This window comes from Geotrypetes seraphini, chromosome 3, assembly GCF_902459505.1.
Source record: "Geotrypetes seraphini chromosome 3, aGeoSer1.1, whole genome shotgun sequence".
Classification (NCBI taxonomy): Eukaryota; Metazoa; Chordata; class Amphibia; order Gymnophiona; family Dermophiidae; genus Geotrypetes; species Geotrypetes seraphini.
In genome coordinates this window covers 412817170-413393885 of record NC_047086.1, presented here as the reverse complement: position 1 = coordinate 413393885, position 576716 = coordinate 412817170, and the positions used below count along the sequence as shown (strand labels likewise).

General features: G+C 44.2%; 2 protein-coding genes across 4 annotated transcripts in view; one reads left to right on the top strand and one right to left on the bottom strand.

Annotated features, from left to right (window-relative positions):
• GNMT (glycine N-methyltransferase) overlaps nt 1–188233 on the top strand; it is a 195817-nt gene extending 7584 nt beyond the window's left edge. For both annotated transcript variants that reach the window (XM_033938861.1, XM_033938862.1), the window contains exons 2-11: nt 15886–16009; nt 37282–37378; nt 51881–52003; nt 65449–65566; nt 120136–120361; nt 129464–129591; nt 152002–152115; nt 159211–159353; nt 184160–184281; nt 187816–188233. In XM_033938861.1, coding sequence (XP_033794752.1) covers nt 15886–16009; nt 37282–37378; nt 51881–52003; nt 65449–65566; nt 120136–120361; nt 129464–129591; nt 152002–152115; nt 159211–159353; nt 184160–184281; nt 187816–187987 — 1367 coding nt within the window. In that variant the 3' untranslated portion in view covers nt 187988–188233. The remainder of the gene's footprint in view (nt 1–15885; nt 16010–37281; nt 37379–51880; nt 52004–65448; nt 65567–120135; nt 120362–129463; nt 129592–152001; nt 152116–159210; nt 159354–184159; nt 184282–187815) is intronic.
• Nucleotides 188234–206957: 18724 nt separating this feature from the next.
• On the bottom strand, nt 206958–576330 carry PEX6 (peroxisomal biogenesis factor 6). Of its 2 annotated transcripts, XM_033936158.1 has the most exons (17): nt 575375–576330; nt 557233–557402; nt 546348–546431; nt 511492–511594; nt 491619–491755; nt 452549–452660; nt 426012–426220; nt 403068–403263; nt 375310–375386; nt 354501–354633; nt 326465–326670; nt 308303–308364; nt 277673–277781; nt 250245–250361; nt 228121–228198; nt 215788–215927; nt 206958–208442 (listed from the first exon to the last, which is right to left on the bottom strand). In XM_033936158.1, exons 1-17 carry the CDS (start codon nt 576284–576286, stop codon nt 208306–208308), a joined length of 2982 nt encoding a protein of 993 aa, XP_033792049.1. In that variant the 5' UTR covers nt 576287–576330; the 3' UTR covers nt 206958–208305. The 2 variants fall into 2 exon arrangements, 1 of the variants encoding a protein (XP_033792049.1); XR_004538689.1 differs by lacking the exons at nt 206958–208442; nt 277673–277781 and having other exon boundaries at nt 215873–215927.
• Between the last annotated feature and the right edge of the window lie 386 nt (nt 576331–576716).

The following is a 576716-nucleotide window of genomic DNA, read 5'->3' as shown; positions in this document are numbered from 1 at the left end:
CAAGTGGTAAAACGGGGCTACACTGTCCGCTTTCAGATAAAACCTCAGAACCACCCCCAAGTGAATCTCTTTTTAGCTCCCAGCAATGGACCCTCTTCGCCAGGACATAATTGCCCTCCTACAGCTCAGTGCCATAGAGGAAGTCCCTCCATGAGATGGAGAAAGGGGATTCTACTCCAGGTACTTCCTGATTCCCAAGAAGATGGGGCATCTGCCCTATCCTGGACCTTCGAGCTCTCAACAAATTCTTAAAGGAGAAGTTTTGCATGGTTTCCTTGGTGACCCTACTGCCATTGGTGTAATGGAATAACTGGTTATGCTTTCTAGACCTCAAGGAGGGCTACCTTCATATTCCTATCCTTCCTGCTCACAGGATATATCTCCTCTTTCAATTGAGCATATGACACTTTCAGTACAGAGTGCTCCCATTTGGCCTGGCCTCAGCCCCTAGAGTGTTTACCAAATGCCTGGGAGTTCTGATAGTCGATGAAGCCGTCTGCACAATGTGCTGCAGCGGCAAAAAGGGCAAACAGAATGCTAGGAATGATAAAGAAGGGGATTACGAACAGATCGGAGAAGTTTATCATGTTGCTGTACCGGGCCATGGTACGCCCTCACCTGGAATATTGTGTCCAGCACTGATCGCCGTACATGAAGGATGACACAATACTACTTGAAAGGGTCCAGAGAAGAGCGACTAAAATGGTTAAGGGGCTGGAGGAGTTGTCGTAAAGTGAGAGATTGGAGAAACTGGACCTCTTCTCCCTCGAAAAGAGGAAACTGAGAGGGGACATGATCAAAACATTCAAAATACTGAAGGGAATAGACTTAGCAGATAAAGACAGATTGTTCACCCTCTTCAAGGTATGGAGAACGAGAGGGCACTCTCTAAAGTTGAAAGGGGTTAGATTCTGTACAAACGTAAGAAAGTTCTTCTTCACCCAGAGAGTGGTGGAGAGCTGGAACACTCTTCCGAAGTCTTTTGTAGGAGAAAACACCCTCCAGGGTTTCAAGACTAAGCTGGACAAGTTCCTGCTAAACTGGGACTTACGCAGGTGAGGCTGGACTCATTTAGAGCACTGGTCTTCAACCTGGGGGCCGCCGTGTGAGCTGACTGCCGTGCAGGATGGACCATTGGTCTGACCTACAGCGGAAATTCTTATGTTCTTAGTGGTAATGGCACTCTTCCAGACCCACAAATTCCAGGTCTTCCCTTACCTGGTTGACTGGCTGATACAGGCTGCTATGCCTCACCTGGCTCACCGAACAATGCAATCCACAGTTCGTTTGTTGTAGCTCCTGGGGTTCGAGGTCAACTACCAGAAGTCCCATCTGGACCCTACATAAGTACTGGAATTTATTGGAGCCTGCTTCAGCACAATTAAGTCTCAGGCCTTCCTACCCCAACAGACTCAACATTCTGATTCAGCTCTGCAGAGTGGCCTCGTCACCGCATCACGGTGTGCCAGATGCTGTTGGCCACATGATCCCCACAGTCTATGTGGTTCCGTTTGCCCAGCTACACCTCAGGGAGCCTCAGTGGGCACTTTCAACTCAATGGTCTCCAGTGACTGGACAGCTCTGACAACAGATTTTTTTTATTTCATTTAATGTGGTGTTTTATATACCGCTAAATCTCCCCGAGGCAGTTTATGAAACAATTAAATTGGTTTATATAATGGCCAAAAATCTGTAAAAGAGATCAGAGTGACCTTGATTCTCTGCACTCCACTTCAGAGGGTTCTGACAACTAATGCCTCCACACTGGGCTGGGGAGCACATCTTGACAATTTTCATACCCAGGGCTTGTGGAGCCACTCAAAGACTCCTCCACATCAACCTCCTTGAGCTGCGGGCGATTCGCAAAGCTCTGTGCTTTCCAGGAACACCTTCTCAATCAAGTTGTACTCATTCATAGAGACAACCAAGTAGCAATCTGCTGTATGATCGAACAGGGAGGCACTGGATCTTGCCGCCTTTGCAAGGAAGCAATCCAGATCTGGTCTTGGGCAATTCCTCGCAATGTGTATCTAAAGGCTGTCTACCTAGTGGGACCACAGAATCTCCTTGCAGACAAATTGAGCAGACTACTGCAGCTACACGAGTGGTGCCTGAATCCTACCAATTGTGCATCAGCTGTTTTCACTTTGGGGACCCCAGAAGTGAATTATTTTGCTTCCCCCAACAACCATAAACTTCTGTTCTATTCCAGACTCTACACTCCCAACTGTCTGGAGTCTGATGCCTTTCTCATCAGTTGGAGTTGCTGCTTCCTGTATGTGTTCCCTCTTTTCCCACTCATAGAGAAAACTCTGCTCAAGCTTCACTGGGAGTGAGTCACCATGATCCTCATAGCACCTAGATGGCCACACCAACCATGGTTCCCTCTCCTGCAACTTAAGACAAGGGAACCCATTACCCTTCCATTATTTCCAGTGCTGCTAACACAGAATGAGGATTTCTTCCTCCATCCCAACCTTCACTCCCCGACGCTCACTGCATAGTTTCTCTCTCCCAGTCACTAATTGTTGAAAAATTCTCAGCCTCAGTTATCAGCCTTCCTGGAAGCTTCTAGGAAGCCTTCTGCACAACACACTTAACGTTTCAAGTGGACTTGCTTCACACAGTGGTGCACTGCTGACTTGTTAGATCCCAGCACTTGCCCTCTGCCAGTAATACTTGATTATCTCCTGCACCTGTCTGACTCTGGCCTGCAAACCCCATCAGAGTCCACTTTAGCATGACCAGTGCCTACCATCTGCCACTAGATGACAAAAACCATTCTCTAGATACCCATTGGTATCCAAATTCATGAAGAGTTTGCTTCACACCAGACCACCAGTCAGGCCTCCAGTTGTGTCGTGGGACCTTAATGTGGTTCTCTCTGCTAAGAAATGCAAGGTCATGCATTTGGGCTGCAAAAACCCAAGAGAATGGTACATTTTAGGGGGTGAAGAACCTATGTGTACGACAGAAGAGCGGGACTTGGGTGTGATTGCATGTGATGATCTTAAGGTGGCCAAACAGGTTGAAAAGGTGATGGCGAAAGCTAGAAGGATGCTAGGGTGCATATAGAATATAAGAATAGCCTTACTGGGTCAGACCAATGGTCCATCAAGCCCAGTAGCCCATTCTCATGGTGGCCAATCCAGGTCATTAGTACTTGGCCAAAACCCAAGGAGTAGCAATATTCCATGCCACCGATCCAAGGAAAACAGTGGCTTCCCCCATGTCTTTCTCAATAACAGACTATGGACTTTTCCTCCAGGAAATTGTCCAAACCTTTCTTAAAACCAGCTACGCTATCCGCTCTTACCACAACTTCGTATTAAGCTTCCACTCAACTGTTCTTGTTGTTTGATCTCAGTAGAGTTCAAGAAAGCCTGGGATAATCACGTGGGATCTCTTAGAGAGAGGAAGAATAATGGTTACTGCAGATGGGCAGACTTGATGGGCCATCATGTTTCTATGTAGACTGGGAGTCCCCATTTCCAAAAGGACCATATCTACATGGCTTACTGACTATATTATACTAGGGCTAGTCTGTCCCTTGATAGCTGTGTTATGGCACACAAAGTTCAAGCCATGGCTACCACTGTAGCTTCTCTACTCGACTCCCATGGACATTTGTAGAGCAGCCAGGGCCTCCATTCAAGTTTACAAGTTTGTTTAAAATTTGATTAAACGCTTATCTTGAATTCTAGGTGATTTACAATGGTATAAATGGGATACGATATATTTAAAATAATAGACATATACAGACAAAATACAAAAGACATAGAAACATGATGGCAAATAAAGGCCAAATGGCCCACCTAGTCAGCCCATCCACAGTAACATGGCCAAATGTTCCATCTAGTCGGCCCATCTGCAGTAACATGGCTAAATGGCCCATCTATTCTGCCCATCCGCAGTAACATGACATACAGTTAAAAGGAAAAGGGAAGAATGACAATAAAGAAAGCAATGTTACTTACCATAACAGTTGATATCCAGGGACAGCAGGCAGCTATTCTCACTAATGGGGTGACGTGATCCAACGGAGCCCCAATGCGATGCCTCACAAGCAGTCCTGCTTGAAGAAACTCGATGTTTCGAGTTGCCTGCACCACGCATGCACGATTGCCTTCCCACCCAGACCAGGGCGCGTCTCCACAGTTCAGATAGCTAGCAGAGAAGCCAACCCAGGGGAGGTGGGTGGGACATGAGAATAGCTGCCTGCTGTCCCTGGATAACAACTGTTACGGTAAGTAACATTGCTTTATCCCAGGACAAGCAGGCAGGTATTCTCACTAATGGGTGACCTCCAAGCTAACCATAATGGGATGGTGGGAGAGTTGGCAATTTAGGAGAATAAATTTTGCAATACTGTTTGGCCAAACTGTCCATCCTGTCTGGAGAAAGTATCCAGACAATAATGAGAAGTGAAGGTATGAACCGAGGACCAAGTGGCAGCTTTACAAATCTCCTCAATCGGTGTTGATCTGAGGAAAGCTACAGAAGCTGCCATAGCTCTGACCTTATGGGCTGCTGCCATCCAGTTGGAGATGGTGCACTTAGATATAGGACGCCCCAACTTGTTTGAATCAAAGGAGATGAAAAGTTGAGGAGCAGTTCTGTGAGGTTTGGTGCGTTCAAGATAGAAAGCCAAAGCACGCTTACAGTCCAGAGTGTGAAGAGCTGATTCTCCAGGATGAGAATAAAGCTTTGGGAAGAACAATGGATTGGTTGAGATGAGATTCTGAGACAACTTTAGGGAGGAATTTCGGATGAGTGCAGAGGACCACCTTGTCATGATGGAATACTGTAAAAGGCAGATCCGCAACCAAGGCTTGGAGCTCACTGACTCGGCGAGCATAAGTGAGGCCAATGAGAAACACCACTTTCCAAGTGAGATACTTCAGATGAGCCTTATGAAGAGGTTCAAATGGAGGTGTGAAAGAACAACATTGAGGTCCCAAACCACTGGAGGCGGTTTGAGAGGAGGATTGACATGGAAAAGTCTTTTCATGAATCTGGAAACCACAGGATGAGCAGAAAGAGGTTTCCCTTGAAGAGGCTGATGGAAAGCAGTAATTGCACTGAGATGGACTCGTATGGAAGAAGACTTGAGACCAGACTGAGACAGGTGCAAAAGATAGTCCAAAACCGAAGACAAAGAGAAGTGTTGAGGCTCCTTGTGATGAGAAAAACACCAAACAGAAATCTAGTCCATTTTTGGTGATAGCATTGCCTGGTAGCAGGCTTCCGTGAAGCTTCCAGGACATCCCTCACCGGTTGAGAAAACTGTAGAGGGGTTATGTTGAGAGGATCCAAGCTGTCAGGTGTAGAGACTGCAGGTTGGGATGAAGCAGAGATCCCTGATGCTGTATAAGTAGCGAGGGAAAAGCTGGTAGAAGGTATGGCTCCCTGGTGCTGAATTGAAGTAGAAGGGAGTACCAAGGTTGTCTGGGCCACTGTGGAGCAATCAGAATCATGGTGGCGTGGTCTGACTTCAGCTTGACTAGTCTTTTGAATGAGAGGAAATGGAGGAAACACATATAGAAAGAGATTCGTCCAGTCCAGAAGGAATGCATCTGCCTCGAGGCGGTGAGGAGTGTAGATCCTGGAGCAGAACTGAGGCAGTTTGAAGTTGTGGGGGGCTGCAAAGAGGTCTATCTGAGGCGTTCCCCACAGAGAGAAGATGTGATGAAGAGGCGTGGAGTGGAGAGTCCACTCGTGAGGTTGCAGAAGACGACTCAAGTTGTCCGCTAAGGCATTGTCCGCCCCTTGGATGTAGACAGCTTTGAGGAAGGTGTTGTTGCAAATCGCCCAATCCCAAACTTTCAGAGCTTCCTGGCAGAGGAAGGCCGATCCCGTTCCTCCCTGTTTATTGACATAGTACATGGCGACTTGGTTGTCTGTGCAAATGAGGACAACCTTGTCGTGAAGCAGATGTTGGAAAGCATTGAGAGCATTGAAAATCGCCCTGAGTTCCAGGAGATTTTTGTGGCACTGGCGGTTCGTGCTGGTCCAATAACCCTGAGTGCGGAGGCCGTCCAGATGAGCCCCCCCAAGCATAAGTCGAAGAGTCGGTCGTGAGAACCTTCTGATGGGAGGGGGGGTGAAACGGCAATCCTCTGGATAGACTGGAGGAGAGCATCCACCAGCGAAGAGACTTGCAGAGCAGGAGTGACCTGGATGTGTCGAGACAGAGGATCGGATACCTGCGTCCATTGAGATGCCAGGGTCCACTGAGAAATCCTGAGATGAAGTCTGGCAAAAGGAGTCACGTGAACTGTAGAGGCCAAGTGGCCCAGAAGAACCATCATGTGTGTCGCCGAGATGGACGGGCGAGAGGACACTGAGCGACAGAGATGGAGGAGAGCTTCCAGGCGTGGAGGAGGAATGAACGCTCTGAGTTGGGTAGTATCCAGAACTGCTCCGATGAAGTGAAGAGTCTGGGAAGGCTGTAGATGGGATTTTGGGAAGTTTATCTCGAATCCCAGATGTTGCAACAACCAAATCGTCTTCTGGGTCGCGAGGGCGATTCCCTGAGACGTGGAATCCTTGATGAGCCAGTCGTCCAGGTAAGGAAACACCTGAAGACCATGGTTCCTGAGTGCTGCGGCCACTACTACCAGGCACTTGGTGAAGACTCTGGGTGACGAGGCCAGGCCGAAAGGAAGCATTCGGTATTGAAGATGAAGATGTCCCACCCTGAATCTGAGGTATTGGCGTGAGTCCGGATGAATGGGAATGTGATGTAGGCTTCCTTGAGATCCAGTCGTTCTGCTCGAGGAGGGGATACAGGGATGCCAGGGTCAACATGCAAAACTTTTCTTTGATCAGAAACTTGTTGAGCACCCTGAGATCCAAAATGGGTTACAGATCGCCCGTCGTCTTCGAAACAAGCAAGTACCAGGAGTAAAAACCCTTGTTCTGTTGAGACACAGGAACCGGCTCGACAGCTCCGAGCTGTAATAAAGCCTGAGTTTCCTGAAGAAGAAGGGCGGTCTGGGTCAAGTTGGAAGGATACTCTCTTGGAAGATGTTCCGGGGGGACTCGATCGAACTGAAGAGAGTATCCTTCTCTGACGATAGAAAGGACCCAGAGGTCGGTGGTAATGGTCGTCCATCGATGGTAAAAGTGATGGAGACGACCTCCAATTGGTGGAGCAACTGAAAATGGCAGAACGACAGAAGTTATGCCCTCTATGAGACAGTCAAAAGGGCTGAGGAGCCTTAGGGACAGTAGATGGCTGAGGCTTCTTTTGCTGCTTTTGGGAATGCTGCCACTTCACAGGCTGTCGGATGGGGGGAGCCTGCTTAGGCAGGTAACGCCGCTGGTATATCAACGGTGGGCGTGATGGGCGAGGAGGAGCAGGCTTAGGCTTCGGATGCAGGATGGATTGGAAGGATTTCTCGTGGTCCGAGAGCTTCTTGGTCGCTGCCTCGATGGATTCATCAAATAGGTCGGTACCAGCACATGGAACATTGGCAAGCCTGTCCTGGAGATTAGTTTCAAGTTCAAGTTTCAAGTTTATTAGGATTTTATATACCGCCTATCAAGGTTATCTAAGCGGTTTTTACAATCAGGTACTCAAGCATTTTCCCTATCTGTCCCGGTGGGCTCACAATCTATCTAACGTCCATATCGATGGTCCTGAGCCACGCCATCCGGCACATGGCCACCGCGCATGCTGTAGCCCGAGCCGAGAGCTCAAAGGCATCGTAGGATGACTGCATCAGCTGTAACCGGAGCTGGGACAGCGAGACCAGAACCTCCTGGTACTCAGATTTGTGCTCTAGGGTCCATACAGGGCAAGAACTTCAGGAGTACCGACAGGAAGAACTCAAAATATGTGATGAAATGGAAGTTGTAGTTCAGAACCCTGGATGTCTTCATGTAGTTCTGATAAATCCTCCTGCCAAATCGGTCCATGGTCTTGCCCTCTCTACCAGGCGGAACAGCAGCATAGATCTGGGAGGGGTGAGACCGCTTCAGTGAGGACTCCATCAAAAGGGATTGATGGGAGAGTTGGGAACCATTGAACCTCTTATGGTGCACCGTACGGTACCTGGCATCCAATTTGCCCAGCACAGCGGGGATGGAATAAGGTGTTTCAAGGCATAACACAAAGGTCTGATCCAGCAACTTGTGTAAAGGAAGCTTGAGGGATTCAGCAGGTGGTTGAGGGAGGTGCATAGTCTCCAGATATTCTTTGGAGAATTTGGACCCTGTGTCCAGGTGAATGTCCAGGTCGTCTGCCATCTGTCGAAGGAATGAGAAGAAAGACAGCTGATCAGCCGAAGCAGGGCCTCGAGAAGGGCTCGAGGACATCGAGGCCTCTGGATCCAAGGAGGATGGGGATCGTGGTGGTGATAAAGACCCCAGCGTGTCCTTGAGCTCCGGCATCGGAGGAGGCGAAGTAGCCGGTGGAGAATACTCAAGAAAAGGCTGCTTCCAATGAGGCGAGGCATGCCTGGACGAGTGCCTCGATGAATGTCTCAATCGATGTGAACTGTGTTTGGATATCGGCCTCGAGGTACAGGCGATTGGATCTTTGCTGAGGCCCCCAGGTAGTGGATGGGGCTGGAAGCGGTTGATCGAAGCAGAGGTGGTTGGCTGGAATCACCCCGGGGTACTCGTAGAGACTCGAACCCCTGCATCGGGTGGATCGGCTCCAATGGAGGCACTTGCAAAGACTTTGCTCCTTGCATCGAGTGGATGGGTTCCAATGGAGGCACTCGCAAAGACTCTACTCCTTGCATCGAGTGAATCGGTTCCAACGGAGGCATGGGCAAAGGCTCTGCTCCTTGCGATGCATGCATCGATGCCAGACCAGACACTCGCAGAGACTCTGCTCCCTGTAGAGAGTGTGCGTAACGTTGAGGCACTGGAGGCGGCTCGACTTCGCGGGAGGCCTCTGTGTGCCCAGGCTGGATTTGCAAGAGAAGCTTAGGCCCCATGGTGGTGAAGAGCTCAATGAATTGCTTCTCCAGCAAGGTCTGGAACGAGGCCGGCAAGGATGGATCCGCATCAGGAATGGGACCACCTGCACAGGCCTCGCGCTCCTTAGGGGCAGTGTGTGAGTGCTTGGGCTTAAAAGCCTTGGGCACTTTCAGCACTACCGGTGGAATGGGCTGTTGTGCTACCTGACCTGAGGAGGCGGAGGAAGGCATCGCAGCGGGCGCCGGAGTCTGAGCCAGCACAAGCAAGGCGGGCTTGATGAGACTCGGAGCCGCAGAGGTGGGAGGCTGGAGAGCTGCGGATGATGTCGAAGGTGACGGTCCCTTCGATGAAGATTGCTCCGTCGAGGACTCCATGAACAGCGATTCCCATAAAACACAACGACGCTTGAAAACGCGTGCTGTGAGTGTGGAGCAAGGCCGGCACGATTTCGGAAGATGTTCAGGCCCGAGACACCGGACACAGCGTCGATGAGGGTCCATTAGCGAAATTGCGCGCTGGCACTTGCCACACTTTTTAAAACCGGTGATAGGCCGGGACATAGGCTGGAAAAGCTCCGCCGCAAGATCGAAGCCGCGGGGCTGCGGCCACGTGGCCTGCCCGGTCGAACGGATGGAAGAAATTAAAAAAATAAAATAAAATAAGAAAGCACGATGAAAAGCAACGATTTTGAGAGAATTAACTCAAAATCGCGGACTTTAAGAAGGCGCAAGTGAACTAACTTCACACAGAGAGTCGAAGACAGACTTCTTGGCTTCGCGGAAAAGTAAGAACTGAGGAGACGCACCCTGGTCTGGGTGGGAAGGCACTCGCGCATGCGCGGTGCGGGCGACTCTAAACTTCGAGTTTCTTCAAGCAGGACTGCTTGTGAGGCATCCGCATCGGGGCTCCGTTGGATCACGTCACCCCATTAGTGAGAATACCTGCCTGCTTGTCCTGGGATAAAAGAAACATTCAAGGGATAAAGCAGTAGGAACATGAGGGGGGAAACCTCTTTGCCACTGGAACTACTGAAGAAATAAGGCAGAAAAGAACACTTTCAGTATTCATTACTGCCTTGAGGCACATTCCAACCAGCTTGGCCAAGCTGTTCTACAACATTTAATCGTCTTTTGAAGCCAAGTCCCCCCCCCTTGGTCTCACCATGTTCATGGTGGGTAGCAGACGACACCCTCTTCCGAACCATGATAGACAGACTGAAGAGCGACAAATCACCAGGTCCGGACGGCATCCACCCAAGGGTACTAAAAGAACTGAGAAACGAAATAGTGGAATCATTTTGCCAAATATGTAACCTATCCTTAATAACTAGGGAGATCCCAGAGGACTGGAAAATAGCAAATGTCACGCCCATCTTTAAGAAGGGATCAAGGGGTGACCCGGGAAACTACAGGCCGGTGAGCTTGACCTCGGTTCCGGGAAAGATGATGGAAGCACTGGTTAAGGACACAATTTGCGAACACATAGCAAACAATGGACAACTGAAGGCGAGCCAGCACGGCTTCTGCAAGGGAAGGTCGTGCCTCACGAACTTACTGTACTTCTTTGAGAGAATAAACAGCCAGATGGATAAAGGGGAATCCATAGACATCATTTACCTTGACTTCCAAAAAGCCTTCGACAAGGTACCTTCCTTAAGAAGCTGTGGAGCCACGGGGTGCAAGGGGATGTCCACAGATGGATCAAACACTGGCTGGCAGGCAGGAAACAGAGGGTTGGAGTAAAGGGCCATTACTCAGACTGGCAATGGGTCACGAGCGGAGTTCCACAGGGGTTGGTACTGGGACCACTCCTGTTCAATATATTTATTGACGACCTGGAGATGGGGATGAAATGTGAGGTTATTAAATTTGCTGATGACGCCAAACTCTGCAGCAGGGTTAGAACCACGGAAGACTGTGAAGACCTGCAAAGGGACCTAAAGAGACTGGAAGAGTGGGCAAAAAAGTGGCAAATGAGTTTCAACATAGAGAAATGCAAGGTCATACATGTAGGGAAAAAGAACCCGATGTTCAGCTACAAAATGGGGGGATCATTGCTAGGGGTGAGCAACCTTGAAAGAACCTGGGGGTGATGATGGACACCACATTGAAAGCATCGGCACAGTGTGCGACAGCCTCAAAGAAAGCGAACAGAATGTTGGGTATCATTAAAAAGGGTATCACAAACAGGACGAAGGAAGTCATCTTGCCGCTGTATCGTGCAATGGTGCGCACGCATCTGGAATACTGTGTCCAGTACTGGTCGCCGTACCTCAAGAAGGACATGGCAGTTCTTGAGGGGGTCCAGAGAAGAGCGATTAAACTGGTAAAAGGTATGGAAAACTTTTCATATGCTGACAGGTTGAAAATGCTGGGGCTGTTCTCCCTGGAAAAGCGGAGACTTAGAGGAGACATGATAGAAACCTTCAAAATCCTGAAGGGCATAGAGAAGGTAGACAGGGACAGATTCTTCAGGCTATGGGGAACCACAAGTACAAGGGGTCACTCGGAGAAGTTGAAAGGGGACAGGTTTAGAACAAATGCTAGGAAGTTCTTTTTTACCCAGAGGGTGATGGACGTATGGAACGCGCTTCCAGAGGCTGTGATAGGCCAGAGCACATTACAGGGGTTCAAGGAAGGTTTAGATAGGTTCCTAAAGGATAAGGGGATTGAGGGGTACAGATAGAAGTAAAGGTAGGTTATCGAAATGCTCAGAAACCACTTCACAAGTCATAGACCTGATGGGCCGCCGCGGGAGCAGACCACTGGGCGCGATGGACCTCTGGTCTGACCCAGTGGAGACAACTTCTTATGTTCTTATGATCCTGGCAGCTGGAGAGTCCCATATGTAAGAATAATCCTGGCTATTTGTCCTTGGATAAGCATGGTTACTTTTTTGTAACAGGAGAGCAGGCAGTTATTTTCACAAACCTCCCACCTCCCCCTTCTTGGCTTCTTAGCTTGCTCTAGTCAGCTTAGCTCTTCCACACCATGGGAAGATATGGGAGGGCTGACACACAGATGCTGCGGGCATGCCTGAGGCTCTTAAAGTTGTAAATGCATCTTTTACTTACAACAATCATGCCGGGGTTCCGCCAGAGACGTACCCATACATACGTGAGAATAACTGCCTGCTGTCCTCAGATAACACCTGTTAGAAGAAAGTAACTGCTTTTTTTTGTTTTTTTCATTTTATTTTTGTATCTGGAGCAATAGAGGGCTAAATGACTTGCCCAAATAATAATAATAACTTTATTCTTCTATACTGCCATAATCTTGTGACTTCTAGGCGGTTTACAACTGAAGAGAGCTGGACAATCAGCGATTTACAGTATGCAGATAGAGAAATTATAGTAGACAGAATCTTAGAAATGCAGCAATTATAATATACAGTTTGTTTAGAAATTCAGAGAGAGGTCCTTTTTGATAAAGTGGTGAATTACATAATACTGTTTGTTTAGAATTTTTTCAGGGGGGGACATAGTAGGTAAAAGGAAAAAGAGAGAGGTGTAGTTGAAGTTTAGTTGACATATTTGTTGAATAAGGCAGTTTTTATGGTTTTTCTAAAGGCGAGGTAGGTCAGTTCAGCTCCATTTATGTAGTTGTCCAGCCAGTGGTGTTGTTTGTTTGCTTGGTACTTAAAAGTTCTGTCCAGGAAGGTTTTGTATTTACAGCCGGTAATGCTTGGATATGCGAATAGATTGCAATTTCTGGTTTGTCTCGTGGGACTGTATGGTACGAAGTGTGATAATAGGTATATGGGGGCTAGTCCCCATACTAGCTTGAAGCATATGCAAGCGAACTTGAATATTGTTCGTGCTTCGAATGGCAGCCAATGTAGTAGTCTGTAGTAGGGGCTGATATGGTCACTCTTCTTTAATCCAAATATCAAGCGGACTGCTGTGTTCTGAACTATTCTAAGTTTCCTCACTGTTTTTTTTGGGAATGCCCATATAAATGATGTTGCAGTAATCCAGTGTAGAGAGTACTAGTGATTGCGATAGTAGTCTAAATGATAATGGGTCAAAGTATTTTTTGATGGTCTTTAGTTTCCATAATGTTAGGAAACACTTTTTTACCACTGAGTTCGTGTGTTCAACCATTGTCAAATGTCTGTCTAATGTGACTCCCAATATTTTTATTGTTTTGGTAATCGGGTAGTCATGATCTTTTATATGCAACGTTGTTTTGGTGATTTTGTCTGTTGGGCTTGCAAGGAAGACTTTAGTTTTTTCTGTGTTTAGTTTCAGCTTAAAATTAATTGTCCAGTGTTCTATTTCAGTCATAATATGAGAAACTAGTCTTATAGCCCGTTACATTAACTGGTGCTAGAATATATGTGTGTGTGTCTGTCTTTATTTTTTTTTCTCTCTCCTTAGCCGCTTTCTGTATTTCTGTCTGTCTTTATTATTTTTTTTTTTTCCTTGGCTGTCCACTACCACCCCTTGCCTGCTCCCCCTGTCCATTCTCCCTTCCTTTTACCTCCCCTGTGTCCTCCACCACCCCATCATGCTCATCTTATCCAGCAGCAGCCCTTCTCCCTTTGTTTTACCTCCCCCTGTCCATCATCACCTCCTTCCTGCTCCCACTGTCCAGCAGTAGGCCTGCCTTTATTTTTCTGTCCCTCTGTCCATCAGCACCTCTTCCCCTGTCCATCAACCCCTTTTTCCTGCTCCCCCTGCCCAGCAGTACGCCTCCCTTTCTTTTTCTGCCCCTCCATTTCCGTGTGCTGCAGCATTTCCCTCCCACCCCACTTCCCTGTGCAGTATTTTTCTCCCCCCCATACCTTCCTCCTTAATTCCATGCCCTACCATTATCTCCCCTTCTGCTCCCTTTTCTCCTTCAACTTCATCGGGCAGCAGCAGCATTTATAATTAATTGCTGTTGCCGGTTTCAGGTCTTCCTCTCTGGCAGGTCCTGTCTTAATGAAAACATGAAGTAGGCAGGACCTGCCAGAGAGGAAGGCCTGAAGCCGGCAACAGCAGCGAATTTTAAACGCTGCTGCTGCCCGAAGAAGCCAGGCCTTAACCAGAAAGCTGGTGGGGGGAGGGTTTTTAAAGGTACAGTGGCAGCGGTGGCGGGGGGGGTTTTGAAAAGCCATCCTTAAAATGCCAACCGTGTTAGGCCGCCGTGGCCTGCAGCCGCCGACATCCGTCGCAGCCGACATCCGCCTCGGGGGGGAGGGAGAGAGAGAACTTTGCGCGCATGCGCACTCCTACCTGCGGTGCCCTACAGCTCACAGAAAACGAGCGCACGCAGATGGGAGTGCGCATGCGCGGCTTAGAGTTTTATTATATTAGATGTATTCTGAGGTCTCGTTTGTTATGCTGTTCAGTGGGATTAAAATGGAAATGTCATCTGCATATGTAGTAGTTTAAGTTTAGCTTTTGTAGTAAGTGTCCTAGTGATGAGATGTAAATGTTGAATAGTGTTGGTGATAGTGGTGATCCTCTCTTTGTTAAGAAACCCTGTATCCAGTTTTTTACTCCTCCAGTAAGTCCTATTGCTTTTAGGCAGTGTAGCATTATTTCGTGATCAACTAGATCAAAAGCACTGCTGAAGTCCAGTTGCAAAATCAGAACACTTGTTCCATTGCTGAAGAAGCTGTATAGGTGATTAAGGATTGAAGCTAGGACTGTCTCAGTGCTAAAGCCTTTTCTGAATCCTGATTGGTGTTCATTTAGTATGCTAAATTTGTCTAGATAGTTCATTAGCTCCAAGTTGACCAATCCTTCAAGAAGCTTGGTAAATAAGGGGATGCTCGCAATGGGTCTGTAATTGGTTTTTAGGGCTAGTGAGTTTTTTTGGTCTTTAGGGATGGGTGTGATTAGTATATGTCACATTTCCTCGTGAAATGTTCCTTCCGTGAGAGTGGTTGTTACCCAGTCAAATAGATCCTTTTTAAAGTCTAATGTGGCAGTTTTCATGGTCTTGGCAGAACATATTTCTAGTAGGCAGTTTGATTTAGTATATTGTTGTACAGGGTTAGAAATTGGTGCCACTTTGGAGGTTCAAAATGGTTCCAAAGCACGTCTACTCTGGGTTCTTTTTCGTGGGGTCCGAGTTGGAAATCGAAGTTGGGTGAGGGTATGGTCGCTCTTATGTCTAAGATTTTGTTGTTGAAGAAAGTGGCGAGGGTTTCTGCTGGGGGCATACATTCGTTTTTCTGTATTAGGATTTGGGTAGTGTCTGTTAGTCTGTGTGCCAACTTGAACAGTTCTTTGCTATTTGTTTTGGGTGTCCCTATTTTTTGTGCGTAGTGTTTTGTTCGTTTTTCTCTGATTAGATTTTTATAGTTTTTCATTTTTTATTTCCAGTTTGTTTTGTCTTCATCTTTCTTTGTTTTTTGCCAGGTTCTTTCTAGTTTTCTCAGTTCCTGTTTTAGTGTTAGTAGTTCAGTGTCGAACCATTCATTTATTACCCTTTCTTTCTTTTTGTATGTTTGGAGTGGTGCTATTTGATCTAACACTTCTTTGCTGAACTTAGCCCATCTAGTTGGGAAGTCCTGTATTTCCTAAGTTTTGGGTTGTAGTTCATAATGGGCCCAGAATTCTGTTTGATTTATAGTTCCTCTTCTGATGATTGTGGTTGATTTTGGGTTTTTTCTTATTTTTTTGTTGGTGTGACTTTTTTTGCCAATATATATCGAAATTACATATGTTGTGATCTGACCAGATGCATTTTTCCCAGGCCCCTGTGTTAAGATGGATTTTAGGGTCAGGGATTTCTTTTTGTGAAAAGGTAACTATGTCACAAGACACTACATTCAGAACAGCAGTAACCACTAGGATATTCCTCCACTGGGGACAGAATGGAAGACAACAAAGGGATGGGATGAAAGGAGGAGAAGAAATCAGATGTTGAAGAAAAAGTAGTGTTAAATCTGGAATAGATCATTGTGCTGTTTCTTTAGTACTTTATTCCTGAACTACCATGTATATTTTTTTTCTAGTTTGCAAATTCGTTGCAGCAGAATTAAAATCTTCATTTGAAGAGACGGGGAAAACTAAGGAAGTAATTGATACAGGTTATGGATTTCTGGATGCAAAACGCTCAGGAATAAAATATACTAAGTCGTAAGTAACTCTTGAAATGCCATGGAATAGTAATCCTACTCAGTGTGTTTGTGTGCACAAAAATAAAGGCCCGTCATAGAGCAATAGATGATGGTACATTTCTTCAAGAGTTCTACTTCAAAAGGTTAATACAGAATGCCAGTTTCACCTTTTTTCAAAAATTTTATCTAGATGAACAAATTTTCTAGAATCTATTTATATAAATCTAGGTGGTTACAAATAAAAATATTAAAACAATTCACACTAGTATTGACAGGTAATGTAAGGGATGAAGGTTAGGATGCCTGAGTTACAATTGCTGAAAATAATAAAACATGAAACATAAAATTATTAGTTAATAAGCCGCCAAAGAAGGGAAGAGTGGTGTGTGAAACTCAACAATGACTAATATGTTTGTACCTTGCCTGCCCAATCCATATAGCCAGAGTATATTAATACAGTAGAATCTCAGCTATCTGGCACCCACGGGGATTGGTGGATACCAAATAACTTTTTCTGGTTAATTGAGAGTGTGTTAGAAACCTTGTCTAACACAGTCTCAATTCCCCCCCCCTCCCTCCCGCCCCAAAGCACCAATGCAGCAGCGATCCTGAGCCGCAAAGCCCTCCTCCCTCCCTCAAATCCTTTAGTGGCAGAAGCAGGCAGCAATCCTGATCCATGAACTCACTTGCTCCCTCTCTTCCTTACCTGAAGCGCAGCAGTCAGTGGAGGCAGCCTCAAAACAGGCTGCTTGCGGCTAGCCCCGTCAGGGCTTTTCTTCTGATGTGTCACTTCCGACGCATCATAGGAAAGGCCCTGCCAGGGCTGGCCAAGAGCAGCCTGTTTTGAGGCTGCCTCCTGCTGACTGCTGCGCTTCAGATAAGGAAGAGAGAGAAGGGAACAAGGGAGTTCACAGCTCAGGTCGACCCCCCCCCTGCTTCTGCCACTTTGGGGCTTCAGGTAGGGAGGAGGGCTTTGTGGCTTAGGACCACTACTACGCTGGTGCTTCAGGGAAGGAGGAAGGGGGGGTTCGTATCTTCAGAGCTTGAGGGAGGGCTATATGGCTCAGGACCGCTGTCACACTGGTGCTTTGGAGTGGGAGGGAGGGGTTCATAGCTGTTTCGGGCTTGAGGGAGGGCGTGGGAATTTGCAGCTCAGGACTGCTGCCACTGGTTCTTTGGGGGACTTTTTTTACACCGGTGATTTTTTTTGCCAGTTGAGAGACCCGGTTAACCGAGACTGTAAGGAAAAACAATCCAAAAAGAAACAACCTGCCCTCTCTCACCCCCACTGGCCAGTGAGTGGCTATGCATGCTAGGATTTCTCTTTTTCCAAATGGGATGCTCATTTGGGGATGAAGAAGTGAGTTCCTAGTAATATTTAAGAACCAGAATAGGGATGTCTTGTTTAGTTGACTGGAGAAAAAACAGTTTCAACAAAGGATTCCATACTATCCTGCTGCTGCTTTTTGATTTATATACTTTAAAAATTGTATTCTAGTGCAATAGATGTTTCATTCTGGACAAACGGGTTATATCCCAGGTCCCATGAGCCGTGCAGAAAGAATCCACTTGGGTTTTTGAATCCCTTCTACTTCACAGAGGGCTTGATGCCCCCTACAGTTTTTTTCCTTCTGCACGCAAGCCAGAAGGAGAATTTCTGATCTGCTCTGCTTATTTCTTTAGTTTTTGGTATTTTTGCAGTGCACGGCGTCAGGCAGAGAAAGCAGCGAGTGAGAGGAGCAAGTTAAAAGCAGAGAGAGCAGGAAAGTGAGGAGCAAGTTAAAAGCAGTTTGCAAGGCAAACGAAGCGCCGAGGCGGAAACACTAATTAAAAGCAAATTGGACACGATCTTGAATGAAGGGAATCTTCGGGATCCCAGTCAGCATGGATTCACCAAGGGTAGGTCCTGCCAATCCAATCTCATCAGATTCTTTGACTGGGTAACAAGAAAGTTGGACTTGGGAGAGTCTTTGGACGTCGTGTACCTGGACTTCAGTAAAGCTTTTGACAGTGTCCCACACCGCAGGCTGCTAAGCAAGATGGAATCGATGGGGTTAGGAGAGACACTAACTGCATGGGTCAATGATTGGCTGAGTGGCAGACTTCAGAGGGTGGTGGTTAATGGTACCCTCTCTAAAAATCGGAGGTGACCAGTGGAGTGCCACAGGGCTCGGTCCTGGGTCCACTCCTTTTCAACATATTCATAGGGGATCTGACTCAAGGGCTTCAAGGTAAAATAACACTATTCGCCGATGACGCCAAACTATGTAATATAGTAAGTGAATGCAGTTTACTGAATTATATGGCGCAGGACCTGCTTACATTGGAAAGTTGATCCAGCTAGGCTTCAATGCTAAGAAATGTAAGGTCATGCACCTCGGAAGCGGAAATCCATGCAGGACGTACTTCTTGAACGGAGAAACTTTAACTAGGACTTCAACAGAACAAGATTTAGGAGTAATCATCAGTGCAGACATGAAAACTGCCAATCAAGTGGAGAAGGCTTCATCTAAGGCAAGGCAGATATTGGGTTGTATCAATAGAAGTTTTGTCAGCCGAAAGCCTGAAGTCATAATGCCGTTGTACAGGGCCATGGTGAGACCTCATCTGGAGTACTGTGTGCAATTCTGGAGGCCACATTACAGTAAAGATGTGCGCAGAATTGAATAAGTTCAACGGACGGCCACCAGGATGATCTCGGGGCTCAAGGGTCTCTCGTACGAAGAGAGACTGAACAAATTGCAGCTCTACACTCTTGAGGAACGTAGGGAGAGGGGAGACATGATCGAAACATTTAAGTACCTCACGGGACGTGTTGAAGTGGAAGATGATATTTTCTTTCCCAAGGGACCCTCGGCCACAAGAGGGCACCCGCTCAAACTCGGGGGCGGAAAATTTCATGGCGACACCAGAAAGTATTTCTTCACAGAGAGAATGGTTGATCATTGGAACAAGCTTCCAGTGCAGGTGATCGAGGCAGACAGCGTGCCAGACTTTAAGAATAAATGGGATACCCATGTGGGATCCCTACGAGGGTCAAGATAAGGAAATTGGGTCATTAGGGCATAGACAGGGGGTGGGTAAGCAGAGTGGGCAGACTTGATGGGCTGTAGCCCTTTTCTGCAGTCATCTTCTATGTTTCTATGAGGGAGACAGAGAAGAGCAGGAAGCTAGGGGCAGCGGCGAGAGTAAGCTCCGCCCACCTCCACCGCGTCGGTAGTCATCAACCGAACTCCCCCTTAAAAGGGGAGGAGCCAATGGCGCGCAGCCGTTCAACGTGTGGCAAAGGCGCTTGCCTTAGTGAGAGCGCCTTTGCGAAGAGCCTTAAGAAGGGCCGAGTCACTACACCTAAGGACACCGGAAAAGGAAAACTAAGTAAGGACATGGCAGGCACAGAAGAGAGCACACACACACAAGCAAAGGTAAGGTAAGGACAGCACACACAAGCAAAAGACAGCAAGGTAAGGAAGCGGCAGGCACAGAAAGTAAGGACACGGCAGGCACAGAAGAGAGCACACACACACAAGCAAAGGTAAGGACAGCACACACAAGCAAAAGACACACACAAACTCCAAAGCCTTTTCCTTAACCTACGGTATCTCCCAAGGCTCTATTCTGTCACCTTTTTTGTTCAACATTTTCCTCTCCCCACTACTTAGCTTATGTCAATCAATAGGCTTTATACCATTTGCATACGCGGATGATATCCAGCTCCTTCATCCTGTAAACCCAGAAAATGACAAAATTATGGCAATCAACAAGAAACTTGAAATCATAAAACATTGGCTCAACTCCAATAAATTAGCTTTAAACATTCACAAAACCAAATCGATCCTCTTTACTTGGACAAAGGACATAATTTTAAGTTCTCCTTTCGTCCTTAACGCCTATTCCCTTAAAATTAGTGTGTTCCTTAAAAGTCCTTGGTGTTATCATCGACGACACTATTGTTTCATGACCATATTAGTAATATAGTCAAAACTTGCTTTTTCAAATTACGGATGATTCGCTCGATCTCTAAATTTCTCGAGACAAAATCCATTAAAATATTAATTCATTCTCTGGTAATAGCTAAAATTGATTATTGCAATTCTATTCTACTTAACATTACACAAAAAGAAAAAAGAAGGCTCCAATTAATACAAAATACGGCTGTTAAACTTATCTATAATGCCAAAAAATTTGATCATATCACGCCCTTAATGATAGACTCTCATTGGCTCCCTATTAGCCACCGCATCACCTTCAAAATATTACTTTTAGTTTATAAATCTTTAATTTTTAACGAATCGCAATTTATCACCAGAATGTTAATCCCTTATAACACCTCTCGGTCTCTTCATTCGACATCTCAAAACCGTTCCTTCTTTAAAAATTATAGGCACCATAAGACAAGATATTTTTTCAGTTATGGCCCCTCAACTGTGGAACTCACTTCCACTGTACATTAGAGAAGAAAAAGATCTTACCTCATTTAAAAACCTCTAAAAACTTATCTTTTTAACAACACTTTTAATCTTTCCTCTTTCGATCTATAATCAGTTGCTTTAGGTCCCAAAATTTTTTACCCTCCCTTTCGTTTTTCCCCTTTTTGTTTTTTTTCCCTTTAACAAAGAATCGTAACTTTTCCCTCCTACCCTCCCGACTCATGTCTGTATTAGATTCGTAAGTCTGAAGTTACTTTGTTAGTCTTCGTATCTTTGTTTTTTATGAAGTTGTACATCGCTTAGCAAACTGAATAAGCGATTCATCAAATATTAATAAAAACTTGAAACTTGCTCCGAGTAAGACCTTGGCCTCAAAGGGATCGACCCCGGCCTCAAAGACCTCGGCTCTGGGTAAGTCCCCTCTTGCTTCTTCTTCAGGGTCAGCATTGGCGAAGAAGCCAACCTCGGAGTCTCCGGCCGTTCATGGTGGGAGCGCTATTCCACCGGCCCCATCAAGACTGGCCAAGCCCTCCAAGCGTGCTTCCACCTCCAGGGAATACTCATCCTCGAGCTCGCCCTCAGTGGAATGCACCGCTACATCTGATATGTAAACTAAACTAAACTAAACCTTGGGTTTATATACCGCACCATCTCCACGAATGCGGAGCTCGGCACAGTTTACAGGAAGAAAGATGAGAGAGGAACTACAGTGGAGAGATTAAAGAGTTAGGTGTAAAGGGGGAAGGTGAGAGGCCTAAGAGGGGGGAAGTGTTACAGTTTTGAGAATAGCCAGGTTTTTAGGTGTTTGCGGAAGAGTTGGAGGGAGCTTGAGGTTTGGAGAGGCTCAACGTGGTCGGAGAGGGGAGGTGAGGTTATTCCAGATCTCAGTGATTCTAAAGGGGAGGGATGACCCAAGTTTGCCTACATGGGAAATACCTTTTATGGAAGATATGTCTTCGATGCTTTCGGTGCCCGTGTTTCAGGAGATGTTAAGGGCTATGATATCTTCGGAGCTCTCCTCGGCTTTGGCCCATTTGACCCCGGCCTTGACCTCACATGCGCCGGACCAGCCTGAGCGTAGTGTTGAGGTCCCTCCGGTCAAGGTGCATCGGTCTTGGCGCCTCTCCTCCTCAGACTCCACTCCTCGACTCTCGGGACGTGTGGGGTTGAAACGCCGGTCGAAGCGTGCCTCAATCCCACTCGTCAATTCTGATGTCGGAGAAGAAGTTCAGTGACAGCCAATCGCTGAGGGGGGGGGTTGTTTGAAGCGGCGGTAGGCAGCAGCAGTGGGGATAGGGGGCAGGCTTCAGCGCTGGAGTGAGGGAGGCAGGCAGGCTGGCTTTAGCATGGCAGGGAGGGAGGGAGGAAGGTAGGCTGGCTAGCTTCGGGGGAGGGGAGTGGAACAAAGGCTGGAAGGCAGTGAAGGGACATGGAAAGGAGGCACTGGGGGCACTAAGGACATAGAAGATACTGGGAGCACTAAGGACATAGGAAGGAAGGCGGGAGGGAATAGAAAGGGACAATTGTTAGGCCTGAGTGCAGAAAGAAAGAAATGAAATAAAGGATACACAGTCAGAAGGAAATGCAACCAGAGACTCATGAAATCAGCAGACAGCAAAGATAGGAAAAATGATTTTATTTTCAATTTCCCTAGCAACAGCAGCAGATGAATCCAGAGACCAATGGGATAGCTCACATTTACCAGCAGGCGGAAATAGAGAAACTGATTAACAGGTGGTCCTATTGGCTGGCACTCCTCCTGTCTCATCAGTAATCTCTATCTCCCAGCAGGAAAAGGTCGCTATTCAACTAGCTCCTGAATTCTGGCTGTGGCTGGAACTTTATTTTCTCCTGTTGAGATTTTCTCTTCAGTGAGACAAGGGTGTCCGGCTGAACGGTGCCGGCTTTAGAGGTTACACTTGGGCCCCCCCTTGTCCCTGCCTCACCCTCCCTCCATTGCTAGAGGGTCTGACTGGGTCTCAATTTTTTTCTTCTTTCCCTTCTCTGTAAAAAAAAAAAAAAAAAAAAAAAGAGACCACAGTTGCTACATTCTGCCATGTTTTTGCTGCAAACTGGCTTCAACCGGCCCTAACAACAAGCTGTGAGTATGTCTGGCTTTTACAGTTGTTTGAACTTCAGGTTCTGTTTGGGAGTCTTAGTACTGTGGGTTCGGTCATCATACATTTAAGGTATGGATATTTTATTGAGGCTAAGTTTTATGACTAGAAATCCATGGAGGGAGCCGGGACTTCCCGTCCTTTGCATGCACGCGCTTGGTTTCCTTGTTGGTTACAGCGCAGCAGTAGCGATGCAATTTCATGCTCGTACTTGTTCTCATTGTTGGGTTTCAGTGCAGCAGTGGTCCTGTTTATTCTGAGGCTCTCTTTCATCAGTGTTTGTCATGGCCATGTGCAGCTGATTGTGCAGGTGCCGGTTTATAGCAGTGCGCATGAGATGGGATATGTTTTTTCCGGCGCTGTGGGCCGTTCTTCTGGTTATTCCCCGAGTCTGATTTTCTTTCTATGCAAGCCGCGGCAGGGTAAATTTTGAGGGGCTCGAATCCGACTATGTTTCTAGGAGCGTTGATGCAGCAGCCACGTGTCAGCGAGAATCAGGCGTGCGCATGGGTCTCCTGCGATGGCGGGAGAGCTGCAGCGTTCCGGTAGTTTGTTTCCAGCTGACTTTGGTCAAGGTATGCCGGGGCTTCTCTCCTTTCCGGTTCAGACAAGTTGTATGTGTTTCACCAGCTTTGGGACAAGCTTGGGCAGCTTTATATGTCTATGTCTGTGTTCCTGTTGTACTCCCTTGAAGGAAGCTGCTTGTTTAATCGGACTCTGGGGTTAGCACTCAAGGGGTTTACCAGAGAGACTCTGACCTGTGCTAGGTCACCCAGTCTCGGTTTGTCTCCGGACTGGGGCGACATATTGCAACTCACGGCACGGTGAGATCAGCAGTAAGATAGTGCCCTGTATTTCACACAGGTATCTCATTGTCTCTCTTGGGGTCCCTGCAGATTGAGCCTTTGTCTGTTGGTAACTGTCCTTATTTGGGCCTCTGTGCTGAGCTGCATGTGTCTAGTAGTGGCACAGGATATTTATGCCTAAAGGTAGTACAAGCAGTTTCCAAGTTCGGGCTGTCTCTATGGGCATAATGACACTGCGCATATTCCTGCGGCCAGGACTCTCTTTCTTTATTTCTGAGGGGGCCTGGACTTCAGATTTTCATGCTTATCACGCTGGTTTCTCCTGTCACCATTTTCTCATGGCACATGCTAGACGGGCCCCCCGACCAGACAGAAAGGGCTGTACAGCTCCTTTTAACCAGAAGCCAGTTACCTATTCTATCAAACCCATGGAGGATCACGCACTATGTGGCTGTTAGCCTCATCCCTGAAGCTCTCATTAACGATGTGAGCTTTGTCTGATACCTGTAAGGATGCTGTTGTTTTCCACGGGGCAGTAGATGCAGCATCTTGATTGAGTCTAGTACGTATTCACTTTAAAGGACATACGTATTTCGCTCATGTTGCATGGGGTTAGTACTGTTTTCATGGTTCCAGTATATTCCTCTTTACATTGTGAACCTTGATTTTTCCTAGGAGAATCTTCTTGCAGATCCTACAGTCTTATTCTGCCATTCCCTGACCTTCTGCACTTCATTCTGAGGGGATCTTGACTTCTTCCAATGACTCTTCAGGCTTTCTCATGAGGGAGAAGACACTATAATGTCAGGTCAGAGGGCTGTGAAGATTTTTCAGGATGCTTGCATCTTTGCATTCTCCTCAGGTTTTCCAGTTCGTTCTTGGAGTCTCTATAAACTAAACTAAACTAAATCTTGGGTTTATATACCGCATCATCTCCGCATGAGGAGCTCGACACGGTTTACATGGTTAGGGAAGGAACGGAACTCCAATGGATTTATATAAGTAGGAGAGAAGAGAGGTTAGGTGTGAGAGTGCCAGGGAGGGGACGGGATTACGTTTTGGAGAAGAGCCAGGTCTTCAGCTGCTTACGGAATGGTAGAAAGGGGCTCAAGTTGCGGAGAGGGGAAGGGAGACTATTCCAGAGCTGAGCGATTCTGAAAGGGAGGGAGGACCCGAGTTTACCAACAAGGGAGATGCCTTTTAAGGAGGGGTAGGATAGTTTTAGTTTTTGCGTGGATCTAGTGGAGATTGGATTTGAGGAATTCCAGGATAGAGGAATAAGAGGAAGAAGGATACCGTGGAGGATCTTGAAGGTTAGGCAGGCACATTTAAAATGGACCCTGGAAATAACAGGAAGCCAGTGGAGCTTGGACAGGAGCGGTGAGACATGGTCAAATTTACTTTTTGAGAAGATAAGTTTGGCCGCGGTGTTCTGGATTAGTTGGAGTCTGTGGAGGCTTTTCTTTGTTAAGCTTAGGTAAATGGAATTGCAATAATCCAATCTGGAAAGGATGATGGATTGTACGAGGATGGCGAAGTGTTTTTGGTGGAAGCAGGACCTCTATGTTTTGTGTTTCCCTTTTCAGTGTTACTGGTCCTCAGGACGGTTCTTGTAGTTCTTCGGGAACTAAGGGATGTTGTTCCACTTACTGCATGGTGCCCGAGATAGGGGGCATTGGGCAGGCTGGATCCCATTCTGCTGAATTAGTTTCTCGGGGTTACATATTTCTGCAGACAACCTGGGAGTATATTTACATTTTCTCTATGGACTCCGAATCGGCACTTGGTTTGCCTGCCTCTCTTGGAGCGGTGCTTTCGGTTTTGGCACATGCCATTTTGCCTACCCAAGGCTTCATTTCATCCTTGTCTTTTGGGACTCTAAAGGGCTGTGCCGTTGAACATGGGGTTTCTTTTGGCCATGGCTTCAGCTCTGCAGTTTTCTATGTTGCAGGCCTTGTTCAAAGGGGATTCCTATTTCTGATTTCCAAAATATGGGGTATCAGTTCGAATGGTACCATTATTTCTTTCTAGGGGGGTGTCATCCTTTCTTTTATGTTATGCTCGCTTTTCCTTCCTTCTTCCTGGGAGGGGAAATTGGGAGCAGTGCTTTTATTCACTGCATTTTTTGATATGTACGTAGCGTTCTCTGTGAGCTCGGTTTCTTACGACTTTTAGTTGTTTATATCTCCTTTTTGCATTCTTCAAGGGACGCCTCTAACGTTTGGTGGCGTCCGAAGCCTCCATCACTTAATGGGTCCAGGAGGACATTCTTTATGCTTGCTTGCTGGCAGGGAAGCGGTTGGCGAAAGAACTTCATGACCATTCCGCTGGAGCGATGGCTACTTCTTGGGCTCGGCCCAGAGGTTTTTTCCTTGGAGGAGATTTGTCTCGCGGCTAATTGGTCTTCCGAGCGTGCTTTCTCTCCCCATTTCTGCTTGGATGTGGGGGCGCATGCGGTAGGGGCGTTTTGTGCTTCGGTTGTTGTGGAGGCGGCGTTTGCTTCCCACCCAGATTGAGGATTGCTTTGCTACATCCCATTGGTCTCTGGATTCATCTGCTGCTGTTGCTAGGGAAGGAAAAATTATGTTCTTACCTGTTAATTTTCTTTCCCTTAGACGCAGCAGATGAATCCAGAGCCCCACCCTTTCTGGATATTATCTCTCGGTTTTTTCTTTTGCAACTTTCGTAGTTTGTTATTATGGCAGGTTGTTTTCTGTATTATTGCATTTTGAGATTTGTTATGGGAAATAAGTTTTTTACATGCTATGCCTATTGCTGGTTACGTGTGCTTGGGCAAGGAGCTATACTGATGAGACAGGAGGAGTGCCAGCCAATAGGACCACCTGTTAATCAGTTTCTCTATCTCCGCCTGCTGGTAGATGTGAGCTATCCCATTGGTCTCTGGATTCATCTGCTGCGTCTAAGGGAAAGAAAATTAACAGGTAAGAACATAATTTTTCCTTAGTGATCAAAATGTGTCCGTTTTGAGAATTTAAATCTGTTGTCTATATTTTGCACTATGGCCCCCTTTTTACTAAACTGCAATAGTGATTTTTAGCGCAGAGAGCCTATGAGCATCAAGAGCTATCGCAGTTTAGTAAAAAGGGAGGGGGTATATTTGTGTATTTTTGTATAGTTGTTACTGAGGTGACATTGCATAAAATCATCTGCCTTGACCTCTTTGAAAACCTGCGGAATATAAATGATAATTAACATTTTCTCTACATACAGTGTGCTTTGTGTTTTTTTAAAATTTTATTGTTGGTAGATCATTTTGACTTGGCCACAAAGGTAAGGGGGAGGGAGAGGAGCTGCTGGAAGACATCTAGTAATCCTTGCAGGCTTGACTGCAGGGAATTATTTTTGTAAAATCATGTTTTGTTATGTGACTGCCATTATTTAGACTTTAATTTCTTATGAATGAATAGAATGAAATTGATATAAAATTGCTTGCTTGTTTTTATGTGCATGCGCTGAAGGGAAGTGGAGAGAGAGTGGGCTGAGGACGCTGAAGGGAAATGGGGAAGAGAGAGTGGGGAAAAGACGCTAATTTATAAATTGACAATTGTACAGAATTTTGTTTCTTTTTATATTTAATAAGTTCAGTATAAAACTATTCAAGGATCGTGTGGATGGGATCCGATGGTTTGTGGGGACGGGCACCGAGCTCGCGGGGACAGAGACAAATTTTTTTCCCTGTGTCATTCTCTAGGCTCTGCCACGAATCGATTTTGACTACGTACGGGCGAGCGGGGTGTCAGTCAGGTTGACATAGCTGTCATAGCGTAAGTGGGCATGGGGTATGGCTCTCAAAAGAAATCTTAATCATTGTACTGCTGTTTGGCTCTTTTGACTAATGAGTTTGCCTACTACTGCTCTAGACCAAACCTTTTGTATTCCCTCCCCCCTAGGTACCTTTCCTATTTGAATTGTAGTTCCTCCCTTTTTTCCTTCACTGCCTTGTAATGTCTCAACATTATTTATTTATTTTTATTTCTTTACTTTAAGCTGCTTAGACCTTTTTGATAGGCAAGATATCAAGCCTGAAGTAAACTTGGTAACTCTTCTGATAAACCATCTCGGTCCTTATTTTCTTCTTTCAATACTGATAGTTAATCCAATACCCATGTCAGACCACCAAGTTGGATAACAATCCATAAAGCCACTAAAATTTGTGAGACTACATTTTGCATTTATAAATTACAGATAAGAAAATAATATTAGGATTGTCTGGAAGTGTTGGATAAAATCAGGTATACGCACGTTAGATGATGTTTTATCTAATGGTAAACTGCTTGATTTTTCACAGTTGCAACATAAATTTGGCCTTGATAAAAAACAAAGTTATAAATGGTTGCAACTGAAGCAGGCTATTCAGGCAGGGTTCCTTGAATGGAAATCTCTTAATAATCAATTTAGTTTAGAATTCTTATGCTTTCAGGCAGACTTCCTGGGGCACCAGGCCGCACAGTGGTACAAATTAATATCTGGATATATGAATAAAAAACCAAAAACTGGACTTAGAGATATTTGGAGCATTGAGATTAAGCATCAAATTACTGCATCTCAATGGCCATGAATTTGGTCTTGGAGGATGAAATGTACAATGTCTGCATCTATGAGGCAAACGTGGTTTTTCCTGTTGCATAGAGCATTCTGGACCCCTGTTCGTTTACAAAATTTGGATTGCTCTAAGTCTAATAGATGTTGGCATTGTCATCTCGATGCTGGGACTTTAGACCATATATTGTTTTATTGTCCATTTATTATTACATTACATTACATTACATTAGTGATTTCTATTCCGCTTGTACCTTGCGGTTCAAAGTGGATTACATAAGAAGAAGCTGGACATTTCCAGGAGGGTACATGACATTTAGGGTAAGACATAGTTACAGAATGAGTATAGACTTGGTAACATTGGATGAGAGCAGTTATATTACATTACATATCAAATCTTTTTCCGGTTTTTGGTCGGTTGAGGATTTGGTGTCAGGGAGTGGGTAACCTGGTCGGTGTATGTGGAAGAGGAAATTAGGTGTTATGAATATGCTTTTTGAAAAGTAGCGTTTTGAGTTCTTTGCGGAATGCTTTGAAGTCAGATGTTGAGGTTAATAATCTGGTTATGGAGGGTTCGAGTTTTGCTGCATGCGTTGCTATGAGGTCATCGTAAAGCTTTTTACGATGAGTGCCGTTGAGTGGTGGGTATGAGAATGGTGTCAGTGTTCTTCTTATTCTGGGTGGAAGGTTCCGGTGTAGGCGATCGATTAGATAGGCAGGTGCTGTACCGTTGAGTACTTTGAAGATCAGACAGTATAGTTTGAATTGGATTCTGGCTCTGATCGGTAGCCAATGTGAGTCTAGGTAGGCGTTAGTTATGTGGTCATATTTTCCGAGGGAATAGATTAGTCTGAGAGCCGTGTTCTGAATGGTCTGTAGTTTTTTGATCATTTTTGTAGGACATGGTAGATATAGGATATTGCAGTAGTCCACAAGTCCTAGTACCAGGGATTGAACAATGATCCTGTAGTGTTCTTTGTCGAAGAATTTCCTTATTTTTCGTAAGTTGCGCATTGTGAAGAATGCTTTTTGGGTAGTTTTGTTGATTTGAGTCTGCATAGTGCAGCATCTATCTATCAGCACTCCCAGGATTTTGAGGGAGGTCTGGATTGGGTATTTGGTAGTTTTGATTTCCAGGTCTGATATGGATGGGATTTTGTCCATTTCAAGCATTAAGAATTTGGTTTTATCCGAGTTTAGTTTTAATTTGTGGTTTGTCATCCATTTTTCTACTTCGTCCAGTATTGTTTCCAAGTGTCCAGTAGCGGAGTTGTCTTGGGTTTCGAAGGGGAGGAGGATAGTTATGTCGTCTGCGTAACTGAAGGATGTTACGTTTAGGTTGTCTAGAATGGTACCAAGGGAAGAGATGTAGAGGTTGAATAGAATGGGCGAAAGTGGAGAGCCCTGAGGGACTCCACATGGATTAGACCATGTGTTGGATTTCGTGTCGTTTATCTTAACTCTGTAAGTTCTTGTTTTAAGGTATCCTTGGAACCAGTTGTACACCACCCCTGACATCCCTATTGCGTCAAGTATCTGGAGTAGTATGGTATGATCAACTAGATCAAAGGCTGCGGAAAGATCTAGTTGGATAATTAGGATCCTGTGACCTTTACTGAGGTGTTGTCGGGCTATGTCCAGTAGTGTTGCTAGTAGAGTTTCCGTGCTGTGGTAAGATCTAAATCCTGATTGGGATGAGTGAAGTATATTGTGGTCTGCTAGGTAGTTAGAGAGGTATTGAGCCACGAGTCCTTCAATCAGCTTGATATAGAGTGGGATTGAAGCGATCGGTCTGTAGTTGGTAGGTGTGTCTACAGGGCCTTTTTGGTCTTTCAATATGGGTGTGATTATGATCTCTCCTAGATCTTGTGGGAATTGGCCTTCTATGAGAGTGCTTTGTATCCACTGCATGAGGCTGGTTTTGAATTTAGGGGAGGCACTTGTGAGTAGATACGATGGGCAGTTGTTCAATTCGCATGAGGTGTGGCTGTATTTTTTATATAGTCGGTTCAGTTCAGGCCATTGTAGAGTTGGGAAGGTGGTCCATGTTCTATCTGCTGTTATGGCTTCTTCTGTTGTGGGGGTAGTTATTAACTCGTTGAGTATGGTAGTTGAGTTATTGAAGGTAGTTCTGATTTTGATGATCTTGAGTTTGAAATGGTTAGCTAGTTGGGAAGCTGTTGGGGTTTTGTTGCCTTGAGTGGCAAGGTATGGGTTTGTGTCTGTAAGTTTTTTTACTAAGTTGAAGAGTGTTTTTGTGTCGGGGTTGTTTGTGCCAATTAGTTTAGTGTAGTAAGTTTTGCGCTTTTCCTTAAGTTTGTTGTTATATAGTTTGATTTGGGTTCTCCAAGCGGATTTGGTTTGGTCATTTCTCTTTTTTCTCCAAGATCTTTCAAGTTGTCTGCAATGCCTTTTTAGTAGGTGGAGTTCTGAGTCGAACCACTTGTCTGATGGTCTGCAGGTTCTGTGTTTGGTTTTTTCTGGGGCTAGCTCATTCAAGGTTGTTTCGCTTAGGGAGCGCCAGTGTTTTGCGAAGTCTGAAGGGTCTATGGGGTCAAGTGCTGGGTCCACTTTGTCCCAGAATGTGGCTGGTTCAATTTTCTGTCTAGATTTGAAGGTTGTTTTTGGGGGCATAGATTTTGTGTTTTTTTGAGGCCAGTTGATAGTGAAGGTGTATTTATGGTGGTCTGACCATAGAGAGGGATGCCATGTTCCATTGGTGATATGAATATTTGGGGAGTGTAGGTTGTGAGGTGTGAATGCTGCTATGTCAAGTTGGTGGCCTTTATTGTGCGTGGGTTCCGGATTGAGGACCTGGAAGGATAGGGCATCGAGGTATGAGAGTATTTCGTTTGCTTGTTTGGATGTGTGGTCTTCGAGGTGGAGATTAATGTCTCCTAGGAGCAAGTTGTATGAGGAGGATAGAGAGTTCTGGAATAAGAATTCTTCAAGAGCGTGTTTTGAGGTGTTCCATTTTCCTGGAGTGATGTAGCATAGTAGACAGTTCAAGGTGCCTGTGAGTGTGTTGTCGGATAGTTGGCATGCCAGAAGGTCTAAGTGAGGGGTTGATTGTTTGTGTAGCACTTTTAGGTTGAGATTGTTTTTTACTAGAATCGCTAAGCCACCCCCTCGTTTGTTTTCTCAACATACCATTTCTACTTTGTAACCTGTGGGGCAGAATTCGGTTATGCATGGGTCCGTGTTGGATGTTAGCCAGGTTTCAGCTAGGAAGAGACAGTTTAGTTGTTCTTTGATTATCCAGTCTTTGATTAGATTTGCTTTTGGGTTTATTGACCTTATATTCATGTAGGCACAGGTTAGCGAGGTGTATTTTGTGTTGGAGTTAAGGTTGCGATTGAGGTAGAGGAAGTTATTTGCTGGTGCTTGTGCTTGTTGTCTTTGCGAGGTAGTACAGTGGTGCCTCGCATAACGGACGCCTCGCACAGCGAACGCTGCGCACAACGAACTTTATGTCTTGATTCGTACAACGAACTTCGTTTCACACAACGAAGTCGCCCGAGCTGCATCCTTCCGCGCAGGCACTGCGCTTAACTGCCCTCTCTCCGCCTGGCTCCCTCTTGCCCCCCCCGACTCCCCGACACGATCGGGGCAAGAGGGAGCCCAAGCCCTCTTGCCCCCCCGACTCCCCGACACGATCGGGGCAAGAGGGAGCTCAAGCCCTCTTGCCCCCCCCGACTCCCCGACACGATCGGGGCAAGAGGGAGCCCAAGCCCTCTTGCCCCCCCGACTCCCCGACACGATCGGGGCAAGAGGGAGCTCAAGCCCTCTTGCCCCCCCGACTCCCCGACACGATCGGGGCAAGAGGGAGCCCAAGCCCTCTTGCCCCCCCGACTCCCCGACACGATCGGGGCAAGAGGGAGCTCAAGCCCTCTTGCCCCCCCGACTCCCCGACACGATCGGGCCAGGAGGGAGCCCAAGTCCTCCTGGCTACGGCGACCCCCTAACCCCACCCTGCACTACATTACGGGCAGGAGGGATCCCAGGCCCTCCTGCCCTCGACGCAAACCCCCCTCCCCCCAACGACCGCCCCCCCCAAGAACCTCCGACCGCCCCCCAGCCGACCCGCGACCCCCCTGGCCGACCCCCACGACACCCCCAACCCCCTTCCCCGTACCTTTCTGTAGTTGGCCGGACAGACGGGAGCCAAACCCGCCTGTCCGGCAGGCAGCCAACGACGGAATGAGGCCGGATTGGCCCATCCGTCCCAAAGCTCCGCCTACTGGTGGGGCCTAAGGCGCCTGGGCCAATCAGAATAGGCCCGGGAGCCTTAGGTCCCTCCTGGGGGCGGGGCCTGAGGCACATGGGCCCAACCCGACCATGTGCCTCAGGCCCTGCCCCCAGGAGGGACCTAAGGCTCCCGGGCCTATTCTGATTGGCCCAGGCGCCTTAGGCCCCACCAGTAGGCGGAGCTTTGGGACGGATGGGCCAATCCGGCCTCATTCCGTCGTTGGCTGCCTGCCGGACAGGCGGGTTTGGCTCCCGTCTGTCCGGCCAACTACAGAAAGGTACGGGGGAGGGGGTTGGGGGTGTCGTGGGGGTCGGCCAGGGGGGTCGCGGGTCGGCTGGGGGGCGGGCGGAGGTTCTTGGGGGGGGGCGGTCGTTGGGGGGAGGGGGGGTTTGCGTCGAGGGCAGGAGGGCCTGGGATCCCTCCTGCCCGTAATGTAGTGCAGGGTGGGGTTAGGGGGTCGCCGTGGCCAGGAGGACTTGGGCTCCCTCCTGGCCCGATATTGTCGGGGAGTTGGGGAATCGGCGGGGCAAGAGGGCTTGGGCTCCCTCTTGCCCCGATCGTGTCGGGGAGTCGGGGGGGGCAAGAGGGCTTGGGCTCCCTCTTGCCCCGATCGTGTCGGGGAGTCGGGGGGCCAGAGGGCTTGGGCTCCCTCTTGCCCCGATCGTGTCGGGGGGGCGGGGGGGGGCAAGAGGGCTTGGGCTCCCTCTTGCCCCGATCGTGTCGGGGAGTCGGGTGGGCAAGAGGGCTTGGGCTCCCTCTTGCCCCGATCGTGTCGGGGAGTCGGGGGGCAAGAGGGCTTGGGCTCCCTCTTGCCCCGATCGTGTCGGGGAGTCGGGGGGGGCAAGAGGGCTTGAGCTCCCTCTTGCCCCGATCGTGTCGGGGGTGCCAGGGACCACACGGAGTCACCCACCGTACCACCCGATTCGGGTAAGCGCAGGTATCGGTGGGTGGCTTATTTGCGGGGGGGTGCCTTATTTTACATTTTTTTCTAAAAAGGGGGGGCTGTCTTATTTGATGGCCCTGCCTTATCATCGGGGAAACACGGTAGAAAAAAAAAAAAATGAACAGTTAAGTCCCAGTTTTTGCCGCTGAGACTCTGCCCTCTCTCACTGTAAAATTAGACTCTACTTAGTCTGTCTTTAAATTTAAAAAATGTGTGTTGTTTTAAAAAACAATTATGTTTTTAGATGTATCTAAATAAAAATAATAACCAAAAATTTATCTTTTTTTATGTCATCTTAGCATATTTTATGCTGCAGAACGAATTATTTTTTTTTACATGTATTCCTATGGGAAAACGCGTTTCACATAACGAAAGTTTCACATAACAAACTTGCTCCTGGAACCAATTAAGTTCGTTGTGTGAGGCACCACTGTATTATGTTTTGGTGGAGGTCGTTTTCCCCAGACCGTGGGAATGTAGTCTAGGCTGATCAGTGGGCAGGATGTTAGGGTTCTGGTGGTGTGGATTTTTCTGGGTGGATGTGGTTGTCTGAAGGTTGATGTCAGAATTGGGATGGGTGATATGTGATATCCTGTGGTTTGCCAGTTTGAAGTAAGTAGAGAGAGTATTAGGAGGGCTAGTGTGATTTTGTATGCGTGATTTTCCATTTTGTTTGTGTGGTGGATGATTCTTTGGATCTTGTAACTCTTTGGTTAGAGTTGAGGCAATGGTGTTAGAGTTTATGAGAGGGATTTTTTTTGAAGAAGGTGAGAGCTTCTGATCGCTCTCCTCTCTGGTGAAGGTAATCGCCTATGTGTTTAGACTCAACTTGTGGTGGCGTTTGGTGAGTCTGGTCCCTCGCAGATTGGGGAGAGGGGCGGTGTGGGCTGGACTCTTAAAACTAATGACCGCGCTGCAGGGGGTGGAATTGGGTCCCTCACTGGTCGGGGAGAGGTGCGGAGAAGGGCTCCCACGCTGCCTCTCCTCTGCTGGGCTCTGAAAAACGAAAGTTTGCTGCTGCAGGGGGTGAAATCGGGTCCCTTGCTGGTCGGGGAGGGGGGCGGAGCAGGGCTCCCACGCTTCCTCTCCTCTGCTGGGCTCTGAAATTAAGAGTTCTCGCTGCGGGGGTGAAATCGGGTCCCTTGCTGGTCGGGGGGAGGGGCGGAGCAGGGCTCCCACGCTGCCTCTCCTCTGCTGGGCTCTGAAAACAAAGTTTGCTGCTGCAGGGGTTGAATCGCTGGTCGGGGGAGGGGCGGAGCAGGGCTCCCACGCTGCCTCTCCTCTGCTGGGTTCTGAAATTAAGAGTTCTCGCTGCGGGGTGAAATCGGGTCCCTTGCTGGTCGGGGGGAGGGGCGGAGCAGGGCTCCCACGCTGCCTCTCCTCTGCTGGGCTCTGAAAACGAGCTTCCTCTCCTCTGCTGGGCTCTGGAAGAAGAAGTGAAAGTCCGCTGCTGCAGGGGATGATTTCGGGTCTTTTGCTGGTCGGGGGGAGGGGCGGAGCAGGGCTCCCACGCTGCCTCTCCTCTGCTGGTCTCTGAAAACAAAGTTTGCTGCTGCAGGGGTTGAATCGCTGGTCGGGGGAGGGGCGGAGCAGGTCTCCCACGCTGCCTCTCCTCTGCTGGGTTCTGAAATTAAGAGTACTCGCTGCGGGGTGAAATCGGATCCCTTGCAGGTCGGGGGGAGGGGCGGAGCAGGGCTCCCACGCTGCCTCTCCTCTGCTGGGCTCTGAAAACGAGCTTCCTCTCCTCTGCTGGGCTCTGGAAGAAGAAGTGAAAGTCCGCTGCTTATGTCTTTTTGGAAGTTGATTTGGAATCAAATAAATTGTTGGTTAGAAAATCATGTTTTATTTGGCATGTCTATGAGAGCTAAGAGCCAAATATCTTCCAATAATAACAAACTTTTAATGATTCTGACAGGAGTTGCCATTCAACAAATAACGTATAATTGGAAAGATTGGAAAAGATTGAATTCTAATTTTTGGTGGAGTTCAATGTGTCACTTGTATAAAATGGAAAGAGGGTTAGCTGTTCAAAAAGGATCTTTTAATAAATTTAAAGATGTGTGGGGGCCATTAATAAATTATTGTAATGAACAGATATCATTTTTCCCTATCTAACATAAATGAATGTATGGGCTGGGGGGTGGGTTTTTGATTTTCATTATTTGATATGAAAGGAAGGACAGAATTTATTATATTATACTATATATATATTATTTGATATTAGTATGGTGAAAGGGATGGGGATAAATCTTATTTAAGGAGAAAATTTGTGGAATTTCAAGTGATGTATTAATTTAATGGTTGATATTTTCTATGCACGTGATGTAAAATATAAAATGAATAAAGATTAAAAAAAAGAAAGAAAGAAAATAATACTAGGCAAACCAAAGGGCTTCCTGTTTCCAGCTAAATCAGGTCACAAGTACTTGGCAGAGTCAAAAAAGTTGAAATATTCCTTGTTGCCTACAGTCGGGGATAAACTGCAACTTTCCCAAGTCTGCCTGGCTAATTAAGGATTTATAGACTTTGTTCTCTAAGAACGTGTCCTAACCCTTTTTAAGCCCTGTCTGAATCCAGAGAGATGACTGAATTTGCAGACTCCTGAGTGACATTTGAGGAGCAAGCTGAGATCATCAGGCTTTTTTTTATTTTTTTGGAAGGAGGAGGTTTGTTTGTTTTAGAGCAGTGGTCTCAAACTCACGGCCCTCCAGGTGCTATTTTGCGATCCGCGGTTTGAAAGCGATGATCAACTGCTCCCTTGCTGCAGTTGATTGTTCTGGTCATAGCTTTGACCGCCGGCGGCTCCTCACGCCAACCACACCAGCATTTCTCTTCCCCCTTCCCTTCCTTGTGGAGCAGCAGCATGTCTGGCTTGGCTCCCTTGCTCAGTCGATTGTTCCGTTCAAAGCCGCGGATGGCGGCTCCTCCCGCTATCCACTCCTGCATCAGAAGCCTCTCTGACGTCACAACATCAGAGAGGCTTCTGACACAGGCGCGGATCTCGCGAGAAGCCGCCATCCGCGGCTTTGAACGGAACGATTTACTGAGCAAGGGAGCCGGCCAGACATGCTGCTGCTCCACAAGGAAGGGAACGGAAGGGGAGGGGAAAGAGAAATGCTTCTGCTGCATAGGAAAGGGGGACCCTAGGGAAATGCTGCTGCTGCACAGGGAAAGGGAGGGGGAGGGAAAGGGGAAAAGAAATGCTTCTGCTGCACAGGAAAGGGGGAAGGGAAATGCTTCTGTTGCTGCACCCAATTGGGGAAAGAGAGGGAAGGAAGGAGAAGGAAAACAAGGGAGAGGAGAGGAACAAGAGATGCCAAGTTCATGGGAGGGAGGGAAGGAAAGGAGATACCAGACCATGGAGGGGGAGGGAGAGATGCCAGGGCATGGGGGAGGGAAGGAGACAGATGCCAGACCAGGGGAAAGGAAGGAAGGAGAGAGGTAGAGAAAGGAAGGAAAGAGATGTTAGACCATGGAAATAGGACAGAAGGAGAGAGAGATAGGAAGGGAAGGGAAGTCAAGGAAACGTAGATTTTGAAAAGAAAGCAGAAAAATTAAATATTAAGTTAATGCCAAAGATGGATGCAAGGCAGAAAGTGAAGACGGAGAGAAAAACAGTCAAAGGACAAGAAGGCCCTGGAAACATAGTTAAAAGCACAGAAAAATAAAGTCAACAGCCAACAAAGGTAGGGAAAATGATTTTATTTTCAATATAGTGATTGAAATGTGTCAATTTTAAGAAAGAAAAGATATTAAACTTTAAATGTGAGGGCTGCAGAAAAAATTGAGTACTTGGAGGGCCGCAGAAAAAATAGTTAATGTCTTATTAAAGAAATGACAATTTTGCATGAGGTAAAACTCTTTATAGTTTATATATATCTTTCCTTTTAACTGTTAAAGTTTTATAAACTATAAAGAGTTTTACCTCATGCAAGATTGTCATTTCTTTAATAAGACAACTATTTTTTTCTGCGGCCCTTCAAGTACCTACAAATCCAAAATGTGGCCCCACAAAGGGTTTGAGTTTGAGACCACTGTTTTAGAGTGAGAAAAGTAGTAGGTACTAGGTATGCAGGTCAGTCAAAAAAGTCTACCATAGAAAGGAAATATATAAAATTCCCCCCCCCCCCCAAAAAAAAAAAAAAATCAAGACAGAATAAAATCCTTATGTTTCTCTGTTCCTTGCTAGTGATATCCGTCTTATTGAAGTGATGGAGAACATCTGCAAGCGTTTGCTGGATTACAATCTGCACAAGGAGCGAAGTGGAAGCAATCGATTTGCAAAGGTTAGCAATGGTAATTTCTTCCCTCTTCAAAATGTCAGTCAATACCTTTGGCTTTCTGTTCTGCCCCCAGCCCTTCCCTTTTGATAGCCTATCCTTTCCTCCCCATTTTTAACACAGTTGAAGCAGCAAATAAAATGGATGTAATTTCAGTTTTCATATGCCTCACAAAAACAAAATAATCACCATAGTAAACGAGAGGGAGCCTGGAGGACTTACTGTATTGGAAAGATAGAGAATTAGTACCATGTTGGTTATTTCAGTGAAAAGGCCCCAAGGTCGGAGCCAGCTGCTTTCAAGTTTCTTTATTTTTGATATACCGTCTACCAAAACAATGTACAATATAAATAGATTATAGAAAACAATTAAAATAGGTAAATAAAAACAATATTTTATCAAATATTAAAAATAATAATAATAATTTTATTTCTTATATACCGCTTATATATATATACTAGACAAATTCACATTAATGTACATGGAACAAAAGGGAAGTTGGGGAGGGAAAAGTTGTTTAAAATACATTGAAGTAAAATTAATTTAAAAAAGGAAGGTAAATGGGGGGAGGTAAAACATTAGGATGGGGATCGCTTCAAAAGAAGCGTTTGATGTTTCAAGGCTTCACAAGAATTAAAGGTTTGAGAAGCGGAAGCTGATACTAAAGAGTAAAGGCATCTTTAAAGAGAAAAGTTTTAAGTTTGACTTTAAATTTTTCAAGAGAGTTCTCTAATCGAACATCTAATGGGAGGGCATTCCACATAGAGGGGGCGGTGACTGAAAAAATTGATTTGAAAGTAGTATCGTAAAACAGATCCCATATTGACGGTATGGAAAGTAGGTTTTGATTGTTAGATCAGGGCCTTGGATGATGAGTATAGGATCAAAAGTTTATTTATGAATGCTGGTTGGTTAGAGTTTTTTTGTTTTAAAGGTGAGGAGTAGTATTTTGTAAGTGAGGCGAAGAGTGATAGGTAGCCAGTGTGCTTTGTGGAGGAGAGGAGTGGCATGGTCAAATTTTTTGCATGATAGATTAATTTGACAGCAGTGTTTTGCAATAGTTGTAAACGGTGGATTTCTTTCTGGGTTATACCTTGGGACACACCTAGCCAGTCAGGTTTTCAGGGTACCCAAGATTGACTTGGTGTGTCCTGACTGAGGTTCGCATTGAGAACTCCTGATGTAGAGGATAAGTAGTTTACCAGTCTGACACACCAATGTAATAAACTGCAGGAGGTTAGCACGTAGCTTAGCACATAAGAAAATTGCATAGATATCCCTGCACTGCTGACTTTAAACCAGTCATAATGAAGGCTTTATCTGTTATAAACCCAGATAGAAAGAAGAGTACAGATGCCTACATGACAAAAATGTGCAGGAGGTGAGTGTCTTTCTTTTGAAAGGAAGCTCTGGAATGAGAAGGCACTACTTCCTGGGCACTCTAGACCTCCGTTGCCTTGCTTCACAATAATTTTATGTTTTATTTTATCTGTTTAAGTTTTACCTGGTTTTAATTGCTTTTTATGGTTTAATCTTCATTTAGCCTTCTGCCTTCAGCTTCCTCTGCCGCCGCGCAGCGGCGGCGAGCCGGACTCCTCCCCCAAAAGGTCAGCTGTTGATTCATGCTCTATATTAGCAACCTTACTGCGGCACACGCCGCAGAGGCGCGCGCCTTCGGCGCGCGCAGAAGGAGCACGCAAAAGGAGCAGGTCCTGCTCCTTAGTGCGCTCCTTCGTGCGCAGCCAAAGGGCGCTACAAAACCTTATTCTAAATACACTATCAAACCTATCATCTCTCCTACAAAGCTTCTACTCATTGGATTCATATATTTTTTATCGTTAGAACTTTTGTTTCTTCTCAACCAAATAACATTACCTATACAATCAAAATCTTTAATGTCTGATATAACAGCCACACACAATATCCCATCTTTTTGGGGCCATCGTCCCTTTAAACAGAAATCCTCTAATTCTCTTCACACTTCTCTTATAAACATACCTACCGCTCCTACATCCAATTGTACAGGATCTCCTGCTGCCAATAGATTTAGATTCGGCCTTATTAACGTTAGATCTATTAAAAACAAATATCATTTAATAAAAGACGAAATCGAAAACAAAAAATTGCACGCCTTATTCATCATAGAAACATGGCTAGCGGACGGAGAAGAAGCGTACCTATCATACTGTTGCCCTTCCAACTTTAATTTCATATTTAATCATCGTCACAATCGTAAGGGAGGTGGATTAGCCGTAATTTTTAAAAATAATTTCTTAAGTTTACTTGACCAATCCCCGAAATTAGCTTCAATTGAGTATCTTCATTTAAAATGTAACTTCAATAATCAAATTGATTTTCTCCTACTATATGCTCCTCCACCTTTAAATCCAAATAAATTTTCTCTGCTTCAGGACATATTATTTGATTTTTCATCGACCTCGAATATTCCTTTTATCCTTGGCGACTTTAATATTCATTTTGATGACCCTACCAATCCATACACAATAGATCTTTTGAATATTCTTACTCCTTTAAATTTACAACCACAAATAACAGTACCTACACACACAGCCAATCATACATTAGACATGGTCTTTATACCAAGTACACAAATATCTAATTTTACCGAATTGTTGATTTCTCCTAAACCTTGGTCTGATCACTACCTTATAACCTTCAACTTAAACCTATCAAAAAATATGCATATACATTTCCCACTCAATACCAAAACAATTACTTTCAGAGAATTTAACAACCTGGAGGACAAAGATTTAACCTCTTTTCTTGACCCAAACATCCTAACCTCCCATTTGCCCTAGCTAGAACATATATGGCAAGATCTGCTTATGATGCATTTGAATTATCTTCCAAAGCCTCAGCTATGTCAGTGGCAATAAAGACGTCTCGCAAGGCTAAGAGACTCTAAAATGGACATCAATCTTCAGGACAGATTAGCGAACATTCCCTGCTTGAGAGATGAGCTATTTGGTGACTCTATTGAAAATGCCACACAAAAGCTCACTGATCATGAGAAACATTGGGATGCTTTGGTTAAATCCAAGCCTAAGCCTCCAACTTCTAAATTTTTAAGTCGCCTTCTTCATGTCAGAGGCGTTTTTATTCAAAACCAGCTGCTCTTCCTAGACCACAGCAGAAAAAGCAAAAACAGCATCTTCAGAAACCTCAATCCCTCTTCAGATTTTTCCATCTCTTCTCATGCAGAGTCGCAGATCTCCTCTTCTGCATCCCAATCTTCAGTGGCATTGTGAGATTCAAAGGGTAAAGGAGAGAAATATGTAGAAGCTGATAAAGAAAAGGCTGAATTGCTGAATATATATTTCTCTTTTATGTTCATGGCTAAAGTGCCGGGTGCGTAACCACAGAAAACAAAACATGAACAGGGATGGAGGAGTGGTAGACCTTAATCAATTTTCAGAGGATTGTGTTCGTGAGGAGCTAGCTAAAATAAAAGTAGACAAAGCGATTGGGCCAGATGCTATACATCCGAGGGTGCTCAAGGAACTTGGGGAAGTTTTGGTGGCTCTGCTGACTGTCCTTTTCAATGAGTCTCTATAGTCAGGAGTGGTATCGGAGGGCTGGAGAAGGGCGAATGTGGTCCCTCTCCACAAAAGTGGAAGTAAGGAAGAAGCAGAGAATTACAGGCTGGTAAGTAATGTAATGTAATTTATTTCTTATATACCGCTACATCCGTTAGGTTCTAAGCGGTTTACAGAAAATATACATTAAGATTAGAAATAAGAAAGGTACTTGAAAAATTCCCTTACTGTCCCGAAGGCTCACAATCTAACTAAAGTACCTGGAGGGTAATAGAGAAGTGAAAAGTAGAGTTAGAGGAAAAATAAAAATAAAATAAACATTTTAACAAGACAGCATTGATCTAAATACTTTGGAAGGTAGAAGAGAGGAGAGAAAGGAATAGAAGCAGAAGGGGGAGCCGTTGAACAGTAGAATTCTGGAGAAATTTAAATGATAGAAATAGAACAAAACAAAGACTAAAGGCAAAACAATAGATAAGATTAAAGATAAATCATAAGCTGGAAAGAAAAATAAAATAAAACTTTGTCTTCAATCCACGGTTTCAGCGTCAGTGATGAAGTGGAGCATGTAAGTTTAGGAGGAGCGATTGACGTTTCCAGAAAGGGCTTCTTCAGGGTTAGTAAGTCTGACTTCTGTGATAAGCAAATTAATGGAAACACTTTTAAAACAGAGAACCTGTGGATTACAGGACCAGAGGCAACATGGATTCACTAGAGGTAGGTCTTGTCAGACAAATCTTTGATTGGGTGACCAGAAAATTGGACAGAGGGAGAGCGCTAGATGTGGTTTATTTAAATTTTAGCAAAGCCTTTGACAGTGTTCCACACAAACTTCTAATAAATAAGCTGAGTGCCCTTGGGATGCGTCCCAAAGTGACAGGTTGGCTCAAGAACTGGTTGAGTGGAAGGCAACAGAGGGTAGTGATCAATGGAGATCGCTCTGAGGAAAGGGATGTTACCAGTGGTGTGCCTCAAGATTCTGTTCTTGGGCCTATTCTTTATAACATTTTTATACACGATATTGCTGCAGGGCTGTCAGGTAAGATTTGCCTCTTTGTAGATCATATCAAAATCTGCAATAGAGTAGATACCCAGGATGGTGTGAATAACATGAAGAAAGACTTGGCGAAACTTGAAGAATGGTCTGAAATTTGGCAGCTAAACGTTAATGCTAAGAAATACAAGGTCATGCTTTGGCCTACAAAAACCCGAGAGAACGGTACAGTTTAGGGGGTGAAGAACTTATGTGCACGACAGACGAGCAGGACCTGGGTGTGATTGTATGTGATGATCTTAAGGTGGCCAATCAGGTTGAAAAGGTGATGGCAAAAGCTAGAAAGATGCCATAATAATAATAACAGTTTATATACCGCAATACCGTGAAGTTCTATGCGGTTTACAAAAGATTAGAGAAGGTACAGAATAATTGGACTTGAGAGCGGAAAGAGTGAGTGAGTAGGGGGGAGAACAGGTGAGTGAGTAAGGGGGAGAAAAGGTCAGTTGTCTAGGTATTTCAGGAACAGGTGTGTTTTTAGACACTTCCTAAATTCTATGGTGCATAGGGAGAGGTATGCCCCTGTATAAGTCTTTGGTGAGACCTCATTTAGAATATTGTGTACAATTCTGGAGACCGCACCTTCCAAAAGATATAAAAAGGATGGAGTGGGTCCATAGGAAGGCTACTAAAGTGGTGTGTGGTCTTCATCATAAGGCGTATGGGGACAGACTTAAAAGATCTCAATCTGTATACTTTGGAGGAAAGGTGGGATAGGGGAAATATGATAGACGTTTAAATACTTACATGATGTAAATGCACATGAGTTGAGTCTCATTTGAAAGGAAGCTCTGGAATGAGATGGCATAGGATGAAATTAAGAGATGATAGGCTTCACGAGGTCTTTTTTCATGTTATTCACACCATTCGGCGTGTCTACTCTATTGTAGATATCGATATCATCCACAAAGAAGCAAATCTTATCCGACAACCCTTCAGCAATATCGTTTATAAAAATGTTAAAATGAACAGGCCCAAGAACAGAACCTTGAGGTACACCACTGTTAACATCCCTTTCCTCAGAGCGATCTCTATTGATCACTACCTTCTGTCGCCTTCCACTCAACCAGTTCTTGACCCAGCCTGTCACTTTGGGATCCATTCCGAGGGCACTCAGTTTATTTATTAGATGTCTGTGTGGAACACTGTCAAAGGCTTTGCTAAAATCTAAATACACCACATCTAGCACACATCCTCTATCCAATTCTTTGGTTTCCCAGTCAAAGAAATTGATCAGATTTATCTGACAAGACCTACCTCTAATGAATCCAAGTTGCTTGCTGTCCTGTAATCCACATTCCAGAAACTTGACCATTCTCTGTTTTAAAAGTGTTTCCATTAATTTGCTTACCACAGAAGTCAGACTTACCAGCCTGTAATTTCCTACTTCTTCCTTACTTCCACTTTTGTAGAGAGGGACCACATCTGCCCTTCTCCAGTCCTCCAGTACCACTCTTGACTCTAGAGACTCGTTGAAAATGTCAGTCAGTAGAGCTACCAGGACTTTCCTAAGTTCCTTCAGGACCCTCAGATGTACACCATCCAGCCCCATTGCTTTATCTACTTTCATTTTAGCTAGCTCCTCACAAACGCAACTCTTTGAAAATCGATCAGGGTCTATTACTCTTCCATCTCTATTCACGTTTGCTTCAACCGTGAACACAAAACAGAAATATTTGTTAAGCAATTTGGCCTTTTCTTTATCAGCTTCTATATATTCCTCCCCTTCACCTTTGAGTTTTGTAATGCCACTTTTGCACTTCTTCCTATCACTAATATATCTAAAAAATGTCTTGTCTCCTGATTTTACTGCGACAGCTATTTTTCTTCTATTTGCATCTTTGCTTTCCTAACTACACGACCAACCTTTCTTAACTTTTCCTGATAATTTTGCCTGTCTTCCTCTTTCTGCGATCTTTTGTAGTTTATGAAAGCTAACCTCTTATTCCTTACCTTCTTACTACTTTTGAGAACCAAAGTGGCCTTCTTTTCCTCTTACTTTTACTTACTTGTCTCACAAAAAGGTTTGTCGCCCTTACAATGACGCCTTTCAGTTTTACCAATCGCATTTCCACTCTTTTCTGACGTTTCCATCTAGACAACAATTCCTTGACGTAATCCCCCATCTGAACAAAGTTTTTTTTTTTAAGTCTAGAACCTTTGCTTTTGAATGAGCCCTCTCTATACCCATCTTAATATTAAACAGTATCATGCAGTGATCACTGAATGCAGGATGATCACCCACTGTAACATCAGAAACACTTTCCCTGTTTGTAAGGACTAAGTCCAGTATGATCCCATCCCGTGTGGCTTCCATTACCAATTGCTGGAACAGTTCTCCTTATAGAGAATCCAGAATCTCCCCACTTCTAGAAAACCCCACAATAGGGATTCTCCAAACATCTGGCATGTTAAATTCACCTATTAGCAAGACTTCCCCTTTTTTAGATAGATTCTGAATATCTACTATATAATCTCTTACTACTTCTTCCGTCTGTGAAGGAGCCTGTATAACACATCAATGTAAATATATTCTCTATTCCCTCTTTCCAAATTGATCAACAGTGCCTCTTTAAATAGGAAACATTCCTACTTCTCTTCATTAGTACTCAGGTTTCTGAGCTCTGTACTCTAATGCTTTATCTCAGTATTTTATTTATTTATTTTATAATTTATATACAACTTTATCCTAAGTGGTTTACATTCAGGTACTTTATCATATTTCCCTATCTCTTCTGTCGGCCTCAAACTCTATCTAGTGTACCTGGGGCAATGGGGGGATTAAGTGACTTGCCCAGGGACACATGGAGCAGTGAGGTATTGAACCCACAACCCTAGGCGGTATATAAAATCCTAATAATAATAGGGTGCTGAGGCTGTAGCTCTAACCACTGCACCACACACTCCCCTGCCAGATTCTGCACATAAATTTGCATATTCCTCTCTGGACTTTCAAATCTTACCTCTTATACGGGAACATTTAATGATTTCCATTTCCCATTCACTATTTATTCAGTGACTTCTTAGTTCCCCTTTGTTTTCTTTCCAGCATATATTTTGAGAAGAACTGCTTCCTTTCCTTGCATTGGCTCTATTCACTTTACAAGACATTCCAGGGCTCTTTCCAACTATTCCGTAGACACCTGAAAATTTGGCTATTTTCAAAACTGTAAATTTCTGCTTCCCCCTACCACCAACTCCCACTGTACTTCCCTTTTAACTTTTGTAAACCGTGTTGAGCTCTATATTTATAAAGAAGATGCAGTATATAAGCTTTAGTTCAGTTTAACCTCTCTATCGGGACTCCCTAAATATCCTGTTTCAGTAGTATCCTCCAAGGATACCTCACACCGAATCATCTGCTCCTGAGCGACTGTCGGCTTTCCCCCATGTCTCATTTTAAAAGCTGCTCTACTTTTTAAACATTAGTGCCAGCAGCCTGGTTCCATCCTGGTTAAGGTGGAGTCCATCCTTTCGGAACAAGCTCCCCCTTTCCCAGAAGGTTGCCCAGTTCCTAACAAATTTAAATCCTTCATTCCTGAACCATCGTCTCAACCATGCATTGAGACTTTGGAGCTCTACCTGCCTCTTGGGTCCTGCGTGTGGAGCATTTCTGAAAATGCAACCCTGGAGGATCTGGATTTCAGCTTTCTACCTAAGGCTTTCAGAACCTCCCTCCAACATTTTCCTATGTCATTGGTATCTACATTTACCAGGACAGCTGGCTCCTCCCTAGTACTATCTAAAATCCTATCTATGTGACGCGTGAGGTCTGCCACCTTTGCACCAGGCAGGCAAGTTACCAGGCGATCCTCATGCCCACCAGCCATCCAGCTATCTACTTGCCTAATAATCGCTTCACCAACTACAACCGGTGTCCTAACTTTTCCCTCCTGAACAGAAGCCCCTGGAGACACATCCTCGGTGCGAGAGGATATTGCATCCCCTGGTGGATGGGTCCTAGCTACAGGATTATTTCCTACTTCACCAGGGTGATGCTCTCCTTCTAGGAGACCTCTCTCCTCCAAGGCAGCACAGGGGATACCAGACTGTAGGTGGGACTTCACTACAACATCCCTGTAGGTCTCCTCTATGTACTTCTCTGTCTCCCTCAGCTCCTCCAACTCTAGCCTCAAGGGAATGTACTCAATTTCTGAGAGCTAGGAGCTCTTTGCAACGAGCACACACATAACTTTTTGCCAACCAGGAGAAAGTCAATGCAAAAGACTCAATGCAAAAGACTGGATAGCAACTCTTTGCTGCTGGACTACTGTCTGCATCTTGTTATTGAGCTAATTAATTAACCTTATTAAGCTACTAGGAATATATTAGACTAGTATAGAGAGCCTTAGGATTTTATTAAAAGTTTGTTCTTTTAAGATCTAAACTGTCTTTAGAAGGGAACCTACAATTGAGCTTTTCTCCCCAACCTATCAAAGCTCAGAGCAAAATAATATATACTTACTGTGACAAACGGACGTCTTTCCTAAGATTTGCCACAGGGAAAGGAAGGAAAGTATACAAACCCCAGTGCAGAAGGGCTGACCAGGTCAGTGCCCAGGACAATAAATTAGCTGACTACCCGGTAAGTGACAATGAAGAAATGGAAATAGAACAGGAAGGCTTAGACTTACCTGAAGCAGTCCCAAAGCCTGGCAGGAAGAATCTGCCTTGCTATTGTCCGATGCCTGTAAGGCAGAAAGCTCACAAGCAGTTCCCCCTCAGAGAAATGGCATGGGCTGAGGAAGGAATTCCCTTACCCCATCCAAAGCCAAGGGGGAGTGGTTCTTTCCCTCAGCTTAAAGCCAGGCTCATCAGAGAGCAAGGAGGAGGAGCAGTGCGAGGCTTGGCAGAACTTGCCTCAGACCCTGCAGAGCAGTTCCTCAGCACTGACTGGGAGATGACTGAGGAACAGGCTGGTAATTTGGCTACAGAATTCCTTCCCCCAGAGCCAATGATGTTGGAGGAAAGTAGGGCTATGCAAGAAAGCTGGCCAGAGGAAATGGAGAGCTGAACACCCTGGGAAAGGTCTGTGAAAAGGGTTTTCTTTCTGGCTGTATTTTTCTGTTTGCTCTTTGAGCTAATGACTGTGGGAGTTATCAAGGAAAGTAATCTTGTACTGCAGTTCCACATGCTGGTTTGCTGCAATTTGTGAAAGACACAGTAATCTCCTCTTCTGGACATTCTCACAGCTGAACCAAATGCTAGGCTGTAATTCTAGCCAGTTTAAACCCAGAGTTTCCTGGTTTCAGGACTCCGTGCAAGTGCCCAGCTGTGAGGTGATTGCCATAGCAACTAAGTAACTAAATTAGCCTGCATGCCTCGTAGGGAAAAGGAGATTAACTCTCTCAGGGTAAAGCCTGTTGTGTCCAGGTAGAAAGTCCAGCCCAGCTGGAGAGAGTGAGTGCACTGTAGGAAGACACAGAATGTCTCTCAGGCATGAATAAGAATGTCTCCTCTGTAGCTCTACAGTGAAAAGTTATTTTTGTCAACTGTTTCACTTCCAAGCCTCATGAAGAGCTAAATGACTGTATATGGTTTACCAAGCAAGCTCAGAGCTGATTACTGAATGATAATGAGTGAAATGAACTTTTTCTTTTGGTTTTGTACCAGGAGAACCTGGAGTGGCACAGTGATTCTACGGCCAGGGGCCGAATAAAAGCTTATATTTTTTGCACCAAGGCCATTCTGACAAGTGTGGTTTCTTCAAAGCCCTTGGAAATAAGCTTAGTTAGGCATTTGCCTAGTGGCAGCCAACTTGAAAGGATATCCTAATTCTAAAGGGACCACGCCAGTAGCAAACACCTTGTCACTATCCGATGGCTCAGGGTGTTCACAGAGAGCATGGGTGTGACATTACCCAAAGTTATGTCTTCTACTTTTCTCCTCTCAGAAAGAGAATGTTCTCTTCCCTCCTTCTCCAAGACAGATAGTTTTCACAGCATCCCTTGAACTACTATCTTTAATGCAGATTCTCTACAACCTCCCTCTTAGAACCAGGTTTACTGAGGATTATGCATAACGTGACCATTTATTTTTTTCATCAAAAGGTGACATCTATTAATTCAGTCGTGCTCACAATCCCACCCTAGCCTTGCCCCAATCCCACCCTAGCCCCACCCCAACCATGGCCTAGCCCCGCCCTAATCCCGCCCCCAATTTCTTCCATTCATTTTTCATGTACACATAATATCTTATTAATTCATAATGGTAACCATAAAATGAAAAAACTACAAAGCATACAAAAAGCAGAGAAAATGTTAATTATCATTTATATTTCGGGGGGTTCAAAGATGTCAAGGCAAATGATTTTAAAATATGCAATGTCACCTCAGTAACTATAGAAAAATAGACAAATATAGTTAAAAATATAGACAGCAGCTATAAATTCTCAAAACTGACACGTTTTGATCACTAAATTGAAAATAAAATCATTTCTCCTACCTTTGCTGTCTGGTGATTTCATGAGTCTCTGGTTGCGTTTCCTTCTGACTGTGTATCCTTTCTTTTATTTCTTTCATTCTGCACTCAGGCCCAACAATTGTCCCTTTCTATTCCCTCCCTCCTTCCTTCCTGTGTCCTTAGTGCCCCCAGTGCCTCTTTCCTATGTCCTTAGTGCCTCCTTCCTATGTCCTGAGTGCCCCCAGGGCCTCCTTCCTATGTCCTGAGTGCCCCCAGGGCCTCCTTCCTATGTCCTTAGTGCCCCTTCCTGTGTCCTTAGTACCCCCAGTGCCTCTGTCCTGTGTCCTTAGTGTTCCCAGTGCCTGTGTCCTTAGTGTCCCCAGTGCCTCCGTCCTGTGTCCTTAGTGCCCCCAGTGCCTCCGTCCTGTGTCCTTAGTGCCCCCAGTGCCTCCGTCCTGTGTCCTTAGTGCCCCCAGTGCCTCTGTCCTGTGTCCTTAGTGCCCCCAGTGCCTCCGTCCCGTGTCAATAGTGCCCCCAGTGCCTCCTTCCTATGTCTTGCCTTGCCTTTGTCCCACCCCCTCCCCCAAAGCCAGCCTGCCTGCCTACCTCCTTCCCTCCCTCCCGCACGTCCGTCCGTGTACCGCCGCTGCCTGCCAGCCTGCCTCGCCGATTCAAACCCCGGCCCGCTGCCACTACTTCTTGCCTTCTTCCCGACATCAATTTTGACGTCAGAGAGGAAGTTCCAGGCCAGCCAGGCAGCGATTGGCTGGCCCAGAACTTCCTCTCCGAAGTCAAAATTGACATTGGGAAGAAGGCAAGAAGCAGCGGCGGCAGACGAAGATTTGAATCGGTGCGGCAGGGAGGGAAAGTGATTGCCCGTCCTGGTGTCCCCGTGCACAGCTTTGGGTTGCTGTCCCTGAAAATGGGACATTTCAGTGTCCCGAAGCGGTGGGTCGGGACAATGGGACAGTCGGTCCGAAAAATGGAACTGTCCTGTTGAAAATAGGATGTATGGTCACCTTAGTTATGCACTAGGCCAGCATTCCTCCCCTCAAAGGTCACCTGTGGAATCTGATCTCTTAAGGATGGGTATATGCCTCTTATTGTTCTCAATTCTTTTCCATCCTTTGCTCTGCCTGCTCAAATCGGACAACATATCTGCTTTTTGGGTGGAGCGCTACACATTTGTTTTATTTGGAGGCCAACTCTCCTTCCATCCCATTCAGTAAGCTACGGAGTCCCACATGTGAGAATATGCTGCTTGCTTGACCTAGGATAAAGCACAGTTACTTACCGTAACAAGTGTTATCTGAGAACAGCAGGCAGATATTCTCACATCCCACCCACCTCCCCTAGTTGATTTCTTCACTTGGGCATATAACTGACAACCTTGTAAACTGGCATCGGCGGAAGGCACTTGTGCATGCATGATGCAGTCAGTCTAAAAGCTTTCTAAAGCTTAAAATGACAGTACACTTTAGCACTGTCCGTACCGGGCTCCGTGGATGACGTCGCCCACATGTGAGAATATTTATTTATTTTAAAATTTTCTATACCGTTTAAAACTACAGTGGTACTTTGGTTTACGAGCATAATTCGTTCCAGAAGCATGCTTGTAAACCAAAACACTCGTATATCAAAGCAACTTTTCCCATAAAAGTTAGTGTAAACTAGAACAATTCGTTCCACATCCCCAGAAACTTAATTACCATTAGCGCCGCCTCCACCGCTGCCTTTGCCACAGACCTATCCACGCGGCTCCTCCAGTTCTCCTCCTCTGCTGCTGTTCACTGCCTAACTAATGTTCACTGCCTCTCACTGCAGGTTGTGCGGGTGGTGATGGTGCGCCCCGGCTCCAGGGTGCTGGCTGTAAGCAAACCGCCACCGCCACAGATCCTGACTAGGCACCGTTGGCCCTGCCGCTCCCGGACACTGCCCCCCCCCCCCCCCCCCGGATGCCACTACCCCCTCTGCCAGGACTCTCAGGTGCTGGCTCACTCCTGCTGGATGCACTCCGACTCCCATGTTCCACCCGAGGCGACTGGCGCTGCTATCGTCTCCTCCACACCCCTCTCCGACTGGCCCTGTCCTTATCCCTATGCCGCCGGTGATAGAAAGTGCCTGCCGCCAGTCTGCTGCTGAGTCTTGAGCATCTGCGCATGCTCAGGCCTTCTGGATCTCACCCTCTCCGAGATTCTCATGAGATCTCGAGTCTCATGAGAATTTCGGTGAGGGTGAGATCCAGAAGGCCTTGAACATGCGCAGATGCTCAAGGCTTAGCAGCAGGCCCTTTCTAACTATGGCGGCACATGGGTAAGGACAGGGCCGGTCAGTAGATGGGGAGGAGACGATCGTGAAGGGAGGGAGCAGCGCCGGTGGTCTCGGGGAGAGCAATACTGCCGGTTCCCAATCGAGTCAATGCTCAGTTTGCGAGTTACAGTTTGCTCGAGTGTTTTGCTCGTCTTGAAAAACACTCGCAAACTGCGTTACTCGTAAACCAAGGTTTGACTATAAATGGTTTACATAATTTAAATACATAAAATTATTTTAAAAAATGATAAAACAGACACACAAGCAATCCTCTAAGATCATATCTGCAAACTAACACCTGCCTGCTGTCCCCGGATAATACCTGTTACAATAAGTAATTGTGTTGTAATATATAAAGTGGTTAGTTTAGTAATTATGCATTATTAATGTCTATAAAGTGGTTAGTTTAAAAGAAGAATAGAAAATGTAAGAGAAAATTCCAGAGACTGCTGACTCACTCTCAAATCAACTCTTTCCTTAAACCACCGCACAACTCTGAGTGAATTACAACCCTGCCTTTTTGAAACCCATGAAAGCCTGAGATCAAATCACCTGAGTGCCCTCTCACCTAGCACTGCAAGTTTCTCCTCCCCTCCCTGCAGTGCTATAGTCAGGATTGATTTTTTAGTAAAGGCTGAAGCCTCTAGTTCTTTTGTCATTGATCTGTATTGCTACACTTGCTAGATGAGCCTGACTCCAAAATGGGAGGGCCGTGACTTTCCTAGGCCTACTTATGGCTACTCCTTGATCCCTGAGAGAGAGGAGCATTCCCCCTACCAATACAGGCTGTACCACATTCTCTTCCCTCTAGCTATACAAGGTCTGATTTAAGGTGCCTCAGTGTATGTCTCCTTTAGCATATTTTTTAATTGATGTTTCTTAAAGCCAAAAGCTGAAAAATAAGAAATTTTAAGCTGGTTTTCCCTAAAGAGTACAAAATGGGATGTTCAGATTCAAAACAGTGTTTATGGTAGATGAGCACATCCCAAATTGGCTGAAGAGTTGTGGGATTTTCCCATTTACTGCATTCTCTGACAATTCTGAGCCTGGTTATATGCTTAGGGTTGCTATTGGCGTGATGATCAGCATTTGTAGGCAGGACTTACACTTCTAGTTGAATTGTGTTCATGATTGTTGCTGTGGATGATTCTTCTGGAGAATTAACATGAGCCATTTGCTTTCCAGGGAATGTCAGAGACATTTGAAACACTACATAACCTGGTTCATAAAGGAGTAAATGTGGTGATGGACATTCCCTATGAGTTGTGGAATGAGACGTCTGCTGAAGTGGCTGACCTAAAGAAACAGGTAAAGAAAAACTGATGCATCAGTTATGGGGAGTAGCATGATAGAAACATGATAGCAGATAAAAACCAAATGGCCCATCCAGTCTGCCCATCCGCATTGACTATTATCTCTTCTCTCAAAGAGATCCCACGTGCCTCCCATGCTTTCTTAAATTCAGACACAGTTGCTGTCTCTACTATCTCTTCTGGAAGACTATTCCATGCATCTACCACCCTTTCTGTAAAAAAGTATTTCCTTAGATTACTCCGGAGCCTATCGCCTCTTAACTTCATCCTATGCCCTCTCATTGCAGAGTTTCCTTTCAAATGAAAGAGACTCGATTCATGCGCATTTACATTATGTAGGTATTTAAACATCTTTATCATATCTCCCCTTTCCCGCCTTTCCTCCAAAGTATACAGATTGAAATCTTTAAGTCTGTCCCCGTATGCCTTATGATGAAGATCATGCACCATTTTAGTAGTGACAATAAACAATCCTTCAGCTGGATAAACTCATGTGGAGTCCCGCAGGGTTCTCCCCTATCCCCTACACTGTTTAACATTTACCTAGCATCATTGGGGAATCTATTGCAAAGTTTAAATGTCAAATTTTATATCTATGCTGATGACATCACTGTAGTTTTTGCCCTAACAAACCTGACTTCTGAGACGAAGAACATCTGGGATCTATTTTAAAGCAAATTGAAGTATGGATGGCCGAATTCAAATTGAAACTCGACTCAGAAAAAAACAAATTCTTTCTGGTGAGTCCAAATGATAAAATCAAAGAATCATCAATTTCCTTGAATGGACAAGACTTTCCTATTGACGATTCCATAAAAATTCTGGGAGTGACTCTGGACTGTTATCTTACTCTAGATGCACATACGGAGTTATTGGTTAGAAAAGGCTTCTTGACATTGTGGAAATTAAGAACCATCAGAAAGTACTTTGATGCAACTTCATTCCGTTTACTGGAGCAATCCTCTATTCTAAGCATGCTCGACTACTGTAACATCATTTATTTGGGGTCTTTCAAGAAAGCCATTCAAAGACTCCGAATTATTCAAAATTTGGCAGTTCGATTGATTTTTGGTATAAAAAAATGGGAACATATAACTCCCTATTATCAAAAACTCCATTGGCTGCCCCTGGAAGCAAGAGTTCTGTTCAAATTTGCCTATCTTTGTTTCAAATCTATTCTTGGTTCGGCCCCTATATACCTGGTTTCCCATTTTAACTTAGATTGTTCTATTAGACCTACACGCAGAGTTCATATGTTTATCCATCCAACAATAAAGGCCTGCTGATACAAAAGATACCTGGACAGATCACTTGCTTTCCAAGCAGGTCAACTGAATGATTGGATGGGTAACATTATTACGCACTCCTCATCCTATCTAAGTTTTAGAAAACTAGTAAAAAACAAACTTGTTTAACCAATTTGTAATCTAAGAACTCTTAATGCCCTATTTCTTTATACTCTAACCGACTTGTTACCTAAGAACTCTTAAGCCTTATCTCTGTATTCTGCTTACATGTATTTGATGACTTTACATTGTGCCTATTTCGCTGATTGTCCAGCTCTTCTTATTGTAAACCGCCTCAAACTATTATGGCTTTGGTGGTATATAAGAATAAAATTATTATTTCCTCTGGATCAATTCCATCATTTTTATATCTTTTTGAAGGTTCAGCCTCCAGAATTGTTCCCTCAGGTTTTTGTAGCCCAAATGCATGACCTTGCATTTCTTAGCATTAAATAAAAATAGTTTTAGTGATTAAACTGCACTTTCAATAGCTCACTCAAAATTAGTTTGCTAAAATCATGGTGCTAACGCTTATCTCTGCCTCTTAAAATACTGTAACTGAAGAATAAATCCGGTAATATGATCCCTTTCTGATATAGAAGGGTAGACATTAACTCTCCAAGACTGAGCCAGACATGGTAGTACAAGCAGTAGACCTCAGTTCACCCCATACATTCCCATTTTTCACAACTCTTCAACAGGGAAATAGGCTGATAAGTACACATATGCTGCCTTCAACCAGCATGTGTCCCATACTTCTTAGTCTGTTGCCTTTCACCTTCATCCTATGTCTTCTTCTATTTGTGAGTCGCAACATACCTATACAGGCTCAAAGCGACAGATCAAAGAGGAAGGGGAAAGAAGGAGGGGAAGAGGAGGTGGAGAGATAAGAGAAGGGATTTAGACGTAGGGGATGCTATACAGAAACTGAGATAGATTCTCCTCCTGTGCATTTATGCAACATATGTATTTAAACATCTCTATCATATCTCCCCTCTCCTACCTTTCTTCCAAAGTATACATATTGTGATCTTTAAGCCTGTCCCCGTTCACCTTATGATGAAGACCACGCATCATTTTAGTAGCCTTCCCTAGACCAACTCCATCCTTTTTATATCTTTTTGAAGGTTTGGCCTCCAGAATTGTTCCCTCGGGTTTTTGCAGCCCAACCTTGCATTTCTTAGCATTAAATAAAAATAGTTTTAGTGATTAAACTGCACTTTCAATAGCGTTTGACTTCATTGTGCAATGCTGGGGAAGTCCAACAACAGACTTGATGGCCTCAGACAAAAACATGAAGGTGAGTTGCTTCTACAGCCATAGAGATGAACCAGGAAGCACAGGGTTGGAAGCGATGGTTCAGCCCTGGTTGGAAGAGAAGCTGCTTTGTGTGTTTCCACCATGACTCATGGTGGGCTGAGTCATTTGCCGAATCACAACTCATCCGGGACTTGGGATCCTAGTAATCCCAGATTGGCCTCACCAGCCATGGTATGCAGATCTAGTACGGCTCCAACGGGATAGGTACATCAAGCTACAAGTTTATACAGGATTTGCCAAGGTTGTCCAATGTATTCCGTTGATTTGGTTTTGGGGTTCTGGATGATTTGATCTTCGTTGCTTGTAGTTCCAAGGGGGAATTGATATTATTGTTGCATAAGGCTGTGAGGGTGGTGAGGCATAGAAGAGAAAATATTGGATTCCGCCTAGTACGACAACTGACAGCCCCCCCCAAACCAAGAATCTGCAACCTTCTCCAACAAAATCTTAGCCCAAGAACTTGCAGATTTCTTCCTCAACAAAGTCAAATTGGTCCAATCGGAAGTTGCCAAGATAGCCTCATCAAACCCGTCCCAACACAACTATATGGAATACACTGAACCCATAAATGCAGACCAGATCTGGTCTTCATTCACTAACCTTTCCTTCCCCCATACCAATAGACTAATTTCAAAACTAGCCTTACGAAGCAGTCCCCTTGACAACTGTCCTCCTTACCTTCTTTCAGCAGCTCCGCATCATATCATTAACTGGCTCACTAACCTGCTAAATAGTTCCTTGAACCAAGGGCACCTACCCAAAGAAATGGGTAAAATAGCCTTAACCCCTATACTGAAAACAACCCAAGTAGACCTCTCCAAAGCATCCAACTACAGACCGATTGCTGGAATTCCGATCCTCACTAAAATCCTCGAATCCCACATCAGCAAGCAGCTAGCCTCATACATCCCAATATGGCTTCTGAACACAGCACAGCACCGAGCTCCTCCTCATTACTTTAATCATTAAAATCAAACAATTGCTAAGCTCGGGTCATCAGGCCATTTTATTCCAATTTGATATATCTGCAGCCTTCGACACAGTGGACTACCAATTGCTACTAACCAAACTCTCAGAAATCAGAATAACAGGAACTGTACTGAAATGGTTCACAGACTTCCTACAAAATTGCGAATACATGGTCAGAAGGCAAGAATCATACTCCAACCCCTTGAAGGCGTCCCACAAGGCTCTCCATTATCCCCGATCTTATTCAATTTATTCATGAGCTCACTGGGCCACATCAAAATAGAAGATGAAACTATACTATCGTATGCCGACGACATCCTCCTCCTCATCCCCATAACCAATAACCATCCCAATATTGCCGAAAAAAATCTCAAACAATATAGATAAAATTCAAACCTGGGCAACGAACAACAAGTTGAAACGCCATTAAGACCAAAGCCATGGTTTCCGCACCGCACAACAGAATGTCATACCTAACCTCACTTTTTCATCAGGTATCACTCTCATAATGGAAAAATCCACCAAGGTACTAGGCTGCATCTTAGATGACACACTCACAAAGGAATCACAAATATCTAACCTTCGGAAAAAGACCATCTACACTATGTGTCAACTACGACTTACAAGACCATACTTCCACCCACACCATTTTGCTCTGATCGTTCAGATGATGGTCCTACCCAACTCCGCATACCTTGGCCTCAACATCGCTCTTATCCACAAACTACAACTCATCTAGAACACAGCCGCTAGACTAATCTACAAATTAAGGAAATTTGACTCAATCACAATCTTCATCAGGCAACTACATTGGCTCCCAATATCATCCCAAATAATCTTCAAATGTATCCTACACCTGATCCTATACGGAAGCTCAGCAGCCCCTCTCATCCAATTATTCTCTAATGTTTGGTCAACATCAAAAAGAATCCTTAACAGAGTCCAACTAAACCTACCATCCACAAAATATCTCCACTACAAACAAATTTTCCACTCTTTGCCAACCTAATCACATTCAAAATTCTTTTACTGACCTTTAAAACTAGACAAAATAATCAACCAGAATTTATCAATAACCTTCTTATTCCTATAGTTCTTCTAAGACTCTAAGATCTTCTTCTAAAAATCTGCTTTCTGTCCCATCTCTGAAGTTTATCAACACAATGAGGTCTACCATTTTTTCTGTCGGCGCTCCATCTCTTTGGAATAATACTCCGGTCCACTTAGGGGAAGAATCAAATCTTCACCATTTTAAAACGAAATTAAAAACATTTTTTTTTCTTGATGCTCCCTTTTATTCTTTCCCTATATGTTCTCTTTCTTTCTTAATAAATTGTAGTTCTATCCTTCTTCCCTTTTTTGTTCCTGTTTGTTTTGTTATTGTTTTTAAATGTTTTAAATAATGATTATTGTTTTAAAGGCTGTATAGTTACCCCATATATGTTTAACACAATGTTCACCGCCTAGAAGGCTGATTGGGCAGTTTATAAAATTTTTGAAGAAACTTGAAACTATCTGGGTGTAAAAATCTGGAATGACCTACCAGATGCTATCAGGAAAGAGACAAACTACACTAGATTCAGAAAAAACCTGAAGACTCACCTTTTTGACAACTATCTCAGTTTCTGTATAGCATCCCCTACGTCTAAGTCCCTTCTCTTATCTCTCCACGTCCTCTATCCCCCTTCGACAAGGTACCTCACGAACGGCTACTTAAAAAACTGTGGAACCACGGGGTGCAAGGGGATATCTACCGATGGATCAAACACTGGCTAGCGGGCAGGAAACAGAGGGTTGGAGTCAAAGGCCAATACTCAGATTGGCAATGGGTCACGAGCGGAGTTCCGCAGGGGTCAGTGCTGGGACCTCTACTATTCAATATATTTATTAACGATCTGGAGACGGGGACAAAATGTGAGGTTATCAAATTTGCTGATGACACCAAACTCTGCAGCAGGGTTAGAAACACGGAAGACTGCGAAGACCTACAAAGGGACCTAACAAGACTGGAAGACTGGGCAAAAAAGTGGCAAATGAGTTTTAACATAGAGAAATGCAAGGTCATGCATGTAGGGAAAATGAACCCGATGTTCAACTACAAAATGGGGGGAACACTGCTAGGAGTGAGTAACCTGGAAAGGGACCTGGGGGTGATGGTCGACTCATCACTGAAACCATCGGCGCAATGTGCGACAGCCTCAAAGAAAGCAAACAGAATGCTGGGCATCATCAAAAAGGGTATCACAACCCGGACGAAGGAAGTCATCATGCCGCTGTATCGTGCAATGGTGCGCCCGCACCTGGAGTACTGTGTTCAATACTGGTCGCCGTATCTCAAAAAGGACATGGCGGTACTCGAGGGAGTGCAGAGGAGGGCGACTAAGCTGATAAAAGGTATGGAAAATTTTCCATACGCTGACAGATTAAAAATGCTGGGGCTGTTCTCCCTGGAGAAGAGGAGACTTAGAGGGGACATGATAGAAACCTTCAAAATCCTTAAGGGCATAGAGAGAGTAAATAAGGACAGATTCTTCAAACTGAGAGGAGCCACAAGCACTAGGGGTCACTCGGAGAAATTGAAAGGGGACAGGTTTAGAACAAATGCTAGAAAATTCTTTTTTACGCAGAGGGTGGTGGACACATGGAACGCGCTTCCGGAGGAAGTGATAGGCCAGAACTCTGTACAGGGATTCAAGAAGGGTTTGGATAGGTTCCTGGAGGATAAAGGGATAGAGGGGTACAGATAGAACTTGAGGTAGGTTATAGAAGTGGTCAGAAACCACTTCACAGGTCACAGACCTGATGGGCCGCCGCGGGAGCGGACCGCTGGGCGAGATGGACCTCGGTCTGACCCAGTGGAGGCAACTTCTTATGTTCTTATGTCGCTTTGAGCCTGTATATTGCAACTCACAAATGGAAGATTAGATTAGATACTCGGGGTCCAATTCAAATGAGAACCCAGATCGCTTCATAGAAACATAGAAAGATGACGGCAGAAAAGGGCTACAGCCCATCAAGTCTGCCCACTCTACTGACCCACCCCATTAAGTCTGAGTGCTGATGACTTAGTTCCTTAGCTCAACCCTCGTAGGGATCCCACGTGGATGTCCCATTTATTCTTAAAGTCGAGCATGCTGGTGGCCTTGATCACCTGCACCGGAAGTTTGTTCCAGTGATCCACCACCCTTTCTGTGAAGAAGTACTTCCTGGTGTCACCAGTAAATTTCCCTCCTCTAGTTTAAGCGGGTGCCCCCTTGTGACCGAGGGTCCCTTGGGAACGAATATGTCGTTTTCCACCTCGACACGACCTGTGACGTATTTAAATGTCTCAATCATGTCATCCCTTTCCCTGCGCTTCTCTAGAGTATAGAGCTGCAATTTGCCCAGTCTTTCTTCGTATGAGAGACCCTTGAGTCCGAAGACCATTCTAGTGGCCATCCGCTGGACCGACTCGGCTCGAAACACATCTTTACGGTAATGTGGCCTCCAGAATTGCACACAGTATTCCAGATGAGGTCTCACCATGGTTCTGTAAAGTGGCATTATGACTTCAGGTTTGCGGCTGACGAAGCTTCTCTTGATACATCCCATCATTTGCCTTGCCTTGGATGAGGCCTTCTCTACTTGTTTGGCAGCCTTCATGTCTGCACTGATGATTACTCCCAAGTCCCGTTCTTCTGAAGTCCTAGTTAGTGCTTCTCCATTCAAGGTGTATGTTCTGCATGGATTTCTGCTGCCGAGATGCATGACCTTACACTTCTTAGCGTTGAAGCCCAGCTGCCATGTTGAGGACCAGTTTTCCAACATGATCAGATCCTGCGTCATACTATCCTTGAGACTGCTTTCACTTACTATATTACACAGTTTGGCGTCGTCGGTGAACAGTGCTACTTTACCCTGAAGCCCCCGGGTCAAGTCCCTTATGAATATGTTGAAAAGGGATGGTCCCAGGACTGATCCTTGCGGCACTCCGCTAGTCACCTTCGATGTCTCAGAGAGGGTGGCGTTGACCACCACCCTCTGAAGTCTTCCACTCAGCCAATCATTGACCCATGCAGTTAGTTTCTCACCTAACCCCATCGATTTCATCTTGTTTAATAGTCTACGGTGCGGGACACTGTCAAAAGCTTTACTGAAATCCAAGTACACTATGTCCAGAGACTCTCCCGAGTCTAACTTTCCTGTCACCCAGTCAAAGAAGCTGATACGATTGGATTGGCATGACCTGCCCCTAGCGAATCCATGTGGACAGGGATCCCTCAGATTTCCCTCATCCAATATCGTGTCCAATTTACCTTTAAGTAAAGTTTCCATGAGTTTACACACTATTGATGTGAGACTCACTGGCCTGTAATTCGCAGCCTCTGCTCTGCAACCCTTTTTGTGCAGAGGAACAACGTTGGCTGTTTTCCAGTCCAGGGGGACTCTCCCCGTACTTAGGGAGAGATTGAAGAGCATGGCTAACGATTTTGCCAGAACATCGCATAGCTCTCTGAGCACTCTTGAGTGCAAATTGTCCGGTCCCATGGCTTTGTTCACCTTGAGTCTTGACAGTTCTCTGTAAACATCAGCTGGTGTGAACTCAAAATTCTGAAATGGATCTTCCATGCTTTGCTTTGCTTCCAGACGTGGCCCGTGCCCTGGTTCCTCGCATGTAAAGACTGAACAGAAGTAATCATTCAGTAGTTTGGCCTTATCGGAATCTGTTTCCACATAGTTCCCTTCTGGCGTTCTAAGGCGTACTATCCCGTTTGCGTTCTTTTTCCTGTCGCTAATGTATCTGAAGAAGGATTTGTCCCCTTTCTTAATGTTCTTCGCTAGAGTTTCTTCCATTTAAAGTTTGGCCTCCCTGACTGCTGTTTTGACCGCTGCAGACTTTGTCCTGTATTCAATGTTTGCTTCTTTTTCCCCCGTGCGTTTGTATGAGAGAAATGCTCTTTTCTTCTCTTTGACGAGGTACGAGACTTCATCAGTGAACCATTGGGGTTTCTTTTTTCTTTGCTGTTTGGTTACCGATTTTATGTAGCGTTTAGTTGCCTCATGAAGGGTCAATTTCAAGGTTGACCACATAGCTTCCACATTATCAGTTACTTCTTGAACCTGGAGCGTCTGATGGACGAAATCTCCCATGTGTGCGAAGTCGGTGCCCCGGAAATTGAGTACCCTGTTTTTGTTTGTGACGTAGGGAAGCCTTTCTTAAGGTTAAACCATACCATGTTATGGTCACTGGTGGCTAGCGTTTCTCCCACCGAGACCCCCGAGACGCTTTCCCCGTTCGTAAGTACCAGGTCCAGGATGGCCTGGGCCCTAGTGGGTTCTAGTACCATTTGTTTGAGCCGTACTCCCTTCATGGATGTTAATATCCTCCTGCTATCACAAGTTGTTGCTGAGAGTGTGTTCCAGTCTACATCAGGCATGTTGAAGTCTCCTAACAGAACAACGTCCCCCCGTAAGGTGATATTCTCAATGTCTTCAATTAATTCTGCATCCTTGTCCTCCGATTGTCTTGGAGGTCTGTATACCACACCAAGGTACAGACATTTTTCTCCGCCTCTTGCCAGGTTTACCCAGATGGATTCCCCAGTATACTTGACATCCGTGATCCTGGTTGTCTTGATGTTCTCTTTGATATAAAGTGCTACCCCTCCTCCTAACTTACCCTCTCTGTCTTGTCGAAGCAGGTTGTATCCTGGTATAGTTATATCCCACCCATGAGAGTCTGTGAACCATGTTTCGGATATTGCTACTACGTCTAGGTCTGCATTAACTATTTCTGTTTCTAGTTCTAGAAATTTATTCCCTAGGCTGTGTGCGTTAACATACATAGCTCGCCACTCTTTCTGTTTACTAAGCTCCTGTAGTGAGCTACCCATTTGAATTAAAGTGTCACCCAGCGATTCTTTTGCAATAAGGGTACTTACCTCAGACTTAGAAGTGGAGTTTTGGTTCGCCCCATCAGGATTGTTACTTACTGCTCTGGTGTAAAAGTGGATACCCACCCCCGACTTACCTAGTTTAAAGCCCTTCGAAGTAGGCGGGCTAGTCTGTGTCCGAAGACATTCTTACCTCTGTTGGTCAGGTGGAGTCCGTCTGGTCCCTGTAGTCCCTGTAGTGCCTCTCCGTGATTCAGGAATCCAAAGTTCATTTCCAGGCACCATCGTTGTAGCCACTCGTTCGTCTTCAGGATACGTTCGTCCCTGTCCCTTCCTCTGCCCCTAACAGGAAGAATTGAAGAGAATACTACCTGTGCTCCTGTCTGCTTCAGCCTCCTTCCCAGAGCTCTGAAATCTCTAGCTATGTCCTCCAGGTTGTTCTTGGCAGTGTCGTTCGTCCCGACGTGGATGAGCAGCATTGGGAAGTGGTCCTGGGGCCTGAGAAGTCTATCAAGACAGGTGGTCACATCTCGTATTCTGGCTCCAGGTAGACAGCAGACCTCCCTCGACTGCATATCCGATCTACATATTGGTCCCTCGGTGCCCCTCAACATGGAGTCCCCAATGGCTATCACTCTACGCTTCTTTTGGGGGTGTCGATCCATCGTCCCCGGAGATGGAGAAGTGTGTTGATCCTGGTCCACTTCGGTAGTCTCTTCCTGCAAGACCTGGAATCTGTTCTTCAGGCTCAGCTGTGGAGTCGATGTGGAGCTGCCCTGGTGAGAGAAAGAGTGAGAAGGTGAGGAGATTGTAAATGGGGGGGGTCTCCTACGTTTACCTGTGGAGGAGGTCACTAACTGCCAGGAGTCAGTGTCTCCATCCATCTCCTGAACTGCAACAGTTGGTTTCTTTGTCGGCGGCCCTGGAGTCATCATGGGTGATCCGTCACGGTATATCAAGTTGTAATAAAACTTGAAACTTGAGTGGGAAAGTTTCGCTGGCATCTCATCCAGATTTGGCCAGATTTTAGAAGGGGGGCACCCAGATTGCAGCCTCCGTTATGCCCACCTTTTCTGACAATACAAGAGTTGATGTATTGGAATGAGCTGCCTAAGAAATGAGAAGTTTGTAAGGAATTTTGCAATTCAAGAAGATGTTAAAAAACCAGGCTATTTGAACTAGAGAGTTGTGCGGGGACAGAAATCCCACCCGTCCCTGCCAGGATCCTCTCTGTCCCCACCTGTCCCCGTCAGGATCCTTTCCGTTCTCACCAGGATCCTCTCCGTCCCATCCCCGCAAGGAATTACCTCCATCCCCGCCCATCCCCATAAAAAGCCGCAATTACTTCTGCAGGATCATCAATTCCACAGTTTCTTTTGTGTTTGTGCTGCTGTTTTTGTTGTGGAATCTCTTTGGTGGAACCCATTTTTTGTTTTCTGTTCAGGTAATTAACTTATAAACCCCCTCTTTTACTAAGGCTGACTTGTCCACTATATAATATGGACGAACCTGCTTCCAAAGCCTTCCATCCCCGTGGGAGTCCCGTTGGCTAGAGGGGGGTCCCCGTGGGAGTCCCGTGGGCCAGAGGGGAATCCCCGTGGGAGTCCCGTGGGTTAGGGGGGGATTCCTGCGGGACCCCCATGGGACCCCCGCGATCCCCGTTCCCGTGTAGACCTCTAATTTGAACAAGTGTTTTCCTCATAAACTCTGGTTTCTAATATCATTTTTCAGTATGTTTTTGACTGGGTTGGGTTTTTTTTGGGGGGGGAGGGTTTAAAGGTTTTTTTTATACTGAAATGTTAGTAGTTCTTGATTGTAGCAGTTTATATTTAATGTTAAATGTTTGTATTGTTGTTAGCTGTATGTAATTGCATTTTATTCTGTTATGTATGTTCCACTGTTACCCGCTTAGAATTGCAGGATACATGGGTTATACATTTTTAAAATAAATAAATGATGGCAAAAGCCAAATGGTCCATCCTGTCTACATTTAAATTCCTGGAACATGTGCTTCTCCTCGCAATGACGTCTGTTTCTTTCTTATGCTCAAACAGTCTAATCTTGAAACTCCTAGCAGTGTGTCCAATGTAGGCCAAATCACAGGGGCAAAGCAACTAAAGATCTGTGAGCTGTGTTAGCTAAGAGACCTGTCTGCAATGTTATTTTCTATTAAGACACCTTTCTATAACTCTGCAATAGAGCCTGCCTCCAGACAAAAGGTGGGAGGAGGAGATTAACACAAATACTTTAAAGAAAAAAATAGGTATTAGAAGGGCCACTGATAAATATCTATTTTCCACCAAAGCTGGCAGTAAACAGATTTGTTTTGAAAAGTTAGTCTAAGCTATGTGTACACTGTACAGGTTCAGATTAAGAAAAAGTTTGAGATTTTTTTTTTTTTTTTGAGAAAGCACAAAAATTCACAGCAACAGAATAATCAAAAATCTAAAGCCAGCAGTAAAAGATTAGCCAGCTACAAATATGAAAGAATGCAATGTTACACTTAGCTCAAACAGTGGAATACATCTAGTCTAGGTTTCCAAGATGGTAATCTTTATTTATACAGTAGCTATCATGTATTCCTGAATTACACATATCTAACGGGATGTGATCTGAAAGTTTCAAGTTTTATTTTGATTTGATGAATCGCTTATTCGAAATTTACTAAGCAAATTACAATAAAATAAAAATAAACATAAATTTAGACATACTATTTAAAATTAGCATATAATGGGCTAGACCGACAAACATACAGACAAAATTGATACATAAGGAATGAAGGGATAAAGTTACAAAGTTAGTGCTTTAAAGAAGAAAAAGAGAACCATAAATGGAAAGAACACAAGGGAGGGCAAAGTGTATCTTTTAGGGGCCACTACTTCACTGCTTAAATATGAATTAAAGATTAAAAGCATCTTTAAAAAGAAAGCTTTTTAAGTTATTTTTAAAACGACTAAGGTCCTTTTCCTCTCTTATTTATTGAGGTAAAGTGTTCCAGAGTTGGGGAGCCATCACTGAAAACATATCATGGCGTCTGGTTCCGATCACTTTCAAAGAAGGGACTATTATGAGCATCTAAAGCTGTACCAAATAGCATATTTTATTAGTCGGCTGAATACTAGTAATGGGCACTGAGCTCTAAAATAAGAATGAATGAAAGAAGTATGAAATTTCTACTGCAGTACTCCCCTCAAAATTCACAGGTGTTCCATTCCAGGAACCCCCGCAAATTTCAGACAGGAGGGGCAGCTCCATCCGCCTCTTCCTGTAGTAAAGTCGGGCTACACCAATCAGGAGCTGCTTTGACACGCAGCTCCTGATTGGTATAGCCCGACTTAACTTCAGGAAGAGGCGGTCAGAACAAACCGTGAATGAGCAAGTCTGATTTTCGAACTGCAAATTCACGGGGGAACACTGTATTACTATTATTTCTATAGCGCTACCAGATGCACGCAGCGCTGTACAGATTCACAAAGAGCTTACAATCTAAACAGGCAAAACAGACAAACAAGATGTCATGGATACAGTTAAGGGGAATAGTTAATCATCTGGCTGGGTAGGAGGGCAGAGGAGTAGGGTTAAGGATTGAAAGCTATATCAAAAAGGTGAGTTTTCAGTCTGTTTTTAAACAAGGGAAGGGAAGGGGCCTGATGGACAAACTTGGGTATGTTATTCCAGGTATAGGGGGTAGCTAGAAGACAGGAACGAAGTCTGGAATTGGCAGAAGAGGAGAAGGAGAAATTAGAGATCAAGGAGTTCATTTTTAGAGCACTTCGACTTACAAAGTTCCATAGGTTACTATGGAACCTTTGTAAGTCTAAGTGCTTTGCAAATACACCTCTTATTATTTCAGTAGGATTTAACGCGGTGGAGCCCTGGATTTTGAATTGTTGTTCGACTGGATACAAACAACGTATTCGGGGTCAAATCAAATTAAATATGAATATTTGGTAAAGCCTTAGTAGAATGTTTTGGTTTTTTTTCTTTCCTAGTGTGATGTCCTGGTGGAAGAATATGAAGAGATCATTGAAGACTGGTATAAAAACCACCAGGAGGAAGACCTGACTAGCTTTCTCTGTGCCAAACATGTGCTAAAGGAATCTGAGACAGGTATAGGTATTCCATTCTACATAGTATCTTCTATATAAATATTTCCCAAGTTGCTGTACAGTCATTTATGGGATATTCAGCAAGCAGAACAGAATATTCCTCATACTCTTTTAATACCCCATCCTTAGTGTTTTTTCCCATCCTTTACAATTTTCTTCTCTTCCCAATGGGAATACAACAAATTTGTAACTTTCATTCCCTTATGTTCTTTCCCAATTATTCCAGTCTTGTCTGTATTGTTAGTCTGCATCGTCCCTGTTTCTTGTTGTTTTTTTCTTTTAATATTTTTATTTTTAATTGATTGTTTTATCCCTATTAAACTGTTATGTAATTCGCTTAGAAATTATTAAGCGAACCATTAAATCTAAATAAACTTGAAACTTGATACTTTTCCCTTGAGGGTCATTAAAGTGAAGTGAGCAGACACAGTGGTAGATTTAGCGTTGGAAGCAAAGCCTCCCACCTTCTATGAAAGCGTGGGACAACACTTGGGATCTCTTAGGAAGAGGGGGAGGTAGTGGATGCTGCAGATGCCAGACTGGATGGACCATTTGGCATTTATCTGCCATCATGTTTTTATGAAGATCACCAAAGTCTTTATTCATCTGAGATCAGGACTTATTTTTTTAAGCCTAAAGTTATTTGTCAGTGTGGTGAATAAAATGTAATAATTTCTAAGTTTAAAAAAGAATCTGAGAATTCATGAAAAGCGCCTTGATGCAGTTTAAGATGGGCACCCACTCTGAATTGTATAAAACCTTAGCAGCTTCTGTACAAGATGCATCACTTTGCCTAGTCGCTGGTGATCTCCTATTGTCAGAAGTAGAGAATGACACAGGGATACAACTGGGATTGCCCAAAGTTTTGGGAATTTTTTTTTTTCAACTTGTGAACAAGATTGGCAGGTTGTATGAGAAAATAGAGTCCAAAGAGGTGTTGATGCTGAGGAATTGGTTTGGGGGAGGGGATAGATCCATGCTAGGCATTTCTACTTACTGGAGTGCCTGCCATCATGGATTCACCTGCCATTGAGCAGGTTTTGATGGAATCTGGCATGGGGAGTTGTGTAAAGGTCCGGATGAGGCTGTTTGATGATATACATGAACACTTGCTGGTAATTTGCATCTGTACTAGATCATTAGACCCCGTAAGTTTGCCCGCAATGTTATCGTTAGGGGAAGACTCACAGGTCCCCATTGTGGTAATAGATGGGAGGGAGACGACCCCACCCCCCAGATACCCGATGCTAGGAGAGAGTAGTTAAGACTTTTTAAACATGAAAGTGAGACTTTATCAGAGATATTGGGCATACAGCCCCCAGGACCAGTGTTGTCTGCTTAATTAAATTTTGTGACGGTTGACTGTTATTTTTACTTTCAGGCTGTTACCAAGTCTCTCTTCTGCCGCCACAAAGCGGCGGGGCTGCTGACTCCGCCCACCCCATTAGTATCTTGGTACATGCTTTATTTAACGCTTGTCCTTGCTTCATCCAAGACTCCTTATTCTTTTGATGACTATTTTCCTGCCGAAACTTCATCTTCGACCCAGGCTGCCTCGAGGTCCTCGAGTCCCTTACGAGGCAAAGCATCAGCAGATCAGCTATCTTTATCTTCTTTTCTTCGTCAGATGGCTGCTGACTTGGACCTTCAGTTAGATGCTGATTCTAAATACTCTAAGGAGTACCTCAAAGTCATGCATCTTCCTCAACCTCCTGCAGAGTCACTTAAGCTTCCCCTTCATAAGCTTTTGTCTCAGACTTTTACACGATGCCTGGAGACTCCTTATGCAATTCCCGCTGTTCCAGGCAAGTTGGACTCCAGGTATAAAACTCTACATTGCAAAGGATTTGAGAATCCGCAGTTGTCTCATCAGTCCCTGCTTGTGGATTCCTCCTTGAAGAGATCCCATCCTTCCAGAGTTTATGCCACTGTTCCTCCTGGAAGGGAAGGGAAAACCATGGACAAGTTTGGACGTCGCCTTTACCAAAATGCTATGATGTCCTCTAAAGTTCTCAATTATAATTTTCATTTTGTCACTTATTTCAAGTTCCTCATTGATCTCCTTCCTAAATTTCTCAGCTATTTAGATACATAAAAGCACTTCGAATTTCAAGAAGTCATAGCTTCTCTGTCACAACTCAGATTACATCTTCTCCAGTCTTCATATGATGCCTTTGAGTTGTCTGCCAGGGCGACTACTTGTTCTGTAGCAATGCGCTGCCTAGCTTGGCTTCGCACCATAGACATGGACCCTAATCTTCAGGACCGCTTAGCTAATATTCCTTGTGTAGGCAATGACTTCTTCGATGAATCTATTGAGGCTGCCACCAAGAAATTGTCTGAACATGAAAAATCGTTTGCATCTATTGTCAGACCAAAGCCTAAGCCAGCTCCTGCCAAGCCTGCACGCCCTCTCCAATCTTCCAGAGGTGTTTTGCTCCGAGAGCGGCTCCTTACACTCGTCCGCCTTTCAAAAAACAGCAGAATCAGAAGCAACAGAAACCTCAGCCTTCTGCTGCACCTAAGGCTGCGCAGCCTTTGTGACTGTTTAAAACGGAGCATAACCTCCACCGTTCTGTCTCTGTCTTCTCTTTCCCCCATTGGAGGTCGTCTCCATTATTTTTATCATCGATGGGAGATAATTACATCCAACCTCTGGGTGCTGTCAATCATTGGAGAAGGATACTCTCTTCATTTCACTCAGGTTCCACCAGAGCTTCCTCCAAGAAAGTATCCTTCCAGTCCATCCCAGACCGCCCTTCTTCAGGAAGCTCAAGCTCTGCTTCGTCTCCTTGCCATCGAACCAGTTCCTTCGGAACAGCAGAACAGGGGGTTTTACTCCCGTTACTTTCTTGTTCCAAAGAAGACAGGCGATCTGCGACCCATTTTGGATCTCAGGGTTCTCAACAAATTTTTAGTCAAAGAAAAATTTTGCATATTGTCCCTGGCGTCCCTTTATCCCAGGGGTGTTCAGTGTCGGTCCTCGAGGGCCGCAATCCAGTCGGGTTTTCAGGATTTCCCCAATGAATATGCATGAGATCTATTAGCATACAATGAAAGCAGTGCATGCAAATAGACCTCATGTATATTCATTGGGGAAATCCTGAAAACCCGACTGGACTGCGGCCCTCGAGGACCGACATTGGACACCCCTGCTTTATCCCCTTCTAGATCAGAACGACTGGTTATGCTCTCTGGATCTGAAGGAAGCTTATACTCATATTCCCATTCATCCGGCCTCCTGTCAATATCTCAGCTTTCGGGTGGGGCATCTGCATTATCAATACAGAGTGCTACCCTTTGGCCTGGTATCATCTCCCAGAGTGTTCACCAAATGCCTGGAAGTAGTAACAGCAGCTCTAAGGAGCCATGGTCTACAGGTGTTTCCCTACCTAGACTGGCTCATCAAGGATTCCACATCTCAGGGAGTTATTGTAGCGACCCAATGGACTACGTGGTTCATACAAAGTTTGGGATTCGAAATCAACTTTCCCAAATCCCAACTTCAGCCCTCTCAGAATCTACAATTCATCGGAGCTGTTCTGGACACTATCCAACTCAGAGCATTCCTTCCACAACAACGTATGGAAGCTCTCCTTCAACTCTGTCATGCAATGTCTTTCCGCTCTTCAATCTCAGCGAGACGCGTGATTCCTTTTACCAGACTTCACCTCAGAATTCCTCAGTGGACCCTGGCATCTCAGTGGACGCAGGCTTGCGACCCACTTTCTCGACACATTGCAGTCACTCCTTCCTTGAGGCAGTCTCCGTTGGTGGATGCTCTCTTTTCCAATCTCTCCAGAGATTTACTGTTTCAAATGCCCCCCATTAGAAGGTCCTCACAACAGATTCCTCGACCTACGCTTGGGGCGCTCATCTCGATGGTCTCTGTACTCAAGGCCACTGGACCACTGCGGATCGTCGGTGTCACATCAATCTGTTGGAACTCAGAGCGATCTTCAACGCTCTCAAAGCTTTTCAACATCTTCACGTCCAGGTAGTCCTCATTCGGACGGACAACCAAGTGGCCATGTACTATGTCAACAAACAGGGAGAGACGGGATCTTCCTCCCTTTGTCAAGAACTCTGAAGGTGTGGGACTGGGCAATCCGCCACATCACCTTTCTAAAAGCTGTCTACATCCAAGGGGCGAAAAATTGCTTAGCGGACTTGAGTCGTCTTCTGCAACCTCACAAATGGACACTCCATTCCTCGCCCCTACATCACATTTTTTCACAGTGGAGAACGCCTCAGATAGATCTCTTTGCAGCTCCCCACAACTACAAACTGCCTCAGTTCTGCTCCAGGATATATTCTTCTCATCGCCTCGAGGCAGATGCTTTCCTACTGGAATGGACGAATCTCTTCCTGTATGCATTCCCTCCGTTCCCTCTCATTCTCAAGACTCTTGTCAGGTTGAAGAATGCTCATGCCACCATGATTCTGATTGCTCCTCGGTGGCCAAGACAACCTTGGTACTCCCTTCTACTTCAACTCAGCAGCAGGGAGCCATGTCTTCTACCATTTTTCTGTCTCTGCTTACACAGAGTCAGGGATCTCCGCTTCATCCCAACCTGCAGTCTCTACACCTGACAGCTTGGTAGCTCTCAACATAACTCCTCTTCAGTTTTCTCAACCTGTAAGAGACATTTTAGAGGCTTCTAGGAAGCCTACCACTAGACAATGCTACCATTAAAAATGGACTAGATTTTCTACATGGTGCATCTCTCACGATAAGGAGCCTCAACATTCCTCCTTATCTTCTGTGCTAGATTATCTTTTGTACTTATCCACCTCTGGCCTCAAGTTTACATCAGTTCGAGTCCATCTCAGTGCAATTGCTGCTTTCCATCAGCCTATTGAAGTGAAACCCCTCTCTGCTCATCCGGTGGTTTCCAGATTCATGAAAGGACTTTTCAACGTCAAACCGCCTCCAGTGGTTTAGGTTCTCAATGTTGTTCTTGCTCAATTGATGAAGCCTCCATTTGAACCAGTGTCTACGGCTCATCTGAAGTATCTCACTTGGAAAGTGGTGTTTCTCATTGCCCTCACATCTGCTTGAAGAGTCAGTGAGCTGCAAGCTTTAGTTGCTGATCCACCTTTCATTGTGTTCCATCATGACAAGGTGGTCCTTCGTATTCATCCTAAATTCCTATCTAAAGTGGTTTCAGAATTTCATCTCAACCAATCCATTGTTCTTCCAGTATTTTTACCAAAGCCTCATTCTCACCCTGGAGAATCAGCTCTTCATACTCTGGACTGTAAACGTGCTTTGGCCTTCTATTTGGAACGCACCAAACCACACAGAACTGCTCCTCAACTTTTTGTCTCCTTCGAGCCTAACAAGTTGGGACCTCCAATCTCTAAGCGTACCATCTCCAATTGGATGGCTGCTTGAATTTTTTTCTGCTATGCCCAGGCTGGATTACAACTACAGAGTCGAGTCACAGCCCATAAAGTCAGAGCAATGGCAGCTTTAGTAGCTTTCCTCAGATCTACACCTATTGAGGAAATTTGCAAAGCTGCCACTTGGTCCTCGGTTCATACTTTCACTTCTCACTATTGTCTGGATGTTTTCTCCAGATGGGAAGGCCATTTTGGCCAAAGAGTATTATAAAATGTATTCTCCTAAGTTGCCAACGCTCCCACCATCCCATTCTGGTTAGCTTGGAGGTCACCCATATGTGAGAATAGGCTGCCTGCTTGTCCTGGGATAATACAAATTCAGTGGGTGACTTAGAAAAGTGTTCATAAAAATGCAACAAGAGAATTGTAGCAACGGAATATCAGATATTGACCTTAGAGTTTAAGATACTCATCCGGTCTGTCAATTCGTCATTAATCCCTGCTGGTATTCTCATATTTCATTGTTTATATATTTTTTTAAATATTTTTGTTTTTATATTGTCATTCTTATTCTTTTCACTTATGTTATTAATAATTTAAATATTTAGACCACTTAACTTCTTTTAAGAATATGCAATCTGTGATCTGCATGGTTCACCAGTGCTGTCCCAGCATTAAGGTAATATTCCCCCTTGCCAACGCATTTCGCTTATCTTTATCAAGGCTGGGGAGTCTGCGGGAGCATAAAGCACAAAGAAAAACCTGTCAGTGTAGAATATTACTTGCTTAATATCAAAACATTTAAAATCAATTATCAAAACTTACCATAGTTTAACTTTCATACTAAACACGCCGGTAATAACCAAAAGATGGCCGCGGCGTTCAACCCACACTATAAATACACTCATCCCCTGACGTCACCTCCAATTGGGAGCAAACAGCTGAGAAGCGCATGGCAGGGCTTTGTTTATAAACGTTTATCAACACAGGTACAATACTACTTTATCCTAAAGCAAAAATAAAATAAATATAATTTTTTTTGTCGTCTGGTTTCTGCTTTCCTCATCTTCTTGTCATTCTCTTCCTTCCATCTACTGTCTGCCTTCTCCCTACCTCTTCCATATGGCATCTGCTCTATTTCTATGCCTCTACCAGAAAATGTCCGCCTCTCCCTTCCATCTCTCCCTCCCTCTTCCATTGGTCTGGTACTCATCTTCTTCCCTCCCTCGCCTGTTGGTCTGGCACCCATCTTCTTCCCTCCACTTCCCCATTGGTCTGGCATCTCTATCTTCTTCCCTTCTTTCTCTCACTCCCTCTCCCAGGTGGTGTTTAACATCTCTCTCCTCCTTTTATCCCTTCAGATCTGGTATCTGTCTCCCCAATCCAGCATGTGCCATTTTTTTTTTCTTTATCCCCTCTTTCCATCCCCCTCTTTCCATCACGTATGTGCTCTCCTCTCTCTCACCTCCCCACTTTCACCCAGCATCTATTCCACTCTCTCACTTCCCCACTTCCATCCAGTGTTTGTTCCACTCTCTCACCTCCCCCTCTCCACTTCCCTTCAGCATCATTTGCGTGGTCTAGCAGGCCCCTCCCGATCACTATGGTCCAAGCATCTCTTCCCCTCATCAGGGCATCTACCTCTCTCCCTTCCTATTTCCTTTGCTGGCTCCCTTCTTCTTTCTTTTGTGGCCCAAGCCATTTAGCAAATCACATGCATGGCTGCCCTGAAACTTCTCTGACGCGAGCTGCCCAGAAACAGGAAGTTGCATCAGAGGAGAAGTTTCAGGGCAGCCGCTAGCATGATTTGTGAAAAGGCTTGGGCCTTCAGAGAGAGAAAACTGAAAATCGCCAGGGAAGGGAGGGAGGAAGGGAGATGCCCTGACAGGGGAAGAGATGCCTGGACCGCAGCGATTGGGAGAAAGGGGGCTGCTGGACCGCGCATTCGTGAGGGCTGCTGACTGGGAGGCATGAGAAGTGAGGCAACGCATGCAAGATACTTAACTGCGGGGATAAGGCCATTCATCGCTCCACGGGGCAGTGAATGGCCTTGTCCCCGTACCCACAGCAACCAGTTTTTTTTCTTCCCCGTTCCAGCAGGTTACCCATTGCTAGCCATGGGTAGCAGTCACCGTGTCATTCTGAGGGGAGAGTGTGGCGCAGTAGTTAAAGCTACAGCCTCAGCACCCTGAGATTGTGGGTTCAAACCCACGCTGCTCCTTGTGACCCTGGGCAAGTCACTTAATCCTTCCATTGCCCCAGGTATATTAGATAGATTGTGAGCCTGCCAGGACAGACAGGGAAAAATGCTTAAATACCTGAATAAATTCATGTAAACCATTCTGAGCTCCCTTGGGAGTACGGTATAGAAAATTGAATAAATAAATAAATAATCTAGATCCATATACATTTAATACACATTTGTTTGGGAGGGATAGACTGGGAATCATTCAAGCTGGAGGAAGTAGAGTGGAGGGTATGATGTTCTTGTAGTCTATTAGACAATGCTGGGGGGAAGAGACATTCCACGATTCAGTTAATAGGCAAAGGGAATTAGGTGAAGAGGTAAGATTTTATTGTTTTACTAAAGTTCAAAAGCCCTTCAAGGGATCTGATATGTAGAGGCAGTTGATTCCAGTAGCTTGGCAAGAAATGGGAATAGTATACAGCATTTGGTTATGCGTAGCCAGTGGGCTTACGATAGGGCTTGAGTCATAGGTGTGGGGGGTCTCGGTTTATATTCGGGTCAGCGCTGACCTGCACCCCTCCCAAACCTGTTGCAGGTCTCTGTCGGAACAGGAGAGATCCCTTCCGTCACCTGCCTCAGCCAACTTTGAACAACTTTTATTTCCTCTCATACCCCTCACCTTCATTTCTGTTAGAGGGATCCCTTCCATCTCCTTGCAGTAACCAATCAGCTAGCAGCTCTGTAGGGACAGGAGCGAAGGAAAATCACTTTTTCTGCTGTTCACCGTTGGACCACCAGGGATTCGAAAGGTATGCGGGAGAGAGAGGAAAGAGGTAATTCCCTTTTACTAAACATCACCCAAAAGGAAAAAAGAAGACTTCAAATTATTCAAAATACAGCTATTAAACTTATCCATAACGCCAAAAAATATGATCACGTTACACCCCTAATGATTGATTCCCACTGGCTGCCAATTAGCCACTGCATCACCTTTAAGTTACTACTTTTAGTTTATAAAACGTTAATTTTTAACGAACCCCTATTCATATCCAGAATGCTTACTCCTCTTAATATTTCACGATCTTTGCGCTCCACTTCTCAAAATCTTCTAACTATTCCATCCCTGAAAATTGTAGGCACCAGAAGACACGATATGTTTTCTGTAATGGCTCCTCAATTGTGGAACTCATTACCTCAATATATTAGAGAAGAAAAGGATCTCACTTCTTTTAAAAAATCCTTAAAAACCTATCTTTTTAAAGACGCTTTTAACAGTTAAACTTTAGTTATACAACTAAACATTTTAACCTTTCAACTCTTTACCCTTCCTTTTGTTTTTCCCCTTTGTGTTTATTCTCTCTAAGAAAGAATTGTGGTGCCGAAGAGAGGAGAAGAGGAGCAGTGAGGAGAAAGGCAGCGTTTCACTGCTCAGTGGGGAGGAAGACAGCGTCATAGAAACATAGAAAAATGACGGCAGAAAAGGGCCAAAGCCCATCAAGTCTGCCCACTCCAGTGACCCTTCCCCCAACCTCCTGCCCTTACCTCATTAGAGATCCCACATGAATATCCCATTTATTTTTGAAATCTGCCACGCTGTTGGCCTCAATCACCTGCCGTGGGAGTTCATTCCAATGATCGACCACCCTCTCAGTGAAGAAATACTTTCTGGAGTCCCCATGAAATTTCCCTCCCCTGATTTTCAGCGGATGCCCTCTGGTGGACGAAGGTCCCATAAGACGAAAGATATCCTCTTCCACCTCGATACGACCCGTGATATATTTAAATGTCTCAATCATGTCTCCTCTCTCTCTTCGTTCTTCAAGTGAGTACAGCTGCAATTTATTCAGCCTTACTTCATACGGAAGATCCTTAAGCCCCGAGACCATCCTGGTGGCCATCCGCTGAACTGACTCAACTCTCAGCACATCTTTCTGGTAATGTGGTCTCCAGAATTGAACACAATATTCCAAATGAGGTCTCACCATGGACCTGTACAGTGGCATTATGACCTCTGGCATCCTGCTGATAAAACCTCTACGGATACAACCCTTGGATGAAGCCTTTTTCACTTGATTGGCAGTTTTCATGTCATCACTAATGATTACTCCTAAATTCCGTTCTTCCGTGGTCCTAACTAAGGTCTCACCATTTAACGTGTAAGTCCTGCACAGATTTCTTTTACCCAGGTGCATCACTTTGCATTTTTTAGCATTGAAGTTGAGCTGCCAAGTCGATGACCATTGTTCTAATAGTAGTAGGTCCTGCGTCATACTGTCAGGCATAGTGCTTTTACCTACTATGTTGCACAGTTTGGCGTCATCGGCGAACAATGATATTTTTCCTCTGAGCCCTTGGGTCATATCACTTATGAATATGTTGAATAGGATTGGACCTAAGACTGAGCCTTGTGGCACTCCACTGGTCACATCTGATGTTTTGGATGGGGTACCATTTACCATCACCCTCTGAATTCTACCGCTCAGCCAATCTTTAACCCATGCAGCTAGTGTTTCCCCTAATCCCAGCGATTTCATCTTGTTCAATAACCTGCGGTGTGGGACGCTATCAAAAGCTTTGCTGAAGTCCAAATACACTACGTCCAGGGACTCCCCGGCATCCAGTTGTCTTGTTACCCAGTCGAAGAAGCTAATCAGATTTGATTGGCAGGACCTGCCCTTGGTAAATCCATGTTGATGGGGATCATGTAGATTTTCTTCATCCAGTATTGTATCAAGTTTCTGTTTGATCAGTGTTTCCATGAGCTTGCATACTATGGATGTGAGACTTACCGGTCTGTAATTTGCCGTCTCTGTCCTGCAGCCCTTTTTGTGGAGTGGAATAACGTTAGCTGTTTTCCAGTCCAAGGGGACTCTTCCCGTGCTTAGGGAGAGATTGAAGAGCACAGACAATGGTTCCGCCAGGACTTCACTCAACTCTCTGAGCACCCTGGGGTGTAGGTTGTCTGGTCCCATGGCTTTGTTCACTTTGAGTCTTGAAAGTTCGCAGTAGACGCTACTGGGCGTAAACTTGAAGTCTTGAAACGGATCTTTCTGGCTTTCCCTTGTCTGTAAAAGTGGACCGGATCCCGGTGCCTCACAGGTGAAAACCGAGCAGAAGTATTCATTTAGTAGCTCGGCCTTAGTGGAATCCGATTCTGCATAATTCCCGTCCGATTTCCTGAGTCGTTCTATCCCATCTTTGTTTCTTTTCCTGTCACTAATATACCTAAAGAAGGATTTATCCCCTTTCTTAATGTTCCGCGCTAGATTCTCCTCTATTCGGAGCTTGGCCTCTCTGACTGCCTTCTTGACAGCTTTAGACCTGTCCTGATAGTCTTCTTTTGCCTCCTGCTTTCCTAAATGTTTGTAGGCGATAAATGCCGAGCACCGAAGAAAGGAAGCAGTAACAGCAGGAACCAGACTCGGGGAAGCGGCGAGAGTTCGCTCCGCCCCCCCCCCCCCCCGCGTCAGAGGCAGCACCGGACTAACCCTTAAAGGGGGAGGAGCCAACGGCACCCAGCCGTTCGGCACCCGGCGAAGGCGCGCGGCAAAGGCGCTCGCCTTAGCGAGAGCGCCTTTGTGAAAGGCCTCAAGAAGGGCCAAGTTACTACACCCAGGAACACCAGGGAAAGACTGAAAGGTACGGAAGAAGCAGGCGCAGAAGGAACGACACACACAAACAACGGTAAGGTAAGGTAGAGCAAAGGCAGTACACACAAGAAGAAGGCAAGAAGCAGGCACACAAAGAACTAACACAAACAAAGTATAGTAAGGTAGAGCGAAGGCAGCACACACAAGAAGAAAGCGCTGAAGAAAGCAGGCACACAAGGAGCACGTAATCTTAAGTGTTATCTTAAAGTAGGAACGACTATGGAAGCAGAGGGAAACCAGAAGATGAGCTTTCCAGTGTTCTGCACCGACTCTCATATGTATGACTACCTCCCCTCAGGGAGACAGTCATATGTATGCGGTCGGTGTCAGGAACTGGAAAGCTTGAAGAAGGAAGTCAAGCGACTAGAGGACAAGATACAGGAACTAGAAGGACTTTACACCACGGAAGACCCAGTCAGGACAGCTGAAGATTTCACGAGCGAGAGACACATCGAGGAGGAAGTCAGGGAACTTGAGAAATTCATTGAAGAAGCATACAAGAGGAGGGTGGAAGAGAACGAGCTTCAGATGATAGAAGAAGCTACACCTACATCGAAGGGAGAACAAGAAGCAGAAGACCTCAAAGAAGACACCCACAAAGAGAAATTGACCAGTCGATGCCCAGAAGAAGAGAGAGCGAAGCACACCGAGGACATTGACCTGAGACCGAAGCGAACATTGAAGAAGGGAAAATCAGCGATCCTAGTGGGGGACTCGATCCTGAGGCATGTGGACAGCCACATAGCAGGAGGGAGGGAGGACCGACTGGTGACCTGCCTCCCAGGAGCGAGAACCAAGGACATCGTGGACAAAATTGGAAAGATCCTGGAAGGTGCGGAGACGGAAGAGACCGCAGTAATGATCCACATTGGGACAAATGATGTCAGCAGGAGAGACTACAAAAGAAGTTCGCTGATAGAACAGTTCAAGATTCTGGGAAGGAAGCTGAAGATGAGGACCCAGAAGACAGCATTCTCAGAGATCCTACCGGTACCAAGGGCAGATGTGAAAAGGCAGGATGAACTACAATCAATAAATGCGTGGATGAGGAGATGGTGTGAGGAAGAAGGATTCCACTTCGTGAGGAACTGGATGACGTTCTGGGGCAAGAGCAAGCTCTACAGGAGAGATGGATTGCACCTGAGCACAGCGGGAACTAGACTTCTAGCAAACAATGTCAAGAGAGGAATAGAACAGGCTTTAAACTAAGAAGAAGGGGAAAGCCGACAGTCGACCAAGCGTCGATGTTTCGGAAAAAGGTATCCCGTGAAGATACTGAGGGGAAAAAAGGCTGGGAAGAAACAATGGACAAATTACAGGAGTCGACTAACCAAGAAGAGAAGGTTAGAAAGATTGTAGCCAAAGAGAAGAATCTAAAGACCGAAGCACAGGGAAAGGAATTAAAGGCAACAAAATTCCAGGAGCTAAATTGCATATATACTAATGCAAGGAGCCTAAGAAACAAAATGGGGGAATTAGAAGCCATGATCATTGCAGAGGACATAGACATCATTGGAATCTCTGAAACATGGTGGAATGAGGAAAGCAAATGGGATACAGCACTGCCGGGGTACAAGCTCTATCGCCAGGACAGGTCAGGACAGAAAGGCGGTGGAATAGCACTATACATAAAAGAAAGCATACAATCGACAAGAATGGACACAGCGGAGACGGCCAACAAGCTAGAATCACTATGGGTTAAAATACCAGGAAGGAAAGGGCCTGAAATAAAGATAGGCCTATACTATCGTCCACCCGGACAAACCGGAGATATCGATGAAGAAATGGAAGCCGAGATGAAGCGAGAATGCAAAGGCGTAACACGGTTATTATGGGAGACTTCAACTACCCTGGGATAGACTGGAGGCTTGGAAGCTCAAGATGCGCTAGGGAGACAGAATTTCTGGAGGCTGTACAAGATTGCTTCATGGAACAGCTTGTTAGAGAACCAACAAGAGGAAATGCCACTCTGGATCTAATTAGAGAATGACACGGTGAAAAAATTGGTCCCCGTCACCGCCCCGTCCCCGTCTCACCATCCTCTGCACCGCCCCGTCACCGCCATTCCCTTCACCGCCCCGTCACCGCCACTGCCACCCCATTCACCGCCCCGTCACCGCCACTGCAACCCCATTCACCGCCCCGTCACCGTCACCGCTGCATACATAAAAGCCTCAAACGGGTACGATTTTATATACTTTTCTAATATCTCCCCTATGTATCTGCCATTGCCCCCCCTGTGTCCATATTCCATCCCCATGGCATGTCCCCTTTTTGTCTCTGTCCCTATGCCCCATGCACATAATTTCCCCTCTTTCAGTTACCTTCCTGTGTCCAGATTTCCCCTATCTTCCTCTTCCATACCAGTGTGTCTCTTCTTTTCAACCCCATCTAGCTTTTTTCCCTCTTTCTTCCCCCCCCCCCTGCTTCTAGCATCTGGCTCACCTGCCTGTCCTTCCCTTTCTTTCCTGCTGTGGGTTTTTCTTTCCGTTTTCATCACCTTGGCCCAGAATCCTTTTCCCTTTCACTCCCTCCTTACAGTCTGAGCCGGGAACACTAGCGATCGCACGGTCCTCGCAGCCCCCACCCGCCTGCCCAATCGATCCTAGTGTTTAGCCAGCTCTCTCCCTTCTCCTCACCTTAATTTGCAGGCTTTCTTTTTCAGCGACCTGCACGCTTTCCCAAAGAGCCGCACATGCGCGGCTGCTCAGTGTTCAATCTTCTGCTCTGCTGCAACTTCCTGTTTCCGGTTGCGTCAGAGCAAAAGATCGAAACTGAGCAGCAGCGGGTGCGCGGCTCTCTGATAGCGTGCGGGTCGCCGAAAAAGAAAATCTACAAACTAAGGTGAGGAGAAGGGAGAGAGCTGGCTAAACACTAGAATCGATTGGGCAGGCGGGTGTGAGCTGCGGGGACCGCGCGATCCTTCATGCCTCACTGCGGGGACAAGACCCATTCACCGCCCCGCGGGCGGTGAATGGCCTTGTCCCCGTCGCCGCAGCGACTGCTAGTTTTCTTCCCCGTTTTCGGCGGTGACCCACGGCTAAAATGCGGTGGCCGCGGGTAAACCGCCACCGTGTCATTCTCTAGATCTAATCCTAAATGGGCTAAGGGGACCTGCAAAGGAAGTGGAAGTAGTGGGACCGTTGGGAAACAGCGATCATAATATGATCAAGTTTAAGATGGAAGTAGGAATACTGAAAGGAAAGAGAACCATAGCGACAACTTTTAACTTCAGGAAGGGTAACTACGAAGCAATGAGGGGAATGGTAAAGAAGAAACTTAGGAACACTTCCCAAAAATGGCAGACGGTAGAACATGCCTGGTCCTTTTTCAAGGACACGGTGAGCGAGGCGCAAAATCTATATATCCCCAGATTCAGAAAAGGGTGCAACAAGAGTCGAATAAAAGACCCGGCGTGGATAACTAAAATAGTTAAGGAAGCGATAAGCAATAAGAAAAATTCATTCAGAAAATGGAAAAGGGACAAAACTGAGGTAAACTGGAGAGAGCACAGGAATGTCACCGTGTGGTTCGAAAAGCCAAAAGAGAGTATGAAGAGAGACTAGCCAGGGAAGCACGAAATTTCAAACCGTTCTTTAGATATGTTAAAGGGAAACAGCCGGCTAGGGAGGAGGTGGGACCACTGGATGACGGAGATAGGAAGGGAGCGGTTAAGGAAGAGAAAGAGGTCGCAGAAAGACTTAACATGTTCTTTTCATCTGTATTCACAAACGAAGACACAACCAACATACCGGAACCTGAGCAATTCTTCAATGGAATTCAAGCACAAAAGTTAACATCCATAGAAGTGAGCCTTGATGATGTGCGCAGACAGATAGAAAAACTAAAAACTGACAAATCCCCGGGTCCGGATGGAATCCATCCAAGGGTGCTGAAGGAACTAAAGGAGGAAATAGCGGAACTACTACAGCAAATTTGCAACCTATCTCTGAAAACAGGTGTGATTCCGGAGGATTGGAAGATAGCCAACGTTACGCCCATCTTTAAAAAGGGATCAAGAGGAGACCCGGGAAACTACAGACCGGTGAGTCTGACCTCTGTTCCGGGGAAAATGGCGGAAGCACTAATAAAAGAAAAAATTGATGAACATTTTGAAAAACACGAACTTCTGATAACCAGCCAACATGGTTTCTGCAGGGGGAGATCGTGTCTGACCAACTTATTGCACTTCTTCGAGGGAATTAACAAACAGATGGACAAAGGAGACCCCATAGACATCATATACCTAGATTTCCAGAAAGCCTTTGACAAGGTGCCTCATGAACGTCTACTCCGGAAACTGAAGAACCATGGGGTGGACGGAGACGTGCATAGATGGATCAGAAACTGGTTAGCGGGTAGGAAACAGAGGGTAGGGGTGAAGGGACACTACTCAGACTGGAGGAAGGTCACGAGTGGTGTTCCGCAGGGCTCAGTGCACGGGCCGCTGCTATTTAATATATTCATAAATGATCTAGAAACAGGAACAAAGAGTGAGATAATAAAATTTGCGGACGACACCAAACTATTTAGTGAAGCTCGGACAAAGGAGGACTGTGAAAAATTGCAAAGGGACTTGGACAAATTGGGGGAATGGGCAGAGAGATGACAGATGAAGTTCAATGTTGAGAAGTGTAAAGTATTGCATGTGGGAATCAGATACCCGAGGCACAGCTATACGATGGGAGGGATGTTATTGAATGAGAGTACCCAAGAAAGGGACTTGGGGGTAATGGTGGACATGACAATGAAGCCGACGGTGAAGGAAGCCATAAAAGAAAAGAAGGACTCTTTCAAAAAATGGAAATGCACGAAGACAACCGAAGCCTGGAACAAACATAAAGATGAACAGAAGAAATGTCACAAGGCGGTGAGGGAAGCAAAACAGGACTATGAGGAAAAAATAGCCCGGGAGGCCAAAAACTTCAAGCCCTTCTTTAGATACGTGAAAGGGAAAAAACCTGCAAAAGAGGCAGTGGGACCCCTGGACGACAAGGGAAGAAAAGGGTACATCAAGGAAGATAAACAAATCGCAGACAAACTAAATTCCTTCTTTGCGTCCGTCTTTACAAAGGAGGACACCTCAACAATACCTGAAGCGGAGAAACTGTTTACAGGAGAAATAGAGGACAGCCTCACCACATTTGAAGTGAACTTAGATCAGATATACTACCAGATCGACAAACTTAAAAGTGACAAATCCCCTGGACCGGATGAAATTCACCCGAGAGTTTTGAAGGAATTGAAGGTTGAAATTGGAGAGTTATTGCAAAAACTTGCAAACCTGTCAATCAGAACTGGTCAGATACCAGACGACTGGAGGAAAGCGAACGTCACACCAATTTTCAAGAAAGGATCAAGAGGAGAACCGGGCAACTATAGACCTGTGAGTCTTACGTCTGTCCCCGGCAAGATGATTGAATCACTGATCAAGGATAGCATAGTTCAGCACTTGGACACACACGACTTGATGAAACCCAGTCAACATGGATTCAGGAAAGCGAAATCGTGTTTGACGAATTTACTCCAATTCTTTGAGACCGTAAACAAGCAAATTGATAGTGGAAAGCCGGTGGACATAATATACTTGGACTTCCAGAAAGCATTTGACAAAGTCCCACACGAAAGACTTCTCAGGAAACTACAAAGCCATGGCATAGAGGGAGATATACAAAGATGGATAGGCAAATGGCTGGATAACAGGAAGCAGAGAGTGGGCATTAATGGGAAGTTCTCCGACTGGGAGAAAGTGACTAGTGGTGTACCCCAGGGCTCGGTACTTGGGCCGATCCTTTTTAATATTTATATCAATGACCTGGAAAACGGAACATCCAGTGAGATCATCAAGTTTGCAGACGACACAAAACTCTGCCGGGCAATCAGATCGCAGGAGGACAGTGAGGAACTCCAGAGAGATTTGTGTCGGTTAGAAAAGTGGGCGGAGAAATGGCAGATGAAGTTCAACGTGGAGAAATGCAAGGTAATGCATTTAGGCAGTAAAAATAAGGAATACAAGTACAGAATGTCAGGTGCAACTCTGGGAAAAAGTGAACAAGAAAGGGATCTGGGTGTACTGATAGATAGGACCCTGAAGCCGTCGGCACAATGCGCGGCAGCGGCAAAGAAGGCAAATAGAATGTTGGGCATGATAAAGAAAGGAATCTCAAGTAGATCGGAGAAAGTTATAATGCCGCTTTATAGGGCAATGGTCAGACCCCACTTGGAATACTGTGTCCAACATTGGTCTCCCTACCTAAAGAAAGATATAAAACTGCTGGAGAGGGTGCAGAGACGAGCGACTAAACTGGTGAAGGGTATGGAGAAACTGGAATATGAGGATCGACTTAAAACACTGGGATTGTTCTCCCTTGAGAAGAGGAGACTGCGTGGGGATATGATCGAGACCTTCAAAATACTGAAAGGAATCGACAAAATAGAGCAGAGATTATTTACATTGTCCAATTTGACACGGACAAGAGGACATGAAATGAAGCTAAGGGGGGACAAGTTCAGGACTAATATCAGGAAGTTCTGCTTCACACAGAGAGTGGTTGACATCTGGAATACTCTCCCAGGAGAGATTATTGCAGAATCGACAGTCCTAGGCTTCAAAAGCAAACTAGATGCATATCTCCTTGAGAGAGGCATATAAAGATATGGTTGGCTATAAAATAAGCCAGGTGTATACCTGGCAGGGCCTCCGCGTGTGCGGATCGCCGGACTTGATGGACCGAAGGTCTGATCCGGAGATGGCGCTTCTTATGTTCTTATGTTCACAGTGCGCAGCGGCCGCTAAGAGAGCGAATAGAATGCTGGGGATAATCAAGAAGGGTATTACAACAAGAACGAAAGAAGTTATCCTGCCGCTGTACCGGGCAATGGTGCGTCCGCATCTTGAGTACTGCGTCCAGTATTGGTCACCATACCTTAAGAAGGATATGGTGTTACTCGAGAGAGTTCAGAGGAGAGCAACACGACTGATTAAGGGGATGGAAAGCCTCTCATATGCTGAGAGATTGGAGAAACTGGGTCTCTTTTCCCTGGAGAAGAGAAGACTTAGAGGGGATATGATAGAGACTTACAAGATCATGAAGGGCATAGAGAGAGTAGAGAGGGACAGATTCTTCAAACTTTCAGAACATAAAAAAACAAGAGGGCATTCGGAAAAGTTGAAAGGGGACAGATTCAAAACGAATGCTAGGAAGTTCTTCTTTACCCAACGTGTGGTGGACACCTGGAATGCGCTTCCAGAGGACGTTATAGGGCAGCGAACGTTACTGGGGTTTAAGAAAGGATTGGACAATTTCCTGCTGGAAAAGGGGATAGAGGGGTATAGATAAAAGATTACTGCACAGGTCCTGGACCTGATGGGTCGCCGCGTGAGCGGACTGCTGGGCGCGATGGACCTCAGGTCTGACCCAGCGGAGGCATTTCTTATGTTCTTATGTAACTTTTCCCTTCTTTCCTCCCCGACTCATATTGGTTTTACCTGTAAGTCTCTTGTTATTTTATTTGATGTTATAACTATGTTTTTTAGAAAATTGTACATCGCTTAGCAAATTGAATAAGCGATTCATCAAACACCAATAAACTTGAACTTGAACTTAAAAACTTCTGAGAGTCAGCCAGAACAGAAGACGGGAGTGACACCTCCTGTCCCAGTCTACCGCTGGACCACCAGGAGTTACAGCAGGCTTGGTGGAGGCCCATAAGGCATCAGGAGGGAGGGGGACAGGGTACAGAACCTTTCAGGACAGGGAAGGAAGGGGGGCTGGATGTAGAGACCAATAGGAGAGGGAGGGGATTGGATGCAGATCATAGAAGGAGGGGGGGGCTGGGTGCAGAGACCGACAGGGTAGGCGAGTGAGTAAGGGAGGGGGCTGGATGAACAGCTTGTTAGGGAGGGAGGGCGAACAGGGTGCAGAGCCTAGCAGGACAGGAAGGGGGGGCTGGGTGCAGGGCACTGCATTTGAATATTGAGCCCCTCCCCCAGTTCATATTCAAATCAACCTTTTTTCCTCCTTTTCTTGGGGGAAAAAAGGTTACCTCGGTTTATATTTGAGTCGGTTTATATTCAAGAATATACAGTAATTGCTGTGTTTTGTACATGTTAGATATGTAGATTTTTTTGTTGTCAATCTGTTGAATAGTGCATTGTAGTTGTCTAAGCAGGAGAGGCAAAAGCAAGAGAAGTTTGGTAAAGAAAGGTTCAGAGAAGTAGTTTCTTATTTTTCAGAGTTGCTAAAAATAGTAGAATGAAAATGAGACCATAAGAGATATGATTGGAAAGTGATAGGTTTGAGTCAAGAAGTATCCCCAGGCTGCATACTTAGTCCTTTGCAGGTAGGGTCATAGATTCCCAGAGAATAGAGGGCCCAGAGTAGGTACAGTGTTCTTTGTGGATCCAAAGGAGCTCTGTTTTGGAGGTGTTTAATTGTAGTTTGTTAATGGACATCCAGTTTTTGATATTTCTAATTTTTCAGGTCTGTAGAAGCCCAGGAGTGGCTGAGAGCAGTATTTCAGACATCTCTTCATGAAAATAGACTTTCTGCACAGAAAGCTTGTAGTCCTTTTTATTACACTGATTTCCTCTTGTCTTTGAGGAAAAATGGAAAAAGTGGGGCCTTGTATAAAGCATATTATGATCTGTATGTTTTTGTTTTGTTTTTCATAGGCTGCCTGTCTGAAATATGGCAGGGGAAGAAAGGTGACTCCTCATCTGTGGATGAGAAGAAAAAGAAAAAAAAGAGAGACAAAGAGAGAGAAGCTTCAGGGAATAGGGCAACCAAGACATCAAAAGATGGGAAGGCTGAAGATGGTGTGACTAGAGCTGAGACCTTGGAAGAAGAAAGTAATGTGCAGAAGAAAGTATCTCTCCTCCATAACCCCAATGATGAGCTATAAAACAACCCCTATTTAAAGGAAAAGGGGATGCTGCACAAGATCCCGTGTGACACAGCATTGCAGCCTTTGCTTGTCTGCTGTCTGTAATTGCTTTTCTGAACGATCAGCCAGACAGTTACAGTGAAGTAGGTATGTGATGGTCAAATCCCTCCGGCAGAGCATGTGCTTCCATCCTCCGAGATGTGCACTAAAATAGAACATTCCCACATGATGAGCAGCAATGTGTAGATATTTTGTCCAACTTTTAAGTTTGTGACATCCAGTAAGAGACTTTGTGGTTTTAAATATGGAAAATTATGTGCTCATTTGCCAGAGAGGAAGACAGCTGGGCCAACTGATCTTTGTGTTGTCATTACTAGACGTCTATCTTAATTTTAATATTCTGCTGGACAGCATCTTGAGGAAAAGCTGTGTGACTCCTTGTTGTCATTTATGCAGGACTGTGGAGAAGCATGCCCAGTAAGCCCAAACTAGTCTGAATTCTTAAATGTATGTGTGATCTCATGCTTTTACTTTTTGCAGCTTTAAAAAGATTCTTCCTAGTCCATCTAACAAGGACAGAAGCTATGCTTGGATAGAATATAAGGAACAGTCTTTTTTTTTTTTTTTTAATATATCATTAGAAAAGACATTAACGCCAAGAACACAATCTCCCGGAAGAGGTGGTGGAGACAGAGACTGTGTCTGAATTCACAAGGGCCTGGGATAGGCACGTGAGATCTCTTGGAGAGAGAAAGAGATAATGGTTACTGCGGATGGGCAGACTAGATGGGCCATTTGGCCTTTATCTGCCATCATGTTTCTATGTTTCTTTTTAGAATTCTCACTTGCTATTTAGCCAGGCAGACTGGTTTCAAATAACCGGAGGTAATTTAGCAGTTACCCTTCAGATTCCTGACTTGAGCTTCTGTGATACCAGCCAGGAACCATCAGCCTGTCTCTGGCTTTGATTACATTACTTTCAGTCCCTGTCTAAGCAGTTAATGATTAAGAGAGTTGGATCTGTTTCAATGTTATCTTGAATTGCAGACACCTCTCTACCTTTTGCTCTGAAGCAGGGAGGCAAAGCAATACTTGTGCCATAATCCTTTTTATCCTTTCTCATAAGTGACTGCTGCACTGTAACATTTCATATGAAAAGCTTTGAATCACACAGCCCTCTCCTATTTCTGGGATTCAGCATTTAGATATGGCAATAGCAGCTAACAAATGACCTGAAATGGCCACTTTCTGACCCTCTGTGTATTCTTGTTTCATATCCTGGGATTATTCTCTGCCCAGTAATTGGTAGGTTCAGATTCTCTTGTGGGGAAGCTTTCTCAATAAGTTTGATGTAGCTGAGGTTTCTCTGTATGTAACAGTAATTTCTGTTGTTTTTGCGATATTGGAAGTTTGGGTGAGTAGATCCCTTTTTGGAAGCCTATATCCTGTCCTGGGCCTGTTCTTTTAGGGATAACATCATTACCATCTCTACTGATGTAGTAGTGTATGATGCTCTCATGGTTCCTGCTCAGTCAGACACTGCAGGATTTGTTCTGAAATAATTACATAAGAGCATAACTTTTGGTCTGACGCAGTATGGTGCATCTACATTTCCAAAAATGGCCAATCTGGATCACAAGTACTTAGCAAGATTCCAAGACATACATCCATGCTTTGTAACACACACTGAGAGCTAGAACTTAACACAACAGTTGTTATACTAAGATAGACCAAAGTCCCATCAAGCTCATTATCCTGTTTCCAACAGTGGCCAAGTTGTGTCACAAGTACACAAGATAAGTGCTGATTTATCTAGGTCTACATGGTTAATAGCTTATAGACCTGTCCAGACCTTTTTTTAAATCTACCTATGCTAACTGCCTTGACCACATCTTCCACAATTTAATTTTACATTGAGTGAAAAAAATGCAGTACCGCTTCTTATTTGTTTTAAATGTACTATCAGTTAGATTCATATTTACCCTTTCCAATCCACACATGGTTTTTAAGAGGTCTCTCCTCCCGTCTTCCATGCTGAAGAGCCTTAAGATATCCACACTTTCCTCGTGGGAGATCAATCATCCCTTTATAATTTTGGTAGCCCTTCCTTTAATCTGTTCTGCTTCCCCCATATCTTTTTTGAGATGGAGCTGAATGGACAGGTACTGGAGTGGACTTCTAATTAATTGGTATAAAAAACAGGGAAGTGACAGGATTTGTTCTTTTAGATGGAATTTACTAGTCTGCTTCTTTACTTACAGTTAATGGGTGAACGTGAGCTATATTTTTAAGAATTAATGAGAACATGTCATGCTGACCTAAGATAAAGCTCAAAAAGAAAATCATTCAATTGTACCATCCAATATATGACCTGACTGGGACTTCCCAGATCAGCAAGATGATGGTCACTTCCTGACTACTGGGGAATTATTTGCTTCGGTCTTTACGGAAGAAGATGTACGAGATCTACCTGAACCAGAAATGGTTTTCAAGAGTGATGATGCGGAGGAATTGAAAGAAATCTTGGTGGATCTGGAAGATGTACTAAGCCAAATCGACAAGTTAAAAAGTGACAAATCGCCAAGATCGGATGGTATACATCCCAGGTTACTAAAAGAACACAAACATGAAATTGCTGACCTGCTGTTAGTGATCTGTAACCTGACGCTAAAATCATCTGTAGTACCTGAAGATTGGAGGGTGGCCAATTTTTTAAAAGGGCTCCAGGGGAGATCTGGGAAATTACAGACCGGTAAGCCTCACTTCAGTGCAGGGCAAAATGGTAGAAACAATTATAAAAAATAAAATTGTGGAACAAGTAGACAAACATGATTTAATGAGATGGAGTCAGCATGGATTCAGCCAAAGGAGATCTTGCCTCACAAATTTGCTAGACTTCTTTGAAAGTGTGAATAAACATGTGGATAAAGGTGAGCAGGTTGATGTCACATCCAGACCATTACATTACAAGACATTTATAAACTGCATTTTACCAATTTGAGTTCAAAGTGGCTAACAAGAAAAGATAGCTGGGATTAGTTATATCCATCGACAGATGGATGGAGACAGAAAAAGAAAGTAGTTCCTGTGATTTGCCCCTTTAAGGGTTGTGCAGCTGTAGGAAGTTCAGTATTTTTCTGTTGTTGATAGTTGACGGTTCATTCAGCTCTTCCTTAGTGCCCTTATCAAGCTCCTGTTCCTACTACTACTATTAATTATTTGTAGAACGCTACCAGACATGCAGCACTATACATAATCACAAAGGAGAGTTCCAGATGGTATCTGGGTATCAGTAGAGAGGGATTTCCTACAGTTAGATTTGGCTCCATTTTTGAGCCTGGGTGACAGATACCTGGTGGGTCCCTCTCTTCATGGGTTGCTAAAGTTTCTAATGTGAGGCAGACAGAGGAAGGCTGGCATACAGACTTCCTTTGTGTTTCTGTGCTTTTAGTGTCTATTTTTGTGGCTAATGGGTCAGTTTCCCACACTTTCTTAAATTTATACAATCTTTGTCTCCACCACCTCTACCAGGAAACTATTCCATCCATCTATCACCCTTTCTGTTAAAAAAAAAAAAGTATTTCCTTAGATTACTCCGGAGCCTATCATCCTATGCCCTCTCATTCTGGAGTTTCCTTTCAAATGAAAGGGACTCGCCTCATGAGCATTTATACCATGGAGGTATTTAAACATCTATATTATGTCTCCCCTCTCCTGCCTTTCCTCCAAAGTATACATATTGAGATCTTTAAGTCTGTCCCCATATACTTTATGATAAAGACCACCAACTATTTTAGTAGGATTCCTCTGGACCAACTCCATCCTTTTTATATCTTTTTGAAGGTGCGGCCTCCAGAATTGTACACAATATTCTAAATGAGATCTCACCACCTCCTTTTTCCTACTGGCCATACCTCTCCCTATGTACCCTAGCATCCTTCCAGCTTACGCATTCGCCTTTTCAACCTGGTTGGCATGCTATCCCACCCAAGTCCTGCTCCTCTTTCGTGCACAAAAGTGCTTCACCCCCTAAACTGTACTACTACTACTATTTATTATTTCTATAGTGCTGAAAGGTGTAAGCAGCGCTGTACATTTTAGCATACAATAGACAGTCCCTGCTCAGAAGAGCTTACAATCTAATTTAGACAGGACATTTCAGGGTTGGGGAGATTATGGTAGAGGAAATGATACAGTGGGAGTTAAGAGTTGAAAACAAATTCAAAAAAGTGGGCTTTTAGCTTGGATTGTCCCTTGGGTTTTTGCAGCCCAAATTCATGACCTTGTATTTCTTAGCATTAAATCTTAGCTGACAAATTTCAGACCATTCCTCATGTGTCATCTAGTGTAGCACTCCCTGAGTACTCTGGGGTGTAGATTGTCCCATGGCTTTATTCACCTTGAGTGTTGTCAGCTCGCAGTAGATGTCTCCGAGTGTGAACTCGAAATTCCAAAACGGGTCTTTCGCTCTTTGCATGGTCCACACTTACAGACAAAGCAAAGAGCGAAAGACCCGTTTTGGAATTTCGAGTTCATACCCGGAGACGTCTACTGCGAGCTGACAACACTCAAGGTGAATAAAACCATGAGACCAGACAATCTACAGTACTCAGGGAGTTGTGTGATGTCCTGGCAGAACCTCTATCCGTACTCTTCAATCTCTCCCTCAGTACGGGGAGAGTACCCATGGACTGGAAAACAGCTAACATCGTTCCACTGCACAAAAAAGGTTGCAGAGAAGAGGCTGCGAATTACAGACCGGTGAGTCTAACATCAATAGTGTGTAAACTCTTGGAAACACTAATCAAACGAAAAATAGACACGATCCTGGATGAGGAGAATCTATGGGATCCCAGTCAACATGGATTCACCAAGGGTAGGTCCTGCCAATCCAATCTCATCAGCTTCTTTGACTGGGTAACAAGGAAGTTGGACTTGGGAGAATCGCTAGACGTAGTTTACCTGGATTTCAGTAAAGCTTTCGATAGCGTCCCTCATCGTAGGCTGCTGAGCAAGATGAAATCGATGGGGTTAGGAGAAACGCTAACTGCATGGGTCGAGGATTGGCTAAGTGGTAGACTTCAGAGGGTGGTGGTTAACGGTACCCTCTCTAAAACGTCAGAAGTGGCGAGTGGAGTACCGCAGGGCTCAGTCTTGGGCCCGCTACTTTTCAACTTATTCATAGGGGACCTGACTCAGGGGCTTCAAGGTAAAATAACACTATTCGCCGACGACACTAAACTATGTAACATAGTGAGCGGCTCCAATTTACACGATAGTATGACGCAGGATCTGTTTTTGTTAGAACGTTGGTCATCGACCTGGCAGCTGGGCTTCAACGTCAAGAAATGTAAGGTCATGCACCTCGGCAGTAGAAATCCGTGCAGAACTTACACCTTAAATGGTGAGACCTTAGCTAGGACTGTAACAGAACGGGATTTGGGAGTGACTATCAGTGCAGATATGAAAGCTGCCAATCAAGTGGAGAAGACTTCATCTAAGGCAAGACAAATGTTAGGTTGCATTCGCAGAAGTTTCGTCAGCCGGAAGCCTGAGGTCATCATGCCGTTGTACAGAACCATGGTGAGACCGCATCTGGAATACTGCGTGCAATTCTGGAGGCCACATTACCGTAAAGATGTGCTAAGAGCAGAGTTGGTTCAGCGGATGGCCACCAAGATGGTCTCGGAACTCAAGGATCTCTCATACGAAGAGAGGCTGAACAAATTGCGGCTCTACTCTTTCGAGGAACGTAGGGAGAGGGGAGACATGATTGAGGCGTTCAAGTATATCACCAGACGTATCGAGGTGGAAGAAGATATTTTCCTTCTCCAAGGACTCTCAGCCACAAGAGGGCATCCGCTTAAACTCAGGGGAGGGAAATTTCATGGCGACACCAGAAAGTATTTCTTCACCGAAAAAGTGGTTGATCATTGGAACAAGCTTCTGATACAGGTGATTGAGGCCAGCAGCAAGCCAGATTTTAAGGGTAAATGGGATGTCCATGTGGGATCCCTGAGAGGGTGGAGTTAAGAATGGGTCATTTGGCAGAGTCTCTAGAGCAGACTTAGGGGGTGGGTCTGTGGAATGGGCAGACTTGATGGGCTATGGCCCTTATCTGCCGTCATGTTTCTATGTTTCTATTTTGGTCGGCTGAGATCTCAATGACTCTGGCTGTCACTTTGCTTTGGCAGCACTGCCACTTATTTCCTTGTTCACACACTGGCCTTTTGAGGGGGGTCACAGCTCCTTGACCACTCGTTTGGCCTGATTCCAGCAGTTTTCTGGGATGTTGTTTGGCAGTGGCAATCTTCAGCATTTCTGCCTTTGGTCAATTGTCTATTGGGGACCTCGGAGGCCTATGCTACCTACGTGTCTGCTATGCTTGGGGGAGAGGAAGGTAGACGGTTAGATGTTATCTCTGTGTGACTCGTACTTTCCACTCTTTGGAAGTGGCTCAAAGCTTGGAGATTCCAGTCTACCTTTGTCTGTTCTTTTCCTTTTCGACACTATTGCTTAGCGATGGCTTCAGTTATATGATTTATAGTCCCACTTGCTTACATTACTTGCATGCTTGTAAAATATTCACTTATTCCTCTGGTTTTCTTTGGTTCCCACAAGGTGCTGGCTTTCCTCAGCCTGCTCAATTCCGCCGAGAGGTATAACCTCTGGATGGATGTGCCTTGTCTCCTGTGCTAGAAGTCCCATTTGGATGGTTTCTTCTCTGGCAGGGTATCTTATATTCCCATTCACTTCAATGAGGCATTTCTGGTCCATGCATTGGGTCTTTCATCTGGTATGCATTTAGTTTGCTATCTCTTCTAGTCCCTCCCTATCTGGGTACTGCTTTGCTACAGCCTAGTGATCTAGTCAAGATGCAAAGAAAGGAGAAATGATGTTGTACCTGATAATTTTCTTCTGCTCAGTAGCTAGACTGTTCAGTTTGGAATGTAATATAAATGTGCATGAGTCTAGTCTATTTCATTTGAAAGGAAACTCTGCAACGATAGGGCATGCGATGAAGTTAAGAGGTGATAGGCTCCGGAGTAATCTAAGGAAATACTTTTTTTACATAAAGGGTGGTAGATGCATGGAACAGTCTCCCAGAGGAGGTGCTGGAGACAGAGACTGTGTCTGAATTCAAAAGGGCCTGGGATAGGCACATGGGATCTCTCAGAGAGAGAAAGAGATAATGGTTACTGCAGATGGGCAGGCAGACTAGATGGGCCATTTGGCCTTTATCTGCCATCATGTTTCTAATGTATCACTTGCCTTTTGACTCTCTGCTCTCGTGACTGCAGAAATGGTCAGCAGCGCATACACCTGCCGAGCTACTGCAGGTATTCTTGATTTGGTCTCGTGTGTGCAGTAATTATCAGCAAGGGAATTGTGAACCCCATTGCTTGGCTAGTTGAGTAGTGACCATCCTACAATTGCACAATACCCTTAAGAAGGATCCATTGATTCACCCCTTTTTCTGTCTCAATCAGCTAGTTGATGGACTTAATTAATCTCACTGGTCTGGTAGGACTAAAGGAAAGAAAATTATCAGGTATAACAAAGTTTTCCTTACACTCCACAGGTAAACACAACTAAGTGAAATGAGCATTGGAGTAGAATTTGGAATATAATTGAAAATACTCACAGAAAAATTTGTCTCATTTCCCAATGTGTCTGCTAGAGAACCAACTGTACTTTGCACTGCTGAAAATAAACTTCTTATCACTACTTTTCCTATCAGAACAAACAAACAACTCAGTCCCCACTGTTTTCAGATAGAAAACCACCAGCCTGCTTCCCACCTCAGTGTATGCCATCAAAGGCCTAGATTCACTAAGGGCACGGATCAGATCCGATCCGTGTCCGGGGGGCTGATTCATGATTCGCCCTCATGCAAATGAGGACGATCGGAATCACCCCCCCAACTGTCTGACCAGATCAATAGCGATCCCAACGCATGCGCAGACCATCTGTTGATGGTCTGCACATGCGCTGGCCCTCCATGCCCGGCACAGCTAAATTTTACTTTTTTTAACTTTTTTATTTTTTCGCGAGCCTGTGGTTTTAACCCGCTTTAAACATCAGGGAAGGGCAGGAGAGTGGGGGAGAATCGGGCAGGAGATTCAGGGCAGAGCAGGGCACAGGAAAATCTCAGCTTTGGGGCAGAGAGCAGGAGAATTGCGGCTTGAGTTGGGGCAGAGAGCAGAATATGCAGTTGGAAACCACTGAACGACTGGTCCCCAGCAGTCGCTTGTTTGCTGATCGGCTAGCCCAGTCGGTATTGTGGGGGTTTTTGAGGTTTTTTTTTTTAGTGAATCGCTGCATGTCTACATTTGAATGCTGTTCCCTCCCCTCATTTGCATGTGCGGATCAGAGGATGATCAGGACAGAGGTTAGTGAATCAGGTCGGAGGGAAATTGGGTCGCAAAGGGGTCGCTAAGTGGTCAGAACTTGATTGGTGGTCTCAAACTTGTGGCCCGGAGTCCACATGCGGCCCACCAGGTACTATTTTGAGGCCCTCAGTATGTTTATCATAATCACAGAAGTAAAATAAAACAGTTTCTTGATATATGTCTCTTTAACAATAAATTACAATATTATTATTAACACTTAGCCAAAAGGAAAGATTTATAAACTATAAAGAGTTTCACCTCATTCAAAATTGTCATTTCTTTAATAAGATATTAACTATTTTTTCTGAGGCCCTCCAAGTACCTACAAATCCAAAATGTGGCCCTGCAAAGGGTTTGAGTTTGAGACAACTGTCTTAGTGAATCTAGCCCAAAGTTCAAATAACTGGTGAGTACTGGTTGAAAGGGAGGAGAGGTAGAAGGAGTTGACATACTTTAGTAGGAACACAGGGGATCAGCCAGAATTGATTCGTACTTCTGCACAGGGGTGGACTAACCATACAGGCAACTAAGTGCTCGAAGACGGTTGAAGGGGGGGCAACGCTTGCATCCCACCTCCTTTTGACATAATTTCTTCAGTAAGGGTGGGACTCGGCAGACAGCTAATGGGAAGCTTTGCCACTTGAGAAACAGGTTGGGGGGAGGGGCAGGAGCCTTATTGCTTGGAGTGGAGGAGGGGCCCAGGAGCTTTACTGCTAGTCTGCCCCTGTGTCCTTCCCAGGCTTCCTCTGTAGCTGCTTTTTAGCATAGTTGCATTATCGTGTTGCAAGTGCCAGTTTCCCCCAGTCCCTTTTATACAATGTTTAAGCTTCATACAATTTTCTAGTCATTCAGCTTATCCCAGGACAAGCAGGCAGCATATTCTCACACATGGGTGACGTCACCTACAGAACCCGTATGGACACTTGAAAAGTGGATTGCAACTTTAAGAGTTTAGAAAATTCATGATCAGCCCACACTGCGCATGCACGAGTACTTTCCCGCCTGATGTAGGCATGGGGTCCCTCTGTTTCTTAGTTTCCACGGAGCTAAGAAGTCGCGTTTCAACAGCTGTTGAAATTTTTCTCTTTTTCGCTGCCTTCCCACTCTCGCGTTTTGTTACTTTTTATCACTTATTTTCTTCTTTATTTTCGTTAGTACGAAAAAAAAAAAAGAATCCTTTATTTTTATTTTTTCTGTTCACGGTCTTGTGGCCCAGCGGGGTCTTTTTCCTTGCAGAGGCGGTCTTCCCATCCATGTCACGCCTGCTGACAGGTTTTTAAAAAGTGCAGTCGCTGTGCGTGGGCTATCTCCGTTACCGATCCTCACCGCTGGTGTCGCTAATGTCTGGGACCCGAGCACTGCCCGGAAACTTGTGCCCGCTGTTCTTCTTTGCAGAAGATAACTTTTAAAAAATCATCTTTTGCAGCAGAAACAGCTTTTCGGTGTCGCTATGGAAGGGGATCCTACTTCATCACCGACACCAGCCAAGCCGATTGTACTGACCAAAATGACACCGAGATTATTGACCCCGGCGGACCAGCTGACGCTGTCTTTGGTGGTGCAGCTTACCACACTGGGTAAGCCAGCTAAGAAGCCTTTCACTTCCCCCTCTGGGACGCAGGTCAAAGCTGCATTGAATCAAGTCATGCTGACCTCGTGTAAATCCCATAAGCGATCGGTGCCGATCCAGGTGAGCACATTCATCATCGTCCTCCTCATCTCCGGACCGTGTCACGGCACTGGTGGTACCGGCTAAAAAGCAAACGGTACCGGTGATCTCCCTGAAGCAAAAAATTGACAACTTGCTTAGGGAAGAGTTAGGAGAGCATTTCCAAATGTTGGTACCAACTCAGCTTGTGCCGCTGTTGACACCGACTCTCCCGGTGCAGGTCCAATCTGAGCTGCTCAGAACACCAACCACACCTGTTACTGCTGCTACTCCACTGGTGCGGAAGCCCTCGACATGGGAGTCGAGTAATCCACCTTCAAGGCCACCATTCTTCCTCGACTCAGACTTTTCGTGAGATCATTCCTGCACAGTCCGGTAAGGTTTCCCATAAGTCTAAACCTCAACACTGGGCCATCGACACTGTTCCCACCATAAGTCATCATCCATGCTACGGAATTCTGATTTACTGGGAGATTCCAATCCGGAGCCACCATCTACCATTGAGAAGGAATCTTCAGCTTTAGGATCACCATCTCACTCTCCAACTAGAGCTTCCTCTCCTTCTGAGAAACTTTGTCCAGATTTCTCTACCAGATAGGAAAAGATAGAGATATTTCTCTGGAAGCGAACTCTAAATACAGCAAAGGTATTTAGAGACTTTAGATTATGATCAGCCTCCTAAGGAGATGTTGAAGCTACCTCTTCATGCCATTTTAAGGGAGACTTTTTTTCAAAAATTTGGAGACCCCTCTCTCCATTCCAATGGCTCCCAAGAAACTGGAATCTGTACAAAGTGGTGCCTCTTCCAGGCTTTGACAAGCCCCAACTTCCTCATAAGTCCCTTGTGGTGGAATCTACATTGAAGAAGTCTTCTGGGGCCAGTGTTTATGCGTCCCCCCCCCCTGGCATAGAGGGCAGAGATGGATAAATTTAGTAGACGTCTTTACCAAAATGCAATGCTTTCAAACCGAGCAGGAAATTATAACTTCTACTTTTCCTGCTACCTCAAACACCTGGTCAAGCAATTCTCCACATCTCAAAAATATATTCCTTCCCGCAAGACCAAGGCTTTTCAATCACTTGTCTCAAATGTTCTGCAGCTTCGCAAGTATATGGTCAGATGCATTTATGGCATGTTTGAGCTCACCTTTCGGGTAGCAGCTATGTTGGTGGCTATGCGACGTGCATGGTTACAAGTTTCAGATATAGACGTCAACCACCAGGACCATCTAGCACAGTGTCTCTCAAACTTTCTCGAACCGGGGCACACTAAAGGTAGTGGCCACGGCTTGAGGCACCCAGAAGTGCGCGGACATTGCCGTGATGGCATCATGTGTATGTGTGACAACATCACGTCAACATCTGCACTTGTACAGAGGCCCTTCAGATGGGCCCTGAGACGCCAGTAGGGGGTGCCAGCAGGGAAGAGGGCCAGAAAGGAGAAGCACTGGCGCCAGCTGATTGCCTACAGCAGTGTTTCTCAACTACTTCAAGCTAAGTACCTCCTAAGTCTAACAAATATCACCTGAGTACCCCAACCACACACCTCCCTATGCCCACTCAAGCTCTGCCCCAGATCACATCTCCTTTACTAATTGTAATGCAATTTTTTTCCATTCATTTTTCATTTACACACAATATGCACAGCAGATATAAATGCATTTCTACTGGATTGGATGCAGAAGTTTCTGTATGCGTTTCCTCCCACTTCTCTCATGTTGAAAACTCTTTTCAAGCTCAAGCAAGAGTCAGCCACCATGATACTCATAGCTCCTCGGTGGCCCCGACAGCATTGGTTCTCCCTTCTACTTCAACTTAGCACCAGGCAGCTCATACCTCTTCCAATCTTTCCTTCTCTTCTTACACAGAATCAAGGCGCTCTTCTTCATCCCAGCCTGAAATTGTTACACCTGACAGCTTGGTATCTCTTGGGCTGAACTCAGCTGAATTACATCTCTCTCAGCCTGTCTGCAGTATTATCGATGCCTCTAGGAAACCAGCCACTCAACAGTGTTATCAACAAAAGTGGACTTGGTTTTCTTCCTGGTGTCTTCTGCATCATCATGATCCTACTTCGTTGTCAGTTAATCTAGTGTTAGATTATTTGCTTCACCTTTCAGACTCTGGACTCAAATCAACATCTAGTAGAGTCCATCTCAGTGCTATTACTGCTTTCCATCTTCCAATTGAGGGTAAATCTCTCACAGCTCATCGTTTGGTCTCCAGATTCATGAAGGGACTTTTCAATGTAAAACCACCTCTCAAACCTCCTCCAGTAGTCTGGGACTATAATGTGGTTCTTTCCAGCTTAATGAAGCCACCATTTGAGCCAATGGCTACTGCTCATCTCAAGTTTTTTACCTGGAAAGTTGTTTTTCTTATCTCTCTCACTTCAGCTCAAAGAGTCAGTGAGTTACAAGCATTGGTTGCAAATCCTCCTTTTACAGTTTTCCACCATGACAAAGTAGTTCTGCATACCCATCCAACGTTTCTACTGAAAGTTGTTACTGAGTTTCATCTCAATCAATCAATTGTGCATCCAGTATTCTTTCCTAAGCCCCATTCTTAAAACCTATCCTTAAAAACTCGGGAGATCCCGGAGGACTGGAAAATAGCAAATGTCACGCCCATCTTTAAGAAGGGATCAAGGGGTGACCCGGGAAACTACAGGCCAGTGAGCTTGACCTCAGTTCCGGGAAAGATGATGGAAGCACTGGTTAAGGACAGCATCTGCGAACACATAGAAAACAATGGACAGCTGAAGGCGAGCCAGCACGGCTTCTGCAAGGGAAGGTCATGCCTCACAAACTTACTGTACTTCTTTGAGGGAATAAAGAGCCAGATGGATAAAGGGGAATCCATAGACATCATTTACCTTGACTTCCAAAAAGCCTTTGACAAGGTACGGGCGACTTCAAAACTTTTCGAAAAGAAATCAAAACTCTACTTTTCAAAAAATTTATCCAGATATCTTAACCCAACCCTTCCCCCTCCTCCTAAATAAATTCTCCCCCAAAACCTCCACTTAAATAATCTCTTCCTCCCCAAAACACCAACCAAGTATTCAGATCCCTGAAATGTAATGTAATCTTATTTGTAACTGTAATCTATTTGTTATATCACACAGTAACGTACAGTCAATTTAATATCCAATTTGCAAGTTCTTCCGGAATTAATCCAGCTACCTCTCCTCCCTTGTAACAAAAAAAAAAAAAAAAACAACCAATACTGTTGTAACTTCACTGGAAATGTCCAGTTAGCTCTTTTGTAATCCGCCTTGAACTGCAAGGTATAGGTGGAATAGAAGTCCCTAATGTAATGTAATGTAATTTATTTCTTATATACCGCTACATCCGTTAAGTTCTAAGCGGTTTACAGAAAATATACATTAAAAATAAGAAAATAATAAAGGTACTTAAAAAATTCCCTTTCTGTCCCGAAGGCTCGCAATCTAACTAAAGTACCTGGAGATTAATAAATTAATTAAAAATAAAGATAGAAGAGGGAGTAGAAATAAATATTTTAACAAGATAGCATTGAATTAAATTCATTGGTAGATAGAAGAGAGAAGATCAAAGAGTAAATGCATAAGGGGATACCGTTAAACAATAGAATTCTGGCGAAATTTAAAGTGACAGAAATGATATAAAACGAAGAAAAAAGGCATAACAATAAGTAAGATTAAATATAATTCATAAGCAAGTAGGGAAAGAAAATAAAATAACACATTGTCTTTAAAAAAGGTATTGAAAGTCATTATGTTTTGTTTCTGATGTAACTGGGTCTGACATAAGACTCTTGTCCTGCTGATCTTGTGCACATCGGCTGAGAGCTCTGAAAAGAAGCCGAGTTAATGGGTGAAGGGGCTCCGGGGTATAAGAAACCAGGTTTCGGGTCGGGTCAGTGGAGTCCAGATCTTCATCATCGAAGTTAGGAGCGTAGGAGGCGGTGAAAAGTTTTGCGCCGACCATGGTGTGTTGCAGCCGGATATTGGGGGTAAGGCGGAGCTTCCCAGGGTCATTTCCTGTAATTGGTAGTTTTTTGTAGGAAATGCTTCCACAACTCTTGCCCTCGCAACTTGGTCGATGACTCCTGGCGATCCCCTGGTTGTTCCCAGCCGTGGTTCGCTGATACTCAACGGTGATAGACGACAACGGCTGCAACTTCACATTGGCTTCCATACCGGAGAGCACGTCTGCCACACATGACAGTATCTCGCCTGTTTGCATAATCCCAACTCTCCTCTCCACTCGGGCCTCAGTTTCCGCACACTTCTGACCAGGTGAACGAAGTCTCCGATGTTGTTGCGCAAAGTGACCCTCCGCAAAAACCCCTGTCACCACCAACCTTCGAGCTCTATAACCGTTGGGCCTGTGTTAAACTGTCAAGAAAAGACAGCCGGTTCCGTTTCCAAAGTAAATGTTACATGAGTGTAAATGTAGATAATAAAACCAAATTATTTAAAATCATAAAAACAAAAATAGATAAACAAAGAAGGAAAAAAAGAAAAACTGTACCCCACAAACGGCTGCTTAAGAAGCTGTGGAACCACGGGGTGCAAGGGGATGTCCACCGATGGATCAAACACTGGCTGGCAGGCAGGAAACAGAGAGTTGGAGTAAAGGGCCATTACTCAGACTGGCAATGGGTCATGAGCGGAGTTCCACAGGGGTTGGTGCTGGGACCGCTCCTGTTCAATATATTTATTAACGACCTGGAGGCGGGAACAAAATTATTAAATTTGCGGATGACACCAAACTGCAGCAGGGTTAGAACCACGGAAGACTGCGAAGACCTGCAAAGGGACCTAACGAAGCTGGAAGAGTGGGCAAAAAAGTGGCAAATGAGCTTTAACATAGAGAAATGCAAGGTCATGCATGTAGGGAGAAAGAATCCGATGTTCAGCTACAAAATGGGGGGATCATTGCTAGGGGTAAGCAACCTTGAAAGAGACCTGGGGGTGATGGTGGACACAACATTGAAAGCATCAGCACAGTGTGCAACAGCCGCAAAGAAAGCGAACAGAATGTTGGGTATCATTAAAAAGGGTATCACGACCAGGATGAAGGAAGTCATCCTGCCGCTGTATCGTGCAATGATGCGCCCACATCTGGAGTACTGTGTCCAGTACTGGTCGCCGTACCTCAAGAAGGACATGGCAGTACTTGAGGGAGTCCAGAGAAGAGCGACTAAACTGATAAAAGGTATGGAAAACTTGTCATACGCTGACAGGTTGGAAATGCTGGGGCTATTCTCCCTGGAAAAGCGGAGACTTAGAGGAGACATGATAGAAACCTTCAAAATCCTGAAGGGCATAGAGAAGGTAGACAGGGACAGATTCTTCAGACTGGGGAAGTACAAGTACAAGGGGGCACTCGGAGAAATTGAAAGGGGACAGGTTTAGAACAAACGCTAGGAAGTTCTTTTTACCCAGAGGGTGGTGGACACATGGAACGCGCTTCCGGAGGTTGTGATAAGCCAGAGCACAGTACAGTGGTTCAAGGAAGGTTTAGAATGATTCCTAAAGGATAAGGGGATTGAGGGGTACAGATAGAAGTAGAGGTAAGTTATAGGAATAGTCAGGGACCACTTCACAGGTCATAGGCCTGATGGGCCACCGCGGGAGCGGAGCGCGATGGACCTCTGGTCTGACCCAATGGAGACAACTTCTTATGTTCTCATGCAAGAGAAATGGCGCTTAACACTCTGGACTGTAAACATTCTTTGGCCTACTATATTGACAGGACAATGCCTCATAGAACATCTCCCCAAATGTTCATCTCATTTGAGCCTAACAAATTGGGGCATCCTGTTTCCAAGAGAACAATTTCCAACTGCCTGGCAGCCTGTATCTCGTTCTGTTATGCTTAGACTGGTCTGCAACTGGAGAGTCGTGTCACAGATCACAAGGTCCGAACTATGGCAGCTTCTATAGCTTTCCTTAGATCTACTCCTATTGAGGAAATCTGTAAAGCTGCTACCTGGTCCTTGGTTCATACATTCACCTCTCATTACTGCCTGGAAACTTTTTCCAGACGGAATAGACATTTCGGCCAGTCAGTATTGCAATATTTATTTTCTCAAAGGCCAACTCTCCCACCATCCCATTCTAGTTAGCTTGGAGGTCACCCATTTGTGAGAATATGCTGCCTGCTTGTCCTGGGATAAAACTCAGTTACAGATGTTATCCAGGGACAGCAGGCAGATAGTCTCACAACCCACCCACCTCCCCTAGTTGGCTTCTTAGCTGGCTTATCTTAAGTGAGGGACCGCATGCCTACGTCGGACGGGAAGGCACTCATTCATGCGCGGTATGGGCTGATTGCGAACTTTCTAAACTCTTAAAGTTGCGATCCACTTTTCAAGTGTCCATACCAGGCCTCCATCGATGACGTTACCCATGTGTGAAAATATCTGCCTGCTGTCCCTGTTAACGGTAAGTAACTGTGCTTAACCTTCCCTTCTGATTACCAGAAAGTATCTGAGAGGTTACTGTGCCCCCAGGATTCTGATAAAGTGTGTGTTGGGGGGGGAGGGGAAATGATCCTTGCTGAACGTGATGGTTCTTATTGGTCCTATTACAACCCACCTGTCATATTGATTTTATTTTTTCTTTCTTTCTGAGCCCTATCTTAGGCCACCATAACATGATCTTATTAATTCATGTTTATCTATTAACTGTAAGTAAACAGGCTGGTAGACTCCATTTAAAAGAATAAATCATGTTACCTCGCACATGGTGTTTTATTATACCAATTAACGAAAAAATCTACCCTATACAGAGCAATCAGAACTGTGCACTGTGCTGAAGTTGTGGTTACACCGTGGCATCATTGTAATCGCCATCTTATTCTCTAACATTTCTGAATAATGGACCATTGGTCTGACCCAGTAATGCTATTCTTATGTTCTTAATCCTTCGTATTCTATTAGGTGCTGACATCCACTGAGCTGAGGATTTCAATTTACATAAGAATAGCCTTACTGGGTCAGATCAATGGTCCATCAAGCCCAGTAGCCCATTCTCACAGTGGCAATCCAGGTCACTAATATCTGGCTAAAACCCAAGGAGTAGCAACATTCTATGCTATCGATCTAGGGCAACAGAGGCTTCCCCCATTTCTTTCTCAATAACAGACTATGGATATTTCCTCCAGGAAACATTAGCAGACAAAATAACACCTTGCCTCAGAAAGGCAAGGGGAGGAGTCTGTCCAGCAAAAAGGGTCTTACATAAGCATTGCCTCTGCCGGGTCAGACCAGGGGTCCGCTCCCGCGGCGGCCCTCCAGGTCCATGACCTGTAAGTGATCCTTTACCTAAATCATGTATACCCTATTTGTTTAGTGACCTGTATAGTTACCTTCTATCCGTATCCTTCACTTCTATCCGTATCCTTCAATCCCCTTCACCTTCAGGAAATCATCCAGTCCCTTTTTGAAAACCAGTATTGTACTTTGTCTTATCACCTCTTCTGGGATCGTATTCCAGGTGTCCACCACCCTCTGAGTGAAGAAGAACTTCCTAGCATTCATTTTGAGACTGTCACCTTTCAACTTTTCTGAATGCCCTCCCAACAGGATGGCTCGACTCGGTTAACAAAATATTAATAAAATTATACATGAGATTAAAAAGAAACTATATCTTTTAGGCAAAATTTTTATCTTTTACTGTTGATTATTTGAAAAAGGATCATTAGTAAATTTCTGAAATAAATATGTCTTCGGTGCTTTACGAAAAGTGGGTAGATGAGAGAAAACTCTAATTAGAGAAGAAAGGTCGTTCCAAACTTGTACAAATAAAAAAGAAAATGATTGACAAATTGGCTGTAGTTTTTATTCCTTTAACCATGGGAAAGGCAAGTTTATATTTTGAGAGCTCCTAGATTTAGAGATTTCTTGAGAATTAAATGAAACAGGAACCAAAGGAGAAAAAAATACCATATAGGATTTTGAAAATTACAGTTGCACATTTAAATTGGATCCTCCAGTGGTTCCCAACCCTGTCTTTATTCAAAACATCCCAACAAGGATCCAAGTTTCGGCGCATGAAGTGATGCCTTCCTCAGGAGACACTGGTGTAAAATTGCCAAAAGAAACACACTCACTGTGTGGAGTCTACAGGTACTGCGGAGTGTAGACGGAGGAAAAAAAAAACTTGGATCCTTGTTGGGATGTTTCAACTTATATAAGAATATAATACTCCTCCCCTTGCCTTTCTTGTTCTCCAGGAAACTGTCCAAACCTTTCTTAAAACCAGCTACGCTATCCACTTTTACCACTTGATCCTCTTGGGTTATGCTTCCTAAGAAGGAATGCAATATCTTATACCTATACTTAGGATTATTTTTCTCTAGCAGTCACGTTAATTCACCGTTTCAGCAGAGGAATAAAGGGTGATGACCTAACAACAACTGTGTTTACACCTGCAACTGAGCTGTTTAGGTTTTAGCTAACTGCTCCAATTGAGCATTACTGCACTGGACAGATTATAGGAAGTTTACTCTTTAATCCCCAGTGGTTTTTGTTCCCCGAAAATGCCAAACTGGCAAGGGCTACTGGTCTCTGTAATGGATGCTGGAAAAATACATGGTAATTTTTCTCAATGGAGGAGAGTAAACAGTGGAATGCTGCAGGGGTCTGTACTGGGACTGGTGCTATATAACTTATTTATAAATGATCTAGAAATTGGAACGAGTGAGGTGATTAAATTTGCAGATGACACTAAACTGTTCAAAGTTGTTGAAACATGTGGATTGTGAAAAATTACAGTCAGACCTTAGGAAATTGGAAGGCTGGGCGTCCAAATGGCAGATGAAATTTAGGGCTCCTTTTAAGAAGCCGCAGTAGCAGTTTAACGCGCGTAATAGCGTATACTAAACCACCAGATGCGTTAGCCACTACCACCTCCTCTTGAGCAGGCGGTAGTTTTTTGGCTAGCGCATGATTAAAAGTCGCGCGTGTTAAAGCCGCTACCGCAGCTTCGTAAAAGGAGCCCTTAATGTGGACAAAAGCAAAGTGATGCACAATGGGAAGAATAACCTGAATCACAGTTACCGGATGCTAGGGTCCACCTTGGGGGTTAGCGCCCAACAAAAGATCTGGGTATCATTGTAGGCAATACAATGAAACCTTCTGCCCAATGTGTGGCAGCAGCCAAAAAAGCAAACAGGATGCTGGGAATTATTAAAAAAGGGATGGTTAACAAGACTAAGAATGTTGTTATGCACCTGTATCGCTCCATGGTGCGACCTCATCTGGAATATTGCGTTCAATTCTGGTCTTTTTATCTCAAGAAAGATATAGTGGCGCTAGAAAAAGTTCAAAGAATAATAATAATAATAAACTTTATTCTTCTAAACCGCCATAAGAGCAATCAAGATGGTAAAGGGGATGGATCTCAAGTTTATTAAAAAATTTTTATCCCGCCCTTTTAAAATACAAAGTGGCTTTACAATAAATAAAAAACAGATAAGATAGTACAGACATATTAAAATTAGTAACTAAATGTTTTGTCCAATAAAGACACATGCAGGGTCTCACAAATCAAACTCATACGAGTGGAAAAAGGGTAGAACTACAATGAACAGAAAGGTAAGAACAGGGAAAAAACAGAAGGAAAGGAGTAAAAATTTAACCTGATTTGCTATCGACATCCTTAGTGAACACCAATCAGGATTCAGAAAAGGATACAGCACTGAAACAGTTATAGCTTCCATCCTAAACCACCTATACAACCTTTTCAGCAAAGGTAAAAGTGCCCTGATTTTGCAACTTGATCTTAGCATTCGATCTAGTAGACCACAAAACTATGCTATTATGCCTAGATGCAATGGGTCTCTCGGGAAAGGTAAAGAAATGGTTCCAGGAATGCCTAATCAACAGATCATACCGAGTAGTCAGCGAAGGGAAGTATTCTAAACCAGTGTTCTTCAACCACCGGTCCATGGACCAGTGCCGGTCCACAGAAATTTCCTGCAGTCCACAGGGCCAGCACGTGCATCAGGCCCAAAACAGTGTTCTTCAACCGCTGGTCCACAGTGCGATTGATGCGGCGTTATCTTCGAGCTAGCTCCCTCTTCCTAACTGATTCAGTGCACAAAGCCACAGGCAGTGGCTCCAACGGGCATCCTGCGCCTGAACCAGAAGCCTCTCTGACATTGCAACGTCAGAGGGAAGGCTTCCAGATGAGGCACTGGAAGTGCAAGGTGCAATTAGTACTATTATGGGGGCAGGGTCTGGGGTAGAGATGGGTGGGGTCTGGCCCACGACTTAGCCCAGTGTTCTTCAACCGCCGGTCCAAGGACCAATGCTGGTCCACAGAATAATTCTTTTATTTCTGCCAGTCCTTAGGTGTAAAAAGGTTGAAAAACACTGCTCTAAACCATGGAAAAACCCCTCAGGGGGGGTTCCCCAAGGCTCCCCATTATCACCCACACTATTCAATATCTACATCTCATCCTTAGGCCATCTATTAAAACAGTTAAGTGTAAACCACTATATATATATGCAGATGACATATCCATCCTGATCCCCTTAAATGACATAACAAACGAAACAACAACCAACCTTTCTCACATAATGACCGAAATCAAAAAATGGACAATCAACTTCAAACTGAAGCTAAACACAGAAAAAAAAATATCTTCTTGGCAAGCCCCAAGGACAAAATTACCAGAACATCATTAAAATTAAATGGCCACGACTACCAAATCTCCAAAACCATAAAAATATTAGGTATCACACTGGACACACACCTAACTAAGATATACCACATAAACTTAGTGATGAAAAAATGCTTTTGTACACTCTGGAAACTAAGGGCCATCAAAAAATATTTTGACACCACGTCCTTTAGGCTACTAGTGTAGTCTCTGATCCTGTCAACACTAGACTACTGCAACATTGTTTACCTAGGTATCCCCCCAAAAAAACAGTGCAAAAATTAAAAATAGTGGAAAACACAGCAGTTCGTCTGATTTTCAGATTAAGGAAGAACGACCACATCAGCCCTTACTACAAAAAGTTGCACTTGCTGCCAATGGAGGCACGCATTCTGTTCAAATTTGCCTGCATTTGTTTCAAGCAGGTCTGGGGTTTAGCGCCTTCCCACCTACTACCACAACCCCTTAAGACCAACCAGAAACCGAAACATATTCACTTACCCAAAAATCACAGGCTGCAAATACAAATCCTTTCTGGACAGGACTTTCAAGTTCCAAGCAAGCAGACAGCAGTCCTGGCTGGACAACTACATAAGCAGAGCCAGTTTGATTTACAGCGCATTCCAAAAATCAATTAAAACCATTCTATTTGACAAATTCATCTCCTAAACAAAAGCCTCTAAATGATATGTTCTCCCTCTCTCTTCCTTGATGTAATTTCGCTGTATTTTTTTTTTTTTTTTTTTGCTGTTCCTTTACCTATTTCTCATGTAACCCTCTCTTCTTGCACCCTGTATTTCGCTGATTGTCCAGCTTTCTTAGAATGTGAACCGCCTAGAAGTCTTTCGACTATGGCGGTATAGAAGAATAAAGTTTATTATTATTATTATCATTGCCACAGAAACTGGGCTAAAAATCCATTTAAATGTCCTTAAAAGGACAGTCATACTGCAAACGCATCGTTAAAAAGCATTGTTTTTAAGCTGGTTTTGAACTTATCTAATGTACAGATCTCTCTTAAGTACGCTGGTGCTGAATTCCAGAGCATGGGAACAATAACAGAGAAAATATTGCGCATAGTATTGATAAATTTTAGCAATGGAATTGTTAGCAGATTTTGATTTGATAACCGGAGAGTATAAAAAATATTCCTTTGCAATTGGTTAATACCATTAAAATCCTAGGAGTTATATTCGACAGTAAATTAACTTTTCACGGACATATTGGTAGTATCGTCAAATCATCTTTCTATAGACTTCATCAAATCCGTTCCCTCTCACAATATCTTTGTTCTAAATCACTTAATATTCTTATCCACTCCTTAGTAATCTCTAAAATCGATTACTGTAACGCCCTTTTTAAAGGAATTGCTCAAAGTGAAATTAGACGTCTACAAATCATACAAAATACTTCTATCAAACTTTTAACAAAAACAAAAAAATTTGATCACGTAACACCACTTCTTAAGAACGCTCATTGGCTTCCGGTATCTCATAGAATAACTTATAAACTATGCCTACTCACTTTTAAATCAATACTTTTTAAAACACCCGCATTTATTTTTAAATCACTGATTCCTTACTCCTCAAACAGAACATTGCGGTCAAACGAACAACATTTATTGACAATTCCTTCTCTCAAGATCATCAATACTAGATGACAATTTATCTTTTCCGTTACTGCCCCACAAATCTGGAATTCTCTTCCAATTTATTTAAGAGAGGAACAGAATATTGATAAATTTAAGACTAATTTAAAAACATTTCTTTTCAAAGATGCTTTTGAGCAATAATTTTTAATCTTGAATTTATTAATAATGTTGTATTTGACCATGCAGCTTAAATTCCTAACCTTGTGTTTTTACCTGACTACCTTTTCTATAATAATTTGTAGTTCAAATCCCCTTCGCCTTTTTGTTCTTGTTTGTTAAGTTTGTATATAGTCTAGTTTATTTTAATGTTTATGTTTAAATAATGTATTACTTTTAATATTGTAATTTTAACAGTTTTTTTTATGTATGTTCATCGCTTTGAAGTATGATTAAGCGATTAATCAAAAACTTTAATAAACTTGAAACTTGAGTACGTTGTGAAGTTAGGGGTACTAGTAGTCTTGATTAATTCTGGCTGTTCTGTTTGTCTAGTTTTAAAGGTTAGCAGGTTTTAAAGGTGATGCGATGGGGAATAGGCAACCATTGAGCTTTGACCATCAAAGGCGTAACATGGTCAAATTTTTTTGCGTTGATAATTTTGACAGCGGTATTCTGAATAATCTGGAGACGTTGAATTTCCTTTTTTGTGATTCCCTTAAACAGGGCATTGCCATAACCTAGGCAAGACTAAAGAGAGAGGGGAGATATGATTGAAGTCTACAAAATCCTGAGTGGAGTAGAACAGGTACAAAGACTAGGAGACACTCAATGAAGTTACAGGGAAATACTTTTAAAACCAATAGGAGGAAAAAAATTTTCACTCAGAGAATAGTTAAGTTCTGGAACGCATTGCCAGAGGATGTGGTAAGAGCAAATGGTGTAGCTGGTTTTAAGAAAGGTTTGGACAAGTTCCTGGAGGAAAAGTCCATAGTCTGTTATTGAGAAAGACATGGGGGAAGCCACTGCTTGCCCTGTATTGGTAGCATGGAATGTTGCTACTCCTTGGGTTTTAGTGACTTGGATTGGCCACCGTGAGAACGGGCTACTGGGCTTGATGGACCATTATTCTGACCCAGTAAGGCTATTCTTATGTTCTATGTCTATACTGGCAAACACACATGTTTTTGCTGGCATGTACAAGTTTAGATACTGGCTTTAAAATTTTCAGCATATTTCTGAGATAGATGTTTAATGTTTGTTACATGTACCCAGCACATAAATGTCCATTTGTCCTTACCTAGACATAACCTTATCCATTTCTTACTCTTTTTTTTGGTAAGTTCTTGTTGTAATACATCTTGGATAATTCTTTTGTAATGGCGGAATAGAAATCCCTAATGTAATGTAATGTAATGTAATATCTCTAATCTCTATAGCCAACCTCATATCCTTCCACCTCTTCTCTTTGACAACCATTAGATATGACATAAAAAGACACAAGAACTTGATCTAATTCTTATTGTAAATGTTTCTATATAAGACACAGTATTGTATTGTAACAGGATCTATGTTGGCAGGTTCTGTTCAGAATTACCAGTGAAGCTTCAAATGTCCTTACTTAGATGTCTCAACCTTACTAAACTGGGGTTGCATGTGTAATTAAATCTTTTTGTATCATTTAAATGGCCTTAGTTTTTGTTGAGATGAAAGGCTACATTCCTCTCAATGATTTAGACTTTGATAAACTGTGAAACTTCCAGATCAATCCTGCTAAGGTACATATTTTTAATTGTTAAATTTTGGATTATATTTTTCTGTTTTCCATAGTTCTCTTTACATGATTCAGCTGCTTTACAATGTCCTATATTTCATACTGTTTACATGAAAAACAGGATTAGATCTTTTATATTATATTTTAAATGATAATAAAAATTTCCTGTCCTGAGTTTGCTATGTTTTTATCTGTATGATTCCTTTATCTTAGTATCTAATGGACTTTACTTGTCCTAGTACAACTCGATACATTTCTATTATTCCCCCATCAGATTCTTAACTTTTTCTTTCTCTCAGCTCTCACTTCCTCTTCTTTACCTGTACATATGTGCCCCTACCCCACCCACACATATTTATGTGTTGCCTGACTCGAACAAACACACTGCCCTAGGTGCTCCTTTAACAAAATTGCAGTAGCGATACTGCCGCAGGAAATGTGCCAAAGCCCATAGGAATTGAATGGGCTTCAGTACATTTACCACAGAAGCATCACTACCACGGCTTTGTAAAAGGAGTCATAGGTTAGGTGACTTAGGACTTAAATGAAGCAAGCTCTGAGATGTTAGGCTGAAAAGAAGGCTATGGTGAGCAACTATTTGGTAAGGTGGGAGCATATGAATTAAATACCGCACGCTTGCTGACTTTGTTCATTTCAAATTCATGCTGCGTCCAACACTGGTCGCCGAACATGAAAAAGGACATAGTACTATTTGAAAGGGTCCAGAGAAGAGCGACTAAAATGGTTAAGGGGCTGGAGGAGTTGCCGTACAATGAGAGGCTAGAGAAACTGGGCCTCTTCTCCCTTGAAAAGAGGAGATTAAGAGGGGACATGATCGAAACATTCAAGATATTGAAGGGAATTGACTTAGTAGAGAAAGAGAGATTGTTCACTCTCTCCAGGGTGGAGAGAATGAGAGGGCACTCTCTAAAGTTGAAAGGGGATAGACTCCGTACAAACATAAGGAAGTTTTTCTTCACCCAGAGAGTGGTAGAAATCTGGAATGCTCTTCCAGAGGCTGTTATAGGGAAAGCACCCTCCAGGGAATCAATAAAAGGTTAGATAAGTTCCTGCTGAACCAGAACGTACACAGGTACGTTTGACCTAAGGGCTGCCACATGAGCGGACTGTGGGGCACAATGGAAAACTGGTCTGACCCAGCAGCAGCAATTTTTATGTTCTTATGAAGTGAAAGAGGCTATTAGAGCAAAAAAAAAACATCCTTTAAAGAATGGAAAAAGGATCCAAATGAAGAAAATAAGAAGAAACACAAGCACTGGCAAGTTAAATGCAAAGCATTGATAAAGAAAGCTTAGAAAGAATATGAAGAGAAACTTGCCAAAGAGGCAAAAAGGTTTACAGAAGCAGAAATCCTGTGAGGGAATCTGTGGGATCGTTGAATGATCAAGGAGCAAAAGGGGCACTCAGGGAGGATAAGGCTAAAGCAGAAAGACTGAATGAATTATTTGCTTCGGTCTTTACGGAAGAAGATGTACGAGATCTACCTGAACCAGAAATGGTTTTTAAGAGTGATGATGCGGAGGAATTGAAAGAAATCTTGGTGGATCTGGAAGATGTACTAAGCCAAATCGACAAGTTAAAAAGTGACAAATCGCCAAGATCGGATGGTATACATCCCAGGTTACTAAAAGAACACAAACATGAAATTGCTGACCTGCTGTTAGTGATCTGTAACCTGACGCTAAAATCATCTGTAGTACCTGAAGATTGGAGGGTGGCCAATTTTTAAAAAGGGCTCCAGGGGAGATCTGGGAAATTACAGACCGGTAAGCCTCACTTCAGTGCAGGGCAAAATGGTAGAAACAATTATAAAAAATAAAATTGTGGAACAAGTAGACAAACATGATTTAATGAGATGGAGTCAGCATGGATTCAGCCAAAGGAGATCTTGCCTCACAAATTTGCTAGACTTCTTTGAAAGTGTGAATAAACATGTGGATAAAGGTGAGCAGGTTGATATAGTGTATCTAGATTTTCAGAAAGCTTTTGATAAAGTTCCTCATGAGAGGCTCCTGAGAAAATTAAAGTAAGTGGCAAAGTTCAGTTGTGGATTAGGAATTGGTTATCGGATAGAAAACAGGGTAGAGTTAAATGGTCATTTTTCTCAATGGAGAAGAGTAAACAGTGGAGTGCCGCAAGGGTCTGTACTAGGACCGGTGCTATTTAACTTATTTATAAATGATCTAGAAATTGTAATGACAAGTGAGGTAATTAAATTTGCAGATGACACTAAACTGCCAGAAAAGCAAACAGGATGCTAGGAATTATTAAAAAAGGGATGGTTAACAAGACTAAGAATGTTATAATGCCCTTGCATGGCTCCATGGTGCAACCTCATCTGGAGTATTGCATTCAGTTCTGGTCTCCTTATCTCAAGAAAGATATAGTGGTGCTAGAAAAGGTTCAAAGAAGGGTGACCAAGATGATAAAGGGGATGGAACTCCTCGTATGAGGAAAGACTAAAATGGTTAGGGCTCTTCAGCTTGGAGAAGAAATGGCTGAGTGGAGTAGAGTGGATACAAGTGGATCGATTTTTCATTCCATCAAAAATTACAAAGACTAGAGGACACTCGATTAATTTACAGGGAAATACTTTTAAAACCAATAGGAGGAAATTATTTTTTACTCGGTCAATAGTTAAGCTCTGGAATGCATTAAGAACATAAGAACATAAGAAGTTGCCTCCACCGGGATCAGACCAGAGGTCCATCGCACCCAGCGGTCCGCACCCGCGGCGGCCCATCAGGTCCATGACCTGTCAAGTGTTCCCTGCCCTAAAAAAACCTATCCTTACTTCTATCTGTATCCCTCAATCCCCTTTTCCTTCAAGAATTTATCCAAACCTTCTTTGAATCCCTGTAGTGTCTTCTGCCCCACCACTACCTCCGGGAGTGCGTTCCATGTGTCCACCACTCTCTGGGTGAAGAAGAACTTCCTGGCATTGGTTCTAAACCTATCCCCTTTCAGTTTCTCCGAGTGCCCCCTTGTACTTGTTGTTCCCCACAGTCTGAAGAATCTGTCCCTGTCTACCTTATCTATGCCTTTCAGGATCTTGAAAGTTTGTATCATGTCTCCTCTAAGTCTCCTCTTTTCCAGGGAGAACAGCCCCAGCTGTTCTAGCCTGTCGGCATATGAAAGGTTTTCCATACCTCTTACCATTTTCGTCGCTCTTCTCTGGACCCCCTCAAGCAATGCTATGTCCTTCTTGAGGTACGGCGACCAATACCGGACACAGTACTCCAAATGCGGGCGCACCATTGCACGGTACAGTGGCATGATGACTTCCTTTGTCCTGGTCGTGATACCCTTCTTGATGATACCCAGCATTGCCAGAGGTTGTGGTAAGAGTGGATAGCTTAGCTGGTTTTAAGAAAGGTTTGGACAAGTTCCTGGAGGAAAGTCCATAGTCTGTTATTGAGAAAGACATGGAGGAAGCCGCTGCTTGCCCTGAATCAGTAGCATGGAATATTGCTACTCCTTGGGTTTTGGCCAGGTACTAGTGACCTGGATTGGCCACCATGAGAACGGGCTACTGGGCTTGATGGACCATTAACATAGAAACATAGAAGATGACGGCAGATAAGGGCCATAGCCCATCAGGTCTGCCCACTCTACTGACTCACCCCCAAGTCTACTATCCTAGGGATCCCACTCCTGATGATAGCTTCCATTGGCTTAACCCTCTAAGGGATCCCACATGGGCATCCCATTTGCTCTTAAATTCTTGCATGCTGTTTGCCTCGATCACCTGCACTGGGAGCTCGTTCCAAGGATCAACCACTCTCTCGGTGAAGAAATATTTCCTGGTGTCGCCATGAAATTTCCCGCCTCTGAGTTTGAGCGGATGCCCTCTTGTGGCTGAGGGTCCTTTGAGTGGTCTGACCCACTAAGGCTATTCTTGTGTTCTTATGTTAATGGGTGGATTGATGTTCTATTGCTCACTGCAGTGCTCTGGTTGTGCAATGTGTGAATTAGTACTAAAAATCATGGTTTTCAGATAGAGGAGGGGGGTGTTAAAAAATGAAGAGAAAATGGTAAAACTAGAGGGCATAATTTGAGGTTGCGGGGAGGAAGACTTAGGAGCAATGTTAGGAAATTCTTTTTCATGGAGAGGGTGGTAGAGTCTGGAATTCCTTCCTGAGGGAAGTGGTGGAGAGGAAAATGGTGATGAAATTCAAAAAGGCATGGAATAAACATAGAGGATCTCTAATTAGAAAATGAAGGATGTAAATTAAAGAGCTAAGGCCGGTACTGGATAGACTTGCACGGTCTGTGTCCCATATGTGATGATTTGGTGTAGGATTCAGCTGGAACTCCACTAACTTGGAACATGAGAATGTTACTGGCCAGACTTTATGGTGGATATCCTGCAAGCAGGATGGTTGGATAGGCTGTAATGAGTTTGGACGGCAACTTCAGCATTTGGAACTTAGGACAATACCGGGTGGACTTAGCAGTCTATGTCCCAGAGATATAACAGAAGAGACAAGTTGACCATTCAGGTCTTTATCTGCCGTCATTTACTATGTTACTATGATGGGCCCCAGATGTCGCATATGCTACACTGCTAAGTAGAGTCCCTCATCTGTTTATAGGACATTGTACTACCAGGAACCTATAAAAATGCTGTGTACTATTTATTATCCCAGGACAAGCAACTCTACATGTAGGTGACGTCACCGACGGAGCCCCCTAGCGCAGTGGTTCCCAACCCTGTCCTGGAGGACCAGCAGGCCAATCGGGTTTTCAGGATAGCCCTAATGAATATGCATGGAGCAGATTTGCAAGCCTGTCACTTCCATTATATGCAAATCTCTCTCATGCAAATTCATTAGGATTGGCCTGCTGGTCCTCCAGGACAGGGTTGGGAACCACTGCCCTAGCGGACGTTTTCGCAAGCAGACTTGCTCGAAGACCTTCAGGCTTGCGATTGTCCTGTGCATGCGGGCGTGCCTCTCCCGCCCTGCCTAGGGCATGCGTCTCCTCAGCGTGTCCTGAGTTCTTTGTTTTCCATGGAGCCAGAAGCACTGCTCCCTTGCTTCGTGCAATCTCATCGTCCCTCTTGCACCGTGGCTTATTTGGTTAGTTTCTGTTGAGTCGTTGTGCTCGCATCTTTAATTTTCTTTATTTTCAGTTCGTATATTTATGACCGGGTTCCCGGTCTTACTCTGGCTGCCTGGCCTCGCGAGGCCGCGGCTCTCCTTTTTCTTATGTCCCGGCCTCGTTCCAGATTCAAAAACTGTACTAAGTGCAACCGGGTTATCTCCATCACCAATCCTCATCGTTGGTGTGTGGAGTGCCTTGGTGCAGAGCACTGCGCTGAGTCGTGTCCCCGTTGTGCGACTTTACAACTGCGGGCTCTTTGTCGACGGGTGGCCAAGATTCTTCAACTCTTTGGCCCCATGGATCCTGCGGGATTGGCCTCAAGCTTGGCCTCGACACCCTCGGGTGCCTCAGCCTCGAAATCCCCGTTGGCCTTGAAGGCTTCGGCCTCGGCCCCTCCTGCTACTCCAGCCTCGGGTAAGTCTCCTCTTCCCTCCTCAGGTATGCCAGCGAAGAAGCCTACTTCGGAGTCTCATGTCAGCGCCGCCTCTTCGGCTTCTTCGAGACATCAATCTAAGTGTGCCTCCTCACGTAGGGAATACTCTTCCTCGAGGTCGTCCCTGAAGGAGCGCACTGCTGCATCTCTGTCCCACCTACCTTTGGTCTCAGTACCTATGCGTAAGGCTGTTATTACCACACAGTTTTCCTCGGTGGTAAGCCCACTAGTCCCGACTTTGACGCCTTTGACCTCAGTCTGACCAGCCTGAGTGTCCCCTCATCTCTCGAGGCCTCACCCGTAAGAGTCGTCGGATTCCCTCGAGCGAGTCTTCCTCCCCTGAGTCGCCGGTGACTTTTCGGGGGTCCAGGCTGGGGACCAGTTTTTCCCCCGCTACTGCGGCAAGGCTCGCCTCTTCTAAACGGCCCCGGTCGTCTCCGACCTCAAGGCCATCCAGACACAAGCTTATCCTTGAATTGGACTCTAATGTATGTTCCCCATCAAGGCAATTGCCGGTTTCTAAAGGGCCTGCTTCGAAGACAGTTGGGGATTTTTCCTATACCCTGTCTTCTCCGAGGCTTCCCCAGTGATTTCCTCGGACCCCGGGGTCTTCCCCGGTCCATCTGGCACGGGGCCGTTCCTTGACGCCCCCTACATGCCTTAGTCGAACCTCTTCGGTCTCCCGTTCACGGGACTCTGAGGCTCCGACTTACTACTCCAGGGAAGTTTCTCCCTCTTTCTCAGCCGCACCCCAATCTCGATCAGAGTTTCCCCCAGAGGATGATTCTTCTTCTCGGACCTCCTCCTTTTCTCGTTTCATCTCTGACATGGGCAGAGCTCTGCACTTGGATCTTCAGTCCGACTCCCACTTTACCCAGGAATACCTGGCGGAAATGGGAGTTGACAATGCGCTTCGTGAAGCGCTTCGTCTTCCTTTGCATCAGGTTCTCCGGAAGACGTTTCTCCGGAACCTGGAGATACCTTATGCGGTCATGGCTATTCCCTCCAAGTTGGAGTCCCGTTACCAGACTATCCCGGTGAAAGGGTTTGAGAGTGCTCAGCTTTCCCACCAATCCTTGGTGGTTGAGTCTTCCTTGAAGAAGTCTAACACCTCGAAGGTTTACGCTGCCATCCCCCCGGGCAGGGAGGGACATACAATGGACAAATTTGGTTGCCGCCTTTATCAGAATTCGATGATGACGAACAGTGTCCTTAACTACAATTTCATCTTCATGTCCTACCTCTGGTTCTGTATAGATGCCTTCTCTTATTCTGGGAGGTCATACCTGAGACTCGGCGTCAGGAGTTTCGTCTCCTCGAGAGACCCTCTCCCAACTCCGCCTGTATATATTTCAGGTTTCTTACGACGCCTTTTAATTGTCCTCGAGAGTTACAGCCTTTGCGATCGCCATGCGTCATCTCGCTTGGCTCCGAATTGTGGATATGGATCCGAATCTACAGGATCGACTTGCCAATCTCCCGTGTGTGGGTCATGAGCTCTTCAATGATTCCATCGAGGTTTCCACGAAGCGCCTCTCGGACCACGAGCGGTCCTTTGCATCTCTGGTGAAATTTAAACCTAAGGCCCTTCTGGCTCGACAATATAAAATTCCTCTTCGGAGGTAGCCACAAAAATCCACTCCTGCTTTCTCTAGGCCTCCTTCGAAACGGCCACTGCAACAGCAGCAATGTCACCCTAAGACCAAGCTGCCGGCCCTGGCGAAGCCCGGGCCGTCCTTTTGACAATTCCAGTCCGAGCCTTCGGGCTCCCTTCCTCCTGGAGCCTTCCCCCTTCCCAATTGGGGGTCGTCTCCATCATTTCTATAACCAATAGGAAAGTCTTACCACCAACAGTTGAGTACTCCCTCCACTTCAGTCGCGTACCCCTGGACCTGCTCAGTTTCCTTCTGCTCAGTCTCAGCTTTCTCTGCTTCTGCAGGAAGCTCGGGCCCTTTTTCGTCTTCGGGCGGTCAAGGAGGTTCCCACGGAACAGTGGAACTCCGGATTTTATTCACGGTACTTTCTGGTACCCAAGAAGACGGGGGATCTGCGTCAATCCTGGACCTCCGTACTCTGAACAAGTTTATGGTCAGGAAACGGTTCAGAATGCTCACCCTTCCTACCTTGTACCCCCTCTTGGATGAGGTGGACTGGCTGTGCTCACTGGACCTCAAGGAGGCGTACACACACATTCCGATACACCCGTGCTCTCGTCGGTATTTGAGATTCCGGGTGGGGGATCTCCATCTCCAGTATCATGTTCTTCCCTTCGGCCTGGCGGCCGCTCCGAGAATTTTCACAAAATGTCTGGTTGTGGTAGCTGCGGCCCTGCACCTCCGCGGTCTGCAGGTGTTTCCCTACCTCGACGACTGGTTAATAAAAGCGTCCTCTCGCACCAAAGTCCTGCGAGCGACGAGACAGACCATCTTGCTCTTTCAGAGTCTCAGCTTCGAGGTGAACTTTCCCAAATCTCACCTCTGCCCGTCCCAGTCTCTTGAGTTCATTGGAGCGGTCTTGGACAAGGTTCGTCTCCGCTCCTTCTTGCCTCGGCCTCGTCAGGAGGTCCCTATCCATTTGTACCGAATGGTGACCCATCTGCACTCGGCGACGGCTCAGCTCATGATGGTCCTCCTAGGTCACATAGCCTCCACGGTTCATGTGACTCCTTTTGCCAGACTTCACCTCTGTATTCCTCAATGGACTCAGGCGTCCCAATGGAACCAGGATCAGGATTCTCTCTCTCGATGCATTATCATGACTCCTTTGTTGAGGATGTCTCTCCGTTGGTAGATGCTCTCTTCCAATCTCTCCAGAGGTTTTCTGTTCCATGCTCCTCCTCCTCCGCAAAAGGTCCTCACGACCGTCGGGTCAGTGAGCTTGAAGCCTTGGTAGTGGACCCACCTTTCACTGTCTTACATCATGATAAGGTGGTTCTCCGTACCCATCCTAAGTTCTTGCCTAAGATTGTTTCTGATTTTCACATCAACCAATCTATTGTTCTTCCTGTGTTTTTTCCGAAGCCTCATTCTCACCCTGGGGAAGTGGCTCTACATTCTCTTGATTGTAAGCGTGCGCTTGTCTTCTACTTGAAGCGCACCGCTCCTCATCGTTCTGCTCCCCAGCTGTTCCTCTCTTTCGATCCTAATCGCTTGGGTCACTCTGTCTCTAAGCAGACCATTTCTAACTGGTTGGCCGCTTGTATTTCTTTCTGTTACACTCAAGCTGGTCTCTCCCTGCCGGGTCGAGTCAGGGCAATGGCGGCGTCTGTTGCTTTCCTCTGCTCCACTCCCATTGAAGAAATCTGTAAGGCTGCCACTTGGTCCTCGGTTCATACGTTCATCTCTCACTATTGTCTGGATGCTTTGTCCAGGCATGATGGCCACTTTGGCCAGTCAGTTTTGCAACATCTGTTCTCCTTAATTGCCAACTCTACCTCCATCCCTTTCTGCTTAGCTTGGAGGTCACCCACATGTAGAGAATATGCTGCCTGCTTGTCCTGGGATAAAGCACAGTTACTTACCGTAACAGGTGTTATCCAGGGACAGCAGGCAGATATTCTCGAAACCCACCCACCTCCCCGTGGTTGGCTTCTTTGCTTGCTATCTGAACTGAGGACACGCTGAGGAGACGCATGCCCTAGGCAGGGTGGGAGGGGCATGCGCGCATGTGCGGACCAATCGCAAGCCTGAAGGTCTTCGAGCAAGTCTGCTTGAGGGGGCTCTGTCGGTGACGTCACCCACATGTAGAGAATATCTGCCTGCTGTCCCTGGATAACACCTGTTACGGTAAGTAACTGTGCTTTCTGGAGATGACATTCAAAAGGGGTTAAGCAGGCAGGAGAGGGTCCTGCCCAGCTAAGCCCCCACTGAGCCACTTGGCAGCCAAGATTTTACAGCATTTAATCCTCCTCCCCCCCCCCCCTTTTTACAAAACCGCATAAGAGGTTTTTAGCGCCAGCCAGAGCGCTGAATGCTCTGCGTTGCTCCGAGTGTCATAGGAACTCTATGACTGTCGGAGCAGCGCTAAAAAGCTCTTGCATGGTTTTGTAAAAAGGGGGGTTAATTAGCTAGTGCAGCTGAATAGTCTGCTAACCAGAGAGGTTAGGGGTGGAGCAAGGGCAGAGGCTGAGATGTCCTAATTCTCTGCAACAAGTTACCTGAGCAACAGTCTGATCATTGGCTTGTAGTCAGTTAATTTCTGGGCTGCTGGACTTACCCAGATGAATTCCTGGAACTGCACGTTTTTTCTTATTAATTAGGGAAATTTAAGGAGAAAGAACAGAAAAATATGCTACCAGGTGATTGGTTTTTAGTTTTTTTTTTAACTTGATTAAATTAGAGGGATGAAAAGGATGTTAGGTCATGAAAACTGATCAAGGAGTGCATTAAATTAGAACACTTGAATGACAGAAACAAAGATTAAAAAAATAACAAAACCATTAAAACAGTGGATTAATACACAATGCGTTATCCATGAGAAGGAAGTGAGGGGTAGATAGAAACTGTTTCTCAAATAGAAAGGAAATAAGCAAACCCAGCAGAATAAAGGTCAGGTGAAAGAACTTTTCTCTGCCCAGTAAGAGACAACATAAGCACAGAAGGCAGCGATAAACTGCAGTTATGCATTAAATCATTGCACCATGAAGTCCATATCTGCTAGCCTGTTTCATGTCCTAGAAACAGCTGCAAGAAGGCAAAAACAAGCCTGCAGCAGGAATTGACTGTCGGGAAAGCCCCACACGTTCCAAGGGGGTGGCACTTTAAGCAGAACTGCACATTGGTCAGATCCTGAGCCACATTCCCGCAGCTGCTCTGCCTATTGCATAATCTGCCTCTGTGTCTGTGCCTCTTCTCAGTGTGTCTGCTCAGCTGCAGGATGGTGGACAGTATCTTTCGGACAAGGTCCCTGGGGGTGGCTGCCGAGGGGCTCCCTGACCAGTATGCTGATGGCAAAGCAGCCAAGGTTTGGCAGCTCTACATTGGGAACATGCGGAGCCGGACAGACGAGTACAGGACTTGGCTCTTGAGACTGCTTCATCAGCACAGCTGCCAGAGGGTGCTGGACGTGGCTTGTGGCACTGGGTAAGGCACCTTTCCACCCATGGCCACATTAGCATATTCATTTGCATATATACATCCCATAGACATCCGTAATGGTTATTCAAAATACACACACCAGACTAAAACACTGAATGTGGAGCCAGCAGTTCAAAACAAATAAACCAACATGAATTAGCGAGTGCACTTCCCCCTCTCTCCTCCTATGCACATGGAGAGAAAAGCACAGCCCCACCCCAAACAGGCAGCACTTACCCCCAGGCATAACATTTCGGCCCCCTCCACTTATAGCACTTAGATTGTAAACTCTGTCAGCAGCAATTGTCTCCTACATGGTTAATCGAACGTGTCTTGCAGTGCTATAAAAATAAGTTGTAGTCGTAGTAGCAATCTGCTGCCCCCTCCCCCACCTCCACCAAATCACACAAAACAGAAGGCCCCCTGGAAGGAGGATGAGGAGCTCCTCTCAAAAAAAAAAAAAAGAATGCAACTACATATTCCCAAGCAATAAAAAAATGATCTGGAACTCTCCTATAAAAAATACTGACCCCTGATTCCGCATTGTCACAGTTAAATGCAAGCAAATGATCTGTAGCCACCTTCCTCATGTAGCAATAGGTGCAGAGCCTTATTTCCAGGTATTCAATGGCAGGCATAGGTGGCTGGATCAAACACACCTGTTTAAGTATGATCTTCAGCACAAAAAGCTGCAGCCCTTTTCAGGTGCTTATCGTAGCAGCTTACCTGCTTTGTCCCTCTTAAAACTCACCAGATAACAATATTCAACTTGTGATCACCACCTCAGGAACAGCACATGCTCCTTTTACGAAGCCACGTTAGCAGTTTTAGTGCTAAATCTACGCTAGGCAGCTAGAACTAACGCCAGCTCAATGCACGCATTAAACCGCTAACGTGGCTTAGTAAAAGGAGCCCTTGGTTTTTGTTTTATTTCCATCTATTTCTTTTTTTTCTTTTATTTTAAAATTTAAAACAAAGATTACCATAACAGGCCAGTGTAGTTTTAGTTTAATGCAAGCCCCAAACATCTCTGAATAAATCCCCCTTTCCTTCCCTTCCCATCTACTTGCTCAGGACTTTAACTCTGAACCTTTTCCATATATATATAAAAGTGTTCAAATGCATTGTAAAGCAGTAATACTATCCAAAACATAAGTCTATACAGTATTAATAACCAAGTTTGAAACTCCTCTCAACTGTCTCACTGTCGTCCAACTGTAACCCAAATGTATAACCAACCAAATCTGTAACTCCTCTAGTACATTCCACTCCATGTATGTTAATTTGCAACAAAACAACAAAGCAAATGGTTAAAACCCCTAGAGATTTTGAGCTGCTTTACCACAGGGAAGGGAGGTGCACTGGAGCTGACACGAGGTAGAAATAGGAAAAAGAAAAGGGAGAAACCTTTGCACCGATCCAAGCCATACATACCTATGATGTGGATTGCAAAACTAGTACGGGAGATCTGAGCTGCGAAGTTTGCGATCCCCACTCAGGGAAAACTTGGTTCCAGCAAACACAAGTAGGAGCTAGTGCTGTCCGATTCAGGAAAAAAAATTTTGATTCGATTCAATTCCACCTATTGAATCGATTTTCCGATTCGATTCAATTTCCTGCCCAATTGGGTGTTTTTTTTTAAACATCCTGGTGGGTTTATTTTATAGCCTCTTCACCCCTTTTATAGCCTCTTCACCCCCTTTGCCCTCTCCTAACCACACTGGTGCTGTGGTGTAAACAAAATAAACAAACAAAAAAGACTTTTCCCTCTCTGTTAAATCCTAACTCATGTTCGTGGTCTAACACCAGCTCTGGCAGGATACACATTTCAAATCTGACATATTGTAATCACAAAACAGAAAATAAAATTAGTTTTCTACCTTTTGTTGTCTGGTCATTATTCAAATCTTGTTGGTCCCAGGCTCTGGTTGTCTTCTGATAACTTGCTTGCCAGGATCTCCTTCTTTCTTCTTTCTCCGTGCTAACCATCAATCTTCCATCTCTGTCCTCCCATTCCATTTCCCTTCCATCTCCCAGAGGTCTGGCATCTTTCCTTTTTTTCGTCTCCATTCACAGATCCACCTTCTCTCAACTACCCTTTCATCCAGCATCACTCCCTCCTTCCCCACCACCCCAGGATCCACCATCTCTCCCTTTCTGTTCCTTTCATCCCTAAATCCCATTGTCCACCATCTCTCTCCCTCTTCTCTGTTTTAGACCCATTATTTCTTCCCCCCAAAGTCCGGCATATGCACATCTCTTTGAACCCCCCTTCCCTCCCTCCCTCCTTTCATGTACTTCTACACCAGGGCCCCCTCCCCTAAAAGTCTGCACCCCCCTGAAGGCCTACACCCCACCCCTGAAGACCTGCATGTCCCCCCCGAAGGCCTACACCCCACCCTTGAAGACCAGCCTGTCTCCCCTGAAGGCCTGCACCTCCCCCCCAGAAGGCATGTACCACCCCCCCTGAAGGCCTACACCCCACCCTTGAAGACCTGCCTGTCCCCCCTGAAGGCCTGCATCCCCCCACAAAGGACTACACCCCCCTCCTCCTGGAAGGCCTGAACACCCCCCCCATGAAGGACTACAACCCCTCTCCCCCCGGAAGGCCTGCATGTTAAATTTACCGAAATTCAGCAGCCTGCCCTGCAGAAGAAGATCGCTGGCTCTAGCGATCTTTGTAAGCTGCCATAGGTTGTCCAAGTTGTCTTCTTGGACACCCTATGGCAGCTTACAAAGATCGCTAGAGCCAGCGATCTTCTTCTGCAGGGCAGGCTGCTGAATTTCAGTAAATTGCTGCGGGAAGCCAGACACTAGCGGGTAAGTCACTTCCCGACTGACCCTCCCCACTCGCCCTCTAAAGCAGGAACGGCAGGCCAGCAAGAGGCAGTGCTGCCACTCCTGCTTTAGGGGCGGGGGGGAGGGTCAGTCAATGAATCGGGAGGCCGATTTTTTAGTGGGGTAAATCGATTCGAATTGATTCACCCGAAGTGAATCAGTGAATCGATTCGAATTGTGAATCGGGCAGTACTAGTAGGAGCACTCCGATGCAGAGTAAGCATTGGTGTTATGATCGCTGCACTAAAGAGTGAGTAAAAGAAAAACAGAGAGCTCAGGGTCTATGGTAAATGGTAAAACTAGAGGGCATAATTTGAGGTTACAGAGAGGAAGACTTAGGAGCAATGTTAGTTCAAGTTTCAAGTTTATTTGAATTTGATGGTTCGCTTATTAAACACTAAGCGAATTACATAATAAAAAAGTTAAAACATGAGGCAATGAGACAAGTTATTTAACTTTAAAAATTTCAAGGGGCTATGACAAACTAACAATACAGACGTACTAATATACACATGGAAAGAACATTAGGAAATAAAAGTTACATTTTGCTGTTTCCCAGAGGGAAGAAAGGGGATATGTGATAGGTAGGGTAGAACATTAGGTGATTTAGGAAATTCTACTTCATGTAGAGGGTGGTAGATGCCTGGAATGCCCTCCCGAGGAAAGTGGTGGAGGAAAACGGTGATGAAATTCAAAAAAGTGTGGGATAAAAATTGAGTATCTCTAATTAGAAAATGAAGGATGTAAATTAAAGAACTAAGGCCGCTATTGGACAGACCTGCACGGTCTGTGTGCCATATAGAAACATAGAAACATATAAACTGACGGCAGAAAAGGGCCACGGCCCATCTAGTCTGCCCACACTAATGACCCACCCATACCTTCCTCTATGAAGAGATCCCATGTGCCAATCCCATTTTGTCTTAAAGTCTGGCACGCTAATGGCCCCAATTACCTGTAGTGGAAGGTTATTCCAGCGATCAACCACCCTTTCGGTGAAGAAGTACTTTCTGGTGTCACTATGAAATTTCTCATCCCTGAGTTTCAGTGGATGACCTCTCGTTGCCGCGGGACCTTTGAGAAAGAAGATATCTTCTTCCACCTCGATATGGCCTGTGACATATTTGAACATCTCGATCATGTCACCCCTCTCTCTGCGTTCTTCGAGTGAGTATAGTTGCAATTTATCCAACCGTTCCTCATACGGTAGATCTCTGCAACCCGAGACCATCCGAGTGGCCATTCGTTGAACCGACTCATCTCTCAGCACATCTTTGTGGTAATGTGGCCTCCAGAATTGTACACAGTATTCCAGATGGGGTCTCACTATGGATCTGTACAATGGCATTATGACCTCAGGCTTAAGGCTGACGAAACTTCTTCGATACAACCGATGATTTGTCTAGCCTTGGACGAAGCTTTCTCCATTTGGTTTGCCATCTTCATGTCTTCACTAATGACCACCCCAAATCACGTTCTGCTACAGTTCTTGCTAGGGCCTCACCATTAAGGGTGTAAGTCCTGCATGGGTTTCTGCTGCCAAGGTGCATGACCTTACATTTATTGGCACTGAAACTTAGTTGCCATGTCTTGGACCAATGCTCCAGTAGGAGTAGGTCATGTGTCATATTGTCAGGCATTGAGCATTTGTTAGGCACTGTGCTTTTGTCTGCTATATTGCATAGTCTGGCATCATCGGCAAATAACGTAATTTTACCTCTAAGTCCCTCGGCCAAGTCTCTTACGAAGATGCTGAATAGGATTGGGCCCAGGACCGAGCCCTGCGGCACACCACTGATCACCTCAGTCATTTCGGAGGGGGTGCCGTTTACCACCACCCTCTGAAGTCTGCCACTGAGCCAATCCTTAACCCATGCAGTTAATGTGTCTCCTAATCCCAGCAAACTCATTTTGCTCAATAACCTGCGATGAGGGACGCTATCAAATGCTTTGCTGAAGTCCAAGTACACGATGTCTAGGGACTCCCCAATATCCAGCTTCCTTGTTACCCAGTCAAAGAAGCTGACCAGGTTGGATTGGCAGGACCTACCCTTATCTTGGTGTATCTTGGTGTAATTTACAGACCCCCAAGACAACAGGATGACCTGGATATGGAAATAATCAGAGATATAGAAAATATCACCTTGCGTGGGGACACAGTATTGTTAGGTGACTTCAACATGCCTGATGTGGATTGGGATTCACTTACCTCTGCTTCCGGCAGCAGCAGGAGGCTATTAAACTCTATGAAGGGAGTTGGTCTCAGGCAACTGGTGTTGGAGCCAACAAGGAATCAGGCAATACTTGACCTTTTACTTACCAATGGAAAAAGTGTCACAGACGTCTCGGTGGGCGACACATTAGCCTCCAGTGACCACAACATGTTATGGTTTAATCTTAGGAAAGCTTTCACTAAATCTACCACGTTGACTAAGGTCCTCAAATTCAGGAACACAAACTTCCAAGACATGGGTTCCTTTGTTCACCAGGTGCTACAAAGCCAAGCAGAAACCGATAGTGTGGAAGAAATGTGGTTGTCTTTGAAAACCACCATACAGGAAGTGACAAACCGCTATATTAAATTAGTAAGTAAACGGCGAAGGAACAATAAGCCGCAGTGGTTCACTGCGGAGATCTCAGACATCAACAAGGAGAAGAAAAAAGCATTCATCTCTTACAAACAATCGGGGAAACAGGACTCCAGAGCAGACTACCTGACCAAGTCAAAAGCCGTCAAAACAGCGGTCAGGGAGGCTAAATTCCATATGGAGGAGTCTCTGGCAAAAAAACATCCAGAAGAGAGATAAATCCTTCTTCAGGTATATCAGTGACAGAAGTAAAAACTCAGGCGGGATTGTACGTCTTAGGAAACCAGACGGAGACTATGTGGAAAAGGATTCCGAAAAAGCCCAACTATTAAATGAATACTTCTGCTCAGTCTTCACCCGAGAAGTGCTGGGGCTTGGCCCTCAGCTACAAACAAGGGCTGACTCAGTTGACCCATTTAGTAACTTCGAGTTTATCCCCAGCAATGTCTACGGTGAGCTGTCGAAGCTCAAGGTTAACAAGGCAATGGGGCCTGACAACCTACACCCCAGGGTGCTTAGGGAGTTGAGTGAGGTCTTGGCAGAGCCACTGTCAGCGCTCTTCAACCTCTCCCTTAGTACAGGCAGCGTCCCGTTGGACTGGAGGACGGCTAACGTCATTCCACTCCACAAAAAAGGCTCAAAGATGGAGACAGCAAACTACAAACCAGTGAGTCTAACATCGATAGTGATCAAACTAATGGAAACTCTAATCAAACACCAATTGGATAAGATCCTGGATGAATAGAATCTACGGGATCCCCGTCAACATGGATTTACTAAGGGGAGATCATGCCAATCCAACCTGATCAGCTTCTTTGACTGGGTAACGGGGAAGCTGGATGTTGGGGAGTCCCTGGACATCGTGTACCTGGACTTTAGCAAAGCATTCGATAGCGTACCACACCGCAGGCTGCTGAGCAAGATGAGTTCTATAGGATTAGGTGACACATTGACGAAATGGGTTGGGAACTGGCTTGGAGGCAGGCTTCAAAGAGTAGTGGTGAACGGCACCCCCTCCGAAATGATGGAAGTGATCAGTGGAGTGCCACAGGGCTTGGTCTTGGGCCCGATCCTATTCAACATCTTTATAAGAGACTTGGCAGAAGGGCTTCGCGGTAAAATAACATTATTCGCCGATGACCCCAAACTAAGTAATGTAGTGGGCAAATGCACAACGGATGAAGATTGAATGCCCGACAACATGATGCACGACCTACTCCTGCTGGAGCGCTGGTCTAGGACATGGCAACTCAACTTCAATGCCAAAAAATGCAAAGTTATGCACCTAGGCAGCCAAAATCCATGCAAGACTTATACCCTTAATGGTGAGATCCTAACTAGAACAGTAGCAGAACGAGACTTGGGGGTGATCGTCAGTGAAGACATGAAGGCTTCCAGTCAAGTGGAGCAGGCTTCATCCAAGGCAAGACAGATCCTAGGTTGCATACGAAGGGGTTTCGTCAGTCGTAAGGCGGAAGTCATTATGCCATTGTATAGATCCATGGTGAGGTCCCACCTGGAATACTGTGTGCAATTCTGGAGGCCGCATTATCGCAAAGATGTGCTGAGACTGGAGTCGGTTCAGAGAATGGCCACCCGGATGGTCTCGGGACTCAAGGATCTCCCTTACGAAGAACGGTTAGACAAATTACAGCTATACTCACTCGAGGAGCGCAGAGAGAGGGGGGACATGATCGAAACGTTCAAGTATCTCACGGGCCGCATCGAGGCGGAGGAGGATATCTTCTTTTTCAAGGGACCCGCGGCAACAAGAGGGCATCCGTTGAAAATCAGGGGCGGGAAACTACGAGGTGACACCAGGAAATTCTTTTTCACTGAAAAGGTTATTGATCGCTGGGATAGTCTTCCACTGGAGGTGATTGAGGCCAGCAGTGTGCCTGATTTTAAGGCCAAATGGGATCGACACATGAGATCTATTCACAAGGCAAAGGTAGGGGAGGGTCATTAGGGTGGGCAGACTGGATGGGTCGTGGCCCTTATCTGCCGTCTATTTCTATGTTTCTATGTTAAGTAGCCTAGAGTACCACCTAGTTACAGATTAATAACAGTTTAATAATAATAACAACTGTTTATATAATGCTGGACTATGAAGTTTGCATACTCACTTTCTTTTGGGTTGACACATCTATCATATCTATTGACTGTATAGTTTGCATATTTATCTCGGAGCCATATTGAAGCATGATTTCACCCATTGTCAAATCTGACCTCTCTATTTCCCTGACAATGCAATCTTAATACTAAGTTCAATAATTTCTGAGAGTAGGCCCCTTACTTCCTGAACTTGATTGCTGTTTCTCTCTATTATAAACCGCCTAGAAGTCGCAAGATTGTTGGCGGTATAGAAGAATAAAGTTATTATTATTATTATTATTATTATTATTATTCTGTCAGAAGTTCTGATAATTTTTGGTAGGACATCTTGTCCTGTACTATTACAAGCATATTATTTCTGCTGACAGGGAGAGATATGTTTGTTCAGAAACTTTAATTCATAAGCACAGTGTCTCTCTTAAAAATCTAACTTCTGGGGTCTCATAGGGGTCTTCACCTTCAGTCTCATGAAGGTCTTACTCCTGATTCTCCCTCAATACCATCTCATCAATTAATTGAGCTGAGATATCCACTCTATTATTAGCTAGGGTTAAGTATACTGAGGCTTAAGTATATTAATTTGCAAATCTCTTTCCTATTGTAGTATATAATTATGTTTCACAAATCAAAAATTGCACACAATTTTATACAACAGAAATATAAACACTTTCACTTCAGCATGCTCATAAACTTTCCATCCCATTGAATAGCGCAGCCTTCATGGTCTTAAATTTAACCCCTTGCAATCTATGCCTGCATTGTAAATAGTAATAAAAACGACACTGGGGTATCAGAAATTCACTTCTCAATGGGTCTAATTGTTTCATATGGCCTTCCCTGAGCAACTGATAAATACTGGTAATGCCTAAAATTCTCCATTGGTTTGCCATGGTTATGGCATCATGGTTAGATTCAGGAAATAATGCTGAAAGCAGCAGAAACTGTGGAACGTACTGTGTCCCCCATAACTTTTTATTAATGTCTCTCCAAGTCTTTAAGATATGATAAGTGAATGGAATAGATGTTCTAGTAAGATAAGAACATAAGAATAGCCTTACTGGGTCAGACCAATGGTCCATCAAGCCCAGTAGCCCGACCCACAGTAGCCAATCCAGGTATTTCTCAATAACAGACTATGGACTTTCCTCCAGGAAATTGTCCAAATCCTTATTAAATCCAGCTACGCTAGCCACTCTTACTACTACCTCTGGCAATGCATTCCAGAGATTAACTATTCTCAGTGAAAAAATATTTCCTCCTACTGGTTTTAAAAGTATTTATTTCTACAGAGGAGTATTACATTACATTACATTACATTACATTACATCAGGGATTTCTATTCCGCCATTACCTTGCGGTTCAAGGCGGATTACAAAAGGTTAGTTTAAGGACAGAATTACAATGAATAAAGAATTACAGCGTTACAGAATGACAGAATTATATGAATTGTAGAGCATAGCTAGAGATGTAATATGTAATATGTAGAGTATGATTTGATTACCACTGTCGATGTTTTAGCATTTTCTTTTCTTCTGGTTTCTTTCTCACATGCTGTCCTTTTGTGCAGGGTTGACTCCATCATGCTGGTAGAAGAAGGGTTTACCGTGACTAGTGTGGACGCCAGTGATAAGATGCTGAAATATGCTTTAAAGCAACGATGGGAGAGGAGGAAGGAGGATGCTTTTGATAAATGGGGTAAGAATAGCATAGTAGGTTCCTGAGGTCTATGCTTTTCCCACGCTGTAAGAACAATGTCTTGAGTCGTAGGTCTTCATGAGATGGAAGTCTTTGAGTACTGGAAAGAGGTAAAGCATTTGGGAAAATGAGCTCCCACCTGTTATAATGGATTTGGGTCACTCTTTTACATTAAAATAGTACATTTTTTTAAATCAAGATTCATAAGATACCCCAGCAAAGATTGCTTTATAAAAATGCACAGAATGGATAACAACCCACAAGGTTTAATTGTGGAAACTTTTTCAAGAAAACCAATTTACATTTTAAAATTTTACTGCATTGTCTCTTGGATATTATGGGGGAACTTAATCCCTAGGTTGGTGTAAGGATTGTAATGGCCCCACAATGTTAGATTGTAGGGGTTATGTTAGGCGCCCTTAAAAACACCAGGTCCCAGATTCAATATCCTCACAGAAGATTCACCAGGAGTAGAATGAAATAAGAAACACAGCCAGAGGTGATTGCATAAAGAATATATTATAGAAATAGGCTTACAGAAAAGTAAGATTCATAAAAGTTACAATTAAGCATTAAAATTAATGAGAAATATAAGTTTTACAATTACAGAGACTGCTTCTGTGTTCATGTGAATGAGAGAGAACACACAAAGAAAGAGAGAGAAAAGAGAGGTGGGGAGGGTGATGTCCCAAGCTTCGGGTTCCAGAAGATAGACAAGAGAGGAACAAGAAGAGCAAGACCAACAAGAAGGAGGGGGTGATGTTGCGAGGGGGCTTTTATAGTTTGGAAACTTATTCTAAATATAGAATAATTGAGCTTCAATAGAAGTTAAGCATCCCCATCCTTAGTAAACTTGTGCTAGACAGGAGAAGAATAGGCTGAAGTCAAATGTAATTTCCAGTATGCCTCTGACAATAGTTTCTGATTAATCTTAGTTATCTGTGCACCTGGACCCATTGTATATCCTAAGCTATCCATCCTAAGGATCAGACATTAACACATCTTCTTAGCACCTCTTCGCCCCTCTTAGCTGCAAGTTGGTTTGTAATCATGATTTAATTAGGGCTATTTGAAACTGTCTTTAAGGCTGTATGAAACAGTCTGCCTGGATGCTTACTGTATATGATCTATCTGCATCAACATCCCAGAGTCAGATTGATATAATTTCCCATAGGCCTTTACTGACATTAGTTATGCCAACTGAAAATGCTGATTGCTAGCAATAGCTATGCTGACAGTTGGGACCCAAGAAAGGGAAAAGCATGGAATAATAATCAACCGCTCTTTCAACCCCAATACACTGACAAAAATAAGGAAGATGTTGCCAACTATCAGAATCCGATTTTGGAAAACAGAGAATATGATGTGCTGTGTGGAACGGCTTCTATCCTTAAGAACATAAGAATTGCCATACTGGGAGAGACCGAAGGTCCATCAAGCCCAAGATCCTGTTTCCAACAGTAGCCAACCCAGGTCCCAAGTACCTAGCTAGATCCCAAGTAGTAAAAGAGATTATATGCTGCTTATCCTAGGAATAAGCAGTGGATTGCCTCAAGTTCATCTTAATAATGGTCTATGGACTTTTGTTTTAAGAAATTATCCAAACCTTTTTTAAACTTTGCTAAGTTAACTGATTTCACCACATTCTCTGGCAATGAATTGCAAAGTTTAATTACATATTGAATGAAGAAATATTTTCTCCAGCATGTTTAAAATCTACTATTTAGTAGCTTCATCACATACACCTTAGTCCTTATATTTTTGGAAAGAGTAAACAAGTGATTCACATCTACCCTTTCCACTCCACTCAGTATTTTATAGACCTCTATCATATGTTCCCTTAGCCATCTCTTCTCCAAGCTGAAGAGCCCTAGCCGCTTTAGCCTTTCCTCATAGGGAAGCTGTCCCATCCTTTATCATTTTTGCCATCCTTCTCTGTACCATTTCTAATTCCACTATATTTTTTTTGAGATAAGGTGACCAGAATTGCACACAGAATTAGAGGTACAGCCATACCATAGAGCGATACAAGGACATTATAACATTTTCATCTTTGTTTTCCATTCCTTTTCTGATAATTCTTAACATTCTACAGTATTTGCTTTCATAGTCACTGTTGCACACTAAGCTGAGGATTTCAATATATCCTCAATGATGACATCTAGATCCCTTTCCTGTGCAGTGACTTCTTACGTGGAACTCTACATCACGTAGCTATAGTTCAGGTTCCTTTTTCCCACATGCATCACTTTGCACTTGCTCACATTAAACACCATCTGCCATTTTGATGCCCACTCTTCCAGGGTCCTCTTGTGATTTAATAATTTTGAACAACTTTGTGTCATCAGCAAATTTAATTATCTTACTAGTTATTCCAATCTCTATATCACTGATAAATATGTTAAAAAGCAGTGGTCCCAGCACAGACCCCTAGGGAACCCCACTATTTACCTTCTTCATTGAAAATACTGACCATTTAAACCCACTCTGTTTTCTGTATTTCAACCAGTTCTTAATCCATACACTTCCTATCCTATGACTCTAATTTCCTCAGAAGTCTTTCATGAGGTTCTTTGTCAAATACCTTTAGAAAATCCAAATACACAATATAAACTGGCTCACTTTTATCCACATGTTCATTCACCCCTTCAAAGAAATGCAGTAGATTGGTGAGGCAAGATTTCCATGTTGGATTTCTTGCATTAATTGATGCTTATGTATATGTTCTGTCATTTTGTTCTTTATAATAGTCTCTACCATATTATCTAATCTAATCTTCCATTTGTGAGTCGCACAAACCTATACAAGCTCAAAGCGACAGATCGAAGAAGGAAAAGAAGAGGGAAGGGGGCTCCGAGAGCAAGGGGAGGTGCCTAGGAGGAGGGGATAATATACAGAAGCTGAAACAGTTAGTTGTCAAAGAGGTGAGTCTTCAGGTTTTTCCTGAATGCGGTATATTACCCGACACCACCGTCACTCACCAGTCTATAATTTCCTGGATCACTTCTGGGACCCTTTTAAAAAAATCGGCATCACGTTGGCCACCCTCCAGTTGGATTTTAGAGAAAATTTACTAACAATAACTATGCAAGTTCATTTATAAATTCTATCTGCACTCTGGGATGTATTCCATTTGGTCAGGTGATTTGCCTAATCTAATCTAATCTGGTATTTGTGTGTCGCACATACCTGTACAGGCTCAAGGCGACTTACAATGTAATGAGAAAAAGGTTACATTAATGAAAAGGGGAAGAAGGGGAGAAAGATAAGAAGTAGAAAGTGAGGAGCTTGGGCAGTATCAAGAGAATACTGAGTGTTCATGTAGAGTTAATTTATTTACGACAGTTCAGTTATCAAATAGAAGGGTCTTCAATTTCTTCCGAAATGAGGTGTGGTTGGGTTCCGTTCTTATTGTCTCTGTGAGGTTATTCCAGGTTTTGACTCCTAGGAAGGTGAGCATGGAGTGGAATATATGCCAATATTTGAGGGTTTTTTTAGGGTAGGTTTAGTTGTGTCTTGTTGAGAGTTCTGCGAGAGGCTGCCTTGCCTCAGAAAAGAGTTGGATAAGAGGAGTGGCTGAGTTTCCGTAGAGCAGGGGTATGTGGTCCTCGAGAGCTGTGGTCCAGTCGGGTTTTCAGGATTTCCCCAAAGAATATGCATTGAAAGCAGTGCATGCAAATAGAACTCATGCATATTCACTGGGGAAATCCTGAAAACCTGACTGGAATACAGCTCTCGAGGACCGGAGTTCCCTACCCCTGCCATAGAGTATATGGTGTATAATACAAGATGTTTTTAATTTTATCCAAGATGAGATGGGCAGCCAACAAAGTTGCTTAAGGTAGGCGGAAATATATTCAAACTGAAAAAATATGACTTAAGTCTTAAAGCAGTGTTTTGGATGAGCTGCATTTTGTGGATTAGGTTGGCATTGATTCCCATATAGGCTGAATTGCAGTAATCCAGTTGGGGTAGAATTATCACCTGTACAATGATAGCGAAATGGTGTTGGTGAAAGTATGGTCTGATGAGGAGGAATTTTTCCGGAGGTGGGATATAGAGAATTACACGGTGGCTGTTACCTGCTGAAACGGTGGGAGAAAAAGTCATCATTACCACGGGTACAGGAACAAGGCCATTCACCACCCTGTGGAGCAGTGAATGGCCTTGTCTCTGCAGTTAAGGTCAGGGAACGCGCGCGGTCACCAATCAAGCATCTCACTCCCTCCCTTACTGTAACAATTTTGTAGGGTTTTTTAAATTTCCCTGAGCCAGCTTTCATCAAGTCGCATGTGGCTGCCGAAACTTCTCCTCTGATACAACCGGAAACAGAAGTTGCGTTAGAGGAGAAGTTTCGGCGGCCACATGCGACTTGATGAAAGCCAGCTCGGGCAGCTGGGAAATGAAAAAAGCCCAGAAAATCACCACAGTAAGGTGAGGGGAAGGATGGAAGTGAAGGAGATGCCCATGGATGACTTCGGCGATCGGGAGGGAGAGAGGATCTCAGGTGATCAAGGGGGGCTGCTGGACCGCATGCATGCTGAAGAGAAGTGGACAGAGGGGGGAGAGGAACAGATGCTGAAAGGAAATGGGAAAGAGAGAGTGGGATGAAGACGCTGAAGGGAAATTGGGAAGAGAGAGTGAGGAGAAGACACTGAAGGGAAATTGGGAAGAGAGAGTGAGGAGAAGACACTGAAGGGAAATGGACAAGAGAGAGTGGGGAGAAGACACTGAAGGGAAATGGGCAAGAGAGAGTGGGGAGAAGACGCTGAAGGGAAATAGGCAAGAGAGAGTGGGGAGAAAATGCTGAAGAGAAATGGGCAAGAGAGAGATGCCAGACTATGTGGGGAGCGGAGTGAAGAAGATGGGTGCCAGACCAATTGGGGGTGTGGGGAGTGGAGGGAGACATGGAAGGGAGAGAGAAGGCAGATAATGGATGGTATGAATTGAAGGAGGAGAAGAGAAAAGCAGAAACTAGACAACAAAGGTAGAAAAAAAATTATTTTTTTTGCTTTAGGATGATGTAAGTATATTAGTTGTGTTGATAAACATTTATAAACAAAGCCCTGCCAGCTCAACATCTCTCTTTCTAGTTCAGCAGCCAGAACTTTGATTTATAAAATGACAATTGTACAGAATATTGTTTGTTTTTATACTTTAATAAAATAATTTCAATATAAAACTTTTGTGAATGGGATCAGATGGTTTGTGGGGACGGGGCAGGGACCGAGCTCACAGGGATGAGGACAAATTTTTTCCCCGTGTCATTCTCTAGTGGGATATTTGAGGACCCATGGTTAGTGTGGAGTTTAGGGTGCAGTCTAGGATTTTGGAGGTTTTTTATATTGTTAGTGATGCTTGTCAGAGCTGTTTGTTGGGCGGTTTGAAAGTAGAGAACTTTGGTTTTGAAGGTATTTACCGTATTTTTTGCTACTTAAGATGCACCTGATCACAAGATGCACCCTAGATTTAGAGAAGGAAAACAAGAAAAAAAATTCTGAACCAAATTCTCCCTGCCAGGCTCTGCACCCAACCCCACACTCTTTGTCAGGCTCTGCACCCTGGCCTCCCTCTGGTTAATCCCAACCAACTAACAATTTTTTACACCCCCTACCTTTTTTAATCCCCCCAGTACCTTTCATTTGTATTTATACCTGCCTATTAAAACATTTCTAGGCTGTTGACAAATGCTGAACTTCACTAATACCTCCTATTATTATTTTTTTTAAGTCACCTTGGTGGGTCCCTTCTTCTTCAAGTCCTGCGCCCCGATAGGAGGAAGGAGGAAAAAGAGAAATAGCACAAACCACAACCGCAGTAGCCCAATAATGCTCTCACCCTTCATTTTTGCAAAACTCAGAACTCTGTGGTACCGGGAAACTGGCCAAGTGGAGACTTTTTTGCCTATGCGCCTCTTTTTCATTTAAAATTTTTTTTTTTCATCCTCTTCCTCCTGCTCATGACTGACATGGTGAATGAGGAGGGGGGGGTAACTTGGGCAGAGATCCCGAAGCCAAGCAAGACCCCTGCTGCTCATGCACTGGTGGCTAAAGCTTTACTGCTCCTTGTGCCGGCAGAAGGCTGACATGTGATACTTGCAGACCAAAGCACAGCTCCAAGCCTAACGGCTGGGATGCCAATGCCATGACCCAGCACCTCAGGAGCGGCTCACCTCTACCTGCCTCCCATTAGCTGCGGAAATGAAGCATACGGAGATGGGAAGTGGCTGAGCCTCCTCTATTTACCCAACTTCTGGTGTGGAAAATCATGAAGTGAGGGGAGCGAGGAGTGGAGATCATGGAGGGAGCAAGCAGGGGGAAGCAGTATACGAGCAGAAGGTGGAAAAGTAGTTTAGCAGGCTGCCGGGGTAAGGGTGAAGAGTAGGTATTGGCCCTTTTTGGTTTATTACCAATATCGGAGTAGTTTGCTTATTTTTCTTTGGGGGGGTGTTTTAAAAAGGTACAGGGATGGTAAAAATTTGTATCTTCGCTGCATAAGACACACCGACATTTCCACCCACTTTTTTGGGGGAAAAAAGTGCATCATATGGAGTGAAAAATACGGTAGCTTCAGCTTGTGGATAGCTGCCCAGGATTGGATTTTGTCTTTGTTGATTGAGATTTTTTTTTTTGATAGTGTCAGTTTGATTGTCTTCTGCAGGGATCATAATAACAATAATAATAATAACTTTATTCTTTTATACCGCCATAACCAAACGTTTTAGGCAGTTTACACTAAAAAGAGCTGGACAATCAGTGAAATACAATAATACAGTAAAAAATACAAATATTTGTAAAATTGAATTTCAGTAATAAAACTCTCATTAATAAACTTATCGAACAAAGTAGTCTTAATTAATTTCCAAAAACAGCAATAGGATAACATAACTTGCTGAATACATTTACCTAACCAAGATTGTTGCCTACCAGCTTGAAATGCTAGGGTCCTTTCTAATAAGGTCTTGTATCATTCTACACCCATTAATTTTTGGATAAGCAAATAAGCAGAAGTTTCTAGTTTCTCTTGATGCTCTATGCAACACAAAATGAAGAAAAAGGTAAGCTGAAGACAATCCCGATATCAGCTTAAAGCAGATACATGAAAATTTGAATAATACTCTTGCCTCCAAAGGCAGCCAATGAAGTAAACAATAATATGAACTAATATGATAATTCTTTTTTAAACCAAAAATCAATTGAACAGCTGTATTCTGAATTATCCTTAATTTCCTTAGAATTTTTTATGGGTGCTCCTAAATAGATGATGTTACAATAGTCTAAAATAGATAAAACTAATGCCTGCACCAATAGTCTGAACGATAAAGGATCAAGAAGGATGTCATTGGCTTATGACATTATGCTCTCATCATCAAATTTAATGTCTCCTAGTGAACTCATAAACAGGTTGAATAGAATAGGAGAGAATGGGACTCCACAGAAAGACTTCCAGCTGTTGGAGAAGCCCCCGTCCTTTTTGACTATGTATTCCCTGTTCTGAAGGAAGCCGGTGAACCAGTTTAGAACGGTGCCTGTCACCCCTATCTCAGAAAGTTTTGTTAGGAGAAGATGGTGATCAACAGAATTTGCTACTGTCAATTTGTCAAACTGACCCACAGAGAGAAGAGTAGTCTAATGATTAGTGCAGTGGGGAACTGGACTTGATTCCAAAAATATGCAGTGGAAATTCAAGTGCCCACAACCTGTAGAATACACAATAACAAAGCAACCCGAAAGTGTAGTTGAAGTGAACCACAATTACAATATGGTAAAGAGAGGAAAAAAGGCCACAGAAACTGCTGAGAGACAACTATAATGTTTCTACATTCCATTTATTTTCTTTCATTGGTCTTTAAAAAACCCTAATTTTTTACAGTGTGTTGCTTGTGCAAATAGCATGCTCATTTAAAACTACTGTACCCTTCTACTGCACTTAGTTACTTTTCATGCCTCAAATAATAATAATAATAATAATAATTTTATTTCTTATATACCGCTGTACCGTGAAGTTCTAAGCGGTTTACAGTAGAAACAGAAGAAATGCAATAAGTAAGATTAATTAAGATGAAGAGAGAGTACTTAGAGTTCCCTGACTGTCCCAAAGGCTCACATTCTTGCTAAAGTACTTGAGAAAAATAAATGAGTTAGGTTATAAACAGAGTAGAAGAAGGTAGGAAAACAGTTCATTGGAAAATTAATTTTGAATACATTATACATTATATATTGTTCAAGTCGGAATACAAATTATAGGAGATTTGGACATTACCAAAAGAATTGCGTAATAAAGATTATCTAGATAAATTACATAACAGTGATTCATGTACATTACATGGTGTGGTAGAGGATTCAATTATGAAAATTACATATCAGGGAATCAAGTGATAAGAGAATATAGTGGAGAATATCAGTATATACGGTTTACAGATTGGAAGTTACCTAATAATGACATAAGAAGTTTATTGGATAGTGTGGAAAATGTTTATATAGGAATCAGAGTATGTATGATAGGAAAGGTTCTAAGAATTGATTAATGTGTTATTCTATAGAGGGAGAGCTTGTGCATAAAGGGAGGATATTAGTTGGTAATGACGTGTTTTCTGAATAGAAATGTTTTGATTTCTTTTCGAAATACTTTGATGTCTGTTGTATTTATTATTAGTTTGGTGATTGTGGGGTCAATTTTTGCTGCCTGTGTCGCTAGAAGGCTGTCGTATAGTTTCTTAAGACGGGTTCCATTATTAGGTGGGAAGGTGAATAGGTTTTGAGTTCTTCTTGATCTGGATGAGCGGTAGCGGTTTAGGCGGTTGTTTAGGTAATAGGGGGCAGTTCCATGGGTTATCTTAAACAGCAGACAATAGAACTTGAATTGAGTTCTTGCTTTTATCGGAAGCCAGTGAGAGTCTATATAGCATTTAAATTCTACTTATACTGAAGAGATGCCAACTGGCATGAATAAAAGTGGATCAACAAACTCAAGTTAATAAGGAAAAATATATCAAATATAGAACACCCTTATATCACAAATAACATACTCCTTAGATGGCAAACAAGATGAGAGGAGCTCTGCAAACTTAAACAGGAATTGAATACAATTAAAGCAGCTTTCATCACTCCACAAAATCATACCAACTTACCACCTCTACCTCAAAGAATAAAACAGCCTGGAATAAATGGGTCACAGTAGGCTCAGGAAGACTGTGACATGTAACACAGAAACATCCACCTTCACAAATATTACCTCTACAGAATTCCTTCGCTCTACTAGTGCACTGCGATACTCAAGAAAACAGAAGGGAGGTGGAATTGGAACCAATGAACGTAACTCAAGAGAGCAAGCACACCCTAAGCACAAATAAAAAGGCCAAAAACAGAAAACTATTACTGTTGGGAGATTCCATCATCAGAGGCATTAACCTTGGAACACAAGGCGAGAAGACCAAAATAGTGAAATGTCTTCCAGGATCCTCAGCTACCAGGAGTTCCAGGCAAATACTGACTATAATTAAGGAAGAAACTAAGGATTTTAACACTGATGTTGTTATCCATCTGGGAACAAATGACCTGGCCAACAACTCCACACTTGCAGCACAGAAAGCTTTTCAGGAGCTTGGTGAGGGCGTGAAACCTTTTGTAAAGACTTTAGCTTTTTCTGAAATACTGCCTGCATATGGAAAGGGAGAGCAAAGAGTGAAAAACACAGAGGACTTTAATAGATGGCTCAAAGCCTGGTGTCATCAAGAAGGCTTCAGGTTCATAGGAGGATGGGGAAATACATGGAAGAACAAGAAGCTATATTGCACTGATGGGCTACATATTACTACAGCAGGAAAAAGAAACCTTGCAGAGAAATTTAGACAATATTTTTCTAGGCATTTAAACTAGAAGGTGGGGGTGGTGTATGTACGAAGGACAATTATACAGACCACCCCGGCAAAAGAAAAGATGTGATAGTAGTAAAGACTGCAACATAAGCAATCTCAGCAACTCATTTCTTAGTATTGCAACGGCAGATCTAGATATTGTCGCTATCACAGAGACATGGTTCAGTGAATCACATGGATGGGATGCAAACATACCGGGATATAATCTTTTTAGGAAGGACAGAGATGGTCAAAAAGGTGGAGGAGTAGCTCTCTATGTAAAGATCAATATCCAAGCGACCGAAATGCAAGGGGCCTGGGGAAAGGAAGAAGCGATATGGATTGTTCTGAAAAGAGAAGATGGAACTTCTATCTATGTGGGTGTAGTCTACAAACCTCCGACTCAATCGCAGCAAATTGATAAGGATCTGATTGTGGATATCCAAAAGTTTGGAAGGAAAGAGGAGGTTCTGCTGTTGGGAGATTTCAACCTGCCGGATGCGGACTGGAATGTTCCATCTACAGAATCGGAAAGAAGTAGGGAGATTGTGGATGCCTTTCAAGAGGCTCTGCTCAGACAAATGGTGATGGAACCCACAAGGGAAAAAGCGATATTGGATCTGGTCCTCACAAATGGAGAGAGTATCTTTAATGTTCGAGTGGGTGCTCACCTGGGAAGTAGCGATCATCAAACGGTTTGGTTTGATATATCGGCTAAAGTGGAGATCGGCCGCATGATACTTAAAGTCCTAGATTTCAAACATACGGACTTTAATGCTATGGGAGAGTACCTGAAGAAAGAGCTGTTAGGATGGGAGGACATAAGAGAAGTGGAAAGACAGTAGTCTAAGCTGAAAGGAGCGATAAAAATGGCTACGGACCTTTATGTGAAGAAAATCAATAAAAACAAGAGAAAAAGGAAGCCAATATGGTTCTCCAACCTAGTGGCTGAGAAAATAAAGGCGAAAGAGTTGGCGTTTGTGAAATATAAAAAAAACCAAGAAGAGGAGAGCAGAAAGGATTACAGGGTGAAACTGAAAGAAGCCAAGAGAGAGATACAACTGGCGAAAGCACCGGCGGAAGAACAAATGGCTAAAAATGTAAAAAAGGGAGATAAAAATTTTTTCAGATATATTAGTGAAAGGAGGAAGATGAAAAATGGAATTGCTAGGCTAAAAGATGCTGGGAACCAACATGTAGAAAGTGATGAGGAGAAAGCGAATGTGCTAAACAAATACTTCTGTTCTGTGTTCACAGAAGAAAATCCTGGAGAAGGACCGAGATTGTCTAGCAAATTTACACGAGAAAATGGAGTAGATTCTGCGCCGTTCACGGAGGAGGGTGTTTATGATCAACTTGAAAAACTGAAGGTGGACAAAGCGATGGGACCAGACCGGATTCATCCCAGGATACTAAGGGAGCCCAGAGAGGTTCTGGCGAGTCCTATTAAAGACTTGTTCAACAAATCTCTGGAGACGGGAGTGATTCCTGGGGATTGGAGGAGAGCGAATGTGGTCCCTATTCATAAAAGTGGTCACAAGGATGAAGCAGGAAACTACAGGCCAGTGAGCCTCACTTCAGTTGTTGGAAAAATAATGGAAGTTTTGCTGAAAGAAAGGATAGTGTACTTCCTTGAATCTAATGGGTTACAGGATCCGAGGCAACATGGCTTTACAAAAGGTAAATCGTGCCAAACGAACCTGATTGAATTTTTTGATTGGGTGACCAGAGAGCTGGATCGAGGACATATGCTAGATGTAATTTACTTGGATTTCAGCAAAGCCTTTGATACAGTTCCTCATAGGAGGCTGTTGAACAAACTTGAAGGGCTGAAGTTAGGACCCAAAGTGGTGAACTGGGTCAGAAACTGGCTGTCGGACAGACGCCAGAGGGTGGTGATTAATGGAAGTCGCTCGAAGGAAGGAAAGGTGAGTAGTGGAGTCCCTCAGGGATCGGTGCTGGGGCCAATCCTGTTCAATAGGTTTGTGAGTGACATTGCTGAAGGGTTAGAAGGAAAAGTGTGCCTTTTCGCAGATGATACCAAGATTTGTAACAGAGTAGACACCAAAGAGGGAGTGGATAATATGAAAAAGGATCTGCAAAAGTTAGAGGAATGGTCTAATGCCTGGCAACTAAAATTCAATGCAAAGAAATGCAGAGTAATGCATTTGGGGATTAATAATAGGAAGGAACCGTATATGCTGTGAGGAGAGAAGCTGATATGCACGGACGAGGAGAGGGACCTTGGGGTGATAGTGTCTGAAGATCTAAAGGTGACAAGGCAGTGGCTGCTGCCAGTAGGATGCTGGGCTGTATAAAGAGAGGCGTAGTCAGTAGAAGGAAGAAGGTGTTGATGCCCCTGTACAGGTCATTGGTAAGGCCCCACTTGGAGTATTGTGTTCAATTTTTGAGACCGTATTTAGCGAAGAACGTAAGAAGACTTGAGGCGGTCCAGAGGAGGGCGACGAAAATGATAGGAGGCTTGCGCCAGAAGACGTATGAGGAGAGACTGGAAGCCTTGAATATGTATACCCTAGAGCAGTGGTTCTTAACCTTGTTGGAGGTACTGAACCCCACCAGTTTCATATGCGTGTTCACCGAACCCTTCTTTATTGGAAAAATAAAATATGATATTTACAAATTCAAAACATAGGTATACAGTGAGGGAAAAAATAATATCAATTTTGAAAACAAAAAAGTTCTCCTATATTTCCAATAATAATAATGAAATTTACTGCAAATCAGTGTGACTTCTGCTGTTGCCTCTCAGAGACCAGTTCAGAAATGCGCGGCTTTACCTTGGCAAGTGCCACTCTCATGTCATTTTCGCAACAAAGTCTGTTCCTTTTCTTCGTTTTTATGTCCAGCATCCTCGAAAAGGATTGCTCGCAAAGATATGTTGTAACAAACGGTATGAAAATTTCCAGGGCTTTCTTAGCAATAACAGGGTACGTTACCAATTGTTGACACCAAAACATTGAGAGCGTTGTTGTTCTGAAGAGTTGCTGTTGAACCTGGCTCTGCTGAATTTCAATGATTTAATCGAGGTATTCATCATTGACATCTGTTGTCTCAACACTAAACGTGAACGGCTGTCTCACCCATGCTGGATATGACTCTCTTGTAGGGAAGTATCCGTTGAGAGACTTTGCAAGCTCATCTAAGTGCGTGGCAATAGTTTGCTTCAGTTCCGCGGGTACAGAAATGTCTCCGATTCCAGATACATCTTCGATCTTACTTACACAGTTGTCTAGCAGGGGAAAGTTTGCCAAGTTATCGTTTTCTGTTCGTCGTTTCCATAATGGTAGCTTTTTTTGAAAAGCTTTCAGGTTTTCTTCCGCTTTGATGATGTTGACTCCACCACCCTGCATCTGCTTATTGAGATGATTGAGAGCTGCAAAGATATCAGCCATGTACGCTAAAATGAGAATGAACTCAGAATTTTTGAAGCAATCTGCATGACAATGTTGATGCTCTTGCAAAAACAGAGCTAATTCCACATGCATGGCAAAAACACGATTCAGCACCTGTCCCTGGGATAATCACCGAACGTTAGAATGGTACAGAAGTACCTCGAATTCAGATCCCATTTCTTTACACAGCTCCTTGAAGATGCGGTACTTCAGAGCATTATTTCGCATATAGTTCACGCATTCCACAACAATTTTTAAAACTTCTGCCAGTTTTGGAGGCAAGGTTTTTGTTGCCAACGCATGCCTTTATCACGTCGTCTTTCACATAGCGCACAAATACTGCAAGCTGGCTTAGATTGGAAACGTCTGTGGTCTCGTCGAGTTGAAGGCTGAATTTTGCCGGGCTTGAAATCAGATCTGCAACTACTTGAGCCAAGATGTCTTTGTTCATGTCCTCTATTCTGTTGCTGATGATGTCATTTGAAAGAGGAATTTCAGATAACTGAAATTCAGCCGCTTTTCCCAGCATGATATTCGCCATCTTCAACACAGCTGTTTTTATGAGTGTTTCACCAATGGTGTGTGGTTTGCCCTGCTTTGCGATCAGGTAAGCAACATAAGAACATAACATAAGAAACGCCTTCGCCGGATCAAACCGAGGTCCATCTAGTCCAGCGATCCGCACCCGCGGCGGCCCATTTAAGTACTCCTTTTTGGAGACCCAGAATTACCGTATCCCTCAATATGATATGCAAGAAGGTGTGTATCCAACTTGCGCTTGAATCCCAGTACAGTAGTCTCCTCCACAACCTCCCCGGGGAGTGCATTCCAAGCACCCACCATGCGCTGCGTGAAACAGAACTTCCCGACATTTGTCCTGAACCTACTGCCACTCAGTTTCAGGCTATGACCTCTAGTCCGTGTCACATTTGAAAATGTTAGTAATGCTGTTTCTTGGTCCATTTTATCAAATCGTTTTAATATTTTAAAAGTCTCTTATCATATCCCCCCTCAGTCTTCTCTTCTCGAGGGTAAACAATCCAGTTTCCTGAGTCGATCTTTGTAATCCAAATGCTCCATCCTTTTGACAAGTTTCGTGGCTCGCCTCTGCACTCTCTCCAGCAGAGTTATATCTTTCTTAAGGTATGAGACCAGTGTTGAACACAGTATTCTAAATGCGGTCTGACCATTGTTCTGTAAAGCGGCATTATGACCTCTTCTGATCTACTCGTAATCCCCTTCTTAATTATGCCCAACATCCTGTTTGCTTTTTTTGCCGCCGCCGCACATTATACTGATGTTTTAAGGGTCAATCAGTACCCCCAAATCCCTTTCTTGTTTGCATTTTGCTAACTTCACCCCATCATCATATACTCATGTTCTTTATTTTTATTTCCTAGGTGCATCACCTTGCATTTGTTTATGTTAAAGTTCATCTGCCACTTGTTCGCCCAAGTTTCCAGCTGGTTCAGATCCTTTTGGAGGTCCTCGCAGTCCCTTTAAGTGCCAACCGCCCAACATAGTTTTGTATCATCAGCAAACTTAATTATATTGGACTAGTCTTATAGCCCGTTAAATTAATGGGTGCTAGAATATGTGTGTGTGTCTGTCTTTATTTCTTTTTCTCTCTCCTTAGCCGCTTTCTGTATTTCTATCTTTCTTTCTTTCTTTTTTTTCCTTGGCTGTCCACCACCACCCCTTGTCTGCTCCCCCTGTTCATTCTCCCTTCCTTTTACCTCCCCTGTGTCCTCCCCCACCCCATCACTGCTCACCTTATCCAACAGAAGCCCTTCTCCCTTTATTTTACCTCCCCCCTCTTCCTGCTCCCTCGTCCATCAGCACCTCTTCCTGCTCCCCCTGTCCAGCCTCCCTTCATTCCCCCCCCTGTCCATCAGCACCTCTTCCTGCTCCCCCTGTCCAGCAATATGCAGTTCAACAGCAGAGAAAGAGAAAAAACACTATACACTTTGGATTATAAAAAGAAAGCAGTCTACTTTTATTGTCTGGCCATTTTATTCATGTTTATCCCAGTTTCTGCTCTCTTCTCTCAATTTTCTTACCAGGGTTTGCAGTCTATCTGGCTCTTCTCTCATTCCTGTCTTCACTTCCTCTCCTACATCCATCTCTGACTTTAACCTTATCTTTCAGTTTTCCTCCATTTATTTTTCTGCATCTCTATCTGCTTCTAATTCTCCAGTTGTTAGTTTTTTTGGGAGGTTATTTTTTTTTTTGCTAACTCCTCCCTTCCAGCATCTTCTCTTTCTATCTCTTCCCCCTTTATTTGCAGTCTTCTAACCAGTATTTGTCTTGCTCCCTCCATCCAGCATATCCTCTCCCCTCTTTCCTCCAACACCTCATCTCTCTCTCTGCCCATCACCTTTTACTCCTTGCTTCTTCCAATGGAGTCGCGAGTCAGGCCTGACATATAAGGCTGGAAGCCGATTCCTCCCGGAAGCAGTCCTCCATGTTGTTTGTCGGCCGCTGGAAGGAGGGGGGAGGGTGTCAGGTCAAAAGCGCGCCAGGACAAAGGCGCGCCCAGACAATTGAGCGCAGCGCAGAGGCGCGCGCCAGGTTCCCCAACAAAAACCCCTGTCGGAGCCCCTAAAAACTTTAATTTTCTTCTGCGCGCGCCTCCGTCTTGCGCTCAGTTGTCGGCGCGCGCCTTTGTCTTTCGCGCCTATGTGTATGAACCGGGAGGAGTGATGAGTACATCTGGATTGTGAGCAGCCCTGCCATCGGTCCTGTCTCGGTCCCACTAAACCGGCTGGCAATAACGAAGCCAGACATCACGGGGGCTTTCCCTCTTGCTAAATCGCTATAGGCTTTGCCGGTCTCGATCCCGCCCCTCAAAATCAGGAAGTAACTTCAGAGATGGACAGGATCGAGACCGGCAGAGCCTTTAGCAATTTGGCAAAAGGGAAGAACCCATGGCATCTTGTTTTGTTATTGGCAGCCGGTTTAACAGTGACAGGACCGAAGGCAGGACTGGTGAGGAACAGAGGCTGGAGTCGGGCAAAGGAGGAGACTTACGTTTGAGGGATGGCAGGACTCCGCGTTCACTCCCTCTGTGACGGTTCGTCTTCTGACAGTGACCTAGTAAGCACGCATGCGCACTCGTGCGGCCACATCCCGACAGAAAAGGGATCAGGGAACACGCTTGTCGCGAGTGCGCATGCGCGGGCTAGCATTTTATTATTTAAGATGATGTTTCCTCCTCCAGGTCGTTTATAAAAATATTGAACAATATAGGTCCAAGAACCGAGCCCTGGGGCACGTCGCTAGTCACTTTCTCCCAGTACGAGTATTTCCCATTTATGCAAACCCTCTGCCTTCTGTTTTCTAGCCATTTTCCGATCCATCTGTGCACTTCTCCCCCTATTCCATGGCATATTAGTTTCTTCATGAGCCTTGCATGTGGGACCTTGTCAAACGCTTTCTGAAAGTCCAGGTAAATTATATCCACTGGATCGCCACTATCCAATTGTTTGTTCACTTTGTCAAAGAATTGCAGTAAATTTGTCAAACATGACTTCCCTTTCCTGAAGCCATGTTGACTAGCCCTTAATAGATTATGATCCTCCAAGTGTTGTACAATGTTTTCTTTAATTAGCGTTTCAATCATCTTCCCTGGAACCAATGTAAGGCTCACAGGTCGGTAGTTTCCTGGATCCCCTCTTGATCCTTTCTTGAAAATTGGGATGATGTTCGCTATCCTCCAGTCTTCTGGTATTTGCCCCGTTCTAATTGACATGTTAGCTACGGATTGCAATATTTCACCAATTTCCTCCTTAAGTTCCTTTAATACCCTCGGGTGAATTCCATCCGGTCCTGGGGATTTGTCGCTTTTTAGTTTGTCAATCTGAACGTAAATCATGTCCAACGTCACATGTACTGTTGTGAGGCTTTCCTCTATCTCCCCGGTGAATATCCTCCCTGTGGCTGGCATTGTTGAAGTGTCCTCATTTGTGAAAACTGAGGCAAAGAATGAATTCAACCTATCAGCAACCTGTTTGTACTCTTTAATTGACCCTTTCCTTTCTAGATCGTCGAGAAGGCCCACTGCCTCTCTTGCTGGTTTCTTTCCTTTTATATATCTAAAAAAGGGCTTGAAGTTTTTGGTTTCCTGCGCTATCTTCTCCTCGTAGACTTTTTTGGCATCTCTTACCACTTTATGGCACTTTTTTTGATTGATTTTGTGACTGTTCCAGGCTTCCGTCATTTTTTCTCGTTTCCATTTTTTGAACGAGTTCCTCTTCTCCCTCACTGCATCTTTTACCTCTTTGGATAACCAAGCTGGTTCTCCTTTGTTCTTTGTTCGCCTTCCTTTGGATATCTTCGGAATGTGTAGATTCTGTGCTTCTATGATGGTATTTTTCAATAGAGACCATGCTTGATCAACTGTTCGGAGGTCTGTTATGCCCTTCCTGAGTCGTTTTCTAACCATAGTTCTCATGCTGTCGTAATTTCCTTTTTTAAAGTTGAAGGTCGTAGTTTCAGTCTTGATTGGTTTCCTCTTTCCGATGCCCAAGGTAAAATTGACCATATTGTGATCACTTGTCCCTAGCGGGGCCGAAACTTCCACATCTGCTGCCCTTCCAGTAATGCCATTTATGACCAAGTCCAGGATTGCATTTCCTCTTGTCGGTTCTCCTACCATTTGTTCAAGGAAGCAATCTCCTAACATTTCAAGGAATTTTAACTCCCTGCAACAGTTTGACGTTGCCAATTTCCAGTTGATCCCCGGAAAGTTGAAGTCCCCCATGATAGTTGTATTTCCCGATTTACTACTTTGAGTAATTTCCTCCATCAATTAAGAACATAAGAACATAAGCAGTGCCTCCGCCGGGTCAGACCATAGGTCCATCCTGCCCGGCAGTCCGCTCCCGCGGCGGCCCAAACAGGTCACGACCTGTCTGAATCACCAGAAGGGGCTCCCTTGCCACCTTGGTTTCTCATTGAAGTCCTATCTTCCCATCGTAGTCCTAACCCTCCGGTCTTGCACATGCACGACCTGTTGGGTTTCTATACTTATTACCTGGTTAGCTTTCTATACTTGTGTTACATCCCAGCTCCTCCCTCAGTATCCCACGATCCCTTTATCCCTCAGGAATCTGTCCAATTCCTGTTTGAATCCCTGTACCATACTCTGCCTGATCACTTCCTCCGGTAGCGCATTCCAAGTGTCCACGACCCTTTGGGTGAAAAAAAACTTCCTTGCATTTGTTTTGAACCTATCTCCCTTCAGTTTGTTTTGAACCTATCTCCCTTCTGTTTCCTCCGTCTGACCCGGGGGTCGATAATAAAGTCCAATTTGTATGTCTGCTTCTTTTTGTCCAGGAATCTTTATCCAGAGTGATTCTAGTTTGCCATTTGCTTCTGTCTCTCCTACTCTAACAGACTCTATTTCTTCTTGAACATAGAGGGCAATACCTCCCCCCTTTTTGCCCAATCCTATCTCTTCCAGTTTTCTACCACTCTCTGGGTGAAGAAGAACTTCCTTACGTTTGTACAGAATCTATCCCCTTTCAACTTTAGAGAGTGTCTTCTCGTTCTCCCTACCTTGGAGAGGGTGAACAATCTGTCTTTATCTGCTAAGTCTATTCCCTTCAGTATTTTGAATGTTTCGATCATGTCCTCTCTGTCTCCTCTTTTCGAGGGAGAAGAGGCCCAGTTTCTCCAATCTCTCACTGTATGGCAACTCCTCCAGCCCCTTAACCATTTTAGTCGCTCTTCTCTGGACCCTTTAGAGTAGTACCATGTCCTTCTTCATGTATGGCGACCAGTGCTGGATGCAGTACTCCAGATGAGGGCGCACCATGGCCCGGTACAGCGGTATGATTACCTTCTCCAACCTGTTTGTGATCCCCTTCTTGATCATTCCTAGCATTCTGTTTGCCCTTTTCACCACCACCGCACATTGCATGGACAGCTTCATCGACTTGTTGATCAGAGCTCCCAAGTCTCCTGGGAGGTCTCTCTAAGTACTGTCCCGGACATCCTGTATTCATGAATGAGATTTTTGTTACCGACATGCATTGCTTTACACTTATCCATGTTGAACCTCATTTGCCATGTCGATGCCCCTTTCTCGAGCTTGATTATGTCACATTGCAGATCTTCGCAATCCCCTTGTGTCTTCACTACTCTGAATAACTTTGTATCGTCTGCAAATTTAATCACCTCACTCGTTGTACCAATGTCCAGATTATTTATAAAGATGTTGAAGAGCATGGGTCCAAGCACCAAGCCCTGCGGCACCCCACTGGTGACACTCTTCCAGTCCAAATATTGTCCATTTACCTCCACTCTCTGTTTCTTATGCTCTAGCCAGTCAACCAGTTTCTAATCCAGTTCAACACTTTGGGTCCTAACTTTAGCATATCAAGTTTGTTCAAGAGCCTTCTTTGAGGAACCGTGTTAAAGGCTTTGCTGAAATCTAAGTAAATGACATCTAGCATATGTTCTTGATCCAATTCTCCAGTCACCCAATCAGAAATTCAATCAGATTTATCTGGCACGATTTACCTTTAGCAAACCATGTTGCCTCGGATCCTGTAACCCATTTGATTCTAGGAATTTCACTATCCTTTCTTTCAGCAGCATGTCCATTATTTTTTCCAATAACTGAAGTTAGGTTTACCAGCCTGTAGTTTTCCGCTTCATATCTGCGTCCACTTTTGTGAATAGGGACTACATCCGCTCTTCTCCAATCCCCAGGAACCACTTCCGTCTCCAAAGATTTATTGAACAAATCGTTAATAGGACCCTCCAGAACCTCTCTGAGCTCCCTCAATATCCTGTGATGAATCCCATCCGGCCTCATCACTTTGTCCACCTTCAATTTTTCAAGTTGTTCATAAACACTTTCTTCCATGAATGGCATGGTATCTACTCCATTCTCGTGTGTAACTTTGCCAGACAATTTTGGTCCTCCTCCAAGATCTTCTTCCGTGAATACAGAACAGAAGTATTTGTTTAACATGTTTGCTTTTTCCTCATCACTCTCCACATATTGATATATATCATCTTTATTCTCACAATTCCAGATCTAGTATCGCTTTTTCCCTCATGGGTTCAATCACCATTTGTCTGAGCAGAGCTTCTTGAAAGGCATCCACAATCTCCCTACTTCTTTCCAATTCCGCAGATGGAACATTACTATCTGCATCCGACAGACTGAAGTCGCCGAAAAGCAGGGCCTCCTCTTTCTTTCCAAACTTTTGGATATCCACAAAAGATATCTTTATCAATTTGCTGCAATTGACTTGGAGGTCTGTAGACTACACCCATGTAAATAGAAGTTTAATCTTGTCTTTTCAAAGTGATTCATATAGTTTCTTCCTCTCCCCAGGTCCCCTGCATTTCAGTAACTTGGATATCGATCTTTACATAGAGAGCTACTCCTTCACCTCTATGACCATCTCTGTCCTTCCTAAAAATATTATATCCCGGTATGTTTGCATTAAGAACATAAGAATAGTCTTACTGGGTCAGATCAATGGTCCATCAAGCCTAGTAGCCTGTTCTCATGGTAGCCAATCCAGGTCACTAGGACCTAGCCAAAATCCAAAGAGTAGCAAGCAAAGGCTTCCCCCATGTCCTAATAACAGACTATGAACTTTTCCTCCAGGAATTTGTCCTAACCTTTCTTAAAACCAACTAAACTATCCGCTCTTACCACAACCTCTGGCAATGCGTTCCAGAGCTTAACTATTCTCTGAGTGAAAAAAAATTTGCTCCTATTGGTTTTAAAAGTATTTCCCTGTAACTTAATCAAGTGTCCTGCAGTCTTTGTAATTTTTGACAGAGTAAAAAATCGATCCACTTGTACCCATTCTATTCCATTCAGGATTTTGTAGACTTCAATCATATCTCCCCTCAGCTATCTCTTTTCCAAGCTGAAGAGCCCTAACCATCTTAGTCTTTCCACATATGAGAGGAGTTCTATCCCCTTTATCATCTTGGTCGCTCTTTGAACCTTTTCTAGTGTCGCTATATCTTTCTTGAGATAAGGAGACCAGATTTGAACGCAGATGAGGTCGCATCAAGGAGTGATGCATGTGCATTATAACATTCTTAGTCATGTTAACCATCCCTTTTTAAATAATTCCTTGCTTTTTTGGGCCACCGCTGCTGCACATTGGATGGAAGGTTTCATCGTATTGTCTACAATGACACCCAGATCATTTTCTTGGGTACTAACCCCCATGGTGGACCCTAGCATCCAGTAACTGTGATTTAGGTTATTCTTCCCAATGTGCATCACTTTGCATTTGTCCACATTAAATTTCATCTGCCACTTGGAAACCCAGTCTTCCAATTTCCTAAGGTCTGCCTGCAATTTTTCACAATTCGCATGAGTTTTAACAACTTTGAACAGTTTAGTGTCATCTGCAAATTTAATCACCTCAAGTCGTTCCAATTTCCAGATCATTTATAAACAAGTTAAATAGCACTGGTCCCAGTACAGATCCCTGCGGCGCTCCACTGTTTACTCTCCTCCATTGAGAAAAATGACCAGAGTTCTCTGGCTACTGGGAAGAGTCACTGCCTGTTTGGTCTCATAGAATAAACATTGGGTAAGAGTTGTCTGGCTTTGTGAAATTGGGATAGGATACTGTGTTGATGGAATATGAGATCAGAGTGTTGAGCCATGGAAAGGATGTGGTCTTCATCATAAGGTGTATGGGGACAGACTTAAAGATATCAATCTGTATCCTTTGGAAGAAAGAAGGGAGAGGGGAGATATGAAAGAGATGTTTAAATACCTATGTAATGTAAATGTGCACGAGTCGAGTCTTTCATTTGAAAGGAAACTCTGCAATGAGAGGGCATAGGATGAAGTTAAGAGGTGATAGGCTCCGGAGTAATCTAAGGAAATATTTTTTTTACATAAAGGGTGGTAGATGCATGGAACAGTCTCCCAAAAGAGGTGCTGGAGACAGAGACTGTGTCTGAAATCAAAAGGGCCTGGGATAGGCACGTGGGATCTCTCAGAGAGAGAAAGAGATAATGGGTACTGCGGATGAGCAGAGTAGATGGGCCATTTGGCCTTTATTTGCCATCATGTTTCTATGCTTCTTGTATGTACAGTCTCCTATCTATATTCATTCCTGTTTTATTATCTCTTTTCTGCCTCAGTCATTGAAGAAGCTAACTGGCTGACACTGAAGGAGGATATATCCAAGCTAGGACACAAATTTGATGCAGTTATCTGTCTTGGTAACTCCTTTGCACACCTTCCAGACTTTAAAGGTAAGTAAGTCATGAAATAGTATCCAAATATTTCCAGAAGCCGTCCAAGTAAAGGGCTACCAAAAGAGGTCAAGGTCTACTCAGTGGCGTAGAGATTGTAGGTGGCACCTCCTCTCTTTCTAGCCCCGCTCCTTCCCCCCATGACACACTCACACCCTCCCTTCTCCCCTGTACCTTTTTAAATTTTCGCCAGCATGAGCAGCTTCTCCAGCCTGCTGCTCACGCCAGCATTGGCTTTCCCTCTGATGTAATTTCCTGGCCCCTCAACCCAGAAATGATTTCAGAGGGGAGCCAAGCTGGCGCGAGCAGCAGGCCGGAGAAATTGCTTGTGCTGGTGAAGATTTTAAAAGTACATAATAATAATTTATTTCTTATATACCGCTATACCGTGAAGTTCGAAGCGGTTTACAATAAAGATACATTTGACAGTACATGGGATAGAAACGGTTTACAATAAAGATACGTTTAGTCAGTACATGGAATGCAAGTGGTTTACATTAAAGATTCATTTTGTCATTACATGGGATACAAGTGGGTTACAGTAAAGATATATTTTGTCAGTACATTGGATGCAAGTGGGTTACACAATACAAGTGGTTTACTATCAAGGTGCATTTTGTCAGTGTTAGGGATACAGGTGGGTTACCATAAAGATACATTTAGTCAGTACATGGGTTACAATAAAGATGCGTTTTGTCAGTACATGGGGTGCAGGTGGGTTACAATAAAGATACATTATGTCAGTACATGAGATTCAAGGAAGTATAATTAGTTTTGGGCCTTGGAATTAGGGGGCGAGGTGGAAGGGTCATGGCGAGGAAGAGTTGGGTATGGGAATTTAGAATTTGTTAAACAGTCGAGTTTTCAGGGATTTTCTAAAGTCTGCGTATGTAGTGGCCTCAAGTATGGGCTTACCAAGCCATGTGTTCAGCCTAGCTGCCTGGAATGATAACATTCTATCTAGAAACATTTTGTATTGGTAAGATTTCAAGGAGGGGTAATTAAATAGGTTTGTTCTGCGAGTGCTCTTGTTGGACTCGTTGGGGGAGAACTGGGAGATTAGGTAAGCTGGAAGAATCCCAAAGACAGCTTTGTAGCAAAAACAAGCAAACTTGAAGAGGACTCTGGATTCTGCGGGTAACCAGTGGAGTTTCTGATAATAAGGGGAAATGTGTTCCCATTTTTTTAAACCGTGGATTAGTTGGATCGCGGTGTTCTGAATTAATCTCAGCTTGTTGAGGTTCTTTTTATAAGCTCCTAGGTATATGATGTTACAGTAATCTAGGGTGCTTAAGATGGATGATTGTACTAGTAAACGGAAGGACTTTTCATCAAAGAATTTTTTAATAGTGCGAAGTTTCCAGAGGACCGAAATACATTTTTTAAACAGTAGGTTTGTGTGGTTTTCCAGGGTTAGGTGTTTGTCAAGTGTTACCCCCAGAATCTTTATGGTTTGGTCAATTTTGTATTCTCGGCTCTGTAGATGAATTGAATTTTCTTTTATCTTTTTGTTGGGTGATGCCAGGAAGAATTTGGTTTTTTCTGTGTTGAGTTTGTTTGAAGGCCATCATCCAGCGCTCTATTTGATTTAGGATGTTGGTTAAGGAGTTGGAGAATTGTGACGTTAGGGCGGTTAGCGGAATCACTACAGTAATGTCACCTGCGTAGATGTAGAAGGTGAGCCCTAGGCTTTGTAGCAGGCTTCCTAATGAGCTGAGGTAGATATTAAAGAGGGTTGGGGATAGGGGGGAACCCTGAGGTAATCCGCAGTTGTTATTCCAGCTATGGGAAAGTTTGTCATCTTTGAATACCTGGAAGGATCTGTTCCTGAGGAATCCCTGGAACCAATTGTGAGCATAGCCTGTGATGCCTGTGGTTTCTAGGCAGTTCAAAAGAATGGTGTGATCTACTAGGTCAAAGGCGCTACTTAGGTCCAGTTGTAGGAGCATGGCGCTGGTACCTTGGGTGAGGAGGGCGTAAAGGTGGTTAAGTAGTGAGGCCATGATTGTTTCGGTGCTGTGACCAGGTCTGAATCCTGACTGGTTGTTGTGCAGTAAGTTGAATTTGTCTAAATATGAGTTTAGTTCAGTATTTACTATCCCTTCCATTATTTTGACTGCGAGAGGGATGTTTGTGATAGGTCTGAAATTGGTTAGGTTGTTGGGTGGTTCTTTGTTGTTCTTTTTAAAGGGTGTTATAACAATTTGACCTAAGTTTTTTGGAAATATTCCTGCGGTTAGTTGTAGGTTCACCCAGTTGAGTAGTTTGGCTTTGAAGATGATTGGGGCTGTTTTCATTACATCTGGGGGGCAAGTGTCCAATCTGCAGTATGATTTGACGTATTTGTTGTAGAATTTGTTAAATGTTTGCCAATCCGTCTCACTAAAGTTGGACCAGTTCATGTCTGTTTTGGCGGCGACTAGGTCTTGTGGAATGGAATAGTCCCAGTGGGAGTCTGGAGAATCCATTATAGAGTGTCTTAAGTTATTTACTTTGGTGTTGAAGAAGTCCGCCAGGTTGTCGGCTGTCACTGTGGATTCTTCTGTCAGGTTTGTGTGAGATTGAATGTCATATAAGTCATGGACCAGTCTGAAAAGTTTGCTGCTGTTTATGGAGGTGTTACCAATTATGTTGGCATAGAAGGTTCTTTTTTTTTCTTTGGCTGAGATTTTATAGCTTTTAAGCTTTTGGTGCCAGGCATTTCTAGTCTCTGGGGTTCCTAGTTTTGACCATTTTCTTTATAGCTTTCTTAATTCTCTCTTTATCTCTAGGAGCTCTGGGTCGAACCAGCCTATTAGGTATCTAGGTCTCTTCCTTCTTTTTTTCAGTGGGGCTATTTCGTTTAGTATGCGGGTGCTGGTTTTGACCCAGGAGCACATAAATTGATTGTTTTCCTCATCTTGGTTATGAGTGATGTCATAGTGTGACCAGAATTCAGTTGGGTTAATCTTGCCTCTACTGGTGTGAAATGGAGTGGATCTGATCTTTTCTTTCGTTGTGGTTGAGGTTGTCTTCAATTGCCAATCTTATTTGAAGTTGCATATTTTGTGGTCTGACCATAGAGTCAGACCAAGTTTCTGATCTCCATCTTATGTAGGGATTTGTCGAGTGTTTTAAGGATAAAGTTACCAGGTCTAATTGGTGGCCTTTCTTGTGGGTTATTACTGCAGGTGTTTTGGGAAAGTCTAGTGTGGCTAGAACGGACCAGAATTCTGAGATCTCTGGTTGGTTAGATTGCTCTAAATGTAAATTTAAGTCTCCACTAAGCCAGTCATAGATTAGTAGGGATTTGTTCCTCATGGATCTTATATTCAGGTAGCAACCCCTGAGGTTGGAATAAGCTGGTGGAACTTTAGTGATGGGGTGAGAGAGGGCACAGTTTTTCAGCACTCGGTCTTTTTTGAAGTAGGGTCTGTTGGTTCTGCGGGACATTGTGAGGACTGGGATAACAGGTGGTTTGGGTTCTGAGTGGTTCTGGAGGACCCTGTGTTGCATTATTGGGGGTTTGGTCATGAAATTGCGAGCTGAGGAGTAGTGGATGGGGATTGGGAAGAGGAAAGGCTGAGCAGTTGTCTTACTTTTTAAGCCGGTTAAGTAGAAAGCGAGCAGAAGAGTGATAAGGCTGTGGTACAGGAGTGCCATTTTGGTATGTGCAGTAAGAGAACAATTGTGGAGGAAGCTTATAGTAATACTGTGGAGTCGAAAGCAGTTTTAAAAGTATACAGAAGGAGGAAGGGGGGAGGTTAGCAATTCTGTGGAGTCGAGCAATACAGTACAGTAGGGGGGAGAAATACAATTGTGCTGATGCCAAGTAAAGTACGTTAACAAATAGGTAAGGGCCAGTAATGGAAGTTACCTCTCTTGTATGCGGTCTTCGGGGAATTTTTGGAGTCTATTTTCTCAAGGCGTTTCACCGCGGCGTTTCACCACGGCGGCTTCACAAAGGCTCGCCGGTGGGGGGAGGGGCAGAGCTGTGCTCCCACGCTCTGCAGGATCAGGGCTCCTGTTGTGTCTGGAAGCCCGCTGGTTTCAGTGCAGAGCAAGGCAGTTCCCAGTGGTGCTGTAGCAGTTTTAAATGCTCCCCACAGGATCGGGGGAGGGGCAGAGCTGTGCTCCCACGCTCTGCAAGATCAGGGCTCCTGCTGTGTCTGGAAGCCGGCTGGTTTTGGTGCGGGGCAAGGCAGTTCCCGGTGGTGCTGTAGCAGTTTTAAATGCTCCCCGCAGGATCGGGGGGGAGGGGCATGCGTGACTATGGTGGTCAGAGAGGTGCCGGCACCCCCCAACAAGTTAGAGCCTGGGGTGGTCCGTTCCCCCCTTACTACGCCACTGGATCTATCCCACGGTTCTATGGAATAGGAAAAAGTCCTTATTTACTAAGCTGTATTAATGTAATAATGTGCATTATAAGGCAGTTAAATTAAGTTTATGTCCAACCGGGGGCAGCTCTATAATTAAGCCAACTGAGGCAAAGGCCTCAGCGGTACTTTTCAAGGAGCAGCTTCATGTACTGAGGAAGAGTCCTACAAATGAACAGCAAACAGCAGGAGCCAGACACAATGTGTGCTGTACATACAGCACTTCTCAGCTGCTTCAGAGTGTGCCCTGCCTCCATGGTCCGGCATCACTCTTTCCATCCTCTCCCCTCCAGTCCACCGTCTCCCTTTGCCTGTCCATCATCTTTCTTCTCCCCCTCCTCGGTATATCTTCACTTGCCTTTTAGAGGTTGTTTGTGGCAGCAGACTTTCACATATGCTGGCCCCAGAATTTTCTCTGTACTCCATCCTGCCCTCTCTAATGTAACTTCCTAGGGCTAGTGGCGAGGAAGCAAATGTGAATTATTGCCACTGCTGGCAATCTCTACAAGACAAATGAAAGTAGATCCAGGGAAGGGGGTTTAGGGAAATGCCAGATCATGGGTGGGGAAATAGGGGGAGAGTGTGATGCTGGATAAAGGGAGGGAAGGAGAAAGAGATGAGAGCCATGGGGAGGAGGAAAAAGATGAACTTAGGAGCACAGGGGAGGCAGGGAGTTAGAGATTTTGCATTCATGGAGAGGAGGAATGAAGGGAGAGTTGTTGGATTTAGGGGAGAGGTGGAAGAGAGACAGGTTGGATTTTGGAGCAGAGAACAGGGAGGGAGAGATGTCAACTGAAGGCAGGGACATCAGATGTTGTACTTGGGGAGGGTTGGAAGGAGGGAGAGAGATCCTGCAGAGGAGGCAGAAGGGAGGAAAGGAGGGAGGAAAATATCAGACTCAGGAGGGTGCAGAAAGGAGGGAGGAAAATGTCAGGTGCGAGGGAAAGAAAGATGTTGGACTTGGGTGAGGGGTGGAAGTGAGTGAGGAAGAGATGGGATAGGGAGATGCTGGAAGTGAAGAGGCAGAGAAAAGCCAGACTTTGAGTGTAGAGGGAAGAGAGGAGAAAGGGTAGATTAAGGCATAGGGAGGGGAGATGCTAGATAGAATTTTAGATAGTGATGAGGAAGAGCTGGTTGTTTTGGTACATGTAGGTACCAATGACATAGGAAAATGTGGGAAGGAGGTTCTGGAAGCCAAATTTAGGCTATTAGGTAGAAAGCTGAATTCTAGATCCTCCAAGGTAGCAATACTACTGTCGATGTTAGGTGCTCAAGTTCTAGCGATTTGATGAATTGCAGATCTAAAAGGAAATCGGTTTTGTGTTAGTCTGGAAAGATCCTCCAGCGTCATCCCCATGATTGTTTTCAACATGTCCAGCCATCTGATTGCAGGTCGTCCTCTTCGCCTGGTTCCTTCAATCTTCCCAAACATGATGACCTTCTCCACCATTACTGCTAATTATTTCTAGAGCGCTACCAGACGTACACCGTGCTGGACAGTCACAAAGACAGTCCCTGCTCAACTGAGCTTACAATCTAAACAGACAAACAGGATGTCATGGATACAGTTAGGAGAATGGTTAATCTGCTGGCTGGGTGGTGGGCAGTAGGGTTATGGATTGAAGGCTAAATAAAAAAGGTGGTCTTTCAGTCTGCTTTTTAAACAAAGGAAGAGGTGTGATGGACAAACTATGTGATGATCTTAAGGTGGCCAAACAGGTTGACAAGGTGACGGCAAAAGCTAGAAGGATGCTAGGTTGCATAGGGAGAGGTATGGGCAGTAGGAAAAAGGAGATATTGATGCCCCTGTATAAGACTCTGGTGAGACCTCATTTAGAATATTGTGTACAATTATGGAGGCCTTATCTTAAAAATATATAAAAGGATAGAGTCGGTCCAGAGGAAGGCTACTAAATTGGTGTGTGTTCTTCGTGATAAGGCATATGGGAACAGACTTAAAGATCTCAATCTGTATCCTTTTGGAGGAAAGGCAGGAGAGGGGAGATATGATAGAGACATTTAAATACCTACGTAATATAAATGTGCATGAGTCGAGTCTCTTTCATTTGAAAGGAAACTGCAATGAGAGGGCATAGGATGAAGTTAAGAGGTGATAGGCTCCGGAGAAATCTGAGGAAATACTTTTTTTACAGAAAAGGTGGTAGATACATGGAACAGTCTCCCAGATGAGGTGGTGGAAACAGAGACTGTGTTTGAATTCAAGAGAGCCTGGGATAGGCACGTGGGATCTCTCGGAGAGAGAAAGAGATAATGGTTACTGCGGATGGGCAGACTAGATGGGCCATTTGGCTTTTATCTTCCATCATGTTTCTAGTTGCTGTGAACTTTTCGAGGTATTAGCGGTATACAAATAAATTTGTATTGCATCATATAGTCAGTATATTGTAAACCACTTTTGATGTCTGTGGAGGAAAGGCAGTGTAAGTTAATTTAATCATGTATTTTTAATTAGTATAACTAATGGGCAGACTGGATGGACCATTCAGGTCTTTATCTGCCGTCATTTACTATGTAAATAAAACTAACCATAAAAATGACTCTGGGAAGGTCTCGCCTCCATGTGGTCAATTTTCAAACAGTAGATTTACACAGGTACAGCTCATTCTATTCATTTCTATCACTTTGAAAATGTTATTCTTCTATCATCCTACATGGAATATACAGAATGAATGGTACAAAGCCTTCAGAACTGTTATTATCATCTGTCCTTTTCTTCCAGGTGACCAGAGTGATCACAAGTTGGCTCTGAAGAATATTGCCAGCATGGTGAAACCTGGTGGTATCTTGGTGATTGACCATCGGAATTATGATTACATTTTGGCATCAGGCTGTGCTCCTCAAGGCAAAAACATTTACTACAAGGTACATAATGGTTTCAGCCTTAAAATGCTAAAGTTTCCTTTCTCCTGCCAGTCACTCACCCTCACGTTCTCTTGCCACTCCCTACACTTCTCACTCATTTACTGAGTCCCACCTCACTGTCTCTCCTGACTACACAACTGACACAACAAAGGTTTATCAAGTCTAGTATCCTGTTTCCAACAGTGGCCAAGTCAGATCACAGTACCTGGTAAGATCCCAAAGAGTAAAACAGTGAATATCCTTAAATCCATCTTAATAATAGCTTATGGACTTTTTTTTTTTAAGGAATTTATGCAAACCTTTTTAAACCCTGCTAATATAACTGCTTTTAGCACATCCTCTGGCAACAAATTCCAGATTTTTATTACTCATTGCGGGCCATATTCTATATAAAATGCCTAAATCAATCAGCACCGAAAAGCAGCAAACCCTTTGGGAGCCCCTCTTTCTACCTTTCTCCATTGAGAATACTGACAATTTAACTCTACTTTCCATTTTCTATACTTAATCCACAATAGGAAATTACCTCCTAGTTACTCAGAATTTCATATTTTGCTCTTAATACTGATTTTCATCATTATATCTGCTCAATTTTTCTTTTCCTCCCTGTTTCATACTTAAGATATTGCAGAGGACAGAGAATTTTTTTTTCATTTCCTCTTCATAGGAAAAAGAGTAAGACTTATATTAACTCTAATTAAATCCTGTGTGCATGTGGCACAGGGAGACTAAATTAGGGTAAATTCTGCATTTTAGGGTGGCCACTGATCTTGTATAAAGCCTGTATTCTGACCTCAATTCAGTTATGAGTTTTCAGCCATTGTGTCTGCTGATTAGGTGTAGAAGGGAGGGGCTGGGATTTACTAAGGTGACTGCATTATTTTTGGGACTGCCCTGAAAACTTCTAAAAGCTAAGTTACTCAGAATTTCATATTCTGCTCTTAATACTGATTTTCTTTTTTTTGAGGGAGTGTGACAAATCTGTGGCCAGCTTTGTCCCTGTAAGGGATAAAAGCAGAACACGGTCCCTGGTCAGAAGGGCTGACCAGGTTAAAAGGAAAGGTTTGGTTTCGGCTGACTACCCCTCAGACAGTGAGGTAGGGCAGGAGAGACAGGAACATAGGTACATCCAGCAGAGAGTGCCATCTCAGGACAGGTACTCTAGAAAGCCTGATAGGACTCTTATTGAGAAGTGGAGTCCCAGTGCTGAAAGGTATGCTCATTACCAGCCTAGGAGAAACCTGAATTATTTCCCTAGAGATTTCCTGCCTAACACAGCTGCTCCTAGGAGAGAGGGGTGGGGCTTTAACCCACATAAAAACAGAGTATGGGATCTCAGTAGGGAGAGCAGGGAGAGCCGGGACGGGACTAGAGCTAACAAGCTCAGGCAGCGGCAGAAGCAGCAAGGCGTGGAGGCAGATGAGGGGAAAAGTCTCTCTCCTCCAGCCCGCAGCAGTGAGGACGTGGAGATGACCGAGGACTACCTTAGCTCCACCCCAGAGACTACTGAGCAGACAGAGGCTATGGACGTCTCTGAACCACTGCTGGAAGCTGGCTATTTCACCACTGACATGGAGGTTAGTTGCTAAAGGGAATGAAGCAAGGCTGTGCTTGTGCTGGCTCCCGTAACCCAAGCCCAGCTAACATGTGATTAGGGGGAGAGCAGGAAAAATCTCTCTGTTACACTGTGTGATGCCCCGGAGGGCATTGTTTGTTCAAGGAACTTTATCTGTAGGGGTGTGAAAGCTCCGTGTGAAAACCTAAGTAAAGTTCACAACTTACCTAATGTCATGCTATGTTCCGTCGGCCAGGAAGCCCAGCTGATAGTAACGAGCTGTGAAGCCAGCTCTGCAAAACCTATCTGTGTCTCAGCTAGGTAAGCTGAAACGTTTGAGAAATTCATTGCTAGGTTTGGGAACTGTAATTACTCTGGCTGTGTTCACAAGGTGTGCAAAGTTTGAAAGTTTATTTTCCTGATATTTTTCATTTACTTTTACCCCTGGTGAAGAGGACTGTATTTAGACTGAAAAGTCTAGGGTATTGAACTGTATGTGGCATTTGTAGCAAGCCATTCTGACAGCTGCAAGCTACTTTGTATTTTATATTTTTGCCATGACATGCGGGTGGCTGATGGTATTCAGACCCCCGGGTTCAATAAAGTACAAGAACATTCTTTTGTAACAAGACTTACCTGTGTGGTCTTCTCTTTACAAGCTACTCTCATTGTGGCCTGGCAGACTAGGCAGGCGCCTAGGTCTGTTATAACCTGAAAAGCCTTCCTCCAACCTGAGGAGGCCACGCCGACAGGCCAGAACTCAACACACCTAATCCCTCTGCTAGTTAGAGCAAGGGATAAGTGTGTCACAGGGGGTAACTAATTTTTTTTTTATTCTTTATTTTAATAATTTTAACAAAGAAAATATATAATACAATAATCTCAATACAAGGCATAAATTACATTTCAACATATCATGATTCATAACCCTTAATAAAATGTGGAAATAATACATCTTTATCATACAAACACTTAAAGCATTCCCACTCCCTACCCCCCCCCCCCCCCACACACTCAGGAGGCCTGGACTCTCTTTTCATAAGGATAGGATAATTTAAATCTTTCAAAAATCCTCTTTTTCCAGTTCAATGAATGTCCCCCATATATCTTTAAACTTTGCCCATCGATTTGTTAAAAGGGCCGATAATCTATATTTTTCACACACTGTTCCTAAACGATCCCTCATATCTCTTATTGTGGGTACATTTGGGGTGCGCCACTGCTGGGCCAATATTAATCGGGCAGCTATAAATGCCAGATCTATAAGCTTAGATTGAGAAGATGATAATCCCTCCACTCTAACTCCCAATAGTGCCCTTTCAGCACTCATATCCAGAGGGATCTGAAATAACTTACATAATAAAATACTTGCTCCCAATATCTCTGAACAATTTGGCATTCCCACCACATATGATAAAATTACCTCTTTCACCACATCCTCTCCAACAAGCATAATTTTTCCCTTTAACACATTTACTAATTAAAACGGGGTAATACACCATCATATTAAAAGTTTAATAGCATTTTCCACCAAAGTAGCCGCTCTAGCTATATGGAAAAGATGTAATTCAATTGCTTTTCATTCATCAATTCATCATGTAGGGTCATGAAATGTTAACTGTTGTTTAAAATATTGCTCTGGCCTACATAGCTGAAGAAAGTTTACAATCTATTGACTTCATCTGCCTAAAATGTATGTCCCTGCCTTACCACATTGTAAGCAGTCTTTGCAGCAAGGGGAAGCTAGGAGGTGCTGTGCTGAACTGCAACCCAAACCACGAGGCAGGCAGGCAGTGGAGCGAGCTGTGGGGTTTGAGGAATCGGAAAGCGGGCAGAGAGAGGAGAACAGAAGGCTGAGAATGGTGCAGACTGAGGCAGGTGGCCAGAGAGCGGAGCAGACAGAGAGAGGAGGTTAAAAGCGGTCAAGAGATAGCAGACAGAGAGCGGAGCGGACAGAGACCAGAGTGGACAGAGTGAGAGGGTTAAAAGCAGGCAACCGGAGAGCGGAGCTGAAAGCAGGGGAGGAGAGCCAAGGGGTGAAACCAGACAAAGCGGAGCCAAGGGGAAGAGGCGATAGATAGCTCCGCCCACCCCCAACATCACCAGCCGAACTCCCCCATAAAAGGGGAGGAGCCAACGGCGCACAGCCGTTCGGCGCGCGCCTTTGCGAAGGAGCTTTGAGAAGGAGCCAGGAGACCGGGCAGCCCAGCAACGACATCTAACTTCTTGAAAATAAACCACAGGTACCTCTTCTATACTCATTTCTCTCTTCTCTCTCTACTCTTTCAGCTAGCTGCGCGCCAGGCACCACCATACACACCGTGGGACATAGGAACGAGAAAGAAGTAATGGAGGCTGTAGGAACACAGCAGAGCTACCCAGTATACTGCATCGAATGTCATATGTATGACTACCTCCCCTCCGGGAGACGGGTGTACATATGCAGTCGATGCCAGGAACTGGATAGCCTGAAGAAGGAGGTCGGGAGATTGCAGGTTCGAGTACAGGAGCTGGAGGGACTCTGCACCATAGAGGAACAATGCTGGGCAACGGAGAACACCGCCAGAGTGGACCACATCACAGAACAAGTTAGAGAGCTCGAGAATTTCATCGAGGAGGCCTGCAGGATGGTGGAGGCACGGGACCACCAGCTCATCAGGAGGGAACCAACGGGTGGACGACAGAATCCACCAGACACCATGAGAGTAGGACCTTGCGGAGAATCTGGACAGGCAGATGAGGAGGAGACCCGACAGAACCCGGAGGAGGGAATTGAGGACTGCGCCACCGACACAGACCTGAGACCAGAGAGACAGTTGAGGAAGGGGAAATCTGCTATCGTAGTGGGAGACTCAATCCTGAGAGGAGTGGACAGTCACATAGCTGGAGGGAGAGAGGACCGTCTAGTGACATGTTTCCTGGGGGCAAGAACGAAGGACGCCATCAACAGAGTTGAGAGGATCCTGGAAGGGGCCGAGATGGAGGAGATAGCTATAGTAATCCATGTTGGAACCAACGACGTCAGCAGGAGGGACTACAACAGGACTGCACTAACTGATCAGTTCAGGATCCTGGGGAGGAAACTGAAACTGAGGGCAAGGAAGATAGCCTTCTCGGAGATCCTGCCTGTACCGAGAGCAGACGCAAGGAGGCAGAGCGAACTACAAGCAATAAACGGTTGGCTCAGGAGATGGTGTGAAGAGGAGGGTTTTCTTTTTGCACGGAATTGGACAACTTTCTTGGGAAAGAATAAGCTCTACAGGAGAGATGGACTGCACCTGAGCACGATGGGGATGAGGATGCTGGCACGCAATGTCCAGAGCGTCATAGATTTGGCTTTAAACTGAGGAAGAGGGGAAAGCCGACAGTCGATCTGACACATCGGACAAAAGTATCAAGTAAGGATACTGAGCAAGGACATTGTAAAAGAGGGCTCAGGACTGAGTGGAAATTTTTGGAACAAGGGCCTAAGGATGCATTACAGGGGCCCAAAGCCATGGACATGGAGCAAGGACATTGTAAAAAAGGGATCGGGACTGACAGGGAATTTTTGAAAAAAGAACCTAAGGATGCAATGCAGGGGACACGGGCCAAAGATATTGAGCAAGAACACTGTAAAAGAGGGCTCAGGACTGAGTGGGAACTTTTTGAAAAAGGACCTAAGGGAGAAATGCAGGGGTCTAGTCTAAAACTGGCAAGCAGCACTAATAGAGAACAACGGATTCCAGAGGGACAACCAAAAACAGGGAAACAAGCTGAGGACGAAACAGACACATCACAGGAGGAGGATGACCAAGACGAGGCTTGGGATCTGGCTACTCACGAGGGGGACACCAGGAGCACCAAACCACGAAACTGGCAAGCAGCACTAATAGAGAACAACGGATTCCAGAGGGACAACCAAAAACAGGGAAACAAGCTGAGGACGAAACAGACACATCACAGGAGGAGGATGACCAAGACGAGGCTTGGGATCTGGCTACTCACGAGGGGGACACCAGGAGCACCAAACCACGAGGAAAAACAGCAAGAAAGGCGAACAAACTGGACTTACTTTGCTTATACACTAATGCTAGAAGCCTAAGAGCTAAAATGGGAGAGCTGGAAGTCCTAGCCAGCAAAAAGGGACTAGACATAATTGGAGTCACAGAAACGTGGTGGACTGATGACAATAAATGGGATGTGGCTTTACCAGGTTTTAAACTATACAGGAGAGATAGGTCACACAAGAAGGGTGGAGGAATAGCGTTATACATAAAAGAATCCATACCTTCAACCAGGATGGAAACAACAGTAAGGGCGGGCGACTTGGAATCACTATGGGTTAAGCTACCAGGAGGAACTGGAGCAGACAAAAAATTGGGTCTGTACTATCGCCCACCTGGACAAACGGAAGAAATGGACCAGGATCTGGAGGCTGAACTGAGGCAGGTATGCAAAAGCGGAAGTGTGGTGGTGATGGGAGACTTCAACTTCCCGGGAATAAACTGGAGTATTGGGCACTCAAACTGCATGAGGGAGACCAAATTCCTGGAGGTCACGAGGGATTGTTTCATGGAACAGCTGGTCACGGAACCAACACGGGGTGATGCCACTCTTGACCTAATCCTCAATGGACTAGGGGGACCCGCTAAGGAGGTGGCAGTACTAGCCCCACTAGGAAACAGCGATCACAACACGATCCAGTACAGGCTAGAGATTGGATCATCAAAGGTAAAAAGAACTACAACGACTGCACTTAACTTCAAAAAAGGGAATTATGATGCCATGAGGAAAATGGTGAGAAAGAAACTCAACGACAGTGCAAGGAAGATGGACTCCGTAGAAAATGCCTGGGCCCTACTCAAGGGCACAGTGCACGAAGCACAGAACCTGTGCATCCCCAAGTACAGGAAAGGGTGCAAAAAAAATAGAACAAAAAACCCAGTGTGGATAACAAATGCAGTAAAAAAGGCGATAAGTGAGAAGAAAGCATCATTCAAAAAATGGAAAAAGGACAAAACAGAGGAGAACCAAAAGGAGTGTCACCGAGTGGTTAGGAAAGCAAAAAGAGAATATGAAGAGAGACTGGCGGGGGAAGCAACAAACTTCAAATCATTCTTCAGGTACGTTAAGGAGAAGCAACCAGCAAGGGAGGAAGTGGGACCCTTGGATGATGGGGACAGAAAGGGAGTGGTAAAAGAAGAAAAGGAGATAGCTGACAGGCTAAATAAGTTCTTCACGTCAGTCTTCACGAGGGAGGACACAACCAACATTCCGGAACCTGAGGAGATCGTAAAGGGGGAGCAGGATGAAAATCTGGTCCAACTAGAGGTAAGCAAGGTGGATGTCCTCCGGCAGATAGACAGGCTAAAGAGCGACAAATCGCCAGGTCCGGATGGCATTCACCCAAGGGTACTCAAGGAACTAAGGAACGAAATAGCTGAACCACTTCGACAAATATGCAACCTATCCTTAGAAACTGGAGAGATTCCAGAAGACTGGAAAATAGCAAATGTCACGCCCATCTTCAAGAAAGGCTCAAGGGGAGACCCAGGAAACTAAAGGCTGGTGAGCTTGACCTCGGTCCCGGGAAAGATGATGGAAGCACTGATTAAAGACAGCATCTGGGAACACATCGACAACTATGGGCAGCTAAAGTCGAGCCAGCATGGCTTCTGCAAGGGCAAGTCATGCCTCACGAACTTATTATACTTCTTTGAGGGGGTAACCAGCCAGGTGGATAAAGGGGAATCCATAGATATCATTTACCTTGACTTCCAAAAAGCCTTCGACAAGGTGCCACATGAAAGACTATTAAAGAAGCTATGGAACCACGGGGTGCAAGGGGAGGTCCACCGATGGATCAAAAACTGGTTGGCGGACAGGAAACAGAGGGTTGGAGTAAAGGGCCATTACTCAGACTGGCAATGGGTCACGAGCAGAGTTCCACAGGGGTCGGTGCTGGGACTGCTACTTTTCAACATATTCATTAACGACCTGGAGGCAGGAACAAAATGTGAGGTTATTAAATTTGCGGATGACACCAAACTATATCGCAAGGTAAATAACATGGAGGACTGCGAAGATCTCCAAAAAGATCTGACAACACTGGAAGAATGGGCCAAAAAATGGCAAATGAGTTTCAACATAAGGAAGTGCAAAGTCGTACATATAGGGGAAAAAAACCCCGATGTTCACTTACAAAATGGGGGGATCAGCGCTAGGGGTGAGCGACCTTGAAAGAGACCTGGGAGTGATGGTAGACACAACATTGAAGGCGTCGGCGCAGTGTGCAACAGCCTCAAGGAAAGCAAACAAAATGTTGGGTATCATTAAGAAGGGTATCACGACCAGAAAGAAGGAAGTCATCCTGCCACTGTATCGTGCTATGGTGCGCCCGCACCTGGAGTACTGTGTTCAATTCTGGTCGCCGTACCTCAAGAAGGACATGGAGGTACTTGAGAGAGTTCAAAGAAGAGCAATTAAGCTAATAAAGGGTATGGAGGACTTCTCATATACTGACAGACTGAAAAGGCTAGGGCTTTTCTCCCTGGAAAAGCGGAGACTTAGAGGAGACATAATAGAAACCTTCAAGATCATGAAGGGCATAGAAAAAATAGACAAGGACAGATTTTTCAAATTAAGGGGATCAACAAGTACAAGGGGGCACTCAGAGACATTGAAAGGGGAGAAGTTTAGAACAAACGCTAGGAAGTTCTTTTTCACACAGAGGGTGGTGGATACATGGAACGCGCTACTGGAGGATGTGATAAACAGGAGCACACTACAGGGGTTCAAAGAAGCTTTGGATAGGTACTTGGAAGACAAAGGGATTGAGGGGTACAGATAAGAGTAGAGGTAGATTATAGGGATGGGATTAGAGGTTTCAAGTTTCAAGTTTCAAGTTTATTAGTTTTTCATATCCCGATCATAAAGTAAATATCTGACCGGTTAACAATAAAAATTTAAAATAGAAGAGTAGGAACGAGTTAATAGTGTATTAAAGAGTATAGGGGAAACATATTAAACATATACAGACAAACACGATCGTGAGGATAGATGGGGAGGAGGGGAAAAGTTACATGATATTAGAAGAAATGATATAGTGGGAAGGGAAAGAACATGAAGGGTAATTGTGCGTGATGTTATGAGATGCCCTAATGAGGAAAATAAGAATCGAGAGAGTGTTGAAAGATTAATAGATGAAGTAAGGATTAGGATTTGGTAAAGGCATCTTGGAATAGGAAAGTTTTAAGATTGGTTTTGAATTTTTGTAGATGATTTTCGTCACGGAGAAATTGAGGGAGAGAATTCCATAAGGTTGGAGCAGTAATAGAAAAGTTAGTTTTCCTGGTATAGTAGGACTCTTTTAGGGACGGAACAAAAAGAAGTTTTTGATCGGTGGATCGTAAGGATCGGGGAGAACTTTTGGGAATTAATAATTTATCGAGAAATAAAGGTAAGTGAGATTGTTTGATTTTGAAGATAAGCAGTAAGATTTTGTAGGTTATGCGATGTGTGACTGGGAGCCAATGTGATTCTTTGAGAAGAGGGGTGACATGTTCAAATTTACCTATTTTGTAGATTAGTTTTATTGCAGTATTTTGAATAAGTTGCAACCGTCGAAGTTCTTTTTGAGGTAATCCATTTAACAAAGAGTTACAGTAATCCAAATGTGAAATGACTAGGGAATGAATGAGGATGTTAATTGAATCATTATTTAGAATAGAACTAAGTGAACGGATAATGCGTAATTTAAAGAAGCAGGTTTTTACTATTGAGCTTATGTGGTCATGAAAGGAAAGATCTTGGTCGATAATTACTCCTAATAGTTTTACTTTAGTATCCATTGCTAAGGGTGTGGATTTGATATAAACAGTTCCAGGTAAAGTTTCAGATTTTTTGATAGGGAGCAGAATACCACAAGATTTATCAATGTTTAGTGAAAGTTTGTTAGAAAAAAGCCAATCACTTACAATATCTAGTTTAGTATTTAGATCTTTTATTTCTAATGGGTTTGAAGTGTTTATCGGGAAGAGTAACTGTATATCGTCGGCATAGGCGAAAATTGAGAATCCCAGTGATTGGGCGAGAGAAAGAAGAGGGGAAAGAAAGATATTGAACAGTAGTGGTGACAAAATAGAGCCTTGAGGAACTCCAAAAGTTTGAGTTATCGGAGAAGAAGTTTGATTTTTAGCGTGAACTGTAAAGCTACGTTGATGAAAATAGGATGTGAACCATTTGAGAGCGTGACCTGTAATGTTGCATTCAGCTAATCTGGATAAGAGGAGAAAATGATCGATAGTGTCAAAGGCTGCTGATAAATCTAGGGAAATTAATATTACAGATTTTAAGTGATCGTGAGAGTATTGTATAGTTGTAATTAAACCAAGTAATGATAATTCTGTGGAATGTGAAGTTCGAAAACCGGTCTGATAAGGATGTAATGCATGTGTATGATCAAAAAATTCTGATAATTGAGAATGGATAATTTTTTCAACAATTTTGGAGATAAATGGCAGATTCGCTATGGGGCGGTAGTTATTTGGTATAGAGGGATCGGAGTTGTGTTGTTTAAGTTTAGGGAAAACTAGAGCTGATTTCCATGTAGAAGGGACGCAGCAGTCAGTAAAAGATTTGGAAATCATTTCCCTTATATAGGGACCAAAGAAGGAAAAGAATTTTTTGAGAAGAGATGGGGGAAAACTTTCAATAGAGTTATTGGAGGAATTTATAGATTGTAAAATAGAAGATAGTTGAGTTAAGGACGGTAGTTTGAAAGTAGAGAAGGAACTGAGAGGTAAGAAAGTTAAATCATTATTAGTAGGAGGCGAAAAAGCTGGAAGAGAAGGTCCAAGGTGAGTTCGGATAGTAGTGACTTTGTTGTCAAAGAAGAGGGATAGTTCCTTAGCAGATGGTAGAGAAGAATCTGGAGGGGGGAGTTTTTTTTTTGAGTATTTAGAAAGAGATTGTGCAATACTAAAAAGAGTGGATGAGTTACTAGTGGTGGAGATAAGGTTTGAATAATAGTCTTTTTTTGTTTGTTGAATGATTTTTTTGTAATGTGTAGCTTTATCTTTGTATGACAAAAGGTCACTATTATAAAATTAATCAGGGATCACTGTTCAGGCACTAGGCCTGATGGGCCGCCGTGGGAGCGGACCGCTGAGCAAGATGGACCTCTGGTCTGACTCAGCGAGGGCAACTTCTTATGTTCTTAAGAGTTTGAGCCATGATGTACCCTGCCCTTCTGTACATTTAACATTTAGAACTGTAAGAGTTAGATAAGTGACCTGCTAGTGTGAGCTTAGGACCAATAATAATTGTAGAAAATTATAGAAGTAACAAATGAAAAATAAATTAGTTTGCGAAAAGGGCATAAAAGTCTGTGTATTTCCTGTTTCTGACACTCTAGTAGGTAGGCTATTAACTGCACTAGAGTCCGGTATACCGTAATAAATCTCTTGTACTTTCTTCACACCTCTGACTGTGTGTGTCCAAGTGACCTTTCAACCATTCCTTCCCCAAGTCTTTTTCCCACGCTTTCATATATGATGTTTTATTTTTCTCATCCACATGTATGATTTTATATAACCAAGAAATACACCCTTTCATAGCTGGATTCCCTAACTCCTTTTCAAATTCAGATTTCTTTTGCCATCCCCGTACATGTTATAATATAATTTTTCACCTGTAAATAGGGAAAAAGATCTTGATATTAGTCCTGAAGGTCTACAAAGGCTTTAATCTCTCCCTCCTCAATAAATTGTCCAAAACACCTCAAACCTTGTTTCCTTTCTGTTTTTAGTTCTATCACTTTTATTACTTGTAGAATCCCAGCGAGGATCCAAAACCAGATTGAAATCCCCTCCCACCAGCAATAGTCCTTCTTGATTTTTCAAAATTAGACTCAAAATTTCTTCAAAGAATTTCCCATGGTTAATATTGGGTGCATACAAATTCACCAAAATCACCTTTTCCCCATTCAACTCCCCCGCCCATATGATCCATCTCCCTTCATCATCCTTCCATTCAATCTTTGTAAGGACTTTCATTTTTTTATTGAATAATATCCCCACCCCTGCTTTCTTTTTCTCCTTATTAGAAGCCCAAATTTGCACCAGATAATCTTTAAATTGAATCATCCTTTCTCCCTTTTTTTGTAAATGTGTTTCTTGTACATAACAAATATCATAATTCAACCTTTTCATCTATTTTAAAAATGATTGGCATTTTCGGGATATATTGAGTCCATTCACATTCAAATTTCTCAATTTTATCTTACTTCCAATCATTCTTTCAATAATCTTTTCATTTTATTCTCTTAAACCTTCCTATCCTAACAGATCTTACAGTTCTTTTTCCAAGTTCTCATTAGTTCCCCAGCCCCTCCCCTTCACCCTCCCCTTCCCCCCTTTCTTTCCTTCCTCCAAGACTTCGTGTGATTCTCTCAACCACCTCAATATAACTTATCAGACTTCAAGCTTCTCCCCCCTCCCTCTCAGCATTCACATAACCCAATCATTTTCTTCACAATTATGCCTAATTATATTCAGTACTTCATCTGACTTATTTAAATGAAGAACTTATCATTAACTTGTTTTTGGTGATGTCACTCCTTCTGGTGATGTCACTAACCTTGATGGCGGGTTGAGGAGGGAGCGTTGACCTCGGTGGCTCCGAAACCCCCTCCATGTGAAGTTTAAGCGGAAAAAAGGAAAGCAATATCTGAAGAATTTTGGGAGAATTGTGAGACAAGATGCCGGCGAAAAAAAGCCTGAGGAGAGTGGCTCTCAGGAAAGAGGGCAGGAGAAAGGTGGTCTCCGTCGTGGACCGGGAACTGCCCACGAGACGCCATGTGACTCAGGAGAGAGTGTGTCAGAGGAGGAAATAGAACGAATGGTTCTGCCCCAGAGGAGACATGTTGACCCGGCGGTTTTGGCCATAAAGGAAGAACTCCAACAGTGGGCCCTGGAAATAGAGTGAAATAGCTGTGGTGAAGGGGAAAATTAAAGACGCTGTAAAAGAAATAAGGCAAGATTTGGCAGAACTGTTGGGATGAGTGGAAAAAAACGGAGCGGCAAGTTGGTGAGCAAGATATAATGATGAAGACAATAGGTGGCCAGGTGGGGGATACCCAAAAACAATTGACTGTGTGAATTGTATAGATGATTTGGAGAATAGATCTTGGCGGCAGAATTTGCAGATACGAGGGGTCCCTAACACTGAGGTAAATAAAGATGCTGCGAAAGTGGCGCAGGAAATATTTGCCTTTATGCTAAAATCTGAGAGTGCAGAAGAAACTCCCCTAGCCACAGTGAAAAACCAGGGATCACAGGATGGCAGGCTCCAGAATGTCTGAGAAGCCTCGGGACATAATTGTGTACCTGCATAATTTTGTAGATAAAGAGCGACTGATCTGTAAGGCCAGAAAACTGGGTATTTATAATATTGAAATATTTCAGGATTTATCTGCTATTACTTTGCATAAGAGGAGAGAATTTCGCCCAATTCTTACAGTTCTGAAACAGAAGAATTTGCGTTATAAATGGCTGTTTCCATTTGGCCTTTTGATAACAGTTATTAATTGTGATCGAAGCAGAGGATTATTTATGTAAGGAGGGCTTGATGGAATATACTGGGCCGACTACTGGTTCGACAGAATTACAAAAATTGGAAAAATATCACTGGCAGGAGTCTACTGCTAGATCTAAGAAAAGGCAACAGGAAGAACAGCAATTGGAGCCGGGCAGGAATCTAAGGACGCGCTGGCACCTGTTTGATGGATAGATGTGCTGTGAACTTCTAAAAGCCAAGTTACTCAGCATTTCATATTCTGCTCTTTTCCCTTTTTTTCAGCATTATGTCTGCTTAATTTCTCTTCTCCTTCTCCCTGTTTCTTACTTAAAAAAAACAAAAAATAAACCCTTTTCTTTCCTCTGTTAAATCTTATTTCCTCTTTCTTTTCATAAGAATAAGGGTAAGACTTATATTAACTCTTTTTTTTTTCTAATTCTTTATTCATTTTTTAAAACTTACATCAAGTGTACAATTAATAAAAGATTTAAGATTAATTACATCACTTGAATTTTCTTAATATATTCAGATACATAAGTTTATTCCCTTCCCACCCACCCTTTCCATTCATATTTAATCAAAAATATACAAATATAAATACTCTTATTTATATGTTAAAACCTTCCGTATAATTTAGACAACCCACCCTCCCCCTCTCCCCCCATTTGCAAATATACTTCCAATAGAAAATGGCATCTATTAATTATAGTAAGCTGTCAATGGCCCCCAGATCTTTATAAATTTATTATAATTACCTTTTTGTATAGCAATTATGGTTTCCATTTTATAAATGTGACATAATGAATTCCACCAAAAGGTATAATTTAATCTACTATAATTTTTCTAATTACTTGTTATATGTTGAATGGCGACTCCTGTCATTATCAATAAAAGTTTATTATTACTTGATGAAATCTGGCTCCTTGTTCATATCGACATACCAAAGAGAATTGTATCATATATTAATGCTACATGATTTTCTAACAAACAATTAATTTGGGACCAAATTGATTTCCAGAAGGCCATAATAAAGGGACAATAGAATAATAAGTGACCTAGAGTCGCTGCTTCAAGTTTACAATGCCAGCACCTATTAGACTTAGAGCTGTCTAACTTTTGTAATTGAACTGGGGTCCAAAATGCTCTGTATAACAAAAAGAACCAAGTTTGTCTCATAGATGCTGACACTGTAGACTTCATCCTCAAGACCAAATTCGTGGCCATTGAGATGCAGAAATTTGATGCTTAATCTCAATGCTCCATATGTCTCTAAGACCAGTCCTTGGTTTTTTATTCATATATCCAGATATCAATTTATACCACTGTGCGGCTTGGTGACCCAAGAAATCCGCCTGAAAGCACAAGAATTCCAGACTATACTGATTATTAAGATTTTTCCATTCAGCGAACCCCTCCTGAATAGCTTGCTTCATTTGCAACCATTTAAAACTTTGTGATTTATTAAGACCACATTTATATTGTAACTGTGAAAAATCAAGCATTTAAAATAACATAATTTAAAGTTCGTATACCTGCAATAATCCATTGCTTCCAAACGATTTTAAATCCGCCAATTTGAATCTTGGAGTTTACCCATAGAGATTGATTTGTTGATTTATGTATTGGATTAGGTGTTAAATTACTGACATAACACAATGTTTTCCATGTATCCATTAATATTCTATTATCTTTATATTTTCTAGGCATCTTAATACTGAGAACATGACATAAATGTAAAGGAAACATGAGTCGCCATTCCAAATACAACCAATCTGGGATATTTTCCATGAGCTCTGGGAGGACCCAATACATAACCTAGCGCAGAATATAGGTTTGATGATACCTATAAAAATTTAGGAAATTTACCCCACCCTCCATAATTGATTTTTGTAAAGATACTAAAGCAATTCTAGGCCTTTTACCCAGCCAAACAAATTTTGTAAAAATACCATTTAACTTTTTATAAAAGGACCCCTGAAAAAAAACTCCCCCACCAAGAAAGATGTAAAGGATTCCATTGCTCACACATTTCTGATACTTTCTTTAATAAAAATTTCTCATTCTCTTTTACCAGTACTGTGTCTTCAAGATTATTTTTAATCCAAATACCTAAATACTTTAATCCATCTTCCTTCCATACAAAGGAAAATGAGTCAAATAATCCTTTAGTACAATGCACATTAAGAGGCAGAATTTCAGATTTACTCCAATTTATCTTATATCCTGAAAATGTTCCAAATTTCTCTATTAACTCAAGCGAACATGGAATGGAAGTCTCTGGATTTCTCAAATAAAGCAAAATGTCATCTGCATAGGCAGAGACTTTATATTCCCAGTCTGTACGAAGAATATCCTGTATCCCCTTTGCTTGTTGAATGGCTAATAACAAGGGTTCTAATACAATATCAAAAAGCAAAGGAGATAATGGCCAGCCTTGTCTAACCCCCCTCCGCAAGATAAAACGCTCTGATAAATTATTATTAATATACAATCTTGCAGTTAGGGAGCTATACAATGTTTGAATCATTTGTATAAATCCTGAACCTATACCAAACCATTCTAATGCTTAATACATAAATGTCCATTCCACCCGATCAAAAGCTTTCTCTGCATCCAATGACACAGAGAAAGCAGGTTCATTCATAGCTTTTGTTAAATTTAACATGTGAAAAGCCAACCTGGTGTTATTAGATGAATGTCTTTTAGCAACAAATCAGTTTGGTGCATATCAATAATAAAAGGGAGAGCCTTAGCCAAATGTAAAGCCAATATTTTAGCTAAAAGTTTTCCATCTACATTAATTAGTGAGATAGGCCTGTAGTTTGAAACCAAAGTTGAATCGTTATTTGGCTTTGGCAAAACGATTGTTAATGATTCTGCCATAGTACCTATGATGCAATTGTTAGTTAGTTGTGACTGATATAAATTTAATAAATGGGGTAATAGGATAATTTGAAATGATTTGTAAAATTCTACTGTAAAACCATCACCACCTGGGCGGATCCAACTCTAAGAGATTTCAACGCTGTTTCAATTTCTTTTTTTTTTTTAAGTTCCAATCTTTTTATTGAAGAATGAACATACAGAAGAAAGACATTCGAGAACAATCAAAGTTCACAAAAGCCAGAGAACATGAATTTGCAAAACATAACAGACAAAAAAGAACATGTTATATCATATATAGCGAAATAGTTACAAAGATTGTAAGTACACGTCAATGGGAGACCAAAGATTTTGAATCAAGTGTCTCTGTCGATACTGTAGTTTTTCAGCTGCATATTGTTCAAAACGTTTATAGAGGCATAAAGAATGCCACCAGAAGGTAAAGTTAAATCGTGAGGCTGATTTCCAATTTTGCAGAATATGTTGAATACCAACTGAAATCATAATGTCAATCAGTTTATCTTCACAGAGACTATATTCAAAACAAGGGTGTAAAGAGCGTTTTATGATAATATCAAAGGAAAGATCTGCATTACAATTGGTGATCTGAAATATGAGGGACCAAATTTGAGTCCAAAAAGTCTGGATCTGAGGACATGAGAAAAGCATATGCTTAAAAGTTCCTTGTGATTGTAGACAATGCCAACAAGTGTCAAAAACAATGCTCTTTACCTGGAAAAGAGATATAAATTTAATTTCTCCAATTTCTATTAATAATACGATATTAGAACTGGTGTCTACTATAAAAATTCTAGGCATTTGGATAGACGACAAACTTACTTTTCACGATCATATTAGTCAAACAGTTAAAACATGTTTTTATAAATTACGTCTAATCCGTTCACTTCTCAAGTTTCTACAACCCGAATCCACTAATATTCTCATTCATTCTTTAATAATCTCTAAACTAGATTACTGTAATTCCCTTTTTATTAACATCACACTAAAAGAAAAAAAAAGGCTGCAATTAATTCAGAATACAGCTGTTAAATTAATTTATAACGCTAAAAAATACAACCACGTCACTCCCCTGCTAATCAAATCTCATTGGCTCCCAATAAGTCATCGCATTACGTTTAAATTATTACTCTTGGTTTTTAAAACCATAAATTTTAGTGAGCCACAATTTGTTAATAGATGGCTGATCCCCTATACTACTACTCGACCGCTTCGTTCTTCCTCTTCTAACCTCCTTTCGGTCCCCTCACTGAAGATTATTGGTACTAGGCGTAATGACATGTTCTCCATTATGGCCCCTCAATCTTGGAATCTCTTACCTCAATATATCAGAGATTTAAAAGATCTTACCATATTCAAAAAAACTCTAAAAACATTTTTCTTTAAAGATGCCTATGATTCTTAAGATTATATCTCTTTTTCATCTTTCCGGCATGCTTTTATCTCCCTTCCTCTTGTTTTTTCCTTTGTTGTAATTCTTTCGTCTCTGCTCAAACATTGTAACTTCTCCCCTATCTATCCTCATGTCTCTTGTACGTTTTTTTTTTTTTGTCCTAAACTAATATTTTTTTTATCATGTATGTATTATTGTATGTTAATTTTGTTTTTAAAGTACAACATAAGTTAATTTATACATTACTATCCATGTTTTAATTATACGTTTAGTTGTATTGTACATCGCCTAGTAATTTAAAATAGGCGATTCATTAAGTATAAATAAACTTGAAACTTGATCAGATGTGAGATTCACTTTTTTCTTTTTATAGGGAGTCCATACTGATCTCCACATAACAAACAGTAATGATTGAGACATACTAGCAGATAGCAGTGGTCGGTTAACTTTAGACCATAAATGACACCAATCTTTCTCCGTCAGAGGGGTATCAAACTCTTTAGACCATTTATCCACAATGGCCAAAGAAGGAGTATAACAAGAATCCCTTAATATTTTATAATAAAATGACATTGCCTTTCCCATTTCTATAGATAAGAGACTCCACTCTGAGAGGGATGAAGTATCAGAGAGGTGTAGATTAGAAAGGAGAAAAGAGAGAATTGACCATTGGTGTTTTTGAGTTGATAATAGCGGGAAATTTGTACAGAAAGTGGAAAAGGATAACAATACTGATCCATTAAATAAGGACCGGACAGTCCATACACCAGCATCTTTCCATTTCTTCCAGTTAAAGCATCGTTTATTAATTTTCAGTGAGTTGTTATTCCAGAGTGACATATCTTTTTGGGAGAAGATGGAATTACGAGCCACTTTATCTAATGCACGAAGTGCAGTGTGAGTCGCCAGAAAGAGAGGGAATTGTTTAAGGTGCTTAGGCATACACATGGTTGGGAGAACATGAATAGGTATTGGGTTACAAAGTGAGATTTCTAGATTGAGCCAGGAAGGCATAGCTGAAGTATCATCAGACTCTCTAAAGGTAATCCAGTAGGAGCCATACTTAGCTAACGAGGCTAAATGATATTTATAAAAATCAGGAAGATTTACTCCCCCATGGATTTTAGCAGCTTTTAACTTACTGAGTGCTATTTTAGGCCATTTATGGTGCCAAATAAAAGAAGATAATTTTCGATCAATCCATCTATATATTTGTGCTTTACATAAGCTGGGAAGCATTATGAGTTTAAATAAAATTTGAGGCGCTAAAGTCATTTTAAGTGCAGAAATGCGACCCCACCATGTAATATAGAGTGGTGACCAATTCGAGACAGTGTGAGTTATTAAGTCTTTCAATTTGGTGATATTAAAGTCCATAATAACATCAGGATCTTTATGTTCAAACGTACCAAGATATTTTACTGGTGAGGTAGACCATGAGAATGGGAAATCTCGTATGTCTGAGCATGAGGCATAATCATTGAGTGGAAAGATAATGGATTTAGTCCAATTAACCTTATAGCCTGAAAATGACGAATATAAGTCCGTTAAGGAGATGAGGGCAGAAAGAGATTGTTGAGGATTTTTAAGATAGAGCATAATATCATCAGTATTTGCTGCAATCTTAAAATCTCGAGAGGTTGTGGGAATACCTTGTATAGTGGTGGACTGTCTAATGGCAGATAAAAAGGGTTCCAAAGAAAGATTAAAGAGGAGAGGTGATAGGGGGCAGCCCTGTCTTGTTCCCCTATGTAAGTAAATTGGATTTGAAAGGGAATTATTAATTAAAATTCTTGAACATGGTTTCCAATATAGCACCTGAATCCAAGCTACAAAGTTATCCCCAAAATGGTACCATTTCAGAACCTGCAGTAGGAACCGCCATTCTACACGATCAAAGGCCTTTTCGGCATCTATTGCTAGTCCCACTACAGGTTCAGCAATGGTTTTGGCAAGACCAGAGATATTATGAAAAATTCGGAGATTGTCTCCAATGAAACGTTAGAAACATAGAAATAGACGGCAGATAAGGGCTCACGGCCCATCTAGTCTGCCCACCCTAATGTCCCTCCCCTACCTTTGCCCTGTGAATAGATCCCATGTGCCGATCCCATTTGGCCTTAAAATCAGGCACGCTGCTGGCCTCAATCACCTATAGTGGAAGACTATTCCAGCGATCAACCACTCTTTCAGTGAAAAAGAATTTCCTGGTGTCACCTCGTAGTTTCCCGCCCCTGATTTTCAACGGATGCCCTCTTGTTGTCGTGGGACCCTTGAAAAAGAAGATATCTTCCTCCGCCTCGACGCGGCCCGTAAGATACTTGAACGTCTCGATCATGTCCCCCCTCTCTCTGCGCTCCTCGAGCAAGTATAGCTCTTAGTATAGACTTAGTGGGGATAGCTCGAGTATAGACTTAGTGGGGATGGGCGGATCCACTATGCCTAAGGCCTGATTGGTTCATTGGTTAATTTCCTGTATCAAAGTGTTTTTGTTCTTTGATGTGAAAATCAATAAAATAAAAAAAAGAAACTAAGTATTTTAACACCAATGTTATCCATCTAGCCACACTTGCAGTGCAGAAAGCTTTTTGGGAGCTTGGTGAGGGCTTGAAACCTTTTGTAAAGATTGTAGCTTTTTCAGAAGTTTTGGATCTACTTCTAATAGAATAAAAATATCATCCGTAGTCAAATGTTAAAAAGTAAAGGAGACAATGGAGAACCCTGTGGAACTCCACACGCAGACTTCCATAGGCAGATGTTTCACCATCAATATATACCTCATAGTTGTACAATGTTAGAAAACCTGTAAACCATCTCAGTGTTTTCTGATCCAGGCCTATCTCAGAAAGTAAGCAGAGCAGTATATCATGATGAACTACATCAAAAGCTGCTGAAAGATCAAACTGTAGCAAAATAGCATATCTATTGTGAGACAATAGACTATGAATCTTAGAGATCAGTGTCAATAATAATGATTCTGTGCTGAAATTATATTGAAAACCATGTTGGAATGGGAGAATAGAGAATTTATCCAAATAACTAGAAAGCTGTACAGAAATAATAGTTCCTTAGCGCCGTCAGCAGATGAATCCAGAGACTAGTGGGATAGCACACATCTACGTTGATATAGAGAACTGATTTGCAGATGTATATCTTGGATGGAGTCCCTCTTGCCAGCCAATATGCTTTATCTCCAGCAGGTTGGATGGTTGCTGTTCCGATAATTCCTGGCTCTCTGAGGCTCCTATGTGGAAGGCTGTTGCTCCTGCTGCTTCAGCTCCAGACGAGCTTAGGGGTGTCAGCAGGTTTCAGTTCTGACTTTGGGGCAACACCTGGTCCCTCCCTACCCTCACCACCCGTGAAGACATTTTCCTGGTCCAGAGGGTTTCTTTCCCATAAGAAAAAAAACAAAACCTCTGCCATTTGGCTTGGACCAAGTTTGCTGGAATAGCGTTGGGACTTTGTGCTGGAGTGGGCCTTTCAGAACAGGAGCACGTGTGTACCCCTGTATTTTTCATTACCGGAAGGGGGAAGACATGGCAGCAGAGGCTGTAAAGCGTTGTTCATGGTGCGGGAAGTGCCGCTCTATTTCGGGTCTGTGTTTGGCCGGCTGCATGGGAGACGCTGCAACAGCTGTTTTGATACTGGAAGGTGCGCCTCCTCCCCATGCCAAAGACGTGCTTGGGGAGAAGGCAGGACCGGATTTGGCTATGGCTTTGGAGGTGCAGCCGTGCACCTCAGCTGCAGCAATAGAAGAGCTACTGCTGGGAGCGGCAGCACCGGAAGGGCTTGCGGCCTTCGGTAACCTCTCGCCAGAGTTTGTGCTTCTGCTGCACAAGGTGTTTTCACAGCAGAAGGCAAGTCCAGAGAGAGGGGGTTCTGCGGGGAAGGCCTAGCCCAGGGGGCGGCATTTCAGCCACATTTTGGTTTACAAGAGCCAAGAGGCTGCCCGAGGCTGAGGATTTGGCCTACCCGGAGAGCCCTCTACCTCTGTTCGGTTCCGGGGGGGGGGGGGGGGGAGGAGGCCTGGGTGCAGGACATGGATGTAGAAGAAGCTGATAGGGATGATCTCTCAGCGCTGCGCCTGTTCCATAGGGAGGAACTGGCGGCCTTTAAAGCTAAGGAATGTCTGTATATTTCCCTGCCAGATACAGAGGGGGTGGGGGGTGGTACCCAATCCCCTTATGGCGGGCACTAGGCGGCCACCTAAGACCTTTCCTGTGCATGAGGCCATGCAGGAGATGATTTCTGAGCAATGGACTACGCCTGAGTCTGGCCTCAAGGTGGCACAGGGCTATGCGTTCATTGTATCCTGTGACTCTTGAGGATAAATTTAAACTTCCTAAGGTGGACGCCTTAGTAGCGGCAGTTACTACGAAGACTACTCTGCCAATTGAGGGAGGTATTACTCTGAAAGACTCTCAGGATAGGAAGATAGTCTTCTTTAAGGTCTTCATTTGATGTGGCAGCCCTGACTCTGCAGTTCTTATGCAACTCGAGCCTGTCTTCAGTGGATCCAGTTATTTACTGATGGGGTGGTGGTAGCCAATAGGGCTCTACTCCAGATTTTCCAGATGTGGAGTCCGGGCTGGCATATCTGGCTGATGCCTTATATAATATGATTAGAGCTTCAGCTAAGCAGATGGCTCTGGCAGTAGTTTATAGGCGGCACCTATGGCTGCAGCATTGGGTAGTGGAAGCTACCTCCAAATTACGCCTGGTGAGTCTTCCCTTTAGGGGCAAGTTGCTGTTTGGAGAAGATCTTGAAAAATTGGTGAAGGATTTTGGAGACTCTAAGTCTCAAAGGTTGCCAGAGGATAGGTCCAGAGGGGCACCTAGGTCTCCCTCATCTAGGCCGTGTTTTCGGGATACCAGGAGGTATAGCATGGGGAAATCAGCATATAGGTCCTCCTATTTGGCAGTTTATAGTGCCTGATCCAGGGTTACACAGCGGCGACCTTCTTGCCCTGCCAAATCCTCAGCCTTGAGGGTGGATCCTCCTCAGTCCTCATGCCTTCCACAATGACAAGGTTTTGACTTCTTCCGCTGAATGAATGAGGGGGTGTCTGGCCTCATGGCTGGTGGAATGGGCAATGCTTCTATAGAGCTTGGAGGTCTTCTGTGTAGCGTGCAGGTTACGGTTGAGATTGCTTTTTTCCAGGCGCAGATTCTTTCTGGGCATCCCTGTGGGCAGGGGCTGGATAGGAGATTGTGAGAAGTTCACTCCGGGGCTGGTGAGCCTTAGGACTGGGAGTTCTGGCTCCTTGCAGTCGGAAGGGCCCGGGGCTCTCTTCTGGGGTTTTGTGGACCCACCAGTGGATCCTTTGGTTCCCTAGATGGGGATTCAAGGTGGTATATCCTTGCATTCCTTTGCGGTAAGTTCCCCGGCTCCCCAACAGGCTCAGGGAGCAGGCTCGGGAAGTAGAGTAGGCCCTCAGTCCTCCCAGGGCCCCATGTTGTCTGTGGAGAGGATTTCTTTTCCGGACGGTGAAGGGGCGAGTATAGCTTCATCCAGCTCGCAGCTCTGGTGCAGCGGGGTGGATATTTCAGGATTGTCAGTAGCCCTCAGGTTTGACTCCTCGGGGGAGGTGGTCACCGGTCACTTCGCCTTGGTGGCGGGGGACACCTGTCTGTGTCCCACAAGAGTAGGTTCACGAGGATGCTCCCTTCTGCTGTGGTCTTACGGCCTGGCTATTGAACAGTCGAAGCTGCAGCGGAGGGGGTATTCTGAGCAGGTTATCTCTACTCTACTGGAGGCAAAGAAGAAGTCTACCTCTACGACTTATGCTGGGATCTGGCGGGTGTTTGAAGCTTGGTGCATTCAATTAGGGTTTCCTCCTTTTCAAACTTCCCTATATCAGATTTTTTCCTTCCTGCAAGAAGGGGTTGCTATAGGGTTGGCCTGCAATTCCATTTGAATACAGGTAGTGGCTATTGCCTGTTATAGAGGGAAGGTGTCTCGTTTGTCCATAGGGTCTCACCCTGATGTGGTAAGGTTCCCAAAGGGGGTTAACCGCATTTGGCCTCCTTTGTGGAGGCCCTGTCAGGATTGGAGTCTGAGGGTGGTCCTTATATGTTTGCAAGGGGCGCCTTTCAAGCCTTTGGCTACTGCAACACTCAAGGATGTTACCTTAAAGGCGATTTTTCTGGTGGCCCTGGCTTTGGCCAGGCGGGTTTCTGAGTTGCAGGCTTTATCCTGCAGGGATCTGTTCTTATGTTTTTCGGAGGCTGGAGTTTCGATTCGGACGGTTCCTTCATTTCTTCCAAAAGTAGTGTTTCCTTTTTATGTCAATCAGATCCTCTTTCTACCGTCTTTCAGGAAAGAGGATTGGGGGTCAAGGTTTCCTGCTTTGCATTTGCTTGATGTAAGGAGAATGCTCTTGCACTATCTTCAAGTTACTAATGACTTTTGACGTTTGGATCACCTCTTTGTGCTCTTTTCAGGCCCTAGAAAAGGTTTGGCGGCTTCCAAGGCCTCGGTGGCTTGGTGGGTTCGAGAGACTATTTCTTCTGCTTATTTGTTAGCAGGTAAGTGGGTGCAGGTGGCTTTGCATGCTCATTCACCATCTTTTAATCATTGTAAACCGCATAGAACTTCACGGTTCTGTGGTATATAAACTGTTATTATTATTTGACAAGAGCAATGGCTACGTCTTGGGCGGAGTTCAGGGAGTTTTCCCTGGAAGAGATTTGTAGAGAGGCCACTTGGTCGTCTTCCAACACGTTCTCTAGGCATTACCGCTTAGATGTGGCAGAGCACACGGAGGCGTCCTTAAGTGCTTCGGTGCTTGCAGAGGCATGTCGCCCCACCCGAGTTGAGGTTGCTATGCTACATCCCACTAGTCTCTGGATTAATCTGCTGATGGCGCTAAGGAATGAAAAATTATTTCCTACCTGTTAATTTTCTTTCCTTTACATGCAGCAGATGAACCCAGAGCCCCACCCAATAGGTATTCACGGATTTTCCTTGCAGGTGCTGTCTCATGGTTGGGGGTCAGGATTTTTTTTACTTATGGGAAAAATGTTGGCTAGGTTGCAACTGCATTGTCCAAGATATACACCTGCAAATCAGTTCTCTATCTCCACCTGCTGGTAGATGTGTACTATCCCACTAGTCTCTGGATTTATCTACTGCGTCTAAAGGAAAGAAAATTAACAGGTAGGACATAATTTTTCAATGCTTTTAACTCCTCTTACCTATGTCTGTTTTATCATTCCCTCTGTGAGAAATTCCCTAACCCTTATTTGTTCTGTCTGTTTTAATTAGATTGTAAGCTCTATTGAGATTGTCTCTTACATGTTTAATGTACAGCAATGTGTATGTCTTGCAGCACTATAGAAATAAGTAGTAATTGTAGAAGACAAGTAAGCTATTTTTTTCTTCTTATTCTCTTGCAGAGTGAGCTGATTAAAGATATCTCCACTTCAGTGCTATGGGTGAACAATAAACCTCACATGGTGACCCTGGATTACACTTTGCAGGTCCCCTCTGAGGACTCGGATGGAACGGCAGAGCTGAGGTACCTCTTGTCCTTATAAGATAGTGGTGATGAGGTTAATTCTGGTCTGTAGAATGCAATGAGGAAAGGTTAAGAAAAAAAAATTAAATTGAATCAGGTTGGGCAGACTGGATGGACCATTTGGGTCTTTATCTGCCGTCATCTACTATGTCATAATATTGCAACTGTGACATGGACAGATCTGTATCTGATTCCCAGTTCAAGACTTTCAATGGTTACTAGACATCTCCTGTTTCTGCCTTGTGTCCCTGTCCTTTGTGCCATGCATTCAGCTGTATGTGAGCATTATGCTGTGTGTGGATCATCTTACCCTATTAAACTCTGATTCCTTTTACATAGAAACAAAGAAAAATGAAGGCCAATAAAGACCATTTGGCCCATCTAGTCTGCCTATCCATGCCCTCTACTGTAAGAATAGCCTTACTGGGTCAGACCAGTGGTCCATCAAGCCCAGTAGCCCGTTCTCACAGTGGCCAATCCAGGTCCCTAGTACCTGGCCAAAATCCCAAGGAGTAGCAACATTCCATCTTTCTCAATAGCAGACTATGGGCTTTTCCTCCAGGAACTTGTCCAAACCTTTTTAAACAAATGGCTTGGACAAGTTATCATGCTGTTGTACCGGGACATGGTGTGCCCTCACCTGGAGTACTGCGTCCAGCACTGGTCGCTGTACATGAAGGACATGGTACTACTCGAAAGGGTCCAGAGAAGAGCGACAGATTAGAGAAACTGGGCCTTTTCTCCCTCGAACAGAGGAGATTGAGAGGGGACATGATCAAAACATTCAAGGTACTGAAGGGAATAGACTTGGTAGATAAGGACAGGTTGTTCACCATCTCCAAGCTAAACTAAACTAAACCTTGGGTTTGTATACCGCGCCATCTCCGCGAGCGTAGAGCTCGGCACAGTTTAAAGAGTTAAGATAGAAAGGAACTACAATGAAGGTTATAGGAGAGGAACTAAGAAGATAGAGAGGGACAAGTTTACCAGAGAGTGGAAGGTGATTAGATTTTTGAAAAAAGCCAAGTTTTCAAGTGTTTGCGGAAGGATTGGAGGGAGCTTGAATTTCTGAGTGGGGATGTGAGGTTGGGAGAATGAGAGGGCACTCTCTAAAATGGAAAGGGGATAGATTCCGTACGAATGTAAGGAAGTTCTTCTTCACCCAGAGTGGTAGAAAACTGGAAGGCTCTTTCGGAGTCTGTCATAGAGGAAAACACCCTCCAGGGATTGAAGACAAAGTTAGACAAGTTTCTGTTGAATCAGAATGTACTCAGGTAGGGCTAGTCTCAGTTATATATTATTATGGATTACTTTACAGAGCTGTATGACGAATGCTGGGAGTCCATAAGCCCAGAGAAAGTGGCTCTATAGCCGTGAAACATTGGCAAGGCAAAATCAAGGACCCACATTAACAGCCTCAGTTAAAGTTGCTAAGAATCTAAAGTCCTAATAACACAACTAACGTGGCATTAAGTCATTACCGATGAAGTGGGTACAGGTGGTAGAGCATAAGCAGCTCAATCAAGAGACCTGAGGTTTTTTTCTTTCGTCAGCTAGTGACTCTTAGGGCCTGTTTTGCAGGGCTCCGCTGGTGACTGCCACGCAGCAACAGCCCCAAAGCCTTTTTAATCTCTATGGGCTTCGGGGCAATTGCTGTGCTGCGGCCGCTGGTGCGGCTTTGTAAAACAGGCCCTTAGCCCTTCAAAAGTGGTGATATTAACAAGCAAATTTCTTCAAATTTGGAAACTGCTCAGAGTTCAAAATTTATAAAAATCGATCAAATTTCCTTCCTTGTATTTATTGAAACTCCTTGGATTTTGGCCAGGTACCTAATGACCTGGATTGGCCACCATGAGAACGGACTACTGGGCTTGATGGACCATTGGTCTGACCCAGTAAGGTTATTCTTAGGGCGCTGGTCTTCGACCAGAGGGCCGCCGTGTGAGCGGACTGCTGGGCACGAGGAACCACTGGTCTGACCCAGCAGTGGCAATTCTTATGTTCACTGTTAACACAGCCTCTAGTAACGAGCTTGACTATTACTGTGTTTCCCTGAAAATAAGACCTAGTGCCTTTTTTGGGCCTAAAATTAATATAAGCCCCTACTATCAAAGACTCCATTGGCTGCCCTTAGAGGTGCGAATCCTGTTTATTTGGTCTGGCCCCCACTTACCTGGTTTCCCACTTCAACCTGGCTAGTTATCTTAGGCCCACACGAAGAATTCATCTGTTCACCTATCCGACAATAAAAGCCTGCCACTACAAAAGATTCTTGGACAGAACTCTTGCCTTCCAGGCAGGCAAATGGAACGAGTGGCTTAGTAACGTTTTCGCGCACTCTTCATCCTACTTCAATTTTAGAAAACTATTAAAAACCAGTCTGTTCAATCGATTTGTTAACTAAGAATCTACTCAGCACTGCTTATTCAATCCTGTAACCCTATGAACCTTTTAGCTTTCATATTCTTTATTATGTAAGATTGTATTGCTTACTTTGATTGTAACCTCTTTGCTGATTGTCCAGCACCTCTTGCTGTAAACCGCCTTGAACTTATATGGCTTTGGCGGTATATAAGAATAAAATTATTATTATTAAATTATTATTATTATCAAGGTATGATCGTCTCTCCCTTTCTCACCTTCACCCCAATTCTTCCTCTTTCCCCCACATGTACATCTTTCCTCCCCTCCCTTGTGCAGGAGGACCCTTGCCCAGCTTCTATCCTACTTTCCCTCCCACCCCTTGTGCAACAGAGCCCTTGAGCGAGCACTGCCTCCCCCCAGCACCCGCTGCGCAGCCAAATCCCCATCCTTCTCACCCTCCCATTGGAACCCCGTCACGAGTTTCCATTATTTCCTATGGCGAAACTCGCTTTGATAAACGAGCATTTTGGATTACAAGCATGCTCCTGGAACGGATTATACTCGTAATCCAAGATACTAGTGTATTATCATGTAACTTCATTGAGTGCCTCCTAGTCTTTGCATTTTTTGAGGGAGTAAAAAAAAGCAATTAACTTTTACACCACGCAGTGTGGTTCATGCCTTGCATGGATTGGGAATGATTTGCAAAGGATTTTTAATTTTCTCTTTTAATAGCAGTTAGCATCCAATTTATCTGTGCAAAACCTTTTAAAAGTTGCTCCTTAGCTTTTGCAGGTACATGTGCTTAGTGAGGGAAAATAGTCTCTGGTATTTGATTGCTTTAATTGGGGTGAAGGATGAGATGTACTATGTGGTTCTATAGCATTTAAATTTTGCAAACACTCTTTCAATTTACATTCAGGTGCACTAAGTATAACTAATTTGAACTTCAAAGTTGCTCCATCCTTACTCGGCTGTCTTAGTTAAAATGGGGAGATGAACAGTTACCCAAGGACTGCTCTGACACCGTGCTTGTGTTCTCATTGGAGAACTCTCTCCTTTTCATCCCAATAAACTTTTAAGAGTATAAGCACCCCCTTGTCTGCCTGTAGATCTGTGATGAATATCAAATGGTAATCACTTTCAAAGGTTTTAATCTTTTTGTTGCAGTAAATTCCGTCTGTCCTATTACCCTCACTGCCTGGACTCCTTTACTGACTTGCTGAAAAATGCTTTTGAGGGGAAATGTGAGCACAACGTGTATGGGGATTTCCGGACCTACACAACAGGCCAGGAGCAGATACCCTGTTACTTCATCCATGTCGTAAAGAGAATGAGCTGATGAGTGATGCAGAACAGCAGCCCACAGCGCTCTCACATCGATGAATATATGGAGGAAAATTTCAGTTCTCTGTCTGCATTTGATGACCTGCACAACTCACCAATGAAAACCGTGTAAGGTCTTCTGCCAGCACAAAGCTCTGCTGACTCCAGTAGCTCTGTTCCTTCAGATATTATTGCACACATCTGAATTGTAGCACAGCAAGAACCTGTGTGACAATGTCTATAAATTCACATGATAAAAGTTCTCTATAAGTCTGTAAATCTTGTCTTCTGTTCAGTCTCAGTAAAGTGTGACTTTACTTTTGAGCATCAGCTTTCCTGGCACAGGGAAGTGATTCAATTCTGTTATGCAATGCAAACAATTGACCCATTTGGAAGCCCAGGACTATCAAGCAGATTGCAGGCAGGTTTTTAGGGCAAAGAAAAAATTACACAGAGACTTAGTTTTGAGATTTAGCATAACTAAGGGTAGGCAAAAGGGATTGAAATGCAAGTATAAGCCAGCAGTTGAGCAGAGGGGCAGGAAGGGGGTGAGGTGGGAAAAGGAGATGGAATCAGGATGAGGGGCAGAAGGGGCAAGCAACTCTGCCTGTCCAGTTATGGTTCTGGCCTGCAAGACTTTTATGCTATTAACAGAGAAATAAACTGGATCATCAATGCCACACTTCTATTGAGCCTGACTTAAAACCTCACTTGAAACATGATGGCAGATAAAGGCTAAATGGCCCATCCATTATTGCTTCTTCTCTCTAAGAGATCCCACGCTTTTGTAAATTCAGACACAGTCTCTGTCTGGGAGACTGTTCTACACATCTGCCACCCTTTCTGTAAAAAAGTATTTTTTTAGATTACTCTCGAGCCAATCATTTCTTAATATTTTCCTATGCCCTCTCATTCCAGAGCTTCATTTCACCCAGATTCACCAAGATCCACAAACCAGGAATCCCTCTACGACCCATTGTAAGTGCCTACCCTCCCTCTAGCGCTCAATCTAGCCCAAAGGTTAAGGACTCTGACAATATAGTTTTGAATAGTAGAGACCTTGCTCATCTCATCAAGATCATCACTGACCTGCAAGAATCTCAGAGAGAGTGTGAACTCGCAGGCCTTGAGCATATGCAGATGCTCAAGGCCCAGCAAAGAAGAGGCAGAACTTCGGGCACTGGCACCAATGCACAGGATATACTGGTGCCGGGGGCCAGATGGAAGTAAGAAGTGTGTTTGGGTGGGGGGAAGGGGGTGCCACTCACAAATCGAGGCAAGCTCGGTTTCCGAGGCACTGATTTTGCAAATGTTTTGCTCAGTCCCTCCTGCTCCAGGCCTCTGACGATGAGGAGTGGGCCTTAGGCCCCACCCCAGTGCATCATGTGATACACAGGGATAGGCCTAAGGCCCTGATTGGCTGAGGGGACTGGAGTGCCTCAGCCAAGCAGGGACTTTCTTAGGGAGGAGTCTAAGGAAGTCCCTGATTGGGGATGTCATGATGGCAAAGGGAGAGAATATACAAAGAAAGAAGTGATGTGTGGGGAAGGCTTTCAAGATTATTTTATAACAAAATCTCTCCCTTATTGAAGAAAAAATGGATTGGACTGGCACAGACAGCCCTTGATAAGAAACTGGCAGCATATTATGGCAGCAGTGTGGGAGTTCAATCCATCTTACATTCACCTATTCCAAACAGCTTTAAAAGCAAACTACCGTATTTTCGCGGATATAACGCGCGCGTTATACGTGATTTTACGTACCGCGCATACCCCTCGCGCGTTATATGCCTGAGCGCGGTATAGAAAAGTTTTTAAACATAGTTCCCACCCCGCCCGACGCCCGATTCACCCCCCCAGCAGGACCGCTCGCACCCCCACCCCGAACGACCGCTCGCACGCGCTCCCACCCGCACCCACGATCGGAGCAAGAGGGAGCCCAAGCCCTCTTGCCCGGCCGACTCCCCGACGTCCGATACATCCCCCCCCCGGCAGGACCACTCGCACCCTCACCCCGAAGGACCGCCGACTCCCCAACAATATCGGGCCAGGAGGGAGCCCAAACCCTCCTGGCCACGGCGACCCCCTAACCCCACCCCGCACTACATTACGGGCAGGAGGGATCCCAGGCCCTCCTGCCCTCGACGCAAACCCCCTCCCCCCAACGACCGCCCCCCCCCCAAGAACCTCCGCCCGTCCCCCAGCCGACCCGCGACCCCCCTGGCCGACCCCCACGACACCCCCACCCGCCTTCCCCGTACCTTTGTGTAGTTGGGCCAGAAGGGAGCCCAAACCCTCCTGGCCACGGCGACCCCCTAACCCCACCCCGCACTACATTACGGGCAGGAGGGATCCCAGGCCCTCCTGCCCTCGACGCAAACCCCCCTCCCCCCCAGCCGACCCGCGACCCCCCTGGCCGACCCCCCCACCCCCCTTCCCCGTACCTTTGGAAGTTGGCCGGACAGACGGGAGCCAAACCCGCCTGTCCGGCAGGCAGCCAACGAAGGAATGAGGCCGGATTGGCCCATCCGTCCTAAAGCTCCGCCTACTGGTGGGGCCTAAGGCGCGTGGGCCAATCAGAATAGGCCCTGGAGCCTTAGGTCCCACCTGGGGGCGCGGCCTGAGACACATGGTCGGGTTTGGCCCATGTGCCTCAGGCCGCGCCCCCAGGTGGGACCTAAGGCTCCAGGGCCTATTCTGATTGGCCCACGCGCCTTAGGCCCCACCAGTAGGCGGAGCTTTAGGACGGATGGGCCAATCCGGCCTCATTCCTTCGTTGGCTGCCTGCCGGACAGGCGGGTTTGGCTCCCGTCTGTCCGGCCAACTTCCAAAGGTACGGGGAAGGGGGGTGGGGGGGTCGTGGGGGTCGGCCAGGGGGGTCGCGGGTCGGCTGGGGGGGAGGGGGGTTTGCGTCGAGGGCAGGAGGGCCTGGGATCCCTCCTGCCCGTAATGTAGTGCGGGGTGGGGTTAGGGGGTCGCCGTGGCCAGGAGGGTTTGGGCTCCCTTCTGGCCCAACTACACAAAGGTACGGGGAAGGCGGGTGGGGGTGTCGTGGGGGTCGGCCAGGGGGGTCGCGGGTCGACTGGGGGACGGGCGGAGGTTCTTGGGGGGGGGGCGGTCGTTGGGGGGAGGGGGTTTGCGTCGAGGGCAGGAGGGCCTGGGATCCCTCCTGCCCGTAATGTAGTGCGGGGTGGGGTTAGGGGGTCGCCATGGCCAGGAGGGTTTGGGCTCCCTCCTGGCCCGATATTGTTGGGGAGTCGGCGGTCCTTCGGGGTGAGGGTGCGAGTGGTCCTGCCGGGGGGGGGGGGGATATATCGGACGTCGGGGGGGCATCAGGCTTTCAGGATGGGGACAGACCTTCAAGGGGGGACAGGACTTCAAGGGAGGACAGTGCACGGAAAGTCAGGGGGGGTGAACGGAGAGTCGGGACAGCGCACGGAAAGTCAGGGCAGTGCACGGAAGTCAGGGGGGGTGAACAGAGAGTCAGGACAGCGCACGGAAAGTCAGGGCGGGCGAAAGGAGAGTCGGGCAGCATGCGCGTTATATGCCTGAGCGCGGTATAGAAAAGTTTTTGTACATATCATCGTGATTTCTGCGCGCTATACCCCTGTGCGCGTTTTACAATGGTGCGCGTTATATCCGCGAAAATACGGTATACAAGTGGCATATGTGAGACCAGAGTCCAGGAAACTGAAGCACTACTGATGTAGTGGATGGATAAGTTACATTTTTAGAGACCAAAATATTTATGTAGCCCTTGGAAAAATTAAAATAGCCTTGCTTTCTTTGCAGTGACTTTCATGGGAGCAAATTAGCAGAACTAACCCAATTTGGAGGTAGTTCATTGCTTAGAAAAGGAAAGGGAAACTCAAGAATTTGCAAAGATGTTAAAGAAAATTTAATATACTCTTCAACATTCTTGTGAAGAGCCCATAAAAATATTAAAAAGCTCTGAGGTATTAAAAACAAACACCCCCAGCTCATAGAAAAACTGTTCTTAATATACAATAATTCAAATTTACTAAAAACTCTTTACCCTTTCTATTGAAACATTCAGGAATTCATTACCTTTTTGGCCAGGATCTAACCAAGCACTGGAAACACAGGGGTTACACAATGAAAAAGTTAACATGTTCCCATAAGACCTCAGTTAGTGTGGTAATGCCATGCAATGTTATCTTCCCTAATACTAACTGTGTCACAAAGGAAAGAGGAAGTTCTTTTCCATTTGTACCTAACACATTAAATGAAAAAGACAGCATCAAACCTATGCCAGCTTGATTACAATTACAGGTTACCTACGGTACTTGTTGAGACTTAAATGAGAAAGGATACATTTTCAAGTAATTTCCCAGAATTTTCAAGCACTAACACATATATAATCTCAGTTCTTCTCTAATAGATTAAATAAAAAACAGTTTAGAACTAAAAATCTCTTATACAGTCATACACAGATAAATTCTGACATGCAATCTATAGTTTCACATCTTCACAGCTCATCAGAACCAATCATTGATTCATAAACTTAAAAACAGTTTGCATTCTTTCCCAAGCGCAAGAAGTTACAGGGAAATACTTTTAAAACCAATAGGAGGAAATTTTTTTTCACTCAGAGAATAGATAAGCTTTGGAACGCATTGCCAGAGGCTGTGGTAAGAGTGGAGAGAATACATTACATTACATTGTGCTTATTAACCGCGTTACCAAAAAGTTCTACGCATAGCTGGTTTTAAGAAAGGTTTGGACAAGTTTCTGGAGGAAAAGTCCATAGTCTGTTATTGAGAAAGACATGGAAGCCACTGCTTGCCCTGTATTGGTAGAATGGAATATTGCTACTCCTTGGGGTTTGGCCAGGTATTAGTGACCTGTATTGGCCACCGTGAGAACGGGCTACTGGTCTGACCCAGTAAGGCTATTCTTATGTACTCTGTGTGCTTTCCAAGTCTCTGAAGCATTTCAATCATTCATCTTCATCTTTTTATATATACATATTAGTGTCTTTTCAGGTTCCCAGGCAAGGGGTGTGTCATACATATAGGATTATGTGTCCCCCTTATATCCTGCTTAATACAAAGCTAAGTTACTGCTACAAGCAACAAGAATATAATATAGACATAATGCTTGATAAAAATGAAAAAGTATGTTGAGCTATGGCAATCTGAAGACCCTCTAAAAATATATATATTATCTGAAAAATATACTTATATATAAAAAAAATAAGAAGCAATATATCTACAGTATACTATCTGTATGAGTTCTTGAAGGTCTTGGATATAGTATGAGACATTGTATTCGAAGTTAATTTAGTTAGCCTTCTTTTATATAGCAAAGATTTGAATATAAACTGGAAGCCATGGGACATTTCTCTCTAAGATGGTTGACACAGGCTTCCTTGGCATAATTTGCTTTTTTTCCCCAGAATAGCAGATGCACTTTGGCCTGCTATCTAATTGGCATAACCACCTGGATCCAATGCACCTGATTCATGCGATAAGCACTAGGGCTGAAGACTTGAGTATCTGAATGACAAGACATGCCTAGGTTATGAAGCCCAGACATGTAAGTATGTTCTGGGAAAGTTGAGTGGCATGTATGTGCAACAACCAATCAGTTACTAAACAAGGGAGGTAAAGCACAGAACAGCTAATAAAGAGTGGCTAGTATTGTGTATTCTTTCTCCCTCCCTAGAGACTATGCAATGGTGACTTAATAACTACATGAACAGGCTATATACCCCCTCAGCTCTTTATCTCTACAGGAGATCAAGGGGAAAAAACCTACCAGACTCAAAAGTGTAGTTTAAACATTCAAGTCCTTGGGAGTCTTTTAGCATCCTATTAACTGGTAGAACCACCACCAAAATTCTCACCCAATTACAAGTGACTGGCCATTTTATTGTTATTATGACATCATCAATTAATTGCTTCACTAGGATCCAATTACAAATTGCATACTTCAGCAATGTTCTATTGGTTTTATTCAAGTCAAATGGTTTCTGGTTAATCATACTTCATTAGTAATTTTCCTTAGCAACAATAATGACTTAATTATCACATGCTATTGAATCACAAGACATCCCAGCAGACGGCACAGTTACTTACCGTAACAGTTGTTATCCAGGGACAGCAGGTAGATATTCTCTAAATGTGGGTGATGTCACCGACGGAGGCCCGCAGCGGACAGCCTAGAAAGCAGACTTGCTTGAAGATCTTTTAAAGAGCTTCCAAGTGCTGCATCGCGCATGCGTGCGTGCCTTCCTGCCCGAACTAGGGGGCGCATCTCCTGTGAGGATCCTCAGTTCAGATAATGAGCTAAGAAGCCAACCAGGGGAGGTGGGTGGGTTGTGAGAATATCTGCCTGCTGTCCCTGGATAACAACTGTTATGGTAAGTAACTGTGCTTTATCCCAGGACAAGCAGGCAGCATATTCTCACACATGGGTGACCTCCACGCTAAGCAGAAAGGGATGGAGGGAGAGTTGGCAATTTAAGAAAAAAGATTTTGCAAAACAGACTGGCCAAAATGGTCATCCCTCCTGGATAAGGTATCCAGACAGTAATGAGAGGTGAATGTATGAACCGAGGACCAAGTGGCAGCCTTGCAGATTTCCTCAATAGGAGTTGATCTGAGGAAAGCTACAGATGCTGCCATAGCTCGAACTTTATGGCCCGTGACTCGACCCTGCAGAGGTAGACCCGCCTGAGCATAGCAGAAAGAGATGCAAGCAGCCATCCAGTTGGAAATGGTTCTCTTCGAGATAGGGCGTCCCAACCTATTCGGATCAAAGGAGATGAAAAATTGAGGAGCTGTTCTGTGCGGTTGAGTGCGTTGCAAGTAGAAAGCCAAAGCACGCTTACAGTCCAAAGTATGGAGCGCAACTTCTCCAGGGTGAGAATGAGGTTTTGGAAAAAATACTGGCAGAACAATAGATTGATTGATGTGAAATTCTGAAACCACTTTAGGTAAGAATTTTGGATGAGTATGGAGGACCACCTTGTCATGGTGGAAAACTGTGAAAGGTGGGTCCGCAACCAAAGCTTGTAACTCACTGACTCTTCTAGCAGACGTGAGAGCAATGAGGAAAACTGCCTTCCAAGTTAGATACTTGATATGAGCTTTATCAAGCAGTTCAAATGGAGGTTTCATAAGTTGAGCTAAAACAACATTGAGATCCCAAACCACCGGAGGCGGTTTAAGTGGTGGATGAACATTAAAGAGTCCTTTCATAAATCGGGAAACCATGGGATGTGCAGAGAGAGATTTCCCATCGAGAGGCTGATGAAAAGCAGCAATAGCACTAAGATGGACTCGGATGGATGTAGACTGAAGTCCAGATTGCAATAAGTGAAGCAAATAGTCCAAAACAGAAGCCAAGGATGTAGACATTGGCTCCATCTGACGTGTGGAACACCAAGCAGAAAATCTAGTCCATTTCTAGCCGTAACACTGTCGAGTGGATGGCTTTCTGGAAGCGACCAAAATATCTTGAACAGTGCGAGGAGTCTGTCAGGCAGAAAGGAACCAAGTGTTAAGTGTAGAGACTGCAGATTGGGATGAAGTAAAGATCCTTGACTCTGAGTAAGCAGAGAGGGAAAAATTGGTAGAAGTAGAGGCTCCCTGGTGCTGAGTTGAAGTAGAAGGGAGTACCATGGTTATCTGGGCCACCGAGGAGCTATCAGAATCATGGTGGCATGTTCCATCTTGAGTTTGACAAGAGTCCTTAGAATCAGCGGAAATGGAGAGAAGGCATAGAGAAACTGACCCGTCCAATCCAAGAGGAAAGCATCCGCCTCCAGACGTTGGAGAGAGTACATTCGAGAGCAAAACTAAGGCAGCTTGTTGTTGAAGGGGGACACAAAAAGGTCTACTTGCGGGGTCCTCTATCGAGCAAATACCTGACGCAGTGTGGGGGAGTTGAGTGTCCATTCGTGAGGTTGCAGAAGGCGACTCAAGTTGTCCACCGGATAGTTGTGTTGACCCTGAATATAGACAGCTCTGAGAAAGTCGTTTCAATGAATTGCCCAATGCCACAGATTCAGAGCCTCTTGACACAGGGAATGATACCCCGTACCCCCCTGTTTGTTGACATAATACATGGCCACCTGGTTGTCCGTCCGGACAAGTACTACCGTGTCGTGAAGAAGGTGTTGAAAAGCTTTGAGAGCATTGAAAATCGTTCTGAATTCCAACAGATTGATATGACAAAGTCGGTCCGCCGAAGTCCACAGACCCTGGGTACCGAGGCCGTCTATAGGCCCCCCATGCGTAGGTCGACGAGTCTGTTGTGAGAACCTTCTGATGAGGGAGCATATGGAAGAGCAAACCTCTGGAAAGATTGGCAGAGAGCATCCACCAGCGGAGAGACCGCTTCAACAAAGGAGTTACTGTAATTTGTCGGGAAGGCGGGTCCGCAGCTTGTTGCCACTGAGATGCCAGGGTCCACTGAGGAATGCGAAGGTGAAGTCTGGCAAAAGGAGTCACATGAACTGTATAAGCCATGTGACCGAGCAGAACCATCATTTGTCTTGCAGAAATGGATGGAAGACGAGACACCTGATGACAAAGGCGAATGAGGGTATCTCGACGTGGTGGAGGTAGAAACGCTCTGAGTTGGACAGTGTCTAGGGTGGCCCCAATGAACTGGAGAGATTGAGAGGGGGGTCAACTGAGATTTTGGAAAGTTGATTTGGAACCCCAAACTTTGGAGGAACATAATAGTCTGTTGGGTCGCTGCAATAACCCCTTGAGGAAAGGGGGCTTTGATAAGCCAATCGTCCAGGTATTGAAGATGAAGATTCCCCACCTTGAATCGAAGGTATTTGCGAGAGGCTGGATGAATGGGGATATGAGTGTAAGCCTCTTTGAGATACAGCGAGCACATCCAATCTCCCTGAGCCATCAGGGAGTATAAGGTTGGCAATGAGAGCATCTGAAACTTCTCTTTGACCAGAAACTTGTTGAGGGCTCTGAGGTCCAGAATGGGTTGCAAGTCCCCGTCTTCTTTGGAACCAGAAAGTAACGGGAATAAAAACCCAGATTCCGTTGAGACAGAGGAATCTCCTCGACAGCTCAAAGGTGAAGGAGAGCCTGAGCTTCCTGAAGAAGAAGAAGAGGAAGTTGTGACGAATTGGAAAGAGACTCTCCTGGAGGGTGATCTGGAGGAACTTGAAGCAAACAAAGTGAGTATCCCTCTCGCAGAATGGTCAGAACCCAGAGATCTGAGGTGATAGTTTCCCATTGGGAATAAAAATGGGAAAGACGACCCCCTATGGTTAGAAGAGAGTTCTGATTCAGGGAGATTGGAATGCTCAGACTGTGACCGTCAAAAAGACTGAGCCGGCTTAGTGGCCGCAGGAGTTTGAGCCTTCTGCTGATGCTGGTGTTGCTGAGGACGCCTGGGAGGAGGTCTAGAGAATGCTGGCGTCGTTTCTGAGGATAACGACATTGTGGCTGTTTATAAGCCCAAGCAGGAGGAGTCTTGGGCTTGGGCTGAATCAAAGATGCAAAAGAGCGCTCGTGTTCTGAGAGGCGCTTGGGGGCAGCTTCAATGGAGTCATCAAAAAGTTTGTTGCCTTTACAAAGTAAGTTGGCCAAACGATCCTGCAGATTGGGATCCATGTCGACAATGCGGAGCCAAGCAAGGCGACGCATGGCGACTGCAAAGGGAGAGACTCTGGAGGAAAGTTCAAAAGCATCATTTGAGGCCTGCAACATAAAAAGTCTCAACTGAGATAGAGTTTTGAGGATTTGCTTAAACTCTTGAAGACGTGGCTTGGGAAGATCCGGATAGAATGAAGAATTTTTATCTTCCCTCTCCTTATGTATCTCCCTTATTTGTTTCTATAACTTTTAAACAAATTGTAACTCTTATCCATCTTCTCCCTTATGTTCCTAGTTTTGTTAAATTTGTCAATAGTCTCGTTAGTCTTGGTTTTGTTATTTACTGTATTATTCCCCTTATTTTCTAATTTTATTATTATGTACATCGCTTAGAATTTAGATTAAACGATTAATCAAATTATTATTAAACTTGAAACTTGAAGGCAACAATTTCAGAAAATGATTGAAATAGGTGGTAAAAATGTAATTATAATTAAGAATTCTGTTAGCCATCATGGAATTCTGGTATAATTGGCGTCCAAATTTGTCCATGGTGCGACTCTCTCTGCCCGGAGGAACTGCAGCATAAAGTTTCGAAGGATGAGACTTTTTCAAGGACGACTCCACCACCAAAGACTAATGGGATAGTTGAGATTTTTCAAATCCTTTGCAGGGCACAGTGCAGTAGCGGGATTCCAACTTGGAAGGAATGGCTGTGATGGAATAAGGTGTTTCCATGTTCCTCATGAAAGTCTGTTTAAGAACAGGAGTTATAGGCAGCCTCAAGGTCTCCTTAGGTGGATGAGAAAGCTCCATGTCGGCCAAATATTCTGCAGTATACTTGGAATCTGAATGAAGATCCAATTGAAGGGCCTGCCCCATGTCGAAGACAAACTTTGCAAAGGAAGTGGACTTCGAGGTCGAGGCATCCTCTGGAGAGGGAGAGCGAGACCGAGGCACCACAGAGTAGGATGGAGAAGCCTCTCTAGAATATTGAGATAAGGGCTCCGAGCCCAAGCGCATAGTGATGGAAGAAACTGCACTTATAGCATGAGGCGGAGTCAGCAAATGCCTGCGCTTCAAGGTCCTTGACGGCGAGGCTCTCGGTGTTCGAGGCACAGAATGTGTCGAGGCAGGAGGGAAAGAGTCTCGCAAAGCAAGCCTCGAGGGAGGAGTCCTCGATCTGGATAAACTGCGAGGAGAAGTAGTCGAGGCATCTCGAAGCCGAGTTCTATGCTTGGATGTAGAGGAAGTCTCAGGATCCATTAAAGTAGAAAGCTTCTGTACCCGGGACGGCTCCTTACGAAGCTTGGAAGGAAGGTGTCTTGAATGCTTCGAGCGATGCTTCGGATGAGGCAGCGGAGACATGGACGGAGGCTCAGGTCAAGTGTCAGTAGAAGAGAGCCGATGAGGCTTCCGAGACCTGCCTCGATGTACCTCGACAGGAGGCTCAGACTGCTGCACATGCTGGTCCACAGGAGGCAGGGTCGAGGACGGAACAAGTTGAGCCACAATCGAGGAAATTTGAGTGGTCAAAATGGACTTCAACATGTTCTTGAACATTGGAACCGAGACAAAAGGATCAGGTCTCGTTGGTGCCGCAGTGCGCTCCAAGGAGGGCGACCTCGAAGATGAGTATTCCCGATGCTTGGAGGCACGCTTAGCTGGAGGTCTCGAGGAGGCGGACAAAACCGAAGGTATGGTTTGTGAAGCCTGAGACTCTGGTGGCTTCTTAGGGACAGTACCTGAAAGAGAAGCAGGAGACTTACCCACGGAAGTGGACTTCAGAGAGGAACTGATGAGGCTTTCAAGACCGAGGATATCAAAGTCGAGGCCCTAGCGGGTAGAACAGCAGGAGTCGAGGTCGAAGTCTTCGAGGTCGAGGTCTGCGCCAAAGCCGAAGGCGAGGCTTTCAAACTCGAGGCCGCACCCGGGACTGAGGCCTTCGAGACCAAAGTCGAGGCCTTCTCGGGCGGTTGCTCCATAATTCCAAAAAGTTGCTCAAAACGAGCACAGCGGCGACGGAAGGCCCGAGGTTGAAGAGTCAAGCAGCGGTGACAATCGTCGGGGCAATGTCTGGGGCCCAAACAGACCATACACCGACTATGAGGGCTGGTGATGTAAATTGTCTTGCCGCAGTGACAACAACGTTTAAACCCGGTAAGAGGCCGGGACATAGAAAAAACAAAGTCCGTAGCGCTGAGCGGTTGGGCCTAGGCCCAAAGCCCGCCGACCGGACAAAAGAAGAAAAGAAATTAAACAAATACTTTTTTTTATTTTTATTTATTTATTTATTTTTGAAACTTTTGAGAAAAAGAAGAAAGGGAAACGCGAACACAGCGACCAAAATAAAAAGCCGTGGTGAAGAGAAGGCACGAAGCTGCAGAGCTGAGACGAAAAAGGTCTTCTCGGCTCCGCAGAAAATATTGAACTGAGGATCCTCACAGGAGATGTGCCCCCTAGTTCGAGCGGGAAGACACGCGCACATGCGCGAGGCAGCACTCGGAAGCTCTTTTAAAGATCTTCAAGCAAGTCTGCTTTCGAGGCTGTCCGCTGCGGAGCTCCGTCGGTGACGTCACCCATGTGTGAGAATATGCTTCCTGCTTGTCCTGGGATAACTATGTGCAATACTGGGGATCTCAAGGTAAACAGTTAAGTTTTGCTTCCCAAGAATTATTAAGGGAACAGTGTGAAAATATGTTAGTTCTTATAAACAAATATTGCCAGGTCAGTGTGACCCCCCTAGTATGTGTTCTGCTATTCATAAGTTGTTTTTATGACTTTTAGCTACAATCAACTGTTATAACAGTCAAACACTTACTTTGTCCTGTATCAGATATTTTCTCTTTGCATCACTATAATAAGAAAACATGTACTCTGCATGCTGTGTCAATTTCGGAAGCATTTCTATCATTCAGCTTCATCTTTTTTTAATATATACATATTAGTGTCTTTCAGATTCCCAGGCAAGGGGTGTCTCATATAAGGGGGGGGGAAATAATCCCATTTATATCCTGCTTAATACAATTATCAGCATCAGACTTATGCCCTAGGACACATATGTATGAAAGTTTGGTCACATGGTATAACTTTATGGATCAAAGATTATTCAGAGGATTTGAGGGCTCTCTTGGTTCCCTTCCTCTGAGGGCATGTTGTCGTGTGAGCCTATCTAGAGAGAGACACTTGGGTAATATATGTTCCCTTTATTAAATTTACAGTTTAAAGTTATAGATATTGAAACTGAGGAGCTAGTGTTATTTCTAAATACATGATAATATAGAATTCTAAGTTCAGCTAAGAGAAGGCAGAATTGATTTGTGTGTGTGAACTGTAAAACTTAGCAAGTTTGCCAATAATTATTTACTATTTGTAGTCCAGATATATAGTAAATAGTAATTTGAACAAATTGTACTGTGAATCAATTATTATTTTTTAATAAACCACTTAAACTTTCCAGTCTGTGCTTCTGTTTTGTCATTTCAGATCTCTGATTATAACATAATTGAAAGTTCACTTTTGACTCACATTCCCTATAACAAATTCAACACTTTTCCCGTAAAGAAGTATTTTCTCAGGCTACTTCGGAGACTGTTCTCTTTCACCTTCCAACTGAGACATGCCTCTTGTGCATTGATACCACATAGGTAGTTAAATGTCTATCATATCTTCCCTCTACTGCCTTTTCCCCAAAATATACATATTGAGATCTTGAAGTTTATCCCCATATGCTTTATGATGAAGATCACCAACCACTTTAATGGCTACCATCTGGACTGATTCTATCCAGTTCATATTTTTTGAAGGTGCAGTCTCCAGAATTGTATACAATATTCTAAATGAGGTCTCACCAGAGTCTTAATACAAGAGCATCAATACCTCCTTTTTTCTACTGGCCATTCCTTATGAATCCAAGATCCGTCCAGTTTTTGCTGACACCTTTTCTATCCATTTGGCTACCTTGTTGATCATATCCAAGTCCCATTCCTCTTTTCGTGCACAAATGCTCTTCACTCCCTAAACTGTGCCTTTCCCTTGGGTTTGACACCCAAATGCATGATCCTTCAAGTTTTTTATTTATTTATTTATAGCTTTCAAATAAATTTTACAAGAATGCATCTTGCTACATAAAACACAGAGAAGGAAAAACAAATTTTAGGAAATTAAGAAAAAACAATCTTACAATATAACCAAATCTTAAACCCCCTTCTTAGACCACAATAATGGTAGGGGCAGTCAACGAATATAAAAGGAGAAATTAAATGTATATCATTCTAAAGAAAGGCTTAATGTGATTTAAATGACTGGATTATTTGAAAAAACCCTCTTTACTCAGTCCTTAACGATCTTCTTGGCATCGAGGAACTACTTCAAGTGATCTGGAGAAAAAAAAGTGTACTTACCTCCCAAGTACCTGACCAGGCATTTACAGGGATATGCTTGAAGAAATGAAGCACTCAGGTTAATTGTTTCCTGATGTAGGGAAAGGAAAAACTTTCTTCGCTCCTGAGTAGTTTTAGACACATCAGGGTATAACCATATTTTCTGACCCCTAATTTCTGAAAATTCTTAAAATATAATTTCAAAACTGTCAGCATAGCTATTGCTAGCAATAAGCATTTTTGGTTGCCCTAACCAATGTCAGCAAAGGTCTAAGGGAAATTATATCAATCTGACTCTGGGATGTGGATGCAGATAGACCCTGAGTGCTCATGCACAGAATTCACATACAGAAAGCATCCAGGCAGACTGTTTCAAACAGCCCTAATTAAATCATGCTTAAAAGGTAACAAACCAACTTGCAGCTAAGAGGTGCGAAGAAGATGTGTTAATGTCTGATGCTTAGGATGTACAGCTTAAGATATACAATGGATCCAGGTGTGCAGTCATTGTCAGAGGCATACTGGAAATTACATTTGACTTCAGTCTATTCTTCTCCTGTCTAGCACAGTTTACTAAGGATAGGGATGCTTAACTTCTATTGAAGTTCAATAGATTCTATCTATAATAATAAAATGGTAAGCACGCATTCACACTAAAGCCGTGTTCCCTGATCTGTCGCGATGTGGCCACAAGAGTGCGCATGCACGCTTATACGTCACCACACAACAGTCTCCTCTTTTTCTGGCCTGGCCCGCTGAGAGGGAGAGCGGCGCTGGCACCGGGAAGGGGGACGCCAGTTCAGCTCGGCCGCTCCGTCTCTGCTATCTCAGCAGCCCCCGAAGCTCCTCAGCAGCCTGTCCCGCCCCCTCGAGAAGGGCTCCCGATGGCGGCGCTACTGCTGGTGGCGCTGCTCCCGTTGCTGTGCATGAGCGACGCGCCGGAGCTGGACCCCGCCTGTCGACAGCGGATTGACCACATGGCGAACGCCAGTGGCTGACAGGAGGAGACAGAGGTGAGATGATGGATTGATGGGAGATAGAGAGAAGGGAGATGCTTGCCTGTTGGGGGGATAGACAGAGGGGAGATTGCTCTGGTGGGGTGTGGGGAAAGGAAGGGAGGCTTACTGCTGGACAGGGAGAGCAGGAAGAGGTGCTGATGGACGGGGGGAAAAAGGAAGGGAGGCCTACTGCTGCACAGGGGGTGCAGGAAGAGGTGCTGATGGATAGGGGGGAAAAAGGAAAGGAGGCCTACTTCTGGACAGGGGGAGCAGGAAGAGGTGCTGATGGATAGGGGGGAAGGAAGGGAGGCCTACTGCTGCACAGGGGGAGCAGGAAGAGGTGCTGATGGATAGGGGGAAAAAAAGGAAGGGAGGCCTACTGCTGGACAGGGGGAGCAGGAAGAGGTGTTGATGGATGGGGGAAAAAGGAAGGGAGGCCTACTGCTGGACAGGGGGAGCAGGAAGAGGTGCTGATGGATAGGGGGAAAAAAAGGAAGGGAGGCCTACTGCTTGACAGGGAGAGCAGGAAGAGGGGATGGACAGGGGGGAGGTAAAACAAAGGGAGAAGGGCTGCTGCTGGATAAGGGGAGCAGTGAAGGGGTAGTGGTGGACACAGGGGAGGTAAAAGGAATGGAGAATGGACAGGGGGAGCACGCAAGGGGTGGTGGGTAGACAGCCAAAACAAAGAAAGACAGAAATACAAAAAGCGGCTAAGGAGACAGAGATAAAAAAAAAAGACAGACAGACACACACACACACACACACATATATTCTAGCACCCGTTAATGTAATGGGCTATAAAGCTAGTATTTAGAATAAGTTTCCAAGCTATAAAAGGCTCCTCTTGCATCACCCCCCTCTCTTGCCTATCTCTGGAACCCGAAGCTTAGACCATCACCCCATCCTCCTTTCTCTCTCTACCTCTCCCTGGAACTTCACGCTTCTCTCTGGATTCTCTAAGGCAGGGAAACTGCTTTGCTCTCTCCTTAATTATAATGCTAATGAATATTACTTTTCTGTAAGCCTATTTCTATAATATATTCATTATGCCATCACTTCTGGCTGTGCTTCTTATTTGAGTCTGCTTCCTGGTGAATTTTCTGTAAAGGTATTGAACTCGGGACCTGGCGTTCGTAAGGGCGCCTCACATAACCCCTACAACAAAAACCATATTAGTATCCTGTTCAAATACGAAAGACACCAAAAGGGTAGCTCTTTCAGCGTCAGTTGTTAAAGTTTGTTCAAGAAGAGCAGACACATTTTTAAAATCAATCTTGACCATTCTTTTTATCCTTTTGAGAAACTTTTCTATTTGGCAGATAGTAAATCTTATTAACTGGAGGAATATTATTTAGGGGAATTTTTAAATTCTCAAATACCTTTTAGGAAAATAAATAGGTAGAATACCAGGGGCCTGTGGAAAATTCAGGAAGTGAAGGTTTAACCGACAGTTAAAATTTTCTATCTGCTCCAATTTTTTATGAATTAAGGTGTTATCTTTAATTGTTGCTGCTTTAAACTGCTACAAATGTTGCATCTCTTCCTGTGTTTGCCTGGCCTGGACTGTAAACTCCGTTTTCATCAAGTCCACAGTTTTAGTTAGTGTCTAGTTTAGTTGTAATATTAGATACCTCTTTCATGGATTTGGTCATTTTAATCTCTATACATTTAAGCAGTAACCAGATGTCATTCAAGGAAGCCTCCATGGGAACTGGTTCAATTCCTGCTCTCTTGATTATAGATATCAGCTGTTCTGCCGTTGACGCTGTGCCCTCGCTCGGAGACCCCGTGTATCTACTTCTGGGATCGTGTTTCTCCTGCTCCAGAGTCCCCAAAGCAGCTGGGCATGGAGGATTGAGGGTAGATGGAGGCGATAATGATGTTTCAAGCTCGAAAGGATAATCAGCTCTCACAAACCTACGTCCAGTGCCGGGCTATCCAATCCTCCAGATGATCGCAAAGTCGTTGGTAAAGCCGAGAAGAATTAATTGACAGTCTGCTGGAGAGGGGTAGATGCTAGTGCCGGCAAGGGTATGGCTCTAATTACCCCCTTCCTCTTTGTATGAGACATATCTAATCTAATCTTCTATTTCTGCGTCGCTCATACCTAGGCAGGCTCAAGGCGACTTATAGAGATGGGCAGGAATGGAGAAGGGAGGAGGAGTAGAAAGGGAGAAGAGGTAGGAAACGCTGAAAACTTACAGGGCCCACAAACAGGTAGGCAAAAAGTACTCGGGAGATCCAGCTGCTATCGGCTCTTTCCAGGGTCTTACTAGTGACTCTCACACTGCCGCCATCTTGACACCCCCTCCCCCGTATTCAGTAAGGCTATTCTTATTGGAGATCCTTCAGTTTTTATCATTAAATCTTAGATGCCAAATTACAGACCATTCCTGATGTCCTTCCTGTTATCAACCTCAGGGGTGTCTATCCTATCACAAATTTTGGTATCATCTGCAAAGAAGCAAATCTTACCAGACAGCACTTCAGCAATATCACTTACAAAAATGTTAAAAAGAACCAGCCCAAGAGCCAAAGCTTGCGACACACCACAGATAAATATCCTTTTCCTCAAAGTAAGCTTCATTTATCACTACTTTCTGTCTCCTTCCACTAAGCCAGTTCTTTACCCAGTCAGTCACTTTAGGGCCCATACCAAGGGCACTCAGTTTATCAGTCGTCTAAGTGGAAGCATGTTAAACGCTTTGCTAACATCTAAATACACTACATCTCTCGATCCAAAGAAATTAATCATATTTGTCTGACAAGACCTATCTCTAGTGAAACCATGTTGGATTCCCAAAACTTTACTATTCTCTGTCTTAAAAGTGTTCTATTTGTTTACTTATCACTTACCAGTCTAATTTTTGTGGAGAGGGACTATATCTGCCCTGCTGCTCTCCAGGACCAAGGCTGACTAAAGCAGCACTGAAAAGGTCAGCCACTGGAGCCACCAGAACATGCCTAAATTCCTTCAGTACCTGGCGCTTTGCCAACCTTAGCACATCATGAACACAGTCCTCTGAAAATCGTCACAGACTACCACACCTCCCTTCCTATTTGTATTTGTCTTCTGCAGTCCTGCTCCTGGCCCTTCAGCTGTGAATACAGAAGAGAAATACTCATATCTTTATCAGCTTCTATATATTCCTCTCCACCTTTGTGTCTCACGATGCTACTTTTGCATTTCCTCCCATCACGAATACTGTATATCTAAAAAAATATCTTGTTTCCCCATTTTACCGTTTTGGTGTTGAGATATTATTGAAAGGCTAAGTTGATGATTTTTATAGGAGTTTTCCTAGATGTCTCTCATGAAACATAAAAGACGGGGAAGCACTATTTGTTACTTCATTCTTTGTTATTCCAAATGAGGGCCTCTTTCTTTTTGAAATTTCTTTGCAAATACATTATCGCTCAACTAAATACAGTTTTGGGATTCCACCTTTCTAACAACCAAGAAGAGACATATTTCAACTCCTGTTGGAGAAGAGGTAGTGAGATTTTAAAAAGATATTTATCTGCTTTTTTAATTAGCATGTCGTTTTTCCTATTGTCTTTTTTTGTCCTTCTTGGATCTTCTCATTTTGTGGACTTGTACTGGTTTAAATTAAAATCTCTTATAGCCTTTTTTTTCTGTTTCTATTTTGAAAGAGTAAGTTTGGCCTAAGAATGTGATATAAGCATTATCAAACTGTGAGTAGTTAAAATTATAAACATATATAGAGCATCCTATAGATGGAAGACCTATCAAAGGAAAAAACTAAGCTTATGCCCCCCCCCCCCACTGACTTCTTCAGATCCATCAACCACAAATTCCAAGGCTTATACCCCAATACCCTTCAGGTTTCAACATCTAATGGGATGGGGAGAAGAGGAGGAATCTTTAGAGCCAGATTTACTAAACTTTTTCCCACAGAGTCAGAATGAGTAAAACACCTTAGTAGAACCACCATATTCACGTTGAAGATCAGCAAATATGATAACCAGTGAGTTACACTCCAAGAGTGGCCAATCAAATTCCATTTATTTTCATTCTTAAATAGGTAAGGTACAGAGATTGTAAGGCAGATTAACCAGAATTTCTTCCTCTTATAATGAAAAACTAAGTGAAACACAACCTTTTTTCACACTCTAAGTGCATGGGTAAATTTGGTTTGGAAAATAAGTGAAAGGAAGGGATAAAAATAGTGGATTTGGTTTTCTTGCAAAGGAGAAGAAGCAGCATTTCTAATACCAGTTGTTGGCTAGAAGAAAGACAGGATTGCTCACCCATAGGAGGGGGAAACAAAGTATAGTTTAGAGTTATGGAAGGGAACATTCGTTGACAGAGTTTGATCCGTGGAGGAAGTGATGTTAAGTGATGCCTGTTACAGCAGTAATGGGTAAAAGGAAAGGGTTAAAAATGTTGATTTGTAAATAGGAAGACACAGAGGAGCAAATCCTTATTAATGAAGAAAAGAAACAAGAAGCCAAGCCTTGGTCACAAGATAAGAACAACAGAATAGCTCATAGGAAACATTCCACACCACATGAGGAGTAAGTGTGTTTTTTATGGGGGGGGGGGGAACATTAGGCAAATAGTGTATAAGGTGCACAAAAATCATGCATTCTCAGGATGATGAATATCTCACACTGGACAATCAGGGTGATTATAAAATCACAGATCTAGGAAAGAAACCATATTACAATTTCTAGATCGTTTCTTGATACCACACTCTCCAGCCAGGACACTTAGATCAACGGAACAGTATTTGCTGACTATCCCTTCTCTAAAAATAATAGGTACCAGAAGAGCTACAATTTTTTCAGTCATAGCACCCCAGCTTTGGAACAATTTACCAATCTATTTACGTGGAGAAACCTCAGAAAAATTTAAAAGAACATTAAAATGCTACCTGTACAAAGATGCATTTGAGTCATAGATAGGATAATTTATCTAATATTAATCCCAGGCTCAAATACCTACTTTTAACTAGACCTTATTTATAGGTCACAACCTCTCCGATCCTCTTTTTAGGCTTAGCCATATTTTCTTAAAAAAAAAATTCTTCATTACCCTCCTGATGTTTTTCCCTTAAATGTATTTTTACTTTCCTTAAAGATTATAGTTCACCTCTCTTCCCTTTTGTTTCATTAATTACTTATGTACATACATTGTATGTTTAATTGTACAAATTGTTTTATTTTGTCTCCCAATTTTAAATTGTAATACGCATAGAAATATTTGATATTGCATGTTCAACAAATTTCTAAAACTTGAAACTTGCAGCGTGAGTCTTCATCCTGGATTCATCTCACCATCTCTCATATAGCTTTGGCCAAGGTTACGCTGCTGTGACCTTATGTGGCAATACTACCGTACAGCAAAATTCTGCTGCAGGAGCCTGTAGGGGAGCAAGTCGTGTTCTGAAAGAGAAGGCTGAAGCGTAGCTGCAGCTTGCAAGAAATCCTCTGTGCTGAGAACAAGTTCAGATTTCTCTGTGTCCATCCCTAAAAAGAGAGAGAAAAAAAGGTCAAGGGAGGCCATAAGAAACACTCTACGATAGTAATCTGACTCTGGGAGATAGGGAGGAACTGAAAAACACAAGGAAACCACTTATGTCAGAGCCTCATCGAAATGCATACTGGACAACAAGCACGTTACCCTTGAGGCATGCCACCAAAGGGCTATCTAATGACCCTTAGTGTGCTCCTTTTTGGGCATATACTGTAATTTTTGTTACTATAAGAATAAATTTATTTCTTTTAAGATTAAGTTTGATCCTCTGTTTTATTTTAAACAATATTTGCTTTGGTTTTTCAGTTGACATGCATTGGTGGATTTTGTGTCTGGGGAGTGTCAAACATTTTTAGAAAAGATACCACAAATGTCTCCTATATTCTTCAGATTTTCAAAGAGATAAGAGGATGGGCAAAGAAAAAATTTGCTAGTAGGCTTGTTCCGCTGTTATGACTCAAGTTATTGAGATTATAAGCTTAATGAATCAAAGCAAACCTCAAGAAACTTACTTCCTCTTCAGCAAGTTCTCTCAGAGGACAGTTCTTCTTATTTTCCTGTTCCCTGTCTTCACTTTTTTTTTTTTTTTTGCATCATCTCTTTATTAAATAGAAACATATATGCATACAAACACTGTATTCAAGAACAAAACAATTCAAAGAATCCCATCACCAGAATAAGGGTCTGGACTCTTATAACCCCCATGCCAAAATCAAACCGTGTAAGCATAGCAAACATAAAACTAAATATGCAATCAAACTTCCCCATCCCACCCCCTCCTCCTCTCCCTAATGTCCTAAACATATCTTAAATACCCCCCTTCACCCTACCACCAATGGGCAATAATACTTTGCAACGACAGGTCAGTCTTGCCGAAGCTGTAGTTTATTTAGAATCAGGTTCTGAGCCATCAGGGACAAAACATTTAAGTAAGGAAGTTCTTCTTTACCCAGAGAGTGGTAGAAAACTGGAACGCTCTTCCAGAGTCCGTCATAGGGGAAAACACCCTCCAGGGATTCAAGACCAAGCTCGACAAGTTCCTGCTGAACCGGAATGTACGCAGGTAGGGCTAGTCTTAGGGCGCTGGTCTTTGACCAGAGGGCTGCTGCGTGAGCGGACTGCTGGGAACGATGGACCACTGGTCTGACCCAGCAGCAGCAATTCTTATGTTCTTATGTAAGAATTCCAAGTTTGCGACTTCGATTGGAGTAATAAGCAGTTCTTGCTTCCCACCGCATCAGTTCATGGCGCTTGTTCTTCCAGTACCAAAAGGATAGAAGTTCCAGAGAATCAATGATTCAAAATACATTTGTTCCCAACTACATAATATTTACTAAGGAACAAACTTGGAAGATCAAGATGGTGTTGAGGCCGGGCAGCGCTGATCGTTAGGTGTGATTCTTTCCTGTGTAATATGGGAAAGAGGAAAAGAACCGCTCGCCCTAACCCTCCCAGCAGATGACACAGCAGATGATAATGAGTGCTTTTGCCCGTTTGGGTGAAGATACTAGACCTACCTCAGGGAAGAACCCAGAGTCATCAGGAGACCTCAGCGTGGGAGTGATCCAGGCGTCGCTGAGCCTGGAGCAGACTGGTTCCTCCCCAACCCAGAAGTGATTCAGTGCAGGGAGCTGCTGGTGTCCTGTTACCCTGAGAGGGAAGATTGGACCTCAGCACGAGAGGGACGCATTCACCGAGCTCTTTGGAGGAAGGTGCAGGTAATTTTTGTCAGCGTTCTCCCAGCACAAGAGAGGAAGAGTTGAGAATACTATTATCTTTGGGGAGTTGAAAAAGCCAGAGAAAATTGATTTGGAAGCGCTCTGGCAAACTATATCTGTCATGGACACCAACTTCTACCTTTAAAACTCATTATGGAACTGTCTTTTCTAAGGTGAAGTAATAAGGGGTACTACTATCAGCTTTAAATGAAAAAATGGAGAAGCAAGAAGTTAACTTAAAGGAAATGAAGGCTGTAGAATTAGAAATGGTTAAAGAAAGATCATTTATTTCATGCAAGATGGAAAATTTTGAGAACCAGTTGAGAAAGAATCATTTAAGATTCTTGAATTTCCCCAAGTGTCCTATAATGGTCAGAAAATATGTTTGTGAGACTTTAGCCATACCACCGGAAAATTTACCTCTAATTGTGAGAGCTTACTACCTCAATATTAGGAGACCTCAATGGGAATCTACTCCAGCAGAAATGCCAGCAGATAAGGAGGTGGAGATGAATTTGGCTTCATTTTTGGAAAGCTCCTTAGAAGCAGTTACTGAGAGAACTACCATGCTTGTAACTCTAGCTATGGAAAGTGACAGGGAGCTTGTCCTATGTTTGGGCTCCAATGTTAGAATTTTTCCAGACTTTTCTCAAAGAACCCAGAGACATAAGAAAGAACTAATGACCCTGGTTCTGGGGATTACATTTCTTGTAATTATCCTGCAAAATATTATGTATCTTATCAGTATAAGAATTTTATTTTTTTAGAGCCTAAACAGCTTTTAGAATTTACTGAATCAAAAGAAGGGCTTGGTAACCATGCCTAATGACATTGACTTGCCATTCGGCTGTAGGAAGAGTTATCTATTGCCATCACTCCAATATAAGTTACTGTATTTTTCGCTCCATAAGATGCACCTGACCATAAGACGCACCCTAGATTTAGAAGAGGAAAAAAAACCATTCTGAACCAAATTCTCCCTGCCAGGCTCTGCACCTAACCCCACACTCCTTGCCAAGCTCTGCACCCTGTCCACTCTCTGGTGGTCTAGTGGTAGGCCAGGATAGGGTATTATAGAGTGAAAAACCCATAGGCAGCATCCCTGGTACCTTTTTTTAAGTCCGCGCGTCTCCCTCACGCTGTTCTTCTGTTTGGGCAGAGTGGCGCAGAAGGCAGGCACAAACTGTTTGCGTTCCTGCCTGGTCCAGCGCCGCTCCCTGAATGGCTGCCATCCTGGGCCCAGTACAGCTGTGAGTTTAATTTCTTGAGTTTCCTGCTCTCTATTTGGTAAAGATCTGTATGTGAAGTCATTTAAAATTGTTTTTATGTGTGGTAGTAATGGCAGGAAGAGAGATTAGAAAGGGGGAGCAGGGGCCCCCTACTTAATTTTTGCCCTGGGCATGTGTAAAACTGGTCCTACACGTTTCAGTCCTGTCCTAGTACAGCGACAGTTCTGGGGCATTTATTAGAGTTGGCATTCCATAGGAGCCAGAGTGCTTTTTTTCTCTCTATGCAGAAGCACTTCTGGGTTGCGGACTTGTGACTTCATCCCCCACAGTCAGCGCGCAGTGCCCCCGGATTAATCTTTTATTTTGTATCTTTCCTGGACCTGTTCCCTACTGTGCTCGATGAGCATAATTTTTAATTTACCAGTAACTTTTTTCACTACTTGCTCCGGTGACATGATAGGAAGGCGTGCTTCCACTTTGACTCTGCGGCCTCTACCGTACCATATAACCAGAAGAATGCAACTACAGAGTGTTCACGTGGTGCCAGTGGTATTTTGTTTTCCTGTGAAGAGCATGGAGGAGGAAATGGTAGCTGAGATCTGCGGACTGTGCCTGGTGGTGCCAAGCCGCTACACTTGCTCTCGCTGCAACGTGCGCTTCTGCTCCCTGTCTTGTTACCGCAGCTGCTCCAAAGCCTTTTACCACCGGGCCGTGTTGGAGGAGCTGAGAAGGCCGTTCTGCCTGAACAGAACAGCCATCTAGCGAGGGAGACAGGCAGGAGCACGGAAAGCTCCAAAGGACTTTAAAAAAAAAGGTACCGGGGGGAGGTGTATTCGCTCATTAAAATGCACCCTTATTTCCACCCATTTTTTGGGGAAAAAAGTGCGTCTTATGGAGTTAATTTCTTCTCTTGATCTCCCATATTGTGGACTAAATAAGAGTTTATTTTTCTTATTGTTTTGCTTGGTTATTTGTATTTACTCAATCTGTGTCAAGTGGTAAATGTTAATTTATGCTTGTAAAATTGAAAATCTCAAAAAAAAAAAAAAAAATATATATATATATATACACATACATACATACACTAACAGCGGACTACAACCTCATACTAGGAGACCTAAACCTACACCTAGAAGACCCAACCTCCACACCAGCAAACAACTGTCTATCCTTCCTCAATGCATTATCCTTCCAGATCCTAAACCCACAAACCACTCATGAAAAAGGTCATCAACTGGACATTGCAGCATTCATGACTCACCAACCATCCAATCAAGAAATCCAAACTCCTAACGGAACATGGTCCCCATCCCTATGGTCTGACCACTACATCTTTAACTTCAACATCAACTGGACCAAAACCAAACACACACCTCAAACAAAAAAAACCACATATACCTCACGCAAACATATCGACCCAACCATTTTCTGGTCAAAGGTAGACGAAACCATCCAAGACTGCGACCCAAAAAATTTCATTTCCCACTGGAAAAATGTATCCACCAACATACTTGATAATCTGGCACCCCTTCAAACCAAAACCAGAATCAGAAGGAAATCAGACCAATGGTTTGATAATGAATTACTCCAACTCAAAAGACAGTGTAGAAGATTAGAAAGAAAATGGAGAAAAAAGAACCAAGAACAAACAAAAACCGACTGGAAAAAAAATCAACAAACAATACAAAAATCTACTAAAAGACAAGAGGAAAAGTTACTACACCAAGCTCATAGGCACAGAAACACAAGACTCCAAAAAAATTTTCCAAATACTAAAAGAATTAACAGACACCAAACCATACACTACCACCACCAACACACCTCCACCATCACCAACCATTCTAGCAGAACATTTCAAGAATAAAATCACCAACACCAGAGCCACACTAATACTCAACCCATCCAATCAAAATCCAATCACAATCAACCCCACAGGAAAAGAGGCAATCCCAGCAGACAGAACTTGGTCTCAATTCCCAAACATACAATGGCCAGAATTTAACAAATTATACAAAAAATACAGCCATGCCTCCTGTGACCTCAACCATTGCCCCTCATATCTCCTTACCACCTCTAGTATAAAGTTCCGCACCATAACTCTACAATGGATCCAATTCACGCTCACAGAGGGCACATTCCCTGTCAACCTCAGCGAAATTGTCATCACCCCAATCCAAAAAGACCCAAAGGCACCACAAAATCTCCCTTCCAACTATAGACCTATAGCCTCAATTCCGCTATATGTCAAAATCACAGAAGGCCTAGTAGCCAAACTCCTCACCAATTACATAGAGGACCACAACCTACTACACCCCATGCAATCAGGATTCAGAGCACATTTCAGCACAGAGACATTACTAGGCTCCCTCATGGATACCGTCAGAAATCAACTTAGTATAGGGAAAAAAATGCTACTCATACAACTGGACCTATCGGCGGCATTCGACCTAGTAGACCACAACATCCTTCTACAGATCCTAGATGCAATAGGCATCTCAGACAAAGTATACTCCTGGTTCAAAGGATTCCTAAAACTCAGAACCTACAGTGTAAAATCAAACAAAGAAAAATCAGAATCATGGTCAAACCCCTGCGGCGTACCACAAGGATCTCCACTATCCCCCACCCTCTTCAATCTATATACTGCCTCTCTAGGAACCCATCTGGATAAGCTAGGCATAACATCCTATAGCTATGCGGATGACATCACCATCCTCATCCCATACGACCATTCCAAACCCACCATGACAGAGGAACTTCACCAAACACTGGAAGCAGTCACAACCTGGATGGAAAATCACAAACTTAAACTCAACCAAGACAAAACCAAATTCATCCTCCTAGAAAACGACAGGATCCAAACCACAACCATCCTAGACATAAACGCAACCAAATATCCCATCCAAACAACCATAAAACTACTAGGCATGACCATAGACAGATGCTGCACAATGCAGCAGCAAATAAACAAAACAACCCAAAAATCATTCGCAATCATGAGAAACCTGAGACAAGTCCGAAAATTCTTTGAAAGCACACAATTCCTACTTATAGTACAATCCCTAATACTAGGAATACTGGACTACTGTAACATCCTCTTCCTCCCATGTCCGGCAACTACGATAAGACAACTCCAAACAATCCAAAATACAGCCTTAAGACTCGTCTATTCATTGAAAAAACACGACCACATCACTGAAGCCTTCATCAACTCACACTGGCTCCCAATCCAAGAAAGAATCCAATTCAAATTCTACTGCATATTATTTAAAACACTACACGGAGACAGCCCATCATACCTGAACAATCGCCTCATCCAAGCAACCAGCACCAGACACAGAAAAACGCACTCCCCATTCATACCCCCCCCATCCAAAGAAGTAAAAAGAACAAAACTACATGACGGCCTCCTAGCCACACAAGCTGCAAGACTAGACAACCAAATCTCCAACCTTCTGATGACCACCATAGACTATAAGACATTCAGAAAAGAAATAAAAACCACACTGTTCAAGAAATTCCTAAAACAGAAATAACAACACGACCACCAAAAGCCCTCAAGATCTTCATATTACCTCTCTAGCTATTCTCTACAATTCATATAATTCTGTAACTCTGTAATTCTGATATCCATTGTAATTCTATCCTTAAATTCATATAATTCTGTAATTCTGTAACTCTGTAATTCTGTTATCCATTGTAATTCCGTCCTTAAACTAACCTTTTGTAATCCGCCTTGAACCGCAAGGTAATGGCGGAATAGAAATCCCTAATGTAATGTAATGTAATGTAATGTAATATATATATACATATATATATATATATATATATATATATACATACTAAGGAACAATTTCTCTGAGGTAGTATGAAATAGAAATGTCTTTGCTTTTTAAATTATAGGTTTGAAGAGAAGAGCTGAGTCTTGAGCATTGTCCTCCAGGAACCTTCTGTCTTAGCTAAGCCAAGAAGTCAGAGGAGGGACCATGCATCTTACCTCCCTTCTTAAATAATAACAGAGTAAGACCTGTACTTTCCACTTCATGCAGATTACACCTCAGGTTAAGTTTTACTTCGATTCCATCTTATTATCTGTACATGGATCCTCTGTGTTTCTCCCATAATTTTTCAATGTTGTTACTGGAACGGTCAAGGAAGAGACCTTATTGCTCCTTTCTATTTCAATGTTCTTACAACTCAATTTCCAAACCGTTTATTGCACATTACAAACATAAATACAACATCCTAACTCATAAGATTTCTTGCTGGAGGAGGCATGGAGACCTTCTTTCTTACTTTAGAAGGGAGAGCAGGTGGAGTGAAGAGATATATTCCTTTGGACAATGTCATGTTGGTCCCCAAGGATGGGGAAGGAGGAGGATGATACTCACCTTGTCCTAGGCACACCATCTTTCTCTTAATAGCAGACATCATAGCATCAGAACACAGTGCATACAGGTCTGCCCCTGTCAGCTGCTGAGGGCATTTTTCAAGGATGCTTGAGAGACTCACAAATGGATCCAGTTTAAACCTAAAGTTGAAATGGCCGAAGCAACAGAAAGGTGTAAAAAAACAAAACAGAGAGAGGGTGCATGCATTAGTCACTGGATATTGTGGTATTACACTATTCAAAAATATCATATGACTTCTACAGCCCAGAAACAGGAAAACTGGGATTGCACGTTACAAGTACAGCAGATACACCTTAGAAGATTCATCTCCAGTTTTGCTCTTTTCTTTCCTTGGTATGGCAATGGGGTAGTGGCTGTGTTAGTCCACTTTCTAAGGTAGTATGAAGAAATAAAACAAAGGAAAGAAGGTGATACCTTTTTTATTGGACTAAATGCATTGAGTTATCACCTTAAAACAAAGGAAGTATTTCTTTATACTACCTTAGTATAGTAAAGAAGCTGGAAACCGTCACATTCCAGTAGACTTGTTAAGATCAAACCACAGCTGTCTTCCGAAATGTGATAGAAAAGCTGCAACTGCTTTTAAATTGATCATACCCTCACCTTCAGGGTAATTGTCAGTGGGCTGCATGCTGAATTACCCTTGCAAAAAGGAACAAAACAGGCATGAGGCTTTCAGAATGAAATCCCCTCCTGCTGATTTTCCCCTTTGAAAATTACTTCATTTTCTATAACTTATTTCCACGCATGCAGCCCTTTTTATATGCAGAAGGTTGCTTTGAATGAAAGTGGGTGTGCTTACTTTTCACATGAACTGTACAAGGGCACTCATAAGAGTTTCTGACCCCCTAGAACTGTGCATTTTCTGCAGCACCATAAGAAAGTGGATCAAAGAATTCAACAATTTAGTAACAAATACTGTTTATTAATAAGATTGTCTTTCAGTATTTGGTGGCTTATCCCTCTGCTGAAACAGAAGGATTGTGAAGACCTAAATACGCGAAATGGCAAATGAGGTTCAACATGGATAAGTGCAAGGTGATGCATGTTGGTAAGAAAAATCATATGCACGAACACAGGATGTCCAGTGCTATACTTGGAAAGAGCCCCCGAGGAAAGAGACTTGTAGACAATTCACTGAAACCGTCCGCGCAATGCGTGGCAGCGGCGAGAAGGCCAAACAGAATGCTAGGAATGATTAAGAGATCACAAACAGATCTGAAAAGGTTATCATGCTGTTATACCGGGCCAGATTACGCCCTCACCTGGAATACTGCGTCCAACATTGGTCGCCATACATGAAAAAGGACATAGTACTACTCGAAAGGGTCCAGAGAAGAGTGACAAAAATGGGGGAGTTGCCATTCAACAAGAGGTTAGAGAAACTGGGCCTCTTCTCCCTTGAAAAGAGAAGGCAGAGAGGGCATGATCGAAACATTCCAGATATTGAAGGGAATAGACTTAGTAGAGAAAGAGATTGTTCATCCTCTCTGAGATGGAGAGAACGAGAGGGCACTCGCTGAAGTTAGAAGGGAAAAGATTCCGTATAAACATAAGGAAGTTCTTCTTCACCCAGAGAATGGTAGAAACCTGGAATGCTCTTCTGGAGGCTGTTATAGGGGAAACACCATTCAGGGATTCAAGACAAGGTTGGGTAAGTTCCTACTAGAACAGACATAAGCAAATAGGACACTGGTCTTTGACCTATGGGCCGCTGCGTGAGCGGACTGCTGGGCACGATGAACCACTGGTCTGACCCAGCAGTGACAAATCTTATGTTCTTATGTTTCATAATATAAAGTTGATGAGATAATAATTTAGGTTAAAGCATCTGTAATATGAAAATCCTACATATTTTTTTTTAGCAATAATGGAAATGTTGTTGAACAGCAATAACAATAATGAAATAGCCTAGGAGAGACATAAAAGGGAATGTAACATATCTGGAATATAAATCCTTGTTCACGTTACAAAAAACAAAAAACAATGATCTTATGAAGCTAGTATGGAGGTGGTGGTAGCAATGTAAGAGAATAACAATCATTTGCAACATCATATGGAGAGAAAACATTCCCGATGGGTGTATATTTTAAAAGCAGAACTCACTCACAGGGTGTAACAAAAGTTTCTGACCCCTGTGTTATTGCTGGTATGTGACTTTGCTTACTTGCTAAAATTTTGCTGCAAATTTAATGATGTCATTAGCGTTCCATACTCTTCCAGATATATCTTGCGTGAAAAAGATCAGAATTTGGGCTTTTTAAAAAATGTATTTATATTTTTTACAAATTGTTAAACAACAATTTAGTGGAAATAAACAATTGAAATAAGAAACAAAAGAACAAATTATAAAATAATTCCACATTAATGACCAATTCAAAGTCCACAAACTAAGGAGAGGGAATCCATCACCTCCAAGGGAAGTTGGTTTTCAGGAATAGTTCATAACTAAATCACATTACAGAGTGCAGTTGGATTTAATTAACTAACTGCCTGGTTGAGAGACTCCATGGAGGCCTCTGAAGTTCTTCTAGCTGCTTTACCCCTCAAGAAAAAAGTTCAACTGATTAGGGTCATAAAATATATATTTAGTATTCTGATAGGTAACACAGCATTTACAAGGAAAACGTAACTGAAAAAGTTGCTCCCATATTCAGAGTTAACTGACGATAAGCCAGGAATTTCTTCCGTCTGGTTTGCGTCCATTTTGAAACATCAGGAAATATTGAAATTTTGAAGCCATGAAATTCCACATTATCAGTCTTATAGAATAGCCAGGGGTGTCAAAGTCCCTCCTCGAGGGCCGGAATCCAGTCGGATTTTCTGGATTTCCCCAATGAATATGCATTGAAAGCAGTGCATGCAAATAGATCTCATGCAGATTCATTGGGGAAATCCTGAAAACCCGACTGGATTCTGGCCCTCGAGGACCGACTTTGACACCTGTGGAATAGACGAAGAACTGCCTCCTTATCCTGGAGAAAAATGAAGGTTACCAATAAGGTTACTCTAGTGACTATTTCTTCTTGTTGAAATGTTTCCAACATACCAGTGAGATCCAAATCTCCTGGTACAGTTCCTTTTCCTTTATCTTCTTTAGGAATATTCAAATAATATAGCTTTTGTAACGGTGGCATATTATTTTCAGGAAATTTCAATACTAATTTTAAGAAGGAATGAAATAAGTCTCTCGATGTTTGAAATTTGGATACTGGAAAATTTAAAAGTCTAAGATTCAAGCTTCTATTGGCATTTTCCAAATTTTCCATTTTCCTAATAAACAGGCACTTTTCCTTCAATTGTGAGTTAATGGAGTCCTTCACTTCTGCCGTTGATTTTTCTAAATTGTCCATTCTATCAGACTGTTTTTGAAATTTCTCTTCAAAGGTTTTAAATTGAATGTTAGTATTCTGTACTGAGGAGATAAATTGAGAGCATACCTTATGTAGAGATTCCAGTCCACTCCAAATCGCTTCCATGTCGATCACCTCAGGTCTTATTAAAGGAGTAGGCACAGATATTCCAGGAACTGCCCCAATGGGTTCCACCTCCTCCTTTCCTGCTTCAATGCAGGCCTCAGTTCCTCTGTCCTCTGGTGTCTGCTGCTGAGTTGAAGTAGAAGGGAGTACCAAGGTTGTCTGGGCCACCGTGGAGTGATCAGGATCATGGTGGCATGGTTTGACTGAGTTTGACTAGAGTCTTCTGGATGAAAGGAAATGGAGGAAATGCATATAGGAAGAGATTCGTCCAATCCAGAAGAAAAGCATCTACCTCGAGGCGGTGAGGAGTGTAGATCCTGGAGCAGAACTGAGGCAGTTTGAAGTTGTGGGGGGCTGCAAAGAGGTCAATCTGAGGAGTTCCTCACTGAGAAAAGATGTGATGGAGGGGCGTTGAGTGGAGGATCCACTCATGAGGTTGCAGCAGACGACTCAAGTTGTCTGCCAAGGCATTGTCCGCCCCCTGGATGTAGACGGCTTTGAGGAAGATGTTGTGGTGAATTGCCCAATCCCAAACTTTCAGAGCTTCCTCACAGAGGGAGGCCGATCCCGTGCCCCCCTGCTTGTTGATATAATACATAGCGACTTGGTTGTCCGCGCGGATGAGGACCACCTCGTCTTGAAGCAGGTGCTGAAAGGTAGTAAGAGCATTGAAAATCGCCTTGAGTTCCAGGAGATTGATGTGGCACTGGCGGTCTGTGCTGGTCCAGTGACCTTGAGTGCGTAGGCCGTCCAGATGAGCTCCCCAAGCATAAGTGGACGAGTCGGTCGTGAGGACTTTCTGATGGGGGGGAGCAAACCTCTGGATAGATTGGAGGATAGCATCCACCAGCGAAGAAACTGTTACAGAGCAGGACTGATCCAGATGTGTCGGGACAGAGGGTCGGATATCTGCGTCCACTGAGATGCCAGGGTCCACTGGGGAATCCTGATGTGAAGTCTGGCAAAAGGAGTCACGTGAACTGTAGAGGCCATATGGCCCAGGAGAACCATCATGTGTCTCGCCGAGATGGACGGGCAAGAGGACACCAAGTGGCAAAGATGGAGGAGAGCTTCCAGCCGTTCGGAGGGGAGGAACGCTCTGAGTTGGGTAGTATCCAGAACAGCTCCGATGAAGGGAAAAGTCTGTGAGGGCTGTAGATGGGATTTCTGAAAGTTTATCTCGAATCCCAGATGTTATAGCAACCAAATCGTCTTCTAGGTCGTGAGGACGACTCCCTGAGACGTAGAATCCTTGATGAGCCAGTCATCCAGGTAGGGGAATACCTGGAGGCCGTGGTTCCTGAGTGCTGCGGCCACCACTACCAGGCACTTGGTGAAGACTTGGGGTGACGAGGTCAGGCCAAAGGGGAGCACTCAGTATTGGAGATGAAGATGTCCCACCCTGAATCTGAGGTATTGGCGGGAGGCCGGATGAATGGGAATGTGGGTACAGGCCTCCTTGAGATCCAGAGAGGAAGGGGTATAGGGATGTCAGGGTCATCATGCGAAACTTCTCTTTGATCAGAAACTTGTTGAGCACCCTGAGGTCCAAAATGGGTCGCAGATCGCCCATCTTCTTCGGAATAAGGAAGTACCGGGAGTAAAAACCCTTGTTCTGTTGGGACACAGGAACTGGCTCGATGGCTCCGAGCTGTAATAGAGCCTGAGCTTCCTGAAGAAGAAGGGCAGTCTGGGTCAAGTTGGAAGGATACTCTTTTGGAGGATGTTCTGGGGGTACTCGATCGAACTGGAGAGAGTACCCTTCTGTGATGATGGAAAGGACCCTGAGGTCGGTGGTAATAGTCATCCATTGATGGTAAAAGTGATGGAGATGACCTCCAATTGGTGGAGCAGCTGAGAATGGCAGGACGACTGAAGTTACATCCTCTATGAGACATTCAAAAGGGCTGAGGAGCCTTAGGGACGGAGGATGGCTGAGGCTTTTGCTGCTGTTTTTGGGAATGCTGCCACTTCACAGGCTGTCGGATGGGGGAGCCTGCTTAGGTGGGTAACGCCACTGGTATACTAACGGTGGGCATGCAGCATGAGGAGGAGCAGGCTTAGGCTTCGGACGCAGGATGGATTGGAAGGATTTCTCGTGGTCCGAGAGCTTCTTGGTTGCGGCCTCGATGGATTCATCAAAGAGGTCGGTGCCAGTGCATGGGACATTGGCAAGCCTGTCCTGGAGATTAGGGTCCATATCGATGGTCCTGAGCCATGCCAGCCGGCGCATAGCCACTGCACACGCTGTAGCCCGAGCCGAGAGCTCAAAGGCATCGTAGGATGATTGCATCAGCTGTAACCAGAGCTAGGACAGCGAGGCCAGAACCTCCTGGTACTCGGATTGTGCCCTGGGGTCCACATAGGGCGAGAACTTCTGGAGTACCGACAGGAAGAACTTGAAATATGTGACGAAATGGAAGTTGTAGTTCAGAACCCTGGATGTCATCATGAAGTTCTGATAAATCCTCCTGCCAAATCGGTCCATGGTCTTGCCCTCTCTACCAGGTGGGACCGCAGCATAGACCTGAGAGGGGTGAGACCGCTTCAGTGAGGACTCCACCAAGAGGGATTGATGGGAGAGTTGGGAACCATCGAACCCCTTGTGCACTGTGCACTGTGCGGTACCTGGTATCCAATTTGCCCGGTACAGCGGGGATGGAATAAGGTGTTTCAAGGCACCGCATAAAGGTCTGATCCAGCAACTTGTGAAGAGGAAGTTTGAGGGATTCAGCAGGTGGTTGAGGGAGGTGCATAGTCTTCAGGTATTCCTTGGAGAATTTGGAACCTGTGTCCAGGTGTATGTCCAGGTCGTCTGCCATCTGTCAAAAGAAGGAGGAGAACGACAGCAGGTCAGCCGAAGCAGGGCCTCGAGACGGGCTCGAGGACGTCGAGGCCTCGGGATCCAATGAGGATGGGAATCATGGTGATGATAAAGACCCCATCAAGTCCTCGAGCTCCGGCATAAGAACATAAGAATCGCCTTCACCGGATCAGACCAAGGTCCATCTAGTCCGGCGATCCGCACACGCGGAGGCCCATTTAGGTGCTCCTTTTTGGAGACCCGGTTTTCCCGTTTCCCTCAATATGATCTGCAAGAAGGTGTGCATCTAACATGCGTTTGAAACCCAGCACAGTATTTTCTGCCACCACCTCCTCCGGGAGAGCATTCCAAGCGCCCACCACTCTTTGCGTGAAACAGAACTTCCTGACATTTGTCCTGAACCTGCTGCCATTCAGTTTTAGGCTATGACCTCTTGTCCGCGTCACATCTGAAAATGTCAGTAATGCTGCTTCCTGGTCAATTTGATCAAATCCCTTTAATATTTTAAAAATCTCTATTAGATCCCCACGCAGTCTTCTCTTTTCGAGGGTGAACAGTCCCAGTTTTCCGAGGCTTTCCATGTAGCTTAAATTCTCCATGCCTTTGACTAGTTTCGTGGCTCGCCTCTGTACCCTCTCCAACAGAATTTTATCCTTCTTAAGGTATAGAGACCAGTGTTGGACACAGTATTCTAAGTGTGGTCTGACCATTGTTCTGTAAAGTGGCATTATAACATCTTCCGACCTACTCGTGATCCCCTTCTTAATCATGCCTAACATCCTATTTGCTTTCTTCGCCGCCGCCGCAAATTGAGCCAATGGTTTTAGGGTTCTGTCTATCAGTACCCCAAATCCCTTTCTTGTTCGCATTTGGCTAATGTCACCCCCGACATCTTGTATTCATGTTCTTTGTTTTTCTTTCCCAGATGCATCACCTTGCATTTGTCTATGTTAAAACTCATCTGCCACTTTATCGCCCACGTTTCCAGCTGATTTAGATCTTTCTGAAGATCCTCACAGTCCCTTTGAGAGCCAACCACCCGACATAGTTTTGTATCATCCGCAAACTTGATTATATTACAAGTTGTTTCCTCTTCCAGGTCATTTATAAAAATATTGAACAAAATGGGACCAAGAACCGAGCCCTGGGGCACGCCGCTGGTCACCTTTTCCCATTCCGAGAATTTCCCATTTATGGTTACCCTCTGCGTTCTGTTCTCTAACCAATTTCCAATCCATCCGTGCATTTCTCCTCCTATTCCATGACTTAATAGTTTACTCATAAGCCTTGCGTGCGGAACCTTGTCAAACGCTTTTTGGAAGTCCAAGTAAATTATGTCCACTGGATCTCCAATATCTATTTGCTTGTTAACCTTCTCAAAAAATTGAAGTAAATTTGTCAAACATGACCTCCCTTTCCTGAAGCCGTGTTGACTATCTCTCATTAGGTTGTGCTTATCCAAGTGTTGTACAATGCGGTCTTTAATTAGTGTTTTGATTATCTTCCCAGGAACCGATGTGAGACTCACCGGTCTGTAGTTTCCTGGTTCACCTCTTGATCCTTTTTTGAAAATTGGGATGACATTTGCTATCCTCCAGTCGTCTGGTACTTGCCCGGTTCTAATTGACATGTTAGCTAAGGATTGTAGTAGTTCCCCAATTTCTATCTTAAGTTCCTTTAAAACTCTCGGGTGAATCCCGTCCGGTCCAGGGGATTTATCACTTTTTAGTTTGTCAATCTGAAAGTAAATCTGGTCCAACTCCACATTTATTGATGTTAGGCTCTCCTCTATGCCTCCGGTGAATACCCTCCCAGTGTCTGGCATTGTTGTAGTGTCCTCGTTTGTGAAGACAGAGGCAAAGAATGAATTTAACCTATCAGCAACCTGTTTGTCTTCTTTGATTGACCCTATCATTCCTTGGTCGTTGAGAGGGCCCGCAGTTTCTCTTGTTTTCTTCCCTTTTATATATCTAAAAAAGGGCTTAAAGTTTTTATTTTCTTGCACTATCTTTTCTTCATAGTCCTTTTTGGCTTGTATTACCGCTTTATGACACTTTTTCTGGTCAATTTTGTGACAGTTCCAGGCCTCCATCGGAGGAGGTGAAGTAGCCGGTGGAGAATACTCGAGGAAAGGCTGCTTCCGATGAAGCAAGGCATGCCTGGACGAGTGCCTCAATGAATGCCTCAATCGATGTGAACCGTGCTTGGATATCGGCCTCGATGAACGAGGCGAATGGATCTTTGCTGAGGCCCCTAGGTAGTGGATGGGGCTGGAAGCAGTTGATCGAAGCACAGGTGGATGGCTGGAATCACCCTGGGGTACTCGTAGGGACTCGAACCCCTGCATCGGGTAGATCGGCTCCAATGGAGGCACTCGCAAAGACTCTACTCCTTGCATTGAGTGAATCGGTTCCAATGGAGGAATGGGCAAAGACTTTGCTCCTTGCGATGCATGCACCGAAGCCAGACCAGACACTCGCAGAGACTCTGCTCCCTGTAGAGAGTGTGTGTATCGCTGAGGCACTGGAGGTGGCTCGACTTGGGGGAGGCCTCCCCGTGCCCAGGCTGGATTTGTGAGAGAAGCTTAGGCCCAATGGTGGTGAAGAGCTCGATGAATTGCTTCTCTAGCAAGGTCTGGAACGAGGCCGGCAAGGCAGATCCGCATCTGCAATGGGTGATAGGCCAGGACATAAGCCGGAAAAGCTCCGCCACAAGATCGAAGCCGCGGGGCTGCGACCATGTGGCCTGCCCGATCGGACGGATGGAAGAATTTTTTTTTTTTTTAAAACAATAAAGAATGACGAAAATCAGCGATTGAGAGAAAAATAACCCAAAACCGCGGACTTTAGAAGGCACAAGAGAAAATTCTTCACGCAGAGAGTCGAAGACAGACTTCTCGGCTCCGGAGAAAAGTAACTACTGAGGAGATGTGACCTGGTCTGGGCGGGAAGGCACTCGTGCATGCGTGGGCGACTCGAAACTTCGAGTTTCATCAAGCAAAAATGCTTGTGAGGCGTCCACATCGGGGCTCCATTGGATCACGTCACCCGTTAGTGAGAATACCTGCCTGCTTGTCCTGGGATAATACAGTGGTACCTCGGTTTACGAGTGCACCGGTTTGCGAGTGTTTTGCAAGACGAGCAAAACATTCGCAAAATCAGCACCTCAGAAACTGAGTGTGGCTCGATTTACAAGTGCCCCCCGCGATCGTGCACCCTCCCCCCAGCGATTGGCCACCCCCCCTGCCGCTTCTTACCGTCATCTGGGCACCGGCATGTCCTGTGCGTTGGTGCCGGTGCTTGAAGATCGGCCTCCTTTTCTGCTGGGCCTTGAGCATCTGCGCATGCTCAAGGCCTGCGAGTTCATGTTCTATCTCAGAGAGAACGTGAACTTGCAGGCCTTGAGCATGCGCAGATGCTCAAGGCCCAGCAGAAGAGGAGGCCGATCTTCGGGCACCGGCACCAACGCACAGGACATGCTGGTGCCGGTGCCCAGATGACGGTAAGAAGCGGCGGGGGGGGATGGGGGGGGATGCTCAATTGCGTCGGGGGGGGGGGGTGCCGGATCGCATGGGGGGCATTCAGGGGGAGCAATGCCGGTTCTCATTGGGGGGGGGGGGGACGTATCAAAGCAAGTTTCCATTACAGTATTTCCTATGGGGAAACTTGCTTTGATAAACGAGCATTTTGGATTACGAGCATGCTCCTGGAACGGATTATGCTCATAATCCAAGGTACCACTGTAGTAGAAACATCTTTGGAAGAAGAGTGTATAAGAGCAACTCGTAACTCTGATAAATTGTTTTTGGGAGGCAAAGTATGGGTTTTTCCTGATGTCTGTGTAGATACACAGGAGAAAAGGAAGCAATTTTTGGCTCTGTGCTCTCAGGTGAGAGCCCTGGGTGCTCATTTCTTTTTACGTTTTCCTTGTAAATGTTTAATACTGTATGAGTCAAATGGGTATCTTTTTTTTTATCCCAAACAACTGGAGGCTTTTCTTGAGAATAAGCGCAAAATACAGGTTCAGGTGTCGGGTCCGGGGGGAATAATTTGATTATTAGGAAAATGGAAGACTGTAGTTTATTAGCGGACGAGATGTCATCATTATTTTATTAAGTTCTTTTTTTTCTTTTGAGATGTGCCTCTTTTTCCTTATCCTCTTCCTCTTTTGTAGTTGAGGACTTGGGATTCGCCAAGGTTCTATTCTGTCGCCTCTCCTGTTCAATATCTTTCTTTCTCCATTACTGAGCATCTGCCAGTCAATTGGTTTTACTTCTTTCTCTTACGCGGACGATATTCAACTTATCCATCCTTTGGACCCAGAAAACAACAATGATATTTTGTCTATAAATAAAAAACTAGAAATAATACAAAACTGGCTCAATTCAAACAAATTAGCATTAAACATAAAAAAACCTAAATCCATGCTTTTTGCCTGGAAAAAGGACATAGGTTTGAAGTCCCCATTTATCCTTAATAACACCCCATTGGAGTTAGTATCCACTTTAAAAATTCTTGGGATCATAATTGATGATAAACTACTGTTTCATGAACACATTACTTATCTAGTTAAAACATGCTTTTATAAATTACGTTTGATACGATCAATCGCCAAATGTCTTGAGCCCAAATCGATTAACATACTAATTCATTCCCTGATTATAGCTAAAATGGACTACTGTAACTCACTTTTAATTAATATCTCCCTAAAAGAAAAAAGAAGACTGCAAATCATTCAAAATACAGCTATTAAACTAATCCATAACGCTAAGAAATATGACCAAGTCACACCATTGATGATCGATTCTCATTGGCTCCCTATCAGCCATTGCATTTCCTTCAAGGTCATGCTGCTAATATTCAAAACTTTAACTTTCAATGAACCCCAATTTATAGCTAGAATGCTAATACCCCCATAACACTTCCCGACCACTCCGATCATCCTCTCAAAATCTCCTATCTATCCCCTCTTTGAAAATAGTAGGCACGAGAAGACCTGATATGTTCTCCGTAATGGGCCCCCAATGGTGGAACTCATTACCACAATACATTAAAGATGAAAAGGATCTTACCTCTTTTAAAAAATCCTTAAAATCTTATCTTTTTAAAGACGCTTTTAACCTTTAAATTTTAGATAAGATCAATGTTCTCAGGTTTTTTATCTTTTCCGTTCCCCATTGTTTTTTTCCTTTTTTGTTTATTTCCTCTAAGAAAAATTGTAACTTTACCCCCCTTCCACCCTAACTCATGTTAGTCTTATTGTCAAGAATTATGTTATTTGGTTTGTCTTTTTTGTAACTTACTTCTTTTTTAAAATTTTGTACATCGCTTAGTAAATTGAATAAGCGATTCATCAAATATTAATAATAAACTTGAAACTATGAATATATTTCTTTGTTAGGTTCCTTACGGAAAATACTTTGTTGGTTTTTTTTTTGTTTATAGCATTGTGCTTTCTGTTTCTTAATGCATTTTTATGCTGTATGTTCAATTAAAATTGAATAAATAAAATAAAAAAATAAAAAAAGATAAGGCATCGAGTAATGAGAGAAAGTTCTCTGCTTGTTTGGATGATTGGTCTTTGAGGTGTAGGTTTAGGTCTCCTAGGATTAGGTTGTAGGTTGCTGTTAGGGAGTTTCGGTATATAAAGTCTTCAAATTCAGGTCTTGCTGTGGTCCAGTTTCCTGGTGTTACGTAGCAGAGCATGCAGTTTACAGTGTACATCTTCTTTGTGCAAAACTATTTTTTAACATATTTGCAGTTTTTTTTCTCTAACTGAAAAGAATGTGGCACCTCTATATTTTGTCCAGCCAGTCCTGGCAATTAGAGCTCAGGGGTGGGCCCACAGGTTAGGTTATTTGGCTTATTATATTAATTGAAAAAATCCCAAACTCCTCCCCCAAACTTGATATGTTACTCAGAGTAATGAATCCACCAGAAATACCTCATGTTTATGATGTGCTGTTCTCTAAAGGAAAGCTTAGAGGCAGAGAGTTTTAGGAGCACTCACTTTCTTGTGATAGCCTTCAGCACGCGGAGTTGGGATTCTCGATCATCATTTAGTCCCACAAAGAGCAATTTATCGAACCTGTCAGAAAAATGAAAAAAATTCATAACAAATGAGCCCTCCAGGGTTTTAAGACTAAGCTGGACAAGTTCCTGCTAAACTGGGACGTACGCAGGTGAGGCTGGACTCATTTAGAGCACTGGTCTTTGACCTGGGGGCCGCCGTGTGAGCGGACTGCTGGGCAGGATGGACCACCGATCTGACCCAGCAGCGGCAACTCTTATGTTCTTATTATATGGAAGTATATTTTTGAGCTAGTTCTTAATTGTGGACTCTATAGTTTTATCTATAATTAGTATCTATAATTCAATGCAGAAATGTGAACAAGGATATTGCATTGGTGAAACAGGCCACTTGATTTCTGAACATAGCATCACTAACCTTTTCAGGATACTTTACAGCAGGCCTTTAAATACAATCTAGGAGCCAGCCATTGACAACTCTCTCACTTCACCTACTCTACCTTTAACAATAGAAACATGATGGCAGATAAAGGCCAAATGGCCCATCTAGTCTGCCCATCCACAGTAACCATTATCTCTTTCTCTCTCAGAGATCCCATGTGCCTATCCCAGGCCCTCTTGAATTCAGACACAGTCTCTGTTTCCACCACCTCTTCTGGGAAACTGTTCCATGCATCTACCACCCTTTCTGTAAAAAAGAATTTCCTTAGATTACTCCAGAGCCTCTTAACTTCATCCTATGCCCTCTCAATCCAGAGCTTCCTTTCAAATGACTCGACTCGTGCACATTTACGCTTCCAGAGGGTGTGATAGGACAGAGTATGGTATTGGGGGTTCAAGAAGGGATTAGACAATTTCCTGAAGGAAAAAGGGATAGAGGGTTACTATACAGGTCCTGGACCTGATGGGCCTCGAGTGAGCGGACTGCTGGGCATGATGGACCTCTGGTCTGACCCAGCAGAGGCACTGCTTATGTTATGTTCTAATGTAGGTATTTAAATGTCTCTATCATATCTCTCCTTTCCCGCCTTTCCTCCAAAGTATAAATATTGAGATCTTTAAGTTTGTCCCCATACGCCATATGATGAAGAACACGCACCATTTTAGTAGCCTTCCTCTGGACCAACTCCATCCTCTTTATATCTTTTTGAAGGTGTGGCCTCCAGAATTGTACACAATATTCTAAATGAGGTCTCATCAAAGTCTTATACAGGGGCATTGATACCTCCTTTTTCCTACTGGCCATACCTTTCCCTATGCACCCTAGCATCCTTCTAGCTTTCGTGTCACCTTTTCAATCTGTTTGGCCACATTAAGATCATCACATACAATCACACCCAAGTCCCGCTCTTCTGTCATGTACATAAGTTTTTCACCACCTAAACTGTACTGTTCCTTCGAGTTTTTGCAGCCCAAATGCATGACCTTGCATTTCTTAGCATTAAACTTTAGCTGCCAAATTTCTGACCATTCTTCCAGCTTTGTCAGGTCTTTCTTCATCTTATTCACACCATCCAGAATGTCTACTCTATTGCAGATTTTAGTATTATCCACAAAAAGGTAAATCTTACCTGAAGCCCTTCAGCAACATTGCATATAATAATGTTAAAAAGAACAGACCCAAGAACAGAACCTTGAGGCACACCACTGGTAACATTACATTACGGATTTCTATTCCTGTGCCTTGCGGTTCTAGGCGGATTACAATATAGAAATTATCTGGGCAGTTCCAGTAGAATTACATTTCAGGATAAGGGTAAGTTACAGAACAGTAAAGGATTATGATACTTCAATTTCACAGAAGATAATACATATCACAGAAGATAATACATATAACAGAAGATAATACATATCACAGAGATAATACATGTCAACTGAATCAAGTTAAATCGGGTGTAGTGTAAAAGAGTTACAGTACATTCTGGATCACAGACAAAGAGATACTTTAGGTGGGTGTTTCCAAAGGCGTTGATTGGGGACTCATTGGGTGGTGGTTAGAGTGATGGGAGATATTTTTTGAACAGTAGTGTTTTTATTTCTTTACGGAACTCTTTTATGTCTGTTGTTTTGGTCAGAGTTTTGAGATGTCAGAGTCGATTTTAGCTGCCTGTGTCCCCAGAAGGTTGTCGTAAAGTTTCTTAAGACGAGTACCGTTGAGAGGTGGGTAGGTGAAAAGGTTCTGTGTTCTCCTTCTTCTGGGTGAGAGGTAGTAATGAAAACGGTTGTTTAGGTAACTGGGTGCCGTGCTGTGGGTTACTTTGAAAATGAGACAGTAGAGTTTGAATTGTGTTCTTTTTTTTTTTTTCCATTATTTTTTATTTTCTTATTTTTCATAAAGTGTACATAATAATAAATTACAATTGATAAATGCATATTATCACTTTTATATCTAATACATTATATATCTGAATTTGATTTTCCCCCTCACCCTCCCCCCTCCCTTTCATTACTTTAATATAATATTTTAATTTTCAAATTTTTATAAAAAGTATACAACATATTAGAATACAATTGATAAATATTCAATAACTTTTTTATATCTAATATAATATAATCAAAACAATTTTTGTCCCATTTCCCTCCCCTCACCCTTTTATTACCTTTTATTCATACGTTACATTTTGTATAATATATTATAACATACTTTGTATAAATTGATTTTTCTTATCCCCCCTTTATGTGTGTCACAAAAAAAAAAAAAAAAAAATCTTTAAAAGAAGAAAAGAAGAAGAAAACATCATATTATTTATTCATTACAGTATTTTGTCAATGGCCCCCATATTTTTATAAATTTATTATATGTCCCCTTTTGTACTGCTATTGTTCTTTCCATTTTAAAAATATGACATATTGTATTCCACCAAAATGTGTAATTTAGGTTGTTGTAATTTTTCCAATTATTAGTTATATGTTGAATGGCAACCCCTGTCATAATTAATAAAAGCTTATTATTTTCTGGTGAAATTTGACTTTTTTTTCTCATCATTGTTCCAAATAAAATTGTATCATATGATATTGCAATATGATTTTCCATTAATTTATTAATTTGTGGCCAAATTGAATTCCAAAAAATTTTAATATAAGGACAATGATATAATAAATGATCTAATGTCCCTGGTTCTAGATTACAGTGCCAGCATCTATTAGACTTAGAACTGTCTAATTTTTGCAAACGAGTAGGGGTCCAAAAAGCTCTATGTAATAAAAAGAACCATGTTTGTCTCATAGACGCTGACACTGTACATCCCATTCTCCAAGACCAAATTAGTGGCCATTGAGATGCATTAATTTGATGTCCAATCTCAATGCTCCAAATGTCTCTTAGACCATTTTTTGGTTTTTTATTTAGATATCCAGATATTAATTTATACCACAATGCGGCTTGATGTCCTAGGAAGTCTGCTTTAAAGCATAAGAACTTTAAACTATATTGATTGTTTAATGATTTCCATTCAGGGAACCCAACCTGAATGGCCTGCTTCAATTGCAACCATTTAAAACTTTGTGTTTTATTAAGACCAAATCTATGTTGCAATTGTGAAAAATCCAGCAGTTTACCTTCTGAAATAACATCGTCTATAGATCTAATGCCTGCAATAATCCAGTTCTTCCAAAGGATTTGAGCTCCGCCAATTTTGATCTTGGAGTTTATCCATATGGATTGATTAGTTGATTTGTATATTGGGATGGGTGTTAATTTATCAATAAATCTCAATGTTTTCCAAGTATCCATTATTATTTTATTTTCTTTGTATCTTTTAGGTATATTAATACTTGGTAGATGAACTAAATTTAGGGGAAACATAAGGCGCCATTCCAAATATAACCAATCTGGTGCATTATCTATAAGTTCTGGGAGGATCCAATACATACCCTGACGTAGAATATAGGCTTGATGGTACCTATAAAAATTTGGAAAATTTACCCCTCCCTCCTTAATTGATTTTTGTAAGGTTATTAAAGCTATTCTAGGTGTTTTACCAAGCCAAAGAAATTTTGTTAAAATTCTATTAAGCTTTTTATAAAAGGACCCCTGAAAATAAATAGGTATCATACTCATTTGGTAGCAAACTACAGGCAACATCATCATTTTAATAGTTTGAACTCTTCCCCACCAAGAAATATGTAATGGGTTCCATTGCTCACATAACTCCGTTACTTTTTTTAATACATATTTTTCATTTTCTTTTACAGTATCTTCAATTGTTTTTTTAACTTGAATGCCTAGATATTTAAATCCTTCTTCTTTCCATATGAATGGAAAAGTATCAAATAATCCTTTTACACAGTAAACATTCAAGGGTATAATTTCAGATTTATTCCAATTAATTTTATAACCTGAAAATTTGCCAAACTTATCAATTAATTCCAATAAAGAAGATAAGGTAGACTCTGGGTTTCTCAAATAAAGCAAAATATCATCCGCATAAGCCGAAATTTTATATTCCATATCTGAATATGGAATACCTTGTATCTCCCTCGTTTGCTGTATTGCTAACAATAAGGGTTCTAATACAACATCAAATAACAAAGGAGATAAAGGACAGCCTTGTCTAACTCCCCTTTGCAATTGAAAACCATCCGATATCATATTATTAATATTTAATCTTGCAATCGGGAAGCTATACAATGTTTTTACCATTTGTATAAATCCAGAACCTATACCAAACCATTCTAAAGCCTGATACATAAAATTCCATTCTACCCTATCAAATGCTTTCTCAGCATCTAATGAAACTGTAAAAGCCGGTTCATCCATTTTTTTTGATAAGTTTAGCATGTGAAATAATAATCTAGAGTTATTGGAGGAATGTCTTTTAGCAACGAAACCCGTTTGATGCATATCTATAATATGTGGGAGAGCTTTGGCTAATCTCAAAGCCAAAATTTTCGCCAAAAGTTTATTATCAACATTTATCAAAGATATAGGCCTGTAGTTCGAAACCAAAGTAGGATCTTTATTTGGCTTAGGCAAAACAATTATTATTGATTCAGCCATAGTACCTTTTATATTACCTTTTATAAGTTGTGTCTGATATAATTTTAATAAATGTGGGGAAAGGATATTTTGAAATGTTTTATAAAATTCTACTGTGTAACCATCACCACCTGGAGCGGATCCAACTCTAAGAGATCTCAATGCTGTTTCTAATTCTTTTAATGATATAGGTTCGTCTAAACTTCGTTTTATATGATCAGGAATTTTGGGTCCATTAATTAAATCTAAAAATTTTTTTCCATCTTTTTGTTTCTCCAAATAAGGTTCGGAAGAGTACAGATCCTTATAAAAATTTAAAAATTGTTTTAATATTATATTTGTTTGATTTGTTATTATACCATTATCATCTTTTATTCCATTAATATTAGTTCTCCTTTTTTTTTGCCTTAAGATAATTTGCCAATAATTTTCCCGCCTTATTAGAATTTCCATAATACACTGTTTGCTTGGAAAACAAATCTTTTCTTATCATTTTTGAAGTTAATTCATTATATTTACCTTTTGTTTTCAAAAGAGCTTGTAAAACTTCATATTCCCATTTACTTATCAATTTAGATTCTAATATTTTTATTTCTTTTTCTAATTCTATATATTGTTTTTTGATCTGTTTCCTTTGTTTTGTTCTTGCTTTTATTGGTAGCCAGTGAGATTCTAAGTATGCATTGGTAATGTGGTCGTGTTTGCTGAGTGAGTATATGAGTCTGAGGGCTGTGTTCTGGATGGTCTGTAGTTTTTTTATTGTGTTGGTAGGGCAAGGTAAGTAAAGGCTGTTGCAGTAGTCTACAATACTTAGCACAAGGGATTGGACAATGATCCTGAATTGGTCTTTATTAAAGAATTTTCTGATTTTTCTTAGATTTCGCATTGTGAAGAATGCTTTTTGGGTGATTTTATGGATTTGTGTTTGCATTGTGCAGCATCTGTCTAAATGTATACCTAGGATTTTGAGGGAGCTCTGTATTGGGTATTTGATTGAGTTTACTTCCAGTTCAGTTAGGGATGGTTTTTTGTCCTTCTCTAGTAGTAGGAATTTAGTTTTGTCTGAGTTCAGCTTCAACTTATGATTTGTCATCCATTTTTCTACTGTTTCCAATGTGGTTTTCAGGTGGTTTTCCTCAGTACGATTTCCATTGATAACTACTCTCTGTCGGCTTCCGCTCAACCAGTTTATGACCCACCCCATCACTTTGGGGCCCATCCCAAGGGCATTCAATTTATTTATTAGATGTCTGTGTGGAATACTGTCAAAGACTTTGCTAAAATCTAATACACCACATCTAGTGCATGTCTTCTATCCAATTCTCTTGTCACCCAGTCAAAGAGAGGATGGATACGCTGGATGGGCAGACTAGATGGACCATTTGGCTTTATCTGCCATCATGTTTCTATCCCTATTCGTTTTTGTCTTCTGTGGTCCCACTCCTGGCGCTTCAGCCGTGAACATAGAACAGAAATATTTGTTAAGCAATTCAGCCTTTTTTTATCAGCTTCTACATATTTCTCCCCTTCACCTTTGAGTCTCACAATGCCACTTTTGCTCTTCTTCCTATCACCAATATATCTTAAAAATGTCTTGTCTCCCCCTTTTACCAGTCAAAACTGAAGACTAATATAAAGAGTTCTTGCTCATATCGCTATACCGCTCTCAGAGACCTGTAAGGTTAAACACAGCTGTGTTCTAAAACCACTTTGACAGGTAATAGGTGTCATTCATTGAGCCGGTAAGTGTATATCGTGTATTTTTGTGCAAATTACTGCAACCAGCTATACAGCTCCAATAAAGTGCAACGTGTAATAAATATTTAAAACGTATGTGAAAAATATATATCAAAAAAATTTTTAAACATTTGCACTTATCTCATATAAGCTCATCTCATATACCATGTCAGCTATTTTTCCTTCCATTTGTATTTTTGCTTTCCTGACTTCTCTATCAGCCTTTTTCAACTTTTCCCAGATATTTTTGCCTGTCTTCCTCTTTTCCAGATATTTTGCCTGTTTTCCTCTTTCTGCAATCTTTTGTAGTTTATGAAAGCTAACCTTTTATTCCTTACCTTCTCAGCTACTACTTTTGAGAACCAAAGCGGCCTTCTTTTCCTCTTACTTGCCTCACAAAAAGGTTTGTTGCTCTTACAATTACTTCTTTCAGTTTTGCCCACTGCATTTCCACTCCTTCCAGACGTTCCCATCCAGACAATTCCTTGACATAATCCCCCATCTAGTTAGTTTTTTTAAATCTAGAACCTTCTCTATACCCATCTTTAATATCAAATTGTACCATGCAATGATCACTGGATGCCAGATGATCACCCATTGTAACATCAGAAACACTTTCCCCGTTTGTAAACATTAAGTCCAGTATGTAGCCTTCCCACTTGGATTCCATTACCAAGTGCTGGAACAGTTCTCCTTGTAGAGAATCCAGGATCTCCCTAATTCTAGAAGACCCCGCAATAGGGATACCCCAATCTACAGTGATTTTTTTTTGAGAGGGGGAGGGAATCCTCTCCAAGAAGAGCAGTAGCTCTTTTAGGAACAGAAAAGGAAAAAGAGCCTTAGTAAATTAGTGTCTGTGGGCAAAAAAAACCCCCACCCCCAAAACATTCAGTCCCTTAAAATACCTCTGCAACTTACTAGCAGAAGCCAGCAGTCTCTCTTCCCAAAGCAGATTGTCAGCTGTGTGACTGAACCCTCTTGATAAAGCTAAAAGGCAACTGACTCTCTGGGGGATCCCTACCCACTGCCCAGCATTCAACCAGCCCTCTTAAAGCCCTCCAACCATCATCCAGTCTCTTTCATAACAGCCATTTCCAGGCAGCCAATGTGCTTGAGGGTCTGCCATTTACAGCTCTTTGCAAACCACCTCACAAACTGTATGTCCCAGGTCTGCACTACAATTAGTTCTCTATAAACTTCATCCAGGCAGTGTAGCAAATTTGGGAAGCCTCACAGTTTCATGTTCCTAGGAGGTATCTAGTCTGAGGGTAGGGACACTCGAAGTTACAGAGAAATACTTCTAAAACCATTAGGAGGAAATATTTTTTCACTCAGAGAATAGTTAAACTCTGGAATGCATTGCCAGAGGATGTGGTAAGAGCGGTTAATGTAGGAGGAAGTGACGTCACTCGACCGAATGGCAGGATAAAATTTGAGCTCCGGAGGGGCTTGTAATTAAAAGAGCATAAATAGCTTCCCGATTGCGGTTTAACTCCTGCTCGAAAGAGTCACGGTGGGGCGAGTGCATGGCGAGTCGAAGGCGGCTAGAGAAATCTGCGAGCGAAAACGGACAGTGAAAACTCCGGCATCCCCAGCAGTGAAAACAAAGATGGCGCAGTCACTGGGACCTTCTCAGCAATCCCCGATCTCGGCCCTGTCTGGAGATGGCACTTCTGCTTTGCACCAGAAATTGGAGACCTGGTTTCATGACCTGAAAGCTGAAATGCAGGGGGTCTGAAAGTAGAGAGTTGCGCGGGGACAAAAATCCCACCCGTCCCCGCCAGCATCCTCTCCGTCCCCACAAGGAATTACCTCCATCCCCACCCGTCCCCATAAAAAGCAGCAATTTCTTCTGACAGGATCATCAATTCCACAGTTTCTTTTGTGTTTGCGCTGCTGTTTTCCTTGTGGAATCTCTTTGGTGGAACCCTTTTTGTTTTCTGTTCAGATAATTAACTTATAAACCCCCTCTTTTACTAAGGCTGACGTGTCTATTATATTATATGGACGAACCCTGCTTCCAAAGCCTTCCATCCCCGTGGGAGTCCCCGTGGGCCAGAGGGGGGTCCTTGTGGGCCAGAGGGGATTCCCATGGGATTCCTGCGATCCCTGTTCCCATGCAAACCTCTATCTAAGAGGATGTAAAAACGGCAATGGCAGAACTTCGGGCTGAGGTTGGGGACTTGGGAGGCAGGGCTGAGGCCTCGGAACAGCATGTCACCCGATTGGAGGTGACGGTAGAGGAAAATAAGACTACACTGGCACAGCAGGTGAAAGAGTTGGCTGACCTGCAAGCGCAAATTGAAGATCTTGAAAATAGATCTTGATGCTGTAATTTGCGGTTCAAAGGCATACCGGAAGATGAGCGGCACAAGGACTGTAAATCGGCGGTGCAAGACTTTTGTAGCCAATTGATGGGACCTGAGGAACAGATCGACGCTGGAAATATAGTTCTACTGCGGGCATATCGTGGTCTGGGAGCAGATCGATTGGGAGCACCTAAGGACATTATTGCGTGCTTTGGAGACTACTTGGTGAAGGAAAAAATATTACAAGCTGCCAGGCGGCAGCCACAGTTTCAATGATGTGGCATAACAGTAGGGATCTTCCAGGATTTGGCTTTATCCACCCTACAAAACGTCGAGCTTTCCGTGAAGTGACGCAGGTGTTGAGAGTGAAGATATAGATGGCTGTTCCCGTTTGGGGTGTGGATGACAGTGAATGGCAAGTCACGGAGGATGGACATGGTGGCTGGCTTTGAAGGACCTAGGATGCAACAACTTGCCGATGGTGCCAGCGGAGGGACCCCGACGAAGGGAGGCAGATCGGAGGAGACTTGGCGCACGGTCACTCGCGCCACTAAAAAGTAAACCCTGATGGAGAAATGAACCATGGAAGATTCCGGGGGAACCTATAGCGGTTGTTTTTGATGCTTGGATGTGCAGCTTTTCTCCACATCTTGTGAACTGCTGACTTTGAAGAACTCATTGAGTGGAGTGGACTGCCTGGGTGACTGTGTGTGTTGGATATAAGGATGTTAGGGGGGGTGATTGTTGGGCTGGATGTCTACGCCTAGGGCGTATGGGTGGCTATGGGAGATGAATGGGGTGTTTAAGCGCACTGCTTTTGGGTTTTCTTACAGGAAGGTATGGGTGCAATGGGATGTTCTGTGTGCTGTTGGAGGGACTGTGGGCATAGTGCTTGGGGTTTTTTGGTTTGGGAGTTAAAGATCTGTTCAGGGGAACTGTCCTATGGTGGAGAGACTATGGAGTCAGTTGCCTTTTGGGAGAGACTTCATCTTTTCTCATTGGCTGGTTTGGAACATACTGGATCGTCAAGTGTGGGGGGGAGGGGGGGGGGAGTTGGGGAAATTTCAGAATTTGAGGGGAGGAAATCAGGGGAATAGAAAGAATGGGAATTTACTCAGGATAGGGTCATGGAATGTTAACGGGTTGAACAGTCCAGGGAAGAGGAGTATTGTTTATAGAGAACTGAAGAGAATGGGTTGGGACATCTGCATGTTACAGGAGACACATTTGAGGCCCAGGGATGCTGGGTTATTGCAACATCCAGCCTATGAACAGGTTTGGACACATCAAGGCCCACATCCCCACAAAAAAAGGGTGGGATTGCAATCTTGATGAGAAAAGGACTGGGTTTGGTCATTGACCAGGTCTACAGGGATGTACGGGGGAGATGTTTAGTTTTGAAAGGTTCATTACAGGGGCAAAGGGTTACTATTCTAAATATCTATGGCCCTAATGTGGATCGGGGGGGGGGGGGGGTTCTATCAAGGATTGAAGGATGATTTATTGATGTTTATCCAGGGAGTGGTGGTTTTGGGGGGGGGGGATTTCAATGTGTTTCCGGATGGGAGGGTGGATCACTCCAAGGGAGGTAGGGGGGTCTCATAGGGGGCACTCACGGGTATTTAGAGCATTTATGCACACTCTGGGGCTGGTAGACTGCTGGCGTCTTCTTCAGCGTAATTATACTTATTATTCTCATGCTCAGAATACATATACACGAATCGATGGGATTTGGATTTCTCGGAACCAATGGAGCACAGTACGGGAGGCTGTGATTGATTGGAACCAAGTTTCAGATCATGCCCCGGTTTCAGTGGACTGTATGGGAATACTGCCAGAGGGAGGTATCAGGTACTGGAGACTGAATGAATCACTGCTTCATGCATCTGAGGTAGTGACAGAGGTTCTTAACACCATCACTACTTATTTGAAGGTTAACGATACTTTGAGGTGTCAGATGGAATTTTATGGGATGCAATTAAAGCAGTACTGAGGGGAGTGTTTATTAAATGGGGTGCTCGCTTTAAACGGAATAGAGCTCGAGTACAACTGGACTTACGTGAAAGATTAATTGCATTGGAATTGGCACATAAGACCTGTCCAGATCCTCGGACATTGCACAATTGCGCCAAGTACGGGAGGAATTGATGCATCTCCAGATGGAGGATTATAATCATATACAGGAGCACTTCCAGTCCTGTCTTTATGAACATAGTAACAAATGCAGTGCTCAATTAGCTCGATATATTAAACTAAAACAAGCTCGAGCTACTATCGCTGTTGTTAAGGACAGGAGTGGGAATGTACAGGTTACAGATAGGGACATTGGAAATTCTTTCTGGATTTTTATCGATGATTATATAATTCAGGAGGGGAGGGCAAGGGAGGGGATGGAAGGGGAGGTGGAGAGCTTTTTGGAAAGGGTAGAGTTGCCGGTCTATCATGACGATCAAGTGCGGCTTGATGAGCCGGTGACGTTTCGGGAGGTTTTGGAGGTCATTCGGGGAGCTAAGCCGGGGAAATCCCCTGTATTGGATGGGTAGATGGGTACACGAGTTGCTTCTATAAGAAATTTGGAGATCAGGTAGGACCTTTGTTAGTGCGATTGATAAATGGGGTTCAACAAGGGGGCCTATTGCCTGGTACTATGGGTGAAGCGGGGATAACGATTTTATTGAAACCAGGTAGAGATCCAACACTTTGTGGGTCGTATCGACCTATCTCCCTGTTGAACGTAAATGCGAAAATTATAGCAAAGGTTCTGGCTTTACGCCTTGGTAGACTGCTACCTACCATGATCCATCAGGATCAGTCAGGGTTTATTCAAAGGAGACAGGTGGGGGATAATATTAGGCGTACCCTACATCTGTTGTGGAAGGTGTAGCAGGGAAGGAACCCTGCGGCGGTAATGGCGGTAGATGCTGAAAAGGCTTTTGACCGGGTTTTGTGGAATTTCTATGGGCGATGATGAGGAAAATGGGAATTGGTGGGGCGTTCAGTGAGTGGGCTAGAGCTTTATACAATGCACCTAGAGCCTGTCTCAGAATTAATCAATCTTATACAGGATTTTTTTCCATTGTTCGGGGCACTCGACAGGGCTGTCTGTTATCCCCACTACTCTTTGCACTGTCTATAGAACCCCTGGCGGTTATGATTCTGAACCATCCCCTTTTGAGTGGGATTCGGGTAGGGGACATGGAACATCAAAATTTCGAGTTTACGCCCAGCAGTGTCTACGAGGAGCTATCAAGACTCAAGGTGAACAAAACTATGGGACCGGACAAACTACACCCCAGGGTGCTCAGGGAGTTGAGTGACATCCTGGCGGAACCATTATCCGCGCTCTTCAATCTTTCCCTAAGTACAGGAAGAGTCCCGTTGGATTGGAAAATGGCTAACGTCATTCCACTCCACAAAAAGGGATGCAGGACGGAGGCTGAGAATTATAGACCAGTGAGTCTCACATCGATAGTAAGTAAACTTATGGAAACACTAATCAAACGCCAATTGGATACGATCCTGAATGAGGAGAATCTACGAGATCCCCATCAACATGGTTTTACGAAGGGAAGGTCCTGCCAATCAAATCTTATCAGCTTCTTTGACTGGGTAACAAGAAAGCTGGATATAGGGGAGTCCCTGGACGTCGTGTACTTGGACTTCAGCAAAGCGTTTGATAGCGTCCCACACCGCAGGTTATTGAGCAAGATGGGTTCGATGGGACTGGGTGAAACATTAACCGCATGGGTTAGGGACTGGCTTAGAGGTAGACTTCAGAGGGTAGTGGTAAACGGTACCCTCTCCGATACGACAGAGGTGATCAGCGGAGTGCGCAGGGCTCGGTCTTGGGCCCAATCCTATTTAACATCTTCGTAAGAGACTTGGCTGAGGGGCTTCGAGGTAAAATTACATTATTCGCCGATGACGCCAAACTATGCAACATGGTAGGCAACTGCATAACAGATGAAAGCACAGTGCCCGACAAAAGCTCAATGCCCGACAGTATGACACAGGACCTACTCCTGCTGGAGCATTGGTCAAAGATTTGGCAACTAAGTTTCAATGCCAAAAAATGCAAAGTCATGCACCTTGGCGGCAAAAATCCATGCAGGACTTACACCCTAAATGGTGAGATCCTAGCAAGGACTGTAGCAGAACGTGACTTGGGGGTGATCATTAGTGAAGACATGAAGACTGCCAATCAAGTGGAGAAAGCTTCATCCAGGGCTAGACAAATCATGGGCTGTATCTGTAGAAGTTTCATCAGCCGTAAGCCCGAGGTCATAATGCCGTTGTACAGATCCATGGTGAGACCCCATCTGGAATACTGTGTACAATTCTGGAGGCCGCATTATCAAAAAGATGTGTGGAGAGTTGAGTCGGTTCAGCGAATGGCCACCAGGAGGGTCTCAGGACTCAAATATCTCCCGTATGAGGAACGACTAGGTAAGTTGCAGCTGTACTCACTTGAGGAACGCAGAGAGAGGGGAGACATTCAAATATGTCACAGGCCGTATCGAGGTGAAAGAGGATCTCTTTTTCCTTAAAGGACCCTCGGCAACAAGAGGGCATTTGTTGAAAATCAGGGGTGGGAAATTTCATGGCGACACCAGAAAATATTTCTTCACCGAAAGGGTGGTTGATCGCTGGAATAATCTTCCACAACAGGTAATTGAGGCAAGCAGCATGCCAGATTTTAAGAAAAGATGGGATTGGCATGTGGGATCTCTTCATGGAGGTAGTTAGGGGGTGGGCCATTAGTGTGGGCAGACTAGATGGGCCATGGCCCTTTTCTGCAGTCATGTTCTATGTTTCTATGATGTTCTTTTGTATTTGATGGATCCGGAACGCACTTATCCCCTTTTGCTCGGTATTTTTGAGGAATATGGGAAAGTGTCTGGCTTTAAGATCAACTTAGATAAAACTGAGCTGATGGACCTTACTCTGGGGGAAGCCCGAGTTTTAGCGCTTCAACGCCAGTTCCCCTTTAAGTGGGTGACTAAGAAACTTAAATATTTGGGGGTTTATTTGACTCAAGATCTGTCCGATCTCTATGAGGCTAATTATGGACCGATTCTTCGTCAGATTAGATTAGATCTTTAACGCTGGCAGGGGCTCTGGCTTTCGTGGGGGGGAAGGATTGCTGTTCTCCAGATGAATATTTTACCCCGGTTGTTATTTTTGTTTAAAACTTTGCCAATCCCCATACCATCCCGGATGTTTAAGATGCTACAAGCTGAATTTTGGAAATTTATTTGGCAGAATAGAGTCCCCAGACTTTCCCAGCGGGTGCTGTGGGCAGAGAGAGCGAGAGAGGGAAAAGGAGTTCCGAATCAATGGTACTATCAGGCGGCGCAGTTGCAGATGTTATTGGAGTGGGAAGTAGGTGCCCACAAGTGGGGGGTTCAGTTGGAACGCTGCATGGTGACCCCAGGAAGTTTGGCTGCTAGGCTATGGTCTTCTCAGTCTGTTCAACAATGGGAGAGGGAGACCAATAATCCTTATATTTGGTTAAAATATGGGTCCGTGCTAAACAAGAATGCAATAATGGGCAGGTGACTTCCACTTTAGCATCTTTGAGGGAGGAACCCAGTTTCGCTATAGGTAAAGTCAATCCAGTTTTTGAGAGGTGGGAACAAATAGGGCTGGTTCACTTTCGTGACTTTCTAAGCTCGGGGACGATGGTATCTTTTGAGGCTTTACAACTTCTCTCAGGGGTGAGGGCCGGGGACTACTTAGCCTACCTTCAGGTGAAGCATTTTATGTCTGTTAGTGGATGGGTTAAGATTTCTCCTTTTGAGGATGAACACCTAGAACAACTGTGGGGTACCCTGCAGAGAGTGCCCAAGCCTATATACATAATTTACCAATACTTACGGGGACGGGTGACACCGAAATTTGGATTTCAGGGTCACTGGGAGAAAGACCTCAATTGTTCTTTCACAACTAAAGAGTGGGAGCATATATGTGGAGAGGCGGGTAAAGCATCCACTTGTGCTCTTATTCAGGAAAATGCCTATAAGGTATTGAGTAGGTGGTATTATACCCCAGAGAGACTACATAGGATGTATCCTCAGTCTTCGGATACTTGCTGGAAGTGTCAGGCACATTTATGTATATCTGGTGGGAGTGCCCAGTGCTAGTCCCCTGTTGGAAGGCAGTGATGGGGTCTTTGTCTATGCTGTTAGGGATCATTGTTCCTGTCACTCCACAAACATGTTTGCTTGGGATGTCTAATATCTGTGAGACTCGATGGCAGACTTGTATTTTGCGTATGGGTTTGGCAGCGATTAAATGCCTTATTGCTGCATATTGGAAACAGTCTTTGGTTCCCACTTTAAGTGAATGGACCGTGAAATTGGCTTTGATGGGGAAAATGGAAATATATGTGTCCAAACGTAGGGAATGCTATGTACAATCTAAGAAAACCTGGTCTGTTATTACTCAGAAATTGCATATTTAGAACATTGGCGACTGTACGATCCTGAAGAGTGTTCTTTACGTGGGGGGGGGGTAATTCTTGGAGGGGAATGATGCTGTGGTTGTATGCCTATGTTGATTTATGTTGACATTGATCTTGTACTAGTATTGACGGTGTTCTCTTTGAGTTCAGTGCTTGTTTACTCTGTTTGAAATATTTAAATTATAAAAAAAAAAAGAGCGGTTAATGTAGCTGGTTTTAAAAAGGGTTTGGACAAGCAGGGCCGGATTAACCAATAGGCCCAGTAGGCACGTGCCTAGGGCCCAAAAAGGTCAGGGAGCCCGCTGAAAGAAAACACTGAAAATTTTTTTTTTTAAATGGTGATAGGCCCCCACCCAGCATTGATCGTCAACACCAGGCTCCCCCTCGATCGACAACACTGGGCCTGCGACTGTTCTCTCTCTCTCTTGCCTGCCGCTGCCGAAGCCTGTAAACAAATTTAACACACGCCGCGGGGCTCTAACAGTGCGCATGACGCTGCCTGATTCCCAAGGAATCTATCAAGTTGACATCGAATTACAGACTCTTTGCGAACATTCCTTTTTTTGTAAAGCTGATGGAAGGCTTGGTAAACCAAGATTTAGTAACAAACCTGGATAAACTCAGCATACTTAATGACAACCAATCAGGTTTTCGTTATGGGTTTAGCACAGAAACAGTTATTGCTTCATTGCTGGATTCCCTCCTGAATTTATTCAGCCAGGGTTCTAGTGCACTAATACTTCAGTTAGACTTAAGTAGTGCCTTCGATTTAGTCGATCATGCTATCCTAATTGACTGCTTGGAGACAATTGGACTCTCCGGGAATGTATTAAAATGGTTCCAAGGTTTCTTGACTAAACGATCGTACCGAGTCTATAGCGATAATAACCAATCCTCCAGCTGGATAAACCCATGCGGAGTACCACAGGGTTCCCCCCTATCCCCCACTCTATTCAACATCTACCTAGCCTCATTGGCGAATCTACTGCAAAAATTAAAAATCAAATTTTACATCTATGCCGATGATATCACCTTAGTCCTTCCCCTAACAAACCTGACCCCTGAGACCAAGAATCATCTGGTATCAACTTTAAGGCAAATTGAATCATGGATGACTGAGTTCAAAATGAAATTCAACGCTGAAAAAAACAAATTCTTCCTGGCGAGCCCGAATGACAAAATCAAAGATACTTCAATTTCCCTGAACGGTCAGAACTTCCCTATTGTCGATTCCATAAAAATTCTGAGAGTGACTCTGGACTGTTACCTCACCCTAGATATTCTCACAGAGTTACTGATCAAAAAAGGCTTCTCAACACAATGGAAACTAAAAACCATCAGAAAGTACTTTGACGCAGCATCATTCCGCTTACTGGTGCAATCCTCCATTTTAAGCCTGCTCGACTATTGCAACATCATATATCTGGGGTCTCTCAAGAAAACCATTCAAAGACTCCAAATCATACAAAATTTGGCAGTGCGACTGATTTTCAGTATAAAAAAATGGGATCACATAACCCCCTACTACCAAAAACTTCATTGGCTGCCCCTAAAAGCAAGAGTGTTGTTCAAATTTGGCTGCCCATATTTCAAATTGATTCTTGGTATGGCTCCCCTATACCTGGTCAACCCATTCTAAATTGGATTGTTCCATCAGGCCTACATGCAGAATACATATGTTTAGCCACCCTACAATAAAAACCTGCTGATACAAAAGATTCCTTGACAGAACTCTTGCTTTCCAAGCAAGTCAACAGAACGGCTGGCTTGGCAACATTATCAAGCACTCCTCATCCTATCTCAACTTCAGAAACTAGTTAAAACCAACCTGTTTAACCGATTTGTAACCAAGAATTCTTAAAGCCTTATCCCTGTATACTACTTACATGCACTCGATGTCCCTACATTGTGACTTTTACTCTGTCTCTATCCCTCTCTACAAATATTCATGTATTCAAAGACTTCATTGTTATTTTTTTGCTGACTGTCCAGCTCTTCTTATTGTAAACCGCCTCGAACTACTATGGCTTTGGCGGTATATAAAAATAAAATTATTATTATATTATTCCCTCCTCCATAAACGAAATGTAAAGTTACGACATGAGGGGGAGGAAGGAGGAGGGAAGCCGTCAGCGGCACGCGCACTGTTTGAGCCCATGGTATGTGTTAAATTTGTTTACAGGCTTCAGCAGCGGCGGGAGAGAGAGCAATAAATGAGGCGAAGCTGGCAGGCCTGGGGATGGGAAGATGCTAGATGGAAGAGCAGTCGGGAAGAACAAGAAATATGGTATGTTGGAGCAGGGAATGAGAGGGAGGGAGAGAAGGGGAAATGTTGGACAGGGGCAGGAGGGGGACTGGATCATAGAGTGACAGGGGGAGAAAACAGCAGGAAAGAGAGTGGAAGCAATCTTGGACCCTGAAGGGGAGGGAAGAGAGAGGTGGTGAAATAATTGATTATGGGGGGAGGGAAGAGAGATGGGATAGAAAGATAGTGAAGGAAAAAGGACAGGGAGATGTCAGGCCATCAGAGACGGAGAGGAGATTCTGGGCTACAAGAATGGAGGGAAGGGATATGCTGGAAATTGTGGAAATCGTGGGAAAAACCAAGGGACAGGGGTGGCAAAGAGATGAATGAGAGGAAGATAGCCTCTAGCCCCTCACCTCTGCTGCTGCTTTCCAACATGTGCCTGACGCTGACGGCACAAGTTCTCCCCACTTCTATCATCTGTCCCCCTTCTCTCTCTTCCTCCATTCCAGGCAATTCACTGAAAGGGCAGGATAATGTGATGGAATTGCCTGGGATGGAGAGAGAAGGGGCAGATGATGGAAGTGGGGAGAATTTGTGCCATTAGCTTCAGTCGCATATCAAGAAACAGCAGCAGCAGTGAAGAGGTGAGGGACCATCACCTCCTCACCACTGCTGCTGCTTTCCCACATGCTGGATGGGGGGCATATGCTGCATGGGGGAAGAAGATAGAGTTAGTGAGATAGTGGAGGGGTGAAGGAAAGGGGTGGCAAGCTGTGAGTAGACACAGTGAAAAGAGGGAAACTAAGGACCTAATAGTAATAAAGAATTTAATTTAGACCATGAGGGGAACAGAGGGAAGATGATGGATGCCAGACCAATTTGGGGGGGGGGAGCAGGAGGAGAGATGGCAGAGGGAGGTAGATAATTTCTGGAAGGGACAGACACTGGATGGAAGGAAGAGAATGACAAGAAGATGAGGAAAGCAGAAACCACAAGAGAAAGGTAGGAAAAAAAATTCTATTTTTAAAACTTTTTTTGCTTCAGGATAAAGTAGTATTGGAGCTGTGTTGATAAGTGTTTAGAAACAGAAATGGTGATCCTTTTATTGGATTAATTTTAATACATTTTTGACTAACTTTAAGAGACCAAATTCTTCTTCCTCAGGTCAGGACAAAATACTGTAACAACAGTATACTTTACTGACCTAGGAAAGATGGTTTGACCTCTGAAAGCTAATTTAAAAATGTATTAGTCCAATAAAATATTATCTTATTTTCCATTTTTTGTTTTATTTTTATTTGTAAAGTGATTTGTTATTTCTCTTTTTTCAAATTTACATCTGCTATCTTTATATTTTGTTCAGTATTGGGGGATATGCACTACTGTTTCTTCACCCCCCTAAACTGTACCGTTCCTTCGGTTTGTAGCACAAGCCAGCATGCTGAATGCGCTGCACTGCTCCGATGATTGTCAGAACAGCGCAGAACATTCAGTCCGCCAGCCAGTGCTAAAAACCTCTTCCGTGCTTTTGTAAAAACTGGGGGGGGGGGGGTAGTTTGTGATACTTATTCCATACTGGGTGAGGGTGGTTCTGTGTCCTGTGTGTATGAAAGACATGGTTTTTTGTAATCATTGACCAGCCTTGTTTGGCGAAATACATCAGGCATGGTTCCTGGGAGCACCTTGAATAAACCTGATTTGAATCTCCTTATTGTGTGCTGATCTTCTTTTGTTCCATGTTGGATTCTTTGGTGGGCCGCTTGTCTTGTTCTTTTGTTACAAATCAACATACATGTAGAACACACCAGAGGAGATACAGATTTGGTTGTTTATACATACATATGGGTTAAAGTTGGACGACAGAGTGAGGCAGTTGAGAGGAATTGCAAACTTGGTTATTAATATAGACATGCATTTGAACACTTTTATATACGTATGGAAAGGGTTCAGAGTTAAACTCCTGGGCAAGTAGGTGGGAAGGGGAGTTTTGTTCAGAGATGTTTGGGGCTTGCAAAGAACTAAAACTGTACACTGGCACTGGTATGGTAATCTTTGTTGTTTGTTTTGAATTTTATAATAAAAGAAAAAAAGAAATACAAGTGGAAATAAAGAAGTAAATAAGAAAACAGCTCCTACTCTGCCGCCTTGCCTGCAGTGCGAGCCCGCGGGTTTAAAGCGGGGCTGCACTGCAGGGAATGGCGTCAGAGAGCAGGAGAGATCTGCCCGACACCCCCCAGGCTGTAATCTCTCCTGCCTGCCTGCCCTGCTCTGCTGCGCCCCCGCCCCCCCGGAGAAAAATAGCAGGAGGGATACCAACTCCCTCCTGCAATCATATTAAATTTGAATTTAAAAAAAAAAATTTTTTTAAAGCAGCGCGCTCCCCCCCCCAACCGGCACGGCCCCCCGACCCCAAAGTTAGGAGCAGGAGGGGTGCTCGGTCCCTCCTGCTCCTAGGCCTACCACCCCCCACCTAGTCCTAGTTGGGCCCGGCCCACCCCGGTACCTGTAAAATTGTTAGGAGCAGGAGGGGTGTCCGGTCCCTTCTGCTCCTTGGGCAAGGCTCCCCCAACATCTTCGGAAGCAGGAGGAGTGCCCGGACCCTCCTCCTGCTCCTACACACTGGCATTTTCGGGAGCAAGAGGAAACTCCTTCTGCTCCTATTCTCCTGCCCCGTCGCTGCCCAATTCAATGGCCAATCAGGGACTTCCCTAGACCCCTCCCTAAGGAAGTCCCCGATTGGCTGAGGTGCCCAGGCCCCTCCAAAGGGAGGAGCCTGAGGCGCCTCAGCCAATCAGTGCCTTAGGCCTCTCCCCGGTGCATCAGATGATGGGGCAGGGCCTAAGGCCACTATTGGGCAGTGGCGGGGCAGGAGAATAGGAGCAGGAGGAGTTTTCTCTTGCTCCCGAAGATGCCGGTGGGTAGGAGCAGGAGGAGGGTCCGGGCACCCCTCCTACTCCCAACAATTTTACAGATACCGGGGTGGGCCGGGTCCGACCAGGACCAGGCAGGGGTAGTAGGCCTAGGAGCAGGAGGAACCAAGCACCCCTCCTGGTCCCAACTTTGGTGTCGGGGGTGGGGGGGGGAGGGGAGGAAGGCCATGCCGAGTCGGGGGGGCATGCCGGTCAGGGGGGAGGGGAGTGCCAAGCTTCTTTAAAAAAATTTTTTTTTTTATTCTGGTTTAATATGATGGCAGGAGGGAGCTGATATCCCTCCTGCTTTTTTCTCAGGGGGGAGGGGAAGGGGGGGCACAGCAGAGCAGGGAAGAAAGGCAGGCTGGAGAGATCAGGGCCTGGGGGGGTGTCAGGCAGATCTCTCTTGCCTGCTCCCGGACTCTCCTGCTCTCTGCCGCCTTCCCTGCAGTGCAGGCCTGCTTTAAAACCACGGGCTTGCAATGCAGGGAACGGCGGCAGAGAGCAGGAGAGTCCGGGAGCAGGCAAGAGAGATATGTGCTGGGCTGAGCCCTGACAGCTAACGATCATCCCCATTTGCATGCAGGCCCTTTTTTTTTTTTTTTTTTTTAATCTTTATTCATTTTCAATCTTACATCAAATGTACATACATCATGACAATAAAATTAAACATAGCACTTGACAATCTTTCTTTCTTTTTTTTTTTTTTTTTAAATCTTTATTCATTTTCAAATCAAACAATAAGTGCATAAAAATGTATCATAAAAATAATTTCAATATAGCACTTCAATTATCTAACATATGAAATATAATAATGTAAATTCCCTCCCTCCCCCCCTTCATCCCATGTTCAATTAAAGTAGAATATGCAATATTATAACATCTCATATTTAATTACATCTCAAATCCATCCTCCCCCCTTGAGTGTGCTAGATAAAACTAAGAAAGAAAAGAAAAGGAACAGAAAGGAGTGATGTCTATTCATCACAATATTTTTCCAATGGCCCTCATATCTTTGTAAAGTTATTATATGTCCCTTTTTGTACTGCTATTACTCTTTCCATCTTAAAAATATGGCATAACGAATTCCACCAAAATGTATAATTAAGATTCTTATGATTTTTCCAATTGTTGGTAATATGTTGAATGGCCACCCCTGTCATAACTATAAAACATAAAATTACCATCCTCCCCTCCCCTCATTCCCTCTATTATTTTCCCAATATGAATACTAATATATAAACCTCCCCCTTCCTAACATTAGACGGTGTATATTTATTAGAAAATTGTATCTACTCATTACAATAAGAAGTTAATGGCTCCTTTACTGAATCAGTCGGCCGGTATGCAATAGGAAACGGATCATGCACGGCTTGGAGGTTTAGTGAATCCTGCCCCTATTAAGGCTATTCTTATGTTCTTAACCCAAATTTAGAAGAGAAGCTGCTGAAAAAACTTACCGGCCAGGTCGAAGCAGTGCTGGGTCAAGGAGATCAGGTCTGTTTGTAGCGCCTATGACAAAAACATCAGCACTGGAATGAAGTCCATCAAGCTCAGACAGCATCTGTGACACAACTCTGTGGAATAGAAATAGGGAGAAAGAGGGAAGAGTGTGAAAAATCTGTGACAGTGATTCTGATCCACCTCCCATTAGGAGCACACACAGCAATACAACCCTGTGCCATGGGTTATTTCTTTATTTTTCATTTTTTAATTGAAAACAAATTTTATTTACCTCAAACCTAGGCAGTATTCAATAAGACAAACACAATACTAAATAAAGACATCTGATTAACATAAGTACAAATCGCAACACAAAGAAGCGTAACTTATAGAATATTGTACGCAAAGAAAGCTAAAAACATAACTTGCTTCTTTGTAGTTGAAAGAGGTCCCAAATGATTGGAGATGGGTGCATATGGTACCTCCCCACAAAATCATAAGCATGGACTGCTTCTTGAAGCAACTGGTCCAGGAGCCAACAAGAAGGGGAGCTACTTTAGATCTAGTCCCTAGAAGAATGCAGGATATAGTACGAGAGGTAACAGTAATCGTAATGAACACCTTTGAGCTCATATCTGCAGTGAAATCTACTAGAGCAGCATTTACGTTTTGAAAGGGCAACTATGATAACATGAGGAAATTGATTAATAAGTTCAAAGGATCAGAGGCAAAGTTTAAGACCTTAAATTAGGCATAGATATTTTAAAATATCAGTTTAATTCTTCATTTATTAATGCTGTTATCTCTTTTTGCAAATAAGAAGTCAACTAGAGAAGAGCTGAACAACTCCCAGAGTATGCCCAGTGTTTATGAAGCTGATGGATCAAAGCCACCAGGATGCCCTGATGCTGATGAAGGGAGATCAGAAGCTGTAAAGACATTCTTAACATAGGAACATGGAACGTACGAAGTATGAATCAAGGAAAACTGGAAATTATTAAAGATCAAATGGAAAAGAACAAAACCAATTTAATAGGGATTAGTGAGCTCAAATGGACAGGACAGGAAATTTTTCAATCAAATGAGCATTGGATCTGCTACTCTGGTCAAGAAACACACAGGAAAAATGGTGTGGCATTTAAATACAATGTTATCAGTGATAGAGTCATGTCAATCCATCTATAGGAAAGATGATTAAAGTCACCTTGATCAAAGTATATGCTCCAACAACAGTTCTATGAACAACTTCAAGATGTAATAGATCAAATGCCATAACAAGATCTACTGATCATTATGGGGGACTTCAATGCAAAAGTAGGAAGTACATCTGAAAATGCAGTGGTTGGAAAGCATGGCATAAAAGAAAGAAATGAAGCTGGTGCAAAACAAACCAACTGTCAATCATGAATACCCATTTCCAACATCACAAACAACACCAGTACACATGGACCTCTCCAAATGGCATGTATCGAAATCAAATTGACTACATCTGCATAGGACAGAGATGGAAATCTGAAGTTTTGACTGCAAGGACTAAACAAGGAGATGATTGTGGAAATGACCACAAGCTTTTGATATGCAAGATCAAGGTGAAGCTTTGCAAGAAGAAGATTAGAGACCTCCCAAAATAAGACATTGAAAACATTCTATCAGACTACTAGATAAAACTAAACAAAAGGTTTGCCTTGTTTGATACAGAAGATAGAGAGCTCAAAGAGTTATGATCCATGGTGAGACCCCATCTGGAGTACTGTGTGCAATTCTGGAGGCCGCATTATCGCAAGGATGTGCTGAGACTGGAGTTGGTCCAGAGAATGGCCACCCGGATGGTCTCAGGACTCTAGGATCTCCCGTACGAGGAACGGCTAGATAAATTACAGCTATACTCACTCGAGGAACGCAGAGAGAGGGGAGACATGACCGAGACGTTCAAGTATCTCAGGGGCCGCATCGAGGTGGAAGAAGATATCTTCTTTTTCAAGGGTCCCACGGCAACAAGAGGGCATCCGTGGAAAATCAGGGGCGAGAAACTGCACGGTGACACCAGAAAATTCTTTTTCACTGAAAGGGTGGTTGATCATTGGAATAGTCTTCCACTTGTTCGCTTAGATGAGGGGAACATCCCCTCATCCCTAAGGGATCCCAGTCAACATGGATTCACTAAGGGTAGGTCATGCCAATCCAATCTCATCAGTTTCTTTGATTGGGTAACAGGAAAGCTTGACTCGGGGGAGTCTCTGGACATAGTGTACTTGGATTTAAGTAAGGCTTTTGACAGCGTCCCACACCGCAGACTATTAAACAAGATGAAATCGATGGGGTTAGGTGAGACACTAACTGTATGGGTCAATGATTGGCTGAGTGGAATACTTCAGAGGGTAGTGGTCAATGGCACCCTCTCTGAGACATCGGAGGTGACCAGCAGAGTGCCACAGGGCTCAGTCCTTGGTCCATTCCTTTTTAACATATTCATAAGGGACTTGACCAGTGGGCTTCAGGGTAAAGTAACATTGTTCGCCGATGACACCAACTATGTAATATAGTAAGTGAAAGCAATCTGCAGGATAGTATGACGCAGGATCTGCTTACGTTAGAAAACTGGTCCTCGACATGGCAGCTGGGCTTCAACGCTAAGAAATGTAAGGTCATGCACCTCAGTAGTGGAAATCCATGCAGAACTTACACCTTAAATGGAGAAACATTAGCTAGGACTTCAGAAGAACGAGATTTGGGAGTAATCATCAGTGCAGACATGAAGGCTGCCAAACAAGTGGAGAAGGCCTCATCCAAGGCAAGGCAAATGATGGGATGTATCAATAGAAGCTTCATCAGCCAGAAACCTGAAGTTCTAATGCCACAGTACAGAACCATGGTGAGACCTCATCTGGAATACTGTGTGCAGTTCTGGAGACCACACTACCGTAAAGACGTGCTTAGAGCTGAGTCGGTTCAGCGGATGGCCACTAGGATGATCTCCGGGCTCAAGGGTCTCTCGTACGAAGAAAGACTAAACAAATTGCAGCTCTACATTCTGGAAGAACGCAGGGAAAGGGGAGACATGATTGAGACATTTAAATACATCACAGGACGTGTCGAGGTGAAAGACGACATCTTCTTTCTCAAAGGACCCTCGGTCACAAGAGGGCATCCGCTCAAACTCAGAGGAGGGAAATTTAATGGTGACACCAGAAAGTATTTCTTCACAGAAAGAGTGGTGGATCACTGGAACAAGCTTCCAGTGCAGGTGATCGAAGCCACCAGCGTGCTTGACTTTTAAGAATAAATGGGACATCCATGTGGGATCCCTACGGAGGTCGAGTTAAGGATCTGGGTCAGAAGGTTAGACACCCGCCAGAGGGAGGCACAGCATGGAGGGAGGGAGACAACAAAGGTAGGGGGAATGGTTTTATTTTCAACTTAGTGTTTGAAATGTGTCAATTCTGAGCATTTTAATCTGCTATCTTTTGCACTGCTCAGGAAGAAATACATTTGTTTCTTTTTCTCTGGGGATTGAACTGCATGCAGAATCTTAGGGTGTTTTTTTAAAATATATTAGTACTTTTAGTTTTTGGTCCCGTATTTGCATAGGGGTTATCTGTGTTCTGGTTGGAATGAATGTTGAGAAGCATACAGTGTGTTTTGTGTAGTTTAATTTTATGGTTAACCATTACCATTATGTGTTAATAAGATTATATTGTGTGTGTATATATGAAAAATGAATGGAAAAAATGGTGTTATAAAGCACAGTTACTTACCGTAACAGGTGTTATCCAGGGACAGCAGGCAGATATTCTTGACTGATGGGTGACGGCACCGACGGAGCCCCGGTACGGACAATTTTAGAGTGATTGCACTCTAAGAACTTGGAAAGTTCTAGTAGGTCCCCAGTTAGGATAAGCCAGCTAAGAAGCCAACCCGGGGAGGTGGGTGGGACGCAAGAATATCTGCCTGCTGTCCCTGGATAACACCTGTTACGGTAAGTAACTGTGCTTTATCCCAGGACAAGCAGGCAGCATATTCTTGACTGATGGGTGACCTCCAAGCTAACAAAAAGAGGGATGGAGGGAAGGTTGGCCATTAGGAAAACAAATTTTGCAAAACAGATTGGCCGAAGTGTCCATCCCGTCTGGAGAATGCATCCAGACAATAATGAGATGTAAAAGTATGAACTGAGGACCAAGTGGCAGCTTTGCAGATTTCCTCAATAGGAGTGGAACGGAGGAAAGCTACAGATGCTGCCATAGCTCGGACTCTATGGGCCGTGACAGAACCTTCCAGTGTCAGTCCGGTCTGAGCATAACAGAATGAAATGCACGCTGCCAGCCAATTAGACAACGTACGTTTAGAAACAGGATGTCCCAATTTATTCGGATCAAAGGACAGAAAGAGTTGGGGAGATGATCTGTGGGGCTTAGTACGGTCTAAATAGTAAGCTAGAGCCCTCTTACAGTCCAAAGTATGCAGAGCCTGTTCCCCAGAATGAGAGTGAGGTTTCGGAAAGAATACAGGCAGAACAATGGATTGGTTGAGATGGAATTCAGAGACAACCTTAGGGAGAAACTTTGGATGTGTACGCAGAACCACCTTGTCATGATGGAAGACTGTAAAAGGTGGATCCGCAACTAGTGCATGTAGCTCACTGACCCTCCTGGCAGAGGTAAGAGCAATAAGGAAAAGTACCTTCCAAGTGAGAAACTTGAAAGAAGCGGTAGCCAAAGGTTCAAATGGAGGCTTCATTAAGGCGGAAAGAACTACGTTGAGATCCCAGATAACAGGAGGGGCTTTAAGAAGTGGTTTCACATTAAAAAGACCCCGCATGAACCTGGACACCAAGGGATGAGCTGAGAGGAGTTTTCCATGGACTGGCTCATGAAAAGCCGCAATAGCACTGAGGTGGACTCTGATTGAAGTAGACTTCAGGCCAGAGTCAGACAAAGAAAGAAGATAATCCAACAAGGTCTCCACTGCAAGGGAAGTGGAATCATGATGATGAAGAAGACACCAGGAAGAAAAACGTGTCCACTTCTGATGGTAACATTGCAGAGTGGCCGGTTTCCTGGAGGCATCCAGAATTGAACGAACAGGCTGGGACAAAAGAGTATCATGAGAAGTCAGGCCGAGAGAAACCAAGCTGTCAGGTGCAGAGACTGGAGGTTGGGATGTAGAAGGGTCTCCTGATGCTGTGTAAGCAGAGAAGGAAACAGTGGAAGAAGAAAAGGTTCTCTGGAACTGAGTTGAAGTAGAAGGGAGAACCAATGTTGCCTGGGCCACCGTGGAGCAATGAGAATCATGGTGGCTCGTTCCCTCTTGAGCTTGAACAAGGTTCTTAACATGAGAGGTAGAGGAGGGAAAGCGTACAGGAACCGATTGGACCAATCGAGGAGAAATGCATCTGCTGCCAGACGGTGAGGAGAGGAGAGTCTGGAGCAAAAGAGGGGCAGCTGGTGATTGTGAGGAGCTGCAAAGAGGTCTATCTGAGGAGTGCCCCACTGAGCGAAGATGGACTGCAGAGTTAAAGGATCGAGTGTCCACTCGTGAGGCTGGAGAATTCTGCTGAGCTTGTCCGCCAAGGAATTCTGTTCTCCCTGAATGTAGATAGCTTTCAGGAATAGATGGTGATCTGTGGCCCAAGCCCAAATCTTCTGGGCTTCCTGGCACAAGATGCGAGAGCCCGTCCCACCCTGCTTGTTGATGTAGTACATCGCAACTTGATTGTCTGTGCACAGCAGGAGGACTTGAGGAAAGAGAAGATGTTGGAAGGCCTTGAGGGCATAAAACATCGCTCTGAGTTCCAGGAAATTGATGTGATGCTTCATTTCCTGGGCTGTCCAAAGTCCTTGAGTTTGGAACTCGTTCAAATGAGCCCCCCAGGCATAAGGGGAGGCGTCGGTGGTGATGACAAGTTGATGAGGAGGTAGATGGAACAGAAGACCTCTGGAGAGATTTGAGGATATCAACCACCATTGTAGAGACTGACGAAGAGATGATGTTACAGATATGTGACGTGAGCAAGGATCCATCGCTTGGTACCACTGGGTAGCTAGGGTCCATTGAGGAGTGCGCAGGTGAAGACGTGCAAGTGGTGTGACATGAACTGTAGAGGCCATGTGACCCAAGAGTATCATCATTTGCTTGGCAGAGATGGAACGTTGTGGAAGCACCTGCTGACATAGAGATTGAAGCATTTGAAGACGGTTGGACGGCAGGAACGCTCTCATGAGGACTGCGTCCAAGACTGCTCCAATGAATTGAAGTCTCTGTGTGGGGATGAGATGAGATTTGGGTAGATTGATCTCGAACCCCAGCAAACGTAGAAATAGGATGGTCTGATTGGTGGCCTGAAGTACTGTTTGAGATGAATTGGCTTTTATTAACCAATCGTCCAGATAAGGAAACACCTGAAGGTGGTGGGAACGCAGAAAAGCAGCCACCACAATCAGACATTTGGTGAACACTCTTGGAGAGGAGGCAAGACCGAAGGGTAGTACCTTGTACTGGTAATGACAACGATTGATCATGAAGCGTAGGTACTGTCTTGAGGCCAGATCGATCGGTATGTGAGTGTATGCCTCTTTGAGATCGAGGGAACATAGCCAGTCGCCTTGATTGAGAAGAGGGTAAAGAGTGGCTAAAGAGAGCATTCTGAATTTCTCTTTGACTAAGCATTTGTTGAGATCACGAAGATCTAGGATGGGTCTTAGATCTCCTGTTTTTTTGGGGACTAGGAAATAACGGGAGTAGAATCCCTGCCCCTTTTGATCTAGAGGGACTTCCTCTATGGCGTTCAGAAGGAGGAGGGATTGAACCTCCTGAAGCAGGAGTGAAACCTGAGAAGTGTTCGAAGCAGACTCTCTTGGCAGACTTTGGGCAGGAAGTGTCTGAAAGTTGAGAGAGTAGCCGTGGCGGATGATGTTGAGGACCCACTGATCCGAGATGATGGTTTCCCAACGGCTTATGAAAAGAGTAAGGCGTCCTCCTATGGGCTGTGGAAGGTGGGCAGCAGGATGGCGACTGGCTATGTCCTGGAGAACCAAGTCAAAAGGGTTGAGTGGATTTTTGTGAAGGGGGAGGCTTCACTTGTTGTTGCTGCTGTGCTGGTCTAGCAGCTTGTCTCTATTGTTGCCTCTGACGCCTGGGTTGTTGCTGGGCCTGTGGTAAAGGACGAGCCACAAATCTACGCTGGTAGGCCGACTGCTGGCGAAAAGGCCTGGTAGGTGGGGTCTTCTTTTTAGTTTTGAGAAGAGTATCCCATCTGGTCTCATGAGCTGAGAGCTTTTGTGTAGTGGAGTCCATGGATTCTCCAAACAGCTCAACCCCTAGGCAAGGTGCATTAGCCAGTCGATCTTGATGATTGACATCAAGTTCTGAAACTCTGAGCCAGGCCAGGCGACGCATGGCCACCGACATAGCCGTGGCCCGAGAGGTCAGCTCAAAGGTGTCATAGATCGATCTGACCATGAACTTACGGAGTTGTAAGAGCGATGAAGAGGTTTGGCGAAAAGCAGATCTTTTACGGCCAGGGAGGTATTTTTCAAAAGATGACAAATTTTGAATGAGATGCTTAAGGTAGAACGAAAAATGAAAAGCATAGTTCCCAGATCTATTAGCCAGCATCGCATTCTGATACAACCTCTTGCCAAACTTATCCATGGCCTTACCTTCTCTGCCAGGAGGGACAGAGGCGTATACACTAGCCCCCGTGGATTTCTTTAAAGTAGATTCCACTAGTAAAGATTCATGGGGGAGTTGTGGTTTGTCAAAGCCAGGAATAGCTATGACCTTATACAAGGAGTCCAGTTTGCGAGGAGCTCCTGGAATGGTCAAAGGTGTCTCTAGATTTTTATAGAAAGTCTCTCGCAAAATATGGAGAGGCAATTTCAAGAATTCCCTTGGAGGCTGGTCAAAGTCCAGTGCATCGAGGAATGCCTTGGATTTTTTGGATTCAGCCTCCAAGGGAATAGAGAGAGAGTCGCACATCTCTTTGAGAAAAGAGGTAAAAGAAGATGCATCAGGCTTAGAGGACGGATCTAATACAGAAGGGTCCTCGTCCCCTGACGAACACTCTCCCTCAGAGAGAAGTGGCTCCTCTGAATCACCCCACAGATCAGGGTCCCTCACCTGAAAACTACGGTAATTTTCTTTCATAAATCATTTCAATACCAGGTGACTTTGTTAAAAAAGCCACTGCTGGTTTACAGTTTCTTTATATTTAATTACCATTTTAAGGCCAAAGCAAACCAAGCAGTTTTCAATAAAATCGATTAAAACCATAAATCAAATGGAGTAATACAATAGTCCACCCCCCATACACACAAGAAAAGATTCTGTTACGTTCCCTCTGGAATCAGTACGAAAGGTATTCAATCCATGCCCGCAAATCGGGACCTGCAGAAATCCACACATTTTCTTCATCTGCTCCTCCTACTTGGCGAACTGTGCAGAAGTCTGTCTGATCTGCGCTGCTGCTTTTTCTTAATTTTGTCATCTTAAGTTCTTTCAAGTTTCAAGTTTCAAGTTTATTGGTTTTTGATATCCCGATCATAAAATAAATATCTGACCGGTTAACAATAAAAAATAAAATTTTTTTTTTTTTTAAAATAAGAGTAAAAACTAGTTATGGGGGTGTAGAAATATATTGGTAAAACATATTAGACATATACAGACAGACGTGACTGTGGGGTTAAAAGAAGAAGGAGGGAAAAAGTTACATAAGATAAAAAGAAATGGGATAGAGGGGAGGAATGAACATAAGGACAAGGGTGCTTGGTGTGAGTGGTATCCTCGAGAAAAATTGGAATGAGAAAAGCAAGAAGTAGGATTTTTGGTGGCAAGAAGTAGGACTGTTGGTATAAGGTAATAAGTAAGTGGTTAAAAGAGATTAGGATTTATTAAAGGCATCTTGAAATAGAAAAGTTTTAAGATTAGTTTTGAATTTGGCTAAATGGGTTTCATCCCGTAAGAATTGAGGGAGAGAGTTCCATAGCGTAGGTGCTGTTACGGCAAAATTAGTCTTTCTAGTATAGTATGATTCTTTTAGTGAAGGGACGAAGAGGAGTTTTTGGTCTGTAGATCGCAGAGCACGGGGAGAGCTTTGAGGGATTAACAATTTGTCTAAGAATAGAGGCAGGTGAGAGGATTTAATTTTGAAGGAGAGTAGTAGAATTTTATAGGTTATACGGTGTGTAACTGGGAGCCAATGAGCCTCCCTAAGGAGCGGAGTAACGTGTTCGAATTTACCTATTTTGTGGATGAGTTTAATGGCGGTGTTTTGTATTATCTGCAATCGGCGTAGTTCTTTTTGAGGTAGTCCATTTAATAGTGAGTTGCAGTAATCTAAATGAGATGTAACTAGAGAATGAATAAGGATCTTAATCGAGTCAGTATTTAAAATGGAGATAAGTGAACGAATAATACGAAGTTTAAAAAAGCATGTTTTTACTACTGTATTAATATGATCATGATAGGAGAGATCTTGGTCAAGTGTAACGCCAAGTAGTTTTATTTTCGTGTCCATGTGTAGAGGTGTGGATTTGATGTAGATAGGACCAGGTAGTATTTCAGATTTTTTGATAGGAATAAATAGGCCGCAAGATTTAGTAATATTAAGGGAAAGTTTGTTAGAGAACAACCAATCGCTTAAGATGTCTAGTTTGGTGTTAAGATCATTAATGTCTGAAGAGTTAGTGGTATTGATAGGGTAAAGCAACTGAATATCGTCGGCATAGGCGAAGATTGAGAATCCTAGTGATTGTGCTAGAGAAAGAAGAGGGGATAGAAAAAGGTTGAATAGAAGTGGGGATAAAATAGAACCCTGTGGAACACCAAAGGTTTGTGTTACTGATGGGGAAGTTTGGTTATTTATATGGACTTTGAAGTTGCGTTGGTGAAAATAGGCAACGAACCAGTTGAGAGCAGAACCTGTGATGTTACAGTCTGATAGTCTGGATAAGAGTAAAGAATGGTCAATGGTGTCGAAAGCTGCAGATAGGTCCAGTGAGATTAATATTACTGATTTTAAATGATCATGAAAATAGTGTATTGAAGAAATGAGACCTAATAGTGATAATTCTGTAGAATGTGAAGTACGAAAGCCTGTTTGATAAGGATGTAATGCATGAGTTTGATCGAGGAAGTCGGTTAATTGAGAGTGAATCACCTTTTCAGTTAGTTTGGAAATGAAAGGCAAGTTAGCGATGGGACGATAGTTGTTAGGTAGAGAAGAGTCTGTGTTATATTGTTTCAGCTTTGGGATAACTAGAGCTGATTTCCAGGTTGCAGGAACAGAACAATCAGAAAAGGATTTGGAGATCATTTCCCTAAGATATGGTCCAAAGAAAGAGAAAAATTTTTTTATAAGATGAGGGGGGAAACTTTCAGTGATGTTGTTAGATAAGTTTATGGATTGTAGAATAGTGGAAAGTTGTGTTAGTGTAGGTATTTTGAAGTTTGCAAGGGAACTGAGAGGTAGAAAGGTTGAATCTGAGTTATGAGGGATCTTAAAAGTAGGAGGGGAAGATCCAAGGTGAGTACGAATTGAATTGACTTTGTTGTCAAAGAATAGAGAAAGTTCGACAGCAGATGGTTTGTCTGACGTTGGAGGTGGAAGTTTTTTTTTAGAATATTTAGAAAGGGATTGGGCTATACTAAAAAGAGTAGATGAGTTGCTAGTAGTAGAAATGAGTTTAGAGTAGTAATCTTTTTTAGTTTTTTGAATGATCTTTTTGTAGTGAGCAGCTTTTTCTTTAAATGAGAGGAGATGTATATTGGAGCGAGTTTTGCGCCATTTTTGTGGTTTTGGTGCTGTTCTCTGCCTGGGGAAGGAAGCAGTTTCCGCAAAGCCAGACTGCAGCTTCACAGGGCAAGCTTCAAGTGGACCTATAGATCAAGCCACTTTCAGGCTCGGAGTCTGTTCCCCTGGGAACTTGTCAGAGGCTTGGCCCGAGACCCCGGTGTGGAGGGTTCTAGGTGTCGAGTTTTGTGAGTCGACTTACCAGACCTCTGTGAACCGGTACCGGGAGATGTTATCGGGCGTACCGGTGCCGAGGTTTGCACCGCCTGGTGTAAAGATCTCGGTTCCGGCGCTAAAACTGGCATGGATACCGAGGAAGCTGTTTGTACCGGTACCGACAAAGTGGATGCCGATAAAAGAGGCTGTTCCACTGCCGGTACCGGTAGCTCAGACCGGACCGGGACTGGAAGGCTCGGTGTCAGAAGAGCAGGCAGGAGCTGCTGCAATTGCTCTTTAAGCTGAACTTGTAGGATGGCGGCAATTCGCTCGTCCAGCGAAGGCACCGGTACCGCTTTTTTCTTCTGCGGTACCTTTGGTGCCGCTCTACACACCGAAGAGGAACCCAAGGTCGAAGGGCTAACCTCAATCGGAGCGGAGCGCTTCCGTGGGCGCCTTGAGGTCGGCAGGATTGGGCTCGCTGCCACTGAGACCGGAGGGCGCTCCAGCGGGGAAGGCTTCTTAGCCGGCTTACCTGGGTGCGACGCCGGTGTGGTATTGCGCGGCGTCGAAGAAGTAGGTGCCGACTGTGAAGGTGCCGATGCCGGTGTCGATGGTACGGGATCGGACATATCAGCACCGAAAAGTAATCGCTGTTGTATCTGGCGATTTTTCAAAGTACGTTTTTTCAACGTGGCACAGCGGGTGCAGGTGGAAGCCTGATGCTCAGGACCCAAACACTGTAGGCACCAGTTGTGCGGGTCCGTGAGAGATATAGGCCGAGCGCACCGCTGGCACTTTTTAAAACCTGGCTGAGGGGGCATGAAAGCAAAATGGCTTCCGCCAAATCGAAGGCTGAGGCCTCGATGGTGGCAGTAGGCCCCGCCGGGGAAAAACCAAATTGAAGAAAAAATTAAGGTTTTTTTTTTTTTTTTTTACACAAATAATAGAAAAAAAGGCAATAGAGCCAAAAGGGTTTACCCGAGCGGGAAGGTTAGAGAAAAAAATTTTTCAATAGCTGTTGAAAATGCATCTTCTTAGCTCCGCGGAAACTAAGAAACTGGGGACCGCGCGCCTCTGTCGGGCGGGAAAGCACTCGCGCGTGCGGCCTACTAGAACTTTCCAAGTTCTTAGAGTGCAATCACTCTAAAATTGTCCGTACCGGGGCTCCGTCGGTGCCGTCACCCATCAGTCAAGAATATGCTGCCTGCTTGTCCTGGGATAATTATGGGGGGGGGGGGGGGGTCTGGGGCAGAGACTGGGTGAGGTCTGGCCCACGACTTAGCCTGTGTTTTGGATTTCGGCCCCTTAATGTGATTGAGTTTGACACTCCTGCTCTAAGGTATACATATTCAGGGCTTCCAGTCTCTCTTCATATGTCTTTTGGCGCAAACCTCCTACCATTTTTGTCACCTTCCTCTGGACCACTTTAAGTCTTCTTATATCCTTTGCCAGATACATAGCTTTAGTCAGCTTAAAAGAGCTCTCACTGTTCCATGACCAGGGCAGTGAGATCCGGGTGTGCATGACAGAACACTGAGATGAGGAGGGCTGACCCTCCAGCTTCAGTTCCCTTCATGGCCTCAGCAATAAAATGGTAGACGAACAGTGACTTAAAGAGCCTGCATATGAAGGGGTCATCACCTGGATCAGGAATACAGCTGAACTGTTCCACAAAGGGTTTCAACAACATCCAAGGTGGAAGCTAAATGGCATAGCAGTGTGCCAACTAAGGCAGTCTGGGGACATAGCAGCCTGGACATAGGGGCCTTATGCAGGAACCTCTGCCAAAGTTACTGGTCTGGAAATGGGCGCTTGCGTTTGGCGCCATCGCCAAAACCAGACTCGGTTGAATCACCTTTGTGTCATCAGAAAGTATGAGGAAATAATAACATTCAAACAAAATAAGATAGCCAGATTCACAAAAATTTGGACCCCTCTTGTTGAATATATAAGGACTCATGTAAATCCCAATTAACTTTACTTTGTATATTAACTATACTATATTTTGCATATTATTATGTATATTTTGGTATCTGCAGCTTATTGCTTTGTTTTATTCTTATACTTTTGTATTTGTAAATTTAAATTAAAAAAAACAACAAAACCTTCTGTTTAAAGATGCGTTTACCTCATATATGAAATAATTGCAGAGCACCAGTCTTTAAAAAAAAAAAAAAAAAGTAACCCTCCTAATGTTTTCTCCTTTTATGTTTCTCCCTTTTTAAAATGATTAATATTGTAACCTGATTCCCTCTTCCCTTCCTTCCAGTTGAGTCTGTTGGTCTGTAGGTCAAACCCCCTTTTTATTTTGATTTATTATTATTGTTGTTATTATTATTACCTTTTATTTTAATATATGTTCAAATTTGGATTTTATAGTAATTCGCTTAGTGTTTTATGTATAAGCGATTCATCAAATTTCAAATAAACTTGAAACTTGAACCCAGACTCGGTGGAATTTTCTTCCCATGTCCCAGACCCACATCAGCTTCCCAGCCCTAGAGGACCCAGAGGAGGTGAGGTCCAAAGCTCCTGCCCCTTTCCCTGAGCACACCACAGTACAAGGATGCTGTTCCACTGGCAAACTGGCACAATCCATACATGAATTTGACAGATTAGGGACTACCAATTTTATGCAAAATCAAGGAGTTTTGAGACAAAAATTAAACTTTGATAAAAAGATCGATAAAATCCCAAATGGACACTGACAGTAAATTTGCACCAAAGACTGCCCTCAGAAATGATTTGGAACCCCACCACCACCACAAAATTAGCGGTTTTGGAAGTGAGAGACCTGAACCCTACTCCCAGAAATCTTCAAAACTGATGTTTTTAGACCCCCCTCCCTGATTCTCCCATAGGATATAAAGCAATGTTACTTACCGTAACAGTTGTTATCCAGGGACAGCAGGCAGCTATTCTCACTAGTGGGTGATGTCATCAGACAGAGCCCGATACGGACGTCTCACAAGCACGTGTTGCTTGTAGAAACTTAAAAGTTTCGAGATGCCCGCACCGCGCATGCGCCGGTGCCTTCCCGCCCGGAGAGCCGGGCGTGTCTCCTCAGTTCAGGTAGCTAGCCTGAGAAGCCAACCCAGGGGAGGTGGGTGGGACGTGAGAATAGCTGCCTGCTGTCCCTGGATAACAACTGTTACGGTAAGTAACATTGCTTTATCCCAGGACAAGCAGGCAGGTATTCTCACTAGTGGGTGACCTCCAAGCTAACCTCAGTGGGATGGAGGGGGAGTTGGCGACTTAAGAGAATAAATTTTTCAATACTGTTTGGCCAAACTGTCCATCCCGTCTGGAGAAAATATCCAGACAATAATGTGAGGTGAATGTGTGAACCGAGGACCAGGTGGCAGCCTTACAAATTTCCTCGATTGGTGTTGATCTGAGGAATGCTACTGAGGCTGCCATTGCTCTGACCTTATGGGCTGTGACCTTACAAGGAAGTGATAATCCAGCCTGGGCATAGCAGAAAGAGATACAAGCCGCCATCCAATTAGAGATGGTGCGCTTTGATACGGGTCTTCCCAACTTATTAGGATCGAAGGAGACAAAAAGTTGGGGGGTGGTTCTGTGTGGCTTGGTACGATCCAGGTAGAAAGCCAAAGCACGTTTACAGTCTAGAGTGTGAAGGGCCGATTCTCCGTGGTGAGAATGGGGCTTAGGAAAGAATACTGGAAGTACAATGGATTGGTTGAGATGAAATTCGGAGACCACTTTAGGCAGGAATTTCGGGTGAGTGCGGAGGACCACCTTGTCGTGATGGAATACTGTGAATGGTGGATCCGCCATCAGTGCCTGGAGTTCGCTGACTCTGCGAGCAGACGTAAGGGCTACAAGAAAAAGCACTTTCCAGGTGAGATACTTAAGAGGAGCCCTGTTGAGTGGTTCAAACGGGGGCTTCATGAGATGGGAAAGGACTACATTAAGATCCCAAACTACTGGGGGTGGTTTGAGAGGAGGGTTAACATGAAAGAGTCCTTTCATAAATCTGGCGACCACCGGATGGCTCGAGAGGGGTTTCCCTTGTAGAGGCTGGTGGAACGCCGCAATAGCGCTCAGGTGGACTCGTATGGATGTAGACTTGAGCCCAGATTGAGATAGGTGTAGGAGATAGTCCAGCACGGAGGATAAGGAAGCTCGCTGAGGTTCCTTTGATTTAGAAACACACCATGAGGAGAATCTAGTCCATTTCTGGGAGTAGCATTGTCGAGTGGCGGGCTTCCTGGAAGCCTCCAAGACCTCCCTCACTTCTTGTGAGAATTGGTGAGGGGTTACGTTGAGAGGAACCAAGCTGTCAGGTGGAGAGACTGCAGGTTGGGATGAAGCAGTGATCCTTGATGTTGAGTAAGTAGTGAAGGAAACACTGGAAGTGGTACTGGTTCCCTGCTGCTGAGTTGAAGCAGAAGGGAGAACCAAGGTTGTCTGGGCCACCGAGGAGCTATTAGAATCATGGTGGCCTGTTCGAGTTTCAGCTTGACCAGAGTCTTCTGGATCAGCGGGAATGGTGGGAACGCATATAGAAATCGTTTCCCCCAGTCCAGTAGAAAAGCATCTGCCTCGAGGCGATGAGGAGTGTAGATCCTGGAGCAAAACTGAGGCAGTTTCGAGTTGTGGGGAGCCGCAAAGAGGTCTATCTGAGGCGTCCCCCACTGTGTGAAGATTTGGTGAAGGGGGCTGGAATGGAGAGTCCATTCGTGAGGTTGTAGAAGACGACTTAGGTTGTCTGCTAAGACGTTGTTCTTCCCCTGAATGTAGACAGCTCTGAGGAAGGCGTTGTGGCGCACCGCCCAGTCCCAGATTCGTAGAGCTTCCTGGCAAAGGAGGGCCGAGCCCGTGCCTCCTTGCTTGTTGATATAATACATGGCGGCCTGATTGTCTGTGCGAATGAGGATCACCATGTTGTGGAGTAGGTGTTGGAAAGCTTGGAGAGCATTGAAGATGGCTCTGAGCTCCAGTAGATTGATTTGATGTAGTCTGTCCGCATTGATCCAGAATCCTTGGGTGCGGAGACCATCCAGGTGGGCCCCCCATGCATAGTTCGACGAATCGGTTGTGAGAACTTTCTGATGGGGGGGAGAGTGCAACAGCAAACCTCTGGATAGATTCGAAGAGGTCATCCACCAAAGTAGAGACTGCCGAAGAGCAGGTGTGACTACGATGTGTTTGGTTAGTGGATCGGACGTCTGATTCCACTGTGATGCCAGGGTCCACTGGGGGATTCTGAGATGGAGTCTGGCAAAGGGTGTCACATGTACTGTGGAGGCCATGTGGCCCAGGAGCACCATCAGTTGTCTCGCCGGTAGGGTTTGGCGAGTAGACACCGACTGGCAGAGATGAAGGAGAGCCTCCATGCGTTGAAGAGGCAGGAATGCTCGGAGTCGAATGGTGTCAAGGACTGCCCCGATGAATGGGAGGGACTGGGTGGGTTGTAGATGAGACTTGGAAAAGTTGATCTCGAAGCCCAAATTCTGAAGGAGGTAGGTTGTAGCCGAGACCGCCGAAGTGACCTCTGGGGCTGACGGGGCCTTGATGAGCCAGTCGTCGAGGTATGGGAACACCTGTAGACCCCGTCCCGGAGTGCCGCGGCCACTACCACCAGGCACTTTGTGAAGACTCTGGGGGACGAAGAGAGGCCGAATGGTAGCACTCGATACTGTAGATGCAGATTTCCCACCCGAAATCTGAGGAACATTCGGGAGGCCGGGTGAATGGGGATGTGAGTGTAGGCCTCCTTAAGGTCCAGGGAGCATAACCAGTCGTTCTGCTCGAGGAGGGGGTATAGAGAAGCCAGAGTCAGCATACGAAACTTCTCTTTGACCAGAAACTTGTTGAGGGCCCGAAGGTCTAGAATGGGTCGCAGGTCGCCCGTTTTCTTCGGGACGAGGAAGTACCGGGAGTAAAACCCTCGGTTCAATTGGTCTGATGGGACCGGCTCGACGGCCCGAAGCTGAAGTAAGGTTTGGACTTCCTGAAGAAGAAGGGCGGTCTGTGTCGAGCTTGAAGGATACTCTCTTGGAGGATGGTCCGGGGGGACCCGATGGAAGTGAAGAGAGTATCCGTCTCTTATGATGGTAAGGACCCATAGGTCCGTGGTTATGGCCTCCTATCGATGGTAGAAAAGATGGAGGCGGCCCCCTATGGGAGAGGCTGAGGGGTGCAGAACGGTGTCGGTTATGCTCCCAGGAAGGGAGTCAAAAGGGCTGGGTAGCCTTAGGTGCAGCCGGTGGCTGGGGTTTTTGCTGAGACTTCTGGGGAGGTTGTCTCTTCGCAGGTTGTCTCGCAGCAGGCGTTTGTCGGGGCATGTAACGCCGCTGGTAAATCAGGGGTGGCCTGGAAGGTCGAGACTGTTGAGGTTTGGGTTTGGGCCGCAGGATGGATTGAAAAGATTTTTCGTGATCCGACAGCTTCTTGGTAACAGTTTCGATGGACTCATCGAACAGATCAGCTCCCGCACATGGTACGTTGGCGAGTCTGTCTTGGAGGTTGGGATCCATATCGATTGTACGGAGCCATGCCAGGCGACGCATGGCTACCGCGCTTGCGGCAGCACGTGCCGAGAGTTCGAATGCATCGAAAGAGGATTGCATCAGCTGGAGGCGTAACTGGGAGAGGGAGGCTACCACTTCCTCGAACTCGAATCGAGCTTGGGTGTCTATGAAAGGAGTGAACTTGCGGAGCACCGGCAAGAAGAACTCCAGATAGGAAGAGAAAAAGAAATTGTAGTTCAGCACCCGTGACGCCATCATGGAGTTTTGATAGAATTTTCTACCAAATTTGTCCATTGTTCTCCCCTCTCGGCCCGGCGGTACAGAGGCGTAGACCTGAGAGGGATGAGAGCGTTTAAGAGAGGACTCGACCAGTAGGGATTGGTGAGAGAGTTGAGGGCCCTCGAACCCTTTATGGTGCACGATGCGGTATCGAGCATCGAGTTTGCTGGGAATCGCCGGTATGGAGTACGGTGTTTCGAAACACTGCATGAAGGTCTGATCCAGCAATTTATGCAGAGGGAGCCGAAGCGACTCCGTTGGAGGGTTAGGTAAATGCATGGTGTCCAGATACTCTTTGGAGTATCGGGAGCCCGTGTCAAGAGTCACATCCAGATCATCCGCCATTTGTCGGAGGAATGATGAGAAAGACAATTGATCCGCCAGCGTCGGTTTGTGAGACAGGCTGGAGGAGGAAGAGGCCTCCGGGTCCATGGACATCGGGGAATGGCAAGGAGAATCGGGTACGGGTGTTTCCTCGTACTCCGGTCCCTCCGGAGGGGATACCTCTGATGAGGAGTATCCCATACGTTGCAGTTTTTTCTGCGGTGACACCTCCGAATGGCGTGAGGAGTGCCAAGATGAGTGTCTGGATCGATGTCCGTCTCGGTGGCGGGACGGAGATCGGGATCGTCTGTGCATCGCATGGTCTCCCGAGGCCCCCAAGTGATGGATAGGGCTGGAAGCGGTGGATCGCAACTGGGGTTGCGATGCGGGTTCTTGCGATGCTACCCAAGTCTGGTAAGGAGTGCGGAAGAACTCTTCCTGACTATGCCCAGGGCTTTGATTATCGATCGGAGGTCTGGTCCCATGTTGGCGCGGAGGCGTAATGGGCTCTAATGGCGGCATATCAGTAAGCGAGGCTTGCCGCATGGGCATCGCCGCCCTCCCCCGTTCGTCCTCGTCGGTTGTCGAGGTCGAACGGCGTGGGGGAGGGGGAGGGGGCGGACCGCCCCTTTGGACCGGTACCGGGAGGTCACCCTGTATGGCAGCGATGAGCCCGGGTCCGATGGTCTGCATGAGCTCAACGAATTGAGCTTCCAGCATGGACCGTAGCGAAGCCGATAAGGAGGGATCCGCACCGAAAGGGGGTCCTCCTGCACGGTCATCGCGTTCCTTCGAGGTCGAGTGCTTCTGCTTGGTAGCTTTCGGCACTTTGATGACCACTGGTGGTACTGTGGAAGGAAGAGGTACCTGAACCGAGGAGACCGGGGCAGGCACCGACGTCGAGCTCGTGGATGGTGTTGGGATGAACGATGCCGGTTTCACCACACTCGATGCAGGAGGGGTCGATACCGGTTTCGCACGAACCGGGGAGGTATCAGATGAAGTGGAAGCTGAAGGATCCTTAGCTGCGTCCATCTTGAACATCGACTCCCACAATAGGCAACGCCGTTTGAATGAGCGTGCCGTAAGGGTAGAGCAAGGCCTGCACGATTTCGGAATGTGGTCAGGACCAAGACACTGCAAACAGCGTCGGTGCGGGTCCGTGAGTGAAATCGCGCGTTGGCACTTGCTGCACTTTTTAAACCCGGTGATTGGCCGGGACATAGGCCGGAAAATCTCCGCCGCGAGGTCGAAGCCAGTAGGCCTGAGCCACGTGGCCGGCCCGTTCGACCCGCCGGAGGAAATAATCTTTTTTTTTTTTTTTTTTTTAAACTGAAAAAGAAATGTACTATTAAGAATTAAAAGAAAGCGAAAAACGCGGACAAGGAAGGCAAATTTAACTGAATTCAGCTAGCGCATGATGAAGTTGAACTTCTCAGCTCCGCGGAAAGAAAAGAACTGAGGAGACACGCCCGGCTCTCCGGGCGGGAAGGCACCGGCGCATGCGCGGTGCGGGCATCTCGAAACTTTTAAGTTTCTACAAGCAACACGTGCTTGTGAGACGTCCGTATCGGGCTCTGTCTGATGACATCACCCACTAGTGAGAATACCTGCCTGCTTGTCCTGGGATAATGGAGGTGTACTCAGTCTCTGAAGTGCCATGTCTGTCAGCTCTTTTCACTGCAGCTGAAGTGAAAAGAATTTCTGCCTCAGAATTGCTACAGATGGTCCAAACCTCTCCACCTGAACAGGAATGGGAAAATGCAGCCTGTACCCCAAAGGATGCAAACAGTCTGTGTTTAAGCCTCTGACGAGTTCCCAGGGGAACAGACTCCGAGCCTGAAAGTGGCTTGATCTATAGGTCCACTTGAAGCTTGCCCTGTGAAGCTGCAGTCTGGCTTTGCGGAAACTGCTTCCTTCCCCAGGCAGAGAACAGCACCAAAACCACAAAAAAAAGAACTTAAGATGACAAAATTAAGAAAAAGCAGCAGCGCAGATCAGACAGACTTCTGCACAGTTCGCCAAGTAGGAGGAGCAGATGAAGAAAATGTGTGGATTTCTGCAGGTCCCGATTTGCGGGCATGGATTGAATACCTTTCGTACTGATTCCAGAGGGAACGTAACAGAATCTTTTCTTGTGTGTATGGGGGGGGGGTGGACTATTGTATTACTCCATTTGATTTATGGTTTTAATCGATTTTATTGAAAACTGCTTGGTTTGCTTTGGCCTTAAAATGGTAATTAAATATAAAGAAACTGTAAACCAGCAGTGGCTTTTTTAACAAAGTCACCTGGTATTGAAATGATTTATGAAAGAAAATTACCACACCTCCCTTACATGAGCCAGATGAGGAAAAATAAAATCTCCCCCACCTAGTCTCATAGCTTAAGATGCTCTGTATCTGTACATCTACTTTAAGATGTTTAAAGGCAGTACCTTTGTTCTTAGTTCCCCTCCTTTTATGATTAACACTTACAGAAGGGCCCATGATCCAATTTGTCCTTCCCATTGTCTCTTTCCTATAAGCAATAGAGTTCCATCCCTCTACCCTAATGTACCAGTAAGTCAGTAAGTTTTGCAGTTCTTGTCCCCATGATTTTATTTTTTTTATTGTAGACTCATTTGTATCTGCTTCAAAATACGATAGGCAGAATATCAAATTTTTAATAAAACTTGAAAAACTTTGAATAAACTCAATATTTTGTTACTTTTAATAGGGGAAATAATACCTGAAAAGTTCAGAGACATAAGTCTAGTACCAGATTTACCCATGTTCAATGTTAATGGAAGTATAATGGGGGAAAAATAAGGTAAAAACTCACCAGCCTGGGTGCTCAGCCCCCCCATTCTTCTGTGCAAAAGAGTGAAAAAGGCTAAAGTTGGCATAATTCCACCAGTTACACATTTCAAGTTTATTAGGTTTTGATAAACCGCTTATCTAAAAATTAAAGTATAATTACTCTCCTATTCACCCACTCTTCCCACCCCTTGTCTAGCAATTCCGACTCGCAGAGGAAACCTCGTCCCTCCAATCACCTTCTACAATGCTCGACCAACTGAAACACACCACTGGTGCATCACACATTTTTATACTTAAAGGGCTTACTCTCTCCTTCCTAACACTGGTGCACATAGACCATGTTATAAAATGTTTTAATAACAAGAAAGAAAAGAAACACGGGGGAGGTAAGAGGGAAGGGCCAAAGACTATACACACATAACCAAGAAATTAATTAAGATTACTTTCACTTGGGGGGAAGGGGTTGTTTGTCTCTGGGTGGGTGGTCAGGACGGGAGGGTTGTTAGTGTTGTGTTATGCAATATAACTGATGATTCTATTTGGTTGTCTTCTTGCAATAAGAAAGGCAACTAAAATTAATTTCATTTTTATTAGTGAACTGCCTGGATAGTCTCCACAAGGCAGGATAACAAATAATAAATGAAACTTGAATATTCAAAATTAGGTCCTATAAACTAGTAGACATTGCTGTTTTGAAGGGGACATAAGAACATAAGAAGTTGCCTCCGCTGAGACAGACCAGAGGTCCATCTTGCCCAGCGGTCTGCTCCCACGGCGGCCCATCAGGCTTATTGCCTGAACAGTGGTCCCCGACTAATTTTATAACTTACCTCTAATCCTATCCCTATAACCTACCTCTACTCCTATCTGTACCCCTCGATCCCTTTGTCCTCCAGGTACCTATCCAAACCTTCTTTAAAGCCCTGTAGCGTGCTCCTGCTTATCACATTCTCCGGTAGCGCGTTCCATGTATTCACTACCCTCTGGGTGAAAAAGAACTTTCTGGCGTTTGTTCTAAACCTTTCCCCTTTCAATTTCTCTGAGTGCCCCCTTGTACTTGTGGTTCCCCATAATTTGAAAAATCTGTCCCTGTGTACTTTTTCTATGCCCTTCATGATCTTGAAGGTTTCTATCATGTCTCCTCTAAGTCTCCGCTTTTCCAGGGAGAAAAGCCCCAGCTTTTTCAGTCTGTCAGTATATGAGAGGTCCTCCATACCCTTTATTAGCCTAGTTGCTCTTCTCTGGACTCTCTCAAGTACCGCTATGTCCTTCTTGAGGTACGGCGACCAGTACTGAACACAGTACTCCAGGTGTGGGCACACCATTGCACGATACAGTGGCAGGATGGCTTCCTTCGTCCTGGCCGTGATACCCTTCTTAATGATACCCAGCATTTTGTTTGCCTTCCTTGAGCCTGTGGCGCACTGCGCCGACGCCTTTAATGTTGCGTCTACCATCACTCCCAGGTCCCTTTCAAGGTTGCTCACCCCTAGCGGTGATCCTCCCATTTTGTAAGTGAACATCGGGTTCTTATTCCCTACATGCATGACCTTGCATTTCCCTATGTTGAAGCTCATTTGCCAATTTTTGGCCCACTCTTCCAGCATTGTCAGATCTTTTTGGAGATCTTCGCAGTCCTCCGTATTTTTGATCCTGCTGTATAGTTTGGTGTCGTCCGCAAATTTAATTACCTCACATTTTGTTCCCGCCTCCAGGTCGTTTATGAATATGTTGAACAGGAGCGGTCCCAGCACCGACCCCTGTGGAACTCCGCTCGTGACCCATTGCCAGTCTGAGTAATGGCCCTTTACTCCAACCCTCTGTTTCCTGCCCGCCAGCCAGTTTTTGATCCATCGGTGGACCTCCCCTTGCACCCCGTGGTTCCATAGCTTCCTTAGCAGTCTTTCGTGTGGCACCTTGTCGAAGGCTTTTTGGAAGTCAAAGTAAATGATGTCTATGGATTCCCCTTTATCCACCTGGCTATTTACCCCCTCAAAGAAGTGTAATAAGTTCGTGAGGCATGACCTGCCCTTGCAGAAACCATGCTGGCTCGACTTTAGCTGCCCATTTAGCTGCCCCAGAGAAAGGAAAATGGTAAAACCAGAGGACATAATTTGAGGTTGAGGGGTGGTAGATTCAGGGGCAATGTTAGGAAATTCTACTTTACGGAGAGGGTGGTGGATGCCTGGAATGCGCTCCCGAGAGAGGGGGTGGAGAGTAAAAGCGTGGGATGAACACAGAAGATTTAGAATCAGAAAATAATATTAAAGATTGAACTAGGCCAGTTACTGGGCAGACTTGTACGGTCTGTGTCTGTGTATGGTCGTTTGGTGGAGGATGGGCAGAGGAGGGCTTCAATGGCTGGGAGGGTGTAGATGGGCTGGAGTAAGTCTTAACAGAGATTTCGGCAGTTGGAACCCAAGCACAGAACCGGGTAAAGCTTTGGATTCTCGCCCAGAAATAGCTAAGAAGAAAAAAAAAATAAAATAATAATTTAAATTGAATCAGGTTGGGCAGACTGGATGGACCATTCGGGTCTTTATCTGCCGTCATCTTCTATGTTACTATGTATATTTTTTTCGATGTGTTCCTAGATGCTGTCTTTAATCAGCGCTTCCATCATCTTTCCCGGGACTGAGGTCAAGCTCACCGGCCTGTAGTTTCCTGGGTCTCCCCTTGAGCCTTTCTTGAAGATGGGTGTGACATTTGCTATTTTCCAGTCCTCCGGAATCTCTCCAGTTTTTAAGGATAGGTTGCATATTTGTCGAAGTGGCTCAGCTATTTCGTTCCTTAGTTCCTTGAGTACCCTTGGGTGAATGCCGTCCGGACCTGGTGATTTGTCGCTCTTTAGCCTGTCTATCTGCCTGAGGACATCCACCTTGCTTACCTCTAGTTGGACCAGATTTTCATCCAGATCTCCTTTTACGATCTCTTCGGGTTCCGGAATGTTAGTAGTGTCCTCCCTCGTGAAAACTGACGTGAAGAACTTATTTAGCCTGTCAGCTATCTCCTTTTCCTCTTTTACCACTCCCTTCCTGTCTCCATCATCCAAGGGTCCCACTTCCTCCCTTGCTGGTTGCTTCCCCTTAACGTACCCGAAGAATGATTTGAAGTTTGTCGCTTCCCCCGCCAGTTTCTCTTCATATTCTCTTTTTGCTTTCCTAACCACTCGGTGACACTCCTTTTGGTGTTTTTTATGCTCCTTTTGGTTATCATCTGTTTTGTCCTTTTTCCATTTTTTGAATGATGCTTTCTTTTCACTTATCGCCTTTTTCACTGCATTTGTTATCCACACTGGGTTTTTTGTTCTATTTTTATTGCACCCTTTCCTGAACTTGGGGATGCACAGGTTCTGCGCTTCGTGCACCGTGCCCTTGAGTATGGTCCAGGCTTTTTTTACGGACTCCATCTTCCTTTTGTTGTCGTTGAGTTTCTTTCCCACCATTTTCCTCATGGCCTCATAATTCCCTTTTTTGAAGTTGAGTGCCGTCGTTGTAGTTCTTTTCACCTTGGATGTTCCAAATTCTAGTTTGTACTGGATCGTGTTGTGATCGCTGTTTCCTAGTGGGGCTAGTACCGCCACCTCTTTAGCGGGTCCCCCTAGTCCGTTGAAGATTAGGTCAAGAGTGGCATCTCCCCGTGTTGGTTCCGTGACCATCTGTTCCATGAAACAGTCCCTCTTGACCTCCAGGAATTTGGTCTCCCTCATGCAGTTTGAGTGCCCGATACTCCAGTCTATCCCCGGGTGGTTGAAGTCCCCCATCACCACCACACTTCTGCTTTTGCATACCTGCCTCAGTTCAGCCTCCAGATCCTGGTCGATTTCTTCTGTTTGTCCAGGTGGGCGATAGTACAGACCCAATTTTATGTCTGCTCCAGTTCCTCCTGGTAGCTTAACCCATAGGGATTCCAAGTCATCCGCCCTTACTGTTGTTTCCATCTTTTATGTATGGAATCTTTTATATATAGCGCTATTCCTCCTCCCTTTTTGTGTGACCTATCTCTCCTGTAGAGTTTGAACCCTGGTAAAGCCACATCCCATTTACTGTCATCAGTCCACCACGTTTCTGTGACTCCAATTATGTCTAGGCCCTTTTTGTTGACTAAGACTTCCAGCTCTCCATTTTAGCCTTCCATTTTAGCCCTTAGGCTCCTAGCGTTAGTGTATAGGCAATGTAAGTCCCGGCTGTTCGCCTTTCTTGCTGGTTTTCCTCGTGGTTTGGCGCTCCTGGCGACCCCCTCATGAGCTTCCAGTCCCCAAGCCTCGTCTCGGTCATCCTCCTCCTGTGGTGTGTCTGTTTCGTCCTCAGCCTGTTTCCCCATTTTTGGTTGTCCCTCTGGATTCCGTTGTTCTCTGTTAGTCCTGCTTGCCAGTTGCATTTGTGCCCTAGACCCCTGCAGTTTGTCCTTAGGTCCTTTTTCATAAAATTCCCACTCAGTCCTGAGCCCTCTATTACAGTGTCCTTGTTCAATATCCTTGGCCTTGATCCCCTGCATTGCGTCCTTAGGTTCTATTTCCAAAAATCCCCACTCAGTCCCGATCCCTTTTTTACAATGTCCTTGCTCAATGTCCTTGGCCTTGGGCCCCTGTATTGCATCTTTAGGTCCTTTTTCCAAAAATTCCCACTCAGTCCCGAGCACTCTGTTACAATGTCCTTGCTCAGTATCTTTCTTTGATACTTTTGTCCGATGTGTCAGATCGACTGTCGGCTTTCCCATCTTTTTCAGTTTAAAGCCAAATCTATGACGCTCTGGACGTTGCGCGCCAGCAACCTCGTCCCAGTTGTGCTCAGGTGCAGTCCGTCTCTCCTGTAGAGCTTACTCTTTCGCAAGAAATTTGTCCAGTTCCGAACAAAAAGGAAACCCTCTTCTTCGCACCATCTCCTGAGCCAACTGTTTATTGCTTGTAGTTCGCTCTGCCTCATAGCGTCCGCTCTCGGTACTGGCAGGATCTCCGAGAAGGCTATCTTCCTTGCCCTCAGTTTCAGTTTCCTCCCCAGGATCCTGAACTGATCAGTTAGTGCAGTCCTGTTGTAGTCCCTCCTGCTGACGTCATTGGTTCCAACATGGATTACTACAGCTGTCTCCTCCGTCTCGGCCCCTTCCAGGATCCTCTCAATTTTGTCGATGACGTCCTTCGTTCTTGCCCCCGGGAGACATGTCACTAGTCGGTCCTCTCTGCCTCCAGCTATGTGACTGTCCACTCCTCTCAGGATTGAGTCTCCCACTACGATAGCAGATCTCCCCTTCCTCAACTGTCTCTCTGGTCTCAGGTTTGTATCAGTGGCGCAGTCCGCTAGTCCTTCCTCCGAATTCTGTTGGGTTTCCTCCTCATCTGCCTGTCCAGATTCTCCGCAAGGTCCTACTCCCATGGTGTCTGGTGGATTCTGTCGTCCGACTGTTAGATCTCTCCTGATGAGCTGGTGGTCCTGTGCCTCCACCATCCTACAGGCCTCCTCAATGAATTTCTTGAGCTCTCTAACTTGTTCCGTGATGTGGTCCTCTCTGGCGGTGTCTTCAGTTGCCCAGCACTGTTCCTCTATGGTGCAGAGTCCCTCCAGTTCCTGTACTCGAACCTGCAGTCTCCCGACCTCCTCCTTCAGGCTATCCAGTTCCTGGCATCGACTGCATATGTACGCCTCCTCCCGGAGGGGAGGTAGTCATACATATGACATTCAATGCAGTATACTGGGTAGCTCTGCTGGGTTCCTACAGCCTCCATTACTTCTTTCTCGTTTCTATGTCCCGCGGTGGGTATGGGTGGTGCCTGGCTTGCAGCTAGCTGAAAGAGTAGAGAGAGAAGAGAGAAATGAGAAGTGAGTAGAGAAGAAGTACCTGTGGTTTATTTTCTAGAAGTTAGATATCGGTGCTGGGCTGCCTGGTCTCCTGGCTCCTTCGCAAAGGCGCTCTCGCTAAGGTGAGCGCCTTTGCCGCTCGTCTTCGCCGAACGCCGAACGGCTGCGCGCCGTTGGCTCACCCCTTTTTAAGGGGGAGTCCGGGCACTGACGCTGGTGGTGACGTGGTGCGAGTGGGCGGAGCTAACTCTCGCTGCTACTCGCTCCTCGTTCCCGTTTCCTGCCTCCTCCTTGATTGCCTCGGTCCCCGCTTTCCTGCTGCTTGTCTCCTCTGCCTGCCTCCTCCTGCACGCGGTCGCTGTGCCTTTTCGCCCGCGGCTCCCTTCCTGTTTAAGGGGGAGTCCGGGCACTGACGCTGGTGGTGACGCGGTGCGAGTGGGCGGAGCTAACTCTCGCCGCTCCTCGCTCCCACCGTTTCCTGCCTCTTCCTTGATTGCCTCGGTCCCCGCTTTCCTGCTGCTTGTCTCCTCTGCCTCCGCCTGCCCTCAGCTGCCGCTTGCTCTGCCTGCTTTGGTAAGTTACAGAAAAAAAGAGGGATAGCAATTTGAATTGAAAAGAGACAAATCTCAATGAAGTGGACCGATACATTCACTAGATTGTCCACCTAGGGGAGGGGAGATTCTAAATGTTAATTCGAGAATTGTCACTGGGGGGGTCATGTTGATATTTGTACTGTTAGGAAATCGCTTTGTTTTAATAAGCTTCTCTTTAATACAGACTTCTGGAAAGGGCTCTCACCTGTCCATAACACCACCTGAGTCTCCACTCCTGCCACGGTTTGGAGCCAGAGAGTCCAGTTCATCAAAGAATATAATGCAAGGAGCAGCTGCCCTGGCTCTGGCAAACACTGAAAAGAAGATAAATTAGGGAATGAGACACAGGAAATGCAGGAGGCAGGATCAGGAACTCAGGCAAGTGAAGAATTTCTGAGGCAAGGATGTGGGAGAAATGTGCTGAAAGCTCTCTCTTCCCTCCCTTTAGAGCAGTAGTCTCAAACTCGCGGCCCTCCAGATACTATTTTGAGGCCCTCGGTATGTGCATCAATCACAAAAGTAAAATAAAACAGTTTCTTGATCACATGTCTCTTTAGCTATAAATTACAATATTATTATTAAGACTTAGTCAAAAGGAAAGGTTTATAAACTATAGAGTTTCACCTCATGTAAAATTGTCATTTTTTTAATAAGACATTAACTATTCTTTCTCATTGACATTCCAAATAATATAGTATCATAGGATAGAGCCACAGGATTTCCCAACAAACAATTTATTTGGCCCCAAATCGATTTCCAAAAAGCCAAAATGAATGGACAATAAAACAATAAATGATCTAAAGTCCCCACTTCGAGATGACAATGCCAACATCTATTAAACTTAGAGCTATCTAATTTTTGTAAACGAACAGGGGTCCAGAAAGCTCGGTGCAACAGAAAAAACCAAGTTTGTCTCATAGATGCCGACATTGTACAACTCATCCTCCAAGACCAAATTCGTGGCCATTGAGATGCAGTAATTTGATGCTTAATCTCAATGCTCCAAATGTCTTTAAGACCAGTTTTTGGTTTTTTATTCATAAATCCAGATATCAATTTATACCACTGTGCGGCCTGGTGTCCCAGGAAGTCCACCTGAAAACACAAGAACTCTAGACTATATTGATTATTAAGATTTTTCCATTCAGGGAACCCTGCCTGAATGGTCTGCTTCAGTTGCAACCATCTATAAGTCAAATTTATGCAAAGAATAATAAGCTATTACTTATTATGACAGGAGTTGCCATTCAGCAGATTACATTTAATTGGAAAAATTAGAATAGATTAAATTATAGTTTTTGGTGGAATTCATTATGTCATATATTCAAGATGAAAAGAATGTTAGCCTTGCAGAAAAGTAATTTTAATAACTTTCTGGAGGTTTGGAGGCCATTGATAGAATATTGTAATGAGTAGTTATTGGACTATCATTTTTCCCTAATAGGTATAATTGCAAAGTATGGGGGGGTGGGATTTCTGATTTGATATTAAATGATTGGATTAATAGGACAGAATATATATTATATGATATATGTACTACATATGAATTAGTAGGGTTGGGAGGGAGGGTTTAAATATTATGATTTAAGTTAAATTGATAGAGAATCATGTGATATTGTATAAGTTTAAATGTTATTTTATGATACACTTGTTGTAAGATGTAAAATGAATAAATAATTTTTTTTTAAATAAAAGACATTAACTATTTTTTCTGCAGCCCTACAAGTCCCAAATGTGGCCCTACAAAGGGTTTGAGTTTGAGACCACTGCTTTACAAGTAATGTTGGGATCCTGAAGACTGAAAAAGGGGGCAGGTGATATAAACAGAATGCAGTTAAAGGTTCAATTTATGATGATCGCTCCATGGGGACTAATACTGTCTTTCTGTGATTCCACTGTGGCGACTCTTTTCACTTTTACCCTAGTATATTTATGGATACTTTGGACAGCATACACATAATTTTTTAGACTTAGGTTTCTATTTACAGGTACATTTATATATATATTTGTGTATATGTACAGTACACAATGACCAGAATAAAACCTGAGAACCTGAAAGCAAAGTTTCTTACCTGTAGCAGGTGTTCTCCGTGGATAGCAGGTATATATTCTCTCATATGGGTGATATTACCCACAGAACCCAGTATGGACAAGTAACAAGTATATTGTCACTTTAAATTTTAAACACAGCCCATACTGTACATCTTCTGGAGATTTCCCACCAATGTCAGCCTGCGGGACCTGCAGTTCAGTGATAAAGCCAAGAAGCTAACTAAGAGAGGTGGTTGGGTTGTGAGAATATTTAACTGCTGTGGTGGACAGGTCAATGAAGCCGACGGCACAGTGCGCAGCAGCTGCTAAGAGAGCGAATAGAATGCTAGGTATAATCAAGAAGGGTATTACAACCAGGACAAAAGAAGTTATCCTGCCGCTGTATCGGGTGATGGTGCGCCCACACCTGGAATACTGTGTCCAGTTTTGGTCGCCATATCTTAAGAAGGATATGGCGTTACTCGAGAGAGTTCAGAGAAGAGCGACACGTCTGATAAAAGGGATGGAAAACCTTTCATACGCTGAGAGATTGGAGAAACTGGGTCTCTTTTCCCTGGAGAAGAGGAGACTTAGAAGGGATATGATAGAGACTTATAAGATCATGAGGGGCATAGAGAGAGTAGAGAGGGACAGATTCTTCAAACTTTCAAAAAATAAAAGAACAAGAGGGCATTCGGAAAAGTTGAAAGGGGACAGATTCAATACGAATGCCAGGAAGTTCTTCTTTACCCAACGTGTGGTGGACACTTGGAATGCGCTTCCGGAGGACGTTATAGGGCAGAATACAGTACTGGGATTTAAGAGAGGATTGGACATTTTCCTGCTGGAAAAGGGAATAGAAGGGTATAAATAGAGGATTACTACTCAGGTCCTGGACCTGTTGGGCCGCCGCGTGAGCGGACTGCTGGGCAAGATGGACCTCAGGTCTGACCCAGCAGAGGCATTGCTTATGTTCTGTCCTCGGAGAACACCTGCTACAGTTAAGTAACTTTGCTTTCTCTAAGGACAAGCAGGTATATTTTCAAGTTTCAAGTTTATTAAAAGATTTTTTATACCGCTTATTCAGGTTTCTAGGCAGTGTACAACAATAATAAAAGAGATATCTTTAAAAGAGACAAAACAAATTAAGGTTAAAATATTATACAAAACAATGTTAGGTTAATCTATAGTAACAAAAGACATATGTTAAAAGACTGGAAACCATTGGGAAAGAAGGGCTGAACTACAATTTATAGATAAAGCACACTTAGGGGTAGTACAATAGGTAGGGGAGGGACTTTAGTTAATTAAGTCCTAAGAAGGACAGTTTTATCCAAAAGCATCCTCAAATAAAAATATTAAGTTTTGTTTTAAATTGCTTTGTCGAAGATTCTGCTCGCAAGTGATTGGGCAAAGAATTCCATAGGGACGGTGCAATGACGGCAAAGTTGTTAGATCTCAATGTATTAATTAATTTTAAAGATGGTACAACTAGGAGGTTTTGTGATATAGAGCGAAGAGATTTAGTGGGATAATAAGGAGTAAGAAGTCTGTCAATAAACTCAGGTTGACTGTATGAACGAGTAGTGAAGGTTAATAGTAAAATTTTATAACTAATTCTATGTTCAATAGGCAGCCAATGAGAGTCGATTAAAAGTGGAGAGACATGATCGTATTTCTTTGCATCGTAAATGATCTTAATAGCAGTATTTTGTACTATCTGGAGACGTCTTATTTCTTTTTTTGTAATGCCCTTATAAAGGGCATTACAGTAATCTATACAAGAAATTACCAAAGAATGGATTAAAGTATTCAAGGATGATTGATCTAATAGTTTAGATAGAGAGCGTATCATTCTGAGACGGTGGAAGCATTTTTGAACCACCGTACTAATGTGAGTGTGATATGAGAATTTGCAATCAAAAGTGACTCCCAAAAGCTGGTAGGTACAACTTTAATTGGGAGAGATTCAAATTTCAAAGGGGCCTGAAGAGTTATTCCCTCTTTAAAGGGAAAAATCATTAATTTAGATTTATTAATGTTAAGAGATAGCCTATTTGAATCTAACCATAGTTTAATTTTTTCAAGTTTTTGATTAATGGAAGCAACATCCCCGACGTTATTCAGGTCGATAGGGTGAATAAGTTGTACATCATCGGCATATGCAAAGGTGGTGAAGCCGATAGATTAGCCCACGGTCAAAAGAGGGAACAAAAAGATATTGAAAAGCAGCAGTGACAAAATGGAACCTTGCGGGATTCCATGTTTAGTGGAAGTAGGTTCGGAAGATGAATTATTAAAAATAACCTTGGATGATCTGTCAGAAAAGTAAGAGGTGAACTAGTCCATGACTTGATCTGTTACACCTATTTCATGAAGACGAGATAACAATAAACTATTGTCGATAGTATCGAAAGCAGAAGAAAGATCTAGAGAAATAAGAAGAACTGATTGATGATGGTCGAGGTGGTAAAGTATTTTTGTAGTTAAACCTAGCAAGGAAAGTTCAGTGGGGTGGTGGTGCCGAAATCCCGTTTGATTAGGGTGTAGGACTTTTGTTTTCTCAGTGAAATCGGATAATTGATGGAACACAATTTTTTCCATAAGTTTAGCTATGAATGGTATATTGGCTATGGGTCGATAGTTGGACATATTTTGAATACTAGAAGTGTGGTCCTTGACAATAGGATGAATGATTGATTGTTTCCAGGATTTGGGAAGGAAACCTGAAGATAGGCTAGAGTTGACCAAATCTTTGATGTATGGGCCAAAAATAGAAAAGAAACATTTTAAAAGAAAGGAGGAATGACTTCTGAACTGGGACTCCCAAACTGCCAGGATCATGCCCCTGGGTAGATGGTTCCAGTGAACAAACATGAGCCTAGCGAAACCCAAAAGGGCTGGAGGGAAAATTGGCATTTAGGAAGACAAAGAATTTTGCAGCACTGCTTGCCCAAACTGATGTAAAGTGATGCATGTTGGTAACAAAAATCTCATGCACGAATACAGGATGTCTGGGGCGGTACTTGGAGAGACCTCCCAGGAAAGGGACTTGGCAGTTCTGATCAACAAGTCGATGAAGCCGTCCATGCAATGTGCTGCGGTGGCGAAAAGAGCGAACAGAATGCTAGGAATGATAAAGGGGATCACGAACAGATCGGAGAAGGTTATCATGCCGCTGTACTGGGCCATAGTGCGTCCAGCACTGGTCACCGTACATGAAGAAGGACACGGTACTACTTGAAAGGGTCCAGAGAAGAGTGACTAAGATGGTTAAGGGTTTGGAGGAGCTGCCGTATAGCAAAAGATTAGAGAAACTGGGCCTCTTCTCCCTCGAACAGAGGAGATTGAGAGGGGACATGATCGAAACATTCAAGGTACTGAAGGGGGTAGACTTAGTAGATAAGGATGGGTTGTTCACCCTCTCCAACATAGAGAGAACGAGAGGGCACTCCCTAAAGTTGAAAGGGGATAGATTCCGTACAAACGTAAGGAAGTTCTTCTTCACCCAGAGAGTGGTAGAAAATTGGAACGCTCTTCCGGAGTCTGTCATAGGGAAAACACCCTCCAGGGATTCAAGACAAAGTTAGACAACTTCCTGCTGAACAAGAACGTGCACTGGCAGGGCTAGTCTCAGTTAGGGTGCTGGTCTTTGACCAGAGGTCTGCCGTGTGAGCGGACTGCTGGGCATAATGGACCACTGGTCTGACCCAGCAGCGGCAATTCCTATATTCTTATGACCGTCCCATCTGGAATGGTGCTCTGTTTGAGCGTTTTTTTTGGAGCAAGTCATGAGGCAAGTTTGAGTTAGAATAGTTCTCCTTATGATGTTTTGTATTTTTTATTTTTGACTTTGTATGTAATTATTGTTTCCCACTTAGATTTGTGGATAAGTGGGCTATAAATAATTTTAAATAAATAAATGTTACGAAGGGTGATCACTGCATGGTAAGGTTTAATATGAGACGGGTATAAGTTCAAGTTTATTAATATTTGATGAATCGCTTAATCGGTTTGCTAAGCGATGTACAAAATTATAAAAAAAAGAATAGAAATACAAAACAAAACTAATCAAATAACAAATATCTAACAATAAGACAAATGACAAATATTTAACAACAAGACAAACTTGAATTGAGGGGAGAGGAGGGGAAAGTTACAACTTTTTCATTGCGGAGAAAGAACAAAAAAGGGGAAGAACAAAAGGGGACGGGGGAGTTAAAAGTCTAAGTATAAAAAATGAAGCTAAAATTTAAATGTTAAAAGCATCTTTAAAAAGATGAGTTTTCAGATATTTTTTAAAGGAGGTGGGATCTTTTTCATTTTTAATATATTGTGGTAATGAGTTCCACCATTGGGGGCCCATTACGGTAAACATGTCGGATCTTCTGGTACCAATTACCCGGCGGAGAGCGCCTTTGCGAAGGGCCTCAAGAAGGGCCAAGTTACTACACCCAGGAACACCAGGGAAAGACTGAAAGGTACAGAAGAAGCAGGCGCAGAAGGAACGACACACACAAACAACGGTAAGGTAAGGTAGAGCAAAGGCAGTACACACAAGAAGAAAGCGCTGAAGAAAGCAGGCACACAAGGAGCACTTAATCTTAAGTGTTATCTTAGAGTAGGAACGACTATGGAAGCAGAGGGAAACCAGAAGATGAGCTTTCCAGTGTTCTGCACCGGCTGTCATATGTATGACTACCTCCCCTCGGGGAGACAGTCATATGTATGCGGTCGGTGTCAGGAACTGGAAAGCTTGAAGAAGGAAGTCAAGCGACTAGAGGACAAGATACAGGAACTAGAAGGACTTTACACCACGGAAGACCCAGTCAGAACAGCTGAAGATTTCACGAGCGAGAGACACATCGAGGAGGAAGTCAGGGAACTTGAGAAATTCATTGAATAAGCATACAAGAGGAGGGTGGAAGAGAACGAGCTTCAGATGATAGAAGAAGCTACACCTACATCGAAGGGAGAACAAGAAGCAGAAGACCTCAAAGAAGACACCCACAAAGAGAAATTGACCAGTCGATGCCCAGAAGAAGAGAGAGAGAAGCACACCGAGGACATTGACCTGAGACCGAAGCGAACATTGAAGAAGGGAAAATCAGCGATCCTAGTGGGGGACTCGATCCTGAGGCATGTGGACAGCCACATAGCAGGAGGGAGGGAGGACCGACTGGTGACCTGCCTCCCAGGAGCGAGAACCAAGGACATCGTGGACAAAATTGGAAAGATCCTGGAAGGTGCGGAGACGGAAGAGACCGCAGTAATGATCCACATTGGGACGAATGATGTCAGCAGGAGAGACTACAAAAGAAGTTCGCTGATAGAACAGTTCAAGATTCTGGGAAGGAAGCTGAAGATGAGGACCCAGAAGATAGCATTCTCAAAGATCCTACCAGTACCGAGGGCAGATGTGAAAAGGCAGGATGAACTACAATCAATAAATGCGTGGATGAGGAGATGGTGTGAGGAAGAAGGATTCCACTTCGTGAGGAACTGGACGACGTTCTGGGGCAAGAGCAAGCTCTACAGGAGAGATGGACTGCACCTGAGCACAGCGGGAACTAGACTTCTAGCAAACAATGTCAAGAGAGGAATAGAACAGGCTTTAAACTAAGAAGAAGGGGAAAGCCGACAGTCGACCAAGTGTCGATGTTTCGGAAAAAGGTATCCCGTGAAGATACTGAGGGGAAAAAAGGCTGGGAAGAAACAATGGACAAATTACAGGAGTCGACTAACCAAGAAGAGAAGGTTAGAAAGATTGTAGCCAAAGAGAAGTATCTAAAGACCGAAGCACAGGGAAAGGAATTAAAGGCAGCAAAATTCCAGGAGCTAAATTGCATATATACTAATGCAAGGAGCCTAAGAAACAAAATGGGGGAATTAGAAGCCATGATCATTGCGGAGGACATAGACATCATTGGAATCTCTGAAACATGGTGGAATGAGGAAAGCAAATGGGATAGAGCACTGCCGGGGTACAAGCTCTATCGCCAGGACAGGTCAGGACAGAAAGGCAGTGGAATAGCACTATACATAAAAGAAAGCATACAATCGACAAGAATGGACACAGCGGAGACGGCCAACAAGCTAGAATCACTATGGGTTAAAATACCAGGAAGGAAAGGGCCTGAAATAAAGATAGGCCTATACTATCGTCCACCCGGACAAACCGGAGACATCGATGAAGAAATGGAAGCCGAGATGAAGCGAGAATGCAAAGGCGGTAACACGGTTATTATGGGAGACTTCAACTACCCTGGGATAGATTGGAGTCTCGGAAGCTCAAGATGCGCTAGGGAGACAGAATTTCTGAAGGCTGTACAAGATTGCTTCATGGAACAGCTTGTTAGAGAACCGACAAGAGGAAATGCCACTCTGGATCTAATCCTAAATGGGCTAAGGGGACCTGCAAAGGAAGTGGAAGTAGTGGGACCGTTGGGAAACAGCGATCATAATATGATCAAGTTCAAGATGGAAGTAGGAATACTGAAAGGAAAGAGAACCATAGCGACAACTTTTAACTTCAGAAAGGGTAACTACGAAGCAATGAGGGGAATGGTAAAGAAGAAACTTAGGAACACTTCCCAAAAATGGCAGACGGTAGAACATGCCTGGTCCTTTTTCAAGGACACGGTGAGCGAGGCGCAAAATCTATATATCCCCAGATTCAGAAAAGGGTGCAACAAGAGTCGAATAAAAGACCCGGCGTGGATAACTAAAATAGTGAAGGAAGCGATAAGCAATAAGAAAAATTCATTCAGAAAATGGAAAAGGGACAAAACTGAGGTAAACTGGAGAGAGCACAGGAAGTATCAAAAAGAATGTCACCGTGTAGTTCGAAAAGCCAAAAGAGAGTATGAAGAGAGACTAGCCAGGGAAGCACGAAATTTCAAACCGTTCTTTAGATATGTTAAAGGGAAACAGCCGGCTAGGGAGGAGGTGGGACCACTGGATGACGGAGATAGGAAGGGAGCGGTGAAGGAAGAGAAAGAGGTCGCAGAAAGACTTAACATGTTCTTTTCATCTGTATTCACAAACGAAGACACAACCAACATACCGGAACCTGAGCAATTCTTCAATGGAAATCAAGCACAAAAGTTAACATCCATAGAAGTGAGCCTTGATGATGTGCGCAGACAGATAGAAAAACTAAAAACTGACAAATCCCCGGGTCCGGATGGAATCCATCCAAGGGTGCTGAAGGAACTAAAGGAGGAAATAGCGGAACTACTACAGCAAATTTGCAACCTATCTCTGAAAACAGGTGTGATTCCGGAGGATTGGAAGATAGCCAACGTTACGCCCATCTTTAAAAAGGGATCAAGAGGAGACCCGGGAAACTACAGACCGGTGAGTCTGACCTCTGTTCCGGGGAAAATGGCGGAAGCACTAATAAAAGAAAAAATTGATGAACATTTTGAAAAACACGAACTTCTGATAACCAGCCAACATGGTTTCTGCAGGGGGAGATCGTGTCTGACCAACTTATTGCACTTCTTCGAGGGAATTAACAAACAGATGGACAAAGGAGACCCCATAGACATCATATACCTAGATTTCCAGAAAGCCTTTGACAAGGTGCCTCATGAACGTCTACTCCGGAAACTGAAGAACCATGGGGTGGACGGAGACGTGCATAGATGGATCAGAAACTGGTTAGCGGGTAGGAAACAGAGGGTAGGGGTGAAGGGACACTATTCAGACTGGAGGAAGGTCACGAGTGGTGTTCCGCAGGGCTCAGTGCTCGGGCCGCTGCTATTTAATATATTCATAAATGATCTAGAAACAGGAACAAAGAGTGAGATAATAAAATTTGCGGACGACACCAAACTATTTAGTGGAGCTCGGACAAAGGAGGACTGTGAAAAATTGCAAAGGGACTTGGACAAATTGGGGGAATGGGCAGAGAGATGGCAGATGAAGTTCAATGTTGAGAAATGTAAAGTATTGCATGTGGGAATCAGAAACCCGAGGCACAGCTATACGATGGGAGGGATGTTATTGAATGAGAGTACCCAAGAAAGGGACTTGGGGGTAATGGTGGACATGACAATGAAGCCGACGGCACAGTGCGCAGCGGCCGCCAAGAGAGCGAATAAAATGCTGGGGATAATCAAGAAGGGTATTACAACAAGAACGAAAGAAGTTATCCTGCCGCTGTACCGGGCAATGGTGCGTCCGCATCTTGAGTACTGCGTCCAGTATTGGTCACCATACCTTAAGAAGGATATGGTGTTACTCGAGAGAGTTCAGAGGAGAGCGACACGACTGATTAAGGGGATGGAAAGCCTTTCATACGCTGAGAGATTGGAGAAACTGGGACTCTTTTCCCTGGAGAAGAGAAGACTTAGAGGGGATATGATAGAGACTTACAAGATCATGAAGGGCATAGAGAGAGTAGAGAGGGACAGATTCTTCAAACTTTCAGAACATAAAAAAACAAGAGGGCATTCGGAAAAGTTGAAAGGGGACAGAGTCAAAACGAATGCTAGGAAGTTCTTCTTTACCCAACGTGTGGTGGACACCTGGAATGCGCTTCCAGAGGACGTTATAGGGCAGCGAACGGTACTGGGGTTTAAGAAAGGATTGGACAATTTCCTGCTGGAATAGGGGATAGAGGGGTATAGATAAAAGATTACTGCACAGGTCCTGGACCTGATGGGCCGCCGCGTGAGCGGACTGCTGGGCGCGATGGACCTCAGGTCTGACCCAGCGGAGGCATTTCTTATGTTCTTATGTAATTATTTTCAAGGATGGTATAGTTAAGAGATTCTGGGTGGATGATCTAAGAGGTCGCGTGGTATTATGGGGTGTTAACATTCCGGCTATAAATTGAGGTTCATTGTAGATTAGGGTTTCAAATGTTAAAAAACATGACCTTAAAGAAGATGCGGTGACTGATGGGAAGCCAATGGGAGTCGATCAAGAGTGGCGTAACGTGGTCATATTTTTGGCGTTGTAGATTAATTTTATGGCTGTGTTTTGGATAATTTGGAGTCTTCTTTTTTCTTTTTGAGAGATGTTAAGGAATAGAGAGTTGCAATAGTCCATTTTAGATATAATAAGCGAGTGAACCAAAATGTTAATTGATTTAGGCTCAAGAAATTTGCCGATTGATCTTATTAAGCGAAGTTTGCAGAAACAAGTTTTAACTATATAGTTAATATGTTCATGGAAAAGTAATTTGTCGTCAATTATTACCCCAAGAATTTTTAAGGTGGAGACGCACTCTAATGGGATGTTGTTAAGAACGAATGGGGTCTTCAGGCTAATGTCTTTTTTCCAAAGAAGATCATGGATTTTATTTTTTTTTATGTTTAAGGCTAATTTATTTGACTTGAGCCAGTTTTGTATTGTTTCAAGTTTTTTATTTATAGACTGGATATCATTGTTATTTTCTGGATCGAAAGGGTGAATGACATGTACATCGTCCGCATAGGAGAAGGAAGTAAAACCGATTGACTGACAGAGGCTCAGTAGTGGAGAAAGGAAAATATTAAATAGAAGGGGAGACAGGATAGATCCTTGAGGGATCCCATATGATGATGAATATGCGTTAGAGTATTCGTTATTGAACTTAACGAGAGAATTGCGGTTGGAGAGGTACGAGATAAACCAGTTAAGCACTTGGTCGCTGATGCCTATCGATTCTAAACGATTAAAGAGTAAATCATGGTCTATTGTGTCGAATGCTGCAGATATATCCAGTGAGAACAGTACGACGGATTTGTGGTGATCTAAAAAATAATGAATCTTAGTTATTAAGCCTATTAGTGAATATTTGGTGTTGTGAAATTTACGAAAACCTGTTTTGTTAGGATGTAAAGCATTGGTTGTTTCAATGAAATCAGTTTTTCTGTTAGTTTGGCCAAAAAGGGTATGTTGGAAATTGGGCGATAGTTTGTAGAGTCGTCTATACTAGTTTTATAGTCTTTAAGTATCGGGTATAGAGTGGATTCATTCAAAAGTAAAGGCTCTAGGCTTTAAAAAATTGTCTCAACGTTCCTATCCTTGCCACCTCCGGAGAGGGGGGGTGATGGAGACGTGGACTGGGGGGTAGGGTAGCTAGGCTGCATATTTGCGTCTATAGAGTGGTACATGATCAGAGCTAAGGGATGTGTCTTACAGAACAAAGAAACTCTGTATAAAACCCCTTGAGGGCACATAAGGGGCTAGAGAGACACAGGGGACGTGCTAGCCCCCTGCATGGCATAATTCTTCTCTTCATTGCATATTCTGAACTGACAATATAATATTCTTTCTGGTATGTCTATGCTGCTATGATTTTGTAAGTTGCATACTAACAATAAAAAAATATTGTCTACTTTGGAAGAAACAATGCCATTGATTGAGCAACATGATTGTAAAGTCCAATGGTGATATCAGAAAGCATAAACTATAATCATTGTGGTTGAGCAACATGAGACTGTGGTAACAATTTGCAATACATTAAGAGAACGTGGGATAATTTTTTTTTTAAATTAATTCCTTATTCATTTTCATATTTGACAATAAGTGCACAAAATATTATATTACAACAAGTTCTTACACAACATCACTTTGATATCTACTACATAAAATCTAATAATATGTTTAACCCCTCCCCCACCACCCACCCTTCATCTACTTTCCAACCAAAATATACACATATTGCAAAACATATTATAACATATTATGTAACATTATTACCAATACCCTCCCCCTTTGGTGTGCCAAAAAGAAGAAAAAGAAAAGAAGAAGTGATGACTATTCCCTGCAATATTTTGTCAATGGCCCCCATATTTTTATAAATTTAGTATATGTCCCTCTTTGTATAGCTATGACTCTTTCTATTTTGAATATATGACATATTGTATTCCACCAAAATGTATAACTAAGGTTACTATGATTCTTCCAATTGCTGGTTATATGTTGAATGGCAACCCCTGTCATGACTAATAAAAGCTTGTTATTCTCTGGTGAAATTTGACTTTTTTTCCTCATCATCATTCCAAATAATACTGTGTCGTATGAGAGTGCTACATGATTTTCCAACATTACATTTATTTGAGGCCAAATAGCATTCCAAAATATTTTAATATAGGGACTATAATAAAGTAAATGATCTAATGTCCCGGGTTCCAAATTACAATGCCAGCATCTATTAGACTTAGAACTATCTAATTTTTGCAAACGTACAGGGGTCCAAAACACTCTATGTAACAAAAATAACCAAGTTTGTCTCATAGATGCTGACACTGTACATCTCATTCTCCAAGACCAAATTCGTGGTCATTGAGATGCAGTAATTTGGTGCTTGATCTCAATGCTCCAAATGTCTCTTAGACCATTTTTTGGTTTTTTATTCAAGTATCCAGATAATAATTTATACCACAATGCGGCTTGATGTCCTAGGAAGTCTGCTTGGAAGCATAGGAACTCTAGACTATACTGACTATTCAAAGTCTTCCATTCAGGGAACCCAACCTGAATGGCCTGCTTCAATTGCAAATAAACAAGTATATAAGGCGGTAGTATATATTTTTATAAGGCTAAATATCAAAGAAGTTTCAAACCATATAGCCTCAGTTAGAATTAATATACAGTGGTGCCTCACACAACGAACTTAATTGGTTCCAGGAGCAAGTTTGTTATGCGAAACGTTCGTTATGTGAAACGCGTTTTCCCATAAGAATACATGTAAAAAAAAATAATTCGTTCTGCAGCATAAAATATGCTAAGATGACATAAAAAAAGATAAATTTTTGGTTATTATTTTTATTTAGATACATCTAAAAACATAATTGTTTTTTAAAACAACACACATTTTTTAAATTTAAAGACAGACTAAGTAGAGTCTAATTTTACAGTGAGAGAGGGCAGAGTCTCAGCGGCAAAAACTGGGACTTAACTGTTCATTTTTTTTTTTTTTCTACCGTGTTTCCCCGATGATAAGGCAGGGCCATCAAATAAGACAGCCCCCCCTTTTTAGAAAAAAATGTAAAATAAGGCACCCCCCCGCAAATAAGCCACCCACCGATACCTGCGCTTACCCGAATCGGGTGGTACGGTGGGTGACTCCGTGTGGTCCCTGGCACCCCCGACACGATCGGGGCAAGAGGGAGCTCAAGCCCTCTTGCCCCCCCGACTACCCGACACGATCGGGGCAAGAGGGAGCCCAAGCCCTCTTGCCCCCCGACTCCCCGACACGATCGGGGCAAGAGGGAGCCCAAGCCCTCTTGCCCCCCCGACTCCCCGACACGATCGGGGCAAGAGGGAGCCCAAGCCCTCTTGCCCCCCCGACTCCCCGACACGATCGGGGCAAGAGGGAGCCCAAGCCCTCTTGCCCCGCCGATTCCCCAACTCCCCGACAATATCGGGCCAGGAGGGAGCCCAAGTCCTCCTGGCCACGGCGACCCCCTAACCCCACCCTGCACTACATTACGGGCAGGAGGGATCCCAGGCCCTCCTGCCCTCGACGCAAACCCCCCCTCCCCCCAACGACCGCCCCCCCCAAGAACCTCCGACCGCCCCCCCAGCCGACCCGCGACCCCCCTGGCCGACCCCCACGACACCCCCAACCCCCTTCCCCGTACCTTTCTGTAGTTGGCCGGACAGACGGGAGCCAAACCCGCCTGTCCGGCAGGCAGCCAACGACGGAATGAGGCCGGATTGGCCCATCCGTCCCAAAGCTCCGCCTACTGGTGGGGCCTAAGGCGCCTGGGCCAATCAGAATAGGCCCGGGAGCCTTAGGTCCCTCCTGGGGGCAGGGCCTGAGGCACATGGTCGGGTTGGGCCCATGTGCCTCAGGCCCCGCCCCCAGGAGGGACCTAAGGCTCCCGGGCCTATTCTGATTGGCCCAGGCGCCTTAGGCCCCACCAGTAGGCGGAGCTTTGGGACGGATGGGCCAATCCGGCCTCATTCCGTCGTTGGCTGCCTGCTGGACAGGCGGGTTTGGCTCCCGTCTGTCCGGCCAACTACAGAAAGGTACGGGGAAGGGGGTTGGGGGTGTCGTGGGGGTCGGCCAGGGGGGTCGCGGGTCGGCTGGGGGGCGGTCGGAGGTTCTTGGGGGGGGCGGTCGTTGGGGGGAGGAGGGGTTTGCGTCGAGGGCAGGAGGGCCTGGGATCCCTCCTGCCCGTAATGTAGTGCAGGGTGGGGTTAGGGGGTCGCCGTGGCCAGGAGGACTTGGGCTCCCTCCTGGCCCGATCGTGTCGGGGAGTCGGGGGGGCAAGAGGGCTTGGGCTCCCTCTTGCCCCGATCGTGTCGGGGAGTCGGGGGGGCAAGAGGGCTTGAGCTCCCTCTTGCCCCGATCGTGTCGGGGAGTCGGGGGGGCAAGAGGGCTTGGGCTCCCTCTTGCCCCGATCGTGTCGGGGAGTCGGGGGGGCAAGAGGGCTTGAGCTCCCTCTTGCCCCGATCGTGTCGGGGAGTCGGGGGGGCAAGAGGGCTTGGGCTCCCTCTTGCCCCGATCGTGTCGGGGAGTCGGGGGGGGCAAGAGGGAGCCAGGCGGAGAGAGGGCAGTTAAGCGCAGTGCCTGCGCGGAAGGATGCAGCTCGGGCGACTTCGTTGTGTGAAACGAAGTTCGTTGTACGAATCAAGACATAAAGTTCGTTGTGCGCAGCGTTCGCTGTGCGAGGCGTCCGTTATGCGAGGCACCACTGTATATTATTTTTATGACCTCAGCAGTACAAACTGTGAGAAAGTTTTCATTCACAGTATAACTTGCACTAAAGTCTTCATCGGTCAGAATTTTCTATCAAATCTTATTTATTTAATTTATTCATTTTTATTTATTTTTCAAAATAAGTTAAGAAAAAATACTCATCTCTTTATCAGAGCATAGCAGGGGTTCTTCACCGACATAGGCTATGTTTCGCCACATAAGGCTTTATCAAGGTAATCCCCTGATAGAGAAGAGAGATATATCGTAGTTATTATCTTAGAACATATACTCCACGGTTCTTCGTGGAGTATATGTTCTAAGATAATAACTACGATATATCTCTCTTCTCTATCAGGGGATTACCTTGATAAAGCCTTATGTGGCGAAACATAGCCTATGTCGGTGAAGAACCCCTGCTATGCTCTGATAAAGAGATGAGTATTTTTTCTTAACTTATTTTGAAAAATAAATAAAAATGAATAAATTAAATAAATAAGATTTGATAGAAAATTCTGACCGATGAAGACTTTAGTGCAAGTTATACTGTGAATGAAAACTTTCTCACAGTTTGTACTGCTGAGGTCATAAAAAGAATATATATTAATTCTAACTGAGGCTATATGGTTTGAAACTGCTTCAATTGCAACCATTTAAAGCTTTGTGTTTTGCTAAGACCAAATCTATGTTGCAATTGTGAAAATTCAAGCAGTTTACCATCTGAAATCACATCATTTAGAGTTCGAATGCCTGCAATAATCCAGTTCTTCCAAAGGATTTGAGCTCCGCCTATTTTAATCTTGGAGTTTATCCATAAAGATTGATTAGTGGACTTATTAATTGGGATAGGTGTTAATTTACTGATAAATCTCAACGTTTTCCAGGTATCCATTAATATCTTATTTTCCCTATATCTCCTAGGCATGCTAATGCTTGGAACATGAACTAAATTTAGAGGAAACAAAAGGCGCCATTCCAAATATAACCAATCTGGTGCATTATTTATGAGTTCTGGGAGGATCCAATACATACCCTGACGTAAAATATAGGCTTGATGGTACCTATAAAAATTTGGAAAATTTACCCCTCCCTCCTCAATTGATTTTTGCAAGGATACTAAGGCGATTCTAGGCATTTTACCAAGCCAAAGAAATTTCGTTAGAATACCATTAAGCTTTTTATAAAAGGACCCCTGAAAATAAGTAGGTATCATACTCATTTGGTAGCAAACCACAGGCAAAATCATCATTTTAATAGTTTGAACTCTCCCCCACCAAGAAAAATGTAAAGGGTTCCATTGATCACATAACTCCGTAACTCTTTTTAAAACAAATTTTTCATTTTCCTTTACTGTATCCTCAATTGTACTTTTAACTTGAATACCAAGATATTTAAATCCCTCTTCTTTCCATATGAACGGAAAAGCGTCAAATAATCCTTTTAGGCAATAAACATTTAAAGGTAAAAGTTCTGATTTACTCCAATTAATTTTATAACCTGAAAATTTGCCAAATATATCAATTAATTCCAACAAACAAGTTAAGGTAGATTCTGGATTTCTCAAATAAAGCAAAATATCATCCGCATATGCCGAGATCTTATAATCCATATCAAAATATGGAATACCCTGTATCCCCTTTGCTTGTTGTATAGCTAACAATAAGGGTTCTAATACTATTTAAAATAACAAAGGAGACAAAGGACAACCTTGTCTAACTCCCCTCTGCAATTGGAAACCTTCAGATATCATATTATTAATATTTAATCTTGCAACAGGGAAGCTATACAATGTTTTTATCATTTGTATAAATCCAGAATCTATACCAAACCATTCTAAAACTTGATACATGAAATTCCATTCTACCCTATCAAACGCTTTTTCAGTTTGATTAGTTATGATACCTTTATCATCTTTTATTGCATTAATGTTAGTTCTTTTCTTTGCTTTAAGGTAATTTGCCAATAATCTTCCTGCCTTATTAGAATTTCCATAATACATTGTCTGTTTGGAAAACAAATCTCTTCTTATCATTTTTGAAGCTAATTGAAGCTATTTACCTTTTGCTTTTAAAAGAGCTTGCAATACATCTTGTTCCCATTTACTTACCAATTTAGATTCCAATATTTTAATTTCTTTTTCTAATTCTAAAAACTGCAATTTAATCTGTTTCCTAACATAAGCAGAATAGGATATAATATGACCTCTCATAGTCACCTTAAAGGCATCCCATACATTTTCAATAGATGTATCCTCTACTAAATTAAATTGAAAGAAATCACTAATTTGTACTTTAAAATTTTCCAAAAATTTGTCATCCACAAGCAATGCATTATCAAATCTCCAAAGAGGTCTTCTATTCTCTAATAGATCTAATTGTAATTCTATCCATATTCCAGCATGATCCGAAATAATAATTGGATCAATGGACGCCTTAATCACTTGTTGAACCTTATGTGATGAAATAAAAATATAATCTATTCTCGAAAAAGACTTATGAACTTGTGAACAGAATGAAAATTCCTGATCATTAAAATGAAGAATACGCCATATATCTTTCAAATCACATGATTGAACCAAATTATCCAAGCCTAAAGATTTTATATTTTTACTTGGTTTTTTATCCATTAATGGATCCATTACAGCATTAAAATCTCCAGCTACTACTAAATTAAAAGTAGCCAGTGGTAATAACATGCTCTGCAAATTTTTAAAGATTTCTGGTTGATTCGAATTAGGGGCATATATATTGAACAACGTCAGGGTATTATTTCCCATACTCATATCAACGTGTAACCACCTTCCATGTGGATCCAAATTTACTACTTTAAAATTGGCCATACATTTTTTATTTATGAGAATTGCCACCCCTGCTTTTTTACCTGATGCTGGAGCAAAAAACATTTTATCACCCACCCACCCTCTAGGTTCTGTGATTCCTTCATATTAAGATGAGTCTCTTGCAAATAATAAACATCCACATTCTGCTTTTTTAAAAATGATAATACTTTTTTCCTTTTGATCACATGATTCAGGCCATTGACATTGATAGAAAATATCTTAAAATACATAATACAGTTTTAACTCATAATCATAATCTTCTTCTCCTTTTCTAAATCCAAAATCTGAAGAAATTCTTCCACTAGCACACATCTTTACCCCTATATTACCCAACCCCTTATTAATCCCTATCTTAATCCCTCCATTAATGCATTTAATACCCTCCTTTATCCCCCCATCCCCCCAATATAATGACTGCCTAAGAACACACATTGGAAAGTAATCCCAACTTTCCCCTTCCCCCGGACAACCTATAATTATTAACAAACCCTTCATCATACGTTAAGACAATCTCTAACCTCTTAAATATAAAAATTATATTTTAATTATTCTTCATATCTAAATATATATCCTCCATAACCTTAAAATCCTTTTTCTATTACCATTTTGAATTAATTAAATTCTCTGCCTATTATTTAACATTTAATCTTATAACCATATTTATTTCATATCTTTCCATTACTGAATCCTTATATTCTCATCTAGCCCCATTCAAATCCCCAAACATATCTTATTTATTCACAATATTCTACTTATATCATATCTTTATATTCTAAACATTTTCCATTTTATATTGCTTATAAATATCAATCATTTTATTACACTTCTATGTATAAATTATAAATTTTAAAATTTAACTTATTGCATTAGAGAAGAAACCCTAACATAAAATCTATTTTTTAATAATTTACTATCATTTTTAATATACCTCTCTTAACCAATCAATCAATCACTATCTTCCTTTTAATATCCAAGAGTTAATGTCCACATGTAAAACTTTATCAATTATATGAACTACTATATTCACTTTATTAAAAAAAAATTTTTTTTTCCATTCTCAAGAATGATTTTTTGTAAATACTTTAACTAAAAGTATCTCATTTTTTATTTTTCCAATTTCCAATTGAACTCCAATCCTTTTAAAACTATAATAGAAATCAAATCAAAAAATCAATCACTCTATTTTATAAATACCATTTTATAACCTCAGACCCAAAATTTGATCATATATTCATACAATATAAATATCTATGAATTCCTATTATATATCTATTTCTTTATGATACTAAATTCTTTCTTTACTTTTACATGTAACTAAATGCATCCAGATATTTTCTCCATTTTTTAAATTTTTCCATACAACCTTCATATTCCTTCAAATTGTATTTATAGATCTTCCTTCATATATTTCCATAAATGCTCTTTTTCCATTTTCTTACAAACCCAATTCTATTTGGAAACATAACTTTACTTTTTTTTTTTTTTATTAACACTTGTCATGTCTATAAGTAGTCCATCCTGCTTTCTTCTTCTTCTCGTTTTAATCTTGACTTTTCCCCATTTGCTGACTTATTAATTTATCTGATCTTTCATGTTTGTTTCCTTACTCCATCAATCAAATCTTAAGTCTTCTGCATTCAATCTGACATTTTATTTAATATCCAACCAGTCTACCAATCCTGTTTCCTTCTTCTTAATATCCTTTTATTGTTTTTCCCATTTTTGACTTTTCCACTTTTTGTTGTCTTATTAATTTGACCAATCTTTCATGTCTGTTTCCTTACTCCATCCATCAAATCTTGAGTTCCCTGAGTTCAATCTGACAACTTTGTTTAATGTCCTTCCAGTCCACCAATCCTGCTTCCTTCTTCTTAACATCCTTTTATTGTCTTTTCCATTTTATCTATTTATTAAATTTTCTGTTCTTTGTTATTTATTCTCCTTACTCCATCATAACAGAAGTCTCATAAATCTTTTATATAGACTTTTATTTAATATCCTCCCTCCAGATCATAAGACATCCTCCCGCCATTTCAGCACACATCATACTAAAATGACATAGGTTCTGGTTTTGAGAGAAAGGTCTTTAACTTCTCCAGGTCAACAAAATATAAAGATTTATCCCCACAAGATACTCTCATTTTCGCTGGATAATATAAACCATATTTAAATCCTTTTTCCTTTAACTGAGGTCTTAAAGTGAGGAATTGTTTTCTAGTATTTGCTGTATTTTTAGCAAAGTCAGGTAAAAACCATATTTTGGACCCTTTATAATTTAAATTATTATCTCGTTTGGCAGTATTTAAAATTTCTATTGCCTGCTGGTACCTTAACATCTTGAATATTAAAGGTCTTGGTCTCCCTTGATTTTCCACACGTTTTATTGGAATCCTGTGTGCAAGTTCTATTTCTAAAGGCTGTTTGAAATCCAACTGCAGTAGTTTAGGTATTAGATTCTCTAAAAACTGTATGGCATTTCCTCCTTCCAAATTTTCTTGTATTCCAAAAAGTTTTACATTCTTTCTTCTGCCATGGTTTTCATAATCTTCCAGCTGATTTTTCAATTGAATAATTTCCAAACTGTCATTTTTGCATCTTCTTTCTGCACATTCTAAACCCTCCATTTTGGCTTCCAGTTCCGTTGTTCTTTTATTTGTCACTTCCATTTGCCTGTGTATATTCAATATTTCTTCTTTCATTTCTGCCATGCTGCTTACATTTTCTTTTAACATTTGTTTTATTTGTCTTAATTCCCCCATAACTTCAGCTTTATTCAGCTCTTCCGATTCATCTCCCGGAAGCGGAACCCTGCTCGGGGTAACTTGATCCTGCTTCTGCCTTTTTGCCGCCCCTCCAGTTTCATTTTTGCTCTGCCTCATACTCGCCATGCTCCCGCACTTCTCTCCGATGTTTCCAGCCGAAAATCAAGCCACAGTTAATCTTTTTTTTATTAAGCCGTTGCCCAGCTAAGAGGAGCGCCGCGATCACACGTCCATTTTGTGTGCGCGTTAAGCCACCAATGTGGGATAATTTTAAAAACGGGACAATGTGGTTTTGAAAGGAATGGAAATATTTAAACCAGTGTGATATAAATATATTTATGATGTGGTAATAAAAAATGATAAGTGCAATAGAAGGTCTTATAGTAGGTAGTTATTCCAGTGAGGTAAAGTAAGCAGCCTTAATTTCAGAGGGAATGCTTCCTACCCAGTAGTTCCTGATCTCTGTATAGTTTGGACAACAGTACAAAAGCAGCATGAGTTAATCTACCCCATTACCTGCCCCAGGACCAATCAGCTGAGCCCCCCAAATTTTGTACAATTCTGATCCCAGTCAGTCAGGCCCAGGGGCCTTCTCTAGCATAAGCTCTAGCACTAAATTGGGGCGTTAAGACTTACCATTTGGTCCAATGTTAAAGAACAAAACCAAAGACCATGAAAAACTTTTCTCTATTAGAGACATCTTAATGGCCTTTATCATATAAAAATTGGCTAAAAAGCACAAATGCCTGCTTCCTTATTTACTAGGATCCTAACAAGTTTTTATATGGGTTACTACCTGCTTGGCTGTCTTATGTTTAACTAAAGTGGCCAATAATTTACCTGCCTTATTGCCCATTCATGGAAATTATATTTATATAATTGTATATCCCTCAAGGCCCTTTCATTCAAAACCCCATTGATCTGTTTCTGGATCTTTATTTAATTTTCTATACCACTCTCCCAGGGGGGCTCAGAACGGTCTACATTAATTTATTCAGGTATTCAAAGCATTCTTCCCTATCTGTCCAGTGGGCTCACAATCTATCTAATATACCAGCATTTTGAATGGATTGAAGAGGCGAAAGACAGGTGCACGGCAGGTCCAAGAGATTTACATTGCAGTAGTCTAAGCGAGAGGTGACAAGAGCGTGGACAAGGATTTTGGTCGTGTGTTCAGAGAGTAGAGAACGGATTTTGGTAATGTTATAGAGGAGGAAGCGACAGGATTTGGCGGTCTGTTGGATCTGAGAAGAGAGGAGTCAAAGATCACCCCAGTGAGCAGCCTTTTTCCCCCCAAGAGCTCTCACAACCATATCACATACCACAGGGAACCCTTTTGTGAATGAGAATGGTGACGTCCCTCTGTCTGCTATTAAAAAAAGCCAACCTGAGCTCTCCCACCCAATTTTTCTTCATTTGTTGTGTTCTGGGTTGGTAAGCAAGACATCCACTTTCATGTATTTACTGTAAGTCATCCACATTCAAGGTGGCTATTTTCATTCTAGCCATGCCAGTGGTACAAGAGTACAGGTAACAAAGGTTCCATATCTGCAATATCAAGTCTAGCGACCTCCCAGCTAAGCCGCCCTAGTGAGTGCTTGAAAATGTATAGCAACTCCCAGCAAACGTGGAATCACAGACATAGGATCTCTATCCCCCCTAATTACCTTCAGCCTATTTCCACTGTCCCAAGACCGCTCCAGAACCTCCCAGTCCCAATTCTCCAGAAGAAAGCAGCCCACATACACGCACATCAGTAAATCCCACATTTAACCTCTTCTCTAAGTTCCACACCTACCCCAATGACTACCCTCCCCTAACCAATCTTCCAATACTGCTTCACTCTGCCCCCAACCCTCCCACCCCCGCACTGGAATAAAACAGTATTTAACATACAATATGTCTGTCCAGCCAAGTATGTGACTGCCAACACACATGGCAATGCTCATGAGTTGGTCATAAGATAGCAGCGGCTGAACGCTGAGCCACACCAAGACTTGTCCTGGTGATACAGCCTGACTGAAAGAACCTACAGAGTAAAGGCCAAGCAACAGCAAAAAAGCTAGCATTGCACCCAAGACACTGAAGAGGCCAGCAGCCCCTCCCCAGGCAACCTGTAGGTTGAGCCCTGAAAGACTGATTTGAACACCCAAAATAGTCTCCATCCCTGTGTTAGAGCAAACCTGGTTAAGGGCAAATTAAGAGATCAAGAATTAACAGTATTTCCACTCCACAAAACCCTATTAATGCACGTAGAAAACAGAAAACCTTACTGCAAAGAGGCACTGCTGTAACTGTCCAGCATGTTTCCATTAGTGCAGCTCCTGCTGAAAATAGAGCAATTGTTAAAGCAGCAACCTGTCCATGAAAGCGCAAAATTCCTTGCTTTAGTTTGATTCTCACTTTGGCTGGGTACTGGAAAGCAAATTTGATGTCTCTTGCAAATAGTTGGGAGTAATATTGTGCTAGAACCCTGCACAGCTCAGTCAGTAACCTTAGCCCAAAAATCCTGGATCATTAACAGTTTTGCCCCCTAGTAATTCAAAGAGCAGTTTTTCTTATATAGCTTTATCAGCTTGGCCTTGTTGGCATAATAAAGTGCACCATCACTGGGTGTGGCCTGCCACCTTCCTTCCACTGTACACCAATTCCATGTGCTCTCTCCACGTGTTCCGAGGAAGCCAATGCTCAGGAGCTCAAACAGGTCTGTCTTCATGCTTTCTGCGACACCAATTATAGGAATGATTTTACACCCTCCAAGATTCTCCTGATCCTCTACTCGGTCTCTCCTCTGCTGTCACTGCTTGGTCGTCCTGAAGCATGCCCAGCCACACAGTCCCTTAATCTCTTCTATAGCTGTGTGAAGTTTAGCAAGCTTGTCATCTAGGAGTTGGGCAAGGTGCTATATGGACACCTGCACCTCAGACTGCTGTGACGCCATCTTTCGGGGAGTGCTCGCAGCCTCTGCTGAGCCACACCATTTTAACAGGCATATCCAAGGCCAGACAAACAGCTCTCGACTCCCAGACCGCACCACACTGTATCCAACTCTCAAAGTTACAGTGCTGGTAATGTTTTAAGATTGTTCCATTTTTGGTTAAACAAAGTAACATGGGATTTTTTAGGTAAGAGGCATGGAGCCAATCATCAAGGTGTGATCCCCTAGCCTGGTACAGTATAACGATATCCCCAGTCATGGTTTGCCTTGAACCATGCTCCTATGACCTCCACCAAATCCAATGCAGTCTCTCCCATCACAGCCTCTAGATCAGGGGTGTCCAACCTTTTGGCTTCCCTGGGCTGCATTGGCTGAAAAAAATTTTTCTGGGGCCGCACAAACACGCAAGGGCTGCAGCAAGACAGAGGAGGGAGCTGGCAAGACGGTAAACACACGGGGTCATCAGAGGAAAACACTGCATCGCCCTTGACCGGGGCCACACAAAATACTTCACGGGGCAGCAGGTTGGACACCCCTGCTCTAGATATTGCCCCCTTTTCCATTTATGTAAAGGTATTTAGTGTTTTACTTGCTTAGAGGATTTTCATTACTTGAGGACTTTGTTCGCTCTTCCCCAATGAACTTAGTTTGAAGCCCATGGATACTATAGCTCAGTAGCTCATTAAAAAAAAAAATCTAGGTATCCAAAATGTCCTTGGTTGCACCACTAGCATAGCCTTGCATTTGTCTCCAAGACAAAGGTCTCTGATTTGGCTTTTACCCTCAACAGGGAGGATCGGTAAGATCACCAACTGCAGACCTCTCTCTTTCAACCATGAAGCCATTTTGGATACGTCTGATGAGATACGTAGCAATATCTTTTGTGCCAACATGGGAGAATGGTCTGTAGGCTGTTTCTGTTTTTATCTGTGACTTGATAAATTTCCTGTACATGTTCAATGTTATGAAGTCCAGAACAAACCTCATTTTGGTGCAAAAGAAGTTTCAAGTTTCTTTATTTTTGATATACCGTCTATCAAAACAAATGTCTAAATGGTGTACAATATAAAAAGATTGAAGAAAACAATTAAAATAGGTAAATAAAAGCAATATTTTATCAAATATTAAAAATACTAGACGGATTCACATTGACTTACATGGAACAAAAGGGAAGTTGAGGAGGGAAAGGTTTTAAAAAAATACATCGAAGTAAAATTAGCAAAAAAAGGAAGGTAAATGGGGAGTGGTAAAACATTAGGATGGGGAACGCTTCAGAAGAAGCGTTTGATGTTTCAAGGCTTCACAAGAATTAAAGGTTTGAGAAGCAGAAGCTGATACTAAAGAGTAAAGGCATCTGTAAAGAGAAAAGTTTTAAGTTTGGCTTTAAATTTTTCAAGAGAGTTCTCTAATCGAAGATCTAATGGGAGGGCATTCCACAGAGAGGGGGTGGTGACTGAAAAAAAGGGATTTGCGAGTGGTATCGTAAAACAGTTCGCGTATTGATGGAATGGAAAGTAGGTTTTGATTGTTAGATTGGAGGGCCCTGGATGATAAATATTGGATCAAAGTTTATTTATTTATTCCAGTTGGTTAGAGTTTTTTGTTTCAAAGATGAGGAGGAGTATTTTATAGGTGAGGCGATGAGTTTTGGGTAGCCAATGTGCTTTGCGGAGGAGAGAAGTGACATAGTCAAATTTTTTTGTATTATAAATTTGACATTAGTGTTTTGCAATAGTTGTAAATGGCGGATTTCTTTCTGGGTTATACCTTGATAAAGAGCATTGCAATAGTCTATGGTTGAAATTACAAGCGAGTGAATCAGGATATTGATAGAGGGGGGATCAAGAAAAGAAGAGATAGAGTGGATGAGTCTAAGCTTATGAAAATATTTCTGCATAACTGCACTAATTTGTTGATGAAAGGTGAGGTTCTTGTCTAGAATGACTCCGAGAAGTTTGACTTTACTGTCCATTTGAATTGGGGAAGAATCAATACAAATGGGTAGACATAGATGTTCATCTGGAGAGAGCGAGAAAAGGACACTAGTAGTTTTAAGGATGTTCAATGAAAGTTTGTTATGCCGAAGCCAGAAGCTGATTTTATTGAGTTTTTGATTGATTTCAGTTATTTCATCAGGTGATATAGGATTTAGGGGGTGAAATAGTTGGATATCATCGGCATATGTAAATACAGTGAAACCTATAGATTGGGCCAAAGTAAGTAATGGTGTCAAGAATATATTAAAGAGAAAGGGAGAAATAATTGAGCCTTGGGGGACTCCATAGCTTTGGTAAATAGTGGAGGAAATAGTCATTGAAACTAACTTTATAGTTTTGGTCCTGAAAGTAGGAAGAGAACCATTGCAGAACTGTACAAGAGATACTGATAGATTCTAGTTGTGTAAGGAGTAGGGAATGATCAATTATGTCAAAGGCAAATGTAAGGTCTAAGGAAATCAGAATGGAGGATTTACAATGGTCTTTAAAGTAGTGGATTGAGATTGTTAGACCGATGAGAGAGAATTCAGTAGAGTGATTTTTTCGGAAACCTGTTTGGTAGGGATGCAGAGCGTTAGTATTTTCAGCAAAATTGGACAGTTGATTGAAGACCAGTTTTTTTATTATTTTAACTAAAAAAGGTAAGTTAGCAAAAGGACGGCGCTACCAGATGCCTCACCAGATCCGCATACCACGGACATCGAGGCCAAGACCCGGATGGTGAACAATGCGGAGAAGAACTCTGCCCACGGAGAGAACACAAACAACAGCCCCATCGTTGGCCATGGTTGAACTAGAGCATCCAGACCCTTGGCCAGACTGACCCTGCGACAACTGAAGAAGCGGGGCACTTTGGCATTGCCACTCATGGCCATCAGGGGCTGACCCCAAGCCTGCACTATCAACTGAAAGGCCACGGGGCTGAGACATCACTCTCTGGGATCTAAGATGTGACAACTGAGGAAGTCCGTCTGAACATTCTCCACCCCGGTTGGTGAGAGTCCGAGAGGTCCAGAAGGTGCGACTCCGCCTAAAGGAAGAGCCGAGCCGCCTCCCACGCCACTTGTGCACTTGCGGTGCCTCCCTGATGATTGACCGAAGCCACCACTGTGGCCTGTCCGACTCGCCCATTAAAAAGGGAGCGGAAGGCTAACAACGCCAGATGGACGGCACTCGGCTGCAAAACATGGAACAACCAGGACGCCTCCTCCATGGACCAGGTGCCTGGAGCTGAGCGACCTAGACATTGAGCCCCCCCAACCAAGGAGACTGGCATCCATGAGAAGCACCGGCCACTGTGGTAGATCAAGACTTACCCCCTGAACCAGATGAGAAGTCTGGAGACACCAACAAAAACCGCAGCGTGCCAAGCCTCGCAGAGACATCCAAACTGTGCCTCTGGGGCGACTACATCTGGAGCAGAGCATACTGAAGAGGACGCATGTGGGCCCGCGCCCACCTCACCACATCCAGGGACGCGGCCATCGACACCAAGACGGAGGTAATCCTGCACCCAAGGACACCGGGACGCCATAAGGAGGCGAATCTGAGATTGCAATTTGCTTACCCGGGCCCCTGGAAGGAAGACCTTCCCCAAGAAGGTGTCGAACAGAACCCTAAGGTATTCCAGATGCTGAGCTGGGACCAATCGACTCTTGGAAAGGTTGACCACCCTGCCCAGCGACCGGAGAAACTCCACCACCAGAACCGTAACCCGGGTGCTCTCCTGCAACGACTGCGCCCGAACCAACCAGTCGTCCAGGTAGGGGTGCACCAGAATGCCTTCCGACTGCAAGGCCACCGCAACAACCACCATCACCATGGTGAACGTCCAGGGAGACGTGATGAGCTCTTGAGAGGACCGAATGGAAACATGCAAGTAGGTCTCCGTCACAGCGAGAAAAGTCAGGAACTCCCCCGGCTAAACCACCCGAAGGACAGACTGCAGTTTGCCCATGCGAAAAGAGGGAATTCTGAGAGCCCTGATGACCCCTGTTTAAATTGAGGAGGGGCCTTAAGGTCCCCTCCTTCTTGGGCACCACAAAGGAAATGGCGTACCAGCCAGTGCCGCACTCCTGAGGGGACACTGGAACAACCGCTTTGAGATCTAGCAAGTACAGAAGGGTCTGGCAAAAGGCTAGCATCTCCCATGCCGCCTGACACGGAGAGGCAAGATATGATCAGGCAGAGAACGGCAAACTCCAGAGCATAACCGTCCCGCAGCACCCCCAAGGCCCACTGATCAGCCCACTTGGGAAACAAGTAGCGCAGCCAGGCACCCACCGGAACCAAAGGGGGCGCCGGCAAAGAGCCATTGGGCAGGACGGGCAGCGGGGAAACCGGCAGGAAGACTCCCAGCCCCCCAACGGGCCCTCAAAAGGACTGCATGCGCTGAGCCAACCGACCCCAGGGAAAAACCGGAAGCCTGGAAAGAAGCAGCCTGACGCCCAGGGTGAAACTTGCAAAATACCCGCAGACGCCCCCGGGCAGTGCCACCCCGAGACACCGGATGGGCACGGTCTTCAGGCAGACGGTGCATCTTTGAATCCATCAGAGTCTGAACCAACTTATCTAAGTCCTCTCCAAACAAAAACGACCCCCGAAAGGGAAATTTTTGGAAATTAAATTTTGGACACAGCAACCGCCAACCAAGCACGAAGCCACAAGGTATGGCGCACGTCCACCAAAAGTCTCAGACTTAGCCGCATGCCGCACCAAGTCAGAAAGTGCATCTGAGAGGAACGAGGTAGCCATCTCAATCTTCATCACCTCCTGATCCACAAAGGACCAGACATCAGACTCACGATCCAGGACATGCTCAGACCATCGAAACTCGGCGTGAGCCACCAGCTCCACACAAATAGCTGCCTGGACCCCCAAAGAAGAGGCATCAAGATTCTGCTTAAGAAGTGTCTCCAATGTATGCTCCTCAGAGATAATAAGGGAAGAACCGCCCGCAACAGGCACGGTATGCCGCTTAGCAATCACCGAGACCATCGCATCCACCACTGGCGAAAATAAGGTAGCCCTATCCCCCTCCGGGATGGGATCCCAACGAGCCAGGGTGCGCGCCAACCGAAACGGCGCCCCCGGCGAAATTCACTACGCCAGCACGATATCCTGAAAAGAGCAGGAAAACATGACAGACCCCCTGAAGCAGAGAGGCCCCCATACGCGGGGTCTCCGGTGGCGTATCGTCAAAAAAGCAGCACCGACGAGACCTGATAAATCAGGTTTAAAAGCACATCCCTCTACATAAAAAGCGCACCACGGACGCCACTGCACCAGAAGACGGGAAACCCGACACCCCGCTGCCAGCGGCCGTCCCCTCTGAAGGATCCTGGAAGCCCGCCAAAGCGGCCAGGCCCTCAATCATGCCAAAACACTCCTCCAACCACCAATCCGCAATCCAAGCCCTCCCGTGGGTGCATGGATGAGGGAGGAGGAAGAAGGGATGCCAAACAAAAAGAGGGAGGAAAATCCACCCCCGAAACCCCCAGGTACACATGAGACCTCCAACTGTCTGCACAAAGAAAGAAATTAAATCAGGGGAAAACCCCTCCAGGGGTCCTCAGGGACTCCCTGTCCCAGCAGGGATTCCTGCTGAAACCTGCCCCTGTGTTTGCAATACAGGAGGAAGGTCACCTGAGGTTACAGATAAAATGGAGGGGCCAGACAGAGAAAATGGCGAAGTTCCCACCAAAAATGCTCCTTCCATGGCCTGTAGCGGCTGAGAAGCCTGATCAGTCCCAGCTGCTAAAACAGACACGTTGGCATCAGCTGTCAAAAAATCAGCTGAGAGGGAATCCTTTGCGTTGGCAGTTCGGGGAATCCTCCGTGGGCAGTTGGGAAAGACCGGGCTTCCCCACTGCTCCCAGGCAACTCGCAAGGCACCATCGGCGGGGAGCTCTGGGCGCCTGCAGCCGCTGCCGATGGAGCTCCACCACCTCACCAGCCCAAACCGCCGAGTGCAGGCCGGCCGCGAGTGCGGCTGGACCAAATTGTGTCTCACTCCCCTGGAGAAGGGCACAATTGCTCCATACGCGACCTAGCTAGAAACAAAGTTCCGGTTAGATGAAAAATATAGAAAAATACAGTTATCTTATAGGGAAACAACCCTTCAAACCAGCACTACCTCAGGATTTTTTTTTTACAGAACAGACTCTACAGGCTCTCGAAGCAGTGGGCCTTGCTTGATTTAGGGGGCAAGGCTGACCGCTTAGGCTCCACTAAAAAAATGTGGGGAGGTGGAGGAAGTGGGGGGAGGGACCCCGCTCAAGACCCGCCGGGTTTGACAACCCTGAGGTCGGACGGACCCCCAAACAGGACCCGCCCAAGCTCTGTCCGGCCAAAAACAGGGACTAGAAACCCCCTAAACAAATTCCAACAGCCCTACCAAGGGAGATGGGTACAGATCACTCAACACCTGCTGGAGACTAAAAGAAAACTGATGAGAATAGAGAAGGGGATATTTTATGTACTATCTCACAGTTTTGTTTTCAGTCTCCACCCGCTGGTCATGATTGGATATATACCTATTCGTAAAGATTAACCTCTACTGGTCTGGAGAGTGCTAAAGAATGTGAAGGTATTTCCTATCTAAAAGGTTTTTTTGCTACTCACCTTCACGAACATTTTCCTCACTCTTTCCCACATACATGTTTATTAATTCTGGACCCTTCACACTAGAAACACAAAACAAGAGAGAGAGAGACAGTAAAATATATGGTATAAGACTTACCTACTGTTATACGAGTAATAAAAATGAAAGAAATGTAAATTGGAACTAGATCCTCTGTGTATGTCGAGTTAGGATGCACACATTGTATTGTAAGCATGCAAATTGTAACCCATTCTGATCTCATTGGGGAAAACAGGATAAAAAACGAGGCGGGGGGGGGACTTGATGGGGACAGTAGCGTACCTAGGGTATGTGGCACCAGGGGCCCATCATTTTTTGACACACCCCCATCTATATGAAAAATATGATTTTTAGTAACAATCCAAATATCGCACAACAAGAGTGTACCTAGGAAAAGGCAGCATCTTAAACACTGCAGTGAGCACTAGAACACCAACACATACATTGTAAAACTAAATAAGCCAGATCCCGCCCAGTCAACTGATCCTGTAGTCAATGCCAACTGAAAACTATGTTCTTTTAATACACACAGAACAGAGATACATCCTTGCCCAATATGGAATAATCACAAACTAAAAATAGAAATATGTACACAAAAGTTAAACGGAACCGCCAAGAAACCAGACCCTGGATACAATGCAACACCACAAAAACAGTAACACATGTCCTCTAATACAGTACAAAATATAAAGACAGTAGATGTAAATTTGAAAAAACTGATGCATAACAATCACCACTTTACAAATTAACAAATAAAAATAAAACAAATAATGAGAAATAAAAAAATATCATTTTATTGGACTAATCCCCGTAAGCTCAGTCCCCATCCCCGCAAACCACCTGATTCCATCCACACAACCTTGAATTGTTTATATTAAAGTATAAAAAGAAACAATATTCTGTACAATTTATAAATCAGCGTCTTCTCCCCACTCTCTCTTCCCCATTTCCCTTCAGCGTCCTCAGCCCACTCTCTCTCTCCACTTTCCTTCAGCGCACGCACATAAAAACAAGCAAGTAATTTTATATCATTTTCATTCTATTCATTCATAGAAATTAAAGTCTAAATAATGCCAGTCACATAACAAAACATGATTTTACAAAAATAATTCCCTGCACAGTCAAGCCTGCAAGGATTACTAGATGTCTTTCAGCAGCTCCCCTTCCTCCCTCCCCCTTACCTTTGTGGCCAAGTCAAAATGATCTACCAACAATAAAATTTTAAAAACACAAAGCACGGGATCACGTGATGCACTGAGCTGAGGCAGACATCTGCTGCCTGAGCTCCCGGGCCCTGAGTCACTAAGTGCCCCGTTGCCTGCTGCCGAAGGTGCGTCGGACGATTGAGCACTACAGCGTTCAGCGCTTTTAGCGCATGGACAGATTCTTGTCCTCCCCCGTGCCACCGATGGCCACCAGAACACAAAAAAAAGACTGCGATCGCCCGCAGCACGACGCGGACAAAATGGTGCCGACCACCTCGAACGCGATTCACCAAATAGCGCCGGATGCGCTGACTGCACTTACGCAGGCAGTAGCAGTGGCAATGCAGCCTAGCTTAGACAGACTATAGGAGTAGCTTCTGAAGCTAGAAAATATGCTCACTGAGACCACGAGTCGCACGACAGCCTTATAAACCCGGGTCTCTGGATTGGATTATGTACAGAGGGCCCATGACACTACATTGCAGGAGTTGCAGGCCCTTACCCAAAAGCAGGCAGAGAGGCTGGATGACCTGGAAAATCGATCTAATTTACGTTTTCTGAGCATTCCAGAAACGGTATCGAGGTCTAAGTTGCTACAGGCCCTGGAGGTATGGCTGACAAACACTTTTTCCTTGCGGGAGAGCTTGGGTCCTATAAGATTGGAACGGGCGCATCGGCTGGGCAGGGAACAAGCCCGGGAAGCGCAGCCTCGGATGGTCATAGCCAAACTCCTGAATTATAATCACAAAGTTGAAATATTGCGCAAATATAAGCAACTCCGAGAGGACTTAAAATTTGAAGATTCTGAGGTGTGCATTTTTCAGGATTACTCAGTGACTTTGACCGAGCGAAGGAAGCAATTTTACCCGCTCTGTTCTTCCTTGGCAGAAAAAAAAATACGCTTTCTTTTCCTGTACCCAGCCATATTGCGCATACATCATCAAGGACAATGGCGTGCTTTTGATACAGCCTTGGAGGCAGCCAATTACATGAATACTCATGTGCTTTCTCAGTTGGACCTTACTTGACTGGGTGCCCGGTTTTAATAGGCACACAACTTTACCTGACTGATATACTTTTGGTTCAGTGGTCACCGGGAGTCTTGGACCCCCACAATTGTGGGGTTCTGGGCTTCCACCTGTTCTTACTGTTATATAATGGAGTGGATTGGTTCTGTTTGGAGTTGCATGCCATGATTATACTTCTATTGGGCTTGTAAATTGTGGGTTTGCTGTTCAATAATAGATTTATTATTACTAGGCAAACACTATGTGTATAGTATTTTTGGTTTTGATAGGGACTCGGGGCCTGGAGTGGCACTACTTTGTGATCTCACACACCTCTAGGACCGCCTTGGGGTGGACCTATAGTTGTGATTGTAAAACCATGAGAGAGGGGGGTAGGATTGGATGGGAGGGTGGGTGGGTAGGGGAGGTCTGGGTTGGAGTCCTGTGCTATTGTGGATGTATGTGTGTATCTTTCAGATGCAGGAGAGTATGGGTCCAGATACTGCTGTGGGGTCCTTTCTCCATATGCCATGGGAATTGCCTTTTGAATTGAAGGTACTCGGGCGGGTCCTGAGTATCACTCTGCTGCCCTGGGTTGGGCTGGGAGCAGTGTTCCCGCTAAGCTGCGTTGACGTGCGCACGCGCACAAAATATTACCTCGCAGCGCACAAGTTTCTCGTCACAGCGCACACAGTGTAGAGCACAGTTCTTCAACCGCCGGTCCGCAAACAAAATCTTGCCGGTCCGCGAAGGATTCGGTCCCCGCCGCAACGAAAGGCCGGCGTCAGCTGACTTGCAACTTCCTGTTGCAGTCGCTGTGCCGGGACTCCTGCCTTCGCCGGGACTCCTGCCTTCCACCCCGTTTGCCTCCTGCCTTGTCTCCGCACCTCCAGACCAGCAGCGGCAGCTGTGTATGCTTTTAACTTCGGCACAGAGCTGCCCCTAATCAATAGTTTAGCGCGGTTTCATAAGGCAGCCTCGGGGCCTTTGCTAGGCCGGCCCACATCGCATCATCGAAGCGGGCCGGCTATCAAAGGCCCCGAGGCTGCCTCATGAAACCGCGTTAAACTATTGATTAGGGGCAGCTCTGTGCCGAAGTTAAAAGCATACAGAGCTGCCGCTGCTGGTCTGAACTCTTGGGCCGCTGAAGGAGGGCAAAAAGCAGCTGTCCTGGAGGTTTCCCTTCCTCTCGCCTTTACAGGTTCCTTTTTTCCACCTTTTTTTTTTCCTTCAAACGGCAACGGGCCCCAGCATCGACATCAATCAAGTAAGTTCCACTGTCAATCAAGCGGTTCTGCTCGGCCAAAGCTTCCCCTGTGACATGAGCCACCCTCAGGGGAAAGAAAGTGACCCACAAAGGTGAGGGGAAGGGGGGCAGATGATGGAAGTTGGGGGGGGGGAGAGAGAGAGAGAGAGAGAAGGGGCAGATGATGGAATGGAGGAGATGAGAGAGAGAGAGAAGGGGACAGATGATGGAAGTGAGAAGAAGGGAGAGAGAGCAGAAGGCAGATGGATGTCAGTTGAGAAGGGAGAGCAGATGCTGAATGGAAGTGGGGAAAGAACACATACTGGATGGAAGGAGGAGATAAATAAAGGGGGAAGAAAATAGTAAGATAATGGAGGGGTGAGGGAAAGGGGTGACAAGCTGTGTGTAGACACAGTGAAAAGAGGGAAACGGGACTAAATAGTAAGAAAGAATTTAATTTAGATGGAGGCAGAAAATAGAGAAGGAAGACCAGAGAAGAAAAGGGAAGAGAGAGCAGAGAATGATCAGATCTGAGTGGAGGAAATGAGAAGAGAGATATGCTAAAAACCACAGGGGGGAGGGAAGGATAGAGATGCCAGACCATGAGGGGAACAGAAGGAAGATGATGGATGCTAGACCAAATTGGGGGGTGGGGGGGGGGCAGGAGGAGAGATGGCAGGGAAAGACAGACAGTGAAGGGAAGGGGCAGATGCTGGACTGAAGAGACAGAGAAGGTTATCATGCTGCTGTACCGGGCCATGGTACGCCCTCACCTGGAGTACTGCGTCCAGCACTGGTACTTTAAGAAGGACACGGTACTACTCGAAAGGATCCAGAGAAGAGCAACTAAAATGGTTAAGGGGCTGGAGGAGTTGCCGTACAGCGAAAGATTAGAGAAACTGGGCCTCTTCTCCCTTGAGCAGAGGAGATTGAGAGGGGACATGATAGAAACATTCAAGGTACTGAAGGGAATAGACTTAGTAGCTAAGGCAGGGAGAACGAGAGGGCACTCTCTAAAGTTGAAAGGGGATAGATTCCATACAAACGTAAGGAAGTTCTGTGGTAGAAAGCAACATATTTATTTGGCTCATAACTTGCTGGCGCCCGATATTTTTAGCTCACAGTGAAAAAAGTTTGCTCACAACACCCGCCCGCTTAGAGGGAACACTGGCTGGGAGCCTGGGGTGGTATGCTTACTCGCATTAGTCACTATCTGCTGATAAGAACATAAGAAGTTGCCACCACTGGGTCAGACCAGAGGTCCATCACGCCCAGCGGTCCGCTCCCACGGCGGCCCATCAGGTCTGTGACCTGTGAAGTGGTTCCTGACCATTTTCACTTTTGATAGACAATAGCCAACAATTTGCGCATTGTGTCCTGGAATGTGTCCGGCATCACTTCCCCTATTAAAAGAACAAAAATATTAATGCAGTTAAAACGCCATAAAGTTGATATAGCTTGCTTGCAGGAAACCCGCCTGACGGATGTAGAACATAGGAAATTGGGAAGATTATGGGTGGTGCTGTTTATGCAACCTCATTCCCACAAAAGCGGGCGGGACTAGCGATCTTAATCCGTAAATCCTTGCCCTATACTGCTAGAGTGGTTGAATGTGATCCCCAGGGCAGATATGTGTTGTTACATTTGACAATAGGAACATACTCATTCTATCTTGCACGGTCTGTGTCTGTGTATGGCCGTTTGGTGGAGGATGGGCAGGGGAGGGCTTCAATGGCTGGGAGGGTGTAGATGGGCTGGAGTAAGTCTTAACAGAGATTTGGGCAGTTGGAACCCAAGCACAGTACCGGGTAAAGCTTTGGATTCTTGCCCAGAAATAGCTAAGAAGGAAAAAAATTTTTTTTTTTTTTAATTTAAATTGAATCAGGTTGGGCAGACTGGATGGACCATTCGGGTCTTTATCTGCCGTCATCTACTATGTTACTATGTATGCTCCTAATACTTATGACCACTCTTTCTTTGAGGGTATTACAGCTTTGCTATTAGAGCGGTTACGGACCCGGTATATATAGCGGGAGATTTCAATCAAGTCATGGACCCGAGCTGTGATCGCTCTACACCAGGACACAGTACAGGCAGCACACAAACTAGAGGTATTCCTTATCTTTGTGCCACCTTAGATTTAGTTGACCCCTGGCGACTCCTTCATACTACAGAAAGGGACTATACCCATCGCTCACGTGCCTATAATACACAATCTAAGATAGATTATATTCTCACTACGAGTAGGGCCTTTTTAAATGTGGATGCAGCGGTCATAGGCCCAGCCGTAATATCCGACCATGCGTTGATTTGGCTCGATGTGAATGTGGGCTTTGGTATATGGGGGCCAGTACGCTGGCGCTTTCCTAGTTATTTATTTTCTGATGATCATTTCAAAACTTATTTAACATCTAAATGGGAAGAATTCCTCAAATTTAATGGTCAGCATCGTCATAATCCAGCTCTGTTTTGGAGCACTGCTAAGGTGGTCCTAAGAGGAGACTGTATAGCCTATGTTATAGCTCGAAATCGACGATTGTCCCGAGGAATAATAAAGTTGGAAAAGGAATTAGAGGATGCTAAATGACACTACACACAACATCCGACACGAACTTCTAGGGAACACTTAATTTCCGTGGAAACGACCCTTAATTCATACATACATGAGCATACAGTCAAAATGCTGTTATAGCAAAAGTATCGCTATTATCGCTATGGAAATCACGCAGGGAAGCTATTGGCATGGTTGACAGCACAGGCCCGGGGGCATCGTTATGTGTTGGGATTGAGGGACGATATGGGTCGTCTGCAGCATTCAACTGCTCATATAGCGCAGATTTCTGATAACATCTCATCTTGTATAACAAATCTCCAATCCTGGGCCCTCACCGTTCAAATGAAGCTAAATGAGACCAAAACAAAACTACTTTGGCTCGGCCCGAAACTGGATCAGCTACCCTCCCACATCCCACTTCCCTCTGGCACCAACCTGCAGCTTGAGCACTCTAGCAAAGTTCTGGGAATCATCATCGACTCTACACTGTCCTTTAACGACCACATCAACTCCCTAGTAAAAAAATGCTTTTTCAATCTTCATATGCTAAGAAAAGTCAGATCCTGCTTCCACCAACAACATTTCGCTGTCCTTGTCCAATCCATCATCTTATCCAGACTTGATTACTGCAACTCCATCTACCTAAGCCTAACAAAGAAAAGTCTCCTCAGACTCCAACGGATTCAAAATACCGCGGCTAAACTAATCTTCACAAAAGGCAAATTCGACCATGTCTCCCCGCTTCTGTCTAAGCTTCACTGGCTCCCAGTCACCCTCAGTGTTCGCTACAAGTGTGCCTGTCTCACTTTCAAATCTCTTCACGGCATCCTTCCTCCCCTCTTTCCACTATCCTGGCTCTCGAGTACTCACTCCACCAGATCCACTCAGAAATTTAAACTATCCTTCCCATCTCTAAATGGCATTTCCCATACAGGAAAACTTGGAACATCCCTCCTCTTCAGGATCACCGAGCTGTGGAACAGCTTCTCTGCCCATCTTCGGAGTTCGACCTCCCTCCAACACTTCAGAAAACATCTGAAAACCTGGCTTTTCTCCAAAATGTAACCACCCCCCCACCCATTATTCAAAGCCCCCTCTTTCCTTCCTGTTTAGCAGCCCTTCTTCCTTCCATTGGAGTTCCTTTCTCTGTTTTAATTCCTGTAAACCGTGTCGAGCTCCACTTCCGTGGAGATGACGCGGTATATAAACTTAAGGTTTAGTTTAGTTTAGATTTTCCATGCTCATTTTCAGAAGATATACGGTCGCCGGGACTCGGGGGATGAATCCCTTATTAGGGACTATTTAGCAGATTCTGGCCTATTGCCGTTATCTGACCGAGATGTAGAAATTTTAAATGCAGCCATTACCCCTAAAGAATTGCAAAAGGCAATTCAAAGCCAAATAAATTTTTCTGCCCCGGGGCCGGATGGCTTCACGGCAGAATTCTATAAGCTTTTATCAGTACTGATTGGGCCCTTTTTACGGGACTATTATACCCAGGCGATATAAGATGAACACTTCCCAATAGAAGCGAATGAGGCTTTAATTACATTGATATTGAAGCCTGGAAAAGAGAGCACTGCTCCCGAGTCCTATCGTCCTATTTCTCTTTTAAATGTGGATATTAAAATCTTATCTAAAATATTGGCCGATAGACTGGCCAATCTTCCGAACATTATTGCTTCGGCACAGGTGGGTTTTGTGAGATCCAGACAGGCGGTACATAATGTTCGTAAGGCCTTATTATCATTGGCCCATACGCAATCTCAAAATATCCCGATGATGTTACTTAGTTTAGATGCCGCCCAAGCTTTTGATCAAGTCAACTGGACTTATTTATTTGAGGTGCTGAAATTTATGGGAATGACAGGTTGGTATGCAAGAGCGATGAGCATGTTATACTCGTCACCGAGGGCGAGATTGCTGGTTAATGAGATAATTACAGATCCCATTCTGATAGAAAGAAGTACCCGACAGGGGTGTCCTTTGTCCCCCCTCCTTTTCTTGTTGTACTTAGAACCATTTCTTCGTACTGTATCTCTGGACCATGATATTGTAGGAGTGGACCTTGGGGACCACTCTATAAAAGTGTTAGCATTTGCAGACGATTTATTATTTACGCAAACTAACCCCAATCACTCCATTCCTCACCTTATGCAAGCTCTGAATGAATTCAGATTTTATTCGGGCTTTGCTTTGAACTATCAGAAATCTATAGCTTTAGCTAGTCCGGCTGCTCTGCAGCAGACATGGGTGACATGGGAGACTTTCCCTTTACATGGGTGTCGACATCGATTCGATATTTGGGAATCTGGATTCCTAGAGACCTTAAGACTCTTTATGATTGTAACATTTCACCTCTAATGCAAGACACTTTACAAAGCTTGCAAAACTGGTCCACTTTCCCCCTTTTGGTAGCGGGACGGGTAGCCCTTTATAATATGGTACTCTTTCCCAAATGGCTGTATCGATTTCAGTTGCTCCCTCTGCTCTTATCTTACACTCATAATGCACGCTTAACTAAAGGTTTACAATGTTTTCTCTGGGGAGGTAAGCGACCCCGCATGCAATTTCTTCGGATGTGCTTGCCCAAAGATAGGGGGGATATGGTTTATTGAATGTTCGTTGGTATGCCATGGCCTGCCAGATGAGACATATTAATGATTGGTTTAGGGGGACATCTGATTTTACTGCTAGGTCAATAGAATTATCTCTGTTGGCTCCGTTTCATGTCAGCTATTTTTTACATGTGGCAGACCCGCAGATACGCCCATTGGTGTCACAATACCCTATATTTACTCCTGCACGGCGAACCTGGAAGTGGGTATGTAAATCTGCTAAGTTGTCTTCTGGGGTCTCTCTGTATTTGCCCATCCAGGGCAATGGTTCATTTCAGCCTGGATTACAAAATACGTCCTTCCAAAGATGGGGTGCGACTGGAGTACAATATCTCTTTCACTTGTTCTTGGAGGAAGGGAGAATGGCAACCTTTTCGGAATTACGTCAGACATTCGATTTACTGGACACAGATCTCTTTGCATATTATCACATATGTCATTATGTTCAATCTTTACCAGTGGATCACCTAACCGAGGACAATCGGTATGCCCTTTCTGAACTTTTTAGTCTTTCTGCACAACAGAGGATTCCACTTCGCTTTCACATTGTGGGTGTCCGGGACTGTCAACCTGGACCGAACTTGGACATTTTGGCAGCAGCATGGGTAGAGGATTTACAATGCGCTTTAACGGCACAGCAGCTGCAGCGGGTGCTAAAGCACATCCAGAAGGTGTCTCCTAATATTACCCACTGGGAATTACAATTGAAGATTGTCCTGCGACTTTATATATCCCAGGAGCGAACATCCCGGATGGGAATTACTGCACATCATTCTTGTCCGAAATGAGATCAGGCTCATGCTTCTCTGGGTCATATGCTTTGGACCTACCCCAAAATTCTACAGTTTTGGAAACGTCTAGGACACTACACTACATTACTTTGGGGTAGGCGATGGCTCCCGCAGCTGAGAGCATTATTTGGCTATTGTAATATAGCCATGCCAAAACTTAAAGGGATGTCAGCCTTTGTGACCAGAGTGCTACTATTGGGGAAAAAAGCAATACTCACGAACTGGTTGTCCCGGGATCCCCCTTCTTATGCTCAATGGAGATCCTTGATGATTATACATGCTACATTGGAGTGGAGACTGGTGGGAGACCTGGACCGAGGTCCGGGCTGTCGATTCTGTCAGACCTGGGAACGTTTTTGGCTGGACCTTATGCCTCATGCCCTTAGTAGATTATTAAATCTGTGAGATTGGCCCTATGCTTCTCGACATGGCACTGGACTCCTAGGGGTTGGGAATGGGGGGCGGGGCTGGGATTTATGTTCTAGTGGATGACTCTGCTGATTGTTTTTGAATGTTTACATGCATTGTAGTTGGAAATTTAATAAAATATATTTGAACATAAAAAAAACAAAACACAAAGCACGCTGTACGCAGAGAAAATGTTAATTATCATTTATATTCCGTGTGTTTTCAAAGAGGCCAAGGCAGATGACTTTATGCAATGTCACCTCAGTAACAACTATACAAAAATAGACAAATATTCCCCCTCCCTTTTTACTAAACCGCGATAGCGGTTTTTAGCGCAGGGAGCTGCGCTGAATGCCCCACGCTGCTCTCGACGCTTATAGGCTTCCTGCGCTAAAAAACGCTATTGCGGTTTAGTAAAAGGGGGCCATAGTGCAAAATATAGACAGCATATATAAATTCTCAAAACGGACACATTTTGATCACTAAATTGAAAATAAAATCATTTTTCCTACCTTTGGTAATTTCATCAGTTTCTGGTTGCACTTTATTCTTCTGACTGTGCATCCAATATTTCTTCCCTTCTTTCAGCCTCCTGTATGCTTCCTCTCCTCCAGACCTCATTCCCTCCCCAAACCTTTTCTTTGTTTCACCCTGCCTCCTTCTTTCTTTTTCTCTCTCTCCATACCCCCTTTCTTTCTGTATGTCTGTTTTTCTCTCTCTCTCCGTGCCCCATTTCTTTCTTTGTTTCACCCTGCCCCCTTCTTTCTTTCTCTCTCCATGCCCTCTTTCGTTCTGTATGTCTGTCTTTCTCTCTCTCTCCGTGCCCCATTTTTCTTTGTTTCACCCTGCCCCCTTTCTTTCTTTCTGGCTCCCTGTCCCCCCCTTTCTTTCTCCCTGCCCTCCCCTCCCCTCCCCTGGCAGCGATTGGCTGGCCCAGAACGTCCACTCCAACGTCAGAATTGACGCGGGTGGCGAGAGTTGGTCGGCTCCACAGGGAAAAGCAGGGAGAACTCGGCGCCGGCCTGTTCCCGATGGTGGCGGTAGCACTCAAGTGGCTAAAGAGACGCAGTTTGCCGGCCTAGGGAGAACACTGGAGGGTGGCCAGCTGTGCATCCCCTTGGGGTGTAAAACCGGGGCGGACCGCCCCCACCTCCACCTTGGTATGCCACTGTCTGTACCTCACTTCCTCCTTATGACCAAAAATTCTCCTTTCTTCTATTCCCCATGTACACAACCATCTCTTTCTCTCCCTTCCTCTCTCCCAAGTCCATGCCTTCTGTGTCCAAAAACGCATTCCCTCCCCCACCTCAGCATGTCTTTCCCTCCCTTCCTCTCTCCCAAGTCCATGCCTTCGGTGTCCAAAAACGCATTCCCTCCCCCACCTCAGCATCTCTTTCCCTCCCTTCCAAATCCATGCCTTCTGTGTCCAAAAACACATTCCCTCCCCCACTTCAGCATCTCTTTCCCTCACTTCCTCTCTCCCAAGTTCATGCCTTCTGTGTCCAAAAACCCATTCCATCCCCCACCTCAGCATCTCTTTCCCACCCTTCCTCTCTCCCAAGTTCATGCCTTGTGTCCAAAAAGCACTCCCTCCCCCCTTTTGTGTTCCGCATTTGCCTCCCAGCCCATCTTAGAAACTTTCTCAGGAAAATGGAGCTCGAGCCGCGAGACTTGTCTTCTATTTCCTGCCTGTCCTGCCGCGCACATTTAGCCGACCGGAAGTCTTCCCCGACGTCAGCGCTGACGTCTGAGGGCAGGCTTTGCTTAAGCCCTCCCTCCGACATCAGCGCTGACATCGGGGAAGACTTCCGATTGGCTATATGTGAGCGGCAGGGCAGTAGGAGCAGAAGACGAGCCTCGCGGCTCGAGTTATATTTAACCCCACGGGTCTCCCGTACTCCACGTTCAGCTCTCTCCTGTGCACCCCCTTGGGGTGTGCACCCAGGATGGACCTCCCCCCCCCCGCCCCCCCCCTCCTAGGTATGCTACTGGATGGAGACATGCCAAAGGAAAAGACCCCCCAGAAGAACCGGAGACCCCTGAGGAAGAAGCAGGAACCCAGTCACCCACAAGTAAGCCTTGTTTAATTTCAAGTTTTATTAGGATTTTATATACCGCCTATCAAGGTTATCTAAGCGGTTTTACAATCAAGTACTCAAGCATTTTCCCTATCTGTCCCGGTGGGCTCACAATCTATCTAACGTACCTGGGGCTATGGAGGATTAAGTGACTTGCCCAGGATCACAAGGAGCAGTACAGGGTTTGAACCCACAACCCCAGGGTGCTGTGGCTATAGCTTCAACCACTGCGCCTCACACTCCTCCAACATGGCTAAAACAAAATCAGAGGGAAAACCCCCCAGTGGTAAAAAAGCGTTCACAGCAGGTGCAGAAGAAGCACCCAAGACCTGTTCCTGTCTCTCTAAAATAGGAGGGAGGTCACCTGAGGCCACAGGCAAAATGGTGGAGCTTCCCACCAAAAGTGAAAAAAAGCACACTGGAAAAAATCTCCCCGAGACCTGTAGTAGCAAAGAGGCTGCCGCTAAAGCAGAACTACAGGCAGCAGCAGCTGTAGCGGTAAGGGAAACCTTATTTCCTTGACCGTCAGCGGCTGGGGAATCCCTGTGTGGATGGAAGGGGAAGCCCAGCTTCCCTACATCCGATGAGCGGTGCACATGCAAAGGGGAACCCTGCTCGCTGGCACCTGAAGCCAACAAGAATTCCCCTTTGCAGCAGCCGGAGCACTTTGTGCACACGCCAGCCGCATTAACTGTGCGTCGGGAGCACTTTTTCTGCTTGCATCTGGTTCCTGCTGTTAATGTTTTCTGCTGTTAAGGTTTTCTGCTGTTATAGCTTGCTAATACATGACTGTACAATTTATTGCTTTGTGTGAATAAGCACACCACTTTCATGTTTCTCAAATTGAGTGAGTGTGGAATAATGTTAGCTGTTCCGTATGTGTTACTTCTCCGTGCTCACAGGAGCACCCTTAAACTGTTTTATCCCACGCTTGATAGTTTGGTCTTTCTTTTTTCTGACCTTGTATTATGCTATCACTGCTAATCTATTTGCTCTTTCTCTTATGCTTTCTTTATTTCTACTTTCTGGCAGAAGTGTCTGCTTGATATTCTGGTTGTGTCATTTGCTTTTTTCTCATAAAGGTGATATCTACTATATCCTACCACCACATATAACAGATTATGGCTGACTTACATATCCTTTCTTTTAATGTGAATGGTTTGAACCATCCTATTAAAAGGAAGAAGATAGCCAACTAAATGACTAATAAACATCCTGATGTGATTTATTTACAGGAGACCCACCTCCCGCCCGCTGCCTCCTTGAAATTTAAGTTGAAGGGATATTCCACTCATTTATATTCCCCTGCAACTCAGAGGAAGAAAAATGGGATATCAATACTTATTGACAAGCTATCCCCAATTATTCATTCTGTTAAAACAGACTCTGACGGAAGGTGGTGTCTGGTTCATGCTGCGTTGCACTCAATAGATTTTGTGTTCCTTAATATTTACGCTCCTGTTTTGGACCATCCGGACTTTTTCAAAGATCTTCAGCTGGCGTTAGTTGAATATGGTTCTTGCTCTCTGATATTAGGAGGTGACTTCAACCAAATTCAGGACATTTATATAGATCGATCATCATCTTGCAGACCCTCAAAGTCCAAATCTTTCTCAGCCCTACATGCTTTAATGGAAGCCTTCTCCCTTGTAGATCCTTGGCGTTTACTGCACCCGAAAGATAGAGAGTACTCTCACTTTTCATCACCACACAACACTTACTCAAGAATTGATTTCTTTCTTCTTTCCCCCTCATTCATTCAAGACGTAACAAATACTATCATACATCCAATATCTCTTACAGATCACGCAGCCATTTCCTTGCACTTAACTATTTCTGCCCCACGCAAAGAATCTCCCTCTTGGCGACTTAATAATGCCTTACTTTTAGATGATGCAATAGTGGACAAAATCAAATCTTTTACCACAGAATTTTTTGAAATTAACACCAAAGATTCAGAAACCTGTCCTGCTATTGTTTGGGAAGCTTACAAAGCCTCTCTCAGAGGTGAATTGATTAAACTTGCTTCCTGGAAAAAAAAACAATCCATACAAAAAGAAAAAGAATTGGAAATCTCTATCAAAAACTTAGAAATACAACATATGTCCACTCATTTGCATGATCCATCCATGTTCCAACAAATTCAAAATCTTAAATATGAATATAATACTCTGCTTTCCCACACGGCCCGACGTGACATTTTCATTTCCTCCTCCGGTCACTATATGGGAGATAATCTTATGGGTCGCCCTTTAGCTAGGTATCTTAAAACTAAATCAAAATGTTTACACATCTCAGCTGTTCAAGACTCATCAGGACAATTAGCTAGAACCAGATCTCTGATTTCTTCCCAATTTGAAAAATTTTATACTACTCTATATCAATCTGAGCTATCAGCCCCTGAATCGGATATAGACTCTTTCCTCGCCTCTTTAACTCATCCGACTGTATCGGAATCTATAAAAACAAAACTGGACGCTCCCATCACCACGTCTGAGATTGAAACTACTATATCCTCCTTACCCACTGGGAAAGCCCCAGGTCCGGATGGCTTTACTAATGAGTTCTTCAAAATTTTCCGAGCTCTCTTGGCGCCTCAACTCCTCACGTATTATGATTTTCTCCACTCCACTCCGGATAAACAATTTAATTTCGCTGAGGCCACTATTGTAGTTATTCCTAAACCAGAACGCGATGCTACTTTGGTTAAAAATTTTCGTCCTATCTCTCTCCTTAATTTGGATTACAAAATTATGGCAAAACTACTCGCATTAAGACTCACCACAGTGATCCCAACCCTAGTACACAAAGATCAAACAGGATTCATCAAACAAAGATACATAGGAGATAATTTACGCTTATTTCACCATATCAATGCTCACGCCAAAACACTGTCAGATCCTGTGATTGGTCTAGCCATTGATGCTGAGAAAGCCTTCGACCGAGTGGAGTGGCCATTCTTATTCCAAGTACTGAAATGGTACAATTTTGGTCCTTTCTTCACAGACTGGATAGAAACACTATATAGACAACCCACAGCTCGTATTCTGATTAACAACTCTCACTCCAACAAATTCCCCCTTCATTGAGGCACCCGTCAAGGCTGTCCCCTTTCACCATTGTTATTTGACTTAGCGTTGGAACCTCTCCTGTCAGCTATCCGACAATGTCCCCTAATTAAGGGTATCCCCTCGTCCAGTCGAGACATTAAATTAGCAGCCTATGCTGACGATGTCCTTCTCTTTCTCAGAGATCCTCTTGTCTCCTTGCCCCATCTTATTAACATTGTCTCTCAATACTCTCAACTTTCTGGATATTCTGTTAATTGGGAGAAATCAGAAATCTTTCCTCTCAATGACCACATCTCCTCCTCAGATCTGGCTCAATTTCCTTTTTCATGGTCACAGGGAGCTGTGAAATATTTAGGGGTCCTAATTCATAAAGATCCAGTACACGCACAGGATCTGAACATATCCAAAATCAAAAATTTAGTTTTAAACACTACAACTCGTTGGTCCCCACTTTATTTGTCATGGTGGGGCAGAATAGCCTCCATTAAAATGACTTTAGCCCCGCAAATTAATTACACCCTTTCCATGCTTCCCCTCCTATGCCAGAAAAAATTATTTCATTGGCTCAATATGAAAATCTCTGAATTTATTTGGAACAAGAAAAAACCCCATATTGCTCTCGCCAAGCTGAAGGCCTCTAAGATTAATGGCGGATTAAATTTACCAGATTTTTATTATTATTATATCGCATCTTTAGCCAAATATGGAGTTTATTGGATCGTTGATTCTAATCCTCAGGATCAACCAGCATGGTTTGAAATGGAACGCTTTTTAAGTGCACCACTGCACGTTTCCTGCTTCCTTACAGTGTCAATACCTAGACACTTGAGAAAGTATTCCTTGTTGAGTGCAACGCAGCATGCTTTTCATCTTCTAGATGCAACGGCTGAGATCTCTGTTAGCGAAAGCCCACTCATGTCCCTTTGGAATAACCCTAAAATTCAAAATAAAGGTAGATCCCTTTCATGGAAGAGGTGGCAACGGGCGGGTGTCGAGTTTGCTCATCAATTAATCTCCTCCACCTCATTCGTTCCTTTTGATATTTTTTGTTCTGCATATTCAATTCCATCCTCTATACATTCCCAATGGCTCATGCTTACTGGAATACTGTCTAAGGTACATATATGCCCTGACTTTATGACCTCTATCCACACTGTTCACCACTGGTCTACTCTGGCCTTAATGAAGGGTAAAGCGATATCTCTTTTTTATAGTATTCTAAGAGATCACTCTTTCACCTTTTCACCTCAATCAATGAACCAATGGGAATCGATTCTGCAGACTACGCTTTCTGATATAGATTGGGAACTTTTCTGGTCCTCTACAAACCGTCCTCTTCTATCTTCCAGAGTCTCGCAATCAATGTTCTTCGTTATGTGGAATGCAGTATGGACCCCATTTCGCATGTGGAAAGCGAAGCTAAAACAAGACTCCAACTGCTGGAATTGTTTGAAAGAGTCTGGAACTCTTGATCACATGCTTTTTCATTGCACTATAGTTCACTCCTTCTGGATTCGTATTTGGGACACTATAAAATCTATTACTAAGTGTTCAGAAGAGATTTCCATGGACATTGTAATTCTTCGTTCTCAACACCCTTGTTTCGCACAAACAAACTGCCCACCTAAACTCATTGATGCCATGTTTGTAACAGCTCTTATGCATATTCTAAAAAATTGGAAATCATCCTCGCTACTTGACTACACCTTTTGGTGGAACTCTCTGAGCATGTATCACAAATTTGAATCTTATGCATATGAGAAAAACATGATTTCTCGACTCTCCAGAAACATGGTGCGAAATAAATCACCTTGGTCATTCTTAGATTCATATGTTCATTCTAACCAGTAGACACTTCTGCCTCTCTATCTATCTCTCTCTTTTTCTTTTTCTCCCTCTTTCTTTCCCTCTCTCTTATTTCACTTTCCCTGCTTTTCTGCCTTTCATATATCTTCTATTAGCAGTTACAAATACCCTGGATCCTTTTTATTAATCTGGTTGTATGTAAATGATTGTAGACATAGACTTTTTCTACACCATTGTGTCTTATTCAGATTTTGTGTGTTTGAACTGCTTTCTGTAAATTTCTTATAATATTCAATAAAAACTAATGAACTGGAAAAAAAAAAAAAAAAAAGAAAAGTGCTTATTGAGAACTTCTAGGGAGGAAAAACAAAAGTGCCGGTTAGCAATGAAATTCAATTAAAGGTGATTAGAGACTTCCTTTCAGACCGGCACTGCCTCAGTACTTTGTCTTTTTTTTAAATATTAAATAAAAACTTTAACAAAGGAGCAGACCCCACAGGCTCTCAAAGCTGTAGTCTTTGCCTGTTTCTGGCAAGACGTACAGCTGATGCTCCTCTAAGAAAAAAATTGGGGAGTTGGGAGAAAAAGGAGGGAGGGACACAGCTTCCCAAGTGTGGCACCCCTAAGATCAGATGGACCCCTGAAAAGGTCCTCCAGCTCTGTCTGGCAACAAAAACAGGGACAAGGCCACTAACCAGATCCAACGGCCCTAACTAACCAAAGAAAAGATTGCACAGGCTTGCCACCTCCACTTGCTGGAGACTGAGAACAGACTGATTGCAGATGGGACTGCCAAAAGTCAATATGTCTGTCTCCACCTGCTGGCAGAGGAACATCCGTTCTGTGACAGTCTAGAGCACAGGTGTCAAAGTCGGTCCTCGAGGGCCGGAATCCAGTCGGGTTTTCAGGATTTCCCCAATGAATATGCATGAGATCTATGTGCATGCACTGCTTTCAATGCATATTCATTGGGGAAATCCTGAAAACCCGACTGGATTACGGCCCTCGAGGAGGGACTTTGACACCCCTGGTCTAGAGGGACGATAAAGACACTGCCCTTTTTGGATGAGCCTTCTGGGAGTCAGAGTATAGTGTGAAGCTACAGTGGACTGCATTTGCATTGTATACCAGTGGTCATTTATAAAATCTACTGCCTCCTCTGTGCAAACTACAATAACCAATCTATTGAGTATATCTTCCTTTAAACCTGAGCCTGCAGACTCTTACGTATAAGGCTGAGCCTTAAATCAATGTTAAATCATCATATGTAGATCAGACTAAATGCTACCAGATAAGCATGTAGGGAAACCAAGTCAGAAGAATGTCAATCTAGCCTTGGTTCTTAAGATGCCAAATTACCTCAGAAAAGTCATAGCACACTCTGTTGCCACTGCTTTTGCCAACAGGGTCTTGCCAGTACCAGGGGGGCCAAACAACAGAAGCCCAGAACGTCGAAGTCCCAAAGACAACAGCTCAGGGTGCTCCAGAGGTAACTGCACAGTGTCCAGTATCTCTCTCTTCACGTCCTGGAGTCCTCCAACATCTTGCCAGTATACTGAAGGAATCTGGAAGGACAGATAAATCACAAAGTATGCACGTCAATACACAAAGCGATCCAGCAAGATGCTACCAGTAGACAGAAGGGATCTGCAGCGATAGAAAGATATCAAAGTATGAGCAATGAGGAATAACCCAAGCAAAAGAACTGCAAGCAGTCATTCAACTTTATAAATCAGTATGTTCAAACTCTGATTGAGAAGTGAAAAATGATGGGTTCTGCTAATACCAAGACACGGTCAGAAAGCCAGAAAACTTTGTAGGGATGTAAAGAAAAATCAACAAGCAACTCCTACTGAAATACTGGTGTAGCTGTTTTAGCATGCATAATAAGGAAATAGTTGACTAAAAATGGGCTACCAGGAAAAAGCCATTGCTGCACCGATGCCCTAAAACAGCCTGTTTACAATACACCAAACACCACCAGAGAAGAAATTGTCATAGATGATCCATCTAGCCCAGTGTCCTGCCTCTAACTGTAGCCTACCCAACTCACAAGTATCTAGCAGAACTCAAAGATCAGCAAGATTATATTAACTGTGTCCACAGTAATAACAGTTTATGGACTTTTCCAAAACTTTTCTTTTTTCCAAATCTTTATTATTTTCAAAACTTACAGTAAGTGTAACCATAAATACCACATTTTAAATATCAATAACACACATTTAATATTCCATTAATATCCATTAAAGAATTAGTCCCTCCTCCCTCCTGAACAATCACAATGCAATCACATAAAATTTCTATAATGAACCCCAATATATCTAAATTTATTAATCTAACAGACCCCCATCCTCCCCCCTCCCGGATGTGCATGACATAGGGAAAAACATTAATTAAACATTACAGTATTTTGCTAATGGCTCCCAAATCTCCTGAAATTTCTTAAAATTCCTTTTCTGAATTGCTAATATTCTTTCCATTTTATACACATAACAGTGAATTCCACCAAAAACTATAATTAAGCCTCGTCCAATTCTTCCAATTGCTCGTAATTTGTTGTATGGCAACTCCTGTCATCTATATAATAAAACCGTAGGCGGCGCATGCGCAGTCTTATCAGCGTGCTTCCGTAATCCGTATGTCCGTGGCCGCCAAGACTGCAGCATGCCCCGCGCGGCACTTCACTCCATTTTCGCCAGAGCGGTTTGCCCAGATAGGGGAAGCTGAACAGCTCACTCCCGCCTCTGCTCGACTTCCTGTTCACAACCCCCCCCCCCCCCCCTAAACAACCGCATAGGAAAAACTCACTCCCTGCTCTCCTGTCACGGCGGTTTCTCCACATAGGGAAAAACTCAATCAATGCTTCCTCTACTCGGCTGAACTCGCCTGCTCCCAGTGGGCCAAGAGAGAGGGGGGAGTGGCTGCCGTGGTGATCTGGCCGACTCCCTGGTGACAGGAGCCGCGGCGGCACCTTTAAAGTGAAAAAATAACTGTGGCAAGGGAGCCGACCAACTGGCAGTTCAAGTTGGAGCTTTGGTCTGGCCTGCTCCCTGCCGTATTGTATTTTTTAGTTGAAAGAAGCGGCGGTGGCTCATCTCACGATCCCCGCCTGGGTCAGACTTCCGACGTAGGTGGGGATCATGAGAGGAGCCACCGCCGCGTCTTTCAAATAAAAAAATACAATATGGCAAGGCGGGCAGGGAGCAGGCCAGACCAAAGCTCCAACTTGAACTGCCAGTTGGCCGGCTCCCTTGCCACAGTTATTTTTTCACTTTAAAGGTGCCGCCGCGGCTCCTGTCACCAGGGAGTCGGCCAGATCACCACGGCAGCCACTCCCCCCTCTCTCTTGGCCCACTGGGAGCAGGCGAGTGAAGCCCGGTACTTCCGGGTAGCTAAGGGGCGGAGCGCGGCGCGTGCTCAGGGTCCGGGTGGAGAAGCCGGTGTTACAGCCGCTTGCACACATTAGATCACTCCCAACCGTTCGAGGAGAACTGAGGGCTGGAAGAGTAGGTATGAGAAGGGGGTTGGGTTTGGGGGCTATAAAGGAATATGTGAGAGAAGGGAGCTGGGGATGAAAAAAGGATGAGATGGGAGAAGGGGGGCTACAAAAGGGGGCATGTGAGAGAAAGGGGCTGAAGACAGGAGCTGGAAGAATAAGTGAAGGGGGAATGAAGAGGGAGTTCTATGGAGGTGAAGGACAGAGAAAGGGGACAGATTTTTAAGTTGGTGAAAAAAGGTGGAAATAGGGAGGGTAAAAGGGGAAAAAGCTTGACTTTTAGCTCTCATTGACATGCAAAAAAGCACAGTATCATAGGATAATGCCACTGGATTTTTTTAATAAGCAATTTATTTGGCCCCATATTGATTTCCAAAAAGCCAAAATAAATGGACAGTAGAACAATAAATGATCTAAAGTCCCTGCTTCGAGATGACAATGCCAACATTTATTAGACTTAGAGTTGTCCAACTTTTGTAACCAAACAGGGGTCCATAATGCTCTATGTAACAGAATAAACCAAGTTTGTCTCATAGATGCTGACATTGTACATCTCATCCTCCAAGTCCAGATTCGTGGCCATTGAGGTGCAGGAATTTGATGTTTAATCTCAATACTCCAAATATCCCTAAGACCAGTTTTTGGTTTCTTATTTATAAATCCAGCTAACAATTTATACCACTGTGCGGCCTGGTGTCCCAGGAAGTCTACTTGAAAGCATAATAATTCCAAACTATACTGGTTATTTAAATCTTTCCATTCAGGGAACCCTGCCTGAATGGCCTGCTTCAGTTGCAACCATCTACAACTTTGTGATTTATTAAGTCCAAATTTATGTTGCAACTGTGAAAAGTCAAGCAGTTTACCATTAGATATAACATCCTCTAAAGCAGTGATTCCCAACCCTGTCCTGGAGGAACACCAGGCCAATCGGGTTTTCAGGCTAGCCCTAATGAATATGCATGAGAGAGATTTGCATATGATGGAAGTGATAGGCATGCAAATTCGCTTCATGCATATTCATTAGGGCTAGCCTGAAAACCCAATTGGCCTGGTGTTCCTCCAGGACAGGGTTGGGAACCACTGCTCTAAAGTACGTATTCCTGCTATCATCCAATGCTTCCAGATAACCTTGAATCCGCCAATTTGAATCTTGGAGTTTAGCCAAATAGTTTGATTTGTTGATTTGTGAATTGGAATAGGTGTTAACTTATTGACATATTGTAACGTTTTCCACGTATCTACTAGTTTTCTGTTAACTTTATATAATCTAGGTATTTTGATACTGAGAACATGGCATAATCGCAGAGGAAACATGAGTCACCATTCCAACCACAACCAAACTTTTTTACTTTGATTTCACCACATCCTGTAGTATAAAGAAAGAAAACAAAAAAAACAAAGGAAATAAGGTGATTTTTTGTTTTTTTTTAAATTGGACTAAGTCAATGCATTTTATGAAGAGAAATGAGTTCCAGAGTTTAATTAGTTGTGTGACAAGATATTTTCTCCCATTTGTTTTAAAAGTATTACTATATACCGGTAACTTAATGGAGTTTCTCCTGAAGAAGGTATGCAGAAGCAATAGTCTCCTTGATCCAGCGCACAACGGTAACCTTGGAACAGGGATCTCAAAGTCCAGTCGGGTTTTCCCCAATGAATATGCATTGAAAGCAGTGCATGCACATAGATCTCATGCATATTCATTGAGGAAATCCTGAAAACCCGACTGGATAGCGGCCCTCAAAGAGGGACTTTGAGACCCCTGCTTTGGAATCACCATCCCTCTTACGAGGACCCACTAGAAGAACAAAGAGATGATCTGATTTCCTGATCTCCTGGGTCCTCTGCATATAAGAGTGAAGGACCAGACAGGCATCCAATTTGCGCAATTGTTCCTGCTCTAAAGAGCCCTCCCAACTACCCAGCACTGGGATGACCACTGCCTGATTGACATGAAAAGGAGAAACTACATTTGGCTGAAAGGAAGGAACAGGTCACAACACAACCCACTCCCTAGAGAGCTCCAAGAAGGGAGACCTAAAAGAGAAAGCCTGCAGCTCAGAAACACGCATAGCAGATGTAATGGCCACCAAAAAGACCGCTGCTGGGTCAGATGAGTGGTCAATCGCGCCCAGCAGTCCACTCCCGTGGAGGCCCTTAGGTCAAAGACCAGTGCCCTAATTGAGTCTAGCCTTATCTGCGAACGTTCTGGTTCAGCAGGAACTTGTCTAACTTTGTCTTGAATCCCTGGAGGGTGTTTTCCTCTATAACAGCCTCCGGAAGAGCATTCCAGATTTCAACCACTCTCTGGGTGAAGAAGAACTTCTTTACATTTGTACAGAATCTATCCCCTTTTAACTTTAGAGAGTGCCCTCTCATTCTCTATACCTTGCAGAGGGTGAACAACCAATCTTTATCTACTAAGTCCATTCCCTTCATTATCTTGAATGTTTCGATCATGTCCCCTCTTTTCAAGGGAGAAGAGACCCAGTTTCTCTAATCTCTCACTGTACGGCAACTCATCCAGCTCCTTAACCTTTTTAGTCTCTCTTCTCTGGACTCTTTTGAGTAGTACAATAGCCTTCTTCATGTACGGCGACCAGTGATGGACGCAGTATTCCAGGTGGGGAGAGTACCATGGCCCAGTACAGCGGCTTGATAACCTTCTCCAATCTGTTTGTGATCCCCTTCTTAATCATTCCTAGCATTCTGTTCACCTTTTTTTTGCGGAAACGGCTAATAGCCAATCTGTCGATCAAATCGGGAAAGATTCCGGGAGACTGTAAAGTGGCGAATGTTACACCGATCTTCAAAAAAGGTTCAAGGGGAGATCCAGGAAACTACAGACCGGTGAGTCTGACCTCAGTACTGGGAAATATAGTAGAGGCACTGATAAAAGACTGCATCATTGATCACCTTGATGGACACAATCTGATGAGGATCAGTCAGCATGGCTTCAGCAAAGGACGATCTTGCTTGACGAACTTGCTGCACTTCTTAAGAACATAAGAATTTCCTCCGCTGGGTCAGACCAGAGGTCCATCGCGCCCAGCAGTTCGCACCCGCTGCGGCCCATCAGGTCTATGACCTGTCATGTTTACTTGATTTAGCCCTATAGCCCCCTTGTTTTTATCTTTACTATTTCCATACTCTTATCTACCCTTATCTGTATCCCTCAATCCCCCTATCCTTCAGGAATCCATCCAATCCCTCTTTGAATCCCCGTAGCGTACTCTGCCCGACCACTTCCTCCAGGAGCGCATTCCATGTGTCCACAACCCTCTGTGTGAAGAAGAACCTTCTGGTATTGGTTCTAAACTTGTCCCCTTCCAGTTTCTCCAAGTGCCCTCTTGTGCTTGTGGTTCCCCGTAGTTTGAAGAATCTATCCTTATCTACCTTCTCCATGCCCCTCATGATCTTGAAAGTTTCTATCATGTCTCCCCTAAGCCTCCTCTTTTCCAGGGAGAAGAATCCCAACTTGTCCAGCCTGTCAGCGTATGAACAGTCCTCCATGCCATTTATCATTTTCGTAGCTCTTCTCTGGGCCCTCTCAAGTATTGCCATGTCTTTCTTGAGGTACGGCGACCAATATTGGACGCAGTACTCTAGATGCGGGCGCACCATTGCACGATACAGTGGCATGATGACTATCATGGGGAGATGACTGTCTTCGAGGGAGTAAACAGGCAGATAGACAAGGGTGACCCGGTCGACATTGTATATCTGGATTTTCAGAAGGCGTTTGACAAGGTTCCGCATGAACAACTTCTTAGGAAAATTGAGAACCATGGAATCGAGAGTGAAATACTCACGTGGATTAAAAATTGGCTAGTGGATAGGAAACAGAGAGTATGGGTAAATGGACAATACTCGGACTGGAAGAATGTCACCAGTGGGGTGCTGCAGGGCTTGGACCTGTGCTCTTCAACATATTCAGAAACGATCTGGAAATGGGTACAATGAGTGAGGTGATCAAATTTGCAGACAATACGAAGTTATTCAGAGTAGTGAAGACGCAGGGGGATTGTGAAGACCTGCAACGTTACATAACCACGTTTGAGAAATGGGGAGCAAAATGGCAAATGAGGTTCAACATGGATAAGTGTAAGGTAATGCATGTCGGTATCAAAAATCCCATACACGAATACAAGATGTCTGGGGTGGTACTTGGAAAGACCCCCCAGGAAAGAGACTTGGGAGTACTGGTTGACAAGTCAATGAAGCCGTCTGCACAATGTGTGGCGGCGACGAAAAGAGCAAACAGAATGCTAGGAATGATAAAGGGGATCACGAACAGATCGGAGAAGGTTATCATGCCGCTGTACCGGGCCATGGTACGCCCTCACCTGGAATACTGCATCCAGCACTGGTCACTATCCATGAAGAAGGACACGGTACTACTTGAAAGGGTCCAGAGAAGAGCGACTAAAATGTTTAAGGGGCTGGAGGAGTTGCCGTACAGTGAGAGATTAGAGAAGCTGGGCCTATTCTCTCTTGATCGAAACATTCAAGATAATGAAGGGAATAGACTTAGTAGATAAAGAAAGGTTGTTCACCCTCTTCAAGGTAGAGAGAACAAGAGGGCACTCTCTAAAGTTAAAAGGGGATAGATTTTGTACAAATGTAAAGAAGTTCTCCTTCACCCAGAGAGTGGTAGAGAACTGCAATGCTCTTCCGGAGGCTGCTGTAGGGGAAGACACCCTCCAGGAATTCAAGATAAGGTTGGACAAGTTCCTGCTGAACCCGAACAAACACAGGTAGGGCTGGTCTAGGTCAGGGTACTGGTCTTTGACCTGGGGACCGGCGCATGAGCAGACTGCTGGGTGTGATGGACTACTGGTCTGACCCAGCAGCGGCAATTCTTATGTTCTTTCCTGGGGGGTCTCTCCGAATACTGCACCGGTCATCCTGTATTCGTGTATAAGATTTTTGTTACCAACATGCATCACCTTACACTTACCCAAGTTAAACCTCATTTGCAATATTGCGGCCCATTCCTCAAGCGTGTTTATGTCACATTGCAGGTCTTTGCAATCCTTCTGCGTCTGCAAATTTAATCACCTCGCTCGTCGTACCAATTTCCAGGTCATTTATAAATATGTTGAAGAGTACGGGCCCAAGCAACGAATCCTGCGACACTCCACTCGTGACACTTTTCCAGTCTGAGTATTGTCCATTTACCCCACTCTCTGTTTCCTATCCACCAACCAGTTTTTAATCCACGAGTATATCACCCTCGATTCCATGGCTCACAATTTTTCGAAGTAGTCGTTCATGCAGGTCACTCTTGTCTATCTGCCTGTTTACTCCCTCGAAGAAGTGCAGCAAGTTCATCAAACAAGATCTGCCTTTGCTGGAACTGTGCTGGCTGGTCCTCATCAGACCGTGTCCGTCAAGGTGGTCAATGATGCGGTCCTTTATCAGCGCCTCTACCATCTTTCCCGGTACCAAGGTCAAACTCACCGGTCTGTAGTTTCCCGGGTATCCCCTCAAACCTTTTTTGAAGATCAGTGTAACATTCACCACTTTCCAGTACTCCGGAATCTTTCCCAATTTGATCGACAGATTGGCTATTAGTTGAAGCAGTTCAGCTATGGTCCCTTTCAGTTCCTTGATGACCCTCGGATGGATACCATCCGGTCCCAGGGATTTATCGCTCTTAAGCCTATCGATCTGCATGCATATCTCTTCTAGACTGACCGTTAACCCTGTCAGTTTCCCGTTTTTGCTTCCAGCATGTAGCCTGATGGATTCCAGAATGCTGTGTATATTCTCTTTGGTAAATACAGACGCAAAAAATGTGTTCAGTCTGTCGGCAATTGCTTTGTCCTCCTTTAGCGATCCCTTTATTCCTTGGTCATCCAATGGTCCCCACCGCTTCCTTCACGGGTCATTTCCCCTTAATATATTGAAAGAACAGCTTGAAGTTTTTCGCCTCCTTGGCTATTTTTTTCTCTTTTGGCCCCTTTTACCACCTTGTAGCACCTGCGTTGATGTTGTTTGTGCTTATTCCAGTTTTCGTCAGTTTTTGACCTTTTCCATTCCTTTCAGTTCCTTTATTACCCTCGGATGGATGCCGTCCAGTTCCAGGGATTTATCATTTTTAAGCCTATCAATCTGCCTGCATACCTCTTCTAGACTGACCGTCAACCCTGTCAATTTCCATTCTTCGTTTCCTGCGTATAGCCTGTCGGCTTTTGGTATATTGTATATATCCTCTTCGGTAAATAGAGATGCAAAAAATGTGTTCAGTTTGTCGGCGATGGCTTTGTCCTTCTTTAGTACTCCCTTTAGTCCATGGTCATCCAACGGCCCCACCGCTTCCTTTGTGGGTCGTTTCACCTTAATATATCAAAAGAACGGCTTGAAGTTTTTTGCCTCCTATTTTTTCCTCATAGTCTCTTTTGGCCCCTCTTACCAACTTATGGCACCTGCTTTGATGTTGTTTGTGCTTTTTCCAGTTTTCATCCGTTTATTACCTTTTCCATTCCTTAAACGAAGTCTTCTCGTCTCTGATCACTTCCTTCACCGCTACAGTGAGCCACGCCGGTTCCTTGTTCTTTTCCCTCTTGGATTCCTTGTTGCTACGCAGTATATATAGATTTTGCGCCTCGGTGACTGTGTCCTTAAAAAGGGACCATGCTTGCTCTAGCATTTTTACAGTGCTTATCCTCTTCTTAATCTTCTTCCACACCATGAGTCTCATCGCTTCATAAGTTCAGTGCCGTGGCCGTTATTCTGGATCGACATTTTGCCCCTACATCCAGGTCGAAGCAGATCATATTGTGATCACTGGTTCCCAGCGTCCCCTCTACTTCTACACTTTGAGCCGGTCCTCGCAGTCCATTTAGAATTAAGTCTAGAATTGCATTTCCTCTCATATTTTTCTTGACAAGTTGTTCCAGGAAGCAATTGCCAATCCAGGAACTTGGTCTCCCTATTGCAACCGGAGGTGCCTAGGTTCCAATATACCCCCGGATAGTTGAAATCGCCCATGATAACTGCATTGCCTTGCAGTTGTGTTTAATCTCATCCGCCATTTCTCCATCATTTTCCTCGGACTGCCTGGGGAGTTGGGAGTTGATGTCAATTTTTGTTTCCATTCCATTTGTTCCCGGTATTTTGGCCCATAGAGTCTCTAACTTATTTTTTGTTTCCAGCGTGTTCTCTCCGGTAGACTCTATTCCTTCTTTGAAAAGGGTACATCAAGGAAGACAAACAAATTGCAGATAGACTAAATTCCTTCTTTGCGTCTGTCTTTACAAAGGAGGACACCACAACAATACCAGAAGCAGTGGAAGTGTTTAAAGGAGTAATAGAAGACAGCCTCACCACAGTAGAAGTGGACTTGGACCAGATTTACTACCAGATCGACAAACTTAGGTTCAAACAATTTTTATTGATGCAAACAACAGCAACACAATAGTAAGGCACCACTAAGATGCACAGTACAAACAACTATGCATCATATAAAATGGAAGAACATACAAGGACAAAACAAAAGGAATATCAACCAAACTGCCCCCCCCCCCCCCCCGCTCACACTACTGAGAACGTACATGAGTAAGGAGAACGGAAAGGCACTCCGAGGCCCTGGACTCTGATGAGCCCTGAAAATGCCACACCCCCCCCCCCCCACACTGAATCCCCTGTACCCTGTCCGTATCAAAGTCCCAGAACCTTCCCATATCCCTCATCCCCACCCCAACCCCCCTCCCTCCCCAAAGGTACAAAGGCTGCTTAAGAAGCTGTGGAACCACGGGGTGGGCGGGGATGTACACAGATGGATCAAGCACTGGCTGTCGGGTAGACTGCAGAGGGTCGGAGTGAAGGGCCAATATTCTGACTGGCGGGGAGTCACGAGCGGTGTGCCGCAGGGATCGGTGCTGGGGCCACTGCTCTTCAACATATTTATCAACGACCTGGAAACGGAGGCAAAATGCGAGGTTATAAAATTTGCGGACGATACCAAACTCTGCGGCAGGGTTAGGACCAGGGAGGAATGTGAGGACCTGCAAAGGGACCTGGACAAGCTGGAAGACTGGGCAAACAAATGGCAAATGCGCTTTAACGTTGAGAAATGCAAGGTCATGCATATAGACAGCGGACTTGAGAGAGACTTGGGTGTGCTAGTGGATGCATCAATGAAGCCATCCGCACAGTGCGCAGCAGCGTCGAAAAAAGCCAACAGGATGCTGGGCATCATAAAGAAGGGTATCACAACCAGGACGCGGGAAGTCATCATGCCACTATATCGGGCGATGGTGCGCCTGCACCTGGAATATTGCGTTCAGTATTGGTCGCCGCACCTCAAGAAGGACATGGCGGTACTTGAGAGAGTCCAAAGGAGAGCAACGAAGCTTGTAAGAGGGCTGGAAAACTGCCCATACGCCGAGAGGCTGGATAAGCTGGGTCTCTTCTCTCTGGAAAAAAGGAGGCTCAGGGGAGATATGATAGAAACCTTCAAGATCCTGAGAGGCATAGAGAGGGTGGATAGGGACAGGTTCTTCAGACTGAGAGGGACAACAGGTACGAGGGGGCACTCGGAGAAACTGAAGGGGGATAGGTTCAAGACAAATGCAAGGAAGTTTTTCTTCACCCAAAGGGTCGTGAACACATGGAATGCGCTCCCGGAGGAAGTGATCAGGCAGAATACAGTACAGGGATTCAAACAGGGATTGGACGGATTCCTGAGGGACAAAGGGATCGTAGGGTACTGAAACCAAGGGGTGATTCAGACAGGTCGTGACCTGTTGGGCCGCCGCGGGAGCGGACTGCTGGGCGGGATGGACCTGTGGTCTGACCCAGCAGTGGCACTGCTTATGTTCTTATGTACTCCCCACCCCTCCCCACCAATACTCGCCAGTACTTCCCAGCCCAACTATCCGGGCACCCATATTAGGGCACCCATCTCAATACCGCACTGCGGCCCTTTGGATGCAAAGCTAGCAAATAAGGTTCCCAAATATTCAGGAACAACAACTTATGTTTCCTAGCCCCTCCCGCATCTTGCGCCTCCCAGATGGTCAACTGATGCAACTGGTTCCGCCAATGCCAAAACGCCGGAGGGTCAGGGACCGTCCAACATTGAAGAATACATTTCCTGGCCAGTAAACTCATCTTCCCACACAGAGCCCGATTCCCCCTAGGCAGATGGCCAAAAGCCTCTGGCAAATCCAGAACAAAGTGGGCCGGGGTACTGCGCAGGGCTCTCCCAATCAACCCTGACATGTAAGAGATTATATGCCTCCAGAAGCGCTGGATGATGGGGCAGGTCCGGAAGGCATGACCCAAAGTATGTCCCCCGACCCACATTTATGACACAGAGGCGTAGGGAGACCCCACTATAATACAACTGTGTGCGAGTGTAATATGCGCGCAATGTCACCCTATAATGCATTTCCCTCAACCAAGCACATGGGGTAATCCCTGGCGTTGCCCTCAAGGTACGGGCTACATCCCATTGTCCCAAATTAATTTGCAATTCCCCTCCCATTTACCCTGGATGTTCCGGTAATCTTTGACTGGTTGTAACACTTGCAAGCTAGAATGAATGCTAGACACCGAGAGGAACACCCCCTCCTCCCGAGCAAACAATTCCCGCAGCCTGGCCCCCATATGTAATCGCAATTGTGCTCTATCGAGGGATCCCACATAGTGCTCCACTTGAAGATACACAAACTGCGTGGCCCCAGGTCTCCTCCACCTTAGCCAGCAAACCTGCATGTGCCAACAATTCCCCATTATTCCCCAAAACATGTTCCAAACAAAAGACCCCTTGCGCTTTCCAGGACAGGAACTCTCTGGAGTCCCGTCCCGGGGGGAAGGCAGAGTTACCCCGCAAGGGCAAGAGATCCGTAACCGTCGAATCCCCACCCAGGGTTTGCACGAGCCAACGCCAGGCCGCTTGCAATGCTCTAAATATTATACTGGATCGGATAGAAGGGGGCAATGCCCTCCGTGGACTATGTAAGAGCGCAAACACATCATAGGGAACAAAAAACGCACGTTCCATCAAATGAGGGGTGTAAGTACTGGTCAAATTCACCCAATCACGCATGTGGTGAAGCAAACATGCATAATTGTATACCCTTATATCCGGTAAGCCCCCCCCCCCCTCTCTGCCAATTCCCCAGCAACTGAGATATCTGCAATTTTGGTTTCTTGGCCACCCAGCAAAAGCGAGAAATTCTTTTATAAAGAGTGCGTAAATCTTTCTTCAACAAACAGAGCGGCAAAGTCTGCAGTACATAGAGCCATTTGGGAAAAATGAACATCCATACCATACAAATGTGCCCCATCAGAGATAGGAGCAGGACACTCCAGGTATCCATCAGAAGATCCGTCTGTTGCAGAAGCTTATCCACGTTAAGGTGATACAAACGGTGAACCGGCATAGTCATTAAAGTCCCCAAATACACAAACTGGCCCTGCACCCATGTCAGGGGGAACCCAGTCCCCCATTGGGCCTGAACCGCCACAGAGGATGCCAATGCCTCCGATTTATCCAAATTGAAGTGGAACCCAGCAAAGTCTCCATATTCTTTGATCAACTCCAACAAGGCCGTTAGGGAGGACAATGGATCCGTTAAATGAACCAAAATATCATCCACAAAGGCCGATAATTTAAAAGAAGATGCACCAATATCAATCCCCCGTATAGACAGCATTTCATGTATATCCCAGATTAGGGGGTCCAATGTGAGCACAAACAACAATGGAGATAAGGGACAACCCTGTCTCGTCCCCCTAGAAATCGGGAACCGGTCCATTTCAAAATCCTTCAACACTATTCTAGCCTGAGGAAGAGCATACAATGTGCGCACCGCCGATACAAAAAAAATCATCAAAACCATAGGCCGCCAAGGTATCATAAAGAAAAGCCCACCACACTTGAACAAACGCCTTCTCGGCATCAAAGCTAACCAACACCGATGGGAGATCGCCCGCCGCCCACCATTCCAAAGACAGCAAGAATTTGCGTACATTTTTTGCTACATTTCGACCCTTCACAAATCCCACCTGAGCTTCGTGGATAAGGGAGGGAAGCATAACAGCCAGCCGCTTTGCCATAATTTTTGCTAACAATTTGACCTCCGTATTCAATAAAGAAATAGGATGGTAGGAGCCGGCCAGTTCAGGATCTTTATGCGGTTTAGGTAACAGCAATATGCATGCCCTATTCATTCCCTCGGGTAAAGCCTCTGCTCCACCATAACATTAAACATCCGAGCGAGGGGCTGGACAATCTCCTCCCCCAAAAGCTTATAAAATTCGATACGCATGCCATCCTCACCTGGAACCTTCAGCAGAGGACTGTTCCCTATTGCCCAATACACTTCCTCAGGCGATTTGGGAGTGTTCAGATGCTCCCTGTCCGTCTCAGAGATACGGAGCAACGCTATCCCATCCAAATAGGGGCCTGCCGTCATTCCCTCCTCTGACGGGGGGCATAGAGGTTATTAAAATAGCGAAAAAATACGTCACCAATCTCCGGGTGAGTGGTAACTCTCGCCCCCTGCTCAGTCCTCAGGGCCTAAACCCTTCAGGGGCCTGTTTTGGTAGAAACCAGGCGGGCCAGTCCAGATCGACAAACTTAAAAGTGACAAATCCCCTGGACTGGATGGAATTCACCCGAGAGTCTTAAAAGAATTGAAGGTTGATATCGGAAAGTTATTACAAAAAAAGCCAACCTGACAATTAGAACTGGACAGATACCGGATGACTGGAAGATAGCGAATGTCACGTCAATTTTCAAAAAAGGATCGAGAGAAGAACCGGGCAACTACAGATCTGTCTGTACGTCTGTCTGTCCCTGGAAAGATGGTTGAAGCATTGATTAAAGATAGCATAGTCCGGCATTTGGATACATACGACCTATTGAAAGCCTTCAGGAAAGGGAAATCATGTTTAATGAATTTACTTCAATTTTTTGAGACCGTGAACGAACAAATTGATAGTGGAGAACCAGTGGACATAATATACTTAGACTTCCAGAAAGCGTTCAACAAAGTTCCACACGAAAGACTTCTCAGAAAACTACAAAGCCATGGAATAGAGGGGATATACAAAGATGGATAGGCAAATGGCTGGAGAACAGAAGACAGAGTGAGCATAAATGGGAAGTTCTCCGACTGGGAGAAAGTGACTAGTGGTGTACCCCAGGGCTCGGTACTTGGGCCGATCTTATTTAATATTTATATCAATGACCTAGAAGAAGGAAAATCCAGTGAAATCATCAAGTTTGCAGATGACGCAAAGCTATGCCGGGCAATCAGATTGCAGAAGGATAGCGAGGAACTCCAGAGCGACTTGTGTCAGTTAGAGAAATGGGTGAAGAAATGGCAGATGAAGTTTAATGTGGAGAAATGCAAAGTAATGCATTTAGGCAGTAAGAATAAAGAACACAAGTATAGAATGTCAGGTGCAACTCTGGATAAGAGCGAACAAGAAAAGGACCTGGGTGTACTGATAGATAGGACCCTGAAACCGTCAGCACAATGTGCGGCGGCGGCAAAGAAAGCAAATAGAATGTTGGGCATGATAAAGAAGGGAATCATGAGTAGATCGGAGAGGGTCATAATGCCACTTTATAGAGCGATGGTCAGACCCCACTTGGAATACTGCGTCCAACATTGGTCTCCCAACCTAAAGAAGGATATAAAACTGCTGGAGAGGGTGCAGAGACGAGCAACAAAACTAGTAAAAGGGATGGAGAAACTGGAATACAAGGATCGACTTAAGAGACTGGGATTGTTCTCTCTTGAGAAAAGGAGACTGCGAGGGGATATGATCGAGACCTTCAAAATACTGAAAGGAATCGACAAAACAGAGCAGAAAAAATTATTTACATTGTCCAATTTGACATGGACAAGAGAACACGAAATGAAGCTAGGGGGACAAGTTCAGGACAAATATCAGGAAGTTCTGCTTCACACAGAGAGTGGTTGATACCTGGAATGCTCTCCCAGAGGAGGTTATTGCGGAATCAACCGTCCTAGGATTCAAAAGCAAACTAGATGCACATCTCCTTAAGAGAGGCATAGAAGGATATGGGTGACTAAAAATTACTATACTAAACTAATCATAAATACCACTTCCAGACAGGATGTATCCAATATATATCTAAATATAAATATTCATTCAGGAAAAGGCCTCAGAATCGGAGCATACATACAGTCCTATCACAGACTGAGACTTCAATGTAGCAGCTCCTTCCTCCAATCATTGGCCAAAAAACCTGAAAAACTCTTTAATTCACTTAAATTATTTTTAAATCAATATATATACTTTTTTTTAATTATTTTCAAACTTATGGATACACCTCTCTGATGGTTTGGGAGAGAATATTTGACAACTAGAGCTCAGGTACTTATCTCAGAGCCTTTGACAACGATTAACTGAGAAGTAAGTTAGAATATCTTTGATTAGAAGAAAAGTATGAATGATAATACTCTTATGGTATGATTTGAATTATATTTTAGATGCCTTAATGTTTCTGCCTCTGGCCCTGAAGCAGTGGACCGAATGTTATGTCCATGAAACGTTGGCCACGTCGGCAACATATTGGCAGTGAACAAGTTATATGTGAACCAGCAATGACAACACTGAGATAAGTACCTGAGCTCTAGTTGTCAAATATTCTCTCCCAAACCATCAGAGAGGTGTATCCATAAGTTTGAAAATAATTAAAAAAAGTATATATATTGATTTAAAAATAATTTAAGTGAATTAAAGAGTTTTTCAGGTTTTTTGGCCAATGATTGGAGGAAGGAGCTGCTACATTGAAGTCTCAGTCTGTGATAGGACTGTATGTATGCTCCGATTCTGAGGCCTTTTCCTGAATGAATATTTATATTTAGATATATATTGGATACATCCTGTCTGGAAGTGGTATTTATGATTAGTTTAGTATAGTGTGTTTTTGAACCACTTCGGGTAATTATATCTTTGAGTCTAATGACTAAAAATTACGCCAGGTGTACGCCAGGCCAGCAGGGCCTCCACGTGTGCGGATCGCCGGACTTGATAGACCGAAGGTCTGATCCAGAGATGGCGCTTCTTATGTTCTTATGTTATGTTCTTATGTATAGGGCAATACCCCCATCTTTTTGTCCTACACTGTCACTGCGGTATAGCTTGTATCCCGGTAAGGTCCTTAAACATGCAGGTCCCAAAGGCTCAAAAGGGCATGTGAAAGTTAATGGGAGATGGCCGCTGGCCGCGGGGACAAGGCAGGGATACCCTCTGTCCCCAATTCTTTTTACTCTGGTGATGGAGCCTTTAGCCCAGAGGATACGGGAGAATTCTGATATAGTAGGAGTCCGGACCCCTGGGGGAGAGGGGGGGAGTATAAGATTAGCTTATTCGAAGACAATATTCTGTTTACCTTAACTGAGCCTGAAAGATCTCTGGCAGTGATCAAGGAGGAGCTACTGCGTTATGGTAGACTCTCGGATTTCCGGGTGATTATGTCCAAATCAGAGCTGCTAAAACATCACTCTGCTCCCTGACTGAGAAAGGATCCTAAGCCTTCTCTTTCCCTTCCACTGGGTGAAAGGAGCTATGCGCTACTTGGGAATTCATATAGGCCTTCCTGCCCTCCACCTTTATGACTCAAATTATTTTATTTTTATTTATTTAAAACATTTATAAACCGCTTAAAATCTAGGCAGTGGAGAATTAAAGAAGAGTTGAATTTTGGGGAAAAATTTTGCTTTTAATGGCTTGGTAGGATTGAGATAGTTAAGATAATAATAATAATAACAACTTTATTTTGTATACCGCAATACCAGAAGCAGTTCAGAGCAGTTTATATAGGAAGAGAATGTACACAGACAGCGATGTTACCGAGAATATTGTCAGTTACATTGGTAGAGTAGTTGGAAATGCAATAGGTGTGTCAGAGATACAAGAAGGCAGGGAGGAATCAGAGAAATTTGTCAAAGAGATAGGTTTTGATGATAATTGAAGATGATGATTCTGCACCATCTTCTATTTCTTTTTCAGTCTCCTGATTTCTCAGCGAATTTCTGCTTTTGTGGGGCCTGTAAGCACTCACAGATCAATTTGGTGGCCTGGCAGTGCCGTCCCTTTTGAAATATTATAAAGCGGCCTAGCTGAGGGCACTTCTGGAATGGCAGGTTCAAACTTGCAAACCCTGAGTGGATATAGAACAGGGTGGAGATGATTTGATTCCCTAACTCCATCTACCACAAAGATCCGTACTTCAGCGTGTCCTGCCGCTAACAGTTAGCACAGATCTTTGTGATTCACTTAAACTTTTGAAACTACAATATGATAGAATACAGCCTACCAGAAACAGAGACAAGCTAGTTTTCTGGCATTCTATCACCTTTCTCAATGTTTTGAAGTTGCTACCCTCAGGTTCCCTGAGGAAGTTATCGAAATGGGGCCACATTGGGACCCCTTGAATCCATCAGTTGAGATAAGTTTGATTCCATTTAATATTAAGCACAAATAAGTACAGTGGTACCTCGGTTTACGAGTGCACCGGTTTGCGAGTGTTTTGCAAGACGAGCAAAACATTCACAAAATCGGTGCCTCGGAAACCGAGCGCACTTCGATTTGCGAGCGCCCCCCCCCTGCGAACCGGCACCCTCCCCCCCGCCGCCATCAGGCCCCCCCCCGCCGCCATTGGGTACCCCTCCCGCCGCCATCGGGCACCCCCCCGCCGCGACCTGAGGTCCCCCCAACCTACTCGAACCCTCTTCTTACTTTGCTGTAGCCTCCGCAGCGACACCAGCATCAGCATGTCCTGTGCGTGGTGCCGGTGCCTGAAGATCTGCTTCCTGTGTTGGGCCTTGAGCATGTGCACATGCTTAAGGCCTGAGAGTTCACGTCGAACGTGAACTCTCACAACAATCATACCTGCATCTGAGGACACAAATAACAGTATACCAACAGCCAAATGCATTAACTTCAAAACACCATCCTTAGGAGAAACAGAAGGACACCTCAAATCAATTAATTTAAAAGGTTCTCCACTAGAAATTATCCCCCCATTTTATCTAAAGAAATTTTTTGACTATCTCGGCCCTTTTATTCTCTCTCTTATCCAAAACAGTTTTCTCTCTGCAACTGTTCCTATCTCTTGGAAAACTTCAATTGTCACACCAATAATAAAAAACTTCAAAATTAGTCAAGACGATACCTCTAATTACCGCCCTATTTCCAACTTACCTTTTCTAATGAAACTAACCGAAAAATTAGTCTTCGAACAACTCTCAGATTTTATTGAATCTTCGAACGCCCTTCACCCTAACCAAACAGGTTTTCGAAAACATCACAGTACAGAATACTCGATGATCGGTCTTGTAACAAATATCCATTACTTTCTTGACCACCACAAATCTGTAGCCCTTTTCTCATTAGATTTATCTGCCGCATTCGATACAATTGACCACGAACTCTTATTAAATCGGATGAAATCATTAGGCATAGGTGGTCAAGTTCTAAAGTGGTTAACTTCCTTCCTATCAGACCGTTCCTCCCGAGTCAAATTCAATGACGTCTATTCTTCAAATTACACCTCAACCTATGGAGTGCCGCAAGGATCAATACTGTCACCTCTTTTATTTAACATTTTTCTATCACCTCTTCTTACCATCTCACAATCACTAGGCTTTACATCTTTTTCCTACGCAGACGATATTCAACTCTTACATCCCTTCAACCCAGAAAAAGATGAAGAAATAAAAGCCATTAATGAAAAACTAGAATCAATAAAAAACTGGCTAAGTTGTAACAAGCTGGCACTGAATATTCAAAAATCTAAAACCATGTTTTTCACCTGGAAAAGAAACTTAATACCAATCTCACCATTTATTCTAGACAACACCCCTCTGGAATCTGTACCTAAACTGAAAATCCTTGGAGTTATAGTTGACGTAGACTTATCATTTCACAGTCATATCAGTGAAATAGTTAAATCATGCTTTCATAGACTACGTCTTATCCGATCAATTTCTACTTTCCTAGACTCTAAATCGATCAATATTCTGGTCCACTCTTTGATCATATCCAAAATTGATTATTGTAATTCTCTCTTAATCAATATAACTCAGAAAGAAAAAAGACGACTTCAGTTAATTCAAAATACTGCAATAAAATTAATCCATAAAGCGAAAAAATATGATCATGTCACACCATTAATGATTAAATCACATTGGCTTCCCATTTCCCACCGAATTACCTTTAAAATTATATTTTTGGTATATAACACACTAATTTTCAATGAACCACAATTTATGTCAAAAATGATTATCCCATACAATGCCTCACGCTCGTTACGATCATCCTCCTCAAACCTATTATCAATTCTCTCCTTGAAAATTATTGGCACAAGAAGAAATGATATATTTTCCGTTATGGCCCCTACATTATGGAATTCCCTTCCAAACTATATTAGAATTGAAAAAGATCTTTTATCCTTTAAGAAAATTTTAAAAACCTTTCTATTTAAAGACGCGTTTGATATGTAATATGGCACACCTTAATTTTTTACATTCTGTTGTGACTATTAAACTCCACTAATCCCCTTTACTCCTTATTGTGTTTTCCCATTTATGTAAACTTCAACAGATAATGATATTGTAACTTTCCCCTCCTTTCCTACTCACTCATGTTTGTCCTTAATTCAACTGTTATAATGCCAATTGATGTAAATTGTTTGTCTTACGATTAATTCGTTTAAATTGTATGTGAGACCACCACCTGGTGGCTTTTAAACTGTACATCGCTTAGAAATCTTATATAAGCGATTCATCAAATGCTAAATAAACTTGAAACTCTCAAGGCCCAGCACAGAAGCAGATCTTCAGGCACCGGCACCACGCACAGGACATGCTGGTGCTGGTGCCGGTGCAGAGGCTACAGCAAAGTAAGAAGAGGGTTCGGGTGGGTTGGGGGGCCCTCAGGTAGTGGCAGGGGGGTGCCCGATGGCGGCGGGGGGGGGGGTGCGGATCGCGGGGGGAGGGTGCCAGTTCGCGGGGGGGGGCCTTCGGGGGGAGCAATGCCGGTTCTCATGGGGGGGGAGCAGCGCTGCTGGCCTCTGGGGGCGCGGGGGAACCTATCAAAGCGAGTTTCCATTATTTCCTATGGGAAAACTCGCTTTGATAAACGAGCATTTTGGATTACGAGCATGTTCCTGGAACGGATTATGCTCGTAATCCAAGGTACCACTGTATTTATATTCATTAAAACTAAAATACATAAAAAATAAATACAGTCATATGCCATGATTGAATACAAGTGCCTGAAAAAGGGAGTTTGTCTCCTTTAGGACCTTTTGAGTTCTGAGCATATGTGAAGATTATGAATTTATTATATATTCTAAAAATTAAATAATTAATTTATTGACGTAATATAGGAGAGAATACAAACTGAACATTTATGCAATTGTCTTCCCTACATTTTTGAATACTATACCCTGATTTTATTATCATATTGATGGGCCAATTTATAGACATAGAGAAGTGGATGGTACGACCCTTTGGAGAACTCCAGGAGAGGTATGGTTTGGAACCTAGAGATCTGTTCGCAACTATCAAGTCCACCTTCAATGGAGCACCTATGCACCAGGAAGAGATCACAACACTCCCCACAGAGAAAGAATCCGTTGCAGCAGACAGAACCTGATTCTACTTCTCACCTAGACAATGGTCGGACCTAAACAAACTCTATAATAAATACAGCCACGCAGCCTGTGACCTCAATCTCTGCCCCCCATATCTACTGAAAACCACCAGTACACTATTTCGCACTCTCCTTCTGAAATGGATACAAACTCTACTCACAGACGGCCTTTTCCCACAAGACCTCAGCGAAATCGTCATTACTCCAATCCTAAATGACCCCAAACGACCAACAGATCAACCCTCCAACTACAGACCCATAGCCTTAATACCACTTTATGTCAAGCTAATGGAAGGCCTCATAGCTAATGGAAAGCCTCATAGCTATAGAAAACCACAACTTACTTCACCCTACACAATCTGGCTTCAGAACCAACTACAGCACTGAGACCCTACTAGGATCACTCATGAACACTGCTAGACAACACCTCAGCACAGGCAAAAAAATATTGATTATTCAACTAGATATCTCCGCAGCTTTTGACCCGGTAGGCCATAACATCCTTCTACAAATACTAGACTCAATAGGAATCACTGGCAAGGTATTATCATGGTTTAAATGATTCCTACAATCCAGAACATACAGAACATACCATCGAACTATCGCCCCATAGCAAACATCCCTCTTTTAACAAAACTTCTAGAGACCATAGTCGCCACTCAGCTCTCCTCTTACCTAGAGAGATTCTCCATTCTCCAACACTACCAATACGGATTTAGGCCCAATTTCAGCACCGAGTCCCTCCTAGTTTCCCTAATCTCAAAGGTGCAACAACTACACTCCCGAAACAAATTTGCTGTTCTCCTACAGTTTGATCTCTCCGCGGCTTTCGACGTCATGCATCACGACATACTAATCTACCAACTTTCCGAAATTGGGATAGACTCTTCTGTCCTAAAGTGGTTCTCAAACTTCCTTCGCGATCGTTCCTACATTGTCAACACAAACGGCTCCAAATCCGCTTCATGGACACCATCCTGTGGTGTTCCACAGGGCTCTCCCCTATCCCCTATTCTCTTCAACATATATATGACCTCCCTGAAGCTCCTTAAACTATTCCCCCTTGAAACAATTTACACATATGCAGACGATATCCTCCTCCTCCTCGAAACAGATCCAAACCTTACAAACCTCCAAGAGAACATCACATCATGCATAATGAGACTTCACGCCTGGTCCCTCTCAGTACAGATGAAATTAAATGAATCAAAAACAAAATTACTCTGGCTCGGCCCAAAATTAGCTCACCTGCCCACCCTCTTTACCCTACCCACAGGCCCTGCTCTACACCTTGAGTTCTCAAGCAAGGTCCTTGGCATCACTATCGACTCCTCCCTTTCCCTCAATGATCACCTGAATTCCCTGGCAAAATCTTGTTTTTTCAGCCTCCACATGCTGAGGAAAGTTAGATCCTATTTTCACCAAAAACATTTCACCGTCCTTGTACAATCCATCATCCTATCCAAACTCGATTATTGTAACGCCATCTACTTAGGCCTAACGAAAAAAAGTCTTCGCAGACTCCAGCTTATCCAGAACACTGCGGCTAAGCTGATTTTTGCTAAACGCAAATATGACCACGTCTCCCCTCTACTTACCAATCTTCACTGGCTCCCAGTACTTTCCAGAATTCATTTCAAATGCTCCTGCCTGGCTTTCAAGATCATTCACGGCATCCTTCCGCCCCTAATCCCTCTATCCTTCCTCGCCCCAACACCAACTACCACCAGATCTGCCCACAGACTTAAACTATCCTTCCCCTCTCTACACGGCATCCTCCACGCAGGTAAACTGGGTAGATCCCTCCTCTCCAAAATCACTGGCCTCTGGAACGACCTCACTGTCCCGCTGCGGAACCTGGACTCCCTCCAACTATTCCGAAAACAATTGAAAACCTGGCTTTTCTCTAGCATATAATAATCTCTTCTCCTGATTACATCCCCTCTTTTTATGCTTTGTAAACTCTTTCTCTTCTCTCTTCCCATATTTTTTAAACTCTGTAAACCGTGTCGAGCTCCACTTCAGTGGAGAAGATGCGGTATATAAACCTAAGGCTTAGTTTAGTTTAGAGTTAAAACAAACAAAGAAAAATCAGAACCATGGTCCAATCCCTGCGGCGTACCCAAGGATCACCACTATCTCCCAGACTCTTCAACCTATACGTTGCTTCCCTCAGCTTCTGCCTACATAAACTAGGCCTAACCTCATACAGCTATGCAGACGACATCACCATTCTCCTTCCTTTCGACCAACCAGCGCCCTCCATGGCAGACACAATACACAAAACACTTGAAACAGTAGCAACAGGTGGTTAATCCCTTACAGCACGACACGATCTCTCCGCTCGACTTCTCACAATCTTCTTTCTGTTCCCTCAATGAAAGTTATAGGAATTAGACGGCAAGACATGTTTTCAGTTATGGCCCCCCAATCGTGGAATCTTTTACCCCAATATATTAGAGAATTAAAAGATTTAACTATTTAAAAAAACCTTAAAAACATTTCTCTTTAAAGATGCTTACGACTCCTAGCATACTAATTATCGATTTTTACTTAAGCAGCTAAAATTACCCCCCTCTTTTTTGTTCTTTCCTTTTATGTTTTTCTTTCTCTCCTATCTAAACATTGCAACTTTCTCCCCACTTACCCACACAATTCTTGTAAGTTTTAACCCATAACAAAAGTTATTTTGTATGTATGTATTTTGTATGTTAAGTTTTAACCCATAACAAAAGTTATTTTGTTTGTTAACACCAATATTTTATTTGTATATTTTATTATGTTGTACATCGCTTAGCAATTTAAATAGGCGATTCATTAAGAACAAATAAACTTGAAACTTGAACACAAACTAAAACTAAATCCTGACAAAACAAACTTCATCCTCCTCGAAAATAGAAAACCCCCAACCATAACAAACCTAGTAATAAACTCAATCTCCTACCCCATTTAACCCACTTTAAAATTCCTGGGAGTGCTGATAGACAGAGATGTACCATGCAGCCACAAATCAACAAAACAATAAAAAAAATAAATAAATAAAATAATTCGCAATCATGAGAAACCTAAGACAAGTTTGAAAATTCTTCAACAGAAAACAGTTCCAACTCGTGGTACAATCCCTAGTCCTAGGTCTAATAGACTACTGCAGCATATTATATATCCCTTGCCCAGCAACCATGATAAAACAACTACAAACAGTACAAAACACAGCCCTAAGACTTATCTACTCGCTGAAGAAATACAACCACATCACAAAGGCATACCACGACTCACACTGGCTCCCAATACAAGTGAGAGTACTCTTCAAATTCTACTGCCTACTATTTAAAGCCATAAACGGAGACAGCCCAGCCTACTGGAACAACCGACTAATCCAATCTACCTCAACCAGACACAGGAGAACCCACACACCATTCACGCACCCTCCAACCAAAAACATCAAATGAAAAAAACAACCTCCTAGCCACTCGAGCAGTAAAACTAGACCACCAACTCTCCAATTTACTGATCTCGACTACAGACTACAAAACCTTTAAAAAAGAAACAAAAACTCTACTATTCAAAAAATACATAAAACCAAACTAACACAACTAGATCTATCTCAAACATCACCTGCAAGACTCTCCAATCCTTAGCAACTCAGAAAGTGTTCAGACTACTGCTTATGTACTTTTAAATGTACTTCTAAATGTCCTGACAAATTCATATATAATCCGCCTTGAACCGCAAGGTAATGGCGGAATAGAAACCACTAATGTAATGTAATGTAATATCTCCAAACGAAGACTATATTCAGCATGTTGGGATTCTGGGTGAGCTCCTTGGTGATGGGGGGACTGAATTTGAACAACTGTTGGGCCCAGAGGTAAAAAAAGGGCATGATTTCTACTATATATGCCTGCCTCAATTGCAGATCCAGTGTCCCCCTGAAATACATATTAGTATAGGAAGCAGATTTGGATAGGAATATAACCCCAGAGGAGTGGAACATGACCTGGAACATACTGCCATGCTGGAAAATGGGTACAAAGCACTGCTGCGCTGGTATGACACCCCTATTCTCTTAGCAAAACTCTCTGGAGAAGGGGTTTGCATTTGGCTCGGGTTTACTGGAGCTCAATGTTCTCAGCCCTGTCATCTATTCTGCATCAGGATCTTGAGCCCTCCATTGGATTAGTCTTTCTGCATCATTATGATAATGTCTGAGAGGAGGGGAAAATTCACTGATGGCGACTTGACTGGTGCTGGCAGCCAGTTGGAAACAGTCTGCTGCTCCGGACATGCAATTACTGCTGGCTAAACTGGACGATTAGTACTCTCTGTAAAAGCTGACAGAGTCTAATATACTCTCTGTATAGGTAGATGGAGTAAGCACCATAGGACGTGGAGCTTCATTAGGAAATAGCAATGCTATGAAAAGTGGAGGAACAATGTACCATGAGAGCGATACATGTTGTATGTGGGATCTGGGTTTGTTTTGGTTTGTTTGGTTTTTTTTGGGGGGGGAGGGGAGTTAATGTTGCTGGTTGCTTTCTGTACCATCATGGACATCTTGTGTATGAGGCTTTTCAGTTCTATGGTTCTTTTGTTTATTGATCTTATGGATGCGTTGTTCTGTATAATGTGCCTGGCAACAAATAAAAGCTATAAGTTATTAAAAAAAAGAGAGAGAGAGAGAGAAATACAATTGTCAAAAGCGTAGGTGGAAGGAAAAATGGCTAGAGAGGAGGAGACTAAAACATGCCGAGAATTATGTGGAAAGTGATGAGGAAAAAGCAAATGTGCTCAAAAAATATTTCTGTTATGTGTTCACGGAAGAAAAGTCTGAAGAAGGGAATGGAGAAGATATGAACAACTGGGAAAACTAAAAGCAGATCAAGCCATGGAACCTGATGAGATTCATCCTGTTGACAGACAGACAACAGAGAGGATGATAGTGAATGAAATTTGCTCAGAGGAAAAAAAAGTGAGTAGTGGAGTGCCTCAGGGATCGGTTTTGGGGCTCAGCTCTGTTCAATATATATGTGAGGGATAATTCTGAAGGAAAAGTGTGTGTTTTTGCAGATGACATGAAGTTTTGCAACAGAATAGAAAACATGAAAAGAGATCTGTGAATATTGGAAGAATGGTCTAATGTCTGGCAGCTAAAATTTAATACGATGAAGTGCAGAGTGATGCACTTGGGGATTAAAAATCCAAAGGAGCTGATATGTATGGACAGGGAGAGGGAGCTTGGCGTGATAGTCCGAGGATCTCAAGGCTGTGAAAAATGGTGGCCATAGCCAGAAGGATGCTGGGCTGCAGAGAGAGAGGAATTGCAGCAAAAAAATGTTGATACCCCTGTACAAGTCATTGGTGAGGCCCTACTTCGAATATTGTGTTCAGGTCTGGAGACCATACCTTGCTAAGGATGTAAGACAATGAAAATGATACCGGGGATTGCACCAAGATGTATGAGAATCAGCCTGAACACCTGAATATGTATATACTGAAGGAAAGAAGGGATAGAGGAGATATGATACAGATATTTAAATACTTGAAGGATGTTGATCTACAAACAAATCTTTTCCAGAGATGGAGAAGCAGTAAAACTAGAGGACATAATACGAGGTTGTGGGGTGGTAGACTTAGGAGTAATGTCAGAAAATACTTCTTCACAGAGAGGGTGGTGGATGCCTGGAATACCCTTCCCTGTGGAATGGTGAAGGCAAAAACAGTGATGCAGTTAAAAACTGCATGAGATAACCTAAACAGAAAGAGGATAGTATTGACACAAAATTCAACAGATCAAAAACATCCTTGTTGACCACTGATTTTGCATATCCACATGAGATTGAGGTGAGTATAATTTCATTAGTGTAAATGGTTGGGATTCTAATTAGGTTTTCCAGGTTTGGTTAGTGATGATTGTGGCGTGGATTTCAGTGTCTGGGGAATCCAACCAGCATTGGGATTACCCATTGCATATGGTCAGTGCAGTTTATCATAGGGTGACTCCAAGATGGGACTATATGTTCTGAGGGGTTATTTGATCTACTATCATGAGCATTTTTTTAAAGCTGCTCGAAACAGCCTTTGACATGGAGTGGAAAAATTAAACGGCTCAAAATCCCGGGCAGTAAAGTGAAGGTAAACCCCAAAACAATACCCCTGAGCAGGGAAAAAGGCTTGAGGTAGCCCAAAAGCTAAACAGTTGGGAAAAAAAAGAACCAAAAGTCGGGAGAAATAAGGGAACATGCTTAAAAAAGAATTATGACAAAAATTGTGAAAAATAAGGACAGGAAGGTACAAAAATGCCAAACGTTTGATGGGCTGAAGAGAAAACTGAAGACACAGATGCTCAGCTCTGCAGAAAACTAAGAACTGTTGGACCCATGAGCCGATGTCAGGCGGAAAGGCACAGGCATTTCCTTAACATTTTTTTCAGTGGCAGTGCACTTGGTATATTGTTCATACCAAATTCCAAGGATGACTTCACCCACATTTCGCTGCCTGTGTCGCTGCCTGCGACACAGGCAGCGAAAATTGACCCCACCATCACCAAACTGATGATCAAAACAACAGACATCAAAGTGTTTCGAAAAGAAATCAAAACAGTTCTATTCAAAAAACACATCCTCACTCACTAATCTCCTCCCACTCGTACATGCTTTCTCCCCCGCGAATAGCACATCAGTCATTCCCTTGAACCACACCTACCAAAAAAAAAACCATTCAGATTCCTTAAAAAGCATCTACCACAAGTATCCAACAAACTTTTTCCTTCAATATTAGGTAATCTTCTTCTATTACCCGAACATATTGTTTTTCTCCACTGTATCCTGTAAGTACTTGAATCTTTATATGTAATTTCTCAACTATATCATGTAATGTACAAGAACCACTGTTATATAATTCTCTCGGTAATGTCCAGATATCTTCTAATTTGTAATCCGCTTAGAACCGCAAGGCACAAGCGGAATAGAAATCACTAATGTAATGTAATGTAATAATGCCTGCATGCTTTCATCCATATTTTGTTGTGTGGAATTTGGGCAGAGAACGCAACTAAGTGCACACTTCAGTATCTTAAAGAAACAGAAGTTATCTTATTAGGAAAAAGCAGGTGCAACTTGTATGTAGATACTTTTTCCCTAGGCAAAGAAAATGTATGTTTGTATTTTCACTCTGAAATACATGTGAAGTCACGAGAGCATTGTGCAAAATGTCCCCATCATGTCATCTGTAGATTCATACCTTGGGTGCTCCTACTGCTTGCGAATGTACTTCATGCAGCTGATTCAGAGCAAGTTCAAAATCTTCAGAAAGCATAGGGTATCCAGCAGCCAGCAAGCCTCCTTCACACTCATCACTCATTCCAGTTGCCACACTGTCCAGAAATAAAGTAGAAAGGCATAAAATCACAAAACATAGCATACACACTTCTCGTACGTATCTTATTCATTTATTCAATTTTCATAGTTCATAGTTTATTAAAAATTTGATTAAACGCTAAACATAAGATTCAAACCGTTGTACATTAAAATAATACTTAAAATTGAAGGGGGAGCATCAAAAGACAGACAAGATCTAACAAGGATCAAACACACACACATAGGTTGGATAGAAAACAGGAGGAGAGGAGAGAACATTACAATTTTTGAAGATAAAGAAACATGAGGGAGGAGCTCCGAACAGTTTCTATGAATTTATCCAGGTACTCAAGCATAATTGCCTGACTGTCCTGGTGGGCTCACAGTCTATCCAATGTACCTGGGGCAATGGGGGAACAAGTGACCCACCCAGGCTCACAAGGAGCAGGATTTGCACACACCACCTCAGGGTGCTCCAACCATGGTGCTGCATCCTCAGACACAGTATGGTAACATATAGTGAAGTCAACTTAGATAAGATGGCAAAACTTAGCTAACAGCATGGTAAAACATGAGTACGGTTTGGCAAACAGTTTTACAAAGCATGGTTGATATAGTATGACATGACTTGGCAAAGTGGTAAGGCAAGCGTGCATGACAAACATAGAACTGCCATCTCCGGATCAGACCCTGGGTCCATCAAGTCCGGTGATCCGCACACGTGGAGACCCCGCCAGGTGTACCCTGTCATAGTTTTAGTCCCCATATCACTGTATGCCACTCTTAAGGAGATGTGCATCTAGTTTACCCTTAAATGCATGGAGAACATCGAACGGCAAACAGATGTCTTACTGGCAGCTCTTGCAATTACTCATGCAAAACCACAGTGAACATTTAGCTGTTTTGCCACAGGGAAATTCAGTTGAAGTCCAGCTACTTGGTCATTAGGAAAAAAATTTAAGGCATACTATTTGTGTGGTTTTTGTTTTTTGTCTAGAATTGAGATAGGTGATAGTTTTTAGTACTGGCAAAATCTATGACCTTAAATGGATTTTAAATATGTATGTTGGGGGGAGGAGGGAGGAGCTTTACTATGATGACGTCCTGAAGGAGTTTGGCAGAACGCCACCATACCTTTTTGCTTTATTCAGATGGTCAAAAGGAAATCTAAGACCTGGGTTTTTCTCTTTGAACCCGGGTCGCTGACACAATTGCCTGGTCCAATGGATTCTTTTGTTGAACGTGGTCCTGGAATTAAACCGGATGAGAAGTCCTTGGCTGGAAGAGAGTGGAACGGGGAACTCTGTCTTCCCTCGAGGCTATCAACCTCTCTCCGGAGGAACGTAGATCACTGAACAGCCACCCCTCCCCTCCCCCCCGATCAGCATCGTTTGAAACTGTCACTGAGGGGAGTGATGAAGCAATGTCTGAAAGCTGCAAGGAAAGAGAAGACTTCATAGCACAGAGGATTTCCACTGCCTCAGCATTGAACTTGCCGTTGAGTGACGTCTTGGTGTCGACTGGTGACTTGCAGGACTCATCTCTGGCTAATTTGCCTTCAGGTACTGTGAAAACTAAAGATTTTTAAACGACTTTTTCAATACCTCAATACCCAGTCTTGAATTCGATATGGGAAGCTAGTTCCACATTACAAGCTTCCCTTGGAATACAAATTTAAAATTTAACTCTTCATTGTTCTGATCTACTATCGGAGACTTCAATATTACAACAAAGAGTGGGAATATTGGAAACTAAAGTTCTGGAGCAAGAAAACAAATTAGAAGTTCTAGGAGAACAAAATCAGCTCCTAATAAAAGATAACGGAAATATTAACTATAAATTGGAATTACTGGAAAATGTAACAAGGAAACAATCTCAGACTAATTAACTTTCCTAAATTATCTACTGTGTCAGCTCTTGGTCTGTTTAAGAGATATCTTTCTGAGATACTGAAAGTTCCAGAAACATCTTATCCTCTTACCTCAAAGATTTACCAATAGAAAATCAACAAGATCTAGTAGTAGATGCTTTAGATTTAACGAATATATTAGAAAGATCATATATAGAACCACTACTAACTGCTAGCTTGTTTGTTCAATTAGCATTAGACTCAGATACAGAATGGTTATATCGTTTATGAGTCATAAAATTAGAATGTAACCAGATGTATCCAGAATTATACAGAAAAAGAGGAAGCAATTCCTACTACTATGACCTAAAGTCTTAAAACTGGGTCCATAATCCTTAGATTTCCCTGTAAATGTTTGGTTCACTTTCAAGGAGTCAGATATATTTTCTTTGAATCTTCACAGCTGTCTAGATTCATTTTGGGTACAGAGGTGACTTCGACTGGTACACCTATTAACATACAAGAATGATGCTCGTAATTGAAAACCCAGGCTTGCTTCAGGTAACCTTTTCTTTTTTCCTTTAACAATAATTGAAATGATTTTCTGCCTCCCCCTAGATAGTAGACTTCCTGACAGTTAAGTTTCTTTGTATTTCCTTATTTTACAATTATCCTTGTTTGTTTCTTATTGTGTTCAAACAATTTTTTCTATGCCCTTCATGATCTTGTAAGTCTCTATCATATTCCCTCTAAGTCTCCTCTTCTCCAGAGAAAAGAGACTCAGTTTCTCCAATCTGGAGGCACCCAGTTACAGAATTATAATTTATACATTTATACGACAACAGCATGTGGAAATACCAGCACAAATACACGTAAATGCCAATAATCCACCTAAGCATTATTTTGTCAATAACACACACATTTGGGGTATATCTTATACAGTACATATTTCACAGTTAGGTATACACACAGGCAGAGTCTGGGCATGGCATGACTCGCATGCATATAACACAGACAACTACAAGTTATGGGCATATCTTCAGAATCAGTTAATTTAAAGCTCTATGGCTGGTGTAAGTACTTGTGTCTAGCCATACAGGCAAACATACCCAGTTATGCTAGTATATTTATAGAACAAGTATATAATTATTTCGTTACTTTGATTTCTATCCTGTTCTCCCGGGAGCTCAGAATGGGTTACAAAAGGAAACTCATAGTAAATTGCAAGATATTCACAGTACTACTACTACTACTGCTGCTACTGCTACTTATCACCCATACAGCGTTGAAAGGCATATGCAGCGCTGTACATTTTGACATTTATAGACAGTCCCTGCTCGGAAGAGCTTACAATCTAACTTGGACAGACAGACATGACATAAAGGGTTGAGGATACAGAACCCAAGGTGAAAAGAGTTAAGAGTTAAAAGCACTCTCAAAAAGGTGGGCTTTTAACTGGGCCTTGAGCACTGCCAGAGATGGAATCCGCTTAGGGATTCGAGCAGCTTGTTCCAAGCATATGCCGCAGCAAAGATCTTAATAAATGCCTAGACGCATAGAATAACACCAACGGTTGTAACTCAAACAATGCTCTAAGTGCTAACATCAGAATCTTAAATTTGGTCCTAAATACCATTGGTAACCAGTGGAATTTCAAATACAAAGGAGTCACATGATTACAAATATGTGCATGGCCTAACAACCGAATCGCAGCATCTACCACCCTTTCTGTAAAAAATTTATTTCCTTAGATTACTCCTGAGCCTATCGTCTCTTAACTTCATCCCATCTCCTCTCACTCTGGAGTTTCCTTTCAGTTGAAAGAGACTTGCCTCATGCACATTTATGCCATGTAGGTATTTAAATTTCGCTAGAACAATACTAATAACAATAATCTATAAATTAATTACTCCAAAAATGTTATTAGCCAAGTGGTGGAAATACCCATTGAAAAACCATTTAAGTAAAGTGGAGAAAAAGCCTCAACTTAATTTCATATGCAGACAGCAACCCAATGATCCTGGCGATCCTGGCCTTTATCAACAGCTATGAAGATAAATGAAACCTTCCTTAAGGTTCTTTTTCCTGTTCCCTGTGCACAGTGGTGAAATATGTTCCCATTTTGAAAGATTGCATTTTGAGAAGTAGTGAAGTTTTCTTGCCCATGATACAGATTAAGAACGGTTGAAAAAGGGGGCATGGCTTAGGAGTGCAACTAGATGGTCGGGTGAAGACTGAGCTCTGCATTTACAAGCATTTGAAAGCAATTTTAAGCCGCTAATTTCATTTCATTTTTCAAGAATTTTTGGAATTCATATCTTAGTATGGCTTCTAGCAAACAGGCAAAAAATGAAGTGGCTGCTGCAGGAGTGGGGAATGCTAAAAGGTCCAAGATTGAACTGATGACTCCTTCTAAGGTGCCATTGCCTAGGGATGATAATAGTGATATCTTTGCTAAGCTGCAGATTATTACATATATTGTTTCTGACAATTCTCAAAAATTGAAAGAGGTGAAAGAGGAAGTAAGGAACATAACAGCACGTATGGAACAGTTTGAACTTAAAATGGATCACTTGGAAAAAAGGATGGCAACAAACGAAATGGAAATAAAAAAAGATAAAGTATATAGGAATAAAGTGGATGCTCTTTCTAAGGATCTGGAGGACTGCATTAATAGGGGGAAACGGAACAATTTGAGAATTATTGAGCTCCCGGAGGGAGTTGAAAATAATGATGCTATTTCTTTCCTCGAGCAATTTCTCCCTAAAATTCTGCCTCTCAAATCAAAATATCCACTAGAATTTGAGAGGGCTCATAGGATCCCTACAAGAAGAACTGGCAGGGATCTGAGACCACGTCCGTTAATATTTAAACTTTTGAGGCATCAGCAGGTAATGGAAATAATTAGGTTGGCAAAAGAAAACAGAAATCTGAAGTGCCAAGACTCAAAAATTCACACTGTGCCAGATTTCGCAAAATCCACCGCTGAAAAAAAGGAAAAAGTTACTTGAATTAAGACCCCAAATGAGACACCTTGGCGTTAAATATGGATTGCTTTATCCTGCTATAATGAGGGTAACTTATGCAAACTAAACATTAAGCTTTGAGGATCCGGACAAGTTAAAAAAATTTCTGGACTCGTGTAAGCAACCGATGGTATCATAGGAGGGAAGTATGGATCTGTGTTAAAATGTTTTCTTTTTGTTTGACTTTTAGTTTTAGTTTTTCATGGCAGTAAATGTTATATGAGGAATTGATTCGGTTGTAAGATTGAATTTTATTTTGTATTCAACTGAAATAACTGCCTTCGGTACAATGCATTGGAAAATAAATTCTTTTTAGAATTCTTCAAATGGAGTTCCGTGGAGTTATGCAAATTAGCTGGTGGACTTGGACTTCTAAATTCTATTTGCTAAGGATTTTTACATTTGTACTGGCAAAGAAATGTTAATAAATACTAAACTAAACTAAACCTTAAGTTTATATATCGCATCATCTCCACGGATGTTGTGGAGCTCGGCACGGTTTACAAGAACTTAAAATATAGGAAAAGAAGGGAAAAAAAAGGTTTACATGAACTTATATATAGAAGAGAAGAGTAAGGGGGGATAGAAATACATTTTAGTGAAAAGCCAGGTTTTCAGTTGCTTGCAGAATAATTGGAGGGAGCCCAGGTTCCGCAGCGGGGTAGTAAGGTTGTTCCAAAGACCTGTGATTCTGAAGAGAAGGGATTTTCCCAGTTTGCCTGCATAGCGAATACCGTGTAGAGAGGGGAAGGATAATTTATACCTTTGGGCAGGTCTGGTAGAGTCAGGACTCGAGGAGTTATAAGATAGTGGGATTAAGGGAGGAAGGATGCCGTGAATGATCTTAAAAGCCAGGCAGGAGCATTTAAAATGGATTCTGGAAATCACTGGGAGCCAGTGAAGTTTGGCTAGGAGTGGGGAGACATGGTCAGACTTGCGTTTTGCAAAGATCAACTTGGCTGCAGTATTCTGGATTAGCTGGAGTCTTTGAAGACTTTTTTTTGATAGGCTTAAGTAGATGGCATTGCAGTAGTCTAATTTGGAGAGGATGATGGATTAGACAAGGACGGCGAAATGTTGTTGGCGAAAATAGGATCTTACTTTTCTCAGCATGTGGAGGCTGAAAAAGCATGATTTAGCCAAGGAGTTGAAGTGGTCATTGAGGGAGAGAGAAGAATCGATAACGATGCCAAGGACCTTGCTTGAGAACTCAAGCTGCAGTGCAGCGCCTGAGGGTAGTGCGATGAGGGTGGGCAGGTGTTCTAATTTTGGGCCGAGCCAGAGTAATTTTGTTTTTGATTCATTCAATTTCATCTGTACCGAGAAGGACCAGGAATGGAGTCTAATTATGCAAGCTGTAATGTTCTCGTGGAGGTTGGTGAGGTTCTGGTCTGTCTCAAGGAGGACAAGGATGTCATCAGCGTATGTGTAGATTGTTTCAAGGAGGGATAATTGGAGGAGTTTCAGGGAGGACATATAGATGTTAAAGAGAATAGGGGATAGGGGTGATCCCTGAGGGACACCGCAAGATGGTGTCCAAGGAACAGACATGGTGCCATTTGTGTTGACAGTGTAGGAGCGAGAGCGTAGGAAGTTTGAGAACCACTAAATACTAAAAGGATTCATCTGTTTTCACATGGATACAATATTGGATCTATTTTAAAATAACATATATGGAAAATTCAAGTGTTATTCTTACTTTCTTTCTTGGATCCAGAAATTCCTCTTCGAAATGCAGTGTGTGTGTGTGTGCATAGGAACAGTCTAAGTGTGAGGGGTCTACACACATCGATTTTTTTTTTCAACTTCTGGGGACTGAATTTTAATGGTACAGTTTCCTGATACAAGTCAAAAGTGAACTTCTCTTTGTTAGGCAGCCTGTGGCCTGGACCTATGTTATTAGTAACATATGCTTCTTTTATGGGGTGGTTTTGTTTTTTTTTTTTGTCAAAGATTTTGTGAGGGTGGATTTTTGTTAATGGTTTCTTCCTCTATCTGATATTGTTCTTCCGGGTTAAAGTTTAAACATGGAAGAAATTTCTATGATAGAAGAAATAAAGAGTTTTAAATGACTGAGCATTATTTGTTTGAACTGGAAGGAAGGTTGCTGGAGGGATCGTATGCTGATAAATATTTAGTTAGCTTATTAACTGCACGGCTTTTGGGGACTTTAGTTGAATTTTGATAATATAATAACTTGTGAATTGTGTGTTTTATTCTCTTATGAATCTTTACCTTTTGTTTTATGAGCATATTTTGATTCAGGGTTACAGGGCATTATCTGATTCATTTTATGAATTTAAAAGATGACTTCAGATCATATTTATTTATTTAAGTTTATAATGATTGCAGATGGGGTGGAAATTAATTTGCAATTCATATTATGGTTAATTAATAGTCTATAGTTATGGGGATTTAATTGAGGAAGTTTTATTTTGATATATTAAAATACTTGATCATTTTTAAGGTTGATTATATTTCTTGGAAAAGTGATTACATTATTTTATGTTATTGATTAATATGAAACTATATGGGGGATCTAATTAATTGAGACATTATATAATACTTCAAGGGACATATGATTTTATTTTAATCATTTAAGTTCTTTTTTAGTCAAATGGTTTACATTTTTTGTTAATTTGATTCTTAATGCTAATGAATTCTTATTAATTATTTTGTTAGTAGGGAAAGTATTTTATCTTTAACCTACTTATACTTTTGGAGGCTTATTATAATGTTCTATTCTGCTTAGTTATATGCTTGGGTAGTTTTTTTTTTCTATCACCTGATATCAAATGTGCGTTTCTAAGTTTTCACTATTTGATGGGGGGGATAGGGAGGATTGGGAAAAAAGGGGTATAGTTAAGATTCATAGTCGTATAAAAAAGGAAAATGATGCCTATTTATCAATTTTGGGAATTTTGTATTCTTTCTTGAAAAGTTTATTTAGTTTAAAATTTAAGCATGGATGTTAAAATTTTCTCTCTGAATGTAAATGGCCTCAATCATCAGATTAAAAGAAAGAAAACATTAGTTTTTTTTGAAAAAGCAGAATGCGGATATTTACTATATTCAAGAGACTCACCTGTCTATTATAGAATCAAAGAAATTGGAAGGAGGTTGGGTGAAGCATTGTTTTTTCACCCCAGCAGTTGGGAAAAAAGCAGGAGTAGCTATCCTTATTAATAAAAAATGTACAGCTAATTTTAAATTAATAGGTTCTGATCCAAAGGGAAGATGGGTGCATGTAGAAATGAGTTTGGGAAATAATGCCCTGGCCTTGTTCAATGTGTATGACCCTAATTTGAATCAAAAAGAGTTTTTTTAAATCATTACAACAGTAATTTCTCCCACTGGCTGCTTCTAAATTAGTTGTGGAAATTTTAACACTGTTATAGATCAGTGTTCTTCAACCCCTTTTTACACCTATGGACCGGCGGAAATAAAATAATTATTTTGTGGACCGGCAAATTAATAAGACTGAAATTTTTTAAAACCCCATTACCGCCCCATCCCCGCGAGCTTGGTCCCATTAACCATCTGATCCCATCCACACAAGCCTCAAATAGTTATGATTTTATATTGAACATATTTTATTAAAGTATAAAAAGAAACAATATTCTGTACAATTGTCATTTTATAAATATAAATAATACAGGGCAAGGAACAACAAAACCCCCGTCTCCCCTCCCCTTCACATATATCCCCTCTACTATCAAGAAAACTGAATAAGCCAAATTATTACAGAATGCTACACAAATATCATGCTAACAGAATACCACAGTCACACATGGCAGGAATAGTGTTAGGGGAGTGGAATTAGGGCAACTGCCTCCTGGTCAGAGAGAGCCCTAAGCCAGCTGGAAGCTAAAGACGTACTGCCTGGCTTTGCACTCCCCAGTTATGTCTAAAATCAGCTCTAGCAGGATACATATTTTAAATCTGATATATTCTAATCACAAGATAGAAATAAAATTATTTTTTTCTACCTTTTGTCGTCTCTGGTTTCTGCTTTCATCTTCTTTTCACTCTCTTCCGTCCAGCGTCTGCCTCTTCCATCCACTGTCTGCCCTCTACCCCTCCCCCTTCCATATGGTATCTGCGTTCTTTCTATGCCCCTCTCTCCTACACCAGATCTAGCATCTTTGTCCCTCTTTCCTTATTTTTCATCTGATCCCCTTCCCAGCATCAATCTCTTTCTACTTTGTCATTCCTCTGTCTCTCCCCTTTCCCTCATCTGATCTCTCCATTCCATCCTGACTCCTTCCCCTCCTCTAATCTCCCTGCCAGCTGTTTCCTTCCAATGTTCCTCCTCCCCTGTCCAGCAGTACCTTCTCCCTTTCTTCCTCCCCTTATCCAACAGTAATTCTCATCCCTTCCCCTTCTCCCCTGTCAGCAGTAACCCCTTCCCCTCCCTTGTCCAGGAGTACCCTTTCTCCCTTTCCTCCTTCTCTTATCCAACAGTAACTCTCGTCCCTTCCCTTCCCCTTCTCCCCTGTCAGCAGTAGCCCCTTCCCCTCCCTTGTCCAGGAGTACCCCTTCTCCCTTTCCTCCTCCTCTTATCCAACAGTAATTCTCATTCCTTCCCCTTCTCCCCTGTCAGCAGTAGCCCTTTCCCCTCCCTTGTCCAGGAGTACCCTTTCTCCCTTTCCTCCTTCTCTTATCCAACAGTAACTCTCGTCCCTTCCCTTCCCCTTCTCCCCTGTCAACAGTAGCCCCTTCCCCTCCCTTGTCCAGGAGTACTCCTTCTCCCTTTCCTCCTCCTCTTATCCAACAGTAATTCTCATCCCTTCCCCTTCTCCCCTGTCAGCAGTAGCCCCTTCCCCTCCCTTGTCCAGGAGTACCCCTTCTCCCTTTCCTCCTCCTCTTATCCAACAGTAACTCTCGTCCCTTCCCTTTCCCTTCTCCCCTGTCAGCAGTAGCCCTTTCCCCTCCCTTGTCCAGGAGCACCCCTACACCCTTCCTTCCTTCCCTCTCCAGCAAATGTTTCCTCTTTGTAGGCTAGCGGCAGCTCTGTGTGCTTTTAACTTCGGCACACAGCTGCCCCTAAGCAGTATTTTAGCCGCGGTTTCATAAGGCAGCCTCGGGGCCTTTGGTAGGCTTTGATGATGCAATGTGGGCCGGCCTATCAAAGGCCCCGAGGCTGCCTCATGAAACCGCGGCTAAAATACTGCTTAGGGACAGCTGTGTGCTGAAGTTAAAAGCACACAAAGCTGCCCCTGCTTGTCTGAGGGTGCGGAGACATACACGGCAGGAGTAGGAGGTGGAAGGCAGGAGTGTCGGCATAGCGACGGCAACAGGAAGTTGCACGTCAGCTGACGCCAGCACTTTTTGCTGTGGCTGGGGACCTGAATCCTTCGCGGACCGGCAACATTTTTTTGCGGACTGACACCAGTCCGCGGACCGGCGGTTGAAGAACTGTGTTATAGATCCATTATTGGATAAAAAGCCTTGTAGAAATATAAAATCATTAGGGTTGGATAATTTGGTACATTCATGTGATTTAAAAGATATTTGGCGTATTCTTCATTTTAATGATCAGGAATTTTCTTTTTGTTCACAGGTTCATAAGTCTTTTTTCTGCAGCAGTCAGGTTGATTTTCGGGCTGCAGAAGTCCGATCACATAACCCCTTCCTACCGACTCCTGCACTGGCTGCCAATGGAGGCACGTACGAAGTTCAAGTTGGGATGTCTCTGCTTCAAGGTATTATCTGGCCTAGCCCCTAAATACATAACAGACCTCTTCTCATTCTCAACCAACAGACATGAGAGAAGAACACACCTGAAATTCGTTTCCCCACCGGCTAGAGGATGCAAATATAAGAGATACCATCAACAACTTCTATCGTATCAAGCAGCCTTATGGGGCAAAGACTTAGAAAAATTAATTACACACACAAACAACTATGGTGAATTTAGAAAACACCTAAAAACATTCCTGTTCTCGAAATACCTAGGTAACGATTCAGGACAATAGCCCCCTTCGTAATCCCACCTAGATCTGATCTTGTAAACTGTTAACCTCTGATCTCTAACTATGATTGCTCCATTTATGGAATTTCTCTAATTCATTGTAAATCGCACGGAACTTCACGGTCCTGCAGTATATAAACTGTTGCTATTATAATCACTGTTGTTACTATCAGATGTTCTCAGCTATACTCTGTAAGTCGCTGTCTGTACAGTTTCTCTTCGTTGTGAACCGCCTAGAAGTCGCAAGATTGTTGGCGGTATATAAGAATAAAGTTATTATTATTATATTCTTATTTCATCTCTATTAGTTCAACAAGTGATTAAAGCTTCTATAGACCCAATTATATTATCTGATCATGCGGGTATATGGATTGAACTTCAAATAGATCAGCAAGAGTATAGTAGGCCTATTTGGAGATTTGATAATACATTGCTTGTGGATACAAAATTTTGGGATGAATTGCAAATAAAAATTACTGAATTTTTTCAGTATAATTTATCAGATGAAATTTCTATGGAAAATGTTTGGGATGCTTTTAAGGCTACTATAAGAGGGAAAATTATTTCATACTCTGCTTATATTAGAAAACAAATTAAGAATCAATATTCTAATTTGGAAAAAAATTAAAATTTTGGAATCTAAATTGATTAATAAGTGGGAACATGGTACTTTACAAGATCTTTTAAAGGCAAAAGGTAAATATAATGAATTAGCTTCAAAATTGATAAGGAAAGATCTTTTTTCTCAACAAATTTTGTATTATGGAGGTTCAAATAAGGCAGGTAGGTTATTGGCAAATTACCTTAAAGCAAAGAAGAGAAGAACAAAAATTATTGCAATAAAAGATGAGAAAGGAGTTATGCATAACCAAATTGGTAATATTTTAAGTAAATTTTTAAAATTTTATAAAGATCTATACTCTTCTGAATCTTATGATGGTAGGGAGAAGGATGGCTTAGAATTTTTGAATTTAATTATTGGTCCGAAGGTTCCTGATCATATAAAAAGGAGTTTAGATGAACCTATATCACTAAAAGAATTAGAAACAGCGTTGAAGTCTCTTAGAGTTGGATCCGCTCCAGGTGGTGATGGTTATACAGTAGAATTTTATAAATCATTTCAAAATTCCCTATTACCTCATTTGCTAAATTTATTTCAGTCCCAATTATCTAAGAGATGTATTACAGGTACTATGGCTGAATCATTAACAATTGTCTTGCCAAAGCCAAACAGAGATCCCACTTTGGTTTCAAACTACAGGCCTATTTCATTAATTAATGTTGATGGTAAACTTTTGGCTAAGATATTGGCTTTACGCTTGGCCAAGGCTCTCCCCTTTATTATTGATATGCATCAAACTGGATTCATTGCAAAGAGACATTCTTCGAACAATACTAGATTGGCCTTTCATATGTTAAATTTATCCAAAGAGATCATTGATCCTGTTTTTTCTATATCTTTAGATGCAGAAAAAGCTTTTGATCGAGTGGAATGGTCTTTCATGTATCAGGCATTGGTATGGTTCGGTATAGATTCGGTATAGGTTCGTAATTTATACAAATGATTTAAACTTTGTATAGCTCCCCTTCTGCAAGATTGTATATTAATAATAATTTCTCTGATCGTTTTACTTTGAAGAGGGGGGTTAGGCAGGGTTGTCCTCTGTCTCCTTTGCTTTTTGATATTGTATTAGAACCCTTGTTATTAGCTATTCAACAAGCAAAGGGGATACAGGGTATTCTCTTCTCTGATAGAGAATACAACGTTTCGGCATATGCAGATGATATTCTGCTTTATTTGAGAAATCCAGAAACTACCATTCCATGCTTATTAGAATTGATTGATACTTTTGGAAAGTTTTCAGGTTATAAAATAAATTGGAGTTAGTCAGAAATTCTTCCTCTTAATGTACATTGTAATAAAGGGTTATTTGATTCCTTCTCATTTATATGGAAAGAGGATGGATTAAAATATATAGGTATCATGATAAAAAATACTCTGTAAGACATATTAAAAGAGAATGAAAAACTTTTATTAAAAAAAGTACAAGAAATGTGTGAGCAATGGAACCCTTTACATCTTTCTTGGTGGGGGAGAGTCCAAACTATTAAAATGATGATCTTGCCTGTAGTTTGTTATCAAATGAGTATGATACCGATTTTTTTTCAGGGGTCCTTTTATAAAAAACTTAATGGTATTCTTACTAAATTTGCTTGGCTGGGTAAAAGACCTAGAATTGCTTTAGTATCTCTACAAAAGCCAATTGAGGAGGGTGGGGTAAAATTTCCAAATTTTTATAGATATCATCAAGCCTATATTTTACGCCAGGGTATGTATTGGATCCTCCCAGAACTCTTTGATAATGCTCCGGATTGGTTATATTTGTGTGGCGTCTTCTGTTTCCTTTAAATCTAGTTCATGTTGTCAGTATTAAAATGCCTAGGAGATATAAACAGAACAGAATTTTGGTTGATACATGGAAAACATTGAGATACATTAGTAATTTAACATCTATTCCAATAAAAAAATCAATGAATCAATCTTTATGGATAAACTCCAAGATTCAAATTGGCGGATATCAAGTCGTATAGAAGGACTGGATTATTGCTGGCATAAGAACTTTAAATGATGTTATTTCAGAAGGTAAACTGCTGGATTTTTCACAATTGCAAAGAAGATTTGGTCTTAATAAATAACAAAGTTTTAAATGGTTGCAATTGAAGCAGGCTATTCAGGTGGTGTTCCCTGAATGGAAAACTCTTAATAGTCAATATAGTTTGGAGTTCCTATGCTTCCAGGCAGACTTCCTGGGACACCAAGCCGCACAGTGGTATAAATTATTATCTGGATTTCTTAATAAAAAACCAAAAACTGGTCTTCAAGTTTCAAGTTTTATTTCACATTTGATGAATCGCCTATTTCGAAATTCTAGGCGATGTACATAATAATATAATATAGAAACTTTAACCTAATTACAATAAAATCAATTAAGACTCACATGAAAGATAGGGAAGGAGGGTAAAGTTACAATGTGTGAGAAGAAAAAAACAAAAAACCAGGAAAGAACGAAAGGTAGGGTAAAATTTTTGAAGTTTTCTTGCATAAAAATTGATTAAAGGCATCCTTTAGTTAAATTATAAATCAAAGGCGTCCTTAAATAAATAAGATTTTAAAAGCTTTTTAAATGTTAGGATATCACTTTCAATTCTGATGTAATGGGGAAGGGAGTTCCACCATTGTGGCCCTGCGACAGTAAACATTTCAGCTCTTCTTGTTCCGATGACTTTTAATGATGGCACAGTTAATAAGTTTTGATTAGATGAGCGCAAAGATCTTTGGGGTGTGTATGGGATAAGTGATTTTAAAATAAATTGTGGTTCGCTGAATGTGAGGGTCTTAAAAATTAGGAACATCAGCTTGTAGAGGATCCTATGGTTAACTGGTAACCAATGCGCGTCAATTAATAATGGGGTGACGTGATCGAATTTTTTTGCATTGTAGATTAACTTTATGGCCGTGTTCTGAATGATTTGCAGTCTTCTTTTTTCTTTTTGGCTGATATTTAGAAAAAGGGCGTTACAGTAGTCTATTTTAGTTATGATGAATGAATGGATTAAAATCTTTAAAGATGAAGGATAGAGAAATTTGGAGATTGATCTTATCTGTCGAAGTTTGTAGAAACAATGTTTAACAATGGAAGAGATATGTTCATGATAGGATAAGTTATTATCGAATAGCACTCCAAGAATTTTAACCGTAGGTTCCGTGCTGATAGGTATATTATTAATAAGAAAAGGTTTTATGAGTGAAATATCTTTTTTCCATTTAAATAGAATGGATTTTGTTTTGTTAATATTCAGAGCTAGTTTGTTTGAGTTCAACCAGTTATGTATTAACTCTAATTTTTGATTAATAGAGAAGATGTCAGTGTCGCTTTCGGGATCTACAGGGTGAATCAATTGGATATCATCCGCGTATGAAAAAGGGATGAAACCTGTTGCCTGACAAATTTCTAGGAGTGGTGATAAAAAAATGTTAAATAGTAGGGGAGACAGAATGGATCCTTGAGGGATTCCAAAAGTTGAGGTAAAAATAGAAGATTCTTCATTGTTAAATCTAACGGATTAAGTTCGGTTGTTGAAATAGGATTTGAACCAATTTAAGACATTCCCGGTTATTCCTTTTTCTTCAAGTCGATGTAGAAGTAGTTCGTGGTCGATTGTTTGATGTGGATGTAACGCGTTTGTTTTTTCAAAAAAATCCGAAAGCTGGTTGAATACTAGTTTTTCTGTAATTTTGGCAAGAAATGGTATATTGGATATCGGACGGTAGTTAGATAACTCATTGATACTGATTTTGTAATTTTTAACAATAGGAGTAATAGATGTATACTTCCATTGAGATGGGACTGTAGACGTAATTAAACTGTTTTGGATGATGGATAGTATAAAAGGACCGAAATGTGAGAGGAATTTTTTCAAAAAAAATGGTGGAATTAATTCTAATCGAGAACTTTTTAGATTCATTTGAGGAAACAGAGATTCAATCTCTTGTAATACTGGAATTTTAAAGTTTGAACATTTTGCTGTTGGAATGTGGTTTGATTGATCAGAATTAGAGACATTTGGAGCATAGAGATTAAGCATCAAATTTCTGCTTCTCAATGGCCACGAATTTGGTCTTGGAGAATGAGATGTACAGCGTCAACATCTATGAGACAAACTTGGTTCTTTTTGTTGCACAGAGCTTTTTGGACCCCAGTTCGTTTACAGAAGTTGGATAGCTCTAAGTCTAATAGATGTTGGCACTGTAATCTAGAAGCGGGGACTTTAGATCATCTACTTTTTCATTGTCCCTGCATTATGAACTTTTGGAATTCAATTTGGTCTCAAATAAATTGCTTATTAGAAAACCATGTTGCTTTATCCTATGAGACTGTTCTGTTTGGTATGTCCATGAGAAAAAAAAGTCAACTATCAGCACATAACAACAAACTTTTAATGATAATGACGGGAGTCGCTATTCAGCATATTAATAATAACTGGAAGAATTATACTAATCTTAATTATACATTTTGGTGGAATTACTTGTGTCATATTTTCCCTAAAAAACAGGGAAACAGTTAAGTTTCCAGTATAATGAGGGGGGTTACAACCCCCCAAACCCCTCACAACGCCGCCGCAATCTGTATTAAGTAAAGTGGGGGAGGGGTTCCCCAACAAAACCCCCCATTGGAGTCTCTAAAAACACTCTTTTTCTTCGGTGCACGCTTCCATTTTGCGCTCAGTTGTCAGCGCGCGCCTTTGTCTTCAGCGTTTTTGTCTATGAACCTGTTTGCCACCTTAAGATAATCACATACAATCACACCCAAGTTCCGCTCTTCCATCGTGCACATAAGGGGAGAGTGTGGCGCAGTGGTTAAAGCTACAACCTCAGCACCGTGGGGTTGTGGGTTCAAACCCACGCTGCTCCTTGTGACCCTGGGCAAGTCACTTAATCCCCTCATTGCCCCAGGTACATTAGATAGATTGTGAGCCCGCTGGGACAGACAGGAAAAAATGCTTGAGTACCTGAATAAATGCATATAAACCGTTCTGAGCTCCCCTGAGAGAACAGTATAGAAAATGGAATAAATAAATAAAATAAAAATAAGTTCTTCACCCTCTGAACTATACCGTTCCCTCGGGATTTTGCAGCCCAAAAGAATGACCTTGCATTTCTTAGCATTAAATTTTAGCTGCTAAATTTCAGACCATTCTTCAAGCTTTGCCAGGTCTTTCTTCATGTTACTCACACCATCTGGCGGTGTTTACTCAATTGCAGATTTTGGCATCATCAGCAAAGAGGCAAATCTTACCCGACAACCCTTCAGCAATATTGTTTATAAAAATGTTAAAAAGAACAGGCCCAAGAACAGAATCTTGAGGCACACATCCCTTTCCTCAGAGCAATCTCCATTGATCATTACCATCTGTCGTCTTCCACTCAACTAGTTCTTGACCCAGCCTGTCACTTTGGGACCCATCCCGAGGGTACTCAGTTTATTTATTAGACGTCTATGTGGAACACTGTCAAAGGCTTTGCTAAAATCTAAATACACCATATCTAGCGCACATCCTCTACCAATTCTCTGGTCACCCAGTCAAAGAAATTGATCAGATTTGTTTGACAAAACCTACCTCTAGTGAATCCATGTTGCCTCCAGTCCTGTAATACACAGGATTCCAGAAACTTCACAATTCTCTGTTTTAAAAGTATTTCCATTAATTTGCTTACCACAGAGGTCAGACTTACAAGCCTGTAATTCTCTTCTTCTTCCTTACTTCCACTTTTTTCGTGGAGATGGACCACATCCGCCCTTCTGCAGTCCTCCGGTACCACTACCAACTCTAGAGACTCGTTGAAAAGGTCAGTCAGCGGAGCTACCAGAACTTCCCTAAGTTCCTTCAGTGCCCTTAGATGTACACCATCCGGCCCCATCACTTTGTCTACCTTTATTTTAGCTAGCTCCTCACGAAAACAACCCTCTGAAAATCGATCAGGGTCTATTACTCCTCCATCCCTATTCACGTCTGTCTTCTATGGTTCCGCTTCCAGCACTTCAGCCGTGAACACAGAACAGAAATATTTAAGCAATTCGGCCTTTTCTTTATCAGCTTTTACTTATTTCTCCTCTTCACCTTTGAGTCTCAAAATGCCACTTTTGCACTTCTTCCTATCACTAATATATCTAAAAAATATCTCGTCTCACCCTTTTACCGTGTGAGCTATTTTTTCTTCCATTTGCATCTTTGCTTTCCTGACAACATGACCAGCCTCTCTTAACATTTCCAGATATTTTTGCCTGTCTTTCTCTTTCTGCAATCTTTTGTAGTTTATGAAAGCTAACCTCTTATTCCTTACCTTCTTAGCTACTACAGTGAGCACTGGATGCCAGCTGATCATCCACTGTAACTTCAGAAACACTGTCCCCTTTTGTAAGCACTAAGTCCAGTATGACCCCATCCCATGTGAATTCCATTACCAATTGCTGAAACAGTTCTAAGAACTTAAGAACTGCTGCTGCTGGGTCAGACCAGTGGTCCATTGTACCCAGCAGTCCGCTCACGCAGCGACCCTTAGGTCAAAGACCAGTGCCCTGAGACTAGCCTTACCTGCGTACGTTCTGGTTCAGCAGGAACTTGTCCAACTATGTCTTGAAACCCAGGAGGGTGTTTTCCTCTATGACAGCCTCCGGAAGAGCGTTCCAGTTTTCCACCACTCTCTGGGTATAAAAGAACTTCCTTACATTTGTATGGAATCTATCCCCTTTTAACTTTAGAGAGTGCCCTCTCATTCTCTTTACCTTGGAGAGGGTGAACAACCTGTCTTTATCTACTAAGTCTATTCCCTTCATTATCTTGAATGTTTCGATCATGTCCCCTCTCAGCCTCCTCTTTTCAAGGGAGAAGAGACCCAGTTTTTCTAATCTCTCACTGTACGGCAATTCCTCCAGCCTCTTAACCATTTTAGTCGCTCTTCTGCTTGTAGAGAATCCAGAACCTCCCTACTTCTAGAAGACCCCACAATAGGAATACTGCAATCAACATCTAGCATGTTAAAATCACCTATTAGTAAGACTTCCCCTTTTTTAACCAATGTAAATATATTCACCACTCCCTCTTTCCAAATTGATCTGCAGATCCTGCAATTGTGTGGCTCCCCCTCCTTTTCTTCCTAGCCTGTCACTCCTGAAAAGATTATATACCGATATAAATACATCCCAATCATGGTTCTCCGTGAACCATGTCTCCGTGATCGCCACTATATCCAACTCCTCTTCTTCCATCACAGCTTCTATGTCCAGAATCTTGTTTCCCATACTTCAAACATTAGTATATACTGCTTTCCAGACATTGCCCCCTTTTCCCATTTATGTAGAGGTAGTCAGTGATTTACTTACTTGAGGGCTTATACTCACCCGGGAGCTTTGATGACCCTGCCCCATCACTTCTAGTTTAAAGCCCTCTTCAGTAGATTAGCCAGCTGCCGCCAAAGACACTTCTTCTCTTCTTTGATAGATGCACACCATCCCTGCTCAGCAGACCTTGGAAAATCATTCCATGGTCCAGGAAGCCAAAACGCACTCGATGACACCAGCCACGTAGCCACGCATTAATTTCCAGGATGCGAGCTTCTCTGCCCTGGCCTTTACCCTTCCTTGGCAGGGAAGATGGACGAGAATACCACCTGTGTACCTGACTGCTTCACCTTATCTCCCAGAGCCACAAAGTCACTTTTGACACGTTTGCAGGGGTACCTGGCAGTATTGTTGGTGCAAATGTGGATGAGCAGCATCGGATAGTAGTCATCAGGCTGGATGAGTCTCGGGAAGCTCTCCGTAACATCTTGGATTTTGGCACCAGACAAACAGCATACATCTCGTGACATCATGTCTGGTCTGCAGATGGATGCTTCTGTACCCCTCAGAAAGGAATTGCCAACTACCACTACCTTACACCTCCTAGTGGTCATGGATCCAGTAATTTTTCGGATTTCAAGCTTTGGTCCTTCCTCTCCTTGGGATGCTTTCATCTCCTCCACTTCCAGGACAGCATACCGGTTCTTCAGTTCAAGGGTGGGGGGGAATCACAGTACCAATCTTGCAGGGTTCCATAATCCAAGTCCAGGTGTCTTCCCTCATCAGAGCCTCTTCTTCCCCACTGCTGGAAATCTTTGATGCCTCATGAACCATTTCATCAATGTACCTCTTATTCTCATGGATGCTTCTCAGACTTGTCACATCCTCTCTAGGTTCTTTTACTTACTTCATGAGGGATTTAAGCTGAAGATAGTTTGTACATGGAACCACTCCTTCTGCCTGGGTAACATTTTCTGTCTATACAGAGACAGAAGTTGTAACCTGAGCAGCAGCTTTGGTGATATTATGTAATTCGTAGACTCCTGATGCAGGCCAGGTGGCCGAAACATGATCATGTCGAGTCGTTGAGTTGCTTTGGATTTATGAGCTAATTTGGATTAATAAAGACCATTGGATTTATCAGATGAGTTGAAAGACACTTTTTTGTGCACCAATCTGATTGGTCATTTCCACTTTGCTCTTGCCTGTTTGATTTTGTGGAATTGCTTCCCCTGTTTTATTGTGCAGAAGTACTTACACCTGGAAGAAAAAAAGAAAGGACAGAAAAATCCTACCAAAATAATGCCCTTTTCCTGGTTAGCTGGAGAACTTATAAATCAAAAAGCTCTGCCTTGGGCAAGTTTAAGTATCCCTACATATCTCCCTAGATTCCCTCGGGGAGTTTTTTGGGTTTTTTAAAATGTGTGTCCTGTCTGGCTGCCAGACAGCAGTAGGACACCTACTGCCACCTACAATTGGGACACCCGATTGCAGAAACAGCTCCTATATGTTTATTTCTGACTTCATCAATTTTGCTATGATGTGCTTTTCTGTCAAAAATATATCGCTTGTACAATAATTATAAATGCAAATTAAAAAAAGGAAGTTATGGGATAGGAGGTAATGTACTATTATGTACTCAATGGAGAAGAGTAAATAGTGGGGTTCTCCAGGAGTCTGTGCTGGGACTGCTGCTTTTTAACATATTTATCTATGATCTAGAGATTGGAATAGCGAGATAATTAAATTTGCTGAAATACTTTGCTTTAATTTATATTTTTAGCTGTTTGAATATACTATATTTTACAATGTTACACAGATATGTCAGGAAAAACTGTAGAAGGCTTAGAGAAGTATTTAAAAACACAGTCCTGGTTCTAAATTTGAACTATGAGATCATACATAATGCTAGCTCTGACTGGAAGCCTTTATAAAATTCTTACCAGGCGTTCTGGAGACGGGTACAGGCAGCTCGACCAGTGTAAGAAAGCAAAGCACAAAGATCCCCCAAGACAAAGCCCTGTAAATGCAGAAGGTGTAGGTATTTAACATCCTTACCCTGAGAAGACACAAGACAATATAACAGCAAAAGAAATCACAGATGCTTCTCACTGGAGAACAGAAAAGGAAGGGGAACAAGACTTGATATTCAATCAAAGCGGGGCAATGGAGGGTTAAGTGAGTGGCACAAGTGGGAATGAACCCAGTTCATTAGATTCTCAGGTTACTGTACTAACCACAGAATGTGCAGGGGAAGACAGAGGGAAGACTTAGATTAGAGCTCAAGAGTTTATCTGTAACAGAGGTGAAAGAAAATGAGCTTGAAAGGAAGAATATATTTTTTTCTCTCTTTATATTGGTTTTCTTTCTATTGTAAACTGCTTTCATATGCCTGATGGTATGAATGGCAGTATATCAAAAACTAAACCAAACCAAACCAAAATACAAATATATCCAAATGGGAGATAACAAAATCTTCTCTAAGAAAGCAAGGAAACAAGTTAGCATCAACATAAGACTTGCCATATTGGGACAGATCGAAGGTCCATCAAGCCAAGTATCCTGTTTCCAACAGTGGCCAACACAGGTCCCAAGTCCCTAGCTAGATCCCAAGTAGCAAAACTGATTCTATGCTGCTTATCCTAACAATAAGCAGTGGATTTCCCCAAGCCATCTCAGTAATGGCCCATGGAAGACTCTTGTAGGAAATTACCCAAACCATTTATAAACCCTGCTAAGTTAACAGATTTCACCACATTCTCTAGCAACAAATTCCAGAGTTTAATTAAATATTGTGTAAATAAATATTTTCTCCGTTTGTTTTAAATCTACTACTTAGTAGCTTCATCACATGCCCCCTAGTCCTAGTATTTTTGGAAAGAGTAAACAAGTGATTCACATCTGCCCTTTCCACTCCACTCAGGCCACAATGCACAAAAGCTTTTCATGGCAGTGAGAGTCGCTAAAGCAGCCACACTGCCAAGGAAAGCTCACCTAAAGGATTCTCATGGCTGCAACCGATCATAATAGCAGCCACTGAAAACCCTGTGTAAATGCATTACAAAGAGCTCATTACCATTCTAATGAGCTCTCCTTGTGATGCACTAAAGGTTACGCCCCCTCAAAGTGCCCAAATTTTCCGGATGTGTAGCTGCTGTGGCTGAGATGCTACCTTCCTTACTCGCAAGAGGCAAAAGAGAAAAATACATATGAAATATCTGCTGAAGGTCAGCTTTGAAGTAAAGCATGTAACCCTGCTGTGTCTTTTGATCTTTCCACTGACTGAAGAAATGGGGAACTTTGGCATCCTGGCTAGTCACCATCAATCTGATTAAGAACATAAAAGCCTTACTGGGTCAGACCAATGGTCCATCGAGCCCAGTAGCCCATCTTCATGGTGGCCAATCCGGGTCACAAGTGACTGGTCAAAACCCAAACACTCCTCCTGCTGTGTGATTAAGATAAATGCAGTCTTCAGCAATTTCCATTCTCTTGATTTTTGTCTGTTCATAAAGTCTGTGTCACTAACATTTCTCAGTACAATAAAGCAAAATGGCTGTCTTCAGCACCACTGTCAAACTCTCCCTGACGTTTCACATGCTGTGGTACTGTCAGAAAATGCGCCTTCTGCCTGAATTGCAGTAACATACTAACACAATACATGACAGCAAATGATCGGTCCATCAAGGATGCCCAACAAGATAAACTTATAGTACATGGTATGATGCATTATTACATCACATATTTGATTTTCATCCATCCTTGCAATTCTCAGGGTTCTGGCCTTGTTTCTCAACTACTGGATGGCAGTTTGAAGAGACTCCCCTAATCATCCACTTATCTCTTCGTTTCTCATCCCCACCTCCCACCCCAAATGTTCCCTGTGAGATGGTCATTGGAATGCACTTATGTTTCCCTTAAATTTTCTGATATTTGCCCACATTTGTTCATTTCTGGTCTGAAGGTGGTATTCCCTTCCAAAGCTAATGAGAGAATGTATTAAGTTAGTCCAGTAGAAAGGTATCATCTTATTCTCTTTTCTTCATTTTCATTTCTACCTATTACATCTGGGTATAGAGAGAGTTGGTGATTAACTGAAAGTAAAGTTTTGTTAAATCAAGTGCACAATGCTTTTGTTCATTGTACATAAGAATATAAGAATTGCCGCTGCTGGGTCAGACCAGTGGTCCATCGTGCCCAGCAGTCTGCTCCTGCAGTGGCCCCTAGGTCAAGGACCTGAGCCCTAACTGAGTCTAGCCTTACCTGCGTATGTTCTGGTCTAGCAGGATCTTGTCTAACTTTGTCTTGAATCCCTGGAGGGTTAGGGTTAGGGTTTTCCCCTACGACAGCCTCCGGAAGAGTGTTCCAGTTTTCCACCACTCTCTAGGTGAAAAAGAACTTCCTTACATTTGTACGGAATCTATTCCCTTTTAACTTTAGAGAGTGCCCTCTCGTTCTCCCTACCTTGGAGAGGGTGAACAACCTGTCTTTATCTACTAAGTCTGTTTTCCCCTATAACAGCCTCCGGAAGAGCGTTCCAGCTTTCTACCACTCTTTGGTGAAGAAGACCTTCCTTAGATTCCGTACAAACGTAAGGAAGTTCTTCTTCACCCAGAGAGTGGTAGAAAGCTGGAACGCTCTTCCGGAAGCTGTTATAGGGGAAAACACCCTCCATGGATTCAAGACAAAGTTAGACAAGTTCCTGCTGAACAAGAACGGGCGCTGGTAGGGCTAGTCTCGGTTAGGGTGCTAGTCTTTGACCAGAGGGCCGCCGCGTGAGCGGACTGCTGGGCATGATGGGCCACTGGTCTGACTCAGCAGCGGCAATTCTTATGTTCTTATTCTGTTTGCCCTTTTCGCCACCGCCACACATTGCGCGGATGGCTTCATGGACTTGTTGACTAGTACTTCCAAGTCTCTTTCCTGGGGGGTCTCTCCGAGTACCGCATAAGACATCCTGTATTCATGTATAAGATTTTTGTTACCAACATGTATCATCTTACATTTATCTATGTTAAACCTCATTTGCCATGTTGCGGCCCATTTCTCGAATGTGTTTATGTCCTGTTGCAGGTCTTCGCAATCCTCCTGCGTCTTCACTACTCTGAATAACTTCGTATCATCTGCAAATTTAATCACCTCGCTCATCATTCCAATTTCCAGGTCGTTTATAAATATGTTGAAGAGCACAGGCCCAAGCACCGAACCCTGTGGCACTCCACTGGTGACGCTTTTCCAGTCCGAGTATTGTCCATTTACCCCCACTGTCTATTTTCTATCTGCCAACCAGTTTTTAATCCACATGAGTATTTCACCCTCAATCCCATGGCTCGCAATTTTTCGACATAGTCGTTCATGTAGAACCTTGTCGAACGCCTTCTGAAAATCCAGATATACAATGTCAACCAGGTCACCTTTGTCTAATTGCCTGTTAACTCCCTTGAAGAAGTGCAGCAAGTTTGTCAAGGAAGATCTTTGCTGAAACCATGCTGGCTGGTCCTCATCAGATTGTGTCAGTCAAGGTGGTCAATGATGCGGTCCTTTATCAGCGCCTCTACCATTTTTCCCAGTACCGAAGTCAGACTCAACGGCCTGTTGTTTCCCGGATCTCCCCTCGAACCTTTCTTGAACATCGGCATAACATTTGCCATTTTCCAGTCTTCTGGAATCCTTCCCGATTTGATCAACAGATTGGTTATTAATTGAAGCAATTCAGCTATAACCCCTTTCAGTTTCTTGATTACCCTCGGATGGATGCCATCTGGTCCAGGGGATTTGTCATTTTTAAGCCTGTCAATCTGCCTGCATACCTCTTCTAGACTGACCGTCAACCCCGTCAGTTTCCCGTCTTCGTTTCCTAGGTATAGCCTGTCAGCTTCCGGTATGTTGCGTATATCCTCTTCTGTAAACACAGACGCACAAAACATGTTCAGTTTGTCGGCAATGGCTTTGTCCTCTTTTAGCACTCCCTTTATTCCATGGTCGTCCAATGGCCCCACCGCTTCCTTCGTGGGTCGTTTCCCCTTAATGTATCAAAAGAACAGCTTGAAGTTTTTGCCTCCTTGGCTATTTTTTCCTTGTAGTCCCTTTTGGCCCCTCTTACCGCCTTATGGCACCTGCGTTGATGTTGCTTGTGCTTTTTCCAGTTTTCATCCATTTTTTACCTTTTCCATACTTTAAAAGAAAGCTTCTTGTCTCTGATTGCTTCTTTCACCGCTAGTGAGCCACACCGGTTCCTTGTTCTTTTTCCTCTTTGATCCCTTGTTGATACGCAGTATATATATAGATTGTGCACCTCGGTGACTGTCATTAAAAAGGGACCACGCTTGCTCTAGAGTTTTTACAGCACCTATCCTCTTCTTAATCTTCTTCCCCACCATGAGTCTCATCCCTTCGTAATCCCTTTTCAGAAGTTCAGGGCTGTGGCCGTCATTCTGGATCGTTGTATCATGGGCACTGGTGTTAAAAATTCTTAGAAATGATTTCTAAATCCCCGTTGCTGCTTGCTATTTATGTATTTGTGACTGAATCAAATACAAATATTTGGTATAGCCCTAGTGCCAATACTTTAAAAGAAATATAGTTAGGAACAGAAAGCCGTCTATGTGTGGCACCTGCCCTGTTAGTAATATCAGTATTCTATAAATATATCAAGACTGTACCATGAACGGAGCAGTTAGTGTGGTTATGGCCAATTTGTTTGGAAGGTTCAATACACTGTGCAGGTCTTTACCTGCTACCATTTACTTTGGAGGCTCTTAAAGGCTTCTGCCCTAGGAGCATAGTAAATGATGGCAGATAAAGACCCGAATGGCCCATCCAGTCTGCCCAACAATATATGATCCATAAATTAATCATTTCATTTAAATAGTCCTTTTTCTTAGATATTTCTGGGCCAGAAACCCAGAGCTCTACCTCGCTTATTGTTGAACCAATGAGAACTCACCTTGCTCTGAAGAAATTAACACTACAAAAACCCCTTCTTGCCAGCAAGGTATATCTGTGCTTCTCAGAACTTAGATAATAGAAACATAGGAACAGATGGCAGATAAGGGCCAGGGCCCATCAAGTCTGCCCACCCCAATAACCTTCCCCTACCTTTCTCTGTGAAGAGATCCCACGTGACGATCCCATTTTGTCTTAAAATCAGGTACGCTGCTGGCCTCAATTACCTGTAGTGGAAGATTATTCCAGCGATCAACCACCCTTTCGGTGAAGAAATATTTCCTGGTGTCACCGTGTAGTTTCCCACCCCTGATTTTCCACGGATGCCCTCTTGTTGCCGTGTGGCCTTTGAAAAAGAAGATATCCTCTTCCACCTCGATACGGCCCGTGACATATTTGAATGTCTCATCATGTCTCCCCTCTCTCTGCGTTCTTCGAGTGAGTATAGCTGCAATTTTTTCAGCCGTTCTTCATACGGGAGATCCTTGAGTCCCGAGACCATCTGGGTGGCCATTTACTGGACTGACTCAAGTCTCAGCATATCTTTGCTTTAATGCGGCCTCCAGAATTGTACACAGTATTCCAGATGGGGTCTCACCATGGATCCATACAATGGCATAATGACTTCGGGCTTACGGCTGACAAAACTCCTACGTATGCAACCTATGATTTGTCTAGCCTTAGATGAAGCTTTCTCCACTTGCTTGGCAGTCTTCATGTCCTCACTGATGATCACCCCTAAGTCACGTTCTGCTACAGTCCTCGCTAGGATCTCACCATTAAGGGTGTAAGTCTTGCATGGATTTTGGCTGCCAAGATGCATGACTTTACATTTTTCGGTATTGAAACTTAGTTGCCAGGACCTGAACCAGCGCTCCAGTAGGAGTAGGTCGTGCACCATACTGTCGGGCCTTGAGTTTCCATCAGGCACTGTGCTTTTGTCTGTTGTGTTCTTGCCTACTACATTGCATAGTTTGGAGTCATTGGTGAATAGCGTTATTTTACCTCGAAGCCCCTCAGCCAAGTCCCTTATGAAGATGTTGAATAGGATCGGGCCCAAGACCGAGCCCTGCGGCACTCCACTGATCACCTCCGTCGTTTTGGAGGGGGTGCCGTTCACCACCACCCTCTGAAGCCTACCTCCAAGCCAGTCCCCAACCCATGCTGTCAATGTGTCTCCCAATCCTATAGAGCTCATCTTGCTCAACAACCTACGGTGTGGTACGCTATCGAATGCTTTGCTGAAGTCCAAGTATACAATGTCCAGGGACTCCCCAATATCCAGCTTCCCCATCATCCAGTCAAAGAAGCTGATTAGGTTGGACTGGCAGGACCTCCCCTTGATAAATCCATAAGAATTGCCATACTGGGACAGACTGAAGATCTATCAAGCCCAGTATCCTGTTTCCAGATCAGAAGTACCTAGCAAGATCCCAAGGAGTAAAACACCTTTTTCACTTCTTATCCTAGGAATAAGCAGTAGCAACAATCCACCCTAAAATTAAAGACTTTAAGGTAAAAGCAACAGACAAATGCAATTATCAACTGATAGCAAACATACCTTTCCTAGCAAAAATAACAGAAAAGATAGTCTTTAATCAGATCTCAGAATTCATAGAAAAAACAAATGTTTTACACCCAAATCAAACAAGATTCAGACAAAACCATTCCACAGAAAAGCACAGTTACTTACCGTAACAGGTGTTATCCAGAGACAGCAGGCAGATTTACATGTGGGTGTCATCATCTACGGAGCCCCCTAGTGGACATTCTGGCAAGCAGACTTACTTGAAGATTTTCAAGCTTGCGAATATACCATGCATATGCAAGTGCCCCTCCCGCCCGACTCAGGGCATGCATCTCCTCAGCGTGGCCTCAGTTCAGATAGCTAGCAAAGAAACCAATCCGGAGAAGTGAGTGGGTTGCGAGAATATCTGTCTGCTGTCCCTGGATAACACCTGTTACGTATGTAATTGTGCTTTATCCCAGGACAAGCAGGCAGCATATTCTCTACATGTGGGTGACCTCCAAGCTAACCAAAAGGGATGGAGTTGGCAATTTAGGAGAACAAATGTTGCAAAACTGACCGGCCAAAATACAAGCAGCCAACCAGTTAGAAATGGTCTGCTTAGAAACAGGATGCCCCAACCGATTGGGATCGAACGAGAGGAAAAGCTGGGGAGAAGTCCGATGAGGCACAGTGCGCTGCAGTAAAAGGCCAGCACACATTTACAGTCAAGAGTATGCAGAGCCGCTTCTCCAGGGTGAGAATGGGGCTTCTGGAAAAACACAGGAAGAACCACGGACTGGTTAATGTGAAAGTCCGAAACAACCTTAGGCAAGAATTTAGGATGGGTACGAAGAACTACCTTATCATGATGAAAAACAGTGAAAGGAGGGTCCGCCACCAAGGCCTGCAGCTCACTGACCCTTCGAGCAGAAGTGAGCGCAATAAGGAACACAACCTTCCATGTGAGATACTTCAAGTGAGCCCGAGCCAGTGGCTCAAAGGGCGGTTTCATCAAGTGAGCAACGATCACATTGAGATTACAAACCACCAGAAAAGGTTTAAGTGGAGGATGAACATGGAAAAGACCCTTCATGAACTGGGAGACCACAGAATGAACAGAGAGCGGCCATGAAAAGCCATGAAAAGCAGCAATGGCGCTGAGGTGGACTCGAATTGACGTGGATTTGAGACCAGCACCAGATAAGTGCAACAGATAATCCAGCACCGAAGACAAGGAAGCGGATTGCGGCTCCTGTTGCTGCGTAGCACACCAAGGTGAAATGCGGGTCCACTTCTGATGATAACATTGGCAAGTGGACTCCTTCCGAGAAGCCTCCAGAATATCCAGGACCGACTGAGAGAACTGAAAAGAGGCCATCAAGTCTCGAGGAACCAGGCTGTCAAGTGCAGAGATTGCAGGTTGGGATGGAGCAGAGATCTCCGACTCTGCGTAAGCAGAGAAGGAAAAACAGGCAGAAGAAGAGGTTCCCTGGTACTGAGTTGCAGCAGAAGGGAGAACCATGGCTGTCTGGGCCACCGAGGAGCTATCAGAATCATGGTGGCATGAGTGGACTTGAGCATGACGAGAGTCTTCAGAATCAGAGGGAAAGGAGGAAACGCATACAGAAAAGGTTCGTCCAATCCAGGAGGAAAGTATCTGCCTCGAACCTGAGAGGGGTGTAAACACTGGAGCAGAAACGAGGCAACTTGTGATTGAGGGGGGACGCAAATAGATCGACATTCGGAGTCCCCCACCAGGCAAACACCTGTCGCAGAGTCGAGGAGTGAAGCGACCATTCGTGAGTCTGCAGAAGGCGGCTTAACTTTAAATTACATTACATTACTGATTTCTATTCCGCCTCAGCCTTGCAGTTCTGGGCGGATTACAAAAGAGACAACTGGACATTTCCAGGATAATTAAAGAGAGAATTCTGGTCATTTCCAGGAGAAGTTACAAGAATAATGGAGCTGTATATTTCAAGAGCTACAAGATGCTGTACAAATAGGAAATAGTGCAGATCCAGTATATATACCGTTAGGGAAGCAGTTGACATGTTTGAGGCTAAAGAGAAGGGAACTGGTGAAGGGGGGAGGAGGGGGGAGTTGCGTTGAGGGGGATCCGGTTGGGGTTAAGCCATCTGTATAAATTTTTTGAATAGGTGAGTTTTGATTTCTTTGCGAAAATATTTGTAGTCGTTTGTTGTTATCAGCAGGTTGGAGATAGTGTGGTCCAGTTTCGCTGCATGCATCACCAGCAGACTGTCAAATATCTTCTTGCGCTGGGTGCCTTTGAGTGGGGGGTAGGTAAAAGGGGTCTTAGTTCTTCTTTGCCTAGTGGTGGCGTTTTGGTACAGGCGGTTGTTTAGGTAATTGGGGGCTGTGCCATTTATTGCTTTGAATAATAGACAGTATAGTTGAATTGAATTCGTACTTGCATTGGCAACCAGTGTGAGTCCAGGTAGGCCGCGGTCAAATTTTCTCAGTGAGTAGATTAATCTGAGAGCAGTTTTTTGGATTGTCTGTAGTTGTTTTATCATTGTTGCAGGGCAATACAGATAGAGCAGTGTTTTTCAACCGCTGTTCCGCAGCACACTAGTGTGCCGCGAGATGTTGCCTGGTGTGCCGCAGGGCCGCCATCAGGGCAGTACTACCAGTCCTGCATTCAGGGGCCCGGAGCTGACAGGGGGCCCGAGGCAGGGGCGCCAGTAGCTCACCAAGGCAAAGTGAGTCGATCACCCAGGACTCACTTTGTCTTGGCGATCTAATCTATCGAGCTGATAAGTCTTCTTCTCCCCGACGTCAATTCTGCAGTCGGAGAGGAAGTTCGGGCCAGCCAATCGCTGCCTGGCTGGGCGGAACTTCCTCTCCGATTGCAGAATTGACGTCAGGGAGAGCATGCGTCGGCGTCGGCTTTGGGGCCTGTTATCCATTGGTGGGTCCTGTTCACCGATGGCAGTGGCAGTGGCTTAGGGAACGGCAGGGAGAAAGAAAGAAAGGGGGCAGGCAGGGAAACAGAAGGAAAGAAGAGAAACAGAAAAAAAGAAAGAAAGGTCAGGGAGAGAGGAAGAAAAAGTTGGGGGAGGGAAAGAGGTGTGGAGGAGAGAAAGCATACAGGCTGATAGAAGGGAAGAAAGATTGGATGCACAGTCAGAAGAAGAAAGTGCAACCAGAAACACCAGACAAGGTAGGAAAAATGATTTTATTTTAAATTTAGCAAAGTGGAGGCAGTATTACCACAGTTTTCAAAGGAATTTGCCCAAATAACTTAATAGTTAACTGGGTAAATTCCCAGAGATGAAAACTTCCCTTCACTTACTATGCACAGTTCTGAATTTATATCTGCTGTCTATATTTTACAATATGGTCACCTTTTACTAAACCGCAATAGTGGTTTTTAGCGCAGGGAGCCTATGAGCGTCAAGAGCAGCGCTGGGCATTCAGCGCAGCTCCCTGCGCTAAAAACTGCTATTGTGGTTTAATAAAAAGGATGGAGGGTATATTTGTCTATTTTTGTATGCTATAAAAACCAAATACAGAGAGAGACTGAGAGCTGTTGACAAAGAGCCACGTGTGTGTCTTTCTTCGATTCCAGCCAGAATATCAGCTTTGTGTTCAGCCAAACAGGCCCAGGTTTCGCACTGAATAAAGTATTTTATAATTTTTCACTATTCTGTTTACTTAATATTTCATAATAAAGTAATTATAAAATACTTTCTTTGTGTTTATTTGATTCCTATTCAAGAAAATTACTTTATATATAGTCAATATAGGCACAGAGTTAAATTTTTTAACATTTTCTAATGGTGGTGTGCCTCGTGATTTTTTTCATGAAACAAGTGTGCCTTTGCCCAAAAAAGGTTGAAAAACACTGAGATAGAGTATGTTGCAGTAGTCCAATAGACCTAGTACTAGGTCCAATAGACCTAGTACTAACTTGTCGGCCAGGCAGTTCTGCTGACCCTGGATGTAGACCGCACGGAGAAAGATGTTGTGGCGGATCGCCCAAACCAAGAGCCGCATCACCTCCTGGCAAGTTTCAAGTTCAAGTTTATTAGGATTTGATATACCGCTTATCAAGGTTATTTAAGCGGTTTTTACAATCAGGTACTCAAGCATTTTCCCTAGGGAGAAGAGAGACCCCATGCCCCCTTGTTTGTTGATATAATACATGGTGATCTGGTTGTCCGTGTGAATGAGAACCACACGGTCGCGAAGCAGATGATGAAAGGCTTTCAGAGCGTTGAACACCTCCCTGAGTTCCAGCAAATTGATGTGACAAAGACAGTCCATACTGGACCAGAGTCCCTGGGTACGAAGACCATCCAGATGAGCCCCCTAAGCATAGGCCAACGAGTCCGTCATGAGAACCTTCTCCAGGGGAGGAGCGTGAAACAGAAAACATCTGGAAAGATTGGTAGAGAGCATCCACCAACGGAGAGATTGTTTCAACAAAGGAGTCATGACAATATGTCGAGACACCGATGGGGGTCGGTGATGGAGATCACTTACTGCAGTTCTGGGACATAGAAAAAGTAGAGCTATGGCCCCGCGAGGCCAGGCAACCTGACAAAAAACCGGTCGGTAGCCCGGTGGAAAAAAGTAGAAAAAAGTGTTTTTTGGTTTTACAATACGAAGACGTGCCGCACAGCGACTCATTCAAAAACAATAAAGCAAGCTGCGGTGCAAGGAGGCACTATGAATTTGCGCAGAGCAAGGGAGAAGTGGCTTCTGGCTCCGCGGAAAACTTAGAACTGAGGCCACGCTGAGGAAACTCATGCCCTGAGTCGGGCGGGAGGGGCACTCGCACATGCGCAGTACACTCGCAAGTTTGAAGATCTTCAAGCAAGTCTGCTTGCGAGAACATCCGCTAGGGGGCTCCGTAGATGACATCACCCACATGTAGAGAATATGCTGCCTGCTTGTCCTGGGATAAATTCTTTAATTGTCTTACTACCATTATCTTATATTACCTTGACCAACGAAAATCAGTATTCCTCATCTTGCTGGACCTCTCAGCAGCATTTGACACCATAGACTTCTACTGCAAAGACTGTGATCAATTGGAATCACCGATCAGGTATTAAACTGGTTTCATTCTCATTTCTCAGAGCACTGCTCAAAAGTAATTATGGATAAAATTTCTAACGATTCCTTCAATAGCAAATATGGCATACCTCAAAGATCTATTCTCTCACCTCTTCTATTTAATATCTTTATAGTCCCTTTATTGACTCTTGGACAATCAATCGGGATTCACGATGTTTGCATATGCTAACGACATACAACTAATCTACCCAATAGACCCAAATAATTCTACCGATATTCAACACATTAACCAAAAAATAGGGGAATGGCTGAAGACGACATGTTAGCTCTTAATGTAACTAAAACTACAATGATACTCTTCCCATGCAAAGAAGGACACTAACAACTCCCATCATCCTCAAATCTACCCCTCTCCAGATGGTGATATCCATATGATGCCTAGAGGCTGTCCTCAACAGTAAACTAACCTACCATCAACAAATCAATGCTACAGTCCCAAATTTTTTTTTATAGATTATGCTTGAACCATTCACTCACAAACCTCTTAAAACCATCTTCACTTAACATATTAATACATTCTCTAGTCATCTCAAAGCAAGATTACTGCAACACATTTTACAAAGGGATAACAGAAAGAACTCAGACGCCTTCAAATCATACAAAATACAGCGATCAAGCTCATAATAAGAGCTAAAAATTTTGATCATGTTATGCCACTACTGATCAAAGCCCACTGGCTCCCCATCTCTCATAGAATTACATGTAAAATATTACTTCTAGCCTTTAAAACCCAAACGACCAATGCCCTAGAATTTATAGACAGGCTTTTAATTCCCTATACACCTAAAAGATCCCTCCAATCAAATACCCAACATCTGCTGTCGATTCCCTCATTACTTCATATAAACTACGACACAACTTGTTTGTCCATTTTCTCAGTAACCACTCCTCAACTTTAGAACTCTATACCTATAAATATTAGAGAGGAATCATCACAAGAACGCTTTAAATCAAAGATAAAGACTTTCAAAGATGCCTTCGATGTATAATCCTCCCTATTTTACTACCCCTAAATGTCTATCTATCCTATCCACAGATGGAGCCCACCCCCTTACCCTTTTTATTTATTAATGTTCGTCTGCACATGTTATTGAATATGTACAAGCCCTGATTTTAACCTATGTGCTCTGCTTAGAAATTTGATAAGCGAACAAATCTGAAATAAACTTGGATTTCACCAAGTCATCTCAATAATGGCTTAGGGCTTTTGCTTTAGGACATTATCAAATTTGAAGATTAGATTAGATTTTTTAAACCCTAAGCTAACTGATTTGCCCACATTCTCCAGCAACGAATTTGAGAGTTTAATTATACATTGAGTGAAGAAATAGTTTCTCTGGTTTATTTTAAATCTACTACTTAGTAGCTTCATTGTATTCCCCCTACTCCAAGTGTTTTTGAAGAGAGTAAACAAGTGTTTATGTTTAATTAGCATTTGTTATACCGCATCAGCATATTACAGACCTAAGTGGTTTACATTATAATACAAATAATACATGAAAGGAACTCCATTAGAAATAGGAAAGTACTAGATAGAGAATAAATAAATAAAAAAATAAAAATAATTGCGTTGAGCCAATTTTCTTCAACAGATATGAGGGATTTCAGATGACAAACTGTCCTTCCTAATGATCCCTCAAAAATCGAAGGTCTTCAGTCTAGTCTTGAATGACTATGTGGTTACTTCTAATCTAATGTCCAGTGGTAGATGATTCCATAATTGGAGGCCAATGAAATAAAAAGCTTTCTTTCTAGTAAATTCCCGTTTGGCACTCTTTGCTGACGGGAGTACTAGTTTGCCATTTTGCATTGATCTTAATGTTCTCCTTGGAAAATAAGGTCTTATTAACGAGTGTAAATATTCAGGTCGTTGATGATACAGAACCTGATGAACCAGGGATAGCGTTTTAAATTGTATCCTATAGTAAATAGGCAACCAATGAGATTTTATGAATAACGGTGTGACCCTATCAAATTTTCTCTTATATCTCAGCATTTTAATAGTGGTATTTTGAATAGTTTGTAATCTCCTTATATTACTTTTTGTTGTGCCCATATAAATGGCATTGTAATAATCCAATTTGGCAATCAATAATGCATGGATAAGAGTATGCAGATTGTGTTCCAAAAATAATCCAATAGATCGTAATTTTCTTATGGTATAAAGTGATTCACATCTACCCTTTCTACTCCACTCAGTATTTTATAGACCTCTATCATATCTCTCTGAGCAGTCTCTTCTTCAGGTTGAAGAGCCCTAGTCACTTTAGTCTTTCATCACAGGGAAGATCACCCCCAAGATCCCAAAAAGGAACGTTGTGGTTTATCCTGAAGAAGCCTCTGCAGTGTTGCTTCTAAGTCTTTCACAATCTTTTCCACTTATGTTGTACATGGCAGGAGGAAACTCAAAGCTTGGAACATTCTATTGTGCTTTTCCTCCTCATATCACAGGACCCCACAGGCACCCTATGGGAAAAACATTCAATATATAGGAATCCTTCCCAAACTCCTCCTAAAATGCAGAAAATGAGAAGGGTACTATATTGGAGGAGACAGGAACCCAATTACTATGCAATTCATTTTGATATCCATGGAGGAAAAGCAAAGTTACTTACCTATAACAGAAGTTCTCTGAGGACAGCAGGTATATATTCTCACATGCGGGTGACATCATCCACGGAATCTGGTACAGTTAACAAGTAGAAACAGAGAAAAATGAAGGCAGATAAAGACCATTGGCCTATCTATTTTGCCCAACCAAGACATCCACAATCCCCTTCTCTCCCTTAGAGAAACAACTTACTTATCCCTTGCTTTCTCCGGAGGATAAGCAGATATAACATTCTCACATGTAGGACTCTCAAGCTGCTAGGATCAAATTTTGCACAACTGCTTGTCCAAACCAATTATTTCATCTGGAATGATTCTCCAAACAGTAGTGGGAAGTGAAGGTATGTACTGAAGACCAAGTAGTTGCTTTACAAATGTCTTCAATAGTGTAGAGCAAAAATGGGCTGGTGAAGTTGCCTAGGTCGAACTTTATGAGCAGTAACATGGTGTTCTAGCTTCACTCCAGCCCAAGTACATGCAGAGATACTGTCCACTAGGCAAGTGGAGATGGTTTTCTAGGTGACAGGAATTCCAAGTCTGTCAGGGTCGAATAACATTGAGTTGAGTGGTAGTTTTGCGAGGCTTCGTGTGATCCAAGTAATAAGCAAAGACATGTTTACAAGTCCAAGGTGTGGAGAGATGCTTCACCAGGTTGAGAATGCAGCCTGGGGAAAAAGACAGGTAGAACTATGGGCTGGTTGAGATGAAATTCATAGACTTTTGAAAGGAACTTCAGATGTGTTCAGAGAACAACCCTATTATAGTAGAAACTTGAATAGCAGTGGTTCCCAAACTTTTTCTGTTCACAGCTCACTTAGGGCTCCTTTTACTAAGGCGCATTAGCCGTTTTAGCACGTGCTAAAACAGCTAGCACGCCTTAGTAAAAGGACCCCTTAATGTTTCAAAATTTTTCTACGGCTTCCCAGATCAAACAATAGTTCTGTGATCTAATACATACCTGATAGTTGTTAGCTTGAAACGGTTATTAATTTAAAAAATTAAAACAGCTTATCATAAAGGTTATCATAATAATCTTGAATTATTTATTTGAAAAAAGTTCAACATAATATTAAAAAAAAAATCACAAAAAATATTGCTAGAACTAGTGAGATGGATGAGCTAATACATAAATATATTTTGCTGTTCTTCTCAAACCTCAGAACCATATTTGATAAGGCCACTCTCATTTCTTGTTCCACATTGATTTTTGCTCAGTATTTGCTTATCACAGTGAGCATCGAAAACCCAACCTCGCATAAATAGGATGTCGCAAACGGAATTAAGATTCTCTGTGCTCTACTGCTTAACAGCAGATATTTATGTCTTATTGAACACCAAAATTCAGTAATATCTATGCTGCTAAATCATGTCTTGAGTGTATTGTTGCAAGATAGCTCAATGAGATTTTCTTCTTCTTCAGAAGTAGTCAGTTGGAAGTTTGGCTCTGAAGGGATCCTAAATCCAGGTGGATTTTGTGGGATCATCTTCTTGAAAATATTTTTCAAACCATTTGATACTTTGTGATAGATGATCTTGAAAAACTGATTTTATATTGTCAGACATAAGAACATAAGAATTGCCGCTGCTGGGTCAGACCAGTGGGCCATCCTGCCCAGCTGTCCGCTCACGCGGCGGCCCCCTGGTCAAAGATCAGCACTCTAAATGAGTCCAGCCTCTGCTGTGTACGTCCCACTTTAGCAGAAACTTGTCCAACTTAGTCTTGAAACCCTGGAGGGTGTTTTCCCCTACAACAGACTCCGGAAGAACGTTCCAGCTCTTCAGCACTCTCTGGGTGAAGAATAACTTCCTTATATTTGTATGGAATCTATCCCCTTTCAACTTTAGAGAGTGCCCTCTCGTTCTCCCTACTTTGGAGAGTGTGAGCAGTCTGTCTTTATCTAATAAGTCTATTCCCTTCAGTATTTTGAATGTTTCGATCATGTCTCCTCTCAGTCTCCTCTTTTCAAAGAAGAAGAGGCCCAGTTTCTCCAATCTCTCACTGTATGGCAACTCCTCCAGCCCCTTAACCATTTTAGTCGCTCTTCTCTGGACCCTTTCGTGTAGTACTGTGTCCTTCTTCATGTATGGCGACCAGTGCTGGACGTAGTACTCCAGATGAGGGCGCACCATGGCCCAGTACAGCGGCATGATAACCTTCTCTGATCTGTTCGTGATCTCCATTCTGTTCGCCTTTTTTGCCGCTGCAGCACATTGTGCAGATGGCTTCATCAACTTGTCCATCATAACTCCCAAGTCTCTTTCCTGGGAGGTCTCTCCAAGTACCGCCCCGGACATCCTGTATTCATGCATGAGATTTTTGTTATCGACATGCATCACTTTGCCCTTATCCTTGTTGAACCTTATTTGCCATGTCGATGCCCATTTCTCGAGCTTGATTATGTCACTTTGTAGATCTTCACAATCCCCCTGTCTTCACTACTCTGAATAACTTCGAATCGTCCACAAATTTAATCACCTCACTTGTCGTACCAATGTCCAGATCATTTATAAAGATGTTGAAGAGCACGGGTCCAAGCACCGAGCCCTGGAGATCACGAACTGCTGCAAAAAGGGGAAAACAATCTTTGCCCTTGTCTTCATGCATTTTTCTCAACCATAATTGTAATTTTTTTTTTTAAGCTAAAATCTTCTCGATCAATTTCAAAATGTACATGTTGCAGCGTATTTCACTTTTCAAAAATATCACACAAGGATGCCATTTTCATCAAAAACTCTTGTCTCTACGAAGTTTTTGGCATACTTGTGTTTTTCTTCTTCATGAAAAATGTAGAGTTCCTGTTGTAATTGAAATATATAGGCCAACATATTGCCACAAGAAAGCCAGAATGAGTGGTAGTCAAAACAAAGACATGTGAAGATATGGGAACTGAACACACAGTTTTTTGAAAAATCTTGATTTTACTGGGCGAGTTTTTATAAAGTTTATCACATCTGCCACGTGTTCTAGGACCAAATTCAATGTAGGATTCAAATGCTTTTATGCGAGTACTTCTCTATTTATTATGTAATGGGTCCACATTGCAGCCAGAGCTTTCTTTTGAATAAGTGCTTGTACCCCTCCATAACGGCCTGACATCATAGAAACATAGAACATGACGGCAGAAAAGGGCCACGGCCCATCAGTCTGCCCACACTAATGGCCCACCCCCTAACTACCTCCATGAAGAGATCCCACATGCCAATCCCATCTTTTCTTAAAATCTGGCACGCTGCTGGCCTCAATTACCTATTGTGGAAGATTATTCCAGTGATCAACCAGCCTTTCGGTGAAAAAATATTTTCTGGTGTCGCCATGAAATGTCCCACCCCTGATTTTCAACGGATGCCCTCTTGTTGCCGTGGATCTTTTAAGGAAAAAGAGATCCTCTTCCACCTCGATACGGCCCGTGACATATTTGAACGTTCGATCATGTCTCCCCTCTCTCTGCATTCCTCGAGTGAGTACAGCTGCAACTTACCCAGTCGTTCCTCATACGGGAGATCCTTGAGTCCTGAGACCATCCTGGTGGCCATTCGCTGAACCGACTCAACTCTCCGCACATCTTTTTGATAATGCGGCCTCCAGAATTGTACATAGTACTCCAGATGGGGTCTCACCATGGATCTGTACAACGGCATTATGACCTTGGGTTTACGGCTGACGAAACTTCTACGGATACAGCCCATGATTTGTCTAGCCCTGGATGAAGCTTTCTCCACTTGATTGGCAGTCTTCATGTCTTCACTAATGATCACTCCCAAGTCATGTTCTGCTACAGTCCTTGCTAGGATCTCACCATTTAGGGTGTAAGTCCAGCATGGATTTTTGCCGCCAAAGTGCATGACCTTGCATTTTTTGGCATTGAAACTTAGTTGCCAAGTCTTTGACCAATGCTCCAGCAGGAGTAGGTCCTCCGTCATACTGTCGGGCATTGAGCTTTTGTCGGGCACTGTACTTTCATCTGTTGTTCTGTTGCCTACTATGTTGCATAGTTTGGCGTCATCAGCGAATAATGTAATTTTACCTCGAAGCCCCTCAGCCAAGTCTCTTACGAAGATGTTAAATAGGATCGGGCCTAAGACCGTGCCCTGCACCACTCCGCTGATCACCTCCATGGTACCGTTTACCACTACCCTCTGAAGTCTACCTCTAAGCCAGTCCCTAACCCATGCAGTTAATGTTTCACCCAGTCCCATCGAACTCATCTTGCTCAATAACCTGCGGTGTGGGACGCTATCAAACGCTTTGCTGAAGTCCAAGTACACGACGTCAGTGACTCCCCTATATCCAGCTTTCTTGTTACCCAGTCAAAGAAGCTGATCAGATTTGATTGGCAGGACCTTCCCTTCGTAAAACCATGTTGATGGGGATCTCGTAGATTCTCCTCGTTCAGGATCGTATCCAATTGGCGTTTGTTTAGTGTTTCCATAAGTTTACTCACTATCGATGTGAGACTCACCGGTCTATAATTCTCAGCCTCCGTCTTGCATCCCTTTTTGTGGAGTGGAATGACGTTAGCCATTTTCCAATCCAACGAGACTCTTCCTGTACTTAGGGAAAGATTGAAGAGTGCGGAACGGTTCCACCAGGACGTCACTCAACTCCCTGAGCACCCTGAGGTGTAGTTTGTCCGGTCCCATAGCTTTGTTCACCTTGAGTCTTGTAGCTCCTCGTAGACACTGCTGGGCATAAACTCAAAATTTCGAAAAGGGTCTTCCGAGTTTTCCCTTGTCGGCAGCTGAGGGCCAGATCCCAGCGCCTCGCAAGTGAAGACCGAGCAGAAGTATTCATTTAAAAGTTTGGTTTTGTCGGAGTCTGATTCTACATAGTTCCCGTCGGGTTTCCTAAGGCTTACTATCCCATCTGTGTTTCTTTTTTGAACGACCACCATCCGTACAGACCTTAATACACTTTGTCCACTCAAAATTATTTTCAGTCATAAATAATAATAATAATAACAGTTTATATACCGCATTAGGATCTCAAATAAGTCCTGAGCTTTTGCACTTGCAGTTATTTTTTTATTTTTTTTTTTCAAAAAATAAGTTCTTCCACAATGGCATTTCCATGTACAAAACGTACATAACAAATCAAATGTGCATCTTTATTATTATACGTGGCCTCATCCAATTGCAAGCCAAATACCCTTTCTTTTAGTTTGTCAATCAATTGATCATTGAGATCTTCTGACGTATGCTGAATTCTCTGACTGATAGTATTATCAGATAAAGGTACATTTGAAAGTACTTTCCCCGCAAATTTGCCAATCATAATGTTCACCATATCTATAGCAACAGGTAGAATCAGCTGTTCCGCAATGGTATGGGTTTTTTACACTTAGCAACTCTATATACAACCTTATATGAGTTGTTCAGTTCTAAGTGGTTTACAAGAGTCAAGAAAACGACATACGCTGTAAATGATTAAATGTAGCAAATAAATAGGTCTTCAACTTCTTTCTAAAAGCCTGATAAGAATTAGAACCGAATGCCAACTCTTAGCCCAGCACGCCGCTTGATAAGCTGAGTCTCTGAAAATAGCACTTATAAAAACAACTTTTAACTATGAGAAGTGAAAATATAATATTTTTACGCAATGATAGTTGTCTGTCTGCAAAGTGATGCAGGTGGGAAAGAGGAACCTGAACGAGCTATGTGAGGTAGGATTCCACGCAGTAGCGTAGTGAGGATAAGAGATGCCCACTCTACACTGGCTAGCAGAGTAGAACCTTATATGAGGCTAGCAGAGTAGAACAGGTATAAGTGGATCGATTTTTCACTCTGTTAAAAATTAGAAAGACTAGGGGACACTCGAAACTGCAGGAAAATACTTTTTTTTTTTTTAATTCTTTATTCCTTTTTAATCATTCAACAAGTGAACAAGAAAAACCATACATAGTCTCAGAAACAACGCTTGATAAATCCATCAAGACAATAACAATGGTATATATATATATATATATAAACCCATAACCCACCCTCCCTCCCAACACTATTTTTCTTTATTCATTTTTAACCTCTCATCAAGTGTACAAGAATCATAAGAATCAACACTTAGTTAAACACTTGAAAAACTTATCATTATACTCTATTAACATAAAAGAAATCCTTACCCTACCCTCCCTCCATCCCTATTAATTATTTTATTTCAACACTTTGTCCAAACAACCCCTCCCTTCCTTAAATGGTGCATCTTTAAAAGAAAAATGGTATCTATTCATTACAAAACAATGTTAATGGCTCCCATATTTTAACAAAACTTTTATAATTTCCATTTTGTACCGCTATTGAACGTTCCATGTTATATAAATAACATAGCGAATTCCACCAAAAATTAAAGTTAAGTCTGCTATGATCTTTCCAATTATTAGTAATATGTTGAATGGCAACTCCTGTCATGATCAATAAAAGTTTGTTATTATTTGCCGATATCTGACTTTTTTTTCTCATAGACATGTCAAATTTCACAGTATCATAAGTTAACGCTACAGGATTTTCTAACAAACAATTTATTTGATCCCTGATCGATTTCCAAAAGGCCAAGATGTAGGGACAATAAAACAAAAAGATGATCCAAAGTCCCTACATCAAGATTACAATGCCAGCATCTATTAGATAATGAACTATTCAACTTTTGTAATCTAACTGAGGTCCAAAATGCTCTATGCAAAAGAAAAAGCCAAGTTTGCCTCATAGATGCTGACAATGTACATCTTATTCTCCAAGACCAAATTTGTGGCCATTGAGATGCTTAATCTCAATGCTCCAAATATCCCTAAGACCATTTTTAGGCTTTTTATTAACCAATTCACTAATAACTTTGTACCACTGCGCGGCCTGGTGACCCAGAAAGTTTGCCTGGAAGCATAAAAATTCAATATTGTACTGGGAATTAAGACTTTTCCATTCAGGGAACCCTGCCTGAATGGCCTGCTTCAATTGCAACCAACGATAACATTGCGATTTATTAAGCCCAAATTTATGTTGCAATTGTGTAAAATCAAGCAGCTTTCCATTTGAAATAACATCACTTAAAGTTCGTATTCCTGCACTTAACCATTGCTTCCAGACAATCTTAGATCCGCCAATAGCTTCAGGAAAATACTTTTTAAACCAATAGGAGAAAATATTTTTTCACTCAGAAAATAGTTAAGCTCTGGAACACTTTGCCCAAGGTTGTGGTAAAAGCGGATAGCATAGCTGGTTTTAAGAAAGGTTTGGACAAAATCCTGGAGGAAAAGTCCTAGTCTATTATTAAGACATGGGGGAAGCCTCTGCTTGCCCTGGATCGGTAGCATGGAATGTTGCTACTCTTTGGGTTTTGGCCAGGTACTAGTGACCTGGATTGACCACTGTGAAAACGGGTTACTGGGTTGATGGACCATTGGTCTGACCCAGTAAGGCTCTTCTTATGTTCTTATTTGGTATTGACAAATGCCGAGAAAATGTACCTTGCTGTCCTTTTAATTTTCAAGTAAAGAAGTTGAGAGTTTTATTAATCGAGTGTGAATGATTAGTTTCTAAATGATGCTTCAGTTTACTTGGATACAATAACACCGGCTATTCATAGACTGGTTCAATTATAACATCAAACATCAACTTCCAGGCTTACAATTATTTATGTTCATATATTTCTTAATGATTCTCAGAGGGCACCGAAACCCATTTGGTTACTGTGAAACATATCACAATCACCCGATCGTCATAGGATCAATATTGCGTATCTTTTTATATATCTTTATCATATTTTAATTTACTTATCTTGATTAATATAATGAATCCCTGGGAGCGCCTCTACCGACACGCACACGTTTCAAAATGATTTTCATCAGGGTTGAGGCTCCCACATATAACGTGCTTCAAAGCTTTCGCTCCTCTCCATAAGATATCAACAGGGATTCATTATATTAATCAAGATAAGTAAATTAAAATACGATAAAGATATATAAAAAGATACGCAATATCGATCCTATGACGATCGGGTGATTGTGATATGTTTCACAGTAACCAAATGGGCTTCGGTGCCCTTTCAGTTTACTTGAAAGCATAGTCTGGTGCCAAAATTTTCAAACATACTACACATTGTGGTCTTTCTTCTCCATTAACATTTGTTGATGTGCAGCCAAAGTCCAAATAACTATCGTCATATTTATATTTTATCTTTTTTGCACACCCACTACTAATTTGTGGTGCATGCTCTTAATTTTGTGCTGTCGTATGCTTATTAAAATTCAATAAAAATTTGTCCATTTTTAGGATTCTGAAACAAATTTTAAAAATGTTGATCAGAACTTGACACATAGTAACATAGTAGATGACGGCAGATAAAGACCCGAATGGTCCATCCAGTCTGCCCAACCTGATTCAATTTAAATCTAAAAAAATGTTTTCTTCTTAGCTATTTCTGGGCAAGAATCCAAAGCTCTACCCGGTACTGTGCTTGGGTTCCAACTGCCGAAATCTCCGTTAAAACCTACTCCAGCCCATCTACACCCTCCCAGCCATTGAAGCCCTCCCCAGCCCATCCTCCACCAAACGGCCATATATAGTCACAGACTGTGCAAGTCTGCCCAGTACTCGCCTTAGTTCAATTTTTAGTATTATTTTCTGATTCTAGATCCTCTGTGTTCATCCCACGCTTCTTTGAACTCAGCCACAGTTTTACTCTCCACCACCTCTCTCGGGAGCGTATTCCAGGCATCCACCACCCTCTCCGTAAAGTAGAATTTCCTAGCATTGCCTTTGAATCTATCACCCCTCAACCTCAAATTATGTCCTCTGGTTTTACCATTTTCCTTTCTCTGGAAAATATTTTGTTCTACGTTAATACCCTTCAAGTATCTGAACGTCTGAATCATATCTCCCCTGTCTCTCCTTTCCTCTAGGGTAAACATATTCAGGGCTTCGAGTCTCTCCTCATATGTCTTCTGGCGCAAGCCTCCTATCATTTTCGTCACCCTCCTCTGGACCGCTTCAAGTCTTCTTACACTTACACAAAAAGATGTTTACTCAATGATAATATACGAGTAAAATACTTATGTTAGTACAGTCAAACCTCTGTTTGCAAGTAACGCGGTTTGTGAGTGTTTGCAAGATGAGCAAAATACTAGAGCAAACTGTAACTCGCAAACCGAGAGGGTGAGAGCCAGAAGGCCTTGAGCATGCACAGATGCTCAAGGCCCCATAGCATCCCAGCAGAGAACCAGCGGCAGGCACTGTCAGCACCGGCACATGGGTAAGCACAGGGCCGGTCAGTGGGGGGAGGAGGCGATCTCTGTCGCGAGCAGCGCCGGTGGCCTCGGGGGAGCAGCAAAGCTGGTTCCTGGGGTGTGGTATCAAAGTTGAGGACAGCAGTCAACAGTGGTTCAAAAGGAGACTTGATCAGTATGGATACAATGATATTGAGGTCCCAGGCAATGGCAGGAGATTTAGTATGTTAAAGGCCTTTCATGAATCTGGAGAACAAAGGATGCAGACGATAGATTCTTTTCCAACAGGGAATGAAATGTACTGATAGCAATACAATGAATGTGTACAGAAGTAGTTTTTAGTCCAGAACTGGAAAGGTGAAAAAGATAATCCAGAATGGACAGCAGAGGACAAATGATAGGATCTAGTGAGTGGAGATCACAACGGTCAGTGAAGTGAAAAAATATTTCCTAACTCTAACTTTATCGAGTGTCCCCTAGTCTTTGTAATTTTTGATGGAGTGAAAAATCAATCCACTTGTACCCGTTCTACTCCACTCAGGATTTTGTAGACTTCAATCATATATCCAAACTGAAGAGCCCTAACCTTTTTAGTCTTTCCTCAAACGAAAGAAGTTCCATCCCCTTTATCATCTTGGTCGCTCTTCTTTAAACTTTTTCTAGTGCCGCTATACCTTTTTTGAGGTAAGGAGACCAGAACTGAATGCAATAATCAAGGTGAGGTTGCACCATTGAGCGATACAGAGGCATTATAACATTCTTAGTCTTGTTAACCCTTTTCTAATAATTCCTAGCATCCTGTTTGTTTTCTTGGCTGCCGCCTCATATTGGGCGGAAGGCTTCAGCATATTTTTTATGATGACACCCAGATCCTTTTCTTGAGAAATGAGCCCCAAGTGATCTGTAGCATCTGATAACTATGATTTGGATTATTCTTCCCAATGTCAATCACTTTGCATTTGTCCACATTGAATTTCATCTGCCATTTGGACACCCAGTCTTCCAATTTCCTACGGTCTTTCTGCAGTTTTTCACAGTATGCATGCGTTTTAACAACTTTGAACAATTTAGATTCATCTGCAAATTTAATCACCTTGCTCGTAGTTCCACTTTCTAGATAATTTATAAGGTTAAAGTTGTGACATTTCTGAGATGGACTCCATTAAGGGCCATCAATTACAACTTACTTAGGAGCCTTTCTGGGCCTCTTTGACCAGCTATGCTCGTAGCCATGTATTGAATATTTGACTGAGTTGTTATTTTCTTGTATTGTTTGTAATACTTGCTCTTCTGCTGCTCCATGCCTTTTATTTTTTTCTTTCTTTTTTTTTTTAGATTCATTTATTTTCTTATTTCTTTTGGGTAGGGGAAGTTTTTATGGTTTTGAAAATTTGGTCTATGCTGTATTATTGTGTCTGGTGGTTTTTGATTGTGCTTTTGACCAATAAACAGTTTTGCAAATAAGGTTAAATAGCACTGGTCCCAGCAGCACACCCCTATTTACCTACCTCCATTGAGAAAAATGGCCATCAACCCTACCCTCTATTTTCTGTCCGATAACCAGTTCTTAATTCATAATTGAACATTGCCTCCTATCCCATGACTCTAATTTTCTCAGGAGCCTCTCATGAGGTACTCTGTCAAAAGCCTTCTGGAAATCTAGATACACTACATCCACCAGCTCACCTTTATCCACATGTTTATTCACACCTTCAAAGAAGTCAAGCAAATTGGTGAGGCAAGACTTGTCTCATTAAATCATTTCCAGAGAATTCAGGAAGGTTATCGCTGGGACATGGTGATAGGTCAAAATCAGATTTGATGAAATATTCTCTTCTAAAAGCCTTTGAAGAGAATTGAGTGAGTTTGAGAACGCATCGAGGTGAAGTAGGTAAATCACATTCCCTGGAGTCCGTGCATGTTGATGCATGAGTCAAATATCTTCTGGATGTCGATGATTGATGTCCTGGAGTCCTAGAGTGTTGCATGGAACGATGTGCCGATATATCCTCTGGCTGGGCTGAGGCTGGCGCAGAGGCAACAGGAGCCTAGGTAGGCTGAGACTACAGTAACCCTGCAAGCTCCTGATGAAGTAATGCTTGAAGCTGCTTTTGTATCACACAGAAAACTAAGAACTGAAAGTCCCACAAGTCGATGTTGGATAGGAAGGCACCAGTATGTACACAGTATAGGCAGTACTTAAAATTAAGTGACAGTACACTTAACTGTCTGTACTGGGTTAAGTGTCTGTACTGGGTTCTGTGGATGACGTCATCCATGTGAGAATATTATATCTGCTTTTCCTTGTTGAAGGCAGTATATCAAATAAAAATAACTTGCACAGACAACACATCAAACATTACAAAGCAAGTAAAGGAGACATCTCTATGAGTGAGAATTTTTCAGAATCCAGGCACTGCCATCAATGACCTTGTTATCAGATACTAACTTTCAAACAATCCAGGAACTAAGAGGTTGAAATATTTTGACAAGGCTTAAAGATCTGGCTTTCCTCACATAATCTAATATAATAAAATGATAGGCCGCGCATGCACACTAAAAAAACGTGTTCCCTGGTCTGTCGCGAAAAAACGAGTGCGCATGTGCGGCCCCGCCTCTCACTGTCCATAGTTCTGCGGCGGCTTTCAAATTTAAAAAAAAAAAAAAACTTACACAGCTGCGGCGGCCTTCCTCACCCCTGGCTCTCACTGATACCAGCTCCTCTCTCGAACTGCACCAGGATCGAGAGAAGAGTTGCGGCGGCGGCTTTCAAATACAAAAAAAAAATAAAAAAGCTGGGGGTCGCTGCTCTCATGGTGCGGCTGAGCGCTGGCGGCCGGCGAACTCTAATTGCGGCGGCAGCTTTCAACTACAAAAAAAAAAACAGCTGAGGGCAGCGGCTCTCACGGTGCCGTGTTCCCTGATCCGATCTCTGTTCTTCCTGCACCATGGCACGCCGCCGCTGGCCGGGAGCTCCTGGGGGCCGGCGGCGCGAGCCGCCCGGCCGGTGCTGAGGTCCCGCCTCCCGCTTCCGCCCTACACGGCGCCGCCAGACCCGGCCCTACAAAACGGCCCTACACTCAGATCCGCAAACAGGGGATCAGGAACTAAACAGAGATTTAAAAAAACATACAAACAACAGTGGACAAGGACAGAGACACACAGACACTCACAGAAGGACAGGAGGCTAAAGAGACAGATTGAAAAAAATAACAAAACACTAAGGAGAGAGAGAGAGAGACACAGGAAACAAATGTTACAGCCGGTAGGCTGTTTTAAAGAAGAGGAACCGCATGCTGGAGAGGGGGAGAAGGGAAGAGGGTCAGGGGGAGAAAGTAAGAAGTGCTGCTGGACAGGGAGAGCAGGGAAGAGGAACAGGGGAGCAGGGAAGAGGAACAGGAGAGCAGGTAAGGAGTGCTGCTGGACAGGGGGAGGTAAAAGGAAGGGAGAAGGCCTACTGCTGGACAGGTGGAACAGGCAAGGGTTGATGGTTGACAGCCGAGGAAAGAGAGAGACAGAAAGCGGCCAAGGGGAGAGAGAGAGAAAGAAAGACACACACATCTATTCTAGCACCCGTTAATGTAACGGGCTTAAAGACTAGTATATTATAAAACTATACTGCTCTGTTATCTTCTATTAATTTATCCATCTCTTCCTTATTTTCATTTCCCATCCATCCCTACCTTTCCCCTGAGACTTTCATTGGAAAATTTTATTTTGTGTTTCAACTTATATGTTTGATATTAATGTTTTACTAAACTAATTTTGCATTTACAAATCACCTTCTCCCCTAACGAGGGTACAGATCAGTATACAATATCACCACAAGAAGAAAAAAATACAGATTAATAACTGATCAAAAATGTTTTGAAATAAATGTGTCTTAAAGCATTTACAGAATAAGATGATTTTTTCAGCAGTAAAGGAAGATCATTCTAGATCTGGATCCATTTAATAAGTTTCCAGCATTCTATGAAAGATGGAAAGATCAAAGATAATGATCTCAACCTAAAAACCTCCCTAATTGAAGGAAAAGCTGCTAGTTATACACTTTCCAGAGCTGAACTTTTAAAAAACTTAAACATGAAACATGTCACTTGCGCTTGATTAGATTAGAAGGGCATAAGGCAAAACCAAAAGCAATCACACGAAAGTCAAAAGGTGGTGGTGTCAAACAGATTTCATCGTAGATGATCCGATAAAGATTCACAGACTTGGAAACTGTATCTCTGCCAAAATCATTTATCAGCCCAGTCCTTAAGAATGGCTGATGTAATAATCTCTGCCAGAGGATGTGTCCCTGCTTGAGGTTCACACTTACTGCTGTTCTCTTTGCCAGCTTAGCCAAGTTCAGGTCTTTACTCAGTGGAAGAGATGTCATCAGTGCTCTGAGAAGGAAATTCCTCTGTTCCTCTGAAGGTGCCTCAAGTTTCACATCATGCATGAAAGCAGTCTGTACACTGGGTGCAACATCAATGAGCCTGCATGTGGTTCCAATCACCAGCACAGGAAGAACACTAGGATGCAATATAAAATGAAATGGAGGTGAGAAACAAGACATGTATAAATCCAGCTTAACGTACAGTTAACTAACATGACACACTGCTGCATGACAGCTCTATCTGCCCCATCTTAGCTTTATATATTTCAGCAACTTACTATCATCATCTCTCATTGCTACAAGTTAACTTGAAGACAGGAAAAGGCGCCTAGATGTTGATTATTTAGACTTTTGGGATAGTGCAATTCTTTACAGTGAAATAAACTAAACTAAACTTAATTTTGTATACTGAGTCATCATTCTGAGAAGGCTCAACGCAGTTTACAGCAATTAAATAAACAGGGAATGATTTACAAATGATAAATAGAAGATAATAGCAAAATTTCAAAAGAATTAATTTTCAAAATGTTTGGCAAATAGAGTAGTTTTTAAAGATTTACGGAAAAATTGAAACGAACTGGAACTCCTTTAAAAAAAGGGGAGATCTGAGAGGGATTATACCCATCAGTCCCTGGACCATCAAACTTTTTCAAGAATTGACTACATCTTGACTTCAGCGACTTAGTTTTCTCACATCCACTCTTCAGTGGTGGGCCCGCTCTCGCTGTCAGATCATTGCCCTATCTGGGTTGACCTTCTTAAGAATGACTGTTCAACTGTATTGGACAGTTGGAAATTCCCATCTTATCTGGTTAAGAACCCAGATTTTATTCAATATTTAACAAAAAAGTGGGAAGACTACTTGGCTTTTAATTCTCAACATAAGGATACCCCCTTACTGTTTTGGGAGGCAGCAAAAGCAGTGCTTCGGGGAGACATCATCTCTTATATGGTGGCCCAGAGAAAACGATTGTCCCAGGGTGTATTACGCTTAGAGAAGGAGTATAGACAGCATAAACGTACCTATTTAGTTCACCCTTCCCCTACTCCGAGGGAGGCCTTGTTTGAACAACTTATTGCATGAGTCTTATACCCTTAATGGCGAGATCCTAGCAAAAACGGTAGCAGAACGAGACTTGGGGGTAATCGTCAGTGAGGACATGAAGTCTGCCAATCAAGTGGAGCAGGCTTCGTCCAAGGCAAGACAAATCATGGGCTGCATACGAAGGGGTTTCGTCAGTCGTAAGGCGGAAGTCATTATGCCATTGTATAGATCCATGGTGAGGCCCCACCTGGAATACTGTGTGCAATTCTGGAGGCCGCATTATCGCAAGGATGTGCTGAGACTGGAGTCGGTGCAAAGAATGGCCATCCGGATGGTCTCGGGACTCAAGGATCTACCATACGAAAAACGGCTTGACAAATTACAGCTATACTCGCTCGAGGAGCGCAGAGAGAGGGGGGACATGATCGAGACGTTCAAGTATCTTACGGGCCGCATTGAGGCGGAGGAAGATATCTTCTTTTTCAAGGGTCCCACGACAACAAGAGGGCATCCGTTGAAAATCAGGGGCGGGAAACTACGAGGTGACACCAGGAAATTCTTTTTCACTGAAAGAGTGGTTGATCGCTGGAATAGTCTTCCACTACAGGTGATTGTGGCCAGCAGCGTGCCTGATTTTAAGGCCAAATGGGATCGGCACATGGGATCTATTCACAGGGCAAAGGTAGGGGAGGGACATTAAGGTGGGCAGACTAGATGGGCCGTGGGCCCTTATCTGCCGTCTATTTCTATGTTTCTATGTTTCTATGAGTGCACTAAAAAATACCTATACTATACCAGATTTCATTATTATAAATTTGGCAATAAGCCTGGTCACCTTTTGGCGGCTTTGACTAAGCCAAGGTGGCCCAACTGTTATATCCCCTGCATTCAACTTCCCACAGGGGTTGTGGTGACTACTATTCCCGAGATAGCAGAGGATTTTCTTCACTATTACACTGCTTTTTACTTTTCCAGGGAGAACTCCGGGGGACCTGAGGTTAGTGATTATCTGGCAGATGCAGGAGTACCTCACTTGTCTTCTCCCACTCGTCATCATTTAAATAGGCCTATTTAGGGGAAGGAGATTCAAATGGTGGTAACTCAACTTAAAAATTGTATATCTCCGGGTCCTGATGGATTTTTCTCCAGAGTTTTGTAAGCTTTTATTCCCATCCTTATGTGGTCCCTTGGAAGCTTACTTTTCGGCAGCTCTAGAGGCAGGCGGGTTTCCTCCTGGTGCCAACCATGCATATATTACCTTAATACCTAAGCCGGGGAAACCAGAAACAGACACTGAGTCATATCGCCCTATCTCCCTGATAAATGTGGATATTAAGATTCTGGATAAGATTTTGGTCAACCGGCTAGCACTTCTGTTGCCTGCATTGATTGTACCAGAACAGGTAGGTTTTGTGCAGAATCGCCATTCAGTTTTGAATGTTCGCCAGCTGCTTACTGCCATGCAAAACGCACAGGATAATGCTCTTAAGGGGGTTTTGGTCAGTCTGGATGCTGCTAAAGCCTTTGACCAGGTTAACTGGCATTATTTTTTTCAGGTGCTCACCTATATGGGCATTTCTGGCTGGTTTTTTGATATGGTTTGGTTGTTGTATACGAAACCTACAGCCAGTGAGTGTCCTGGTCAATGGCAGCCATACATCTTCTTTTCGGATTGCCCGGGGCACTAGGCAGGGGAGTCCTTTATCACCTCTTCTATTTCTTCTGTACTTAGATCTCCTCTTGCGTACGATACAGCGTGATGATGAATTGCAGGGTGATTTGCAGTTGCGGGTATTGGTATCCGCGGATAACCTCCTGTTGACCCTTGGGGACCCGCAGAGATCTCTCCCTGGGGCCCTGGAGCTCCTTGATGAGTTTAGCATGTATTCAGGTCTGGTGTTAAATAAACAGAAATCAATGGTTTTGGCCCTATCTTCTGAGGTGCAGAATACCTGGCAGGGCAACTTTCCCCTCACCTGGGCCCAGGGACATTTGAAATATTTGGTCATTTATGTTTTTCCGGATGTCTCTCAATTAGATTCTTTGAACATTAACCCTCTACTGAGCATAACAAAACAAAAATTGCAGAATTGGAGGGTTTACCCTCTTTCTTTATTGGGGAAGATAGCATTGTATAATATGGTTTTGGTGCCTCAGTGGCTCTATGTTGCCTATTTTGCTCTCTGCTAAACATGATAAGGAAATAGGTAAATGTTTACGATGCTACCTATGGAATGGGAAGAAAGCACAGTTATCTCTGTCTGCTCTTCAACGACCTAAGGACCAGGGTAGTCTGGGCTTGAGAAACTTGAGAATGTTGTCTCAGGCCTGTCAAATGAGACATCTGAATGTTTGGTTCTGGGGGACTAGACACTTTTCAGCTATTAGCCAAGAATTGGCTCTCTATGGACCATTTCATTTTAGCTATTTACTTCATACGAAATGATTGCCTCCGAAGACTTCTGCTAGGGACTTATTGCTGTTGCCTTTGCATCGTGTCTGGAAGGTTCTGTGCCAACGACTTCATATCTCGCACCATGTGACGCCTTATTTGCCGCTACAGGGCAATGGAGATTTTGTTCCGGGGATGCCTCCGGTGTCCACTGCAGTGTGGAAGGATATTTCTACCCAATATATCTTTCAACTTGTTCATTCTAATGGCTCTCTTTATTCTTTGGAGGACCTCACCCGAGAGCATAGTTGGACTGCTCATCATTGGCTCTCCTACACTCAGCTCTCTTACTATGTTTGTTCTTTGCCGCAGGACTGCCTTACTGATAGACATATGGAGACTCTCTCTGAGGCTTTATGTTTGTCAGCCCAAACAAAGATTCCTTTGAGATATCACCATCGTCATCTGCAGGAATCTTTAGGCGAATTACCATATGCACATTATGCGGACCAATGGATTTTGGATTTACCTTGCATGGTTACTGACCTTATGATACAGCGAGGCCTTCGCCGAGTGGCAGGTCTAACACCCAGGGTGACCTTGATTGAAATGAACTACAAATTTCTGTTACGTATATATAGGTCCCTGGCGTATCTGTACATGGCTAAACTGTGTGTTGTTTCAGCAAACTGCCTTAAATGTCATCACTCTCCAGCTACTCTTGGACATCAGTTTTGGACATGTGTACAGGTACAAGCTTTCTGGCAGCAGGTTTATCAACATATAATGGCTATGTGGCACTATACATATAGTCCGATATTGTTGTTCACCCTGAAATCCATACCGAGAACCTCCCCGAGGGGTTTCCAGAGCTTTTTGGAAAAAGCAATTTTGATGGGAAAGAAAGCAATACTTCATTGCTGGATCTCTTCTGAGTCCCCCACCCTAGCTCACTGGTGTGCCCTGATGTTGGAACTAGCCTCAATGGAGCGCCTCCCATCTCCTTCATTGGATACGCTGATGGGCGAGTGTTTTGTTCACGCTGGGAACCCTTTTAGTCTACTCTGACACCCAGAGCTCGTAGTCATTTGTTGAATGTTTGATTTTTTTCTATTTATGACACACTGGAATGGGGTTTATGGCTTGTTACTTGCTGTTTTTATATATCTGGGAGGGGGGGAGGGGTGCAGCATATCATGGTGAAATGCGACAGAATTTTGGGACTCATTTGTTTGGCCTGTACACTGTGTTGTTCTGTTTTCTGTTTTGTTTTTTCTTAAAAATTAATAAAATACAGTGTTCTCCCCAGAAATTTTTTCCAGCCGTGTGGCATGAAAAAGTAGCTGGGTGGGGCGGGATGGGGAAATTTGGTGGTGGGGAAAATTAAGGGCTCCTTTTATGAAGCAGCTTTAGCGCATGACTTTTCATCACGCGCTAACCCCCGCGCTAGCCGAAAAACTACCGCCTGCTCAAGAGGAGGTGGTAGCGGCTAGCGCAGCCGGCGGTTTAGCGCGCATTAAACCGCTAACACGCCTCCATAAAAGGAGCCCTAAATGTGTACTATTTTTATTAGTTAATTATTATTGTTTTCCAATGCTCAATATGACTTCCTTTTTTAAGGTTTGACACTTGTGCCAGAATATTTTTCCTAAATTTTAAAAGTATCCAATTCTAGAAGCGAATAATTAGATATGCGCCCTCTTTCAAATGGTATAGAGGTTTACAAAGGGAAATGCATTAATGAAGTCATTAGGTTCAATCTAACCATTTATTTCTGCATGAATTTAAACAACTAAAAAAAAATAAAAAGATAAATATAGCTCATTCAGTCATGCAAGAAACGCTTCTACAGCACCTCTAATAATGTTTTGATCACTAGGTTCCTTTTTGAGGTCTCACTGAGAATATGAAATAGATGTGATTCCCACTTCTAGACCTCTTCCACATAATTTATGGAGGTGTTATTGAGCCTGAAGGAGACCTGTGATTGCACTACAGCAAAGTAAAAAAGTAGCAGATAAAGATCATAGTGAGAGTTAGGGCAAAACAGTTTAGATTAAGATGCAGATAATAATTAGCAATGTATGAAAAATATTTTTATTTTCTCATAATGTCATTTGGAAAGCTGCTTGATTGTTAATACAACTTTAATTCTTTAAAGTGTGTGTGTGTGGGGGAATGGAAACAACTACGTCAACAGTAAAGTTAGAATAGGTCATTAAATCCAGTGGCGTACCTAGTATATATGACAGCCAATGCTGATCATTTTTTAACAACCCCCTCTTCTATATAAAAAAAAGTTATTTTTAGTAGTAAACCACGAGTCACACAACAAGGGTGCACCTAGGAAAAGGCAACATCTTAAACACTGCAGTGAGCCCTAGAAAACCAACACACGCATTGTAAAACTAAACAAGCCAGATCCTGCACAGTCAATTGATCCTGTGCAGTCGATGCTAACAGAAAACCATGTCCTTTTCATACACACAGAACAGATACATCCTCGCCCAATATGGAATAATCGCAAACTAAAAATAGAAATATGTAGACGAAAGTTAAACTGAACCACCAAGAAACCAGACTCTGCATACAATGCAACACCACAGAAACAGTTTAAATTTGAAAAAAATGATACCACTTTACAAATTAACAAATAGAAATAAAACAAATAATGAGAAATAAGAAAATACAATTTTATTGGCCTCATCCATTTTTAATTAACTTTCAGAGGCCAAATCTTTCTTCAAGACAGTACAGTATACCTTTGTTATGATATCCTGTCCTGACCTGAGGAAAGGGGTTTAGTCCCATAAAATTGCCTTATTTCCATTTCCTATTTATAAACTTTTATCAATACAGTTACAACGCTATTTGATTCTACATAAAGCAACAAAAAAACTTTATTTCTACATTTTGTTGTTTCTGCTTTAATCATCTTCTCTTCGCTCTCTTCTTTCTATTCAGCGTTTGTCCTCTCTCCCATCCATGCCACATCTGTCCTCTCTCTCTCTCTCTACCCCTTCCATCTACTGTCCACCCTCTCTGCCCTTTCCATCCAGTGTCTGCCTTCTCTCTCTTCCATATGTCTTCCCTCTTTCTATGTTCCTTCAAATAAATTGTATATCCTGTGCAGTTTCTCTCCTTTGTACATATTCATTTCAGCTTCACCCCTCTCCATTTTTAGTCTCCACCCTCTCCCCTATGCTCTGGTATCTCTCTCTTCTCCTTTCCTTCCTTCCTTCCTTCCCACTCTATTCCATAGTCTGGCATCTCTAGCTCCTTCCTTTCCCTCCCGCCATGTCCTGGCATTTCTCTCCTTTCCTATCTCTCCCTCTCCCTACATGCTCTGGCACCTCCTCTCCTTCCTTTCCCTCTAGTCTGGCATTTGTCTCCTTAGTTTCCCTTCCCTCCCCCCATGCCTTGGCATCTTTCTCCTCTCCTTCCATCGCCCCCTCCATTATCTGGCATCTCCTCTACTTACTTCCTTTTCCCAGGTCTGGAATCTGTCTCCTTCCCCTCATATTCCCTTATATCTCTCCCTCCCCCTCCATGGTCTGGTATCTCATTTGCTTTCCCTCCCTCCCATGGTCTCGGCATCTCTTTCCTCTCCTCTACCTTCCCTGGATTTCCTTCCCTCTCTCTCCCCAATTAGGTGCAGCAGCAGCATTTTTCTTCCCCCTTCCCAATTGGGTGCAGCAGCATCTTTCTCTCTCCCCAATTGGATGCAGCAGCAGCAGCATTCCCAGCATCCCCACCGGCAGATTCGCTATAGGCTAAGGTGGGAGAAAGGGCAGCGATGGAGGGAAGCTTACAACTTGCTGTTCTTTCTTGCTTCGGGCTTTCCTCGCTGCCGGTTCCTGCCTTCGCAGAAACATAAAGTAGGCAGGACCCAGCAGTAAGGAAGGCCCGAAGCAAACAAGAACACCAAGTTGTAAACTTCCCTCCCTGCCCTATCTCCCACCTTAGCCTGTAGCAAATCAAATCCATACTCTGGGGCTTCCCTTCCCTTCCCTCACCCCCCCCCCAGGACATGACTTCCAGTTTTGGAGGAGAACTAAGGGAAGCCGGCACACACAGTGTTACCGTTAGAGCCCCAGAGCATGGGTTCAAGTTGCTTGCTAGCGCTTAAAAAAAGTCAGGCCGAGGGGAATTTGCAACCCTATCTATGCACTTGCCCTGCATAGGCACTTCTGGCTAAATATTTTATAATGGCACATAAGTGACCCTGGAAGCAGATGTTCATGCATAACTTTATACCTGTTCTGAGGTAAATGTAAACACCTCAGAACAGGTATAAAGTTATGCATGAACATCTGCTTCCAGGGCCACTTTTGTGCCTTTATAAAATATTTAGCCAGAAGTACCTATGCAGGGCAAGTTCAAGGCTATTAGACTCTCTAAGTGACTTCTTGGTCTTGGACCTTTGCCCATTTCCTCTGCCCCTGGCAGTCCAGCATCTTGGTGTTTTCCGTCTTCTTCTCATAGTTCAGTATCTCCTTGTTCCCCTCTGTTCTCATTCCCCTTCCCTGGCAGACCAGCATATTGTCTCTCCCCTGCTTGGTGGTCCAGTATCTCCCCTTTCTCCTTAGCCTGTTCCTTGCTGTTTAGCCACATCTGAGCAGACAGGTCTGCAGCTGAAAACTGAAGTGCAGAGCCTCCTATGTGTTCAAGACTATAACAGGAAGTCATGAAGTAGGAACACAGTGGCTGTCCAGCATACATATACTAAAGTGAAAGCCCCACTTTCTTGATTATCTGGCAGTCTGACTGCTAGCTCCACCTATTCTACTCATTGCTGACAGAAAGGGAGAAATGCCTAGGTTGCCATCTGCCATTTATCACTCCTGAATCTCAGCACTCTAGCTGACACCTAATGGAAACATCAATCTTGTGCCTATATAAAACATGAAGGGAGTGGTGAAAGAGGGAAAAGAGGTAGCCGACAATTCTTCTCATCGGTCTTCACAAGAGAGGATACATCCAATGTTCTAGAACCCGAGGAAATCATAAGTGGAGATCAGGATGAAAAGCTAGAGCGAATAGAGGTAAGCCAAGAGGATATCCTCCGACAGATAGATAGATTGAAGAGTGACAAATCACCAGGCCCAGACGGAATCCACCCAAGGGTGTTAAAAGAACTGAGGAACGAAATAGCAGTTACGCTCCAGCAAATCTATAACCTATCCTTAAAAACTGGGGAGATCCCGGAGGACTGGAAAATAGCAAATGTCACACCTATCTTCAAGAAGGGATCAAGGGGAGACCCGTGAAACTACAGGCCAGTGAGCTTGACCTCAGTTCCGGGAAAGATGATGGAATCACTGGTCAAGGACAGCATCTGCAAGCACATGGAAAACAATGGACAGCTGAGGGCGAGCCAGCACGGCTTCTGCAAAGGAAGGTCGTGCCTTACAAACTTACTGCACTTCTTCGAAGGGATAAACAGCCAGATAGACAAAGGGGAATCCATTGACATCATTTACCTTGACTTCCAAAAAGCCTTTGACAAGGTACCCCATGAACGGCTGCTTAAAAAGTTGTGGAACCACGGGGTAGAAGGGGATGTCTACCGATGGATCAAACATTGGTTGGAGGGTAGGAAACAGAGGGTTGGAGTAAAGGGCCAATACTCAGACTGGCAAAGGGTCAGGAGCGGAGTTCCGCAGGGGTCGGTACTGGGACCGCTCCTGTTCAATATATTTATAAACGACCTGGAGACGGTGACCAATTGTGAGGTTATAAAATTTGCAGATGACACCAAATTCTGCAGCAGGGTTAGAATCACAGAAGACTGTGAGGACCTCCAAAGGGACCTAACGAAACTGGAAGAATGGGCAAAAAAGTGGCAAATGAGCTTTAACGTAGAGAAATGCAAGGTCATGCATGTGGGGAAAAAGAACCCGATGTTCAGCTACAAAATGGGAGGATCATTGCTAGGGGTAAGTAACCTTGAAAGAGACCTGGGTGTGTTGGTGGATACAACATTGAAAGCATCGGCACAATGTGCGACAGCCTCAAGGAAAGCAAACAGAATGTTGGGTATCATCAAAAAGGGTATCACGACCAGGACGAAGGAAGTCATCATGCCGCTGTATCGTGCAATGGTGCGCCCCCATCTGGAGTACTGTGTCCAGTACTGGTCACTGTACCTCAAGAAAGACATGGCAATATTGGAGGGAGTCCAGAGAAGAGCAACTAAATTGGTAAGAGGTATGGAAAACCTTTCATACACTGACAGGTTAGAAAAGCTGGAGCTCTTCTCCCTGGAAAAGCGGAGACTTAGAGGGGACATGATAGAAACCTTCAAAATCCTGAAAGGCATAGAGAAGGTAGACAGGGACAGATTCTTCAAACTGAAGGGAGCCACAAATACAAGGGGGCACTCGGAGAAATTGAAAGGGGACAGGTTTAGAACAAATGCTAGGAAGTAGTTCTTTACTCAGAGGGTGGTGGACACATGGAACGCGCTCCCGGAGGATGTGGTAGGGCAGGGCACGCTTCAGGGGTTCAAGGAAGGTTTGGATAAATACCTACTGGATAAGGGGATTGAGGGGTACAGATAGACATAGAGACAGGTATAGGAAAAGCAGGGACAGATAGACATAGAGATAGGTACAGGAAAGGCAGGGACATTTAACAGGTCAATGGACCTCATGGGCCGCTGCGGGTGAAGGCTGCTGGGCGCGATGGACCTCTGGTCTGACCCAGCGGAGGCAACTCTTATGTTCTAAGCACGAATAACGGTTCACTGGTCACATTTTTTTGGTGGCCAGATCAGCTGGCAGCCACATAAACTACAAGTTTCTTGCTCTACAAATGAAAGCTTTTAAAACATAGGTGCCCAGAGTACCCAAAGGACCTTAATCTATAACCACTGCAATTCCTTCCCCCTCTACTTCTTGGGCCTGCTTTATTCCTTTTATGCACCTTCTCCCTCCTTTTCTGTGTGCCAGCAGCAGTTACTTAAGCACGCAACTGCTGGCTTCCGCCTTTCCTCGTTCCGATTGATTCTCCTGCACAAAGCGAAACCAATGTCCTGCAGAAACAGATCTGTAAGCAGCGGCCAGCATGTCTTGTGGGATCAGCGGCAGAACGAAAGCAAACAGGACATCAGGGTTCTGGTTTCGCGCACTCGGTCTTAACGAGCCTGCAGTCTCTGCCTCCAACTGCAACTGTAAAAACCGACCAGCAGTAGGAAAAATAAAAAAGAAGTAAAGCTGAAAACCCGCTTCCTGCCACTTTAAAAAAAAAAAAAAAGGAAACAAGTCAGGCTGAGACGAATCCGTGACTGAGATGACAGCCGGGCGGAGCGCCCGACTAAAAGATGCTAGGGAGAACACTGAAAATACATTAACATTAAAAAAAAGGGGGAGATCATTCCAGAGTTGGGAGAATTTAAAGACCAAAGATTGACTGAAGATCTTGACTCCTTTAATCCCTTTTTTAGAAGGAAGGGAGAGTTTAAATTGTTGGATACCTCTAGCAAAGGAGAAACGGTAAACGTTCCAAAATAAAGGAATAAGAGGATTAAAGATACCAATTGGATAGAATCATGGACGAGGAGAAACTACGGGATCCCCGCCAACATGGATTTACTAAGGGGAGATCCTGCCAATCCAACCTGATCAGTTTCTTTGACTGGGTGACGAGGAAGCTGGATGCTGGTGAGTCCCTGGACATCGTCTACCTGGATTTCAGCAAAGCATTTGATAGCGTACCACACCGCAGGTTGCTATGCAAGATGAGTTCTTTAGGTTTGGGCAACACATTGACAAATTGGGTTGGGAACTGGCTTGGAGGTAGGCTTCAGAGGGTAGTGGTGAATGGCACCCCCTCCGAAATGTCAGAGGTGATAAGTGGAGTGCCACAGGGCTCCGTCCTGGGCCCGATCTTGTTCAACATCTATAAGAGACTTGACAGAAGGGCTCCGAGGAAGAATAATATTATTCGCCGATGATACCAAGCTAAGCAATGTAGTGAACAAGAGCACAACAGACAATAATTCAATGGCAGATGATATGATGCATGACCTACTTCTACTGGAGCACTGGTCTAGGTCCTGGCAACTCAGTTTCAATGCCAAAAAATGCAAAGTCATGCACCTGGGAAGCCGAAATCCATGCAAGATTTACACCCTAAATGGCGAGATCTTGACAAAAACTGAAGCAGAAAGAGACTTAGGGGTGATTGTCAGGGAAGACATGAAGTCTGCAAATCAAGTTGAGCAAGCTTCATCCAAAGCAAGGCAAATCATAGGTTGCATACGCAGGAGTTTCGTCAGCCGTAAACCTAAAGTCATTATGCCACTGTATAGATCCATGGTGAGACCGCACCTGGAGTACTGTGTGCAATTTTGGAAGCCACATTACCGCAAGGATGTGCTGAGACTGGAATCGGTCCAGACAATGGCCACCAGGATGGTCTCGGGACTCAAGGAGCTCCCATACGAGGAGCGGTTGGGGAAGTTGCAGCTCTACTCACTCGAGGAACGTAGAGAGAGGGGAGATATGATCGAGACATTCAAGTACCTCACAGGTCGCATCGAGGTGGAAGAGGATATCTTCTTTTTCAAGGGTCCCGCGGCAACAAGGGGGCATCAGTGGAAAATCAGGGGCGGGAAACTGCACGGTGACACTAGGAAGTTCTTTCTTCACCGAAAGGGTGGTTGATCGCTGGAATAGTCTTCCACTTCAGGTTATTGAGGCCAGAAGCGTGCCAGATTTTAAGGCCAAATGGGACAAACATGTGGGATCTATCCGCAAAGATAGATAGGGAGGGTCACTGGAGTGGGTAGACTTGATGGGCCGTGGCCCTTATCTGCCGTCTATTTCTATGTTTCTATGTAGAATTTTAAAAGAAATACAAGCGCATTTAAATTGAATTCTAAAATAAACCGGGAGCCAATGAAGACTCAGATGCAGAGAGGTCACATGATCAATTTACATTTTCCAAAGATCAGCTTCGCAGCAGTATTCTGAATTAATTGTAATCTATGAAGGCAAATTTTTGTAATGCTGAGGTATATAGCATTACAGTAATCAAGACGAGATAATATAATTGATTGAGTGAACTAAGATAGAAAAATGACAGTGATGAAAAAGATGTCTAACCTTCCTCAGCATTCACAAACTAAAGAAATAATGGTTCAACTGGCAAAAATTCTAAAGCCAAAGAAGTGTCACCAAGACTCAGTTTCAAGATAGATAACAGCCATGCTATTTATTTATTTTAGGTATTTATATACCGCCTATCAAAGTTATCTAATCCAGTGTTCTTCAACCTTTTTACACCTGTGGACCAGCAGAAATAAAATAATTATTTTGTGGACCGGCAAACTACTAACACTGAAATTTTAAAAAATCATTTCCGCCCCGTCTCCGCGAGCTCGGTCCCCGCAAACCATCTGATCCCATCTGCATAAGCCGCAGTTATGATTTTATATTGAACGTATTTTATTAAAGTATAAAAAGAAACAATATTATGTACAATTGTCATTTTATAAATTCAAATATTCAGAGCAAGGACCAACAAAACCCCTGTCTCCCCTCCCCTTCACATATATCCCCTCTACTATCAAGAAAACTGAACAAGCCAAGTTATTATAGAATGCTACACAGAAATATCATGCTAACAGAAAGCACAGTTACTTACCGTAACAGGTGTTATCCAGGGACAGCAGGCAGATATTCTTGACTGATGGGTGACGGCACCGACGGAGCCCCGGTACGGACAATTTTAGAGTGATTGCACTCTAAGAACTTTAGAAAGTTCTAGCTCAGCCGCACCGCGCACGCGCGAGTGCCTTCCCGCCCGACAGAGGCGCGCGGTCCCTCAGTTAGTATAAGCCAGCTAAGAAGCCAACCCGGGGAGGTGGGTGGGACGCAAGAATATCTGCCTGCTGTCCCTGGATAACACCTGTTACGGTAAGTAACTGTGCTTTATCCCAGGACAAGCAGGCAGCATATTCTTGACTGATGGGTGACCTCCAAGCTAACAAAAAGAGGGATGGAGGGAAGGTTGGCCATTAGGAAAACAAATTTTGCAAAACAGATTGGCCGAAGTGACCATCCCGTCTGGAGAAAGCATCCAGACAATAATGAGATGTAAAAGTGTGAACTGAGGACCAAGTGGCAGCCTTGCAGATTTCCTCAATAGGAGTGGAACGGAGGAAAGCTACAGAAGCTGCCATTGCTCTGACTCTATGGGCCGTGACAGAACCTTCTAGTGTCAGTCCGGTCTGAGCATAACAGAATGAAATGCACGCTGCCAGCCAATTAGACAACGTACGTTTAGAAACGGGACGTCCCAATTTATTTGGATCAAAGGACAGAAAAAGTTGGGGAACTGATCTGTGGGGTTTCGTACGCTCTAGATAGTAAGCCAGAGCCCTTTTACAATCCAAAGTATGTAAAGCTTGTTCTCCAGAATGAGAATGAGGTTTTGGAAAGAAAACAGGGAGAACAATGGATTGGTTGAGATGGAATTCAGAGACAACCTTAGGGAGAAACTTTGGATGTGTACGCAAAACCACCTTGTCATGGTGAAAAACCGTAAAAGGTGGATCTGCGACAAGTGCATGAAGCTCACTGACCCTCCTGGCAGAGGTAAGAGCAATAAGGAAAAGCACTTTCCAAGTGAGAAACTTGAAAGGAGATGTAGCCAATGGTTCAAATGGAGGCTTCATTAAGGCGGAAAGAACCACATTGAGATCCCAGATAACAGGAGGGGCTTTAAGAGGTGGTTTCACATTGAAAAGCCCTCGCATGAACCTGGATACCAGGGGATGAGCTGAGAGAAGTTTTCCATGGACTGGCTCATGAAAAGCTGCAATGGCACTGAGGTGGACTCTGATGGAAGAGGACTTAAGGCCAGAGTCAGACAAAGAGAGCAAATAATCCAACAATGTCTCCACTGCCAGAGAAGTTGGATCAAGATGATGAAGAAGACACCAGGAGGAAAATCTCGTCCACTTCTGATGGTAACATTGCAGAGTGGTTGGTTTCCTGGAGGCATTCAGAATGGAACGAACAGGCTGAGATAAAAGAGTATCATGAGATGTCAGCCCGAGAGATACCAAGCTGTCAGGTGCAGAGACTGGAGGTTGGGATGTAGAAGGGTTTCCTGCTGTTGCGTAAGTAGAGAAGGAAACAGAGGAAGAAGAAAAGGTTCCCTGGAACTGAGTTGAAGTAGAAGGGAGAACCAATGTTGCCTGGGCCACCTCGGAGCAATCAGAATCATTGTGGCTCGTTCCCTCTTGAGCTTGAATAATGTTCTCAACATTAGAGGTAGAGGAGGGAAGGCGTACAGGAACAGATTCGACCAGTCTAGGAGAAAAGCATCCGCTGCCAGACGGTGAGGAGAGTAAAGTCTGGAGCAGAATAGGGGCAGCTGGTGATTGTGAGGAGCTGCAAAGAGGTCTATCTGAGGAGTGCCCCATTGAGTGAAGATAGACTGCAGAGTTACAGGATCGAGTGTCCACTCGTGAGGCTGGAGAATTCTGCTGAGTTTGTCCGCTAAAGAATTCTGTTTTCCCTGAATGTAGATAGCTTTCAGGAAGAGATGGTGATCTATGGCCCAATTCCAGATCTTTTGGGCTTCTTGGCATAAAAGGCGAGAGCCCGTCCCACCCTGTTTGTTGATGTAGTACATCGCAACCTGATTGTCTGTGCATAACAGAAGAACCTGAGGAAAGAGAAGATGTTGGAAGGCCTTGAGAGCATAAAACATCGCTCTGAGTTCCAGGAAATTGATTTGATGCTTCTTTTCCTGGGCCGTCCAAAGACCCTGAGTCTGGAACTCGTTTAAGTGGGCTCCCCATGCATAAAGAGAGGCGTCGGTGGTGATGACGAGTTGATGAGGAGGTTGATGGAATAGAAGACCTCTGGATAGATTTGAGGATACCAACCACCATTGAAGAGACTGACGAAGAGATGATGTCACAGATATGTGTCGTGAGCAAGGATCCGTCGCTTGGGACCACTGAGTAGCAAGGGTCCATTGAGGAGTGCGCAGGTGAAGACGTGCGAGGGGCGTGACATGAACTGTAGATGCCATGTGCCCCAAGAGTACCATCATGTGCCTGGCTGAGATGGAAGGTAGTGAAAGCACCTGCTGACATAGAGACTGAAGGGTCTGAAGACGATTGGATGGTAGGAAAGCTCTCATGAGGAGTGTGTCCAGGATCGCTCCAATGAATTGAAGTCTCTGAGTGGGGATGAGATGAGATTTGGGTAGATTGATCTCGAACCCCAGAATTCGGAGAAACAAGATGGTTTGGTTGGTGGCCAGTAGAACTGCTTGAGCGGATGTGGCCTTGATTAACCAGTCGTCCAGATAAGGAAAGACCTGGAGGTGGTGAGAGCGTAGAAATGCCGCTACCACAATGAGACACTTGGTGAAGACCCTTGGAGAGGAGGCAAGGCCGAAGGGCAGCACCTTGTATTGGTAATGACAATGATTGATCATGAAACGGAGATACTGTCTTGAGGTTACATGGATCGGTATGTGAGTGTATGCCTCTTTGAGATCGAGGGAGCATAGCCAGTCGTCTTGGTTGAGAAGAGGATAGAGAATAGCTAAGGAAAGCATCTTGAACTTCTCCTTTACCAGATGTTTGTTGAGATCGCGAAGATCTAGAATAGGTCTGAGATCTCCTGTTTTTTTGGGGACAAGAAAATAACGGGAGTAGAATCCCTGCCCCTTTTGATCTAGAGGAACTTCCTCTATAGCGTTTAGAAGAAGGAGGGATTGAACTTCCTGAATGAGGAGGGAAGATTGAGGACTGTTCAAAGCAGACTCTTTTGGCAGGCTTTGGGGCGGAAGAGTCTGAAAGTTGAGAGAGTAGCCGTGGTGGATGATGTTGAGGACCCATTGGTCCGAAGTGATAACTTCCCACCGGCTGAGGAACAGAGAAAGTCGACCTCCTATAGGTTGAGGCAGGAGAGCAGGAATCGGAATACTGGCTATACTGCTGAGAATGAAGTCAAAAGGGCTGTGACTTCTGCTGAGGAGGAGGTTTCACAGGTTGCTGCTGTGACTGCTGTCTGGGAGGCTGACGTTGTTGCTGCCTCTGACGCCTGGGTTGCTGAGCATTAGAAGGTAATGGCCGAGCTGCGAAGCGTCGTTGATAGGCCGACTGCTGCCTATATGGTTTTGGCGGAGGAGGCTTCTTTTTATTTTTAAGCAGGGTATCCCAGCGTGTCTCATGAGCAGAAAGCTTTTGTGTGGTTGAGTCCATGGATTCCCCAAAGAGCTCATCCCCTAGGCAAGGGGCGTTGGCTAACCGATCCTGATGATTAACATCAAGCTCGGATACCCGAAGCCAGGCCAGGCGACGCATAGCCACCGACATTGCTGTCGCTCTGGACGTAAGTTCAAAGGTGTCATATATGGATCGAACCATGAACTTACGTAATTGAAAAAGAGACGACAAGCAGGTATGAAAAGAATGATGCTTGCGTGAAGGAAGGTACTTTTCGAAGGAAGCCATGGAGGTAAGAAGATGCTTCAAATAAAAAGAAAAATGAAAAGCATAATTACTAGCTCTATTTGCTAACATAGCATTTTGATAGAGCCTCTTACCAAATTTATCCATGGCTCTACCTTCTCTGCCAGGAGGTACTGATGCATATACACTGGCTCCAGAAGATTTTTTAAGGGTGGATTCGACAAATAAGGATTCGTGTGGCAGTTGAGGTTTGTCGAACCCAGGAATGGGAATTACCTTATATAGAGAATCCAGCTTACGTGGGGCCCCTGGGACAGTTAAAGGAGTCTCTAAATTCTTATAGAAAGTCTCCCTCAAGATGTCATGAAGAGGGAGTTTCAAATATTCCTTTGGAGGCTGATCAAAATCAAGAGCATCCAAAAAAGCTTTAGACTTTTTGGATTCAGCCTCCAAAGGAATGGACAAGGAGTCACACATCTCTTTCAAAAAGCAAGAGAAAGAGGAAGTGACATGCTTGGAGGATGGGTCAGGGACAGTGGAGTCCTCCTCCTCCGAGGAACATTCGCCTTCAGAAAGAAAGGGTTCCTCTGAGTCCCCCCACAGATCAGGATCCCTGACATGGGAAGCATGGTCCTGAGACTCCGGGGTCGATGATTGTAGGTGTCGGGTTTTGCGCACCGACTTACCCGACCTCATCGATATCGAGTCAGGCGATGTTATCGGCCGCACCGGTGCCGAAGTTTGTACCGATTGATGGTGAGCTCTCGGCTCCGGTGCAAGAACTGGCATCGATACCGATGATTGAAGCGGTACCGAAATAGTGGAAGCAGGTAACACAGGCTGTTCCACAATCGGTACCGGAAGCTCGGTGTGGACCGGCACCGGAAGGTTCGGAGTCAGGATAGCAGGGAGGAGCTGTTTTAACTGGTCCTTAAGCTGTTCCTGAAGGATGGCCGTGATACGGTCATCAAGGGATGGCACCGGTACCGCCTTTTTCTTCTGCGGTACCTGCGGTGCCGCTCGACGCCCTGGAGATGAGGAGCCCGATGTCGAGGGACTCACCTCTATAGGGGCGGAGCGCTTCCGCTGGCGTCTCACAGTCGGCAGGATTGGACTCACTGCACTCGAGACCGGAGGACGTTCCAGCGGGGAAGGCTTCTTAGCCGGCTTACCTGACTGGTGAGACGTCGGCGCGGAATCACGCGGCGTCGAAGAAGAGGGTGCCGACTGAATCGGTGCCGAAGCTGGAGTCGATGGCACGGGGTCGGACATCTCGGCACCGAACAATAATCGCTGCTGGATTTGGCGATTTTTTAAAGTCCGTTTTTTGAGAGTGGCACAGCGGGTGCAAGTAGAGGCCTGATGCTCAGGACCCAAACACTGTAAACCCCAGTTGTGTGGGTCCGTGAGAGATATAGGCCGAGCACACCGCTGGCACTTTTTAAACCCTGGCTGAGGGGGCATGAACGTAAAAACGGCTTCAGCCAAATCGAAGGCCGAGGCTTCGATGGTGGCAGAAGGCCCCGCCGGGGAAAGAACAAATGAAAGAAAAATTGAAGAATTTTTTTTTTTTTTTTTTTACCAATAAAAGAAAGAAAAGAAATAATATAAATAATCAAAAGTTTACGCGAGCGGGAAGGCAATTAGAAAAAAGTTTCAACAGCCGTTGAAAAACGCGTCTTCTTAGCTCCGCGGAAACTAAGAAACTGAGGGACCGCGCGCCTCTGTCGGGCGGGAAGGCACTCGCGCGTGCGCGGTGCGGCCGAGCTAGAACTTTCTAAAGTTCTTAGAGTGCAATCACTCTAAAATTGTCCGTACCGGGGCTCCGTCGGTGCCGTCACCCATCAGTCAAGAATATGCTGCCTGCTTGTCCTGGGATAATACTGCAGTCACACAGGACAGGAATAGTGTTAGGGGAATGCCCCCTGGTCCGAGAGAGCCCTAAGCCAGCTGGAAGCTAAAGAAGCACTGCCTGGGCTTTGCAGTCCCCAGTTATGTCTCTAACAGGATATATATTTCAAATCTGATATATTCTAATGACAAAATAGAAAAAAATTATTTTTCTACCTTTTGTCGTCTCTGGTTTCTGCTTTCATCTTCTTTTCACTTTTTTCCTTCCAGCGTCTGCCCTGTCTCTTCAATCCAGCATCTGCCCGTTCCATCCAATGTCTGCCCTCTCCCCCTTCCATATGTATCTGACTTCTTTCTACGCCCTTCTCCCCTTTCCATCCAGCCTGTGCCTCCTCTCTCCTTTTTACATCATTCATTCCAGCTTCACTGCTTTCTTCATTTTTATCTCTCCTACACCAGATCTAGCATCTTTATCCTTCTCTCATTTCTCTGCTGACCCCCTTTCCAGCATCAATCTCTCTACTTTCTCATTCCTCTCTCTCCCCTTTCCCTCACCTGATCTCTCCATTACTCCCTGACCCCCTTCCCCTCCTGTAATCTCCCTGCCAGCTGTTTCCTTCCTTTTTTCCTTCTCCCTTCCCTCCTCCCCCTATCCAACAGTAACTCTCTTCCCATCCTTTTCCCTCTTCCCCTCCCAGCAGCATCTCTCCTTCTACCTCCCTCCAGGTCCAGTAGCAGCTCTCCCTTTATCCAGTGGCTTCCTCCCCTTCCAGCAGCTCTCAGTACTTGCCTGCAGCAGCGATTTACTTAGGCAGCCTTGGGTCTGTTGCTTCCTCTGAGGAAAGAGGAAGTTGCTGGTAAATCACTGCCGTGACAAGTACGAGAGCTGCTGGGAGGGAAGAGAGCCACTATCGAAGGCTCCCCATGATCTTGCTCCCGCGCACGCTGACCATCTCCCTTCCACCTGCACCTGTACCTGCAGCTCTCTCCCTTCCACCTGCACCTTCCCCGCGGCCCTCTTCGGTGACTCGGCAGGGGCGGCAATCAAGACAGGCTGCCAACGTCGGGACCTTCCCTCTCTGAGTCCCGCCTATTTTGTTTCAACTTCCTGTTTCCGAATAGGTGAGACTCACAGAGAGAAGGCCCCAACGTCAGCAGCCTGTCTTGATCGCCCGAGGCTGGGTGGAACAGTAGCCTTCCACCAACACCACCGCAGTTGGCAGGAAATTTAACCGCTGACTCAATCTCGCCGGCCCTACATGGACCGGCAGGAATTTTCTGCAGACCGGTACCGGTCCACGGACCGGCAGTTGAAGAACACTGATCTAATCGGTTTACAATCAAGCATTTTCCATATCTGTCCCGGTGGGCTCCCAATCTATCTAACGTACCTGGGCAATGGAGGATTGAGTGAATTGCCCAGGGTCACAAGGAGCAGCAAGGGATTTGAACCCACTCCTTGATTTTGTTTGATTTGTCATTTACAAAGAAATGCTTTTGACTCTTGTAAATAATCATGCTTAACAAGACAAAGCAGGATCCTTGCTGCAGGAAACCAGTGCATGGACAGAGAATTAGAGTACAGGCAGAACATAAAACCATCTGCTTTGATTATACCTACATACCACCAACTGAGCATGCCTAATACTAATCTGGCCTCTACTGACGCTAAACATGTTCCCTAGAGCTGTTTTCAAAGAAGGAAAAGAGACAGTTAAAGGGGGGGGGGGGATATGATTGAGATCTACAAAATCCTGAGTGGCGTAGAACGGGATAAAACTGAATTGATTTTTCATCCTATCAAAAAGTACAAAAACCAGGGTACATTCAAAGGAAATGCTTTTTAAACAAATAGGAGAAAATATTATTTTTAACTCAAAAATAGTTAAGCTCTGGAACTCGTTGCCAGAGGAGGTGGTTACAGCAGTTAGCATAGCTAGGTTTAAGAAAAGGTTGGACAAGTTCCTGGAGGAAAAGTCCATAGTCTGTTATTAGGACAGACATGGCGGAAGCCATGAGATCGGTAGCATGGAATGCTGCAACTATTTCGGCTTCTGCCTGGCAGTGGCGTAGTAAGGAGGGGACAAAGCACCACGGGCACCGTCTTCAGTGGGGGCACTGGCACCTCTCCTCCTCTTCGCCACCCTGCGTCGTACCTCTTTAAATGTTCAATGGCGCAAACAGCATCTTCCACCTGAAGCTCACGCCGGCCTGGGCTCTCTTCTGATGTCACTGCTGCCAGGTACTTATGACCTTGAATGGTACTGGGCTAGATGGACCACTGGTCTAACCCAGTATGTTCTAAGGACAAAATGTTAAAATCTCTGGAGAGCTGCTCCTCTGATCAGATTCCCACTCACCTTCTCATCCCTCTTATATATCACATCCTCAACCTATAGCTCTCCACTGCAACTGTCCCTGATGCCTTCAAACATGCCACTGTCACACCCCTCTTCATGAAACCCTCACTGGACCCCACGTGTCCCTACATTGCTCCATTGCCCTCCTCCCCTTCTTATCCAAGTTACTTGAACATGCAGTTCACCACCACTGCCTGGACTTCCTCTCATCCCATGATATTCTGGATCCGCTTCAGGCAGGCTTTCGCCCGCTGGATTCCACAAAAAGTGCCCTTACTAAAGTTTCCAATGACCTATTCTTGGTCAAATCCAAAGGCTTCTACTCTATCCTCACCCTTCACGATCTGTCTGCCGCCTTTGATACTGTTGATCATCGCCTATTCCTTGATATGCTGTCCTTGTGGGGATTCCAGGGTTCTTCCCTCTCCTGGTTTTCTTCTTATCTCTCTCATCGCACCTTCAGTGTATGCAATGGTGGTTGCTCCTCCACAGCCTTCCCGCTATCGACTGGTGTATCTCAAGGCTCTGTCCTGGGACCGCTCCTTTCCTCAATCTACACTTGCTCACTTGGAGCACTGATCTCCTCCCATGCCTTACAGTATCACTTCTATACTGAAGACTCCCAGATCTACCTCTCTGCGCCAAATATCTCTACTGAAACCTAGACCAGAGTCTCAGCCTGCCCCAATGTCAATCACAAATATATTGAACAAAATCGGCCCCAATACCAATCCTTGTGGCACTACTTCCTCTGAGCAAATTCTATTAACCACCACCCTCTGGCATCTGTTCATCATAAGAACATAAGAATTGCCGCTGCTGGGTTAGACCAGTGGTCCATCGTGCCCAGCAGTCCGCTCACATGGCGGCCCTTAGGTCAAAGACCAGTGCCCTATCTGAGACTAGCCTTACCTGCGTATGTTCTGGTTCAGCAGGAACTTGTCTAACTTTGTGTTGAATCCCTGGAGGGTGTTTTCCCCTATAACAGCCTCCGGAAGAGCATTCCAATTTTCTATCACTCTCTGGGTAAAGAAGAACTTCCTTATGTTTGTACGGAATCTATCCCCTTTTAACTGTAGAGTGCCCTCTCGTTCTCTCTACCTTGGAGAGGGTAAACAACCTGTCTTTATCTGCAAAGTCTATTCCCTTCATTATCTTGAATGTTTCGATCATGTCCCCTCTCAGTCTCCTCTTTTCAAGGGAGAAGAGGCCCAGTTTCTCTAATCTTTCACTGTACGGCAACTCCTTCAGCCACTATACGGCAACTCCTCCAGCTCCAGGAGCCGAAGCACAGAAATGACCTCATCAGGGCCAAAATATCAGGAGGTATAGAGAGGGAAAAGAACACGGCCACCTGAGTTTGACACCCCCCAGAGCACAAAGTGACCCCCCATGGACCACAGACCCAACCAGAAGTCAATAAGGAGCCCTGGGAGAAAAGCAGAGAAATTGGAAGCCCCTCCACCCTTTTTCTTTTCCTTAACTTGGAATCCCCAGGCAGACTGCACCTTTACCACCCGACTCTGGGAGAGACTGCGCAGCTAACTTCTAGGCTCCACCAGAATACTTTAGTTCTCAGTTTCCACCCACCTGCTGGTAGGCGTCCATAAGCCATCAGTCTAGGCTGGTCTGGAGGGACATTAAGGAAAAGCCCAAAACATTCTTAAATGTAATCCACTACAAGAAACCACTATTGTCTTTAGGTCAAAATAGGAGAGTAGAAAAGTGTGAACTTTTAGTGCATTGAACAGAAAGCAAAGTGCTGGAAATCTCATGCATGTACTCATACCTGTGTGACCTGCTTGGCTGTAATAGTAGCTGACAGAGGGCAGATATGATTCTAGGGTCTTCTCCAAATCCGTCATACACACGCCCAAGCAAGTCAATATTTCTCAAGAGCAGAACACATGGACGATATAGATTAGCTTGTGAGAAAGTCGACTGCAGCTTTGCCTCTGTAGCATCATTTGAGTCTTTGCACAAGTTTACACAGTCAACCTAAATAAACAAAATAGGTCAATGAATCAGCTGACAGAAAGAGAAGAAGTGAAAAAAAATGATAAAGCCCAGAAAAAAATTAAGAAGTTCTTGCACTCCCTTTGCCATTGCAGCAAGTAATTGGTTCCCAATCTAAAAGTGAATTCTCCCCATCTCCTTAACCAATTCTTACTTCTTCAGCTGTACTGGTCCCATCCTCTGCTTAGTCGACATATCTAAGTTCCTGACCTGAACTGACTTGTACCTTGACTGGCAGCTGTAACCACAAAACGGTGGAGGGGAAGATTACATAATTACAGAAATCTCCCATGGCAAAGGTTATCAACAAATTTTTATTTTTATTTCCTATACTTCTTCCCCTACCACCTTACAAAGAGGTTTACCACAAATAAGACCTCATGTTGTATAAAGCAAAAACACTGTCAAAATCACTAGCCACTAACATCATAATAGTGAAAACAGCAGCGTCACCATCTGCACTTCAAAGACTGACACCTTGGAATGTTCATTTGCCTGAAGCATTTTCCAGATTGTCTCATGCCATTTAAAGCCAAAATAGGGAAAAAAAAACCCTAAAGTTCCACCAATACCCACCACTGAACAACTGTGGACATGATGTTCTCTCAGGGTTTCCGCAGCTAGGATTGTGCTTGTTGCAGGTTTGAGTCTTGCTGCAACTTTGTCAGGTAGAAACTGATGTTTCAGCCACCATGCTGTGGTTTTCTTCAGGGTATGAAATGTCGGTTTCTACCTGACAAAGTTTCAGTAAGACCCAGAAACCTGCAACAAGCACAATGCAAGCGGCGGAAACCCTGAGAGAATGGGCTACTGGGGTTGATGGACCATTGGTCTGACCCAGTAAGGCTATTCTTATGTTTTTATCTAACCCAGCTCCACAGGAAGAACATCTTTAAAGCTACCAGAGACTTTTCCGTTCTATGGATTTTCACAACAAAATTCAATTTTCTGACCAATTTCCCGCTAAAATTCATAATGGTGGATTGACCTGTTCCCAATGAGGTCAGTGAACCTACTATTTCCAAAGTCACACTGCAGACTTCAGAGCATACCCTGAAGCAAGCCACAGCATGATGGCTGAAACTTTGGTTTCTACCTGACAAAGCAGCAGCGAGACCTGGAAACCTGCAACAAGAACAGTGGGCACCACTGACAGTGCCCCAGATATGAAAAAATATCAGAATGAAAGCCATAAAAGAGATGGAAAACTAAATTTTAAAAAATATATATTTTTGCTTACACGACCCTATTGACACTTGCCCAAAACCCCTGGCACCATTGATAACCAACAACCATCCCTCAAAATAACTTCTGTGGTCCACAAGAACCAACATTTCTCCTCCTACCTGTTGTGTTTGAGAACTGAATTGGACAAGTTTTAAAAGCATGTTTCAGTTTAGTTGTAGGATTTATTTTTGTCCTCTCGCAGTAACTTTCCTTCCTATATGTTCTCTGTTATCACATCACAAGAGTGTCGCTCTTTCTCTGAATTTTCTTTCTTCCCTAATGGTCCTCTTCACCTTTTTTCCCATTTGCAATCTCATGCCTGTAATAAGAGCAGTGAAATGAACCCAGGAAAGTCATGGATCAAATCTCGCTTCTCTCACAGACAACTCTTATGATCTTTAGCAGCCTATTTGGGTATGGAATTAACTAGATTAGCCACCTGCAACTGCCTTGAGACTGGATTTAGAAAGGTCTAGTAACCAAAGTTAAAAATCCAGGTCCTTTCAAGCTTTGCAGCTTTCACCTCTTCCCCAGATATTGCAGTAGTTTATTCAAAGTACCATGAATCCACATACTGTTACTGAAACAAAGACAGATTAATAACTAAAAAATACCAAAAACTGTCAGAGAACTTGCATTCACCACTACAGCTAAAAGAAGGAGGTCAACACAACGTGATGAGCAAAGACTGTTTTTCCTGTTTGTGGATGATACCAAAATCTGCAATAGAGTAGACATTCTGGATGGTGTGAATAAGATGAAGAAAGACCTGACAAAGCTTGAAGAATGGTCAGAAATTTGGCAGCTAAAGTTTAATGCTAAGAAATGCAAGGTCATGCATTTGGGCTGCAAAAACTCGAAGGAACAGTACAGTTTAGGTGGTGAAAAGTACATGACAGAAGAGCGGGACTTGGGTGTGATTGTATGTGATGATCTTAATGTGGCCAAACAGGTTGAAAAGGTGACACGAAAGCTAGAAGGTTGCTAGGGTGCATAGGGAAAGGTATGGCCAGTAGGAAAAAGGAGGTATCAATGCCCCTGTATAAGACTTTGATGAGACCTCATTTAGAATATTGTGTACAATTCTGGAGGCCACACCTTCAAAAAGATATAAAGAGGATGGAGTTGGTCCAGAGGAAGGCTACTAAAATGGTGTGTGGTTTTAATCAAAAAGCAAGAATGGGAGAACGGGATAGAAATCGAAATAAATAAATAAATAAAGCTTATGGGGATTGACTTAAAGATCTAAATCTGTATACTTTGGAAGAAAGGCGGGAGAGGGGAGATATGACAGACACATTTAAATACCTACATAATGTAAAAGCGCATGAATCGAGTCTCTTTAATTTGAAAGGAAACTCTGCAATGAGAGGGCATAGGATGAAGTTAAGAGATGATAGGCTCAGAAATAATCTAAGGAATTCTTTTTTACAAAAAGGGTGGTAGATGCATGGAACAGTCTCCCAGAAGTGATGGTGGAGACAGAGACTGTCTGAATTCAAAAGGGCCTGGGATAGGCACGTGGGATCTCTCGGAGAGAGAAAGAGATAATGGTTATTGCGGGTAGGCAGACTAGATAGGCCATTTGGCCTTAATCTGCCATCATGTTTCTGTGTTTTTTCAAGGCCCAGTTTCCATATAAACATAGTAACATAGTAAATGACAGCAGATAAAGATCTGCACTGTTCATCCTCTCTCCCCAACACATTCATCATCTAGTAATTATTCATGTTACTTGCTAAGTTTCTCTATAAGATGTCCTCCTCTCCCACCCCCTACACTGTAATAACCAAGACCTATACTCGAATGATATGAATGTGGTATAAAATATGCATACTTAAGAACATAAGAATAGCCTTATTGGGTCAGACCAATTGTACATCAAGCCCAGTAGCCCATTCTCATGGTGGCCAATTCAGGTCCCTAGTACCTGGCCAAAACCCAAGGAGTAGCAACATTCCATGCTACCAATACAGGGTAAGCAGTGGCTTCCCCCATGTCTTTCTCAATAACAGACTATGGACTTTTCCTCCAGGAAATTGTCCAAAACTTTCTTAAAACCAGTTATGCTATATGCTCTTACCACAAACTCTGGCAATGCGTTCCAGAGCTTGACTATTCTCTGAGTGAAAAAAAATTTCCTCCTATTGGTTTTAAAAGTATTTTCCTGTAACTTCTTCGAGTGTCCCCTGGTCTTTGTAATTTTTGACGGAGTGAAAAATCAATCCATTTATACCCGTTCTACTACACTCAGGATTTTGTAGACTTCAATCATATCTCCCCTCAGCCGTTTCTTTTCCAAGCTGAAGAGCCATAACCTTTTTAGTCTTTCCCCATACAAGAGGAGTTCCATCCCCTTTATCATCTTGGTCATAAGAACATAAGAATCGCCATCTCCGGATAAGACCTTCGGTCCATCAAGTTCGGCGATCCGCACATGCGGAGGCCCTCCCAGGTGTACACCTAGCATAATTTGTAGTCACCCATATCCTTCTATGCCTCTAATAAGGAGATGTGCATATAGTTTGCTTTTAAATCCTAGGACGGTCAATTCCGCAATAACCCCGTCGGGGAGATCATTCCAGGTGTCCACCACTCTCTGCGTGAAGCAAAACTTCCTGATATTCGTCCTGAACTTGTCATTCCGTGTCCTCTTCTCCGTGTCAAATTGAACAATCTAAATAGTTTTTTCTGCTCTATTTTGTCGATTCCTTTCAGTATTTTGAAGATCTCGATCATATCCCCTCGCAGTCTCCTTTTTTCAAGGGAGAACAATCCCAGTCTCTTAAGTCGATCCTCGTATTCCAGGTTCTCCATCCCTTTTACTAGTTTCGTTGCTCGTCTCTGCACCCTCTTCAGCAGTTTTATATCCTTCTTTAGGTTGGGAGACCAATGTTGGATGCAGTATTCCAAGTGGGGTATGGCCATTGCTCTATAAAGAGGCATTATGACCTTCTCCGATCTACTCGTGATTCCCTTCTTTATCATGCCCAACATTCTATTTGCTTTGATAAAGAAGGGAATCACGAGTAGAAACATAAAAAGATGACGGCAGAAAAGGGCTATAGCCCATCAAGTCTGCCCACTCTACTGTCCCACCCCATTAAGTCAGAGTGCTGCTCGACCCACGTAGAGATCCCACGTGGATGTCCCATTTATTCTTAAAGTCGAGCACGCTAGTGGCCTTGATCACCTACACCGGTAGTTTGTTCCAGTGATCCACCACCCTTTCTGTAAAGAAATACTTCCTGGTGTCACCACCAAATCTCCCTCCTCTGAGCTTAAGCGGGTGCCCCCTTGTGACTGAAGGACCCTTAGGAAAGAATATGTCGTTTTCCACCTCGACGCAACCTGTGACGTACTTAAATGTCTCAATCATGTCACCCCTTTCCCTGCGCTCCTCTAGAGAGTAGAGCTGCAACTTGCCCAGTCTTTCCTCGTATGAGAGACCCTTGAGTCCGGAGACCATCCTAGTGGCCATTCGCTGGACTGACTGAGCTCGAAGTACATCTTTACGGTAATGTGGCCTCCAGAATTGCAGAGAGGGTCATAATGCCGCTTTATAGAGCAATGGTCAGACCCCACTTGGAATACTGCGTCCAACATTGGTCTCCCAACCTAAAGAAGGATATAAAACTCCTGGAGAGGGAGCAGAGACGAGCAACAAAGCTAGTAATGGGTATGGAGAAACTGGAATACGAGGATCGACTTATGAGACTGGGATTGTTCTCCCTTGAGAAAAGGAGACTGTGAGGGGATATGATTGAGACCTTCAAAATACTGAAAGGAATCGACAAAATAGAGCAGAAAAAACTATTTACATTGTCCAATTTGACACGGACAAGAGGACACAGAATGAAGCTGAGGGGAGACAAGTTCAGGACGAATATCAGGAAGTTCTGCTTCACGCAGAGAGTGGTGGACACCTGGAATGATCTCCCCGACGGGGTTATTGCGGAATCGACCATTCTAGGATTCTTTGAAACTTTTCTAGTGCCGCTATATCTTTCTTGAAATAAGGAGTCCAGAATTGAACGCAATATTCCAGATGAGGTTGCACAATGGAGCGATATAGGGGAATTATAACATTCTTAGTCTTGTTAACCATCCCTTTTTTAGCATCTTGTTTGCTTTTTTGGCTGTCACCACACATTGTGCACAAGCTTTCATTGTACTGTTTACAATGACATCCAAATCTTTTTCTTGGGCGCTATCCCCCAAGGTGGACTCTATCATCTGGTAACTGTGATTTGGGTTATTCTTCCCAATGTTCATCACTTTGCATTTGTCTACATTAAATTTCATCTGCCACTTGGATGCCCAGTCTTCCCAATTTCTTAAGGTCTTCCTGCAATTTGTCACAATCTGCATGCATTTTAACAACTATGAACAGTTCAGTGCCATCTGCAGATTTAATCACCTCACTTGCTGTTCCAATTTCTAGACCATTTATAATTAAGTTAAATAGCACCGGTCCCAGTACAGATCCCTGCGGTACTCCACTGTTTGTTCTCCTTCATTGAAAAAAATGACTATTTAACCCTACCCTCTCTTTCTATCTGAAACCCAATTCCTAATCCACAACTGAACTTTGCCTCCTATCCCATGACTCTTTAATTTTCTCAGGAGCCTCTCATGAGGAACTTTGTCAAAAGCTTTCTGAAAATCTAGATGCATTATATCAAACAGCTCACCTTTATCCACATGTTTATTCACATCTTCAAAGAAGTAAAGCAAATTGGTGAGGCAAGATCTACCTCGGCTGAACCTATGTTGACTCTGTCTCATTAAATCATATAAACATAAGACTAGCCTTATTAGGTCAGACCAATGATCCATCTAGCCAAGTATCCTGTCTTTGCGGAGGTCAACCCAAGTCACAAGTACCTGGCAAAAACCCAAATAATAGCAGCATTCCATGCTACCATCCCATGTCTGTTTCAACAGCAGGCTATGGAATTTGTCCAAACCGTTTTTTTAAAGCCAGTTACATTAACTGCTCATACCACATTATGTTTGTCTATGTGTCCTACCTTTTTATTTTTTATAATTTTCGCCCTATTTTGCCCAGCACTGAAGTCAGTCTTACCAGTCTGTAATTTCCCAGATCTCCCCTGAAATCCTTTTTAAAAATCAGCGTAACACTGGCCACCCTCCAATCTTCAGGTTTTGCTATTTACAGGTATGTTGTGTATATGCTCTTCAGTAAATACAGATGCAAAAAATGTGTTCAGTTTGTCAGCGATGGCTTTGTCCTCCTTTAGCACTCCCTTTATTCCATGATCATCCAATGGCCCCACTGCTTCCTTCGCAGGTCGTTTCCCCTTAATTTATAGAAAGAACGGCTTGAAGTTTTTTGCCTCCTTGGATATTTTTTCCTCGTAGTTTCTTTTGGCCCCTCTTACCGCCTTATGGCACCTGCTTTGATGTTTGTGTTTTTTCTAGTTTTCATCCATTTTTGACCTTTTCCATTCCTTAAACCAGTGGTTCCCAAATCCTGTCCTGGGGGACCCTCCAGCCAGTCGGGTTTTCAAGATATCCCTAATGAATATGCATGAGAGAGATTTGCATATAATGGAAGCAACAGGTATGCAAATCTCTCTCATGCATATTTATTAGGGATATCTTGAAAACCCGACTGGCTGGGGGTCCCCCAGAACAGGGTTTGGGAACCACTGCCTTAAACAAAGTCTTCTTGCTTTGATCGCTTCCTCTACCGCTACAGTGTGAGATGGATAACTGATGATTAAAACAACAGACATCAAAGTGTTTCGGAAAGAAATCAAAACATTTCTTTTCAAAAAACACGTCCTTACTTAATATTCCCCTCCCCAATCGCACATGCACTCTCCCCAGCAAATAACACACTAGTCATCCCCTTGAACCTCATTTACGAAAAATATCCAAACTCCTAAATAAGCATCTCCTTTAGGTATCCATTTAACCTTCTCCTAAATAAGCACCTCCTTTAGTATCCACTTAACTGATTCCTTCAAAGTTAGGTATCTTTCTTCAGTTGCCTATATTGTTTTCCCCACTAAACCTTGTAACTACTTGAACCCTGTCAAGTTATTCTATCGATAAATCCAGATATCTTATATTTGTATTTCTATACCACAACATGCAATTTACTTAAATCATTGTAATGTAATTCTCTCGGTAATGTCCTGATCTCTTTTAACTGTAATCCGCTTAGAACCGCAAGGCACAGGCGGAATAGAAATCACAAATGAAATGTAATGTAATAACCTGGACATACTGGACTAACTTGTGTATGCTGGACATTACAGATACTTTAATGCATATTTTCCCACAGCATAAAAACAGCCTTCCTTTACAAGCTACCCAGATGGAACGGCCTGTACCTTGCTATCTGTGAACACATGTATCCTTTGAAATGCTAACCCAGCTGACCTTTGCTACAAAGTTTTTGTCTCCATTCCCTGCTGGGAGGATACTTCTCCAAGGTTCTGTGACCATTGTTCATTTGTGCTGAGCTGCTATCAGTGCTGTATGACTTAACATATGCAAGGCACCTTGAAAAGCCATAAAACATTTATAACAAGCAACAACCCCTGCAGGATGAAGGGGGAGTAGAGACATAGGGGCCTGGTACCAAGACAGAACTTTTAAAACACAGGCTGGACATTTGCTGCCTGTCTCTGAAGCAAGCTATGGGAACCAGGCACAGCTGGGGTGCTGGAAGGTCACCCTTGCCAACTTCCTGCATAAGACTATCTACAAGGTCGCCATCCTGAAGATGTACAGCGTTGTAAAACCACAAATCAGCCTCTGCAAGTTGATAGACTACTGCAACATACTATGTCCCACGACCATGATGAAGCAATTGCAGACCAATACAGAATACAGCCCTAAGACTTGTCTATTCACTAAAAAAATATGACCATATCACAGAGGCATACCATGACTCGCACTGGCTTCCAATAGAAGCGAGAGTGCACTTCAAATTCTACTGCTTACTTTACAAGGCTATCAACGGAGAAAGCCCAACCTACTGGAATAACCAACTAAATCAATCCTCCTCAACCAGACACAGAAGAACCCACTCACTATTCTCTCACCTATCTTCCAAAAATGTCAAACGAAAAAACTTTATGACAACCTAATAGCCTCCAAAGCAGCTAAACTGGACAGACAAATCACCACTCATCTTCAACTTCAAACTATAAAACCTTCAAGAGAGATATTAAAACCATACTCTTCAAAAAACACATAAAACCTATCCAGCATGATCAATCCCAACCCAACATCCAACACTCTCTAAACCCTTAGTACTCTCTAATATTCTTCTATCTACCAAACGTTATCTAAAACCCCATAATTCACCCTTTTCTTATCTCCTAAAGACCTCTACTTCCCGTTGGTAACTCTTTACCCAACGTTTTATTACCTTAAAAATTTTAAGTCATCGCTTATTCTATTCCTTCAAATTTTGAATGTAATTCTTGTTCTAGTTTGGATGTAATCCGCCTTGAACCACAAGGTAATGGCGGAATAGAAATCACTAATGTAATGTAATAATAATAATAATTTTATTTCTTATATACCGTTATACCATAAGTTCAAAGCGGTGCAGTGAGAGAATGCAGTGATTACAGCAGGAGACATATGTTTACAACAAAATACATATGTTTGGAACAGGATACAACAAGAGACAAATGTTTACAACAAAATACATATGTTTGGAACAGAATACATACGATACATATGTTTGGAACAGAATACATCTGATTAGGGCAGCTTGCGAGAAGATACATGCAATGAGAATACAGGATGTTTGCAACATGAAGCAAAATGTTTTGGGTCAGGTTACAGTACGAAATGGGTTCAGAACATGGTACAAGAGATCAAAGCTGTTTACAGGAAGATATTTACAATGTGAATAAGAGGGGATTACAGCAATATACGTCGAAAGTGGAAGGGTAATGGTAGAGAAAGGGCTTTCGTGGAGGAAAAATTGGCAGAGGGGGATAACTCAGGTAGCATTAAAGAGACGGGTCTTCAGTGATTTTCTGAAGTCAGCATATGATGTGGCCTCGAGTATTGGTTTTGCTAGCCATGTGTTCAGTTTAGCTGCCTGGAATGATAGCATTCTGTCTAGGTACTTCTTGTAGTGGCATGATTTCAGTAATGGGTAATTAAAGAGGGTTGCTCTGCGAGAGGTCATATTCGGGCAGTTGGTGAAGAATTGGGAGGCGAGATAAGTTGGTAGCATCCCGAAGATCGTTTTGTAGCTGATGCAGGCAAACTTGAAGAGTATTCTGGATTCTACTGGCAACCAGGGGAGTATTTGGAAGTATGGGGTGATATGTTCCCATTTTTTTAATCCGAAGATGAGTCGGACTGCAGTGTTTTGGATTAATCTTAGCTTGTGAAGTGACTTTTTGTAAGCTCCCAGGAATATGATGTTGCAGTAGTCTAGTGTACTCAAGATGGAGGCTTGTACGAGTAGTCGAAAGGATGATTCATCGAAGAATTTTTTGATGGTGTGGAGTTTCCATAGAGTTGAAATACATTTTTTGAACATTAGATCTGTATGCTTTTCTAGGGTTAGATGTCTGTCAAGGGTATCTCCTAGTATTTTTATAGATTGTGCAATTTCATAATTTAATTTAATTTAAATTTAATTTAATTTCTTATATACCGCTATACCGTGAGGTTCTAAGCGGTTTACAGTAATGATACATTAAGATACAATATAATAAGTAAGTAAAGATAGGTACTTGGAAATTCCCTAACTGTCCCGAAGGCTCAAAGTCTAGCTAAAGTACCTGAGAAAAACAATTAGTGAAAAGTAAAGATGTGAAATGTAAAGACAGAGATAGAAACAAGATATGAAACATCCCAACAAGATTTCATTGAATAAATTAAAATTAGGATTAAAAGTAGAAATATAATAATGATAAAAAATAAATAAAATATATAAGAAATAAATAGAAAGAGTTCCAATCAGAACAATAGGATCAGATGTTAGAAAATCAGAACAATAGGATCAGATGTTAGAAAATCATAACTACATGCCAAGGAGTGAAGCTGTTATGCTCCTTGAGTCCTGAAATATGGAACCCAATTACTAAACGATATTCCAGCCATAAGGTTTCCCATGATGTAGTGATGAGTGCTGAAAAGCTGACAGGTCATATTGAATCAGAGTTAAGACAGTGTCAGAGAGCAGGATTGTCTAATTGGATCTGAGACAATGCAATGTCGAAATGCAGGCTAGTTATATAGAGCAAAGTCAGGCAGTGACAAATGCAGGTGTGTCGTTAGGATCAGGTGGCCTTTTTTTTTAGAAGAAGTTGGTAAGTAGTAAATCTTATTTAATGGCGGAAACATTTCAGGTGTGAAGTTTAAATTCTGTGTAAGAAAATTTCTAACTTCTTCTAAAAAAAAGGTGTTGAAGAAAAGGTAACGGAGCCTCATAATCAGGCTCAAATGGACTTAGGCAATATTTCAGAAATTTTGGAATCACTGCTGGTGCATATTGAGGAGAGGGCAACTCTGCTTGTCTCGTTTGTGTTTCAACAAGACTTAAATGCGACAATGAAAATGTACTTCAGGAATGCACAGAATCTTTTCATGGGTCAACGGGTTTGGATTTACCCGGATGTCAACAAGGAAACCCAAGAGAGGAGGAAACTTTTCCTAAATATGAGACAAGAAGTAAAGGATTTGGGAGCAAACTACCAACTGGCATATCCATGTAAATGCCTCATTAAATACCTTGGAGTGAAGTACACTTTCTTCGTTCCAGACCATTTACGGTCGTTTCTGGACTTAAAGAAGATCAACAAGGGTTAGATTTGGTCAATAAGTCTATAGAGGAGAATAACCGTTAATGCCTGTTTGCTATAATGATTGTTTGTTGGATTTTATAAGTCCTTATTTGCTTTGGGCCACCACACTGCATTTTAAGTTGGGGTCTAAGAAGAAGCTATGAATGTTTTGTTTCATTAATATTATATTACCTTGTATTTTGTTTCTCTTCGTTTTGCCTAAACAAGTGTTGATGCTTGCTTTATATTTTTTTAAAACTTATAAATAAATAATAAAAAAAAAAAAAGGGATCAGGTGGCCTTTGAAACAGCCAGTCAACCGCCACTCGGCGATCAGTTGCATTAAACGGCCACTGCCATCTTCTTCAGATCCGACGGCCGTCGCCAATGTTCTCGGGATCTTCCAACGATCGCAGCGACCTCCCAATCAGGACAACCGCTCTCCCAACTTCATGCTGGGATCCCTCTGGGGCCGTTCTCTCTCCGATAGCACTGCCTCCGAGCCCTCCGATGCGCCGTCCTCCTCCCCACTTGCACGTCCTCATGTGCAAAGAAACGGAAGTATGTAGTTATAAGCACTCAGATGAAGAGGAGCCGAAGCCAAATCTCTCTCACTCTCCACGAAAAAAACAGGACCCAATCCAACATCACTCGACCGCCAAACATGGAACCAGCCAAGCAGCAGGTGAGAGGACCCCTCAGCTGTTGGGCCGGAGTAACTGTCAGACTGAAGAGTCAGTGAAGTGAACTTAAAAAAACCCAGATAAAAACAAGAAGGAGCTCCCAAATGAGTGATAGAGATCAGAAACAATACCAGTAAATTAAAAATTCAAAAGAAATCAAATAAGACAAAGAAAAAACAAAAAGAGGGATGATGGAGACAGCACAGTTGATGACCTAACTGGCCACCATCTTGTTGGAATGCCAGTAATCTCTGCCATTCACGTGAATCTTGTTGTCTTTTATCTGTTCATTGGGAGAAGCCAGGAAAAATTTAGTTTTTTCTGTGTTCAGTTTGAGTTTGAAGGCCTTCATCCAAAGTTCTATTTGGTTTAGGGTATTGGATAAGAGGTTAATTAAATTCGGTGACAGATCGGATAGTGGTAGCACAACAGTGATATCGTCAGCGTACACGTGGAAGTTGAGATTTAAGCTCTGTAGCAGGTGTCCCAATGAGATGAAGTAGATGTTGAAAAGGGTCGGTGACAAAGGGGAGCCCTGGGGTAGTCCGCAGTTGTTATTCCAGCTGAAAGAGAGTTTGTCTTCTTTGAATACTTGATAGGATCTGAGTTCGAGAAATCCCCGGAACCAATTGTGAGTGTTTCCTGTGATGCCTATTGATTCAAGTCAGTTCAGCAAGATGGAGTGGTCAACTAGGTTGAAGGCATAGCTTAGGTCCAGTTGGAGAATCATTGGATTGGAGCCTTGACTGAGAAGGGAATGTAGATAGCTTAGAAGAGAGACCATTATAGTTTCGGTGCTGAAGCCGGGTCTGAAACCAGATTGGTTAGTATGCAGTAGGTTGAATTTGTCTAGATAGATGTTTAGATCAACATTTACCAGGCCTTCCATTAATTTGGCAGCCAGAAGGATGTTTGCGACGGGTCTGAAATTGGAAATGTTGTTGGATGTTTCTTTTTTGTTCTTTTTTATAGGAACATAAGAACATAAGCAGTGCCTCCGCCGGGTCAGACCACAGGTCCATCCTGCCCAGCAGTCCGCTCCCGCGGCAGCCCAAACAGGTCACGACCTGTCAGAATCATCAGAAGGGGCTCCCTTGCCACCTTGGCTTCCCATTTAAGTCCTGCCTTCCTATCGAAGCCCTAGCCCTCCGGTCTTTCACATGCACGACCTGGTTGGTTTTTACTCATTACCTGGTTAACTTTCTATACTTGTGTTACATCCCAGCTCCTCCTTCAGTATCCCATGATCCCTTTATCCCTCAGGAATCCGTCCAATCTCTGTTTGAATCCCTGGACAGTACTCTGCCTGATCACTTCCTCCGGTAATGCATTCCAAGTGTCCACGACCCTCTGGGTGAAAAAAAACTTCCTTGCGTTTGTTTTGAACCTATCTCCCTTCAGTTTCTCAGAATGCCCCCTCGTATTAGTTATGACAATTTGGCCCAGGTCTTCTGGGAACTTGCCAGCGGATAGTTGTAGGTTGATCCAGTTTAGAAGTTTGGCTTTGAAGTTAATGGGGGCAGATTTCATCACGTTTGGGGGGCAGGGGTCCAATCTGCAATATGATTTGGCGTATTTGTTGTAGTACTTGATAAACGTTTGCCAATCAGTCTCCTTGATGTTTGACCAACTCATGTTGGCTTTTGAAGAGTCAGGGTCCTGGGGGATGGCGTAGTTCCAGTGGGAGTCTTGGGTGCTTGGAAGAGCATGTCTTGATTTTGTTATTTTTGAGTTGAAAAAATCGGCCAGGTCTTCTGCTGTGATCGTGGATTCTTCTACTGGGTTTGTGTGAGGGTGGGTATCGAACAAGTCATTGACTAGTTTGAATAGTTTGTTGCTGTTTAAGGAGGCGTTACCTATAATGTGGGCGTAGGTTTTTTTCTTCTTTATGATAGTGTTTTTGTAGTTTGTTAGCATTTAGCGCCAGGCGTCTCTAGACTCTGGTGTTCCTAACTTTGTCCATTTCCTTTCTAATCTTCTTAGTTCTCTCTTTATCCCAAGGAGCTCTGGATCAAACCAGCCCGATAGGTTTCTAGGTCTAATCCTTCTTTTCTTCAGTGGGGCCATTTCGTTTAGGATTTGGGTGCTGGTGGAGATCCAGGAGTTCATGAAGTGGTTAGGATCCTCATCATGGTTGTGGGTAATATCGTAATCAGACCAGAATTCAATGGGGCTGAACTTGCCTCTGCTTGTTTGAAATAGTGTGGATTTGTTCTTAGCTTTCCTTGTAGTTGATATCTGTTGTCATTCCAGCTCAAAGTTGCATATTTTATGGTCAGACCAAAGTGACCAGGTGACCAGGTCGTTGGGTTTGATGTGTTTATTGCGGTCAGTGATACTATATCCAGTTGGTGGCCTTTTAAGTGGGTTGATATCGGAGGAGAGTGAGGGAAGCCTAGTGAGGTTAGAAAGGACCAGAATTCGATGGTCTCTGGCAGATCTGGATTCTCTAAATGTAGGTTTAGATCTCCACATAAGAGGTTGTAAGGTCCTGATAGCGAATTGGATAACAGGAACTCCTGAAATTCTTCTTTGGCTGCGGACCATTTTTTGGGGGGGAATATATACCAGAGTGATAGTAAGGGAGTCAGTTAGAAGTTCTGAATGAAGCTTTAGAGAAAGGATTTCCAAGGTGGGGGAGGATTTAGAGCTTAGCATGGTGCAGTTTAAGTTGTCCTTAAAGATTACAGCCAGTCCACCACCCCTGCCTCTTTCTCTTGCTAAGGAAAGAATTTTGAAGTTAGGGGGGAGGCATTCTTGGATGATAATGTCTTCATCTGAGAGTAACCAAGTCTCCGTTAGTATGATGAAGTCAGGGTTGGTGTCGGTGAGCCAATCGTGAATTAATTGGGATTTGTTCCTCATAGATCTTATGTTTAGGTAGGAACCTCTGAGGATAGAGTAGAGTGGTGGGCTAATGGGGAGGAGATGGGAGGAAACTAAGTTTTTTAGTACTCGGGTTTTTTTGATATAAGGTCAGGAAGATCTGTGGAATGTTGTTAGGATTGGGATCTCTGAGGGGGTGGGATCTGGGTCATCAAGGGTTACCTTGATATGTGTTGGAGGGGGTTTGGGCTTGAAGTTACATATAGAAGAGTAGAAGGTGGGGGGGAGTAGGTGGGGGGGCGGTTGCCTTGCTTCTTGAACTAAGTAGGTATAAGATAATAAGTAGTATCCACATGCTGTGTTGAAGGAGCGCCATGTTGTTACGGTAGAGTTCCAGTGCAAGAGCCGACTAGTGGCTTATTTGATAGAGGGGGACAGGTAGGGCGTGTTGGCGGGATACTGCGATAGTGCAGTGGCTTACTTAAGAGTTGTGAACGAGCAAGCTGGTTCAACAGAGTACCGGTTAAATGATAGTACAGAGTCAGATAGCAGGTAGTGAGTAATCTGCCGAGGAGACAGATGGACAGTAAGGTAATGATTATAATCATACATAAGTCATGCCGCACTTGGCCGTCTTTTTTGGCAGATAATTAGACATTGGTCATGTATCAGATAATTTGTCCTTGAGTACCTAGATGATTAAATATTAGCTATGCAGTGAAAAGATTGACAGTGATTAGATGTGTTGCTGTTACCTGACTTGGAGGGCGACAGGAAAGGTCGGTAGATCAGGAGGTCAAGGCGTCGTTAGATTCTTGTGGGCGCAGGCCGTTTCACGCAGGTGTTTCACGAAGGTGCTCACTAGGGCGCGTGCACCTTTGTCGGCACACCAAACGGCAGCGCGCTGTTGGCGCAGGGCCTTATAGTTGTCTGTCTGTGTCCCGGCTAGATCGGGGGGGGGGCGGAGCAGGGCTCCCACGCTCCGAAGATGGCCCCGATCTGGCTGGCTGGTGGAGAGGTGCAGGTGCTGGGCCTTTTAGTTGTCTGTCTGTGTCCCGGCTGGATCGGGAGGGGGTGGAGCAGGGCTCCCACACTCCGAAGATTGCCCCGATCTGGCTGGCTGGTGGAGAGGTGCAGGCGCTGGGCCTTTTAGTTGTCTGTCTGTAATGTAATAAGGATTCCAGACATGGAGGAAGAAAGTTCTTGCTCTGTTCCTGCTCGGGCCCCCCTCCTGGGGGGGGAGTGAGAGAGGCATGGACTGGAGGGGAATAGTTAGGTATACATTTTTGTACCAATAGGGAGGTACATGACCAGAGTTCGGGGATGTGCTTTTTGGAACAAAGAACATAAGAAATGCCTCTACTGGGTCAGACCTGAAGTCCATCGTGCCCAGCAGTCCGCTCACGCGGTGGCCCAACAGGTCTAGGACCTGTGCAGTAATCCTCTATCTATACCCCTCTATTCCCTTTTCCAGCAGAAAGTTGTCCAATTCCCTCTTGAACCCCAGTACCGTACTCTGCCCTATCACGCCCTCTGGAAGCACATTCCAGGTGTCCACCACACGCTGGGTAAAGAAGAACTTCCTAGCATTCGTTCTGAATCTGTCCCCTTTCAACTTTTCTGAATGCCCTCTTGTTCTTTTATTTTTTGAAAGTGTGAAGAATCTGTCCCTCTCTACTCTCTCTATGCCCTTCATGATCTTGTAAGTCTCTATCATATCTCCTCTAAGTCTTCTCTTCTCCAGGGAAAAAAGTCCCAGTTTTTCCAATTTCTTAGCGTATGAAAGGTTTTCCATCCCTTTTATCAGACGTGTCGCTCTCCTCTGAACCCTCTCGAGTATCGCCATATCCTTCTTAAGGTACGGCGACCAATATTGGACACAGTACTCCAGATGCGGACGCACCATCGCTCGATACAATGGTAAGATAACTTCTTTCGTTCTGGTTGTAATACCCTTTTTGATGATGCCTAGCATTCTATTTGCCTTCTTAGCAGCCGCTGCGCACTGTGCCGACGGCTTCATTGTCAAGTCCACCATCACCCCCAGGTCCCTTTCTTGGATACTCTCATTTAAAAACATCCCTCCCATTGTATAGTTGTACCTCGGGTTTCTGTTTCCCACATGTAATACTTTACATTTCTCAACATTGAACTTCATCTGCCATCTCGTTGCCCATTCCCCTAGTTTGTTCAAGTCCCTTTGCAGTTTTTCACAGTCTTCTTTAGTCCGAGCTCTACTAAATAGTTTAGTGTCGTCTGCAAATTTTATTATCTCACACTTCGTCCCTGTTTCCAGATCATTTATGAATACATTAAATAGCAGCGGCCCTAGTACTGAGCCCTGCGGGACCCCACTTGTGACCTTCCTCCAGTCCGAGTAGTGGCCCTTCACTCCCACCCTCTGTGTCCTACCCGCCAACCAATTTCTGATCCATCTATGTACATCTCCTTCCACCCCATGGTTTTTCAGTTTCCGGAGTAGGCGTTCATGGGGCACCTTGTCAAAGGCTTTTTGGAAATCAAGATATATGATGTCTATGGGGTCTCCATTGTCCATCCGTTTGTTAATTCCTTCGAAGAAGTGCAATAAGTTAGTTAGGCAAGATCTTCCCTTGTAGAAACCGTGTTGGCTGGTTATCAGAAGTTTGTTTCTTTCAAAATGTTCATCAATTTTTTCTTTTATCAGTGTTTCTGCCATTTTCCCCAGTACCGAGGTCAGACTCACCGGTCTGTAATTTCCTGGGTCACCTTTTGATCCCTTTTTACAGATGGGCGTAACATTGGCTATCTTCCAGTCCTCCGGGATCACGCCCGTTTTCAGGGATAGATTGCAAATTTGCTGCAGTAGTTCCGCTATCTCCTCCTTTAATTCCTTCAGAACCCTTGGATGGATTCCATCCGGACCCGGGGAATTTCTCTATATAAAAATCCATGTATCACAGGTAAAACCAGAGAGATTCACTTGCCTATGCCAGCGGGGATGTGCTAGCCCCCTATTCGGCATATCAGTGTAAGTTCTACTCTCCATTGCATATTCTGAACTGACAATATAATATTTCTTCTGCTAATGTTTTTTCTGCTAATTTAGTAAGTCTTTATACTAACAATAAAAATATTGTCTGTTTTGGAAAATACAATGCCGTCTCGTAGTCATTTCAATGAGGTAAAATAAGTGGCATTACTTCAAGTGAACAACCTGTTTCTATCTACTAAGTCTATTCCCTTTATTACCTGTGTCACTCTTCTCTGGACCTTTCGAGTAGTACTGTGTCCTTTATGTACGGCAACCAGTGCTAGACACAGTATTCCAGGTGGGGGCGTACCATGGCCCAGTACAGCAGTATGATAACTTTCTCCGAGCTGCTTGTGATCCCCTTCTTAATCATTCCTACCGTTCTGTTCACCCTTTTCTTAGCCGCCAGGCATTGCGCGGATGGCTTCATCGATTTGTCGACCAGTACTCCCAAGTCTCTTTCCTCGGGGATCTCTCCAAGTACTGCACTGGACATCCTGTATTCATGTATAACATTTTTGTTACCAACATGCATCACCTTACACTTATCCACGTTAAACCTCATTTGCCATGTCGCGTCCCATTTCTCGAGCGTATTTATTTCACTTTGCTGGTCTTTCAATCCTCCTACTCCAATTCACTACTCTGAATAACTTTGTATCGTCTGCAAATTTAATCACCTCACTCGTCGTACCAATTTCCAGTTCGTTTATAAATATACTGAAGAGCACGGGTCCAATCACCGAACCCTGTGGCACTCCATTCGTGACACTTTTCCAGTCTGAGTATTGTCCATTTACCCCCACTCTCTGTTTCCTATCCGCCAGCCAGTTTTTAATCCACATGAATATTTCACCCTCAATTCCATGGCTCACAATTTTTTGAAGAAGTCGTTCATGCGGCACCTTGTCGAATGCATTCTGAAAGTCCAGATATACAATGTCAACCGGGTCACCCTTGTCTATCTGCCTGTTTACTCCCTTGAAGAAGTTTGTCAAGCAAGATCTTCCTTTGCTGAAGCCGTGCTGGCTGGTCCTCATCAGATTGTGTCCGTCAAGGTGGTCAATGATGCGGTCCTTTATCAGCGCCTCTACAATCTTTCCCAGAACCGAGGTCAGACTCACCAGCCTGTAGTTTCCCGATCTCCCCTTGAACCTTTCTTGAAGATCGGTGTAACATTCGCCACTTTCCAGTCTTCCGGAATCCTTCCCAATTTGATTGACAGATTGGGTATTAGTTGAAGCAATTCATCTATAGCCCATTTCAGTTCCTTGATTACCCTCGGATGGATGCCAACCGGTCCCGGGGATTTATCGTTTTTAAGCCTATCAATCTGCCTGCATACTTCTTCTAGACTGACCATCAACCCTGTTAGTTTCCCAAATTGGTTTCCTGCGTATAGCCTGTCGGCTTCCGGTATGTTGTGTATATCCTCTTCAGTAAATACAGATGCAAAAAAAAATGTGTTCAGTTTGCCCTCCTTTATCACTCCCTTTAATGATCCAATGGCCCCACCGCTTCCTTCGCAGTTCGTTTCCCCTTAACATATCGAAAAAACGGCTTGAAGTTTTATGCCTCTTTGGCTATTTTTTCCTTGTAGTCTTTTTTAGCCCCTCTCACCTTATGGCACCTGCTTTGATGATGTTTGTGCTTTTTCCAGTTTTCGTCCGTTTTTGACCTTTTTCATTCCTTAAACAAAGTCTCCTTGTCTCTGATCGCTTCCTTCACCGCTTCAGTGAGCCACGCCGGTTCCTTGTTCTTTTTCCCCTCGGATCCCTTGTTGATATGCAGTATATATTGATTTTGAGCCTCAGTGACTGTGTCCTTAAAAAGGGACCATGCTTGCTCTAGCGTTTTTACAGTGCTTATCCTCTTCTTAATCTTCTTCCCCACCATGAGTCTCATCCCTTCATAATTCCATTTTCGGAAGTTCAGTGCTGTGGCCATCATTCTGGATCGATGTTTTGTCCCTGTGTCCAGGTTGAAGCGGATCATATTGTGATCACCGCTTCCCAGCGTCCTTTCTACTTCTACACCTTGTGTCAGTACTCGTAGTCCTCGTAGTCCATTTAGAATTAAGTCCAGAATTATATTTCCTCTCGTATTTTCCTTGACAAGTTGTTCCAGGAAGCAATCGCCTACAGCATCCAGGAGCTTGGTCTCCCTACTGCAGCTGGAAGTACCTAGGTTCCAGTCTATCCCCGGATAATTGAAGTCAACCATGATAACTGCATTGCCTCCCTTGCAGTTGCGTTTAATCTCATCCATCATTTCTCCATCAATTTCTTCGGACTTCACTGGGGGTCGGTAGTAGATGCCGATCTTCGTTTCCGTTCCATTTGTTCCCAGAATTTTGACCCATAGAGACTCTACCTTATTTTTCATTTCCGGCATGTTCTCTCTGGTAAACTCAATTCCTTCTTTGACGTATATGGCAATAATCCCAACTTTTTGACCTACTCTGACTCTGAGGTATAGCTTGTATCCCGGTAGAACAGTGTTCCAGACGTTTTCATTGTTCCACCATGTTTCCGTGATGCCAATGATGTCAAGGTTATCTTTTTGTGCCATAGCTTCCAGTTCCCCCATTTTATTCCTTAGGCTCTTTGCGTTCATGTAAATACACTTGAGTTTGCGGCCTGTTACTTTCTTGCATTGCCTTCCCTCTTGTGTCCCTTTCGATCCGTTAGGATTTCTGTCTTGCCTATGATCCGGTGAGTCTTCCCCGCTATCTTCCTGCATGGTATCCTCTGGGTACACCGGTTCCTGAACAATTGACTCTTGGTTGAATGTCGGCTTTCCCCTTCTTCCTAGTTTAAAAACTTATCAGTTTCTCTCTTGATGTTGCTTACAAGTAGCCTCATTCTGTCTACACGGAGGTGGAGTCCATCCTTCCTAAATAGCTTGCTCTTCCCCCAGAACTTCGCCCAGTTGCAAACAAAGTGGAATCCTTCTTCCTCACACCAGCGCCTCATCCATGCGCTGACTGCTTGCAGCTCTGTCTGCCTCTTCTCATCGGCAGTGGGTACTGGCAGGATCTCCGAGAACGCTACCCTCGGCTTTCTGGTCTTCATCTTCCCTCCTAGCATCCGGAACTGATCCTTCAGTCCTTCCCTGCTGTAGTTCCTGTTGCTCATGTTGTTTGTCCCCACGTGGATCACCACCGCCAAAATTGTGCTTGATGCCTCTTCTTATCTTGATTTTAGAAAGCGGATAAAAACTCAATTATTTAACAGGCTTAGTTATTAATATATTTTATTATAACATAGTAACATAGTAGATGACGGCAGATAAAGACCCAAATGGTCCATCCAGTCTGCCCAACCTGATTCAATTAAAATTTATTTAATTTTTTTAAATTTTTTTCTTCTTAACTATTTCTGGGCAAGAATCCAAAGCTTTACCCGGTACTGTGCTTGGGTTCCAACTGCCGAAATCTCTGTTAAGACTTACTCCAGCCCATCTACACCCTCCCAGCCATTGAAGCCCTCCCTAGCCCATCCTCCACCAAATGGCCATATACAGACACAGATCGTGCAAGTCTGCCCAGTACTGGCCTAGTTCAATATTTAATATTATTTTCTGATTCTAAATCTTCTGTGTTCATCCCATGTTTCTTTGAACTCAGTCAAAGTTTTACTCTCCACCACCTCTCTCGGGAGCGCATTCCAGGCATCCACCACCCTCTCCATAAAGTAGAATTTCCTAACATTACCTTTGAATCTACCACCCCTCAACCTCAAATTATGTCCTCTGGTTTTACCATTTTTCTTTCTTTGGAAAAGATTTTGTTCTACGTTAATACCCTTCAAGTATTTGAATGTCTGAATCATATCTCCCCTGTCTCTCCTTTCCTCTAGGGTATACATATTCAGGGCTTCCAGTCTCTCCTCATACGTCTTCTGGCGCAAGCCTCCTATCATTTTCGTCGCCCTCCTCTGGACCGCCTCAAGTCTTCTTACGTCTTTCACCAGATACGGTCTCCAAAACTGAACACAATACTCCAAGTGGGGCCTCACCAATGACCTGTACAGGGGCATCAACACCTTCTTCCTTCTACTGACTACGCCTCTCTTTATACAGCCCAGCATCCTTATGGCAGCAGCCACTGCCTTGTCACACTGTTTTTTCACCTTTAGATCTTTGGACACTATAACCCCAAGGTCCCTCTCCCCGTCTGTGCATATCAGCTTCTCTCCTCCCAGCAAATATGGTTCCTTCCTATTATTAATCCCCAAAAGCATTACTCTGCATTTCTTTGCATTGAATTTTAGTTGCCAGGCATTAGACCATTCCTACTGTTACAAATCTTGGTATCATCTGCAAAAAGGCACACTTTTCCTTCTAACCCTTCAGCAATGTCACTCACAAACATTGAACAGGATTGGCCCCAGCACCGAACCCTGAGGGACTCCACTAGTCACCTTTCCTTCCTTCGAGCGACTTCCATTAACCACCACCCTCTGGCGTCTGTCCGACAGCCAGTTTCTCACCCAGTTCACCACTTTGGGTCCTAATTTCAGCCCTTCAAGTATGTTCAACAGCCTCCTATGAGGAACTGTATCAAAGGCTGTGCTGAAATCCAAGTAAATTACATCTAGTATATGTCCTCGATCCAGCTCTCTGGTCACCCAATCTTTTATTCTTTTAAGATTGTTGTACCCTCTTTATATGGCATGTATGTATTCTTCTTCGTACTATATGCATATAACTTGTTGATTTAAATGATTTGCATTGTTTGTATTTCAATTAATTGTTGTGAACTGCCTAGAACATTTTTGGTATGGCAGTATATAAAGCACAGATACTTACCGTAACAGGTGTTATCCAGGGACATCAGGCAGATATTCTCTCCATGTGGGAGATGTCACCAATGGAGCCCCCTAGCGGACGTTTTCGCAAGCAGACTTGCTTGAAGATCTTCAGGCTTGCGATTGGCCCGCGCATGCGTGTGTGCCCCTCCCACCCTGCCTAGGACATGCGTCTCCTCAGCGTGTCCTCAGTTCAGATAGCTAGCAAAGAAGCCAACCACAGGGAGGTGGATTGCGAGAATATCTGCCTGCTGTCCCTGGATAACACCTGTTACGGTAAGTAACTGTGCTTTATCCCAGGACAAGCAGGCAGCATATTCTCTACATGTGGGACATCTCCGAGCTAAACAGAATGGGATGGAGGGAGAGCTTGCAATTTAGGAGAACAGATTTTGCAAAACTGACTGACCAAAATGGCCATCACACCTGGAGAAAGCATCCAGACAGTAATGTGAGGTGAACGTATGAACATAGGACCAAGTGGAAGCTTTACAGATTTTCTTGATGGGAGTTGAGCGGAGGAAAGCAACAGACGCTGCCATCGCTCTGACTTTGTGGCCCGTGACTCGACCCGGCAGGGAGAGACCAGCCTGAGCGTAACAGAAAGAGATACAAGCGGCCAACCAGTTAGAAATGGTCCGCTTAGAAACCGAGCGACCCAAGTGATTGGGATCGAAAGAAGAATAGCTGGGGAGCAGAATGATGAGGAGCGGTGTGCTTGAAGTAGAAGGCCAGCGCACACTTACAATCAAGAGAATGTAGAGCCACTTCTCCAGGGTGAGAATGGGGCTTTGGAAAAAACACAGGAAGAACCATGGATTGGTTGATGTGAAAATCAGATATGATCTTAGGAAAGAACTTAGGATGGGTACGGAGGACCACCTTATCACGATGGAAGACAGTGAAAGGTGGGTCTGCCACCAAGGCTTGAAGCTCACCGACCCAACGGGCAGAAATGAGAGCAATAAGAAACAACCTTCCAAGTAAGATACTTGAAGTGAGCCCGCGCTAGCGGCTCGAACGGGGGGTTTCATCAATTGAGCAAGGACCACGTTAAGATCCCAAACCACCAGAGGAGGTTTAAGGGGCGGATGAACATGGAAAAGGACTTTCATGAAGCGGGAAACCACAGGATGAACAGAGATAGGCTTCCCGTCAATCGGCTGATGAAAAGCAGCAATGGCACTAAGGTGGACTGGAACCGAAGAGGACTTGAGCCCAGCGCCAGACAAGTGCAACAGATAATCCAGGACAGCCGACAAGGAGGCAGATAGCGGCTCCTGCTGCCGAGTAACACACCAGGAAGAAAAGCGGGTCCACTTTTGATGGTAACATTAGCGAGTGGACTCCTTCCGAGACGCTTCCAGGACATCCAGCACAGGCTGGGAGAACTGGAACGAGGGCATTAAGTCTCGAGGAACCAAGCCGTTAAGTGCAGACTGGAGGTTGGGATGGAGCAGAGAACTCTGACTCTGCGTAAGCAGAGAAGGAAAAACAGGCAAAGGAAGAGACTCTCTGGAACTGAGTTGCAACAGAAGGGAGAATCACGGCTGTCGGGGCCACCGAGGAGCTTTAAGACTCATGGTGGCATGCAAAGACTTGAGCTTGATGAGAGTCTTCAGAATCAGAGGGAATGCAGGGAATGCACTTATTCATTCAATCCAGAAGGAAGGCATCCGCCTTGATCCTGAGAGGGATGTAAACACTGGAGCAGAAGCGGGGCAACTTGTGATTGAGAGGGGACGCGAACAGATCGACGTCCGGAGTCCCCCAACAAGCAAAAACCTGACGCAGGGTCACGGAATGAAGGGACCACTCGTGAGGCTGCAGAAGACAACTCAAATTGTCTGCCAGACAGTTGCGCTGGCCCTGAATGTAGACAGCTCGAATGAATATGTTGCGGCGGATGGCCCAATCCAAGAGCCACATCGCCTCCTGGCACAGGAACCTGGATCCTGTGCACCCCTGTTTGTTGATATAATACATGGTGACCTGGTTGTCCGTGCGAACTAGCACCACTTGGTCATGAAGCAGGTTACAAAAGGCCTTCAGAGCGAAGAAAATCACTCGAAGCTCCAGAAGATTGATGCAACACAGGCGGTCGGCACTGGACCAAAGACCCTGGGTGCGCAGACTGTCCAGATGAGCCCCCCAAGCATAGGTTGACGAGTCCTTCATGAGGACCTTTTGCGGAGGAGGTGCATGAAACAGAAAACCTCTGGAAAGATTGGAAGAGAGCATCCACCAACGGAGAGACCTCTTCAACGAAGGAGTCATGATAATGTTCCCGATTCTTGTTCCATTGGGCCACCAGAGTCCATTGAGGAACACGGAGGTGAAGTCTGGCAAAAGGAGTCATGTGAACCGTGGAGGCCATATGACCTAGGAGGACCATCATGAGCCGAGCCGGCACCAAGGACAGATAGGTTACCCTTCGGCACAAACGGATAAGGCCAGAAGGAGTGGAGACAAACCATGTCCAGGACTGCTCCGATGAACTCGAGAGACCGGGACGGGCAGAGGTGAGACTTGGGAAAGTTCACCTCGAAGCTGAGACTCTGAAGGAGCAAGATGGTCTGACTTGTCGCTCGCAGGACTTCATTATGCGAAGATGCTTTGATTAACCAGTCGTCGAGGTAGGGAAACACCTGAAGGCCACGGAGGCGCAGGGCCGCAGTCACCACCACCAGACATTTCGTGAAAACCCTCGGAGAGGCCGCCAGGCCAAAGGGAAGAACACGATACTGGAGATGGAGATCCCCCACCCAGAATCTCAAATACCAGCGAGAGGCTGGGTGTATTGGAATGTGCATGTATGCCTCCTTGAGGTCCAGTGAGCACAGCCAGTCCCCCTCATCCAAGAGGGGATACAACGTGGGAAGGGTGAGCATTCTGAATTGTTCCCAGACTAGAAACTTGTTCAGAGCACGGAGGTCCAGGATCGATGCAGATCCCCCGTCTTCTTGGGTACCAGAAAATACCGGGAATAAAATCCGGAGTTCCGGAGTTCCACTGTTCCGTGGGAACCTCCTCGACCGCCCGAAGGCGAAGAAGGGCCTGAGCTTCCTGCAGGAGGGGAAGCTGAGACTCTCTTGGGGGCAGGTCCGGGGGTACGTGACTGAAGTGGAGGGGGTACCCGTCCCGGATGATAGACAGTACCCAACTGTCGGTGGTAAGATTTTCCCACTGGGTATAGAAATAATGGAGATGACCCCCAATGGGAAAGGGGGAAGGCTCCAAACATCAGAAACACTTCTGCAAATGATCTTCTCATGGATATTAATTTTGAACTCCTTCTGCAAATGATCATCTCATGCATCACAACGTATAATGTTTAAAGATTGATTTTGGGTCTCCTGAAGCAGACCACGAAACGGGGCCACGTTGAGACCCAAGACCCCTATAACAAGTTTATCTTTATAAGATAAGTGCATCATCAAAAATCCAATGAGATTTATTATATTTTATATCTCAAAAATTTTTTGAACCTGGACTGTGTTTAGAAATTACAAGATTCAAAATTAGCTTTTATTACCTTTACTAGTTCTCAGAGAGTGATTTTTTGAATCAATTATGCAATGACTGGACGGTAAACTCTTACCCCAAGAGAGGGTTGTCACTCTCTCTTCAGAGTTTCACTTTTCTGAGCATATTCTTTATAAATCCTTTTCACTCTCTGTGCACTAGTTTTCAGTACAGTCAGTTCTTATTTTGGCTATTAAGTGTGATTCCATAGCAAGTGTCAGAGAATCCACTGGGATAATTACAATGAGACAAGCAAATGCTAAAAACTCATGGTCTCATTAGTGACATTAGTAATGGATAGATAACTTTTGCCATGAGTGAAGAGACAAAAGGACAATTCACTTCTAGATTAAGTTATGCTAATTTTATTTCATTTAACATAATACAGTATGTCCCCTATCAAACTTCAAATACACCAGTGTATTTACCTTATAAAGGTGGAGACAGAGGCGGCTGCAAGCAGCACGGACAACAGATGTCTTCCCAACGCCACTAGGTCCAGACAGGAGAATAGCGCCCCCGCTTAGTAGTACACATCCCCTGAAAAGATATTTCAGACAAATCATCCAACACCCAAAGAAACGCATTCCAGCATCCTTTGATCCAGCAGAAAGAAGGTAATTAAAATGAGCCATCTAGAATGTTCTCCAAATGTTTCAAAGATACATGTGGAAGCTTCCATGCACTCTCAGACCTGCTGCTTTTCATTTACTTGTATGATTTGAACAAATAACTTCAACAAGATTGAGTAATAATTGGTGCGTAGTATGGCTTATTATGGAGCTGTTATCAGAGGGCAAGTACGGGTAGAAAACGATTTCTTTTTGAAATAAGTCACAAATAGTTCTTTTTACAAAGCTGTGCTGCCCTATTCAGGGAAAATCTTTTCAATTTGATTCACTTTTCCTGCCCAACTGGGTGATTTTTCTCAAACATCCTGACAGGCTTATTTTGTAAACTTTCCAACACCATGCTGTCACTGTGGTGTAAACAAAAGAAAGAAAAAAAGACTTTTCCTCTCTCTGTTAGGTCCTAGCTCACGCTCGCTAACACCAGATCTGGTATGATATACATTTCAAATCTGACATATTGTAATTACAAAACAGAAAATAAAATTATTTTTTCTACCTTTAGTTGTCTGGTCAAATTATTCAAATCATGTTGGTCCTAGGCTCTGGTTTCTGTGTCTTCTGTTAACTCACTCACCAGGGTCTCCTGCCCTTTTCTCTGTGCTCGCCATCCATCTTTGTACCTTCCCTTTTACTGCCATATCCAACACTTCTTTCCCACTGTCTACCATCTCTCTTCTTTCGCTCTCTGCCTTGTGCCCTGGGTCAAACCTCTCTATTCTCTCCCATGCAGCATCTCTCCCTTCCTTCCATTATCATGTGCAATATTTCTTTCTCTCTCCCCATGCACCATCTCAACCTGCCCTCCACCCTATGTCCAACATTTCTCCCTCTCTCTTTTCCATGCATGCCTCTCTCCCCTCCACCATATGCAGAACTTCTTCCTCTTATCTCTTTCTGCCTCTGTTGCACCTCTCCCTATCTCTCCTCGAACCCATGTCCAACAATTCTTCCTCTCCTCCCCCCCCTGTGCTGAAGCTTTCCATCTCTCCCTCCAATCCCCCTGTGCAGTACCTTTCCATCCCTCCCTCCTACCCCCTTGTGCAGCAGATTTCCATCTCATCCATCCCCTCTGCAGCACTTCCCGACTGATCCCCGTCCCATGCGATCTGACATACTTCTGTGTTTTTTAAATTAGCAGCAGCGGTGACCACATGCATCTGCACTTGCTGGAGGCACTCCAGATATGGCCGGAGGTCAGGGAAAAAAAAAGAGATGCAGCTTTGGGGGGCAGGGCTAGAGGCAGAAATGAGCAGAGCTGGAGGCAAAATGGGGCAGTGTCATGTGTTTGGATTTCTACTTCTTTATTTATGGTAACCTTACCTAAAGGTGCACTACTACAATAGCCATCATACTGCAGGTGTCTTATAAATTCTGGAATACTATGCTAGGAGTGCTCACATATTTGCAGTACAGTATTGTCAGCATAGCTATTGCTAGCAATCAGCATTTTCAGTTGGCATAACTAATGTCAGCAAAGGCCTATGGGAAATTATATCAATCTGACTCTGGAATGTTGATGCAGAATTATGTGCTCCTGCACATAATTCACATACATTAATCATCCAGCCAGACTGGATTGTTTATCAAGAAGATAGGCTGCTTGAATGGGACAAAGAAGCCAGAGACTAATCCCATCTACCATGCCTGCAAGTATCACACACCCTTCTTATCAATTAAACTAACCATTGTTTCAAACAGTTTACAAATTCTAAACAGAAAGATACTGGGAAATACAATAGTTTCTGTATTCAGAATAAGATTCCAAGCTATAAAAGCCTCCTCTCTGCAACACACTTCTATCTATCTCTGTCTATCCCTCTCTTTATCTGTGGAACCCGAAGCTTAGACCATCACCCTTACTCAATCTCTCTCTGGATCTCCCTGGGACTTCATGCTTCTATGTCTCTCTTTTCCTCTGAACTCTGTAAGGCAGGGAAACTGCTTTGCTCTCTCATTAATTGTAATGCTTAATTGTAATGCTTATGAATATTGCTTTTCTGTAAGCCTATTTCTATAATATATTCTTTATGCAATCACCCCTGGCTGTGTTTCTTATTTGATTCTACTCCTGGTGAATCTTCTGTGAGGGAACTGAACCTGGGACCTGGCGTTTGTAAGGGCGCCTCTCACGTAATCCCCTATCACCTCACCTTGTGGGGGACCTGACCTTCAAACCTTACAAGTATTACATTACATTAGTGATTTCTATTCTGCCATTACCTTGCGGTTCAAGGCAGATTACATAGGAAGTTATCTGGACATTTCCAGAGGAATTATAGAGTAGAACAGGTTGCTTCAGGGTACTGAGATGATTCCTGTGAGCAGGGTTTTTGTTTCTTTTCTGAAAGTTTTGTAGTCTGGGGTTGTGATCAGTAAATTGGAGAGTTGGTGGACTAGTTTTGCTGCCTGTGTGCTTAGTAGGCTATTGTACAGTTTTTTTTGTTTGACGTCTCTGATTGGAGAGGGCGTGAATGGTGTGTGGGTTCTCCTGTGTCTGGTTGTGGTAGTTTGGATTAGGCGGTTGTTCGAATAGGCTGGGCTGTCTCCATTTATGGTTTTAAATAGTAGACAGTAGAATCTGAATAGTATCCTTGCTTGTATTGGGTGCCAATGTGAGTATACAAAAATAAGAGTTAAAGTGGGAGTCATGCTTGTGTCCCATTGTTCAAATTCCACTGCACTGACCAGTAGTGAATCAATTTGAATTGGCGAATCAGGCAGCACTACTGCTGAGTAGCTCATGCTAAATGTCACGCTGCCCATAGGGATAGCGACACTTTGTAAAAGCACTATTTTATTTTCTATCCTGTTCTCAGTGAGCTCAGAACGGGTTACAGGTTAACATACATAGTATACAATTAAATGGTTTATAACTTATCATATTTATGGTAGTGTGCTCATCTTAACTTGAGGATCTAGTTTAATATACATTTAGATGGGCATAAACAAAAACTACATCTAAGGCCCTAAGCACACAAAGTAGACAGCAGGAAAATGTCCCATTCTCAAAAAAAAGTCCAAAAGGTGTTTTTTTTAACGAGAATGGCCTATCTGTACTTTCAGCAGTTTAATCGCCCAGACCGCCACTATATGTATGCTTACAACACATTTCCGACCAAAAAAAAATCGCTTAAGTCCCAAACACCCAAAACAAGACTTTTTAGGTGAAGGAGGGGGTCAGTCCTTCACCTACAAGAACAATTCTCTAACTGGCGTGTAATAAATAACGCTGATTAGAGAATTGTGGAATCGTAGAAGGAGAGATGCCCAATCTATCCTGCTGCGACCCCCCTCCCTCCCCGACACATTGCGGCAGGAGGGATGCCAAGTCCATCCTGTTGGATACGCCGCCCAGCCCACACCATGGACCCCCCCTTTTTTGATGGCCAGCTGGACGGGTCCTCCCTCCGGCAGGCAGGACCGCTTTTGTCTGAATGGCAGGCCTGTCCCTTCCTGATGCATTGTGGGGGAGGGGCATAGGGCCTGATTGACCCAGGTGCCTAAGGCCCCGCCCATAGGAGGGGCCTTACACACATGGGCCAACCTAAGATTTGCGTCAAGAAGTATTCCTAAACTGCATGCTTGATCTTTTGCAGTTATTGTGGTTGATTCCAAGAGAAGAGATGGATTAATGTAGGTGCAGTGTTCTCTGCAGATCCAAAGGAGTTCGTTTTTGAAGCATTTAGATCAGTGGTCTCAAATAGAGAGTTGCGCGGGCACAGAAATCCCACCCGTCCCCACCAAAATGCCACCCGTCCCCGTGAGGAATCCCCTCCGTCCCTTTAAACTTCAGAAATAGTTATTTCATTTAATTATGCTACTGAATTAAAGGCTCTGGTAGAGAGTGTTCCCGCTAAGCTGCGCTGGGGTGCGCTGGCGCACAAAATATTACCTCGCAGCGCACAAGTTTCTCGTCACAGCGCACACAGTGTAGAGCACAGTTCTTCAACCGCCGGTCCGCAAACAAAATCTTGCCGGTCCGCAAAGGATTCGGTCCCCGCCGCAACGAAAGGTCGGCGTCAGCTGACTTGCAACTTCCTGTTGCAGTCGCTGTGCCGGGACTCCTGCCTTCGCCGGGACTCCTGCCTTCCACCGCGTTTGCCTCCTGCCTTGTCTCCGCACCTCCAGACCAGCAGCGGCAGCTGTGTATGCTTTTAACTTCGGCACAGAGCTGCCCCTAATCAATAGTTTAGCGCGGTTTCATAAGGCAGCCTCGGGGCCTTTGCTAGGCCGGCCCACATCGCATCATCGAAGCGGGCCGGCTATCAAAGGCCCCGAGGCTGCCTCATGAAACCGCGCTAAACTATTGATTAGGGGCAGCTCTGTGCCGAAGTTAAAAGCATACAGAGCTGCCGCTGCTGGTCTGAACTCTTGGGCCGCTGAAGGAGGGCAAAAAGCAGCTGTCCTGGAGGTTTCCCTTCCTCTCGCCTTTAAAGGTTCCTTTTTTCCACCTTTTTTTTTTTCCTTCAAACGGCAACGGGCCCCAGCATCGACATCAATCAAGTAAGTTCCACTGTCAATCAAGCGGTTCTGCTCGGCCAAAGCTTCCCCTGTGACATGAGCCACCCTCAGGGGAAAGAAAGTGACCCACAAAGGTGAGGGGAAGGGGGGCAGATGATGGAAGTTGGGGGGGGGAGAGAGAGAGAGAGAGAGAAGGGGCAGATGATGGAATGGAGGAGATGAGAGAGAGAGAGAAGGGGACAGATGATGGAAGTGAGAAGAAGGGAGAGAGAGCAGAAGGCAGATGGATGTCAGTTGAGAAGGGAGAGCAGATGCTGAATGGAAGTGGGGAAAGAACACATACTGGATGGAAGGAGGAGATAAATAAAGGGGGAAGAAAATAGTAAGATAATGGAGGGGTGAGGGAAAGGGGTGACAAGCTGTGTGTAGACACAGTGAAAAGAGGGAAACGGGACTAAATAGTAAGAAAGAATTTAATTTAGATGGAGGCAGAAAATAGAGAAGGAAGACCAGAGAAGAAAAGGGAAGAGAGAGCAGAGAATGATCAGATCTGAGTGGAGGAAATGAGAAGAGAGATATGCTAAAAACCACAGGGGGGAGGGAAGGATAGAGATGCCAGACCATGAGGGGAACAGAAGGAAGATGATGGATGCTAGACCAAATTGGGGGGTGGGGGGGGGGGGGCAGGAGGAGAGATGGCAGGGAAAGACAGACAGTGAATGGAAGGGGCAGATGCTGGACTGAAGAGACAGAGAAGGTTATCATGCTGCTGTACCGGGCCATGGTACGCCCTCACCTGGAGTACTGCGTCCAGCACTGGTACTTTAAGAAGGACACGGTACTACTCGAAAGGATCCAGAGAAGAGCAACTAAAATGGTTAAGGGGCTGGAGGAGTTGCCGTACAGCGAAAGATTAGAGAAACTGGGCCTCTTCTCCCTTGAGCAGAGGAGATTGAGAGGGGACATGATAGAAACATTCAAGGTACTGAAGGGAATAGACTTAGTAGCTAAGGCAGGGAGAACGAGAGGGCACTCTCTAAAGTTGAAAGGGGATAGATTCCATACAAACGTAAGGAAGTTCTGTGGTAGAAAGCAACATATTTATTTGGCTCATAACTTGCTGGCGCCCGATATTTTTAGCTCACAGTGAAAAAAGTTTGCTCACAACACCCGCCCGCTTAGAGGGAACACTGGTAGAGACCCATTTATATATAAGCAAAGACACTATTAATTTGGAAATGTTAATTGGGAAGAATACATACTTTGTAAATGGGTTTCTACCAGAGCCTCTAATGTAAAAATAAAATATAAATACTCAGCTGATGAGGACCCTCAAGCTGTCAGCTGAGGACTTCTTCTGCAGTTGGCCGGGGGTCCCTTTTGCCAAGATTGGCAGGCAGCAATAGCGTCCCTGAGTCACAGATGCTGGCACCACAGTGGCTCATGGATGCTGCCAGCGACTGCTGCGCTTGGTGGAGGGGAGTTCTGGCTGTCTCTAGAGGAGGTCCTCTGCTGGTGGAGCTTGGGGATCCCCAAGGGCCAGCAATTACTTCAACACTGTAAATAAAACCAGAAATGCATTTCCTTTTCTTTTGAGCACAATACAAAGACATCTGCTATATACATTTCCCAAAGCTAAAATATTTTAGTCAATAAATTCGGTTTTTTACCATTGTTGTCTGGAAACTTATTTTTCCATCAAGTTGGTCCCAGTTTTTTTTTTCACGCTATCCCATATTCTGTAAATTCTTCTTACTGTCCTTTGGTTCCTCCTACCATGGTCCAGCATTTATCCCTTTCTCATCTTTCGCCCCTGCCCACCAGCCCCATGCCTGACATTTCTCCTTCTCTCCAGCACCATGCCACATCTCTCCCTCCATTCCCTTCACCACTATGTTCAACATTCCTCCCTCTTGCATCCCTTTCAATCTGTCCCACTGTTCCCTTTCCACCATATTTCTCCCTCTCATCTTTCTTTTCCCTTTCATCTGTACCTCATTCCCTCCCTATGACCAAAAATTATCCTCTTTCTTCCATTCCTTCTGTACACAACCATTTCTTTCCCTCTCACTGACACACCCACGCCCAATTCTCCCTTTCTATTCCCTCCCCCACCTCAGCATCAATTTCCCTCCCTTCCTTTCTCCCAAGTTCATGCCTTCTGTGTCCAAAACTGCACTCCCTCTTCAAACCCTCCCTTCTGTGTCCCGTGCTGGCCTCCACATTCGAGTCCAGATAACAGCAGGGGTTGGAGGCAGCTCGAGCCGAGAGGCTCGTCTTCTTTTCCTGCCAGCAGCATGCCACATGTAGCTGACCCGGAAGTCTTCCCCCGTCGTCTGAGGGAAGGCTTCGCGTCAGTCATGTACAGCGAAACTTGGGATCACCAAAGATGAAACTTCAAAAACTTTTTCTGGGTCAGACCATATTCTAAAACTGTGCAATCACTGCACAGCACAGCTATCAGTAACTTATTTCTTTGGTTCTTGAATCTTGATGTATAGAAATTCTACCTAACCCCATATGGAGCAGCATTGAGTGGGCGGAGTTTCATACTGAAGGAGAGAGCAGAGAGGTAGATTTGAGGAGGCAGAGCGCTCCTTCTCTGTACTAGCACTTTGCTTTCTCCTCAAACATAAAACTCCGCCCACTCAATGCAGTTTCTAAGTTAGGCAGCCCTGGGCAATTAGCCGGGTTCACTGTGTTGTAGCTAGGCCCCTATGTCCAAGCTTTGTGAAATCCGAAAATATTCATTTGAAGGCTCTCTTAATGTCTATGCCCCCTTTTCTAGTAGTAACAGCAGCCGACTTCGTGAAGGAAGTGACATTAAAAACCTGCACGGCAGAGGGCTGTTCATGAGGTTTCTTTCCCATTGCTACTCCGATCGATGCATTCTATGGGGGGGGGGGGGTGTTTCAGGGTTCTACTCCTGGTCCTTGCCCTTTTTACCTGCTGCCGGTACTTTCAAACTGCTACATTAAGACAAAAGCTGTACAGGTCAGCAAGTCGCAGAGCTTAGCAGTATCCACATTCAACCCCGCACGCGACTGACTCAAAGTCTTTCCTCTAACGTTGGAGGAAGACATCCGGGTCAGTTAGCGTGCTGCAGGAAGGAAAAAAAGAAGACGCTCGAGCTGCCTCCAACCCCACGGGATCCCCGCGACCCAAGGGGGCATCCCCACGGGATCCCCGCGATCCAAGGGGGCATCCCCACGGGATTCCCGTCATCCCCGTTCCCATGCAGACTCTCTAGTCTCAAACAAACTCTTTGCAGGGCCATATTTTGGATTTGTAGGTCCTTGGAGGGCCCCAGAAAAAAATAGTTAATGTCTTATTAAAGAAATTACAATTTTGCATGTACTGGTCGCCGTACATGAAGAAGGACACGGTACTACTCGAAAGGGTCCAGAGAAGAGCGACTAAGATGGTTAAGGGGCTGGAGGAGCTGCCATACAGCAAAAGATTAGAGAAACTGGGCCTCTTCTCCCTCGAACAGAGGAGATTGAGAGGGGACATGATCGAAACATTCAAGGTACTGAAGGGGATAGACTTAGTAGATAAGGACAGGTTTTACACCCTCTCCAAGATAGGGAGAACAAGAGGGAACGCTCTAAAGTTGAAAGGGGATAGATTCTGTACAAACGTAAAGAAGTTCTTCTTCACCCAGAGAATGGTAGAAAGCTGAACGCTCTTCCAGAGGCTGTTATAGGGGAAAACACCCTCCAAGGATTCAAGACAAAGTTAGACAAGTTTCTGCTGAACAAGAACGTGCGCTGGTAAGGCTAGTCTCAGTTGGGGTGCTGGTCTTAGACCAGAGGGCCGCCGTGTGAGCGGACTGCTGGGCATGATGGACCACTGGTCTGACTCAGCAGTGGCAATTCTTATGTTCTTATAAATCTTTCCCTTGGGAGTCACGTGATGTGCTGAACCGAGTGAGTCGCATCTTGCTCGAGCTCCTGGGCCCCGCGATCCTCCCCGCCTACCCTAGTCTGTTTGCACGTTGTTTTTGAGCATCGGGGATAGGACTTGTGCATGGACAGGTTTGTCCAACAATCCAGCCCAGAGATCAGCGGTCTACCCAAAAAGACAAGGATAAAGACACGCGGCCCCCCAAGCCCGATGCCAAGATGGCGGCGGCGACAGCGGAGTCGGGACCCACGTTGCCTCTCTCTGCTGCTCATATAGAGGCTTTGTCCGCATCGGTGGTTCGAGCGCTGGATTCTCGCTTTGAGGGCTTGTCGGGGCAGCTCACTGCATTGGAGACCTTGCTTGCCGAAACTACTCGGCACACGGGAGAACTAGAGACGCGGGTGTCTCTAGTAGAGGACGCACATACATCATCGGTGGCTGACCTCCTCACCCTAAGGGAGCAACTCCACCGCCAGGCTGAGAAAATAGAAGATCTGGAGAACTGATCGCAGCGTGACAACCTGAGGCTGATTGGCTTCCCTGAGTCAGTACCCGACTCTCGCCTTCTGACCACCCTTGAGTCCTGGTTTGCCGCTGAATTCCCTCTACCGGTTGGCATGGGGCCCCTGCGCTTGGATCGGGCGCACCACTTGGGCCGGTGCTCCGAGGATCACACCAGAGCTAGAGTCACCATTCTGAAGGTGCATAACTCTGCGCATAAAGTGGAGCTGATGCGGGCCTACAAACAGCGGCGTAATACCCTGACCTACGAGGGCTCGCCACTGAAGATCTTTCAGGATTATTCTCCTGCTCTTCAAGAACGGCGGCAGCGTTTTTCCCGGGTGTGCTCTGCCTTGTATGATCGTAAGCAGCGCTTCATATTACAATATCCAGCCCACCTAAAGATCTGGACTGGTGCCGGGTGGCGAGGCTATGCCACCGTGGAGGATGCCCAGGCATATTTGGACTCGCTGCCGACCACCTCAGGCTCCTCTTCGGGACCATGACTGTGACTGCCGTGGGGCTTGCCGTGGGTGCTTGGTCATAGGGCCTGTTGGCTCTGGTCAGCTTGGTTTCTCCTTTGTGGAGAGTTCGACCCCTGTTGTTCTGTTATCTCCTATAGTATATGGCTTCTGTTAGGCCATTCTGGTGTGCATGGTAGCGTTTGGGGGAATTCACTGAGGCACCTTGGCCTGACTCAGCCTAATCTGGGGGACTTTTGGGGTTGGTGTTGGTCTGCGTGTGCTTGATGATTAGTGTTTGGGATGCTTGTTTGGATGGATTGACTGGGGGCTTTTTTCTTGGTTTGATTGCCCTCCAGCACGCGTGGTTCCTTCCTTTCTGCCTTTGTTCTTTACTTTTGGGGGTGGTTTTGTAGTTGGTCGCTTTGAAGTGCTTTTTGAGTGGTATGGGGTTGGATTGGAGAATGTGTGATTGGTTATTTTAGGGAGCATGTTAACTCAGATATCGATGGGTGGGGTGGGGAGGGTTTGGGGCCCGGGTCACATTGGTTCGTGACTTCCTCTCTTGGTCCTGCTCTAGTGGGACAAGGGATGCGATTGTGTTGGGAATGGGGATATGGTTTCTGGGGGGGGGAGGTTTGGGTGGAGCTGGTTTGGGTCTTGGGTAGGGGTGGGTCACTCTCACTGATGCTGGGGTTTTGTTTTCTGGGTTTGTGATATGTGTGGGACTGTTTACTTTATTTTGAGAGTTGGGAGCTTTGTTTTTCCATTCCTTTTTATTTACTCCTTATTTTTTGTCCGTGTGGGGTGTCTAATTTGGAGATTCTTTCCCTTGTTTCCTGTCCTGACGCCATATGGGACTGACGGCCCTGGGGGAGGCTGGGTCCTGGGGTCTTAATTAGGTGGCCTTACTTGCATAAGTGTCTTCTTTTTTCTTTCTTCTGGCCGCTGTAAGTTTACCTTTTAGGCTCACTTCTTGGAATGTAGGGGGCATCACGTTCCCAATTAAGAGGTCTAAAATCTTGGCTGCGCTTCAGCGTTTCTTGTAAACAGGCAATATCATCATGCTGATATTGCCTGTTTACAAGAAACTCGGCTAACGGATGAGGAACATCTTAAGTTACGGCATTCTTGGGTGGGGGAAGTTTATTTTGCGTCTTCACCTGGCCGTCATAGGGGAGTGGCGGTGTTGCTTCGGAAATCTTCCCCTCTCGGAGTGCAGGTCCTCGATAAATCTCCAGAGGGTCGTCATTTACTTTTGCGTCTTTCGTTGGAAGACCAGAGTTACTTGTTACTAGTGGTTTACGGTCCTAATTCGTCGGAATCCGTATTTTTACATGAACTGGTTGCCTTCCACTCCCGGTATTCTGGCGATCCTTTGCTCTTGGTGGGTGATTTCAATTTGGTTAGTTATCCTGAATTAGATAAATCCGGGGTATCCTCCTCTAATCTTGGGGCTCGTGGACATCTTCTTGCTGATTTGTGCGACACTCTCTCTGTGGTGGATCCCTGGCATCTTTTACATCCGGAGGTTCGGGACTATACTCATCTCTCCAGAGCTCATAATACCTGGTCTCGCATTGATTACATTTTTGTATCTGTGGGTCAGTTCTCCTCCGTTTCGTCCGCGGAGATTGGCCCTTTGGTCGTTTCAGATCACGCTCCAATTTGGATTGATATTACCTTGGATCCCACCTATGTTCGTTCTCCTTCTTGGCGATTTCCTTTCTATTTGGCCCAGGATGTAGAGTTTCAAACCTTTTTGGAGACTCAATGGGAAGATTATCTACAGCACAATGCACAACATCAAGAAGATCCCATTTTGTTTTGGGAAGCCGCCAAAACTGTGCTTCGGGATCACATTATCTCCATCCTCTGTGCCAGACACAAACATATCAATAGTAGTATTATTGCCTTACAACGTGATCTAGGCGCAGCTAAATGAGCCTTTCAGGCTGTTCCCTCCCCCGCTACTCGGGAACACTATCTGTCAGCCCAGGCTACGCTTAATTCGTTACTTCACTCCCGTTCTATGAAATGGGCGGCCTTCCATAAACATCGATTTCACAGATTTGGTAACAGACCGGGGAGGTTATTGGCCCATCTAGTTGATACTCGGTTGGGCCGCAAACCAATTCTGACCCTTAAGTCGCCTGGGGGCCTGGGGGGGGGGGGTCGGGTAACCAAAACGTCGCAGGTGGCAGAGATGTTTACTGATTTCTTTTCTCGACTTTATGCTGAGCCGGATGAGATCTCTGGGGATCTTATATCTGACTATTTGAACTCGTCTGTCATGCTGCGCTTGGCTGCAGAGGCGTCAACGCGTCTTAACGAACCTTTACAAGCATTGGAACTGCAGGTTGCCATCAAGTCCCTTCGGTCAGGTTGGGCTCCCAGACCGGACGGGTTTTCCGGCGAGTTTTACCGTATTCTCTCTCACCGCGTTTGCGGGCCCTTACTTGACTATTATAATGCGGCTATAACTCGAGGCTCCTTTCCTCGCTATGCTAATGAGGCCTTGGTTACTTTGTTATTGAAGCCGGGTAAGGCGGCAGATGACCCGGGGTCTTACCGCCCGATCTCTCTACTTAATGTGGATTTAAAATTGTTTTTTCGTATTTTGGCCAATCGTCTGGCGCCACTCCTCCCTTCAGTTGTCCATGAGGACCAGGTTGGATTTGTTTGGGGTCGGCATTCAGTTCGCAATGAGCGCAAGGTCCTCTTTGCACTGGCTCATTGCCAGGAATTGAGTATTGACTCGCTGTTTGTTAGCCTGGACGCCTCTAAGGCATTTGATAGTGTTAACTGGTCCTTCTTGTTTCCTACACTTGTACATGTGGGGTTGGGGGGGTTTTATCTTAGTGCAATCCGTTCCTTATATTCTAATCCGAGGGCATCTCTCTTGGTTAATGGTCTTCGCACGGATTCCTTTCCTATCTTTCGAGGTACTAGACAGGGCTGTCCCCTGTCTCCTTTGCTTTTTCTGCTCTTTTTAGAACCCTTACTTTGTACTTTGCGCCACACCGATGAGGTGCGGGGCCTTCGGGTCGCAGGTGAGTCCTTGAAGACGCTGGCCTTTGCGGATGATATGTTTTTAATCTTGACTAACCCTGAGGTTTCTTTGCCCCTAGCATTAGATCTTATTTCGGAATTTGGTTTTCATTCCGGCCTCTCCCTGAATCTAGATAAATCTTTGGCTTTGCCTTCTCGCCCGGCAGTTCATACTTCTTGGCGGGGTTCCTTTCCTTTGCGGTGGGCGGAGTCTGAGCTTCGCTACTTGGGGGGTCCACATTCCTATGGATCTCGCCTGTCTCTATTCCTTAAATGTTGGCTCTTTGTTTTCTACCTTTGGGACACGGTTACAGCTGTGGAGGGGTCTTCCCCTTTCTTTGATGGGACGGGTGAGTCTTTATAATATGCTCGTTGTACCACAGTGGCTGTATGTTTTTCAGGTTCTTCCCCTTTATTTGTCCCCTCATGATGAAAAACGTCTTGAGCGCCTGGTGCAACGGTTCCTCTGGATGGGCAAGCGTGCTCGCCTTCCCTATAGGAGGGCGGCCTTCCCTTGGTATAAGGGTGGTTTGGGGTTGTTGAATATTCGTTTCTTAACGATTGCTTGTGGCATGCGCCACATCAATGATCTCTTTAGCGGCACCTCCACGTTTACTAACACCTCCTTCGAACTTTCTTGCTTTACCTCTAACCACTTTAGTGCGTTTCTTCACTCTTCTTTGCTTTCTAAATGGGAATCTGTGCCCAATGCGTTGTTGCATTGCCCTCTCCGTCGGGCCTGGCACTGGGTCTGTAGGTTTCATTCCCTTAGCTCTACGGTCTCTCCCTTTTTACCATTACGCTATAATGCACGTTTCCCTCCTGGGGTGGACAATGTTAGCTTTGTGCGTTGGGAAGCAAAGGGGATTCGTTTCTTGTTTCATTTGGTTGATGATGAGGGTCTAATCAAACCCTTTGATCTGCTTTGTGAGGAATTTGCTCTTTCTCGTACAGATGTCTATGCCTACCTTCAGATTCGCCATTACATTTCCTCCTTGTCGAGTACTCATCTTTCAGCCTCCTGTCGGGAATTGTTGATATAGGCCTTTACATTTGGTTCCCAACAGCCTGTCCCATTGAAATTTCACCATAGACAACTGAAGGACGAATCCCCTCTGCTTGATTGTCTCAAATTGCGGGATGCTTGGGTGGGGGATTTGAATATGGAATTCTCTGAAGATGTAATTTTGCATGCTATCAAAAAGCTACCTTTATATAGTAAATATGCAACTTTGTGGGAACAACACTACAAATTGACTCTCCGCCTGTACGTTTCTCCTCGGAGAGCTTTCCTGGTGGGGCTCTGCTCGACTGCCGGCGCTGTGGTGCTCCAGATGCAGGTCTTGGCCACATGTTTTGGTCTTGTCCATCAATACATACATTTTGGGACGCTGTTTTTCTTTTTGTGGATACCACTTGGAACATTACTGTTCAGAGATCTGCCTTGGTGTTATTTGATGCCTCATTGAATTTTCATCCCCGTCGGCCTGGGGCCTCTACATTCCTTCGTTGGACTGCAGTGATTGCCATCAAATGCATTTTGCTTAAGTGGATGGAAGCTGAGGCACCGGACTATTCCCTCTGGCGTAGTCACATGATTACATTGCTTTCTTGGGAACGGAGGGGAGTCCAGGACATTTCACTCTTGCCAGGACGGGCTTTTCAGCAAATCTGGGAGCCCTTTTGGACATTGTCTCCGGTGGCTCGTAGTCGCCTTTTGAACTGTTAGCCCCTGGTATTTGTTCCTTCCCCTGTTATTTTGCTTTGTTTGACATCAGTGAGAGTGGAAGGGGGGTGGGGGTGGGTTGGGTTGGGGGGGTGGGTTTATTGGATTTGTTTGTAAATTATGGAGCTGCTTTGTTGTTTTATGTCCTTGTTGCTGATTGTTCTTTCTCTTGATGCTCAATAAAATATATTTGACGATAAATCTTTCCCTTTGGCCAAGTCTTAATAATAATATTGTAATTTATTTATTTATTCACTCACTTTTCTATACCGTTCTCCCAGGGGAGCTCAGAACAGTTTACATGAATTTATTCAGGTATTTAAGCATTTTCCCTGTCTGTCCCAGCGGGCTCACAATCTATCTAATGTACCTGGAGCAATGAGGGGATTAAGTGACTTGCCCAGGGTCACAAGGAGCAGCATGGGTTTGAACCCACAACCTCAGGGTGCTGAGGCTGTAGCTTTAACCACTGCGCCACACACTCCCCACTCCCCATTAGTGACTTCTTATTCCACCAATACCTTGCAGTTCTGGGCGGATTACAAAAGAGGATAACTGGACATTTCCAGGAAAATTACAAATGAGGGTTTACATGGTTGAGACTTTGCTGGGAGATTTATAAGAGTGGGGATAATCACAGAGATGTGTTAGGATCTCTTGATGAATTTTTTGAACAACAGGGTTTTGATTTCTTTTCGAAATGATTTGTAGTCGGTCGTGATGGAGAGGTGGTGATCAAGTTTCGCTGCTTGCGTTGCTATTAGGTTGTCATATATCTTCTTACGCTGTGTACCTTTGATTGGGGGTGGAGGTAAATGGGGTCCGAGTTCTCCTTGGTCTGGTTGATTTGTTCCGGTTTAGGCGATTGATTAGGTAGGTTGGGGCAGTGCCATTCATTACTTTGAATAATAGACAGTAGAATTTGAATAGTATTCGTCCTTGTGTAGGTAGCCAGTGTAAGTCTAGGTATGCAGTGGTGATGGGGTCATATTTGCTTAGATTAAGAAACTGTTTTATTTTACTTTTGTGATTATGAACATGCCGAAGGCCTCAAAATAGTACCTGGCGGGCTGCGAGTTTGAGACCACTGATTTAGTTGTGGTTTGTTGCTAGATATCTAGCTAGTAACATTCTTTAATCCTTTATTTGACATTGTTGCTCAGAAGCAACATGTGTTTTCTATGGCTCTTATGGGAGATTCAGACAGATTTTGAAATGCTACGTGTTTCCCTGGATATACTTCTCTAGCATTTTACCCGATTTTTGTGTGGCAAGCTGTCATTGATGTTATAAGGCTGCCATCTACTAATGCTTTTTGCACCCTTGAGGCAGGCACCAATGCCAAAACACAAACCATGCCAAGTCTACAATATAGTTCAATTCAATATACGACAAAGACTGTTTTATTGGTTCTGAATAAACATTTATTCATTGGTTTTATTTCTGGTTGATGTGTACAGTTCTATACACACTTTAGAATTTTCTCTTATAGGAGATCTGCATCTCCAAATGCCTGCTATTTGGCACTGTTGTTCTCATTCAACATCAAGAAATTTTTTCCTACAACTTTTCACCATCTGCCAATTAAAGGATTAAGAAAGAGAAAGGCTGCATAATACCTGCACTTTTTTTTTGTTATGCCAAAGAGAAAGGCGAACGGCTGGATCTGCCCGACAGTCAGAGGGTCCCTCGATATGGCAGACTACAATTCCTGCGTTGGCTTCTTCTTTGGAATGGGGCATACCAGTTTGGCCTAATGATTTGGAGACGTCAGCCTTCGGGAGTGAACAGATAATGCAAATGGTTAAAGGTGCATTTCTTTCAGTTGAGATTGCTGTCAAGGGTAAAATCTATGACATCAGTATCAGATTTTCGGACTGTGATTCAATGTATGGTGATCTTTAGGATTGATTTTTTTGTAATTCTTTGTTGGTTGGCATTGCAAAATGCAAAATAAAAGCTTTACAGGTAGTACAGAATGCTGCTACTTGTCTGATCACAAGGAGTACCCTGGAATGATCCTATTACTCTGGTACTGAAGAGTTTGCATTGGTTATCAATGAAATCGAGGATTGAATACAAAATTTTGGGGAGACTCCTTTTGAAACAGTATATACCTTCTAGAAATTTGAAGTTATTGATTGATGCACTAAGTGAAACACATTATAGGCGAACATAAGAAACAGCTATTTCTATGGTTGGGCCACACCTGTGGAACCCTTTGCCAGGGTGTTTAAGATTATGTAGAGAGAAAATGTCATTTAAGAAGCTTTTTATTAGCTCTGTAGAACACTATATTTTATAGTTTATATAGGATGAACATTTTTATTTGAAAACAAGTTTTTATTGAGCAGCACCACACAATAAGAAAACAATGTGAAAACAGCTCATTTTAACATACCAAAGCACCAACCCTCCCAACTCCCACCACACAGATTCTCCCCAGGACCAAGGAACAGAAAACAACAGAAAAGGCCAGAGTCAACAATTCAGAACCTGACTTCTCGCTACTGAGTCCAGATTTGCAATGTCTCTGCACTCCCAGGAAAGGATAGTAATCATCTGGCCCCTACACTGTTGAATAGTAGGTGCAGAAGAGTCCAGCCAAGTCCAGCTAAGAAGAACCAACACAGAAATGCACCAAGACCTTTCTTCCAGGGAACAAATGAGGTAGAAATACCAAACAAAAATTTTGGAGTCAAGCGAATAGCAACATTTCCAAAATAGAGCCACAGATGGACAAGACCAAACCATTTGTCCCAGAGTAGCCTCTAAAAAGGCACACCTGGGGCATCCAGCATCCAGTCAGCGTTTCATAGCACGTGCTCTATGAGGGGAGACATACAAGTGAAGCAACAATTTGTTCTGCATTTTCCAATAAGTCATATAGCGTTGAAACCCATTCAAGCGCTACAAAGCCGGAAAAGAAAATCCTCTGGGAAATAAGAGCCCAAATCCGTGGACCAACGAACCTGCAGCCCCTGATGGTCAACAGAAGAGGTCTCATCTTTTAAAAACCTATCATGAAACCGCAAGGGCACCTTACAATTGAGAACATTACATTACATTAGAGATTTCTATTCCACCATTAACTTGCAGTTCAAGGCGGATTACTAAAGAATTATCAAGGAAGTACTACAAAAAGATCTTACCAAAAAGAAATTTGGTCATTTTCAAAGAGTAAGAAATGAGTATGGCTAGTTGTTTAGGGTAGTTAGCTTTAGTGAGAGGCGGTGTTTGAAACTTGCGGTGTTATTTCTTTTCCAGGGATTTCTTGAAGAATATGGTCTTTATTTATTTTCTAAATGTTTTATAGTCTAGGGATGCTGTCAGTAGATTGACGATTTGGTTGTCTAGTTTGGCTACTTGAGTGGCTAGGAGGCCATCATATAGATTTTTCCGTTTAACCTTCTTAATCAGGGGGTATGAGAATGGGATGCGAGTTTTCCTATGTCTGGTTGAGGTGTTGTGGATGAGGCGGTTGTTCAGGTAGTTTGGGTTGTCTCCGTATAAAGTCTTAAATAATAGACAGTAGAATTTAAATTGTATTCTTGCTGGGATTGGAAGCCAATGCAATTTGAGATATGCTTGTATTTTGTAGTCATGTTTCTTCAAAGAGTAGATGAGTCTTAGTGCTGTGTTTTGGATTGTTTGTAGTTGTACCATGGAATAGAGGGGGATATACAAAGATGGATAGGCAAATGGTTGGAAAACAGAAAATGAGCATAAATGGGAAGTTCTCCAACTGGGAGAAAGTGACTAGTGGTGTACCCCAGGGCTTGGTACTTGGGCCGATCTTATTTAATATTTATATCAATGACCTAGAAGAAGGAACATCCAGTGAGATCATCAAGTTTGCAGACGACACAAAGCTATGCCGGGCAATCAGATCGCAGAAGGATAGCGAGGAACTCCAGAGTGACTTGTGCCAGTTAGAGAAATGGGCGGAGAAATGGCAGATGAAGTTTAACGTGGAAAAGTGCAAAGTAATGCCCTGCTTCACAGGGCTTTAAACTAGGTAAGTTGGGGGAGGGTACCCATTCACATATTGCAGAAAGGAATTATCCTGATGAGGTGAGTCGAAACTCCGCTTCCATGTCCAAGGTTAAGTACCCACATTGCAAACAGTTCTTTGGGAGTCACACCGACTCGGGTAGGATACGCCTCACAGGGACTTAGCAAACACAAGATATGGAGGGCCATGTATGTCAATGTACACAGTTTAGGTAACAAAATTCTAGAATTGGAGGCTAAAATAAGGAATGCCGACCTAGATGTGGTGGCAATATCTGAAACTTGGTTCACGGACTCACATGGGTGGGATATGGCTATACTGGGCTACAATCTACTTCGTCAGGACAGAGAGGGCAGGTTAGGAGGGGGGTAGCTCTATACATTAAAGAGGACATCAAAACCACCAGGATCACATATGTCAAGTACACCGGGGAGTCCCTCTGGGTAAAACTGGCAAGAGGCAGAGAAAAATGCCTGTATCTAGGTGTGGTATACAGACCCCCAAGACAACTGGAAGACATGGACGCAGAATTAATTGAAGACATAGAGAATATCACTCTTCGAGGAGAAGCTGTACTGCTAGGGGACTTCAATATGCCTGATGCAGACTGGAACTCATTTTCAGCGACAACCAGCGGAAGCAGGAGGCTCTTAACCTCCATAAAGGGAGCACATCTCAAACAAATGGTAACGGAGCCCACTAGGGCCCAGGCGATCCTCGACCTGGTACTCACCAAAGGGGAAAGCGTCTCAGAGGTCTCAGTAGGAGATACGCTAGCCTCCAGCAACCACAACATAGTATGGTTCAACCTTAGGAAAGGCTTCCCTAGATCAAACACGAAAACAAAGGTACTCAATTTCCGGGGCACAGACTTCGCATGCATGGGAGATTTCGTCCATCAGACGCTGCAGGACCAAACGGAGACCGATGATGAAGATGCTAAGTGGTTAACACTGAAATCAACCATACCTGAAGCAACTAGCCGCTTCATAAAATCAGTAAATAAATGACAAAGAAACAATAAACCCCCAATGATTCACCGCGGAGATCTCGCACCTCATTAACGAGAAGAAAAAAGCGTTTCTCTCCTACAAGCGCACGGAGAAAAGAGAGGCAAAAGTAGAATATAGGACCAGGTCTACAGCGGTCAAAATGGCAGTTAGGGAGGCAAAACTTCGAGTGGAAGAAATTCTGGCAAAAAACATTAAAAAGGGGGACAAATCCTTCTTCAGGTATATTAGTGACAGAAAAAGGCGGGATAGTACGCCTTAGAAGACCGGACGGAAGTTACATGGAAGCAGATTCCGATAAAGCCGAACTACTGAATGAATACTTCTGCTAAGCCTTCACCTGTGAGGCACCGGGACACGGTCCGCAGTTGAAGGCAACACAAAGCACAGAAGACCCGTTTCAGAATTTTGAGTTCACACCAGGTGAAGTTTACAGTGAACTGGCAAGACTCAAGGTGAACAAAGCCATGGGACCAGACAATTTGCACCCAAGAGTGCTCAGAGAATTGAGCGATGTCCTGGCGAAACCGTTGGCTGAGCTATTCAATCTCTCCCTAAGTAAGGGGAAAGTTCCCCTGGACTGGAAATTAGCTAATGTCGTTCCTCTGCATAAAAAGGGTTGCAGGGCAGAGGCTGCGAATTATAGACCGGTGAGTCTCACATCAATAGTGTGCAAACTCATGGAAACACTAATTAAAAGCAAATTGGACACGATCTTGAATGAAGGGAATCTTTGGGATCCCAGTCAGCATGGATTCACCAAGGGTAGGTCCTGCCAATCCAATCTCATCAGCTTCTTTGACTGGGTAACAAGAAAGTTGGACTTGGGAGAGTCTTTGGTCGTCGTGTACCTGGACTTCAGTAAAGCTTTTGACAGTGTCCCACACCGCAGGCTGCTAAGCAAGATGGAATTGATGGGGTTAGGAGAGACACTAACTGCATGGGTCAATGATTGGCTGAGTGGCAGACTTCAGAGGGTGGTGGTTAATGATACCCTCTCTAAAACATCGGAGGTGACCTGTGGAGTGCCGCAGGGCTCGGTCCTGGGTCCACTCCTTTTCAACATATTCATAGGGGAATGACTCAAGGGCTTCAAGGTAAAATAACACTATTCGCCGATGACGCCAAACTATGTAATATAGTAAGTGAATGCAGTTTACAGAATTATATGGCGCAGGACCTGCTTACATTGGAAAGTTGGTCCTCAACCTGGCAGCTAGGCTTCAATGCTAAGAAATGTAAGGTCATGCACCTCGGAAGCGGAAATCCATGCAGGACGTACTTCTTGAACGGAGAAACTTTAACTAGGACTTCAGCAGAACGAGATTTAGGAGTAATCATCAGTGCAGACATGAAAACTGCCAATCAAGTGGAGAAGGCTTCATCTAAGGCAAGGCAGATATTGGGTTGTATCAATAGAAGTTTCGTCAGCCAAAAGCCTGAAGTCATAATGCCGTTGTACAGGGCCATGGTGAGACCTCATCTGGAGTACTGTGTGCAATTCTGGAGGCCACATTACAGTAAAGATGTGCGCAGAATTGAATCGGTTCAACGGACGGCCACCAGGATGATCTCGGGGCTCAAGGGTCTCTCGTACGAAGAGAGACTGAACAAATTGCAGCTCTACACTCTTGAGGAACGTAGGGAGAGGGGAGACATGATCGAAACATTTAAGTACCTCACGGAACGTGTCGAAGTGGAAGATGATATTTTCTTTCTCAAGGGACCCTCGGCCACAAGAGGGCACCCGCTCAAACTCAGGGGCGGAAAATTTCATGGCGACACCAGAGTGGTTGATCATTGGAACAAGCTTCCAGTGCAGGTGATCGAGGCAGACAGCGTGCCAGACTTTAAGAATAAATGGGATACCCATGTGGGATCCCTACGAGGGTCAAGATAAGGAAATTGGGTCATTAGGGCATAGACAGGGGGTGGGTAAGCAGAGTGGGCAGACTTGATGGGCTGTAGCCCTTTTCTGCCGTCATCTTCTATGTTTCTATGAATATAAAGGTAGGGTTATACTACCGTCCCCCTGGACAAAATGAGCAAGACAGATGAAGAAATGTTTTCAGAGATTAGGAAAGATGAAGAATTGGGCAACAGTATTATAATGGGTGATTTCAATTACCAAATTAATAGGGAAGAGTATGTAAAATCAACAAGTAACAAAGTTCATACTCTATAAACAAATATATCTATAGAACCCCCCTACAATTCCACTGCCAAATAATCACTCACAGATAGAGGAAATACACCACCGCAATCATACACCACACACTAAATTCAAAGCAGAAACAGAGGGAAAAGGAGCACAGGAGAATCAGAAAAGAAAAAGAAAGTGGAGAAAAAGCCTCAGTTCAGCTTCATGGGCTCAAAAAACTCCACTTTCTCTCATATGGGCTCCATTTTTCTGAATCAAAATGTTCACTGAATCAAGTATCAGCAGTAGCCACTCCCCAGTTGGAGACTGAAACATCCAAAAGTCTTGGAAAATGCAGGGAAAGTTCAAAAATCACTAACAGGCACAGATTCAACTCAGCGCATGAGACGGCAAAAACCAGATACTTAGCTGCCAATCATCTCATGCCTCTCGTGCCACGATCCCCCAAACGAACATGCACATGCAGGATAGCAGAACTTGAAACGGAGGACCACTTCAGAAGTCTTGCAAAAGCCATATTCGAAGATATCACTGCTAGTGCAATCACTGCAAAATGGTGCTGGGGATAAAGAAAGTCAGCAGCAGCTGGTGAAAAATCCTGAGAAGGCTCCGCCCCCAAAAGGTCTAAACAAATAAGCAGAGAGGAGGAAGAAAAGCAACACCTCCACCCCCATCCAGCCAATAGGAGACTACGTAGGAAGTCCAAAGACCAGCCCCCAGTAAACTTCAAAAGAAACAAGACACAGCTCAAAAAAAAAACAAAACTCAAAGAAAACTAAAAAAAAACCTTAGAAGGTTTGGACAAGTTCCTGGAGGAAAAGACAGGGTTGAAGCCACTTCTTGCCCTAGATTGGTAGCATGGAATATTGCTATTCCTTGGGTTTTGGCCAGGTACTAGTTACCTGGATTGGCCACCGTGAGAACAGGCTACTGGGCTTGATGGACCATTAGTCTGACCCAGTAAGGCTATTCTTATGTTGTTAAGTTGGGACCCAGGTCCATTTTACCCTTTTTCCCCCCTCACAGAAAATATCCTGGGTGCTTTCACTCCTTTTGGAAAAGCACTATCCATACATAACTGGAAAAACTCCCCATCTACCATCCAACCAGACCACTCAGATCACACCATGAACGTCGACTGTGCATTCCACCAGCGCATCAGCTCCACATGGAAACTGCCCGGAAACGTTCCTTTTCACACACCGTGGCAAAACTATGGAACCAACTCCCCCCAGACATTTGAGCTATAGAAGACCTACTACCTTTCCGAAAAGCAGTAAAACCCATCTTGTTCCCAAACCACGGCACTCCTGCACTGAGGCCTTAGGGAATAACCCGTAACAGCACTCTAACCTAACAGCACACAACCAGTAACAAGGTGCTGATTGCTACAAATGCCTTCTATCCACCTCACGTCACAGTCCCAATTACAAACATTCCCTCTCCCTCTATAGCCATTAACCTAAACTCATAGACCTGGCCATGATGCTATCGACCGATTATATGGCGATTATATGACGTAAACCCAAATAGGATTAAATACCATGGTTACCATCGCTACTGACCGAATATCCTTGCTTCAAATCTAACACCCCTGCCACGAGTGTGTGCTCATTCCACCCTCCCTCACACCATTTGATGTACAGACCCAATGCTTTTCCTTTATGCTGCAAATGCCCTCTGTCCTTTCCCCTCCCAGCAGTATACTGTATACGCACGTACTACTGTGACCCGTTCTGAGCTCCTGGGTAGGACGGGATATAAAACTGAAATAAATCAATAAAAGGTCACTTTTGCTACTGGTGCAGAGTCCTTGTTATCTAATTCTGCTTAACTATAGAACTTTCTCTCTACAGCTCTTGGTCTCTTGCAACCTGCCAGTTCCAGTATAGGAAACATTCTCAAACCCCCAACCACTCCCAAGATATCTCTTCCTTCTACATAAGCTTTATAATTTACCATCTCTAGATGGTAACGTCCAGTTATGCAGTCCCCTCTCTTACTGTACTTCTAGTCCATTTACAATTACAAATAAGGCTCCTCAGAGGTCTTGTTTAACTTCCATTGCTGTACAAGTTCTTCAAAAGCTTCCTGACATCACCAAACACCTCAAGGAATGTTTCATCAACCACAGAATCTGCCCCACCTTGAACAAATCCAAGAGACTCTGCTTGCATTCTCATACCAACACGGAAAGGATAATCCACCTCAATCATCCACAAATCGAAGCAACATTCTACATGCTCAGATTGACTCCTACACAATCAATCAGCAAACCTGTCCTACAAACTGCCAACTAAAGAACATTTAAAGGGACAGAATTCTCCCAAGCATCCTGAACAACAAAGCTAAATTAATTTTTGTCTCTATTCAGATGATCTTCGCTCTATTCCAAGTGGCCCACTACACAATCAGCCCACAGCTCCAAAACCACAAAATGACACTACATCTGCCTCAGGAGGCCTGCAAATAATAATAATAATAAAATCCTAAGCGCGTATGCGCACTTAGGGTTTCGTGTTCCCTGCTGCTGTGGTGTGTGATCCGTGGCCGAATTCTATTTTATAACACGGCGGCAGGGAACACTCTGGAGCTTCCCCCTCACTCACTGCGAAAGAAACCACTGTTGCCACCGCCGTTCCTTCTGCTCCTCTCTTTGGGGTGTGCAGTGCAGGCCGTACACATGGACCCGGAGGCACACCGAGAGTGTAACGGGATTCCTGGGCAGCTGAATGCAGTCTCCAGGCGGCTGCAGCCTCAGCAAACGCCGGTCTTCCTCCCAGCTCGCGTCCAGAGCCTTTCCGCCCCCAGTGAGAGGTTGAGTGTCATCGTCTTCGCCCCCCCCTCCCTACCCAGCGCACCCGATCCCCTGTTGAGCCTCCCATCCGACCCTCCAACCACGGTCTGGCTAGCTCCCTTAATCCTTTGCCGCCGCCCCCCTTCTCTTTCCACGGTCCCGACAAACTTCTTGACTCCAGCAGCAGCCACAGCACTCTAAACACGCTGCTTTGCGGCCTTCTACTGCCCTGATTTGCTCTGCCGGTGACGCGGCAGAGGGAATCACTGGCAGTAGAAGGCCGCGAAGCAGCGTGTTTAGAGTGCTGCGGATGCTGCTCGAGCCGGTAGGTTTCTGGTCGTCTCGCGGTGGGAGGGTTGGATGGGAGGGTAAGTGGGTCTGTTACACTTCAGCGGTAGTGGCGGGGGGAGATAGAAACATGCTGCTCAAGGGTTCTACTGCACAGGGGGATGGGAGGGAGGGATAGAAAAATGATAGGTTCTACTGTACAAGGGGGGAGGGAGGCAGGCAGGCTGGCTGGCTTTGAGGGTGGGGGGGCAAAGTCTGGAAGGCAGTGAGGGGGGCATAGGAAGGAGGCACTGGGGGCACTAAGAACATAGGAAGGGGCACTGAGGGCATTAAAGACATAGGAGGCACTGGGGGCACTAAGGACATAGGAGGCACTGAGGGCACTAAGGACATAGGATGGGACACTAAGGACAGGAAGGAGGCACTGGGGGCATAGGATGGGACACTGGGGGCATAGGATGGGACACTAAGGACATAGGAAGGTGGCACTGAGGACATAGGAGGCACTGAGAGCACCAAGGACATAGGAAGGGACACTAAGGACATAGGAAGGAGGCACTGAGGACTTAGGATGGGACACTAAAGACAGGAAGGAGGCACTGGGGGCACTAAGGACATAGGAGGCACTGAGGGCACTAAGGACATAGGAAGGTGGTACTGGGGGCACTAAGCACATAGGGGCACTGAGGGCATTAAGGACATAGGAAGGAGGCACTGAGGTCACTAAGGACATAGGAAGGGGGTCACAGAGAGTCAGGCAGACATGGCACAACAGAGAAATACAGGCAGGCAGGGGGCCAGGGAGAGACACAGACAGAAAGAATGACAGACAGACAGACAGCGTACACAGAGAGAGAGATACAAAGAAAAAAAAAAAAAAGATAGACAGACATCTACTCTAGCACCCGTTAATGTAACGGGCTTAAACACTAGTAATAATAATAATAATCTTATTCTTATATACCGCCAAACCTTTAGTTCAAGGCGGTTTACAATAAGAAAAAAGCTGGACATACAGCGAATTACAATAAATATCAAATGTTTCTCAGAAAAAGACGGATTACAATTGAATCAAAATTTTTCTCAAAGGCATTTCAAAGTGAGAAAAGACTGAACATTCAATAAATAGGGATCATAATTATCAAATATTTCTTAAAAGATAGAAAGATTCAGTTAAGTCAAATATTTTTCAAACAAGTAAGTTTTAAGAATTTTTCAAAATAAATAATAAGACTGGATTTTTCTGAGATTTGGGATATTATAGCCTATGTGGTGACATCACCCAAGTGTTGCCAATTTATCATGCTGTCCACAGAGAATTTTAGCCTCATGGTCATTGCTAATGTGGTACAGTGGTTAAAACTACAGCTTCAGCACCCTCAGGTTGTGGGTTCAAATCCATGCTGCTCCTTGTGACCCTGGGCAAGTTACTTAATCCCCCACTACCCCAGATACATTAGATAGATTATAAGCCCACCAAGATAGACATGGAAAAATGCTTGAGTACCTGAATAAATTCATATAAACCATTGAGCTCCCCTGGGAGAACAGCATAGAAAATTGAATAAATATTATAAAATGAAGCCTAGAGATCATTCCCTCTTCTGCTGCCAGAGCGATGTTCTGAATGACAGGCCACATCCTCCAGGACCAGTAAAAGGTATGTCAGAGGGAGATCAAGATGGCGACGGAGTGAGTAACGTTTTTCTAGTAGCTCCTGCACTTTGTCAGCAAATCTTTATATTTTCCTAATCAAGTTTTACCTGCATGCTGGGTTATGCCGGTGCGCAAGGGTAAGTAGAGGAGTGGACTTCCTGCCTCCTCTTCCACTTTTCTGACGCGACAGACAGCAATTACAACTTTTGCTGATCCAGTTGGTGCGGGCATCTCTGCTGACCGAGGTGGGTTGACCTCGGTCCTGGAGGGCGATGTATCGCTCAGTTCCCCCGCATCCTGGGACGATGTCGAGGATGCCTACAGCTGCACAGGAAGCGCCGGAGTTCATGTCTCCATCGATGCTGCAGGTCTCACCCCTGACCCCAGATGGAAGTTTCATTCTGCCGATTCCTCTGCAATCGGCTTCATTGACTGGAGGACTTGTAAATTGGAGTGAGCCAGGGATTGAGGACGCTATTCAACCCTCTGTGGAGGTGAACCCAGTGATGGAGTCTCCCGTAATCCCTCTCCCTGCTCCCCTGATTAGACCAGCAGTGATAGACATGGAAGCTATCTGGAGTGCATTGGAAAATTTACATAAGGTATGCTTCCAGTTTATTTCCTCAATACAAAACACTAATGCCCAATTTAATACTTTTGAAGAGAAATTTCAACAACAATCTGTTAGAATGGACAAAGTTGAAAAACTGGTGGCAGAATTGAAGGTTTCTACTAATTTGCAACTGAAAGATAAAATTTTACTTACTGGAAAAGTTAAAAATTTGAAGAATGCAAATAGAAATTTGAACTTAAGAATTTTGAATTTTCCTGTGTCTAAATTTCAATCTCCTATGGATTTATTTCATTCATTTCTAACTTAAGTTTTGAAATATCCGGAAAATAATATGCCACCTTTACAAAAGTTATATTACCTGAATCTTCCTAAAGAGGATAAAGAAAAAGGGGACAAACAACCAAGAGATTTGGATCTCACTGGTCTGTTGGAGTCATCTTAAGTTGACACTATGATTAGTGCTACTTTATTGGTAACTTTTGTTTTTCTTCAAGATAAAGAAGCAATTCTATAGGACTAATATTGTTGAATTTCATGGATTCAAAATTTCAATTTTTCCTGATGTATCAAAGTGGACACAAGCCAGGCGTAAGAAATTCCTGGCTTATCGTCAATCTGTTTTGAATTTAGGAGCAACCTTTCAGTTACGTTTTCCATGTAAATGTTGCATTACATATCAAACAGATATATTTTTTATGAACCTGATCAGTTGCAATTTTTCCTTAAAGGTAAAGTAAATACAAGAATTCCAGAGACTTCCATGGAAATTGCTAATCAGGCCAATAATTGATTTCAACTGTGCTCTGTAATTTGGTTTAATTTAGAATAATTCCTTAAAATTCAACTTCCCTTGGAATTGATCTCCTCTCTCTTCAATATGGACTTTAGTAATAGTCACTAGTTTGGTATAAAGTCTTACTTATTTCCTTTTTAAATTATAATATTTCCTCTCAAGTGATGTTTATTCAACTTGTATTCAGGCGGGGTTCCCTGAATGGAAAACTCTTAATAATCAATATAGTTTGGAATTCCTATGCTTTCAGGTAGATTTCATGGGGCACCAGGCCGCACAGTGGAATAAATTAATATCTGGATTTGTGAATAAAAAACCAAAAACTGGTCTTCGGGACATTTGGAGCATTGAGATTAAGCATCAAATTAATGCGTCTCAATAGCCACAAATTTGGTCTTGGAGGATGAGATGTACAGTGTCTGCATCTATGAGACAAACTTGGTTCTTTCTTTTGCATAGAGCTTTTTGGACCCCTGTTCGTTTACAAAAACTAGATAGCTCTAAGTTTAATAGATGTTGGCAATGTCATCTTGAGGCTGGGACATTAGATCACCTTTAATTCTATTGTCCTTTTATATTAGTATTTTGGAAATCAATTTGGCCTCAAATCAATAGGATGTTAGAGAATCCGGTAGCCTTGACATATGATACTATTTTATTTGGTATGTCAATGAGAGCGAAGAGTCAGATTTTGTCAAATAATAACAAACTTTTTTTATATTGACTGGAGTTGCCATTCAACAGATTACATTCAATTGGAAAAATCATAGCAGATTAAATTACAGTTTCCGGTGGAATTCTGTGTGTCATATATATAAAATGGAGCGCACAATAGCAACACAAAGAGGATATTTTGGTAAATTTCAGAAGATTTGGGGACCATTAACAGATTTTTGTAATGAGTAATAACGTTTTCCCAAAGTAAGATATTTGACATGGAGGGGTGTGGGTGGGTAATAAATATTAAATCCTATAATGTATAAGAATATTTAACTGTTTTTGATGTATTGGGAATGGAACTTTTGTAAGGGGAGGGAGGGTTTTCTAACTTGATATCAATTGTTTAGATCACAGTTCTTCAACCGCGGACCGATGTCGGTCCGCAGAAAATTTCTGCCGGTCCGCGCAGGGCCGGCGAGATCAAGTCGGCAATTAAATTTCCTGCCGACTGCGGTTCCTGCTCACTAATGTTCCTCCCAGCCTCAGGCGATTACGACAGTCTGCCGACGTCGGGGCCTTCTCTCTCTGAGTCTCACCTGTTCGGAAACAGGAAGTTGAAACAAAATAGGCGGGACTCAGAGAGTGAAGGTCCCGACGTGGCAGCCTGTCTTGATCGCCGCCCCTGCCAAGTTGCTGAAGAGGGCCGTGGGGAAGTTACAAGTAGAATGGAGAGAGCTGCAGATACAGGTGCAGGTGGAGGGAGATGGTCAGCGTGTGCGAGCAAGATCCTGGGGAGCCTTCACAGTGACTTCCTCCCCTCCCACCAGCTCTCCTACTTGCCAGGGCAGTGATTTACCGGCAAGTTCCTGCAGGCAAGTACTGAGAGCTGCTGGAAGGGGAGACAGCCACTGTAGGAGGCAGGGAAGCTGCTGGATAAAGGGAGAGCTGTTACTTGACTTGGAGAGAGTTAGAAGGAGAGATGCTGCTGGGAGGGGAGGAGGGAAAGGGAGAGGAAGAGAAGAGAGTTAATGTTGGATAGAGGGAGGAGGGAAGGGAGAAGTAAAAAAAAGGAAGGAGGGAAGGGAGAAAGAAAAAAGGAAGGAAACAGCTGGCAGGGAGATTACAGGAGGGGAAGGGGGTCAGGGTGGAATGGAGAGATCAGATGAGGGAAAGGGGAGAGAGAGGAATGATAAAGTAGAGAGACATTGATGCTGGAAAGGGGGTCAGCAGAGAAATGAAAGAGGGATAAAGATGCTAGATCTGGTGTAGGAGAGATAAAAATGAAGGCGGCAGTGAAGCTGGAAAGCACAGTTACTTACTGTAACAGGTGTTATCCAGGGACAGCAGGCATATATTCTCACATGTGGGTGACGTCATCTACGGAGCCCCGATGCGGACAGCATTTCAAGCAAACTTGATTGAAGATTCAAGCTTGCTGGCTGCACCACGCATGTGTGCCTCCTGCTCCACTAGAGGGCGCATCCCCTCCTCGTGGTCTCCAGTTCAAATATCCAGCAAAGAAGCCAACCCCGGGGAGGTGGGCGGGTTGTGAGAATATATGCCTGCTGTCCCTGGATAACACCTGTTACGGTAAGTAACTGTGCTTTATCCCAGGACAAGCAGGCATGATATTCTCACATGTGGGTGACCTCCAAGCTAACTGATAAGAGATGGAGGGAGGTTGGCAATTTAAGAAAATAGGTTACGTAAGACCGATTGGCCGAACCGGCCATCGCTTCTGCACAGTGTATCCAGGCAGTAGTGTGAGGTGAAAGTATGAACCGAAGACCACGTGGCAGCCTTGCAGATATCCTCGATAGGCGTGGACCTGAGGAAAGCTATCGAAGCTGCCATCGCTCGGATCTTATGTCCAGTAACTCGACCGTGCAACGTGAGACCAGCCTGAGCGTAGCAGAAGGAAATACAAGCAACTAACCAGTTGGACAGGGTGCGCTTGGAAACTGGGCGCCCCAACCTGTTAGGGTCGAAGGACAAAAACAACTGGGGGGCCGTCCGATTAAACTGAGTGCGTTGGAGGTAGAAGACCAACGCCCGCTTGCAGTCGAGAGTGTGAAGCGCCACCTCTCCGGGATGAGAGTGGGGCTTGGGGAAGAACACAGGTAGAACAATGGACTGGTTGAGATGAAAATCAGACACCACCTTAGGCAAAAACTTAGGGTGAGTGCGGAGGACCACCTTGTCATGGTGGAATACTGTGAAAGGTGGGTCCGCCACCAAGGCCTGTAGCTCGCTAACCCTCCGAGCAGAAGTGAGAGCGAGTAGGAAGATCACTTTCCAAGTGAGAAACTTAAGATGACACTTGTCCATAGGCTCAAATGGGGGTTTCATCCGTTGAGCTAGAACCACATTGAGATCCCAAACCACCGGAGGCGGTTTGAGGGGAGGATGAACATTCAGGAGCCCCTTCATGAAACGGGAAACTAAGGGATGGAGTGAAAGAGCCTTCCCTTCCAGGGGCTGATGAAAGGCAGCGATGGCGCTGAGATGGACTCGAATGGAATTGGTCTTCAGGCCAGAGTGAGATAAATGGAATAAATACTCCAGAACCAAGGACACAGGGACCGACACCGGGTCCTGGCGGTGAGAGGAGCACCAGGATGAGAATCTAGTCCACTTCTGAGAATAGCAGAGTCTAGTCGAGACCTTCCGAGAAGCTTCCAACACTTCCCTGACCGACTGGGATACAGGGAAGGAAGTCAAGGGGAAAGAAACCAAGCAGTCAGATGAAGAGACTGAAGATTGGGATGTAACAGTGAACCCCTGCGATAGCAGAGAGGGAAAAACAGGCAGAAGTAGAGGTTCCCTGACACTGAGTTGAAGTAGCAGGGAGAACCAAGGCTGGAGGGGCCATCGAGGGGCGATCAGGATCAGAGTGGCCCTCAGAGATTTTAGATGGACCAGCGTCCTCGAAATCAGAGGAAATGGCGGGAACGCATAGAGGAACTTTCCCTCCCAATCTAGGAGGAAGGCATCGGCCTCGAGACGGTCCGGGGAGTATATCCTTGAACAGAAGAAAGGCAGTTTTTGATTGTCGGGGGAGGCGAACAGGTCTATCTGGGGAGTCCCCCACGTGTCGAACACCTGTCGCAGCACCTGAGAGTGCAGGGCCCACTCGTGTGGCTGGAGGAGGCGGCTGAGCCTGTCCGCCAGGCAGTTTTGTTCCCCTTGGATGTAAACCGCTCGAAGGGAGATGTTTTGGGAGACCGCTCACTCCCAGAGTCGTAAGGCCTCCTGGCAGAGGGGCCAAGACCCCGTCCCTTCTTGCTTGTTTACGTAGTACATCGCCACCTGGTTGTCCGTGCGGACGAGAACCACCCGGTCGTGAAGCAGATGCTGAAAAGCCACCGCGGCGAGGTAAATGGCCCGAAGCTCCAGCATGTTGATGTGGCAGTGACGGTCCTCTGTGGTCCATAGGCCTTGCGTGTGTAGACCGTCTACATGAGCCCCCCAAGCTCATGTAGACGAGTCCGTGGTTAGGACCTTGTGGTGTGGCGGGGCGAGAAAGAGCAAACCCTTGGAAAGATTCAAAGAGTCGGTCCACCAACGAAGCGATCTTTGCAAGGAAGGAGTCACTGTCACGTGGCGGTAGATCGGGTTCCGATCTTGTCGCCATTGTGATGCCAAGGTCCACTGTGGTAACCGCAGATGGGGGCGGGCGAGCGGGATAACGTGGACTGTGGAGGCCATATGGCCGAGGAGCGTCATCATCTGTCGTGCTGAGACGGTAGTCGATCTCGAGACTTGTCGGCTCAGATTTACCAACGCCTCCCGACGCTGAGGAGGGAGGAAGGAACGCAGCTGGACCGTGTCCAGCACGGCCCCAATGAATTGTAAGGACTGAGAGGGGCATAGCTGGGATTTTGGGAAGTTTATCTCGAACCCCAGACATTGAAGCGCAGTAATAGTCTGTTGGGTCGCTGAGATAACCCCCTCCCTGGTCGAGGCTTTGATCAACCAATCGTCCAGGTAGGGGAATACCTGCAGACCCTGGGAGCGAAAGGTAGCTGCGACTACTACGAGGCACTTCGTGAAGACTCGGGGGGACGAGGACAGGCCGAAGGGGAGGATTCGATATTGCAGGTGGAGGTCCCCCACCTGAAAGCGCAGGAACCTGCGGCAAGCAGGGTGCACCGTAACATGGGTGTAGGCCTCCTTCAGATCGAGGGAGCAGAACCAATCGCCTTCGCTGATCAAGGGGTAAAGGATCGGAAGGGAAAGCATCCAAAACTTTTCCCGTACCAGAAACTTGTTCAGGCGCCTTAAGTCCAGGATCGGGCGCAGGTCTCCCGTCTTCTTCGGTACCAGGAAGTAGCGGGAGTAAAATCCTTGGCCCCTTTGATTTTGGGGGACCGGCTCCACCACCCGCAGGCGGAGGAGGTCCTGTGCCTCGGAGAAGAGGAGGGGCAACTGCGCTCGGTTTGGAGGACACGCACTCGGTGGGCTGTTGGGGGTACCTCCCGAAAGTTGAGCGAGTACCCTGATGAGATCACGCCAAGGACCCATGAGTCCGATGTGATGGCTTTCCAGCGAGGGTAGTAGGCTTGAAGGCGGCCCCCGATGGGGAGGGGGCCAGGTGGAGGTGCGGAGGGGGCCCGCCCCCGTCCGCTCATTCCGTCAAAAGGACGGAGATGGCTTCGCCGACGCCGTGGGCTTTGACTTTGGTGGAGCCCTAGAGTGAGCCTGGGGGCGTCGCGGCAGTGGTCTTGAAAAGGCAGGTGTGGACTTCTGGGGGTAGCGTCGAGGTAATCCCCGGAAGGGGCGAGAGGTCTGTGGTTTAGGCTTCTGTCGGACAAGAGACGCGAATGAGCGTTCATGTTCAGACAGCCGTTTCGTAGCAGCTTCGATGGTGTCGTCAAAGAGTTCCTTCCCGACACAGGGGAGATTGGCCAGTCGATCTTGCAGGTTGGGGTCCATATCGACGAGTTGTAGCCATGCCAGCCGGCGCATGGCCACCGCGAAGGCTGTGACCCTGGAGGATAGCTCGAAGCCGTCGTAAGCGGCGTGGAACAAGTGTAGCCTGAGGTTGGAAAAATCCTCGAGGAGGAGGCTGAACTCTGTCTGGCGAGGGGTGGGTAAGCTCTCCGAGAAGGAGGCGAGCCGCCCAATGAGGTGCTTCAGGTAGGAGGTGAAGGTGTAGTTCAGGAAAAAGTGAAGGTGTAGTTCAGGACTCTGGCGGTCATCATAGAGTTCTGGTACAACCTACGTCCGAATTTATCCAGTGTCCGGCCTTCGCATCCAGGGGGGACCGCCGCGGACACCCTCGAGGGGTGAGCTTTTTTCAGAGATGATTCCACCAGCAGGGATTGGTGGGACAGCTGTGGTTGCTCAAACCCCGGGTGAGGTACCGTCCGGTACTTAGACTCCATTTTGGATGGGACCGCCGTCACCATGTAAGGAGTCTCGAGGTTCCTGCCCAAGTACCGGGTTCAGTGGTAGCCGGAGGGACTCTCGGGGCGGGGAAGGCATATCCAGCTCCGCCAGGTATTCCTTGGAGAACCTTGAGTCAGATTGTAGGTCCAAGTCAAGGGCACGTCCCTTGTCCTGGACGAACCTCGTGAAGGATGGTCGATGGGGTCCCGTGGCCCCTTGCGGGGACGGTGACCGAGACCGCCGTTTGGCTGAGAATGAAGGAGAAGCCTCCCTCAAATAGCGGGGCTCTCGCTCGGATCCTCGGTCCGATACCGGAGACGCGCTGTGAAAGCGCTCCGGGGTCGAGGACCTGCATCGCCTCGAGGAGCCCCTCGGGGACGACGCCGGGGTTCTGGGGACCGACTGGTGCCTGGTCGGGGAACCCTCCACGGACTCCCTCGGCGAAAGCCTAGGGCCTCGGGCCGGAGCTCCGGACCGAGGGGGAGTCAATAGGAGCTGTGGGTTGGTAAGAGACAGCTCGGTGACCCTTAGCGGCTCCCCCGATCGAGTCGAGGGGGTGCGCCCTCGTACCAGAGGGGAACTCCGGGCTTTCTTAGAGAGGGGTCTCGATTTTCATTTCGAATGCCTCGGGGAGGAATCCGATGAAGAGGAGAGGCGACAAGAACGGCGCGGTTTTACTCGAGGGGTCTCGGCGCGTTGCTCAGGCTGGTCCGGCGCATGCGAGGTCGAGGCCGGTTGAAGGTGAGCCATGGCAGCGGATAGCTCCGTTGTGATCATCGCTCAGAGCAGGTCCTGGAATACGGGCACGGACAGCATCGATGGCATGTCCAAGGCCGCTGTGCTCTCCACTGGGGGCGATCTCGCTTCGGAGCATTCCCGAGGGGTGGAGGCACGTCCCGAGGTCTTCGGGGTTTTTACCGGGGCCGTGGGTAGGGAGTTTCCACTCTGTGCGGCCATTGTCCCCGAGGTTGGCTTCTTTGACGATGTGGAACCTGAGGAAGGAAGATGGGACTTACCCGGGGCAGAGGACTTATGAGAGCTCGAGGTCTTCGAAGTCGAGTCTCGAGGCAGGGCCGATGTACTCGGGGCCGATCTCGAGGCCGAGGGTTGATCGGTAGCAAATAGCTCTGCCATGCGGGCCCGTCGTCGGCAGAGCGCCCGCTGTTGAAAAGTTGCACACCGGGGGCAAGTTTCCGTTGGATGGTCAGCCCCCAGACAAAGGATGCACCAGGGATGCGGGTCTGTGAGAGATAGAAGACGCTCGCACCCGGTGCACTTTTTAAAGCCTGTAATGGGCCGGGACATCCAGGCAGCCGCGGCCAATCAGGCCTTGTGGTCGTGGCGATCCGGGAGCCCCCGGATCGCGAGAAAAAGGCGCGAAAAGCGCGATGAGCAGGAAGAAAAGATTTTTCGTTATGCACAGCGACTTTTACGAAGAAAAGAAAAAAAAAAAGATAGTAAATCGCGGTGCAAAGAAGGCATTAGGGCAGCGCTAAGAAAAACGTGTCTTCTTAGCACAGCGGAAAAAAATCGAACTGGAGACCACGAGGAGGGGATGCGCCCTCTAGTGGAGCAGGAGGCACACATGCGTGGTGCAGCCAGCAAGCTTGAATCTTCAATCAAGTTTGCTTGAAATGCTGTCCGCATTGGGGCTCCGTAGATGACGTCACCCACATGTGAGAATATCATGCCTGCTTGTCCTGGGATAATGAATGATGTAAAAAGGAGAGGAGGAACAGGCTGGATGGACAGGGAAGAGGGGCATAGAAAGAAGTCAGATACATATGGAAGGGGGAGAGGGCAGACATTGGATGGAACGGGTAGATGCTGGAAGGAAAAGAGTGAAAAGAAGATGAAAGCAGAAACCAGAGACAACAAAGGGTAGAAAAAAATAATTTTATTTCTATTTTGTCATTAGAATATATCAGATTTGAAATATATATCCTGCTAGAGACATAATTGGGGACTGCAGTATTCTGTTAGCATGATATTTCTATGTAGCATTCTATAATAACTTGGCTTGTTCAGTTTTCTTGATAGTAGAGGGGATATATGTGAAGGGGAGGGGAGACAGGGGTTTTGCTGGTCCGTGCCTGTATATTTGTATTTATAAAATCACAATTGTTCAGAATATTGTTTCTTTTTATAATTTAATAAAATATGTTCAATATAAAATCATAATTGCGGCTTGTGCAGATAGGATCAGATGGTTTGCGGGGACCGAGCTCGCGGAGATGGGGTGTAAACGGGGTTTTTAAATTTTAGTCCTAGTAGTTTGCCGGTCCACAAAATAATTCTTTTATTTCTGCCGGTCCACGGCTGTAAAAAGGTTAAAGAACACTGGTTTAGATACTAGGAATAGTTCATAATATTCAAAATATTATAGAATATAGGTATTGCTGAAAAGTTATATTTTTAATGATATATGAAAGTTAATCAAGTGTATATTTATAAGTTCGAATGATTCAAGAGAATGGCTCATAAAGAAATTAGAAGATTACAGATAATCCAGAATGCCTCTATCAAATTAATTATGGGAGCAAAGAAGTTTGACCATGTAACTCCTTTACTTCAAAATGCACATTGGCTTCCGGTCTCCCATCGTATTCTATATAAATTATCTTTACTTACATTTAAATCTCTATTATATAAAACTCCAGCTTTTATTTATAAAGCATTGATACCTTATAATTCTCCCAAACTTCTGAGATCAAATGTCCAACTCTTGCTGGTCATCCCCTCTCTTAAAATTATCAATACTCGTAGGCAATTTATTTTTACTGTTACTGCGCCTCAGACTTGGAATTCACTCCCGCTATACTTAAGAGAGGAGAAGAATTTGGAAAAATTTAAGAGCCAACTTAAGAGCTTTCTTTTTAAAGATGCGTTCAATACTTAATTGAAATGTTAATTTGCTCTTTCGCTAATTGCTCTTTTGTTTACTTTTATCTTGCTTATTTATTTGTCCTACCATTCCTGTTGTGTTTAACCTTTAATTGTTGACTCTTTCCTTTCTAAAGATTGTATTTCTATCCTACCTTCCCTATTGTATTCATGTCTTAACTTAATTAGTTTTGGTTTTTTTTGTGACTTATCCCCTTGTTAATTATGTAGGTCTATTTTATGTATATTTTAGATAATGTATTTTACCAATTTGTACATCGCTTAGAATTTGGAATAGGCGATTAATCAAATAATAAATAAACTTGAAACTTGATTTTTCGTGATTCCCTTTATCTCCTTAGTCTTATTTATTGCAATTAATAAAGGTTCTAAGACAATATCAAAAAGTAATGGAGACAAAGGGCATATGATATTTTATTATATTTAAGAGAACCGGATACTACTATTCCATGTATACTTAATTTATTAGAGAAATTCGGCACTTTTTCTGGATATAAAATTAATTGGAGCAAATCTGAAGTCCTCCCAATTAATGTTCATTGTACGAAAGGACTATTTGACCCATATTCATTTATTTGGAAAGAAGATGGAATAAAATACTTAGGAATTATGATCAAAAATACAATAGAAGACACAGTCAAAGAGAATGAAAAACTTTTAGTGAAAAAAATAACAGAAATGTGTGAGCAATGGAATCCATTACATCTTTCTTGGTGGGGAAGAATTCAAACAATTAAAATGATGGTATTGCCTGTGGTTTGTTATCAAATGAGTATGATACCAATATTTTTTCAGGGGTCATTTTATAAAAAACTTAACAATATTCTTACAAAATTTGTTTGGTTTGGGAAAAGACCAAGAATCGCTTTAGTATCATTACAAAGACCAATTGTGGAAGGGGGGGTAAATTTTCCAAATTTTTATAGGCATCATCAAGCCTATATTTTAAGACAGGGTATGTATTGGATCCTCCCAGATCTCATGGAAAATGTACCAGATTGGCTGTATTTAGAATGGCAGCTCCTGTTCCCTTTATATCCAGAACATCTAATTACCATAACAATGCCTAGGAGATATAAAGATAACAGAATCTTTTTAGATACTTGGAAAACATTGAGATACATAAGTAACCTATCACCAGAACCAATAGCTAAATCTCTAAATCAATCAATATGGGTAAACTCCAGGATCAGAATTGGCGGATTTAAAATCGTCTGGAAACAATGGATAAATGCAGGAATAAGAACACTGAATGATGTCATATCAGAAGGTTCCTTGCTTAGTTTTTCACAATTGCAAAATAAATTTGGACTAAATAAAACACAATATTTTAAATGGATGCAATTGAAGCAAGCCATTCAGGTAGGGTTCCCTGAATGGAAAGATCTTAATACCCAATATAGTTTGCAAGTTTTATGTTTCCAGGCGGATTTCTTGGGACACCAAGCCGCAAAATGGTATAAATTAATATATGGATTTCTAAATAAAAAAAAGAAAACTGGACTTAGGGATATTTGGAGCATTGAGATTGGACAGACAATTTCTGCATCTCAATGGCCAAGATTCTGGTCCTGGAGATTAAGATTAACAAAGTCAGCATCTATGAGTCAAACATGGATATTTTTATTACATAGAGTGTTATGGACCCCGACGCGCTTGCAAAAAATAGATAATACTAGATCTAATAGATGCTGGCATTGTAAAATAGAAGTAGGGACATTAGATCATTTAATTTTTTTTTGTCCTTGCATAAAAGCCTATTGGAATTTAATTTGGCCCCAAATTAACATATTACTAGAAAATCATATTGGTCTCTCATATGATACCATATTATTTGGTACTGCAATGAGAACACAAAGTCCAATATCAGCAAACAATAACAAATTGCTTTTAATATTGACAGGAGTTGCCATGCAGCAAATCACACAAAATTGGAAGGATTATACCAAGCTAAATTATACATTCTGGTGGAACTCGGTGTGTCACATATACAAAATGGAGAAAATATTGGCATTACAACAAGTAAATATAAAAAATTTTAAGAAAATATGGGATCCGTTGACAAAATATTCTAAAGATCAGATATCTTAACACATTGATAATAATAATATAGGGTTAGGGAGGGAAATATAGAAATTAATATGAGGAAAAATGAAAAAACAAATAACAGGGGAAAGGGATTCAATATATATGATATGATATTGTACATACAACTATAATTATTATAAACTAAATATTATGCTATTTATTTATTGTAAGAATGAAAATTTTATAAATAAAAATTAAAAAAAAAAAAGAAACTTGATTTTTCTTATACACTTGTTGTAATATGTAAAAATGAATAAAGAATTTAAAAATAAATAAATAAATTTTTTTTTAAAAAGGTATGTCAGAGACCAGGGAAGCAGCAACTTCACCCATGAGTCTATAATTAGGATTTCAAGCTCTTCCTGCCATAAACCTCTGATTTCAAAGGGCCAATAAGTGTGAATCAGTTGTAAGAAGTCTTACCCATCTTGTACATGAGGATGGAGAATACTGCAGACTTCTTCTACTGTTACAGAGAGTCCAGCAGGAGACAAACTGCTCCAAAAAACATGGCCACTCGGGGATGGGAAGGAGGGAATGTAACCGTTAGTGGAGCCAACCTTCAAGAGAAAAACATTTGATTACTGCACAAAAAGACTAAATGCAAGAGAGATATAAATGTACCACACCACAATGCCTAAATACACCTAAACCAAAGCAGTGCTATACCGAAAACCAACACAAAAACACTGACTCTGTAGTAGAAGCTCATGTAAACCGCTCCGAATTGACTCACCCAGTCATTGGTAGCAGTATAGAAGCTTTCAATAAACAATAATAATGTAATGAAGAATTACTAGAAATGCTCATTCTCTCTCGCCACTCCCGTCTGCATTTTTGAACTCCCTATTTTTCCCCGATTCTAAAGTCCTTAAGTATGTGGTTCCTTCAGCAGGCCTTCCAGATGGAAGGAGAAGTGATATCAAGACCTCCTTCTGTTTTAGAGCCTTTGTGTTTTATTTATAGATTGCTGTAAACTGCTTTGGTTTGAAGGGTGATACATACATACAATAACTGTCCGACAGACCAATTCTGCAATCACTCTGGTAAGTTTTCAAGTTTTAATAAAATTTGATGGATCACTTAATCATAATACAAAGCGATGAACAAGTTTAAAAACAATACAATTCTCATTACAGGGAGACGACCTCATTAACATAGGCCAACCAACAAACAAAACAGACCCTAAGGGAAAATGAGGGAAGAAATACAATATTTTGACAGTAAAGGAAACGAGTAAGGAAAAAATGAAAGGAGGGGAAGACAATGCTAAAAATCTGGTAAAAATTAATTAGTACACACTTACCCACGCTGAGCATAGGAATTTCCCAGAGTAGAGTTCTAAATATTTCTATGTACACATATACAAAATCAAAATCATATCTACAGTCATGTGAAAAAATTAGGATACCACATGAAATATTCAGTTCTTTCTTACGAAATGTGCACATATCAATGTCAGAATTTTTTTTAAAATGTATTTCTGGAATAGAAAGTGATGATGTAATTGCAGGTAAACAAAAATTTTCCTTGATTTACTCATGAAACAAAAGATATCCACAAAAATGTGTATTTTAACTGAGGAATAAATTAGGACACCCTAAAAACTAGTGTTACCCCCTTTGGCTGAAATAACTGCAGCGAGATGCTTCTTGTAGCCATCTACTAGTCTCTGACATCAGTCTGAGGAAAGTTTGGCCTACTCCTCAATGCAGAATTTTTTTAGCTGTGAGATGTTTGAAGGGTTTCTTACAAATACAGCCCGTTTCAAATCACTCTACAGCATCTCTAAACTAAACTAAATTAAACCTTAAGTTTATATACTGCATCCTCTCCATAATTATAGAGTTTGGCACGGTTTACAAGAGCTTAATATAGGAAGGAACAGTGTAATGGGGTTGGAGGTTGAGTATAGGGGGAAAGAGCATTACATTTTTGTGAATACCCTAGTTTTCAGGTGCTTTTGCAATAGTTGGAAGGAGCCCAGATTCCGTAATGAAGAATTACTAGAAATGCTCATTGGGATTAAGATCAGGGCTTTGACTCAGCCACTCCAGGATTCTCCATTTCTTAGTTTTCAGCCAGTCCTTGGTGGATTTACTGGTATGTGTTGTCCTATTTAATGCCAATTGCTCTCCTTATTAGCATGTATTCCCCCATACCAGTCATCACAGGCCAGGGTAGATATGGTGATCTCTGTCACCTTCCCCACAGGAAATCCTTATCATACAGACCCTTCATCTCCAAGACCCTGGAGAAAACAGTGTTAAACCAATTACTCTCCTTCATCGACAAACAAGGAGCCATAACCGCCCTATGTGCTGGGACTCAACTACTCTAACTGCAAAAGATCAAGTGCACAGCCTAGGAATACTCCTTGACTGCAACCTGCCACTCTCCGACCATATCTCTCAGGTGGTATCTTCCTCATTTTACAACCTGCGACAACTCCGAAAAATAAGGAACTACTTTTCAGAGTCTGACTTTGCCCAAATACTCTATGCCCTAGTGCTCTCCCGTATGGATTACTGCAATGCGCTATTCAATGGTCTCACAGCAAAGAATGTACAACGGCTCCAGTGTGTTCAAAACACGGCGATCAGGCTTCTAAAAAACCTCCATGCCCATAATTCTATCTCCCAGGCTCTAGTGTCAGCTCACTGGCAACCTTTAGCTAAACATTGTGTCTTCAAGGGCCTGATGCTAGCATTCATGACATGGCACCGGGCTATGTGATGGCTAAATTTCCTCTATATGTGTCAAATTGGTACTGCTTCTCCTAGGATGAAATACACCTCAAAACATCTCCTGGTTGTGCCCTTCAACTACAAACTGCCAAACGGTCCCACTCCCACTTCATACCAAGCCACTGGAATCGCCTGCCATCACAGATCAGATCTCTTGAAGGTCTCCTCAATTTCAGAAGAACAATAAAAACATACCTCTTCATCTGACCCCCTGCCCTTGACCCATGGACTACAAAGAACTATATATTGGTAACTGAACCAGTCTATGTCACATAAAGATAACTACACCTAATATGTGCCAACTAGGATGAAAATTTGCATTGTAATCTTGTACTGATATTGTGTATGTTTAACCAATAACACGTTCTGCGCTCTTTGAGGACAACGGGATAGAAAACAAATTAAATAAATAAATTTGTTTTGGGTCAGAGAGTCGGGAGGCAGGGGAGAGGAGAGGAAGAGTAGCCAGGAGGAGCAGAGTGAGGGGCAGCAGCGATAGGTAGCTCCGCCCACCCCTCCGACGTCGGACCTCAGAGCTCCGCCTTAAAAGGGGTGGAGCAAATGGCACTCAGCCATTCAGCGAATGAAGGTGAGTGTAAAAGGCACTCGCCTTAGCGAGAGCGCCTTTGCGAAGGGCCTTAAATAGGGGCGAGTCACTGCACAAGAAGCAGAAGAGCAACCGCAGCAGACGCAGAGGAAAGCCAGAGCAGATGCAGAGAGAATAGAGAAGTAGCAAGCAGCAGGCACAGAAGAGAACACACACTCACACAAGCAAAAAGGTACCAGTGCAATACTAGAAAGTACTCCAAAAAGGCGCATAGCAATGGAAGCAGAGGGAATCCAGAAGATGAGCTCTCCAGTGTTCTGCAGAGTCTGCCATATGTATGATTAACTCCCCTCGGGGAGGCAGTCATATGTATGCGGTCGGTGTCAGGAGCTGAAAAGCTTGAAGAAGGAAGTTAGGCAACTGAAGGACAGGATACAAGAACTGGAAGGACTTTACATTAGAGAATGACAAGGTGATAAAATTCATCACCGTTCCCGTCCCCGCGGATAACTGCGGGAAACCATCTTCATGTCATTCTTTAAGGAGAGAGGGAAGAATCAGAGTATAATTGGGCACAACCACTGACCCACAAGCTTTGCTTTGAAGAATGCTGGTGTAGAAGGACCGAGGTTGAAATAGACACTAGAAAATGACATGGGATTATTTCACGCAGTTATCCACGGGGACGGGAACGGTAATGAATTTTGTCACCGTGTCATTCTCTACTTTACATCACAGAAGATCCAATCAGGACAGCTGAAGACTTCATGAGAGAGAGACACATTGAGGAAGAAGTCAAAGAGCTCGAGGAGTTCATTGAGGCCTACAGGAGGAGGGTGGAAGAACAGGAACATCAGAAGAAAGATGAAGATACACCCACATGGAATGGAGAACAAGAGGAAGGTGATGCCAAGGAAGAAACATACAGAGGAATCCCGCAGGAAGGGGAGGCAAGGTCTTGCCGATGCCTAGAAGAAGCAATGAAGCACACCGAGGACATAGACCTGCGACCGGAGCAAAAACTGAAGAAGGGAAAGTCTGCAATCCTAGTGGGAGACTCAATCCTAAGGCAAGTAGATAACCACATAGCAGGAGGGAGAGAGGATCGACTAGTGATCTGCCTCCCAGGAGCGAGAGCAAAAGAAACCTAGGCAAACCGAAGCAAACGATGAAAAAATGAAAGCCGAGATGAAGTGAGACTGCAAAAGCGGTAACACGATTGTTTTGGGAGACTTCAACTACCCCGGGATAGACTGCAGTCTTGGAAACTCAAAATGCGCTAGGGAGACCGGATTCCTGGAGGCTATACAGGACTGCTTCATGGAGCAGCTTGTCAGAGAACTGACGAGAGGGAATGCCACTCTGCATCTAATCCTTAATGGGCTAAGAGGACCTGCAAAGGAAGTGGAAGTAGTGGGATCGTTGGGAAACAACGATCACAATATGATCAAGTTCAAAGTTGAAATAGGAATATCGAAGGGAAAGAGAACCACAGCGACAACCTTTAACTTCAAGAAAGGAAACAACGAAGCGATGAGAGTAATGGTAAGGAAGAAACTTAGGAACAGCTCAAAGAAATCGCAGACTGTAAAGCAAGCCTGGTCTTTATTCAAGGACACGGTGAGCGAGGCACAAAAAGCAATGTTACTTACCGTAACAATTGTTATCCAGGGACAGCAGGCAGCTATTCTCACTAATGGGCGACGTGATCCAACGGAGCCCCGATGCGGACGCTTCACAAGCAATCTTGCTTGAAGAAAACTCAAAGTTTCGAGTCGCCCGCACCGTGCATGCGCGAGTGCCTTCCTGCCCAGACCAGGGCGCGTCTCCTCAGTTCAAGTTTCAAGTTTATTAGGATTTTATATACCGCCTATCAAGGTTATCTAAGCGGTTTTACAATCAGGTACTCAAGCATTTTCCCTCTCTGTCCCGGTGGGCTCACAATCTATCTAACGTACCTGTTCAGATATCTAGCAGAGAAGCCAACCCAGGGGAGGTGGGTGGGACGTGAGAATAGCTGCCTGATGTCCCTGGATAACAACTGTTATGGTAAGTAACATTGCTTTATCCCAGGACAAGCAGGCAGGTATTCTCACTAATGGGTGACCTCCAAGCTAACCATAGTGGGATGGTGGGAGAGTTGGCAACTTAGGAGAATAAATTTTGTAATACTGTTTGGCCAAACTGTCCATCCTGTCTGGAGAAAGTATCCAGGCAATAGTGAGAAGTGAAGGTATGAACCGAGGACCAAGTGGCAGTTTTACAAATCACAATCGATAGGATTAGGAGACACTCTAACTACATGGGTTGGGGATTGGCTGAGCGGTAGAATTCAGAAGGTGGTGGTGAATGGTACCCCATCCGAAGCATTGGACGTGATCAGTGGAGTGCCGCAGGGCTCGGTCCTGGGCCCAATTCTATTTAACTTATTCATAAGAGATATGACACAAGGACTCGGAGGAAGGGTATCACTATTCGCCGACGACGCCAAACTTTGCAACATAGTAGGCAAAGCATATTACCTGGTAATATGGCACACGACCTACTGCTGCTGCTGCTGGAACAATGGTCAAATACTTGGCAGCTAGGCTTCAATGCTAAAAAATGCAAGATAATGCACCTGGGTAAGAGAAACCCACGTAGAACTTATGTACTAAATGGCGAGACCTTGGTTAGGACCACGGCGGAACGCGACCTAGGGGTGATCATTAGTGAGGACATGAAGGTTGCCAATCAAGTGGAGAAGGCTTCCTCCAGGGCAAGACAAATGATGGGGTGTATCCGCAGAGGTACCTGAAGTTATGATGCCGTTGTACAGAGCCATGGTGAGGCCTCACTTGGAGTACTGTGTTCAGTTTTGGAGACCACACTACCGAAAGGACGTGCTGAGGATCGAGTCGGTTCAGCAAACGGCCACCAGGATGGTCTTGGGGCTCAAGGATCTCATGTATGAAGAAAGACTAAAAAAATTGCGGCCAAATATGTTGTGAAGTGGAAGTTGTAATTCAGAACTCTCAAGGCCATCATGGAGTTCTGGTAGACTCTCCTGCCGAACCAGTCCACGGTCTTTCCCTCTCTATCAGGTGGGACGGAGGCATAGACCTGGGAGGGATGGGACCACTTCAGTGAGGACTCCACTAGCAGGGACTGGTGGGAGAGCTGAGAGCCGTCAAACCCCTTACGATGAACAGTGCGGTATCTAGTGTCCAACTTACCCGGCACTGCGGGGATCGAATAAGGTGTCTCGAGGCACCGTGCAAAGGTCTGGTCCAATAGCTTGTGTAAGGGAAGCTTTAGGGACTCTGCCGGTGGTTGAGGGAGGCGCATAGTCTCCAGGTATTCTTTCGAGAATTTGGACCCTGTATTCAGGGGGGATGTCCATGTCATCAGCCATCTGTCGAAGGAACGAGGAGAAGGACAGTTGGTCGGCCGTTGCAGGGCCTCGAGACGGGCTCGAAGAGGTCGAGGCCTCCGGATCCATTGGGGACAGGGATCGAGACAGTGAGAGAGATCCCATTGTGTCCTCGAGCTCCGGCATCAGTGGAGGAGTAGTGATCGGTGGTGAATACTCCAGGTATGCTTGCTTCCGATGAGGCGAGGCCTGCCTGGACGAGTGCCTCGAGGAGTGCCTCGATTGGTGATGCGGACTGTGTTGAGAGATCTGCCTCGATGGGCGAGGCAAGTAGGTCTTCGCTGAGGCCCCCAGATAGTGGATGGGGCTGGAAGCGGTCGATCGAAGCAGGGGTGGTTGCCGTAAAGGCTCAAACCCCATCGGGGTGATCGGTTCCAATGGAGGCACTCTTAAAGACTCTGCTCCTTGCATCGAGTGAATCGGCTCCAATGGAGGCACTCGCAAAGACTCTGCTCCTTGCATCGGTTCCAATGGAGGCATGGGCAAAGACTGCTCCTTGCGATGCATGCATTGTTGCCAGACCAGACACTCGCAGAGACTCTGCTCCCTGTTGAGAGTGTGTTCCCCGCTGAGGCACTGGAGGGGGCTCGACCTCGCGGGAGGCCTCCACGTGCCCAGGCTGGATTTGGGAAAGAAGCTGAGGCCCCATTGTGGTAAAGAGCTCGATGAATTGCTTCTGTAGCATGGTCTGGAACGAGGCCGGCAAGGATGAATCCGCATCTGAAATGGGACCACCTGCACGGGCCTCGCACTCCCTCGGAGCAGCATGTGAGTGCTTGGACTTTGAGGCCTTGGTCGCTTTCAACACTACTGGGGGGAATGGGCTGCTGAGCTACCTGACCTGAGGAGGTTGAGGAAGGCATCGCAGCAGGCACCGGAATCTGAGCCGGGACGAACGAGGCAGGCTTGATGAGACTTGGCGCCACAGAGGTGGTAGGCTGTGGAGTTGCGGATGATGTCGAAGGCGAAGGTCCCTTCATGGTCGACGGCTCCGTCGAGGACTCCATGAACAGTGATTCCCACAAAATGCAATGGCGCTTGAAAGCACATGTGGTGAGTGTAGAGCAAGGCCGGCATGATTTCGGGAGATGCTCAGGCCCGAGACACCGAACACAGCGTCGATGAGGGTCCGTTAACGAAATCGCGCGCTGGCACTTGTCACACTTTTTAAAACCGGTGATAGGCCGGGACATAGGCCGAAAAAGCTCCGCCGCAAGATCGAAGCCGCGGGGCTGCGGCCACGTGGCCTGCCTGGTCGAACGGAACGAAGAAATTTTTTTAAAAAAAATAAAACACGACGAAAATCAGTGATTAAGATCAAATAAAACCAAAACCGCGGACTTAGAAGGCACAAGTGAAGAAAACTTTGCGCAGAGAGTCGAAGGCGGACTTCTCGGCTCCGCGGAAAAGTAAGAACTGAGGAGACGTGCCCTGGTCTGGGCGGGAAGGCACTCGCGCATGCGCGGTGCGGGCGACTCGAAACTTCGAGTTTTCTTCAAGCAAGACTGCTTGTGAAGCGTCCGCATCGGGGCTCCATTGGATCACGTCACCCATTAGTAAGAATACCTGCCTGCTTGTCCTGGGATAATCTATATATCCCCAGATTTAGAAAAGGATGCAAAAAGAGCCGAATAAAGGACCCGGTGTGGATAACTAAAGAAGTGAAGAAAGTGATAGGAGATAAGAAACATTCATTCCGGAAATGGAAAAAGGACAAAACCAGGGAGAACTGGAAAGAACACAGGAAGCATCGATAAAAATGTCACCTCATGGTTAGAAGAGCAAAAAGAGAATATGAAGATAGGCTAGCCAGGGAAGCACAAAATTTCAAACCATTCTTCAGATATGTTAAAGGGAAGCAGCCGGCAAGGGAGGAGGTGGGACCGCTGAACGACGGAGATAGGAAAGGAGTGATGAAGGAGGAAAAAGAAGTAGCGGATAGGCTAAACATGTTCTTTTCGTTAGTATTTACAAAAGAGGACACATCCAACGTGCCGGAACCTGAAAAAATCTTCAAAGGAGAGCAAGCAGAAAAATTAACATCCATGGAGATAAGCCTTTAGAACGTATACAAGCAGATAGATAGATTAAAAACTGACAAATCTCCGGCCCCGGACGGAATCCACCCTAGGGTATTGAAAGAACTAAAGGAGGAAATAGCGGAACTACTACAGCAGATCTGTAATCTATCTCTGAAAACAGACGTGATCCCGGAGGATAGCTAATGTTATGCCCATCTTTAAGAAAGGATCGAGAACTGACCCGGGGAACTACAGACCAGTAAGTTTGACTTCGATTCCGGGGAAGATGGCGGAAGCGCTGATAAAAGAAAGCATCGATGAGCATCTAAAAAGGAATAAACTGATGAAAACAAGCCAACATGGCTTCTGCAAGGGAAGATCGTGCCTAATGAACTTATTGCACTTCTTCAAAGGAATAAACAAACGGATGGATAAAGGGGACCCCATAGACATTGTATACTTAGATTGCCAAAAAGCCTTTGACAAGGTACTCCATGAACAATTACTACGGAAACTGAAGAACCATGGGGTGGAAGGAGACATACACAGATGGATCAAAAATTGGTTGGTGGGTAGAAAGCAAAGGGTAGCAGTGAAGGGCCACTACTCGGACTGGAGGAGGGTCACGAGTGGTGTTCCGCAGGGGTCGGTACTCGGACCGCTGCTATTCAATGTATTTAGAAATGATCTAGAAACAGGGACGAAGTGCGAAGTAAAAAATTCGCAAACGACACCAAACTATTTAGTGGAGTTAGGAATAAAGAGGACTGCGAAGATTTACAAAGGGACCTGAACAAACTAGGAGAGTGAGCGACGAGATGGCAGATGAAGTTCAATGTAGATAAATGTAAAATCTTGCATGTAGAACACAGAAACCCGAGGTACAGCTATACGATAGGAGGGCTGGTAATGGGTGAAAGTACCCAAGAAAAGGACTTGGGGGTAATAATGGACAAGACAATGAAGCCGTCGGCACAGTGCGCAGCGGCCTCTAAGAAGGCGAATAGAATGCTAGGTACTATCAAGAAAGGAATTACAACCAGAACAAAAGAAGTTATCCTGCTGTTATATCGGGCGATGGTGCGCCCGCATCTGGAGTACTGCGTCCAATATTGGTCACCGTACCTTAAGAAGGATATGATGATACTCAAGAGGGTTCAGAAAAGAGCGACACGTTTGATAAAGGGTATGGAAAACCTTTCATATGCTGAAAGATTAGAGAAACTGGGGCTCTTTTCCCTAGAAAAGCGGATACTTAGAGGGGACATGATAGAGACTTACAAGATCATGAAGGGCATAGGGAAAGTGGAGAGGGACAGATTCTTCAAATTTTCAAAAACTACAAAAACAAGAGGGCATTCGGAAAAGTTAAGAGGGGACAGATTCAGAACCAATGCTAGGAAGTTCTTCTTTACCCAGAGGGTGGTGGACACCTGGAATGCGCTTCCAGAGGGTGTGATAGGACAGAGTATGGTATTGGGGTTCAAGAAGGGATTAGATAATTTCCTGAAGGAAAAGGGGATAGAAGGGGATAGATAGAGGTCCTGGACCTGATGGGCCGCCGTGAGCGGACTGCTGGGCATGATGGACCTCTGGTCTGACCCAGCAGAGGCACTGCTTATGTTCATTGTCGTGTTGCAGGCTTCAACTTTAATTTTCTTACAGACGGGTCATTCCATGTCAAGTGGACCAGAAGCCCACGCTCGACCCCCTTGAAATCCAAACAAATTTTACAGGGGTGTTGTCTAGGGTCTCAAATGAAACTCTGCAAAATTTTTGGAATCTATCTCAATTTTGTCAGGAGCTAGGGGTGGTTGAACAAAAGAAATCGATCCACTCCCATGCCTCGTGTGGCCTAAAACGCCAACTTTGCTTAAGCACTGCGGCAAAAGGAAACTACCTAGGAATCTGAAATTTTTCAGTTTGGTACAATACCTTGGGGCAAGATTCTGTGCCAAGTTTGAAATCTTTTGCGAATGTGCTTCCATTTCTACAAGTGAGCAAAGTAGGCAAAAAAATTCATGAACGAAAATTTTTGGCAAAGTTTGGCTCCATAGTGCTGCTGGTAGGTAAGTCAGCTGAGGGTACAACTATGAGGTACTTCCAAGATTTGCAATATGAGCCTTTACAGTGAAGTGAAGCTGAAAATATGACCATTCAAAAAATACAGCTTTATGCATTTATGCAAATTTTCATTGTTTTTCAGATTCAAATATCTCTAATGTGTAGGGTTTTTTTTGTTTTGTTTTTTATAATTTGAAAGTGCATGTTTTTTGCAACAGAAGCTATCCTGTTTCATCTTGGACCCGACCTTTCTTTGGTGAGAATTAAAGCTTCAAAGATAAGCATTAGTTGTATATGCGCACAAATGTTTAACACTGAAAAGAATTCATATTCAATAATTTAGTAAGTTTTAAATACTATAATAATAGCTTAATAAATAATTATATCTTATTTTATTCTTAATCTTAAAGTCTTAGCTTTAGTTTTGTGGTCACTGTTAGGGACTGCTTGTGCAAACATGTTTCACGACAAATGCTTTTTCAAGGCTGGGTTCTTATAAGGAAACACATCTAGATTAACAGAGCACACATAACCAAATACAGTATAATATAAAGCTCTCATACATAAAACATCTTTGCATATCATATGGGTATTCTATAAATATTTTCCTATCTAGTAGTGAAAACGCCGTTGATCTTGACCACAACTTTATGCAAGTAAAAATGGCGGCGGTTTGGGGATATGTGAGGGTGTCCTAATTTATTCCTCAGTTAGAATACACATGTATGGATATCTTTTGCTTCATGAGTAAATCAAGGAAAATTTTTATTGTTTACCTGCAATTACATCGCTTTCTTTTCCAGAGATAAATTAAAAAAGATTTGACATCAATGTGTGAACATTTCTTAAGAAATAACTGAATATTTCATGGGATGTCCAAATTATTTCAAATGACTGTATGTAAATCTATATATATATATATATATATATATAAAATCGGAGGTATGTATGTGTGTATGTGCCGCGATCACGCAAAAACGGCTTGACCGATTTGAACGAAACTTGGTATGCAGATCCCTCACTACCTGGGATGATATGTTCTGGGGGTCTCGCGGCCCACCTGCACACGTGGGCGGAGCTACAAGCAGAAAATCAGATTTCACCCATTCATGTCAATGGAAAAAATGTAAAAAGCTGCCATTCTCACAGTAATTCAAACACGGCTTGACCGATTTGAACGAAACTTGGTATGCAGATCCCTCACTACCTGGGGTGATATGTTCTGGGGGTCTCGCGGCCCACCTGCACACGTGGGCGGAGCTACAAACAGAAAATCAGATTTCACCCATTCATGTCAATGGAAAAAATTTAAAAAGCTGCCATTCTCACAGTAATTCAAAAACGGCTTGACCGATTTGAACGAAACTTGGTATGCAGATCCCTCACTACCTGGAGTGATATGTTCTGGGGGTCTCGAGGCCCACCTGCACACGTGGGCGGAGCTACAAACAGAAAATCAGATTTCACCCATTCATGTCAATGGAAAAAATGTAAAAAGCTGCCATTCTCACTGTAATTCAAAAACGGCTTGACCGATTTGAACGAAACTTGGTATGCAGATCCCTCACTACCTGGGTTGATATGTTCTGGGGGTCTCGCGGCCCACCTGCACACGTGGGCGGAGCTACAAACAGAAAATCAGATTTCACCCATTCATGTCAATGGAAAAAATGTAAAAAGCTGCCATTCTCACTGTAATTCAAAAACGGCTTGACCGATTTGAACGAAACTTGGTATGCAGATCCCTCACTACCTGGGGTGATATGTTCTGGGGGTCTCGCGGCCCACCTGCACACGTGGGCGGAGCTACAAACAGAAAATCAGATTTCACCCATTCATGTTAATGGAAAAAATTTAAAAAGCTGCCATTCTCACAGTAATTCAAAAACGGCTTGACCGATTTAAATGAAACTTGGTATGCAGATCCCTCACTACCTGGGGTGATATGTTTTGGGGGTCTCGCGGCCCACCTGCACACGTGGGCGGAGCTACAAACAGAAAATCAGATTTCACCCAATCATGTCAATGGAAAATATGTAAAAAGCTGCCATTCTCACAGTAACTAAAAAACGGCTTGACCGATTTGAACGAAACTTGGTATGCAGATCCCTCACTACCTGGGGTGATATGTTCTGGGGGTCTCGCGGCCCACAACTTTATGTTGCTTGCTCAAGGGTGGGTTCACCCAATAATTTATATGTTCTTGCTCCAGGAGGTGAAACTAAAATTGTTGTTTATAATCACGTTTTGCGTTAGTTGTATTGTATTCATTTTGTCAAATATTTCACATTATAATTTGAATATTGTACTTTTTATTAAGCTGTAAAAAAATAATTTCATTCACCACTATAAAGTATCTTTATTTGAATCCATTTACAGTGTTATTGCTATAATTAAATACCCGTGCAACGCCGGGGCATCAGCTAGTTAACTATAAAAATCTATGCATGCCAAAAAGCACAGTTACTTTCCGTAACAGGTGTTATCCAGGGACAGCAGGCAGATATTCTCACATGTGGGTGACGTCATCTACGGAGCCCCAGCGCGGACAGCTTTTCAAGCAAACTTGATTGAAGTTTCAAGTTTGCTACACTGCACCACGCATGTGCATGCCTTCTTGCCCACTAGAGGGCGCATCCCACCTCGTGGTCCTCAGTTCCATAACTAGCAAAGAAGCCATCCCCTGGGAGGCGGGCGGGTTGTGAGAATATCTGCCTGCTGTCCCTGGATAACACCTGTTACGGAAAGTAACTGTGCTTTATCCCAGGACAAGCAGGCAGCATATTCTCACATGTGGGTGACCTCCAAGCCAACCAAAAAAGGGCAGGTGGGAGGATGGCAATTTAGGAAAACAGATTACGTAACACCGACTGGCCAAACCGGCCGTCGCTTCTGGACAAAGTGTCCAGACAGTAGTGGGAGGTGAACGTATGAACCGAAGACCAAGTAGCAGCTTTACATATGTCCTCCATAGGAGTAGATCGGAGGAAAGCAACCGAAGCTGCCATCGCCCGGACCTTATGCCCCGTGACTCGACCCGGGAGGGTAAGACCAGCCTGAGCGTAGCAAAAAGAAATACAAGCAGCCAACCAGTTGGACAAGGTGCGCTTGGAAACAGGATGTCCTAAACGATTAGGATCAAAGGACAAAAACTATTGAGGAACCTTCCTATGAGACCTGGTACGTTGGAGATAAAAAGCCAACGCCCTCTTACAGTCAAGCGTGTGGAGCGCCGTCTCGCCAGGATGGGAGTGGGGCTTAGGAAAGAACACAGGAAGGACAATGGACTGATTGAGGTGGAAATCAGACACAACTTTAGGTAAAAATTTAGGATGGGTGCGGAGAACCACCTTGTCATGATGGAACACAGTGAAAGGCGGATCCGCAACCAAAGCTTGCAACTCACTAATCCGTCGAGCAGATGTGAGAGCAATCAGAAATACCACCTTCCAAGTAAGAAATTTCAGGAGAGACTTGTCGATAGGCTCAAAGGGAGGTTTCATCAGTTGAGCTAAGACAACATTCAAATCCCAAACGACAGGAGGAGGCTTCAGAGGGGGACAAACATTGATTAGACCCTTCATGAAACGCGTCACCAGAGGATGAAGCGAAAGAGAACGTCCATCCAAGTGCCGATGGAAAGCCGAAATGGCACTGAGATGTACCCGGACAGATGTCGTCTTCAGGCCGGAATTAGACAAATGTAACAAATAGTCCAGTACCGAAGACACCGGGACCGAATCCGGATCCAGATGACGCGAGGAACACCAGGAGGAAAACCTGGTCCATTTCTGGGAATAACAAAGCCTGGTCGAGACCTTGCGCGAGGCTTCCAAAACTTCCCGCACCGACTGAGAAACCCGAACCGAAGTCAAGGGGAAAGGAACCAAGCTGTCAGGTGTAACGACTGAAGATTGGGATGCAACAGCGAACCCCGACTCTGAGATAGCAGAGAGGGAAACACAGGTAGAAGCAGAGGCTCCCTAATACTGAGTTGAAGAAACAGGGAGAACCAGTGTTGACGAGGCCACCGAGGCGCAATGAGAATCATAGTGGCTCTGGATGATTTGAGACGAACCAACATCCTCAAGATCAGGGGAAAAGGAGGAAACGCATAAAGGAACCTCCCTCCCCAGTCGAGAAGAAAGGCATCCACTTCTAGACGGTCCGGGGAGTACATCCGAGAACAATACAGGGGTAGTTTGCGAGTCTCCGGGGAGGCAAACAGATCCACCTGTGGAGTCCCCCAGCGGTCGAAGACCTCGCGCAGGACTCTGGAGTTGAGTGACCACTCGTGCGGCTGGAGAAGCCGACTGAGTTTGTCTGCCAAGCAGTTCTGTTCCCCCTGGATATAGACCGCCTGTAGGAAGATGTTCTGGGAGATCGCCCATTTCCAAAGGCGCAGAGCTTCCCGGCAAAGGGACCAAGAGCCTGTCCCACCTTGCTTGTTCACATAATACATGGCCACCTGGTTGTCCGTTCGCACGAGGACTACCTGATCACGGAGCAGGTGGCAGAATGCTCGAGCCGCCAGAAAGATGGCGCGAAGCTCCAACACATTGATGTGACAGCGTCGGTCCTCCGCCGACCACAGGCCCTGGGTCCGCAGACCGTCGAGGTGGGCCCCCCACGCGTACTCCGAGGAGTCCGTGGTCAGAACCTTGCGATGTGGAGGGACGAGAAAGAGCAAACCCCCGGAAAGATTCGAAGAGTCGGTCCACCAACGGAGCGAGCGTCTCAAAGAAGGAGTCACCGTTATGCAAGAAGAGACAGGATCGCACTCCTGGCGCCACTGAGAGGCCAGAGTCCACTGAGGAATTCTCATGTGCAGTCTGGCGAACGGAGTGACGTGGACCGTAGAAGCCATGTGGCCCAGAAGCATCATCATGCGCTGAGCCGACACCACCGGTAACTGAGAGATCAGGCGGCCCAACCGAACCAGAGCCTCCAACCGAGGAGGAGGGAGGAATGAACGGAGGCGAACAGTGTCCAGCACTGCGCCTATAAACTGAAGTGATTGGGTCGGGTATAACTGTGACTTGGGAAAGTTCACCTCGAACCCTAGTCGTTGAAGGAAGGCGATAGACTGTAGGGTCGCTGAGATAACTCCTTCCCTGGTCGGGGCCTTGATCAGCCAATCGTCCAGGTAAGGGAAGACCTGAAGCCCCCGAGACCTCAGGGCTGCAGCGACTACCACCATACACTTCGTGAAGACTCGAGGGGACGAAGCCAGGCCGAAGGGGAGGACCCTGTACTGCAGGTGTAGCTCGCCTACCTGGAACCGTAAGAATTTGCAGAAGGCGGGATGCACCGGAACATGGGTGTACGCTTCCTTCAGGTCCAGGGAGCACATCCAGTACCCGTCCTCCAAGAGAGGATACAATATCGGAAGTGACAACATCCGGAACCTCTCCCGGACCAGGAACTTGTTGAGCTTCCTGAGGTCTAGAATGGGACGCAAGTCCCCGGTCTTTTTTGGGACCAAAAAGTAACGGGAGTAAAACCCCCGCCCCCGCTGGTCGGGGGTACAGGTTCCACCGCCCGAAGCCTCAATAAGGCCCTGGCCTCGGCCATGAGGATGGGGAGCTGGGTCCGATTGTATGGGCAAGCCCCCGGTGACTGTTCCGGCGGCGCAGAGCAAAAGTTGAGAGAATAGCCCTCGGAGACGGTCCGGAGCACCCAAGCGTCGGATGTTATCTCGGTCCAGTCCGCGTAAAAGGACCGGAGTCGACCCCCTATGGGAAGGGGGTCCGGCGCGATCGCGGAGGGGGGCCGGCCCCATCCGCCTAGCCCGTCAAAAGGACGGCGCTGGCTTGGCAGGACCCTGCGCTGGAGTTTTGGTTTGTCCCCCTCTGCCCTGTCGAGGGGGGCGCCGAGGCGGTGGCCTAGAAAAAGCCGGGGTCGACTTTTGAGGGTACCGCCTCGGGGGAGGCCGGAAAGGTTTCTGCGGCGTGGCTCGAGGTTTCGGACGGACCAAGGAGGCCAACGAGCGCTCCTGTTTCGAGAGCCGTTTGGTCGCCGCCTCCAGGGATTCATCAAATAATTCGGACCCCACGCAAGGTAAGTCCGCAAGGCGTTCTTGCAGGTTTGGGTCCATATCGAGGGTGCGTAGCCACGCCAACCGGCGCATAGCTACCGCAAAAGCCGACACCCTCGATACCAGCTCAAACGTATCGTACACCGCATGAAAAAGGTACAAACGCAATTGAGACAGGTTGGACATAAACCTGTCGAACCCTTCCTTGCGGGAGTCCGGCAAGGCTTCACGATATTGGGGCAGATCCTTTACCATGCCACGCAGATAGGATGAAAAGGTAAAGGCATAATTTAAAATCCTGGTTGCCATGAAGGAATTCGCATAGAGGCGACGACCAAACTTGTCAAGGGTCCGACCCTCCCTGCCGGGCGGGACCGCCGCAGAAACTCGGGAGGGTTGCGTCTTTTTGAGCGCAGACTCGACCAGTAGGGACTGGTGGGAGAGTTGAGCCTTCTCAAAACCCTTGGGTGGAATCGTCCTGTCTTAGACGGCACCGCTGTGACTGTAAGAGGTGAAGTCAGGTTCTTAAGTAAGGTCTGATGAAGGACCTTATTCAAGGGCAGCCGAGGGGATTCCCTTGGGGGAGTGGGAAGGTCCTGCTCCTCGAGGAACTCTTTAGTATATTGAGATCCAGCCATGAGGTCCAGACCTAAGGCACGCGCCATGTCCTGCACAAAGCTGGAGAAGGAGGACGGTCTGGCAGGCGGCGAGGGAGTTCTCGACCTCTCCGCCGAACAGAAGGGGGAAGCCTCGTGAGAATATCGTGGCTCCCTACTGGACCCCGAGCCCCATGAGGCCAGATCTAATGGTCTCGAGGGGGTCGGGGAACGTCTCCGCCTCGAAGAACCCCTGGGAGACGTCCCAGGTGTCCGAGGGACCGAGGCACGCCCCCTTTTCCTCGGCGAGGAGTCACGAGAACCCCCTCTCGCAGGGGAACGGAGAATCCTCGGGTTATCGAGGCGAAGCTCCGAGACCCGCAAGGCCTCGCCCCCGAGCGGCGAGGAGCAACCACGTCGCCGAGGAGAGCCTCGCGAACGCTTAGGCTTCCTCGGGCAATGCCTCGCCCGAGGCTGGCCCAAGGGCAAGGAACCCCGGGAGGACCTCGAGGAGGAGGAGGAGGAAATCCGTCTCACTCTGCGTACCTTGTCCCGGGGCCGTACGCTGCTCTCAGGCGGGGCCCCCGAGGCCGAGGTCGAGGTCGGTGGTGCCCCGGTACCCGGGACCGAGGGAGTCGAGACCGAGGTCGCCAAGGTCGGTGCCCCCGAGGTCAAAGTAGTCGAGGTCGCAGCCCGCTGCAGTTGTTCGAGGGCGCCAGACAGCTCCGAGGAAATCAATGCTCGGAGCAGGTCCTGGAACGCCGGAATCCCGACCATGGTAGGCAGGTCCGAGGCCGGGGGATGCTCCCTGGAGGGCGACCTCGGTCTCGAGTATTCCCTCGGGGCATTAGTGGCCGGAGTCCTTGGCGGGGCCGAGGACGACCCACCCGCCGCAGAGGAGCTCGAGGATGGCTTCTTCGATGACCCTGGAGTCGGGGATGGAAAAGAGGACTTACCCGAGGCAGGTTTGGTCGCAGGCGTCGGCTTCGAGGTCGAGGGACGCGGCGAAGCCGAAGGCGCCGAGGTCAAGGCCGGGGCCGACGTCGAGGCCTTCCCGGGCGCGGAGTCAACTGCGAAAAGCTCTGCCATCCTGGCGCGGCGTTGACGGAGCACTCTGGCCTGAAAAGTGGAGCACCGATCGCAGGAATCAGTCAGATGCTCGGGTCCAAGGCAGAGCAAGCACCACTGGTGGGGGTCAGTGATGGATAGTAACTGCTCACACCGGGTGCACTTTTTGAAACCCGTCAAGGGACGGGACATGAAAATCGAACCGACCGACAAGGAGGCCGAGTCGCGGCTCACGGGAGCCCCCGGAGCCGACGGAAAAACTTTTTTTTTTTTTTTTTTTTGATTCAAAGACGTAGAAAATTAAAAGAAAGAGAAAGCAAGTACCACGACCGAAGAAAAAAACACCGGACGCGGCGACAGAAGGCAAAAATATCAGAGCTCAAATTCCACAGGGCTTCTGGCTCCGCGGAAAAAACTGAACTGAGGACCACGAGGTGGGATGCGCCCTCTAGTGGGCAAGAAGGCATGCACATGCGTGGTGCAGTGTAGCAAACTTGAAACTTCAATCAAGTTTGCTTGAAAAGCTGTCCGCGCTGGGGCTCCGTAGATGACGTCACCCACATGTGAGAATATGCTGCCTGCTTGTCCTGGGATAAAGCAGGTGTACTCGTACACAAAATGTGTACTTTCTCTGGAGTAATCTTCACAACAGAAGTATGCATATACTTTTATATGAAGAAATCCAGTAAACTCTGCAAAAGTTGTGCACATACTTTCTACTCATACCTACAGTTATAAGTTACTCCCTGAATAACCTTCTATTGAAAAGAAAAACCAGGGCTATAGATCTCTTATGTACCCAACTGCTACTACTCTTTCTGATTGCTGTACATGTGCAATGAAGCAGGGAAACTGAAGACTGCCAGTGCTATTACACCATTTCCAACACCTCCTGCTGAAAGAATATGGGACTGCAGGATCTAATTTCATTTGGAATTAATATTCCACTTAGCCAAATAACCAGTACAAGAGGTATCACAACAATAAATAAAATTACAAGAATTAAAACAAACACAGAAGATCTAAAAGAGAAGAAAGTGTAAAGATTAGTTGTTGGTATGGCTGGACATTTTCTTTATTATTGATCTTTCCATTTAAAATAACATAACCTATAACCATCTGTGGCGTTCTTCAAACCCCGCACTGCTCCCTGTGACCCTGGGCAACTCACTTAATCCTTCACTGCCCAGATACATTAGGTAGACTGTGAGCCCACCAGGACAGATAGGGAAAATGCTTGAAGTACCTGTATGTAAACCGCTTTGAGTGTGGTTGTATAGCTACAAAAAGATGGTATACAAGTCCCAATCCCCCTTTTCATATAGTCAAGTATTTGTAAACACAGCAAGGCCTAGAAGTCAAAACACTACTGCTTATTATAACCATTCCTGGCATCCATCTAATAGCCCAACCAACTCAGCACTCATCTATCTTACAATAAGGATTTATAAAAATAATCATAATAGTAACAAGACCCCTATAGCCCAAATACAACAGTTCTCCATCAGTGCAATAACCCAACTAATCCCAAACAACTTGAACAGGAGCCCTACTTAGCCCATTAATAGGATTCACAGGTTCGAAAGGTCCTCACTGCCACTGCTACTTGCTGTAGTATAGAAGCCTAATGGTTAAACCTGAGCTCATGGCTAGGATTCAAATCCTCCAACTGATTCTCCTTGAGATCTTGGGTAGGTCACATCACCATCCATTGCCTTGGGTTCAAGTAGATGTCGGTAATTAAACAAGAAAAACCAAAATACTAATTTCTTCATGTGCTACCCCATTTTCTCCTGTCTCTTACCTGATAGAGGATAGTATTTTCTGTATCTGCCAAGTATCCAACACACTGCTTCACTTGTACAAGTCCAATAATTTTTTTCACTTTAAAGAAGATATCAGGACATCTGAAAAGAAAGAGTTGAATGTGGTCAACAGAATAGAACCAAGACTAGACCATTTTTAACGGATGCCCTCTTGTTGCCATAGGTCCTGTAAGGAAAAGGATGTCTTCTTCCACCTCAATATGTTACTGGCCGTATTGAGGTGGAAGACATCCTTTTCCTTACAGGACCTACGGCAACAAGAGGGCATCCGTTAAAAATCAAGGGTGGGAGATTTCATGGTGACATTAAGAAGTATTTCTTCACTGAAAGAGTGGTTGATCGTTGGAATGATCTTCCACTTCAGGTAGTTGAGGCCAACAACGTGCTCGATTTTAAGAAAAAATGGGATAAACATGTGGGTTCATTTTGAGGAAGTGCTTAGGGGGGAGGGTTCTTCGAGTGGGCAGTTTTTCACCACTTTCTGGGTAAAAAAGAACTTCCTTAAGTTTGTACGGAATCTATCCCCCTTTAACTTTAGAGAGTGCCCTCTCATTCTCCCTACCTTGGAGAGGGTGAACAACCTGTCTTTATCTACTAAGTCTATTCCCTCCATTATCTTGAACATTTCAATCATGTCCCCTCTCAGTCTCCTCTTTTCAAGGGAGAAGAGGCCCAGTTTCTCTAATCTCTCACTGTACAGCAACTCCTCCAGCCCCTTAACCATTTTAGTCGCTCTTCTCTGGACCCTGTCAAGTAGTACTATGTCCTCCTTCAAATACGACGACCAGTGTTGGACGCAGTATTCCGGCACTGGTACAGCGGCATGATAACCTTCTCCGATCTGTTTGTGATCCCCTTCTTAATCATTCCAAGCATTCTGTTTGCCCTGTTCGCTGCATTTGTCTCTTTCCAGGGGGGTCTTTCCGGGTACTGCACCAGACATCCTGTATTCGTGTACAAGATTTTTCTTACCGACATGTATCACCTTACACTTATACACGTTAAACTTCATTTGCCATGTCGTGGCCCATTTCTCAAGCGTGTTTATGTCCTGTTGCAGGTCTTCGCAATCCTCCTGCGTCTTCACTACTCTGAATAACTTCATATCGTCTGCAAATTTAATCACCTCACTCATCGTTCCAATTTCCAGGTCGTTTATAAATATGTTGAAGAGCACAGGCCCAAGCACCGAATCCTGCGGCACTCCACTCGTGACACTTTTCCAGTCCGAGTATTATCTTCACCCTATATAACACTTATATTACATATTTATACATTAATATCACGCATATGTGTATTATGTTCATTTACATTCTACTTATTTACATGCACATTACCAGTTTTGTGTACTATGTTCGTCCTGATAAGTCTAGTTATCTGTATTTTAGTTATCATATCCTCAAGCTTTCTTGGTATGTCTATTGTTTACCCTATCGGAGGAGAGTGTGGTGCAGTGGTTAGAGCTACATACTCCAGTATTCTCCCCAGAAATTTTTTCCAGCCGGGTGGCATGAAAAAGTAGCCTGGTGGGGCAGGACGGGGAAATTTGGTGGTGGGGAAAATTAAATGTGTACTATTTTTATTAGTTATTATTTTCCAATGCTCAATATGACTTCCTTTTTTAAAGTTTGACACTTGTGCCAGAATATTTTTACTAAATTTAAGAAGTATCTAATTCTAGAAGTGAATAATTAGATATTTGCCCTCTTTAAAATGGTATAGAGTAGTGATGCCCGATTCAGGGAAAAAAATTTTGATTCGATTCAGCCTATTGAATCGATTTTTCGATTTGATTTTCCTGCCAATTGGGTGGTTTTTCCAAACATCCTGATGGGTTTATTTTATAGCCTCTTCACCTCCTTTGCCCTCTCCTACCCACACTGGTCCTGTGGTGTAAACAAAATAAACAAACAAAAAATTATTTTCCTCTCTCTGTTAAATCCTAGCTCACGTTCGCAGTCTAACACCAGCTCTGGAAGGATACACATTTCAAATATGACATACTGTAACAAAACAGAAAATAAAATTATTTTTCCTACCTTTTGTTGTTTGGTCATTTTTCAAATCATGTTGGTCTGGTTGTCTTCTGATCAAGCTCTTTCTACGTGCTAACCATCCATCTTCCATCTCTGTCCTCCCCTTCTGTTTCCCTTTCCTTCCCCAGAGGTCTGGCATCTTTCCTTTTGTTTATCTCCATCCCCCCGCAGCTGCAGCAATGGACACCACCATCCACAGATCCACCATCTCTCCTTTTCTCAACTACCCTTTCATCTAGCATCTCTCTTCTGTATCCTTGTCCCTATTCTCCTTTCCAGTACTGTACCCCTTGTGTTCCTGTTCTTATGCTCCCTCCATGCCCAGCATCTTATCTCTCCCCATATCCAGCTTCTTCTTTCTCTCTTCCTTACTTCCTCTATCCCCTTCCCTAGGTAAAGGCTTTCTCCTATCTCTCCTGCCATCCTGCAACCTGCCCACCTACTTTGGAGCAGTATCTGTCCCTCTTATACCCTTCCCCTTGTAGTCTTGCATTTCTCTCTCCCTCTCTCCATTAGTCCAGCACCTCTCCTCTGCTTTCCTCCCCCTCTTTTTGGTTTGGTCTCTCTCTTCCCTTCACCCCAGGTCAGGCATCTCCCCTCCCCTCTCTTACTCCCTCCTCCTCCCTCTGTACAGGCCTGCCTCCTGCCGCAAAGGCACTCTTCCTCCTCCTCCCTCTGCACAGGCCTGCCTCTCCGCCACAAAGGCCTACTCCCCTCGTAAAGGCCTACCCTCCCATCGCCAAGGCCTGCTCCCCCCAGCTTCCCCGCGTTTACCTTAAGCTAATACAGCAGCCTGAAGGATTGCTGGTGCTATAGCGATTCCTAAAGCTGCCGTCATCCTCAGTGGCACGTTTCCTCTGCCGCGATCCTGACCCTGACGTCAGACGAGGGGTGGGACTGTAGCATAAAGAACGTGCCACTGAGGACGACGGGCAGCTGCAGGGATCGCTATAGCACCAGCGATCCTGCAGGCTACCGTATTAGCTTAAGCCAGTAAAAGCGAGGAAGCTGGGGAAACATTCAGGCCTTTCCGACTCACCCTCCCCCCTCAAGCAGGAGCGGACGGCCAGCAAGAGGCAGCGCTGCCGCTCCTGCTTTATGAAGGCACGGGGGAAAGAGTTGGCCTTCGAATCAGGAGGCCGATTTTTCTTAAAATTGAATCGATTCACCTGATTCGAATCAGTGAATCGATTCGAATCGTGAATACGGCAGCACTAGTATAGAAATGCATTAATGAAGTCATTAGGTTCAATCTAGCCATCTATTTCTGCATGAATTTAAATAACTTAAAAATTAAAATTAAAAAAAAGATAAATATAGTTCATCCAGTCATACAAGAAATGGCTCTATAGCACCTCTAATAATGTTTTGATCACTAGGTTCTTTCCTGAGGTCTCACTGAGGATATGAAATAGATGCGATTCCCACTTCCAGACCTCTTCCACCTAATTTATGGAGAAGTGTTACTGAGCCTTGAAGGAGACCTATGTGATTGCACTATAGCAAAATTAAAAAGTAGCAGATAAAGATCAAAGTGAGAGCTAGGGCAAAACAGTTTAGGTAAAGATGCAGGTAATAATTAGCAATGTATTCAAAATATTTTATTTTTATTTGCTTATAATGTCATTTGAAAGCTGCTTGATGTTAATACTTTAATTTAATTCTTCATACTGCGGGGGGGGGGGACAACACCACTTACGTCAACAGTAAAGTTAGAATAGGGTCATTAAATCCAGTGACGTAGTTAGTATATATGACAGCCAGTGCTGTTCATTTTTTTAACAACCCTCTCCTCTATATAAAAAAGTTATTTTTAGTAATAATCCATGAGTCACACAACGAGGGTGTACCTAGGAAAAGGCAGCATCTTAAACACTGCAGTGAGCACTAGAACACCAACACACGCATTGTAAAACTAAACAAACCAGATCCTACACAGTCAATTGATCCTGTACAGTCGATGCTAACAGAAAGCCTTGTCCTTTTCATACACACAGACCACAGAAACACCCTCGCCCAATATAGAATAATCACAAACTATAAATAGAAATATGAAGACAAAAGTTAAAACAAAATTGCCAAGAAATCAGACTGCAACACCACAGAAACAGTGACGCGTCCCCTAATACTGTGCAAAATATAAAAACAGTAGATGTAAATTTGAAAAAACTGCTACATAACACTCACCACTTTACAAATTAACAAATAGAAATAAGACAAATAATGAGAAACAAGAAAATACCATTTTATTGGACTAATCCATTTTTCAATTAGCTTTCAGAGGCCAAATCTTTCTTCAGTATACTACTGTTATGGTATCCTGTCCTGACCTGAGGAAAGGATGTTTAGTCCCCCCAAAATTGCCTTATTTCCATTTCCTATTTATAAACTTTTATCAATACAGTTACAATACTACTTGATTCTACATAAAGCAACAAAAATAAATTTTCTTTCTACCTTTTGTTGTTTCTGCTTTAATCATCTTCTCTTTGCTCTCTTCTTTCTGGTCAGTGTTTGTCCTCTCTCCCTTCCATGCAAAGTCTGTATTCTCTTTGCCCCTTCCACCCAGCCTCTGCCCTGTCTCTCTCTAGCCCATCCATCTACTGTCCACCCTCTCTCTGCCCCTTGCATTCACTGTCCACCCTCTCTGCTCTTTCCATTCAGTGTCCGCCCTCTCTCTCTTCCATATGTCATCTTCCATATGTCCCTTCAATAAACTGTATATCCTGTGCCCTTTCTCTCATTTGTACATTATTCATTTCAGCTTCACCCCTCTCCATTTTTTTGTCTCCACCCCCTCCCCTATGCTCTGGCATATCTCTTCTCCTTACCTTCCTTCCTTCCTTTCCACTCCACCCCATGCCCTGGCATCTCTCTCCTCTCCTATCTCTCCCTCCTTCTCTGGCACCTCCTCTCCTTTCTTTCCCTCTGGTCTGGCATTTTATGTCTCCTTAGTTTCTCTTCCCTCATGCCCTGGCATCTATCTCCTCTCCTTCCATCTCCCCCTCCATTATCTGGCATCTCTTCTCCTTCCTTCCTTTCACCTGATCTGGCATCTGTCTCCTCCCCCCTATATGCCTTGACATCTCTCCCTCCCCCTCCATGGTCTGGCAGCACCTTTCCTTTCCCTCCCTCCCATGGTCTTGGCATCTCTTTCCTCTCCCTCCCGTGGTCTTCCTTCTCCCCTCTCTCCTCCCAAATGGGTGCAGCAGTAGCACTTCTCTTCACCCTCCCTCATTGGGTGCAGAAGCACTTCTCTTCCCCCTCCCTCCCAAAAAAATTGGGTGCAGCAGCAGCAACATTTCTCTTCCCCCCCAATTGAGTGCAGCAGCATTTGTCTTCACCCTCCCCTCATTGGGTGCAGCAGCAGCATTTCTCTTCCCATCCCTCCCCAAACTGGGTGCAGCATCAGCATTTCTCTTCCCATCCCTCCCATCTCACACACCCGTCGGCAGAGTCGCTACAGACTAAGGCAAGTTGTGAGCTTCCCTCCATCGTTGACCTATCTTCCATAGGTTAGCAACTGAGGGAAGCTTACAACTTGCTGCTCTTGCTTGCTTCGGGCTTTCCTCGTTGCCGGGTCCTACTTCGCGGAAACAGAAAGTAGGCAGGACCTGGCAGCGAGGAAGGCCTGAAGCAAGCAAGAGCAAGTTGTAAACTTCCCTCCATCGCTGACCTGTCTCCCGCCTTAGCCTGTAGTGAACTCATGCATCAGCAACAAGATCTTGAATTTCACCTTGCTTTCAATTGGGAGCCAGTGTAACTTTTAGTAGTGGGGGTGGCACTCATCTGCCTCGATTTTCCTTGCAGAAATCTTGCTGCTGCATTTTGCACTATTTGGATCTGTCTGATCATGTACTTCAGAATGCCCAGCAGGATTACATTGTAGTAGTCGAAGAGTGAGAGTGCCAGGGACACTACAATGGACATTGCTTGATGGGTGAGGTAGGGTTTCAAGTTTTTTAAAAATTTGATAAAACCGCTAGTCATACATTCTAAGCATTTGACAATTAAAAAATTAAAATGGGGAGCAATTAACAAACTTAATTAGTGACACAACAGTACTTACATGGAAACAACAGGATGTTAGGGAGAAATACAATTTTAAAAGAAAAGGAAAGAATTAAGGTTAAAAACAAGAGGGAAATGAGAGGGATATCAGTGTTGAATATAAGTAAGGCAGAATCTGGCATGGAAGGATCCAGAGATCATTTAGCAATCATAAGCATCTTTAAATAAAAAGCTTTTAAGACTGCCCTTAAATTTATCTAAATTTTTCTCAGACCTTAAAATGTGATGGTAACAGATGCCATATTGTAGGGGCTATTGTGGCGAATGAAGTTGCCCTATGTGTACTAACGATTTTTAAGGACGGGACATAAAGAATAGAGTTTGCCACAAGCATTTTTTGTGATACATTAGATGTGTAGTGTCATGTGTAGGTTTGGGCTCAGCCATATTCCTAGGTATCTCACCTCCCTCTCACCCAAGGCCAGCCAAAGGGAGACTGTAGGAGCTGTGCCTAGTCCTGAGCACATGGTAGAACAGTCCTGAGCACATGGCAGAACACTGAGCAGAGCAGGGAGCAGAGAGTGTGCTAGCAGGAAGGAGCTGAGAGAGGAGCAGAGAAGGCGGTGCTAGCAGGGGAAGAGGCGAGAGCTAACTCCGCCCACCCCCGACGTCACCAGCCAAACTCCCCCCATAAAAGGGGATGAGCCAACGGCAGAGAGTCCACAGTGCAAGGCCAGCCGAAGGGAGACTGTAGGAGTTGTGCCTAATCCTGAGCAAATGGCAGAACAGTGAGCGGAGCAGGGAGCAGAGAAGGGAGCAGAGAGTGTGCTAGCAGGAAGGAGCAGAGAAGGCAGTGGTAGCAGGGGAAGAGGCGAGAGCTAACTCCATCCACACCCGACGTCACCAGCCAAACTCCCCCCATAAAAGGGGACGAGCCAACGGCGCGCAGCCATTCGAGAGCGCCTTTGCGAGGGGCCTCAAGAAGGGCCTCTAGGAAAGGCTCCGGATAACCGCCAAGATAAGGTTTTAACACATAACAAGGCGGAGTACAACCACCAGGCACATACAACTAGCTATTTAACCTTTAGACTATCTTTTAAACTTTCTATCCAACTTTCAAACCAGGCAGACCTTTCTATCTAGCCAATAAGCAGGCAGACCTCTCTAACTAAGCAACAGCCAGACCTTACCAGTCACTCTATCCTTCAAACTTTCAAACTATTTAACAGGCAGCCCTTTCTAGCCAACTAACAAACAGGCAGACTAAACTAACAATTAACTAACTAACTACCTTTATCCTTCCAACTTTCAAACTCTGACAGGCAGACTTTCATACTATCTAACAGCCAGACCTTTCTAGCTCACTAACGATCAGGCAGACATAACTAACTAACAAATATCTAAACTAACAAAAAATATATATATATATATATATTTGAAAATGGCAGGAAGAACAAGAAGCAACAGGGCTACAATCAAGACCAGCAGCCCAGTCACCGAAGGGATCCAGGGGATGGCCACAGTCCACGTACAGATGGAAGGAGAGCCAGGATGGAGGACAGAGGTCTCTGTACAGACCGAGGCCATCCCCAAGCAGATGACTACAGTCTCCACACAGACAGAAGAGATGGATCAGCTAGTCGGAGACATCTTGCAGGAGCTGAGGAGCCTGAGAGAGGAGGTAAAGCGCTTGAGAAGCATCCGAGAGGACGAGGCCTTCATCGAAGGAGTCATCCAGGAGTTGTCCCAGGTCACCGAGCAAGAGCCAGACAAGACCATCCTCAGGACGCCCAAACTGTCCGAACCTGCAACACTGAAACCAACGATTGGGGTACAAGAAGAGGCTGGAGACGCTAACTCCTGGCAGCTGGTAACTTCCTCCACCGGCAAACGTAGAAGACCTTCCTCTTCCTCTGTCTCTTTCTCTCGTTCACAGGGCAGTTTAACATTGACCCCACTAATCACCTTGAGGAACAGATTCCAGCTGTTACAGGAGGAACCTGCCAATGAGGTACAGGAAGTTGTCCACCAGACGATTCCAGTTCCGGAGACAACAGATTAGCTCCCCCCAAAGAAGCGCAGAGTGGTAGTCATTGGGGATTCCCTGCTGAGGGGCACCGAGGGACCAATTTGCAGACCAGATATGCAATCAAGAGAGGTTTGCTGTCTGCCAGGAGCCAGGATCCGAGATGTAACCGCCTGCCTAGACAGACTTATCAAGACCCATGACCACTTCCCCATGCTTCTCATCCACGTTGGAACGAACGGCACTGCCAGGAACACCACGGAGAACATATCTGTAGACTTTGGAGCCCTAGATGAGAAGCTGAGGAGGATGGAAGCGCAGATAGTCTTCTCCTCGATCCTCCCAGTGAGAGGCAAGGGGAGAGCCAGGGAGGATCGTATCCAGAGGACAAACGAATGGCTGCACGGATGGTGCAGGGAGATGAACTTCGGATTCCTGAACCATGGAAAGGCGCTGCAAGGACTACAGGGACCTGATGGACTTCACCTGACCAGAAGGGGAAAGAACGTCTTTGGACACCGACTAGCCCGCCTACTTCGTAGGGCTTTAAACTAGGTAAGTTGGGGGAGGGTACCTACTCACATGCTGGCGCAAGTAACTAACTTGGCGAGGTAAGTTGCCAATCCATTTCTGAGTCCAAGGTAAGTACACACTGCATTTCCGAGTCAGAGGTAAGTACACACATTGCAAACAGTATTATAGGAGTCCAATTAGCTCAAGCAGGAATATCTACACAGAGACATAGCAAACATAAGGTATGGAGGGCTATGTACGTTAATGCCCAGTTTGGGCAATAAGATTCTGGAATTAGAGACGGAAATAAGGAACGCCGACCTAGATGTGGTGGCGATATCCGAGACTTGGTTCACGGACTCCCATGGGTGGGATATGGCTATACCGGGATACAACTTACTTCGGCGGGACAGAGAGGGCAAAATGGTAGGAGGGGTAGCACTATACACTAAAGAGGACATCAAAGTTACCAAAATCGCAGATGTCAAGTACACTGGGGAATCCCTCTGGGTGAATTTGTCTAGGGGGAAGGACAAATGCCTGTATCTTGGTATAGTATACAGACCTCCAAGACAACAGGAGGACATGGATATAGAAATAGTCGAAGACATTGAGAATATCACTTTGCGTGGAGACACAGTATTGTTAGGAGACTTCAATATGCCTGATGTGGATTGGAACAATCTTTCCGCTACGACCAGCGGCAGCAGGAAGCTATTAACCTCTATAAAAGGGAGCGAGACTCAGACAAATGGTATTAGAGCCCACTAGGGATCGGGCGATACTAGACCTAATACTCACCAACGGAGAAAGTGTAACAGAGGTCCCGGTAGGCGATACGTTGGCCTCCAGTGACCACAACATGATATGGTTCAACCTCAGGAAAAGTTTCACTACGTCAAGCACATAATAATAATAATAATAATAACAACAGTTTATATACCGCAATACCGTGAAGTTCTATGCGGTTTACAAAAGATTAGAGAAGGTACAGAATAATTGGACTTGAGAGCGGAAAGAGTGAGTGAGTAAGGGGGAGAACAGGTCAGTTGTCTAGGTATTTCAGGAACAGGGCACAAACTTCGAAAGCATGGGAGATTTCATCCATCGGGCACTGCAAAATTATGCCGAAACAGATAATGTAGAGGTAATGTGGTCAACTCTGAAATCAACCTTACACGAAGCAGCCAACCATTACGTCAAATCAGTAAGTAAACGGCGAAGAAACAATAGACCACAGTGGTTCTCTGCGGAGATCTCAGACCTCATAAAAAAGAAGAAAAGAGTGTTCATCATCTACAAACAATCAGGGAAGCGAGAATCCAAGGAAGACTATCTGGCCAAGTCAAAAGCGGTCAAAACAGCAGTCAGGGAGGACAAACTCCGAATGGAGGAGAACCTTGCGAAGAACATCAAGAAGGGCGATAAAGCCTTCTTCCGGTATTTTAGTGACAGAAAAAGAAACACAGATGGGATAGTACGCCTTAGGAAACTCGACAGGAACTATGTAGAATCGGACTCCGATAAAGCCAAACTTTTAAATGAATACTTCTGCTCGGTCTTCACTTGCGAGGCGCCAGGATCTGGCCCTCAGCTGCCAACAAGGGAAAACTCAGAAGACCCGTTTCGAAATTTCGAGTTTATGCCTAGCAGTGTCTACGAGGAGCTATCAAGACTCAAGGTGAACAAAGCTATGGGACAGGACAAACTACACCCCAGGATGCTCAGGGAGTTGAGTGACGTTATCCGTGCTCTTCAATCTTTCCCTAAGTACAGGAAGAGTCCCGTTGGATTGGAAAATGGCTAACGTCATTCCACTCCACAAAAAGGGATGCAGGACGGAGGCTGAGAATTATAGACTGGTGAGTCTCACATCGATAGTGAGTAAACTTATGGAAACACTAATCAAACGCCAATTGAATACGATCCTGAACGAGGAGAATCTACGAGATCCCCATCAACATGGTTTTACGAAGGGAAGGTCCTGCCAATCAAATCTGATCAGCTTCTTTGACTGGGTAACAAGAAAGCTGGATATAGGGGAGTCCCTGGACGTCGTGTACTTGGACTTCAGCAAAGTGTTTGTTAGCGTCCCACCGCAGATTATTGAGCAAGATGGGTTCGATGGGACTGGGTGAAAGATTAACCGCATGGGTTAGGGACTGGCTTAGAGGAAGACTTCAGAGGGTAGTGGTAAACTGTACTCTCTCCGATACAACGGAGGTGATCAGAGGAGTGCCGCAGGGCTCGGTCTTGGGCCCGATCCTATTTAACATCTTCGTAAGAGACTTGGCTGAGGGGCTTCGAGGTAAAATTACATTATTCGACAATGATGCCAAACTATGCAACATGGTAGGCAACCGCACATTAGATGAAAGCACAGTGCCCGACAAAAGCTCAATGCCCGACAGTATGATGCAGGACCTACTCCTGCTGGAGCATTGGTCAAAGACTTGGCAACTAAGTTTCAATGCCAAAAAATGCAAAGTCATGCACCTTGGCGGCAAAAATCCATGCAGGACTTACACCCTAAATGGTGAGATCCTAGCAAGGACTGTAGCAGAACGTGACTTGGGGGTGATCATTAGCGAAGACATGAAGACTGCCAATCAAGTGGAGAAAGCTTCATCCAGGGCTAGACAAATCATGGGCTGTATCCGTATAAGTTTCGTCAGCCGTAAGCCTGAGGTCATAATGCCGTTGTACAGATCCATGGTGAGACCCCATCTGGAATACTGTGTACAATTCTGGAGGCCCCATTATCAAAAAGATGTGCGGAGAGTTGAGTCGGTTCAGCGAATGGCCACCAGGATGGTCTCAGGACTCAAGGATCTCCCGTATGAGGAATGACTGGGTAAGTTGCAGCTGTACTCACTTGAGGAACGCAGAGAGAGGGGAGACATGATCGAGACGTTCAAATATGTCACAGGCCGTATCGAGGTGGAAGAGGATCTCTTTTTCCTTAAAGGACCCACGGCAACAAGAGGGCATCCGTTGAAAATCAGGGGTGGGAAATTTCATGGCGACACCAGAAAATATTTCTTCACCAAAAGGGTGGTTGATTGCTGGAATACCGTATTTTCACACATATATCGCGCATACGTGTATAATGCGCCCACGCGTATAGCACGCGGGAACAAGACATTTATGTAAAAAAATTTCGTTATAACGTGCCCATACATATACCGCGCTCCTCATCTTTCTTCTTTTCTTCACTATCCATTTGTACCATTTCCTCCCCTTCCATTAAGTATCACATCTCTGCATCTTTATTCCTCCCCTTCCAGCATTATTCCATGTCCTTATCCCTATGCTCCCTCCTCCTTCAGCATTTCTTTGCTCCTGTACTCCTCATCATCATCCCAGGCAGGCAGGGCGAAGGGAGTCAGAGGAGCAGCGGTGGAGGCGGCTGAAGCCCGAATGTGCCACCCAGCGCTGCCATGGGGGAAGGGAGGGAGGAGAGCGGGAGGCTGGAACTAGCCGCTGCTGCTGCTGTTGCCTTGCCGTAGCTGCTAACTCTCTTGTCAGGGCCGACGTGCCGGGACTCTCAGCGGCTTCCAGTTCCGAAGGCTGCTGCTTGTGTCCGGCCCGCTGCCTGCCTGGTTGGCTGACATGGCTGCCTCTTCCCTTCTCTAGTGACAGAGTGGCACACAAGGCTGCCTGCCTGGTCCCACACTGTGTGATCCTGGTGTATGGGTGTCGCCGAATGTATCAGCAATGTTAAAAAAAAAAAAAGTATAACGCGCTCACGGATATAATGTGCATGCTTATTCCGTATTTGTAAAATCTTGTATAGCACGCGCGTTATATGCGTAAAAATACGGTAATCTTCCACAACAGGTAACTGAGGCAAGCAGCATGCCAGATTTTAAGAAAAGATGGGATTGGCATGTGGGATCTCTTCATGGAGGTAGTTAGGGGGTGGGCCATTAGTGTGGGCAGACTAGATGGGCCGTGGCCCTTTTCTGCCGTCATGTTCTATGTTTCTATGGATGATTTTATGTATTGTCATTCATAATTAGTTGATATCTTAGGCTATTTCATCCCAATTTGTTAATTAGAATTAGTTCTGTGTTTTTCCTTGTTAATTACTAGTCCGTTTGTTTGGAACCATACAAAGATTTTCTCTACACTTGTCTTAACCCTGTTTAGTCTTCGCATCTTGTTTCTTCAATGGGATGATCAGTTGAATGGTGCCTGCATAGATGTAGCATTCCCATCCCAGGTTTCTGATAAATTTCCACAGTGGTTGGAGGACGATGTTCAACAGCATGGGTGACATAGCAGATCCCTGTGATACCCATATGTCAGAGTCTTTCCAGTTGCTTGTATTCCCCTACCATTCTGCCCTCGTTACTCTTTTGGATAGAAAGGACTCTATCCACTACTACTACTATTTATCACTTATATAGCGCTGAAAGGCATAAGCAGCGCTGTACACTATCAATGCCATGACTTTCCAATTGAAGCCCAGTTCTTTGCATCTTGATTTTAGCATTGTGTGTTGGACTATGTCGAAGACTGCTAAGAGGTCCAGGAACCCCAGCAGAACATTTCCTTTAGCATGATATTTGAGGATTGAGTCCTGTACTGCTACCAGTATAGTTTTTGTGCTCAGGTGTCTTCTAAATCCTGATTGGGCCTGGTCGAGTTTTGTCGAGTTTTCTAGGAAGCCTGATATTTGCTGGCAGGCTAGTTTGTCTATTAGTCTGGATATCCACAGCTGGTTGGCTACCAGTCTGTAGTTGGAGAGATCTTCAAGGTCTTTTTCTTTATTTTTCAGAATGGGCTTGATGACTGAGAGTTTCCATTAAGTGGAACTTGACTAGACTGTAAAGACTTATTAATAAGGTCTGTGAGGTAGGAGAGTCCTGGGCCTTCGAGTCTCTCACTGGGTATTATTGGGCATGTATTGAGGAATGGAGGACCTAGTTTCACCCTTCTCAGTAGTTTTCTCACCTGGCTCTCCATGATGGGTTTGAACTCTTCCACTGTGTCTCCAGTTTCCCTCGTATGCTTGTCTGTTGGTATGTTGTTATCTAGGCCGTTGCCTTTCTGTAGTTTAATTATTTTCTCTGGAAAGAAGTTAGAACATAAGAATAGCCTTACTGGGTCCATCAAGCCCAGTAGCCCATTCTCAAGGTGGCCAATCCAGGTCACTAGTACCTAGCCAAAACCCAAGGTGTAGCAATATTCCATGCTACAGATAAAGGGCAAGCAGTGGCTTCCCCCGAATCTTTCTCAATAACAGTCTATGGACTTTTCCTCCAGGAACTTGTCCAAACCTTTCTTAAAACAAGCTACGCTATCCGCTCTTACCACATCCTCTGGCAATGCATTCCAGAGTTTAACTATTGCTAAATTCTTCAAGTCAGCACCCTCTTCCTAACTGATTCAGTGCACAAAACCACGGGCAGTGGCTCCTACAGGCATCCTGCGCCTGAACTGGAAGCCTTCTCTCTGACGTTGCAATGTCAGAGGGAAGGCTTCCAGATGAGGCATGGGATGTGCAAGGTGCAATTAGTACTATTATGGGGGCGGAATCTGGGGTGGAGATTACCCAGAGAAAGAAATATAGAAACATAGAAAAATAGAAATAGACGGCAGATAAGGGCCACAGCCCATCCAGTCTGCCCACCCTAATGACCCTCCCCTACCTTTACCCTGTGAATAGATCCCACGTGTCAATCCCATTTTGCCTTAAAATCAGGCACGCTGCTGGCCTCGATCACCTGAAGTGGAAGACTATTCCAGCGATCAACCACCCTTTCAGTAAAAAAGAATTTCCTGGTGTCACCTCGCAGTTTCCCGCCCCTGATTTTCCACAGATGCCCTCTTGTTGCCGTGGGACCCTTGAAAAAGAAGATATCTTCCTCTGCCTCGATGCGGCCCGTGAGATACTTGAACGTCTCGATCATGTCTCCCCTCTCTATGCACTCCTCGAGCGAGTATAGCTGTAATTTTTCTAACCGTTCTTCGTACGGGAGATCCTTGAGTCCCGAGACCATCCGGGTGGCCATTCTCTGGACCGACTCCAGTCTTAGCACATCCTTGCGATAATGCGGCCTCCAGAATTGCACACAGTATTCCAGGTGGGGCCTCACCATGGATCTAAACAATGGCATAATGATTTCCGGCTTCCGGCTGACGAAACCCCCTGGTATGCAACCCATGATTTGTCTTGCCTTGGAAGAAGCTTGCTCCACTTGATTGGCAGCCTTCATGTCCTCGCTGACGATCACCCCTAAGTCTCGCTCTGCTACCGTTCTTTTAGGATCTCGCCATTAAGGGTATAGTCCTGCATGGATTTTGGCTACCCAGGTGCATAACTTTGCATTTTTTGGCATTGAAGCTGAGTTGCCAGGTCTTAGACCAGCGCTCCAGAAGGAGTAGATCGTGCATCATGTTGTCGGGCATTGAGTTTTTTGTCCGTTGTGCTTTTGCCCACTACATTGCTTAGTTTGGTGTCATCGGCGAATAAAGTTATTTTGCCTCGGAGCCCTTCTGCCAAGTCTCTTATAAAGATATTGAATAGGATCGGGCTCAAGACCGAGCCCTGGGGCACTCCACTGATCACCTCCGTCATTTCAGAGGGGGTGCCGTTAACCATTACCCTTTGAAGCCTACCTCCAAGCCAGTTCCCAACCCATTTTGTCAATGTCTCCCCCAAACCTATAGAACTCATCTTGCTTAGCAACCTGCGGTGTGGTACGCTATCGAATGCTTTGCTAAAGTCCAGGTATACGATGTCCAGGGATTCCCAACATCCAGCTTCCCCGTCACCCAGTCAAAGAAGCTGATCAGGTTTGATTGGCACGATCTCCCCTTAGTAAATCCATGTTGACGGGGATCCCGTAGATTCTCCTCATTCAGGATCGTATCCAATTGGCGTTTGATCAGAGTTTCCATTAGTTTGCTCACTATTGATGTGAGACTCACTGGTCTGTAGTTTGCTGCCTCTATCTTCGAGCCTTTCTTGTGGAGTGGAATGACTTTAGCCGTCTTCCAGTCCAACAGAACGCTGCCTGTACTAAGGGAGAGGTTGAAGAGCGCGGACATTGGTTCCGCCAAGACATCACTCAACTCCTTGAGCACCCTGGGGTGTAGGTTGTCAGGCCCCATAGCCTTGTTAACCTTGAGCCTTGACAGTTCACCGTAGACACTGCTGGACGTAAACTTGAAATTACTAAATGAGTCAACTGAGTCAGCCCTTGTCTGTAGCCGAGGGCCGTGTCCCGGCGCTTCTAGGGTGAAGACTGAGCAGAAATATTCATTTAATAGTTGTGCCTTTTCTGAGTCCTTTTCCACATATTCTCCATCTGGTTTCCTAAGACGTACTATCCCGCCTGAGTTTTTACTTCTGTCACTGATGTACCTGAAGAATTATTTATCTCCCTTCTGGATGTTCTTTGCTAGAGACTCCTCCATGTGGAATTTAGCCTCCCTGACTCCTGTTTTGACGGCTTTTGACTTGGTCAGGTACTCTACTCTAGAGTCCTGTTTCCCTGATTGTTTGTAAGAGATGAATGCTTTTTTCTTCTCCTTGATGAGGTCTGAGATCTCCGCAGTGAACCACTGCGGCTTACTGTTCCTACGCCGTTTACTTACTAATTTAACATAGCGGTTTGTCGCTTCCTGTATGGTGGCTTTCAAAGTCGAACACATTTCTTCTACGCTATCGGTTTCTGCTTGGCTTTGTAGCACCTGGTGAACAAAGTCACTCATGTCTTGGAAGTTTGTGTCCTTGAATTTGTGGTAGATTTAGTGAAGCCTTTCCTAAGATTGAACCATATCATGTTGTGGTCGCTGGAGGCCAGTGTGTCTCCCACCGAGACTTCTGTGACACTTTCCCCATTGGTAAGTAACAGGTCTAGTATTGCCTGATCCCTTGTTGGGTCCAACACCAGTTGCCTGAGACGTGCTCCCCTCAGAGTTTAATAGCCTCCTACTGCTTCCGGAAGCAGCGGTAAGTGTGTCCCAATCCACATCAGGCATGTTGAAGTCACCTAACAATACTATGTCCCCACGCAAGGTGATATTCTCTATATCTCCGATTAAGTCCATATCTACTTAGCCCAGTGTTCTTCAACCGCCGGTCCACAGAATAATTCTTTTATTTCTGCCAGTCCATAGGTGTGAAAAGGTTGAAAAACACTGGTCTAGAGGAAGTAGCCCCATTAAAATTATGAAAACTAGCCAAGGCTGTGCTCCGTGTGGAAATAATTGCGTATGCTAGTTTCAAGAAGAAGGCACGGGATCGGGAGATCTTACGCTTGGAAAAACAGGTGAGGGCTGCTCGGATGTGGTATGCTTGTGCTCCAACACCCTGGCGACGCAGTAATCTGTTGGCGTCTCAGGCCTCATTAAATGAGTTGCTGCAGGCTCGCTCTGCTCGCTCGATGCTATATTTTAAACATCAATTCCATTTGCATGGCAATAAGGAGGGTAGGCTGTTAGCTAATCTGGCACGTACGGCGGACGGTCCTCGCCGAGTGCTGCGGGTGGTGGGGGAGGGGGGCGAGTTGGTTAGCTCAGATGCTGCGATAGTGAAGGTTTTTCGCATCTTTTATCAGCAGTTATATTCCTGGTCTGACGAGCTGGACCTACCTAGGGCTCTTTATTTAGATAATGTTTCTGTGCCTCGAGTGACTGCTCTTCAACAACAGCGGTTGAATGCGCCCATCTCCACTGATGAAGTGGCCTTGGCAATTCAATCTAGTCAGTTGTGGAAGGCACCGGGACCGGATGGCTTTCAAGCTGAATTCTATATAAGAACATAAGAACATAAGAAATGCCATCTCCGGATCAGACCTTCGGTCCATCAAGTCCGGCGATCCGCACACGCGGAGGCCCTGCCAGGTGTACACCTGTCGTAATTTATAGTCTACCATATCCTTACATGCCTCTCTTAAGGAGATATGCATCTAGTTTGCTCTTGAAGCCTAGGACGGTCGATTCCGCAATAATCTCATCTGGGAGGGCATTCCAGGTGTCAACCACTCTCTGAGTGAAGCAGAACTTCCTGACATTAGTCCTGAACCTGTCCCCCCTTAGCTTCATTACATGTCCTCTAGTCCGTGTCAAATTGGACAATGTAAATAATCTTCTCTGCTCTATTTTGTCGATTCCTTTCAGTATTTTGAAGGTCTCGATCATATCCCCACGCAGTCTCCTTTTCTCAAGGGAGAATAATCCTAGTGTTATAAGTCTGTCCTCGTATTCCAGTTTTTCCATACCCTTCACCAGTTTTGTTGCTCGTCTCTGCACCCTCTCCAGCAGTTTTATATCCTTCTTTAGGTAGGGAGACCAATGTTGGACGCAGTATTCCAAGTGTGGTCTGACCATTGCCCTATAAAGCGGCATTATAACTTTCTCCGATCTACTCGAGATTCCTTTCTTTATCATGCCCAACATTCTATTTGCCCTCTTTGCCGCTGCCGCGCATTGTGCCGACGGCTTCAGGGTCCTATCTATCAGTACACCCAGGTCCTTTTCTTGTTCACTCTTCCCCAGAGTTGCACCTGACATTGTATACTCGTATTCCTTATTTTTATTGCCTAAATGCATTACCTTGCATTTCTCCACATTGAACTTCATCTGCCATTTCTCCGCCCATGTTTCTAACCGACACAAGTCGCTCTGGAGTTTCTCTCTATCCTCATGCGATCTGATCGCCCGGCATAGTTTTGTATCGTCTGCAAACTTGATGATCTCACTGGATGTTCCTTCCTCCAGATCATTGATATAAATATTAAAAAGGATCGGCCCAAGTACCGAGCCCTGGGGTACACCACTAGTCACTTTCTCCCAGTCGGAGAACTTCCCATTTATGCCCACTCTCTGCTTTCGGTTTTCCAGCCATTTGCCTATCCATCTTTGTATATCCCCCTCTATGCCATGGCTTTGTAGTTTCCTGAGAAGTCTTTCGTGTGGAACTTTGTCGAACGCTTTCTGGAAGTCCAAGTATATTATGTCCACCGGCTTCCCACTATCAATTTGCTCGTTCACGGTCTCAAATTGCTTTCGTTGGAGATCACTCCTCTTCTGGCCTCCACCTTTACTGTCTACGTCGCACAGGGATCTCTGCCATTGTCTTTACGCGACGCTCACATTGTGCTACTCTTGAAACCGGGCCGTGATCCCACCTTGGCGGGTTCCTATCGTCCTATTTCCCTCAACTTGGAAGCCAAATTTTTTGCGAAAATTCTGACCAACCGATTGGCTCATGTCCTCCCTGACCTTGTTGATGATTCTCACGCTGGATTTGTTCGGACCTGCCAGAGCTTCAGAAACATCTGCCGTCTTTTGACTTCCTTGGAGTTTGTCGCTTCTCGTCGCGTGCCTTCTTTGTTGGTCAGTTTAAATGCAGAGAAGGCCTTTGATAGGGTCTCTTGGCGCTTCATGTTTGCCACGCTTCGGCATTATGGTTTTGATGGGTTCTTTCTCGAGGCCATTACTGCTCTCTATGCTTCCCCGTCGGCGGCACTTTGGGTGAATGGTATCCTTTCTGAGTCTTTTGATATTCGGAAAGGTACGCGGCAGGGATGTCCTTTGTCCCCTTTATTGTTTGTTCTTACGTTGGATCCGTTGATTTGGGATAATAATAATAATAATAATAATAACTTTATTTTTCTATACCGCCATAGTCAGGCGACTTCTAGGCGGTTTACATTATAAGAAGGCTGGACATTCAGCGAATAGCAAAAATCTTAATACAATACAATATCATAGATCCACTTACAATACAATACAGTGAGTCTAAATACAATAACATATAATACAGTCTAAATACAATAGTATATAATACAGTGAGTCTAAATACAATAACATATAATAAGTCTAAATATGATACCGTACAAGGAGTCTTAATGCAGTACGATAGTCTAAATGGGAAACTTACGTGTTAAATTGGAGATCTATGGGCAAGGAGTATCTGAGAGATTTAGGACATCCATAAGTTGGAGTTCTAAGGGTAGAGGAGATCTGAAAAAGAGGGGCTTCTTGAGAGAGAGAAAGGCGTTTGTTGGGGAGGGGAGTCCTAGTGGGGGAGGGGACTGTTTTAGTCAATGAATTTTGCGAATAGGGCGGTTTTGATCGATTTGCGGAATGCATTATAAGTCGTATTGGGTTCGTTTATGTGGTTTTTCAGCCAGATTTGCTGTCTGTTCGCTTGGAACTTAAAGGTTCTGTCCAAGAAGGATTTGTATCTGCAGCCTGTAGTCTTTGGGTAAGCAAAGATGTTTTTGTTTCTGGTCGTTCTAGTGGGGTTGTGTAGGCTGAAGTGAGTTTGTAGGTATGATGGTGCTAGTCCCCAGGCTTGCTTGAAACAGGTGCAAGCAAATTTGAAAAGAATTCTCGCTTCTATTGGAAGCCAATGCAGCTTTTTATAGTAGGGGCTGATGTGGTCGTTTTTTCTTAGTCCGAAAATTAGGCGGACGGCGGTGTTTTGTATTAATCTCAGTTTTTTTATTGTCTTTTGTGGGCTGCCCAGGTAGATGATATTGCAGTAGTCAAGGAGGGATAGGGTCAGTGCCTGTACCAGCAACCTGAATGATGTAGGGTCGAAGTATTTTTTTATGGTTCTTAGTTTCCATAGCGTGTAAAAGCATTTTTTCACTAGTGAATTTGTGTGGTCAGTCATAGTTAGGTGAGTGTCAAGAGTGATGTGTTTCAGAACCCTGACATTTGTGGGGTTCGTATTGGTCGGGAGTCTTTTGTGGTTTCTGCTTTTGCGGATGATCTCCTTGTACATCTTACTAATCCGGTTACAACCTTGCCTGCTCTTTTGATGGCGATAGCCGAGTATGGGGATTTTTCCGGTTTCCGGTTGAATTTAGACAAGTCTCTAGCCCTTCCGACCTCCCCAGAGGTCCGAGATTCTTGGCCGGGGATATTCCCATTGCGTTGGGCAACCGGTGCTTTTCGTTACTTAGGAATCCAATTGACCTCTTCGGTTGATTCCCTTAAGTGGACAAACTTACGCCTGCTTTTTGATTATACTCATCAACGGCTGGACCAATGGAGATTTTTTCCCCTTTCGGTGCATGGTCGTATTCATCTTTTTAATATGATTATATTTCCCAAATGGCTGTATGTCCTGCAGTTATTGCCTATACGTTTATTGCAGAAGGATCTTCGGGCATTTTATAGACTTCTTTCTCGGTTCCTTTGGAATGGGAAAAAAATTGCGGATGCAGTTCCACTTTTTGATTGGGTCTTGGTCGAGGGGAGGCATGGGTCTCCCCGATTTGCAGAAATATAATCAGGCTTGCCTGCTCCATTATCTTGGGGATTGGATTCTGGACCAAGACATTTATACTTGCTTTGCTTATGAACGGGCATACTATTCTCCTTGGCATTTATTTTCCCTGTTACATGTGCCTCGGTCTTCCGTGCCTTCTTCCTTGCGCTCTAGTTTGTTGTTAGGATCTTTACGTGATATCTGGAAGATTTTGGTGTTGCATTTAGGAGGGAAGCCGGGGGTATCTGACCAGTTGCCTTTGCAGGGGAATCTTCAGTTCTTGCCAGGTAATTCTTCGACTTCCTTTAGGCGTTGGGCCCAACTCGGAATGACTACTTTAGAACATGTCCTCACCGAGGCTGGGACTCTCTGCTCTTGGCCGGCATTTCGACTCCGGACGGGGACTCGGGAAACTGACTTTTGCATATCTACAATTAGACCATTATGTTCATTCCTTGCGGGCGGAGGATTTACAGCTGGATTTGGGCGGCCGACTTCGCTCATTTTTCGCTAGTTTTGCAGATGGGGGGCTTTCAGTTTCAGCGTTGCATAAAGCTCTCTGTTTGTTGGCCCTGCCTCGCTCTTGGGACTCTTTGTGTGTTCGGTGGGCCCCGGATTTGGGCCTCCTCCCGGCAGATTTGGATGTGGGAGGTCTTATTCGGCGCATCCCAACTATTTCTGTTTCTGCTGAACTACGGGAATGTCAGTTTCGGGTGCTCCATAGGGCTTACTTCACAAAGGTTCAGCTGTTCCGCTCTGCCTTGACCGACTCGGCTCAATGTGAGAAATGTAATGCTGCCCCTAAATCCTTCTTTCACGCTTTTTGAAGTTGTCCGATTGTTCAGTCCTTCTGGAGGAGGTGGTTCGCTTTTTGGAGGCTCTGTTGGGCTGTTCCATTCCTCTTATCCCGGTGGGGTTTCTTTTAGACAAATTTGAGGCTTTTCATTTATCGCCTGGTGTAGGCAGTTTATTCCTGCGGAAGGCGGACTTGGTGGCCAAAAAGATTATCTTGACCGAGTGGGTGTCAGCTGACCCTCCTCCGTATTGGGCCTGGCGCAATCGGCTGCATGCCTTGATGTTACTAGAGAGGGGTCAGGTGCATGCTTCCTTTCGTCAATCCAAGATTTTTCTGCGGGTCTGGAGGCCCTATATCTATTCTCTGTCTCCTAGAATTCGGAGTTCGATTCTTAATACGTTGAGGCTTTGACCTGCCCGGAGCAGTGGGTGTTGGTGCTCTGGGGTGCCCCTCCCTAGATGAAGACCTCCTATTAATTTATTTTATTTTTTTTAATTTTAATTTTAGTTAGGGGATGGGGAGGGGAGAGGTCTTGCATTTCTTCTCAGGGCTCATCAGAGTACAGGGCTCTGTTTGTATGGTATCTTTGTATATATTGTCTAGGCCTTTCCACAGGTCAGCGCTTGCAGCCTTACACATTCTTGCTTGCTCCTTCATCACCGATATCTTTTTTTTTTTCTTTCTTTCTTTTGGAGGAGTGCTGGGTTGGGTGGAGGGGGGATGGGGAGGGAGTTGGGCGTGAAGGGGAGAGTTTGGAGAGTTGCTGTCTACTCGCTGCACCACCTGTGCCTTTCTTGTGTTTCTTTGCTCTGTTTATGCTGATATTAGAAGCATATCTGTATTTATTTAAGAACATATATAAGAACATAAGAAGTTGCCTCCACCGGGATCAGACCAGAGGTCCATCGCGCCCAGCGGTCCGCACCCGCGGCAGCCCATCAGGTCCATGACCTGTCAAGTGTTCCCTGCCCTAGAAAACCTATCCTTACTTTTATCCGTATCCCTCAATCCCCTTTTCCTTCTATCCGTATCCCTCAATCCCCTTTTCCTTCAGGAATTTATCCAAACCTTCTTTGAATCCCTGTAGAGTCTTCTGCCCCACCACAACCTCCGGGAGTGCGTCCCATGTGTCCATCACTCTTTGGGTGAAGAAGAACTTCCTGGCATTGGTTCTAAACCTATCCCCTTTCAGTTTCTCCGAGTGCCCCCTTGTACTTGATGTTCCCCACAGTCTGAAGAATCTGTCCCTGTCTACCTTATCTATGCCCTTCAGGATCTTGAAAGTTTGTATCATGTCTCCTCTAAGTCTCCTCTTTTCCAGGGAGAACAGCCCCAGCTGTTCTAGCCTGTCGGCATACGAAAGGTTTTCCATACCTCTTACCATTTTCGTCGCTCTTCTCTGGACCCCTTCAAGCAATGCTATGTCCTTGAGGGTGAAGAAGAACTTACTTACGTTTGTATGGAATCTATCCCCTTTTAACTTTAGAGAGTGCCCTCTCGTTCTCTCTACCTTGGAGAGAGGGAACAACCTGTCTCTATCTAAGTCTATTCCCTTCATTATCTTGAATGTTTCGATTATATCCCCTCTCAGCCTCCTCTTTTCAAGGAAGAAGAGACCTAGTTTCTCTAACCTCTTGCAGTACAGCAACTTCTCCAGCCCCTTAACCATTTTAGTAGCTCTTCTCTGGACCCTTTCAAGTAGTACTGTGTCCTTCTTCATGTATGGCAAACAGTGCTGGATACAGTATTCCAGGTGGGGGCGTACCATGGCCTGGTACAGCGGCATGATAACCTTCTCCGATCTGTTTGTGATCCCTTTCTTAATTATTCCAAGCATTCTGTTTGCCCTTTTCACCACCGCCGCACATTGGGCGGACAGCTTCATCGACTTGTCGACCAGTACTCCCAAGTCTCTTTCCTGGGGGATCTCTCCAAGTGCTGCACCGGACATCCTGTATTTGAGTATAAGATTTTTGTTACCGACATGCACGTTAAACCTCATTTCCCATGTTGCGGCCCATTTCTCGAGCATGTTTACGTCACGTTGCAGGTCTTCGCAATCCTCCTGTGACTTCACTAGTCTGAATAACTTCATATTGTCTGCAAATTTAATCACCTCACTCGTCGTACCAATTTCCAGGTCATTTATAAATATGTTGAAGAGCACGAGTCCAAGCACTGAACCCTGCGGCACTCCACTTGTGACGCTTTTCCAGTCCGAGTATTGTCCATTTACCCACACTCTCTGTATTTCCTATCCACCAGGCAGTTTTTATTCCATGTGAGTATTTCACCCTCAATTCTATGGCTCGCAATTTTTCAAAGTAGTTGTTCATGCGGGACCTTGTCGAATGCCTTTTGAAAATCCAGATATACAATGTCAATGGGCTCACCCTTGACAATCTGCCTGTTTACTCCCTCGAAGTGCAGCAAGTTCATTAAGCAAAATCTTCCCTTGCTGAAGCCGTGCAGGCTTTACCTCATCAGATTGTGTCCGTCAAGATGATCAATGATGCGGTCCTTTATCAGCACCTCTACCATCTTTCCCGGTACCGAGGTCAGACTCACCGGTCTGTAGTTTCCCGATCTCCCCTCAAACCTTTTTTGAAGATCGGCGTAACATTCACCACCTTCCAGTCTTCCGGAATCTTTCCCAATTTGATCGACAGATTGGCTATTAGTTGAAGCAGTTCAGCTATAGTCCCTTTCAGTTCATTGATGACCCTCGAATGGATGCCATCCAGTCCTGGGGATTTATCGCTCTTAAGCCTATCAATCTGCCAGCATACCTCTTCTAGACTGACCATCAACCCTGTCAGTTTCCCATCTTCGTTTCCAGCATATAGCCTGATGGGTTCCAGTATGTTATGTATATCCTCTTTGGTAAATACAGACGCAAAAAAATGTGTTCAGTTTGTCGGCGATGGCTTTGTCCTCCTTTAGCACTCCCTTTATTCCATGGTCTATGCAACACAAAATGAGGAAAAAGGTAAGCTGGAGACAATCCCGATATCAGCTTAAAGCAGATATAGGAAAATCTGAATAATACTCTGGCCTTTATCTGCTGTCAGGAAGGAGCGGAGACAGAAGAGACCGCAGTAGTGATCCACATCGGGACGAATGATGTCAGTAGGAGAGACTACAGGAGAAGCACGCTGATAGAACAGTTCAAGATCCTGGGAACGAAGCTGAAGATGAAGACCCAGAAGATAGCGTTCTCAGAGATCCTACCGGTACCGAGGGCAGATGTCAAGAGGCAGGAGGAACTACAATCAATAAATGCGGGGATGAGGAAATGGTGTGAAGAAGAAGGTTTCTACTTCGTGAGAAACTGGACAATGTTCTGGGGCAAGAGCAAGCTCTACAGGAGAGATGGACTGCATCTGAGCGCGGCGGGAACTAGACTTCTAGCAAATAACGTCAGGAGATGAATAGAACAGACTTTAAACTAAGAAGAAGGGGAAAGCCGACAGTTGACCAAGTGTCGATGATTCGGAAGAAAGTATCCCATGAAGATACTGAGGGGAAAAATGACTGGGAAGAAACAAGGGACAAATTACAGGAGTCAACTAATCCAGAAGAGGAGGTTAGGAAGATTGTAACAAAAGAAAAGAAGCCAAGGACCGAAGCACAAGGAAAGGAAATGAAGATAAAGAAATACCAGGATCTAAATTGCGTATATACTAATGCAAGGAGCCTAAGAAATAAAATGGGGGAATTAGAAGTCATGACCAATGCAGAGGACATAGACATCATTGGAGTCGCTGAAACATGGTGGAATGAAGAAAACAAATGGGATACAGCACTGCCGGGGTACAAGCTCTATCGCAGGGACAGATCAGGCCAGAAGGGTGGTGGAATAGCCCTATACATAAAAGAAAGCATACAATCGACAAGAATGGACACAGCAGAGACGACCAACAAGCTGGAATCGCTATGGGTTAAAATACCGGGAAGGAAAGGGCCTGAAATAAAGCTGGGCCTATACTATCATCCACCCGGGCAAACTGGAGATATCGATGAAGAAATGGAAGCCGAGATGAAGCGAGAATGTAAAAGCAGTAACACGGTTATTATGGGAGACTTCAACTACCCCGGGATAGACTGGAGTCTTGGAAGCTCAAGATGCGCTAGGGAGACAGAATTTCTGGAGGCTACACAAGATTGCTTCATGGAGCAGCTTGTTAGAGAACCTACGAGAGGAAATGCCACTCTGGATTTAATCCTAAATGGGTTAAGAGGACCTGCAAAGGAAGTAGAAGTAGTGGGACCGTTGGGAAACAGCGATCACAATATGATCAAGTTCAAGGTTGAGGTTAGAATACCAAAAGGAAAGAGAACCATAGCGACAACCTTTAACTTCAGAAAAGGAAACTACGAAGCAATGAGGGAAATGGTAAGGAAGAAACTTAGGAACACTTCCAGGAACTGGAAAACGGTAGAAAATGCCTGGTCTTTTTTCAGGGACATGGTGAGCGAGGCGCAAAATCTGTATATCCCCAGATTCAGAAAGGGGTGCAAAAAGAGTCGAACAAAAGACCCGGCGTGGATAACTAAAATAGTGAAGGAAGCGATAGGAAATAAGAAAAATTCATTCAAGAAATGGAAAAAGGACAAAACTGAGGAGAACTGGAAAGAGCACAGGAAATATCAAAAGGAATGTCACCGTGTGGTTCGAAAAGCCAAAAGAGAGTATGAAGAGAGGCTAGCCAGGGAAGCACGGAATTTCAAACCGTTCTTTAGATATGTTAAAGGGAAGCAGCCAGCTAGGGGGGAGGTGGGACCGCTGGACGACGGAGACAGAAAGGGTGTGGTGAAGGAGGAGAAAGAAGTAGCAGAAAGACTTAACGTGTTTTTTTTGTCCGTATTTACAAATGAAGACACATCCAACATACCGGAACTCGATCAATTCTTCAATGGAGATCAAGCAGAGAAATTAACATCCATGGAAGTGAGCCTTGAAGATGTACGCAGGCAGATTGAAAAATTAAAAACTGACAAATCCCCGGGTCCGGATGGAATCCATCCAAGGGTTCTGAAGGAACTAAAGGAGGAAATAGTGGAACTACTGCAGCAAATTTACAATCTATCCCTGAAAACGGGCGTGATCCCGGAGGAGTGGAAGATAGCCAACGTTACACCTATCTTTAAAAAGGGATCAAGAGGAGACCCGGGAAACTACAGACCGGTGAGTCTGACCTCTGTTCCGGGGAAAATGGCGGAAGCACTGATAAAAGAAAACATCGATGATCATTTTGAAAGAAACGAACTTCTGATAACCAGCCAACATGGTTTCTGCAAGGGGAGATCGTGCCTAACGAACTTATTGCACTTCTTCGAAGGAATTAACAAACGGATGGACAAAGGAGACCCCATAGACATCATATATCTAGATTTCCAAAAAGCCTTTGACAAGGTGCCCCATGAACGCCTACTCCGGAAACTTAAGAACCATGGGGTGGAAGGAGACGTACATAGATGGATCAGAAATTGGTTGGCGGGTAGGACACAGAGGGTAGGAGTGAAGGGCCACTACTCGGACTGGAGGAGGGTAACGAGTGGGGTCCCGCAGGGCTTGGTGCTCGGGCCGCTGCTATTTAATATATTCATAAATGATCTAGAATAAGGGACGAAGTGTGAGATAATAAAATTTGCAGACGACACCAAACTATTTAGTAGAGCTCAGACTAAAGAGGACTGCGAAGAATTGCAAAGAGATTTGAACAAACTAGGAGAATGGGCGACGAGATGGCAGATGAAGTTTAATGTTGAGAAATGTAAAGTATTACATGTGGGAACTAGAAATCCGAGGTACAACTATACGATGGGAGGGATATTAGTGAAAGAGAGTACCCAAGAAAGGGACTTGGGGATAATGGTAGACATGACAATGAAGCCAACGGCACAGTGCGCAGCGGCCGCTAAGAGAGCAAATAGAATGCTAGGTATAATCAAGAAGGGTATTACTACCAGAACGAAAGAAGTTATTCTGCCGTTGTATCAGGCGATGGTGCGCCTGCATCTGGAGTACTGCGTCCAATATTGGTCGCCGTACCTTAAAAAAGACATGGCGTTACTAGAGAGGGTTCAGAGGAGGGCGACACGTCTGATAAAAGGGATGGAAAATCTTTCATACGCTGAAAGATTGGAGAAACTGGTACTCTTTTCCCTGGAGAAGAGGAGACTTAGAGGGGATATGATAGAGACTTACAAGATCTTGAAGGGCAAAGAGAGAGTAGAGAGGGACAGATTCTTCAAACTTTCGAAAAATAAAAGAACAAGAGGGCATTCAGAGAAGTTGAAAGGGGACAGATTCAAAACAAATGCTAGGAAGTTCTTCTTTACTCAACGTGTGGTAGACACCTGGAATGCGCTTCCAGAGGATGTAATAGGGCAGAGTACGGTATTGGGGTTTAAGAAAGGATTGGACATTTTCCTACTAGAAAAGGGGATAGAAGGGTATAGATAGAAGAGTACTATGCAGGTCCTGGACCTGTTGGGCCGCCGCGTGAGCGGACTGCTGGGCGCGATGGACCTCGGGTCTGACCCAGCGGAGGCAATGCTTATGTTCTTATGTTTTTTTGTTTTCTATTAACTGATGGTATATGAGCAGTAAGCCATAGACTGCAGCCTGACATGTAAGCAGCAGGAATCTTGAGTTCATCTAGCATACAATCAGCAGTAACCTTAAGGGTTTTTTTGTATTTAAGCTACCAAAGTAACCTTAAACTGATGGCGTGATACAAGTGGCGTGCGACATACAAGCTGGTGATATGCAAGCAGCAAGCAGTTTGTTTAATAATTTCCAACATACCATAAAAGCGGCCAGCAGTTTGTTTAGTAATCCAAGCATACCTGCAAACAATTCTTTGAAATTATTTAATAGTTCTAGTTAATTCTAGCAGTTCATTTAAGTTTTAGCATACATGCTGCAATGGTATCTTTAAGCTGATGGTATACAAGCAACAAGCAGATCATTTAGTAATCCTAACATATCTGTAAACAGTGACCTTATGTTAAAGTGCTGCATTATTTTAAGTTGTTAGCAGTAGGCATGCTGTAGCAGTTTAGGTGGGAGAACTAGCCTACAGGCTATAAGCAGTTACCTTGCGTTATCATGGTTCACCCAAAGTTTGCACAAAGGCCCGCCTTTGGTGGGAGGCCACTGGTGGTATAGGCTTACCTGTGGGGAGATGCCTGCCAGTTCCCTTTTCTCATTCGTCTAGTTGGCTATAGTGCAGTGGTGCCCAGAGGAATAGAGAAAGAGCCCCCAGGTGCCTCTTGGCTGCATGATTAGCTTTGTCCTTTGGGGGGGAAGGGTGATGGTCTGCCAGATTGCCCTTCCCTCTCCCTGCAATTCTGTTCTGTGGCTGGGCTTGGGAGTTCCCTTGCAGGCCTCGGCCATGCTCCCACTGGAAGGTCCACTTCTCTCTCCTCCATATGGTATCTGATGGTAGGGGGGGGCTCTCCGCTGCTTAGTTGGCCCATCCCAGTGGAGAGAGGGTGCAATGCTCTTTCCTCAAATACATCCAGTCTAAATATTAAATGAGTTCCCATGTTTGCCAAGACTTAACCCTAAACGAAGGCAATGGGTACATTAACCTGCACAAAGCAAAAGGTACAATACTAGCCATCTCACTGGGCAGACTAGAAGGGCCTTGCGGTTATTATCTATTGTCATTTACTACATTACTATGACTCTTCAGATGTCTAGTTGTGTATTCCACCAGGTAATAAGTGAGATGCATGCACACCAGGTTCCATAAACATCCTCAATTTATCATTGCAATCTATTATACAATCAAGGCAATGGAGCCTAATCATAGTAACATAACATAGTACCGCAAGGAAGATGGAGTCCATAGAAAAAGCCTGGACCCTACTCAAGGGCACAGTGCACGAAGCAAAGAACCTGTGCGTCCCCAAGTTCAGGAAAGGGTGCAAAAAAAAATAGAACAAAAAACCCAGTGTGGATAACAAATGCAGTGAAAAAGGTGATAAGTGATAAGAAGGCATCATTCAAAAAATGGAAAAAAGACCAGACAGAGGACAACCAAAAGGAGCATAAAAAACACCAAAAGGAGTGTCACCAAGTGGTTAGGAAAGCAAAAAGAGAGTATGAAGAGAGACTGGCAGGGGAAGCAACAAACTTCAAATCATTCTACAGGTACGTCAAGGGGAAGCAACCAGCTAGGGAGGAAGTGGAACCCCTGGATGATGGAGACAGAAAGGGAGTGGTAAAAGAGGAAAAGGAGATAGCGGACAGGTTAAATGAGTTCTTCACGTCAGTTTTCACAAGGGAGGACACAACCAACATTCCGGAACCCGAGGAGATCGTAAAAGGAGATCAGGATGAAAATCTAGTCCAACTAAAGGTGAGCAAGGTGGATGTACTCAGGCAGATAGACAGGCTAAAGAGCGACAAATCGCCAGGTCCGGACGGCATTCACCCAAGGGTACTCAAGGAACTGAGGAACGAAATAGCTGAGCCACTTCAACAGATATGCAACCTATCCTTAAAAACTGGAGAGATTCCGGAGGACTGGAAAATAGCAAATGTCACGCCCATCTTCAAGAAAGGCTCAAGGGGAGACCCGGGAAACTACAGGCCAGTGAGCTTGACCTCGGTCCCGGGAAAGATGATGGAAGCGCTGATTAAAGACAGCATCTGGGAACACATCGAAAACAATGGGCAGCTAAAGTCGAGCCAGCATGGCTTCTGCAAGGGCAGGTCATGCCTCACAAAATTATTATACTTCTTTGAGGGGGTAAACAGCCAGATGGATAAAGGGGAATCCATAGACATCATTTACCTTGACTTCCAAAAAGCCTTCAAACAAGGTACCCTGTTTCCCCGATGATAAGGCAGGGCCATCAAATAAGACAGCCCCCCATTTTTAGAAAAAAATGTAAAATAAGGCACCCCCCCGCAAATAAGCCACCCACCGATACCTGCGCTTACCCGAATCGGGTGGTACGGTGGGTGACTCCGTGTGGTCCCTCCGTCTACCGTATTTGCCTCCATGGCTGCGTGCCGCGCCTCGTCATGAAGTGAAGAGGAGGAAGTGACAGGACTGCAGCGCGCGCACGTGACTCCGCGCAAGGAAACACAGGCAGCTTCCCTCATCCCTCCCTAACGGAGACTGCAGGAGTTTGTTCACGGCCAGAACATCCAAAAGTGAGACACGCAGACAGGTTTCTTTTGCTGTGAGCAATACCACTTACTGTATATAAAGCCTGTTTAAAATGCATACGGTATATAAACAATGGTTTCACATTGTCAAGTCCCCTCTGATGCTGCACTACAGAATAATCTCTTTACTGTGTTTCCCTGATGGAGAACATTGGGGACATTAAATGGTACAATATATGGTATGATGGATAAAGCTGGCCATACATGGTACGATTTTTCGGCCTACCGATTCTTCAGCCGTCAAATAAGACAGCCCCCCCTTTTTAGAAAAAAATGTAAATAAGGCATCCCCCTGAAAATAAGCCCTAGAGCATATTTTGGACTTCCAAAAAAAATAAGACACTGTCTTACCATCGGGGAAACAGGGTACCACATGAAAGACTGCTAAGGAAGCTATGGAACCATGGGGTGCAAGGGGTGGTCCACCGATGGATCAAAAACTGGCTGGCGGACAGGAAACAGAGGGTTGGAGTAAAGGGCCATTACTCGGATTGGAAATGGGTCACGAGCGGAGTTCCGCAGGGGTCGGTGCTGGGACCGCTTCTGTTCAATATATTTATTAATGACCTGGAGGCAGGAACAATATGTGAGGTTATTAAATTTGCGGATGACACTAAACTATACAGCAGGGTCAAAACCATGGAGGACTGCGAAGACCTCCAAAAAGATCTGACAACGCTGGAAGATTGGGCCAAAAAGTGGCAAATGAGCTTCAACATAGGGAAATGCAAGGTCATGCATGTTGGGAAGAAGAACCCGATGTTCACTTACAAGATGGGGGGATCACCGCTAGGGGTGAGCAACCTTGAAAGAGACCTGGGAGTGATGGTGGACACAACATTGAAGGCGCCGGCGCAGTGCGCCACAGCCTCAAGGAAAGTGAACAGAATGATCATTAAGAAAGGTATCACGACCAGGACGAAGGAAGTCATCCTGCCACTGTATCGTGCAATGGTGCGCCCACACCTGGAGTACTGTGTCCAGTACTGGTCGCCGTACTTCAAGAAGGATATGGCGGTACTTGAGAGAGTCCAGAGAAGAGTAGCCAATAAAGGGTATGGGGGACCTCTCATATACTGACAGACTGAAAAAGCGAGGGCTTTTCTCGCTGGAAAAGCGACTACTTAGAGGAGACATGATAGAAAAAGTGGACAGGGACAGATTTTTCAAACTATGGGGAACCACAAGTACAAGGGGGCACTCGGAGAAATTGAGAGGGGAAAGGTTTAGAACAAATGCCAGGAAGTTCTTTTTCACCCAGAGGGTGGTGGATACATGGAACGCGCTACCGGAGGATGTGATAAGCAGAAGCACGTCTTCAAAGAAGGTCTGGACAGGTACCTGGAGAACAAAGGGATTGAGGGGTACAGATAAGAGTAGAGGTAAGGTTATAGGGATAGGATTAGAGGTAATTTGTAAAATTAGTCAGAGACCACTGTTCAGGCAGTGGGCCTGATGGGCCGCCGCGAGAGTGGACCGCTGGGCGAGATGGACCTCTGGTCTGACTCAGCGGAGGCAACTTCTTATGTTCTTATGACGGCAGATAAAGACCCGAATGGTCTATCCAGTCTGCCCAACCTGATTCAATTTTAATTTTTTAATTTTTTTCATCTTAGCTATTTCTGGGCAAGAATCCAAAGCTTTACCCTGTACTGTGCTTGGGTTCCAACTGCTGAAATCTCTGTTAAGACTTACTTTAGCCCATCTACACCCTCTCAGCCACTGAAGCCCTCCCCAGCCCATCCTCCACCAAACGGCCATATACAGACACAGACTGTGCAAGTCTGCCCAGTACTGGCCTTAGTTCAACATTTAATCTTATTTTCTGATTCTAGATCCTTTGTGTTCATCCCACGCTTCTTTTAACTCAGTCACAGTTTTACTCTCCACCACCTCTCGCGGGAGCGCATTCCAGGCATCCACCACCCTCTCTGTAAAGTAGAATTTCCTAACATTGCCTTTGAATCTACCACCCCTCAACCTCAAATTATGTCCTCTGGTTTTACCATTTTCCTTTCTCTGAAAAAGATTTTGTTCTACGTTAATACCCTTCAAGTATCTGAACGTCTGAATCATATCTCCCCTGTCTCTCCTTTCCTCTAGGGTATACATATTCAGGGCTTCCAGTCTCTCCTCATACATCTTCTGGCGCAAGCCTCCTATCATTTTCGTCGCCCTCCTCTGGACCGCCTCAAGTCTTCTTATGTCCTTCGCCAGATACGGTTTCCAAAACTGAACACAATACTCCAAGTGGGGCCTTACCAATGACCTGTACAGGGGCATCAACACCTTCTTCCTTCTACTGACTACGCCTCTCTTTATACAGCCCAGCATCCTTATGGCAGCAGCCACTGCCTTGTCACACTGTTTTTTCACCTTTAGATCTTCGGACACTATCACCCCAAGGTCCCTCTCCCCGTCCGTGCATATCAGCTTCTCTCCTCCCAGCATATACGGTTCCTTCCTATTATTAATCCCCAAATGCATTACTCTGCATTTCTTTGCATTGAATTTTAGTTGCCAGGCATTAGACCATTCCTCTAACTTTTGCAAATCCTTTTTCATATTTTCCACTCCCTCTTCGGTGTCTACTCTGTTACAAATCTTGGTATCATCTGCAAAAAGGCACACACTTTTCCTTCTAACCCTTCAGCAATGTCACTCACAAACATATTGAACAGGATTGGCCCCAGCACTGATCCCTGAGGGACTCCACTACTCACCTTTCCTTCCTTCGAGCGACTTCCATTAACCACCACCCTCTGGCGTCTGTCCGACAGCCAGTTTCTGACCCAGTTCACCACTTTGGGTCCTAACTTCAGCCCTTCAAGTTTGTTCAACAGCCTCCTATGAGGAACTGTATCAAAGGCTTTGCTGAAATCCAAGTAAATTACATCTAGCATATGTCCTTGATCCAGCTCTCTGGTCACCCAATCAAAAAATTCAATCAGGTTCGTTTGGAACGATTTACCTTTTGTAAAGCCATGTTGCCTCGGATCTAGTAACCCATTAGATTCAAGGAAATACACTATCCTTTCTTTCAGCAACACTTCCATTATTTTTCCAACAACTGAAGTGAGGCTAACCGGCCTGTAGTTTCCTGCTTCATCCCTTTGACCACTTTTATGAATAGGGACCACATCCGCTCTCCTCCAATCCCCAGGAATCACTCCCGTCTCCAGAGATTTGTTGAACAAGTCTGTAATAGGACTCGCCAGAACCTCTCTGAGTTCCCTTAGTATCCTGGGATGGATCCCATCTGGTCCCATCGCTTTGTCCACCTTCAGTTTTTCAAGTTGCTCATAAACACTCTCCTCCGTGAACGGCGCAGAATCTACTCCATTTTCTCGTGTAACTTTGCCAGACAATCTCGGTCCTTCTCCAGGATTTTCTTCTGTGAACACAGAACAGAAGTATTTGTTTAGCACATTCGCTTTCTCCTCATCACTTTCCATATATTGGTTCCCAGCATCTTTTAGCCTGGCAATTCCATTTTTCATCTTCCTCCTTTCACTAATATATCTGAAAAAATTTTTGTCTCCCTTTTTTACATTTTTAGCCATTTGTTCTTCCGCCTGTGCTTTCGCCAGACGTATCTATCTCTTGGCTTCTTTCAGTTTCACCCTGTAGTCCTTTCTGCTCTCCTCTTCTTGGGTTTTTTTTATATTTCACGAACGCCAACTCTTTTGCCTTTATTTTCTCAGCCACTAGGTTGGAGAACCATATCGGCTTCCTTTTTCTCTTGGACAATTGGGAATAAAGATCAATAATAGCTTAGTTTTTTATTCCCATTATAAACGCCAACTGGATTAGAAGCTCAGATACAGAAGCGAGTTAAATCAGACAAAAAGAAAATCCAATATACAAAGTGCAGCATAAGGAAGAACTATAAAAATACCAAAATACATAATGTGAAATAGTTATTGGATTCAATCAGAAAATAAAGAGGCAAATGTGCAAAGTAGAAGAGGACAGAACCCCAAAATAAAAGCCCTTCCAACAGAACCACGATACATACCTGAAATGTCTCTCAGAAATTCCATCCAGTAACTCAGGCAGCTCACAAGTCGGAACACACAAGACATCCCCAAGCTGAACCAATCTGCAGAAAAAATAAACACACAGAAGGGTGGTCAAGAACAAGAAGTTAGTAACAGACCACTCAGATGAAAAAGGGATTATGACTTATCCCGGATCTGGTTATGTGCAAGTTTTTAATTAGTAATATTACAGGTAGGTTAGTAGAAAAGGTCTGCCCTTTTGTAAGCAACACAGAAATCCATAAAAAGGGATATGCTGATTTTGGCAGAACAGATTTGAAGGCACACAAATAGATCATACATTTGGGACACAAACTCAACAGTACATGCGAGATGACTGAAACAGGAAAGAGCTCGGCAAATGACCCTAAATCTGAATGAGTGAGGTGATCAAAGTTGTTAAATCACAAGAGGGTTGTGAGAACTGCAAAAGGACTTTCTGAGACTGGGAAGAGGAAACCAAACTATGCCTGCACATTAGGAGTCACTGGCCAAAAAAAGGATATAGATGTCATCAGTGATACTATTAATCCCTTTTTTTTAATCTGTTGCTATTTGTTACCTATTAAATTTCAAACTGATTTTTTTCAAACTTTCAGTTTTGGCTCATACAGCCGGGAGATGAACTTCGGATTCCTGAATCACGGAGAGACACTACAGGGACTACAGGGACCAGACGGACTCCACTTGACCAACAGAGGTAAGAACGTCTTCGGACACCGACTAGCCCACCTACTTCGAAGGGCTTTAAACTAGGTAAGTTGGGGGTAGGTACCCACTTTTACACCGGAGCAGTAAGTAACAATCCTGATGTGGCGAACCAAAACTCCGCTTCTAAGTCTAAGGTAAGTACCCTTACTGCAAAAGAATTGCTAGGAGACACTTTAACTCAAATGGGTGGCTCTCTGCATGAGCTTAGTAAACAAAAAGAGTGGAGAGCTATGTATGTTAACGCACACAGCCTAGGGAATAAATTTCTAGAACTGGAAACAGAAATAGTTAATGCAGACCTAGACGTAGTAGCAATTTCAGAAACATGGTTCACAGACTCTCATGGGTAGGATATAAATATACCAGGATACAACCTGCTTCGCCAAGACAGAGAGGGTAAGTTAGGAGGAGGGGTAGCACTTTACATCAAAGAAAGCATCAAGACAACCAGAATCACGGATATCAAGTATACTGGGGAATCCATCTGGGTAAACCTGGCCAGAGGCGGAGAAAAATGCCTGTATCTTGGTGTGGTGTACAGACCTCCAAGACAATCGGAGCACAAGGACATTGAATTAATTGAAGACATTGAGAATAATAATAATAATAATTTTATTCTTATATACCGCCATACCCAGCGAGTTCTAGGCGGTTTACAATAAATTAGATTAGGATCCGCATAGACTTGTAGATTTACAACAAATTTATCGGATTTACAACAACTGTCGCCAAACTTGGCAGATGAAAAAGGGAAATTTACAACAAATTTAGCCAACTTCGTAGATGAAGAGGGCAGAATTACAACAAATTTATCGGATTTACAACGGATTTGGTCAGACTTGGTGGATGAGGAAGGAAGTGGGTAGGAGAAGCAGGGGGAGATAGGAGCTATCGTGAAGGAGAAGAGTCGGGTAAGGGGCCCTGAGATTATCTGAAGGGTCGGTTAAGGGTCTTGTTTGCTGAAAAGGTAGGTTTTGAGTGATTTTCTGAAGTCGAGGTAGGTGGGGGCCTCGAGTATCATTTGGGCTAGCCATGGGTTCATCTTGGCTGCTTGGAAGGCGAGGGTTTTATCTAGGAATCTTTTGAGTTGACAAAGCTTTAGCGAAGGGAATGTGAACAGCTGAATTCTGCGGGATTTCTTGTTGGTGCAGTGAAGATTTAAGTGGGGAGTGATGTATCTTGGCGAAAGACCATTTATCGATTTGTAGCATATGCATGCGAATTTGAAAAGAACTCTGGATTCGAATTGCAGCCAGTGAAGTTGGTTGTAGTATGGGGTGATGTGTTCCCATTTCTTCAGGCCATAGATGAGGCGAATGGCGGTGTTTTGGATCGTTTTTAGTCTCCTGGTGATTTTCTTTGTGGCGCTCAGATAGATAATGTTGCAGTAGTCCAGAATGCTGAGAATGGAGGATTGTACTAGTAGACGGAAGGAGGTGTCACCTTACGGGGAGACGTTGTTCTGTTGGGAGACTTTAACATGCCTGATGTAGATTGGAACACACTCTCAGCGACTACTTGTGATAGCAGGAGGATATTAACGTCCATGAAGGGAGTACGGCTCAAACAATTGGTATTAGAGCCCACTAGGGCCCAGGCCATCCTGGACCTGGTACTTACGAACGGGGAAAGCGTCTCAGAGATCTCGGTGGGAGAACCGCTAGCCACCAGTGACCATAACATGGTATGGTTCAACCTTAGGAAAGGCTTCCCTAGATCACAAACAAAAACAAGGGTACTCAATTTCCGGGGCACTGACTTCACACGCATGGGAGACTTCGTCCATCTGACGTTTCAGGTTCAAGAAGTAACGGATAATGTGGAGGTTATGTGGTCAACTTTGAAATCGACCCTTCATGAGGCAACTATCCGCTACATAAAATCAGTAACTAAACAACAAAGAAAAAAGAAACCCCAATGGGTTAAGAAAGGGGACAAATCCTTCTTCAGGTACATTAGCGACAGGAAAAAGAACGCAGACAGGATAGTACACCTTAGAACGCCAGACGGGAATTATGTGGAAACAGATTCTGAAAAAGCCAAACTACTGAACGATTACTTCTGTTCAGTCTTTACCTGCGAGGCACCAGGGCACGGGCCACGGCTGGAAGCAAAGGAAAGCAAGGAAAACCCATTTCTGAATTTTGAGTTCACACCAGCTGATGTTTACAGAGAACTTTCAAGACTCAAGGTGAACAAAGCCATGAGACCGGACAATTTGCACCCAAGAGTGTTCAGAGAGCTGTGCGATGTTCTGGCGGAACCGTTAGCCATGCTCTTCAATCTCTCCCTAAGTACGGGGAGAGTCCCCCTGGACTGGAAAACAGCTAATGTCGTTCCTCTGTACAAAAAAGGTTGCAAAGCAGAGGCTGCAAATTACAGACCAGTGAGTCTCGCATCAATAGTGTGTAAACTCATGGAAACTCTACTTAAAGGTAAATTAGACACAATAATGGATGAAGGGAATCTAAGGGATCCCTGTCAACATGGATTCACCAGAGGCAGGTCATGCCAATCCAATCTTATAAGCTTCTTCGATTGGGTGACAGGAAAGCTAGACTCGGGAGAGTCTCTGGACATAGTGTACTTGGATTTCAGTAAAGCTTTCGACAGTGTCCCACACCGACTATTAAACAAGATGAAATTGATGGGTTTAGGTGAGAAACTAACTGCATGGGTCAGTGATTGGCTGAGTGGAAGACTTCAGAGGGTGGTGGTCAATGGCACCCTCTCTGAGACATCAGAGGTGACTAGCGGAGTGCCGCAGGGCTCAGTCCTGGGACCATCCCTTTTCAACATATCCATAGGGGACTTGACCCGGGGGCTTCAGGGTAAAGTAGCACTGTTCGCTGACGACGCCAAACTGTTTAACATAGTAAGTGAAAGCAACCTCAAGGATAGTATGACACAAGATCTGATCACGTTGGAAAACTGGTCCTCGACATGGCAGCTAGGCTTCAACGCTAAAAAATGTAAGGTCATGCATCTCGGCAGCAGAAATCCATGCAGAACATACTCCTTGAATGGAGAAACACTAGCTAGGACTTCAGAGGAACGGGACTTGGGGGTAATCATCAGTGCAGACATGAAGGCTGCCAAACAAGTAGAGAAGGCCTCATCAAAGGCAAGGCAAATGATGGGATGTATCAATAGAAGCTTCGTCAGCCGTAAACCTGAAGTCATAATGCCACTCTACAGAACCATGGTGAGACCCCATCTGGAATACTGTGTGCAATTCTGGAGGCCACATTACTGGAAAGATGTGCTTTGAGCTGAGTCGGTCCAGCAGATGGCCACTAGGATGGTCGCGGGACTCAAGGGTCTCTCATACGAAGAAAGACTGCGCAAACTGCAGCTCTATACCCTAGAGGAGCGCAGGGAAAGGGGTGACATGATTGAGACATTTAAATACGTCACGGGTCGTGTCGAGGTGGAAAACGATATATTCTTTCCCAAGGGACCCTCGGTCACAAGGGGGCACCCGCTCAAACTCAGAGGAGGGAAATTTAGTGGTGACACCAGGAAGTATTTCTTCACAGAAAGGGTGGTAGATCACTGGAACAGACTTCCGGTGCAGGTGATCAAGGCCACCAGCATGCTCGACTTTAAGAATAAATGGGACATCCACGTGGGATCCCTACGAGGGTCGAGTTAAGGAACTAGGTCATTAGCATTCAGACTTAATGGGGTGGGTCAATAGAGTGGGCAGACTTGATGGGCTGTAGCCCTTTTCTGCCGTCATCTTTCTATGTTTCTATTATCACCAGGTGCAATTATACTTACCAATTTTGGTTCTTCTATATATACCCGAAGGGCATTAGCAGATTGTTCCACCAGTGGCAAAGGCACAGTACAAGATAACTTATAAGAGTGCCCTTTTACAGCAAGTGCCCTGTCCTTGAAACCAGCTCCCACTTAATAGGTGGAAATTTCTTCCAATCTTCCTCTATGGAAGGATTCAATTGTTGAGCATGATTGTCCTCCCTTTATATACTACAGTTATCACCTATTCAGCTGTTCAAGATATTCCCTCTCTGCATATAAACTTATCTCTAAATTTTTACGAAGCCCTGAACCTCATTTCACTTTCTGGTGGGATCCAAGAGGTCTGGGGGTTTGGGTCTTGCAGACAAGCAGAAAGTATAACCAGGCATGTCTACTTTGGTATCTTGGGGACTGGGTTATGGATCAAAACTTGCATTGGTTATGAACTAGCATACTACCACCCTTGGCATCTGAATTCTCTCTTATAGGCACCTTTCCCAAACATCTGTATTCAAGTAAATTGATTGGTTCTTTATGGGACATATAGTGAATCTTGGTCAGGTTATTGTGGGGTCTTCTTGAAATGACTGACCAATTGCCAATACAAGGAAATCTTCCTTTTTTTCCCAGGTACAATCTAAGTTTTAGGAGATGAGCTCAAGGGGGAATGATCTTACTATCTCATATACTGAAGGGTGGAAAATTATAAACCTAGGTAGCTTTACAACAAAAGGGGGTGACAATGTTACAAACTGCTGCTTCCTTCTCCACACCAAGTTCAGAGGCATTCACTCCGAGTCCACCTTCGAGTTAAGGCCCCAAAATCTGGAACTGTCTCCCAACCTGCTTAAGTCAGATCCCTTCCTACCTTAAATTCAGGAAGGCACTAAAAACACATCTTTTCTCATTATAGTCCAACACTGAAGCTCTATGCTGCACAATCCATAATGTTCCTATTGTAAACCTTATTAATCATATAAGACAGATACTAGACAGCGGCTGTGACGTTGTTTTGTCTTCCTTAGCTATGTCCTGGATCATAATATCTTGCTACAACGCCTAGAACAGGGGTGCCCACACTTTTTGGGCTTGCGAGCTACTTTTAAAATGACCAAGTCAAAATGATCTACCAACAATAAAAACACTAAACATATACCACCTCTTTTACTAAGGTGTGCTAGCCGATTTAGCGAGCGCTAAGTGCTAATGCGCCCATTATATTCTTTGGATGCATTAGCATTTAGCACATGCTAAATTGGCTAGCACGCCTTAGTAAAAGACCCCCCATATTTATTTATTATATATACTGTGTGCACCTCTTCTGTCCTCCAGACCTCGTTCCATTCCCTAATCAACATCTCTCTCTGTCCCTCCAGGAGTCCAACTTTTCTTCCACTCTCCTCCACCCCTATTGGCAACATGTCTCCCTCTCTCTCTCTCTCCTCTGTTATGATCATGCATCTCTCTGTTCTTCCTTAGGGTCTTTCCTCCTGTCTGCACCTTCCATATCCCAACATCTGCCTCCCCTTTGTTTCAGGTTTCTCCTTCTTTCTATCTTCCTTCTGCTAACATTTTGAGTCCTCCCACCTTTGGTCAAGGTCTTTGTCTCTCTCACTCTGTCTTCCCCCACCCCAGGGCCTGGAATCTCTCTTTCCTCGGTTCGGGGTATTTCCCCTCTCTAACCACTCTACTAGAACAGGATCTGTCTTCCCCCTCCCTTTTCGTTCATGGCTTTTGGTTCAAAGCTGCTTTCCCCCTCCCCTCCTTAAGGTCCTTTTGTCTCCCCCCCCCTGATCCAGCATCTCTAAGGCAACCCCCATCCCACCGGGGCCCTCGCTATGGGCACAGCCTTACCTCTTGATTGCAACTTCAGCTAATTCCCCTTTATGCCTCTGAAACTAGACAAAACAGTAGCAAACTTAAAATGAATACATTTTAAAGTGCTCAGCAAACGGATGCCACAGGCAGCTAGGAAGGCACTCTGGGGGCCTTACTGGGAAGAGTACTTCCCTAAATGCTATGTTTCAACAAGAGGATAGATGAGGGTACAGACTTACTCTCTCAGTTTATCTTCAAACTGTCCTCGTCTCCATTCTTCCCTCTGGGCTTAACTACCGTGTTTCCCCGATGATAAGGCAGGGCCATCAAATAAGACAGCCCCCCATTTTTAGAAAAAAATGTAAAATAAGGCACCCCCCCCCCCCCCGCAAATAAGCCACCCACCGATACCTGCGCTTACCCGAATCGGGTGGTACGGTGGGTGACTCCGTGTGGTCCCTCCGTCTACCGTATTTGCCTCCATGGCTGCGTGCCGCGCCTCGTCATGAAGTGAAGAGGAGGAAGTGACAGGACTACAGCGCGCGCACGTGACTCCGCGCAAGGAAACACAGGCAGCTTCCCTCATCCCTCCCTAACGGAGACTGCAGGAGTTTGTTCACGGCCAGAACATCCAATACAGGTAATGAAATTCTGTTTTTTTTCAACAATAACTGTGTACTGTAGTCTTCTTCATGGGTAAATAAGGCATCCCCCCGAAAATAAGCCCTAGAGCATATTTTGGCCTTCCAAAAAAAATAAGACAGTGTCTTACCATCGGGGAAACAGGGTACCATAGCTCAAAGATAATTACGGCAGCCTGCAGAGCAAACGTAGCAGGCTGCCGTTGGCCTCTGTAGCATGTTCTCTCTGCAGCGCTCCCGCACCTCCTGAAATGTCAGGGGCGGGACCGTGGCAGAGGGAACGTGCTACAGAGACCAACTACAGCCTGCTACGTTTACTCTGCAGGCTGCCGTAATTAACTTTCATCTGTGATAGGTCCAGAGTGAAGAACGGAGGACGCTGAGTATGTCATCTGAGTAAGACAGCTGGGCGCTCACCTAAATTAGCTGGGCAGAGTGCCCAGCTAAAAGATGCTAAACACACTAGGGAGAAGACTGGCTCAGGGATCTACCGGCATTGCCTTTGCGATTGACCGGTAGATTGCGATCGACGTTTTGGGCACCCTTGGCCTAGAAGATCTACAAGTTACTAGTTTTGCTCTTAAGTGGTTTAAGTCGTACCTGACTGATCGTACTTACTTAGTCAATTATTCCAATACCTTCTCTCATCCGTATCCAATGAATTCAGGTGTATTGCAGGGTTCCATTTTAGGTCCAACATTGTTCAATATTTTTCTTGCGCCGCTCATCTCATTCTCCAGTCTCTGAGCTTTACATTCTACATTTATGCTGATGACATTCAGCTTAATTTTCCCCTAGATACACATTCTCTTACATCCTATTCATTAATTTCTGCAAAGCTGGACATTATTGCAGATTGGCTTACGATAAATAAGCTCAAGATTAACTCTCAAAAGACAGCAGTGTTGCTTTTTTCCCCAAAGAATCTACCTGAAAATGCTTTATATTTCACTAGGAAAGGAGTCTCCCTACAATTTTTCATCTAAAACCAAAATTTGGGGTGTAACAATAGATAACACTCTAAGCTTTCATTCACATATTTCTACGTTGGTTTCTTCATCTTTCTACACTCTCCGTCAAGTTTGATCCATCCGCTCATTTCTTCAACAAAGTTCATTCCCTTTTCTAATACACTTCCTTGTCTTGAGCAAACTTGATTATTGCAATTTCGTTCTCATTGGACTCCCAAAATATCAATTACATTGTTTACAATTAGTCCAGAACACTGCAGTAAGATTATTTCATCACTTTTCTAAGTTTGATAACATCACACCGCTTCTAAAATGGAAAAGATTAATAAGAGAGCAGGAAACAGTGAAGAGAAGTTTTTCTTTAAAAGTCTGTTTTGTAAAGCTCTTGAGAGATTGACACCCTGTATGCGAGACTTTTTGTCTTATTTATCTTTTCCATTTGGCTTCCTGATGAAGATTTGAAATGTTCCTGATGAACATTTCAAATGTTCCTGCCTGGCTTTTAAGATCATTCACGGCATCCTCCCTCCCCTTATCCACTATCTTTCAACTCCTCCAGTCCTGACTCCTCCAGAACTGCCCAAAGGTATAAACTAGCCTTCCCCTCTCTACGCAGCATCCACTATGCAGGCAAACTGGGAAAATCCCTTCTCTTCAAAATCACAGGTCTTTGGAACGACCTCACCATCCCGTTGCGGAACCTGGGCTCCCTTCAATTATTCCGCAAACAACTGGAAACTTGGCTTTTCACCAAATTGTAACTCTATCCTCCCCCCTTTTTTCTCCTCCCTTCTACACATAAGTTCATGTAAACCTTTTTCTTCTTTTCTACCTATTATTTAAGTTCTTGTAAACCGTGTCGAGCTCCATACTCATGGAAATGATGCGGTATATAAACTTAAGGTTTAGATTAGATTAGAAACATGGCACGTCAAGGCCAAAGAATTATAACCAAAGATAAGTTTTTCTCAACTTTATTTCATTACTGGACACTTAGGGCTCCTTTTACTAAGGTGCGCTAGCGTTTTTAGCACATGCTGAATGAAAAATACTTTCTTTATAATGTCACTGGGGTACTAATAGTTAAATACTAGTGGAAGTCAGAAAAATATTAGAGTTCAAACAAAAGAACTGTCTTCTCATTCAAATTGGTAACCAAACTTCAGGATTGCAACCGTCACGTTTGAAAGTCACTCAGAGGTATAGAGTTCTTCAAGAAGAGAGTTGCGCCCTCTAGTGATGAACCAAAGTATACTTTTCAGTCGTTGCAACTTTATTAGTGCTGGTTACGCTCCAAGTTTGATTACAAAAATAAATAAATAAATAAATGTCTTTACAGTCTTTCAAACACTTGTATGAAAATACTTTGTTTTTTCTTATCTTTACAAATCTTTTCAAATGAACATCGCTCTGTGAGAAAATTGAGAGCAGCTTGATAATTCAGTTTATAACAGGTTCGGGGTCTCTACGTGGCCCCGTTTCGATTCCTTCTTCAGGAGACCCTATTATATGTAAACTGAAAAACCTTTTCAATGCTGATAGAATGCTTCAAGTTTGCGATGTGGTAACATTGTCAAAAGAACGCTGTCGGTGCTGAGAATTTAAACTGTCAGAGAAAACATAGCATCAGCTGTCCGGTTTAAAAGAGTACACAGCTGATGCTATGTTTTCTCTGACAGTTTAAATACACCATGCGCCCCCTCCCCCAGTACCTTTTTTAAATGGCGGTGGTCCAGCATGGACGGCTGCTTCTTTGCAGAGCGACGCACAAAACAGGAGCGTGACCTTTGCGCTTCCTGCCTGGTCCCACGCTGTTCTGCAATTGGTTGCAGTCAGTTACTGACTGCAGCCAATCACAGAGCGGTGCAGAAAGTGCAAAGGTCATGCTCCTGCATTGTGCGTCGCTCTGCAAAGGCAGTTGTCCACCAGGATACCACGCTGGACCATCACCACTTTAAAAAGGTATGGGGGGGGACTTCGGGCTGCTTCTTCGGGTGGCTTTGGGCTACAGGCTTCCCAGCACCAGACGCATCTATGTGTAGAGGAGGAAAAACCAAGAAGAAAAAAATTCTGAACCAAATTTTTTTTCTTGGTTTTTCCTCCTCTACAGGTGGGTGCATCTTATGGTCCGAAAAATACGGAACTTTATCATCATCCCCTAGATCCATATTAAAAGCTTAAGATTTTCAATAGTATTTTAAACTTACTCTGTCTGGATATAATGAAGGTCATTCCACAAAGGGGCCAGGTGCAAAAAATGCTTTTGCTCTTCTTGAAACTCATTTTAATTCAAGCTGTGGCCCTTTCAAGGGGCTCAAGTAAATCCAAGCCAGGGTGTTCTGCACAGCTGGCAATTAGGTTAAGAAACTTTGAACATTTTGCTTAATCATCACTTCCAGCATATGTGCCCTTAAACATTTTAAAATGCAGCTATATTAATTTGTGCAATTTAAAAAAAAACTTTTTTTTTTTGTTTAAACAATGGTGTGGTGTATATAAGAGAAGTTTTTGGGGGTTTCTGTTGGGTTTTTTATGTTTTCCAAAACTTTTATTAGATTATCAGTGCAATACAAAATGAAATAAAGCTAGAAACATGAACATAATGCTGTGAGAGCTGGCTGAAGGCTGAGACCCCAGAGTTTGCTGCTATATTCAGCCCTTTTTTCTTAGCTGGATTTTGTGTGTGTTTGATAGTCACTTAGGGCTCCTTTTACGAAACCGCAGTAGCGGTTTAACGCACGTAATAGCGCGCGCTAAACCGCAGGACGCGCTAGCCACTACCGCCTCCTCTTGAGCAGGCAGCAGTTTTCGGCTAGCGCAGGGGATAGCACGTGATTATAAGTCGCGCGTGTTAAAGCCGCTATCGCGGCTTCGTAAAAGGAACCCTTAATGTTCCAGTCTGGGAATGTTACATATTTTCACAGGCCGAGATGCCTATCTCTCTGTTGGAAGCTGACCTTGGAGTTTGGAAGTAGTGGTACAGATGTTCACTGTAATCCTCTTTGATGTTGTATGTAGGTGAGGCCACTATCTCTATGTATAGTTCCTTGGCAACCGGTGGGATGGACAAAGAAGAATGACTTTCTTTCATCTCATTTTTTTCCATAAAAAGCTCCCCACAGTATCTCTGTTAGAGGAAGAAAACAGTCATTAGCTTCTGACCATATTGTGCAAAGCTGAACCTACAACTCAACAGAGGCAATTAGAAGAATTTATCAGCAATTAAAGCATGAATTAAGAGCAGGCAGAACATAAGATTTAGCACAGCACTTAACTCAGACTGGGATTATTCTCCACTGAAACTGATGGTATAATTGCAAGTTATCACATAAAATGAAATAAAATGTACAACATCCTGCAGAATCTCCCCCCAAACAATATTTTCCTGTTTTTTTAAAACATCTTGGTTTTTACACACAAAATTATATCAGATATTACTGGAGGCGCTAGGGGATTGCTTCCTGGAACAAATGGTAAGAGAGCCGACAAGAGGCAACGCCACCTTGGACTTGGTCCTAAATGGCCTCACGGGATCGACAAAAGAAGTAGAAGTCACGGTCCCACTCCCACTGGGGATGAGCGATCACAACATGATCAACTTTAAACTTGACATCGGGAAACGTACCAAAACCTTAAACTTTAAAAAGGGTAAATACGATCACATGAGAGTCATGGTAGCACAATGGCTCAGGAAAAAGGTGGACAAACTGAAAAATACTATCACGGAAGCACAAAATCTTTACATTCCGCGGATTACCAAAGAAAGGCGAACTAAAGGCAAAGGAGAACCGGCATGGCTTACCAGACAGGTGAAGGAAGCCATAAAAGAAAAGGACTCTTTCAAAAAATGGAAATGCACGAAAACAACCGAAGCTTGGAACAAAAATAAAGATGATCAGAAGAAATGTCACAAGGCAGTGAGGGATGCAAAAAAGGACTATGAGGAGAAAATAGCACAAGAGGCCAAAAACTTCAAGCCCTTCTTTAGATACGTAAAAGGGAAAAAACCAGCAAAAGAGGTGGTGGGACCCCTAGACGAACAGGGAAGAAAAGGGTACATCAAGGAAGACAACAAATTGCAGACAGACTAAATTCCTTCTTCGCGTCCATCTTTACGAAGGAGGATACCGCAACAATACCAGAAGCAGTGGAAGTGTTTAAAGGAGTAATAGAAGACAGCCTCCCACAGTAGAAGTGGACTTGGACCAGATATACTACCAGATTGACAAACGTAAGAGTGACAAATCCACTGGACTGGATGGAATTCACCCAAGAGTCTTTTAGAACTGGACAGATACCGGACGACTGGAAGATAGCGAATGTCACGCCAATTTTCAAAAAAGGATCGAGAGGAGAACCGGTCAACTACAGACCTGTGAGCCTTACGTCTGTCCCTAGAAAGATGGATAAAGCACTGATTAAAGATAGCATAGTCCAGCACTTGGATATACACGACCTGATGAAAGCCAATCAACATGGCTTCAGGAAAGGGAAATCACATTTAACGAATTTACTTCAATTTTTTGAGACCGTGAACGAACAAATTGACAGTGGAGAACCGGTGGACATAATATACTTAGACTTCCAGAAAGCGTTCGACAAAGTTCCACACGAAAGACTTCTCAGGTAACTACAAAGCCATGGAATAGAGGGGGATGTACAAAGATGGATAGGCAAATGGTTGGAAAACGGAAAACAGAGAGTGAGCATAAATGGGAAGTTCTCCGACTGGGAGAAAGTGACTAGTGGTGTACCCCAGGGCTCGGTACTTGGGCCGATCTTATTTAATATTTATATCAGTGACCTAGAAGAAGAAACATCCAAGTGAGATCATCAAGTTTGCAGATGACACAAAGCTATGCTGGGCAATCAGATCGCAGAAGGATAGCGAGGAACTCCAGAGTGACTTGTGTCAGTTAGAGAAATGGGCAGAGAAAGCGAAGTTACTTACCTGTAATGGGCGTTCTCTGTGGACAGCAGGATAAGTCAGCCACACTTTTGGTGACGTAATCTACGTTCCCAATTCGGACTTGCTCTCCCAGAGCTCAGGTGAGGCTTTTGGGAGCCTCATCTGAGCATGTGCAGGTAGCCCTATATATACCTGTGTTGATCCTCACTAATCCAGTGATTTCCCTAGCTTGAGTCTTATTGCAGTGTTACCCCTTAGGGGAGGAGGGAGGGTCAGTGTGGCTGTCTTATCCTGCTGTCCACGGTGAACTCCCGTTACAGGTAAGTAACTTCGCTTTCTCCATGGACAAGCAGTATAAGTCAGCCCCACTTTTGGTGACTCTCCAGCTGCGGGGTGCAGAGGGTGTAGAGGACGGGGTCCCCCTCGGAGGTGGTCCCCTCTGCGTCTCCTGCCTACTTTCTGTTTCCGCAAAGGCAGGACCCGGCAACGAGAAAGGCCTGAAGTAAGCAAGAGCAGCAAGTTGTAAGCTTCCCTCTGTTGCTGACCTTTGGGAGATAGGTCAGCGACGAAGGGAAACTTGCAACTTGCCTTTGTCTGTAGCAAATCTGCCGGGTGTGTGAGACGGGGGGGAGGGTGAATGGGAGGAGAAATGCTGCTGTACCCAATTAGAGGGGGAGGAGGAAGATAAATGCTGTTGCTTCTGCTGTACCTAATTGGGGTGGGGGGTTAAGAGAAATGCTGCTGCTGCTGTACCCAATAGGGGGAGGTGGAAGAGTCATGCTGCTGCACCCAATTAGGGAGGAGGGTGAAGAGAAATGCTGCTTCTGCTGTACCAAATTGGGGGGAGGAAAGAGAAATGCTGATGATACTGCTGTACCCAATGGGGGGAGGGGAAGAGAAATGCTGCTGCACCCAACTGGGGAGAGAGAGGGAAGGAGGGAGAAGGAAGATCAGGAAAAGGAGGAAAGAGATGCAAAGACCATGGGAGGGAGGGAAAGGAGATACCATACCATGGAGTGGAAGAGAGAGATGTCAGGGCATATGGGGGGGGGGGGGAAGCAGGGCCGGATTAAAGGATAGGCTCAGTAGGCACAGGCCTAGGGCCTAAAATGGTCAGGGGGGGCCCGCCAGTGCTGTGCTTTGGGGCCTCACCCTTGCTGGATTCGCTGGCAGCAGCAGCAGCCTCATCATCATCCTGGGCACCCCCGCCAACCCAATCCGACCCTCCTATCTCTCCCTCCTTCCCTCATCAGTGATGTGCCAGAGGGAATCATGGCAGGAGAAAGCCCTGAAGCACCCTGCTTAGAGTAGAGAAGTGCTGTTTAGAGTCTCGTGATGGGAGGGAGGGAGAGATAGGAGGGTTGTGGGGGGGGGGGGAGAGTAGCAGTCTGCCCCGGGTGCTCGGCCGGGCATCATGAACTTCTTTGGCTAGCAACAGCATTTACAATCCACTGCTGTTGCCAGCTTCAAGCCTTCCTCTCTGCCGGGTCCTGCCTACTTCTGTTTCTATGAAGGCAGGACCCAACAGAGAAGAAGGCCCGAAGCTGGCAACAGCAGCGAATTGTGAATGCTGCTGCCTGAAGAAGTTCATGACGCCAGGCCTTGGGTGACAGAAGGAGGAAAGGGAGCAGAGGGGGAGAGATTTGCTGCACCCAACTGGAGGGAGAAAGAAGATGAGGGAGGGAATGAAACGAGATGCCAGGGATTGGAGGGAAGAAGGAAAGTATGCCAGACCAAGGGAAAAGGAAGGGGGAAAGGAAGGAAAAGATGTCAGAGCATGGAGGGGGAGGGAGAGATGGAAGAAAAGGAAAGAAGTGAGATGCCAGAGAATCAGGGAAGGGAAGATACCAGACTGTGGGGTGCGAAGGAAAGAAAGGAGAAGAGAGAGTTGCCAGAGCATAGGGGACGGGGTGCTGACAGAGAGAGAAAAATGGAGAGGTGGCAGAGCTGAAATCAATCATGTACAAAGGAGAAGAGAAGGGGCACAAGATAGACAGTTTATTGAAGGAGCATAAAAAGAGGAAGATGCCATATGGAACGGGGAGAGGGCGGACAGTGGATGGAAGGGGCTGATGCTGCATGGAAAACAGAGCGGACAGATGCTGGCTAGAAAGAAGAGTGAAGACAAGTTGATTAAAGCAGAAACGACAAAAGGTAGAAAAAAATGTTTTTGTTGCTTTGTGTAGAATCAAGTAGTATTGTATCTATTGATTAAAGTTTATAAATAGAAAATGGAAATAAGGCAGTTTTTTGGAGACTAAACCCTTTCCTCAGGTCAGGACAGGATACCATAACAGCAGGGGTGCCCAAATGATCGAGCACAATCGACCAGTAGATCGCAAAGGCAAATAGCTCAAACAGGAATATCCCCACTGAGACATAACAAAAATATAACATGGAGGGCTATGTACGTCAACGCACACAGTTTAGGAAACAAGATCCTGGAATTGGAAACAGAAATAAGGAATGCCGACCTGGATGTGGTGGCGATATCCGAAACCTGGCTCACAGACTCCCACGGGTGGGACATGGTCATACCGGGTTACAACTTGCCTCGCCGGGACAGAGAGGGTAGGAAGGGAGGGGGTGTAGCATTATATACTAAAGATGACATTAAGGGCACGAGAATCTCAGATGTCCAGTATACTGGGGAATCCCTTTGGGTTAATTTGGCCAGAGGGAAGGACAAATGCTTGTATCTTGGCGTAATTTACAGACCCCCAAGACAACAGGATGACCTGGATATGGAAATAATCGAAGATATAGAAAATATCACCTTGCGTGGGGACACAGTATTGCTAGGTGACTTCAACATGCCTGATGTGGATTGGGTTACACTTACCTCTGCTTCCGGCAGCAGCAGGAGGCTATTAAACTCTATGAAAGGAGCAAGCCTCAGGCAACTGGTGTTGGAACCGACAAGGGATCAGGCAATACTGGACCTGATACTTACCAATGGAGAAAGTGTCACAGAGGTCTCGGTGGGCGACACATTGGCCTCCAGTGACCACAACATGGTATGGTTCAATATCAGGAAAGGTTTCACTAAATCTACTACACTAACCAAAGTCCTCAAATTCCAAAGAAATGGGAGACTTCGTTCACCAGGTGCTACAAAGCCAAGAAGAAACCGATAACGTGGAAGACATGTGGTCGACTTTGAAAGCAACCATACAAGAAGCAACAAACCGCTATGTAAAATCAGTAAGTAAATGGCGAAGGAACAATAAGCCACAGTGGTTTACTGCGGAGATCTCAGACCTGATCAAGGAGAAGAAAAAAGCATTCATCTCTTACAAACAATCAGGGAAGCAGGACTCTAGAGCAGACTACCTGGCCAAATCAAAAGCCGTCAAAACAGCAGTCAGGGAGGCTAAATTCCTCATGGAGGAGTCTCTAGCAAAGAACATCCAGAAGGGAGATAAATCCTTCTTCAGGTATATCAGTGATAGAAGAAAAAACTCAGGCGGGATTGTACGTCTTAGGAAACCAGACGGAGACTATGTGGAAAAGGATTCGGAAAAAGCCCAACTATTAAATGAATACTTCTGCTCAGTCTTCACCCGAGAAGCGCCAGGGCTCGGCCCTCAGCTACAGACAAGGGTTGGCTCAGTTGACCCGTTTAGTAACTTTGAGTTTACGCCCAGCAGTGTCTACGGTGAGCTGTCAAAGCTCAAGGTTAACAAAGCAATGGGGCCGGACAACCTGCACCCCAGGGTGCTTAGGGAGCTGAGTGATGTCTTGGCGGAGCCACTGCCCGCGCTCTTCAACCTCTCCCTTAGTACAGGCAGCGTCCCGTTGGACTGGAGGACGGCTAACGTCATTCCACTCCACAAGAAAGGCTCAAAGATGGAGACAGCAAACTACAGACCAGTGAGTCTAACATCGATAGTGAGCAAACTAATGGAAAATCTAATCAAACACCAATTAGATAAGATCCTGGATGAGGAGAATCTACGGGATCCCCGACAACATGGATTTACTAAGGGGAGATCCTGCCAATCCAACCTGATCAGCTTCTTTGACTGGGTAATGGGGAAGCTGGATATTGGGGAGTCCCTGGACATCGTGTACCTGGACTTTAGCAAAGCATTCGATAGCGTACCACACCGCAGGTTACTGAGCAAGATGAGTTCTATAGGATTAGGTAACACATTGACGAAATGGGTTGGGAGCTGGCTTGGAGGTAGGCTCCAAAGGGTGGTGGTGAATGGCACCCCCTCCGAAATGACGGAGGTGATTAGTGGAGTACCATAGGGCTCAGTCTTGGGCCCAATCCTATTCAACATCTTTATAAGAGACTTGGCAGAAGGGCTTCGAGGTAAAATAACATTATTCGCCGATGACGCCAAACTGAGTAATGTAGTGGGCAAATGCACAACAGACGAAGATTCAGTGCCCGACAACATGATGCACGACCTACTCCTACTGGAGCGATGGTCTAGGACATGGCAACTCAACTTCAATGCCAAAAAATGCAAAGTTATGCACCTGGGCAGCCAGAATCCATGCAAGTCTTATACCCTTAATGGCGAGATCCTAGCAAAAACGGTAGCAGAACGAGACTTGGGGGTAATCGTCAGTGAGGACATGAAGTCTGCCAATCAAGTGGAGCAGGCTTCGTCCAAGGCAAGACAAATCATGGGCTGCATACGAAGGGGTTTCGTCAGTCGTAAGGCGGAAGCATTATGCCATTGTATAGATCCATGGTGAGGCCCCACCTGGAATACTGTGTGCAATTCTGGAGGCCGCATTATCGCAAGGATGTGCTGAGACTGGAGTCGGTGCAAAGAATGGCCACCCGGATGGTCTCGGGACTCAAGGATCTACCATACGAAAAACGGCTTGACAAATTACAGCTATACTCGCTCGAGGAGCGCAGAGAGAGGGGGACATGATCGAGACGTTCAAGTATCTTACGGGCCGCATCGAGGCGGAGGAAGATATCTTCTTTTTCAAGGGTCCCACGACAACAAGAGGGCATCCGTTGAAAATCAGGGGCGGGAAACTACGAGGTGACACCAGGAAATTCTTTTTCACTGAAAGAGTGGTTGATCGCTGGAATAGTCTTCCACTACAGGTGATTGAGGCCAGCAGCGTGCCTGATTTTAAGGCCAAATGGGATCGGCACATGGGATCTATTCACAGGGCAAAGGTAGGGGAGGGACATTAAGGTGGGCAGACTAGATGGGCCGTGGGCCCTTATCTGCCGTCTATTTCTATGTTTCTATGCGAGTCGATCGCGTTGCCTTGGCAATCTTTTTCTTCCTGCCTCCCTGAGCCAGGCCAGGAATGTACAAGCGCCGGACTCACAAGACTTCACCTCCGACGTCAATTCTGACGTCAGAGAGGTAGTTCTGGGCCAGCCAATCGCTGCCTGACAGGCCTGGAACTTCCTCTCCGACGTAAGAATTGACATCAGAGGTGAAGTCTTGTGAGTCCGGCGCTTGTACATTCCTGGTCTGGCTCGTGGAAGCAGGGAGAAATAGGCATGGTGGCTTAGGGAATAGGGAAAGAAACGGGGAAGTGGAAAAATTGGCAGGATGGCTTGCGCGTGCAGGGGGAGAGAGAAAGAAAGAGACAGAAAGAAAAGGGGAGGGGCAGAAAGAAAAAATATTGGATTTATAGTCAGAAGAAGGAAGTGCAAACAGAGACTCATGAAATCACCAGACAAAAAGGTAGGAAAAATGATTTTATTTTCAGTTTAGTGATCAAAATGTGTCTCTTTTAAGAATTTATATCTGCTGTCTATATTTTGCACTATGGCCCCCTTTTACTAAACCGCAATAGTGGTTTTTAGCATAGGGAGTATGAGCATCGAGAGCAGCGCAGGGCATTCAGTGCATCTCCCTTCTCTAAAAACCAGTATTGCGATTTAGTAAAAAGGAAGGGGGTATATTGTCTATTTTTGTATAATTGTTCCTGAGGTGACATTGCATAGAATCGTATGCCTTGACCTCTTTGAAAACCTGCGGAATATAAATGATAATTAACATTTTCTCTGCATACAGTGTGCTTTGTGTTTTTTAAAAATTTTTATTGTTGGTAGATCATTTTGACTTGGTCATTTTAAAAGTAGCTCACAAGCCCAAAAAGTGTGGGCACCCCTGCTGTAGAGCCATTTCTTGTATGACTGGATGAGCTATATTTATCTTTTTTTTTAGTTGTTTAAATTCATGCAGAAATAAATGGCTAGATTGAACCTAATGCCTTTCCCTTTTTTAAACCTCTATACCATTTGAAAGAGGGCAAATACTTCTTAAATTTAGTAAAAATATTCTGGCACAAGTGTCAAACCTTAAAAAAGGAAGTCATATTGAGCATTGGAAAATAATAATAATTAACTAATAAAAATAGTGTACATTTAGGGCTCCTTTTACTAAGTTACGATAGTGGTTTTAGTGTGCGCTTAGCGCGCGGAGGAATTGAGCATTGAGTTGGCGCTAGTTTTCCCACATAGCGCAGGGGTTTGCGCACGCTAAAAATGCTAGCGCACCTTAGTAAAAGAGGGAGTTAATTTTCCTCACCACCAAATTTCCCCATCTCGCCCCACCCGGCTACTTTTTCATTCCACCCGGCTGGAAAAAATTTCTGGGGAGAACACTGAAATGGTATTAATATAAAAGGATCCAACAGAATTACAATGAGGTATTTTTTAATGACCAAAATATTCCATAAAAACATACAGTGGTGCCTCGCATAACGGACGCCTCGCACAGCGAACGCTGCGCACAACGAACTTCAGGTCTTGCTTCCCACAACGAACTTCGTTTCACACAACGAAGTCGCCCGAGCTGCATCCTTAACTGCCCTCTCTCCGCCTGGCTCCCTGTGCAGTGGCGCTACATATTTTAAACCCCCCTGCCGCCGCTGCTGCATATTTTTAAGCCTCTGCCGCCACCGCATATTTTTAAACCTCCCCCCGCCGCCACATATTTTTTTAAAAAAGCCACCACTGCTGCAACTTTAATCTCACCCGCTCACTCGTAACTGGTGGTCTAACAAATTTCCCAGCCAGAAGCGCAGAGATCAAGAGCAAGCCTTCTGTGCTACTGCCTGGGCCTGCGCTGATCTCTGAATGGCTGCAGTCAGCTCTCGCGGGACTCACAAGAACTAACTGCAGCCAGCTCTCGCGGGACTCACAAGAACTAACTGCAGCCATTCGGAGATCGGCATGGGCCCACACAGGCGTGCAGAGGAATTGCTCCTGATCTCTGCGCTTCTGGCCTGTACGCCACTGGCTGGAAAAGATGGGAGGAATTAAAAAAGGTACCGAGGGGGGATGATTAAAAAGGTACTGGGGAGTACCACAGTCACACATAGCAGGAATAGGGTTAGGGTAGTGCAACTAGGGCAACTGTCCCCCCTGGTCAAAGAGAGCCGTAAGCCTCTGCCTGGACTTTGCAGTCCCCAGTTGTGTCTAACACCAGCTCTAACAAGATAAATTTATCTTTTTTTATGTCATCTTAGCATATTTTATGCTACAGAACGAATTATTTTTTTTAACATGTATTGTTATGGGAAAACGCGTTTCACATAACGAACTTTTCGCATAACAAACTTGCTCCTGGAACCAATTAAGTTCGTTGTGTGAGGCACCACTGTATATGCAAAATTGTTCCTCTGCCTTCTAATCCATTAATTTTCTGGACATGTCAGAGAAAGCATAATGTATGAGGAGGTCCAGAAAGATCAAGATTGGGTGCACTTGAGGATGCATGCCTTCCACAAACACATTAACCATATAACAATCTTTTCAGTTTACATGTTTTTGGAGTGGGGAGTGTGTGGCGCAATAGTTAAAGCTACAGCCTCAGCACCCTGAGGTAATAAGTTCAAACCCACACTACTCCTTGTGAACCTGGGCAAGTCACTTAATTCCCCCCATTGCCCCAGGTACATTAGATAGATTGTGAGCCCACTGGGACAGACGGGGGAAAAATGCTTGAATACATTCATGTAATACATTCTAAGCTCTCCTGGGAGAACGGTATAGAAAATTGAATGAATAAATACATTTACAACCCACTCAGAAGATGGCGGCGGTGAGTGAGTCGCAGTGAAGCGGTGTAAGAAGATCGGGACGTTTGCCGGACGTTTGAAGGAGTTTTTTTTCCTCTTACCTCTCTTTTGAGTGCAATGCCGCCGAAAAGGAAAGGGGTGTTGAGGGCTATTCCCTCGCCAGCCCTCTCTTCGACACCCATGCAGCAAACTATCCAGCAAACGGGGGAACGTTTCTTTACAACTCAATCGACGGCAACCCGAGTTATCAGAGGAGGTGACCCGGTTTTGGGAGAAGGCGGTGGAGAGCTTTTCTGCCTTTCGGGGAGTGAAATATCTCTGTCCCCTCCGGATCCTTTCGTCCCCGGGTGTCCTGCTACAGCCGGGACTCAGCAGCGGGAGAAACATGACCCCGGAAGGGAAATCATGGGACTGCCCGGTGAGGGCGCTGGACCGGAACGAGCAAGTGCAGGGAAGCTGAAAGAACCAACAATCAGCATATCTACACCTACACCATCGGAGGCTTCCTTGGGAGATATCTGGGTGCTTCTGCAACGTATGGAGGCTTCTATGGCTAAAAATACTGAGGAGGTAACAAATATTAACTTTAAAATTGATACTTTAACTAAATCTATTGACTCAGTTAAACTGGATTTCTCAAACCAAAACAAACAGATACAGGAGGATATACAACAGCTTCAAATGTTTAAAACAGCAATAATTAAAGATAATTCCTCTATACATAGGAAATTAGAGCAATTTGAAAATTATAATAGGAGATTGAATCTTCGTATATTGAATTTCCCAATTTCATCTGTTACTCCGCCTATTGATTTCTTCAAAAGATATTTGATTGAAAATTTGGGAATCTCTCCTGAAAATATTCCTCCTTTAAATAAGATTTATTATTTGCCAAACAAAAAATTTCCTCAGGAAAAAAATGCTGAACAAGAGAAAAATAATGGACAAGAGGAACAGATTGACTTTGCCAATGTTACTGCTCTTTTGGAACAAACCTTGAACCCAGATACTGCAAGATCTACACTTCTAATATCCTTTGTTTTTGAGCAAGATTTAAATATGATCTTAAGATTATACTTTAAAAATTCTCAAAAATTATTTGGGGCACAACGTATTTGGATTTATCCGGATGTCTCTAAAGTGACTCAGGAGCGAAGGAAAGAATTTCTTTCCCTAAGACAAGAAACTCTTAAATTGGGTGCTACATTTCTTCTAGCTTACCCCTGTAAATGTTTGGTAAGGTATTTGGGAGTCAAATATGTTTTCTTCTTTTCAGAACATTTAAAGGAGTTTCTAAAAGTTAAAAAGATTACTAAGAGTTAAAGGATCACCAAGGTATGATGTAGAAAAGGATAAAATAAATTGAAGGGTAGCTGTGCCTCATTAAGCCTTTTCCTTTAAATTAAATTCTTAAATTTATGTCTCCAACTTGTATATGATTATCACACCCCTTTTTTAGTGGTCTAAGGAAGGGATAAAAATTTATTTCTTTAATTTTCAATTTGAATTGTTTTGTTCAAATTTGATATATTAAGTTGGTGGAATCTGTTTTCTTTTTCTTTCTCTGTATTTCATGGAACAAGATTATGCTTGTGAATTGTTGTTTTGAAAAAATTTAAATTAAAAAAAAACAAAAAACAACCCACTCAATTCACTGTATTGGGCAGAGAACAAAATCACATTCATAATGCTAAAATCATATATCACTACAAACTGGCACAGTACATAAGAATATAAGAATAGCCTTACTGGGTCAGACCAATGGTCCTTCAAGCCTAGTAGCCCGTTCTCACTGTGGCCAATCCAGGTCACTAGTACCTGGCCAAAACCCAAGGAGTAGCAATAGTCATTGCTACTGATAGAGCAGACAGAGGCTTCCCCCACCTCTTAATAACAGACTATAGACTTTTCCTCCAGGAACTTGTCAAAACCTTTCTTAAAATCAACTACGCTATCCATTCTTACCACCTCCTCTAGCAACGAGTTCCAGAGCTTAACTATTCTCTGAGTGGAAAAAATAACCTCCTATTGTTTTAAAAGTATTTCCCTGTAACTTCATCGAATGTCTCCTAGTCTTTGTAATTTTTGACGGAGTGAAAAATCGATCCACTTCTACCCGTTCTACTCCACTCAGGATTTTGTAGACTTCAATCATATCTCCCTTCAGCCGTCTCTTTTCCAAGCTGAAAAGCCCTAACTGTTTTACTCTTTCCTCATACGAGAGGAGTTCCATCCACTTTACCATCTTGGTCACTCTTCTTAGAACCTTTTCTAGTGCCACTATATCTTTCTTGAGATAAGGAGAGCAAAACTGAATGCAATAGTCCAGATGAAGTCGCACCATGGAGCAATACAGGGGCATTATGATACCCAGATCCTTTTCTTGGGCGCTTATCCCCCAAGGTAGACCCTAGCATCTGGTAACTGTGATTCAGGTTATTCTTCCCAATGTGCATCACTTTGCATTTGTCCACATTACATTTCATCTGTCATTTGGACCCCAGTCTTCCAATTTCCTAAGGTCTGCCTGCCATTTTTCACAATCCACATGCGTTTTAACAACTTTGAACAGTTTAGTGTCATCTGCAAATTTAATCGCCTCACTTGTCGTTACAATTTCCAGATCATTTATAAATAAGTTAAATAGCACCAGTGCCAGTAGACCCCTGCGGCACTCCATTGTTTACTCTCTTCCATTGAGAAAAATAACCATTTAACCCTACCCTGTTTTCTATCCGATAACCAATTCCTAATCCACAACTGAATTTTACCACCTATCCAATGACCAGTATACTTAACACTATATTTCTTATCTCACAAAAAAAAAAAAAAAAGCAAGTCTAATCAGGGTTCATTATGCTGAGCAGGCACTTGCTCTCATCACTAAAATATGCCTGCTGAAACAGTCATACATTGTTTATTCTATACCACTACATACCAGAACAGTTTGATGTGATTTATAATGTTATAAAACAATCAGTGAAAATACAAAATAATTAAGAATCCCTCAAATATTTTGTGTATAAAATTCAAATAAGAAGTTGAGGATCTACTAATAAGGAACAGCCAAAACATGCTGTGTGAAATGATAATAATTTTTATGTTTAAATGTTTTTATTAAGTTTCAGTGCACAGGCAAACAACTGCAGCAGTACAAAGCAATACACTTACAAATTTTGCACAGGTAATATCAGAACTCCCCCCCCCCCAAACAGAAACAAAAGAGATCCCGAGGACAGGAAACAAAAGACTACTCTTATTATAAGTTCAATAGCTGACTTCTTGCAATAGGCAGATGACTCTGCCAAAAGCGCTCCCAAATCAAACAGAATCTGCAACCAGGGCCATTGTCTAGGTCTGAAAAGTGCTGGCGCTCCATATAAGCGTGTAGGATCATCAGTGATCTCCAATGACTGAAAGTTGGGGGTTCACTGGCCAGCCACTGAGACAGAATTGCCTTCTTGCCAAGTAACAGCACTCGAGCCACAAAAGCTGAAAATCCTTTAGGTTTGGGAGAAGTAATAGTGTAAAATCCAAATAGTGCTCTGGGAGTTGGAGTCCACTGGCTACCCCAGAGAGAAGTAGTGTAGTGACCCAGTTGCTGCCAGAATTGTAGAATACGCAGGCATATGTCCCAAAACATACGTCCCAACGAGGCATGTGCCTGTGTACATTTTGGGCAGTGATGTACCTGGGTGATGCCCATCCGACATGCTCACGTAGGGGAAATATATAGGCGACGGAGAAACTTAAGCTGCAATTCCCAGTGTAGAATGTTGGAGGATAGTTTCCTCAAAGTTTTCACCACTTTCAGTATCTGGCATGCAGTAAGCTCACAGTGAAGGTCATCTGCCCAAGTTGCTGCCAAGATAGTAAAATTGGGACCTGGTTGACAATCTCTAATGCCCACATGATGAAAACAGAGAGGAATCTGTTGTTGTGCAGACAGACTAAACATCTCCGAAAGCGCTTCCTGAGAAGTGTCCGTCAAATGACAGGCTGATAGGGAACAAACATAATGCCTAGCTTGTAAATATGCAAAAACTTCTATGCCTGAAAGTCCAAATGTATGCTGCAAGGAAGCAAACGAAGTCAGTTGACCCCCTTCAGTGTACATTTGAAAATTGAAAATGAACCGTAGACCAGATGTGGCCCACCTCTGAAAAGCAATAGATTGCATACCTGGTAAAAAATCCCCATTACCCTGAAGTGGGAGAAAAGGAGAAATCTTAGGTGACATTTTCAAACAACCACACACCCAACGCCATGTCTGTCTCGCAGGGGCAAATATAGGATAGTATGCCACTACGGTGTGAAGGGCCGGAGCTGTACTATGTAGAAAATAACTAACATGATATGGGGATAACAAGGACAATTCCAGTTCAGTAACAGAAAAATAAGAAGTACCCTGAAACCAGTCATTGATATGCCGCATTTGGCAGGCCATCACGTACCAATGAATGTTTAACAATCCATAACCTCCCCTATCTCTGGGAAGACAAAGCCTAGTAAGTCATTCGAGGTTTTTTGCCCCCCCAAACATATCGTTGTAGCCCTCTAGTAAGTTGAACCCTATGGGCAAGTGACAATAAAAGGGGAAGAACCTGATAGAACGAATCAAGATGGCGTCAGGGACAGACGTTTTGTAAGAGGCTCCCCTTCCATCGGCGTTCTTAGCTTTACCTTGGAGATTTACTTACCGGTTTCCATATCAAAAGAATGCCGAAGCGCAGGGGTAAACAGAGGAGTGATCTCCCGGCTTCTTCTGCCTCGTCGACAACACGCCAGACAGCAATAACAGCTTTTGCTGTTCCATTTGGTCAGGGCGAATCCGCTTTCCGAGGGGTGCAGACCTCGAAACTGGACAGTGATTTTTCGCTGAGCCCGCTGGGTCCTGTAATCCCTCCCCATCCCGGGATGATGTCGGGCAGTTCTGCGGGTCAGCGGGAGACGTCGGGGAGTGAATCCCTGTTGGACCCGATGATGCTGCCTTTGACCCCGGAGGTGGAACAAGTTATGCCGGGTTACCAGCAATCGCAGAGGGAGGAGGAGGCGTTCAGGGAGCAACAAGTGTGGGAAATGGAGTCTTCTCTCCACTTCAACCTCTGAAACCCCTGATTAAGCCGAAAGTGGTGGATATGGAGGCGTTGTGGGGAGCCATGGAGAGCCTTCACCAGGTATGCTCCCAATTTATTTCCTCAACTCAACAAACTGCAGTTCAAATTAATAATTGTGAAGAGAAAATTCAACAACAATCAATTAGAATGGATAACATTGAGAAGACTGTCTCTGAAATAAAACTTATATCAAACTCTCAAATGAAGGAGAAAAATTTAATGATCAGGAAAATTGAAAATTTAGAAAATGCAAATAGAAATTTAAACTTGAGACTTTTAAATTTTCCTGTATCAAGAATACTATCACCGAGAGAACTTTTTCACTCTTTCTTGACCTCAGTTTTGAAATTTTCAGAGACAAATATGCCACCATTGCAAAAATTATATTATCTTAATATAGTTGAAGAGGATAAGGACAAGTCAACTATCCATCCCGGAGAATTAGATCTCACTGGGATGTTAGAATCTTCACGGATTGAGATTTCAGCGAGAGCCACTTTGTTAGTAACGTTTGTTTTCTTACAAGATAAAGAAGCTCTTCTTCGGCTTTATTATAGAACTGAGAATGTTGAATTTTACAATCACAAAATTGCAATTTTTCCTGATGTTTCTAAGTGGACGCAGCTTAGACGTAAAAAATTTCTGACATTTCGTCAGTCAGTTTTGGCTGTGGGAGCAACCTTTCAACTTAGGTTTCCTTGTAAATGTTGTATTACCTACCAAACAAATAAGTATATCTTTTATGATCCAGAACAATTGCAACTTTTCTTGGAAGGTAAGGCTGCCATTAGGGCTCCTGACCCCTCTATAATTATAACTACTTAGGCCCTAATGTAATTAACCAAAGAACCCTGTATATTTGAGGCATATGCAAATATGACTGAGTTTAGTTTTTCTTTAATTCAACTACCCTTGACTGTGTATGATTCCACTCTCCCTTAACGTGGACTATGATCATTGTACTGGAATTTATGTCTTGATAATAATTTCCTGAATGTATTTTGTTGCCTGTATCAAAGTTTTCTCTTTTTGATCTTTGATGTGAAAATGAATAAAATATAAAATTATTTAAAAAAAAAGGGGAAGAACCTGAAAGCGGTATAGCCATTTAGGGAAAAGTACCATATTATACAGGGACACTCGTCCTACTACCGACAGAGGAAAAGTTTTCCAAAGCTGGAGGAGTTGCAAAGAATCCTCCAGCAAGGGCGTAATGTTAGACATATAATGTAGAAATATCACGAGGTAACCACAATGATTATAATTTTTAAAAATATAAGATACCATACCCTGACCTGAATTTATTTAATTCATTTTCTATTCCATTCTCCCCAAAGAGCTCAGAATGGGTTACAGGTTGGTATACAAAATATACAGTTAAACAGGTTACAATTTGCCATAGTTACAGTACAAGTTTTTTTGATACAAAGTTTTTATCCTAATTCGACACATACTAGGGATCTAATATCAATATACATGGAAGGGCATAATCAAGTTTTATCAAGTTTACTAAAAAAATATCTTATACCGCCTAATCAGACTTCTAGGCGGTGTACATCACTAAAAAAGATTATACAAAATACATATAGCGTTAAAACAAGGTTACAAAATTAGTAAAGAGGGACATCACAAGGGATTGTTAATTCAACGAGCAGATTAAAAAAACACCAAAATGAACACTGACAAAAGGGAAGTGGGGTAGAAATACGATGAGAGGAAAGAAAACAAAAAAGGGACAGACAAGAGGAAGGGAAAGAACATAATAGAAGAGAAGCATTTTGTATAAGGATACTTATAGTTCGAATGCATCGGTAAACAGAAATGTTTTTAATTTTGATTTGAATTGATTTATAGTGCAAGCAATAGAAGGATGGATATCTGAATTGATTTAAGGATGTTTCTTCTAGTATGGAGTTCCAGAGAGTGTGCAGTAACAGAGAAGATATTAGATCGCATTGTATTTATATGTTTTAAAGAAGGAATAGTAAGGAGATTGTGTGCGACTGAGTGAAGAGTTTTGATTGAGCTATATGGAATAAGAAGCCTGTTGATTGAATTCTGGCTGGTTACTTGAATTTTAAATGTTAGTAATAAGATTTTATAACTGATTCTGTGCTCTACTGGTAGCCAGTGCACTTTGGTTAGAAGGGGAGTGACATGATCATATTTTTTAGCATTGAAAATAATTTTAATCGATGTGTTCTGCACAATCTGAAGCCGCCTTATTTCTTTTTTTGTTGTGCCTTTATACAGAGCATTGCAATAATCAATGCAAGAGATCACCAGTGAGTGAATCAGGGTGTTCAAAGATGAGGGTTCAAGAAATTTAGAGAGAGCGCAGATCATTCTTAGTCAATGAAAACACTTATGTACCACAGTGCTGATATAAATGTGATAGTTGAACTTACAGTCAAGGGTAACTCCTAACAATTTTAAGGTTGATACAATTTGAATTGGGGAAGAATCCAATTTGAGGAGAGTCTGTAGTGATAAGTATGACACTTCTCTTTGATCGAGTTTTGGTTAAATCTGTTTGAGTGCCAGCATACTTGTATATCATTCACGATTTTTAAGACTCCTGAGGCAGGCCTGATGGCTGAAGCATGTACATGTCGAGTCGTTGAGTCACTGAATGTGACATTTGAACAATAAAGATCATCATATTACCAGACGAATTGGAGGACACTTTTTTAGTGCACATCATTCCAATCTGGACAATTCTACTCTGGTTTCTGAATATTTAAGCATGATTTTATTTTTTCAAAGTTACATCTTCAGGATTATTAAGGTGGATGGGATGGATGAATTGCCCATCGTCGGCATATGCCGTGTAGAGTGGAGGGTGGGGGTTGCGACTGGGTTCCTGGTCTGGTCTAGTCTAGTCCATTGGCGGGCTCGGGTATGTTGTTTGGGGTATCGAGTTGAATATAGAAAACTGTTTGACGACTGCTGAAGTTTCCTCGCCATCAATCACAACGGTTTGGTAGAGGACACAAAACGGTGCAGTTGGGGAATTGGTGGTTGCACCCCAACGATTTGTAAAGCGCTCACCTCGATCTGCAGCTCCAGCTCCGGCTCCAGCTCCCCGCACAGGTTGAAGCAGAGCGCGTGGCACAGCAGCGCCCGGTCCTCGCCTGCCGAGCTCAGCGACTCCCCGGCCGCCGCCAGCAGCACGGCCAGGTGGCTCGGCCCCGCGCCGTCCCGCAGCCCCCGCCCCGCCCTCAAGCGCACCCACTCGCCGTGGAAGAGGCCGAGGCTGAGCAGGCAACGCCGGCTCACCCACACCGCCGCCGCCCGGTCCCGCCGCCCGCCGCCGCCCGCTTCCCGCAAGCGCCCGTCCCGCAGCAGCGCCGCCGCGTCCACCGCCGCCGCCCTCAGGCGCGCGGCCCGGCCCGGCGGCCGCGCGAAGGCCGACACCAGCGGCCGGGGCCCGAGGGCGGCGGCGGCCCCCCGGGGCGAGGCGGCGCCCAGCTCGGTGACGGCCAGGCGAGTCCGCGGCCCCAGCAGCCCCTGCAGCGCCGGACGGCTCTCGAGCAGCAGCAGCTCGTCGTCGTCGAGCAGCGCCAGCGGCTCCCCGCGCCGCGCCAGCACCGGCCCGGCCCGTAGCGCCGCCGCCAGCCGCTCGGACAGGGCGAAGCGCAGGCCGCGCCGGCCCCGCGCGCCCAGCAGCGCCCAGCCCAGCGCCGGAGGGCGGAGCACGGCGCCCAGCGCCACCCGCTGCCCGGCCTCGAGCCCCCAGCGCCGCAGGAAGAGGCGCGAGACCCGCAGCTCCGGGCCCCGGCGCGAGCCCGGCTCGGCAGCCCGCAGCACGGCGCTCACCAGCAGCCGAGGCCCGCGCTCCCCCGGCGCCTGAAGCGCCACCACCAGCGGCCCGCCCGAGGCCGCCGTCGGCTCGGCCACCAGCAGCGCCGTCAGCGGAGACAACTCGGCGGGAAAGGGCTCGAGCAGCACCAGCTCCGCCATGACACTCGGCGGCTTCCGCCGGAAGTCGGCTTCAAGTGACTTAGGCCTTGACAACACGCGCTACGTCCGTTGCCATTAGAACCGACGGGACCGAACGTCATCCCGCCCCGCCCCGCCCCCAATTTCTTTAGTACTTTTCAAATATTAACAGTGCAATACAATGAATTGAAACATAAACACTTTACAAAACGCACTTTAAATGCACAAATAATTCAGAAAACAATCATTTTCTCCCCCCCCTCCTTTCCTTAACTAATAAAAGTAGAAGTTTATTCCTTTTCAAATATTAATAAGAAGAATAATAACTTTATTTTTGTATACCACAACAGTTCAGAGCGGTTTACAGAGGAAGAGCGATGTTACAGACAAGACATTCAGATTAGCTTAGCAAGTCGAGAAAAGTCAGGTATATCCGGAGGCATATCAGAGA

Coding starts and splice junctions, on each gene's coding strand:
- PEX6 (XM_033936158.1), bottom strand. CDS start 576,286: ATGGCGGAGCTGGTGCTGCTCGAGCCCTTTCCCGCCGAGTTGTCTCCG. Junction 546,432..557,232: donor CACTACTTCCAAACTCCAAG/GTCAGCTTCCAA, acceptor TTTTTTCTGCAG/ATTGGTTCAGCTTGGGGATG. Junction 375,387..403,067: donor AGCTGGCAAAGAGAACAGCA/GTAAGTGTGAAC, acceptor CTGCATTTACAG/GGCTTTGTCTTGGGGGATCT.